The 532,293-nt window shown below is 49.2% G+C and overlaps 16 protein-coding genes and 2 long non-coding RNA genes across 41 annotated transcripts; 7 read left to right on the top strand and 11 right to left on the bottom strand.

The window, feature by feature from the left end:
* Positions 1–6,594: 6,594 nt before the first annotated feature.
* TMEM233 (transmembrane protein 233) lies at positions 6,595–25,037 on the bottom strand. The gene is made up of 3 exons (XM_075167298.1): positions 24,704–25,037; positions 16,449–16,583; positions 6,595–8,521 (listed from the first exon to the last, which is right to left on the bottom strand). Exons 1-3 carry the CDS (start codon positions 24,890–24,892, stop codon positions 8,510–8,512), a joined length of 336 nt encoding a protein of 111 aa, XP_075023399.1. The 5' UTR covers positions 24,893–25,037; the 3' UTR covers positions 6,595–8,509.
* A 14,206-nt stretch (positions 25,038–39,243) lies between these two features.
* On the bottom strand, positions 39,244–104,658 carry CCDC60 (coiled-coil domain containing 60). Its single transcript, XM_075167277.1, has 14 exons — positions 103,713–104,658; positions 78,205–78,288; positions 75,552–75,643; positions 61,050–61,229; positions 56,879–57,001; positions 55,818–55,922; positions 54,073–54,163; positions 51,471–51,699; positions 46,680–46,770; positions 45,965–46,063; positions 45,401–45,529; positions 43,935–44,066; positions 41,223–41,412; positions 39,244–39,767 (listed from the first exon to the last, which is right to left on the bottom strand). Exons 1-14 carry the CDS (start codon positions 104,160–104,162, stop codon positions 39,669–39,671), a joined length of 2,094 nt encoding a protein of 697 aa, XP_075023378.1. The 5' UTR covers positions 104,163–104,658; the 3' UTR covers positions 39,244–39,668.
* A 19,868-nt stretch (positions 104,659–124,526) lies between these two features.
* On the bottom strand, positions 124,527–128,660 carry HSPB8 (heat shock protein family B (small) member 8). Its single transcript, XM_075167296.1, has 3 exons — positions 127,727–128,660; positions 126,530–126,593; positions 124,527–125,292 (listed from the first exon to the last, which is right to left on the bottom strand). Exons 1-3 carry the CDS (start codon positions 128,103–128,105, stop codon positions 125,133–125,135), a joined length of 603 nt encoding a protein of 200 aa, XP_075023397.1. The 5' UTR covers positions 128,106–128,660; the 3' UTR covers positions 124,527–125,132.
* Positions 128,661–137,043: 8,383 nt separating this feature from the next.
* On the bottom strand, positions 137,044–181,694 carry SRRM4 (serine/arginine repetitive matrix 4). Its single transcript, XM_075167285.1, has 13 exons — positions 181,551–181,694; positions 160,563–160,706; positions 158,047–158,130; positions 157,635–157,706; positions 155,880–155,906; positions 155,114–155,164; positions 151,991–152,083; positions 150,842–151,004; positions 141,948–142,285; positions 140,102–140,323; positions 139,725–139,835; positions 137,918–138,064; positions 137,044–137,311 (listed from the first exon to the last, which is right to left on the bottom strand). Exons 1-13 carry the CDS (start codon positions 181,679–181,681, stop codon positions 137,044–137,046), a joined length of 1,851 nt encoding a protein of 616 aa, XP_075023386.1. The 5' UTR covers positions 181,682–181,694.
* A 19,749-nt stretch (positions 181,695–201,443) lies between these two features.
* On the bottom strand, positions 201,444–216,893 carry LOC142090049 (uncharacterized). The gene is made up of 3 exons (XR_012676392.1): positions 216,871–216,893; positions 216,048–216,258; positions 201,444–208,019 (listed from the first exon to the last, which is right to left on the bottom strand). It is a non-coding gene; the product is annotated as an uncharacterized LOC142090049 (long non-coding RNA).
* A 12,714-nt stretch (positions 216,894–229,607) lies between these two features.
* SUDS3 (SIN3A corepressor complex component SDS3) lies at positions 229,608–270,485 on the bottom strand. Of its 7 annotated transcripts, XR_012676390.1 has the most exons (16): positions 267,135–270,123; positions 265,217–265,286; positions 264,166–264,221; positions 263,700–263,771; positions 261,386–261,405; positions 260,655–260,811; positions 257,264–257,359; positions 255,244–255,305; positions 254,295–254,316; positions 253,450–253,555; positions 249,201–249,285; positions 245,698–245,798; positions 240,596–240,745; positions 234,583–234,837; positions 230,995–231,166; positions 229,608–229,754 (listed from the first exon to the last, which is right to left on the bottom strand). XR_012676390.1 is itself a non-coding variant. In XM_075167288.1 (13 exons), exons 2-13 carry the CDS (start codon positions 267,298–267,300, stop codon positions 245,700–245,702), a joined length of 1,011 nt encoding a protein of 336 aa, XP_075023389.1. In that variant the 5' UTR covers positions 267,301–269,932; positions 270,240–270,480; the 3' UTR covers positions 241,934–245,699. The 7 variants fall into 7 exon arrangements, 4 of the variants coding, with proteins under 4 accessions (XP_075023389.1, XP_075023388.1, XP_075023390.1 ...); XR_012676389.1 differs by lacking the exon at positions 240,596–240,745; XM_075167288.1 differs by lacking the exons at positions 229,608–229,754; positions 230,995–231,166; positions 234,583–234,837; positions 240,596–240,745 and adding an exon at positions 270,240–270,480 and having other exon boundaries at positions 241,934–245,798; positions 267,135–269,932.
* Positions 270,486–271,528: 1,043 nt separating this feature from the next.
* TAOK3 (TAO kinase 3) lies at positions 271,529–365,486 on the top strand. Of its 3 annotated transcripts, none has more exons than XM_075167262.1 (21): positions 271,529–271,695; positions 312,885–312,981; positions 314,230–314,440; positions 318,580–318,651; positions 319,680–319,781; positions 320,259–320,304; positions 321,230–321,326; positions 324,908–325,021; positions 326,100–326,191; positions 328,231–328,324; positions 329,751–329,832; positions 335,717–335,884; positions 338,783–338,989; positions 348,894–349,028; positions 357,149–357,385; positions 358,016–358,144; positions 359,107–359,310; positions 362,010–362,249; positions 363,210–363,422; positions 363,865–364,047; positions 364,206–365,486. In XM_075167262.1, exons 3-21 carry the CDS (start codon positions 314,321–314,323, stop codon positions 364,365–364,367), a joined length of 2,697 nt encoding a protein of 898 aa, XP_075023363.1. In that variant the 5' UTR covers positions 271,529–271,695; positions 312,885–312,981; positions 314,230–314,320; the 3' UTR covers positions 364,368–365,486. The 3 variants fall into 3 exon arrangements, with proteins under 3 accessions (XP_075023363.1, XP_075023364.1, XP_075023365.1); XM_075167263.1 differs by lacking the exon at positions 271,529–271,695 and adding an exon at positions 271,967–272,173; XM_075167264.1 differs by lacking the exons at positions 271,529–271,695; positions 312,885–312,981; positions 314,230–314,440; ... (2 more) ...; positions 320,259–320,304; positions 326,100–326,191.
* Positions 365,487–367,081: 1,595 nt separating this feature from the next.
* On the bottom strand, positions 367,082–371,218 carry PEBP1 (phosphatidylethanolamine binding protein 1). The gene is made up of 4 exons (XM_075167297.1): positions 369,688–371,218; positions 369,211–369,320; positions 368,499–368,599; positions 367,082–367,992 (listed from the first exon to the last, which is right to left on the bottom strand). The coding sequence occupies exons 1-4, from the start codon at positions 369,820–369,822 to the stop codon at positions 367,775–367,777; spliced, it is 564 nt and encodes a 187-aa protein (XP_075023398.1). The 5' UTR covers positions 369,823–371,218; the 3' UTR covers positions 367,082–367,774.
* On the top strand, positions 371,096–380,379 carry VSIG10 (V-set and immunoglobulin domain containing 10). Its single transcript, XM_075167286.1, is given in 8 exon segments — positions 371,096–371,360; positions 372,110–372,394; positions 376,050–376,331; positions 377,181–377,474; positions 378,016–378,126; positions 378,589–378,601; positions 379,481–379,641; positions 379,804–380,379. Coding segments are annotated over 8 exon segments (1,482 nt in total). The 3' UTR covers positions 379,875–380,379.
* Positions 380,380–381,402: 1,023 nt separating this feature from the next.
* CFAP73 (cilia and flagella associated protein 73) lies at positions 381,403–384,367 on the top strand. The gene is made up of 7 exons (XM_075167293.1): positions 381,403–381,549; positions 382,287–382,392; positions 382,578–382,682; positions 382,750–382,950; positions 383,069–383,290; positions 383,577–383,735; positions 383,838–384,367. Exons 1-7 carry the CDS (start codon positions 381,491–381,493, stop codon positions 383,982–383,984), a joined length of 999 nt encoding a protein of 332 aa, XP_075023394.1. The 5' UTR covers positions 381,403–381,490; the 3' UTR covers positions 383,985–384,367.
* A 74-nt stretch (positions 384,368–384,441) lies between these two features.
* DDX54 (DEAD-box helicase 54) lies at positions 384,442–390,603 on the bottom strand. The gene is made up of 20 exons (XM_075167276.1): positions 390,511–390,603; positions 389,939–390,068; positions 389,782–389,852; positions 389,514–389,699; positions 389,347–389,396; positions 389,186–389,227; positions 388,828–388,923; positions 388,546–388,667; positions 388,297–388,358; positions 388,011–388,142; positions 387,465–387,675; positions 386,863–386,997; positions 386,298–386,519; positions 386,135–386,208; positions 385,838–386,038; positions 385,537–385,682; positions 385,346–385,459; positions 385,167–385,271; positions 384,844–384,947; positions 384,442–384,750 (listed from the first exon to the last, which is right to left on the bottom strand). The coding sequence occupies exons 1-20, from the start codon at positions 390,550–390,552 to the stop codon at positions 384,527–384,529; spliced, it is 2,469 nt and encodes an 822-aa protein (XP_075023377.1). The 5' UTR covers positions 390,553–390,603; the 3' UTR covers positions 384,442–384,526.
* On the top strand, positions 390,551–392,967 carry RITA1 (RBPJ interacting and tubulin associated 1). Its single transcript, XM_075167294.1, is given in 4 exon segments — positions 390,551–390,643; positions 390,646–390,902; positions 391,163–392,036; positions 392,554–392,967. Coding segments are annotated over 3 exon segments (894 nt in total). The 3' UTR covers positions 391,707–392,036; positions 392,554–392,967.
* Positions 392,968–393,273: 306 nt separating this feature from the next.
* On the bottom strand, positions 393,274–398,027 carry LOC142090050 (uncharacterized). The gene is made up of 3 exons (XR_012676393.1): positions 397,798–398,027; positions 397,470–397,644; positions 393,274–394,498 (listed from the first exon to the last, which is right to left on the bottom strand). It is a non-coding gene; the product is annotated as an uncharacterized LOC142090050 (long non-coding RNA).
* A 122-nt stretch (positions 398,028–398,149) lies between these two features.
* TPCN1 (two pore segment channel 1) lies at positions 398,150–447,599 on the top strand. 10 transcript variants are annotated; one of them, XM_075167267.1, is made up of 30 exons: positions 413,206–413,416; positions 414,985–415,095; positions 415,697–415,761; positions 416,386–416,505; positions 419,838–419,962; positions 422,518–422,694; positions 424,061–424,174; positions 424,423–424,553; positions 425,138–425,226; positions 425,827–425,861; positions 426,479–426,537; positions 427,313–427,412; positions 428,431–428,547; positions 429,517–429,641; positions 430,899–430,947; positions 431,133–431,196; positions 432,240–432,284; positions 433,435–433,491; positions 433,581–433,634; positions 435,104–435,176; positions 435,406–435,513; positions 436,739–436,810; positions 437,658–437,747; positions 438,507–438,622; positions 439,321–439,367; positions 439,931–439,999; positions 440,438–440,522; positions 442,022–442,158; positions 443,473–443,553; positions 444,823–447,599. In XM_075167267.1, the coding sequence occupies exons 3-30, from the start codon at positions 415,701–415,703 to the stop codon at positions 444,943–444,945; spliced, it is 2,523 nt and encodes an 840-aa protein (XP_075023368.1). In that variant the 5' UTR covers positions 413,206–413,416; positions 414,985–415,095; positions 415,697–415,700; the 3' UTR covers positions 444,946–447,599. The 10 variants fall into 10 exon arrangements, with proteins under 10 accessions (XP_075023370.1, XP_075023369.1, XP_075023367.1 ...); XM_075167266.1 differs by lacking the exons at positions 413,206–413,416; positions 414,985–415,095 and adding an exon at positions 399,325–399,410; XM_075167265.1 differs by lacking the exon at positions 414,985–415,095.
* A 1,080-nt stretch (positions 447,600–448,679) lies between these two features.
* Positions 448,680–454,567, bottom strand: SLC8B1 (solute carrier family 8 member B1). 2 transcript variants are annotated; one of them, XM_075167279.1, is made up of 15 exons: positions 453,986–454,567; positions 453,350–453,502; positions 453,202–453,254; positions 453,052–453,109; positions 452,701–452,806; positions 452,425–452,592; positions 452,232–452,339; positions 452,090–452,146; positions 451,720–451,850; positions 451,366–451,507; positions 450,856–450,977; positions 450,515–450,668; positions 450,349–450,429; positions 449,737–449,801; positions 448,680–449,650 (listed from the first exon to the last, which is right to left on the bottom strand). In XM_075167279.1, the coding sequence occupies exons 1-15, from the start codon at positions 454,142–454,144 to the stop codon at positions 449,453–449,455; spliced, it is 1,755 nt and encodes a 584-aa protein (XP_075023380.1). In that variant the 5' UTR covers positions 454,145–454,567; the 3' UTR covers positions 448,680–449,452. The 2 variants fall into 2 exon arrangements, with proteins under 2 accessions (XP_075023380.1, XP_075023379.1); XM_075167278.1 differs by lacking the exons at positions 448,680–449,650; positions 449,737–449,801 and having other exon boundaries at positions 449,921–450,429.
* A 1,858-nt stretch (positions 454,568–456,425) lies between these two features.
* Positions 456,426–460,624, top strand: PLBD2 (phospholipase B domain containing 2). 5 transcript variants are annotated; one of them, XM_075167282.1, is made up of 12 exons: positions 456,426–456,630; positions 456,810–456,903; positions 457,008–457,166; positions 457,590–457,690; positions 458,116–458,330; positions 458,409–458,503; positions 458,605–458,732; positions 458,884–458,979; positions 459,298–459,369; positions 459,484–459,636; positions 459,785–459,947; positions 460,087–460,624. In XM_075167282.1, exons 1-12 carry the CDS (start codon positions 456,443–456,445, stop codon positions 460,252–460,254), a joined length of 1,632 nt encoding a protein of 543 aa, XP_075023383.1. In that variant the 5' UTR covers positions 456,426–456,442; the 3' UTR covers positions 460,255–460,624. The 5 variants fall into 5 exon arrangements, with proteins under 5 accessions (XP_075023383.1, XP_075023382.1, XP_075023385.1 ...); XM_075167281.1 differs by having other exon boundaries at positions 458,576–458,736; XM_075167284.1 differs by lacking the exon at positions 457,590–457,690 and having other exon boundaries at positions 458,116–458,298; positions 458,605–458,736.
* A 1,099-nt stretch (positions 460,625–461,723) lies between these two features.
* Positions 461,724–469,485, top strand: SDSL (serine dehydratase like). Of its 2 annotated transcripts, XM_075167259.1 has the most exons (8): positions 461,724–463,417; positions 463,706–463,892; positions 463,995–464,034; positions 464,140–464,279; positions 464,557–464,645; positions 464,752–464,979; positions 465,093–465,217; positions 465,363–465,652. In XM_075167259.1, exons 1-8 carry the CDS (start codon positions 462,801–462,803, stop codon positions 465,554–465,556), a joined length of 1,620 nt encoding a protein of 539 aa, XP_075023360.1. In that variant the 5' UTR covers positions 461,724–462,800; the 3' UTR covers positions 465,557–465,652. The 2 variants fall into 2 exon arrangements, with proteins under 2 accessions (XP_075023360.1, XP_075023359.1); XM_075167258.1 differs by having other exon boundaries at positions 463,193–463,417; positions 465,093–469,485.
* A 501-nt stretch (positions 469,486–469,986) lies between these two features.
* Positions 469,987–477,345, bottom strand: LHX5 (LIM homeobox 5). Its single transcript, XM_075167260.1, has 5 exons — positions 476,532–477,345; positions 474,689–474,912; positions 473,229–473,506; positions 471,684–471,849; positions 469,987–470,354 (listed from the first exon to the last, which is right to left on the bottom strand). Exons 1-5 carry the CDS (start codon positions 476,702–476,704, stop codon positions 469,987–469,989), a joined length of 1,209 nt encoding a protein of 402 aa, XP_075023361.1. The 5' UTR covers positions 476,705–477,345.
* Positions 477,346–532,293: the final 54,948 nt, after the last annotated feature.

Here is a 532,293-nt window from a genome sequence, read left to right as displayed (position 1 = left end):
CTGCAGGTTCCTGGGTCAGCAGTTCTCTTTACAAGGAAATCGTTTTCTTCTTAACCGATCCAAGCAACCTGCAGACAGACAGAAGGATTCCTACCAAATCAAAGTGTATCCTGATGGCATGCTCTTATGTTGTGGGAAGAATTCTGCCGGGATAAACAGATTCACCGTGCCTAACGGCAAGTGCGCGGCTGGCTGCTGCAGTATGTTTTGAGGAGCAGCTGCTCCTAGTTTGTCTTTCGTGGGTAGAATACCACAGGTATACCCTGCCAGAGGGGGTCTGAGGGGAATGTGTGTGGGCAGCTCTTCCCCAGGGCCTGCAGAACAGTTACCCTGCTATAAATGCGGCTGTTATTTTGATATTTCACACAGCTTAGCACTCCTGAATTCTTTGTCTCCAAACTCGATTTGTTTTGTTCTCCCCAGTTCTTTTTTGGCCAGCACCAAGGCACATGCCTTGTGTGTGCTGGTGGTGTCTGCGGAACTGTCTGCAGTGTAGGTTGGAGATGCATGCTACCATGTCTCGTCCATCACTTGCCCAGTAGGACCATTGTGATGATCTGCACGACAGCCAGTGAGCCTCGTTGCAAGCAACAGTACTTTCACTTTGGGGCCAATCCTCGCTTCTTTGCAATGGTTTTTGTTACTTGTAAGAACCACAGACAGGTAATGAACTGCAGGATAAGGACTGCTAATAGCTCATGAGGCTGTGGTAACTAGTCTATGGTAGGTCCAAGCATTATTCAATTTAAAGTTTTGGTATTAAAATGTGATGGTTCCTCCCTACACGGCGATGAACCATCCATCCATAGTTGCTACACGCCAAAGCCTTTGGGAGTTACTGGCCTGTTGTCAGGACAGAAGCAGTGGACACAGGCATCTCAACCTCTAGGTGCTCGGGCTTCACTGCTGCCTTCTCCTCCCTCTTTTCCCCGTGACTGCTTACCCTTCAACACCGATTCTCGTCTTCCCTCACTGTCAGTCGTGACAGGTGGGTGTAGCACAGTCCTAGAGCAATCAGCCTGTAGCTCTTTTTGTGAGGTGCCCGGTCCCCATGAATTATGAGGGCTGGATGACATTACACCATGAACAACAGGTCTTATGTGGGGCCTCACCACTGCTGCCCACTAAATCATCACCCCGCCTCCTCATGGGCACGTCTGTATGCGTGTTCCTCACGTGCACTGGAGTATTGTTTTCTCCCATCAGCTTGAGTGGGAGCCCAATTCCCTTACAGCTGTTAATGCAGGAGATGTGGGAAGCAAGAGATTAGCTGAAGACATGCCACAAGGGCCTGGCAGAGCTCATCCACCCACGGATTTCCTGGAACCCTGGAGTTTTGCTCCTCCCTTTAAAAGCACCCGTGACTTTTTGCCTCCTTCTGTGCTCTGCAACCTGAAGGGTATAAAAACTCCCCCTTCTCCACTGCATCCAGGACCAGCCTCCACATTCCAAAGTAAGACTACAAAATACCTTTTCCATTCCTGCCCCTTTACATACCTGTCTTAACCTTCTTTTTCTTACTGCCAGATAAGGATGTAACAGATGGGGACCTGGTTCACATTCTTCCATCAAGCCTTCCGTATGTGTCACAAATGAGGTTCCTGGTTAAACTTCCCTAGTGAGAATGTCAGAAGTGTCACTTGCCGTTGAAGTAATTTCAATAAAAACAACTCTCTCTAGTTTTCTAAACTGCCATCTCTCTCAGATGGGGGACACAGCAACAGGCCACTTAGGCTTAGCCCTCACTCAGCCCTCCTGACATTGGTACCAGAATAATTTGTTCCTTAGTTGTTTAGCTGTGTACATTGCCTTACAATTTTGGGGGATGCCCAAGAAGAGTGACTGTTAGCATTTTCACTGAGAAGGAGAGAAAGAATTAGATAAAAATCTCCTCTTGCCTCTGACACTAACTGCCCGCATGACCTTCAAGAAGACTCTTAATCACTTTTGCCTTTAGCTATTAGCTTTCCATCAGCCAAAGGAAGATGATGCTAGGTTGGGTGAATATTGCAAAACCTTTTAGTTAAATACAAATTCAGAACTGCAGATTATTTTGTTCTGGTGTATTCAAGACCCTGCTTGTGATCACTACCCACATTTCCATGAAACAAATACTCACCTTAAGTAAACATTAAATTTGGACATCACAAAAACAAATAGGAAAATTTGGTATTAGCAATCACACCAACAATGTGAATGCCCCAGGATTTATGGTTGTCTGCTCAGGAAAAAGAAGTGGCATCATGGAAATTGTATGGTGAATCACAACAACAGTTTGAATTGCAAATGGCAGGCTGGAGGGTAAAAGGATCAGGAGAAAATGTAACTGAATAATTTTGAGTAAGAAATTCCCTTGGGAAAAAAGCACAGTCCACTTTAGGACTGTCCACAACCCATAAAACAAGGTAAAAGTAATTGATTAAATGCTTTATCAGGTGTCATGACTGTGCTATATCACCTCATAAGGCAATGTGAGGTTTTAAAAGGAGATGCTTGTCAAACACCTGCAGGATATGAAGAGCCACATGGTATCTGTGTTATTTACCATGTCACTAGCCAGAAGCAAAGGTCAGCTCCCTTTTCCCTTACTCACATCTACCTTCTTTAATAAACATGAACTAGACCTGGCCTGACTATTAAAGCTCACACAGAGCTTCTTACTCAGAAATTAATTTTAAGGCATTGTGGTTCTTGGCTCGCAAGGTCATGAGACTCAGCAGACTTTGTCAAAGTTCTAAAAGTCATGACAGAGCACTTTTGGTGCTGTACATGCTGAGGGGTCAAGTGAAGTGACATCTTTACAACTGAGTCATTCTACCCCCCTTGGAGATATCACTTACCATGTGTCTTCATCAGCTGACTCATTTTTAAAGAAAATAAGGACCAAACAGGATAGATCTGAGGTCAGGAGAGACCTGTGTTAGGGGAATGTATGTCTTTGATTAAATGGGATGAAGAATAGCCTTACACAACTTTCAGGCACAAAAAGTCAAAGCTAAACCCTTGTGCTACCCCCAAGGAAGGGATGGCACTCACCAACCACTTGTGCTCTAGCCAGAATCTCATTTTCACTGTTTGGATTATCTCCTGGAGTTGGTTAAAATCAAAAGGCAATTAAGCCTCCATTGAACACCGGTTGAGATGTGTACACGAGGCTGCCATGGGTCACCATTACCACGCAGCCTGCTCTGGTGTGCATCCCTTAATTTCAGTAGAGCTTCCCCTTCTCTTACACCAGAGTATATGTTGAGAAAGAAATGCAGTGGTCTAAAGTCTCAGACTGTGCAGTTTGTGTCCTGATAAATCCATTGATATCTGGCAAAGTTCTTTTTCCTTGACATGATGCAAGCTTATTTAGCCAAAGAGAAGTCATTGCAAGCGAAGTGGAAGCTGACTCAGCCCTACAGCTAGATATGACAAAAACAGAAAAGCCATCCTCAGCCACTAGCTGGTAGATCAAATTCAGACATGCCATAAATCACATTAAGGACACATGAGCAAATGCTTCTCATAGCTTCTGTGCCGTGGAGAGTGAGTTAGGTGATAGCAGCAGCAGAACTTATCCTAGAGTTCAAGACAGGATAAATTTAACTGCAGAAACCTTCCAATTAAATTTCTTACTATAACCTTCCTTTCTACCTTGAGCTCCCAAGTTTGTTCCTCCATCTTTACATTGGCTGAGTGATCTGTTTCCAAATCCCCTCCTCCTTTTAGGTCACTTGTAAATTTAGCCCATTTTGCCAGGCTGCCAGGGAGTGATGCAGAGGAAGCTGGGCAGCCTCCTTAAAGGCTCACTCACATTTCCGGGACATACGCCTTTGCTGTGCATGCAGAACATGCTGTTGTGCTTGGGAAATGGAAAATTGTGAGTGCACATAACAATCACACATAGGCCATTGCATCCCTTCTCAACTCCTCTACTCCAACATAACACTGCACACCTTCAGAGACCTACTAATTAAAAATGAGGTTGGAGATGGGAGGATAGTAAGAGAAAACTAACATTCAAGTAGTGTTTCAGCCTGAAGGTACTGCCCGTGAAAGACTGAGGGCTCAGTCTCAGAAGAGCTGTGGATTAGGCAGCAGCCATGCAGACTACCCTGCACAGGCCTTCTGATGTCTCTGACTTTGCCTGGAGGTATCTCCTCCAAAGTCAGGGTAGATTCCCCATCTATTCAACTTCCTCTTAGTTTACCCCATTACCAGGAGTGAAGGTTTGGCGATATGGACTCTTCCATCCATGAAATAACACATTCTATAAAGGCTCCTGAACAGCTGCCAGGTAACCAGGATGTGTCTTACCAGCTTGGCCCCGAATCAATCCAGTGACTTTCTTTGTATTTAAATCTTACTTGCCCTGGGGAATCCAGTCCTTCAAATGCATCCTCTTGTGCATGTATGCACACACAATGCACACAAAGTAAAAACTAACTGGGAAGATGACCCAGTCTCTCCCCTACTGATGCAAATCAGTAACAAAATCCATCTTAAATAACTGGTTGACAAAGTTAGGGTCCAGGTAAGGAAATGAGCCCAGAGAGATGCTTGCACACTGTTCCAGCAGATGCATCTGGACTGATTCTGAGTGATGGACACTGTAGTAGCAATCAGATATAACCTATCTTTAGGCTGAGAGGCAGAATGCAGTTCACACTGTGAGCACATATTCAAAGATACAGCTACAAAAGCAACAGCTTCTGGAGCCTCGAGCCACACTGTTCATGGATTGTGGTTGCAACCACGTAAATTGAAGAGCCAGTGCTAATCTTCAAGTCACAAGCTGTAAACTCCTGGGTGTGCCTGCAGAGAGGCACCCTAAGAATTTAACTTCATATTGTCCCCTTGATTTTTTTTTGCTCTGCAATCTGATGAAACATACACTGCATGTTGTTTAAGCGTCTGGCTGACCCCCTTCATACGGTAGCAAAGAAACTCCTCTTATATTTAGAAGCCCTCTTCTAGGGTTACATATCAAGATACATGCACACTGCTGTTTTGCAGAATGCAGCTGCCCTGTAAGAAGCAAAAGATGCTAACATGATCCAGGAGCTGAGGTCAGCAATTTCACGTTTCCATCTGTCTCTGCCTGTAATACATGCAAGAAGGAAAAGAGAGCTGGACTTCAGGCATTAGTTGGTGCCTTCGGCATGCAGGAAGACTGCATCAAAAAATGGAAGCCTTGAGCAGCTTTGCGGAAGGAAGACTGTTCATCTGCCCAGGACACAGATGTTGAGTTGAAATACATTTTGCTGCTTTTCCCCCCATTTCATGCAATAACATCATTCAGAGCATACATATGATAGGTCTTCTTTTTTTCACCAAAAAATGATAGGTGCAATGCAGAATAATAATGGGCTAAATCCAAATCTAGATGCATGACGATGAAGAACTGGTAATTTCCAGAGACTGTCACAGATAATGAAATTTGTTTATATGCCCCTCAAAATATAAAGCAGGCACTAATTCCTCAGACAACTGCGTTCTCCCTTCCATACCCACTGCTGTAACCAGGGATCTTGCTGATTTAGGCAGTGAAACGTCATTTAGCTTCCCTATGTTTGATACCTCACTTTGTATGGGTCTGTCACACCTACACAGAATAATTTGGTTGTACAAGCACCATACTCATTTCCAGCACAAGCTGTATTTGACTGCATTTCTCAAACATAGCTGAAAATTTATGTAAACATAAATAAATGAAGAGAACTGATATCAGTACATTAGTACTGGTAAGCAAAAATAAGATTACCTATGACATAAAAGCACTAAAGGACTTCAGAGGAATTGCTGCATTTTCCCCTCTCTGTCACATTAAGTGGTTTAATATAAAGCCTTTATTTTTATACCAATCAATAGCACTATAAGGTAGCAACATTTATCTTCAGAAGCACTGAAGACACAATGGCTCAATTCTCAATTATATTAAGAGTGAGACTTCAAAGACATTTATAAGCATCAAGATGCAAGTTAGATTTCCAGTATGGTTTTCAAAAGCATCTGAACAAGTCAGGTGTCTAGCTCCTATTGATCTAAATCCTTGTTAAGCACTTTCAAAAAAATACTTCAAGTTGCCTATCCTTATCCTCTAGTGCCCAAATAACTTTGGAAATCTTTCTCCCCTCTCACACCACTAGCTGTGGTTTAGTTTACAGTACTGGAGTTTAATATTTTGCAGAAGGATTAAACTTTTTGTACACACATGGATTTAGTACACTGACGTAAAAAACTATTACTACAGCAATGCAATGGGGTTTACTTTGACGCCAGCAATTCAAGGTGGTGGAGATCTGACCTCTGTTACCTGCTGAGAGACCTCTTTTGATGACCTCATTTGAATACTTTCCTCTCATGGTAGGAAAGCTCCGAAGAGACCACCGAGAGACCATTTTGAAAAGGCTTCACGCTCTTTCTGGATGCTATTTTGAAAACGAAGCAAAGAGCCTACTTTGCTGATATTTTGAACATTAACTAATCTCTAGCAACTTCTGAATGTACTAGCTACAGCACAGACTTGGTTGTATAGTATCAAGTAGGCCAGAAATCCTGGTTTTGCTTTGATTCATTTTATTCTGAAACTGTCCAAGAGGTTAGAAAAAGGGATATTACTCTGTAAAATAGAAGAGGCAATAAAACTTAGGAAAGACACTTCCCACATACCAGAATGGACATGAATTAAAAGTAATTTTATTCCACTTCTCAATGACAGTTCTATCATATCTGATAATACGGCAAGCTACTAAAAGTCCCACAAGACATATCAGACCATTGAAATAGTATTAAAAAACCAAAGAGGAGTTCACAGAACAGCCAATTCTTGGGATCATCAAAATCAGTGGCAAAATTCCCATGTCGACAAATTCGATCAGTGTAAATGCTGAAGAAATCAACTGATTTCACCAGTGTTCGTGAAGTTTTATACTGGAGTAATTAAGGATAGATGATGCATCACTGACTTCAATGAAAAACAGAATTTGGCAGAAAGAAAAGCAAAAAAGCACATTAAAAGTATAATATCAAGGCACAGAAAATACATGCTACTTCCAGGCATATGCTTTAACAGGTAAAGGTTTCTGGGAGATTATTATTATTTTTAACAGGTAGTTGTACTCCTGCCAGGCATGATTTTTTTCTCACTTACACCTGCAAAACTCCCATGCATTTCTGGGTAGTCGGTCCAGATTTATGTTAGTGCAAGGAGAGTAAGTGTAAGTTGGCATAGCTTGCTTGAAGATGTATTAACAATTAAAGCAAATGGAGCAACAACCACTGAAGATGTAGCCATCTGTCTTAACGCTCACCAGAGTTTACTCCTTTTAACATGGAATATTTGAGCGACAAAACAAATATATTCTTTCAATGAGTGTTCAGCTAATAAAAAGCAGCTGTCTCATGCTAAGTTTTCATAAGGTATCAAGAAACCGCAGTAATTTAGAGGCCATCAATTATGTAATCTAAGGCTGTTCACCGAGTAACAGCCTTGGGATCGGCAAGAGTCTACGTACTGTCCGTAAGGGTACAAAAGTCTGTCCATCCCTAACTGCATTGATATATAGACTATTCATAGCAAGATGAGAGGATGAACTAAACAAAAAAAGACATGAACAAAGCAGAACACAATGAAACTATGTGACTTGCTAGAGGAACAATAACAAATGGATGAAGAAGAACATCTATTTAAAAAGATCATCTTTTGTCAGATAAAAAAACAGGAACTTTTTACATACGTGAAGTTTAAAGAGGAAAATATGATCAGTGCAACTTTAATGCAGGACTGGAGCTAAGTCAAGGGAGTTCAACAATGAAAGACAACAAAACAAAAAAAGAATCATTAAGAAAAATATGGATGCTATGGAAGAAGAGTGTCTCTTAATAATCAAGTGATTGAAATCGGTCCCAGGTGGTTAAAAATCCAAAGTAAAGACTAAAAGCTGAGGATGACAGAAGAAAGCAGCCGCTGAGTCAGAGTACGCCCACGGCATTATAAAATCACATAGCAGGATAAAATCATAAACCCACGGCTACGATTGTGTTGAGACTATTTTAAAGAAATAAAAAAAATCCTTAATGGCCTGATCCAAAACCCACTGAAGGCAACAGGAGTTCTTCTACTAGCTTCAGCAGGCTGTGCATCAAATCTTACACTGTGCACTATAAACAGTCTAGATATGTTGGCTTTGTCTGGCTAGGGTCAGCCAGGGAACATCATGGATCCGGCATACATTCCATGTAAATGAGAAAGAAAATGGAGTTGTTAGGGCAAGATCTCATTATACGTTAGGGTAAAAGAGAAAATGCTGCTTTATACTGAGATTCCTTATAAATAAATAATTTTGAAAACCTGGTGACGCCATGCCGATTAACTAACTGGACTATCAGTTCATCCACCAGCAACATGCCTCTGCAGACTTGTAGGGTGAAATCTAACAGTCTGGAATGAAGGGTTTTCTTCTCTTCTTTTTTCCCCTCCCGAGATTTACATGATGATATCCTCCAAGTGCAGTCCTGGTCTTCAGATAGCATGCTGCAAGGACACAGAAATATGTATTTTTAAAGGAGAAAAAGACAGAGTTTGCCTTGTGAGTTTGAATTATTAATTCTACAGATCTAATGGATACAGTATGCCACATTAGTGGCACTTGTTCTCTTAACAAACATCCCTCTAGATTAGTGGTTCAATACAGTTTTGAATCAAAGAGCTAAGTTTCTAATGGTCATCTGTCAATCTGAACTGAATTTTTAAACTGGGTTACCTGAATCAATGCAAGTTAGGATCTTTCATTGCCAGGAAATGGGCTCTTATTTGACAAAGTTTCACGAGGTCAACAGCATCTCTGCTTCCTTGAAGTGGTACATAAAACAGTCAGGCAAGAACAATACTTTCAGCAGTAGACAACTTGGTAAATCAGCAATACATTACAGAGGTTTTAAAAGGGCTGGGTAACTTCTCATGTGCATCTGTGTTAGGAGAGGAAAGATCTGAGAAATTCCCTCAAATTCTTGCATTGGGGGTAGGTCTCAGACATTACGCATGAATGTACCGATCTCACTGGCTTGTCCCTGGATGCTGGGCTCTCAGCTGCAGTCCTGAGACACCTTTTCTGTTAAGCAGCAACCTTTTAGCAGCTCCTTAAAGAAGGATCTAGGACATGAGGCACTAAACAGTAAACATATCCTGCAGACAGCATTAACTCCTTTGTTGATTGTGTCTTGGATGCTACTCAGGACTCCAACAGGCAGAATCTATTGTGGGGACATTTCCTCCATGCACAGATGAAACAACTGGACCAGAATTTTTAATGTGGTTTGCTACAGAAATTAGGCTGATGTAATCACATTGCCTCTGTGCATCTACACGTCTGCCCACTACTCAGCCTCTGAGCTGACTGAACACGTTCGATAGACAGGTAGAGGACTTTAAGTTCTTACAGTTTTACAAATCCAGTAAGAAGCAGCAGGGTATCAAGCAGATAATCAGTTTGTGCCTTTACTGATAGAAAAGCAGCAGTATGAGCTCATTGGCTAGGTGGACACCAAGAATTAATGTGGGTAAAGGACAATAGGAATGCCCTGACTTCAATCTTTGTGCTCTACCAGTTACTCGCAGGTCAATCCCTGCAGCAAAAAGCTTATGGGACTTTTTTTCTATGGTAAGGTACAGAGAACAGGATTGGCAATGTGAAGATTGGGAGGCTGGCTGTGTAATTCCTATCATCAGGCTGGCCCTCAGTTTATTCTGTCTCTGAAAGAGAGACAGTCACTCAGTGAAATGGCTGCAAAGGCTTTTAAGAGCCTCAGGAACGGGACAGCAGAGATATTAAAAATAATCTTGCATCTTTTCCCACTGAAAAATTACTTACAACTTAGTAAGAAAAACGTATGTATACATCTGTCCCTGGTACACAGTCTAAATGCTTACTCCTTTTCCTTCTACCAGTAATTGCCAATGTTGCATTACTGCATATATGCTTGATTTAAGACCCTACTGATCATGCAACCAATAAGCTGGTACTTTCTGCACAGGCTGGCTGTCTCTCTGTCTTCCTACAAAGCCACGCTGACAGGTGGTATTTCTGTGACTTCCTTGGGGTGAAGTTCTCGATCAAGTGAGATTAAAGAAGGGGTCAGAAGTTCAGACTCCTCTATGAAAGCATTAAAATATCGTAATGGTTTGGCACCACATTCCAAAGTCACCAAACACAACTACCCTTCTCACATAAGTTATTACCAGAAGATAATTCTACCCTGCCTGTGGCCCTGGGGTTCAAGATAAACAAAGACAATGAACTTCTGATGTGAATGAAAAAAGTCTTGGACACTGGTCCACTGGCAGGATTTTCTTGCATTCCTTTCCTTCAATACTTTGGCTACCCTTCCTCAGACCAAAACTGTCGCTATGTCAGTCAGAGCTCTACAAGAAAAGCTTGTGTCTTTACTTCACTCTAACACCTCTTACTAGTTCTCCACATTTCTACTTGACTCGCTCCTACTTGCCTAGACTGCAGAAAACCACTAGAGGTGCACAAAAGACATGGGCTTTATATGATATGCTTTGTGGCTCAATTGGGAAGCCAAACTCATGTAGCTCTAGTTCTGCCCTGAGCAGCATTGTCAAGTGTCACTCAGACACTAGAGGAGTCTAAAAGTATGTGCCGTAAGAAGCTGCATATTGTTTCAGACTACTAACAGGCTATGCAGCAAACCCAGCAATGGAATAAGAATGCATGATTCCCATGGCAGAATATGACACGTTAACCCAGTTAAGAACAGGGTTTGGGATACCCGGGATCTCCTTCACTTAACTAAGGAGGTTCCAGCCCAGGATTATGTTTCCCTGAATCTGCCAGTGGGACTCAAATGAAATCCAAAGACACCGAAGCATTTCATGTTATCAAAAAGCAAAACAAAACAGAATTTGGAATCTGCTCCAAAAATTTGGAGACTGCTCTGAAAACACAGATCATGAACTACTGGAGAACCCTCATTCACTGAAAAAATTATTAGCTTTTGCTGATCAAAATACTTAGCAAGAGACAGGAAGGCTGACTCCAAATCCATTCCGGTCAGTGGAAAGGCCACTAAAGGCTTCATGAAGGAGCATGAGAATAGTGGTACTGGGTCGGAGCAAACAGCCATCTTTGCAGCATCCCATCTCTGACAGTGACATGGTACAAATGCCTAAAGGGACTGTATAAGAAAAGGCTAAGTCCAGGGCAATAAAGGTATTTCTCCCTTTATTGCCTTCCAGCTCTAGCAATCTGCAGCTTAGAAACCTTCTGAGCCCGAGATTACATCTGCATCTTTGCATTTAAGGTTTTTTTTGTAACTTCACTTGTTGCTGTTTCAAATAATTTGTATTTTTTGTATCCACAGCAACCAGAAGGAGTAAGTCCCACAGCTGCATTGTATGTCACATGGAAAAGTACCTCCTTCTTGTTCAAAGCTGCTTTCCTCTGATGCCCCTTTACCTCATTCAGAAGAGACAACAAATGATCACTCTTTATTTCACTGCCTTTAACTACCAATTCTTAAGTCTTTCTCTCCCAAGCCAAAGAGATTGTGTCTATTTTGTCTTTCCACATATAAAGTTTTTTTCATACCTTGCCACCCTTCTCTTTGTTTTGTGTGTGTGTGTGTATACCACATCTTTCTTAAGACAAGGACATCAGAACTAGAAGCAGGATTCAAGATGTGGTTCACAGCTCAGTGTCGCCTGTCATTAGGTATCTTGCCATTTACTCTCTAACGAGGCATATTACAGCAGATTAAGGCCACACGCAGGCTATGGCACACAGCTCTCTGTTTCACTTTGTAGCGATGTCTCCTTATGGAAGACAAATATGTCCCTTTTTTCACTGCAATTCTTGATGGACAACATGTCTATGGGCGCATATGCAGGGCTAGACTCAGTGGTGACACACGTGAGTGTAATTCAGCATTCAGGACTGACAAGGTAGGAGCGCAGGAGAAACGGACAGGAGAGGGTCAAAGTTACAGAACAGAGTAAGAATAAATTTGGCCTAGTGTGGAATGTGGGACAGCCCTGATTCAGCACACGCTGCAGCTTAACACTCAGTGACTCCTCAGCATAACGAGGAACACACCAGTTTACGTTGATCAAGACAGACAAGTTTTATTGCTGGGCTGTTAACTCCAGTGATGCAAGTGACAGCTTCCCCTTGTCTACATTCAGGGTCACGACTGCAGAAGGTAGATGGTTCCCAAGTGTTGGGTGGGCCCTGTTCCAGGCTATATATATATATATGTATCACTATATATCTTAATGTATGTTTGCTAAAGATAACATGCCAGTGTTAAAGACAAATGAGGCTCTCCAAGGCAGCAGAAGCCCAGAGTTGGCTTAGCACCGAGTAAATCTTCAAAATGAAAAGTCAAGACTGTTTCTTCCATGCAGACGTAGGTGTCGCCTGCTGTAATTCCTGTGCTACCATTGCTCTGCCACTGAATAAACCAAAAAAGTCATGCAAGGAAGCTTGGGGATCAGAGGTAGGAATTTTCTGAAAAGTGAATGGGTCTTCCTCTTCCCGAGTCTACCACTATTATTGGGGGTATAATTGGGGGTATAATGTCACAGTTTGTGCAAAGCAGGAATTTCTTGCGCCTCCTCCCTCTGCAGTTTCTACGATTTCTACCCTGCACACCCCTGACTAGACGTTTTTCTCTGGGCTGAGGCATGTGGAGTACCTCCTCAGCTCTGCTTAAAGCACAGGACTTAACCCCTTTCCTAAGCAAGATAGAACACATAATAGGTTTGGGTACTGAAAAGCCAGAGGAGGAGATGTGGGAACAAATGGATAACTTTGGTTGGAATTTTTAATAGGGCGTGTGGGTTTTGATACTCAGAGGCTACTGAAATTCAGCAAGTTAGATACTGACATCATTGAACTGGTCTTCTAGAACAAGATAAAATTACTTTCTGGTGAATGCTGAAGGAATCTGGGTCCAGAGACGGAGGAGTATTTGCGTGTTCAATTCACAGTGGTTTCAATGAGAGATGCTCAAGAACGGCAAAGAAGGTTTTTAGCAATTAAGTTGTGAGTTTGCACAGGAGACCCAGAAACTCTGTTGAAGACAACAGGGGACTGCTTGGGACTGTGCAACAGTGGTAATGAGAAGCCACAGGGCACAGTCCCCAAAACTGGTGGAGCAACTGCCTGGCATATGGGATGCTTTAACCCAGATGGAGCTTCGGAAGGAGGATGTAGCTGTCCAGGTTGCAGCTGCAGGGAGTGCCTGCTGCCTGTCTTTGGGGCTGAGATGTTGGTGGCCTGTCTGGTGGGAGCTGTACTCTGACTGAAGCACTAAGTCTCCAGGGAAAAGGGCTTCAAGAGAGGTGAGCAAACTGCAGACCATCAGGGTGTACAAACAGGAGACCAACAGGATCTTCACAGAGACTTTGGGTAGGGGAGTGCCTGAGCTCCACAAAGCAAAGGGTGAACAACTAAAGACTACACTTGAAAAATAACTGAATGGAGACTTCCATGATGGGGAAGGTCTGAAGTTTGTGACTTCTGGCAGAAGAAGGAAGGTTCCTTCTTAGTCTGCAGATCATGCATAGCCAGCCCCCTGGGAGAAAGTGAGGAGTTGTTTTGAAGGAAACTTCAGAGCCAGATGAGCCTGAACCAAGTTTCTGTACCAAGAGGAAAAGTTGCGTAACAATTGATAGAGATTCCCTCCTGCCAACCTGACTTGGACATCTCAGGTTTGTTGCTTTCCAGAAGCACAGATCTGGGATGTTGTGGAAGAACTCCCGAGGCTCATTCAGCCCTCAAACTCATTACACCTTGCATCTTTGATACCATCAGCAGAACCATGGATAAATCAGAACGAGCTGGTTTTGAATTTGTCAAAGGGTAACACCCTTAGTAACTCAAGTAACACCCTCTGTGAGAAGCTCTAGCAATCATGGGAGAACAGATAAAGTACTAATACAGATTAGAAATGGGATGGTAGGATGGTAAACAAGAAGCTCTAGGGAGAGATACATAAGAATATGGAAGGAGAATACAAGGGGGTACTCCCAATGATAATTTGCAATAAGACTTGTTAACCTTTGAAGACCAAAAGAAGCCACAAGGAATGTCAGCAGGAGCAACTGGGTAATATGGTAGCTGATGAATTTCACGTGGATAAAACACACAGTAATGCATCCTGGAAGGGTCACGCTTTTCATATGTATTGCTGAAGTCTAAATTAACTTTCAGGAAAAATGCATGTGTGGGTCATGTAAACATCAAATCTGTACCTAATGGTCATTAAATAAATCAGTTACAGGGCTGACTGTCATAGTATTCTATTAAGGCTATTTTGTACTATCTTACTAATACTGAGCATATATATTAAAGTTAGCACAGAAGTAATTTACACTCGCTTCACAGTGGCAGAGTACAAAGTGGTTGTTAGTAAATAATCATGACCTAGGTACAAATGGATGTGAGAGAACTGCATGGAGCATGCAATGTCATCCACACCAGTGGCATGTCAACCTCAAAGACAATTTAGCATGAAATATAGATGTCCAAGAGTAAGGCAACAAAGGAGACTCAGGTATGCATGGAAGGTGGAAAGGCCAGTTGGGTGCTCCTGTTCACTCATTTTCACATCAGAAGAATAAGGATGATTGTTGCTTCCATCAAACAGTTTCTTAGAAGCAAGGGCTCTTTGGAGGGTGACAGGTGAGAAGGAGAAGGGGAGTAGTGAAGAGACTGGAAAGCCAGAGAGCAGGGTGAATCCAGTAAATCTTGAGTCCTCACAAAACTCAAGGTACCATTTGGCTAAGAGACCTTTATGGAAATTATTCACTGAGTACAGAAATTAATATCCCAGCAGTGTACTGAGGGTTCCTAGGCACCTGGGAATGCTTCCATCTAACAGAGATTTTTCTCTTAAAAAAACACCCAAACCAAAACCAATTTAAAAAATCCTTAAAAGACAAAACTTAAGAAAAAACCATAAAGTCATTTACTGCTGCTTACTTCCTTGAGGGTAGGGGAGAAAGAGGTGCTTACAAATAGCAGCTAGATGTAAAGTGCTAACTACCACTAATATCTGGCGGTGGGCACAAAGAAGAATTCACCCATTCACCACACAGGATCCTACTGTAGAAGTGAAATGTTGACTACGACTAAATGTAGGTAGTGTGCCCTGGTTAATGTGAATGCTTCAGGTCAGTGTTGTCTGCCACTCCTCACGCTGCCCCTTCTCTCCTCCTACTTAAAAAAAAATATTGAGCTGCTATCCTTGTCTGAGAAATGATGAGTGAGGTAGTAGAAGCGAACAGAGGAATTTACTGCTGCTGTCAATTACAAACTTGGCACAGCCAGCCTGAAGTGGCTTGGTTTTAAATCTGTGAGCGCTGAACAAACTGAACGCAAGATGAACCAAAGACAGATTCATGCTTGCAAAATACATGGGAAATTAATAAATATACAGTAAGCTTCTGACTCTGCGGCACCATCAAATAATATCCTACAGAAATGGACCCCATCTCCACTAACTTCCGTGCAGTTCAATATGGTGTACTTCAAGTTTTTTTCTGAAAATGTTGTACGTGTTTAACCAGCTACTCCATTCTACTCCCCAGAGATGTTTGCATTTCAGTGGTGGATGAGGTGATCTCTGTTTATAGTTTATAAGTTTGTACAGTGCACTGAAAGGCTCTCCAACCAAAACAGCCAATAATAAATTGATTTAAATTGGCTATTTTAATGGGAAGTGCACATTACTGTGGAGAAAAGAACATATTGTTGCGGAAACTTAAGAAAGGATATCAATACCCTAATTACTTCTGTCGTCTTTTCCAAATAAGCTTATAATCCACCTGGGTAACCACTGTGTACACAGAGATTCATTTGTGGAGCTTCTTCACTGTTGTTCCAGGTGTATGAAGGCAGGTCAGTTGCACAGCACTGAGAGTGAACGACCTTCTCCCACAGCAAGCCAAGTCAAAATTACATTTGTGGTCACCTTAATATCTAATATCAAACAGTAAAATAGTAATTGACTGTCGTCTTCTCCTTGCAAAGGTAAAAGATATATTGGACAGATTATGAGACTGAAAATTAGCACCTGGGGACTCTATTACCTGAAATCTAAGGATCTCTATGCACTTGGTCTTGCAGATGGTGAAACTGAGGGGCAGAAAAAGCAAAAAGCAACAGGCCTAAATTGGAAAAACCTTATGGGAGCTGCAAGAGTTTTCAGAAAATCCACTGCTGCTAAGACACAGTCTTTTGCATTTAACCACAGACAATAGGATTTTCTAAACTGCAAAGTAAGTAAAAATTGTTCTTTTGGAAAACGTGCATGCATCCCTAAATTTTAACATTAGTAGATAGTTCTGACAATCTTTAGTTTCTTCTTCTGAAGCCTGTACACAAAGAAGAACTTGGAAAGAAAGCTTGCATTGGAACTAGTAGCATTTTACTTACCGTTGTGAAATGAACTACGCAATAGATTCCAATGATGACAAGGCCAATGATAATTGATGCAACAGCAACCCAGAGCGCATTGCGACCCAGTCTTTTTGACCCTTCTATATCTCCTTGATTATAACTGTTTAAAGCCTGTAGAAGAGAAACAGAGAGTTTGTGACACTTTTTAAACAGAAATCTGTACACAAACCAGTGTGACTGCTTTGAACTAACATTAAGTTCTGTGCACGCTGGTACGATAAGAAAGGACTTCAGAAAATGGTGATTTGCTTTGTAAAAATAAACATCCACTGCCGCCAGTCCAAGGTAAGCAGGGAGTCCAGTTTTCCGTTCCACTTATTTTCAGTACATGTCATTGCAACTACAGTTCTTTTATTTTCAGTGGCGAGGCTATATTCATCTGATGAGTTTTCTTGTACACACCAGCATACGAGCTGTCAAATCAACTCTGCTCCACCCACTTGCATAAATCAGTGGCTTTTATTTTTGTAGTATATGTGAACTGTTAGTTGGCCACTTCACTAGCAGTGAAATATACTCTTGTGAGAGACTGAACTGTGGAACATTTGTCTCAAAGATTGCTTATCTAAGCAAAGTATCCTCTGAATACATGTGAGAGACTGAACTGTGGAACATTTGTCTCAAAGATTGCTCTGAATATGGTAAGAGCGGCTTGCAAGGCCACGGAGACCTCCGGTTTGCAGAGGCTGCGCTGTGTGCAAGACTCGGTTGAGCACAGGAATGTAGCAATGTGCCATTGCCATGGAAACTACAGCCCTTGAACAGGAATAAAAGGGACTGCCAAGACTAGCCCGGTGCGCGTCGCCCACCAGGGACCCTGCCGCGACGGCCTGCCGCCGAAACACTGAAAGACTTGGACCCCCGCAACGCCGCGGATCCATGGTGGTGCCTATTCTTGCAACTCTATCCCAAATGCTTGCTTGATTTCTATCTTTGTTCTGATCTATCCTATCGCTACTAATTTTTACTTTTGATAACAAAAAGTTGTTTAGGATATATGGCATTTGACCTCGTTTGTGTCTTAACCTCACTCTTGGGATCATATTGAAACCTCTCCCGACGTTGGATCGGGACAACTCTTACGCTTTATAGGACCATGAAAAGGAGCATAAATAGGCTGCATTTTTACAGAAAGCCTCAGGAAAACTTCTTAAAAGCAGCTTACTAATTTCCTATTTTTCCAATGTTTTACTTTTCACAACAAAGTTTGAAGAATTAATAGGTAGCTTGCTTGTGGTAGAAAAAATAACCAAAACAATGAAACAGACCATCTGAACAAAACATCTGAGTGCCATCTTCATGGGCTAGAAATTCTGTCCCTTTGTATTTTTGGAACACACTGATAATTATTATCATATACATCCTGAGGCATGCATCAGACACACGGATATTATCTCAACAGACTTGAGTTTATCTCTATCCACCCATGATTTAGCAGATGTTTTATATTCATTACATGCAGAGATTGCAAGGTGTGATAGAACCACTCTGATCTTCTAGTCTTTTGTGAGACAGACTGCAGAATTTTCTGAATTATTCTTTTAACCAGACCATATTTTTAAAATAAAAGATTCAGTGAAGGACACTGAAGTATTCTAGCACACGAGTCTAACACAGTTTGTAGTAACTTTTTCCCAAGAATAAGATGCTATCAAATAATTTTAAAAAGGAGTATTATTACTAAAAATTATTTTGCAAGATCAGGAGAGTTTGAGTTCATAAACCAGATTTCTTTATCAGATTGCACTATTGAACTATCTCAGCATACTTCCTCAGGGAATCAGGTTACTCATAACTTGTTCTTCAGTATCTCATAAGCATTCCAGGAAGTATCCCAGAAATGGGAGGTGCAGGGGGAGAAATATGGGGACCTGATCAAATGAACTGTTCTGTGGACTAAATAATTCAGGTAATCTTTAGAAAATGACTGCATGAGGTATCACCAAGTGCTATTACAAAAGTGCTTCAGTTATGAATCACTTTTTGTAGCAAAGACAGAACAACAGCTAATTCAACATAGTGAAGTTCATAGAAACATAGAATAGTTTGGGTTGGAAGGGTCCTTTAAAGGTCATCTAGTCCAACCCTCCTACCATGGGCAGGGGCACCTTCAACTACATCAGCCTGCTCAAAGCCCCGTCCAACCTGACCTTGAATGTGTGCAGGGATGGGGCATTTACCACCTCTCTGGGCAACCTGTGCCAGTGTTTCACTACCCTCATTGTAAAAAAGTTCTTCCTTATATCTAGTCTAAATCTCCCCTCTTTTAGTTTAAAACCATTACCCCTTGTCCTGTCACAACAGGCCCTGCTAAAAAGCTTGTTCCCATCTTTCTTGCCCCCTTTAAGCACTGAAAGGCCACAATAAGGTCTCCTCGGAGCCTTCTCTTCTCCAGGCTGAACAACCCCAACTCTCTCAGCCTGTCTTCACTGATACTTGTCAAAGTTCTGAGACTGCGGAGAGCAGGAAAGGAATGAACTTCAGCGGATACCAAGCATTGTTGTAGAGCCTTTTTTCCCCAAGCAGAAAAATAATTAGAGACATTATATGCATGTGTTCTGTCGATTAGTGAGCACACAGAAGTTAATGGGCTAGATGCATCCTTGGTCTTAGCTCTGCAGTAAGATCACTCGTGCCAAGACAGTCCCAAAGCAATGAAGCCTATATTCTTAGAATTGCATCTCAAGGATAAGTGCAGGTACTTATTCTCTGGTGTCTAAGAAAGGCTGAGCTGCTGATGCACTCTTGCCCTTAAAGAGAGCACTGATACTTTTTTTTCTCTTCCTGGAAGGCTACATGCCTAAACATTTCTCTATATTTTTTCCCTAAAGAATACCGCTAATACCGCTGCTCTGCTGTCAAATTTCATTGATGTTGGCTAGTGGCCTTAAAGGATATAGGAGGGAAAGAGGGAAGAGATGGAAACGAGAGACAGACACAAACACATAGTGAAATAGGATGATGTCACCTCTGATTCTTCACCGGTGTGGCCTCCTGTTAGAAAGGGTGGCTGGCACAGTTCCTCTCACCTAAGTTACTCCACTGTTTTCAGCTGTTTCTCCGCTGTCTACAGGAGAAAAGCTTTCTTAGGTTTTCTCAAAATACACTTGGGAAGGTCAATAAAAGGAGTATCAGAAGAAACACGGCTTGGCTTGGTGTTGAGCAGGCTGACTCCTCCTGCCTCTGTCAGCAACTATGACTGTGACTGTGTCTACAGGGAGAAACATGGAGAAGCATCACTGACACTCCAGCCCTGACTTTATTCTCCCCACCCATCAAAGGGCTCACTTTCCATGACATCTAGAGAGTGGTCCTGCAAACACTCTAAACTCAGTTGCCCATACACGTGGTCATCTCAAGACTAAGACAGAGTTGTAAGCAAGACATGGCAGCACCAGCTTGCAGTTCTGTGCAATTTTACTAATGTATTTAGGAAGTCTGGGGAATGTCCATGTGATTTCTGCAGATACCGCATAAATAATTCACCCTGTGCACTTTAATAAATTATGCCGTTTTAATAGAAATCCACGATGAAGAGGAGGAAAACAGCATTAACGACAAAGAGGAGGATTTGGGAGAGACAAGGAGACAACAGTTTCTTTATTAAGAGGTTTAAATTAAATAGCATAACTTAGCATTCAAGAAAAAAATAAGAGGTTTGGGGGAGTGGTTGGGGTCCGATGCAAAGCTCTTTGAAATTAATTTACTTCCATTTGCTTCAAAGGGCCCTTCGATCAAGCTTCCAGTTTTCAACATTAGACATAGACAACATTAGCTTAAACGTTACATCTGTTTATTTCCAAGGGCTACGCAATATATACAGAATACAGCACCTGCATGCAACATTTGGTCTGTCCAACTTTAAAAACAAATTTCAGCCATTTTCAACATAATACCATATGATTTCTCAGGTTTCTGGTATCTCGCTCACTATGAAGTCAGAAACTAAATTAAAGCCACAGTTCTGCAGCTGCTTATTTACTTGAGCAATCTCAGTGACTTCACCAGATTCACACACATCTATTTATAAAAGATATTCTCAGTTCAACAATGAAGCAACTTAACCTCAATATGAACAGAAATTTGCTGAATTAGCTACAAACTATTAATCCCTTTATAACGTGCGTTTTTTGTTCCACATTCCCAGAGCACCGTTTATAGCTAACGCAGAAAGAATACTGCATTACTTCAGAAATCCTCCTCTACGTGTCTTACAAATCTGGGCAGACCAGACTGAGGTTCTCTGATCAACATTTTCTATGCTTTCCATGAGCCAGGCTGTAACAAACCTTATATGGCTGTGCCTGGAAATGAGACACTCTCTCTAGTTCAGATCAAAGGAAGAATGAGACATGCTGGCTCAGTATGACTCCTCACCATGAGGACAACTTACAAGGAAGGACAAAAAAGAGGGGAGACTTGGGGAGCAATTCAGAACCAGGCTTGATCTCTGCTTTTTGGCAAATGGAACAGGCAGGTGATGAGCAGGACACAAACAAAGGGGAGTTTGCTCTGCAGGCTGTATAGCAGCATGCAGACAAATGCTGGACTTCTGTATCTCTGGGGACAGGCTGAAAGAGAAAAGCTTACCAGTTTGCAAAGATAAGGGCCATGCAAAATGCTTAAGAACAGCTGCCGAGCCTTGTTGTTTAATACTCCTGAAGTAGGTACAGGCTGTCCCATATGGTATTAGATGTTCAGGTACCTACAAGCTACTTAAAAAACAAGCTGTATAAATAATAAACTTTGCAAATAAATTTTCCAACTAAAGAGAAGTACAGTTGTACCAGAACACTGGTCACTATGCTAGTCACTGACCTGCCCAAAGCCAACACACTGTACATGGCTCGTTAGGATCCCAATTAGAAGAGGTGACCCCCTCAGAAAGCAAGTTCCATCCTTTGCTCTCCCATGACTTCTACCGCCCTCTTGCTCATTGTCTCTGCTTAGGGAAACTAATATACAGACAAGGCACCTGAATCCAAGGGTAACAAATGCAGACAAAGAACTTGTTACTATCAGAGGCAGATGAGCCAAGATTGTCACAGCTTGACCACGTATGTTGTTTGAAACATGCAAATGATTAAACAGAAATGTGTCAACATAAAGAGGGAGTTAGGAGCAAACAATCAGGGAGAAATAGCTTTTGAGAGACTGTTTTGAAATTGTTACAAATCTAAGGCCCTATGGAATCAGATGACTAGTCCGACATACAGATCTTTGAAATAAAGACAACTGAAGGTGCCGTACTGAGAAAGGCCAACAGTTTGTTCAACTATCAGACTTCAGTGCTGGTACTAGAGATATCTAACCGATTCATTTTTCAGAGTTGTCCCACAGCCTCCCTCTAGCTCTGATGCCATGAGTCAGATACAGCCAGTCCACCTGAGCCAGTTCTCAGATACAACTGCCAGTTCACTGCCAGCTAAGTGCTCTTTGGGTTCACAACAGGGGGAAAAGACACAACTGCAGATAACGAGCCAAAGAGCTCAGTGACACACTGCCTAGCCACAGCCTTGCATCAGAGAAGTCTCTTCTGTCACATGAGCCTCCTGACTTGGTACTGCACCCCACACTCCTGCCCCAATGCCTGTCATTTCACCTATGTGAGAAAGAATAAGGAAAATCTGAGTGAGGCACCTCTGGGGTTGAGTGAGCCAACTAATCATACAGCAACATGATATAGCTACTGGAAGCAACAGGAAGCAGGAGAACTGACGGCATCTGGCTGGAACTGCAGAAGAGTACTGAGGAGAACAGTAATCCTACAGCCAGGAGTTCTGGCCAGGACCCTGGGGAAAACACATCTCCATTTGCTGAAAGTGCCAAGCAACCCTCACACCTGCAAGTGACCAGCAACTAGTTTGAGGGGGCTGCGCCTGTAATACCAATATATGAACACACTGATGCCATTAAGCATTCGTTCTACTAGCCATCCCCTTACCTGTCATGAGAAACAGATTTCCTTCGCAAAGGAGGTAAGGAACAAGAAAAGATTATTATCACAATAGGGACAACTTGGGAGAGGTTGATTCTAAAAATATAATCAAGGAGGTAAGATCTGAAATGGTAAGGTTTGTGCCCCCAAAGGTGAGAAAGAAGTGAGGAAACCAGTGCTGGAGTTGTAAATGGGGCAGCAGAAGAGACAGAAGACAAATCTGTCATTTAATTCAGGGGTGTGTTAGAGCCCAGACTCTACTTTTAGAGTGAAAACATTGTCTGAATAGAGAACACTTAAGGAGGACATGACACAGGCAAACAGGGTGCTGAACCATGCCCCTCTAGAAGCCAACAGGACTTTTCCTTCCAGGCCCATTCTAGGAAGTGGAAATTTATAAAGAACTCCACTTTTATGGGTCTTTATCTCTTCTGACACAAGATATCAGGCAAGGTCTGCAGACTATGAAGGTATCTTCTGTAAGAAAAGAACCCACTCTTGTATCTTAGTGTTAACCCTTAGGAACTCTAGGAAACAAGCTGAGAAAGAGGGAGGACATAGATCCCAGCAGAAGTGGAAATAATACCAGCAGAGGTTAAAATGCAGAACCTGGAGTTGAGGTTAATAGAGCAGTTACAGGTTGCAGCTCTAAAAGGCAGGGGAATCGGCCTGTGGAAAAGAAGTTGGACATGTTATTTTCATGGAAAAGGAGAGGTTTTAGGTAAGAATGATGCTGAAACAGAAGGCATTCACATACAGTGGAGACGACTGGTTTGGTTTTTGTTTCCCCCCTTTAGGGAGTGGGCAGCTGAGACCTGCACAGACTGTTTAGCATTCAGGAAATGCTCTTCCCACCCTGGTTTCTACATATCCCCTGGTGACAGTTACTTAAGCCTGATTCCAAAAGCCTGCATGAACTTCAGCTAGGGCGTGGGTGAAGATTTCTCCATATGGGGTGCAAAAATCTTTAGAGGCCAAATTCTGTCCTTGACAGTTAACTTCGTGCAGCCCCAGTGCTTTGGTGAAAGCACTGTCACACTGAACAGATGCTCACAGCCCCAGATCATCAGCTCTCATTACTTTATATAGCACCCTAAGTGTCCACATACAGAAAGGATGCTGCGTACCAGCAGAACCAAATCTTCTCAAAGCAAGGAAAAGAGCATATTGTATAGTTAAGTGAACAACAAAGAAAATAAACACGTAGAAAAAAAAAATGACAGCTAATATTTATCTGGACAAAAAAGGTTGCGAAGATGGCTTTAGAATAGCTCCTTTAAGTAATTTCCAAGCTTAAGCATGTATCTCTGATCAATCTTACTAGTTTTAAAAGAGTGTGCTTTAGTATATTTTAGATATAGAGAGTTATACTTAATTGCAAAAAGAAACAACAATATTTTTACTTACCTTTTCAGCCTGGCTGTCAGAGAAAAGGATGAAAATACACAACATGTTTTAAACCCTTTTCAGCTCCTAAACAGAAATACATTGCAGTATTACTGATTACACTGATCATATATCCTATTAGAAAAGTCTGGATCTGACTCTGCAACTTCTAACTCAAAGAAGATTCTGTTCTAACAATCCCTTTGAAGTTAACGGGATTGCTAGATTGTTAAGGACTATGCCAATCAATTACAGCTTGTAGGACTAAGGCTGTTCTCTCGGTGTACTCGATACTCAATCTTATGAAGGTTTTTGCCAACAACCTACAATCATTATTGTTGTCTATATTATTCTAGCAAATAGTTGGTATCAGGCTAAAGAACCTGTTTACTGGAAAAAAGGCACTTCTATCGTATTTGATTAACTGAAGTAGAAACCACACCTGTTCCTTTGCAAATCTGATTTCTGCTCCCCAATTGCCACTTTCACACATAGATACTACATCCAATTCAGTGTACAAGTTAGTTGATGCAAAAATCCTATTAATTGGGTTAAACCTCCCTCCTTATATAGCCTAACATTGAAAACTTGATTTGAACTGCCTTTCACTCTACATTTTATATCTGCTGCTGGGATAGCTAAGTGGACACCCTGACCGAGCCGCTGATGCTCTCAGGCTCACTGCCTCATCTAACTTTGTCCACACGTGCCAGGGACAAGTGGTTAAAAAGGTGGCTGGATGCCCATTACCCTGACGGCTCCTCCAGCCTCGCTTTGCTCCTGCAGGTCCCGGGCAGGACCGGCCGGCAGCCCCGCGGCTGGGCCGGTGCGGAGAGCCAGAGGTTGCCCTGCCAAACACCCAGCCCCATGCCGAAGGTTGCCTGGGCACCCGGCGAGTGCTACTCACCATGACGGCGAAGACGAAGGCGACGATGTTGACGGGATAGGCGGGACAGAAGCAGGCGAGGATGCTGAGGAGCAGGTAGCTCTTGGGCCGCGGCTGCGGCGGCCCGTCGGGCAGCTCATGCTCGATGTTGGTCTCGGGGCTGTTCTCCAGAGCCCTCTTGATGTCGGCACCGGCGGGGAGCGCGGACATGGGGCTGCGGCGCGGCGGGCGGGCGGCTCGGAAAGCCCAGCGCCGCGCACCGGGCAGGCGTGACCCCGCCGCGGCGCCGAGCCAAGGGAGCCGCCCGGCGCGGCGCCTCCCCGGGACGGGCAGCCGGCAGCGCTGCGGGGCGGGGGAGCCCGCCGACAGCTCGGCTTACGCGAAATCCTTTAACCCCGGAGTACGTTCACGGGAGGAATCGGAAAAACAGAAAACCAGACAAAAGCCGTCGAGGGTTTCCAGCACCGCAACCCGGCTGCGGCTGGCCGGAGACGGGCGGGGGCTCCCTCGGCACCCCTGTCCTGCCCCCAGCAGCCCGCCCCGCCGCGGGCATAGTGCGGCCTTCGGCTCGTCCTGTCCGAAACTTTTTAACTGTTGGCAGTTAAGCGACTTTAACCTGGTTTGCGTCTCCCCTGGGGAGAACTGCGCGGTGGTCCTAGACTCCCATTTCTAGTGTCAGTGAGCTCCATCAGCAAGTGGTGTAAGTCTGCAAAGGCATTTCCTTTGATCTGGGCTGAATTTGTCATCTCCTAACCCCACCGACTTGCTAAACTTAGCAAAACCATGAAAGATTAGCAGAAAATAACCAACTTAAAGCATTTTGGTGGCCTATTTTTAGCAAGTGATTCAGTTCTTAGCAAACATAACATCTATAAGGTGAAATCCTCTTTGGGGATGCAGGAGGGGGAGCAAGGAAATGGATCTTTATTATTTCCAAAACCTACCGTATGGGGGGAAAAAACCCCAACCAAACCACAAAACAAGTAAATAAAGATCTGCTTCCAGCATAGTTTTGAAGTTGGTGAAAAGCATGGCTGTCCAACCCAGAAAGAAACAGGCCCTGAAAAAAGTACTTTTTACCTGCATGGAGTTTCAGCAAAATGGAGAGACTTCTAATCAAATGAAGGTTGGAGTTGAGATTTTGCTCTGTCTGGCTCCTCCTGAGAGCACTTCATTAAAGTTACAGAAAACAGTAAGATGTGTTTAGAGCTTTATGAATGAGCTACTTTTGTCACTGGGAGTTTTGCAATTGACTTGAAAGCCATGGTTTCCCGTTTCTGGATGTCATCCTACAAGATAAATGCAGTCAACACAGTAAAGACATAAGAAACATAGGTGCAGTATTTTTACTTTCATAGACACTAATCATTTTTCAGCTGCATGCGGAATATAACGTGGAATGAGAATCTGCTGATCTATCAAAATGTCAGAGTGTTCTATACCTTTAGGAAAGAGTAAGAAATAGCAAAGTTACATCTGCTTGCCAACGTACCCATTAGAGTTCAGGCACAAGCTCTTTGTAGCTGTAAAGTCTCTGATATGTTTTTTCTCAAGGGACTTTAAACACAGTCACCAGACAAGCTCAGAAAACACAGTTCACATCACACCACACAATTAGGTTTAGAATTGATTTCAGTAGGAATGGAGGCCATGGACTTACCCTCTGCAAGCGATCAGCATCTTCCAGGGCCGCTCAAGCCTTTAATCCATGAGAACACTTTCAGGGAAACACTGTAATGACTTAATGAGTTTGAGTTTGTCTGCTTGTAGTTGAAACACTCACAGGTAAATAAGAACCTATTATCAGGCATGTGAATGAGAACATCCAGCTCACATGGGGCAGTTTGAGCCATTAATGTTGAACAGAAACAAGCACAACAAAAACCTGCTGGCAAATCAACTCCATAGAGAAGGCAAAGTTGTGTGCAGAGATTTGCCAGGGAGATTTGAAACTGTGATATGAGGAAAGGATGTAGATTCTTACGTCAGACATTTAGTTTAAGCACCTTTATGGGGGACCTCCAAAAGGGCGATTCAGTGGAGTTACCAGTCATACCAGGCCAACAGCCTGTGCTAAATATTTCTCTGAGGACCATGAACTGTGGGAGGAATCTGGGCTCTATTGTTGGACCATGTGAATCCCTTCCCAGTTCTCTCAAAGGCACAGACCTAGTAGTAGAACCTAGGGTTGCTTGTGCATTTCTAGAAACAGTAAAGTTTAATTGTTCAAATGAGGCTAAGGGAGGCTAATAGATTGTAAAGAAAGCAGGAGACAGGAAGTGGCGAGATGTGTGGAGCGACAAAGATATTACAGATATTCAGGGGCAATTTGTGATAATGAGAGCTCATTAAGAGCTTGAGACAAAGATCCTGTCATGAGACAGTTATTGTAGCTGAATTTAGTGGTTTGTTTTATGTAGAAGATGGGTTAAAATCCAAGAAGTATATCCTGTTAGGACAAGATTGATTAAATTTTAAATGTCACTGACTTGCAGCCACTTACTGAGATAAAGAAAAAGAAGGAGGTATTCAGCCAATAGTTTGGTTTCACAGACTGCAGTATTGGAGGGTAGTTATATTCGCGAGAAACTGGGAAAGGTTCTTACCCCAGAGGGAAGAACCACTGTGCTGAGATGGCTCAGCAGAAAGCTGTGAAAATTATTTAAGAATATTAACTGAGAGTTTTAAGATGTAGTTCCACAGAGAACAATCATAAAAATAGCCCTCCAAGAGAATGAGTCAGAGTACCCAATATTCTTGCTTACAGCCTTGCACTTCAAGCTGAGTCTTGAAAAAGAAACTGATCACTCTGCACAGAGCAGAGATTTTCCCAGGGGTATGAGTAAGGCAAGATGCTGGATAAATTGCTTATCATGATGGGCAAAGCAGATGGGCTAGAGACGTGACGGTTTCAAGATTTTTTTTTTTTTAAAGGTCCTCCTCCCCTGATTTCAGAGGCTGCTATAGCTTGACAGCAGGATTTGTTGTAAGGCAGAATATGGTCTCTCCACCACACTTCGCTGTATTGCTGGGTGGTAGGACTCTCCTCAAAGGGGTGTTCATGGCTCACTAGTTCTGGAAAGAAGTTCAGTGTCTGCACACACAAGTCAAAGTCCACATAAAGATCAAAAAAGGTAGTTTAACCCTCAGAGGTTGTTTGGGACTAACACATATGTCCAGACAACATGATACAAGGAGCTTCCTCATTGGTTCTCCACAGCACTGAGAGAGCAGAATCTCTGCAAATCCTGAGCACTATGAACTCTTCTCAAGTGTAGAGTCATGCCAGAAGGAGCTGGTGGGACCTTGTACTGGCCTGAGAGACTGGTCAGATGGGCTAGACTTCCCTAGCTCGGTGTAAGGTGAGGGAGGTGTTCCCAGATCACAGTTCTTGCTGGAACAATGTGGCAATGTGTCACCAAACTGGCCTTACATGGGACTGTGTTCGATTAGCACAGTCAATCCCTATGCAGCAGAGCTGGATGTTCAACAAACCTAATTTCAGATCATGCTCTCTACTCTCCTATGGCAAAAATGACCACATTGCTCTTTCCCAACTACTCTCAGAAAAAAAGAGAGTAACTGAAAATTTTTAAGAGAGTGCAGTGTGCCCAACGGAGGAATAGTAACCTGACAGTAATGCAAACAGTGTTTTTCTAAAACAAACTATCTGTTATTTCTCAGTATGGTCACACAGCTGCCTATCATTGCCTCTGTTTCCAATCCTTCTGAGTTATTAAGCAAAAAAAAAGGACTATAGAAATAATAAAGGAGACCTGTGAGCAACACTTTTATACTTTTCCAAAGAACCGTTGTTCTCTGGCTAGATCATGGACTCATGCCTTTCCGAATACAGCCAAGATATTCGCAGGAATCTTTCTCCACCCAGACTTAAACATTACTTTCAGGGAAGGGGGTCACAGTAACAGTCAGTGGCCACGTAAGGCTCCAAGCAGAGTTCTACTTATCGGAAGAAAAAAAATCCTCCCCAAGCATTTTCCAACATTTAGCCATACTTATCCTTCCCCAGAGAACAGTAAACTTAGCTACTTTGTAATCCCAAGGGAAGAGAAAACTATAAACTGGAAATTAAGTAATTCAGTGTCTAAAATTCTCATACTGTATCCATTGCACAGTAATTTAAAATTCTTCATGTACTTCATCACAATATCTCATGATAGTGAAAACCATCCCTGTTTTACAAATGGAACAAGCTTACTTAAGCATGAAAAGAAATGAGAAGGGAGAGATTTGGGAGGCTGCTTTAGGCTGCTTACTGCTACCTATTACTTAGCGATTCAAAATGAATATTTGGATCAAACTCTTTGTCAACATTACGCAAAGGAAATTGTTGTAATAAGCTATCATAAGACAGTTGTTCCTAGCTCTGAAGTAAGTTTCTCTATTGACAGTATCACAGATGTTCATAAATTCCATTCAGGTGTTGCTGGATAATGACAAACTAAAACCCCTTTATCCAGGAGACAGAAACTAAGCTTACTTGGGGGCCCTTAAATTCCAGTTGATTCAGTGGGAGCCTACCAAAGGTATCATTAATTTATGACGTTGAATCAGAGAGGTAACAGTTTACTGGTTTCCATACATATTAAATACTCACATAGTTATATTTTTCCTAAGACAGGGAGCTGCTGTATTATTTAACTGAATATTGTAGTCAAGAAGTTACAAGAATAATTTTGATGGTGATTTCTCATGGAGGGCACAGTAGTGGGTGGACTTACAAAGACGAGACAACTTGTCTGAAAATTATTTCTTTTCCATGAGAAACAGATAGAGTCAACGTCTGTGCATGGCACAAACGTTGAATCGAGATCTACCTGCCCTTTAACTGTCTGCCGTAAATAAATGAGAACATTCAGGAATCGAAGGCTAAATTCCTGCTGGTTTTTTTTGGTGGTTGTTGGTTTTCTTTTTTTTGGCTGACTTGCATATATTTGCATTACATTGCACTTCAAGAATTAATTTAGACCTTTCCCTAAGTCTGTTCATATCACTGTCATTATTTCTTCTAGTATGTACCCAGTTAGGGCACAACAGGGGCATGTCTCATTTTTCCTGCTTTTGAAGTGGACAGGGTTTAATATGTGGCATATTAAATAGTAGAAAGTGTAATGGCTGGAAGGATCCATGTTTCCTTCCTTAAAAATGGTGGATCAGGACTCTTTTTGCTATTGTATTTCTGAGTCAGCGGTATCTGTGGGGCTGATGATTCTACCACTGGGATTAGTGTACACTGACGCTGTACTAAGTATTGTGAGAGAAATGCCTTTCTTAGTTTAAACATAAACTTTGCAGTTTTACCCTTGCAGCTGTAAACTCTTTTGTTTTTCATTGTGGACTATAACAGTGGGCTGTGGCTTTGCAAACATCAAAGATCCGTGATGAGCTGTTACTTTGATAAATTATTCATGGTAAATAAATATGTGAACAGGAAATCGTCCAGATAAAAATGAAAGTTTCCTTCACAGTCTGAGACTGTTTTTTCATTCACTGTTAAACTTATGAAGTACTATCATAATTTGAAGTTGACTGTGCAGTAAGTTGACTGTGCAAATCTGCTAGTGCTTAAACACATGTGAAGATGTCTTTATATGCTTTTCATGATCTGTCCTTTTCCATTCTATCTCCTGGCTTCTGACCTGTCTGGTTAAGTCACATATCAACATTAAAGGATCTGCTAAGCCAGCTCAGACAGCAATGGGCGTCTGCTGAATGCTGTGGGTGATCTGTGTTGTGCTGTGAGGAGCCCTTGTTTTATCTCACTATTCCATTTCCCTGCAAATGAGTTCATGTTCTTGGAAGTTTTTCTCCTTGTGACTGACAAGATAGTCTGTGGTAGCAATCCTTGTATGGCAGTGATACGGCAGGATTTACCTTACCTCACTTTAACCATCTGAAAATGGAGCATCAAAGCTCAGCTAAATCAGATTTCCTTTAGAATCCATGTGGAGAAGAACACACCCGAAGTGAGTTTGCATGCCTTAGGATTAAAAATTAGGGGAGATGAATCCTAGGCAGAAATTTTGCTTGTTAAGTCACTTCTAACACACATTTTGAGTCCCTTACCAACGCTAAGAAGCGTTCCTAGCAGCTGCCCTCTGTAGCATGCCTGAAAAGCTATAAAATTTAGGCTGTGCTGAACAGAAGCAGTGGCAGAGGCTAAGAGCCCTTGCAAAAAAAACCAACCATTCAAGCCTCTCCTCTAATGAAGGAGTCTAGCATACATGTCCTCACTGGTCACTATCTTTCTTCTTGGGCCAGGTGGCTATTCCTCAGGTAGGCGTGTCCCTGGTTACTATGGGCGCCTGCCTGGGATACAGGATGACTGGGTGCAGCCAGTACATTTGCGCGTTGGTTGACACCTGCTATTTGACAGCTAGGCAAAGACCAAAAAGTATCATTGTGCTGTTAAGTTTGACTGATTAGGGACTGGGACATGCTTTTTGACCAGAGACAGATAATATTCAGGGATGTACCCAGTGGTGCACGCTCTCTGCTGGCATTAACTTAATTGCTGATGTTGCCTTAATTGCTTTGACTCTGGCTCTCACACTGCCCTCTTCCCTACACATTGGCAATAGTGAGACTTTTTTCCTGAAAAAAATCCCACGGACCTTAGCATGTACTTATTGCCTGACTGAACTCACTTTTGGATTTGCTGCTCAAAGTTAGCAGTTATTAAAACACTTAGATATTCTTATGTACATTTGGTTGTGTCTCATGTTTTGCAAGGAACTGAAATATTAGCAGTTTAGTTGAATATATTTGGAATATATTAAAATAGACTGATTATGTTTTGAAACGTCTCTACAGCTGAGAAGTGTAGTGTTTTTCAAACTTAGACCTTCATCTGCTAAGAATGTTATCACACACTGAGATACCAGTGCTAGTTTCTGGTGGACAGTATCATTTATGTAATCTAATTAAAAACAATGTTGATATAGCATTTATTTAAAATACATCATAAAGAAAACCTATTTCTTTCTCTGTCACTGTGTGTGCACAGCCTGTACTACATTAATTTTACCTGCTTTCTTCTAGGAATAGTTACTACTAGGGGGTTTAATAGCAGGCACCTTCTCAATTATATCTTTCTTTTTTTAAACTTTCCAGATTTCCTGCTATTAATATTCATTTCAGACGTGGCTGTGCAATTCAGCCTTTTGGAAATATTCATGAACATTTATTTTCTAAAAATTCCTGAAAACATTTTTAACAGACCTGTTAGTTTAAGAATTTGAACAATTTTGCCAACTTGAGCGGTATTTGTATTATCAAAGAAATTGCAAAATAATTTGTACTAGCAAATAACTGAAAATTTCTGTTTTAAATAATTTTCATAAATTCAAATGTTTATGAAAGTGTTTCAGGATTATTTAATCTCATTCTGTTAATTAAGGCATTTGATGCAGATGATTAATTTAATTAGTTCTCACTCACCCCACAGTGAGTCTGGAATCTCTTCATAGACTTCTCTGGATCAGCTCCAGCTTCATACAATACAAACAAGAGCAAAACCCAGGCACGGCTATGTGTTCTATGGCTGGATTACAAGTACGGTAGGGCTCGAACCAGAAGGCTAAATGCACCCATCAGAGAAAGTTTGGATCTGGACTCAGATCTGAACTTGTGGGATAAGCTGAATACTAATTGTTTTATAAATAATTAATATACTTAGCACTTTTCCATTGTGTAGCACCCCATAGGAACCATCTCCCCTTCTCTCACACATATACACATGTACTCTTCTTTCATTAAGGGTTCCCAAATACAGTAATTAGAGCAGTCATCAAATTTGGATCTGACTGATCAACGCCAGTCCAGCTTTATTTCAATGTAATTCCAGTGGCCTAGAGCGCACTGGAGAACATGGCCCAGAACTCATTTCACTATTGCATCAGGAGATCATTTAATGGGAAAAAAGCAACTGAGACACTGTTTCTGGGATATGAAGCCCACCGGGAAATGACCTGGATGTAGACATAACAGGACATGATTCTTTTTCTTAGTTTATACATTATGTTTATCACAATTCCAAACCAACCTGTTCAAATGTATAAATGCAGTGTTCACTTTTGTCCTGTGATGTCAAGTCAAGTTGCAGTACAGATAAAGTTACTGATTGAGTAGACACCAGCACATCAGATTGATAAATATGTAAATACTCTATTTTGGGACAGTATTGCCATACTATGCTCCATGGCTGTCAAAAATCCAGCTACAATACTATCACAGAAAAAACGCTCCTTCAAGGGCTACTCAGAAAACTGAGCTTTAGCCATATACCTCTAGTCAGGTGATTTCTCTTAGCCCCCTCTATAGCTATCAGCGAGAGAACTGCCTCTCCAGAAATGACCAGAGCCCAGAGTACCTGCACTAACTTGTGTGGGTGTAGGTACTTCTGGATTTCTGTGTGGGTGAAGCGCTTCTCGTCCCCTTTAGCTACAGAGGGGGCTGTAACTGTAGAGGCAGACTAGCTAGCTAATGTTCCTTACCTATGACTGTAGAGTCTGATTGCCCATTGCTCATCCCCACACAGTTTCCATACTAAATAATTGTTTTGTTTAATAATTCCAGTATTTTCTTTTTACACTTCATGCATGAAAAAATCTGGTAATTCTCTTGTGGAATTTGGAGAGGGCTTTTAAAAAAGTTGAACAATATTCAGTGCTTGCTTATGTCCTGGATTCTTTTTACAAGGATGCAGCAGGATGAACTGCAAGCCTGCAGTAATCCAGCCTATCTTTTTTCACGACCAAAAGCTTGCTTTTTTGTCATTTTTATCTCAACCACTTAGATTATGTGGGTCACAGTTCTTCCTCTTTTCCTACAACAAACGGGAACAGTTGGACATTGTAATCTTCCCTCCACACTTTTTGTGCAAAGTTTTTGTTATAGACCATATGTATTTCCCTTAGTTGCAACCTGCCCTACTTTGTAAACATGGTTTGAAGAACCATTGGTAGGAAACAGCCTCTTAAAGGCAAGTATTTTTTAGAATATTCTGAGAAATGTTCTAATAAACTATCTGTGCAAGACAATGTTTTGATAACTGTTATAGTAATCTGCCACTAGAAATAAATTAGATGCCCCAGTTGTCAACCATGATGAGTTCTTTTAAAAATCCACTACAATTTATAGCACAATGATTAAATCCATCATGTATAGTTGGCTGTAATTTACAATGTAATGTACTAAAATATAGCCACCCTAATAAAAAGCTATATAAATCACATAGAAAACAAACAACTATTTGCCAGGAAAAAAAGGAAAGACATGTCAACAAAGAAAAAAGCCTTTCTTTTTTAGCCTTTCCCTCCTTTAGAGTCTAATCCTGCCCCTGTGAAGTGCACTGCAAAAGCCTAGTTCAACAATGGAAAATCAGAATCTTGAAAACTGACATTGTTAATCAGGAGTGACACCATTGAAAAGAATGTAATTGTGTGGGGCTGATGCAGTAATCAGTCTAAAGCCTGCAGGAGATTTGTGGAGCTATAGCATTCCAGCTCCTTTGGAAGGCGTATTCTGATGGAAGAGTTAACTTTGAGGTTGCTCTTCTTTGTGCAAGAGCCAAATTCTTTCCCTTCCAGTGGAATACGCCCTTTATTTCCCTTCTCGACTGCAGAATAATCTAGGATCTGCCTTTTATTCCTTGAGATCACACTTTAGTACGTAAATGGCCACCTACCGCAAAGAGGAAGAGAGTCACAGTCAGCTGTGGTGGCATCCTCAAGACATGGTACTCAGTGGCTGGTTCAATGGGATGAATGCTGCCGTTTCCCTGCCCTTCTGGCATAGCAGAAAAGAGCATTCCTCTCTTCTCACTGTTGAAAGGGATCCTGAATGAATATCCTTTCTGCTTCCTGTTACCTTGATGAATAGACAAATACAACTTCAAACATGCAACGGTGACACTGGTATGTCAGACTCTTACCCAACAGTCTCAACTTTTCCCTCCCTCTCCAATTTTGTCATAAAACACAAGCATCAGGTAGACCAAAATGCATCTACATCCCATCTTTGACATTGGTCAATGACAGATGATTAAGAAGAGTACAAGAAACAGGGCAATTTCAGGGTGTTTCAGACTCCGGTATGTCCTCCCAGCTTCTTGTGATCAGCTGTTATGATCTTTTCAGGAGGAGGTTACACATTGATTTCTTTCAGCCAGTAGTCAGTTAAATCAATGTCCCGATCCAACGTCGGGAGAGGTTTTGACATGATCCCACGAGCGAGGTTAAGACACAAACGAGGTCAAATGCCATATATCCTAAACAACTTTTTGTTATCAAAAGTAAAAATTAGTAGCAATAGGATAGATCAGAACAAAGATAGAAATCAAGCAAGCATTTGGGATAGAGTTGCAAGAATAGTCACCACTGCGGCGTCGCGGGGGTCCAAGTCTTTCGGTGTTTCGGCGGCGGGCCGTCGCGGCAGGGTCCCTGGTGGGCGACGCGCACCGGGCTAGTCTTGGCAGTCCCTTTTATTCCTGTTCAAGGGCTGTAGTTTCCATGGCAATGGCACATTGCTACATTCCTGTGCTCAACCGAGTCTTGCACACAGCGCAGCCTCTGCAAACCGGAGGTCTCCGTGGCCTTGCAAGCCGCTCTTACCATATTCAGAGCAATCTTTGAGACAAATGTTCCACAGTTCAGTCTCTCACAATCAAGGAAGCCAAGGTTTTGCTAAAGAAAATCAAACACCCAAATACAGGGCTGCAAATTTAAAAATAGGAGGAAATTGCATTTCCTACCCAGAACTGAGGTGTGGGATGGAACAAGCCATGCCAACCCTTGTGTGGGTTATAACAGAAATGGAGAGGGGAAGATGTCTGCTTCCAAAAACTGTTCTTCCAGCTTCTCTAGATGATGAGCCTGGTAGGCTGGCTAAGGTAATCTTCCCTGAGATAGAGCTTGCTATTACTTTCAAAGGTGTGATTCAGTTCCAGCCAAAGCGGGAAAGACTAAGCTTTACTTCTGCTTATTGCACTCCAGTGGATGAAGAACAGTCCTATCTACATACTTATTTGGTGTCGTTATTTCTACTCTGATGATTCAAAACAGCTCTCATATTATTTTCCATAAACCAGCCCTTAATAGTACTAAATCATTAAATCATTACTCAGACGTGCTTCCCAGCAAAATGCCTCTTGAAGGGGCCTCTGAACCCAGTTTCCCAGAAAGAGGAAATCAAGTCTTTGGAAGTCTGTAGATAGAGGAGTAGGATAGGGACTTCAGCAAGAAGAATGTGTCTGTACAGAAACCTCTCTGCCACTGAACAACTAAAGGATTTGTCCAGATCAATGACCTCATGCCCTTGGTACAAGTCCAGCACTCATCTTTCTTTGGAAGCTGCTTTTAGGCACATGAGAAGAAATCTCACCAGAGATAGGAAATTAAGGTTGGGGTATCCGAGAATCCTTCCCAGCTGCATTCCTTCTGTCACATCTTGTTTTCTCTTTGATCACTTTTTTTGGTGGTTGGTCAGCTTTCCTACTGGGAAGGATATTTTTATTTTGCTTTGTGTACGCTTGCTGCATAGCAAAAAGTATGGCTACAAACACTCAGTTAGTACCTTGAATAAAAGATTGAGCTGCTGGTTACAAAATCAGCCTTTGCACTTGTCATAACAACCTACTCTAATTTTACAATAATCAATACTCAACAGTGTCAGTAAGAACCTTTCCATTGACCTTAATAGGAGCTGGAGCTGGTCCCAAATATCCTGGGGTTTGTTAGCCTGAGCTTTTATCTTCTGCAATGCTACAACAGTGATATTTATTAAAACTTAGCAAAAAGAATCATTGTTATTAATGTGTGAGGCCAAACATAGTTGCATCTCTAACATGCTGGCATGGTGCCATTAATTTACAAGTTAGCAGAATAGAGTGGTGATACATAAAGATGAAATTCCAATTAGAAAGACATATCCTGGTTTCTGAATACCCCTACAATGATTGTGACATTTACAATAAAACAGCCTATCTCCAAGAAGGACAGAGATGTTTATTTTATAATCCCTGCTGCTTTTTATCTCCAATATAAAACACAGTGGGAATATTGTTGTTGATATAACAGGATGGTTGGCTTCTTTTCTACCATGATGAAATCTTTCCTATGAGAAGAGAGTAGAGATGACAATTTCAGAACCATTGTGAAGTGGAAGGGAAGGGTGAATGGTGAAAGAAGCATTACTTATTTTAATTGATGAGCTTTCCTGTAACACTTATCAGCCTAATGTCCAAGCAATTCTCATGCAACGATAACTTTCTGCCCTGCTACTCATGAGACCCAGGAAAATGTTCTTACTTCAGTTTCAGAGAGGTGTAATCTGAGGAGGGTTGGGTTTGGATGACACTGGGAACACATCAGGCAGCGGGACACAGGATCAAGATTCTCTGTCTGTGAGTTCAATGTCTGAATCCCCCAAACATCTTTCCAGTGCATGAAGTAAGTGACCAACCCAAGCTTGCAGTTGTTTTGGCTAATGGAATTTGTGAATGACTGGCCCATTAGCTGAAATTGTAAAGGACCAGAACAGAATGGGAGGAAGGATGAGCAGACAGAACACTAATCCAGCAGCTCTACCATACGCTCTGTTGACCTTTAGCAAATTGCTTAGACTCTTGGTGCATCCATCTCCAGTGTGTTAAAGGAGTTACTCTGAACCTACCTTGCAAGGGTCTACTGAAGCAGTGAGTTGAAGATTGTGAGATGTTCATGGAAGTATTTGGGAGAATCCAAGACATCTGCAGGAAAAAAAACCCAAAAGTTTAAAGAGCCCAAGTCTTTTTTTATCTGGGTATGGACTTCTAACCTCTTCGTACTGTTTCAGTCCTTTCTGTTGGCAGACAAATACTTGAGTAGGGTTGAGGATCTTGCCTGAGGAAACTGTAAGTTTGTCAGGAAGCAGGAAAAGGGAAGCTGCTAATTTGCTCCAGAGGAGCTCTTCTCCACCTCAGAGTAAAAGAAGCAGAAAATTTTTCATTAGGCTAGTACTGGAAGAGTAGAAAAGACAGTCTATTTTCTGTTTAGAGGAGTTGTCCCTTTTGTTACCTGGTGGCAATAGGAGAGAGCAGAGCCATTGTCAAATGAATACATACATAAGATATTTCATAATCCCACAAAAACATTAGAGACTCCTAACATTCACCATTGGCATCCTTCTTTGGGAGCTCAAAAAGCTGCTCAGACATTAGCTAATTACATTCGGCACAATCATCTCATCTTACATGTAGGCAGACACATTAGGTCACACGCTTGGCTGGTATAAAGTTTTGATTTTGGCAGCAAGGCTCATGTACTCCAGCTGAGGACAAGCCCCTTTGTTTCTATTTCTTATATGTAAGGAAAACTCACAACCTTGTATCTGCAGTTCCATATAGTGAGGAAGGACCAACATGAAGGTTTCAACCACAGTTCAACCAGGAGCTCCCAAGCTGCTAAATTAAGATTTGTTTTCGTTTGCATGTAATATCAGCTGTTACTACAGGGTAACACAAAGGCACTGACAATGAAACTTGACTCAGATCATGAGGAAATGATCCACAAGAACAGCAGAACTAGGGTTTCTCAAAACATATGGAGGGCTGCAAGAAAGTTTAAAAAAAAAAAGGAAGAATACAGTGAACAGTGGAGTTGAGGTCTCACAGGTCAGAATGAGACCTCATCCTGCTCATCCAGCAGAAGCACTGCCACCGATTTCACTGGGCACTAGATCAGTTCTACAAAGTTTTGGAGGAAAGTTTGCCACTGCATTTTGAGATGGAAAGAAAAGCATGGACAGGGGAAAATGTGGCTTCACTACCTGTACGAATGCTAGCTTATTACCACCACATATAGAATGAGAAAAGTGAGAGCACAACAGAACTTTAAGAGCTTACTTTTTTCTGATGGCTGTAAATCAAAGAAATCTGTGTTGCTGGCTCTTTTCCTTGAAAAACATTTATCTCTTGATAATGAGGAAAGGGACAAAATAAGGCCATTAATCAATAACATATTACACATCAGTGGTCACTGTACTCACCTGGACCCTAAGCTGGCATTGTTTCCCCTTATTGCAGCTGAAGGATCAACAGCATTTCTCCCCAGTGGGTCCTCTGGAAGCTTCGACAGGCAGGTAAGCAGCTCATTAAGATCATCAGATTAGAAGGTCACTGGGTCACTGATTCCATCACCCAGCAATTGTGACCCACCATGAAATACACAGTTAAGCCCAGACAGGTTCACAAAGGTCATGTATTTATCACTGTCTGTGAGTTCAGGGGTGTCACTCTACTGCCTTACCCAGCAGAGTAATGGCAAACATATGCTAAGGTCATTGGGGGAAAACATATCTTCAGGTGAAAACCTGGGAAATGCATCTAACGATGCTTGGGTTTTCAATACTGATTTTAATAAGGCTAGAATTAATCTATAATCACAGAATAACTACAGAATAAAATCAATGCAAAAATAAAACATCCGAATTACAAAAAAGGATTAATGCAAAAAAAGAATTGTCTTAAAGCTTACAACTGCCCCGTGCTTGGAATATTTTTTGTAAAGGAGAGCTAAAATGAAGAGCAAACAGAGACAATGCTATTTAGATACGGAAATCAGTATATCTGTAGTGAGTAAATGCTTGTTATACTGCAGGTATTGTTAGAGAAATGTCTCAAGAAGTCACCTGACCTGTGATTAGAAACTCAGTCTTCCTCCTACATGGTTAGATGAAATTGAAATTTGATGGCGAGTCCAAGACATCATACAGGAAGGAGCAACAGTATTTAGCTTTTATTTTCTATGCCCGCCTACAGCCAGCAAAGCACTGTAGAGGGACAAATTTCAGTTGCGCAAGAGTGGTCTGTGGGACTTCCTGAACTTAACTCCCCTTCCCCAGTCTTGCTTGAGGCAGATTTCAACAGGCAGTAGTTTTCTGCTTGAAGACAGTTGTAGCTGGAAAACCATCTCATCTGGCCATTTGATTAAAAGCTGGAGGACTGTGCACTGAGGGGGGCTACTCTTGTCTGAAACCACTCGCTGAAATCCTCTTCTGGCATCTGCACGATACTTTCACGTACAAACTGAAACAGAAAAGGGTTCTTTCCTGAGCTTTTGGTTTATGTGCAAGAGAGATAACGTGAGAAAATTTGACCTTGTGACAACAGAAATAATGTAATGGCTTCTGCAAAGTTAGTATAGTGCTTTATATCACCAAAACATTTTTAATGCAACTTTCAGAACAGCTGGATATGCTCTAAAATGAATTAAAAGGAAAACTCTACGGTCTTCATTGCAATTTATATCCCAAATCCTTCCAAGTCAAGTCTTTGTGTTTTAAACTTGCAGCTGTCTTCTACCTGCCGTTGCAGTACATGCGTTAAAGCAACCTGAAGTTAAATAAGAACTTCATCTGGAATATCTGTCAGTATCAGCCAGGTCGTATTCAGTGATGCTCTGCTTGCTCCTAAAATGCGACTGTTTCCTTTATCTATTCCAGTCAGAAGGAGCACCAAGGTCCTCCTTCCTCTGCGGCTATTTTTGAAAGATGTATAAATAACTAGATAAGAGATTCAGCCATGCTTACATGTTTTTCTCTATTACCATCGCACTAATATGAGGGATCAAAATGCAAAGGGAACAGAATGGAAACAGCAAAGAAGTAGATCTAAAACCAGCAAGCAACAGAGACTTATATATTGAACATTAAGGTAAGGCTGCCTCTCTGGTTAGTGACTATGCAAACTAGGGCACAAGACAAAATGGCTATTTTTATGAGACATCAAGAAAATACAGGTAGTCTGATCTTGACATGTTGGGTGCTAAACCATTGCCTTTGTAAGGCATGATAACACTCGATATATGTAAGATGCACAGTAACCTGCTGCCTCTCAGAGATTTCTGTTGGTCTTGTAGATTAGGGGAAATAACTGTGATGAGAACAAAAAACACAAGGTGGCATCATTGCCGTTTTTTGTAAGTTAGTTACCTGGTTAGACTACATAGCGGTATACATTCTAAATGTATTCTCTTCCCTTTCTTGTGTCCTTCCTCTTCTGCCAATTGCTTCTAGAACTACAAGAGTTGAGCCCAACTTAAGATCTTGAGAAGCAGATTTTTTTTTTTTTTTAATGTTGCTGAAGCAAAACAAATATATCTGCAGAGTTCCTGGATCAGTGACGTAATACATTACATGAATAGCTCATGGATGTAACTATGACAGGCCTTTTCAGGGCACAAGTTAATGTTTCTCTTCAAGCCTCAGAACAATTTGTGACAGATGTCACTTTCACTGTGGCGGTAAATAAATCAACAATGACATAATAATAAAATGATACTGATTAATAATCCAATGCTTGTCATTACGTCTTTCTTCTGAGGAGTTCAAAGTGTCTTGTAAAAGGTGAATAGTAGCATCTTCATTTAGTGAGATCCTAAATGATTTCATCTGGTAACTTTCCACTGCGTGAATTTCACCCATAGGTGCCTGCTCTCTCCACCCTCATCACACAGAGAATCAAGAACTGGACTCGTCTCACCTCCACAGCTGCAGCAACTTCTGGAGAACACAGCTCCCACATCTGTAGATCAGCCAGAGCCTTAAGAAAGGTGCCTGGATGAATTTTCAAGTCAGGAGTCTTCCCATATTTTTCCAGTTTCTTTAAGATTTTCTGTACATAATGGTCACTCTTCACAGACTCTGGGAGTCTGGCAAGCAATACAGGAAACCTTTAGCAGGAAGAAGAACAGCAATAAAAGAGAAGCCCTGGGAACAAATGCATATCTGATTAATAACTCTGGATTTGCCTGGCATTTCTGCCACTTCACCACCTCCATAGCTTCCACAGAAAAAAATGGCTTTTCGGGGAATGCAATACTCAGTGTAATTCCAAGTGAATAATGCGAAAGAGCTTTACTTTATTGGACTTGTGCACCAATTCCCTTTGCAGGTCATTGAAATAGATGCTTCTTCATTGTTCATTTAAATTTTGGATGACAAACTTGGGTATGAAAGCAAATAATAAAATCCTAACAAATGTTTCCATTTTACTACAGATTTGTCCTCTTCATCTTTTCTCTATTTATTTTGTTTAGCCTCCTCGGATTTTCCAGTGCAATCAGTGCCTGATCTGACACACTTTCTGCTTCTCTTTACTATCCCTTTTCCCTGTGCTATCATCATTCTCTTCTCTCTATGTGCTGACATAAATCTCACTGATGTAAGCGCACTGTAACACGTAGTCTTTACCATTTCACTCTGAATATAGAGATTCAGAAGGAGAATTACACATTACAATAAAAATAAAACTCTTGTGAAAAGACTGCCTTTTTTTTTTTTAATGTTCTGTGTAAATTCTGCAGTGCTGCTTTGACAGTCCTGGAGACTGATGTTCCAAACCTTTCTAGACTGCATGACTGGGGTGTGCTGTGGCTTTCATTGCAAAGGGCTGAGGATTTGACAACACATCAGCAGGAAGTGCTGCCTCTCTCCAGTTCAGGATACGTGTTTCTGGGACAGCAGGAGAGGGGTGAGGAATTTCCCCCTTGAACTAGAGAAAGAGGAAATATGTAGGTTCTCGTCTTCAGTGGGGCCAGTTCTACACTCAGTAGTATGCTGCTAGCATGGGTATGGCTGTATAGCCAACTCCTTATTATCACTAGCAAGATTACCCAGGTTACCGTAATCGTGTCACCGATCCATACATTAAGATATTTTATTTGAGAAAGGAAGCCACGTTCAGTGTACTCTTATATTGCACTGTTCATATTTTATATTATTTTTTGTTTTTTTTTCCTCACTTCATGAGAGAGGTGAGACAACTAGACTGACAGCATATACTAGTAAAGCGTTCCTACTGTGATTCAGCTTTCTTGGCAAGGCAGTGTTTGCAAGAGTATACGAAAAAACAGCCCTATTGTAAACAAAACAAGTGGTATGGTGAAAGCAATTTCTCTGTCATGACTTTGCGTCTCCACAAGGGGGTTGACCAGCCTTGTCAGAGATTTCACTCTTCATACCCCTCATGGATAGCACTTTGCAGAACAGGCCTGGTATAGAAAGCTCTGCTCGTCTAACTCTGCTGGCATAGTCAAAGCAAGACAGCCTCCTCACTATGGAAGCACGATTTTCATATGGAGGAACAGCAGACTTGTAGTACTGTTCTTGCATAGGGCAAAAAGTAAAAAGCCATATTGGTATAGTCTCCTTTATTCTCATGGAGCTTTGTCCAAATTAAGGCTTCTTCTACTGGAACTGTAAGTATAAAAGCAAAACCACATCCACTCCAGTTTCAAAGCTTATTTACATGCCAGATCTTAAATCTGGGGGACAGCTGGAGCATATATGTTTGACAATTAAAACCAGAGTTCTGCTAGATAGGCCAAGACCAGGTTTATTTATTAACGCATGGCTGATGTGTTCCTGGGCCACCTGCATTTTGAACCTGAGATTAGAAATGGACTTTTTGTTATCTCAAATTATGAAGGACATGTAATCCCATGTCCAACGAGTTCTCATGGACAGGGCAGTAGGGAACACACTGTGAGCTTGCTGAGGTATTCTGGTAGGCTATTTCTGGTGTGTATTTGGAAGCTGATCACTGGATACAGCTAATATCCTTTCAAACATAAAACACTAGTAATCTGCAGAATTGCTGTGCTGGGAAGCATTTAGGTGATTACTTGCCCTTGTAAGTGTTGCAGTATTATCCATGTGCAGTTCATAAACATTGGCAGGGAAATATTTTTCTTTTTAACATGGATGGACAGCTAGAGTCAAAGTCTCCTTTGCCATCCGTTTTAGTACTGTGAACATTCAGTTCAGTAAGAAGTTGTAAATCTAACCCATGTACATTCATACAATATGTCTTATCTTCAGGGTACAGCGTGTTTTACATACTTCCTGGTGGAAGAAGTCTCCTATAAAGCTGCATACTGGGGAGGGTGTGCGAATGCAAGGACTGAGTGCTTTTTGCCCAGTATCACTGGAAAGGAACTCTTACTTATCCGCTTTCTTACCGTTTCCAATTAACCTATTTGCTGAGCAGGCTGAGATCTGCTCCTAGAGATCATATCTGTATTTTTTTTTGCTACCAGTGTGAAAAGCCTGCGTTTCCAGCAACTGATTCAATGGTTTTTATTCGTACTTTGCTTTGGGGAGAAAAAAAGAAAAGAAAAGCTTTTTGTACTAGAGACAGAACTCTGGGACCCTGACCATCTCATTTGAACTGAGGGGTTTTGTGCCTCCTTACCAGTTTAGTCGATCTTCATCATGTTCTCTTTCAGCTCTCATGCCCAGCTGTCTTATTCTTTCCATGTCTCTTCTAAAATACTTCAATTGTTTCAAAGCCTGGTATTTTTGACAACATCGCTCTTCCTGCCTCCTACAAAAAAAACCCTTAAAAGTTAAAGCTGCGTTTTAAACATTACCATACTCCTGTATAGTTAACTGGGAAGATACTAAGGAAGGCAGAAAACAATGAATGTGAAGAACACATTTTATGTTCAGTCTGTGGACACTAATAACAATTCTGTATACATTCATATTTCTACAAACAAGAAGTGTTTACGTTTTATATCAACTCTGGGCTGTAGGTAAGAAACAAACTTCAGAATCAAAACACTTAAACTGAAATTCAACCTCCAACTTCTATCAAGTATCCACTGCTTAAAACCAAACAGAATACTGCATAGTGATTTAGGGTAAAATATTATTTAAAATACAACAAAGAGAGGTGGAATAGAGTGACCTGAGCCAGAAATTCGTCCCAGAGATTAGGCTCACGTAGGCACTCCTACAAAAAGTACTACTGTGTTATTATAAACACAAACACCTGCTTTTCTTTCCAATAAATTACTTATACTATATCCTGTCAAACTGAAGTTGCATTCTCCAAATGCTGATCAAACAGAATACGCTTGTGTGGCTGTATGGAGACTGGTAAAATAGCCGCAAGTAGTAAGTTTCCATCACACTTGTCCTTCCATACTGCAGGATGCTGGAATCATTAGTTCCTTATGCAGTCACAGCAGCTGCTCAGGGAAGAAAACAAGGACCCAGCTCCAGATAAGGAAAGCTCTGGGGACAAAAAAAAAATCTAAGTACAAAATGGAACAGAAGAATGGAAAGAAGGAAGTGAGAGGGCGGAAGAAAACTGTGCCTATAACACCCTTCAGAACAGCAATGTAGAGAAGGTCTGATGCTTACTGAGACAAAAGAATTTGCACAAACACCACAGATGAATGTTTCTGGGTGAAAGGAAAAGATGACAGGCTTTGGCTCGTCAACGAGGTAGAAATGTCACTGATCTGGGAAAAGGCCTTGAGAGAGGACATTGCAACTGTTACTATAAGAAGAGTCAAAGTAATGTTGAAGAACAATACAGTGATCTCTGAACTGAAAACACAAGGTTGTATGTGACTGAATTTATTGTTCTGTCTTTGGGTGAAAAGGACTACGATGTCCAAAGTAAATACATCCAATATTTTTAGCAAAACTATTTCCAGAAAAGTCATTCAGAAATATCCCAAAACAATGCTGTAAATATTTAACCTGTAACATATTTTTTGTACACAGTCATAAAACTTTCTATCATCATCCCTATATTCTTATTTTAATGTCAATCCATCTTTAAAAGGCCTGAAGACAAGTCCTAGATCTGGTCAGAAGCAAGGTGTGTAGTGTTTTAAGAGTATACAGAAAACAATCTCTTCTTACCTCTCAAGGTGCTCTAGAGTTTCACGTAAGCAACAAGCTGCTTCTTCACGTACTGCTGTGAACTTTCGTCTCATATCAGCACGCAAGTTAGATTTGCTTTTAATGAAAGAGCTGATATGGCAGCTGCAACTAAAACAACACACAAAACTCGAATTAGCATCTTGTGGTAACCATTTTGTGGTAAGCACCTGTGTTGCTCAGAACATACAGCGATGTGAGCCCACATAAATTTTGAGGTCTCCTTATTCTCAGTAAAAATCAAAATTTAATATAATTTACAGGTTTTTTTTAATTCATCAAATTTATTAAAGAATTTTATGAATAAAAAAATTGTAAGTGATATTAAATTTGGATTTGTACCATCTTTCATTCCAGTCACATCCTTCCAGGAAAGTGCCTTCGCATTGCATTGAAATGTACTAAGCGTGCTGCAAGGTTTCCCTGGCCTGCTCTGGTCTCATGTAATAAAATGCTCTCTGACATTTGCATGCCAAATGCTTTCCACACATAAAGCTGAGTTTATACAGAATATAATGTGCTTCAAAACCAGATTTGTACCCTTACCCCTGCCTTCTGGGCCTCTGCTTCCTTGATATTATACTCTCTTGGTCCTTAATGAATGGCATGTTTACTCTGTAATACTTCTGAGCCACTGGCAACAAACTGTAAGACACAGCAAGGTTTAAAATAGCATACACTATGCCTTCCCCAGAATGTGAAGAATCCTACAGGTGCTTATAAAACATTCTTAATATTACAGACTTGCTGGAGCTATCCAGGTACAAAATTTATTTCTCTTGATCTCAACTCAAGGGAGAAAATGCTTCAGCAAAGTCTAATTGTAAGAACGGTTTGTCATGTTGATCTTATAGCTGTGGAAACCACCACAGAACTGAGTAATGAGGGAACACATCTAATACAAGCTTAGCTGGAAGTGTTATAGAGAGACTACTGAAAATGCAATGGTAGAAACAGAAACAATTCTATAGGAATAAGATAGAACATTGCTTTTTCTACAAAGCTGCTGGAGCATAAGGTCTCCTCTGTTTCCAGAGGCAAGAATCATGCGGTATTTTCCAGAAAATACATACTGCTTGCACAGCAGTAAAATGGGCTATTCTGCCACCCATGCCAAAAAATGTAAATGTCACCTGAATTCACTGAATGCTGAATTCAGTTGTTTGGGGGGAAAAAAAGAAAGAAAGAAAAAAAAAAAGCATAAGCTCTGTCCTGATGAGATGCTTCTCCTAGTCATTCAGAAACCCATCAAGTAACATACCGCTGCAGACCAGTCGTCTTAACCATATCTTCTTGTTTATGGACATCTTTTGACACCTCTTCATGTGTAATCTGGATGACTTTCTGTAGGGCTGATAAAAAAATTCTGTAAAAACATGCCAAATCAACAGTGCATTCCTCTCTCCCTTGCAGAGAGGATGCCACATATGCTGGCCTGAATGAGACATCCTGAAGAAACCTGCTATTTAGTATTTCTAAAAATTAAAGTTTCTTCAAAAAAAGCAGCTTTTAAAAGAGGTTTCAAGTAGGTACCCAAATACGAATGCACCTAATTCATTAATCACTTTTGAAAACATAAGCTTTGTTCTTTCAGCTGTGAAAAAAACACCATTAAGTAGAAGATACTAAATATTTTTTACATTAGATGCTTATAAAAATAGCATATTAGAAAACCAGGTAGATTTGAACATAGATTTCTCTATGCAGAAAGTCTATTTTCGGTTCCTGTACTGTGCTGTTAGCATTCTACTGGCATAACTGTCAAGTCTTCTGAATTTCTAAGTCTACTGTATCACTTTGCCATTCTTCTTTTAAATATCATATGGAATTTAATACATTTAACATCAACAGGTATCTCTGTGATGCCTCTCTGTGTCTCCTTATCAGCATCTACTAAAACTTAAGACATGTCCTCAAGTAGTCCTTCATTGGCTATAGTTTCCATATTATCCACCTTTGAGCAGATCTCTCTCACTAATAACACTCTTTACTCTCTTTCTGCCTTCCACTGTAATGTGAATGCTTATATTCTCATCTCCCTTGAATACCTGGAAAGCCAATTTAACTCACCGTTTTCCTTCAAATTGACATCTTAGTTTTCCTTCCCACTGCTGTTTCATTCCTGCTTTGATGCCAAACCCCTGGAGAGACACTGAGACGGCCAACTTCTCTGTGTTCTTCCCTCCAATCACTCATGCAGTAAACCAACTGTCACACTTGTTATTAAAAATCCCAGTGCTAGCTGTCAAATTCTAAGTCATCCTCTGAGGTGCTCAATATGTCCTACATGGTAATAAGTGACATTTTACTGAGCACTCAACACCTTGAAATTGTAATCCCCAAATTCAAAAGGTTCTTTTCCTACATTTTTGTGAAGCACCACATATAGTATAATAGAAAGTGACTGCTGAATGTTGACTGTGTTAAATAGCAGCACGAACTATTTCTACTTGTTAGAGGTACAGAATATTACACTGTGAATTTATAAATATAAGACATGGATGGAACAAGTTGCTGGGCACCAGCTAATGGGCTAAAATTTTAAGAACCATGCTTATAACGAAGATCCTCTATTAGCTGTGGCCAGGTGAGTTTCAAGAGCGCCAAGGTCCCAGTCAGAAACTCCTAAGTTCTAGCACTGACTGGTTCTAATGATGGCTCCACCGTAACCCTTACTAGTCTCAAAGTGTAAGCCTGTAAGATGCTTGCTATGCCACTGAACCTTCTGGAGCTGAGGAGCACGTTGAATACAAAGGCTGACCCCCACAGGGTCTGGAACCTGACACCGATACAGGCAGGGAACCTCTGCTCAAACTGAGCTAAGGCTGCATACAAATCTCATCTGTTCTTGGCATGCAGTGTCAGAACTCTTCTTAGAAGAACCCAGTCCTTTCTATTTATGGTTACCATTTGGGCAGATTGAGTAGCTGGATATCTGAAACCCATCTACTCTGCAGATAATGTTGCTTTGGGGGAAGAGGGCTATACTAAGCAGTGGCTGCATTTGATGTTTTCTCCAAGATCAGTTGAGTTGTCTAAAGCCAGTCCTGAAAGCAGTCCTGTTGGCAGATTTTGGAGGGAGATGACAGGATGCAAACCAGGGCTAATACCAAAAAGATATATCTCCTCTTTTTGGCTGATCAACAGAAACAGAGGGCATGATACCTCTCTGCCCTCTGTTTTGTAGCATTAGAACCTGTTCCAATTCTCCATCTGGAGAAACTGGGAAAACAAATACTCAAGCTTGTCCATATTAATAATATTTTTGAAATATTAACCTCCATAGCTGTGAGCTAGTCAGACATTAATTAGAAGAGAAAAACAGCAAAGAAGAATGTAGCAATTTAACCTGACCTTGATTTCTATGCCTTAGTTAATCATCTGTGAAATGCGGTACTAGTATTTACCTGTTTTGCAGGGATCTAAAATTAATAAATCAATTGAAAAGACATTGATCAATCCCAAAGAAAAGCCCCAAATTCAGGTATAAGTTTTATAATGAAGATCCTTTGCACAAATACTTATACCTCCTCTTTTAAAAGCATATTTTTGACTGGGAATTCAAAGCTAAACTGCTGGTCGGAAAGCTTTGGGGATAAAATCCAGTTAGTGTTTAATCTCTCAGATACAGGTCTCACATTTTACTTCTCAGTGTGAAGAAAATGTATGTCATTTGAACTGATCTGCATACACACATTCTTCATTACACAGTAACCATAAAAAATTAGGCTTACATTTAGAACATATAGTCTCTGTCTGCACAAAAAGAGGTTTTTTAAAATGTGGTGAAGGAAGCAAGCTTAGAACACTAATCTGCTTCGTAAAACCTTTGACTGATTAAGTGGGGACTGAATGATAAATGAGACTACCTCAGCAGTGGTAGTTATATCACAGCTGCAAGGACCACAGTTTCCACATTTACCTTTGTCAACAATGTAAATGATGTAACATTTAAACTTTTGGACTAGTACAGGTCCTCACTCAGCCAACAGCACTGAAAAATCAAATTTGTATAAGCAGACATTCTACAGCAGCAGTCCCCAAACAACAGCATCTAAATTACAGTTGGACAAAAGGCTTTATATTGAGTTATGAATTCTTTCCTTAAAAGAAATCTTTCTGTAAGTCACACACAGCTGTATCTACTGATTAGCTGCCTACTACAGAATCTCTTTCCCACTTTTGAAATATATATATGGGTTAGGGTTGCGGGTGCTCTCAAAATTATGTCTGTATGAGTTACATGAAGGTTTGTGAATTTGGGGTATAAGGCTACAGGGCAGCTGTACTTGTAATCTTGTGATTTGTCCATGAAGCATCCTATAATCAGAATCCTAGATTAAACATGATTCTAGCAGCTTCAGAATTCATTACAGAATGGAACCTTTGCTACAGAGCTGCCCTGCAGAAACTAACTTCCCATATTTTTTAGAGCTAGGAACATAATCCTTGAGAGGACCAGACTGGTAACTCAGGCCAGCCCCCTGAAATCACAGGCAATCATGTGATAGATGTTGTTCCAAAGGGTACACTGAAGATCCTTCCCATACATTACACATACTGCAAGATATTTCTTTATGTCCCACAGCAAACGGAGGCTCCCAGCTGTTACAGCTCTCAAGATTATTTTCAAATCTCATCTCACACACAAACCAATTGTTCACCTACATTTGTAAACAAATTGCTTGAAATTACAGCTTTGAATTCACCACTGCTCTCATTCATGTCATAGATGCCCATTCCTCTGCGCTCAGTGCCATGGACAGCAGCAGCTGCCTAGGTAGTATATGATATTAGCACAAGCTTCCCGATATATCAACCCAGCTTCTGGCAGTCTGAACCTAAAGGTCTTTCAGACCCAGAGAACGCGTCCATTCCTTTACATTTAAGAGCGATTAATTGTTTTTTCTTCTATTAATTTAAATTGCTTTTGGACTTGAATATACTTCCAGCAGTATATTGTAGCAATGAATTCTTAAGTTTAATCATGCATTGCATGAAAACACTTCCCATTGCTTTAAATTTTCTGCCAGGTAATTTAATTTGATGAGCCATAAATTTGGTGTCAAGGGAACTTGTGAAAAACCACTCTAATCGCTTTTTTCCATGTGCTTCATGATGTTACGGAGATCTGTCACAACCTTGTATTCAGCCATTTCTTTTCTGCACTGAAGAGCCCTAATCTATTTCATTGGTTCTCATCTGGAAGCTATTCTGTATCTCTAGCTTACCTCACCACTTTTTTTCCATCAAACTTTACTACTTCTGATACCAGCCTGTCTGAATTGGAAGGACCAGAACTGAAGAAGCACATATAAAACATTTGTGTTTTTGCATAACGTGTTTTCTGCTTTGATTGCCACTTCATTCTTAGGGTTCTCCTTGCCTTTTTGATAGCTACTGAACATTCACAGAACTATCCCAAATGACTCCAAGAGCTCCTTCCTGAGTGGTAATTTAGAGTCTAGCAGAGCATGATGTCAGCCTAATAATGATAATATAAATATCAATTAAAAGGTAATTAGCAGTACTAATTGCTAACGTGCTTTTCTGGTCCAGCTTTACTTAGAAGGAAGGGAAAAGACTTTAGATTACCTAGCTTTGTACTGAAACACATTGCAGAGCTAACAGGTAAACTATTCTGTCAGGTCTATCAAGCGCAGGTAATCACTGATGGATGAGTAGGAGGAATAGAGAGTAAGAAACCCTTAAGTTAAACAGAACCCCCTAAGTTAGACAGACACATATGCAGTGGATCAGTTCGTTATGGCAGAGAACAGTTTCACTGTTGGACCTTATAGATGTGGATGACAGTCCGATTATACAACTGCTGTAACTGAATATTAATTAAAGCTATTGCTTAATATTCACATGGGATTATGTTGTCTTTAAACCAATTTGCTAACGGGGAGGGCACAGAGAGACTTGTAGAAGTTCCATATGTCTGAAGAGAAATACACTGGTACATCTAGCAGTGTCTTTGACGTAGGTTCTCCCTAGTAACACTGAAAGCAAATCCATTTGATATTGGCAGTCAAGAAAAGTAACTTACAAGGGAAGAGAGGTTGTTGTTCTTTAGTTTGTGCCGACTCACTCGTAACATCAGATGAAGCTACATTAATCTTGACATTGTCTTCAGAGCAAAGTACAGTGGAAGTTTCGCTGCCACGAGGGGTTTGACCATGGGGAGATGACTGTCTGCTAAGCTGAGAGATACCCGGAGTAGATGTCTTGTTTATCCTCCTGCTAAGTGGACTGTATTGTGCTTTCCAGGTGTGTTTCTGTACATAGAAGAAGAAGTGAAAGGAGGAGTTTTCTATAGCGATTTGACAACAATCAATCATGTTTCTGTAACTAATTCCAATATTAGACCCTTCTGGTCCTCCTGTATCCTCATAGATTTTTCTCCAGTGACTTCAAACAAGCTAGTGATTTCTTGGGTAGGACTTCCTTCATTTTGTTATCTTTCTTCAATACTTCTCTGCTATAGCATTAATGCCAACGGATTAAGCTAATTTGTAAGCGAGTAACACTGCAGCTGCACAGAGGGTTCGTAATAGAGCAACCTTCTCATGTACAGGGAAGAATAGCTCAAAGTGGTTTGATAAACATTCAGGTTTCCTCCCAACACCCAATAACCTGGCAAATGAATTTCCTGTGTCAGGAATGTAAAACTGAAGTCTGAAAGCAGACTGAATCCTGCAGGCTTGATAATCAGAACAATATGTATTATAAAGCAAGTGCCCTTGAAGAAACCCAGTATTTCCACTACAAGTTTCATATCAAATTTGAAAAGCTGTCTTCAAGTAATATTAGTGTGACAGAAAGGAAACTGTCATTAATTCAGGGAGGAAAAAAAAAGTCTCAGCAATGTAAATGCTAGAAGACACATCAAGACTGACACACACTTTGGTTTCTTCTGCTCATGTTCATTTAGACCTGACTTTAGAGAACTGGTAAGACTGTATGGAAAAATGTCCTGGTTTCAGCTGGGATAGAGATAATTTTCTTCCTAGTAGTTGGTACAGTGCTGTGTTTTGGATTTAGTATGAGAATAATGTTGATAACACACTGATGTTTTAGTTGTTGCTAAGTAATGTTTGCACTAGTCAAGGACTTTTCAGCTTCCCATGCTCTACCAGGGAGCACAAGAAGCTAGGAGGGAGCACAGCCAGGACAGCTGACCCAAGCTGGCCAACAGGGTATTCCATACCATATGACGTCATGCTAGCATATAAATAGGGGATGTGGTCCAGGAAGTAGCAATCGGTTTTTTTTTTTTTTTTGCACATCAGTTGTTGGGTGGTGAGCAATTGCATTGTGCATCACTCATTTTATATATTCTATCATTATTATTATTATTATTTTCCCTTCCTTTTCTGTTCTACTAAACTGCCTTTATCTCAATCCACAAATGTTTGTTTTCTTTTTTTCTGATTCTCTCCCCCATCCCACTGGGGGCAGGGGGGCAGCGAGCAAGTGGCTGTGTGGTGTTTGGCTGCCTGCCAGGTTAAACCACAACAAAAAATCAGAAAGCCTCATATTTAGAAACAACTCTTATTTGACTTGCTGACTTTCCCTCTCAGTTTGCTAACAGCAGGAAGAATATTTGCATAAAACCACAATCTTTGTCTTTTAAAAGTTTCACAACTTTTGCTGCTTATTCTCCAACAGAAATCATAATCTTCTGTTGAATCATTTTAGTTATTATGTCATGAGGGTACGAGCTGCAGGTATTGACAAATAACAAGAGCAAATACCCCGCATGTAACAACAGCTCGTATTTCTAAGAGTGCCTCACCTGGGGATCTAAAAGCACTTCACAAAACTTGTTTAATTTAGCCTTATAGGGGGCAAAGCAAGGAACTAAAAGCTTAAGCAAACTGCTGAAGATCAAAATGTAAGATGTGCTACAGAGTGAGAAACCCACTGGTTCTTTATTGAGTTCTCCTAATTATATTCCTAAGCATCACTCATTCCTGCTTCATTTTCCTCCAGTGACTTCAGCAGTTTCAAAAAGAAGTGTCTTTCTGTGGTTCCAGTTACCAAGTGTTACAGATAATTTTCTAGTGTTTCATCTCCTCTCAGGTATTAACTTTATTTTTCTTTTAAAAGGCTTTCATCTGAATTGCTTTTCTTCTTTCCTTGGCTTTGCTTTGAATGTGGCAAGTGAATCCTACTTTCTTTAAAGGCCTCAACATTTGGAATTTTTTTCTGAATTTAGCTTTAAATTCTGTGTAAAAAGGCAACCAAGCAAATCATGACTAGAATTTACTAGAATAAGGCCTCCAGGATACCAGTCTGAAATCCCCATTTGACTGAAAAAGACCTATTTGTGTGAACAAGTACTGCTACGTAACTCTGGGTCATAAAAAGGGGGCAAATGCAAACAAGAGGCTAGTTATGTTTTAGCTGAATATTGAATTCTTCCCACATCAGTACTTATCACTAAGACCAAGCCACAGTTTCAATCAGCCATATACTACTTTTCCTATTACCTAGTATCAAATTGTTGTTCTTCAAAACCTAGAGACAAGTGCTCTGCAGTCACAAGATCCAGAGCATAAAATGTGGTATCAGGGAGTTCAATTAAGCAACAGAACAAATGATTGAAAAGTTGTATTAGGTCCCAAGGAATGGGACAATGAAGTTACCTTTGTGTTTGTAATAAAGAGCTCCCACATGTATGTTGCTAAGTTTTCCTCTTCAATTTCTTTTACTGTTTTTTTGCAACCACCAGGGTCCCTAAGTGAAAACAAATTAATTAGTTTTCGATTTTGAGTATCTTGCTTTTATCATAAGTTCTTCTAAGACATAAATGGTGGCTGACCAATACTATGATGTATATCTTTGCTTCTAAGAAATGGAAAGACAATGCAAGATGTGTAAGCCATGAGTACATGACAGACACAAGTGAAGGAAAACCTAAAGAAAGCACAGTCATTCTACAAACTATCATGCATGTACTGGGCCAGATTATGCTCTCAACTTCCTCTGTGCAAGTACTGAAGAATTTTGTCCAGTATAGCAAGATTTAATGGATACAAATGACAGCAGGTTCATACAAGTCTGATTTTTCAGTGCTGTTGGCTGAGTGAGGACCTGTACTAGTCCAAAAGTTTAAATGTTACATCACGTTGACAAAGGTAAATGTGGAAGCTGCGGTCCTTGCAGCTGTGGTATAACTGAGGTAGTCTCATTTATCATTCAGTCCGCACCTAATCAGTCAAAGGTTTTACAAAGCAGATTAGTGTTCTAAGCTTGCTTCCTTCCACATTTTAAAAAATCTCTTTTTGTGCAGACAGAGACTGTATGATCTACATGTAAGCCTAGTTTTTCATGGTTACTGTGTAATGAAGAATGTGTATATGCAGATCAGTTCAAATGACACTGAGGGAGAGGAGTGGTGATTAGTGACAGCAGAGAGCAGAAGGAAGTATGCAATAAGACATTGCACCACTTCAGAACCTGGAAATTAATCCAGAGCCTTATGCGTTTATACTCTGCTGTCAGCCTGTATCTGTGAGACTCGCTGACAAACTGTTTCTTTTATCCCAGTCTATTGGTTGGTCCTCATATGTAAAGGGGTGAAAAACCCATCCACAATACATACTGAACTGAATCTCCCCTCCAATTTATCAGGCTAATTCTATAGAATGCTACTCTGCCACCTCTGTTATACATAGGCAGATTTTGTCTTGACAGAGAGAACAGGACAGCTTTGAAGAGCTCTGCCCTGCAAATCAGAGCATAAACTGTTCACTGTTTTACCAAACATTCATGAATAATTTAAATGCATGTTATGTCAACATGATTATATTGACTAAAAATGTTCGGAACTTAAATTAATATTTACTTTTAAGAGTATAAAAGTTCAGAAGCAATGCATCTTTTACAAGTACCCATCACTGTCATACATAATTGATAGAATAAAACCAGCTACTAAATATCACTTAATAGCCGGCTTTGTTCTGTAATTATAATGTATATAGAATTTCTGTTGAGTTCACTGGGATAACCCTCCAAGGGAAGGCTATGGGAATATACATATGGGAAAAATGTGTACATATTACTACATGTATTTAATTTGCATAATTATTAACCAAAAGAGAAAAATGAAGGAAAACACAACTAAATTTGGCTGCAATAGCTCAGTATTTTCTCCTAGTTCTGCAACTTGCAATAATGGAGGACCATGCTGTGCTACTGATTTGACTGTACAACTCCCTGCTGACTGCATGGGGGCAAAGTCGATGCAAAATTTGTTTATGTTGCATGGCACAGAATTAACACATTTCACTCAAATAGTTATTACTTGAAAGAAGAGAAACAACAACATATAAAGGACAAGAGATCCCAAACTCCTCATTCCATATACTATCATGCGTTGTGCACATACGTTGGATTCCAGCAGGTTAATATGGAACGCATCGAACTGTTGGATTCCAGAGTCAAAGCCTCCAAAAGCCAGTGTATGGCACACAGCTGTCGGAAAAAGTGTTCACTGCAAAGAAGAGAAACAAATGTGTTATACTATAGAATCAAGGAAACAGTCAAACTGGCATCGTGTTGGCTGAAATAGATAATGTCTAAGCATTTCTGCAGCAGATTTTTTTTTTTTCATTGTCCCAGTGGATTCTAGACACCTCTCAAGGTTTTTGTAGTGTTAATACATAATTCTGAATCCTGAAAGCATAGCTTTGGATGTGAAATTTTCAGTGGACTAATCTTGGTGATGTGCTCAGTGCTTTCATACCTATGAGGATTCCAGCATTTATCCCTTTATGGTATGGATTCTTATGGGGTTTGGATTCTACAGTAGCTTCTGAGTTTTGCATTTAACAAAAAGCAGTGTGGAGTTTAAAATGCTGGACCTATCTTTTTCTGAACTGAGATTATCTTTGGCATTTTAGCTTATTCCACATGCAAATGTAAATATATAAAGACACTTTTGGTGAGCAATTGAGTTAATGAACTTAGAACAGAACAGATAGTGTGTATTAGTGACTAATACAAAATATATAGAAGAGTACATGGTACAGGTACTGTCTTCTCCCTCTTTCTTTCGTAGGCCTACTTTTTTTTTAACTAGACAAATTAAAATTTTAATTTTGATAGCCTTTCCTTAAAATGAGCCTAATCTTGAAAGCTATACCACATAAGCAAATTTTATGCAACTGAGTCAGAATTTGCTGAGCCAAGATCAGCAAATGATGGTGTTTGTGTACATTCGCACCTACAGGGTTTTCAGTAACTCATTAGGATTCAATCATTTAAAGTTAGAATTTAACAGTTGCTATTAGTAAACACAGACTATTTCACCATAAACTCCTGAAATTCTCAGTATATGTGTTTACCAGAACAGCAGCCTTAAGTATATGTGTTATGGGTCTGTGTTGCTGTGAATTTTGCTTATATCCTACCAAGGAGGGCAGGATATAAGCCTGCCTCCAAATATACCTTTTTGCTCCAGCAGGGCTTGGAATCAAGACACTGGTATAAACAGGAGTGAAAGACCGTAAGGTCATCTTTTTTTTCTTCTTCCCTGTCTTCCTCAGGTGGTTGCCTTCTGTTGAAGAGCAACTGTGGGAAAGGACAAAGACTAAAGTTAAAAAAGGAGTATGTGAAATGAAGACATTGCCAATAAAATGCAATGTTTATTGTGTTCACATCACCACACTCATCTTCTCCTTACATTAAAAAAAAATACTTAGGTGTATTTCTAAATTGTTAATTACTGCATTTATTATCATTTATTAATATTACAAACCTGATATTTATGGTTTTTACCAGTATGGTAAAATTTATGGATATTTACCAGGATATATAATTATTATTTATTTCTAATGTGTTTATGGTACTTAATAATAAATATGGTATTGATTGTATTTACATATTTATACTACTAATTATTAGCAATTAAGCATTTATGTGGAATCAAATTTGGGGGCAGAAGAAAAAATGTGACTGATTTGTTTGAGAAAAGATGCTGAGATACTGCTTACATTCCATTACACTTGTTTTCTGTGGTATCATGCCCATGGCATCAGTGGGATTATATACACACGAGGCCAAAGTTTCAAGATGTGCCTGTACAATTCTGTTCATTTTTTTCTGGGTTAGCATATTGTGTGCACAGAAAACAATAAAGATTAAGTTGAAAAGGTTCACCCCAATGAAAGAGAGTCCTGAGCCCTGGCCAAACCAATGTAACAGAAAATAGCTCTTTATAAGCTGTGGACACTGTTTCTTCACTGCCACAAGCCTTTTTGGCCATTTACACCTTTGCAAAGTGTTCATAAAATGCTACCAAGCAAGAAAAGGAAGTGTTTACAGCTGTTTTTCCCAAATGTAAATAACTACCTGCACCTGGTGTTAGACAATGGAGATTCGAACTTAATAAGCACAGTGAGATACTGTAGCCTTCATATATTGACAGTATACAGAAGATAGGAGGTCCACACAGAAAATATAACATGAACTATTGTATACTGGCTCATAAATTCATATAAAACTGAAATGATACCGGCCATAAAAAAATAGCTGAGAGGTTAACTGAGATCTGAGTGGTGGGTGAGTCTTAAAGCTATATGCAGATTTCTTTAGCAGAGACTTCCTAGATGAATGAGTGAGTGATTCTGGATTAACATTTACTTTCTAGATCTGAAGCGTACTATTGCCTACTATAAACTAACAAATAGTTGGAACAAGGGTTGAGGAGTGTGTGCCTCAAGCATTCCATTGATACAAATTTTCTAAAGCAAACCAGCAACTGTGAATAGTACATACAACACTGGCATAGGCATCTCAGCACTATATTTAAATACAGATCAACATGTCTATTTATTAATTTCTTAATTAGTTGAAGAAAATTTTCAAATTGTTTTGTCTAACAAAGGAGATATCTAATAAAGATATAAGCTGGCAGGTGTTCCTGCTGTCCCAAAAGAAATTTCTTACACAAAACCTCAAGAAGTGGTTGTCTTCATTCAGATAATCTTGGATAAATTGTAACTGCAAATTTGTACTTATTAGAGATAATCGGGCACATGAATTCCACAGACTTTGTTGTTCAAAACAACATGTCTGTCTGGTGCTTCCTCAAATCACACTTCCAATTTTTCTCTTCTCTGTAGTCCTAATGAACAACCGAATGCCAGAATAGACAGTGGGACCATTGTATACACATTGAAATGTTTGACAGAGCCCATATTCCTATAATGAGGGATAACCAAACTTTACTTCTACTTTGTCTACTCTTACGATAAGAAGCTGTTACCAAGTTTAGAGTATTGATACATTTAAAATAGTTGATAACACAAGTAAATGCTACAACGTACGTAACAGCAGTAAAAAAGTCCCAGTAAAGGCTTAATATTTGCTGTTGTCTTACAGGGAAAAAGAGGAATGGGGGTGGGAAAGGCCTACATCCATCACTGAAATCTATGCATATAAAATCATGCCACAGTTTCAGCCGCTGTGAAAGACTGAAGCCAGACGTCATCTGTTAAAAAGACACTTTGTGCCCCAGCAGTTTAACACTGCTTCAGAGCTTTTCTTATTCCATGAAGTTCCTAATTTTTGAAGTCAGCACTGTGAAAGTAAGCCTCCACAATAGATAACGATCTGTATTTTGTATCTAGGCCTCCCCCTCCACACCTTTTAAACTGTTTACCACTGCAGACAAGCATACATATAACAGCACACAAGTGGAACTAACATGTGCTGGCAGGGTTCCTGCATGTGTGTAAATCACATGGAACAGTTTGAATGAGTAAAGGCATACCTGTCAAAGCCACGCATTTCTTGTTTCATATGTGTTTCATTCTGTACTCCCGTCCCACCCAACACATCCCGAAGTTGAGAAAATTCTCCATAAGACTCCCTAATTTTGACATGTGATCATAAGTCTAATGATTTCCCTCTTAGAAATGTTGGCAGATGTTAGAGGTCTTTCCTCGAAAAATGAAGTTAAAACTAGTATTAATTGAGAGTTTAAGCAAGACATTGAAAATATTAAAGGATATCAGGTTTATGCTAGGAACTTTTGCTAGTGTAGATTTTTAGGTTAGTTGTAAGATTTTTTTAATAAATTTTTTACAACTGGCAAAAATCCTGGTGCAGATGTAGGATTAAAGTGGCTTTGTCAGTATTCACCCACAAGCCTGATATACTCTGCACCAGTAAAAGCTTTTTTACTGCTACGAGAATCTGTACCTAAATGAAGATACTTTTGCCTATGCAGGTATACCTTCATAAAGGAAAGAGGAATGTTAAATCTTTTTAGGTTAGCCTTGCTGAAGAAAGAAGCCTTTCCTTACAGAAGAAAGTAAGTGACTTCAATAATCATAATGGTCACAATAATAAAGGCAATGGTATTTTTCATATGTGTAATAAATTATTTGTTTGCAATAAATGTGGATTAGCTGAGTTTTAGGTAGATAGAACAGTTACATATCAAAAAGAATAATAAAATGTTCATGTGGCCTTCATTAACCTAGCATCAAAGTGCTTCATAGTGCCATTTAAATAATCCAGCTGTAGGTGACTTAAGTAAGGAGAAAGTTTTAGATGATGCAGACATTAGAAGCTAAGATTCCAAAATACTTTGACTAATACCCTATATCTTTTCTCCTTCCATAACACTATCTCTCAGTAATACTCTATTCCTTTCCCACCTTTTCTAGCTATTCAGTTAGTGACTGTTTAGAATGCTGGATATTAAATGTTACTCTAGTAAATATGATACTTTTCTGTTCAGAATCTCTCAGCCTGACTGTGCTACTTGTTTGCGTTTTGGTCTGGGTTTCATACTAACAAGAAAGAGTTTCTTTCTTACTTTTTAATAGTGGTTATATATTGTTGTCCCACTTTATGACTAGGGTGCGATTGCATCTCAGATGACTCTGGAGACTGAGTTTTCCAAGTTGAGAGTCAGTTCACGGAAGAAAGGTGAATGAGAGGAAGTTGGTACCTGGGAGTGACAAAAGCCACAGCAAACTGATGAGAAAAGACTGTTAGAGATGGATGAGCTTTTGGTGCAATAAGGCTCCAAAGGTGTGTAACCTCTAGAAGAGCTACTCTGTCCTGCTGAGCAAGTATTTAATCATCTCATCACCTAGTGAGGGTTGACAAATGGAAGACAACTACAGCGTTACAACAGGCATTAAAGGTGCACTGAAAAGCCCAGCATGAGCCAAAGGATTGAAGACTATCTAATGATCAAATGGAGAGAAAACCTGAAGAAGGTAGTAAGTAATAGGTCTGAACTAGCGAAGAAACCCACTCTGCAAGCTAAGCCACTTATTCTGCTGAATACAATTCTTGTTTTTCTTAATGCTTGTCGTGGTTTAACCCCAGCCAGCAAAAATAAACTCCACACAGCCGCTCGATCACTCCCCCCGCTCCGGTGGGATGGGGGAGAGAATCGGGAAGGCACAAGTAGGAAAGCCCCCGGGTTGAGATAAAAACAGTTTAATAATTGAAATAAAACTAAGTAGAACAGTAATAATAACAATGGGAACAACAACAATAACAGAATACACAATACCAAGTAATGACAGAAATTGGAAATTGTTGCTTTTTAAAACCACTGCCCTCAGACCACCAAAAGCTCTCTGAGTTGACTTACATGTTTATTTCGTCCTCTGACTCCTCTGCATCAGACAAATATTTGGGTGGCTGGAACTCAGTTCTCCATCTCATGCCCTGAGCCTGCTGGGCTGCTTTCAGTGTGTTCTTCCTCTCCAGTGATGCTTGGTGAAGTATATGAAAGTATTCTCCACCTTGCTTCACAGAATTGATATGATGCCTGCCAAAAATCATCACAAGTTGGTCAGTGTACTAAAGACACACTATCAAATTGATTAATTTCTCTGTTGCCCATCAACTTAATTTTTAACAGAGATTTCACATTCTTCTATATTCAAGAGTTCAACATCAGTATTTCCTTCTGCAATATGATAACAAAGGACAACAATTCCCCAGTATGAACTGGGAGATCTTTCCCTTACCTGTTTCAGCACCACACAGGTTAACTATTGGATGTCTTGAACTCAGCATCACTTTGTCCACTACTTGACTTAAAAACTCCCTGCCTAATTCTAATTTATAGCAGCCAATTGACCACTGGGCCCCTCATTGTCTTAACTCAGTTGTCACAGCCTGACAGGCTCTGCCCTGAAGCTACCTGTTAGCTGCTAAATTCCACTTGCTGTCAGAAGAGTGCATTGTTAGTAACAGGGGAGGTGCCAGTGAAGCCTGTGAATGAGCTGAAGACAACGGGCAGGGTATTACTGCAAGAGAAGAAAATAAAGAAGAAACCATAATGCACTCCCTGTAGGATGACAACAGAGATGTATAAAAGGAAAAAAAAAAAAAAAAAAAAAAAGGGTGAGCTGGGGCAGTGAAAGGGATATGGCACACAATTACTCTACAGCCTTTGATTAAAATGTTAGCAAGAACATAGCAGCTGATCCAAGCCAGACGAGCATACCATCCAGGCATAGGACACATCCCTTTAAGTTAATGTGTTGCTGACTTTTGAATCAAGTGTCATCAGGTTGTATTGATTCTTTCAAACACAATCTAGGCTTGAAAGCTCATTTGTTTTACTGACAAGTAATAACTCCTTTTTCTTACCAGACATGAATTAAAGCACCTGAAGGTCATATAGGGTGCAAATTTCAGGCACCAAATTCACTGCTGCTCAAGGGGAGCAGTTTACTCCCTCCTTGCTTCCCTTGATGAAAAACCACTTGCACAATTTAATGGGTTTGGGATTGGGTTTTTGGTTTTGATGACATTATTTTTTAAGTTCAGCAACTATAAATACAAGCCTGAAAACATTTCCAGTTCAGGTAGATAACCTGTCTGCTAGATATTTCTATACTAACTTTGGAAAAAGAAAAAAAAAAGCTAAAGAAAGTAAGATGTCCCTAATAAGAAATGCTGCATGCTTTAGAAAAACATAAGGATTTCAGGGTCAGACCAGCTTAATGTTTTTCATAAGAACCTAGTATTTTGCATAACAGACTTCTCTTAGAATACTAGAAAACGTTTAAAGGCCTCGAATTCATGCTTTATGTCCTTTTCCAGTAGTTTTCTCTCTCTCCTTTCTGCCCACTATCAAGATATTTGTATGTAAAAATATTTTTTCCCCTTCGTAGTGCTTTTTCTACATTTCTGCACGCACTAGTGTAAGTATTCCTTCTAAAAGATCAAAGTCCCTGCTGTAGCTGTGTATTATAATGCCATAAATAGTGAACAATGAGGTTATTACATGAATCAGACAAGTGGTAGAGAAAGATAATTATAAACTAGAAAGTTCTTTTACACTAACAGTCACAACCAGTATTATTGGAGAAAGATGCAGAAATGGCAAGTAAAATCAGTACTTTTTTTTAAGGTTTATCTAATATTGAAGGCTTTAATGTGTGTATACCAAAATCAATGATCACTCTCATATACCCATAGGAATAGGAAACTTTACGCACACTTGTGAATGAACATTTTTAGTCTATGACTTCCTTGAAGTCCCAGGTATTACAAAAAGTAGCTCTACAGTCTCCAAGCATGGGGAAAAAAAAATAATTAACAGAAATGCAGCTGTAATAACTACCCGATTTAAACAAAAAAAATCCTCTCATCATAGAATTATTTCTGGGATATTTATGAATGACCCTAAAGGTTCACGGACTCTCGTCAGGAAAACAGTAAAATAAATCCAAACTTAAAATACAGAGATGACCAACGTACTTTTCTACACTGTAGATTTACAGTATATTGCTGGAATAGGACATCAAATATTTCTCCATTTAAATTCCAGCATCACAATACCCTGTTTATACAATATCTTAATAAATTTAGCTGGGCTGCCTATTTGACAAGTAGGTGAGAATTGCTCATTAAAATGCAAATGTAATCGAGATGAAATTTGGAATACATTTATTAAAGTAATTGAGCTTCAGTCAACTGTAGTCACAACACAGATTTTCAACCGCCGTTCAGACAAAAGGATTTATCTTATTTTTCTATCTTTATCAGCATGAAAATTAAGAGAGTTTCCTGAACAGTAATGATGTACCATGGAAAACTTCAAGTTTTCTCTACAGGAATATATTATTATAGATCAGGGTCATAGAATCATAGAATCATTAAGGTTGGAAAAGACCTCTAAGATCATCGAGTGCAACCGTCAACCCAACATACCATGCCCACTACACCATGTCCCTAAGCACCTCATCTACACGTCTTTTAAATACCCCCAGGGATGGTGACTCCACCACTTCCCTGGGCAGCCTGTTCCAAGGCCTGACCACTCTTTCAGTAAAGAAATTTCTCCTCATGTCCAGTCTAAACCTCCCCTGGCGCAACTTGAGGCCATTTCCTCTCGTCCTAATGACATGTGCAAAGGAGTAACCCAGTAGTGTACTACACATACAGAAGCAGGCGTATTTTTAGTGCTTGGTGTAACTATGTACTTATTAAATTACTCTTTAAATCCTAAATCAAGGTCATCAGTTAATTGTAATACAAGGCCATTAAAGTATTGGGGAATTGAACTTTTGCTGCTAAGATCCAAGATTCTTGGTGCCTTTCTTTGCATAAGAAATGACTCACATAAATAAAAGGAAATCATAAATTTGTCTTAATTATAATTTACATGCTAGAAAAACATTAAGAAGCTATAATAATAATGCCAGAAACCTTTGCATCAGGGTAAAGACAAGCTAGATATTTACCAGGTTTTTTTACCTTCTGTTTAAATATACCTTATTTAAGTACATTGGGTCATCTTCACTAAATTCAAAGGAGTCATACTAAGGATGTATTTGTCCCAGAAGATCAAATTTTACAGTTAACAACCTCACATCTACTGTGTACGCAAACAAATTCTGTGGGAGATGGTTTACTAAAGGAACGACACGCACTCCTGAACATGTGGTGCCAAATCCCTGCTCAGGTAAGCTGGTATAACTCCAGCCTGAATAGAATTGCTAGAAAGATGGGCAGAAGGCAGCGCACCCATGTGGCTGTCCCTCTACTAAGCAACTGTATTCAATGCAGTGGGTGGTGTTTCCGGGATGCTTCAGTCTCATTAACTCTTCCTGCTAATCTCCCTCTGTTGCAGTCTATTTATACCAGCTTGGTTCTCTGTCTCTCTAAGGCTGAACATTATAGTATGATCATGGTGGACAAAAATTGTGAGCTGTAAGTAAAATAACTATGTATCTATCAAACAATTTAACTACATACATATTTCTCTGATCATGGAAACTGTTAGCCACTGTTTCATAAAATGGCTTATTCAATTTTCTTATCTTAATGGATACAGCCTTCATATCAACAAAGCTAATGACAGAACATCTCCTGCTCCAGATGCTATACAGAAAGAATTTAGCCTTTTCCAGAGGCTTATAGCCAATTGTAAATATAAGTGAAACCAACGTGGCATTGCTCTGAAAGCCACTGAGAGCACAGGCTTTCTGAATGCCATTTCCTATATTTTCATAAAAGCATTTCAATCTGCATCTGCAACAACTCCCTGCTAGGCCAATAAAAGCTCCTCTTTGGGCACAGGGCCAGACCCTGCTGAGGATGTTGCAAGGTGAATATCATCTGGGCACTGCCTGACTTGTTGCACTAGTAAAAAACTATGGGGTAAGGCTTCCCAGGTGAAAAGCAAGTGCAATTTTATGCACACTGCCACTTAAAAGCATTGAGTAAATATTTTCTATAGCAGAAAAAGTAATACAAACAACAATCCATTTCTGTATAAAACAGAAAGCAAAGGAGGCAATAACTTTGAAACTCCAGTAAATACAGCTAAACTGTATTCTGAACATTACAGACTAAAATCATGGATTAAAATCCAGTATAATTCTTCTAAACGAACACTTAGCATTATTTGCAGCCATGCCATCATGAGCTGTGATCCCCTCACAAGTCTCAAATGAGTCTGATGAGTATTTGGATCCTGAAGAATTCAAAGAAATTCCACTGAAGGAAGCAGTGAAAGCAGCAAACTTGCTTCATTTGAATTAAAGTTGCAATCTATGCCCTTACCTAGTTTTAGGGGGCACTGTGGTACTGGAGGGTCTGTCTTTTTGAACATATAATAAAATGGAAGTTCTGACAACCTGAAGTTATTAAGGACCCTGTGGTAATCTCTGCAGGAGCACAACCGTTAACACCTGCATTCTCATCAGATGTTACTGTCCTCAATGCTGTTTCAGTTGGAATAGGACACTTTTTTTTTTTATCATTCCACTCCCCCAAAATACTATGTTGTGTATATGTGCTTTAACACACATCAGACTCCATTTGAGCTGTTGCAGCATTCTAATAGCTGCAGTAATTCTTCTATGTCCCTTAACTTTCTGACAAGGTGCTGTAACACCTAAATAGCTAATAATTGTAAAACAGCAGGAAATGCCAAGATAAAAGAAAATCTATATGCACACAGTGCTTTTCTTATTTACAAAGCACACACAGAACAACAGGAGAGCAAACTCTGCATTTCTTGTAAATTGTCAACAGTGATACTGATTTATACCAGTGGAGAACCTGTTCCGTTCTCTTATCCGTAAATACTGGAGCTGCTGACCATTTCACTCAGTTCTTTAGTGCCTTACATTCAGTGTTGTAATCTATGCCAGTATGTCCCAAATTTATTTACATTAAGACTGCTTCACACCTTTCCTGAGTGATGGAAGGCAGTCTCATTGTAAATGAGAATTAGTGCATTGTTCAATTGAAATACGCTCAGTGAGTTATTACAAGATGCATACACTACCCACCTTCTGGTATTACCAAAAGCCATGGAGTTAAGTTTACATGGTGATGAGCCTGAACTAGCAAGTCCTACTATTGAGCTCTGCATTTGGGTCATAACCTGAAAGCTTAGCATGTGGACAAGAAAAAGCAGAAAAAAAAATTGCAACTATTCACAATTAAGATGTAGATACTACTGTAAATTAATTACGAATTCTGGTTTGGTAGTGTTTACAGCCAAGTTAGAGATGCAAATGTATAGAGATGCCTCATGTTAGATGAGGCAATGGAGAATCGGGAACACACTGGTTGCTATTCCTATTTAATGGTTGAATAATTACACAGTAAGAACCAAATGGGTAAATATTCATACATCTAGTCATCTTAAATTCAGTGAAGACCAGGTGATAGTGACATTTAAAATCTGTTAAATGTAGTTACTAACCCATAGAAACTCAGACATATGTGATCATCTACCATACTGATGCATTAACCATTCTGGCAAGGAACTAAAGCAGTACCATATCAACATCTGTCTTGAGTAGTTGAAGACATACAGACAACCTGGAATATCCACATTATTTCAGATGTAGATTCCCATTTCATTCTGCTGCAGGTGAGTACAATATTCTGTACTCAAATGTCTCTGTTTAAAAAACAAAACCAGGATCTGCATAATGGGAAAGATGCATATTATAACATGAAAATCTGACCATGAAGTGAGTCAAGAAACAAGTAGAGTTAAAATAAGACATGAGTAAATTTGTGGTATGTTCACAGAAAGTTGTGCAGCAAGATATAAGGATCTTCAATAGTCAAAACAGCACCCCACACTATTACAAAAGGTGTCACCAGGTGAATGTATTAACGTATTACTGCATATTTAAAGATGTCTCAGAGTGGTTTTCAATTAACTACAAAGACATTAAAATATAGAAGATGCTGCTTCCATTGTGAAATTAGGCAGAACCTCTTCTTTAAAAATGAGAAGCACAAACACATTTGGTTACCTGGAGGTACAAAGAACAACATACCAAAAAACTGGCTTATTTTTAGTTGGAAATGTGTTCTTCTCAACCTAGAAAGAATGGAGGGCAGCAATTTCTCTTTTAAGAAGTCCCAGAACACAAGAACATGCACACACACCCACCCCTCCACTTGTGCCATGCTGTAACTCCCATTCCTGTTGATCTTCATATAAAAGTTTTCTTTGGGGTAGGCACATTTAGGTTTCCAGCTCTTGGTGTCTCTGAAGAAGTACATAAACAAAGGTGAGTGGGGGACGTACTTCCAGAGCAGCACAGAGAAGACAGCTTTGTACTGATAAAGGGCAAAAAAAAAACAATCTATGAGATTTCAAGGCTTTGCTTTAAATTCTTCTCCAAAAAGCTGTGGGGAAAGCATTACTAAAACTTCAAAAGAAAAAATAATCTGGAGATCTCTGGGCTTTCCATTTTCTTGCTGTAAGAATGTACAATAACAATTTTATGTTCATATTACTGATAAAAACTCACTGCTTGTTAAGTGGAACTTCACTGAGGTCCCTGATCCTCTACCAGGAAATACTCTTGGTTTAAGATTTTCATGTGAAAGTAGAAACCATTCTTCATGATCTAGTGTCTTGCCTTACCACAAGAAGGTATTTACAGACCAATGACATTTTACTACTAAATAATGGAAAACCCATTTTAAGTGTTAGCTTTGTTCAAACATTCAGTGAAAATGTGTCATTTTGTATCATAATATGTGGGATTAGACTGTTGTGTTTAGATAGATAGTAAAATCTAATAAGCAATGAACTATTTCCACTTATGAAATTTCAAACATAAACAAATATATTTTTGCACAAAAGGAAAGGAACTGAGACTCAAACAATCAGCCTGGAAAGGCAGAAATGTTGATGGGAATAGCAGTCTTTTCAGTGATTGATGATAATGATTCACACATCCATACACTTAAATGGTTGTCTTTGCCCATGACTGCTGTCTAATTAATGTGAGCCATCATTCACGTAAAAGAAAATTTTTGCTTCTGCAAAAAAAAAAAAAATGCTGCAAACTGCCAGCAGTGACAGTGCTAGAAACATGCCAATTAGAGTGATTTCTGCCAAGCAGCAAAAGGGCACAAAACACTGGTTTCCAAGCAACTGACATTATGAAGTATTAAATACATTGAAAACTAATATTGGCAGATAAACATTTCACCTTCTCAGTTAGTACTGCCTCAGTCTCTTCTTTGCTTCTTCACTCTATGTTGCTTCTCCTCCCTGCTTTTACAGACTCCACTGTATCTTCCAGTAAACCATATGCATTAAGGAATGCCAACTTATAATCTCTAAACACTAACATCTTTTTTGTCTGCATATATTAGAATAAGATTTGTATAGATTCACAGGTAAGGACAGACAAGGTCATGACCAAAACTCAAAAAATAACACATTTCTTGCCATTTAAAATCTTCCGGTAGTAGCTGCTATTTCAATCACAAAATTTAAACGGTTTTGTATTAAAGTCAGCTACACAGCTACTAGCAGGAAAAGAAGTAGGAGAAACTGCTCTTCGGGTCAGTCAGTCAGTCTAACTGTCGTTGCAGGCATAAAGAATGCATTAGTAGAGGCTGGGCTTTCTGCATGCAGAGTGTCTTTGAGAGATCTGCCTTCAGGAAACTTGAACCATTTTAAAGAGCTATCCAGTTTCTAATTTAAAACATAAAAAGCAGCCAGTTGAATACTGTTAAACTGCCAGCAGTTTGACATTTAATTTTCTTTAACTAGCACAGCACAGTGAAACAGATGCATGGAAGCCATTTTCTTCAAACTACGGGAAATGCAGTAACAGAGGTTTAGCATGCCCTTTTTTGCAAGTAAAGGCTTGACTGGCTCATGGAATGGCATGGACACTTCCCCTTTGAGCTTGCTGCTCAAAGCTATGGATTCCTAGACATCATCGGCTGAGGATGACCCCAACTTGTCATTTTTACATGGGCACCTATGCTTAGATGACTGTCACTGCAGAGTTTCCAGTTTCTATCACCTTTCTTACCTCCTTTTTACACAAAGAAAGTATTTTCAGCTAGTCTCATTTGAAGCAATATGCTTATTTTTACGGCACTATTTTTTGTGATGTTTAACAAGAAGAGTATTTCCAGTACACTTGCATGGTCTTGGTGGACTGAGTTAGCTACAGAAGTGATTTATGGCAACCTGCTTTTATTACGGATTAACAACTACAATGCTTTGGTAATCTCTTTTGCTGTGTAACTGTTCCTACATCTTTCTATAATTTATTAGTTATAAAGACTCCTATTTTCTTGGTTCTCATACAATACATCCTCATGCAAGTGTGGATTACTTAACATTATTTCTGGATCCCATTTACAGATGTGTCATTGGAACAAAGCAATAAGAAAAGATCTCCCTCAGAGCTGAAGGTAATTTCAAAGGGGCTGTGCTTCTTAAGTTTGCTTAGTTTTAGTAAGAATAGCAAAAGAAATGAAAACATAATTCTTAGCTCAAAGCTGAAGATATTTGAAAGCTCAAGGACAAAGGTGGTGTCTTTCCTGCCATACCGTATTCCACCCACTGAAGTACTTATTCAAGTAAGTCAGAGCTACTTTGTATCTACATGGGCACCGTCCACTGGAAGTAAGATGTATTGATCTACAAAGCAAGAGGAATGATCATTATCTACAGATTTCCCAAATGGTTTTTCATTTTATGCTGCACAAAGACAAGCAAATTCCTTCCTACATTTTAATACTGTGTATAGGTAAAATGGTATCTGAGAGCTGACAGCTGTCTCCCTAAAGTGGCTGGGTACAACTCATCAGTAGGGAAGAGCTGGTATGACTTTCTACTTGGGACTAATGACTGATAGTTTTGAAAGATGGGTAGTTTGAGCAACCTCTGCGTTATGTCATCATCCTCTTTTATATCATCATGAGGTCTCAAGAAAGTGTAAGAGAATATTACTGAGAGGAGGTATGAGGTCATAATTATAAGGTTTATCTTCAGTTTAATTATGCTTTTAATGTGTAAGGTAGGATGTTAAAGCTTTATGAATGCAGCTAAGTCTGTTCCGGTAATGAGTCTTCAAACATTTTTGAGATAATTTTAAAATTCATACTGCTGTGCTATGTCACTGTGATCATTAAAAAACTTCCTCACAGTTTGTTCCATTATACTCTTTCATACAAACAAGCTGCAAGATCACAGGCACTACTTCCTGTGAATACGTATCAATTAACGTCCAATTAAGACAACTGTTGGGTGTTCCTTTTCAATCAGGAAAAGGAAAAGCAGCAAAAACCAAATCCACAAAGGTCATTTGTATTCACTGACTCCCTGTAATATGTATTAGCAAGCTGCTCTGCTAGCCTGACTGCTTTAATTGAAATTAAAAGTTGCTGCCCTGGAGAAGAAAACAGTTTTCTTCTTTCTTTCTTGCATTTTCCACTCTGCTGCTTTTTTCTAAAATAGCTCCTTTTCTATAGTCTGAAATTGTTACAAAGGAGTATTGCTGACATGTCCTTTGGTCCAAAGCAGCAGTGGAGTCATTCTCACTTGAAATTATCTTTTCCTGCAACTTCATATCTCAATATTTGGTTAAAAAGTCTGTGGGTTTCTTTGCTCTTCTTATGTTATTTTTTTTACATGCAGATTTAGTCAAAGTAACATTGTGTAAACACTCAAGATGAATGGCTAGCACATTTTCATTGTTAAAAGGTCATACAACAATACTTGAAGAATTTCCAGGCTTACAAAATACAATAAAAATAAAAAAAAAAAACAACAAAACAAAAACCAACAGTTAATGTATACCTTTGATTTCCAGATATTAAGTCTGTTGGATATTTTTCTGCATACTGGGTCACTTGGCTACTGTACATTTGAGAAAGCATTAGAGAAAATGAGTTCATATTTAAAAGAAAAAAAAAAAATCTGTTTCCCTGACTTTTCTCAAGCAAATTTCTCTATGGCCATTATAGCTCATATCATACTTCACTTCCAAAATAATAATATAATATGTGGGATTCATGATTTAATTGCCACAGTAAATAGAATAAATTATAGCAGGTGTGTTACAGGATCACTACTGGGATTACAAAGTAAAGAATGTATGGTATTACACGATATGACAGGGAAACTTCATTTGAGTATTTATTCAGACAACAGCGCTTTCCAGAAACTAATATTAAAGTGACCACTGCCTACGCAAAAGCAAAAAGGCACATTTCTCCTGAGTGTACCAAGCTTTGAGTAGGCCCTGACCATGCTAAACTTCTGATCTTCAAAAAACAAATATGTGTAAAATATATCATTTACTGTGCAGTAAAAAGTAAATATACATTTATTTGTGCAGTAGCACAAGATTAAGTCTTCCCTTTCTTCATCTTCCATCTGTTTCAATTGTCCTGGAAAACTTGTGGTCAGGAATATTTCCACCCAGGCATTTGAAATCACATGAAGCTAGTTTTGAATGCCACTGTGAATTAAATTTATGGGATTAGAAGATGGGAGAGTTGGAGATGCTTTAAGAGGTAGGTATTTTCTTACTTATCAGCACTTCAAACTCTGCTTGGGATATTAAAGTGGAGTTGGGTTCTTTCCATCTTCCGCATCAGCATTAAAAAGGATTCTGCAAGCCAAATTAGATATTTAAGAACAATTGAACATCATCACTATCCTCTGTGGGTGTGGTGCAGGTACAACTGATCAGGTCATAACAGACAATTCTGTTGATAATGTACATAAAGGAATATAATCTTGTTTGTCCCCCTAGCTATATTGGCTTCTGGAGGTGAGAAGGAATGAAAGACTAAAGTCTGGGGTTTTAATCACTCAGAGAAAAGATATGACATCAAAACACATTAGGATCAAATCTATTCACATCATTAAAAATCTACGTTTAATGTAATTTTGCAGATTGCATTACCATTAAAAATTCAGTGGAAGGCAAATCTGCATTTATCATAATGCGGTGCAGGAAACAAATGTCTTTAGTTAAAAGTAGGCTAGACTAAACACTTCATCTGTTATAGGAAACAACTGCACTCACTCAGAGTAATGGGCTGGATCTCTTAAGAAGTCTTTCCCTGGAGCTTCTAATTTAGTAGGCCAATTTTGAAAATAAAAATAAAAATAAGAGAAACAGAGGCACCACTGAAGACTAGAAGAATAAGCAAGGCACTTACCTACCTGAGACACCCAAGTTCCAACTGTAGCTGTTCCAGTGATAACTAATCTTACATCCCCAATCTGACTTTCATAATTTACATATGAGAGTAATATTTATCCACCTCATGCCTAGCAGTGCTGCAGAGATGAATAAGACAATGCTTGCATGTACTTGAGTGCTAGGCATTGTAAGATTTATCAGACTAACATCCCTAAAAGCATAAGGTAATAAGATTAAAAATTTAAAAAAATAATTTAAATGAAAACGGTAAGAAAAAATATGCCCTTTATGTAAAAAAAAAATTTTGTTTTCACTAACAAAAGCAATCCTCATTCACACTCTGCCATCCATATCAATTTAAAAGCTATATGTTTATGCAGTGCGTTTAGTTCAGATACATTGCCTAGTTTCCAATCCCAATTTACACTTTACTTGACAGAGCTGCAGAGGGGTCAAGTGATTTGCACAAAGGTATGCAAAAAGTTAGCTGCTCAGCCAAGAGTCAGGATCAATATCTTGACCCCCCCACCACCATTTCTGACCTCCCCATATAGCACTCAACACAATGCTGTAATAGTCAGAAACAGGGAGCAGAAGAAACAGACCTTGTAGAGAGGCAATCTACTTTTCTCCCTTCTTCTGGCATGGACAAATCATGTCCAACTTCAGTTTGTACCACTGTTATCCTACATGGATCTTCTTTAGCACATGAAAAAGCTAACTTTAAAAAGCATGGCTTTTCATATGCCACTGAATCCTTCAGATTTAGTCCCTACATAAAGGGCCCAAAACACCACCTTATGCAAAAGCAGTGCTGTATCGTGTTACTCGCTATAATCTCGAAGACTATCTAGATTTTTATAAAATCAAATTTAATTTAATAGGTTTCTACAATTACAGGATTAGAAACTCAGTCTTAATCTACTGAATTGGAGAGAATTTCAAAGCTGTGGAAAAGCTCAGCTGATCCTAAACATCGCGAGGTTGGCCAAAGTACACAAAAATGCCATAGAGCTCCTAATGGCATTTCAAAAGTATGTTTCCCAACAAGTATCAAATCAAGACCCCCTCATGTTAACCCACTAACAAAATGACACTTCATTTGTTCAAATTGTAAATTGTAATGAAATGAGTGGTCCAGGTTGCTTCATCCAAATGTCTACAAATCAATTTGCTAAGATTTTAAAAATCATTGATTCATGGTAATTTTCATCCTACAGAACACTTGCAAGTATTTTTTATCCTACTCATTTGAAAATAAAGAATGTAAAGCAATCAAAAGCAAGCTCCAGGCACCTGCAACTCATATATCAAGAAGTAAACTGATCTTTGGCAGGTTATCATCAAAAGAACTTTAACTTGACCTCAAGGAGACAATCCCACTGAAATTTAGCAATAATAATGAACGCAGGCAGTCAAACATAACTAACAGTGCATTTATGGCAAAAACAAGTCATGCTTTACTAAAATGGCTTATCCAACCTCCAAAGTACACTGCATTTATTATTTTGTTTATGGTTTGTTACTATTTTTGGCCAAGTTGATCAAGTGAAAATTCACTAAAAAGAGCATTAACAAAGTGAATAATAAAAATAATTGGGGGCAGAGAAGGATAAAAGGGAAGAATGTGAAATTTAAAGTTATCATGAGTAATTAGTATAAAATTTAGAAATTGCTCTTATGGAAAAATTTGGCAATATTTAAAAACAATACATTATTGTGAAATGTAATGTTCTGATTCCTCTACAGTACTACATGTAAAGAAGCTACTTTTCTCTAACTTCCTTGAGTTTTATGCAGTTACAATGTCAGCCAGACAATGCAAGAGCCTAATTTATCTTCAATATATTATGCTAATACAATATCATGTGTTCTCTTGACTGCCATATTTGCTTAGATTTAACCTAATTATTAAGGTTTTATATAGACGTCTGTCTTATTGCTACTTGCTTTAATTCAATTATTTTTATCGAGTGAATGCTCTTCAAAGACTTAAAGTCTAGGAACCTTGTAAACACTTGTGTAATCTGTACCCTGCTGGGGCTGGCAGTGGTAATTTGTCAGTTTTACTTGCAGCAGGCTGTAACTAAACGTTGCCAGATGTAAATTATCTTTTTGTACTACTGCTTGCTGTTTCAGTTGCAAACGAATCTCATTTCTTAGTTTAACATTCACATCAAGAAAGCTAGAAGGTTCCAGGAAAACTTAGAAAACCCTAGAATCACCTACTGCAAGGCTTATTATGCAGTTTAGCAACTGTTTAAGCTAATACTGAGCAAATGGATGAATGGTCTGTAGGCAAGTTTGGAGTGCAATCAGAATGTGTGATTGCAACAGAAAAGCATATTGAAGCCTCAATCTCGTCAACTTAAGCACCACCTGCAGTGACAATGGTGAAACATGGGTGAAAACTCAGCCTAAATACATTTAATAAGAGTATGAGTGCCTAAATGGGAGAATACTCTGGTTTTGTGTGTTGTGGTTTTTTTTTTTTTTAAAAAAAAGACCATAAGAAATTACCTGCTGGGACACAAGTTTGTGTCTAGTGGTAATAGAAAATACTCTCTAGGAAAAGCATGCACACCCGGCTACTTTCTGTGGTCAGTCCCATAAAATAATGGTTGCTGTCCAAACTCAACTGGCTAAAAGGTATATAGGATCCCAAATCCACGTCCTATTATAACAGCTCGCTACCCATCAGATACGGGGCACAAAAATAAATTCCTTCCTTGTCAGCGTCTTCCTGAGACTCAAGTTGGTTTATTCCAAATGAGTCCATGCAGGTATTTCTATAATAGTGGTAGATATTTTCATTATGATTTTCCATCACATAGTAGGCATTATATGTCCTAACATTGCTCACTTTTGACTACTTTATTACCTGACCTTGGCACAGCACTGTGTCATGCAAAAGACTGCAAAGAAGTAACCACCACCTTTATAAAGAACACTAAAACAATACAGTATTGATATAGACAAGAGCTATCAAACAATCATTCTTCATACAGCACTGGCAACATTTTGAGTATACATAAAGCCTAGAAAGGAAGAATTGTAAACCATCTTTTCTAAGTTGTTAGTACAGTTGATTATTTTGCCTATAATCCAACTGCTGCCACTACAGCAGCAAAGATTCCTTTAGCCTTGACCTGCCCATTTCTGTGTGCTCTGGATTCCCTTACCTTGAACGAGCTAGAGCTTTACTAAGAGCCCTCAGCTTCTTTCCTGTTTCTCTAAATGGGGAGAGCCTCTTCACTGGTTCCGGTGGATCAGACTGAAAGTGATCAAATTGAAAATAAATATTACAGTATTAATTAAGAAGCGCTTAGCATAGAGAAGGTATGTGCAGTCTCAAGGTTCAGTTTTAATCACCAAATATTTTCTGAGATGGTCATCATCTGGGACAGCATTGTGTCATTTCACAAGCATGTAAACAAGTCTTACATACTGCTGTGCATGCCCGTGTATACATGTGTTCCAACACCTTTTAACTCATTAGCTGACTTCAAGTTTGACAGAGATCTTTACAGGCAGTTAAGCACCCACAAGCTTCATTAAACTATGAGACAGGAAGAAGAGATTTTTCAATGGCCTAGACTTAAGGAATGACTGCTGTGAGTGCTTATGCATTAACAAACTACAAAAAGCATGCATGGGAGAAAAATCTTTTAGAAGTCCCAACCCAGAAGAATTTTCAATCAGACTCAAAACAAGGAGATTGACATTTGTAAAAAACAAAACAATAAGAGAAGCTCCACAGACATAGCTGGTTTTAGAACACAAAACATTGTTCAAAATGCCTGCAACATTTTTTCTTCCGAGCAGCTATGGAACTGAAATACATGAGAGATGAAAGCTTATATTTGTTGTTGAAGTAGCCCTAGCTTAGAAGTACCCTTGGGGTTTCCAGAGGACAGCTGCATTGATTTCATAGAATTATGATTGCATGCTGTGCACATGCAGTGTTTTTGCATGTGTTAGGTAATAAAATATGTAGCTGAGGCAGTGCTCAATGCACAAAAAGTATATGGTTAAATTGCTATCCATTGGGAGGCATAGTGCTGGTGTGCAGAGACTGAGGTGCAGCCTAAAGTATTCCTTGAGGCAGTTCCTTGCATTTTGTAAGTATCCTAAAGTGTCCAGAAAAAATAAATTTCCGGTAAAGGAAATAAAGAAGATCCTTCATTATGCACCTGGGCAAGTATGCAATAGGATATTGCAGATCTCAGTTGGATCTGTAGAGAAAATGCTCGCCTACTCAAGAGGCTGCAACTCTTATTTCAAATCTTTAGGCACATCTGAGTGTATTGTTTTTGACCGCTGAAACAACCGATGCTCTGTATGGACAACAGCTTCTATGATAAGATTGAGCTGCATCCTTCCCCTTTCTTAGTATGTTTTTAACTTTAAAAGAACACTCTGGAAAGTGCAAACAAAAGAAAAGACTTCTTACTAATGATATGCATGGATAAAAATAACAACTGTAAATGAGAACTGAAAAAAGAAAAACGATAAATGAATGTGTTGGTGGAATGTTTCTGGTATTCAAGCCAGAGTGCTTCTGCTAGTAAAACAGCTGGCACAGCTGCACCTTTTAGCAGGACTTCCACAGCACATCTTACTTTTCAACTTTGTTAGCTTCCAAAAATCTGACTGATTTGAGTTAGATAAAAAGGAAATTAAATAGTGTTGTGATAGGTGAGCTATTACTGGATGCTGAAGTCAGGCTAACATCTGTGCTTTCTTCCTTAAAGAAAAACTTTAAAAAAAGGATTTAAAAAATCATTAGTGTTAGTTGTCAGTTTTCATACAATTGCAAATGTACCATCCTTTCTCTTTTGTTTACATTTTCTTCTTCTCTTTTATAGAAAAATTATGATCAAATCAGCTGCCTGGCATTCAGTTTTCTTCTAAAGAGAAAGGAGATGGATCAGATTTTAAATAAGCTAACAAAGACAACATATGATGAAAATTAAATCTTTTTGCTGAATTATCAGATAAAATTCACGCAAAATGTTAAATGCATACAGAGAAATTAAAAAGTGTTTTAATTCCAACATTTTATTTATATTTACAAGGCCTGAATTGCTTTGGGATAGATAGCCACAGACTACACTGTAACTCTGCACTGTTGTATGACAGGCCTAAGTACACATTAAATAGAACATACACTTGGGTGGTCTTGGATTAATGAGAACAGACTCACCACAGTAACTGTTCTGTGATGACCAAAAAGTGGCGTTTAACTAAGATTATCTCCAGGCCTTTCAATATTTAAAATTGTAGGTTAAAGTCATACCAGGCAAAGGCTGAAAAACAGGGTATAGGCTAGATCTTCAACAACTGGTAATTTGTGCAGCTCTGCGTAACACCCAAAGGAACAGCCCTTTCAGTTTCAGGTTTTGAGATCTAAGGATGTGCAATATTGACTTATGTACTTTAATAAAAATATGAACTTTTGAAATAAAAAGTCATTTTGAATGTATTAGTAATTTCTGTGCTAAACTGTAATATAGTTTAAAGGTCAGTCTTCTAGAATTGACACATGGAATAACTAACACAGCTAAACTGAATTTTCAGAACACTATTTTTGCCAAATTACAATAGAACCCTACATCTCACTCATCTGCGATTTTTTCTGATACTTTCAGGAGGAGTTTTACTAGACAAAACCTATGAAATGTTCATCAGTCAGAAAAAGGCTGGTTCCTTATGTACAGTAAGGCTTTAAACCTTGAATTCAGCAAAGTTATCTATATGAATAATTAAAACATTATGTTTGTCTATTGCTGCCTTTAACTCCATCTTGAATCAAAGCTTCACCAGTAGTCTCACCTCTGGATTGAGAGAGTACTCATTACTAGTAACCTCAGCCACTTCTTTGGGTGGTTTTTCCCGCACATCTTTTTTCACCGGTTCCTAAAAAATGAACAAAACCATGTAACCATATTTGAAATACTGCTAATTAGCCATACTGTAGCAGGTCATAATTTTCAAAATTAAGTGGTGCAAGTAAATTCTTCTAGAGATGCAAACTAAAGCAAAAGTAATGGCTAGTATAAAAATTTAAAATGTCACTAAGTAACTTTTGGCACACAAATAGATTCTTATATGAAGTACCTGCAGCCAAGCTATTGTGCGGAATGCATACATGCTTTCTAAACTACTATGCTTAAATACTTAGAAAATGTAACTTTTCTCTTGGAAGACAGTTATATAGAGTACTGTGTCTAACAAAAAGAAAATCCAATTTCCAAAACCAGGAATAGGAAATTACTTACCTGTAATTGCTCTTCCCTGAAGATATGCACTGTGATAGACCACTATTCCTGGGTCTGTGCTTTCACCCACAAGGAAGGCACAGACTCAAAAAAAGCCCTGAAGTCAAACACAAGCACACTTTTAGTCCTCCTTCAACCATCAATTTATTCAAGTGGAAGGAAGACATATTCCCTCCTATTAAAAAAAACTGTATAGGTAGATTAATAAAAGACTTTAGATCATTCAGCAGTGTATGGTGTTCAGGCTAAAAGGATAAGAAAACAGCAAATCCTTCCTGCACTGGTTTTAGATCAAATAGCTCCTTTATTGATTCCAAGCAAAGCAACGCTGGAGGCCCTAGCAAGTTGCATCCATATAGTCAGGGCAGAGCCAATGTACAAAAAAGGCTGAAGGACTGCACAGCAGGCTCAGAGCTGCGGATTAAATACCTGCTATGCTGTATAGCTTTTGCACCACAGAGCAAAACCTGGAAATATTGAAGTATTAAAAAAAAAAAATATTAAGAGCAGAGCATTTTGCTTATTGGAATCTTGACTTCAGAAGGCACAAAATTCTTTCCAAATCTATGTTCTTATGTAACATTCAGCAGAACAAAGGTTTAAAGTGTAAGGAACAGTATCTTCACTCACTGGAGAACTGCAAACACCAATGTTCTAATATAATGACTGAGGCAGCCCACAAACAAGTAGAAAACTGGGGGTGGGGAACAAACCCAAACCCAGAAATGGTACTAAGAGGAAAGTAGCTGGAATGAAGATTTTCTGCAGAGTATAAGGATGAACTAATGAAATGTCAAAGAGAAATCTGAAGGCTCCACTATTTCATGCATTTGGGGTGCACTTCACCAAGACTGGTCAGCAGCAGAGGCAGATGACACGTTGACATTGCTCAGGAGCACAAGTCTTACAGAGGGCTACCAATGCACCCGAGAACCCGCCTCAGTGATTGAGAAAACCACATTCACGCACTAAACGAGAGAGGAATCATTTTGCAGCCTGAGTGGGCATCCACACTTCACCTATAGGAAATGCGAATCAGAGGAGATTACCAGGGATGAGTATGCTTTCAGTATGGAGAGTCTGTTACACTGAACTTTAGGGAAAATAAAATGTAAGTATTTATCATTACATAAATTTAATGATCAATATTTAGTATATTTTTTCCAAAGATCAAAGTTATTTATTTTAACCATTTGTAGTCAGAAGCAGATTCTGAATACTAAATGTCTATCTGTGAAAACAGGCTTTCAAAAGTAGGCTGGATTTTAGAAATGAGTTGCCAAACAAAACCTTTTTTAAAAAAACCAGAAAATCATTTCCAGCATAAGAAGTCTGAAATATTCCTAACTACATGCCTGTATATTCATGAACACAAGTGATCTATCCAGAACATAAATAATGCTAAAAGACAAATAATTATTTATTTCTTCTGATTTACCCTTCTAAATTTCAGAGTACTCTTAGAGGTAGAACGGTGCCAGACGGACAGAACAGAAGACTCTGTAGGTGAAACACCTTCAGAGAAGCTGGTTCAGAAACAGTTTGGTTTTAAAATCGGAAAAGTTTTCATATTTTGGGCAATATTTTATTTATATCAGGGCACACATTTTTTTGAGAGTACAATGAAAAAATCCAAGAAATTCTAAGTATTTGGACATCCTTCAATCTTCTTTCTCCTCTTCTGTTACTATTTCCCTATGGCTATCTTCTCTGCAGTGCATGTCTATTTGTACTCTCTAATGCTAACCACCACAGCATCATCCCAAAAACCGTAGACTTGTGTCAGTTTTCTCATCTTCTCCACCAAGGGAGTATGCAGCAGACTGATGCTGGTGGGACTTTTTTTTTTTTAATTGCACACATTATCTGTATTTAAAGAGAAAGCTAGAAGAAATCCGATTTGGACTTTGGTAGAAACATCTTACAGTCCAGGAACAGCAGAATTTCCAGTCTGCTTTGCTCCTGGTGCTTTTTTTTTTTCCCCCAGAAGCAGCAAAATGTTGGTAATGGCCAGGTACCATTGCTTTTACAGCTGGCAATACCCTGAATGACATGATTAAAACCAGCTGAGAGTCTCTCAGAATAACTTACTACTCAAGGGAAGGAAGAGTGGTGGAATGTAGCCCTAAGGTTTCAATGGCTTGAAAGCACCAGTACACTGACCACTAGTATAGGGTCTGGAGCCATTTAGCTATATTCATTTCAAGTGTCTAATGCCACAGAGCACTGGAGACAAGTTTTCTGAGGTGCGACATTTCCCTGCATCCTACCTCTGGCCAGCCAGCTCTGGCAGTTCACGAGGAAAGGAAAAAGAGCTGTGAGCCTACCTAACCTCTGCATAGTTGCGCAGGGAGGGAGGTATCATGTACACCATCCCCGCCACTCAGGCACTGATAATGTGATTCAATCAGCCTTTATCACAGAAAACAGAAGGGAATAGCTTACTTTTCTACAACATTATCTTTCATTACAATGTCATGTATTGAAAAGGTGCAATGTGAGCTTAGAACTGTAACAGTACGTAATTATAGAACAGTAGAATTCTATCTTTTTAATTTGCAGTGCAGATATAAAAAACAGAAAACAATACTGGTATGTCTAATTTGTTAAACTCAACAGTATATTATCATGACAATCTGAACAATCTTTGGAGTTTGGATGTTGGGGTTTTTTTAGTGTTTCCAACTTATGAGGACTTTCATCATAGTTAATCTAATTTGCTTTTAAGCCATCAAAAGGCCTGTTTCAGTGATCATTTCCTGCTTTCATTATAGTGAAGTAAAAATCTCATACAACTCCATATGTAAGAAACAATAGTTTTAAAAAACAAACAAAAAAATCATAAAGTAATATATGAAGCGTCATCTTAAAGTGAGATTATATGAGGAAATGACCCAAAAGTTTTCCATGAAAGTGATTACAGTCATATTTCTTGAGATCACATCCAGCAGCTCTAGGTACAACGAACTACAGAAACACTGCAGTAGGTGGAGCTCGATGCCATCTGATTATCTATAGCTCGCTCCTGCGGAGCTGGAGGTGACCCCTTTCAGTGCTATCACAGGTGGCTGATGGCACAGGAAGCCCTGGCATTCCTGCTTACTGCCTTAGACAGCTCTTTGTGTGTCCTCCTCACCTTTAGAAAGAAAATTGAAGGCTCTTAAAGTATTTTTGGATGAACTAATGCTTTTGAATAGCTTGTTTCAATCGCAAACCACTGCCTGCAAACGCTCTAGATTTTATCCTAACAGTTCTCAAATACTTCCACTTTCTCTTCTAAATAATTCTGGAGATTAAAAATTGTTCAACTCTGACAAATCCTTCCTTTTATTAAACATTCTCTCCATTTCATACACCTGTCATCTTTGCAGATGTCATTCTGTAAGTTTTGGGAATTTCCAACTTTCTTCTCCAAATCTTATTGTGGAAATAGCCTGAGTTGGTGCCGTGTATGCCATTTACAGATGGAGAGTCAAGGTACAATAAACATGCTTTTAGGTTGTACATTTTCAAATTTTTTGTTTAAGCTGGTGAAAGAACCTGTTTCCTTGGCAATTCCTGAAGTTTTTTTATTCTGGGTAACTCATTAAGTTTAGATGTTATTGTCAAAAATAGCAGACTGACACACCTATTGCACTCTCCTTCCTTCCAATATATCACTTGAATAGGAGCATTGTGATTACATTTGCAAACTGTGAATGTGTTTTGATGAAAATAAATCAGCACAGCCTCATTATAAGCCAACATTTAGTCATCCAAACACAAGATCAACCTGGTGAAATATATTTTTTAATTTTACAAAAATGTTTAGAAAGCTTTTGTGAAGCACTATATATAGAGATGACTACTGCTGTTCTGCAGGTGAGACTCTGAATGTTGAATTTTACAAGCAGTATTCTGGCCAAGTACTCAGAATTTTTTTTTCCCTATTTCTTCTACTGCTGCTGCTCAATACTGACCCTTTCTGCCCTTTCACTAGATTGTGGGAACATGGAACAGACATCAGGACCAAAAGAGAATTTTCAATTAAACACAAGACTCCGAGGCAAAGGACTTCACTAAGAAATATTGTAGAAAATTAAGATTTCTTTAAGAGTAATGCTATTTTAGTGCTTCAGCTTAAAAAAAAATGCCACAACTAAATCTGCAGATATAAATACATATCAGTGTCAAAGACAAGATACCCGATTTGCTAAGGTTGTGCTGTACCATATCAATAATGCAAAGCACTTTACAGTTGAGAATCTCTGTTGCCAGGAGGAACACTTGATAAGAGCTATTGCAGCAGCCTCCATTCCTTGGTCTCTGGCAGAAATGGTCCTGATATCGACGGAAAGGGGCACTCATCCCACTGTTTTGCCATGGGTAGTTTTAATGAGTGAGGGAGTTCCAGCCCTGTTAGGTCTCCTTCTCCACACCAGTGAACACATTACTGTCAATACAGACATATCAGGAAAATGGAAGGAGGCAGCTGAAAAGTGAGAGAAAGGTTGTCTGCTAGTGAAGGCATGAGAATGAGATTTGGAATAAGTAGATTCAATTGCACCTCGGTCAGAAATTTCCTCTGACATCCTAAATAAAACATTTAACACCTTATCCCAGCCAGCAGAAGCCTTTTTTTTTTTTGACTACAATGAATTTTAGTACAAACTCCACAGCTCATTGTACCTCTACTCCCTGTGTCTGAAATGGGAAAAATAACACTTCTCTTTCTTAGCGTTTATGAAGTATTCAGATATTATAGTGATGGAAGGCATATGTACAGAAGGACTGTTTTCATGACAAAACCAGCTCGAATAGCTTGGTATTGTTTATTCCATTGATTTCCCTCTGTTTATCATATTCCTTGGGGAAATGCTTTTTTAAAAATTTTCTTGTCTCCAAAGAATAGTTACTTAATTCTGATAAGTTTTGTAAAATAATTGATCAAATTAATCTCAGTTGTAATACCATTGTTGTCAGTGCATTTACCCTACAGTTACTTTTAACCCCTTAAGCAACTACCTTATTTGAACTGCCATCTATCAGTCTCCATAAACTCTTTTCATTAAGATCATTTGGAAAATATGAGATTTGAAAATTTTGAAATGTGTCCTTGGATGTCAATGCAAACAAACAAACAAAAATTATCACTTCTGTATGACATCTCTCTTTATGCTGCTTATATTTCTGTCTTCTGTTTCTGTCATTTATATGGTCTCTGGGCAACATGCCAGTAATTTAGGTATATGCAGTACCCAAAGCCTTTTATTCACATTTTTGGTTGCATACTGGCAATGAAAATATCACTCAGCCTTTGCTAATGTTTTCTACATATGTTCCCCTACTGAAGTCAGAATTACAAACGTTCTCTCTAAATCTTTTTCCAGAAGACCAAATGTCCCAAAGGCATTTTGGATCGCCAAAAATCCATTCTACTAGAAAGGAATGTAATCTGTGTTAAACTGAAAAAAGAAAACCCTTTTGCACCACAATAGCGCTCACTTCCTTCTTGCATTTAGTAGAGTTTAAAATAGATTACAAAAGTGCTGAAAAGACCCTTTAGGCACAAAGGACACTCAGAAAGCAGAAACAGCTATAAACATCTCTAAAAAATTAGTTTCTTACTTCTGCTAGTCTAACACAGGTTTTCTTATTGGAATGCTATGCTAAAAACATGAAAGTTCATGAACCAAGGCAGAAGTACCTAATAAAATTATCAGATCGATATCTGCTACAGCACAGAGTCTCTATTCAATCCAAAAGCAACAAACAAAAGAACATGCTATTCTGTTTTATTTCATAGTGAGAACAAAGTTAATTTGAGAAGGAGTTGGGGGAAGACACAGCTGGAGAGCAGAGTTACCAGCCTCGGGAAATTCAAGGAAATGTAATTGAGAACAAATTATCTCTTTAATTACTTTTGACCAAATCAATAAAAACCATGGAGTAAGAAGCATGATGACTGCCACCTGGTAGAGGACAAAGAACACCAAAGTTGAAAATTACCACAAAACTAAACCACAGCCATGATAAGAACAATCAAAGCACTTCTCCCTTACAGAAGAAAAGAAAAAAGAAGGGTGAGCAATATTAGTTCAATAAACAAGCAGTGCATGCAGAAGTTAATGGTTGTTTTTGGCCACTGCTTACTGTTCTCAGCTGTGAAGATTGTTAACTCTTTACTGTGTTTGAATTTCAAATTGTCCTGTCATTACTCAGGGATCAAAAGAAAAAAAACACCCAAGACCTCCTGTCTCCTTCTGAACTTCCATAGTTTCTCCCATGCTGGCTTTTATTTACTAGACATCAGTGTAGAATTATTTACTATTTAAGTTTGTTAAGGTACAGCACTTACTCTTGTCAGTGTGTTAATAAAAAAGAGCAAAATCTTACCTCTCCTTTGGCTTCATTGCCAGATATGAGTAGTAATACTCTCACCTGGAAGTCACAAATGTGCAGATAAGCATGGCTGGCTCCGAGTGTGATGGATGGGACATAGTCTTCTGGCTAGGCAGAGATGGAGGGACTACAGGGGCTATAACGGCATCCAGTAGCAGTGAAGACTCCAAAGCCTACCTATCTATAATACTTACATGATCCCCATTACTGTAGTACTGTAGTAGTTGAGCAGTTTACCACCTTTAAGACATTAATTCTTACAACTTTCTTGTCAAGTAGGAGTGTGGTATTATCCTCTTTGTATATATGAAGAATGAAGGTAGAACAAGATAAGTGACTTGTCCCTGGTCACATACAATGTATACAGGAAGAGCTGGGTATTGAAAGCAGGTCTGTGAAGCCAAAAGCTTGCATCTTAGTCTGGAAGTCCCAGATCCCTTCCCACAGCCTGACTGAATCTTACAGCATTTCTCACTGTCACTGAAGAACATTAAAGGTGGCAAATTTCTAAACCTTCTCCTTTCTTCTCAACCATGTTTTAGTTTAACATTCCACAACTGTTCATGTGGATGTTGAGCACTGAAGTCAAAGTGGATTTCAGATGTGCTGTTGACACCTTGCCCTCTACCTCTTTTGGTCTTGTGATCACTTGCTTTATTCTGCTCCACAGCAGACCCAAGTTTAGCTTAGGATGAGATAAAATTCTATTGTCTAGTAGAAACTAAATTTCACAGCACCAAGGGAGTAGCATCAAGGTGGCCTGTAGCTAAGTACTAATTTTTCTAGTATGTTCTTCTGCTTCTTTCTCACAGGTCCTTATAGTCAGGAGTTACTTCAGCTGGCAATGGCAAAGGACTGCAAAATTATAAACTGGCTCAGGAGCCTGAGACAAAGTATACTACTGTGTAATAATCTTCACACTACCCTGTGTTGTCTGAACAGCTTAAATAAATGTTTCACAGAAGTACAATTAGAATTAGCAAAAATAGAGGCCTTAAAAACAAAGTCAAAAAAGGCAAAGAAATTAGGTAGTTTAGGAAGATGGCAATATCTCAATGATTTTTAAATAGTAAACTGTCTTTTTGAGATACACTCTTTCCCTAGCAGTAACTAATTCCTTCTTCCTCTTCTGCCCAGCTTGTACCTTAAATACTTGGATAGACGAAGTCCTTCACACACACAGGGGTAGTACTTCAACCCACCAACACCGGTTATGTGTAACCTCTACACAGCAGACACAAGACAGGATGGCGATGAAGGATCAAAACAGCAAATGAAGTGCCTTTGTTCTCCAAAACCACAGTCACATTAGGTAGAATTTCAGAATTATTGAAAATTCAATATTACAACACAATTTTTCCCCCAGGAATATATGTCTCAGTTTTTTAATAGGTTTGATTAAAGTGCAGACATGCCTAAAAAGTTATTTACTTTTTCAGTGGAACAGATCTGACTTCTTCTAAAAGTACCATCATTGGCCCAGGAAAAAAAAAAAAATCTCAGAAAGATGAGCTACTTCCTATTTCACTGTCAGACCTACAACAGAAAAAAAATTCCAGTGACAACATAGCACAGATGAAGTCTCAATGCAGTGAGATATGCTACATAGGCTAAAGCAAAAGAAACTGGCTTTGGAGTCTTTTTTCTTGTAATTTGCTGTAGCCCACTTAACAAATAAATGGATTTGGGGCCAAAACCATTATCATCACTGCATCCATTCCCACCGAAATGTATTCCCTGAAAGGTCCTAGGAGCAAACATGCACCCCTCCTACTGTTTTTGTCAATAAATAGAAAATCTTATTCTGCAAAAACTGTTAAGCGAGCATTTTTCATAAGATCTAAATTCATTTTAAACCCCAAAACAAAGAAAAACACATTAAAAAATACAATATGACAGGCTTCCTGGCACAATTTTCTCAAAAAACAGCTGGCCAAGTATGCTAGACTCACAAGAAAGAGCTGGCTGTGCTTTCTAAGGGACATTATTTCAAACAAACTAGATCTCAGAACTCAGAAAGAAAAGTTGTCTTAGTTGACATAGGGACAGGAAAACTATTGGTAGAAAGAACAACTAATTATGGTTAAATTCACCTCTGGAAGGAATTGGAGATGCATAAGCAAGCCCAGCTTTGCCTTTTAAACAGAACACACAGTGGATCAGCCCCAAGAACTTCTATCTCAAGCTCCGAGACAGTTACTTTCACAACTTCTTTTAGAAAACCTCTTTCATGCAAGAAATTTGAGTTCAGAATTATCAGTTTTATGTGGGTGATTGTTTTACTGATGTCTCAGAATACTTGATAGCTTACATTAGTAAGGTTTATCAGAATTCATTGTATCCACCTGTATTTGAGTTTAAAAAAAAAAAGAAAGAAGAAAGGGCTTAGAGAATTTTTCTGGTACTTAGAGTCAAATTATGGGATGTTAAGTTCCTATGTGAGCTAGCTTTGTGTCTACCTAGCACTTATTTCTAGAATGTCTCAACCTGATGAGTTATACTTATTTTTTCCCCACATAGACAAAGCCAGACAAAGTCTGAAAGCCTTCTGATGTGAACAATGATTTGTTAGAAGCCTCATAGTGGACCAAGATCTGATCTCTGGGCAGCCAGACCCAGAAGTGGTTCACGACCTGCATATAAGGACAAGGTGATTTTCAGAAACGGTTCTTAAAGGAGGATGGGCAGGAGCAATGGAGGCTGGGAACAGCAATGCCATGGAAAACCACATGTTTATTTGATTAAATGTCTTAGCTTCCAGAGCTGTATGACACTGGTTGCTCACAGACAGCATCTGCAAAACTTCAAAGTTTATATCAAAACAAATGTTTGTTTGACTGTAAAGTACTAAAGTGGTACAAAACATAGTCATAACTTCCATTATTAAAAACTGGTTATTCTCAGGTGACAGTAGAATAAGTTTAGGTGCTTGTGTGTGGGCAACTGAAGAGCTAGAACTGCGATAATCAGAAGTCTAAACCACTATAATTTATTGTTATTTCAGATTGCATGACCGTGTTTGCTTGCAAGGAGTATGCCGTAATGTGTTTTACCAAGATTTTTCTCTAGAGAAAAGCTGTGAATAACTGGAATAGCCACAGTGATTTTTGCTTGTATTTTCATACTTACAGGACACAAAAATAAGCCAATAATACTCATTTCTATCCTAGGCTTTACTTTGGCTTTGGCATAGTAAAAAGAATGGACATTACTGAACCATTTTCACAGTAAAACTTTAAAAGGTCTCTTAGTAATGAATGTTCTTCCTATGCTGGAGACTGAGGGTGTCCTATTCAGGATTGTGCAGAAAAGATCCACCTTGGACTTCTCCAATTATAGATCGTTTGATTTACTCAGAACTAAGCTAAGGAGCATTCAGTCACGTGAACGCACATACTTACCAAAGCCCTGTTGCAGTAGACAATTTATTTGGTCCAGATACCTAGTTTGATAAGAAGCTATAAAGTCTAGCGTAGTCTTAATCAGTGTGAAAGATTCTACTTACTTTATTTAAAGGTCTGAGAAGTCTTAGGGATATGTCAAGAATCTAATTTCTGGACAATCCATATGGATAGTCTACAATTAGCTGTGACACTATGACACATTCTAGTGAAATAGCAGTGTCTTAGTCTTAGGATAAATGCTTAAGCTAATGTGTTCTGTTTCATAGCTCTGTTTTTTGTTGAGTAATATCTAAACCTCACGTAACAGCAGCCTGAAAGTGTTGGAAAGGCTGGACAGCAATACTGTGGTTGGAGAAGAAAATGTCAAACATATAGGGAAAGATTAAGCCTGAGCTTGTTAGAGCAATTGTTTCACTTGTGTCTTCTCAGCTCACTAGTGGCACTCTAAATGTTGTTATTCTGGGATCACAGTGACTCATGTTTCTGTAGAAGATGATAATGGAAAGCCAACACTAACAGAAAGCTCAGCTGATTAAACATCACTTCCTCCCATCTATGGCTTTCCTAAGAAAACTTGTGTGGAGGAGAGCTGTGCTAACAGATTGCTTTCTAAGTAAGAAATCTAAGTGAGTTATTACTCAGGCCAAATAGTTATCAAAAGCAACCACTTTTTTTCCAAAGTGGTAGCTGATATCTGTAGATCTTGAGCTTTTGGCAAACGAACATTACATCCATTTCAGGGAGGGGGAAGGAAGTTTTTTTTCCAGAGACAGCTGAGACTCAGTGACTAGGAAAAACAAGATCCTGCAAAGAAATGTTAGAGAAGTTTAGTAACTGTAATTCTCTTCCATCATCACAGTATTTTAAAGCATTTTTAAAGGGATGCAGCTTTCTAGCCACATCAAGGAAGATAATATCCTAATGCACAAATTACTACTACAGATTCTCTCCTCTAGAATGCAGACAGATTAATCAGAATCTCTAAGCAGATTGGCAACAAACTTTTTGTTTGGTGTTACTCTGCATGTAGTGATATACCTAAGGTCAGAATGTAACCTTCCATATGGAGAAGCTAGACCATGAGAATAATATAGTAGGATCATTATGGCATTTATCTATCATTTCTTCAAATTTTGTTTTGGCTTTCAAAACTTAAACTTCTACATTTATCCTGCATAGTGTCTAATCTTTTGGATATTCTAAATCATATTTTAAGAATTCAGATGGTTGAGTTTGTATAATGAGAAATTTAATGACCTGTAAAATGAACAGAGTGCATCTGCCAGCCCCAAAAAAGTAACCTTTTCACCACATGCATGTCACAACATGGGACTGACAGTTCTATTGTTATTCTTCCAGGCAGCCACTCCTATTGCTTCCCTGAAACAAACATGCATTTTTGGATGCAAGTTGAAGACTAAGTTTATTAACATACTTAAATATTTCTTAAAATATTTTTCCAATAACACTTTAAATAGAATAAACAAAGAGTATACAATGGTTGCTATATAAATGCACATTCTCCCCAGGTAAACTAAAATGCACATTCTCCCCAGGTAAACTAAAAATACAAAGTTTACAAACAAAAAGATAACCAAATTCTGAACCACCATTTAATTTCACTTAAGCATATTTTTGCTAAAGGGTCAAATTCTCTGCTGCAATAAAGATCCTAACTGAATCCATGTTTTGACAGGGATGAATATGTTCCATACTGCAACAGCAGAATGAATGTGCATCCACAGACTGGCTGGCACCAACTTCATCCATGATGAACATGAGACAGATGAACATGTCCAGAAAAGGATCTTAGTGGCTGTGTTTTATGCAAGATTACAGAGTATCCTTTAATCTTGATACAAGTCCAAAACACCCTTTATATCTATACCAAGGTCCTAGCAAACAGCTCTGCGTGGGTTTTAGATATAACATACTGAACTAAAAATGCCCTTTTTTGTTATCTATTTGTAATTCTTACCAAAACTTAAGCATGCACGCACACATCCCCCTCATTTGTTCCTAGTGTAGGCTGGATCATCAGATTAAGTTAGCTAGCATTCCGGCATAGATTTGACTAGGTTATCTGCAAATAAAGCCCTATACCATTTTATCTGTGGCTTAAAAAAAGAAAGTATTGATATTTAGGAACTACTCTATACTTCTTGTAAAAGAAGTTCAGTCCAAACTGCTAACATCTGACACATAAATAAGGGAATAAGCCACAGCTAAACCATCAAAACTTGACTTTCCAAAGGACAGCTATTTTCAGAAGTATTTTGTGATAGCCATGCCAGCTGCACACACAGACTGCATTACATCTGTGGCCCATTCTCCTTAAGCATTGTCTTTGTTTTGATTTCCTATTTTGTATTCCATTAGTTTTAAGGCTGTATGTCATACTGCCATTAAATCACTGTTTTCAAGCAATAGCGTCTTCCAGCTGACCTCAGAGCAAAACAGCACAAAGACTTACATTCGTACCATTTGCTGTTACAACCAATAGGTGCTGGAAAGCCTTACTCCAAAGCCTCTATCTTACATAGCTAACTTGCTCTGACCTACCAGTTATTGTCATGCACCAATTCAGATCTCACATAGATAAAGCTAACATTAATTTAGGAAAACAGCTGAAAGTGAAATACCTGAATGGAAAAAAAATTACATACACAATATGTTACCGAAAGCAGCTTGCTTAAAAGGGAGGATTCAAACATTTCTGATGAGCTAATGGAAATGGCAAAGTGACTATTTGGAAAAGGTTGGGGTTTTTTTTGTTGGTTGGTTGGCTTTTTTGTTGAGTTTGGTTTTTTTTTTTTTTAAGAATCTGTTTTTATCTGCTTTCACTAAAAGATGAAGTGAGCTCACTTGTCAGCAAGAGTGATTTCTGGCTGTCAGACAGCAAAGTTGAATGGATTCCGTGCTGCTAAGCTTTTAGAAAAAGCCAGGAAAAAAAAAAAATAAAGCTTTCACTGATGAACCTAGATAGGGATCACTAGGATCCTGCCACAGTTTAATTTCTCATTTTTCATGGATTAACATCATTGTTTATAGTTCAGGCTGTTGCATAGTGACACAAGCTCTAAACAGGGTGACAAGAAACAAACCCAACCAAACAAAAAACAATTCCAAGACATAGCAATGCCTTTGATGGGATTTTAAAATGAGCTTATTTTACTGAAATCCACCTATGAGCTTCACCAACAATGGCAGCATTTGTCAAGGCAGAGCTTGCGGATGAAGTGCCTGAGAACCCTCCAGTGATGGTACATCTGTCTGCTCAGAGGATTCAGCTCCCTGAACTGTAATGAGCAATTTGTCTCACAGCTTTGATCCACTGTCAGTTTAGCTGACACTGACTCCAGGAATTAATTTCTAACATTTCAGGGTAACCTAATAAAAAAAAAATTGAAGCAGTGTGTGGTAGATATCTGTAGATAACCTATCACCTGCTGCAGGTGTTAACAGAAAAGTTAAATGTGTTTCTATTATAGTACAAAGGCTCTCAGTTTCTTGAATACATAAATACATAACCCTAAGACAAAGTATCAACAAGGTAAAGCAGCATAAAGGACAGAATGTTTTAACCATATGCTCTAAGCTAATACTGTGTTGGTCCTATGTATTTGAGAAGCTTCCTTAGAGAAAAGGCTTCCATTGTACAACTGAACAGATCCTTTATTTGAACAATCTGCTCACTTTGGAAAACAGGTTCAGAACTAGAGGGAGATCAGTTTCCAAGTTTTGAAAACCGTCACAATGGAATTAGACTAGAATATGTTTGTTTTGTAATTACACGACATTTGTTACAGATTTTCAATTATCTTATCAACGTAATAAATGCCATGTATAAAAGTCATAAATACTTCTAGCTCCGGCATAACTGATCAACACTAAGTAGAGCAGTAAATACCAGCTTTAGAAAACATTTAGGAAGGGAATATAAACTCTCTTTAAATTCAGTCCTACTGTTATGATGTCATTACACTGAAGATTGATTACAATCCATCTATTTCAGTCTGTTCTGGGCAAAAATCTTTGTCAGTAGCAAACTGCCACAATGTTGTGGCTTAAGGTTGTCATACTTGACCACTGTGAACCAATGGCAGTCACACCATTCTTCACCAGCCAGCCAACGAACCTGCCGATATCATTACACCTGCAAGAAAGTACTAGTCCTAAGAGTTACCAGTGACCAGAATTCCAGACCTTTACTATTTCCTATTCCCCTGTATTCAGGCATGTGTCTGGCAGTAGGTTACGTGCCAGGAGGGGAACATTGCTGCTGGGCTCTCACGTGTGACTTGTGGGGAATGTTTTGCATGTAGGCTCCACAAGATGATATTCACCACCTGCAGTACTGTGTCACAGCCTCTCTGACATATCCAACATGGCCAGTTGGCAGAGCACAGATCAAGATGACCAGGAGCACCTGGCAGCTGGGGTCAGACAGTACCACAAATACAGAAGGTATCAGTCTAGTCATGAGGGAATTGGAGGCATGAACCATATGTGTGAGTCTTATTCTCAAATTGTCAGACACAACAGGTTTGACTTTCTGCCTTTAACTCTCCAGTGGAAAAAAAGATAACATTTATCCTTTATTTTTAGGCTATAGTTACGAGATAACTTCGTTTGTTCTTAAAATAAATAGCTCCCCAAACAGCAGGGCAAACAATTAGCTATGAGGATCATTTGTTATCTAATAAAGCTGTAAGTCTTCCTCTGTCTGAACTGGGAGCTAACAGATTCAATGGGTACAGGCAGTTAAAGAATGACTTTGAGGGGAGAGGGAGGAATCAACGGAGACAGAGCAGAGTTCAATAACAGGGTTCCTGAAGCACTGAGAGGGAAACATTGACACATAGCGGGTGCTGCCTAGGAATCCTGGACAGATCAGGATCCTCAGTATGGAAGACAAATGAGGCTATCTGATCACCGAGAACCATTGGTTGCACCTGCAGGAGTGAAATGAAGCACTGAAGCCAAAACTGTTGAAGTAAATATATTTCAGACTGAAGTACTGCAGTCCAAGGACTGCTCTAACAGATGAGGAATGACATGATTTCACCCTCCCAGAAGTGCCACAGGCATTAGCTCAAGGCCAAAGACACAGTAGAGTGCACTCACAGCAACTAGGATTGGCCAGAGGCTTCCGTGGGCTCTGTAACCCATCTTTAATTTAATTAACTTTAATTGCAGCAGAGAAAATATTATAAATAACCAACAGCTTTGCCATCTCTATTTTAAACATATGGATTGTTATCTGGAGCCCTATGTAATACAGCTAGAATTTGCTTTTTATGAGTAAGGAAACTTACTAAAAAGTCACAGTCATTCTTAAAAAGGGAAGATTTGTAATGGATGCAGCGTATGAATGACCGATTACAAATTTAAATATGTCACAACAGCCTTATGAAGCATCTTTTGACCTTTAAATGAAATTGTGAAGGTGTGTATGAAGTTAAATGCTTACAGACCAAAATCTAGCACTGATTCACTGTGCCTTACTCCATGATTACTCCACTGAGGTTGATAGACAGGCATATGAAATATCTGAGGGTTCCACACCAATAAGGACTGTGGAATCTGTGTTTTGTACCCAGTAGATTAGCAGAGAGCACACAGAAACCTTTTAGCAGTAAGTCATTGAGGAATTAAGTTAAAACCTCCCTCTTAATACACCAGAAAAACACGTTCCAGGCTACAATACCACAAACAATGTCACAGCCTAGTTTTCACAAATAACACAAAGTAACCCCTTTTTCAAAATAAATAGAATCCAAAGTAACTTTATAACTACTACCTCCTTCCCCAAACCCTGCTTTTGAGCTCTTAATGTAAAGAGTGACAGTTATATAGCTGCCTAATTAACTTGACTATTGTCCCCTAAAAATACCCTCTATCTTAGCTCTCCTTCTGTTGCAAATAGCATAACATTAATTTAATGGAAAGGTCACATTATACTACAAGGAATGTGGTGACATTCCATTATGTCCTTCTCTCCCTGCTTACAGTCCTCCCCCCCATTGCTGTTGTGCATTCAACACTTTCTATAGGCATTTCATGAATAATGGGAAGCTACTCTAGCCATGGAAAGTGCTGCCTTCCACTGCTTGCAATTTAAGACACATCATTCTACAGTCTCAAGGAAAGTGAAACATCACCAATGTGATTTTACACAAATGGTTTTTCCTCTGCAAGCCAAACTCAAGCTTTAATTATTATGCTTTTTCCCCTCACTGCTGAATGTCTTCATTCATTTTGCCTGCACAGAGAAATATTCCAATTTAAAAACACATTTCAAAGTTCTTGCATTCAGATCAACTTACCCTGAAACTATTATTTTCTATATGAGAAGGATGATTCCTCCTCTGTCATGTAATGTTTGGGGGGAATTATCAAGGAATTGGCTAAACTTTAACTTGCTTGAACTGCTGTCTGCTCACTTAAGTTCACCTCTCGTTTTTCAACCGGATACATTATTCTTCATCACTTTCTATCCTGAACACTCAGGTTGTATTGCTCTGCTCTGTTGACCACAGTTAACCAGGGATGGCTGATATGACTTCTACATTCAGCCTGCAAAGTGCTTGTGGCATCATTTGGGCTAAAACTGATCTATAAATATATTCTCCATCCTAGAAACGAGCACAACCCAACCTATCTACAATTCTAGTCCTGCATTTCTATATCACTTACGATTTCCCCCTCGCCATGTGAATATAAAAATCTCCACGTTGTCCATGCTCCCTTACCCCTAATTAAATACCTACCACTTCCTACTACTGATCACATACACAGAGAGGTTTCCAAGTTCCATGTGCGCAAAAGAGCTTGGTTTTCCCACCTGAAACATCTTCTTACATTTCTGGTACACATACATTCATTCCTAACATAACTCACTGAACATTACATTAGAGAAATCCTTCAGTGTCTGGTAAGATCAGCATTAACATTCCTTTGTGCTATCAGAGTGACACAAAAGAGTAGGAACCAGAAACTCATCCATGAATTACAAAGAGTGTTAACCTTACTGTCCAATGCAAGTCCTAAACTGATCATATCCATAAACAGTAACAATCATTTATTTCTTACATAGCACTTCTAGTCAAATCTCAAAATGTTTTTTCCTATTCTCTCCCAAAAGTGACCATTTGACAAAGTATTACCAGTTAGCAAAAGTCATTTTTAACTGCCACACTGCAGCCAGGGGAGCACTAGGTTCTTAAATACAAGGAATAGTCTATTTCTTTCATTATGTAACCTACAGAGTATTTGTATGCACTATTTAAGAGAAGCAGACCTTAAACCTGTTAAAAATCTAATGTTTTGAATATTCACTGTAAAATGTAACCTTTGTAACACACTTCTCTCCTGCCCCAGGCATGATATTGCAGATCAATTCCCAAACCTAGGTGAGCAATGCAATTCGCTATAATGACAACTCAAGCTGTAATCACAGAAGTGTAATGCACCATGACTATACCAGCAGCCTGACATTTGGCAAGTTTACTAAAACCTTAATAACAATGCATTATTACATTTGATATGCTTCCCTTAATTCATTTCGGAAGCAGCCTTTAGGAACAGAAATTGAACTTTTGAAATTGATTAGACTGTTTTGAACTTAATAGCGTGAAGATTGTGTGGACCTTACCAGTTAGCTGCTGTTCCAGAGATATGCCAAACTAATTCAGTGATCATAAAGCCTTTATTTTTATAGACCATAACATTTTCACGTAGTTAGGCTCAGGTCAGGATTAGCACCTAACATTTAATATTCATGTTGGAAAGTATCACTCTTAACCAAATAAAAAAAGCCCGATCTGAAAAATATAGTTCCGTAAGCATATGCCCTATCTCTAGTCTCATTTATATCACCATTTTTGTTTCACACTCTAAAAGACAAAGCAAGAACACCTGCAGGAAAAACCAAGAGCTCAGGAACAGAAAGTTCTTCACCACAATACCAGGTTTACATTTTCCATATACAATTAGCTAAGTTAATTCACTTTTCTAAGTCACTTTCTCCAAAGGTACAAGAAAGGTAATGATTGTCAGTCTCACAAGGCCATGAAGAAAAACATTTCAACAAAACTCTCAGTACACAAGTGCTTACATGTTATGGTTAACAGTAATAAAACCAACTACTTCAGCACTGAAAGACTGCTGCTTTTCTCAAATAGCCAAGAATTTCTAACAGACACGTGACTACCGTGGCAGAGTAAGTCACAGATAAGAATAAAAAAATGAAATTCAGAAATTCTACATCAACAACAGCTTCACTATGCCTGCTAAATAATCTCAAATACTTGATTGGCAATGTTGTTATCCTCTTGTTAGAATTACTGCAATATGATGTAATATTTCCCTGTTTTGTCCATGGACATGTACAAATACGAATTTTAGTTCCTAAAAATGGTGACTGACATTTTTCAACTTTTAGTAAGGGCTCTTCAAAATTAAGCCCAAGTTAAAAGAAATATATTTATGGTTCAGGCTAACAAAGGGGAATGAGCTTAATTAATAAAACTGACAGTAGCCAGCATATGGTCTAACAGCCTAATCTGATGTAACATGTTGAAGAAGACAGAAAACTATCTGCTATTGCAATTCAAGCACATATCCAAATTTGATAAAATATGTCTAAAATTGAATTTTCCTTCTTATATCATTTGCTCTGTTCTGGTTCTATCTATGACAACATCATTATCTATCACCTCACTTCACAGCTTCTGTTTATCTTTCATTCCACTCCTCCTTTTAGTACCACTCTCACATAACCAAACTGCTCCAGACCACTAGTTCAGTCACCTAAAGCTCTACCCTCTTCTCTTAATCCATAGCCAAATTATCCACAGTCTGCTTATTAACCACTTTCTAATACACCCTCAAACCTTATGCATTCAGGGTTACTAACATTTAATAACGTGTACATAAAAGCAGCAATATAATGGTACATTATCTTTTCATTGCAAATGTCTGGTGGATCAATGCCTCCTTGGATGGGTGAAAAGAACGTCATATGAGAGAGAGACACGCCATTAGGCTGTTCATTTCCAAACATCCTCTGAGTTTGTCTTTTGCAACAAGAAACACATCTGTTACTATTTTTAAAAAGGAAAATTAGTGTAGCATTATGCTTGCTAACATAGTTCAAGGATACAGAAGACAGTTAAAAAAATACTTGAATAACTCATTCTATTTACTGGAAATCAACATTATCCATAAAACATGTACAACCAGAGTTTCACTTGCTTGTTGCTAGCAGTGACCCTGGTGAAAGCTGGAAGTGTACGTCAGCTTTCATCATGAGAAGTGACGCAAAGATGTCACCTCAGATGGATAACGTGCATGAATTCTGTTCTGCCTGATGATTACCGTGCTGAGAGCTTGCACACATAAGCTATCAATAGAGGTTATGGAGCCTGTAAGAAAAGTCATTGGTATAACACCCACAGTTAGTTCCCCCCATACACTGAGCGGAACAGCTACTTCCCTGTATGTTCACTCCAGAAAGAAGAAAAAAACCAAACACCTCAGCTTGTATCTGGTTAACAAAGAAAAAAAACAACACACAAACAAAAAACCCCACGACACTCTTACCTAACAAAAACAAGAAAAGGAAACTAGAGAAGGTTAGCCAAAGAAAAACTATCTGCAAAATCCACCTATGTTAATTAGGTACAAGAAATCTCCACGGAAACCTAAGTCCGGCATACCTGTATACCCATTGTATGGTAGGCTTTCAAATGGAAGCATCACACACTGCTAACAAAGTCCTTCAGACATTCCTTAATGTACATTCAGCCAGGTCTCTCAGAGGCAGAAAACGACGCACCCTGTCATTTCCATAACAAGCAGTAGAATCTTCCTTACAATTCTTACAATTTCTGACACTATGAACTCTGAAATTGTAATCACAGTGTCACTGTGCTTGCACCTGTTTTTTTTGTTTTACATGCTCTGTACTTAACATCACTAATACGTTTTGGCAATAGCAAAGTGATAAACCGTAGTCAATTGATAAAGGGCAGTTTTCCAACTACTGACTTTTCTTGCACAACCTATTTCTTTCTCTTCTGTCCTGGAGCATTTCTAGCATGTAGGCTTATGGCCAGCTGTAAACTGTTGTGACTTTAGAAAGCAAGAAAAAGCAAAAAAGAGAGGAATAATTTATTGAAAATTAGAAGTTTCCCATATTAACTGCGTTGCACTCAGGAAATCTATTTTGTTCATGATCTGCAACAGATAACCAAGATTATGCAAGCCATGACACAATCCATATAGCTATTGCAGTGGAAGGGTAAAGACAAACATGGTTTTGCAGATGCTTTTAGTTTTCACACTGATTTTCATAGGGGGGCATGCACTTCCATCATAGCTTCAAAAAACGAAAAAAGAACTTGGGCATAATTTTGTGTTTCTCATCTTCATTCCCAATTTTTCATCAGAAATGCACAAGGACAAACAAGATAAATTTGGATCACTGGAGAAGCTGAAAGCATGACTCTCACTGCTACAATCTCTTCTGTACCCTGGTTCTTGCTTGTTCCCTTTGTTCTGTCCAAAACACCAGCCCTTATAAACATTGTAATTCCTGAGCTGACAGACTGTCATGCAAGATGAGCCTGGCAAACCAGTACAAATAAGGGAAAAAAACCCCCACAACCTTAAATCAAATATGAATTAACCCCTGCAAATCAAGCACATCTCAAAATTCTCACCTTCATGCTGCCAATATGCATTTTTTAATTGATAAAGAGATACTCAAATGTTTACCAACAAAGACTTTGTTGGTAAAAGACTTTGAGACCACCTCTAGCAAGCAGTAGAAAGATGTGGAAGGGTCCAATTTCACCAGCCAACAATCTACCAAAATACCCCAAGAGATACTTGAATCTGAACATCACTATCAATGCTTTGGCACTTCTGAATAACAGCCTTATATTCTACCCGCTGCCTTATATTCTACCTCATACAGCTAATGCAGAAAAAAATACTCTAGAAAGCATTAGTATTTTGTAGCTTTTCACTTTCAAAGCCAGTTGAGTAGTTAACGGAAAGAAATATTGTGCTATCCTCTCTCTCACTAGCATTTTGTTGAAATTTCACATTCTTCAAATAGGAAGTTTCAAAGTATTTCTGAAGCTTCTTCTAAATCTATAATAAAGTTGTTTGTTTTTTTTTTTTTTTTTAAAAATGACTCAGGCATAGCACTTCTTAGATGCAGCTGTGAGACCGGGGTTGATCAATGACCATATATTTGTTACTCAATCTGGAAAGCATTAGGAGTGTCACTACACCCGTGTAGTCTGGCCTGACCAGTTTCTCCATTTTGGAGACACTAGGAAGACAACCCACCACTAACGTTTTCCTGCTCTTCCCAGAGCAGTAAGGAATTATGACTGACCTTGCATCAGAGACCTGGCAGGAAAAAGGTTCTTTGCATTATAAGTTCTGCCTTGAAATACATGTTTTTAGTTTTCTGGAAAGCAAGGTTTTAAATTGGAAACCCTGACAGATCTTTAACTGCAGCAATAACAAATAACATCAGTGTAATTTCTCTTGAAAGAAATTGCTCCGTTTTCTTCTCCAGTTTCCAGCTTAAAACCTTTCATTGCTGATGCTGTTGTCAATCTTATCTTGTGACCTATTTACCCAAAGCACAGAATTACAGAACAGAATTTTATGACAAGTACAGAGCAGGCTTTGACATTAATAATACTCAAGATTTTGTGGACTTGGATTGGTTTTAGGGCTTGGTCAGAAAGGCCACCTTTCTTTCATGTAAAAAGTCTACAAGCAAACTCAGAGGTTTTGCAAATGAATTTGTCATAGCAATTAAGGGAAAGAAGCTATATAAACATGATAAAAGGTGACTAACATCACCATGCACCGTTACATTAAGGAATAAGAAAGAGACCTTTAACACATTGCTCTGAACACTTACAAAAAAAATACTGTCTAGATAGCTACATTCTTTGACTTTCAATGAATCAGTACTGTCTGCAATGCGCACCCGACCTTTGAGAGAGAAGGGGGGAAAAAACTCAAGTAACTTCCAATTATTTGTAATGGAAGCTCAAAGGACTATCTCACTGTATGAGTATGGACTGATAGGAACGCAACGCAGAACCAGGCAGCCCCTCAGGGAGTCTCGTCCCCTGCCCCCCCAACAAGTTTTGAAAAGGCAAGAACCTGAAATCCATTGGGAAGATGCTTAGTGTAGCTGCTCTGGTTAAAATATATGGCCCATTCAACTTCTCAGGGTTCTTCTAGTAAAGATAGTGGCAGGGAGCAGATTACACATGTAGAAAGTCACCACATATAAAGCACATCTGAAAACACTGAGACACTATTGGGGATAAAAGTTGGGATAACTGGCAATTTAAAGCCATAAGGGTCACAAAATCCACATCATTGTGAAAGCTAGCCACTCAATTATGCTTGGATAATACAGGATGGGTAAAAGAAGCCTCCTTGTTGTGGGTTTTGGGGGTTTTTGGTGGGATTTTGTTGTTTGGTTGGTTTTTAAACAAAAATGCTACACTTCCTGAGCTTCCCCCATCCCTTACCGGTATCGCTTGTAGTTTAGGAAGGGATTTATTTTGTTCCAGTGGGTTGCAGTGGAATGCAATTGTTTGGCCCAGCTTTACTTAATGTTTTCACTGTAAGACAGATACCACATTCTCTGTGTGACTACAGAACAGCAGTTTCCAATGCAACAGCGAGAACAGTCAAATATCAGCTCTACGTTTTCAGATACCAAATTTACTTAACAAAGACACAAAAAGCATCCATGAACATACAGCTTTTCTGAAAACATTTGTTGCCATCAAGTATATACAAAAGCATCCTAAATGTGCAATTATTACATATAATATCCTATGCCCATATCATTTTGTATAACCATCCCAGCATACTTACTCAAATGTTTTTAGCTCTTAATAATCTATTTTTTAAAATAGTATCAGTTTAGAAAGTAGCATTTGCCAGCAGATATTAGCATACTCAAGTCCCATTGAATTCACAGAGCTTTTATCATCATCTTGTTGTTTACAAATTTTACTGTCATTCTTCATGGCAAATCATCAGCTGTACTTGTGGCTGACGAAAACGCTAACTCAGAAGGCAGAGATGAGTGCAAATGCATTAATCAGAGATCATGATTTTTACTGCCAGGAATGTTACCCTCTCAGACACTTATAATTAGACATATCCAGTATCTACAATCTTCTCAGTTATTCAAAATATTATAGGGACTGCTAGGTGTGGGTGGGAATGGGGTAAATAACCCATATCAACCAAAAATACAGGTAATACAAAGTATTTTTAGAATTAGGCTGTAGAAATACATTTCTGTTCTAGTATCTCTGAAAAACGCATAAATAGATTTCTGCAGAGCACACTGGCAGCTTAAATAGTGAGATTTGGTGTGTGAGCAGCATGAAATCCCTCCCCAGTCTGTGGGGATGGAGGGAAGCAGAGGACAGGTCAGATTCATTGCCAGGAAAATTTTTTTTTGTTTTTTTAGTTTTTTTAGTTTTTCAGCTTAGTAACCATTACCTTTTAGGAAAAGGAAAAAAAATCGTTAGTCTGAGATTTTCAAGACTATGTGGTGCTTTTAGCCATGCTCTCCACAAAAAGGAATGGCAAGCGTGACTACATCCCCTGTGATAGCTTCATGAATCTAAAGCATAAGCCACAATCACACGTTTAGTGACCTACATATAGTTTATTTTCTGTGTAAACTGTATACTTTTAATTTGGTCAAGTTAAGTAGCTGAGTTCCAACTGGGTTTCAGAGCATCCTTAAGGATCAAATCCTGACATCATTTTTCAATACCAAAACAACAACCACTGCCACAAACTAACCAACATTTTCAGGATTATCAGAATTTTAAATAGTATATCTGCAGCTGAAAAATCTTTAAAGCAACTTCTAATATTCAGAAGGAAAGATGTTTCAGAAGTTAAGGGTTAAAACAAGAACACTGGCAAAGCTTGCTGGGTGTTGACTAATTTACAGAAACATGCCTCTGAATGAAGACTGCCGGCAAGCTGCTGCTTTAGGTAGTATGTAAAAATGAAGTGAATGCCGCCCATTGTCTATTCAGAGCTTAAAACACTTGATGTAAAACTTTAAGCTCTGAATGCAACACACACAATCAGAGCAGAAAATTAAGTAGTGGGTGGACAGAATCTCTTCTGCCTACCCTGAATAACCACACTGCTTCTGCTGCAGCTGTCAGAGACTATCCCTTGGGCACTCCATTAGAAAGGACATAACAAAGCGTAGGCTCAAAGTCACAGAGACTGATGTTGCAGATAGGCTGGAGACTCTCCACTCTGTTTTCACAAGGAAAATTGCTCTCTGCACAAAACAGCACAGAAGCTCAGAGAGCTTCAGATCTCCTTGCATGAGCCAACAGCGTTGAGGAAAAGAAAACAAATGGCAGAACACTGCGAGCTCATCTCAAGCATCAGTGATGGAGTTCTTGTCCCTGTGGTTTAATGATTCAGGCTTGACTTAAAAGCAACTTGAGACAGTTCAAGACCCACGAAGTTAGTGGGCATGCAGGACTAAGGAGACCAGGAGATAACAACCACGCAAACAATCAAACTGTCACAGACACACCTGGGTAATCCCCTTACACCTTCCTGAAACCCAAATACAGATACAAAGTAAAATACAAAATAATTAATCCACTACCTCCAAAGCCATCCCTACTTATGTAAGTTTATCACGAACACTTTACTTTTTATACCGTTCTTATGCTCAACTTTTGACCTTTTTACCCACCCCTCAACTCCCACCATTTATCATTCCTGCTTTTCAACCCATCCTTTACCCTCATGCCCTCAATATGATTCCTCTCCTTCCATTTTCAAGACTTGTTACCTTTCCCTGACTATTTTCCCTTAAGTACATTCTCATGATCTCATGTTTTCCTTTTCATTCATTGGCCTGCTATTGTCTCTCCTCCATTTTAAGTGCTCTCATTAAGAACTTTAAAGACCAGTTTCAAAATCCAGTTCCCAAATCACAACATACACATCAAAGCAGTCCCGCTTTATTTACAAATGCTCTGTAGCATCATCAAAGATTATATCAGATTGTGATTATTCACAAGAAGGCATGGAATATTGTTTCAAACATTTCTTTAAAGAGAAATAATGATTCCCTTCCCTGGAAACAGGGGCTTGCAATTTACCAAGAAGAAAAGCCTCCCTGCTTTTCTATTTAAAGTGGAACCAGGGAAGTCAGGCCTACCTGTGCAAGCTGCCCCAAAGAGTAGAGGGTGAGTTTCTTCGGGTCTGTGTAGAGAAGCTCTCCAAGCTCCCGATAAGGCTTCCCAGCGGGGGTGAAGAGCCCCTGAGTGAATTGCTTTTGCCTCCTATGATAGTTTTCCCAGAACACTTGTTCTCTTGGAGGTTCACTGCTTCTGTAAATTGTTCTGCTTCTGGCCAAGACCTTTCCTTCCTTCTGAGCAAAGCCAGGCAAAGCCTGAATGCACACAAAATCTCGAGGATTCAATACTTTAGTGGCTGCCAGCACCTTGATTCTGCTGTTCTTAGGTGGATCTGGTACCACAGGTGCCTTGACTCTACTGCACTTCAGTGTATTTGGTACCACAGGTGCCTTAAGTCTGCTGCTCCCACCTGCATTTGCTACCACAGGTGCCTCAACTCTGTGGTTTTTAGATGCATCTGGTACTGGCATTGTTCCAGAATGGGAACGTTGGTGTTTTTACTCCCCAAGTTATTAAAAAATCTAGTTTCCCAGTCATGAAAACACTGCTGCCCAAACTCTGAAGCAAGTCTTTTTAATTTTCTAAAGGGTAGCCCAGCAGAAGAATCTGCTGCTAGCTAACATTACATAGGGTCTCATTCCCCTCAGCAGCCCCTCAAACCACAGAAATAAATCCTGAGGGGCCGGGACACCTAAAACCTAACCAGTCTCCTGGGGAACACCCAAAGCCAGAGCACCTCCCTCTGAAGGGTTTCGCTACAAATAAAACTTCCCTTATACCTATTTTTAACAACAGCACAACCTCCCCTCCCTGCCGTCCTCACGCCAAGGGCCTCCCACCTCCCAAACTCCGGGGACCAGCCTAACCCCCCCCCCCCCACCTCCTTCCTCAAGGCGCCGCGGGGGGCGAGGACAGGCCCCTCTCCTCAGCCGCCTCAGAGGACGACGCTCTCCCGCGCGGCGCCGCGCGACAGTTAACGGCCACCGGGCCGCGTCACTCGGTTGCCCGGGAAACGCCGCGCGGCGCCGCGCGCCTGCGCAGGGAGGCGGCGCAGGTGCACGGGGGCGCGTGCGCCGGCACCCGGGGCGGCGCGCGAGGCGAGGCCCGCGCAACCGGCGGCGCGCGCGGGGCCGCGCCCAGCCGGGGCGGGGTCTGCGCAGAGGGGACGGGCAGCGAGCCCTCGGGGTGGCGGAGGAGGAGGCCCCGCGGCGGGGGCCCCGCGCCCCACAGGGACGAGGCCGCGCGGGGTGGCCGTGCCGCGCCGGCGTTGCTTGCGCCCCGAGGGGCCGGCGGGGGAGAGCCCGCGCTGGGGGCCACCGGAGGCAGCCGCTAGGTTAGGGTTTCTCCAAGCGTGAGGTGGCCTGTGCAGGCGGATTTGTTCACCTTTCGTTCAGCTGAGGGACAAGCTACGGCGTCCCCTGAGCGCAGGGACACCAGAGCTTGCGGCCGAGGGAGGGCAGGGCAGTAAATGACGGGGTTTGCCTGTAGGTAAACAGAACTTTATCACTTCACAACATTGTTGGAAGGCTCAGTGCTTAAAGCGCTGGGGAGGCCTGAGTGTCGTTATAGCAGTAAAGGTACTATTCATCAGTATTTCAATTAATTAAATATAATCCTCGGCTTCTCTCCCGGGTGGCACCCGGGGCGCGTGGCAGAGCAACCCCGGCACCTGGGGGCCTCGAGCGGGCGCTGCTCAGCCCTTGAGAAAACCCACCAAACCTCACTCCTCCTACGACCTTTCCTTTTCAGTAAAAGCCTTTCAAACTCCATCAAACCTTGTCAAACTGGTGGCAAATGAGAACTCAAGATGAATTTAATACTGTATCTATTCAGCCCTAAAATACAGGGACGATCAGCAGCAATAGCATGTTATTTGAGGTATATGATTTCCAGCAGATTGGGTTTTTAGCCTGTCAAGATCACTCCGACCATTTGAATCCTGTGCGCTCTCTAAAGGGATGGGGTATCTGGAAACACCTCCTCCCTCCCTCTTCCCCGTCTTTCCTCTCAACCCTGAAAAAGAAGCACCCTTGCTATTATTTCCTTGCATTTTCATCCGTCCAACACTCCTTCCCTTTACAACTTTTGATTTAGAGTGATGTGACCAGACATGAGAGGGCAGAAGCGGTGAGCCACAGGCCGAGGAGCGGAGGGGCTACATGGCCCCGAGGCTGCAGGAGGACGTGGGGGACGTTTGCAGCTGGGAAGGTTCCCCCCACCTCATTTTCCTCCCCGGTTTTATATTTTCTGCAGGCTGAATTGTTCCCCAAAACCTGGTGTCTTGCGCTGCTTTGTTTTTCAGGAGAAACTTCCAAGCCACGCGGTGGTCCGAGCCAGAGGTGCTCACCCACTGATCTGCTAAATTGTGGAGCTGGAAATGCAATTTCTGCTACTTTTCTTACTGGCTGCAGCTTAATCATAGATGTTTCCAGCTGAAAAGAAGTATTCCAACACCCAGTGTTTGAGACAGCCACGACAAATACCACAATTTGGTAATGACGACCCTCTGAGCACCTGCTTTTGTTGTACCTGGGTGTACAAGTGTGTTTTCAAATAAAACATTTGAGAAAGAACTGGTTTCAATGACTTCCCTAATACAAATGGCGACATCTCATCTAGCACCGGGATTTCAGCTCCGGGGACTTAAGGGAAATATCTGCTAGACAATCACCACGTGAAAAATATAAAAGTGGCATTCTGAAGCAGCGTTCATGCCTAAAAATGTGCTTCTACGTCCATACAGTGATGCTTTCGCATCAGAAAATGGTGCTTGATTGGTTTTGCTGATTGATTTGCGTTTGAAGAAGCCTCAGCTCAACCTTCGGCTGCAGCGAGTTGAGACCTGCCAGGGCCTTCGGGTCCTAGAGCGGGAGGACCCCGGCTGAGACACGTCCCCCAGCACCCTCTGCTTATTTAACTTGAGGCAATCCAGATGCTGCCAGTGCTGCTGAGGACTGGGGTGGGCACGCGAGAGCCGTCCCGCACCCACACCCTGCAGGCTTTAATGCTGTAACGCTTTGGAGTTGTGCCCAAAACACACTCTGCTTCCCTGGCAGATCCATTTATTAATGGCCTTAAATTAAGCGAAGCGCCGTTTGGCTTCATTGGCATGCTCAGGGGCCAGTGGGGCCGGGAATGGCTCAGAGGGGACGTGCGCAGGGCAATGTCCTGCTGCTGTTGGAGACGTCCCACTGGCACCTGCACCCCACGGGCAGCGTGCAAGCGCGAGCCTTGGGGCGAGGCTCTTGCAGAGGTCGGCACGCCTTTCTCCAGGCTGTTTGCAATTCGTTTCCCCCGAAGTTTGTCAGTGGGAGCCCATCCTGCAAACTCCTTCCTGGCAAGAAGTTCCCTCCGGAGCCCCGAGCCCGGAGAGGAGCGAGCTGCCTGTGCCTGGCTCCTTAGTGCCATTTCCATATAAATAAGCTCCCTCCAAGACAGAGGAGGATGTATTATTCAGAAACAAACAAAAAAGATGGATCGATGGGTTTGTGTTTTTGGAGACACACAAAACCATTTTCCTCCCGCAGCCCACAGAGGCTCCCGGGTAAAGCTTTTGTGGTGACCAGCTCCTGTCGCCCGGCCGAGCCCTTTCCTTCCTCAGCTCCATTTCTCCTCCACCCTGTCCATCATCTAGTCCCATTTTCAAGAAATGCTCCGGAACGACAGGTATGCATTTGCTTCATTTTTCCTTCCGTGTCATTTCTCCATCCAGCTTACAATTTTTGGTGGCAATTTAACAGCTTTTACAAATGACACTCCTATCTTTTTCTCAGTTATTGTTAGAGAGGAGAAAGTCCTATTTTTCACTGCGATCCTTCAGGTTTCTGCTGTCACTGTATTTAAGACTTTTTTTTTTTTTGTCCTTAGCTTTTATTTTCTTATCCCTCAAGGGCAGCCTTGGAAATTCAAAGCTGTTGCCTGACTACCCGCGGATCTGGTATTCTCTCTTGGCGGTTCTGCAGCGACTGTCTCTCTCCCTTCCATCCTTCCACCTAAATGACACTCTTTTCTCAATAAATTACCCTTTGTCTTTCAAAGCGACGTTTCCATTTGTGACAGTTTGGATGTATAATAGTTGCATCCCAGCGGATACCTTCAGGAGAGTCAACTAACAGGCCAATACAAACTCACTGGTGCAGAAAATAGAGATTTACATATTTTGGGCTTGCTTTCCCCACCCAATAATTGGGCTGAATTTTCAACGTTTGAGTTTAAAGGTATGGTTTCTTGTCACCAAAAACACCTCTCCTGGAACAGAGGGATGGCTGAACTGATGGCAGGATTCCCTTTTTTCAACATAATATCCCTTGGGGTCCCTGGAAAATGCCCCAGGGCAGCCGAGCCCACCCAGCCATGCCCCTCGGCATAGGGCTTCATGTCCCCGGCGTGCCGACCACAATGTATAAAGCACCAAAAACTGCTGAAAGCATGAATCTGGCACTGCCGGCAGCGCACGCCCAATTCCTCTGCCCCATTTTGGGCATTTAGCAACGTTCACACGTTGCCAGCGGGGAGGCGAGCAGCACCCCGAGCGATAGGTGCAACGGAAGGCAAATGGAAATACCGCCTGCAGTGACGCCGGGGGCATCTTGCACAGTCCCTAACGACATGCAAATGGCCTGGGAAGGTTCCCCTCCGTACCGCAGCACACGCTGAAGCGTGCTGGGTTGCTTTGAGTGTTTGCAGAGCCTTGCACGGAGAGAAGGCGGCCGTGCCACCCGGAATGAGGCAATCTGTTGCATTGTACTTTGCAGATATCCAGCGTTTTCCACTCTTTATGGCAGAAACGTGCCTGAAAAACAGCCAACAAACAAAAGCCCTGGTTGCTTATGCTACAGAGGAAACATTGATTTTGCAAACATTTCCTAGCAATAACGACGGTGATTGATTATTGCTGCTGTTACTCATGATCTCGCTAATGGAGGGTAAAAGTGCAGCGTGGCTGGAGCAGGCTCAGCTGGAGCAGCAGCTCGTGGGGACCCCCCTGCCCATGGGAACACCCCCGCCAGTGCTGCTGGAGGGGGGGTGCAGCAGATAAAGCTCGAGAAGGTCGGATGCTCACACCCCGCTCCCATCGGACGCCGTGTGTGCGGGCACATCCCAGGGGATGAGGATGGAGACGTCCAAGCCCAGGGCTGGTGACAAGAGCATGCCCCCAGCTCCTGCAAGCTCCCCAAAAGCAACAGATTGGACATTTTTGTAGAAGTTGTCAAGATCCAGACCTTGCCTTCAGCAGCCTAGGACTTTCTTCTCGCAGCCCTGCACCTTCTGTCTCCTTTCCAAACACCAGACAAGCCAAACATTATTTTACAATCCCGGCATCTGGCACACAGCTCTGGGCAAGCCTCTCAGCCTGTCACTGGTGAGATAAATGAGCCCGTTTCAGTGGTCGACTTCATAAAAGTATATGAAAAGTAGTTAACAAAAGGGTATTTCACAAAGCTGGGAATGCAAATGCAACCTCCGAGATAACTAATTAACTGAAGCAGCCATAAAAAGGGGAAGCAGCTTCCCATCTGTGGAAATAGATGTCATTTTATAGAGGCTCTAATTAGTTATGCCCAGTCCTGCAGCCGTTCCATTGGCGGTGCACACAGGCGGCCTCCTGCTCTGCAGCTCCCGGGGCTTTTGAGGTAAAGAGGGGGAGAGCAAAGCTGGGGGAAAGAGACGCTTCGTCTTGCAAAAGTCCCCTGTGAGGGCCGTATTTTCAGCTGGTACAAGCAGCAAACAAAGCCAGGGTTGTTTTGCAGAGGTGGCCGGCGCGGCCATGCAGAGCCATCCGGCGCAGAGCGACGGCAAGGCTGCACGGCAAGGTCGGTCCCAGGAGCAGTCCCGTCCTGGCCCGGGGAGACCTGCGCTTACCCACCCCCTCCAGGCCCAGCGGGACGCACGGGGGAGGTTTGCTGGGGGCCGTGGTTCGGCAGTGGTGCTCCCGGGGGGTTCAGGTTCTCCCCAGCGTTGCTGCCGCATCCCGCGGGTTTTTTGCGTGGTTTGGGTGTACGGTATTCACGGCGCGCCTGGGGCTGTTCTTGGGGGGGCTAATTGTTCAGCAGAGCGCTGGGTTTGCCAGCTTTTATTTGGTGGGAGGCAGCATGTTTACAAATACAGATTTACGGTCGCCTTGTTTGAGTCCTCTGAGCTGCCACCTCCTTGATAGAGACTGTCCCGGCTGGGGCAGAAAAAATCCCCTCCCAGCTTTTCCATGGAGAGTGATTTCCCCCCTCCTCAAACCTTTCCAGCAACTTTCACGCAGAAGCTTTAGGTTTTGATACACCCCACGCTTTGGGCTGTATCCCTGCTTTGGACCGAGAGCACAGCTCACACCACGCGCTCCCCAGGGAACGCCGGCACCCGGGTGGAGCGCGCTGGGGTTTGTCCCCACCGTGCCACTGCTGCAGCTCGCGCCTGCCCCTTTCGAGCTCTTCTCGTGCAACCTTCAGCTTTTTCTTTGCTCCTCCACCTGCAACGATCCGTGCGAGCCCCCCCAGCACGCGGGGAGCTCAGCAGGATTAACGCTGGAGCGGGGCGTACCATGGGAATTAGTCACCGCCGGGACCTCAGTCAAGTGTTTTATTTAATGCCTTTTTTCAAAGACATTCGTACTTGAAAAAAATGAAGAATGACGAGCTCTCTGCTAACAGCGTGACTCAGAGGAGCTGTGGGCCCACACCGTTTAAGTGCGAAGTGCCTTCACGGCACTGATGCAGCGTGGGCGAGGAAGGAGAGGGGCTGCTGCCGCTCACCGAAACAGCCGAAGCCCACCTGCCAGCCCGCTTTCCTCCCCCCGCGGCAGGGCTTTGCCCCCTGCCATGCGAAAAGGTGCTGCAGAGAAAGTGGTTTTTGCAAAAAAAAAACCAAAACAAGTGACTTAAATTTGCGCTGCCAACAGCTTTGCTACAGAGGGAACGGCTCAGACCGCCGACGGGGAGAGTCCGCCACCGAAACTGTGCCCGGCTGCTCCGCCAAGGTCTGACGTGCCCTGGTAACAGCAACCCGAGCGACTCTGGCATTAAGTGCACCAAGCAAACCTGTGCCCAAATGCTCTGCTACCAAAGGCCACGCTGCCCCTCACCGTGCCGTCCCGCCTCTGTGGCTGCCAGGAACTTGCTCAGCAAGGAGTTCGTGGGACATTGCCAACCCGCCCGGAGCGGGCTTTGAAAACAGCCTGCCTTTGCCAGACGCCACCCGTGAACTGCCCGGCGCAGGCCCCTGCGCGGAGCACCGAAGGCACAAATATTTGCAGAAGCCGTTTGGGGCCCGAGTCTCCGTGCCAACCATGGCAGGTCGCAGCATGGGCGTCGCGGGAGCCGGCAAGGTTGCAGGAAAAAAATAACGATAATATATTTAGCTTTTCTCAGCGCAACATGTCCCGCCTGCATCCAGCATCGGCCTCGCTGGGAATTAGCAGATGGGGCATCGTCAGCAGCCGGGAGATGCTGTGCAGAGGGAGGGCGACCAGCGATGCAATTTATAGGCACACAAGCCTTCAACTTTCTGTGGATCGACTTCCAGCGCATTACCGGGATGGTGGGGATTAGCTGCCAAGCGGAGGCATTTGGAAATCCTCCCAGCCCTTTCCCAAAGCGGAGGAGGCGGCTTTGCCGGTGCCGAGCCCGGTTACTCCAACCCCCGTAGGGCCCCCGAGGGAGCGGCTGGGAGAGGGGACCTGCGTGCCCCGCGGGACCTGGCCTCCCGTGGCCAGGGCAGGGACGGTGACTTTGCACGACGCTGCGTCTCGGTGACTCGTGACGCCGCTCCGCCCCAGCCGGCCGCAGCAGCTGGCAGAGGCTCGCTGGGGAGCGGGCTGCAGCCCGGATATTATTAGACGTGATGGTTTTATTTCTGCTTCAGCCAAAGTTCAGCTGGTGCAGTTTGAGCTCCAACGCCACGATGGGTGCTGGATGCGTCCCGTCCTGCCAGAAACGCTCCGGCCGTTCGGAGCTGAGGGTCGGAGGGGCCCAGCCCGGACAAACGTCACCATGTCCCATGCACGCCACCATCCAGCCACGTGGCTTCCCACAGCAAAGTATTTCATAATCCTCTCTTTGTTATCATTAAAAAAAAAAAAAACGCAATGACAATAAATGATCCTAAGCCAGGACACGCAGGGCTCTGGGTTGTGTACCACCAGCTTTGGCAGATCACATAACCCTCCCCGTTTTGCATTCCCTAGGGAAATTTCCTCCCCCCTTTGCAGAGCTCGAGCTCTCAGAAATCTCTCCTTGCTGCTTTCCTACTTAGAGGGGGAGAAAGAAATGACATAAGAGCCTATGCAACATCTCTATCAAGCTGCAGCACGTTCCTCTTCTCCTCGGGTGCCACGCAGCGTCTCCCCCCGCGACTGGCCCAGCCCCGGCTTGCAGAGCAGGAGCAAGGAGAGGGCAAAGCGGGCGCTGCCGTCGGCCCGGAGGGGCGGGGGATCCCTCCATGCCACCCTGGCGCCTGCGGGGTGGGGGTCGTTTTCCCGAGCCCCCGAGCAGCAATTCCCGGCACGCGCGTAGCTGGCTCCTCGGAGCTTGTCAAAACTTCCTCAAGTGCAACACTGCGCTCCTGGCTGCGGCTTGTTAGAATGAATTGAAACGTAGAGGGAAAGTCATTAAGATCTCTTTCATTAACACCATTCCTCGCAGGCCTGGAGAAGCTGAGGTTTTGTCAGGTCACGTTATCACCACGGCTTTGCTGCTTCCCAACCCTAAGAGATTCTTCCAAAAAGCGCAACCGCCCCCTCGCCTGCTCCCCTTTCAATCTCCAGCTATTTTTATGTCACTCCTTGAGATAAAAGTATGTGTGTGGGGGAAGTATTTACACACACATAAGAAAATAGAGATGCACATAAAAATAACCTGATGATTTGAGAGAGACATTTCACTTCTGCAGAGCTTTCCGTGCCCCATTCCATTATAAAAAGGCAATGCTGAAGTTGGCGAGGCTTGGGGGGGTTGCCGTGGCTCTCGTTGCGGGTGCAGCGAGCATCCTCCGCCTGCAGCAGGCTCTGCTTATGCAGAGGGTCTGAAGCCCCCGGCAGCTGGGGGAAGCGCGCACTGTGTTAGTGCTGAAATGCCTCAAGAGAAAAAAAATATAGAGACTTTTGTGATCCTGGAAAGTTTATGGCTTGCTGCAGAGCAAATATATTGGAGATGAATTCCTACAGAAACCTCCTCATACCCTCATTACATTAATGACACGTTTCCAGACGCATAACTGCCTATCCTCACATTGCTTTTACATTTGAAATGTCTTTCTTGAAGGAAGAAGGGAGAAAGATGGGTGCCCGTACCACCGGCCGCAGGCCGGGGAGCTCGGCTGTGCCCGGACACCAGGGCGACGTCTGCCCGTCCCGCGGGGTGAACAGCCAAGGGGCTCCGACGCCCGCCGCTCCTCTGCACCCCGCACGCCCCACGGGACGGATTTAGCATCCACTGGCCCCCGCAGAAATTTGGGGTCCCTGGGGTGGGACTGGCCTCTAAGCTGCGCGTGGATTTGGGAGGGCGCTCAGGCAGCGAGGCAGGCGGGCGGCGGGGGCACGCTCAGCCCAGCTCAGGCGAGCATCTCTGCCAAAACCAAGGTAACTCACAAACACGAGACCCGGGGCAGCGCTATCGCTGTCCCTACAAGCCACAGCACGCCGGGACGTCGCCGCTGCCCTGCCGGTGAGCACGTCATGGGCTGCGCCAGCCAAGGCAGCATAGCTCAGCAGTACAGAATATCCTCGCTGGCTCCGGCGCGGGGGAAACACGATCGCGCTCGCAGAGCCCCGGCAGCGACCGCGATGCGCTCGGGCTGGCTGCTGCCAGCCTTGTTTTGACTTTCTTTTTAACAGGCTGCCACACACAGCATTCTTGGTGACAAGTGACAGCCTTGTTGCATTAACAGTGCTCCACCAAATGGTATTACTATTATTATCTGTTTTCGCGAGTATAATAGATAATATGACTACCCCCTCCAAAATAACCTGGCGTTTGAAGGAAAGATTCCGATTATTTGCTGAACATCTCAAGCTGCGATAACACGAGACAGCACTGTGTCGTACCAGAAAGCGTTGCTGTGTTTACACACACCGTACCTGCACGAAGCTTCTTGTGTTAAACCGCAGGATAGCTGTCACTGAATCATTCTGTAATTGCAGGAAGAGATAACAAGAAAAGGCAGTGCTCTGGCAAAGCCTGCCCAGCCAAGGTTGTTTAAAAATACCTAGCCCCAGCCCTCATGGCTTTCTGCAGCGCTGCTGGGTGTCGGAAAGCCCACGCTGCGGGCGAGCAGGTGCTCCCTGCGGCTCAGCCCATTGAAATAACTGCTGGGATCTCGCCCAGGATCTCTTCTCCCAAAACTCGAGCCAGATCCCAACCGGGAAGCGCTCTGCCACACTGGAACAAACACAGCACCATGCCCTGCCAGCGACCTCCATTTCGTGTTAAGCACGAAGACATCTCACCACCCATCGGGAGCGTCACCCTGCTGCTGGATCGGCCCATCTGCTGTAATGAATCTGGCAACACTGGAAATAATACTAAAAAAGTGTAGGTATAAAAGCTTGCCCAGGGGTGGGCTGAAAGGGCAGCTGCCACGCGCACCAGGCTTGGATGGGGCTCGAAGCAGCAGTTTCTGACCCAGCAGCGGGTCAGAGGACCCTGGGTGCAGAGCTCTGCCCGGGCACTGCGGCTGCTCGCCCCATCGGTGTTCGCCGGCACGAGCGGGGAGGGAGGTTCGGAGGGGGGAAAGGCTTCCTGGGAGCCCCGGGGCTGCTCTCCCGTCACCCCTGGCTCGCCTTCCCGAGAGGCAACGCAACCAAGGCTTGCATATTTGCTGCTATTGCTCACGGTCTCCCCTGAGCACCCCAGCCCACCCCGGGGAAGCAAGACCCGTCAGAGGAGACAAACCAGCCGGCACACGTTTCTTTTGCCATGACTAACAGCTTAAGTAAACGACTGGGTAAACATGCTAATTTTACTTTCAAAACAAAAACAAAAAGCAAAAAGCCGCAAAGCCCAGTTCTTCTTCCTTGAGTAAAGACGGGTGCGTAACTATTGGCATTTGTTCTCTCGGTGCCTTTGCACGTTGCCAGCGTTTTAAAACCTGGCAGCCACTACAAGATGAAGTGACACATTTAGCTCAGGAGCGACAATGCTCCTCACTTGTGAATGCCAAGGAGGGGGAAAAAGAAAAAAAACTGTGAGGGAAGTGCCTGCGGCTCCAAAGCATCGCCCCGAAGCCAGGGGGACGGAGCCTGTCCCTAAAGCAGCACAGCTCCAGGGATGGCTGGCGTTAGGGCGATTTGTAGCCAAATGCTCCATTCTTGCATTTGGGGGTCTATGGCAGGTGGCTTTCCAAGGAGAAATACAGCTCCAGCCATTGCATCTCGCTCACGCTGCAAACCCCAAGGCTGAGCCCTGACACCGGGGGTTTGCCTACAGCTCCTTCTCTTTGCTTAGACATGGGTTTGGGCAACGCCCCCAGAAGTCCCAGCCCTGAGAGCCACCTTCCCGGGGAGCGGGCCGGGAGGTTTGTTAGTGTGAAGATTGCCTGCATCAACCTGGGCCCTGATTTTATGGTGAGGCTTACTCCGGGGCTGGCTCCGGGGAGCAGCACCTCACCCACACCCCCAGAGCTGTCGCTCCGCTGGGTCCGACAGCCTCTGCCCATCGCTCCAGGCTCACGCCGTGGTCACGCAAAGGCCCCGAGGAACCCAAATCCTGCAACCCCTCCCGCTCCCCACGTGCATCCCAACCTCTGTGGAGGAGCGGGCGAGGAGCCCAGACCCTGCCAGGCTCGGGATCTCCGGGCATTCATTGCCATCAGATGCAGGATTGAGATGGGGCTGTTTCCAAAGTGGTGCACCGTAAGGATCGCACTTGGTCTGTTTGATGACTCCTCTTGTGTGGTTTCAGTAGCAGGTGGTGGAAGGGAAGGAAAACCTATAAAATGTTTAACATCCCTTTAGCTTCAATTTATCTGACGAGAATTCAAACAGCACAATTTCTCCCTGCCATCTGGGTGCCACTTTAAAAGACATTTTCTCATATCATTGCAATTTCAGAAAATCTTGTTGTATAGCTATGGAAATGCAAGATGCTTCCCCTAAATTGTACATCAGTGTGAAGCTTTTTCAACCTCAGCTGCAGCTTATAATATATTTTGACAGCTCACAGGCGGCTCCCGAGAGACTTTCCCAGTTCCAACACCACCCGTGCAGGTGAGCCCAGCTTCGGGTGCAGCAGTTCCACGAGGCAAAGCCCTCCGCTTGGTTTTGCCTTGTTTTACTTCAGTAATGGGAAGACGATTCCCTTGCAGAGCTTTGAACCTGCTTGCCTAAACACTTGAACCCACAGGCTATCGCGTATGGGTGCACACAGGTGCACGTGTCCATGACTTGTATTTCCCACTCGTGCGCCCCAAAATAGCTTAGAAACACATTGAGCTACTCCAAAACCTTAGAGAAATCTAAAAGGTCCCTATAAAGGTCCTGCAAGTAGGCAACCTGGAAGAGGAGAAGGGCTCTAGTGATGTCCCTGCTGCACTGAGCCCTTCTTAGACACCCCAAACCGCTGCTGGGAAAGCTGCTCCTTGCAGCCAGCCAACCCCAAAACACAGCTCCGTAGGAGAGGGACTTTGGTGCCAGCACGAGCCGTCTCCTTCAGCACCCCAGCCCAGGGGAGACTCCCAGCCCTCGGCCAAGAGGGACAGCCCAGACCCCAGCTCTGAGCCTCGGCTGTGCTGAGCTCCGGGCCGGAGCCTCGACCCCTGCACGAGCAGATCCCCTAATCACGGGGCAGACTCCTATGAGCAGGGACACACAGCTCAGCCGGTTTCTCCAGCCCTGTGAAAGCTGTTTGTCCCTGTCCCTCCCGGGCAGAGGCAGAGCCCCCCGTGCGTCCGCTGCTCCCCCGACCCGAGCTCAGACGTTGATTCACAGCCAGAGGAAGCGACTGAAGGATGAACCGGAGGGCTAGCGCGGGTCGGTGGGCGGTTAGTGTTAGTCGCCTTAAAGCTTAACGATCACATAAATGCAGCGGGAGTAACTCCGGAGCCGCCAGTCCATCAAGGGGACGGTCCCTGCCCAGTGAGAGATGGGACGCGCGGCGAGCGGCCGCTCCCGCCGGTGCGCGGGCAGGGTGTGCCAGCGGGCTGCGCACCCATCTCGCCTCCAAGGGGTGAAGCCACGGGGCACGGCGCCGGGTGAAAGCCGGGAGAGAGCTGTTCCTTCCCCTGGGGGTCCCAACGGCCCCCACCATGGAACCGGTACCGGCTACACGGCTCTGCTCGCCCCGACACGTCCCGGTTGCCGCCTGTGTTTCAGCACCCCCGGCCTTGGCCATGGGGTGCACAGTCACCATCATCGGCCGCGGTCGCTGCGGTGCCGGGGCAGCCGAGGGCAGGACCCCGCGACAGCGCCGGGCTGGGCACGGAGAGGAGTCGCTCCTTCCCAGGGGACACACTGGGAGGGGAAAGCAGGGCATTTGGGAACAGAAGAGATTTTGTTTTAAATCCAGCTTGGTTTTGAAGATATTGGTGATTTTCCCCAGGTGGCTCCTGCATGGCAGAGGAAGGGAGCTGCCCCGGCTCCACGGGCAAAGCCGGAGCCAGCACCGAGCCAAGCTCCCGGCACAGAAGGGCAAAGCTTTTGTCACCAAACACCCCCGGACTCCGGAGGGGTCTGGCAGCTCACCGAGGGCACGGGCCACACTGGGGTCCGGTAAGCCCAGGACTGGGTCCACACCTGGCAAGCCAGGTCTGGACAAGGCCAAACCACCACGTTACCGCCCTGTGGGATCTTAAAGCAAGAAGCCCAATCTTCAGAAATTCCTGCTGTGTGCCGTTCAGGGAAGTCAAGGACACTTCCAGTGGAAAAATGGATGTCCCCGAGGGACCAAAAAGCCATCTAAGGGCTGAGGATCAGTCTTGCTACCCCACGCACGTCGCTTCACGAGGGCCTCAGTTTCCCCAAGGTACAGAGCAGGACATTTTCAGTCCTTGAAATGCAGGATGCATCTTCCAGGTTCGCACTGATACCAGCCCGGGGAACTCGGGTGGGTGCCGGTTCCGTGGTGTTCTTCCCAAAGTTGGCTCCTGCCGGATGGAGCCTCTCGCAGCTCGCCGGGGAGGAGTTGAAATGCCAAGCACGCCTTCCCGGCGTTCGCCCTGATTTTCAGAAATTGCAGTAAATCAGCATCGCTGCAAATTGGCCTCTTTTTTTGGTTCTGGCTTGATGTAAAAAGGAAAACAAATGGAGTTTTAAAATGCAGCTAATCAAGGAGTTAAAGAGAGGTTAATCCTAATGGATTAATCAACTCGCAGGGGGACGGGAAGGAGGCGCGGACAGGGAGGAGCAGAGAAGCAGCCAAGCCTGGCTGCTCCTCCCAAGGGCAGCGGCAGGTTTCAGGGAGAGTTTGGAGACGGTGGCGATGCTCCTTCTTCCACCCGGCCGCATCCAGCGTGGGCCCCACACAGGTTTGATCTAGCAACAACAGGCGAGTCCTGGGAAAACACTGAATCCTCGACGCGTTCATTATCACCCCCTGGGAAAACAGTGAGCCGTGTTTGACCTCACCACCCTCACCTACTGCCCATCATCTCCTTCGGACACCAACAGGTGATAAGGCCCGGGACGTGGGGCAGCCCTGGCTGGTGCCAACCCCCCTGCAGAACTCGGGGGGTGACTGGAAAAGGGGTTTTGAACAGAGCGGAGCTGCCCCAAGGCTTTCCCACCTCCTGCAGAAAGCAGCACCCGCCGCGGCTGCCCTGACCACCCTGCGGGGTCCGGCCCATGGCTCCTGCGGCCAAATCCAAGCATCCTCCTGCCCAGTAACCCAAGACATCAGCATCTGCCTCCCGGCACGGCTGGGCAGTCTTCATGGGGTAAAGACTCTTTATAGCAGCTAATTGGGCTTAGGCATAAGAAGGGCTTGAGCATGATTAGTGACAGTGAAAGCAAGGAGGTTTAAGGAAGGTTATTAATGATATACACCACTGTATACAACAGCATAATCACCAAAAAAATATTAGCTCCATTAAGTGTCATTATCAAGGCCTGGAGCTAATCATTTAAGCTTAATGAAACTAATACATTTCCCCAGCACTGGCAGTAGTGCTCCTCCCTTGGAGGGAAGCGGCAGCCGGGAAGGCTCAAGCCACGATCTCTCAGCAGCATCGCCGCTGACCCTGGCCATGGCACCAGCGCCCGTGCTGGCTCTGGGCGCCGCGTTCCAAGAGCTGAGCCCACTTCCAGGTGCTTTCAGAAGCGATTCACTCATTTCAGCAGGAAACCTTTTGCTTTGGCAGCTCAAAGACCTTCTGGTCAAGGATGTCCCACATGGGTGTTTAACACATTGCAAAAGGTTTTCCCCAATGCCCCGCGGGCAGCGAGCCCTGTCCTCGGCGTGGGTCAGGCTGGTGCTGCTGGTCTTTGCTCCCTGGGGCCTTTGGCTCGAGCGTTAACATCATCGAGGAGGACAGCGAGATCTCCCAAACCTCCCTTAGCTGGTGCAGGAGCAGGGGTCCAAGGTGTCCCCGAGGTGTCCCCCTCCAGCACCCATCTCCGGTGTGCAGGCAGGGCACCCGTCCCGCTGCCTCCCCCCACACCTCCCTCCTCTCCCTTGTTTTGAGCAGCGCTTTGGAGACCGGAGGAGAAATGACTCTGAGCCAAGGCGGTCGCGATGATCTCACTGCTAATTATGCAGAGAAGTCATTTAGCTGTGGCTGCGCATGATGAAGTGATATGACAGAGAGGAACAAAACCCCACTTTGCACATCGCAAATTAAAGAGAAAAAACCTGAAGTGAGCAAACCCAAGCGCCTTGACCTGCGCCTGCCCCTCTGCGGATGCTATGCTACCCCCAAACCCGCTGCAATTAGGGACAGGCAGCTCAGATTGGGAAACAATTATAAATCCCATTAGCTCTGCTTTCCCCTCGCCTTTGTCTGGGTCTGTTTTCCACTCCTGTCCCAGCAGCGGGATCATCGCTGCAGCAGGACTCACCATCTCTTTAAAGAGGAGCCTGGGATTAGCACCGGCCTTATTAAAAACACTCATTCACACTTCATTTTACCTTCACGCTGGAGATGATTTAGCTTGATTTATTCTAATTAGTTGCAATTTATTGTTTTAATGAGCTCTTCTGCAGGCTTTTTGTGCTTCATAACCACCCTCCTCGGCTGCTATAATACGTTTCAAGGAGGTCTTTTAATAAGGAGAGGTTTCCAAGGCCGCCTCGGATAGGAAGCTTTTTGTTGCAATACGAAAGAAAATTAAGACGAAGTTTGCCTCTCCTCCAGGAGGGGTTTGCTCTGCAGCATCTGGCTGGGAGCAGGAGGTTGCACTTCAGCACGTCACCCAAATGGCAAGATGGCCCTTAATTACCAGCAGCATTTGCAACTGGGTTTGAAGACTGACAAAAGAAACAGGAGAAAACTCTCCTTCCCCCGCCCCGGCTACAGCTCATTATTCAAGGAATTTGTGGCTAGGAGATGTCGCAGTGCCCGGAGGCAGCTGCGGCTCCAGGAAGGGGTTAGTGATGGTTACCACCACAGTCACACACTGTCCACCCAGGAGGGTCCGTGCTGCGGGTGGGGGTCACCGGGCTCGAGCCTGAAAGCACACCCAGTCCCCTCCCGAGATGGGTACGGGCAGAAGCATCCAAAACACGATGCCGTAACGCCCCGCCGGCATCGCTTTAGCTGCGGAGGTCTCTCCTCCCCTTCTCTCTGCTGGGGTGGGCAAAGCTTCAGGAACCGGTTGGTCTGCTCCCAGGGGGGGCCGTGCCGGTTCATGGCCAGGAGCTCCTGCTGACCTTCCCAGCAGACAGAAAGGCTGTCTGCTCAGCCAGGGCGGGTTATTTCTATGACATTGGGTTCTTCTATTAGAGAAAAAGAAAGTTTTTGCTTCTCTGTCCCCACGGCCGTCATGTGGCAAAGTCTTCTCTTTGGAGACATCCAAAATAAAGCAGATGAGATTTGCTTTGCAAGTAGAGACCAAAACCGCAATAAAGCAAGATCTCCAACAGAAGAGAAAGTCCCAAAGAGAAACATGAAAAACTCCAGATGACCTCAATTTTAGCAGAGAAACACCTGGACAGTTACGGGATATTCCCTGGGGAAAAAGAGACTGGCTTGTACCGAAGGGGCCCAGCAGTTTCTGGGCGCCGGCTTACACCCCACCGGGGCCAGGCTGGGCGAGCGTGTGGCTCCTCGCAGGGCACCGGCTCCTGGCCCGTCCCAGAGGATTTGTTTTCCTAAAATGGAAGCAAAAGCTGAATTGATTTATTTTGTTTGGCAGCATGAGGAGCAGGGTAAATAATCCACAGGAAGCTCCAGAGCTGTCCCGATACACCAGGCATCTCCAGAGGCCCGGTTTCTTCTCCTAGAAAATAAGACCAAGCCAGTTCTTCTGACTCCCCGGCTCCCGCGGCAGGAGCCGGCTCGTGCCGGGCAGAGCCGTGGCCAAGGACCGGCACAGCAGCTCCCAAAGCTGCGTCCTCTGGGCAAACATGGCTCTTGCCGAGGGCCGGTGGTGCCCGCTGAGCCCCCGCGGCTTCCCCGGCAGCTCCGGGCAGAGGCAGGACACGGCCGAGAGGTTTATTCAGCCTCCTGCCGCGGAGCCGCCCGGCGAGCTCTCCCAGGGCTTGGGTGACCCTACCCCGATCTCTTCGCGTCCCTCGGCCCGCCTGCGGCGGCTGGCTCGGGCGGCGGGTCCCCCGCGGCCGGTTTCCGTGATGCAGCCCCCTTATCTCCTGGCGCTGCGTTCCCAGCCTGAGCCCTCCCCACCAGCGCGTCCCAGCTCGTGTCTGCAGCACCGGGAATCCCCCGCTTGCGCTGCGGGAGGGATCACCGCTGCAAAGAAGCTAGAAAAATCTTTCCCAAAACAAAAAGGCGCATGAACCACCCGCGTTTCCCTCCAGCTGCCCGGAAGAGCTTTGCCGGGGCTTAGAGCCGAGCTTGCCAGCTCATGGTCCTGAGACGCATCAAGAGCTGCTGGATTTCCAAGCTCAGCCCCGGCCCAGCATCTCCTCTGCCCGGGGCGGGCACACTCCTCACGCTCCTTGCTCCGGCTGCTGCCCGGCCCGCAGGGCGCCTGCTGGCACTGGTGGCCACAAAGAGCCTAATGCAAATTGCCCAGCATCCGACTGCTTAATTACACCAGCCCCTTTCAGATGTGATTGTGTATTTTACCAGAACTGACTTCTTAGAAAGAAATAAATAAAATCTTTCAAGCGTCTGCTCCTCTCCCCACCCCGGCCGGGGGCACAGCCCCGTGCCAGCGGCATCAGCATTGCTCCGAGAGCAGGATTTGAAAGGCCTGATTAGGATGGTCCTCCGCCTCCTTCAGCAGTGAAAAGCATTTGGCTTTGAACGATGGGGTAGGTCTAACGCCGCTCTAGACGGAGACACAAGGGAGCACGGCCGCCCGCAGTGACTCGGGCAGGGCCAGCAGAGAGGTGCCGCTGCGGCTGGGGCGCGCGGTGAGCTGCTGGTAAACACAGCCCTGCCCCTTCTGCCGCCTGAGAGGGGTCCCGAGGTGCGCAGCCCCGGGCCTCGCGCCCTCCCGACCCCCTCGGCCGGCCCCGGGGTCTGTCCCGCGGGAAGCCCGCTCCTCCCCGCCCGCGGCCACGTCCCGCACGGCGTCTCCCTGTCGGAGCCGACATTAAGCTCTCAACCGTGATGTGCTACGACACACGCGATGCAGCGCGGTGGCTATAAAGCCATGAAATGTAATTGGCGGAGTGGCCGTTATAGCGCTGTGTTACGGGTCTAATGGCTTCAGGCCGTTATCTCACGCAGGCTGAGGATGAGCAACAGCTCCCGCTCCCCGCCAGCCCCCGTCTGCAGCACCCTGGTACCCCAGAAACGCACCTTTCCCACCCCGTCCCCCTCAGACATGGGGAGATGCTGATGCAGAAATGCCCCAGTGTTTCCAAACTTATTTTTCCATTTGCAGAAACACCAGTAGGGATTACTCATTTTAAAACCTCCTTCACTTCAATAATCAGGTCACACTTAAAAAAACCAAACCAAACAAACAAAAAGCGCAGATCTCCACTTACAATTATTTCATATATCATAGTCCAGGCAATCCAACAGCTCGAGAAGCCACTGGCTGCACAGGCCCTAGCACGCTGCCTGTGCAAGAGGTCCGTGGTGCTAATTGCCCATGCCAACCCCAGCCATTAAGAGATAATTGCTAACGCATCTTACAACAGTCTTTCTAAGACATTGTTAAGGAGTTCATCAGAAAGCAGAACCAAATAAAACAGAAAGTGATTAAAGGAAAAAAGTCTTCCCCCAAACTGCAGGATCAGCAGGAGAGAAAGCTGGGAGCCATCCTCCGGCTGCGGCAGCCCTTACCTGCACACCAGCCCCAGCGCTGAGCCCGGGCTCCCCTGTCCCAGCACCAGTGCAGCTGCAGCCTGGGGCCCTCCCCATATACCCCGGGGTGGGAGAGGGGCTCAGCTGCGGCGAATTCCCCCCGCAGCCCCTGCAGAGCCGCAGCTGGTCCCTGCGCCTGCAGCCCTGCGTGGGCAGCCGTCGTCTGCCAGTCGTGGGCTGCTGTGGGGCCGCATCCAGCCGCTCGCTCCGGGGTGCTGGAGCCTGAGGGTCGCCCCAGGGACACCCGTCCTTCCCCCCGGGTCCTTCCCGTGAAAAGTGCATTGAAGGGATGGGGCGCTGGGGACAAAATTGGGGTTGGGCCTGGGGAGCCTGCGGGGCTGGGGATGTTTTTTCAAAAGACTGAAAAAAATAATGCTTTGAAGGGGTGAGGAAGAGGAGGGACGGTTTGTGCTGGAGAGGTGTCACCCACGGGGCACGACGGCTCCAAGTGGCAGGAGGACACAGGGCTGGAGCTGTGACTCATGACTTTTTGCTTTCCGTCCTGGCGTCGGTATTACATTTCGAGGATTGTATTTTATTCATAAAAATTGCTGTGCTCACAGCCGCGCCTGGCGGAGCTGTCGTGGCTGAGCCCGGGGTTGGCTCCTGCTGAGGGGCGTGGGGGGGTTGTGCTCGGCCTGGGGGTCCAGGCTCCGTCACAACTGTTGAAAATTAAATATAATATATAAAACCGGGGCGAGAGCCCCCAGGTTCCCCTCCGAGACCTGGAGTGCGGGTACCATCGTGGCCCCCGAGCGCTGCGGCCGGGGTTTACAGCACGTGATGGGCTGTTGTTGGTAACTGCAGCCCGAATGAGCCGGAGCGGAGCATGTGAGGTTGTATTTTTAACTCCGAGGTCCTGGTGACATGGAAAACCATGTGCCCGGTCCAGGTGCCGCACGGATCGATGGAAAAACTCCTGCCGCCCATCAGCACCTCTGCTTTGCCGACCCCGGGCATTGCAGCATATTAGCAAATCCTTACCCGGTGCTTCGCCCCCGGGAATGGTTTTAAGGCTGTGTCCAGAGCCCAGCAGAAACCATTTGCCGGTACCGCCACCAGGGAATTAGCTGGGAAGTGCTTCCCCGCGGAGCTGCCGGTGAGCTGGCAGGCTGAGATGGAAACGGGGATGGTGCAAACCCGACTTCCCCAGCTCAGAGCCTGATTTCGCATCCCCAAGCGGGAAAAACACTTGCAGCCCCTCAAGAGGGTAAGGAAAGGACGAGCCCATGGTCCTCGCCGGGCTCGGTGCCTCCCCGGCACGGTGTTAGCCGGGACTCGGCACTCGCAGGCTGCGGAAGGCTCGAGCGGATGCTTCAGCCGCCCATCAGTGCAGCCATCCCCACACATCCCTCTTCTCCTCCCCCCCTGGGGAGGACCCCCTCCCAGGCGAGGAGGTGGCACGCAGGCATCCCCCCTCCTCCCCGCCGCCCTCCCACAGCCCTGCGCCGGGCTCAGCCGAGACAAGCAGAGACTAAGAACATCGACTGGGTTTTATTCCTCAGGTCTGACAAGTAAAAGCACAAATTCTCTTTGGAAAAAAAGAAAAAAAACCCCAAAAACGAACGTTCAAAACACGCGGACGGTTTGTGTTTCTCAGGACGGAGGCCGTGCCGTCAAGCTCCGCCGTCAGACGCGCATCCTTTGCAGAGATGTAGTTTAAAAAAAAAAACAATCCACGGAGGAGGAGAAGACACAGGGCTACGGGATTCCACATCAATTTCAGAGAAAAAAGGGCCCTTTTTTGCTATTGTTATAAATATCCCATCCGAGCAACTCAGAGCAAAAAATAACCGTAACGAGGACATCTGTTCTGCTCGGCCCCATGGGCACAAAATCTCTACCGGCACCTCAGACCCCTACGAGCCCTCGGGGACGGTGGCCTGGCACCCGGCGCACGTGCCCCGGCTCTCAGCTGGTCCCCCTGCGGGGTGGCGGGTGCTGCCGTCCCTGCGAGCGGCACCCGTCACCCTTGCCGGAGGCTGTCCGGACGCCGCGCCGCAGGGGACCGGGGAGCGGGGGTCCGGGGGGAGAGGGGAGAGGGGAGGAGGGACGCCGGGGCGCGGGAGGGACGCGGTGGCCGGTCAGGCGCAGGTGGCCTCCTGGCTCTCGACGGGGATCTCGCTGCCGCAGCCGCCCTCGCCGTACTGCTGGTAGGGGGGGATCTGGGGCGCCTCGATGATCAGCAGCCCCTCCGGCGACAAGGAGGCGAAGACCGTGATGGGGTCCACCTCGTAGGGCAGCCTGCAGGAGGGAAGGAGAGGCGAGAGGGTTCAGAGCTGGGGGCCGGGGCGGCTGCCGGCTCGCAGGGTGCCGCATCCCTGGTGGGTGTTGACCCTTGGGGAGCCACGCAGGACCCCCAGCGCGCAGGGAACCACAGAGCCGAGCCGGCAGCCCCGGCGCGGGGCTCGGCAAAGCCTACGTTATTACTCTAGCGCCCGGGAATGTGCCGGGGATATTTAAAGCGGCCTCCTGGCCGGTCTGGCCCCTGTGGGCCCTCTGTTTAATCTCCCCGGCAGATGTGTTTGATGGGATGTCACCCGCCGCTTGTGCCGCCCGGGCTTCTGCAAAGCAGGAGTAAATCATCGCCGTGCCGCAGCCCGCGTCAGCCGCAAGCCTTGCCCGTAAAAGGAGCCGCCGCGGCTGCCGAGCGCCGAGCAGGAGGGAGCGCGGTGCTCGCCCCAGCTTTCCCGTGGGAGTTTGGGATGCACAGGGCTCCTTTGGGGTGGAAAAGCAAAGCTGAGCTGCTGCCAGCCGAGGAAACCCTTCCCATGCCCTGGGCTTTGCTGCTTCTCCCCGTTAACCCCGCGAGCCCTGCGGCCGGGGGTCTGCCCCCCGCACGGGCGAAGCGCCGCGGTCGGGGCTCGCCTGCCTCCGGACTCGCCTTTCCTCCCTGCCCTTTGCCGTTGCTGTTGCCAAAGTGAGCCGTCGCGGTGAGTCAACGCGATAGCAATCTGACTGACATCATTCAGATAGAGATAGATGCACGTTCACACTCAGGGGTGTATTTTGGGGCTGACGATGGTGTCAGCCCGTCGTGCCCTGCTGAACCCCGGGGGATGTGCTGGCACCGTGAGCGCGGCTCCTCGCACCCCTCCTGCTCCCTGTGCCCCGGCCGGCTCCAAACGCAGCCCCGGGCCTGGAGGAGGCTGACAGAGCACCCAGAAAAAGACCTCCTCCTCTTTTACCTCCCTCGGGAAATCACCGTGTGGCCCGAACCAGCCAGGCACGTGCTGCAAAAGGGCAGATTTTGGGGTGGAAACAGGCGCAGGAGTCCCTGCAGCGTGAGCCGGGGCCGGGGACTGGCAAAGCTCAGCCCTTCGCCGCCGGTGGCATCCCGCGCTCCTGCGACCTGCCCGCGCCGCAGGGACGGGGTCCACAGCAGGCTAGTGACACCTGGGCGCTGGTGGAGGGGACGGGGCAGCCCCCCGCGCCCCAGACGCTTCGGCGGGGGGACGCCCCAGGGCCGGCTGGTACCTACTGGATTTTCTTGGTGAAGTTCTTGGAGACGATCCCTCCTTCCACCTGCTGCTCCTCGTGTTTGCCTGCAGGGAAGGGCAACACCCCGCGTCACCACCTCACCGGGAGATTATTTTTTCCCCAACAAACAACAACAAAACCCAACAGGAAAGTTTTCAGAGTTGTTTCCCTCCCCCAGTGCAAACCCTTCCCTCCGGGGAGGGCTCCGGGAGCCTCTCCTGTGTGGGGAAGGAGATGCCGACGCAGCACACCCATATTTCCAGTGAGAGCCTGGGGTTCGCAGGCTGCCAGGAGCTGGGGCTTAAGGAAAAGCCCCCAGATGTAATAAAACCTTTGGAGGTGGCAGTGTCCCCCCTTGTCCCGCTCCCCAGGCTGGGCTCCGCTCCACCGCGCTCTCAGGTCCCTGTGCCTGGAGCATCTCTGAAGGTAAAACCACGCCGGCGGCTGCCCGGATCCCCCTGACCTGCGGTTTTCCCCCTGCGATGCTGTGAGCCCCACATAAACAGCCAGGGCCACGCTGCCTGGCAGCCCCCAGCCCCTCCCTGGGGACCCCAGCCCGGGGCAATGCGGGACGTCGGTGCCGGGCTGAAGGGATGCTCAGGGCTGGGTGCCGTGGGTGCCCCAGACGTGGTGCACCCCGCACCCACCATCCACAACATTAATTGAATTTTTAGGGACGTGCTTCTGGCCGGCTCTTCCCCAGGCTGGGGCTCTCGGGGCTGGGTTGGTGGGGGGGCCGCGAGGCGGCTGCCCCCGCTTCCCAGCACCGGAGCTGCCTCTGTCTCGGCCCCTTTAAAGGGAATCTCCCTCCGCGCCAGCCTCACCCCGGCTATAATTAACCCAGCCAAGCTGGGGCCCCTCTTGGCAGCCCGCTGCAGGGTGCCGCGGTGCCTCCCCGGCCGGCCAGGGCAGAAAGCGGGGAGATTTACCCCAAAGGAGGCTTGTCCTTTTCATTTTTGCAGCAAACCACCACGGCTTGTGAGCCAGGTCCCCCCGTGGCACCCCCACACTGCCCGCGGGGCTGTCCCAAAGCCCTGCCGCAGCCCTGGCCCTGCTCCCGAGCACGGGGCTGCTGCCGCTGGCTTAAAATAAAGGTGAGCTTTGCATTTTACGGCAATTTCTTGAGCCGGCATGGGCAGGGCAGGACCAGCTGCTTTTCATGCCCCATCCTCCTCCTCCCTGGTGCCTTTGCTCTCACCTGACACCTCGACGTAGCCATCCTTGGTTTTGACCGTCAGCTCCTCGGGTTTGAAGCTGTGCACGTTGACGCACACCTTCCAGGGCTCACGGGGAAAGGGCGCGGGGGTGCGGCTCTCGGGGTACCCCCCGAAGCGGGCGCCGTAGCCGGGGGCCATGGCGGAGGCGCGGGCCATGCCGGCGCGCAGGGGACCCGGCCAGGTGGTGGTGAGCCGGGGCCGAGCCCAGTCAGGCCAGTCCGCCGTCAGGTCCCCGGGGAAGGGCGACATGCCGAAATCATCGTCCAGCAGGCGCGAGGTCAAGCCGGGCTCCCGGAAAGGGTCGCGGACGCTGCGCCTGCCGGGGTAATGGCAGGAGAAGGGCATCTGGCTGTCGGCCATGGCTTCCTTCGGAGGGGTCCGAGCGTGTCCCCGGGGCTCTCCCGCAGAGCCTCAGCCTCTGTGCGGCAGCTCCTGGCTGCGAACTTCCCCGGGGAGCCCGTCCCGGAGGAGACGCATCCACCCCAGGCAGGACGCAGGCGTGCGGCTGCGGGTGGGTGCTGCGGGGACGGTCCCCTCCTTCCCCGGCACCAGGTGAAGGACGACGGAGAAAATCAATTCAGGGCTGAATCACCGGGAGCCGGAGGAGCGCAGGAAGGACGGAGGGAGCTCTCTGGCCGCGAGAAAACGCTTCCTGTCTGGCTGTGATCCCAGGGACTGGGGAGAGGAAAATAAAACTTCTCGGCGGGAGAGGGGAAAAAAAAATAATAAAACCGAATATCCCGAGATTAAAAAGCTTATCTCTCCCCTCTCGCTCCCCGGCACTTTATGTGTGACTTTCCCTGCCACTCCCGGGCTAGAGCTGCAAAAAATGCCTGAGCTCGGAGCCGAGAAACTTCTCTAACCTTCCAGCCGCCGGGCGAGCGCTATTTATATGGATTTGGGAGGGGGGGGGTGTGTTTTGCAATTCCTGCCCTGTCAGCCGAGTATTTTGGAGAGGATGAAACAGCCGTGGAGAATCTGGGCTGCGGCAGCTGACCTCTCCTGCCGGCCCGAGGATCCCGGCTGCCGCGGGGCCACGGTGCTTCGGCAGCTGCCCCGGCCCCCACTGCCCCCTCCCGCCGCCCTGCACCCAGCCCACCTGCCCAAAATAGCCCCCGAGCTCAGGGCCGGCTGCTTTCGCCCCAGTGTCACCCGTTAAAAATACCCCCTCGGTGGGGCTGGGCCAAGCCGCTCCCCACACTGTAAAGCCACGTGTCCCCGTGCCATCGAGCAGCCCACTGTACCGGGAAATGGGTCACTGGTGGCAGCCCTAGCGTGGTGCTGTGAGGGCGGTGGGACCCCACGGGTGGGTGTTTGGGGGATGCTGGGGCAGGGGACGGACCCCTTTTGTGGCCAGGAGCAGGCACCCTCTCGGCCGCCCGGGGCTGCCTGCAGAGCCGGGGTGTGAGCGGGACTGCGGGATGCAGGAGGAAAGCGTGCTCCAAGGGATGCCCCTCTCCGGCTCTGCTTCCTCGGCCGCCTTCACCGGTTGGGCCCGGAGAAATGTCCCCTAACCGCGGGAAGGAGAGGGACCCCGGGCAGCAGGCGGGCAGGGTCCTCGCGGCGCTGCTCAGCACCTGCCTCCTCTTCGCCCTCCTCCTCCTCGCCCCGCCGCATGCCCCGGCCCTGCCGCAATCGCCGTGCGCGGGCAGGGCGAGGCGGTAATCACAGCCGCGCGGCGGCGGGGCTAATTACAGGGCAGCGGCGGGGAGCGGGCAGCGCGCCGTGGGAAGAGGCGTGGCGGCAGTGGCGGGTGAGCTCCCGGCGAGCATCCACCCGGGCGACACGGTCCCGACCGTGCAAGCAGGGGGTACCTGGTGGCAACAAGGGGCTCCCCGTGAAGGTGGTCCAGGCACGGGTGGGCGATGGGATGCGCCGGCGGATGGGATGTCACCGATGAGGGTCATGTCGGATACGGGACCACTTCCTCATGCCGCATCCTCCCTCCAGGCTCTGCCTCACGCTCCTTCTCTCCAGCATCTGCAATTTTTCTAATAGACTTGATGGAGCTAATTACAGCAGGAAGACTTTAATGCAGCACAGGCCGCGCAGCAATTCAGCCGCTGGTCACTCCAACGGCATTAATCACGCTGCACCGACGCCGCATTGCTGGGGGAGGGAGCTGCCTTGGCGCGGGGCAGGGCTGCTCCCCCGTGCTCAGCTCCTTCACCCCCCCATGCTTGGGGGGACAACTGGGCATCGTGGGGGTCTCCCTGGGGATGGAGCGGATGCCTGGGGAGGTCCCCGGCGCTGGCTGAGCACCCCTGGGTGCAGGGAGGCAGCTGCCAGCGGAGGAGGAGAGCATCCCCCTCCATCCCCTTGTCCTGCCCGGCTGCCCCGGCACTCCTGCTGCCTGGGGGTGACGGTAGGGTGTCCTGGGGGACATCGCCACACACCTAGCCTGAGCTCAGCTGGGGACCTCTCACCTTGGATGGAGAGCAGGATCACCCCAGCACCCAGCTCTGCACCCACTCAGGCAAGCACTGGCCCATGGGGAGAGTGGGACGAGCCCTGATGAGGTTTCGGGCAGTCCCACGATCCTGCCGTCTTTCCAGGAGCCTCCCAACATCTCCAGTCCCTCGTTTCCCCACGTAGCTCCAGGCCGTCCTCCCTCCCCAGCCAGGAATCCTCCCTGTCGCCTTGTTTATCCCCATTAGTCACACGTCCTCTCCCGCCAGCTCTTGCCCTCTCCGGGCCATCCCAATTTAGCTCCTGTCGTCACTCCAAATCTCCCGGCTGCCTCCCACCGCCGAGCCAGCCCCACGACACCAGCTCCAGGGAGTGCGGCGCGGCCTCGCAGCCTCCCTTCTCCCTCCGAGTGACCTGGGGACGCTGCCCCATGTCCCCAGTGTCCATCCGTGCTGCCGCCAGACCCTTCCTGGGTGCCCATCTGAGCCCCCATCGGGAACAGCACGGGGACCCGGTCCGATGCTACCGCTCCCCCGTGGGGCTCCCAGCCAGTCCGGGGGAGCATCCCAGGACGAGGGGCATCACCTGGGGTGGTGAGGAGTCCCCGCTGCCCCATTGCTCACGGGGAGATGGCTGAGGAGGTGACCGCAGGGGGACCCTGCGGCGCGGGAGCACTGTGCAGGGCTTGGAGCAAGGGCTGTGCGGGCAGGGAAGGGCACGGCCCGGAGGAGAGCACCGGCGAGCCCAAACCGTGACCTCCATGGCTGCGTTTCTGGCTTGGGCTACCGGTGCCTGAATGGGGCAGGGGGAACCCAAAACCCCTGGCAAAGGGCAGCGAAAGCCTGACCCAGCAAGGAAGGAAGAGCTGCCAGAAATCATAGCCCGCAACTTTTTTTGCTTCAGCCAGTGCCCCGAGGAGCCGGTCCTCGGCAGCTGGGTGTGGAGGCACATGCCCTTCCCTGCGGAGCAGCTGAAACAACCCAAAATATCCCACCACGTGCAGTCAGATCCAAAAGGAACATGACAAACAGGGCTGCGATGAGAAGGAAATACTGTCCGAACCTTTATTGGAACCCTTTTTCTAACCAGGCTAACAACTCAAATACCCCAGGAAGACTAAAGAATACAGTATGCATTTCGATGGAGAGCAAAGGGACTTTTACAATGAAGTCAAATGAACAGATGCGCCGGTGTCATTTGGTAAGGAATCGACCAACAGGCGAGAAAACAGAGACACCGTTTTCTTCGCGGCTTTTCTCCCATCTTGGCTTTTGTTCCAGATCTTCTCATTCCCTGGATTTCGAAGGCGGAGAGCTGCCCCCAGGCCGGTGAGGTTCAGGGTGTTGTTCTCTAGGCAATAGCCCAAAAGTCGGGATGCTTGACTGTGAAGCTGTAGCTACAACAGCGGATGTACGGGTGCTGCGGAGACCCTCCCAGGCATGTGCAAACTTCCAGGTAGCAGCAAAAGTCATGAGAATTATTTATCCTCTGGTAAAGCGGTACTAAAACCCCACCGGGCGCTGAAGGGCAAAGTCTTCACTTAGGCACCTGAATCCATCCCTTTCTCAAACAAATATCACCACAGCCCCAAGGCTGAGCGCCCCATGGCTCCTGGCCAGCTCCATGGGAATAGCCCAGCGCTGGGCACTCGCCTGCCGACGCCAGAGCCACGTCCACCCTCCGCCAGCCCGGGCAGTGCTGCCCACGGAGCACAGACACCTCCCACGGGTGAAGAGGACAACGGCTGCGGTGTCGGTGGAGCGACACTGGGGCAGGTCGTGATTTTTAGCACATCCCACGCTTTTTTCAGAGCTAGCAGCAAGCTCAGGCTCATGTTGGAGACGACAGGAGAGACCTCCCCAGTCGTGCCCTGGCCGCCTTTCCCGAGCTCACATCTGGGCAAAGCTACTGGTTCTGGCACAAAGCTCGGGGAAGGGGGCAACGCAGGACATGGCACGAGGACGAGGGTCTCGGGACGAGGCAGGGTGGACATCCTTGCTTCCTGGTAGAGACCATGGCAAGTCACTTCAACCCCGTCCCCTTCCCCACATCAATGAAAGGGCGACAAGCCCGCCCTTCCCCCAACAACCACTGAGAGCCACGAGAGGTCAGTGGTGGGAGATCAGAGATCTCTGGGGATCTTTGGCAATCCAAGCAGCCCTACGCGGCACAGAGGACGAAGAGCGGGGCTGTTCCTCCGCCACCGCTGGCCTGTCGCCTCCGAACGCCCAGCACCTTTCCAAAGGGTTGTGATTTGTCGATAGAACCTGGCCCAAGAGGATGGAGGATTTTCCCCTGCCTTGCTCATCTCCATCTAAATGAGGTTTCTCCCTAAATCACTGGTGGTTGATCTCCCAATGAGCCTAATTTGTCTGCCAGATGCCTCCGTGCTGGCAGGTGACAGCCTCCGTAATTCACCCCGCTGATAACCTCTCTCCAATGTATACGGCAACACCCCGAAGGCTCCTATCTTCATGGACCCAATGGCAAGACCCAAATAGCTTTTTTAAAAGTAACACTCAATAAATAGAAGAAATAAATATTAAATAGAGGCTAAGTCCTCTCAGCCTGTTCAATATATGTACAATGCATAGCAAAGTAACAGTGATTGGCTGTTGCAGACGAGTTTGGTACAACTTAGTCCCCCGAAGCAACAAAAACATTGAGAAAAGTTGCGGTCAACATAAAGCAAAGCTCAGCCAAGTGCTGTAACCCGTGAGGAAAAGAAAGAACACAACAGTGCTTTGAAATATCCCTTATCTTTGCTTTCCAGCAAACCTGCAGAGATTGTGCTGGGTTTTCTGGAGCCTGGCCCAGCGCTGGTGGTGGGAGGGGTGGGACGAGCCTCGCTCGGCGCAACAAACCCGGAGCCAAGGCAGGTCCAGGGAGCGGGGAGAGCCCATGGCACGACTCCGGGGTCAGGGGGACATTTGGGAATGGGTGCTGCAACGTGCGCTCTGCCGGGGAAAGGCAACTGGGGTGCTTGCAGGATGGAAACAAAATTGTGGGTAAGAAAGAGCCTCTGTGTTTGAGGAAAGCAAAACCCTCTGAGATAGGGCCTCCAAAAAAATGGCCGAGATATTTTCCTGAAGCCTTGAGGCATCCCTCGTGCAGCCGACCGCAGGCGAGCAGCGATTCACCAACACCGAAATGACCGAGTTGCCTGTCCACCAGGTGAATGCTGCTCTTTGCAGAGAGTGCCAGCAGCAACCTGAGATGCCGGACGTGGAGCAAAAATCCATGAAAGCAATGAATGAGCAAAACAACATAAAAAAAAAAGGGCTGGCAAAAGGCACAGAGACAGAAAAGCTCACGGGCTTCTCGCAAACTGACGGAAAAGCCAGTTGTCCACTGACAGGGAAGGTGATGTTCCAGGTTGTACTAAAAATCTTAAATAAGTTAAAAAATAAATACCACCACTAAGGGATACTCATATGTATATGCACATATACACGCACATATACGTACACACACACACAGAGACTTGGTTAGGTCCTGTCACCAGAGGCTGGATTTTGCAAGCATCTTCAGCACGGATGACTCTCTCACGGTCTCATTTCCTTAGTTTTTCCATGGGTGGGTCATTGCGCAGCGATAAACACGGCAGGGGAGTCCTGGCGACGGCATCCTCCCAGGGAAACCAGCGGTGCCTCTGCAGAGCAGCTCGGTTTCGGGTTGTGTGCTGGCTGCAGAGCCAAGGGAAACAGCGGCGGCGGCCAGCTGGCAGCCGGCCGGCGCGAGCACGGAGCGGGGCGAGACTTCCCCTTGCAGCAAACACCCCGTCACGCGGCCGGCAGCGAGCAGACCCTTGCCGTCACCTCTGTGAGGTCCTAGACCCGTTTCTATGGTCACATCGGTTGTGTTCCTGCACAAATCTAATGAGAAACCCTAGATTTTAACATGAAAGCAGACAAACAGCTCTGCCCTGCATCCCTCTGTCTGTCACACGCTCTCTGCCCCGCTCTGGGGAGCACAGACAAAGGGACACGTTGGCAGCAGGAGTGACCGTCACTCCTCCAGCCACCTCAGCGCTGTAAACCTTTACACGAGAACAGCGGCACGGATACATTCAAACAAACAAACAGATCCAAAAATAACTTATTGTTAAAAAAAATAGAATAAATAAGTACTGGTAACAGTGACCACCTGCATCCATTCGACATACAATTAAAAATAGAATAACAACAATAAATAAATAAATAAATAAATAGATTTAAGAGGTTTACTCCAACACAAGTCTGCTCGGGAAACCCCAGGAGCGTTTAGCTGCCACGGCCTGTACAAGCGGAGGCAGTCCTTGAAGCGCAGATAGGCAGACAGGTACGAGAGCTGCCATCAGCCCTGCTCAACCCTCGGAGTCGTCTCCTGTCCCATGGTCAGCGGGTGCTGCTGGCCCTGATGCGGTGCTTCGATCATCCGTCCCCAGCCAGGAGGAGCTCAACTCAGTGTTGCGTTTGATATTTACACCAGTGGCACAAAGCCCCTCTTCTTTTCTTTCCTAGTTTTTGACCTCCCGGCTCACTGATTCCTACAAATGCACGTGTGCATTAGGGGGTGTTAAGGGGCATGAGGCTGCTCTTGAGACACTGGTAGATCTGGGGTTTCGGCTCCCACCACTGCCTTCGGTGGAGCAGAAGGACAGGGCGTTTCAGCGTCAAACTGGGAGAGACTATTTGGGGAAGAAGCGTGAGGTTTTCAGCCCTTTACGAGAAGGGAGTTCACTGCAGAAGGTGGCCAAGGGGCCGCTCTCAGGACCAGCGCAGGAGGGAAGGCAGTGGCACCCCACTGCAAGAACACCCTGTCTTTGATCCCTCAACCACAGCCCTAGAGCATTTGCTCAGCCCCACCAGGAATGCTTTTCTCTATGTCCTAGAAAGTGTCCTCCCAGGAGACGGACACACGTCCCCACCAAGCCACTGACCATACCAGTGCCCAGCGCTCTGCCTCAGCCACCCTCATCCTCTCATTACCTGCAGAGAGCAAGGCGGGGGATGACGGACTGGGAAAAGGGGGGGCTTTGGGGGTTGAAGGCACAGGGCAAGGGGGACCAGCAGTAGGAAGGATACTGAGAAGAAGGGACCCCTGGCATAAAACTTTCCCTCATACCACCCAGGTGGAAATACACCCCACGCTGCTGTACTTTCCAACAGAGAACAGGTTTACATGCTTGCTGAGGCCATCATCCAGCTCCACCAGAACACCACACGGCACTGGGCCTTCCCCCGCTTGCAGCTTTGCCCCTTTCGGGACTGGGGGGCTGCAGGTAACTCCTTAGCTGGGGGGGGTTGCATTTCTTTCTACCCCCTCTTTGCCTCCAGCAGATGCTGGCTCCACTTAGCCCTCTTCTGTGACACTTAAACGACACACCTCCTTGACTCATTAAGCCCAAACTCGTTAATAATCATGCAGGATGGAAGGGGAGGGGATGGAAAAAGGGAGGGAGGGAAGTCTTAAGCCCAAATTAGCGTCTCTAAGCACCCAGGTGTTGTAAGAGAAAAACTCCTCAGCACCAGCTCAGCCTGTGCTGGGAGAAGCCTTTGTTACCCTGCAAAACACAGTAATTGCGCAGGCAGCTGGGCTGGCAGGCCTGGCAGGGAGACAAGGCCCCCGGGCCCGGGCCGCCCAGGCAGGCAGGGCCCTCCTGCCGCTGCCTGCGGCTCCTTGGAAAAACAGGCAATTAGCGGGGGGCCCTTTCTGTCCCCCTGCACTGCTCCGTCCTCCCAGCGAGACACTGCGAGGGCATCCTGCTGCAGCTTGGCACGGGCCCTGCGACGGGGCTGCTGTGGCTGCTAATCCTGCCTCAGGGGAGGGTCTCAAGGAGAAATGATGTCCTGAAATCCTCCTGCTTGAAACTGCTGCCTGTTATGAGGAAGCGGAATTGGGGTCCCCTGGCTCATGCAATGCCCTTTTAACCCTGTGTGCTCTCACTACACCCCGCAGCAAGCCTATCTCCCTATCTCCCTACGGTCGCACCAGCACTGCGCTCCAAGGGCAAGGCTCCCTTTAGAAAAACCTAAACCCAAACTGCAAGAGGGTTCCCCCGAGGAGGGAGCCCCACGGCCGCTATCTCCCGAGGCCTGGCCCTCGGAGCACAGCGTGGCACCAGCGCCCCTCTCCCTTGTACCCCACCGGCCCCACGTCTGCTTCAGACCGCAGCAGTTTGTTTGCAAGCAAGCCACAGTGCTGGGGGGGATAAAACAAGCCTGCAAAAGATGATGCATACCTGGTAGCAAAGGGCAGGAGAAAGAGCGGGAATGGCCTTTTTTTTCCCCAGGAATTATGTCGGGAGGGATTTCTAGCCTTCTGTTTATAGCAGGGACTGGCTGACCAGCAATAAATAAACATTCTCTCATGGAAGAGACCTGCTGCAGAGTGGGCAGAAACTCTGGAGGAGAGACCCGAGGGACCTGATATTTGCCTTGGTGGGGACAGGTCACCCCCACGCGTCACCAAAACTTCCCACTAAATTCCTCCCTAACTGGGTCTCTCTCTCCAACAGAAATTAATTTGCTGGTTCCTGGTTTGGCAGAAGATCAAGGAGCTGAATTCTTTCCTTTGGACCAGCTGGTAGTGCTTTGGAGAGCGGCAGAGATGGGGAGACGGGGACTCCAGGGAGGATGGAGCAGGTCTGTCGTGACAGACCCTCTGTAAAGCACCGACCCTTCTTCCAGCCCTGGCCCGAGGAGCTGGGACGGATCCACCCACTCCGCGAGGTGGCGAAGGGGCTGCACCGGGCGCATGAGGGCTCTTACTCCGATCCGGGGAAGGGGGACCCGGCACTGCCACCACATCAGTATCGGGGATGATTGCTATCGATGGCCAGGTAGGTGGGAAGGAAGCGGAGAATGCCAGGAATTTGGAGGTGACGCCGGCACGTGAGCGGCACTCCCTAGCGACGCAGGCTGTCGGAGCTGCCTCCTGAGTCATAGCTCCTGCTCCTGCTGCGGCTGCTCCTGGGGCCCGAACTCCGGCTGCGGCTCCTGCCCTCAGCGCTGCTGCTGCTGCTCCAGCTTCGGCTCCGGCTGGTCCGGTAGCTGGAGTAGCTCCGGCTCCGGCTCGGGGAGCGGCTAAAGCTGCTGTACCAGGAGGAATAGCTGCTGGCGCTGCTGGAGGAGGAGGGACTGGGACGGTAGTAGGGGATGGGGCGTTTGCGGGCACTGTGGGGACAGAGAGACGTGTGTTACCAGCAACACAAGGTCAGATTTACTGCCAAAATCTCCAAAAAGCACCGTTTACTCTGCACAACACACCCCAAAAATGTGATTGTGTTTGTTTAAAAAGAAAAAAGGAAGAGATCAGGTAGCTGACAGGCCTTGGGATTCAAACCACCCACCCCCATGGCTCTAGGGAATGTCCCAAGCACCAAGTCTGATGTCCCAAAGAGCCCTCAGTGTGAAGGTTAGAGTCAATATTTGACTCTCTCTACAGTGTGGGACATCTACCACAAGAGAGGGGGAAACAAAAAGCCTGTGGGGGGAGATGCTCCGGCACCTGATGGGCGAGTCCCTGCTCTGACTTCATCTGCCTTTTTTCTTCAGCTGTTGTAAATGAGACCCCTCCATCCTCCCTCTGCCTCTAGCTGAAAATCCCCAAGCTCTAGGAGGGGTGGAAGGGCCTGCTGATCAGGCTCACGGAAACTGTTCTCCTCCTGGAGAAACCTCTGCGAGCAGGGTCTGGGACCGAAGGGCAGCCCACGTACCCCTGGGGAGTGCCAGCTGAGCCTGGGACTCACGTCTCCAAACGATGGGACCGCATCCCCTTACCTCGTGATGCGCCGAGCTTCGAGGTGGCTGGGAGAGTCTCTCCTGCGTTTCCTTAGGGGTGAATACGACCGCCGTCGCCGCTGCCGGTCACGCTCCCTGTGTGACTCCTTCTCACTGGAGCCGTACTTGTGTTCTCGCTCACGGTCTCTGGGGAAGGCACGGATTGGAAACTGTCACTGCTGGGTTTTTGTGGGGTGGGCTTTGGATGTGGAGGCAATGACCCACGAAGGCACAGATGAGCAGAGGACACTCAGCTCCAAAAGGGACCACCCTAAGCAAAGTGCTCTGGTGGCATCAGCCCTGCGCACACTCACTTAGCTGGACAAAGAGACACTCATCGGGCTGGACAGGCGGGCACCCACTAATTGTGCCTAGGGCTTTCAGCAGTGCCTCCTGCGCTGCCAAGCTAAGATGGCTTCCATGTACCTGTGTCTGTGGATGCACTCTGTATTTAGCTCTTCTAAAATTGCTCTTGCTGGCCATGCTGCAGAAGCAGGCGAGAACAACCCTGCCAGCAGGCCCCACGTGCGCAGAGGGCCCCCGGTATCCCTGCAGGGCTGTGCAGCTCTGCACGGCTCGCCAGAAGGAGTGCCGGTGTTGCTATGGTTTCCTCTTTTGTTAAATTCCCGTACACGTCAGCACAGGCCCTTTCGTGGAGTGTAGCTGACTTCATACACCCTGCTCAATGCCATCTGCCAAGTGACATGTTACAGGTCAAGGGCCTGATCCTTGCACACAGGAAATGTTCTCCTACACCAGTGCAAGGATTGTCACAGCCTGCAAGAATCAGACCCTGGGAATGTAACATTTTAAGGGCGCAAAATGTTCACAGCAGCAGAGATGTTACCAGAAAAACCTGCCCAAAGGCATCTCTAGGGCTGAGCTGCGAGATGTATGTTTTCTATGGGGTGTGGAGGGAGTAGAGTTGCCTGGACTGTGTTTCCTTCCGCAAGGCTGTGTGAGTGCCAGCACGAGGGTACCTGGCATCTGCCCACGCAGCAGGGGCACTTCCCAGGGCCTGACAACTCTTTGGCAGAGCTGCGACTCTGAAAAGCGGAGTGTCTTTTCCTCCTGCAATAAGATCCCTCTCTGACAAGGGCCGCAGCCCTGCTGCAGAGGCTGCTGGCTGGTGCCGGCTTCTCGGGTGATGGAGGCTGCGGGCAGACGCAGCTGGAGCCTAACGCTCTGCCCACGTTTACACCAGCGCGATAGAGAGGGGCACTCCCCGGGTTTTCCTATGAGGCATCTCCCACTTGCATGAGGCCCTGGCAAACACCACCGGGCAGCCATCTGTGCACTCTTGGCTGCATAGCTTGTCCCCTGCAAGGGCTCAGAGCGGAGGAACAGCCGCTTCACCTGCCGCACACTCTGAGTGTGAGCTACCATGATGCTTCAAAGCCAGGGATAAACACTGGCTCCTTCCCAGCAACCTACCCCCAAAAGTACTTCGTGTGAAATTCCCCTGAATCATTGCAGAGCAGTCCTTGGCGATAGGAAGTCCATTTTTCCCACAGAAAGTGAAAGGCTTATCTCTGGGCTCTTCCCTCTGCAAGCAGCACCAGTTCTGGGGCAATAAATGGTGAGAAATTTCCACGGGACTGAGGGCCAACATAACATACTGCCATATGCCTTACTCCGTGTCCCCCCTCGCCCTCTCACCCGGTGCTGAGGAGTAAAGCACCCAGTGAGGAAGCTGAGGGAGCAGTCTGGGGCTGGCAGGAGCCAGCAAGGTGGTGGAGTCCAAACAAGTGATGGAGGCAGTGGGAAAGCGTGAGGCAGCAGATATCACGTGAGGAGACAGCTGTACCTGCTAGGGCTGTAGCGGGAGTAACTGGGGCTCCGACGAGGCCTTGAACTCCTGCTGCCAGGACTTTTTTTGCAGGATTTGGGGGAATAGCTGGGGGAACGTGAAGACGACCTGGGGATAGGCAAGAACCATAAAAGAGTTAAAGATGCTGAAGGGTGAGGCTGTACCAGACTCCTCCAAATCTGGGCTCATGGTGGGGAAGAGATGCCCCATATTTCATGGTCTCAGCTCAGCTGTGCGTGGCCAGTTCACCCCAAGCCATGTGGATCCCTAGGCACCCCCCAAACTCTTACAGCTCCCCCTGCAAGGAGCCTGCCAGCCTCCAAGAGTTAGACATTGCCCAGGGTCACAGAGACAGCCATTTTAGCTGGCCTTACCTCTTTCCTGAAGAGCAGGACCTGCTTCGGGAGTACCTGGGAGAGGCCTTGTGGCGTGAGGAGCGGGAGCGGCTGGAGCGGCTGGAGCCGGGGGAGGATCTGCCTGTGCTGGTGTACGACTCGCTGCGGGAGCATGGCCTCAGCGGGGAGCTGTGGGTTGGGGACGGGAGGAAGTTTCGCTTCTTCTCCTCTGAACAGCTGAGACACAAGGACAGGCACCCTCTGTGAACATATATTTGGACAGTCATTGAAGCTGTGGCTGAACTGGGACTAGTCCCTGGCTGAGGGAAGCACCACACTCCAGCCAACAAGTATTCCCATCCTCCCATTCCCCATCTGGGGATAAAAAAAGACCTCCCGGCTCCCCAGGCTGCTGTTGCAGGAGACCCCATGTGTGCGGGTCAGAGCCCAAGAGCTCACCCTCCAGGCTGTGCCAGGGAAGGGCTGTGGAAGAGGTCTCAGGTGGCGTGAGGGGCAGCTCTTCTGCCCCATCCCAAACACCAGAGGTGTCTGGTTGGCAGAGCCTGGGTCGAGCCAGCGAGCAGAGCAGGTCCTGGGGAGGGAGCAAGGTGAGAAGTGCTGGAGCAAAGCAAAGCCAGAGCATGGCAGGGCAAGGGCCTGTGCTCCAGCCTGGCTGTGGAGCAGCATGAGCAGGCACCGAGCGGGCACGTCCTGTTGCCTGTGGACAGGGCGGCGTGAACTCCTCCGCTTCCAGGAGTGCCCTGGGTAGGAACTGGGGTTAGAGCCCAGCAGCGAGGCAGCCTCCCAACAGCCAGGGCCAGCTGCAATCCCAGCTCCACCCATGTGAAGGCAGAGTTATCCCACTGGAGTCACAATGTGAAAAGTATATACAGCCCTAAAATTTTACCCTCTGACTTTAAATCGAGGGCTTGTTCTTCCTAACACCGATTCCCCTGGCTCCCTCTCCTCCCTCATTCGGTGCTTCCACCCCCAGACCACATCCTGGCTCTAACTTTCAGCCTTTAAGACTCGAGGGCCTGAGCTGGAAGAGCTCCCTAAAACCACCGCCTGAGCTTAGCCTTGGGTACCAGCCACCGCGCTTCAGTGCCTTCATCCCCGACATCACCTGGCAAACCCCCAGGAATGGGAGGCGGTGATGGAGGCTGGCATCTACTCCCTCTCCTGATGATGACCTGTGGCACCGGATGGTGGTTTGACTCCTGCCCCTGGCCCTGATGCCCCGTGGCCCCAGCGCACAGAGTGTTAGCCCCAGCGCCGCTGTGTTAGCCTGCAGCCAGCAAGGTACTTGCCCCTCCCCATCTGCAGGAGATGCTATCTTGTCACCCAGGACCAGTCCTGAATGAGCTGGGAAGGGGCAGGCTGGATTTGGCTCTTTGGACAGGTGACAGAACAGCCCGTAATGGTTTTAGTGAAAATGAACCCCACTTCCCTTCCCCACAGTAAGCAGCGGGGGAGAATTAGCATGGCAACTGCCTGATGCACCTTTCAGATTTTGCCCAGAAGGGCCAGTGACTCTTTTCTTTGACATGGTCACGTCCAGCTGAGCAGGGATGTGTTCAGGACACAGCTCGACCCAGGGCCAAGCCCTGCATTTGCCACATTAATGCCAGAAGAGCAGGCACAGGCAATGCCCAGGGGCGTGATGGCTGGGTTTTCATCTTCCTCCTCAGGCTACTGTATCGGTCACTGCTGGGTTCTGGACTCCAGACTGGCAAGACCGTGGGTCTGATTTATATCTAACTGCCTCCAGACCACAAAAACCTCCCTGCCAGCTCACCACTGCAACTGGCGAGCGGGCAGGAGATACAGAGCAACAACGTACCAGGTATTTGGCTGCCAGCAGCAGCTACTGGTAAGCACTGACCTTCGCTCTTGTCCCTGGGCATCTGGAGACAGATTTTCCAAAGCTGTTCCCTTGGTCTGGGAAAAGCAACTGGTGAAGGAATTTCCTGAATCAGAGCTGTTATCGCTGTTGGCCAGTTTGGGCTTCCCGGACGAGAAGGCATGGCCAAAGCCATCATGGACTAGACTTCTTTTCTCCTGGCTGTCCTTTGACCTGGATGAGCTCGTTTGAGTGGAGGGAGGGGAGGAAGTATCGTTTCCTGAGTCATATTCATGATACTCTCCGTTCTGGCTGGCTAGGTTGCCAGGCGGGCTGTCTGTTTTGGTAAAGAGGTCAGCAGAAGACCCTGACTGAGAGATCTGAAAGCAAAAAAGCCATTTGGCATTGTTTGAACGGGTTTTGGGGGGGTTGTTTTTGGTTTTACTTTGCTTTTTTTTTTTTAAAATAAACCCAGAAATTTTACCATCATGATGCACTGAAACAAAAGGAAAGGAAAGAAACAAAGTAAGAAAGAAAGAAAGAAAGAAAGAAAGAAGAAGAAAGAGGAGAAGAAAACAAAAGCACATATCCCTGAAAGAAATCCACAGTAAGAAGAAACTTCTTTTCCCCCTGCTATGATAATGGGAAGATTTAGAGCTCATGCAAAGAGTATCAGCATGCGATTCATGTTAAACAAAAGTTCAACAAAGTAAACGGGCAACCAAAGAGTCAAAATAACTAACTAACTAAATAAAAAAGGTATAACAGAGGACAAAGCCCTTATTTAACCTTAAAGAGGGGGAAGAAAAAAAAACAGGTATATACATATAAAAAACCTACATAATCCTTGGAAAGAAAACAAAAATGAAACAAAATCTTAAATGAGTGAATGTTTTAAGCTTCCTTAATAAAGAGGCTGAATGAATGTCACTAAAATAAGCAAAGAAAAATCAAATCAAATTAAGGGCTTCTGTACAAAGTAAAAACTGGCAAATAAACAAGCTTACCACTTTGAAACTTAACAAAAAAAGGGAAAAAAGAAAAAAGGATGGGGGAGGGGAAAAAAAGAAAAATCCCTCTGGAAATAAAAGGTATACAGATACTTTTTTGTGTGCTTTTTTCCCCCTGAAGAAGATATAGCTAATGCGTTCGAGTGACCTCTAATAAATTCCCTGATGTCTTGCGGATAGCATCCACTTACCCATCAAGAACTCCTCCTTTAGTAGGTAAGGTGTAAGAAAAAAGGAAGAGCGGGCAACATAAGTCCATCATTAGAGTCTCAAATTACATGAAAAAAACATAAACCCTGTCTTCAATCCACACTGCCAACTATTCGCTCGCCTCCTCTATGCAAATGTCATGACTGCTTTTTGTCTGCTTGCTTGTCTCACTTATTATTCATTTTTGTTTCCTTCTGCTTTAAATGAGGCCGTCCAGCCCGTTCCTGGAGGCTGATCGCTTGTGCTGAAAAGTCGCAGCTCGCACTAAATCCCTTGGGTTTCATGGAAGTGACAAAGGGAACTGAAGTGAGGGAAGTAGTAAAAAAATATAGGGGAGGAAATATATCCCCCCCTGTGCTGCACTGGAGACCTATGGGGAAGGGGATGACAGCCCTGCTCCTGCCCGCCTCTGCGTGGGGGTTCACCCGTACCCTGGCTGGGGTTCGGTGGGTTGCTGAACCCAACGGGGTCAGCAAGGACCCCAAACCCACATAGGCTGCCCTGGGCAGGGCTGTTGTCCGGGACCCTGAGCACCACCAAGGGGATTTACATCATTTGAGTATTTTATAGCTCAGTTTTGACTCCACTGGCACTTGCCTGAGCCAGTCCAGGAATGTAACCGGCACTGGGAGCGAGGCTATGTTAGTGCCAACATCTGCCCTTGAAATGGGGTGAGAAATAGGGACAAACACGGACCCAGCACATCTTGCACTCTTGTGTGGCCTCCTGCTCTTTCACTCAGATGCCCTGCTCTCCTCATTCCCACCCATAGGTTTGGTCCAGGGTCCTTAGAGTGTGGACACATAGGTTTGGTTCCCCCGCTCGGGATAGTCCTCCAACATGTTGCCAGCAAGCCGTGCTCCCTCAAACACCCGCACACGTCCTCACGCTGCGCTCTGGGGCACGCAATGCCCTCCCTCTATGCCACACTCTCCGCACTGGGGACCTGGGCGATGCCCTCACAAACCTGGGGTATTCTGAGCAGAGAAAACCACATTGTGATCTTGGTAATATCTCAGGGAACAGAGGAGACCTGGATCAGTTGTCACACAGCAGGGACAGGGCCGGTCCCTTCAGAGAGCTTAGTCCTGGACCGGCTGGCATGGGGACAGGGCTCTTTCTCATCCACAGAGGGGCTACCGACCCAGCCTGTGCCACTTTTTACACGGAGCTCCTTCATCCCATCAGATGGTGCCTTCACATCCACCTTCCTGCCAGTGGCATCTGATCTGTGTCCCCGGGATGGGTGTTGCTCTCGACCTAGTTCAGGAGGCGCTGGCTGGGCCAGGGACAGCTGACTCAGACGCATGTGCCGAACCAGCAGCGACTGAAACCAGAGCGGAGCTGCCAACACACAGAGCAGCTCTCAGCACACAGTCTGCGGAGTGATGACTGCCCACAACATCCTCATGCTCTGAAAACACCCGGAGTTGGAGGATCTCCGAGTACTTCCTATGTTGCCAGAGAGAGGGGCATTACTGCTTCTGGGGGAAGGGACAGGAATTAGTTCATCCCAGCAAATCCATACTGGAGCTGGGGGCTCCCCATCCCCACCCCATACTAACTTCTAAGCCATGCTTAGTCCTAACTCAGAGGCATCAGGAGCCCCAACACCAGACATGGGAAATGAAGTGATCCTTCTTCTCTAGCCAACTTGCACCTTCAATGCAGAAGCCCTGGGCAAGCAGAAACATCTCCCAGATGTTCCCAACTAGGAACGTGAGGAAACAGACATCGCAAGTCCTCATTTCAGCATCTGGTACTGGTCCTTGCTACTTCTCAGCTCTAGTACTTCTCTACCAGTCCTCATCTACTCCAGTAGAAATTGGAATGTCAAAGGCGCATAAGAGAGCCACGTATCTGGCTCTGTTTTTCACCAATTCTTTCTGAAACCCTGATGCCACATCCAGAACCCCAAGAGAACTGACCTCCTTGCTATGAACCACTGTGCTCTCCCAAACCCCATCCCAGAAGATACAGGATTGCGCTTTCAAATATGGCACCAGATTTTTTTTTAAAAGATAGGTTATGGTTTGCATTAGATCTGAACCCTAACCAAGAGACAACCAGCTTTTGACCACCTTTCATTTACAGGCATAAAGCCACCACGTGAGGTACTCCCTGGCTACAGAGATAGGAAAGGCCTGGGGTGGGCATGGGGCTGCTCCGAGGGACACTGACCCCGGCATCACACACACAAACACCTTGCTTCTGTTCCCTCCCAGTCCAAATAAAACCAAAGGGCCTTTATTTCTGCCAAGAAATACAGCAGTTTCTTGGCATTTCTAAAACAGCTTTTAAGACTGCCGCTGGGACCTGGGATGCATGCTTTTGCTTTGCCTTCGCTGAAGTCTACCTTCAAAGTGGCAACTGTCGTCAGCCCATCACGAAATCTGTCAAATGACCGGGGGATCAACAAGCTCCTCTGTAGCTCATCTGTGGTAGCAGCACTCTGGGAAGAGGCAACATGTGGATGTCAGTGAAATATGGAGCCCACAGTCCTTGTGGGGGCTGGAGGGTCTGGCTGGGGCAAGGCAGGTGCCAGCGGGGACCCAGCAGCTTCCCAGCCCCACCACCTCGGGGCACCAGGCTGTAGCCAGTAGCTTCCTGCGAGCTCCGAGGGAGATTTCTGTCCTGCAGCAAGAGCCAGGACAAGTCTCAAGGTGCTCGACTTGCCTGTCTGCTTGGCCAAATTCCCCATCTGACAGCCTTGGCTTTGCTTCTGGTCCATTTTACTGCTTCTGAAAGGCATGCCAGGCACACGAGATGGAAACCAAGTGCCACATCCGAAAACACTGTGCACAGCTCAATTGAATTCTAATGGCTTTTTATTTTTCTAGGATGTCTTAAAAGAGTCTGCTCTTTCATGAATCTAATTTCCTCTATGTGAACGTTTGGATTTTTTTCCCCCTCTCTAATAAGTAATTAAATAATCTCAGTGAACTTTGCTTCCTCCAGCTTTCAGCAGGGGACCTACTGCTGCCCTCAAGGGAACCCAAGATATATATTTATTGGATTTTTTTTTGTTTCAAATCATTATTTAATCAAGATGAAGGGGGAGTAGAAACGAGGCCCTCACTCATATTCCAGACTGTAATTTTGAGCGCAATCCTAGACCAAAAGGCAGTGCCATCTAATAGGTTACAAAAATACAATCACTACTCGTCTTCCCATTAAACTGAACAAGTCCATTTACCGTGCTGCACAGCCCTGAGGCGAGAGATGACTATACATTTTCTCAGCCATAAGGGGACTGAGACCCATCAACGAGAATCGTGGCACAGCCTCACTTATAGTTGGAAGATTTCTTTCGTGGGTCTTTTTTCTCTTGTTTTGCAACTCACTTCAAAGTGGAGTTAATTTCTTTTTCAGAGGTGCATAATGTCTCCCCTTCTCTCTTTTTCTGTGCATTGTAATAATGAAAGGAATAAAAAACTGTGTCAATGACCCCAGCAAGCCTTGCTCTCGGCGAGGGCCCGGCAGACGTCTGCTGAGGAGCTGCCGGCGCGGGGAGCAGCACCTGCTGAGAGGGGCTGCTCGGGGGAACGAGGCTGCGTGCCTGGTCTGGGGTACCTCCACCTTCCAGAGCAGGGGGCTGGGGGGAGGCCCTCGCCTGGGGGAAGTGGGCTCACCTCTGCTGACCGTTCAGCAGTGGGTTCACCTCTGCTGAAAAGCCAACTCTTATTAAAGGAGTACAAAAAATAGCAGTGCTGTAGGAATACAATATAACCCCTTTTTGCACAATTATGAGCCCCTGACTCAAGGAATATTGAGTGGAAAATATCCTTTTTTTTGCTAGTCAGAGAGTTCAGGGTGAGGCTCTCTCTACCACAAGGGCTAAGCTAAGTCCGGGAGCATGGAGGCAATGACACAACTGTCCCTGCAAGGTCAGAGCTTGGGTTATTTGGGGCTGGACGGCAACACTGCTGAGCAGCCTGGCTCACAGATCCATTTCTGGTGGTAAATTCCTGAGAATACCAGGCAAAGGTTTGTTCCTTTGCAAAGATCTTCGCAGACTGCTCGGGTGCAGCCAGCGTCGCGTGACACTGTCCCCAGCTCGGTTCAGGCCAGGCTGGCACTGCTTTGGAGCAAGGGTTTGCCTTCCACCACCTCCTTTGGTACCTGGCGTACAGCACGGCCCTCCCATGGCTGCAGGCATCCCTCCTTCACCCCGGGCTGCTGGCCTTCCTGTGGTCCCGGTGCTGAGCTGTGAATTTATTGGACAGTAACCAGGGGTACCTCAGTCCCCTGGCTGCGAGGAGAGAAAAGGAAATGCAAAAAGAGAGCAACTTCCGTATTTATGGAAGGCTTTGCCTTTCCGCTCTTCAAGGGCCCTGTTCGTTGTCAGAAACATGCTGCCCAACAGTTAAAGGAATAGCTTTTCCCTGTGTAAACCAAACCCCGGGCTAGAAAACAGAGAGCAACAGCAAGCCAATAGACAGATCTGCTGCAAGGTTCCCTCCTGCAGACGCTGTCCCAGCCCCTGCACAGCATCTCCTCACTTCTACCTTTCTGCAGGCGCACGAGCACAAAGGCCATTTGTGCACGAGCACAACAGCACCATTTGGAACAACCGTACCCCACTGAGCCTCACTGAAAATCTGGCTCAAGCCTATGTTAATTTGTGACATTGTAAACGAGTTTCAGTGGAAGTAAAGGAGCTGGCAAGGGAAGTGTATGCAGCATGCAGTTATCTTCATCAGGTACAACAAAGGCAATTAGATTCATACCCTGCAGGTATTTATATTGCACTGCTCAACTGAAAGCACAGTGGCATGCAATACATCTGTATTGGTGTGGAATGAAGTGTCTGTAGCAGGTTAGAGGCATTCTGTTCAAAAATGGATGCTGCATTTTACCCACAGTTTCTCTGCATGCTGAGGCACAGACCCACAATCTGTTCTCAATGGGTGGCTATTGCAGCTGCATGGGATTAAAGAGAGAATGAGAGGGAGAAGCTTGGAAATTCACTGCCAAAAAGAAAAGTAGCAGGGAACTTTGGGGTATTTCTGCATGTGTGCATGCCTCTGTGTGTGTGTGTGCGTGCGCATTAACTTACGCATAAAGGCAAGAGGGAAAGAAGCAGCAAGGTAGATGCATGGGGAAGGCATTATTTTGAATGCTTTATCCCTCATAAATTCAATTTATCCCTACAGGTAGACCTAGCTAGAAATTGTGGCTATTCCAGTAGAAAGGAAGGAAAACAAACCGGGGGTGGGGTGGCAGAATTTACCATAAAATGCTTCAAATTTTCAGAAGAATATACAGAATAAAAGTTGGCTTAAAAAACAAAATCTTTGATTCGGAAGTGCTACAGCATTACCTCATGGGAGTTTGTGTATTGTCGCTCTGGGTCTCTTCTGGAGGTTGGGACCCTCCCTGGACAATCCCTTTCCTTTGGAGATATGACAATGCATCTCCCCAGGTAAGGATGGTTTGGCTTGGAAGCCCAGGCCAGAGGGAAGGGTAGGGAGTGTGACACACCAACCCCCATAGAAGACTGAAATATGGCATTTTTGAATCCCAGTTCTGGAATTTTCCCCAAAATCTTCTCTTTTCCAGTAGTTTTTGATATGTGATCAACATTTTCTGCAAGAGCACATTTTCATTTCATAACACATCCAGGCTGCTTTCAAAGTAGATTCTGACAGAACTAAGCTTATTTATAGAGCAACCATTTAACTCACAAAAAGGAGAGGCAAAGAGTTGTGTATAGTCATTAATAAATGAGACTAGAAGTCCCCATTCCATTTTTCCCTTGCCAATTTTGAGTACATGATATTTAATGACCTTATTCAGAAAAATTTCAGGAGCAGCACTTAACCAGGGGCTTCAATTTAAACAAGTGCTTAAATGTGCTCTTGAATGATGTCCCAAGAGAGCGTACTTCTTTTTGGGAACAAAAGGACACTAGTGAGTTGCATAGTAAAGGTACAGATGCCTTTTAGTCATTGAAGTATTTGCCTGTGTTGTTAACCCTTACTAGAAAGAATACAGCAGGGGCCTGATGGCTTTTACTTTGCATCTATCACTATAAAGCTCCGATTTTCCCTGCCCCGCAGCTTGTGTGCTCGTTTACCCCGAGTGAAGCAAGTGGGAAGGGGAGTGCAGCATGCTTGAGTTTAGCTCATTTTAAAGCTTTCAGAATTTTAAATGAGAGTTTACTCTTGCTCAGGGAACAGAACAGCTGGCAGTCGGCCTCACAGGACTCACTCAGGGAGCCTGGCTTCAGAGAGAGGAAACCTAGTATCAGTTGAAAACCAGGCTTAGACTTGAAAACATTTATGTAAAACATGTAGCTTGAACGAAAAACCCACCCTGGTGACATGATGCAGGCTTTGGCTGGTTGATTTTTGGGAGGAGCTCTTAACTCACTCCTACCTTCCCAAGTTGACAGAGGGCAACACCCCAGGCTCACGGCAATAAAAGCTTCATAGCTTGTTATTCTTTCTTTGATTGTGCGCACGCACATGCCTCTAAGCGTGGTGTGCAGGTTCTGCTATTCACGCTGTACCTTATATGGTCTTATAAGCAATGACTCACATGTGCACTACACAGTCAGGAGATGTATATAATAAGAGCAAATGTGCATATCTATAGTTCCGAGAGACAGCTTGTGCCTGTCTGTACCCACGTATAATCTCTGTGTATTTTGATCGGAACGCTGTCTGTGCGGGTGAGCAGATAAAGTCTCTCCTCTCGCTGGCACTATTTATCTCATATCTGATGTAGCTACTGCGTATGGCTGAGCTATTTCCAGTCGATGACTGGGCCTAAAGGAGAAAATCAGTTCCCCATTATGTACCACTTTGGGGCTCAGAGGACTCTGTACTCAAGACACCTCTAACTTTACACATCCACATGCGCGAGTACCAAATTCTGCACTACCTTGAGTCCTATGTAGCAATTTATCTCTCCAGAACGCCTATCAGATACTAACACCACGATCAAAGAGCATCACACCTCGGCTTTGCAGCTACTGGGAACAAAGGGGAAACGTGCCATGGGAAAAGGAAGACTTCATTTCAATCTGTATCTAATATTTCACTCCATCTCTTGCTCCCTCAATTCTAAGGCATGTATTATATCATCTCTTTCCATGTATATGGAAAAAACATGCCAAGGCACTGAGCCTGATTTTACCCTCAGCTGCACATGCAGTTCCCATTAACATCAATGAGAGTTGCTCATAAGTTCCGAATTTGGCCCCTGGGCTTGTCAGTCCAGAGGAACAGTGATCCCAGAAGGATCCTGATAGTCAGAAAACATCCTCTGCCAATAATCACCAACTCATTAAATGTAAATGTTTCTTTTATATATGTTTGATTCCCTTTCTTCCCCTGAAGGATTAAACTTTTGGACATGAAGACCAGTGAATTAAGTTCACATCCAGCTGAGCAAAGACTGCATAACAAACACTTCCGTGTGAAATATCATTGCTGGAGGCCACTTTTTTTGTTAAATGTCCTTAATTCATTATTCATAGGCTAGAGCCCTTGCAAATTTTTCCCCTCTCCAGCCCCACCCTTGGTGTGAAAGTGCTGAAGGAAGGAGTGACTTTAAATACATTGGAGAACAGCACCATTAATAAATAATACACTTTTAACCAACTTTGTCTAACATCGCTATAATTGAGTTATAAAAATTTCATATCAGATTTCTTGCCCAGATTCCTGTGGCTAGTTCAAGCAAAGCAGCGCAGTGTGTAATACTTACTACTTCCTTAGGAGACAGGAAGCTGTACAGCGGGAGGGTTTGGCTGGTTTTTTGGCTGGCCTGAACCTCTGCAGAGGAGCTTCTCTTTGCCGTGATCTTTGAATGGTGCCGGGAGCGTCTTCGCGGTGTTTTATGCCCTTCCTCCCGAGACCTGGCTCTGTGCCTCCAGAAGACATGAACAGCCAAACCGTTATTCCTCGGTATTGCAGCGGTGCCCATTACCAGCTCCGTACAAACCCTTGGCAGCTCTGTGCTAGGCCACTGCGTGTGGGAGGAGATCTTCCACATGACTGCTTTGTGAAGTCATGAGGGAGAGAAAAGACGTGTTTTGCTTTTCTATTTTTTAAAAAAAATATTTTGCATCCAGGCTTTGGACCTTAACCTCAAATTTCAGCTCCAATTCATGATTTCACCGTGGCTCAAGGCAAACCATAATTTCACAGCCTTGAATGTCCCCATGGTAATACACCTCCAAGAGAAGACATGCTCTGCTCTTGCATGAGCACCCCTCCAATTACTGATTGCATTCCTCCCCCCACTGATCATCAGCTTTTCATAAGAAAATTCCCAGTAGTTAGAAGTGAAGTGGGAGAGTGGAGGTGGTTTCTTCATAAAGTCAAGTGCTTTCAAGAAAACGTGAAACATGAACTCATGATGTGTATAAACTGTGTGACTTGCTATTGCAGTGATGCCGGGTCTAGCACCAGCATCCACTTAGCTGGCCCCAGGACGCATCTGTCATCCACAGGACTGAGATTTTAATCAGGTCAAAGACAGTGGCTATAGAATGCCATGGGCAAATACATTTCCATTGCTAAGACCAAGTTTAAGGTTTTCCTGGGACATCAGCAGTACAGGGCCCTTGGGCTGGGGAAGGGAGACTAGGCTGGAATCAGCTGTCATGGGCTGATCAGCCACGGGGATTAGAAGTGACTGCTGGACCAAAAAGCTGCAGCCACTGCTCCTTGAGCCACAACCCTATGGCCAAGACCACAAGAAGCTCAACCGCCGGTATGTGACATAGCTGCTACCAGAATGGGACGTGGCTCTGCAGAGAGTTTGTGGGTCACACACAGGCTATTGCGATCACGTCCTTAAGCCCACCGGGAAGTGTTGCAGGACACCCAGCTCAGGGAGCAGTGACGTTACCTGCTTCGGCAGCTCGGGGAGTGGGAGTCGGAGCTCTCTGAGCGAGAGTGGCGGTGGCGATGGTGATGAGATTTCCGGGTGCGCCCACGAGAGCTTTAAGAAGCAGAGAGGAAAACGACTGTTAGGCACTGTTAGCAGACTGAAGGGATGCAAGACCCAGCAGCTGGAGGCTGAAGTCAATAACATCCAAATCAGAAAGGAGATCTGCGTTTTAAACCAAAGAGATTGGTGTGTGAAACATTGTGCAGGACACCAAGGCATGAGAAATTCTCCATCCCTTCATAGCTACACCGACATTAAGGCAAGCCATCTTACCGAGATCTATGCTAGCATTTTAACTACAAGCTATTAGGCTGGCTCTGTAGCCTGCTGGGAAAGATCTATGGCCTAGCATGCAGGAGTGCAGCAGACAGCACCAATCTTTTCTGCTTTCAAGACTTTAAAGAACTATATGTTCTACTGCTCATCTGCTTGCCCTTCATCCTGCAGCCTACCCTAAGACAACCAGGGAACAGCCTGGGACCTTCCCATTGCTGGCCCTCATTGAGGGACCACCACCCCTGCAGGTAACCCATCGCAAAGCTCCAACCCTCCGTCTCTTGCTCTAACCCCCTCCATAGTGCAGGCTCCTTGTTGAAGAACAGATGCAGGACAGGCTCCAAATAATACAGTACACTCCAAATAATACAGTACACTCAGTAACAGCCAGCCTTCCCCACATTCCCTAGGTGGGAGGGTCTAGCCGGTCCTATGGGCAGCTCTTATGGTTGCTATATAAACATAAAGCACAGCTTCCCTAACTGCAGCCTGCGCTATCATGGTTCCTGCTTGAGGGGCAGGACCATTTTACCTGGCTTCTTAATAGGTGTCCAGTCACTGCTGCTCCCTTTTCTGACAGGGCCACAGGACAGTTACCAGCAAACGGTGTGCAGGGACCCAGCTTCAGCGCCCGCTGCGCTTCTCTTTGCTCCACTCAGGCTATTACTGATGGATTACCTGGCCCTATTACTGAACGGCCGTTGTTGCCTGCGCCAACAGCTGAAGTCCTGCACGCAGACAGCAGGGTGATGCGGGTGGCCGGCTACCTGTCACCTTCTGTGCCCACTCCCTCTCATCATTGCCCACCACAGCAGTTATTTTAGATCTGGTAGTGTGGCCATCTGCTCAGACTGGCATTGCTGTGCCAGCAGGCAAAGCTAACGATGGGTTAGCTGGTGGGAACAGTCGTGGCCACACTACACCAGTCGCTGACGGCACTAATACAACCTGCCTGGACAGCATTTAGCAGTCTGCCACTATAAAAAACTCAGCAAATCAATTGCTTGAGAACAACATCTCCTTTAAGACAAAAGGGGAACGTCCAGGGCAATTGCTTGAACTCCACCTGGCTGTTTTCTCTGATGCTTTTCACACCCCATGATTATATTTTTAAAAATGTCATATTTTGGGATCCTCCTTCCTTATTTTCATACAGCTGAAATCAGCAACACTGAAGATGGTGGATTTGTGTGAAAATTTTTGTTTACTCTTCATCCTCTGCATCAGTCCCTCCAGTTTAAGAGTTTTCCCTTTCTGCAGGAAGGTAACTGGTCCTGTGTGATTTAGATAACCAGTTGCTCGACACAAAGATAAGCCAAAGCAGTGTGATTATACAAAAATGCTCACCTGAGCTGGCTCATGGGATTTATCTGATCCACAGCCAAGAGCAAGGAGAACATTTGCAGAAACCAGGAGTGGCTCACCTCTGATTTGTGAGCTGAAAAATGAAGGCTAGAACACCCTGGCTGGTTTATCCCCAAAGAGCAATTGTAGCAGCTCTTGTTCCCCTAGGCCAGTACACTCCAGCAAGGCATCTGATCTTTGTTTTAACCACACTGTTAGGCTACCATGTACTGGCCAGTGCTACACTGGGTTTGGGAGGTGCCTGCTTTTACTGATAACGTAGGAAACCTCAGTTTTACCACTGAGATTTCTGGGTGCATAGCAGCCCAGTTTGAGAAAAAAATGTGGCTGTGCTACTGAACATGCAGAAATCCTAGAGAAAAGGAGATGGGCTTTCTGCACGCAATAGAGATGGCCTGTACAGGCAGTGCAACATGCTCTGCACCTTGTGGATTCTCAATCTGTTCAGTCCCAATGGCTACTGGGGTGACACTGGTGGTGTCGGGGGCTGTTGCCCCCTGTCACCTTTCTGCCTAAGAGCTAAAAGTTGTTTTGGGAAGAATTAAAGGGCAGGTCCTACTAATACCAAACAAACCAGCAGATTTCCATCTGCTAGCTCAGTTTCTGTCTCTAGCAGGGTATCCCGAGTCCCAGCAGAGCCAGCCAGGGGCTTGGTGCCCAACGTTCAGGCCCAGAACGGTTTCCTTGCTCTGAAAGCAGGTAAGAAGCTGCAAGTTGCAATTCCCAGGAGAAGACAGAGAAGGAAGTGAAAAACAGAGGAGGCTTACAGGCCTTCCTTCCAGCCCTGAGGAACCACATTTTATACCATAGCCCTTGATTGTCCACCCATAGGACAAGGATTGTGCTCTGCTAACACTCCAGGGCAGATGGGAACCTCAACCCCAGATTTTTACAACCTCCATCACCTCCAAACAATCCCTTCTCTTCCCTAGTCCCCATTGCCTTCTGCTCCCGTTTAGGTATTTAGTTGTATTGTATATTATGAGTAGCCCCTACTGTAACCTCAAGAGCAGCAAGCAAGGAGGAGCTAAAGCCCTTCTCAGTAAGTGTGCCAGCCTGCCCTTTGGGCAGTGGAGGCTGTGGGGCACCGCGCTCCGCAGATTTGAGCTCATCCTCTCATGCTGCCCTTATCAGAAGGGCTGGAGTCTCTGCTCAGGTCTGGATGAACAAGACTCTGTACATCCTTTGTATCTGACGAGATACAAAGAAAGTACTGAATGAGATGGCATAAAAGAGAGGGAGAGGAAAGATCTCCAGCCTCTACAAACCCTTCTCCATTCCAGCAAAACCAGAATTGCTGGTTTTAGCTGTGAAATAATCCTGAAAATTGCTTAGGGCTGTGCAGCCGGTGTTAGCTCCAGGGGACCCACCACATTAAGCACTTCCTAGCCCCACAGCTCTGCACAGGCAGGGCAGGGAACACCATGAATCACTACTTACTGTTTTTTGTGTTTTCTTTCTTCCTTTCTCTTACTTTTGGGGCTTGAAGAACTAAATAAGAAATGGCTAATTAATTCGGAGATTTCTGTTCTGATAAAAAGCCGCACAATCACATGTCAATGTTACAGCTAGATTGCCCAAGAGCGTGCAATAAAAATGAAAGGGATTAATGATTCTGCCACAGCACAGGGGGTCTGAGTGCCTGCTGACAAATCTGGCTTGTGGGCTTGGCCAAAAAGGATCCTCAAAGGGATCAGCCATCCTGGTGGCTTTGCATTTTCCCACAGAAAAGTTGAATACTTCTTGATACCGTACACACACATACTGGAATCAGGGGAGTTCTTCCAGTACACACCTGGAAAGCCATTGACTCTGAATGTTCAAAGATGGGCACTGCTGGGGGATGCCATACTGTTTGCAAATAAAACCGTAAGAGAAATGAAGACTCAAGATGCAGGATGGATGCAACATGGATGAGGTTGCTGGGGGCTAGGTTATTCCAAGAGGTCTTTTCCCGTTATGTGCTTGATTGCACAGGTTGGGCTGGAGACCTGATTCCCATGGGGTTTGAGGAATGTATAAAGCTGACTAGGGAGAGGGTAGCTCCAGACCCACAGGGAATGGGGGGAGCCAACGGGATTCCACAAGGAGACAGGGAAGAAAAATGTCTTCTGTCCCCACCCAGTGAACATCAACCTTGCGAGATCTTGAAAAGACCATTAAACTCATATTTCTAAGGGACCCCCCACAGTTGCTCAACTCTTACCTGTGTCTTCTCTTCTTTGAAGATAACCTGCAAGACACAAATATGTACATTGAATACAGGGTCTCACAAAATTGGAAATTTGAATCAGAGACAATGTGGTTAGGCCCAGTGTTAGACTGAAGACTGTGAGAAGACCTCATGTACCAGCTGGGCAGAATGGCCTTGGCTCTTCTTTAGCCAGCTGGCAAAGGGGTAGCTAAGAAATACTGGTGTGGTGGAAGTGACTATCACAGGCTGCAAATAATTGAGAATATGATCCTCAGGATAATAAGTCTATAGAGATCAGATACATCCCCTGTCCCTGGTGGGTCCCTTTTCTCTGCTACTGCCTCCACAGTTTTGCAGTGCACTTAGTTTGAGGGGGCAGAGGTGAGTCCAGTCCCTGGTTTTCTGTATGAAGGACCAAGTAGCAGTCAAAGGAAGAATTCTTTCTGTATAACTCCAGAGCAGCCTCACAGCCAAACCAGCATCATGCCTCTGTCTTGCCTCCTGGAGCATCCCTAGGATGACACAGGAGCCACCATGCTGGTGGTCCTTGTCGAAAACCCTGGGAGCATGGAGGACACTCTTCCTTGCAGCGAGGCCTGGCCCCAGCACATTGCACAGCCCGCTGTGTCCCATCTCAGCTTGGAGCACAACCTCCTGCAGAAGACATGGCCTGAAGTCCTGCCTAGAGGGGCCATGAGACTGCCTGTGGCAAGGTCAGTTGGGATCTGTAGTTGAAGTGGTACCAGGTGCCTGGAAACAGCCTCCATTGTCTCTAATGCCTAATGGTTTATCATGCTGCCTTTTGGGACCAGCCACAGCTTATCCTTGGCTTACCGGGGCAGGCATAAATGGGTACTAAAGGTTCAAAGCCAAGGAGCATCTGACCCAGGACTGCTGTCAGGAGGTGGCATTCATAAAAGAGCATAAGAATCCCTCCTTGGGAAGGAAGTGTTTTAAAAAGGTTTCTATATCCTTGTCTCTCCTCCTCCTCCCTCCCTCCCTCCCTCTTCTTTAAGATTCAAGCTAAACTTTTCACCCCATCATCCATTTTTGGTAGCTTTTCTCTTTGGTTCAATATATTATAAATACATGAACTTTCCAAGGGAGATAGCATCCACTGTTCTCTTCAAATATTGGTTTAACAGTTGAGAGAAACCAGTGAAATATTTGCAACTTTAAAATTTAATTGTGCTCTTTAAATTAAAGATGGGCTTCAGAAGGGGAACGTGGAGGCAGTTGCCCAGGGCTGGGAGGCAAGGCTGAGATGTGGATGCGGGGAGCTGGTCCGAGCCTTTTCCCGGTCCAAACGCTGAGGCCTTCTGAGGGCGAGGGGAGAAGGGAAAGGGACCGGCGCAAGCCCCGAGCGCCGATCCCGTTGGCGTCCCGGAGGATGGGAGCCATGTGAAATAGGACAGCAAGGACAGCAGGCGGAGTCTCTGCAGCCCTCGCGCTGATTTGGCTCGTCTGTCTCTTCCCCCACACCCCGACAGCTCAATTTATCTGTTTGCCCTGGGTGTGCACCCCATTTCGTGCCCTCCTGGCCCAGAGGGATGCCGGCTCTGCCCCCCTTGGCTGTCCGGCTTCCACCTCCCGGCGGGGCCCTGCCCTCTGGGCGGCCATTATTAAGAGCCAGGATTTTGATGCCCCTCTACCCTGCTGGCGCGGGGCTCGAGCAGCTGCCCGACGGCAGTAATGTCTTCCACCCCTTGCCCAAACCCCCACAACAGCCGCCGCCAGCGGGGAATTACACTTTCAAGGGCAAAATACCTGTTTCTTTTTCGCTTCTTGGAGCTTTTCTTCTTCTTCTTCTTCACAGGCGAGGGGCTGTAGGAGGGAGACCTGAGGAGGCAGAGGGGTGTTAGGGACCGCAGGGCTCCCCACAGCCCTCCCCGGCCACCCCAACCCTTACCCCGCCACCAGTGGCATCCCCCGGGGTGGAGAGGGTCTGGGGGCTCCCGGGGCCGCCAGGAACAGCCGCGGGGTGAGCCCCGGCCCGGCCTCTGCCACCCTGAGGGGAGGACGAGAAAATGGCGGCGCCCCCCGGGCCTGCGGAGACCCCCAGCCCCTCGCACCTCCCCGCAGGGTATCCAGCCTCCATTCTACACCGGCTTTTTCCCCCTCACACAGCCGAGGGCTGCCTGCCCCCTCCCGCCCCCCACACCACCACGGCCGCCCTCACCGCCTTCGCTTCTTGCGGCTGGATTTCTTCTTCTTCTTCTTCCCCCGGGCTGGCGGCGGTGCACGCTCCCCATCGCATGAGGGGCTGAGGAGAGGGGAAAGCAAATGAAAAGTAAAAATAATACAAATAAAAGCTGAATCAGCTCACATGGGACTGCTCTCTCCCATCCCCACCTCGGCGACGTCCGGGGCAGAGAGATCGGTTTTCACGGTGCGCCCGGGGCGTGGGCGAGTACCTAATTACCCTCTAATGAATAATTTGCTCACAGTTTAAATGAAGTGTCTCCTCCACGGGTCTAATGGAGATATAATGAGACAGCTACTGTACGCCACGGCGACACCGGCTGATTATTTAAAACGCGTTTGCTGAGGTTAACGACTCCGTAACAGATTTATAGGTTTTGTTGTTCTTTGTAAATATGCTTTAAATAATTAATTGGCATTTAATTTGCATACAATAATTATTGCAGCCAGATGCATCTAACTGTAATAAAAGACTTGACATGTTAAATAGCAATTGATTAGAAATATATATATTTATTGAGTTGCTACAGTAATTTAATGAGATATGCATCTCTTACACAGTTGTTAAACCCTGGAAAAAAACCTGTAAATTAATTTCTTTTTTAAACATACGACTCTAAATTGCGTTATGTTTCAATGAAAAGCAAATACCATGGTTAAATTAATTCAGAGCTCTGGGCTGAAAATATGACAGATACTCTGTGGCTACTCATTAACCAAAGCAAATGCTTGTAAAGACGGGGGCAGCTGGTGGCAGCCTGTGGATCCCCAGGTTGATCCCCAGATCTGTCTGCAGATCCCCAAATAGATCTGGGGGCGATGTTTGCGGGGGGCACAGCCAGCTCCCCAGGGCCTCTGCAAAATCGGGGACTGGTGACCCTAAGAAAGGGACCTCATTGTTGGAAATGAGGGTGCTGGGTTTGTGCCTCAGTTTCCCCGCTTCTCGCCCTGCTGGGGGAGGAGCCGCTAGCAGGGAACGTGCGAAGGCAGCCCCGTGTTTGGAAAATGCTGTGGGATCTTTGCTGCAGAAAGTGGCTGAAAATTGAGCAATTTCTGCAGAAAGAACAAATGTTATGAAGAGTCAACACAGAGCAAACGTCATGGCACATTGACCTGTGGGAGGCAGTGACAGAGGGACATGGCAGGGGCACTCAGGCTCCACTGCCCCCCAACACTTGCTCACCCAGGGCTGGAATTACTACCAAAATTACACTATCATAAAAATCCAATTGCTTAGTGCATTTAATACACTTATTTTTTAATTGCTCTGCAAAACGAAACTGTATGCTAATGCTTTGGTTGTGAACTGTGAGTAACTGCGTGCCGAGTGTTTCTGGTGCAGTAAATCTGAGGTGCAACCTCACCGCGGCCGGAGGAGCACCCAAATACTCCTTCCCACTCTTTCTCCTCCCAGGGATTTCACCGACTGACAGAAGCGCTTTAGGGGTATGGCACGCTTCAGGCTTGGTGTCTGCATTAAGGGAGAAGAAATGTGTTTTCCAAGATGGCTCATTGTGGCTAAGCTCAAACATCTGCCCAAAGCCACCCTAAGGGTCTGTCCCAGACCGGGGACCTGAACACCCACCTCAGCCCCGCAGTTATCAGGCTGCTCAACCCCAGCTCCCACGTGCTTTCCCTAGCACAGATTGGGGCTCCCCAGCAAACAGGTCTGGGTGCGTCTCAGCCCCCCCTCGCCCGGGGCCGCGGCCAGGCACTGCCACGGCCGAGGCAGAGCGGGGAGAAACCTCTGACTGTGCCGTGCGGCCGCAGGCGGTTTCTGTAGAGCCCTTCTCCCACTCCCCAGATAACAGCTTTTGTCTTTGATGTGGAAGCTTTCTCCCTGTGCTGATCCAACTTTAATTGTTTCTCCACGATTGTAATCAAAGTCTAATTTAAAATACGCTTTAGATTATTGTTCCGGTTAGCCTGAAATCTGAAGATATGAAATGTGCTTTCTTGCTGTTTCTTTCCAGCATCTTTAACCAAACGGAGAGGCTTTAATCCCAGAGACAGTTTAGCAGGCAGGGCTTAGAGACCCTGGCTGCTTCATTTACAACATTCAATTCATTTTTCCCCTCTCAAGTTGTCAGGGCCTAATGACGAACTGATAACGAAGCTTTGTCCTAATGAGGCCCGTGTTGCTGGTCTGATCTAGACGTGGGGAGAGGGGAATTGCTGAGGGTGATGCCCAGCCAGGGGGACCTGGCAGCACACAGGGATGCTGGCAGGTCGCCTGTCTTCCAGCCAGGGCTACCTGCAAGGAGGCTGTAAGAGCAAGGTGTGGAGTGGAAGCGAACGACAAGTTTGCAGGTTTCTCCCTGCAAACACCGGTGGGGGTTTCATACAATTGCATACGTATTTTGTACGCTCACACGGTCATTTAACCCATCCCCAGCTCTCACAGAGCCCTGGAGGGGCTGGGTAAACAGTCACAGACACCTCCTTTGCCACCCCCTGCTTCAGGGTGACCCTGCTCACAGCCCCGGCGCCTACCTGCGTGACCTGCGGTGAGCATAGTCTCGTCTCTCCTTCCTTTTTGCACAGCCGTTGGTGGTGGAGGCCTCCTTGACCGCACGGCCACTCAGCTTTTCAGGACGCCTGTCCTCCGCAGGGTACGGCAGGCAGCCGAGCGTCCCACTGCAGGAGCAAGAGAAGGGAAAGAGTGATAGAGAACGGTCCATTCAGCCGGGCTCGGTGGCTGAAGGTTTCCCATGTACTGGGGAATCCCCTTCCTTTCTGCAGGCAGAGCCTGTGCTGCTGTGAAGGAGAGCTGCAGGTTGCTCCTGGGCCTCCTGAGCCCGCAGCACTCAGCCCTACAGTGGGAAATGCTCCTGCAAGGCTCCAGAAAGCCCCCATTTCCAAGCCAAGCTGTGCCCTAGCATGGGCATGCTGTGCTCGGCTTCCAGGCAGAGGTGCCACAAGTATCATGTAGCCAAGGAGCAGCTGGACAGCCCCATACTGCAGGGACAGCATGGGGTTCAGATCCAACGCAACAGCAGGAGTCAACGGTAGCTAATCTGACCGGCACCCCTGGACATCTTCCTCTGCGTTGTGGGTTTTAGCTCACCAGCTCTGCAGAGACAGCACTGGTCTTGCACTCTGGTAGAAAAAAAATTTTTGCATTTCAAATGCCATTCCCCAAACCTTCTATTAGCATTGCCAATACCTCACCGTGCATCCTCATCCTATCCCCCTCACCAGCACTCAGGTGGAAGCAAAGCTTCGGCAGCCAGAGGACAGCCCTCCTCCCTGCTCCTACAAATAGGGTGCTGGGCCAGTAAATACACCTGATACTGATGAAAGCCCAAACTGGAGAACCTGGGACAGCCCAGCAGAGCTAAGGGGAACCACCTGGGCCAGGCAGGTGCCTGCAAGAGCCCTGGGAAGACCATGAGAGATGGCAAGGAGCAGAGCTAGGGACAGGAAAGCCTGGGGTGAGAGGTCCCCAAGAGACACCGGGGCTTGGGCAGGGCAAGCTCAAATGGAGAAAAGCAGCCAAATGGAGAAAACAAACCCAAATGAGCCTGAGCTCAGACATTTGGGAGGAAAGTAAATAGGTTTCCAGGCCCCACAGATGTTTATTTCAAATGGAAAACCATAAACCATACCCGGTGGGGGCACCAAGAACATTATGGTTTTTGTATCATCCAGAGTATTATTCGAATAAATAAAGCAAGCATCAGCATGTCCAAGCCTGACCTGGCTGTGGGGTGGCAGCCATGGTGGGCTAGGCTCAGCTGGCAGAGAGAGTGTCCCCATTTCTCCCGTTATCATTTTGAAGCCAATCTCAGGAACGGGCTGTGGGTGCTGCTTTGGGGTTTAGCCATCCCCAGGTCAGCTCTGCAAGATCCCACTGCTGTGTCTACCACCCGACCTACCTCCTCCCTTCTGAAAGCAGCACGCCGAAATCCCGAGCCATGGGGACCCCCACCCCGGAGCAGGGGGAGGCTGGGATGTCCCCCTGCCAGCCCCGCAGCCACAGTGGCTCAGGGATGCCAGGAGGGTCTGCAGAGAGCGTCACAGCCATCACACATGGGCTGTGGGCTCAGGAACAAGGGGCCAGGGCCAGGGGCGTGCTGCACGTCTGGAGGGTTAAACGGGGCCAAGAGGGTGGTTGAAGAGCAATGTGATGCTAAAACAGCATGTTAGCCCCGGTTAGGCACGGCCAGAGGCTTGCATGCCCCGGGGAACATCCTGCTGCCTGCCGCAGCCATGAGCAACACTTTTTGGGGCTGGAGTTGGCACAGGAGCCCCTGCAGAAGAAGGGCCACCCCTCTCTTTCCACCTGTGTTTTCTTTTTCAACAACCCCCCACTTTCTCTAATAGCTACTCTTGGAGCCCATTTTGTAATCCCTGAACATTTAAGCATGTGCATCAGCCAAATACAAGCGACAGGGGTCAATGGGGGGAAGCCGGGTGAAATATTTCCGGCCCAGGACACGCAGGAGGTGACACTGGCTGATCCGATGGTCCCTCTGGCTTTAAAAATCTATTACTCCTCTTGTAATAAATCCCCCAGCTTCCCAACATCTATGTTATTTTTAAACATCCAGGAAGCTACACGGTTAATTGCTTTCTTTGTGCAAACTAATTAGCTTGTGGTCTTTCCCGAACCCCTTTTAAGAACAGTCTTCTGAGGCTCAATCATTAGGATCCATTCAAAATGTCCCCAAATTAATGACCTGTGCGAAGTCTGGGCTGGATCAGCTCCAGCAGCAGCGGCGGGAGGGTTCCTCCCCAGGCTGGCAGCACGCTGGGGCACTGCTGCTTTGCGGGAGGGACCCAGGCACGGCGGGCGATGTCCCTCTCCCCCTGGCCCCCGCTCCCACTAATGAAATTTTCAGGTCCTGGGGTTAAAACATATTGGCCTTGAGGCAACCAAGGACTCCTGTCCTGCAACGCGCTAGGAACCATTTCTTCTGGGCTTGAAAGTAGTTATTGATGGAAATAATTATTCTCCAATCCCATCAAAGGCTGGCTTCAATTCAACCAAATGTTCTCCTCTGATGAATGCTGAGAGTCACTAACGCTCTAAACTGGCTGGTAATCCCCTTGCGTTAAGCTCCATAGACATTGATTGAATATATATGTAAAAACATATTTTTTTTTTGTCGTCTTTCGTGTCTTTTGTGTCTTTCATGACTGATATAAAAGTGCTTGCAGTTTGGTGTGAACGATTACTGTGTCCTCAAAGGAGAAGACTGTCACACCTTCCCTTGCCGGTCCCTTCCTGCAGCAGAAAGGAGAAGGTCTCTGGGGGTGCTTTGCTGGAGCCGGCCCCGGGAGGGCAGTGAGGACACTCGGGGCGATGCGGCTCAAGTACGGGGCTCGCTCAGCACAGGGGACGTTCTGCCCGCAGAGGCGTGTGCCGGAGCAGGCAGGAGGACGAGGAGGCAGGAAGGATGCCCGGGGCTTGTCTGGGCACCCAACACTACTCTGCCCTCGGAGTGAGGACCGCAGCCTCCTGCCAACGTACGGGTCGCATGTTTGTCCCTAGGGATGCACCCCTGGCCTTGGGCAGCCGGGCCATGACAAGGCAGCAGCCCACCCGTCCTGCCTGCTATCCAAGTTTCTCCATTTCCATTAGACAATTGCTTGCACTCTTTTTTTTTTTTCTTTCTTTCTCCCATGCAGAAATCCAGCCTATCCATCAGGCCTGCCCAAAAAGCAGCATCCCTGCTCCTGACGGGGAGACCCCACGCAGCAGGGCACCCGCCAGCCTGCCTGCCACCAGCTCAGCCCAAACCACACCCCGTGCCACCTCCCTCTGCAGGCGGCTCGCCTGGTCCCTGCCCTTTGCAGCAGTCTCCAGTCCAAGAGGGGTTTTTTGGGCTCATGGTGATTTTTGCCAGCTTTTCAGCGGCTGGGCTCTCGCCTCTCCCACCAGCCCAAGCCTTTCACCTCTTGTCACAACCCAGCCAGCCCACCTCGCATTTTGGTATTGGATTTAGGCTCTCCCGTGTTTTCCTTCCCTGACAGAATGTGTTGGCAGCAGAGGGAAATGATCTATTGCTACCCTAATAGAAATGATGCAGAAAAGATCACTGGTAGGAAAGAACCCAAGTCTTCCTGATTTGAAGGGGAGTGAGACCACCGTAAAACGCTGTGGCTGTTTGGAGAACGGGGCGGGTGACGGCAGCCCAGCTGCGAGGTGGGCAGTCCCTGTTTATTTCTACAAACTGACCGATACGCTTCCCACCAGCCTTTCCCAAAGGCACATCACATTTCTGAATCCCACTGGGCTCCCTGCTGCCGGAAGCATCCCACAGAGCCCTGTCACCCGATGCCATCCCATCCCGCCTCCCTTCCCGGGGGGCTGGCATGTCACCCCCATTTATGGGGACACTGCTGAGGCCAGTTAACCACGCTGTGGCCCCTACGCTCTGCACCAGCTCCCTTTGGGACTGGACATCACTGTTTGCTGGGGAAAGGTAGAAAGTCACCGATGGGCTCGGCAGGAGGCTTTCGCACCGGGTATCTTACAGGAGCCCGAGGTGGCCGTGCACAGAGGTGGCAGGATGAGGCCGCAGCTCTGCAGAGGCCGAGGAAAATGCAAGACCGGAGAGGTCCCGCAGGGCACTTGCAAGACCTAGGAGATGTGCTGGGCTCAGCAAAGACCCCTCACGGAGTTTGTGCAGGGAAGTTGTTAAAGACGTGCTGGGGCTCCAGAGCCATGGGTGAGCCCCGCGGGTGAGCCTTGGCCCCGGGGCAGGGCTGCAGCGTTGGGGCAACCTGGGGGCTTGAACCAGCCCAGCCATGGGGAAATATTGCCCCCCTCCGTTAGCTCCCATGGGATTGCGCCGCCTTTCCTGCCCGCCGGCAGATCCTGGCACCCTTCACAGAGGACGGGGCAAAGGCACAGGGTATTTGCTGCCTCGGGGAGCAGAGCTAACTCACAGCCCATCCGCGTTCCTCCATCCCGGGCCGCCGCGCTCAGTGCCATGGCCAAGTGCCATCTCATCAGGCCATGAAATGTGGCACTTGGTGACGCATGCTTCGCCGGGAGCTGAGCCCAGCGACACCCGTCTGCTCCAGCCCCGCAGTGACACGCAGTCGATGCGGGTTTGGTGTGCACTTGAAATCCCTGTGTGCTGGCATCTCAGCGCTGCTGGGGCTGGGCAGCTGCCCTCCCCTGCCTGCAGGCTCCCACGTCCCAGCCGAGCTCCTCTGCCCTGGCCCTGCAGCAGTCTCCTGCCACAAAGCTTTCATCAATCACCCTTTTCCCTTGCAGTAACTCAGCTCCTCATCTCAGGAGGAGAGAAAAGCAGGAAAATTGCCTTCCTAGTGACCTTTCAGCTGCTGGACCCTGCCACCGGGCTATCTCTCCAGCCTCAGCAGCACCTCCGCAGAATGGGCTCCAGCAGTCCCAGCCCTCCGTGGCCTGGCCACAGTTCCTCTGCCCTTCCCAGCTGCCTTGCAAGCAGCAGCGTAAGCACGCGGGGGCTGGATCATGCTAACCAAGCCTTTTATTTTTATCATTTGTTTTACTTTGCACACGCAGCTGGGTTGGGTGCTGGATGCACAGCGCGAGCGGGAGCGTGGTGCTGCAGGGCACCTGGCCGCACACATGAGCACGTTGGAGACCCCGAGCACTGACTGCTCTTGGCAGACCTGCACTGACAGCAGTTCCAAGCTCAGGACAGAGTATTTGGAAAGCCAGTATGGAAACTTTAGTACCTTGCCCTTTTCAGCCCTGGCTGCCTCCACGTTCCCATCATCTCTACAGCCCTGGTGAAAAGGTAGGAGCGGCTCCAGCCGACCGGAGCCCCCAAAATGAAAAAGGTTAAAGGATCTCTGATGAGCCTTTTAGTTGTGAATGTTTCACTGGCATTAAACCAATGATGGATGTCTCGCCTGGGGACTGGGAACATCAGCCTGTGAAAGGACACAGGCGTCCGCAGCAGGCACACCGCCCCGAGGGGAAGCGGGAGAAACTCCTGCGCCCACAGCCGCTCGCACCAGCTCTTGCTACTTCTCCTGAATAACATGCAAAAAGTGCATAGACACATGATTAATATCTCATCTTTCCTCTCCTTTCCTCACCTGGAGGTTTTGGCTGCGCAGGAGGGGGCAGGCGGCCGGCTGGGGTCCCCACTCTCCTGCACCCCTGTGGCTCTCTGCCACGGCCACCTCCGATGTGCCTCTGCCCTGGGCTCTTGGCCCTGACAAGGGTGGGCTGAGCTGCTTGCAGCATTTCTAAAATCCACCACTTTGGGCTGAGAAGCCTTTTAGCGCTAGCAAAATGACCCTTTTATTTTCTCCTTTACTGTCTGGCTTTGCTCATCTGATTGAAAAAGAAAATGGTCGAACCGTTCCTTTGTCCCAGGAGAGGGAGGGGGCAGAAAAGAAGGTTGTAAAGACATTTCCAAGCAAAAACTCCAGCAGATGTGTTTACGTAAAGCTTTTTGAAATATGCACTAAAAATACCTCTTCAAAATTAGGAGATGGGGAAAATTATAAGTGCTTCCCACAAACACACACACACAAACACCCCATGGCAGGTTCTTTCCCCAACTCATTCGAACCATTATTATTAGTGCAGCAGGAGCCCTGCAGTTTGTTATTGAAAATTATAATAGCAAATCACCGAGATATTTTCCCTGATTACACAGACTCCAAGCCAGTTCAATTTTAATCTTGTCCCTGCTATTTTTTCCGTGCATCAGCAGAGGCACCAGCTGCAGAAAAGCGCGTGGTTTTCTTGAGGCAGTTTAAACACAGAAGAGAAATATAATTCCATAATATACATTTTTCATCCAATTTTTGCCAGCCATGACTTGCCTCCCCCTCCTGCTCCTGGGAACCCTGCATCCTGCTGCAAGCCCGGATGCGGCAGCGGTTCCTTTTGCTTCTTGGACTCCAGAAAGGTCCAAGACTGCTCTTAGCACATCCCGGGCCAAAAAAGCAGCTTGGCTCTTTTATTTTCCAGCAGTTGATTTGCTATGCATGGTTGAATCAGAACAGAGGAGCTTCGCTGCTGGAGGAGGCCCCGGTAGCGGCGCAGGGTCAGTGCCAGATGCTTCGGGGGATACTGTGTGGTCGCAGCCCGCGGGGAGGGCTCCGTCCCGGGCACCAGCTGGCGGCGGCGGCTCCCGCTGCGCAGCACGGGATGGGCGGCCCTGGCGCAGCGTAAAACTCCACGGGGGAGAGCGATGCTCCCGTGGACTGTCTTAGGTAGGGTCAGGCACGAGGGCGAGCACAGCCTCTCCTGCTCCCCATGGCTGGGTCTCCTTCTCCCTAGGGACGCTTCCCATCCCTCTTCCCTCCCGAGCACCCGGCCGCCTTGCAGGGCTCGGCACCACCTTCCCCCGCTGCCAGCAATCCGGGATGGCTCTGCCGACCGCCTGCCAGCGACAGCAGAGATAAACCCGAGGAATATGGCACGCGGTCGTATCATTTCTAAAGGAAGCCTGGACCGCTGCCCCGTTTTGAGCGGTTTTTACAGCATCTTGTGCCTCCCACGCTGCCGGCTCAGAGGTCCCTGCGGTGCTTTGTGCCCGTCAGCACCTGCACGCTGCCGGGCCGGGCTTGCTCTTGAGGGGACAATCCTGTGCCTTTCCTATCCTCAAATCCTCCTCCTTAGACAAATACCCTGCAGGTTCCCATGCCTGTAAAGGAGCCAGTTTTCTCCTCAATCAGGGAACAGTAAAGGATTTTCAGCTTCTCCCTGGTGCCTGCCTCCAAACAGAGCCGAAAGTACTGACATTACCCCGAGCCACACCATGGCACAGCAATCCTGCACGCCCCAGACCCACGTTTTGGGGGACTACAGGCTCCTGAGTGAGCCTGGCGTGGCAGGGATGGTCTGAGGAGGGACTGGGGCTGAGAGCTTGTGCTAAACCCTGCCATAGCCCCACGGCCACCCTCCTCCCAGACGGCCACAAACTGCACTCCCAGACCCCATCCCTGCCATCATCCCCCAGGCAGCCCGGAGCAGCCATGGGGGCAAGCGGTGAAGGGGACAGAGCTGACGGCCAGGCACGGGGCGACCCTGAGCAGCCCTCGTAGAGCTTGCGATTAGGAAAAGCCTGGATCTGAGCTCAAATTTCTCATTTGCCCATGAGCAGCATAGGGCGAACCCTGAACCAGGGTGTGGGCAGCACAGGGCAGCCCAGTGGCTGTGATTGGGCTCTTCCCAACACAACACTGGGAGCTGGAAGCAAAAACAAACAGAAGGATGTCCCAGAAAAGAAGTGCTTTGCCACTATGTGCAATGTGGTCAGGCTGGAGAGCACCTTCACGCCCAACAGGCTGCACAGTGCCAACCCCCCCCAGGGAGCGTCCCCTGTGCCACCGCAGCACCCCGGGTTCAAGCCAAGCCCCCCGTGGCAGCGCCTTGCTTCGGTGCTGGCTGCCATGGATGGGGCCGTGCTTGCACACAAGATTCCAGTCCCTCGCACAGGTTAATCCAGGATCTTTGGAGATCCCTATCCTCCCGGTGGGCCTGGGTTCGCTCTTTAATGAGGAAGCCACCCCGTGTGCTGCCAAGCGATGGCAGGGCCGGGCCACTGGATGCCACATCCATGGTGCTCGGTCATTATGGGTGCTCTCTGCGATGCATCGATTCCCTCCTTTGTCCAAAAACCCATGCCGTTTGGCATGGCGAACAGCAGCGAAATAGTGTATTCGCCAATAACATAGCTCATTAAATTTTAATCAAATAGGGGATTGTAAGCACACAGTTACCAGGAGCTCCTGGGAGCGTTGAGAGATCACTTTAAAAATGAATTAGTAATAAGGCACATTGGAGGCAGCAAGGAGAAGACGGCTGGAGAAGATCCACTTGGAGCAGGAATGCTCCCTCTGCCGCTCACATAAAGCTTTTTCCTTCTCTCCCTTAATTTGCTTTTTTAGAATTGCCACTGGAAGAAGAGGGGAAAACACATTGGATGTCCCAACACTCAGATAACTCCAAAAAACCAACCAGTTCACGCAGCTGCCGCCTGCCCGCAGAGCCGCCCTGGGAACGACTCCGGTTGACAGGGAGAGCATGGAGAAGACGGCCGCCCCATCCATCCAGGCTGGGGACAGGGACACTCAGGTCACGGCACCCCGTTAATAAACTGCCCCCGAGCCACCCTGTGTGCCAGGACACAGGCAATCTGAAGGGCTCAGCTTGAAACAACTCCGACATTAAAAAATGCTCGACCCCCCCAGGACAGACCCACGGGTGCATCCGAAGGGGTGTCCCGGGGGCATCACCCGAGCAGGGCAGCGCCGGTGCCGCTCTGCCCCGTGGGGCTGCCAGAATTAGAGGAGCTGAGGACAACATTTTCTGCCGACCCCCCTGTGCACCCTGGGGCGGGGAGCCCCAGGCAGCAGCCAGCAGCCAGCAAAAATCAGTCTGCCATGCTTGGGGGGTCTGGTGAGGTGGGGGTCCCTGGGTATCCCCTCATTTGCGACTTGTCTCCCAAACACCCATCCCGCCGCGATGCCCAGGGCCACGCTGCCAGGGCCACGTGGGGCTGGGACAGCTCAGTGACACCGTGAGGAGCAGATGTCCCCGTGCGGGGACGTGTGGGCAGCAATTAGCTCCCACGGAAGGGAATTAAGCAACAGCTTTCTCCTGCCAGAGAGATGAGCCTACGACGTTCCCAGCCCAGGAAGGGAGGTGGCAAGTGGGCTTTAACTCCCCTGCTACACGCTGCCGTGGGCTTTTTATGGCCAGAAGAGCCCCTTTGCCTCCCTGTATCACGTCTCCTATGTCAGCTGAGCTGGGAAATTCCCAAATTGCAGCTTCATGGGTGGGAGGGTTTGGTTTGACTCCAATCCTCCTTCCCCGTAACACCCCCTCGTCCCGTGGGAAACACCTTGGTGGTTTTGCCAGCTGCCCAGGAAGGACTGGTGAGGGGGTTTTAAGTTAAGAAGAGTTCTGGGAGGGAAGACAGGTCCTTTCCTCCTCCCACTGCGCTCCGAGGAGGGAGAGGTTGGTATGGCCATGCCATCCCTGCCACACAGCGGGCACCAGGGTGCTCGGTGCTGCAGCACCCACGGCCGTTTGGGCGTCAGAGCCAGAAGGAAACCTCCCTCTCCACTCCCAGGTCTTGTCCCCAACCATCCACGCCACCCTGCGATTCTGAACATTGTTTTAAATCTTTCCCAAAAAGGAAGGGGAGGATATTTATTGGCTTGCTGCTTCCTACGGGGAGGTTTGGAGGAGGCAGGTGGGTCCCCGGGCTCCTGAGCCCTGTGGCAGACCCTGCCAGGAGGGGCTGGAGAGAATCATTTCACTTTTCGGCACATCCATCTTTAATTGGGTGTAATAATAATTTTACTGCTTGCTGGGAATTGTGAAGCTGAACGAATATTTGTAAAATGCTTTGCTATCCTCAGCTGAACGACAATCTAGAACGGCAAAGCCCCGGTGTTATTCACATTTGGCTAATCCAGAATTATTCATAAACAAAATCAAGATTATGCAAATATATTCATTAGTTCTCAGAATACCTCCAGGAAAATAGAGGAATTAGTCTTGTTAACAATTGTATATTATGTAAGTGTGTGTCTAAGCACGCACAGACCCGCGCGCTATCGGTGCTGGGGCGCGTTCACCTGGGACTTGTCCCAGGATCTCAGAGAGCTGGAGAACAAGGACTTAGCCTGTGCAAAGTGACCATCTCAATTTTTGGGTATCCCGATGCCCCACGGCAAGCGACAGCACCCGGCGCAGCCCCCTGCAGCCCCTGGGGTCCCATCGGCTGCTCTTCAGCTGAAAAATAGAGATATCCCCAGCATCCCCTCCGCACCCATCATGGACAGCCCATGCATGAAAATCATCATCTTATTCTAGCCAAAACAGCCTTTCCTACCCAAATGAAGATTTTTATGGTACACGCAGGGCCAGGAGGCTGCGGAGGTGGGATTTAGATGCAGCCCCCTTGCTCAGGATCTGCCCTTTTCACCCTGCGCGAGCCCTCACCCCGATGCGAGCCTGTGCCCAGCTTGGCTTTCCGCAGTGCAACGCCACCGTCTATTCGGGGTGTGCTGGGAAAGGGGAGATAAAGGTGCATTGAAAATACCGCATGGTTTAATTAATGCCACATGCCTTTCACTCTATAGGTTGTGTGGATTGTTAATTATTTTTATAAAGAAAATAATTAGTCCCAATCAAGGCAGAAGCTCTCCAGAATTACAGCTCATTAACTGCTCTCACATTTTTCTGTTCTATAAAAAGTCATGTGGTGCTGATGAAAATTATAGACCCTTGGAATCAGCATTAAATACAAATTCAGACAGTGTTACCATCCTATTACCATCAACCGCATCGACTTGGCTTCGGTAATTGCAGCTGGAGATGAAGTGCAGGGATTTCTGCTCCATACAATCTCTGAAAACAAGCACTCTGCCCATTAGTTTGCCGGAAACAATGTGACACCAAGCCCCGACTCGGCTCAGTACGTCCCTGAGGAGGCGACAGCCACCAAGGAGTACGGGGAGAGCAAGGCGGCTTTGCCAGGGATGGGAAGATGAGGGTTGCTCGGGTTCAGTTCGGCTCCGTTTGGCAGCGGGGCTGCTCCTGCCCAGAGCAGGGGGGACCATGCAGGTCTGGTGCTCATCTAAATTAGGAAGGTGAACCAGCTAACGATGCAGCAAATCTGTCCTATGGGCTGGGGTAGCAAGGCCACCAGTCCAAGTGAAAGAAAGAGCTAGGAAATGCAGAGGGGACAAGGAGCAGTCTTTAAGCAGTGGGATTATTCCCATAATATCCTGGGACGTGGGGAAAATAAGATGTGGAGGGATGCTGTTTTCGGGGATGCAGGAGCATCTCCAAGCACCTCCCTCTGGACCGTCCTGGTCCAGGCACCGTGCTGGGGCCGGCTCTATCAAATGCCACAGAGACCTCGCTTAAAGCCTAATTGAAAGAAATCACAGCACGTACAAGGGAGTTCAGGTCAAATCAATGCCGACGTGATGGGGAGGGCGAGCGGGGGAGCAGGGCAGTGACCATGTCCCAGCGCCGGCCCTGCAGGCAGGGCACAGGCTGCGGCCGTGGGCTTCGCTGCCTCCTTTTCTGCCGCGGAAATGCAAGGTGGGACCCGTCGTCCTCTGCTCCGTGCAGGACAAACCCAGCGGCAGAGCAGGGCGAGGGTTGGCAGCAGCAGCCCGCGGCGGGGAGGGGGCAGGGGAGCTGCGGGTCCTCAGGATCCTGCTTTTCAGTTTCCATTAATCAGGGACGAATGTGCCTTCGGTGGCATTCGCAGCCCAGCAGAGCCGGCAGCCAGCTCTTGGCCCACGAGCCTCCACCGCAAAATTAACCCACCCGTCCCCACGGTGGCAGCTCCCATGCTGAGCGCCTGCCCTTGAGCATCCGAGCCCCCTCGGAGGGATGAGGACGGGGAAATTGGGGCTGTGGATGGAAAAAACACTTCTGGGGAGCCCCCGAGGGCAATTGGGTAACAACTACTGCCACGAGGCAGCAAATAGCAGGAGCCAAACCTGCCACTGGCCCGTGCTGCGGTTGTGCCTTTGGCTCCGTCCCTGCAGGTGCTGAGAGGCTCCACGCCGATGGCGAGTGCAGGGTCGGGGGCCCGGGCCCCAGGCACAGCCACACAGCCCCAGCACACCCGAGGGCAGAGACGTGCCTGGAGCACGAAATGGCTGTCTGCCAGCCTGGACTCTCTAAAACACCCAGAAACCCCTCCAAAACATCCGAACGACGTCCTTCGCCTGCACTGGCTCCTGAACCACACGTGGGAAATGTTTGGGAGAGCACAAGGGCTGGTCCAAAACTGTGCCAAGGATTTCTCCAGCCATCGGACGGAAGAGGCACCTGAGCCCCTGTGCCCGGGAGGCCCCAGGCTCCGCGGGGAGACGTGGTCAACATGTCCCCTGTCCTGCAGAGCTCACCCCCTGCAGCAGCCAGGGGCTGGGGACACAGGGCCAGAGGAGGTCACCAGGAGATCACGTCCATCCTCGGTCAGGAGGCACGGGGCACTCCCGGGCCGACAGCCCGTGTGCTCCACCACTCCCCGGCGGGCTGGGCTGCAAAACGCCCCTATTTCAGTGCTTAACCAGCGGCTCCCTTTGTTCCTCCTCCGCCGGCAGTGCCCACCCCGGCCCCACGGCACCTCCCTCTCCCCGGCACGCGTTATCCGCCTGCCTCTCCGCTCCGGTGGCCCTGCGCCATCGTCCTTCATTAACTCGGCCAGCGCGTGGCTGATGGGCAGACAAAGGCAGGGACGGGGCGGGCGGCTGCGGCAGGCAGATAACCACGGAGCCCGTCCCACGCAGCAGGGAAGGGCAGGTGAAACGTGGGCACTGGGCTGCTTTGTTGCTTTGGGTTTGTTTTCCTATATGTCCCTGATCTTGGAGTTTTTTGGCGAATAAAAACCCCCATCTCTTGGAAGAAGCTGTGCTGAACCCACTTGTCTTGCTTCTCCCCATCGTAACAAACCTGGCCGTGCTCTGATCGAAGCAGGGGGGATTTGAAGAGGGCAAATGCTTTACAGACAATAGGTTCCCAGAGTTAAACCACCAGCCTCAACGGGAAATCAGCCCAAAGCCCTAATGCCTCCCGCACTCCGCATGCCATGGCCATGGCCATGCCCGCTCTGCCGGCTGCAGACGACGGAGCAGCGGAGAATAAGTTATGATATATTTACATGCTATTATACATTGGTGTTATATATGCACTGCTTCGGCGGGCGGTTGGTTATACAGCAGCTCCAGCTGACCCACAGATTAATTCAGCAGGTGGTCTTTAACTGTGAAATCCCTCCTAATGCAAAAATATTTCTCTTGCTGGGCAATAGCTAATTCTTCATCCTGACAGTAAGGTAGCTAAAATCACAGCCTCCTACCCTGCTCTCTTCCAGTCACACCCCAACACACGCGCTCCCAAGCACACGTGGGCACAGCGATAAATTCGATACAACCAGCCCGTTGCCAAAGTGCCAGTTCCATTGGGATGATGCGCTGCTGGAATTTGGTGTTAGTGGCAGAGAAAACCTGTTTTCTCATCATGGCCCGTGGGTCTCGGAGCATTTTCAGCCACCTGCACATGCACGTGAGGTGGGCATCTGACCCCCGCCCGGGATCCAGCAGCACGAAGGTCTTTGCGGCCCATACCAGCACCAGCACATCGCAGCCCCCCCTGCCCCCGGGGGGAAGCAGGAGCCAGGAGGAGAGACCAGAGCAACCCGGCAGGCAGCAGGACCCTGCCCGCGCTGCCCCCGACCCCTCTGCCTGCCCAGGCACCCGCTCGGGGGCCAAGGAGGAGATGGCCTCCCCGGTGCCCCCACTCCCACCTCTGCCCCTCGCGAAGCCCCCGGCCGGGGCTGGGCTGCAGCAACTGTTTCTTCTTTCATTAATGACAAGACATAAATTAAACATGAAGTGTTAAACGGGTCATCAGTGAAGCAGTTAGCTCCAACCTCCTGCCTTGGCCATGGGCTGGGACACCCGGCTCAGCCAGCCTGAAACACCAATAGAGTTTTTAATAAGAGTTTTTTTCCCCACTTTTTTTCTTTTTTTTGAGCCCTTCCTGCAGTCCCCGCTCCACTGGCAGGGAAAGTGCTCCCGCTGCGTGCAAAAAACCCTGCTATTTTTAAACTCCCGGTGTTTGTCAGCGCTTTCGGCTCAAGTGGCTGGTGGAGAAGCCAGTTTTGCAGCACCCGGCGTCCCACGGAGGGTTGTGTGGCCTTTGCCAGGCGGTGGTGGCACCAAGATGTGGGCACCGTGCCCGGCCATGCTGCTGGAGGTGGTGGTCCAGCCTGCACATCCCCCGGGATCCGCACCACGCCAAAGCCCTGTTGTGGATGCTGTGCTGCTGGGATCCACTGCTCCTGCCGGATTTCAGGCACTCATGACCTCTGTATGTTTGCACGCACCCATAAAAATCAGCGAGCGGGGCTGTGAAAGCAAATGGGCTCCCGAGGTTTGGTGTTTCTCTCTGCTTGCTGCTGGGAATGCCAAAGGGCTGCGATCCGGGCATCAAACCCAGCCCTGTTTTCCAGCTGGTGACACACAACCCTGCACTGCCGGGGATCGGGACCAGAGGAGGACCCAGCGGGGCTGGGAGCCGTGTGTGGGTCTCCGGTGGGTCACAGCAGACCCACGCTCTCCTAACAGCAAAGAGCCCCCGGGGCTTGAGCTGGACCAGGGATGTGGCAAAGCCCCGGTACCAACCACAGCCGAACCGCAAGTGGGCTTTGCCGGCCAGGGTCGGGCTTTGCAATGATGAAGTTTCAGTGGCCGTAGGGAGAAAAGGAGAAAAAAAAAAGAGAAAAGGAGAAAGAAAAAAGAGAAAAGCAAAGGGTAGTCATGCATGAAATGATTTCATTTCAGTGATGCAGAGTTTACATTTGATAAGTTCATCTTATAGAAAAATGTATATATAGAAAGGTCCAACGGCCAGACTCAGAGATGTGGGAACGGGATAGGGATGGGCGTATTGCTCCGCACTTCGATACCTCTATGAAACAGCCTCCCCCAAGTGCTGGGACGGTGCTGAGCCTGGCAGGGAGGGGACCCCCATGGCCAGCACAGCCCCCCGAGGTGCCGGACCCTGCCAGGGCTGCGGTCACAAACCCGGCATCCGCGGCCGAGCCCCTGCGGCATCTGCAGACACGGGGGCTCCCCAGCAGCCGGGGGAGCGTCTGCGGGCGGCTCTGTTCAAGGGTGAAATCAAATATTTCTACAAAATGATCCTCCGGCCAGCCAGAGGACTTCCCCCCCTTTTGCTTCCTTCCACATGATTTCATCCCTCATCTGAAGAGGAGGATGAGGAGAGAGGATCGGATACAGTGCTTCCCCGAGCGCAGCGTGGGCGCCGCGGGCTCCCTCCTCCCCGGAGATGGGGGCAGCAGCAAGCCCCAGGTTCGGGGAGAGCTGCACCCCACGTTTCCCCACGAGACGCTGTGAACCTTCACTCTGAAGGAGGGCCAGGTTGTGCCCATGTTCTTTGCTGGCGAGCATGGGAATTGGAGGCACGGGGCCAGATTTGGGCCCCGAGGAGAGCTCTTAAATGAACTTTTACTTTTACAAGGTCAGCAATTGCCCGTCCTCCAAACCACAGCGTTTCCCACTGCCCTTCTGGTTTCCAGTTCCTGCAGTGCTGGTCTGGGGACAATCCTCAGCCCCACGTCCACTTTTGGGATATTTTAGGTGAAGGTGACAAAACCCCACGTGAGTGCAGCAGGGGCACAGCGGGGAAAGATGGCACGTTTGGGCATACCCGAAGTCTCTAAGAAGGCCCCATCCATGGGCTTGGGACTCCTATGGGGGCTTCCAAAGGCCCCTTTCCCTAAATCCGTAGATGCTTGTACACCCTCCCATGCTGGAGGCACACACGCCTGGCTAAGGCACCCATGGGTGCTGAGCCCAGCTGTGCCGTCTGGCACTCGCTGCATCCCACCCAAGCCTGGCAAGAACCTCCCTCCCCATCTCCCCCTCCCGCTCTGGGGACAGAGGTGTCCCCCACCCCACCGGGGAGGCCAACAGGAACACGGTCCCCAGCACCAGTCCAGTGGAGAGGCAGACGGACGGGGTGGGGGCGAAGGAAGAGGAGGAGGATGAAGGCTCTGCGAGCAGCAGGGAGGGGTTCCCGCAGGCATCCCCCGCTCTGCCCCTCGTTCGCTTCGCCCTGGCTCCCCCCAGCCTCCGGCAGCTCCCGAGCTGCCTAATTAGCTCTCCCCGCTCCCGCCGCCGTCCAGCTGGAGCCGGAGGGCAGGGGCAGACAAAAGCCTCCCTATTGACAGCCCCTGCGAGGAAGGGGCTTTTCTTCTCCCCCTCTGCTTTTCTTTTCAAGCCCCTCTCCCCCCGCTTGGGCCGGGGCCACGGGCTCATTAGCGCTTGGGCTCGTTGGGAGCGGGAGGGAGCAGATGGCAGCCAGGCGGCTGGCGCAGCCGGCCCCGCCGCCGCCTCTCCCGCAGAGCAGATGCCCGACCAACAAGGGGGAGGATTAACGGGAGCGGGGGGCCGTCAGCACGGCAGGGCTGCCAGCCCTGACGCCGATGCCCGGGAGCTGCCAGCCCGCTGGGGACGAGCGGGGGTCGGGGCCACCGAAACGTGGCCAGGAAGCCAGAGGTTGGGATAGGAGAGAGCTGGTCCCCAGCCCATCAGGGACTCTCCGCTGGGCCAAAAGTCACGGGGGAATTGCAGCCGCCTTTGCCCTCACTGGGGGTACTCTGACCCCCCGGCACTGCAGTCCCACAGCTGCTCCCACCCGGTCCCAGCGCAGGGGGGGGGGACACGCTGCCACCTGTGTCCCAGCAGCTTTGCAGCAGCAGCGCCCAGCCCCGTCTCCGAGATCACCCACCATGGCAAACCAGGCAGTGAAACTGCGCTTAATCCCACTTCAGCAACACACCCCTCCCTCCCCCTGCACAGCGCATCCCGGGGGATTAAGGGTTAAAGCACAAATCCCCTGCACTGCCCTGATGTGACCCACTTAGACCATCTGGCAGGGAGGGATGCAGGACCCTTCTTTTCCCAGCACTGCTGGTGCTCACCCGGCTGCCCCAGGAGCTGATACTGGCACCCGCAGCCCCCAGCCTCAACAGTGCCCTTGCTTTTCATGTAGGAGTGGATTTCGGCTGAGTTTGGGGGTGCTGGGCCAGGGCAGCCTGTGCCACACTGCCGTGGCTGGCGGTGTGGGAGCGGGGAACCCAAACACCCCCAAAAGCATCCCGCAAGCCCCCAGACTGCCACCAGCTCTGGGTCCCAAGGGGACCCTGGAGCATCTCCTGACCTGGCCGTCCCCGGCACCTGCAGATGGGTGCATATGAAATACGCAGCCGCGCTGGGAGAAGTCGGGCCGTTGAGTGCGAAGGGGCTCCCAGCCACCGCACCGTGGCTGAGGTCATGGCCAGGGAAGAGAGGCAGGCAAAAGCCCTGCCAAGAGGGAGGAAACGGGGTCCCGGTCGCAGGGCCGGGGCTACGGCACAGCCGCGATACTCGTCCCCAAAGGTTGGGCTGAGACGGGTGGCACCTTTAGCATGGGAGGTTTAAAGAGATTTTCGGTTCACAAGAGGCGAAGCCCCTCGCAGCAGCCATCGGGTGGGGATCGCAACATCCTGATGGACCAGGGAGAGGGAGCGAGGGCACCCTGGCTCAGCGGAGGGGCTTGGGGCAGGGTGGGGGTCCCTGGCCCCGACCCCATCCCTCCTGGCACACAAGCCCCTCAAACCACCCCTGGATTTTGCATGTGCTGGAGCAACCACCCCAGCAAAGGCAAGCATGGGGCAGCCCCAGCCCTCACCCGCCTCCCCACACCGCCGGGTCCCTCACCCCCCGCCGCAAAGGCTCGGCCCCAGGCTGCACGGTGAAGCCCTGCTGGGCCCTACGTGAGGAAAGGTTAATTGGAAAAGCCCCTTTCCCCATTGCCTCGGTTTTTCCTTTCACGCTGCAAACTGGTCAATAATCCATTTACTTTGGCAGAGCCCTGCTCCGGGCGGAGAGATGCATCGGGGGCCAGAATGAGCGGCCCCCCAGCCCCGGCAGGACTGGGAGGGAAGGGATTAATGTATTCTTTTGTTCCGGGATGAACCATGGGTTTAGCAGAGCTTTAACCCTCCGAACCTCCCAGGGAATTTAGATGGAAGAGGCTTTAACTCTGGGACCAGCAGCAAGGCGGTGGGGAGGGATGGGGCACAGGGAAGAGCTGCCTGGAAGGGGGAAAAAAAATCACCTTCTGCCCCGGGAAGCCCACCGCTGCCCCACAAGGGTGCAGGATTGAGCCCCTAGCCGTGCCCAGGGCACCCTGCGGGGATGGATTTGGGCTATGCCCACTGTGGAGGCTCCCGGCAGGACGCCCGTGCCGCAGCTGAGCCCCTTGGCACCCCACGAGGGCACAGGCTCAGCCAGCAAAACTGATGGGAAGACGGGCAGAGCTGGCCTAGAAACCGCACCATCGCCTCCACCGCTGCGGGAAGCGCGGGGCTGCATCCAGGGCAGAGATCCGTGGCATTTGCAGAGGAGCAGCTGTCAAGTGTGGGAGAAAACAGAAATCCAGATGGTCATCTTAATTTTTTATTTGGCTAACTGGTCTCCCCATCTCCTCTCTGGTGCGCTCTGCTCTCTGGCACCGCAGTCATTTGCTCTTAAATTAGCCGGGAGCATCGTCAGGGAAGAGAGGCTGATCCAAGGAGCGGCGCAGCGAAACCTTCAGGAAAAACAAACCCAGAGCGGAGCCGGCTGCGAGAGGAGCTGCCGCCAGCCTTGGGGCCGTTCTGGCGGATGGGGAGCAGGAGCCCGGCTCTGGCTATTGCTGGGCTACGAACCTGGTGCTAGCTCGGGGTGTGGGGACATTGCTGTGTACCCCGGTGGGGACCCGCTGCAAGGCCCCTGGGGATGTGAGATCTGGCATCTCACAGGCACGATCCTGCCAAGAGAGCAGCCTGGGGCTCCCGGCAGAGCCCCGCATGCCGAGCCGGCAGCCCTGACGCAAGGAGCCGGGGACCGTGGTCTCTCTGCTCCCCCAGCCTTTGGCTTCGGCCCCCCCGGCAGCAAAGCCCCTCGGTGGCATGGGGGCAGGGGCGAGCGCAGCACGTGCCCCGCAGACCCCAGGGAGAGCCGCGCCAGGGCTGACCCCGCTCGACACCTGCAGCGCGGGCGGCGGCGCAGATGGCTGCACCGCGGGGAATATCCCGCGGCCCCGGCCGGTGGCACACGCTGCAAGGAGACAAAAGGAGGCGGGCTGCACCGACACGGGGACCCGGCAGCACCGCAGCCGGCTGCACAGAGCATGCCCCGGCTTGGGGACCCCGTTGCGCAGGATCTGCCGGTGCTGAGGTGCAAAACGTAGCAAAGCCGAGCTGGCGGGTCCATTTTGCCGTGTGCCGAGAGCTCCTGACCCCTGCACTGACAGTTTCCCTCCTGCCAGAGCTGGCGTGCCAGCGAAACGGAGAGGCGCGTGTGTTCATTAACTTTTTAACAGAGCCGCAAACGCTCCCAGCCACGGTCCTCAGCCCGACCGGGATGCCCATGGCAATCCAAATTGCCGTGTAGAGCCGTGCATCGTTCCTGGTACTTGGGCTTGCTGTATTTCCCCAATGTCCTAATTTGTTGCCGTATTACATCTCCGACTGCGAGATATTTAAGCAGCACGGCTCGCTCAGGCACATTCAGGCAGGAGAGAGCGTGTGTGTGTGAGCCAGCACCCAGCCCGCTGATGGCCCCTTTGGGTGCCAACCGTAGCCCGATGCAGCGGAGGAGAAAGGCACGGTGGTTCCTCTCCCCCACGAAGGCTGAAGCCCTGCAAACACGGCCCGTGGGAATGAGATTTGCCCTTCTCCTTTGGAAGCCTAAGCTGTGCCTTTCCCAGTTTCCTACCCTGATTAATGGCAAACGGAGAGAACAGAAAAATTCATGCTTGGGCAGCTGGGCCGTGGGGGCAGAAGTGACCCCCCATTGCACAAGCAGCGGGACCCCCGTCCCCCTCGCTGCTGCAGCTCACAGCCTCCACAGGCACAGGAGGCATCCGAAACGGCTCACTCCCCGCGAGCTCTCTGCTGTTTAGTACAGGCTGAGCCCCCGCCACCCAGCCCGCTGCAGACCGAGCCCTTCTCCTCTACCCACCCATCGCCTTCCTAAAACTTTGGGTTGTTCCCCACAGCGGGTGGGGAGCAGCCAGCAGCCGAGATACAAAACAAAGAGAGAGGAGAACCAACAAAAGCCTCCTTTCCTTACAAAAACAGTGCAAAGAGGATATTTTTAACCAATATTGAGACAGTCAAGAAAATAAAACCGGTCTAAATTAGAGTGCGCACTGTTGTGAGGAAGCCACACGGACCCTTGCCCATGCGATAGCCTGGCTGAGCGGCTCAGTGGGTATGAGCCGCCCCCTCGCCTCGTTTCACAGGTTTTGACCCTTTGCCTCTGGCAAACATGGGGGGCACTGGCCTCCCCGGGAGCAGGAGGGACAGGGCAGGCACCAGATGTGCAAAGCTGAGACCGCTCGGCTTTGGAACCTGGGGGACAGCAGACCTGCAGCTGCCCCAGTCCACAGCTGTGTGCAGGCACCGTGGGCAGCCAAAGCTGCGGGCTGCACCTCCCTGGGGTGCATCAGCCTCCCCCTGCGCCAGGGCACGGTCCAGCTGAGGGGGCTGTTCCCCTCCCTGCGCATCACCTTCCCAAGGGTCCTGATGGGGGAGCGATGCAGAGACAAGACAACCAGCAGGACACCCACCCCACGGGTCTGCAAGGCAGGGATGGAGGTGACCACACTTTCTGGCTGATGACCCCACCACTGCCCCCCCTCCATAGCCCAGCTGGAGCTTTCCAGACCCCCACCCTGCTCCCCTCGGGAGGCAGCCAGCTCCTGGGCTCCAAGCACCACCGAGCCGAAGCTTCCCGAGCCTGCTCCCCTCTGGAGCACAGCACCTACCCGGGGAGGGGGCCCGGCCAGCCAACATCGCCCCACCCCAGGCACGGGGGGACCCCCAGCTCCTCCAGCCCCCAACTGGGGGTGGGCGGAGGAGACACCCCAGACCCTCCTGATGGGGGGGGTCCCTGAGCCCCCCGTGCCCTGGCAGCCCTTACCTGGGCAGCGGCTTGCGGGCCGTGATGCTGGCCACGATGATGCTCTCGGGTCGCGGCGTGGCCACGGCTTTGAAGGTGCCTCGCCAGAACTTCTCGAAGAGCTGCTTCTCGCCCTGCTGCACGCTGGCCATGGCCGCCCCGGCCCCGCCGCTCTCCGCGGTGCTGAGCGCTACCTCCCCGCCCGGCCCCGGCCGCGGGAGCCCGGCGCGGCGCTGCCCCGGCTGGCGGGGAGGTGTGCGGCCCCCGCCGCCCCCGCCTCCCGTTTTGTGCCGGCGAGGCGGGGAGAGCGGCCGGGCCCGGCCCCCGTCCCCTCCCCGGCGCCGCCTCCCGCAGCCGCTGCGCCCGGAGCGGCGGGGAGCCCGGCCCGGCCCGGGGCTGCGAGCCGGCCCGGCTGGAGGAGGGCAGCTCCGGAGAGGACCGGCGGCTCTTGCCCCCGCGGGAAACCCCCTGCCTCCCTGGTCACCCTGGACCGGATGGCTCGGGGGGGCTCAGACGGCTCGGGGGGGCTCAGACATCTCCTGGGGGTCTCCCACCCGACAGGCAGGCTTTCTAGCCTCACTCACAGACCCACCGCCACCCCGGCCTCTTCGCGGTCCCCAGGACCCTCCTTGCTCCATCCCCATCTGCCCCAGCCGAGGAACCGCTTCCAGCTCGCTGCTGGATGGTGGGCACCCCCACGCCTTGCCCTCTGTGGGGCACAAACCCTCCAGGGCAGAGCATCAGCCTGGGCCCCTGCACGTCTCCATCCCCCAAGGTGGGCTACCGGTAGCCTTTGTGTTTGCCCACTCCCAACTGTTTACCAGACACGGGTGAAGAAAGAGGGAGAGCCCAGAGCCACCAGCTCAGATGGCCAAGGGAGAAAGCAGCAGGAGGCCATGGAGACCACGCTGTAACTGGTCCATACTGGGACCCGTATGGGGAGCAGATTTTGGAAGAAATCCCCTTTTTTCTCCCCCTCCCCATCCCTTCCCATTTAACAGGCGCTGATGGAGGGGCAGGGATGGGACATGCTGCTTCTTCGTCGCAGCAACAGGGTCCTAACCAGCTCAGAAAACAAGACAACGCCTTGCGGGGCAGGATTTGACCCACCGGGACTGGGCATGTGGAGAGGGGGAGGGGAGGCTGGGGCAGCACAAGTGCAGCGGTGCGATTTCCCTTAGCCTCTGCACCGAGTACAATAAAACTGTCTTCAGGAGAAAATGCTTCTTCTACCAGATGCTTTGAAGCGCAAGTAAAAGCCGGTGACCTTGGATGAATGAGACTCTCTCTATTGTGCCTTGGAAACCCGCACGATACATTTATGTAAGCGACGGGGGGATAATGGAGCCAGGAACAATAGGCGGTAGGAGCCGAGAAAGAACGAAAATCATGGAGAAACTTGATCGCTTTCTTGTGATAAATACAAATTAGCAGAAGGCTCATCCTGACAGCGTTGTCTATCAAACTCCTCCTTCCCTGCCCCTTTTTGCTTTCTGCAAAAGTAGGTTTTCGGAACCGGGGGACAGGCGGCCCCGAGCTGCATCCCCACACCGAGAGCCGCAACGCGAGCGCCTCGGTGGCACGCGCCGGCCGGCAGCGGCGGGCTTTGTGCTGCGAGGCCGTGAACGGCTGGAGACGGATGCTGGGGAAGTGGCGGCAGTGGGAGCGGGCACGGATCCAGCAGGGCTTTATAGAAACACTGTCAGCTCTGCTAGACATCGCCCGAAACGGCTGACAGGGAAGGACGACATTCGCGCAGGGCAGAGAGATGCTCCCTGGGAGGCTGCTCCCCCCGGGAAACCACCCGGAGGCGACGGGCACCGCACCGGGGCTGGGAAAGGCTGGCCGCGAGCCATGGCTCTGCTGTAGCCCAGGGCACATCGCACATGCCACGAGCAGGAGATGTCAGAGTGGGGACCCACGGCCAGCAGTGGCGGGGCAGAGCGGAAGGAGCGGGGGAGAGGGCTCGAGAGGTGGAGAGCAGCCATGCTGTGAAAGCTCGGCTGGGGGAGGGCGCGGACAGCATCCCCGGCCCCCGCAGACGCAGCAGGCACTCACCAGCCCCGGGACAGCCGCCCACCAGCAGGAGCGGGTGCCACCACCACCCCATCGCCCTTCTCCCACGGACGGGCTGGGACAGCACTCGCCACCAAGCAAATCCCAGCCTGGGTTTCCTCTGGCCCTTCCAGCCGTTCCCATAAGGCACAGCCTATTCGTTAGGAGCCCGTTCTCCTTTGGAGCACGTTAAACTCGTCAAAGAGAGCTCAGGTGTAAGTACGCACGGGCCCTGGTCTCGCTCTGCTTTGTTGGCGAATGACCCAAGGCGAGGTGGGGGTCAGCAGGAGCCCTGCCGGCACGGCCAGCCCCGCTGCCCTGCGGCTGCGCCCGCCCCAGCCCTCCGCTTGCGGCTCGTTAACCCCACACCTGCAAGGCATCGGCCCCCGCGGCCCCCCGGGCTTTGCAGGATGAGTCCAGCCCCCCCCGCTGCGGCCTGGGTCCTCGCTGCACCCCAGGGCATCTCACCCCCTTCCACCAGCGATCCTGGAATGGCTCTAAACGCCCCAAAATTAACTACCAAATAAAAGGAATAATAAATGTTTGCACTATTAAATTAACAGCACGGGTGGCGTGTGGGCAGGAGGAAGGCTGCGATCATTACAACAAGAACCCTCTCTCCTGGCATACCTTGTGGAGACATCAGTGAGCCAATTAAGCAATTGGCTCGGTTAACGGAGGCTCCTAGGAATAGACTTCCCTGCTATAGAATATCTGCGCTGGAATAAATTGCCTCATAAATAAACAGCCTGAAAAAGCATTACAAGATACCCAGAAAAAGCAGTATATCATAAGCAGAAACGATACCTTACATTTCCAGAGTATCTATTAGCCCACGGCTTTGCCAACGCCTCCCCGAAGCCGGGCCGGTGCCCTGGCGAGGAGCCACGGGGCCGGTGCCACGGGGCAGAGGCAGCCCCCGCTGCCCTCCCTGCCCCGAGCCCTCGGGGTGGTCACGGCCAGACTCTGGAAGCAGCACCCCAGAGCCCCCGCCGATACTGCTGCCCTGCGAGACCGCTGTCTGCCAGCAGCATCCAGCTGGCGGTTACTCACCCCGGGGGCATCGCAATAAATGCCACCCCGGGTTATTTACAGCCCCGGCGATAACACAGGGCTCTGCCAGGTTCAAATGTTTGCACCCGTTTGGGTGCAGTAAACTGTAGAGAGACAGTTGGTCTTGCGATGGGAACAGGGAACCAGGACTTGGAGGATAGCTGCGCAATTTCCTCCAAAGCAAATAAAATAAATAAAATAAAATAAAGTAAAATAAAATAAAGTAAAATAAAATAAATAATCTCTCCTCAGAGAGCTCTTCTTCCATGGTTTGGATTTTTATTTTAAATGACAAAGGGCTGAGCCTGGGTTTTCTCCACCTGGCATGGGGGGCTGCAAACAGGGCTCTCCCCGAGCTGCTGGGCCCCCAGCACCACTCGCTGCACCCGACCATGGAGCCCTACAAGCACCTGCAGCACACAAACACCCAGCCCCCCCTCGCCCCGCGAAGCCCCCCTCGGGCCCCAAACCCCTGGGAAACCCGAGAGGGACCTTCCAGGCTCAGGACCCCCGGTCCTGCCTTCTCCTGCTTTGTCCTCCCCCACATTTAAAGGGCCCAATCTCCCCGTCCCCTCCCGCCCCCGGGCTCCATTTTGGGGGTGATGGAGAAAAGAGAGCAGTCCTTGCTCTGGGCGAACACCCGCTGTGGGCGTTCAGCCGCTGTCAAGGAGGACGAGCTCCGGGGCTGAGGGAAGAAGGGATCGGCAGGGCGAAGCTGTGTGTGCACAGGAGGTACCCGAGGGGAGGGAAAGGAGGAAAGGTGTTTAACTAGGATTCAGTTTTAATCTGTTCCCCCTTCTAGGGGGAAGAAAGCTGGGTTTGTCCTGGAGCTGCACAAATATTTTTCTATAAATGTTGAATTTTAATTTTTTTTTCTTATTTGGCTTATGCCTGGCGGGAAGTGCCGGAGCCTGGTTTTGCCCAAACCGCCCCGTTCCCACCTCCACGCAGCGTTGGCGCAATGCTGCTCCACCCCTTCCCCAGCCAAACAGGTTTACTGCAAATGCAGAAAATCAATAATTATCTTTGGAAGTATTCATTATCACTCAAGAGTCAATAAACAAAGGCTACGAGTGCCCTCTGTTCATGGCACTTCAGAAGCACCTACCAATTATTCCCTTGACTAAGCCAGCCCTGCCTGGCAGGAGGGGGTTCTCCACCGCGCGCTGCAACGCTGCTGCCTGCTGCAACGTCTTCCTGCTTCGGCCGGGGATGAGGAGGAGGAGGAAGAAGAGGAGGAGGAGGAAGAAGAGGAGGAGGAGGAAGGGCTCCTTGCTTAAAATAACACTTGCAACTGAGACGTGAACCTGCAAGGCGATGCACAGCTCCGCTTCGGATGCCCTGGCAGATGCGGATGGATGCTGAGCGGGTGCAGCCACGGGGCTGCCTGGGCAAGGGGCTGGGAGATGCTCGGTGGGGCTGGATCGAGCTGGTTTTCCCAAGAAAGGCGGCGTGGAGCGGGCTGTGGGGTGGGGAGGCAGCAACGGCCGAGGGACAATGTGCAGCACGGCGTGCTGAGCTGGGGAAAGCCCCCGGAGCGTGGTGGGCGGCCGAGCAGCCCTGCACTGCCGCTGGTGCACCCTTAACTTGGTAACTGCGCTTTGCAGAGTCAATCAGTTGTGGGAGGATGTTCATCGTCTTTCTGGTGGGAAATATCTGTTTTATGGCTCTTTCCCCGCCATTGAAAGGCTCCCAGCCAGCCCTGCAGCCTGTGCAGCCCTGGGCAGAGCCCAGCAGCCGGTCCCCCCCTGCCCGTCCCCACGGCCGGGTACGTCCAAGGACGAGGCACTTGCCAAAGGTGTCATTTTTTGTCCTTCCTTTCTCTGCCCGTGGAAGAGACGTTTTCACCCATGGGAAACCCAGGAGCACCGGCTGCAAGGCTGTGCCGGCCCCTGGGGCGCAGGACGGTGGCAGCGGCCATCCTGTCCCTTCCCTCCGTCCCCCCGCCCCGTGTCTCACCGGGCGATAAATAAGGGAGAGGCTGGAAGCAGAGCTGCAGCCTTCCCCGAAGAGCACCGAGGCTGTGGGTGCCGGGGTGCATCCACCACCGGCAAGGGCCATCCATCAGCGCCCGGCTCGAAAGCTTCGGGATGCTGGACGTGATGCACCCCGGGATGGTGGGGGGCAGTGGGGAGGAGGAGGGAGGGGGCTGATACTGGCGGGATGCAGCTGCGCTCCTCTGGTTTGAGACGATGGAGGATGAGGGTGCCCACGTCCCCTCCATCAGCGCTGGCTCACCGCGCAGGGTGTCACCCCAGGACACAGGACACCCCCGGCCAGGCCCCGGCTGCCTTGCAGCAGTCCCAAGACGCCTCTCCATCGTCTCCAGACGGACACCGGGAACCTGCCGAGCCCCTGCGTCCCCCCCCAGGGCCACCCGTGGCGGCAGGACCAGGGGTCTCCCACCCCGGCTTTCTGCACCCGCCTCGGTGCAGGCAGCCGGCTTCTCCATCGGCAGGAGGGGGTTCCACAGCTCGCCCGCCCACGCACCCGCTCCAACAAAAGTGCTTTTTCCTCCCCGCTCACCTACCAACGCCGCCCGGCCCCGGTATTTAGGCAGCGCAAGATGAAAAGGCGCGGGGACAGATAAGTGCGCGTGTCCGCAAGCAAAGCCATTTGCAAAGAGGGGAACGAAAGGGCAGGAGCAGAGGGGAGGCAGGAAAGCCAGACCACGGCCTTTTCTTCCCTTTGGCTCTAAAAAAAGCTCCAGAGCTGGAAGGGGGATGGAGGGATGGAGATGAAAATATAATTTTTCCCCTCCAAGCTGCAGCGGCCGTGGCGGCGAGCCGGCCCCCGGGGACCATGCGGCAAAGCTGCGCAGCCGCCGCTGCTCTCCAAGCGCCACTGCCGAAAGGTCAAACACAGCTGGTGGAGGGGGACAGAGGGGGACGGAGGGGGACGGAGCCCTCAGCCGCACGTGTCTGGGCAGGAGAGGCAGGGCCCGGCTTGCCGGCCCGGGAGCAAATGGAGGGAAGGCCCTCGCTGGGCTGCGGCGGGCACGGGCGGCCCCGACCGCAGGCAGAGGGTCCCAGCGCCCCGGGGATGCACCCGAGAGATGGGGAGGGCAAAACACAGAGCTGCCCTCCTCTTCCTTGCCTTCCCCGGCTGGCAATTAACAGCCTCCCATCACAAAAATAGCACCGTTGCCTGTTGGGGTAATTACTAGCTAACGAAGCGGAGACAGCTCGGTTGGATCCCAGCCTCCAGGCCGGGGTCTGGCTGGGGGGGGCGGGATGCTCGACACGGGTTTGGCTGCAGAGCTGGAAGGCATCGGGCTTTTGCCTCCAGCTTGGGAAGGGTGGGACGGGTCAGGCCCGGGATGCACGTCCTCCTCCAAGCCGGCACCGGGATGTTCCCATTCCCGGGGTGCCAGCCCGGCGGGGCCAGCTCCTGCCCGCTCCTCCTCCAGCTCCTCCCCGTGCCTGGCTGCACCGCAGCCACTGAGCCCATGAGCAAACCGGGGGGGGAGGAGGGCTGGTTTCTCTAAACAGCTTGAGCTTTAAAAACCGGCTGGGCTCAGCACCCCTCACCTTTCCTTGGCCACCCCGGCTACAAGAGCCCACCTCCCCGGGGAGCTGAGATCCGGACGAGGTGGGAGAGGGAGAAGGTACAACCCCCCCTTTCACTTTGGGCTCAGACCTCAAAACTCATTTCACGCCATGAGCCCCCCACGCCAAGCCAGTGACGGGGAAGATGCTGCCCAAGAACCGCAGAGCTGGCCACAAACCCACAGCTGTTAACCAAACCTGCCTGGGGTGCGCTGATGGGACGAGCCGTTGGACTCCCTGCAACCACCTCTCGCCGAGTTTTTCCCTCTGGCCATTTTTCCCCTCTGGGTTATTGCGCTGGGGTAGCAGCAGCCGTGGGCAGAGGAGCCCTGCTCTGCCTCCTCGCCCCCGCCACGCAGGGCTGCCCGCGCCGCGGGGGGATGAAGCAAGAGGAGGCAAAGTGCCGCGTTCCGGCTTTTATAGACTATTACTTATAATGGACAGGAACAAAAATACTGTAAAATAAAGCACTTGAGGGCGTCAGCCTAAGCATTAAATAGGCTTCTGCTGAAAAGCTGCTTCGACTGAAAAAGCTTCCTGATTCAGATCAGAGGCATTACCCGGCTTGTGAGAGAGCCGGAGCTTTGATAAAGCCGGGGGGCCGGGCAGCACCATCCCGGGAAAGGGGCTCTCGTGCTCCCACCTGGGGCACGGGATGCTCCCACCTGGGGCACGGGATGCCCCTCCTGGGGCACGGGATGCTCCCACCTGGGGCATGGGATGCTCCTCCTGGGGCACGGGATGCTCCCACCTGGGGCACAGGATGCTCCCACCTGGGGCATGGGATGCTCCTCCTGGGGCACGGGATGCTCCTCCTGGGATGTGGGATGCTCCCACCTGGGGCACGGGATGCTCCTCCTGGGGCACGGGATGCTCCTCCTGGGATGTGGGATGCTCCCTCCTCAGCTCCCTCCCACCAGCCACTTACCAGTGCCTCAGGAGAGCACCCAGTCCCCTAAATTTCAGGCTTCCCATCCTGTCCCTGTGGAGCAGCGCTGCCCTGCAAGGCAAGCGGAGCATTTTGCAATGCTAATGGGCAGCACAACTGCTAACGTGTAAACTTTTACGGCTCCGGAGAACAAACAGAGAGTTTGGGGAGCAGACACTTCCCATTAAGACGCACTAATGAAATGTGAAAATGTTTTACTGTGCTGTAATTTTATATATTTTCGAACACAGCCACAGCTGCAGCACTGTTCCATTTGTGGCTAATTTAAGCGCCAATTAAACCGGGCCAATTTACAGCCCAGTACGCTGCGGGAACTGATGTGACAAGGGACGTGTCCAGGAGTCCCAAATCTCGCTGACCTTGCCGTCACCGTTCGAGCTGGTTTGCCAGCCGGATCAAGAGCCGCCGGCCTCTGGCGCTCACCGAAAGGTCACGGCAGCTCCCTGAGGACGGCGAGATCCGCCGGTCGGGGCTCTGCGAGGGCCCCGCGCCTCCCGCGGGCCCCAGAGCAGTGGGGGGCACCCGCAGGTGCCCGGCTCTCGGAGAGGTCCTCTTCCCTGTTGGCTGCGGTCGGGAGCTCGGTGAGGGCAGGGCTGTGGCAAACCCTTCCCGCTCGGCCAGGGATCCCCACTCCCCCTCGCAGGAGCCGTGAGGGGGCTTCTGGGGCAGCTCCTCAGACCCCGATTACCTGGCTAACGCTGGGGCTGCTGCTGCACGCTGCATCCCACACGTCGCCGAAGCTGCCGCTCGCCCCAGCTGCCTCCTGGGGAAGCTGATTCATCTCAGAAAAAAACCCTCATTTTTCTGGAGAATGGAGGAGCTGGTGGGCTTTTGTTCTTCCTTTTGGGTAAAGGAAGGAATAAACTACCTAAAGGCTGGGTCGTGCCACTGGCCTCACCTTTGCAGCACCCCGAGCGGGGCTGGTGGCCGCGCAGCTGGGTCCCGGCTCCCTTTAGCAGGGATGGAGTCCAAAGGCAGCGCGGGCGTCCCACAGCCTCGGGTCCCGCGTGGTTTGCCCGGTTTAGGGTGCAGAGCCTGTTCTCAGCACTTCGGGGTTCGGTTTTCAGCTGATGATGGCCTTAGGACTCGCTCCAGCGAGGATAGCTCAGAGGGCTTCCGAAGAGCTGCAGGCTGGTGGGTGGCACCAGGAGCCAGCTCAGCTGCTGCCGCAGCCCCGGCGCGGGGAGTTGCCCGCTTTCCTAAGGGCTTTTTTTTTTCAGTTGATTTAGGCAATTGCAATAAATCCCTGTGGCCCCTGGTTTCCAGCCGAGCCAGGTTAGACCCGATTCAGCTCAGGAAAAGCAGGGCTGGCACCCTCCCGCAGCCTGCGGGTATGCCCAGGGGCACCCCATCCCCGCAGACACCCCGCCTCTCCTCCAGCCAGACGGACAGCGGGCACAGAGTCCCCAGAAAGCTTTTTCTACCCACACACATACATATATACCTATATATATATACCTACACACATATATACATATTTTTAATGTGCGTTTCCCAGGGGCAGCCAGGGAACTGAGTCTACGGCGAGGCCCCCAGCTCCCAGGCAGCAGTGCAGGATCTGGCCCCAGAGCACAAACCCGGGGGTGGGCAGGCCCCTTCAGCTCGCCGGCTCCAGTGAGCTCTGGCGAGGACGTCTGGCTCTTTGTGCAGATGAGCCGCCGCGCTGGCACCCCCATGTTGGGGGAGCGGGGCTGAGCAGCCGCCCCGGGAAGCAGAAGCATGGGATTTGCCCTTCCTGACGCTTGGCAGAGGCTGCAGGAGCAGCGGGGCAGCGCGGGAGGGTCCGGTGCGGCCAGGCTTGTCCTGCTCAGCCCCCGCCGCAGGGCTCCCGGCCCCCTCCCCCACCCAGGACATGCACCCTCTCCCTGCTTCTCCCCAAAACCCGGGGCAGAGGCATCCGAGGGCTGGTGAACGTCATCTGCTGCCCGTCAAAACAGCCGAGGCTGACGGGGAGGGCGACCCCATTCCCCGCCTACCAAAACACCCACCCAGCTCCTCGCCTCCGAGTCCCCTCCGAGGCTCACTGCCCCACGCAAGACCCTGACCCCCCCAAGCCCCTCGGCTGGCGGCAGAGCCCACCCGCAGCCCCCTCTGCTCCCACTGCCTCTTACGAGCGCCCGCTAACCAGGCCATGCCTCATAAACTCCAATTAGCGGGCAGGTCATTTCCATCAGCCATCATCAAGCCCCAGTGCCCGCGGCCAGGCAAGCGATAGCCCCGGGGAAGCGGGGCTGGCCCCGGCATCTCCCGGTGATGCCGGTCCGGCGCCCAGCGGGCACAGATCCCACCGCTGGAGCAGGCTGCAGCCGGGGACAGACCTCCCCAGAGCGGCCGCGAGCTCCTCGCTAATTAATCCAATTACAATATCGCGTTGGCGGCGCAACTGGTGGGTTGCTGGCGATTTGCTCCAGGTAAATGGTGGGCGGAAGCGCTCCCGTGTTCCAGCGGGCTTGTTATTTGCTATTAACTATGAAAAGCCCGGCCTCAAACCTGGCCGGCGAGGAAGGCGGTCCTGCCACCAGCATCATCCTCGTTGGGAGAACGGAGAGCTCGCTCCTCCCCGGGCTCACTGAGCGCCTGCGGAGCCCTCACGTCGCTCCCGAAAGACGAATCCTCACCTAAGGCTGAAAAAACAAAGATTAGGGGGACAACGCTGGGAGCAGGAGTGCGGAGTGGAAGGCTGCTTGCTCTCAGATTTTTTTTTTAATAGAATAAAAAGGAGATTATTGGAAACAATTAATTGTTCGGACTGTCAAGAAGATGAAAGCGTGAGGAGTAAACAGATGCTGGTCACGATTCAGCGCTCATTAAGGCAGGAGAAGGATTCATTTCATATGCATGATTAACTCCTGGCCACTGATGATATACACAGCAGATGATCAAAAGAGAATTAATTATTCCACAAATCAGGCTGCTGCCAGCCTGGCCCCGGTCCCCGCCGGTGCTGCCGACAGCACGGCCCACGGCCCCCAAGAGCGGGGCTGTCGTGGCCGTCGCTGCCCCGCGGCCGTGCCCGGAGCCGGCTGTGCGCTGCCTGCCCCTGCGGGGGGGTGTTCGCCCCCGCAGCCCCCAGCCCACCCTCCCCACCATCGCCCGGCATCGCTGCCCGGCATCTCCTCGGCTGCACCCACCAGGCACCTCTGGCATCACCACGTTCAACATCGAAGGGGTTTCGTGCCGCCCAGCCCTGCCGGAGCAGCCGCCCGGGAGGTATCGGCTTTCTGACACCCGGCCCAATAATCTCCTCCTCCGTTAGCGGTAATTAACCCAGGGAAGGTTTCTCCCCACTTGACACCTTTTCTTTCCTTTGTGATTGATGGAGTCTCTTGCCGTTACAAATCCACGCCGTAATTAAAGGAAGGAACTCCACTCCCTCTACCTGATTTATTTTTTAATACAGTCCCCTTTTGATCTCGTCTCTCTCTTAATTAAATTACGAGCCGTGAATCACCACCCCGCCACTACAAAAGCTGTTCTGCCTCGCTCGCTCTCCTCACCGAGAGGGAAAGAGCATCTCCAAATCTTGGTGACGGGGAATCGCCGAGAGTTACATGAAACACCAGCTCTGCTCTTGCTTGGATTTTGTGAGGATCCTGCGGGCCGGTGGGCTCATGGAGAGCAAACACAAACCCCCCTTTAGGCCGGGGTGCGGAGCAGGGGGTGATGCTGCCGGGCGATTTCTCTGCAGCCGCCCCATGTCCCCGGCGGGTGCTGGGGCTGCTGGGGGACGTGGGGCAGCCGGGGGACCGTGGCCCCAGCCCCGTCCCAGGCATCGTTCTCCTACCTGCGCCCCGTCCCAAGGAGGGGAAACCCCTGCCAGAAAGAGCACCTGGGCTCCGCCGAGCTTCTCCACATTTGGGACCAAAGAATTGCTGACCCACAAAGCCCCCGCGGCGCCCGCCTGCTCCGGGGGCTCAGCCCATCCTCCAGCACCCCAGCACACACGGTGCCCATCCCCGCCAGGCCGGCAGCATCCCTCCTGCGCCGTCACACCCCCGGGCCCCCCGGGCTCCCCTGCGCCTCCCCTCCCTGCTCAGAGGCCCGAGGGAGGGTGGGATGGCAGGAGCCTCGCCGGGCAGAGCCCCCGGCCACGCACCGCCGGCCGACAGGCATCGCCGCGGCTGCTGGGGAAGCCATGTGTCACCGGGAGCGCAATGGTGTAATAACTCTTTCCTGTGCCGTCTGGGCGATGACCGAGCTTTTAATGAAGGATAATGGTGGTTTGCATTTAAATATACCGCACTGTTGACTCATGACTGCAGCAGCCCCGGGACAGGAGGAGTAAATCAGGGAGGGCTCCCGGCGCTGGGAGCCTCCTCCCGCTGGAGGCATCTCCTGCGGACACCCGGGGCCGAGGAGAGGGGAGGCAGGCAGGGACGGGCGCCCGCGCCCTCCGCCCCGTCCCCCCGCCGAGTGCAAATGAGCCTGATGCTAATTTAATGAACTTCTGATGACTATCGCCTTTATTTTTAAATCTGAATTCCTGCAGGAGTCACCTTCAGCAGAAAGGCAGCCCCTCCCCGAGGCGGCGGCGGGGGGATGAATTGATTGCCTGTATCTGATTAGCAATTACACTCGGCGCACTTCAGCGGTAAATACTGTCACCCTGGGCTGGGGACGAGGCGATGGCAGATTGCGGGGGTCCCTGGGGAGGGTGCTGGTGGGGCCGGGAGCCCGCAGGGACGGGAGCAGCACTTCGGGATCTGGATGGTGCTGACACCCACCCTGGGCGCGGTGCCCGCACAGCACGGAGCAGGAGGCCACAGGCACCTCCTGGCTGGAGGGGACAGTCCCTAAAATAACTTGCTTCCCAAAGATTTTCGAGGCTGCGGGTGGAAGCCACTGGGATGAGCTTGCCGCCTCTCCCTCCGCTGGGATAACCGTCTCCTGCTGCCGAAGCCGCCGGGCTGGTGCTTACGGACATTTATGAGTTGTGTCTTTAATACAGCGCTGGAATATTTGCCCTATAAATTCTTAAGACCAGATTTATAGATAAGCTATTACTGGCATTACAGACTATTAATAAGTCAGTTAAACTTACATAAAAAAATTGCATTCCCTGCCTTTACATTGGCATAAACACATAAGAAGGGACATGAAGCAGAGTGCTGCAGCTGGGGACAACAGTGCCCGGCCACCGCGGCAGCAGGGCCACGTGCTGTATCCCCTGGGCCACCTGCCCTGCTCCTGGAAGCCACCAGCCATCCTTCCCTGTGAGGACGTGGGACTTACATGGCCAAGTGAGCCACCGGTCAGCTCCCATGGCAAAGCTGGGGATCCTCTGATGCGGGACACGACCGCCTGGACACAGAGGACCCCGGCACATCCCCGTTTTCCCAGCCAGCAGAAGTGTCCCAGGGGAAGCGGAAGGTTTCTACACGCTGGAGCCAGCGCCGAGGTGCTCAGGAGCATGGAAGGGACATGGGGGACGATGCTCCGACGCCGTTTCAGGAGGCGAGCTATTTGCAGAGCCGGCTGCTCGGTGTACGCAAGCTATTTCTGGAAGAGCCTCAAGTGAGAAAAGCCATCTGGAGCAAGGTGGCAGCGGAGCCACGTCTCGGGAGCAGCTGGCCCTGCGCCAGGATCCGGTGGGGTCGAGGGCTCTGATGCGCAGGGAAAATGCGGAGTTCCCAGCCACGTCGACCGGCTGGACGTCAGGGAGTGCTTTGCCCCCCCTAATTCAGAGCCAATGAAGCCCGGTGGCGTTATCCCCACTCACGCCCTTGCCCACGGCTGTTTCCAGCCTGGGGAGATGCTCAGCTTCCCCACCACCGACTTAGGACCTGGAGATGCCGTAGGATCCTGGCACCATCGTGGGTGTAGGAAACCCGGGATGGAGGGCTTGAGCTCCTGGGATGGGGGTACCGAGGGAGACCCTCTTCCTGAAAAGAAAAGGGTTGAGGAGAGGGGTAGCAGGAGGACGGTCCCACCGCTGCCACCCGGACGCCTGGCCAAGGAGGGGGCTGGGAGCAGCTGGGCTGGCAGCGGTCCCACCACGATGGCCCCACGTACGGCGCGGTGCCGCGGTTAACAGCAGGGCAAAGCCCTCGCCCTCCCGTGCCGCTGAGCTCGAGGAGCCCCCGCGAGAACCGGGACGTCTCCAGGGGAGCGTAGGGGGAGAGAAACAAACAAAAATGCAATATTTTCCTCTGCCACCAAGATTTCATCAGTGCTGGCTGGCTGGGTTTGATTAAACCTCTCATTTATTACATTTGGGAAGAACATAATTTAGCTACCAGATTAAAAGCAAATAAGACCCACGTGAAAGGTCCCAGCGCATCTGCTTCCCCAGAGCCACACATGCCGTGGCAGGACGGGCCAGGGCGTGATGGTGGCACCTCGGGGTACCTGCAGCATCCCCGCCCAGGCGGTCCCCAGGCTGCCGGCCCCTCCACCAGCCTTCCTCCGGCTCGGGATGCGGCCTCGTGGCTCCCGCCCTGTGTGGGGGCTCCCCTGGGGATCGCAGGCACGGGGGACCCACGCGGCCAAGGAAGGACCACCACAGGGGTGCAGCGGGCAGGAGCGTTGAGGAACCTAGTCTCATTAAGACAGGTCGCCTGGTGAAAGGACACCCGTGGGCCACAGCCACCCAGCCCTGATCTGCCCGTGTCGGCGAGCCGGACCGTCCCCGGGGTGCACCGAGGCCCCAGGGCAGCAGAGCTCCAAGGGGGTGCAAGGGCGACGCGATCCCATCCCCGATCCGACCCAGGCAGCTGCTGGGGAAGAAGCCCTGCTCCCCAAAGCCATCTCCGCAGGGCCTCTTCAGAAGGCACACGCGGCTGCTGCTCTGGCGAGCTTTCAGCTCTTTGCCTTTGCTTTCAGAGGAGCTGGCTATTTAAACAGCACTTAAGCATTACAGCTGCTGGGCTGTAAAGTGTCTCCGTGACACGAGCCCCTGTTCCCAGGCACTTTAAAAACCTCTGTGTAAAAGAAATTAATAACAAAGTGAATTGTACTCGAATGCAGCTTCTGGAGAGATAAAGCGGTGGCGGGGGAGCGGCGGAGGGTGAGGCAGAGGAGTTTAACCTCCCCTCCCCTCCCTGCACCCCCAGGCAGTGATGGACGTCGCCGTTCTCAGGGCATCACAAAACCAGCTCAGATTTAGACCGAAATGGGCTGAGGTCCACCAGGCTTTCCGCTCGGGGTCATTACTGGCGATGATGGGCGTCTGAAGTCTAACGGCACAATGTCAAACGATTGCTTTCTAAGCAGGCTCTGGTTTTTCTTTCCAGGCTGGTTTTTCTTCCCAGCCCAACCTTCGGAAGCTGGAGGGATGGAGTTGCCTCCTGACACCAGTGGGGTTTTGGTCGGGTCTCGCCCAGCAGCCAGCGATCGATGCTCAACCCCTCTGCCAACCGTCTCCAGCTTCAAGCTGCTCCTGGCCGGTGGTGTTTGTTGACTTTGTGATGGACAGAATTTGGGAAAACTCAAGCCAAAAAACCTCTACAGTCTCAGCTGGAGGCCGCTTTCATCGCCAGCCTTTGCCAAATCAATGCAGCAGCAGACAAACCCACCAGCCCTCCACGGAGCCACTCTTGAGCCCGAAGAGCACGAAGAAGGAAAAAATGTATTTTAAAAAGATGCAGGTTCGCAAGGGTTAACCATAATCCACTGCGTGCCCTGCGGGCAGGAACAAGAAGCTGGCATGGAGAAAGAGCATCTTCCGTGGGCTTTGACCCCGAGGAGACGCAGTTTCTTCCCAGTTTTCGGCTGGACTTTTCGGGGACCAGCGCCACTCGTCTGCAAAATATCCCCGGCTGGGGAAGTGGCAGTGGTCGGGACCTTGGCGTCACAGCTCCGCCAGACGCCACACAACCGTCGTCAGCGGTGATTAATGAGACGTCTGAGCTGTCGCTCAGCGCTGTGCTGCGTCTGTAAGCAAACAAGATCTGTTAGGGGAGAACGCCCAGGGAAAACAGGGCCGGGCTGTTAACCCCAAACCTCGCAGACCCTGTGGGGAGCCCCCCGTTGGCGTCCAACTGTTCGGACAGGGAGCATCCAGTCCCCAGCCGGACGTCATCTCGGCCAGCATCCCTCCCAAGCACCACTTGCTTCCCGCTTCCGAGGGGATTTGTCTCGCAGGGGCCCACAGGCGCTGGCAGGAGAGGGAGGCAGGAGCCGGTCCCACCTGCCCGGGGAGAGCAACGTAATGTCATTCAGAGCTGGGATCTTACCCCCAAATCCCTCTTTCTTTGACAAGAGCAGAAATCATCCACTCAGTCTTCAAACAGCAGTTCAAAGCCTTTACATCACTCTCAAGATTAATTAGTAGCTAAATAATAATCCAGGATAAGTCTTACCAAGGCATAAGAACCGTGACATGGTCAGTCAGTGATGTGGGGGACCCAAGGCAGGAGAAAGCTTCATGTTCCCGGTTAAATCCAACACCTCCCAGAAAAATGCAGCCTCTTCCCATAACAAATAGCAGTGCCAGGAGTTAATCCTCACCAGAGGAACATTTCAGAGAAAACGCAGCTCGGGCAGAGGGTCTGTTTACGTGTGGTAACAGGGGTGTGCTCAGGCAGGGGAGCAGCAGAGCTCTGCTCGCCGTTGGCCAACCCAAGTGCCCACCAAGGCAACGTGTGGTTGGCCCCGTAGAGGACAGGTTATGGGGGGGACAAAGCTGGCGGTCAGGCAGGTCCTGGGGCAGGAGGCTCGGGAGTGAGGCACGTGTGTAGCCTGAGGATGGCCATTAAATATAGGGACACCACGTCAGAGCTGGGACATCCTCAAACGCGAAGTGGCAAGCAGAGAAGAGGCTCTGGAGGTCCCCTGCGATTCCCCTGTCCCGTTCTTACACGTCATGGCTGGGCACTGAGCCCTCGGACGTCCAGCACAGCCCAGAACGGCTGCCTTTCTTGCTCCGGACTCCCATCTGGCAATGCCGTCCCGCTCCAGCGGCCGTCGCTGCGGGGTGCAGGGTGCTCCCCAGGCCACGGGTGAAAGCCTCGCAGCCCCCCCTGCCCAGGGGTGCCGTTCCTTTACTTCAAACCCCGCTTTTCCCAGGCACCTCCAAACGAAAAATAAATAAATAAGCAGCCGCAGCAAGTCGGCTGCACCAGAACATTTATTTCATATAATGCATCATTTATTTTCAATTATCGTGGTGCTTCCCCCTCCCCCTTCCTCCCTCCTTCCCCGCGCACTTGGCAGATCGCTGGTGGAAAGTTTGCAGAGTTGCAGAAGAGCCGTGGCAGAGGCAGCGGCTCCGGCACGAGGGGAAGGGGCAGACGTGACGGGGACAGCGCTGGCACCCACAGCAGCATGGGGCTGGGAGGAGGATGGCAGCCCGCTGGGAGGGGGTAAGGACGGACACCGTGGGGGCTGCGGGTCAGACAAGGAGAGATGTCCCGGCTGTCAGCTCACCTCGGGACTGATGCGCTGAAGGAGGTGACAGCAGCGAAGCAGAGGCGGTGACGGGGACACTATAGGGGGGCACAGAGAGGGACGAGAGCAGCGCTGTGGGCATCTTCTCCCTCTAGACACAGTTTCACCCTCCCAGCCCCAGCCAAGCACCGGCCTTCTCTCCCTTTCCCCCTCCTCCGGAGACCAGAGCCAGGCTGCAGCCTGCTCTCAAAGCCTTGGCGAGCCGGAGCTTGGGGACGGAGCCAGGTCGACCCCCGGCTCGTGGGAGACGTCCAGACCCGACCTCTGGGGTGCAGATTGAGATGTGGTTTCTGTAGCCAGCAGCTGAAAACCCCAAGCCCACCCGGAGTCCCTCCCCTCTCCACGGCCAGGAGACCTCCAGCGGCTGGGGTGGCTCTGGGCAGGGCCGGAGCTGCTGTGGCCGGGGCGCCTGTGCAACACCCGCCACGTCCCGCAGCAGCCCCAGCCCACGGGGAGGCAGGCACGGAGGTGCGGCGCTCCCCGTCTTTGCCCCATACTTGCACCCCAAACAGCTTTTTTATTCCCAGGTCTATCTCAGTCAAAGCCATTTGAAGATCTCTGACATATCATGAAGGATTTTCTAATGGGGTTCAGCAGACTTGAAGATTTATATCAGAAAGCCCCAATTTATTGAATTAATGCTGCGGAGCAAAACCATGGCTGCTTAACAACTGGAGTATCAGTATTTTACAGCAACATAACTAATAAGGCCATTAATACAAACTGGGCTCACTCCTGACATTTATATCACTGTAAATCTCTCTCTCAGCACTGGAATTATTTATGCCATCCCAGGCACTCGAGAAGCGCTGTCGTCCTTTATCAGGCTGAAAGATTTAAGCCAAGAGACAACGAATATAAACGTAATAAAAAAAAAGGAGCTCGAGAATTGCTGGGACAGGCCCCCAGTGCAAACGTGGGGCTGCCCCTTGCTTTCCAGCAGGGATGGGACCAGGGGGACCTGCACCCCGGCCAGGTCCCTTGAGCCCGAACCCATCCGACGTACCTGGCTGCAGTTCCCCACGTGCACCAGGCTTGCCCTGAGCAAGGAAAACTTGGATGATTTTAAGCAGGGATCGCGGATGCAGCAAGAAAGGTCTAAAAAACCCCCCCAAAACCATGCCCAGCACTAACCAAGCACCCAGGAAACTGCAAATAGGAAGGAGATCAGGGCAGGAGGGTGGGAGGGGAGAGGAGCCTGACAGACCTCGCTGAGTACTAATTATTTCTGGCATTATCTGCAGAGACAGATAAGGTTTTCATTAACAAACTTGAAGAAGGTGGGGGGGACGGAGAGAGAAGCGGCAACAGCCGAGTGCCAGGCGAGAGCTGCGAATGAAGCACAACCCCCAGCGAAATGCAATCAGGCAGAGGGAGCAATTAGGGGCCCGGCTAGCAGCGGTGGCAGCGTGGGGGACATGGGGGACAGAAATCAGCTGCCAAGCCTGTCCCCACTCTGCTTTGTTTTGCAGGCTGCCTCATAATTCATGGCATGTTGGAAATGAAATCATTAGTAATCTTTCATAGGCAGGGCCTTATTAAACCCACTATCTGCACTTATTTAATTGGAAGGAGATAAACCCAGGCCAGCGCGGGAAGCAGGGCGAGGGGGATGCGCCACCTCCTTACAGCCCTGCTGCAAAGCAAAGGCAGGGGGTGCACGTGTGCGTGGGGCCGGGGGTGCAGGGGCTCTGCAGCCACCAGTTGCGATTTTTATCTACGTGAAGGAACCCCGAGAGCAGGAGGATGGGGAGAGCCCTTGGTTTGCAGGTGGTGTCACCCAGGGGATTATGCAGGAGCGGGGGCTGGCCAGCTTTGTGCTGGCTGGGCAGATGGGTGGGAGGTGCGGGATGGAGGGCCGGGGGGACCCAAGGACACTTAGCAGATGCAGAGGATCCCCGTGGCAACGGGGCGGGCCAGCCCTTTCCGCCCCGCACAGCCTCACCCAAAGGTCAGCGGCAGCACAGGGGCTGCTGCTGCCTGCGGCGGGAGGAGGGCAGTGGGCGACCCCGGGTCCCTCGCACGAGACATGGGGGCCCCGTGTCAGCTTCACCTGGTTCTGCTTCAGTTCAGGTTGGTTCAAACCAGAGATCATTTCTCCCCTGCCCCAAGAGAGGTGAAGAGGCTTGGTCCACCCAAAAGAGTATATTGTAGTAAATACTTAAAATCAGGATAAACCAAACCCCTTTCCCCAAAAGCTCAGCCTCTCTGAACGATGCAGCCACCCCGGACAGCCACCCCTGCGTGACTGGTGACCCCACACAGCACCCCCCAGCCCGCCCCCCCCCCATCTCTCCCCCTGCGCCTGCGGGTGCCTGGGGTGACCCCACACAGCACCCCCCAGCCCGCCCCCCCCCCCCATCTCTCCCCCTGCGCCTGCGGGTGCCTGGGGTGACCCCACACAGCAGCCCCCAGCCCGCCCCCCCCCATCTCTCCCCCTGCGCCTGCGGGTGCCTGGGGTGACCCCACACAGCAGCCCCCCAGCCCGGCCCCCCCCCTCCCCTCTCCATCTCTCCCCCCCGTGCCTGCGGGTGCCTGGGGTGACCCCACAAAGCAGCCCCCCAGCCTGCCCCCCCCCATCTCTCCCCCTGCGCCTGCGGGTGCCTGGGGTGACCCCACACAGCAGCCCCCCAGCCTGCCCCCCCCCCATCTCTCCCCCTGCGCCTGCGGGTGCCTGGGGTGACCCCACACAGCAGCCCCCCAGCCTGCCCCCCCCCCATCTCTCCCCCCGCGCCTGCGGGTGCCTGGGGTGACCCCACACAGCAGCCCCCCAGCCTGCCCCCCCCCCATCTCTCCCCCTGCGCCTGCGGGTGCCTGGGGTGACCCCACACAGCAGCCCCCCAGCCTGCCCCCCCTCCATCTCTCCCCCTGCGCCTGCGGGTGCCTGGGGTGACACTTCCATCAGCCGCTGCTCTCCCCTCCCGGGGTGGCTGTCCCCTTCGATTGCTGTTGACAGGAGATGGCATCCCACCTGGCGGGGAGGGTTCCAGCCCTCCTGCGAGAGCCCTTTGCCTTCCGAGAAGCCGGAGCTCCAGGGCCTCCAGAGCAAACTTTATTCACAGAGGGGGGAAATGGAGAGAGGGTGGAAAGGTGGAGAGAGAATTGCTTTTCCCCGTTTCATTGGAGCCGAGTCTTTAAACGGCTCTCCTTAAGCTGCGGCATTGCAAAAGAGGCGAGAGCCAGGCGGAGGCGAAAGGACGGTATTTCTTGAGGCAGCGCGAGGTGCCACCTTGGTAAATATTTAATTAGGAGTCAAACTGCTAGACCAAGGAGTTCTGCTTGCGGAGATTTATCGGACACAAACATCATCTGTCTGAAAAAGTAAGCAGCTCGTCAGGAAGTATTTCTTTCTGCTGGAGCCTGAATCCACGCCTAGCTACTTAAAGCCAGAGCAACCTGACGAATCTCTTTACGCCGCTCCAGCCCAGAGATGAGATGGGCTCAGGGGCGGTTTGGCCCCTCGCTCTGCCCCAGCCAGGGAAGGTGCCATTAAACCCTGTCCTTATAATGGGAAGCATTTCCTCTCCTCCTCGTCTTCCTCCCCTCCAAAATTGAGGGAATATTGATACAAACTACAAAAGCCCGGAGGACCCACCCGTGCCCCCTCCTGGGCATGGGGCGGGCGTCTGGGGCTTTGCTCTGGGTGCAGATTTCCTGCCTCCCCCTGCATCCCACCCTGCCGGACACGCGTGGCCGGGGGCACATGGGTGGGCACACCCTGCCAGGTAGCGTAGGACACGTACAAACCCCACGTCAGAAGGTAAAACTTGCACCCAAGCCTCCCCAAGCCAGGATCTGGTCGCAGCAATGGCGCTAGTGACGCGTGACCACAGGCCCTCTCCTGCCTAGCCAAGCTTGCAGGACTCTTCCAGACACCCATCGGCTCTGGAGAGCCCAAATGTGGGCGGCTGCGGCCACATCCATCTCCCATCCTGCTTGTAGGCACCACGGGATGGGAGATAAAATCTTAAATCCTAAATCTAGAATCCTCTCTGCTTCCTTCAATGCACTGGCCCCAAGATGGGGAGGTTCGGTTGGAGATCTCCCCGTGCTGGCATGGGGACAGCATCAGGTTTCGCAAGGGCACCAAGAACGGTCCCTCAATAGCTCGGGATCCCAGGAAACACAGCTCCAAGTCTTGTTAGGAGAGGGAGATGTTGGCTCTTTATACACCCACGGACATTAAGCTTGCAAGTCAAGCCTATATTTAAGACATCACTAACACTTAAGGAGCTGAAACCCCAGTGAACGACTGATGGAAAACTGAGAGCTGCTCTACATCAAGCTGAGTTTGAGCGTGTCCTCCAGTGCCCCCGACGCGTTTGCAGCGCAGCTCAACTCGTGTCCCAGATGGGAAGGACTGCAAGGATTTATCCCAAAGTCTGTTCCTCCCTCGTGCTGCCCGCGCTGGCACCAGTTAGAGCCACCGCTCCGATTCCCATTTAACATCGCAGGGAACTGCCAGCATCTCCTCTCTGTGCATCTTTTCCCCTCTCGGTCACTCAAGCAGAGGGAAGGTTTCATGATTTCCTTCAAGGTGATAAAGTGCTGCTTCTGCAGGGCTGCTTCTGCAGGGCTGCTTCTGCAGGGCTGCTTCTCCGGAGCAATTCACGTGCCACAGGCTCAGCCAGAGCTAACGAGAATGGCAGCAGCCAGAGCAGCTTTGCTCCCAGGTTTCCCCCTCCCTGTGTCGTGCCCCGAGGTCCCCCGTACAAGCCACACCATGTCCTTGGTGCTGTCCTAGCCCTCCGCCAGGTAAAGCTGGCCTTGAACCTAGCAGAGTTTGGCCCCAAGTTAAGACTAAAAAAGGAAAACCTCAAAATCACCTCATTGAGAGAAGGGTTGAAAGGCCAAGCTCTCACCGCTCCGGCTCCTTCGCCCTCAGCAGAAGAAGAGCAAACTCTGGGCTGCTCCACGAGGCGTTGCGGCGCTCAGTGGATGCAGCGGGCAGGGTGCCCTCATCTGCGGCTGCCGTTCAAGCTCATTAAGCACGGCATCGCTCCGCCAGCGCTGCCAGCCCACGTTCGCTTCCCCGCAGCCAGCGACACGCAGGGCACGGACGGGAGCTGCTGGGGGTCCGCACGGGATGCAGACCTGCTCCACTGCTGCCTCTGGGCCTATGCTACCCCATCGCTTTTCCTTCGCTGCGCAGAGCTCTCCACGGCCCTGACAGCGCAGGGGTGGCTCGCCGTCCAGCGCAGCCAGAGGCTCAAAGCTGCGGCAGCAAGCGAGAGGCCAGGATGAGACTCCCCGGGGAGGGGTCCAGCCCAGCCCCGGCACAGCAGTACGTGGGGTAAGTTCATGTGGCGTCATGCAAGACCGGAGAGGGGAAAACAAAATATCCCATTCCTACCCTTCTAGGATCTCCTTTCTCATACCTTACTGCCCAGCTTCTCCGTAAGCCAAATAGAACCTTTCTCCAGATCCTCCTGGTAACAGCGGTGACTTGCCCTGCTTGGCTGTAATTAGCTGCAAAACCACCACAGAAATTGCCCAGATGAAGAACATTTAAGGACCAAAAAAAATGGAACTGAGCTGCAAGAAAGCAAGCAAAATCCATCATGGCTAATTATTTGCTCTTAATTGTCAAAAAAAGACGGATTGATGAAAGGAGTTGGTAAGCAGGATGATAGCAGGAGTGTTCTCGAAGGCAAGCACTGTAGTAGGATCCACAAGCAAGACTTTTCATAATCCATGGACTGTTAATTATCTAAACACAGGTCCCTTAGAGCTGCCTGAGTGAAGATTAATTAGTTTTTGAAATAGTAGCTAGATTGATACTGGGAAGGAGTTTGGGTTCCAAAATAATGGCTGAAAATTAGCCAGCCCGTTTCTCCATTTCTCTTTGCTGCGTTCAGGAGGACATTTGTCTCTGTTGCTTTTTCAGAAAAGGGCCATTAATCAAATCAGCAGATGGTCCTTCCCAACCCCGTGATGTCGCAGAAAGACAAAAGGGAGGAGGAGGAGGAGGAAGCAATCACCCACAAGTCTTGGGGGAAAAAGTCCCCAAACCCAGTGGTTAGCAACTCCAGAGACCGTCCCCCCAGAGAGGGCCGGATCTGTTCCGCTGCAGTAACTCTCCTGGAGATGAGGAAGGTCTCCTCTGACAAGCAGGCACCGACAGGAAAGGGATTTGACTGTCTTTAAAACAAATTACCTACGCTAATCCCAAACACCGGGATTTATGTCTCCTGGTTCACCCAAGTTTGACGTCTAAGTTGTCACCGCCTGCCAAAGCTTTCACCCACGAGTGGGCCACACACGCCTAAGCCCTCGTTCCGGCATGTCCCGGGGGCGCGTGCATGCTGGCTTGTCCCTCCGCAGCGATGCTCACCGCCCCCCTCTCCCGCCCGGCCGCACGTTTCACAGGACGCGCAGGAACCCCTCCCTGCAGGAACATCTCCCGTCAGCACCGGTGACAGCTCTGCTGTCACCCACGGCTGGGACCATCCCAGGGGTTCGGGAGCTGTCAGATGCACACGCACGCACAGAGCACAATGGCACACGTCTTCTGCCCTGGGGAAGTCAGCCAGCGGGAGCCTCGGCTCCTCCGAGCACCCCCCAGCGCTCCCTCTCTCCCCAGGCATCCCACCCTGCCGCCGTGTGTCGGCCGTCGTCACACGCAGGCGAGCGAGCTGACGCAGCCCGCTGAGCCCAGAGCCCGCAAACCCCCTCACAGCGGGTACCCACGCAGGTGGGACCCCACCGCCGAGGGGGACCCTGCCTTCCCCCCGGTGACGGGGCGCTCTGGGGAAGCGGCTCCGCGTTACAGCCCAGGGAAGGCGCAGGCAGCTGAAGGCTGCCCTATCAATCACACCAGCCTCCGCTCGCGGAGCCCCTTGTCTTGAAAGAGCGCCTGCTCCATCACATACGCACGGCTGACACGCGTGAAACCCTTTGCGGCATTTATTGATGTACGTTACCTTGGATTTTATGGCACAATAAATAACGGGGGAGAGGCAGACACCCATGCCCTCTGTGCAGTCTGCACCACATCGCCCACCCTCTGTGGCTTCTCAGATGCTGCAGACAGCGTCTTCCCCGGGATGTCATTACTCAGACACCCGCCAGCGGCACGTGTCGGTGGGGCAGAAGGTCGTGCTCCCAGGCGGGGAGGCCAAGACCTTGTTCTCTTCCCTATTCAGCAGCCTTCAGTAAACAGGCATCACCAGCTACCAACAAAAGACGTCCTCCCAAGCTGCCCGTTATCTTCGGCACCAAGCAGCCACGGCCAAACGAGGGGCTCGCTGGCCCGGCGCAGGGTGGTTCTGCCCTGACGCCTGCCGGCGCCGCGGAGCGAGGCTCAGACCCTCCCCACGAAGGCGGCAGCCGTGCCCTTTGCCTCCTGCAGACCACTGCCCCGCTCCGACCTCAGAGCGGAGACCACCAACAGCCAGACCCGCCCTCGCTTTGCACCGCTCGTCGGCAGGACCAGAGCTCGGTGGTTGTTACGCTCCAGAGGAGGCTGACGCCGCGCGCGGAGGAGAGATCCCGTTAGATAAGAGGGAGCAGACGACAGGCCCGGGGCAGAGGGAAGCCGCTCCGTCTCCGGGAGGCTCGGTTTGTCAGCGCAGGTCTCAGCAGCACAGGGTACCTGCCGCCGCGTCAGCCAGCGAGCAGCAAACATCTCATTAGTTACGCGGGGCTCCCGCTGCTCCGCCGGCCTGGGTTGAACCGGCTCCCAATGGGGAACAATATTCCGCCCCCGGCAGCGGATCAAAGGCAAGGCAGGGGGAGGGAGGGGGAACACACCTTGCGGCTGCGGGGCCAGCATCATCCTCGGCTCCCGGAGTGCACGGGCTTCGGGCTGCCTAACCTTGTGGTCTCGCCCCGCTGCGATGCCTTACCTAGATTAATTGCTCCCGCCATGGGCAAGAGAAGTCAAGTGGATGCTGTCTCCTTGGCCATTACTCTGATTTTTTCATCCTTCGCTTACCGTGAATTAAAAAAAAAAGAAAAAGACAGTGAGGTTGGCAGCCCCCGAGCCCAGCACCCATCGTCACCGTGCAAACACCCGGAACAGGGCAGGGAGCACCCATCGCTCACTGTGCCCTTCGCTGTCCAACAAGGCACTGATTTACCTCCAGGGGCCGGGAAGAAGCGTGGCTCACCAGCAAGCCTTCAGCAAAGCTGAGGCACCTCTGCCTCGAGGGGGGGCAGGTCCTGTGCGGAGCCTGGCGGTGCTGCCTTCTCCTGCAGAGGCCAGCGCAGTTCCTGGCACCGCTCCCGACACAGGTTTGCTTGCGTTCATCTCGTTGAAGAGACTGCTGTTGCCAGGTTTTGGGGTGTCTCCACTAAAAACAGAAGTGAGGGGAGCAGCAGGGCCCCGAGGAAGAGCTGTGCTTCAGGAGCTGCAACAGAGGTGGCTGGCAGAGGCTTTGGAGGCGCAGCGCCCGCGCCCCCTCCTCCCTCCTTCAGCCAGGCATCGCGGCCCCTGGCAGGGCAAGCAGAGCCGGCGGGGGAGCAGCTCCAGCGCCGGGCAGATCGCTGGGGCTCAGCGCCACCCGACATCGCCAGGCCTGGTGCTTTCCGCATGGGCTTTTCGACCCTCTGAGCTCTCCTGTCCACCCCCTCGCTGTCTTAAGCGCAAACACCAGCTCGCCTGGGCTCTCCAGCCCCGCTAGCAGGCTGGGGAGAGCGGGTGGTCTCTTTTCTGGCTTCCCTCTGAGCTACTTCCCAGCCCCAGGGGTGGAGACAGTTTTTCATCCCCTTTACAAGGTGATTAAATGCTGCATTTGTAAAACATTTCATTCTGGGAAACAAATTATGTAAAACACACTCAGTGGGATCTAATACAAACTGATACCATCAGCTAGCAGCGGGGACTCCGCTCCCAGGATTTACTTTCCGGAGGCTGGGAGAAGCAGCCTGGACAGCCTGCCGGCCTGCTCCGTCCCGGGAGAGGGTCTCCGCCAGGCACAGCGCTGGGCGCTGGCCGATCCTGCTCCATCGCAGCCTCCCGGGGAGCTCGGAGCCTGCCCCTCCTCGGGAGGGGGCTGGATGTTGCACAGGGACAGGCCGGTCTGGAGGAGGCTTGGGCATCGCACAGAGCAGCTCTGGAGGTCCAGCAAATCTGGATCTGCTGACGTTGCTTATTTTAACACTCACGTGGGTTTTTCGGAGCTCTTCTGCTGCTACTAGCCGTGCTGCAGCACTCTCGTGCACCATGCTGGGAGAAGAGCATCTGGATGGACCTTCACTCATTGCCGTGTTTCCAAGCAGCTCTGGGGATGCTCTACCTGCCCGCAGCCCCGACCAGTGCTTACCCAGCAAGAGACAACGCTAACCAGACAGCTGTCCACGCCTCAGACCACTAACGGAGGCAAACGATGCTGCTTGCCTGCGGACAGGCCGCTCGCCATGGCAGGTGTCGGAGGAAGGAGCTCTTACCCCTTCTGGGCAGGCTCAGGGATGCTCCGGGGGAAAGCACTGCGGGCAGGTAACGTGCTGGGTTAGGAGGGAAACCAAGCCAACCCGGAGCCTGCCTTGGCTGCGTGGCTGTTGAGAAAAAGGAAGAAAAGAGAAATCAAGATTTCCTGCCCCCGATTTGCTGACTCAGTAATGACTCAAGGGGCTAAATTTAGCTGTCGAAGTGCTCAGCAGCGGGGTGAGCGGCTGTTGGCCTCTCCTTAACCTTCTTATCAGGCCTTTTAAGTAAACCCTTCACCAGCTCAGGAGAGATTCTGCTCACGCTGCAAGGGGATTATAAACCTCCTTTGAACGCTGGACTAAAGCAGATGTACGTACAGAGGTACACACGCAGCTTTCTGGCGGCGATGCAAGACCCGGGAGTGGAGAGACAGCACTCGAGTGCATCACGCTTGGTGAGTCGTCATAGCAACAGGGAATTTTAAAAGCAATTAGCTGTGGGTTCATCTGCATGCACCGAGGGTGCTGCAGGCAGCCTGCCGGGGCCGCGGTGGACGAGGGGCTCCTCCGGTTCAGAGAGACGTGGTGGCACTGCCCGAACACCAGCGGCAGACCCAAAACGGCTTTGCGAGCCAGACAGGTGCCGGTACAACAGCTCAGCCTAGGGCGAGGAGCTGCCCTGTGGGGGCACAGAGCTGCGACCCAGGCCTGTTTCTGTACCAGGGTGCAAGGAGGCAGTCGAAGACTTTCCGACCAAAGAAAAGTACACATTTCTAAACAGCAGCGATGTCATCTGCAATACAGCTTGACCGGGCTGCAAGCTAAGCTGGCTCCGTGCTTTAACAAGACCCATTCCTGTAAGGTCAATCATTGTGTAACCTCCCACAAAACCTTCATCGACCGTTTCCCAGAAAAGCCCAGCCTGGAGAGCCGCTCGCCTCCTCGCCTCTCAGGGCTCCCGCCGAAGCAGCGAGCTGCTCCTCGCTCCTCTCAGCCCCAGGGCAGGAGCCGGGGGAACCCGCCTGCCCGAGCCGCCCGCGCGCTGCTGACGGGACCCTCCGCCACGGCAGGAACGGAGACAGATCCGCACACGTTCACCATCACGTGGGTGACATCCCTTCTCCACAGATAACACCACCACACGCGCTGCTTCCAGTAGCATTGCTAAGAGCTTTTTTTCTTTTCCCCTTTTTTCTTTCATATGCTAAAAATCAGTTCCTCCTCCTCACTGCTAGAAATTCCTCTGAAGTTTCTCATCGCACCTTTTCGCTTCCCTTCACAATTTCTACATTTTCCAAGCTCCGTACTGGATGAAGCGCTGTTGATTCCCAGCTTCCCCTTCCACTTTCCACTTATTTTTCCACATTCTCTGCTGGCAGTGGCCTCTCTAGCCAGGACACACGCTCTGGCACTCGCTTCTCCGGCTGGGGACGTTCCCCTTTGCCTCAGACAGCTTCCAGGAGGCCCCGAGCGCTGCAGAAGCGTGGGCGATGCTGTGTTCACGCCTTGCTTTAGCATCCAACCTCCCCTTTTATTTATGGGCTAGAGAAGGGGCTGTAGCATTTACTAGAGGCTGGGCTGGGTAGCAGCGTTTCGGCTGCTTGCTCCCAGTCTGGCAAGAGAGGGGGGTAACGTACATCTGCAGAGGGGAGATAAGGCAATCGGGCACCGCGAACGCCGGGGATCTTATTAAAGGAGAGCGGCTGTCGAGATCCTGTCGCTGCACAGAAGTATCTGCGACTTCATCCCCGACTGTAACACGAACCAAACCAAATCGAACGAGCAGGGCGGTCAGGTTGGGCTCTCCCGCAAGGCAGGACGGGCAGGGAGCGAGGGGCGGCGGACGGCTGGGAGGACGCGCAGCCGCGGCGGCCCGGCACGGGGCGGAGAGGGAGCTCCCGGTGCGCGGCGAGGTGGGGCCGGTGCACCCAGGGGGCAGGGCGCTGCTGCGGGCTGCGGAGGCAGGGACTCGAGCGGCCTCGCGAAGGGCAGGGGACAGGATTCAGCCTCCCGTGCCGAAGGGTGCGCAGCCCAAGGGAGCTCCTGAGAAAGCCGACGCCTGGCAGCCGGCTTTAACCTGGCTCGCAGAGGGCCTCTCTCCGAGGACCCTGGGGACCCGAGCCACACTGTCCCCCGGGGCTGCCAGCGTTACTGCCGGTGGATAACGCTGCGGCAGCCGGAGCCGATCCGGCTGCTGATGCAGGCGGCAGAGCCCGTCCCTGCTGCCCGCGGTCCTGGGAGCGCACGGGGAGCCCGAGCCGGGTTTTAAACCCGCTGGTCCCACATTCCTTCAGGGACACGGGGGACAGGGACAGCTCTTGGACAGCCAGCATCTCCCCTGCCACGGTGCCACCTCCAGCCCTCCAGCCCGGCTCAGTCAGCCCCACCTCCTCGGGAAGGGCTGTCAGCCCAGCGGGCACAGCTGGAGAATCGTGCCCAAGCGTTTCCCCACCCCACGCTGTTCCCCAGGACAGCACGGTGGGTTTGCCAAGGTTTGCTCCCACCTCCCTGCTCCAGCTCCAGCCGCGGCGGAGGGAAGCGGGCACCACAGGCAGCTGCGTGGAGCCAGGTCTTGCCCCGGCAAAGCCCGCACAACTTGCACGCAGGTGAAGCTCAGACTTCCAGCTCTTTTGCTTCTGCCCAGGAAGCGTGTCCTGACACCTGGGAGACGGATTTATCTCAGAAGCCATCACGTGCGGCTCGTTCCTCTTGGGAACAAGCCGGAGGCAGGCAGCACGCAGGGAGGGATACCTGCCAACAAACACCATTCGTGCCAGCCACGGCCGAGAGGAGCCAAGGGGAGAGGACCCCGTGCCACGGGCTCCTTTCTGCCAGGGCAAAGCTTGCTCTGACCCCGCAGCGATTTGGCGAAGGGGTTTCGGAGGGCAGTTAGAGCCTCACCAGGGCTCGTGGGGCAGGGAGAGGTGCAAACAACATCCCAAGCAGTTATAGCACTCTTCTTGTCAGGTTAAACTTCACAGAAGCCACACGAATGATAGCAATAAATTCTCCCCACCCTTCAAAAGGGAGGGCAGCTGTGCAGGAGCCTGCGCCGAGCCCTCCTGGGAAGCAAAAGAGGACGCAGCCTCCAGGTCCCCTCCAAAAAGCCTGGGGACAGCCTGCCAGCTCACGGCACGGAGCAGCCCTCGCCTGAGCCACAGGGGAGCAGGGGCCTCCGTGCCACCTCCCGCCCGGCCACGGGAGCAGAAGGAGCCTCCTCATCCTCCCTTGCACGGCCGTGCGGGCAGGGGGAAGGAGGTGCCTCTGCCTGCCAGCAGCGAGCTCTGCCCTCGTGGGGAGCGGAGCAAACAAATCAAGCCCCCGCAGCCGGGCGCGTGGGCAGAGCCTGACAGCACCTCACCCATGGGTGGCTCTGCTCCCAAAGGGGAGCTTTCCAGCAGCATTTGGGAACCAGGCTGTGCAGGCTAAGAGAGCACGGGGAGAGGAGCGCTGAGCTTGTAGCACCAGAGATGGGAGAACAGGCCAGGCACCGCAGCAGGGAGCCAGCATGAACATCGGCAGAGGGACCATCGCATCCCTGCAGGGGAGCTCGGAGCTGCACGTGGCTTCAGGAAGAGGGGGACGGACACAGCTGCTCGGAGTTAACCGAGATTGGGGAAAATGAGTAGGCACGGGGAGGCAGGCCCAGATACACCAAAGCGACAGATGCGAAAACGCTTCTGTCAGCTCCTCTCGCCCTCTGTGAACACCACCCCGGGAGCACCGTGCTCCCCTGCACACCATGCTGGGCATCACAGCCCGCCCAGCCCAGCCCCTGCGCCCGCGGGGCGGAAAGCATCCAACACGGGGGGCAAACGCTGCTCTGGGAAAGTATAATGCATCACACAGCCAGCGAAGTGTGCTATGGGCTGGTGTCTCTGTGTTCCCCCACGGGGGCTGAGAGCCCATACGCTGCCAGGACAACTCCTGGAGAGCAAGGCCAATGTTGACCAACCTACACTGAGAAGAAGCCCTGCAGCTTGAGATAATGTCTTGCGCTTCTCAAGATGGGATGATTACAGAGGACAAGAGCCTCATTTAAAGCAGCCCTGCTGCTTCTGGACTCCACAATTCCTCACTCAGAGTTAGCTCAGGCATCTCTGCATCGCAGCGTGGGGGAGGTAAGGAAGCCCCTTTGGGTGAAACAGAGACCTGGAAACCTTCAGATGACGCGGAAGCCTATTACCTGCAACTGAAGATATGCTACCTGATCTATCCAGGGCAAATAACGCTTGTCAAGAGCAACGTACTCATTGAACTGCTGTCTCGGTCAGTCTGCATCGACAGAGGTAATCAAAGTGCTGCTGCAGAAGTAACGTGTACCCAAGCTCTCAGATGCTGATGGGAAAAGGAAGGAGGCGAAAGTGCTGACAAGCCAGCCTCATCTATAGTAAGCAAGAACAAGAGCTGACATATAGCTTAAACAACGTATTAACTAACATAATGAAGGAATGAAAAAAGCTCAGAGGATTAAGGAAGAAATCTGTTTCCCTTATAGTTTATAAACATCCAAACCATGATGCTCTTGGACTTAATATCACCAGATACGTGACAAGGTTCTGACAATGAAAGGTAGCAGAATTTAGATGAAATCATGGAAAGAGGCATACCAAAGGGCCGGGGCTACTCCGTGGGCTGGGTCTGGCTGTCACCACAGCAGTTGAGTAGACCATCGAGCTGCAGGTACCTCTCAGCCCCCAGCAGGTCTGGGATTCCCCAGACGGGTCCCAGGGTAAGCGCCAGCAACCCAGCTAATTGTTTGTATGGGGTTGCTCTGCAAATGCTGGCTCGTAATTACTGACCGTACTCTGTAAAAGTGTTCTAGAACCAGCTGTGTCATGCAAATGTCCTCAGGAGTCAAGGTGCTTAGCCAGATCAGCATGAACCTGGTGCTAGAGGCTCCTCCTGAAGGCCAGACCCCATCTGGCAACACTGACCTGAGGAGGAGGAGGAGGAGACATCCAGGCAGGACCACCACCCCAGCTTGAGCCTCTTTCAGCAGCTGCAAGAAGGGCACGTCAGGAGATTTGGTATCACATGAAGAGCCGTGGGTCTGGTCTCATGGTCAAGAGGAAAGCAACATATGGAAGATCCGTATTTCAGTGAATTCAGAGGACGAGGTGGTATCTCCCATCGCACGTCCCTCTGCCTGCCTTCCCATAGCAGCGATTTCTCTTCCCGGGACAGCAAATATCACCGACCGCGGAATTCAACCTCTGCAGGCAGATGGCTTTTTGCCTTCACAGCAGCACGCTACTAGGGAAGTGGTGGGGACAGATGCTCCTGCCTTCCCATGTTCAGCGAGAGCTTCGGCTCCAGGATAGCAGCATCAGCAGCGCTCGCTCGCGTTGGTGCTGGAAGCCACTGAAGGCAGCAGGAGGCAACAGTGGAGGCAACCTTGCCAGTAGGTGCTGGGAAATGAGCTCCACGTTCATTCCCACGCAGCCACAGCCGACGGCTGCCGTCAGCCGCGGCTTACTGAAATCAGTTCCCCTCCGCGGGTCCACAGCTGCCCTGATGCCCCAGCCCGTGCCGTGAGAGGGGACCAGGGACGCCCAGGCATCTAGGGATGCAGCAGGCGCAGGGCGGCGGGACAACACGGTTCCGGCTTGGTAATGAGTTTTGCATTGTGCTGCATTAACCCAGACTAAATTATCTTTTACGCTGCTATGCTCCGGCTAATAGAATAAATAATATAACCGGCAAGCAGCAGATAACTTCCTTCTTTTGATAGCTGTCAAGGGAAAACAGACCCTTTTATTTCAGCCCCTCTGCTACTAACGTGAGGACAGGTTTCCAGATACCGCAGGAGCCCCTGGAAGGAAGCTCAGCTGCGTCGGCGGGTGTCACGAGCACAGGACAGCCGTCCTGGCTGGTGGAAAGAACAGCCTGCGCTCCTAATGGAGCTCCTAGCTGGTTAAGGAAAGAGAAGTCTATTTAAAGGAGTCGCAGCCTTTTTAACCTACCTTCCTTTGAGAGGAAAAAAGCCCACCTAAATATATCTTACCAGAATTAGAGCTTTTAACCTGTTTGCCTCCTGCAGCCCATTGTCCGGCACACCATGAGCTGTTTCTCTGGAAATGGCAACGTCAGTAATTGCTGTTTGAAGCCTTTCCTCCCCCGGAGCAGAGCAGCAGCCCCGGAACGCCCGCTCCCCCCCCTGACAGCTCTCCGCAGAACAGGCTTGCCAAGCCATCAGCAGGCGGGGGCCGGATCCTGCTCTCCGGAGCAAACCACACATGGATCCCGAGGCAGAGGGGGGGCAGCGGGCCTTTCCCCATCGCTCCCTGCTCACTCGCCCTCCCAAACACCATGGGCACAATCTGGAGACGGCCGCACCAGCCCTGCCTACGGGGCCAGGGTCGTGCCAGCACCCCCCCAGCACAGCCCCGGTGCGGCAGCGGGGGTGCCCGGGGCCGCGCATCTCGGGGACTGCTTTTGCTGTGGTGAAGGGCCCGTTCCCCTGCCCGGAGGGATCCGCAGGGGAAGGCACTGCGGGCAGCCCGCAAAGCCCCGCTCTCCCAGCGCAGAAGGGCCGGCACGCTGCGTTAACACACAGCTCCCAGCACCCTGGGACGCCTACGCGACCCTCCCAAAGGGGGACAGGGTCTGGCCCCCCTTCTCACAGCAGCGCGCAGACCCATAAATAGCTATTTCTCCCCAGTTTTCTCCCCAGACAAGCAAGATTTAAACCAGAAGCATTTCCCTGCAGAAAGCACCTAGGGTGGGTGCAAAGGGGAAACTGGGGGCACACGCGGGGGCCAGCGCAGCTCCGGCGCAGCTCAGGGACCCGCCGGCAGCGGGACGAGCCTGCAGCCTTCGTTGCAGATGAGGAGTCAAGGCAGCAAGGAGAGAAAGAAACGTAAACAGGAGGAAAAGCACATCTGATTCAGCGCTGGCAGATGTGTGCCTTTGCCGAGGCTAGTGAGAAGCGCAGGTTGTCAGAAGGCAGAACAGGCATTTCAGTGACAGCTATCGGTGAGGGTTTCTTTTTTAAAATAATTGCTACAACTCAGGAAAAAAAAAAGCCTTATCATGAGCCAGGATGATTTTCCTTCAAGAAATCCTTGAGGTTTGGTGCTTCCATCCAGCTCTGCAGGAGAGAGCCAGGGCTGGGGAAGCCACTTTCTGCAAAGCTGGGGAGGACCGTGGCACGGCACTGCCCTCTTTGGGTGCATCCACCCGCTGAGCCAGGCTCACCGCTGGGCTTGGTTCAGCCGTGGAGGACAACTAGATCTTTTCTTCGTGTGCTGGTAAACACAAGGGACTTTGTTCCCCACCGCAGCACGAGCGAGGTCGGAGATGCACACGCACAGCCGGTATTTGCTCCAGCAGCCTCACCCCTACTAACGGACGGCCGAGAGATCCTATCCTCCCCCACGACTCACCCAAACCCCACTGCCATCCAAGCTGCTGCCATGCCGAGCTTCGCCACCACTGCTCCGGGGATGCGCTCCCGCTGGGAGAGTGCCCAGAGCAGAGCCAGGCTCCCTACCTGCATCCCCTGGCCCTGCTGGGAAACGAGACCCCAGCACAGCATCGGGTAAGAGCACGCACCCTTTTTGCTGACCCTGTGCACAAGAAGAAGCTGGGGCTCTGCTGGAATGGCTGCTGAGGCTTGGGGTGACCGTACAGGAGCTGCAAAGGACCGCTCAGACGGACAAAAGGCTGCCAAGATCAGAAAATCCCAGCACTGCAGAGGGGCAGCAAACGGAGTTTCTTGGTATCGCAAGAACCGGGGAAAGCTTTAGGTCCTCTTCCATCTCGTTCAAACTGTGGCCACGCTCCAGCTTTGAGAACACCAAGAAGATGGAGCAGCACAAGGTGCATCTACACCAGCAGTATCGGGGCTCCCCTCCAGCCCAACTCCTCAAGCCCAGCCAGGAGAGGATTTCACGCCAGCAAAGGGCCACCCCGCAGGAGAGGCAGAACTGAGGATCAGTGTGCATCCTTCACCTCTTCCCTCTTTCCCACAGGACTATGGCACATGCTTTGGGCTTCTTGTGAAACACGAGGAAGCATCATTAGGAGAATAAGATAAGGACGTTAAAAAAACCCCAGCCAACCAAAGAAATCACAGCTGAAAGCCCTGACCGGCAGGCACGTGCCCTGACTGCTGGGGAGGACCTGCCAGAGCTGGGCTACAACATCCATCACCTGCAAGAGGAGCCATCCAGACCTCCCCGCTTCGTCCTGCCATGAGCTCCTTGCACAAACCCCATGGAGGGCAGAGACCAGGTGTCCGGAGAAGCTGGGGTGTTTGGATCCATCGGAGAAGCCGTGGGCGCAGGAAGGGACCTTTTGAGGAGGCTTTGCCAACGTGGGACGGGTACCTGGAGCCAGCAGACTGGTCACTGATCCACCTCCTCTGTAGGTAATGGTTAATAAAGAACTTGGTTCATTTAATAGTCCCAAGGGACCCTGGGCTAGGATCTACCCCAGGGTACAAGAAGTGTAACACTTCAAGCTAGCGAAGCCCACAGCGAGGAAGGGGTAATTAACTGGAGAGTACAGCGGCAGCAGGAGCAAGACGCTGGCTGCTCCCACAGCAGCTGGAACGACAGCAGAGCCCAGCCTCGGAGCCCAGCACGGAAGGGAAAGGCAAGGCGCTGTAGGCTTGTTCACTATTCCCAGGAGGGAGAGAGAGCAGGGAAGGAGGGACTGTGCCCAGGAACAGCGTCGGAAATACTGCTGAGAGGGAGCAGGAGTGTTAGACACATATGCCTCCACAAACCAACCTAAACGCAAGCACAGTAAGAGTACTGAACAGCTCACTGCAGAGCTACAAACACTGCAGCTATTTTTAGTTACATAAAAGACCCCAAATTATAGGCAGGATTGCTGTGGGACTTTGGGAGGGAAACGGATCCAACACCAGCACATTTCCCTCGAGGCCAAGGGAAAGCTCAGTGCCTTAGAAAAAAAATGAGGGAGAAAATATTCAATTTACGCAATTTAAGTGGAAAGCAACTCTCCATACCTCAAATTCACCCCATGGGACTCTTCACAGCTCCCCTGAGAAGCCGTCCTGTTCTCCCAGAGACGGACACGGGGAGGACGGGCGTCTGCCTCGCTCTGCCAGGGTATTCGCTCACGGGGCCACGGAGCCGAAGGCTTGAGTTCTGCTGCCAGTTGCTTGTATCCGTAGTAAACGGCAGAGCTGCTTTCTTTTTTCCGCCTCTATATGAAAAGGACTTGGCAAACTGATTGCAAAAAATACAGGGTAGAAAGAACATCCTGGGGCACGGTGGAGACAAGAGTGGAGGATGGAGGAGCGACCAGCGGGTTGCTTGGTCGCTGCAGATCTCGCGTGGCCTCAAGGAAGGGGATGCGTTACAGTGGTGGGCACCAGTAATACTGACACGTCCTTTATCTGGGAGAACAGGGCTTCTCCAGTTACCTGTGAAGAAGCAAGCAAAGGCTTTCACTGAAAGAATCCCTTAGGACTGGAAGGAAAAGCCCAGGGAGGAAGAGTTCCACGCACAAGCGTACACCACCCCGCGGGGCGGCAGACGAGGCAGGCCCGCCGCCATGGCACTGCCCTTCGCAGACCAACCCCTTCGGTCTGCTCCAGGGCTCGGGTCCCGCTGGGAGAAAACATATGCATCCACATGCAACACCGTCCCCGCAATTTGAGTCAAACTCCTGGACGCGTAACGCCGCTTCAGCCTTGCTCTGCTCCAGCCCTTCTCAGCTGCAGGTCTGGTCAGGCTTTCCGAGGGGGAAAGCCGCCTGCCTCCGAGCTGCATTTGGATGGAGACTATTTTTGGGCCCTTCGCTGGCACACAGCACCGCTGTAAGCGATCACCTCCGAGGTTAATTAGATGAGATTCTTTGGCGAGGTCTCTCTGGAGGAGCAGGATTTCCTTTTCTCTGCATTAAGCCCTTTTATTAACACTCCGATAAATCTCGACATCGCGGTGCCCTGCGATGCTACCCATCGTACCGCTGGCAATAACGGCGGGTCTATTGCTGGAGATTAGGGGTGAGCCACAGAGAATTGCAAACAGCAGAGAAAGCAATAAGAGCAGAACAAGTTTAGAAATTGTCAGCTATAGCGGCAAGCCCAGAAGTCACAACGGTGCTCGTGCCCACAGCAATCAGCCCAGCACTACAAGAACATCACACGGTATTAGAGCCACTGCTGCTCGCAGCAATCTCTCTGGCTCGTACCCCTACAAATTTCACAGGGACTAGAGATGTCTCGGAGCTCTGAGAGGCACCGCAAGAGAAAAAAAAAGGCCAGTGTTCTCAGTTTAACGCAACATGACTATTTGCTTGCAAAAATGACTTGGCTTCTCTGTCCCTGAACCTTGCAGGTGTTTGTTTAACAGCCTGCATAAATTGAGGCTAATCACAGCTCCGCCAGCTGCCGAGGAGTCCGACAGCCAGGAGGACACGGCCTCGCTTATCTCGAGTGCAAGACGAGCGAGCTGCTCCTGAGGGCGAGCGCTAATCTATTCAGCCCGAAACGAAGCAGCCGGTCTCTCACGCCTGCAGCCTCGCCGGGGAGAAGCAGAGGAGAGGGTCTGAATGGGATTAGTGCGGAGGAGAGAGGGGATATTCGGGGCCGTGCCTTGGCTGCTGCCAGGGGTGTGCCTGGGGAAGGGGCTGCCTTGGCCGTCCCCGCGATGCCGAGGGCTGGGCTGGAGGCCAGGGACGTCTCCTGGGTCTGGCGGGGGAGCGAACACGTTTCCAGCCTCGCGTCCCTTCTGATCTCCCAGCGCAATGCGGAGGGAGACGGGCACCAGACAGCAAAGCTACCGTGCACCCCCCACCTCGCTTCCATCTTGCTGCGGGGACGTGCCACGAGCAGGGCACGGCACGAGGGGACTGAGCGCCACTGGTGAATAAACCGTTCAGATCTGGTTTTACGCACCCCCAACGGGCATGAGGACACGAATCATATATCTAACAAGCCAACAAAAGCAATTTACCTAAAGCACGCTTCTGTCGCCAGCCCAGGCTTCTCCAGCGCGCGAGGCAGTTTCCAGACAGCGCCATTCCCTAAAAGCACGGCGGGTTTCCCGGCCTTGCAACACCCTCGCCGGCTTCCGTCATCCGCGGCTCTTTGTGACGGGGGACAAGGCGAAGGCAGGGGCGCGGCAGCAGCGGGTACGCTGGGCACGCGCGCCGTGTCCCACCTCGGGGCGCTGGCAGGACGGGACAGGACGGAGCAGCGACCCCGAGGCAGCCCGGATCCCAGCCAGGCCGCCCGCAGCCCAACCAGAGCCCGCGCGGCGGGGAGCGGAGCCACCCGCGTCCTGCCTTGACGGAGCACGCAGCTTGCGCCCTTCCGGCAGGCAGGGAGGAGGTGGTCACCCCCGTTTCCCTCCATGTTGAACAAGGGGCAGGAGTCGCTGGCACCCTCCTTCCAGCCGGCTGTCGGTCAGGACGCAGCGCCGCGCTCGCGGGCAGAGGTGCAGCTCCAGCGCTCGCGGCCTCTGCACCCCCGTGCCCGAGGCCAGCCAGGGTGCGGGGGGACCCGCCGCTCCCGAAACCCCCTCCAGGTTCCCACCACGGGCTGAGGCGGGCTAGCAGCCGCAGCAGCGGTTGTTCTCTCCTTCCCCTGCCAGCCAGGACCCGTGACACCTCCCAGCTCCGCTGCCCCAACCCGGCATCCCTCGCCTCTCCGGCTTCCCAGCACCCGCGCACCAGCCACTCCGCTCGTGTCCTCGCGATGGAGCGGGGCCCTCAGCCAGCGCAGTACGGGCTCGGGCGTAAAACCCGGGCCCGCGCACCTCGGCGAGCTCCACGGGGATCGTCCCTGTACACGCGATCTGCCTCCCCAAGCAGCCGCGCGCCCAACAGCAGGCCAGCAGGAGCCATGGGCTTGTCCTCGCGGCACGGCAAGCGCTAATGATTTCTGGGCAGTCGCAATCATTTCCGATCAGACCGATGCTCACAACGACTAACCCTCTAATAAGGCCATGGGGAGGTGGCTGTAAAACACTAATTGCAGGGCCAGCCCTCACTCATTAGCTAAGCCCAGACCTCCCGCCGGCCCGGTTCCCCCGGGCAGGAGTCCCACCAAGGCGGGGGGAACGGCTCAGCACCGCTGGGAACCAGCCCCCTTGCTCCTCCCATTTCAGTTTATTCCAACCTCGCGCTTTCTTGTTATCCTAAGAGCCTGACTCCATTTCAGGGGTTTATTATGCTCGTAGCTTAAGCTGCTGAAGAACACAGCGGTTAGAGGTTTTAAAAGCAACCCTACCAGCGCAGGCTCTTGTTCCTGCAAAGTAGAAAGGTCTTGGGAGGAGCTTTCTCATTAGCTACCCATGCTCACAGCTGGGCTCCCTACCCCTGCGTTAAGAAGCAGCAGAACCGTGGTCTGTGATCAGCCCTTTGCCACCAAACGTCCCCTCGCTTGAGCAGGCAGCACCCGGCCAGGAAACCAAGTCCTGACTGAGGCTACCTGCGCTGGGTGATTTCAGAGGATCCTCCAGCCCAAAAGCAGCTCTCGGGCTGGGGAGACAGGGCAGGGACCGCGGTCAGGACGTAACTGGGCTGAGGGCTGTGGGATCGGGTGAGGCTGGGACCGTGCAGCCCTGCGGAACGGGGACGGTGGAGAGGCGAGGGTGGGGAGGGAGGGCTGGGTAGGTCCCTACCCGAGAAACGATAAAGACCTTATCCAGCCATCTCCAAGGCTCTCTGCAAACAACCTGGGAGGTTGGGAGCACAGACACTTCCCCCGTCACCCCTTGGCGACAGAACCAGCCACCTTCACCACCACCATTTCACAGGAGAGCACGCTCCGCGTTGCTTGTGCGCACAGATAACAACCCAAACCAGGGAGAAGAGGGAGAAAGAGGCAAACACCCTGCCCTCCACCCACCTGCTAGACCCTGACATCCAACCTGATCTCCCCGCCAACTCATCTCCATCCGCAGCCCTTGCTCTTCTACCATCTTCAGGAGGTGGTAGAGAGCCAGCACCCTGGCTCCGAGTCGTTCACCCTCTTCCTAGGGGCTGGGTAACCCTTCCTCAGCCCACCCGCCTGCTTCCCCGAGGCTTGCAGGGTTATCGTGCTGTCCGGCTCTGCAGCACCTCGGCTCTGGAAGGCTTGGGCTGCTCCCTCCCTCCGTTTCGCTTCATGGAAATGCATAATAAGATCTTGGCGCGAGCCGAGGAAATTGCCTGCCTTTATCTTGCCAGCGCATTGCCCAGGCTAGCCAGGAAGAACACAAGCAACAGCCAGAATACAATTCTCCCCCAGACAGCAGAGTTCAGCAGTGAAGTTGTCTGCAGCCCCTTTGCCCCTTGGCTTCCCATTTCATTTGCGTTTCATTTTCTGGAGCTGCCCAGCTCAACCTCTGAACACAAGCCCTGCAAAGGCCAGGCGATGCTCCAGGGCCAGATTCCTGCTCCGCAGGTCAGCTGTGGAGTGAGAAGGCACATTCCCTGCAGCCCCTGCTCACCGCATCACGAGGCGTCACCAAATGCATGAGGAAGAGATCAGGCTTAAGAAACAAAACCAGAAGCCCCTCCAGCAGCATCCTGGCACGCTCAGCCCAGGCAGAAGCAGGTCAAGCTTCTTCACGGATACCTGGACCAAGACGTTCAAAAGGAACATCACAGCAGGTGGGCAGTGGTCCAAACTCACTGGTTTTAGGCACTTATGAAGCCAGGACTCCCCCCCAAGAGCTCCCAGAAATTATCCTGACTCTCCCTACAGCACGGAGTTCACTGCAGCATCAGAGGCGCTTCCTGCAAGATCCTCGGTGACAAATGGCCCGGCAGCATGCCAGATGGCTAATAAATCCAGACTTCACACACCACCCGCTCCCGGGAGCGCTGAACACCTCCCCTGCCTACAAACAGGCATTATAGATCAAGCTCAACTAGAGATGATGGCTGATGGCTAAATCCATTGTGTAGAACAATTGTTTCATTAGCAGGCTGAGCTGGGTACGCGGTCAGGGAGACGGGGCCTGCCAGAAGATAAGAGAAGGCTATTTTGCAATAATTTGTCTCAGTCTGCATGAAACGTCAGGGTTTCAGCAGTGCCTCTGGAACTGAACCAAGACAAGGACCTCGTCACAGTCCTACACAAACTCACGCAACCCCAGCAGACCCCCAGCCCTGTGCAAGAGGAAGGGGGGCAGCTCAATTTTGCCCTTTCCAAATGGTCCTTGGGAAGCATAACAAGGTGAAGCCAGTGGTTAGGTACATTGATCAATCTCCAACTTCTTTCCCCAAAGAGCCATCTGAGAGACTCTCCTAAAGATGCTGCCGGTCTAGACGGCAAGATGCAGTCCACTGGTTCATGGACAGGAGAGGGAGAGCTTCTCCATCCCCACCACACAGGAGGCTGCTCCCCTCCCTTGCCCCAAGCCAGCCCCAGCAGCCACAGGTTCTCAGAAATGGCGAAGAAGCAGGATGGGGGATTGCAGCTGCGGGAGTCTCCCCTGTCCCTGCCGGGACACTCCGAGCACAGGGCTGGAGGGCAGCTCTGCCCCGCAGCCCACCTCGTCCTGGAGGAGCTGGTCTCTCGCAGGTAAACGGCTTCAGAGGAGTTAGTCACAGGGCTTCGCATGTCAGCAAAGCTTCAGCTCTGAGCACGTCTGCAGCTCTGAGCGACAGCCTATGCCAGAGAGAGAAGGAAAAAAAAACCAGCCTTGAGCCATCACGCTGCAAAGATGCCATCCCCGGCGCTGGCAGCTTGAAGGACAAGCACGCAGTACCTCATTTTCTCTCGGCCCCATTGATTTTCTGCAGCTCTGCCTCCAGATCTACAGAAGGCAGCTTGCTCAGCCTTGCAGCAACACTGGGGCAGGATGAGGACACCCATATCGCGCTGGGGACAAACGAACCAAGCCGAAGAGCAGAGACAGCAAAAGGCACCGCAGGATGGTTGGGTTAACAGAGCCATGAAGAGAGGACGGGCGTTCCTGCTCCTTGGCCTGTCCCCCTGCCCTAGGACAGGGACTGCCCTGAGCAAAAGCTGGGGTGCCTGGGGCAGAGTCAGCTCCTGGATGAGCTCCTCGTACCCCCGGCTGGCAGGATCCCCCCGGAGCCAGCCCTGCCTGCCTGGCAGCCACGTCACGGGCTCGTCAAGTCTCTCAAATCCTAGGCTGGAAAGCAAACTCCAGCAATTAACAGCACTTGCTGCTGTGAATGGGAACACTGTAAATAAATTACATCTCAGAAGTTAATAAGTGTTGACTGATTGAGGTTTAGCATCTTAAATTCCTAAAAATTCTTACAAGTCAACAGAAGAGGAGGGAGGAAAGGCGTTTTCTTGGCTGGAGAGCCCTGATCCAGACCTAGCAGTAGGCAGGACACCCGAGGAGACTCACCCCTGCAGGTTGCCCTGCTCCAGCACCACGAGCTGTACATGCCGGGGTCAGACTAATTTCTCCTGCCAGCAGAGCACCAGTATTGCAAATGGCACTTAAATACCAAGCTAGCACTCGAGTGCTTCTAAGGCAATGCACAACGTGCATGAGGGATGAAAAAAAATCAAATCAGGTAGCATTAGTCAAGCCCGGGCCTTAGCAGACGAGGCAGAGAAAACGCTGGCATTCAGCACTTGCAGTGGATGAAGCTCAGTGTTCCTCTCCTCCTCCTCCTGATGGCTGCCAGCTCTTCGGCGAGCCCCACCACTGGTGAGAAGCAGGTATGGACGTGCTCTGGTCACCCGGGAGCTCTGGCAGCCTCTGGTGTGCTGGGCGGGGAAGTCACTTTGCAGCCAAACTCCCCTGGCGTCACAGATCCCCGGCAGACGACGCCCCTGCCACCGCGCCAGCAGCTTCCTCCGGGCTGCAGGCGCTCTCATGCCAAGCCTGTGCTCCATCCAGCCTCCGAACAATCTGTCCCCATGGAGGGAGCTGTCCAGATCTTTTCCTTGCCTGGAGCAAGCATGGACTCGTGCCCGATGAGAAGCAAGCCTGAATGCATACTTCTGTGTGATACTGGTATTTTGATCTCCTTCAGATTATTCCCATCCGCCTCCCAGACACCCAGGCTTCCCAGGGGACTCCACCTCCCAGCCTGTTAACGGGAGATCAGTTCCCTGGGAGAAGAGTGTTTCCCACACCTCCAGCTCGCTGGGGCTTTTGTCCCCAGTCCTCACCCGGCATCCCTCGGCGCAGGCTGAGGGACGCATCCCGGCTTGCTGCCAGGGCCACGCGGCACTAGCATCGCTGTGGAGCCAGCGTCCCCCTCCCCGCTCCACACACAGGATCCTGACGGCTAACGCAATAATCCCCTCTTCCTCCACCCCCATCCTTAGCACAGCCAGGTGAGCGGGCAAACACAGCCCCCCGATGCAGAGCACTGGTTTTTCCCTCCGCGGACTCCCGGGGGGCTGGTGTGCAGAAACCTGTAATGAATTTGACATATCTCCTAGCGCAGAGCAGCTCTACTATTTGATGCAAAGTTTAATTTGATTTCTCACTTGAATAGCTGAGACATCCTTGATACGCTTCCTTCAGCTCCTTCCAATAAATCTGCTGCGTACAATTAGCGCCGGGGGTCACCTGCACTTCACCAGCCCCCCCTTCGCTCCACTCTGACCTCCACCTGCACCTCCCAGGGCGGCAAAGCAACCCCGGCTCCCGTCTTCAGAAAGGGCTTTCCATGTCATCCGCCTCCTTTAGCCAGGGGAAAGCCGAGGTTAAGCGGCGGCAGCGATCGACCCAAGATGATGAAGCAGGCAGAGGCCAAGGCAGGAGCCGCAGGCAAGCCCCCCAGCTCAGGCCACCAACAGCAGGCTCTGCAGGAGAGCAATCACGGGCAGCAGCAATCCCTTCTACCTCGAGCTGTTGTGTTCCTCCACAGAAGCAGCTGCATTTCAGCTACAAGGCTTGCACCAGCTGCACAGCACTTGAAGAACAGCAGCGTACAATGCCTTGAAAACTGGGAGCAAACATTGCGATTCCTACAAAAATATGGGAAGCACAGAGGGGAACGTGGTGTTGCTTTTTTAAAAAAAAAAAAAAAAACTTCAGGTTTTTCTGGCATCCTTTGACAGGACATACTACAATCCGCAGACCTGCTGAACCAGGCTCACTGTCAGGACGGGAGGAAGACCCACAGCTTCCCAAAGCCTGGTAGACCAGGGTTGTCCTATACCATGGCCAGACACAGGGAAAGGTCTCGCCTGAGACTTGAGAGCCCCCGTGGGCTCGGTCTGGTTTCTGTCTGGTTCAAAACCCACCGGTGAGCCAGCAGAAGCAATGTTGGCTTGACTGAATCCGCTCCCTTCCCAAAGCTCTGAAGCACAACAGTTAATTTAAAAATCTTAAAGCAAACCATTGGGGAGTGAAAGATGGATTTGCAGGCATTAAAGCCCCAGACCAAGGAGCAAACGGACACTTTTGGTCGGGAAATCAATGCTTGGGTTTTACAGCATTTCACACTAAGCAGCAGCAGAGAAGAGCCCCGCGTGCACCTCGTCCCTCCAGGGCGGGGAAGGAGAAACCAGCAAAAAGCAGAGAAGCGAGGCGCTCGGATGCTTCCCATAGCCTTACCAAAGCCAGAACGGGCTTTGGGGACCTTGAGTCCATAGGGCATGACATCGGAGGGGGCTGCGGGGGGAGCGTCTCTTCTCCCCAGTCGCAGTGAGGGTGGTAACCCGCTGGCTCTCGGACACGCGGGGGCCAGCCAGAGCAGGGCTGGGTATTTGGAGGCTTGTTCCCAGCACGCAGCTTGCTGCCGTTGCTCGAGGCTGAGGGCTGGTCTCTCCTCGCCCCCTGCTAGCTGAGACCCTCAGGGCGCTCGGCCATCTCTCCCAGCCCACCTCACAAGGTGACCCCCACCCAGTGCAGCACACAGGAGCTGCTGCTGCGCTGCCAAGCAGCCCTGGGTGCAAAAAGGTTGGCCTAGAAAGGAAAAAAAGGGGAAAAAAAAAAAAATCCAGAGACTGGGATTGTTGATGCCAGAGGGAAGGAGCAAGTCACCAAGGGAAGAGGAGGCACAAGGCCTGCAGCCGACAGGGGTGTTACGAGAGACATGCTGGCAAATTAAAAGAGACCGCAAGAACCCCTGACATTTTTTAAAGCCCTTTCTTTGTCTCAGCTTTCTTCTTCTCCTTTGTATGTTAAAAATTCATCTTCAAAAGTAATCACAATACCCCCAGAGGGAAAAATACCCCGGCACAAGGCAGACTTCCTCTAGGCAATGTGAATCTGTATTACCCGAGTAAAAAGGCTTTCATCTCAAAATTACGCGTTTCCAGAGCACTTGACCCAAAAGGAAGTCTCCTTTATTTCTATAAAAGTCACTTTCTCCACCAAAGTCCGTGGCCTCAGAAGGGAGCTGTTAGGCAGCTTTTGCATTCACCGTTGCCTGCTCAGAGCCCTTCTCCTGCCTGCGCTCGTGCTCCTCCGCAGCCCCGGGGCGAGCACAGGGCACTGGTGGGGCAGGGACCAGCCCTGCTCCCGCGGCCCCAGGGTGGCAGCCGGGAGCTCAGGGACCCCCTGCTCCCCAGAGGACTCCTGCCAGGCTCCACAAGCCCCTTCTGCCTGGAGATGGTGCCAAAGGGGGACCTTTCTCCAACCGTTTCTGTCTTTCAGCAAGAGCCAACACAGCAGTTGCCGTCGGTGGTATCGGACTTGCTTCTCGTCAGATGCTGCAAGCCAAAAGCCAGCTCCCTTCCCCAGAAGGAAGCCACAGACAAGGCTCTATCTGCAGTGCCCGGGTGGCTTTGGACAGGGCGGCGGTGCCACCAGACATGCCAGATAGAAACGGTGGAGCCGGGGCTTGGGGAGCGGCTCCACGAGAAGCCAGCTGTGATCCGCACCTCCAGGAGCTCACAGCGCGCAGGGGCGTCCCCTCGGGGCACTCACGCCTGAAACGGAGGGGAAAAGTGGCACCAGCAACTCAGCAGGAGGAAGGAGAAAGGCTGTTTGTCAGAGCCAGCACGCAGCTGGCCTGGGCGAGACGAGCGCTCCTGGCTCCCTCGGCCACCTGAGCCCCGGGGAAGATGCTACCACTGACAAGGATCTCCGAACCAAAGCTCCCAGCCCAGCTTAGTCCTGCTCAGATGCCACAGGCCACTGCCCCGCGGGCGGCACCGCGTGCTGGAGACGTGCACCCCCGCTCTGTCCTAAAAGGCTCCGAACACCAGACGATCTCGCTCACGCGGGACACAGCTCAGTAACGCAACCTTGCGCTCAGTAAAGTTGTAGTCCGTCAAAAGTCACTGTTTCAATGCTGAGTTTTGCAATACTTGATGGGCAACTTAATGGCCCAGCCTCGGGTCAGGGAAAGGACAACAGGGCCCTTGGCTCACAAAATTATTGCAAGTTTCTACCCCTCCAAGCTGGGGAGAAGGACTTGAACCCCAGTCCCCAAAGTGCTGAAAAAGCCCAGGGACTCCCAAGGCAGGTTGCATGAGAGCTCTCTTAATTCCACGGTTTTTAAGCAGCCCTTGGGTTTGTTTCGAGGGCCTGTTGTCGAGAGCCCTGCAAGCAGCTCCTGAGCATAAGCTCTGCTCTCTCCTACAGCAGCACGCCCCGCGTACACGTGTAGCAGGCTCTGGCTTACTCGCTGGGCTCGGCCATCCCGGAGGGAGCAGATTATCGGGCAGGACCGGCAATAAAGATAACGGCATCGGTGATGATTCCTTACGCTGAATTGCTCACCGTGCACTGGGAGGTGACATCCAGTGCAAGATACCTACAAAGCTTTATAGGCTAAATACAACCTGCTTCAAATTATACAAACCACCTCTGCAGAAACATTAAAAACTAACAGTACGGCACTAACAGGGAGGAAACAGGAGGAGCCAGGATATCCGAATTGCCTTTCCAGTCTGCGGGAGGCACCGTACATAGAGCAGGCGAAGGCAGCACAGACACCCTGGCACATCGGTGGCACATCACCCGGAGGAGGCAGCGGCGTTAGCATGACAAGGCGGTACCGCTGCCTGCGTGGGCTCAGCATCCCGCTGACACAGCCCGGCAGCATCCCCGAGCGGGTTCAGAGCGAGTCGTTGACTCCAGCCCACTTCACCCGGGAGGACACTGCACGGCCACAGCTCGCGACGCTGCACGGAGCAAACCGAATGCAGCTCTTTTTGCTGGCACGGCCACGCAGAAGCGCAGCTCCCACCTCCCTTCCTTCTGGGAAGCCGCACCAAGCAGGCAGCTCCGCACCAGGCCATCAGGAACAGATTCCCACTGCATGTGAATTAGCAGCACGTACAAAGGAGCCTGCTCCCTTCCAGGCAGGAGCAGAGACCCCGCGCAGGATGAGGGAGTCACACCAGCCTCACCCTCTTCTGAAACGCAGGCACAACTGTTCAAGGCGGCCACCCCCAATCCTTCGGCAGCAGCACTAAGCAAGATGCTCGGAGGCAGAGGCGATTTCTAAATCTGCTTGGGTGGCTGCTAGCTATTTCAAGTTGGGCTGATTTCGGCATGCCTTTGGCAGCATTTTCGGGGTGGCTTTTTTGTGGTTTGAAGCTCTCCATTTCCTTCAGCTGACAGTCCGACCAGCCCCCCTTTTCTGTACACCCCAAGGAAAAGGCAATAAAAATCTTTAAGGAAAATAACTTCCAAAGCTCTCAGAGATTAAAAGGTCCTATTAGACTAATTTTTAGGAGAGCAAAGGATGCAGGGAGAAGAAAGCTTAAGCTAGACAAACTATAGTGGAAAAATTGATCTATTAAAGCAGTGGATGCTATCAGGGAAGCGAGCAATTTCCTGCAAGCCAGCATAGCCAGATGCATTTCTGCTAAAGCAGATCTGTCTTGACTTCTCCGCAGCTTTCCCCTCTACCTGCCTGGCTCCCGGCAGCCCAGCTCGACAGCTCTAATGGGGCAATTCACTTTATTGACCTATTAGCTGCCACCTGCTCGGGACGCAGCCACGGCAGATTTGCCATTGTGTAAGCAGCAGCAGCAGCAAACATAAAACCCTAAATAAATTTTCGGAGGCCACGGAGCAGTATAATTAATCACAGGGTCTTTCTGGAGGCAGCAGCAGCAGCAGCGGGGAGGCAGGCAGGGGAACGCAGAAGGCAAGGCTGCGGGGGGGACATCAGGGCCCCCTTCTGCCGCCTGCCCCCCGTCCTGCCAGAGACGACGCAGGAGCCAAGGGTGAAGAGGCAAGGCAGCGGCAGCTGGAGTCGAGGTCAAACTCCGTTTCGCTGCTCACCCGTTTCGTGAGCCCGAGCAAGTGGCGGTCCCCCCAGCGTGCTTCCCTCGTGTACGCCCTTGATCAGCAAATAAGTGGCACTCGCTGCCAGTGTTTGCAGAGGTGGAAAGTTAAGACCGCTCCAAGCCCGCTCCCTGCCATGCTGAACTTGCACCTTCCCTTTCCCGCATTACCTCTGCATCTGGCCCAGACCCGCTAACACAGAGCGAGAGCAGAAAAGAGATGTCAAAGAAGAAAGGGAAGGAAAAGCTTTAAACGCACCCAAACGCACAGACCTCAGCTCTCCCTCCCCGCTGTATCCCACAGCCGTCTCTTCTCTTGCGCTCCCCGCGAGTGCACCCGTTTGGGGCGCTGGTTCCTGCTGCCCACCCAACGGCTGAACTGCTGCGTGAAGGACACCAAGTCTGGGGGCTGCTTGGGGAAAAAATAGGAGGCCCCAGGTTCTACTGGGTTTGGGACAGAGCACATCTCTGCATCAGCACGCCTCGTGGCCCGACAGCCTGCCCCCAGGTTCGTCACCAGAAGCAAATGGAACAGCTTGGCCCTGGGAGAAGCCTCACACCATCAGCACTTCAGAAAGTCACCGGGGACTCTGGGGGACACTGGGACTCACCAGGATGCCAGAAACGGCAAGTTGGGAGCCAGCAGGACTTCTCCGGGTGCCTTGGCTGAGCCCTCTGCTCCTGCTCTCTTGCACCCTCCCTCACCCAGGGACAGCGGTCGGCACGAAGCCTCCTGCCTCAGAGGGCACTGCCCTCTCCTGTAGGGACAGAGACGGGAGAAGAGGTTTTATCTCCTGCCATTGAACAGGAGCCAAACGAGACTAAAGCACAAGTCCTAAAGGCTGCGGTGGAGTTGACGTGTCCGCCTTCACCCTGAGCCCCGAGGTCAGCACCCGAGACGTGCCTCTTCTTCCTCCTTTACTTCAGCCCCGCTCCCTGCTCTCTCTGGGTCCCTCCTGCTCTGACCGGCTGCAGCTCTGAGCAACGCTGAAGCACTGCTGAGCAGAGGCCCTCCTCGGAAAGGGGAAAAAAAAACCAACATATTCCAGCCTTTGAGCCATGCTTTTAGTATTTCATCTTTCTTTTTCCACCAGAGGAAAGTAAATTCCTTACGCCAGCTGGGCTGCAAACTCACCACCACATCTCTCCGCCTCAGACAGCCCGGCTGCCAGCCCCTGCAGGCAGATGGCGAATGCAGGGCTCATATCCCCTCCGCACACCCCCCCCTGCATCCCCCAGCGGCAGGCAGGCGGCGGGGTGGCCACAGCGTCGGCAGCACAGCGGGCACAAGGCACCGAGGGGCGGGGGAGGCTGGGCAGGCTGCCTGGGAGCAGCAGAATTCAAGACAGGTCCGAGATACTGCAGAGGAGCCCCACACCGAGCTCCACGGGGCCACCTGGACGCTTCGGTGGACCCACTCTGGTGGAAGAACTTGTTTGGGAAAGGTCAGCAGTCACCAGGTCACCCTGAGTGACATCTGTCAACCACTGTCACCAAGCTCTGTCTCAAAGCCAGCCGCCATCCCACCCACACACAAACTATCCATCAAGCATCACCTGTGTCAAGCCAGTTTTTATTTTTAAATTTAATGTCTGTGAAGTATTTTGGCTTTAAATTATTCTGCAGACTGACTCAGTTCAGCAGTGCTTCCCCGTCTAGACAGAACAACCTTGTTGTCAGTGAAACAGATTCGCCCTGACATCCCCGTGGCGCGCGGTGATGCGGTTGCTGTTTTGGAGAAGGGAAGAGAGCTAAAAAGCTCTTTCTCCTACAGTTTTGAAACGCGATTCCTGTCCATTCAACTTCAAACAAACACCTCCATAAATAATCCTGCCGTGTTTGATTTGATCTCTCTCTCCCTGCTAGGAAGCGGCACGGATGGAGAAAGGGAGAACGGCTCCACGTCTGCGGGGTCTGGCAGCCCCGAGCACTGCTGCGGCTGCCTGCCCTCCGGGCGGGAGGGATTCCCTCCTCCCCTGCCGTGGCTTTTACACCCGCCTGCTTTGGCTCTCTCCTCCAGGCTGCAGGCGAGGACTGGAGTTTGGAGGTCTCGCGGTACCCCTCCACGACACCGAGGTCCCTGCTCCCAAACGCAGACCTGCTGATCCCCCGCGGCCGCGGGACGAGCCTCGGGTGAGCGGCAGGAGGATGCAGGAGAGGCACCAGCAACCTGAAAGAGATATTAAACCAGGGCAAAACACGTTTTGCATATCAGCTTTGCCCCCAGGTCTCCACCAGTGCGTGAGAGACTACAGAAGCTTCCTTTATCATTAAACAAGCACTTCTCCTTGTGAAAAACCTGCACAAAGGCGAAGGTACATCAGAGCGAGCGTTTGGCAGCACTCCGTGTCTCGTCAGCCCCGCTGCAGCCTGCGGTACTCGGAGAGGGAAAACAGCCTGATCAAACCACAAGTAGGATTTTTCCCCCTTTGCTCTGCCACTGACAGATCCTTGATGTCCGCAGTCAGAAGTGACAGATACCAGTTGGGGATCTTTTCATCTCCCCTTCTGATAGCACAGCCACCTGCCCGTCCGACCCGCGGCACGGCAGTGGGGAGGGGATCTCCACCTGCTGCGAGGCATCCCCCCCAAAACGGAGCCCCCGAGAAGCTGGGCACACACACCATCACACAGGATCAGCGGGGTCCCCCGTCACAGCAAGTTGAAGGTCAAGAGCTCAGCCCCGAGGATGCCTCGAGGTGCCTGTGGCAAGGCGGGGACAGAGAAGAGTGAGTGCACCAACAGGCACATCCTCGGGGTAGCAGAGGGCCATATTGCACGGCCGATTTTATTCCCCAAACGCCTCCAGACCTCCAGGAGCTGCCCAGGTCGAAGCAGACCGCATCAGCACACCTGCATTAACATTTAATCCCAGTGCTAGAGCATCACGCAATAAATCAGCTGAAAATGTTCTACACAGAGAAAGAGACACTTGCCTCTAAATATTCAAGCAGGAAAATGCCTCTATATATTCGAATAGGGAAAATGAAATTGGGAAGCAAGAAGGACTTGCTTTTTGCACAGGCACTGCCATCCAGCAGCGCAATGGGAAGAGCTACACAAGAGCGAGCTGCCTCAGGCCACCTCCGCGCGCTGATTTCCCACCCTTCCACATGATTTATAACCCCGTGGATTCATCCCTGTTCGGACCTCCACAGAGACGTTAACCCATGCACGGGAGCGATCAGAAACCTACCCACCCCGGGGGCAAGCCGGCTCTGCCCTTTAGGAAAACCCTGCCTGCGTGCCCGCTTCTGCTGGCGCGAGCCTGGGTGTGCGAGAGCCAGCCACGCTGCCCCGCTGGAGCGGCCGCCAGCACGCCCACCGCCAGGAACGGCGTGCGGCAGATGGCCCGGGGGTCCAGAGGGGCAAAGCAAAGCGGTGGAGGATTTCACCGTCCAAGAGACTGGCCGTGCAGAATCCGACCGAAGGACTGGCTGTACCGAGGAAAATAGCACCAGGAAAGCGTAGGAAATCACGTATGGACAGCGGCCCTTCCCCAGGTGCATCGAAACCATCTTATACAAGACTCTCCACAAACACATCACCTGATGCCCATAGCTGGCTGGAGGGCACCCCGCAGCAGCAAGTTCCACCTTGTGCCTCCTCCTTTATCCAGCAGTGTTATTTTGCCAGCTCGTTAATTCAGTGAGAAGGTTTTGCCCCAGGTCCGGGGGACCAGCAGTTGCTCCTTTGATCAAACCTGGATCTTGAGCATCAGCTCTTCGTTGCCGGAGAACTGAGCCAGCTTGCTGGGAAGGCACCGTTGCTCCTCGCCCCCTCCACCTGCGCACGCACCAGCCCTGCTGATGCCCAGCTGCACAATAAATGGAGTTACGGCACCAGCAGAGTTTACTGTCCTCCTGGGATGGAGAGTGTTAATGCATGGGCTGCACCGGGGGCGGGGGAGTGAAGGGCTGAAAAATGATGCACACAACGCCTCATTATCACATCCTTAATAGCCCTGAAATTGCTGTGAGGGCCTCTGTCACTCCTCCTCCCCCTGGGTGGCAAGGAGCCATTCCCGTCTGTTCAGCAGCAGGGCCTGGGTTCCTCACCAGAGCTGCTGGCCATCCAAGCAGACAGCGCACCTCAAGCGTCTCCACGCCGGCCGTCCCTAAGAGGAACCACAGAGGAGCGGCCGCGCTGGCTCGCTCAGCACGTCTGCTCTAAATCAGCTGACTCCAGGAGGGCCACTGGTGTCAGGCGTCCAAATTTTACTCCTACACCCTGCTACGGCCCTCCACGATGAGAGACAGACCGTGCCTGTATAAAAAAAAGAGTTGTAACATCTCCCACCCACCTCGATAAAGATCTTCTGCTTTTAAATTTTTGTTGTGCACCCACAGAGCTTTACGTCTTTGGGGAATTTGCAGCCAGTTCAGAGGTGCCGACGGCACTTCCAAGATCACCCAACACCTGGGCTACAGCTCGGCTCAGGCGTATTTTCAAGCACAAGTCAACGCACGATCCGGGATGTCCCTATGCTCTCTCCGGTGGGAGAGTGAACACCGACCACCTAGCTCTGGCCAGGTCTCCTCCAACACACACCGAACAGCTCAGCTCTCCGTCAAGCAAGAGCAGATGCTCTAGATCCAGGTTTGATCAAAGGAGCAATTGCTGGTTCCCCAGACCTGGGGCAAAACCCTCTCACTGAATTAATAAGCTGGCAAAATCCTACTACTGGGTAACGGAGGAGGCACAAGGCATTAGCGAGTCCCACGTCAGCACGGAGGCATTCGGCTACCACGGAGCTGGTGGTTGCACCTTTAAGCATTGCATCTCGGTTCCACTTTTCATGACACCTGCACTGAAAGGACTTGATGACTCCCAAGAAATACCAAGCCAAGAAGCTTTTAAGAGCTACTGAACTGCCTTTTTAAGAGGCAGGGGACATACGCACCTAATCCAGTCTTAAAACTAATGATTTAATTTACCTTAGGAGAAGCAAGACAGCATAAATTAATATCTCCCAGTCGTACAACATAAGCATGTTTTATCTGGAGATTATGTTGATTAAATCATCAAGTGCCATAATCTTCCGTTCCTACCTCAATAAGACGGGGAAAGAAAAAACCCTAAAAATATAGATATAGCCTTGTAAGGCACAGGAGGGAACTGCACATCCATCTCCAAGCACTCTCCTCGCTCAGTAAAGCATGCACACAAGACTCCCCACCCTGGAAGAAGCTGCTCCAGCTGGTGTGGTACGAAGAGGTAAAATGTTCAGAATTGAAGAGATGCCAGGAGATGGAGGCTGGAGGAGCTCAGAGGCAGTATAGGAGTTACACTTATGGGGTTTCACTCTGCAAACCTAACTGAAGAAATCAGATCTGACTTCTCAAGGCTATATATCTGCTTTTAGGATATAAGACCAAGGCCATTAGTCAGGCAAGCTGGAAATTCAAGTGGCTCAGATCCACCGTGCAGGGAGACCGTGCCTTAGCAGAGGGGGAAAGCACAGCAGCCCATTTAAAACGTCTTCCTCCCACCTCCCTAATCACATTTCTGCATGTTCCTACCTCTTTCCCTCTACACTGAGACAAAGGACTAAACCACCCACCGTGATGAATCAGCAAGACCTACCTTGACTTTTTCCAACAGTTGTCACCTGCCGAGGGTGGTTTTTCAGACAAAGCCTACTCCTGCGGCGCTCCGCTGCACTCTCCTGCAGCTTTCTGCCAGGTAATCATGCGTGGGCTCTTCACCCGCAATGGCTTTGTCTGCTGCGGTGTGGATGGCGTGGGGAGTCCTCCAGAGCCCTTGGGCAGGGCACTTCAGAAGCACAACACCTTTTATTTAAAGCCAATTCAAAACCACGCGGTGAGTTTGAAAGCTTCCCTGGAGAATGACAAAGGATCTTGTTAAGCTTGTGGCAGAAGGGAAGGGGTCCAAGGCCAAAAAAAAAAATCCCTACAACAACAGAAAGCTCCCTCTGGAAAAGCAAACTCTAACCGCCGTTCTTACTGACCCAACACCAACACCAGGTCTCCAGCAAGCAATCTGTATTTACAAGGCCAAACCTCAACATGAGCAACACCAACTCGCCCTCCTAGCCTGTTGTTACACACACTTATTTCATAAACACTAACGCCAAGGATTTTGTGATTAACAGATGTAATTTTATTTGCTTATTGGAAAGTTGGGGCAAGCAGCAAGCTTCTGCCAGCCGTGCTGAGCATGGGCTGCAGCGACCACAGTCCTCTGCCTCAATTTCCTCATAAATGGAACAGTTACTGCACTCTTGTACAAGTTTGGAAGCCTTCACAAGAGAAACAGCATTATCTGGAAAATTATTTTAATACCAAAATGAAATTATCAAGAGGAACTCCATGCCCAGTGGCTCATGCAGAAAACATATCTCCATTCAAATACCCTGTCCCTGCAAGGAAAAAAGAGATATGCACGGTATAAGGGAACCACAGTTTCGGGTTCTGCAAGGAGGCATTTTCCCAGCAAGGGTTTTTCTCAGAGAGGAGAGACAGTGTGCTGACTCGCAGCCCTACAGATCTGGAAGCTGCAAGAACTCTCCTGACATTTTTTTTTTTAAAGTTATTAATTTCTGTGGTCCTGTAAACCTGCACGATGATTCACAAAGCAGAGGACGGTTGTGTTTCTTTCTTTGAACACCTTTCAAATTAAAACTCAGACCCAAGCCCCTTTCTCACCTAGAAGCAAACCACTTAGTCTTACCATATAAAACCGACTTCCCTAGAATGATTCAGGTGGAGGAATGTAATTTTGGAACAATTCTTCACATCCTTCTGATGTCATTTTACAGCAGAAATAACCTGTTCTGACCCTCTCCCTCTGCAAGTGTCTCTGCCTTCCCAGCTGCGAACAGCATCTCCCTTCTGGGCTTTGTACCTCTTCAGTTCAATTAACAGGGCCCCCAAAAGGCTGAGGACTTCATTACTTCTAAATGAAACATCCTCAAACACACTAATGCCACTTGTCTTCTGCAGGACCTTCGTTCCAGACAAGCCTGACATTTTGACAGCACCTTCACGTTCATTTTCCCCAAGCAAATGCACCATTACACAAAGTTTAATTTTTAGGATGGCTAGAAAATCTCTCCCTCTAAGTAAACATTAGACAAACATCTATACGCTGCATGGAATTGCACGTCAAGCCACTCGATAAAACCAACTTATCTGCCGGGAACAAGCCTGTCAAATCCTTGGTACAGACGCCTTTTCTGCCCCCACTTTAAATGGTACACGGAGTCCTCAACGTCCAGCGGGAGGGAGGGCTTCCACTCAGCTGCCACAGCAGCTCTACTGGGAGACAGCTGCTTTGGGAAGGGGGATTTTGAGCAGGGAGAGAGAGAAAGGCATCCAAAAAAGACACAGGGGCTGCTTTACTTCTACCCTCACCCAGGGCTTGAGGCGCGCTGGGAGAGCGGGTGCTGCCTGCAAACACCCCTCTGCCGCGTCCCCTTCTCTCAAAGCAGCAGACAGCCCCGCGGGCAGCGCAGACCCGGAGAGGGTGCTCGGCTCCTCGGTGACACCGGCCGTCGGAGTCACGTCATTCTGCTGCTGCTCACTCACAGCAGCTCGTTCTTTCCTAAGGAGAAAATTCGGTTGAGGGACTTGCTCCTTACTTCAACGCTCCCGACAGACCAGACCTACAAATGCTTGCTTTTTCTTTTTGTTTTCCTTTGAATACATTCCCCCCTCCCCAAGCTGGGGCAGAAAGCCTTCACAGCAGATCAAAGCCCACAGACGTCAGCCAGCTTTTCTTCCTTCCTTTTGCAAGCCTTTAGCTCCCTGATACCCTGGAAAGCCAGAGGTGGTAGGCAGAAAGCCTGTGGTCCTCAGCAAGGACGACTTCATTGTATTTAGCGGGCGAGTTCCACCTTCGAGGGAGAGCCCTCCTTTCCAGGGGGCTCGGGTCCTCTCTGAGCTGCCTCACACAAAATCCCCCTGCTAGCATCTTACAGACGCTGTCGTTCCATACTCAACATCCCGCACAAGCAAATGATTAATTATCCCCAGTGAGTTGCCATCTGTCAGCTGATCACCGACAGATCTGATTAACAGACCATCCCCACGTTCTCCACCTCCTGCTAGGGAAAACATGCTCTCTTCCAATGGTTTATGCTAACGCATTTTTACTCCGGATTTGCAACCAGCTTCTCACAGTCAAGTACCAAATGTAGCTGATTAGCGCTAACTCATTATCCAGAAATCATCTGGTCACCTGCTCTGGACTGACCCTCAGCCTGTCCAGCTGGACGGAGAAGAGACAAGAGGGTAGCACTGAAGAAGAGATTATGTGCTGGGAGGTGTAGATGAAGTTCTGACGGTTTCTAGCTGAAACCCTAGAGCAAAACCTTAAGGAAGATTAAGTTGCCCTGAAGTCCAGAGTATAAGCTAAGGTAAGGAAGGAGAAGGGCATTTCTGGCTGAGTAACGGCGACGGCTCTCCGTCTATGGCAGATCATTGCACTCCTACGCCTCAGCCTTCCCAACTGAGTAATCAAGTATGCTCTCATTTACTCCTCTCTGTAGAAGCTTCGAGATTTGCATATCAAAACCACTATAGGGGTAAAATCACTGCCCAGAGAGGCAGCAGCAGGCACTGGATGCCCTTCACAGCACTGACCATGCGGGAAAGCAGGATGCTCTTGCACCGGCACTGGCTTCTCCCAGCCGTTCTGCTCAGCAGCAGCCAAGATTGCCACAGCAACAGGAGACAGAGCAGAAAAATATTTCTCTGGAACGTATTTGGTTGCTTTTTAGTGGGTTGACATAAGAGAGTTTGTTTATAAATACGTCAAGAGCATGTCGGTGTGAAATTGGAAATCGGAGTGGATGGCAGCACAGTGAGCAAAGTACCTGGGGCGAGGAGATTAAACATGCAGGTTCACCTGAGCAAGGTGCAGAGCGAGAGACCTGGGGGGAATGCAGGATCTCGGCACTCATCAGCTCCATCGACTGAGAATGGAAACCCTTTTCACTAATGCAAACAGCTTCCTGGTTACTCGCCTCCACGCTGTCACGGGGCCCCAGGAGCCTCTGCCTCCCAAACGCCCACTGTCGTGTGCAGGCACCACGCGGCCGAGCCGCAGCCTCCCGCGCTCCGCTTGGGAAGGGAAAGCCCACGGTGCTCACAGCGGGCTGCTCCGCTTCCAGCACCACCACCGCTCCGTCAGCCGGGCCACGTAATGAGACAGTAAACAGCGACAATAAGGTCACGCGGGAGACTGAGGTCTTCCCCAAAACAATTTAAGAGGCTCATTAAACCAGTTAATAGCGCAGGAGCAGCACGGACACCATGCCACGGCGTTTCCAGTTTCCTTTGTAACAACGTCCCAAAAGACTCGAGCATTTAGCTCGAGCGCGGAGCGGGGTCGAGTGAGCTGCGTCAGGAGCTGGAGGGCAACTCGTCCTGGAAAAACACAGGAGGCGACAACCCCGTCCTCGGAAGAGCAGCGAGGCTTTCCCCGTGCTCCGATGACGATGGCTGGGTTGAGCCCCCGGCGCGCAGGCAGCACAACTCGCCCTCACAGCACCACGACAGCAGATGCGTCCATCGCATGGGAGAGAGAAACCTGCTCACTACGGAACTCGGGGAAGTGGGGCGAGAGCTAAACAAGCACTTTCAGATAAACCATAACCGCTTTTCTGCGATTCGGTCGGTAGCCCCTCAGAGGCACACTCAGCCCCCTGGAGTGAACGCTGCAGCAAGCACTAGCGACAGACGGGGCCGCAGGACCAGGGGACCCCTGGGTCAGAGCATCGCGTCCTGCCATGCCCTGGGATAAACCAGGGACACGGCACCTGCCTGGCCGCACATTCCTCTCCATCTGAGACGCCGCACTGATTCAGCAAGGTATTTGGCAATAAAAGGATCCAGAAGCAGTGAAAATGCTTACTATAATAAATAAATTAAAAAAAAAAGTAGTAATGCCTCAGAATTTAAGTAAATGTACAATAACAGCGTTGAAATAGGGTGTTGTAACAAGGCACAGTCGGCTGGCTGAAAGAGCGAGAAGACGATGCCTCTTCTGGGCTTGTGCCTCTGCTCAGCGGACTGGCTGTACCCGTTAATTAGATCCCCGTTACACAGGTAGGAAACGCGCCCACCGGCAGCACCTCACTGCTCTGTCATTCAGCCCAGGAATATGACAGATATGACAAAGAGCTGAGGCATAATCGAGACGGAGTATCTGTCAGGCGCTCTGATGGAAAGGGAAAAACCCCGCTGCTCACAGGCTTTGCAGATTAATACCTTTAGTTACATCAAATGGTAAACAGGAACTGGCGTGTCTTGTGAAGGGTACAGCCGGTATTTAAGGTTGTTCACATCCATTACAAGGCAAGTCTATTGATGTTCCTCAAGGTCTTCAGCACTCGGGTAACAGAGGGTAGCCGCGTGCAGAAGACACTGCACCAAGCCAGTCCAGAACACGTGCTGCTGCATCCTTCATGCTCCCTATGGATTTCAAAGTACTGCAGAGGCAAATTAAGGCTTCTTTGAGAAAGTCAGCCTCAGAACAGAGGTGCCAAACCTTGCTAAATGCTCCAGAAACTCCTCGCTACACTAATCTCAGCCATTCCAAGAACAGTTCAGCAGTCAGTCTTCCCACAAGCCGCACCTCCCTTGCCCAGACACGCCGCAGCAGCGGTCCAGGGAGGAGAGCACCAACACTGCAGCTCTGCATCCCAGAATATCTGCTAAATACTCATCTGCAAGTGCCTGGAAAGGACAAGCAAGCACCCGTATCTCCTCAGACAGATGAAATCCTCAGTAGGCAAAGCCCTGTTGTGGCAGAGCCGCTCACTGGATTGCCAGCCGAAAGTCCCACTTGCCTTCCTTGGGACAATGTTTTTCCACCTTCAGGCAGAGACTGGGGACAGACACTTTATTTCTCTATTTCACCCAGACTTTCAATGCTCTCCTCAAAACAGTCATTTTAATGAAAGAGGAAACAAATCAATTATTTTGAATTCTCTTAGGGGAGAATAAGACCAATAGCCTGAGCCGGGTTTGGTAACTATCCTGCCAGCTTTGCCACCTTATTTCCCTTTCTTGAACTGCAAGGCTTCATACTTGGTACAAAATGAGACCTAATCAATACTCCGGTGCTGAAATACTATTACAGAGCACGCATCCCTGGGTCCCAAGTTACATGTGAAACTCTTCTGCCATGTCTTACGGTCTTCAGGACAGTCTTAAACCAAGGGGTTTAGTAATTCCCAATTTCAATGGATGAGATTTTTACTACCACAGAAATCCTTTTCATCAGAATATTTGCTTCCTGTGCTTATACTCATTTTGTGCAACTGTATTACACGATTTAGTATCATTAGTATTTAGTCTTCCCCGTTACCCGATGCCTCATGATGTACGAGGTTTGGAACACCTTCTCTAATGTCATCAGGAAGCAAATATTCACGTGACTGTTACGCACTGTTGCTAAAGTTTAGTTCACGGGCAAAAGGATATTTCTTCCCCGTAATGAATAATTCTTCAGTATTAACAGGAACTTGACATGATCAGCAGCTACCTTCAACTATTTATTTCAACAGAAATCAATTAATTGTTTATCAGACATCCATTACTTCCCTGAAAGAACAAAGAACTCCACCTACCTTTTCCTTTAATGACGCAAGCAGACACGGAGCTACATCCACGCGTCCCGAGCCACTCTCCAAACCCATGTTAGTCAGTGCAATCAGTCTGTCCACTTTGACACCTTTCAGTCACGATTCCAAACAGGATTTAAACCATCAAGCAGAAACCTTGATTTAAGACATTGATTTTAACCTTGATTTGCATTTTTATTTATTTTCATTGAAGATCATTAGCTTTCATTAATTGGGATAGCCATTAAAATAGCAGAGATCTGCAGGCAATCACCACTATCAAAAGACTCCTAACTTAATAAAAATAAGGAACATTAATAAAGTTAAATGAAAAATGTATGTTTCATCACTATTCTGATTTTTTTTCCTCTCAAGATTTGCGGCAGAACGTGTAGATGCAAATTAGAATTAAATGAAAAATGACAAAGCTATCTTAGGCATACGGGACAACTGACAGGTTTCAAATTTAAGATTGATTAAATTATCAGCAGATGTTTCCAGTGGGTTAGATCTCTTGGTTCCAAAGCCCTGAAAATGACTGGCTTTGCTCAAAGCATTGCTATTTTAGAACCAAAGGCTTCAGTAACTCTTCCTGTGTTGCTCTTCAGCGTCTCATTTATACGAAGGGGGTTTAGACACCCATCCTGCTTATATATACACACCACTGAAAGTATTTTGCATTTATGTCTTTTGCCACCTAAATGTTACTTAAATTTTGGTCCCAGGGTACAAGGTTTCTCAGAGCCACTCTCCCCTCCACCGATTTCTTAATGTCTCATCAGAGGGAAAAAAACCCCAAATCTTTTGTGGGTTATTTTGGTTCTCAGTGAAGTAATATAAACCCAAACAGTTCTTTACACATATTTATTAATTAGACTGAAATCAATATTTTACTGAAAAGCATTCTTGCATAAAAAGGAGGAATCTAAATACCAGCATTCACTCAATTGTAAAGAGACAGGTACTTAAGTATTACAAGATATTTTGGCATCCCAAAAGTTTGAACTGATATTAAATATTAAAGGTGTTTCCCAAATTCAGCAAAACATTAAAATAGTGGAATTCTTTAACTGGGTGAAACGTTTCAGTGAGAACAGGTTTTCAATAAATTATAGAAAAATGGTTCGTTCTTTTGTTTTCTAAATACTTCAAAATATATTAAATTTTTAGTTTTAGAATTGGACAACCTAAAACTGATAACAGCAAACCTCAGACACTCATTTAGATTTTCCTAATCATTTAGTGTTTGCTATTTGCTTCTGTGGAACAAGAACCCAAAAGGTGATTTAATTTTTCTTTTCCTGAAGGAGGAAGAACCTCAGTTATTCACAAGGGTCACAGCAATTTCTTGCTCTTTTAGGCTTTATTTTCACAAGTTCCCTAGAAATGTACAAAAAATTGCAAACAATCAAGACTTCTGTCGTTAAATCACTTTGCCTCTTTACAAAATTCCAGACAAAGCACATGCGCTAAAAATGACAATTTCTTTTATTAGCATTCATCCTAGGAAAAAGCCTCTTTTGAAACTTTTCAGTGAGTATGACATCAAAAAGCCACTGGAAGTTGGTTCACCGATCTGGCTTCCCGTCCACCTGAACATCTAATGGCGGGGGGGAGGGGGAACCTTTTCTATTTTGCACTTGATCAACATCACAGTCCGTTTCTCAGGGCAATGAAAAAAAAATGCTTAATACGAGTCACCAGCCAACTACAAGCCTATTTTCGGCAGAGGGTTCACCTTTCTTTAAAATTACTATAAGCAGGAGTTACAACCAATTTACTTTAAATACTGTCCGTAATGAGGATTAAATCTTTTCATAACTGTAGCAAAGCCATTTCTGCTCACTGAGGGTGTGAATTCTTCAAAAGACTGATGTTAGACAGGCAAATAGCAGACAGAAAAGCCAATTTTCTCTTAGAATTTAAGCAAGACCTTGTCCATCTCCTTGAGTAACTTGTCTCTATTTTTCCAACCGGTGGCAGGAAAACTCCATTTCTACAGCTGATGTCTATACTCTTGATCTCCACATGCCTCATCCTCGCCACAACACATTTGGAGCATCCTTCTAGGATTAAAAAATGTACTGCTTCCCTGAGTGCACAATAAGGCACTGCATTTTTATCATTTCCAGCGTTGTAAATGGCACAGGCCATTACAGAACAGCCTGCTTGAAAAAACAGGATACAATATTCATGTACTTTGTTAGAGGAGACAGATCTACTTTTTGTGGTGATCAACTAAGGCAAGAAAGACTTTCATTTCATTAAAATAAGGAACTAAGGATGAAGCAGCCTTAGAACAAAATACCTTCAGTGTAGCAGCTACATCTGAGCAAAGAGGGCTACAAGCCCACACTCAGGTCTGTCAAAAGCAGAAATTATAGTTAAAAGGTTGATCCAGGGGTACTGGGGAAACTGGCAATGGGCAAGGAACTCTGACAGAAAGGAGTTGCGCAAACCTCATGCATCCTTCCTGGAGACCCAACATCGGCGTGAGAGAGCAGTGTCAGAGTCTGAGATCAAGTTTCGACAACGTCCGTGCTGAAGCACTGCCCTCAGTCAGGATCAATGTAGGTAACTGTCTCCCCAGTCAATACAACAGTGCACTTAAATTTCTTCCTTCCCACCCTGACTGCTCACTGTCCTCATTCTTTCTTAGCTGTTTCCTCCCACTACAACTTCCAGTCCAAGGCTACGCTCCTTGATTATCTGCAACAACACAAGATGACTCCTTATGACAACAGTAACTTTCCCAGCACAGTTGAGCGCCCGCAGCGGGGGTTACCCAAGAGGGAGATGGTGCAACAGTCCCCCAGGTATCTGCTTCCAGGAGACTATCCAAATTCTGATTAGGGTGTGAACTAGAAGTGTGTGTCCCATCCCATCACACCCCCCTCGCCCCCCTGCAATAAAAGGCCACAGCTGACAGAAAGACAGGCTTTTGGCTGCGAGAGCAGCTGTTCTTTCCCCACTTCTGCCAAGGAATAGGGATGGTGAGCAGATGTTGATTCAGATTAAGATGTCGTGTCGAAGCTATATAATTAAGCTTACACAATGGGCACCTACACCATGCCCAGCTCTAAGAGACCTGCTACACTTCCACACTTCTACCAATACCTTTAAGGTTACCCCAAGACAGATAACATCACAGCAGCAGAGAGATCAACTGCTGTTAGCAGGTTGGCAAGATATCTCCCTAAAATTGAACCAAAGTTCCCAGCTTTTTCCACAAACATATACATTGATAAAATGATATAGGTAAGAAATAAATCCTGCTATTTACTCAGCACTTTTTAATATAAGAACTACGATGTTCGTTTTAAGGCTCAGTGACAAATCCCGTTTCGTACATCATCACCTTATTAAAACCTGTCACACGTGCAGGGACTGCTAAGTTATGTTAAGTATGCTGTCAGCTTGACAAAATACAGCCTGCTGCTTTCCACCCGACTAACGCTGCAGCAAAGATGGCACATTTCGAAGGGGTGGGAAACAGACACCCTCTCCTTTCCTCGCCAAGGCTCCAGATCCCGTTGGAACTCTGAGCACAGTAAACATAGGCAAGGCGTCTCAGCCACAAGGGCAACGCACCAGAAACTCAGCCATAACACCCCACTCCAGATCCACGTACATACATCAGTCGTTGGGACGTGACTGCCACCCAACTGCGGTAAGTAAAAGGAATGGAAACAGCCACTTAAAATACTCCATTTATCCAGATATGAAAGAAAGGCTAGACTGACGCTGAACAAGAAGGCAGTTCAAAAGCAAAACCAAAAGATGCCTCAAAGTGATAAGATATTAATAAAGGCAAAAATTACAGCTTTTTGTCCGGTAGTCAAAAGGAGCACAAAGTTCTTTTGCACAGAAGGCAAAGATCTGACAGCATTGCCAGTGCACGGCGTAGTTCATGCCAATGCAGTCACACATGGTATTGGTGGTTTCGGCCATCGGCAAAAGACTGGGAGTAACAAAGGAATGCCAGAGTCAGATCCTTAAACATCTTGAAAGGGGGTATATTAATATCACCACTTGAGCATCTTCACTTGTGCTATTGGAGGGAAAGCGTAGACACCCAGTGTTATCTCCAGTAATTAAAATACCCTTCAAAGGGAAACATTTGCATGACATTTTAGGGAATGAAGGTTTCAGCTATACACTAAAAGCATGTCAATGCCACTTTGCACTCTGTACCAGGCTTCTTTGGAAGATACAACAGATCCAGTATCGTCTGTCAGCAGGATTCCAGCATGACCTGTTACTCTAAGCATCAGTGACAAAAGTGAAATTTATCTTTTGTCTCTCTACATGTATGAGTAGTTATACTCATACATATAGTTCATGCAGTCTCGCTATCTGCACAGTCCAGTTAATTAAACCTTTGGTTTATACTCATCCACCTATTTCAGGAAACGACTTCAGCAAACAGATATACTCTTTGCTTGTTCATTGAAGAGTTTTTTAATGTGAAGAGAAACGGAAGCTTCTGATTAACCACATGTGACTGTTTAACTACATAAAAATCAACTGGATTTTCAGCAGTTTCTAAGCTGTTCACACTCTCCTAAAAAAAGCCTCAGTGCTCAAGTCTTTAAACAGTTCATCCAATAAAGCTGATGTCATATACCAGGTATTACAGATGCATCTCAGCTGAAAGCTGGCAAGATTAATCTCCTTTTGCCCAACATCCCGAGCCTTGCAGGAAAACAAAACCAAAAAGAACGAATAACCTCAGGTCTTGACAAGCAAAGCTTCTTCCATTGGTCTGATTCAAAACATAAATGTTACGTTGTTTTCAACATACGAGTCCCATCTATGCACCATAAACAACGATGAAAAAAAGTATGATGCAAAGTCTTCTTAAATAGTCACCCAAAACATAAAGAAAGCATACAGAAGCTTGATGCAAAATCCAGAAATAGTCCAGGGCAGTGCTTGGGTATCACTAAAGATTTAAGGACTACTGGGGATTATGTGGCCAGCCACAAACTGTCTCGTAAGAGGTCATGACAGCATTCTCTGCTGCTAAGATGAGTGAACAGACTGCCATTCCCCATTAGAGGTTTGTCTATCTGTTAAAAAAAAAAAAAGACCAAGGAAGAGCATACAGTCACGCAGCTGATCGTCGACGAATCACAAAAACACCTCGCTGCAGCTGTCCCAGATAGATTCTCATCTTTGTGCTGTCACTGGTTTTCCTCACCCAGATCTGAATGAAAGAAAAAAAGAAAGGGGCAGGGAGATATATTGGGGAGAAAAAGGGAAAACCCACAGTAAGCAATACACAGACAAATAAGTCCAGGTATTCTTATTGCCAGATCTGAACATCTCTGTTACTCAGGGTGCACAGATGATTTAGCTTAAGCCCTTCTCCCTCCCCATATTAGGCATTTGCAACCTGAGTAGAAAATGAAATAAGGTTTCAACTTTACCACCCCAACCTACTGCTCAAAACAGTCATCAAGAAAAATTACTCTTTCCAAGCATCATCAGGAAAGCAAGTTTCCTTCTGCTACAGTTCGCAACAGAACTCTGGCATTAAGCTTTACCCTATCAAGAATAAGTCTCTCTAGATCCACAGATCATAAAATTATCTATCCTGGGATTTGCCCAGACAAGTAGCTATTAGTCAAATGAAAAGCTTATTCTGAGTTTGTTCAGTGAAGCATTTCTCACAATGTATTAAATAAATTGTATCTGAAGATAAAAGGGCCTCTTTTTTAAACACTTGAATGGAAGAATTCACATAACTTGTTGATATACAGTATGTTTCAAAGGACAAATTGCTTCCATGGAGGCAGCCACTCAGAATTTTTAAAAAATAAAAATCACTTTCAAGAAGTTTAGATCCAAATACCTGTACTTTAAAAATCAAATCTGAGCAAAACTCCTCTGCATTTTATCATTCTAATGCATTTAAACACATTTAAGTAAATGCATGGAAAATAAGACTTATCCAGCTCTTAGTGCTGCAGTATTTTAGGACACAATATTGCCTAATGCAAAGGACTATAAAGTTAGTGCTGACATGCGATTTATCCAAAAACTTTTTTTTTTTAGATACCATATTAGCTACAGGCCTAGCACAGTAAATTGATTTAACTCTATTATTTTAATTATAAATTGACTTTACTAGCAGAAGCCCTCAATATAAAATAAGTATAATATTTGCCTGCATTTGTACTTCAGTCATTTCTCTAGAGAAATTAGAATCCACCTTCATTGATAATCATCTCTCCACTGCAACATTTCCAAGAATTTGGTATATTTTACTAACCAAAAGGATTCTTAAATCTACAAATTCTGAGCAACTATACAGAACAACAAACATGTACAGTTTTACATTCCATCCCAATATGATGGAATGGTACATTTGTTTTGCTAGAGTTAACCGCTTTATTAAGTTCCATTTGGAGGAAAATTAAAATTCAGTTTTAAGTGACCACAACAGTGAAATTACCTATTAACACTAAAATGGGCCACGCAGCTCAGAAAAATAAAGGCATCAAGACATATTCTGAACTTAAAACTGATGTTTTAGACATACAATGTATTTCGCAATCAGAAGATAACATCTATTAATTCTAAAGAACTGAAGGAGATGGTGAATAGAAACAACTAAATCCATCTTTGAATTTCTTTTATTCCTAGACTGTAAAAGAAAAATAAGCTTCCTCCATTTTTCAACTTCCAACAAGCCAAGATTGCTGAATAAACTCATGGGAATAAAAACCTTCCTGCATGTACTGAAGAGTTTATTGTTGTCAAAAGGCAAATGATTGAATTGGTTCCATGCACTTGGCCAATGATTTCCACCAACGCAGTATTTGATTCACAGTTTCCAAGGAAATCACCCTGGAAGTAATACAAATATATTCTGTTTAGGTCCAAACACATCACCAAGTTTTAAAGAATTTGGGCCTGGGAAGATATTTTTGGTTTGTTTTTTTAAGGGGGATGATCATAGCTCAGACTCTGTGTTGGAGAGGCCCGTAGCCAATTACAAAATTCAAATCCAGTTTAAGAAAACTGATTTAGACCTTCATATGAACAAAGACGCCTCTGATCCACTGTTAATTACTTCCTTTCCCCGGCCACAAGGCGGCAACTGTATGCCATGATCTCTCTGATGTTTCTTAGTTAAGTCTTTTCACTTTGAGCATTAATGGAAATGCTGGTGGGGAGACACTCTACAAATATTTTTGGTAAAGTTCCTTTGAATAACTTAACTCCCTTTAGAAATGCTATCAACTTTTGACTCCAGTCTACAATTAGGGACCTCAAATCTCGGTCTGCCTTCTAGCTTTTAAATTCAAGCAGGACCCAACAAGATCATAGTTTGGCAACCATGCTTTTGAATGTGTGATGAAATCCGAGATGTGCACATTGTACTCCTAAGAGAACACCTTCTCATTTCAGTGTTCTGTTAAGTATTTATCTCCCCTGGCTTTATATTGTTGCAAGGAAGCATCACAGGGCAAACAACTGCCATGCCTCCTCCCCAGCCTCTCTCAAAAAGCCTCCACAAAACTAAACCAAAACCTATTGTCTCACTTTAAAGTGGTATTCATGCAATTATAATTAATGGATTGCATTTCCTTCAGGTTTCGGGTAAGATGCTCCCCAAAAGATTGAGTTTTAATGTTTTAAGTTAACAGTAATAACTTTAATCAAATTAGCAGTACTATATTTTTAACGCATCTGTTAGCACACTATTACTACTTTATCTAAATAACCAACCATTGAGAGTAACAACTGTTATTGCAATGAGAACAGTTGTGATACAAAGCATATCCCATATGCAACTCATTTTGTTGGAAATAAAATATTTTCCCTTAGCTGCCAAAACAAATTAAAGTTACTTTATTGGCTGGTGAAGAGAATTGCGTTCAAGTCTATCATTTCTTTCCCTGAAGTGTCTGGAATCGGCAAGTGAAGAATAAACTGCTCCCTTTGCCCAACTGATGCACTGCTCAAGCACTAAGCTTCTTTTGCAGCAAGATTCACGTCAATCTTGGGCACGCACCCCTCTTCACCTGCTTCTCTAAGCCTTAATCATTAGCCTCAGACAAATGACTCACCTGCCCTATCTCCCAAGTAGGTGATGAATGCTGCCAGCTTACTTCACAACACACGTACTCAGGTTAGCAGGAAGAATTTTCTCCCCTTATAACAGATAAATTTGGTGACAAAAATTTTTCCTCATCCTCTTCTGGATTCCCATAGGGATATTTTTTTTTTTTTTAAATTTTGCATTAATAATAACTGTATGTATGTTCTTGAAATAATGGAAATGGAACTTATGTATTTAGTGCTAATGAGATGCAACATGTCAGTTCTCCCCATTTTTCCTGCCTGCCAAACCACTACTTGCAAAATGTAGGATCATTCTTTAGAAACACAGCAAGTCTCTTCCCATCTCAGATCTATCTCAAGAAGAGATCTCTCAACTCAGTTTTATCTTGGATTCAGCTTCTTTAAACACCAGACAACCACATCTTTTCTGATAGTAATATTGATTTTCTCTTAGTCCTTACTAGACAGCTATCTACCTGCCTACAGTGACCCACAGCTTTCCCCACTCCCATGAAAAACAAAAGCAGCCCGCTACCTCGTTGGCACCCACAGAACTGATCACACAGCTGATCTTAGTGTTCTCTTTAGACTCCAGGTAAATGGCCTGGCTCTTGTGGTACCTGCAAAAATAATAAAAAAAAAACACAACAAAAAAACCACACATGAAACCATTAGCTGTCCAAAGACTGAGAAAAGAAACAGTAGTAAGATTGATAAAGCTAGGATTCTACAAGCATTTGGATAGAGTAAACGTGAAGTCTGTCTTTCTTTTCACACCACTTTGCCCATCTTCACCAACATAGCGCGTGGTCTGATTCTACACACACACACTTCGCATTTAAATGATGCTTCAGAATGCATGAAACTCTCAATTCACATTCAATTCTGCACACAGATTACCGAAAACAGATTTCACATCTGAAAGAGGGAGGGGCACAGCACCAAGCCACAAGATAGGAGAACACTGATTGACAATAAGCCCATCTTTCATGAGTTAATCAAACTAGCCTTTCACATTTCAGACACAGGATAGATTTTAGAAGGCAAATATTATGCCTGATAACATGTGACAGAGCAAATCACAGATACTAAAAAGTTACTCACATTCCCCAATACAAAATTACTAGTGCAACAACAACGAAGTGAATTGTACTCAATCAGTGCAGTCTATGTATTGTTTAAACAAAGACCTCAAATTTCTAATACTGTCTTATTTTGTGAAAATACCCAAACTGGTAAGTGATGGGTAACTGACTCTTAAGAAGCTGTATATACCTGCCATAAGGAGGCCGTGTCTAAGCATATCCATTTTTTTCACCCTTTTAGATCATATTTTAGTCATGCTATATATTTTCCTTAGTGCATTTTGTATAAAACAAAGTAAAAACGTCGAAATTCATAACTCTGAATTGCTTGATTTCATGGTCTTGCCTTCTTCGCAGACCATGTTTCTGGTAAGTGCTGCAAAAACAATGTGCTAGACAAAACTCCCCAGTTTCTGTTTATTCTGCCTGGGAGAGTTCCGTAGGCAGAACTAATTATACTGAAACAGATTATTTGTAAGTAAATAATCTTAATCAAGAGAGCACCAAAATGCTTTATACTTATAAAAGCATAACTATATTTCCACCTTTACCCTAATCATGACGTGCTTCATATTTAACTGGGCAATCCAAGTTGCAGAATCACTGCACAGAGATTCCCTCAGCAACTACTCAATATGCAACTCCCTGCAGTCTGATTGGCTGACAGCCATTTGTCAAAATGCATGGATTTACATAATCTTTACAGCTATTTCTACAATAATCATACTGTAAATATGGAAGTCTTCCAATAGTTTATTCCGTAATCTTTTCCTACTGGCTCATTACTCAGAATTTTCACACTGCTTGCCAGTACAAGAATGATAGCGTCAGCTTTCAGCCTTCCAAACATATTCATTACCAATGGGCTGGGCGAGGTAATAAAAAAACCCACCTCAAATTCTGCAACCTTTAGACACTTGTGCGTTACCATTATTCTTTCTCCCTCGTTTTAACAGAAAGGATGTCAGTGGGTTCCAGGGCACTGTAATAGCAGCAATGATCTGAGCCCAAAAACTCAGTTTACTGAGTTATAATGGATATAAAGGAACAGTATAAGCTACTACAAACCAGACCTAAGATAAGACATAAAAATCTCAGTCCAGCAGTGTCCTACCATGCCATGCTGTCAGTGCTTAAACAAGGAGAATTGATGATCTTGATAGAAACAGTACACAAGCTTCCGAGTGCAGAAGAGACCACTGCAAATGACAGCTCTCAAGTGATATCTGTGCCTGTACAGATAATGAAATAATTTTCCACTCAAAGCTGCTGCTTCCAGTTTTTGATTGTAAGTGAATTCCAAAGCTAATGACACACATGAAGCTGGCTTCAGCCCCTGGATTTCACATCACAAGTTACCGTCCACCAGTAAATCTGTTAACTGTGCACAGAAAAGGCGAGGTAACAGGTTAGTTCAGCACTTCTTCGTTAAAGAGTTGTCTCAACTCTCTCATGCTTCATGCACGCAGAGAGACAGGTCAGCTGAAGGCACAACAGCCTGGTACATCTCAGTTACATGTTCATGTCTCAGCCTTTTGCCGAGTTTATATACCCACAGGGGAACTGAGGGGTAGAACTAAGGAAAATACTTCAGATGAAAAATGCAATGGAATTTAAGTTGGCTTTCAAGAGAAGGAACGTGCCAAACAACTCTTGCTTTTGCAGTAGATAAAATACACCACAATACTGACAAGTGAGGCAAGCAGAAATAATTCCACTTTCTGCTACAAAATATTTTGCTGAAAGGTCAAGATTTTCAACTGCATCTCCATCAGAAGATTGAAAGAAATCACTCTGCATTATTGTATGCAGACAAAGCTAAAAGCAAAAAGATGGTTATTTTACAGTGAACTGTATTTTAGGATCTGAAGGGGGGGCATGGAGCAAATTGACTAAGGATAAAAAACTGAAGTCTAATTCCACATCCCTCTGAAACTCCCTATACGAAGTCTCCACTTTGGAGATATGTTTGTGAGATGTCTCTGCAAGACCTTAGGGAGTCCATTACTAGCCTTAAACATTCACTACATTGAGATAATGGTCCTTCATGGCTGCTGTCAGGAAACAAAGAAAGAAGTCACTCCTGAGCTGTCACTTTTATTATTTCTGGTGCATGCCAGCAGCTACAGCCTTAATACATCTTGGAAAAAATTAGCCGCCCACTATCAAGAGTTATTTCATTATTTTAAAATACCAGCTACTTTGCACAAGTACTATTACTATCAATCAAAAAATGTAAGCAGGATTATTACAGCCAAAAAATGTAAAATACTTATCTTAAAACAGCCTAAGAACAAGGAAGACAGGAAAGGCAACAGCTGGAATTTCTGACAGTGAGACCCCCATGACAACTGAATTCAGCAAGATGAAAATATCTGTTAGTATTTTATGTCCCAACTAGATACCTTTCAGAGAGAGCTGGTGCTTTTGAGAGATTCATCTGGGCTCACTGAAGCTCTCCCAGGTTTAAATTTGGTGGGAGATTGAGAGCTTTACTGACAGATTATTCCAGATTCCATCTTTCCGTTTTTTTTTTTTTTTCCCCTTTACTTATGCAACACTTTACAGTACTCCACATGCTTAAAAATTTTGAAGAACAGGTTATTCATCCAAATATATCCTAGAGGATAGTCACTTTACACAAAAAAAATTATGAAAGCAAAAAAAAGAACATAATGAATTTGTGAAGTGACAAGTAGCCTGTTCAGTTCGTGTCTGCTTTACGTTTCACGGAAGTTTAAGCTCCAGGCAGCAGCTTTTATCAGAGTTGTATACATTGAACCCTCGATGAAACTTCATTGTCAGAAGACTAGCAGAAGGAAAAACTGACCAACTGTGCAAGATGGCTGTTGTGTAGAAAACAAGCTTCACACCTATCATTTCCCGTGATAAAATTACAACCTTGTCACTTGTTATTTTGAGCCACCAGAACACCAAAGTAGGCTACAAATAACGATACGACTTGCAAATTGCTTTCTGCTCAAGGAGTACTAGATTGCCCCCTTGATTATTCGGTTTTGCATGTCTCATGGATTAAGCTTAAGACCTATTAAGATTTCTCTGCAAAATTTAATATTTTCCTTGCGTTTTGTGAGGCTTGCACAGCTACATGCCCGTAAAACTTAACAGAGCTAAATCCAATCAGCAATTCTGAAGTTGCTTCTCCCATGTGGGTTTGGTCTTTAAAGGTTATTTGGATTTATTAGAAACATTTTTCACTCTGCTCATCTGGTGCACAGCATTTCTTCCACCACCTTGTGGAACGAAGGGCTAGTGTTCTACAGAACTGAACACCAGGACTGTGAATACTGCCGACACCACTGTTCCTGCAATCACAGAGTATCTCTATCCTAGCTGACCGGCTCCACAGCTACATCACACCGCGTCTGCTGGTGGCTCTCTTACTTAATATTAGGTTTGACAGAAATGTTTCCCAAGTGTCAGCGCTACTGACTCCGTGGAAAAGATTTAAGTCTCCTTTTATTCAAGCCAGTAGTTACTCCTGAAAGTCTATGTGGTCTAAACACTCCATTATCACTTCTGATTTTCCAAAGTCGCAATGATTAGTCATTGGAGGAAGCGCTAACCTCTGCCCCAAAACATTTTGTCCTCAAATTCTTTTATGAAAGCCATTTCTCTCTTTGTCTCCTCACTACACAAGGCTCAGACTGATTAGAACAGAAATTTACCAGGACTTACCATCTCTTATCATAGTAGAGTTTTCCATCTTCTATCCGGGCTTCAAACCGCTGTGCTGGAGACTCTGCTGGTGTAGCTGGGAGGTGTTCGGGAGAGGAGGGAGACGCTGAGAACAGGAGAGAGACTGTGTTTAAGACCAGCGTGTGTCCACCACACCGTAGCACATCTAACTGCAGAATTGCAATTAATAAGGTCATATTAAGCAGAAATAACAAGCACAGAAAGCTACAAACTCAAGTTTCCATCAGAAAAATGTTCTCTATGGGGACGAATAATTCAACCTCTGCCTTGAGTATATAAATTGTAGTATTCACTGAAATATAACATTTATCTGAAAAAATGTTGATAGGTAGGTGATAGACAATATGTCTTTGATTTTCTCTTAATTCTAGTCTATAATAGTTAAATAAGGTCAGAATTACTTAGGCAAGTTAGTACCACTCCGTCCTGAAATAAAGTGTACAGACACATCTAGAGAGCTGAGGGCATAAAGCCGTAAGTTCTCAATCCCTCCATCTACCTGACAAGCAGACAAGCTGCCAGATGCATGTGAATATAATAGTAAAACCTCTTTACACAGTTAGATTGTCCCGTGCCCAAATGTTTCAGTCACCAAAGATGCACACGCCTCCCTTCCCATCCCTGACAAACTTCAGAACAGACAAAGAGACTCCACACAGCACCCATTCGCCACAGCAGCTACACAAAAACCAGCAATTACACAGTCAAAACAATTACACAGTCAAATTACACAGTCAGCAATTGTACAGTCAAAAAGTCTACAATATAATTCTCTGTTCAAAACAAAAAAAACTGAACAAGTTCCAATGCAACTGTTAACTCACCTGGTCTCTTGGGTGATTTAAGCTATACAGAAAGAAAGGAAAGAAGCATTAGAGATCTGACATGAGCCATAGAAGTCTGCAGCAGTAATTTCAGACAGTCTTACTTTCCATATTCTAAATGGTTCTTTTTCCAAATGTACTGTTAAGTGGCATAACATATAACCAGAACAGCATGCTATAAACAGCCAAAGGTGTAGATAATCAGTACCATGATACAAAAGGTCTACAAACTGAACTTCAGAGCATTCAGATAATCCACTAAAACAAGTCAAAACCAAACCCATCTAACACACTGTATTTTTGAACATGATCCAACATTTCTCAGGGTACATGAAATACAGGAGATAAATCATTAGAGACACCTCAACAGCTGGCACAAAAAACATGCTCCGCTACCATCCTCAAAAGCCTTAATAAGCAGCCTCTATGGTAAGAAATTACATAAACCTTAAGGGTGTTTAGCATGAAAGCAATAGATTAACCAAATCTAGAAAAACTATAAAGATACACACTGCACCCTATCCAGCTTGCTGAAGTATCACAACAGTAGGGAGATAAAAAATAAAAACAAAAAAACCCCCCTAAAAACCACCACCCCACACTAAGGCCTAAAACAGAGGCAGCCTGTGATCTCGCAGGAAGACGTGTTAACATCTGTTCAGCCGTGCGGAGGAAGAAACTCCTTAAGATAGCTCATCACTTCGTTCAGACAAAAAGTAACATTTTTAGATGACAGTCATTTTAATTAGGTTAATTAAACGTATTAAAATAAAAGAGAGGAGATACCATCTTGCTAAATCTTTTATTGTGTTACTCCAGAAAGCCTACTGGGATGAAATAGTCCCACATCTCAAAAAGGAACATAAAACAGAGAGCTCTGTTCTCTTCAGGGGAAAGCATTAGCTTTCTCTTTAAAAGAAAGAAATACAAATCAAGCAATAATCCCTACCTTATTGAGTGTTCTCAGGTCCTCCATTATTTGCTCATCAGTCAACAAATAATTTAGCTGAGGTATCCAGAATTAAGGTTTCCATAAGCTCTTGACAATCAAGACTAAAAATTAAAGGTCAAAGACATTTCACTTGACTAAATGTAAGCCAAAAGGTTTCTGTAAAGTTGCGCAAGATTTTAATAAATGTCATACTTGAGCTTTTTTTGTCATATGAATTAAAACAAGTCCATCTCCACAGAGCCTCGTATTTAGCAGCAAATAGAGTGCAAAATCATTTTAACTTATTCAGACATAACCATCAATGAAAAACCTTTAGTGCATTGACATTTACTTCACAGGGGCATCAAGCACTAGCATTTTCAGTGTTTTTCATCTTGCATTTTTGTAGAGAACAATCTGGGAGCTGAAACACAACAGACTCACTTCAGATTTTGTACGATGAAGCCAAATCCCACCCAAACCCAGGAAAAGAAACTCATTATTTTGCAACTCAGTAAGAAGGAATAGAAAGATAGGGAGAAAAGGGGAAAGCCCCACAAAAACCAACTCAAAAAAACCCCAGAAAATAAAGCCAGAGGCACAAAACACATCCTTGTGTGGATGAAGATAAATAAGAGCCTACCATTCACCTGAAAACAAAACCAATAACTTCTGTATTCTGAGATTGTGTATTTTAGCCTTATTAGAGCTCTGCTGTCATTTTGTGTAGTTTCACAATTGCATCTTCCTTTTCTATTGCTCCTCTGTCATTTCCACACAAGAAAACCCTATGTACACAGCAAGAAAACAATATCCAAAGCAGTGGACCCTCTCTCCAGCTTTAATCGACCCTGTTTCTTCAAAACAGCTGTTAAGTCAAAAGTTTCCAAAGTATTAAACTAAAGTTAACAATTGCTAGGCTGCATTTTAAGGATTTTGGTTCTGAAGGACTTTAATCCTCTCCCCAGTGAGGAAAGGTAGACAGAGTTTCATACTGTGGCTGCTGTATCATGCTCAATTAGTAGGTCATGTTCACTATGAAACTCATTTATTTTGGATGAGATAGGGGCACTAATAAATAGATTTTTTTTCCGCGAAAGAGTGAACAGAATCTCCAACCAGAAGAGGTTAATTAAAACTGGAGATGCTTGTGATCATCCCGCATGAACTCTAGAAGTTCAAGGTTTGATACTGCCTTCAGAAAATGTGAGTCACTCAGAAGTCGTAAGATAAGGTTTTTTAATCTGATTTAAGCCATACAAGTTTGGAATCTAATAATAAGCCTCTGCAAAGCAAATACCATTGCCTTCCTTTCCAGGTGAATTTAATATACAAATAGAAAAAGTGCCTATCATCACAGAGGAGCTAAAAACATATTTCCAGAAGCCAAGGAACATTTTAATTATAATAAACATGCAACAAGGCAGAAAAGAAGGATTACATATACATGTTTTTCTCTCTCGTGATATATAAAAACAAGGCAGATTTTAATCTCTTTTTTTTTTATTCAAAGAACAAATCTAGCACTCCTTGCTTTTGCTATGCATCTCTGTGGATTAGAGATCTGAAGCCTTTATTGGAAATGGAAAAACTAGTTTGATATGACACATATGATCTTTCTGGCAAATGTTTTGTCACATCTTGAAATGAGAAAAGCTTTGGCTCATGTAAAAAGCCATTTACTATCTATGGAATCAATTACCTCAGCATTTATATGTAATGTTCTTTTAAAGTTTTTCCTTTGTGAAAAAAATTGCCTGAAGAATTCAAACTATTCTCACTGACCAAAAAAAAAAAATCAAATAAGTTATCTCACAACACTGTGAAGTTAAGTTAGGATACCAAGGGATCTCCAAAGACTGGTTGTGTTACATTAGATTATCACACATTATACATGACAAATTATACTCCAGTATTTCCTAGATTAAAATCTGATCCTAGCACCTCATTTCATTTTCCTTCCTGCACAAAACAACAGATGCAGGTAGCATGCTGGCCTCAAATACAATAGCCCTCCAATTACTCTGCAAAAGGATATCAGGGGCAGGTTTCCTCCTCTTGTCTGGGATAGGAACTGGATCATTTGGCCGTCGCCTCAGTTTCCTTGTCATAATAGGCTTCACTTCCATTGAATCTGTAAAGTAATGAAGATAGAGAGCTGATAAGACCAGAGGGAAATGAGTAAGAAGCAGCAGCTTTCTACACAGGGCACAAGGAAAATAATCTTTCCTCTTTCATACAGAAAATTGGATTTTTTTTGTGATAGCTTCCCGCATCCAAGCTGGAACTGCTGACAGTGAATACAAGTTCTCTTTCATACCAGGTCACTGTTCAGTAACAGCGTTGCGATGCCATGGTTACAGCTTTCGTTGGTTGGAAGTGGCACAGTTGGTTTGGGGGCATTTTACAGCTCCTTCAGGCATCGATAACAGGAGCAATGACGCTACAAGGATTCAGAGCAAATTTCTTTAATGCTAAAGCTATCTGCTTTTGAACTGATCATTTAAAAGGGAAAGTTCACAGAGTTCTTCGCTAACAAAACTTGGATAGTTAATAGCATGTAAAACATCAGCTACAAATCAATTGCTTTCTTTTTCTTCAAGCTGGAAAAATAGCTTTGTCAAAGGAATACAGATAATTACTGCATGCAAGACTGATACAAGTCTGCTGGAGTAATTTTAAACACAAATAGTATTTAAATTCAGATTATCTAAAAATGTTTCAAATTATCATTAATGAAATGAACCTAATTAAGAACATGCAGAGCAGCAGTTGACAGGAAATAAATTGTAGTATAGACACTGGGGAAAAAGAAAAAAATCTGTTTAAAATTGAAATACAAGCCTCATCACCAAGTAATTACCTGAAATTACAGTTTGTCCAAATGTCTACAGATAGTCTTAACTGAACTACTCAAACTGTCACAAGTCATTCCTTAATTTATGAAGGTATCTTGAATTGGCAGCCAAGAGACCACACCTTAAATGCTAAACACATCATCTCACCGCCCTTTCTATGTGCTGAGAATTATTCGCTCGTCTTTAAGTACACCTGAATCACATCCTAGGTAGCACTTAAGTCTATAAAGCCTCTTTGGCTCCCTCTAGACGCTCAAACCTCGAGCAGCTATGCATATTCAAAATACACCAAATTACTTCTCTCCTTATCTCAAGGGTGAACAAGGATGACCATGCTGCACATCAAGGGAACAAATATTATGATAAAAGCTTAAAAAAAAAAATAATGAAGTGCCACCCACTGAGTGTATGCCAAAGGAAACCTTATCTCTAGAATTCAAAGCTGAATTTGAAAAAACACTGAACATTAATAGCCCTGCAGACACTAAAACCGTAACTTACTGTGTTGAATGTAAGCCATTCTTCTCATTTGTTAAGACTGATTTACAAGAGCCTCAGAAGAGGGGTTTGAAGCACTTACTCAAGGCGATATGCAGCCAAGTCGGGAAGGCTTTTTCTCCTTTTTAAAAATTAAGTTTCAAATGAGTTGTCACACAGTTATCTGTATTGCTTAAGATGTGAATAAGGCAGAGAGATCAATTTTCTTCTCTCTTTATCTTAGCATCCTGTATCTTAAAACTGTGACAAGTCAGCTGAAAGTCAGCACCAAAATATTTTCCAGAAAAAAACCCAGAGTTTAAGAGTCTTACATTTACTGTTAAACATTTGAAGAACTTTAAGATTCTCGAGAGATTCCTGAAAACTTTATAAAGGAAGCTGAAGAGCTGCTAAAGCACCAACAGATTCAACCTGAAACAGTCTTGCATGAAGTTTTATAGTTAAGAACCACACTATGCAATGCTCCAGAACAGGAGGCAACTATTGCAACTAATGAAACTGCAACACTCACAAGACGAGCCTATGCATCAGGTTGCTAACTTGCATCCTTGTATACACTGAACTTCCATATGTTTTAAAAACCATCAAGTCCACATCAGTTCCAGTATTCTTATTTCTTAGCCTCCAGCGCATGTTCTCCACAAAATCTAAAGAAATCACATTGCATTTCTGCTAGTCTGGAAGGAAGGAGATAAGGGAGGGCTAACACACACAGAATGGATCTCTTCTCCACAGTTACTTACATGCCTTTTCCTAGAGTTATATTTGATGGAACAGCTCATCTCTTCAGGACACACAACAATGGGGGGACACATTTCCCTGAGGGGATTAATCTGGTCCCCAAATCAGACTAAATACTTCTTTTTACCCCTCCTCACTCTCCTTTAACTCGGCAAATCCAAATCCTGATGTTAACAGCTGTCCCACTGATAGAGAAATTGAATTCCTTCAGACTCCTAGAACATTGGTATGCAGATTTCCAAAGGTAAGATCTAGTTGGATCCTGACCCACTAATGAAAATCTGCTTACAAGTATCCCAACTTAGTAGTGAACAGATACAGGCAAAGGATAACAACAGGAAAGTTAAGGCTATGGCACAGTTTGTAAGATCAGACTAGACTCCATAATTTAAAAAAAAAAAAAAAAAAAAAAAAAGAGATCAGGAAAACAGCATAGCTCAAGCTGTTTTCCAGACCAAATTAGCCCTAACAGTTTGTACAAAGCCAAGAGCACTCTTGAATATGTCCAAACAGGTTTTAATTCTTGCTTCTGAAAACTAACTAAATTATTAGCTTATATAACTTCTGTAGATACCATGCAAGAAAGATATAAAAGGTCTAACTCATGGACAGGCCTCAGCAACACAACCAAGATTATCTGTCCATTAAGTGAGGACAGATAAGCGAGTGCTCTTAAAAAGAGAATCAAATCAGACTTTTGGTTCAGTATCACAGCAACACAATTTGAGGAGGAGGCTAATTACCCCTTTACTTAGCTCTACTCTGTCAATTACTGCAAAGAGCATTACCAAGGCACCAAGGGTACCAACTGGTCTCATGAAAGAAATTGTCCATTTAATGTCCGTTTTCCAAAGTCTGGACACAAATGTAGCTCACAAATCTATTTTTCTGGCTTTATTAGCATATTTCAATCGTTATTGTTTGCCTTTCTTCAACTTCTTGACCACCTATTACTGGAGAAAAGAAGGACACAGTTTACAACCTGGCACCGCCGATTAGGTCAATATTGTGGCATATCTCCATAGTTTTATTGCCAGATCACAGGAACTAAAGAAGCCCCTTTCCCTGCATTTAAGAAAGCCTATCCACTCCGCTGCTTCACTGGCACTATTTTGATTCACCTGTTAGTAATTCAGGTCACTGAATTTTATTATGAACTGCTTTCTCCTTTAAAAGGCCACCAATTTGTGTTCTATATCTGTTGGCATTTGGAAAGCTTTAAAGCCTTCACGCTAGTTGTCTGTATAAACCAGCACTGCTACCTTTATATCTTTTTTTCTAAGCAGTAGCGGACTGGATAAGAGAAATGACAGATGCCTATCTTGTTTTTACCTCCTGTTAATTCCATGGTTAGCTTTTCATTCTCAATCATCTTCTTTTTCTCTTCCAACTCTGCAATCAAATTTTCCTTAAGCTCAATTTTCTTATCTTCAAACTCCTTCGCTGCTGCCTTCTTTTCCTTGACGTAGTTTTTTTCCACCTGATCTGTCTAATGCAAACCAAAAGAACAAAAAGGTTAACTAAGGAACCAGTGACTCAAGTTAATGATATCACAATAGCTTCTTTCAACTGCTGTATTGATTAGCTTTTCAGTTCAAAACTGTAGCCAGTTCTAAAGATTATCAATATTCATAATCAACAGAAAACCATCTAAAAATGACTATGTAAGCAGTACTATATTGGCAAAAGAATTCATTATTTTTAAAAAACATTTTAATGTTGCATACCATATCAAGTCTCTAGCATAAAGCTCTTCAGATTTATAAACAGCACTACCATTTAATACCTTAAACAAGTTTTTAAACAAGCCAAATGTACAGCCAGCATACAGCAGCCCAAGAGCAAATATTTCTTTTAATTCTATTTTGATGACAAAGTCCAGAAGTTACTTGAAGTAATACCAACAGTAGGCTGTACTACATCAAGTGTAATAATGCTAGCTAGAGGAAGATAATTTCTTTAAGCCTTCTGGGAAAACAAGCACAAGTACTAGTTGATGAAACAGGAGGTTTAAATCTCTTCCATCTAGTTAATATATATTTTGATAAATTAAGAGTACTTACTTCCAGCTGGAGGAACAGTTCTGAAAGAGAAGACGGACTTAATTTATTATCTTCAAAGATGCACAAAATGACTTCCCTAACATTTTAAGTCATTGAATATCGCAGCCAAGAGGGGCAGTGAACTAAATAATGTATGTACTCATCCAAACTCTACTCTCACATTGCAGTTTTATGCTGAAAATATAGTAACTAGGAAAAAATTCCACAAAAATATATTGTTAATTGACGTTTTCTACAGATTGTCAAGCAGATTTGCAAAGCTTACACAGCAGTATTCCATACTATTCAGTTCAGCTACTATTCCCAGCAGCACTAAGCATAGAGTCCGTCTTTCTTCCAGTTTAGTTACAATCAATTAATACCAGATACAAACTTCCCAGATAGAAGCTTAAAATATGTATCTGAATGTATGGCTGGCAAAAATTCACAGTTTAAGCCATCTTCATGAATTTCAGCAATGACTGGTTCAGAAATAATTCTGCATGTGTTAGAAGATTCATCTACTCAACTCACACATGTCTCACTTCAGGCTGTTTATGCCTAGGAAAACAAGCAAGGAAATTGTTATGTATCACTGAAGGTTAAGTTCTAACACATGGCAATGATCAGTTCAAGTCAGACCTATGGATGAAGAGAATGGACTTCTGGGTGTGAAATAGTCCTACTACTGACGTTTGTGCAATTCCTAACAACTTGAAATTAAGCAGGATGGGACCCTTCTTGTGTTTCCTGGAGGACATAATGCCCAAAACAAAGTTTTTACTCAAGGTAGTGGCAAGAAAAGCCAACTAAGGCACCTGATCAGTCCTCAAGTCACCAGATGTCACCAGCATATTAAGCTTTGGCAATACTTGAAATAGCAAAAACTTCTGTAAAGATCACAGGCTTCAAATATGTTTCAGAGAAGACTGTAGTAGCAACACTGTACTACTGTGCCTTTTTTTTAAAAAATAATTTTAAAAAACAACAAAATAGAAACCAAAGATTATAACAGCCCAAATTGTTTTGTTTGCAAAAGGCTCTAGCAATTGAGTATGGAAGCAGTATTGTGGAGTTAATCAAATACAGGTCAATCTAAACTGTGAATTCTCAAACCCCAAAACCTCAACATGGGAAGGATAAACATAAAAGACCATTCCTCCTGTAGTACTAGGCAGTTGGATTTTTTTTATTATAAAATTGAAAGTTATCACCATCTGCCCTCCTGTGGAAGAAATATGTTGCTGCAGCACTAGTCTTTGCCAGCCAGAAATACAAGCATGCCATTAGTCTTATTTTATCAAAACAACCCAATATTACTAGAATGCAGCTCTAGTGTTCACGAAATTCATCTCAGAAGACAGATTCCTGCTAACTAGAAGCAGTTCAATTCACTTACATTCCTCAAGCAAATCCTTCACCATCCCAAGCACTTTATGAAAGATACACTTTATACTACTCAAAGGTTGGAGTTAGTCATCATACAACTGGCACTGCCTGTCATATTTCCCAGAGTAACGGCCCAGGCGTTACAGGATTCATCCAACTTTTCTAAAGGAAGAACAGCTACATTTCCTATTTCCACGTAATACCTTCTGTAAAAGGCCCTGCTTCAGTATCCAAGATAAGAACCTACTGGAAAGAGAACAAACAAGAAAGAGGGAGGGCAGGCAAACAGATCTGATTTCCAAGCCATTTCTCCGCAGTAACACAATAAAGGCTACCCAGAAGGGCTGAGAGCTAAGCACTTTAAAAATTAACTTGGGCCTTCGCTCCTGAAACAGAGCGCCAGAACACAAAGTACGGGCAGCCCATTCAGTGTCACAGCTATACAGAATAACAGTTTCAGCAGCAAACCCTCTGTATTAATTGTTCCAGGGCACAAAACAGATCTTTGGGAAAGCATGTAGTCCTAACTTTCCATTCCTGCAAACCAAAAGAAAAAACAGCGCGCCTGAAGGTTTCAGGTAAGTTGTGCAAAAGAACAAGCCGAAGTGGGAGACTGTAGGTTAGGCACGGTGCCAGATAAAAATGAAACAATTTTTTTACTTGCGCTTTTGCACACAAATTAAGACTAAAATTGTTTATTGGTTGCTTAGTAAACAGTCAGCAAACAATGCTGATGATGGAAAAAAAAATTTAAAAATCAAGATAGATCCCATCGTGCTTCATGCACTCTCAAAAAAACCTATGCTATACCCTCGGAAGCAGAAGAACCCTTTGCTCCAGCAAGTTCCTTTTCTTTAAAGGACAGAATTACCATTTTTTTTTCAGATGTTATAAAAAAACGTTAATTTAAGTTGTATGCAGCATCTTAGAAAGAAATTCAGCTTACCTGCATTTCGTATCCTTTCTTTGTACTGTTGGTCCAATTTTTTCATTCTTTTCTGATATTCCTGAAGAGTACCTAGTTGAAATAAATTGTGGATTCCCACTGGAACTTTATTTTTTCCAAGAATTAAATTTTCTCAAGGAGCCATACATCACTTGAAACACAAATACTAGTATCTGAAATCAAAAAACTACAGTTCTAGCTTCCTTATTTTGATAAGCACGTTCCCCGTTTTTTCAGAAAGCCGACTACTCCTTTTAAGAAATGCTTTAGGACACAGAGGTTTAACTACAAGTGTTTAGAGGGAAAAAGGATGGGAAGTAGCTGACATTTTTCACTAAGCAGCATGACTGAGAGCCACATTCAGTGAAGGACGCTGCTTACATCTTCCAAAACCCTCATCCTCCTATGACCTTTGAAAAGTGCTGAAAATTGTTTAGGAAGAAAAGCTATCCCCTTCAAAGCTTACCTTCCTGCAATTGTTGTAATTGCCTCTTCAGAGATGCCAGTTTGTCCTGATACATCCTGCAAAGATAGAGAGCATGCAACTTTACTTCGAAAAAAAAACATACATCATTTATTTCACCATCTGTTTAGGTAGGTTACAATGTACTTACATGGAGTTAAAAGCTTTTCAGAAGAACTTCAGGAAACAAACAAACAACAACTACAAGAATTTCATTATTCAAATGAAAGGTTATCATTCCATCTAAAAACCCTGCCATGTCATTGGTTTTACAATGCACCCAAACCCATTGTTTTGGGAACAGTTCAGGGTAAAATAGGGTGGTGGTTTTTTTTTTTTTAAAATGTCGGAATCTAAAATGACATTTAGATCTACAGACACCAGAAACTTTACAGTAGAATCATTCTGCCACTTTGTCAAGTCTTAATATTTGTGTATTAGTTCCCTACTTATAAAACAGAAGGCTTTTCCTCACGTAGATCTTGACATTATAAAAAACCCCAGAGTCTATTCCTGGTGCTGTTGCAAACTTGCGTTTCCTTTCTGACATATCTGTGGTTTAACAAGTGTTCCCGACCTGTATAAAACCATGTCTCTGTCAGTAAGCAAGAACACAAAATTCTGCAAATACACCTAAACATCAAGGGAAACTATTTCAATCTCCACAAAGCCCGTCTTCTTGGACAGGACTAGTATTCTATTGTTCAAGGGGTTTTAACAGGCATCTTGCTTTTTGCTTGGCTTATATAGAGTAGATGCTTTATTTTATTTGAAGGATCTGTCTGCAGCGGGCGTCATTTGCAGCAAAACCCAGCTGCTCCCAGAAACTCCTCGTACCTATTTCTTTGTTCAAAGCAATAGCAGTGCTTAGTTTCTTGAATACATATAGAACACAGAAAGTAACTGAGGAGAGAAGAAATACAAGTATATGGACTCATTAGCTATTGCATCGGGCTAGGCACTTAAAAACCCCAATCTTGGCCCAAAACATTGCAAAGTTTTATGCAAAAAAAACCCCAAATGAACAGAATTTTGATTAGAATGGGTTACTTACTGTTCTTTCATTTCTACAAAGTCCTCTTCCTCGTGTTTTGCCAGATCAGTTTCACTGGCATCCTCAGTGTCTAAATGAGGTAAAGAATGACTTGTTAAAACTAAAGTAGTATTAACAAAAACACAAAGTAGTAAATTATTTAAAAACAAAGAAATAAACAAACAAAAAATCCCCAAACCTTAGGCAATTTAACCTCAAATACACAACCCAATAGGCCTCTGGAGAGATCAATTCAGAAGTGAAATGAACAGTCTCATCTCTTTCCTGCAATTGCAAGTTAACCTGTATAAATCCTCTGGTAGTTTTGCCATGAAGTTTACATCAAGTCTAAACAACTTCAACTTCAGCTGCTCTGGTAAATTCTTCCCAATTTAAGACAACAGGTTGTATATTAATGCTCACATATACAAAGGTGAGAGAGAAACAGTCTAAAGACTCTGAAAAACGTTTCACAGACTTCTTCCTATAGTTTCACCCATGACATAATATACTGTATAGAACACAATGACTACAACAGCTGTAACTGATCCTGCATCTTGACCTGAAACACTCCAAAATGAAAATACCATGACTAGATGCTGTTAGGGTTGACCATAAAGGTCTCACTAAAGATAATGACGTTACTTGCCGTGATCTGAGCTTGACTTCTCAGCTATACGTTGCACAGAAGTACTTCAACACTTATACATAACAAAAACCAGCACTACCATAAAGATAGTCCCAGTTTTATGAATAGATAATATAAACCACAAACAAATTAAACCAGTATGGGACTGCTAGTTTTCTGCTATGCCTTTTCAGGCTTCTGTTCATAAGACATGGGTAGCCAAGAATTAATTACCTTTCCTCCCCAAGGAGAGGTCAGTGCCTCCAGGCAGGAGTTGTGGTAGGCAGGGTACGACTGTAAAGCTACATTCCCTATGTATGGACAGGGGCACCAGTCCCTTAAATCAAACCTTTCTCAGATTTTTCTTAAACTATGAACAAACACTTTAAGCTTACAGGTATTACGATAAAATTCAACACACCAAAAATAAAAAAAAAAAACTTTTAACTGAAGGAAAAATACTTAGATGTCTAGGTCACCATAAAGGACTTCCATACTCGGTTTACTTGTGTGCAGCCATGGAGAGCCCCATACTGACCAGTACGCTGCCAGCCTCTGCAAGGATCTACAGGTTTGGCTCTGGCACCTCATTCACGAACGTACCAGATGTGATGGAGGACTCTGGCTGACAGAGCAACCGGCACTATCAAAAGGTCATTCTTCACCTCCCTCGTATGCTATTTTATGGATCCTACACTCCAGAATATTCTGGGGTTTACTTCCATTTTTTCTTCTCCACTGCTTTCCTGGTCCTTCTGCAAAACCCCTCTTTCCTCTAAATCCTCCTGCACCCCCTTACTTCTGTCCACGCTTTCTTCTACCTTAGCTGCCTCCTTCCCCCTCGCCCCTTCACACCACGGAAACAGAACCAAGTTCCACACACCAGGTTTCTCCACTGCTTTTACCCTGTTGTCCCATACACTCAGTCCCACCTCCTCAGTGCTCTCCCCTTCTCTCACCGCCTCTTCTTCACCTGGGAAACCACTTCAGTTCTACCTCTCCATGGCTTCGCTTTTCTGCTCTTCCACAGGGAACCCCAGCAATCTAACAGGCCCTTGTTTCCTTCACGTCTTCTTGCTGCTCCAGACCACTTCTCCACCAAACCCGACCCAAGCCCTTCTTCCCCAAACACTCTCCTCCACCTCCCCAGCCCCCTGTCCGGAGCAGTCCCCTTCTTCGTCCCCCCATCCCGGTGAGACCCCTCCCCGCCGTGAGCCCCAGGCTTTCCCCCCGCCCCGCGCTCTCCCAGGGTACCACAGCCCCCCCAGCTCCTCGCCACCCCGCTCCGGCCCAGCCCGCCACGCTACCAACCCTCATCCGAGTCGCGGGCCCGAGCGCTCCGCTCGCCGTCCTCCTCCTCGGCGCTCTCCAGCTCCTCCTCCTCGTAGTACTCGGGGCCGGGGGGCATGGCACTGGCGGGCGCCCCAGGCGGCGCGGGGGCCGGCGGCGTGGCAGACACCAGCCCGGCCGCGCTCATAGCGACGGGACGCAGCCGCCGCCGCGGGCCCGCGCCTCCGTCCGGCGCTCGGCAACGGCGCCAGGACCCGCGCCGCCACTTCCGCTTCCGGGCGGCTGCCCCACGCCGGAGCGCCGCGCCGGCGAACGCGGCGGGCGCCTAAAGGGGGGCCTTGGGGGCGGAGACTCGCGGAGGGCCGCGGGTTCGAGTCCCGGCCCCGCCGGCAAGGCTTAAACCGCGCCTTGGGCTGCGGGCTTTCCCTGCCAGGCTTTACTCCTCCAGCGGACACAAGAGCTTTGCCTGGACCTCCAGAGACCCCTAGTCTCGCTCTTTGCCACCAGGATGACCCCATCTGCCACAAGACGCCTGCATGGCAGGGACAGCCACGCAGCACAGGAGCAGGACCTCGCGGTGGTGGGAACGGGCTTGTAACGCTGGTGCTACTCTTTCCAATTTTTTTTTTTTAATACAGAAATTACTTCCTCTGAGCTCTCAACAAAGCACCACCATGGCACTGCGATCTCGCATTCACCCAGGTGGAGCAGTTGCTCCGTGCCTGTAAATGGCAGCTGTCACAGAACAGGCGCCCACAGCCACCACGAATGTCTCGCATCTGCCGGGTGCAGGTTATCCTCCCGGCTAGACACTGCCGCAAAACTAACCACCAAGATCCAGATCCCGCAGTGAGATTCACATGCAGGAACCATTAAATACAGGATCCCACTCCATATGAAAATGCCTGCCATTGGTATTTCAGGATAAGCATCTCATTTAGCCCTTTTCTGCAATTATACGTCACCTGGGAAGAACTAATTAGTCTCATTGCCTCCAGCAGAGCCATACTAAACGCTTACCTTAACAGTTGTGAGGTGCATTCCTCAAATGCACAACTTATTGACTCACTGAGATACCATAAACACCTCACTAAGAGAAAGGAAACAGAGTAGGTTTTATCTGAAGGAGGACTGAACTCAGAAACACCACGGCGCTTTTTCAAACTCGCTGAACCGGGCGCTCAGCAGCCGAGAGGAGCACCAGGTCACACTCTTTATTCCGAAAAGAATTGTAATAACGTAGCGTATGCACTTCGCTTTCCTGTAGCTCACCCCAAAGATCTGTTTGCCCTGACTGACAATTTTTAACTCGGAACACCCGTGCAAAGTATGCAAACACCTTTTTACATAAGTAAATATTATCTTTTACAGGAGATGAGGCTGAGACACAGCTAAGAGCACTACAGAGAGCAGTTCCCAGAGCTCAGTGTCCCATTTGAGGGCATTTGGCTTGGCACATGGGAGACATAACGCCAGAGCTGCTCGCCACCTCTCTGTTGCCAAATAATGCCGGGTGCCAGGGGTTATCAGCGCCTCGGAAAGCAATCCTTTACCCCTCTCCTCACCCAGGGCAGCGGTAGCTGGCAGGGCTGCCTGCGGCCACAGGGCGAACAGGAAAGGGTGCGGTGGCGGCGGTGGCTGCCGCCACATGGCACAAGCTGACTGGGTGCCCACGCTGCGCCCAGCGCCCATGGGTTTGTCCTCTCCCCGCAGACTTGCACCTGGCTTGAATCGTTCAAGTAACTTTCCCAAAGTCATACAGTCGCAGAGTTAGAAATAGAGATGGGGCTGGCTAAAGCCCTTTCTCAGAACTAACTAGAGCCCCCCTAAAGCTTTATAAACGCTATTTTCCCCCTTTCTTCCCCATTTCCTGCCTGCGTTTCTTCCACCTGTCCACGTGTTTAGCCCACCAGCTCCCCCGCAAGCCTGGTTCGTACTGCTGGGGATAGCACACTAGTTGCAAGTGTGTCTGAGCCAAGGCTGCCCTTCCACAGTTAATTTACCCTGCGTTTCGCTGCCTCAGTGCTCTTTGTCTGAAGCCGATTTATTCCGGAGCAGCCCGTCCCTCACACATGACACAAAGGGCAGGTGCCTTTACTAACATGAGGGCACACAAGAACCTTTGAACAGAAGGAGCTGTGTGCAGCCAATGAGTAACAAACTGCATACAGCTGCTGATGCAAAATTTTTTAGCTCATTCTGTGGTCAAAACTGGAATCTCACTTACTGCTGCTCCCTCCGTACTAATTCCTCATGTTTAATATTAGCCTTCTGGAGACACCCTCTACTGTCATCTCTCAGGCATTCAGTGGGAACCCAAGGGAGGAGGTTCAGCTTTAAGGAATGCCATTTTTCCCTTACAAACGCAGAAACTTAACTGTCTACGCCCCAAAGAGCTATCAGGGAAAGTTTAAACTTCTCTGTCGAGCTATTGTTCTTGGCTCATGTTTTCATCAAAGCTGTTTTTCTCATCACAACTCATTTATTGTTTTATAAACATTCACTCAGTTTGAAGAAAGATTTCTGCCTCCTGCTTTGTCAGCATCAGCTATTCAGAGAGTAGCTGACGCAGAAGTCACGCTCACTATGTTTTTCTTTCCATTTGTAAGAAACAGAGAAAAAAATGTTACGAAGCTCAGCTTATAAACAGAGATCATGGCAACTTATTTATTGTATGAATTAGATGACTGCTATGAGAAAACCTATAATATAGTACCTTGGCCTTTGAAGAACAGAATGCATACCAACACCCTTAGCCTGGAACACATGGCTTTCAAGTTTCTGTACCTTTAGTTTCAAAGAGCTGTATGATGACGGCCCTAGAAGAAAGGCCAGGAGGAGAATAGCTGTCAGAAACAAGTTAGTAGAATGAGGTTGCATGAGGTACTGGTGGAAGATAAAGCTCTGGTCCTTCAATTTTGTTTAGCAAAAAAGTAATTAAAAAAAAATAATCAAAGAATAAGCCACTGTGAGCCTCTACAGCGACAAAGGAGAGTGTTTGCGTGTAGATTCAGAGGCTGTAGGGAACCGTGAGCCTCTACAGCGACAAAGGAGAGTGTTTGCGTGTAGATTCAGAGGCTGTAGGGAACCATAAAGTGTGGCAGAACGAGCATTAAATCACCTTACCCTGTCCCTGTTCTGAGCGCTTCCTAATCCAGACCTCTTAACCACTGCTAAAGCTCCTTCTTCTCCTTTGAGGCCTTTCCTCCTTAAGTCACACCACTGTTAAGCCAGAGCTTCTCTTTTTTTGGGTTACTAGGAACCTCTTCCTGCTGTCACCTGCCACAGGACACACAGTCGTTGTCAAGACTCCCCCAACCCTGACAGCAGGTACTTAAAGACTCAGAGCTGTCTTTTTACTGGGCCCCAACACCCCACACAGACCCCTGAGCCCGCTATGAACCCCGACACCCCCCCACACACCCTTGAGCCCGCTATGGGCCCCGACACCCCCCCACACACCCCTGAGCCCGCTATGGGCCCCGACACCCCCCACATCCCTGAGCCTGCTATGGACCCCGACACCCCCCCACACACCCCTGAGCCCGCTATGGGCCCCGACACCCCCCCACACACCCCTGAGCCCGCTATGGGCCCCGACACCCCCCCACACCCCTGAGCACGCTATGGGCCCCGACACCCCCCACATCCCTGAGCCCGCTATGGACCCCGACACCCCCCCACACCCCTGAGCACGCTATGGACCCCGACACCCCCCCACACCCCTGAGCACGCTATGGGCCCCGACACCCCCCACATCCCTGAGCCCGCTATGGACCCCGACACCCCCCCACACCCCTGAGCCCGCTATGGACCCCGACACCCCCCCACACCCCTGAGCACGCTATGGGCCCCGACACCCCCCACATCCCTGAGCCCGCTATGGACCCCGACACCCCCCCACACCCCTGAGCACGCTATGGACCCCGACACCCCCACACACCCCTGAGCACGCTATGGACCCCGACACCCCCACACACCCCTGAGCACGCTATGGGCCCCGACACCCCTCCGCACACCCCTGAGCCTGCTGTGGGTCCCGACACCCCCACACACCCCTGAGCACGCTATGGGCCCCGACACCCCCACACACCCCTGAGCACGCTATGGGCCCCGACACCGCCCACCCCAGGCCCTGAGGAGCCCCCCGCCCCGGTTCTAGGCGCGGCCCCGCCCCAGCCGTTAACGGCGGCCGCCGGCCCAGGACGCCCCGGAGCCTCCGCTCCCGGCGGGACCGCGCAGGCGGCTGAATCGAGCGCCGACGCGGCAGGGGGTGCGATCGATGAGGCGGCGCCGCTCCGCTGCCTGGCCTGAGCCGCCGGCCTGGGTAGCCGAGCGCCGATGCCTACACCCTTCCTCCCTCCCTCCCACCCTCCCGCCCGCGGCGGGCAGGCCGTAGAGCCGATCGCCGAGCGGCCGCGCGATTGGCCGCGCCTGGCAGGGGGAGCCGCACCTCGGGCGGCGGCGGGGCCGTGGCAGGAAGCGGCGGGGACGGGGACGGGCCGGCGGACACCCTCCTTCCCTCCTCCCGCCTCCCTCCCGGGCGCCGCGGACGTGGCCCGCTGCCGCCGGCCGGCACCAGGTGAGGTGCGGGGGTGGGAGCCGCGGCCGTGAGGCGAGGCGGCCGCGGGCACCGGCTGAGGGGGCGCGCGCGGCGGCTTCGCCTCTGACAGTCGGGTCCCGCCGGGGCGGGGAGCGGGGGGGCCGGTGGCGTTGGCAGCGGTTTTGGGGCTAAAAAAAGCACTTTCTCGCTGCCCCGGCTGCGCGGGGCGCTCGCTGCCGGGCCGGGGAGTGCGCGGTGTCCCGGGGACGCCTCACGGCGAAGCTCCTCAGGGGCGCGCCCGCGGCGGGGCCCGCCCGCTCAGCCGGAGCTGCTGGGGGGCCGGGGTAGCTGCCTCCGGGCTTCGAGTGAGGGGGTCTTGAGGGGTGTGCGAGCCCCCCGGCCAGCTGCGCTCTTCCTGCGGCGGCTGCGGTGCGGGGAGTGCCCCGGGGCGGGGGGGCAGCTTCCCAGCAGCTCGTACTGGTTTTTGTGGGACTCCTGACGTGCCGCTCCTTGCGTGGTGAGCTGTCCTGAGTGTGCCTGCCGTGGTCGAGGAGCTCTGCGGGAAGTTAGAGTTACAGGGCAGCAGCTGCGGCGCATGACAGTGATCGGTGCGGGGGGGGAAGCCTCGGAGGGAGAGCGGACCTGAGGAGAGGAGGGAAAGCGACTGCGTTTCCTTCACCTGCAAGCTAGGGACACTGTCACAGCCCGGATGAATGGCGTTTGTCCATTAAGATTACCCCTCAGCTCTCTTTGTGAGCAAGTGATTTGAACGGCATTAGTATTGGCCAAGTGAAAAGGGAAGCTTGGTTACTGTCAGCTTGCTTTAAACTGGGTTGGAAGTAATTACGTAGGTCTGGTCTTAGCAGATGTATCTGTCCTTTTAATGACATCAAGAATTGATTTAATGTAGGTGCTGAATGTCACCTAGCAGTACTCATATTTCGGGGGAAGGAGAAAGAAGGAGGACACTAGGCAAGTACTAAGCCCTTAGAATTTTGTTTTACATATATCTCCTCGTGTCTTTCCCCCCTCCCCCCCCAGGAACATAAGCGGAATTAATTCCCTAATCCTATAACTGTGATACTTCTAAAACTTAGCAGCCGCTGAGTAGCCCTGGTAGCATCCAGGTTTTCCCTGGTCACTTACTCAGCCTGGGCAGAACTGAGCAGCTCGGTGCCGGATTTGCTGTCCGCAGCCAGGGTGTTCTCCTCAGGGTTGTGCTCCAGCGGTTGAACGCTGATCCCGTGGGTGTGTGGGGCGCTCGGGCTCAGCACACAGTCTAGTGGCAGCTGCCATGTTTGTTTAAAAACAGCAGAACAGGTGGTGCTGGTATGGCCTCCCTGCTGCGCAGGGGCCTCGCAGGAGGAGTTACCCAGGCTGCGGGAGAGCTGCGCTCCGTTCCACTCTCTGTCCAAGAGGATTTCAAATTGCATTGCCCACCTTACAGGATAGTGATATAAGTAAGAGGATGAAAGCGGTTCAGGGTTATGGATCGATGGGGGACGCTCCTGACCTCTCCAGTGGAAGCTGTTCCGCAGTGCACGATGAGATTAGAAGTTAACTGGGTAAGAGCGCAGCAGGGGTATGACACTGTTGACTGCAGTTTATGGTGCTCATGTTTGGGTGAGGATAAGTGGGCTCCAATCTGTTCTCCAAGGTCTGCTTACATATTTTCAACAAATGTTTAGAATGCTACAATGGTTAGAGCGATGTAGCTTATTTTACTAGTGTCATTAGTTTAATGTATCTTGTACTGGATTTGTTAGAGTACACGTGTTGGTATTTCTACATTGATAATGGATTGTTGGTGGAGATACACCACCAAATAATACACCATGCTTGCTCCTCTCTGTCTATGTCTTTAAAACTGTCTTACTTCTGGTAGCTAGCTAATTCTGAGTTCTCGACGAGTAACGTAACAATATAGGGAGTATTTTAAATGTAAATACCTGTTCACAAACTCTCTTCCAACATTGGAATGAACACAAGTATCTGACAACTTAATTCTTTTATGCACTCACAGGGAGGCTGCAAACTGTTCATATCTGCATTGTTTTTTAGGTTTTGTCAAATCAAGATTTCTTATTTACCCAATAACTCATCATATAACTTCCTCTAGCATCTGAGTTGAGGAAAACTTGAGCTAGGTTGTTTCCATCTTCCCTTCCCAATATGAGGGTTTTCAGATTGCAGACTAATTCTTCTGTTTATTTACTACTTTCAGTGATTCTCTGTATATACTTCCCTTTCACTTTACCTTCATTAATTATCATTTAAAAAGCATCCTTGCAGGTCAGAACTTTTAAAGATGAGATATTTCTACTTGTGTGCACTCTAAATATGGATCTTGTATCAACTGGCTTTTGCTGCTAAATTTATTGTTCATAAAGTCTTGCGGGATGGGGTGGTCGTCTAACAGAGCTGGGCTCTGTCCCTGCTAACCGATCAGCTGTCTGGCCTGTAAGAGAGAACGCGGTTTGTGTGTAGCTGGCCTGGGGTTCGCCGGGCTGGCAGGGCTGTTTGGGAAGCCCTGTGGTGGAGGAGCAGAGGGGTAGCACTGTCAGGAAAGTTGGCTGCACAAAGGGTGGGCTCAGCGAGTTCGGACCAGGAACACGACTAGTTGTTTTCTCTGTTTACAGGTTTTTGTTCCAGGTTGTTCTGCAGCCTCGTGAAATGCAGCAACATTCGGGTTATGGGAAATGGCAGGGGAGGAGATGTTCATGAAACCCTTTCAATTTTATTTATTTGTTGATTTTACAGGAAAAAACCCTTAGTGTCCAAGGTTAATGTTTTTAAATAGAAAACAGACATTTTGTTTTAAGACAGAGTTCAGATTCTTTTAACAGAACTTTTCTATGGTTCACTGCTATGTTCACAGCATTTACAGCAAACTGAGTTTGAATAAAAGTGCAATTTTGGTATCAAAGATATTAAAGAAGTAGATTTTTATAGAATTATATTTTGTCACATGCTCAGCTTTTTTAATAGATGTGCTTTTACACAACAGGAAAAAAAAGTAGTAAACCCAAAAGAGTGTTTTATTTTATGCTTATTATTTTCAAACTACTTCCTTATTTGAAGGCCATTGATTAAACCAAAATGATTTGATTGCCTTTGGCTTAGTGCTGTGTAATGAACATTATGCAATTGCACTGCGCCTGCTTGTTCATTAGTTCTTTCAAGGGTAAGCGAGTTTTCCTGACACTGTCTTGTTATTGCTCTCTGAAATCACTGTGGTAGGTTGCTTTTAGTTTATTGATTGAAACATATTTTAGAAAGTATTGAACTGATAAATCTAGAGTTCCTTAGATATTTTGGGTAAAAAGAAGGAAATCTCTCTTCCTGTCTTCACATAGGTAGCACACGTTCTGATTTTTCATTTTGATCTGCTGGCTGTATTACAGCACATGAAGCGCGATCGTATAGTGTACACCACTTAAAATCATCATTGCTATTGCATGCCAGGAACTGTAATCTATGTGAACCTCAGTTCCTAATTAATGAGGAGGAAAGTTATAATAGAAATTAAAGTACATTAATTGGGTGTGGTCATCCATCTCCTGAGCTACTGAAGGATGTTGGAAATCTGAGTGCCCTCCTAGTTATTTATGGCACTGTGGCAGCTTCTGTTCAATCTTTATAAAGTCCCACTTCATAGCATTACAGAGCAATGCTTCTAACGTGACATGTTGTCCTTATTCTGTTGAACTATATCAAGCGTATTTAATTTATACTTCCTGTTGAAAATATGAAAATATATATTTGTAAAGATCAGTAGGTTTTGCTCTCAGATTGAAGAAACCTGGACTACTGCTAGTATTTTATTTTTTGAAAGAAGTTGTTGAAGTGAATTCAAAGATATTTTTGAAATTAAGTTGTTTAGGTGGCTTGGGTAAGCCTTTTCTTATTGAGGATGGCAAAGAATGCATTTGATTTGAGCAGTTTGGAAGTTTTCTTGTTTATATACTCATCCTTGTGTTTGTGTCGTCTTACTGGACTTTCCCTTTGTGTAAGAAATTGTTAGCTTAATTTGTAAGGGCAGGGAAATTTCAAATTTAATATAGGCAGCTTACAAAACAAGTTTGTCTGAGTTGTTAATGAAGTAAGCACTTATGGCCTTGAACAGGTAATAGCTTGATGTTGATGTAATTACTGTTTTTTCCCCACCCTGAATATTAAGTCAAAATGGACTCTGGTTTATTTCGAATTTAATGAAACCAATCGTTATGTGGGAACGCGCAGTTGCATGCTTTGCTACTTAGCTACAGAAGACTTTCAAATAAGGACATTCTCACAGTTTGTTTGGCGTATTAATTTCAGTCTGTCCTTCTGAATAGTAGTATAATTAGGCATAGTTGGATCATAGGGGTTAATTGGGCAAAGCTAGAGAATATAGCTCATTCAGATAAACTAATCTTCATCAGGTTGCCTTTAAAGTTTTGGGCTAGTGAATTCCCCCCATTTGCACCCCTTTTTGCTGTCACTCTGTTAATTATGTTACTGGGTTACCTGAGAGACCAAGTAATTCCTCAAAAGAAGGGCAAATGGTGACCTCGGTGTGCCATGTTTTCAGGCCTTCATGCCTTTGCTTTGGTACAAGCCGCTTTTACGCTGCAGATTGTACTGTCTTTGGGAAGAGGGAAAGCTGTTTGTACTTAATCTAAGAAATTGTCACTTTAAGAGTGGAGATGTTAACCCCGAAGTCCTGGATAAACTCCCATCTGGGAAACTATACACTGCCTACTGAATTTCCCTGTAGCCTAAAATGCATACATGGGTTTGTTTTGGTTTTGTTTTGGTTTTTTTACTTTTCTCACAAACTAGTCTTCAGAATTGCTCTGATGCAGAACGTGGCAGATCCCACGTTCCAGAGTAACTGCTTTTCAGCACTGAGAGGAATGAATCTTGTATGTAGTGTACGTATTTTCACATACGTTAAGCAGTTTAGGATGAAAGGTGTTATGACTACCAATACTATCATCATTTTATGAGCAGGATGTCTTTATTAGGTTGGAATTGATGAATGTGTGCCAAATTTTGTGCGTAGTGAGTCTGCTTCTGGAGAGATGCAAATAGTGTGCTCACTTCCTACATTAAAACTCTTCTTTTCCTTAATTTTAAATAAGTCATCTGCGATTCTGTTGCACAGAATCTGGCATAAAATTGAGCAGATTTATTTAGGGTTGCCCTTGAACGTTGTGAGTGTTTAAGCCAGATTTGCAAGAATATAGTCACTGATGATTCATGTTGAGATGATGTTTTTCTTCCTTGTAATGGAACATATGGGAGTACCTAGCATATGGTACCACTGAAAATTGTTAAACGCAGAGCTCTGATTTATTACACAGCAAAAAGAGTTTGGATTTTTAGCCTAACACTGAACAGAAAGCTTTGTAAACAGCTCTGGCTGCTGGTTCGCATTGGATGCACTACTGTGCTGTAGTGGTAAATTTTCAAAGAATTCCTTTAAATGAAAACAGCATTCTTCCAAAAGTTGTGTATGTGCCCGTTGCACGGGAGTGAATATATGAACTCACTGCATGTTTCGTTAAAGGAGATGGGATTGTTGGTTTTTTTTTTAAAGACTGAAACAGCTTTGAATGTATTGCCTCAGCAACTCTGCATTTTAGCCATCCAGAAGGATGTTTATTTTCTTATGGTTCAGTCTCTTTCTGTGGGATGACAACTTAAAAACTGAAATCCTGTCTGTCTTATATGGGAAGTAGAGGTATTAAGAATGTGTAAATATATAGTTTTCTTCCAATCTTACTAGCCAAAACATTTTCCTTCTGTGTTTTGGGTTTTTTTTTGTCTTTACATGACTTCTGGAGGGTTTTTTTGGTGAGGCTTCCTCTTTTTTTTGAGGAAGAAAATGTACACCTTGATCCTTCCAGTGCACAAGGGAAGTGTACTAAAATGCAGTTACAGAGAACATAAATTCCAGCCGTGTGTTTTCTTGTACTCTCCTGTGTTTCTTAACTCTTCATCTTTTAGATGATTATAATCTCTTCAGAGCAGGCATCACTTCTACTGTGGCTTTGTAGGTCTTACTACAGCGTAACTGAAGCTCACAGGTGCTATACTAATGTAGATAATAAATAGTTGCTCATAGGAGTACATTGATTAAGCTTTTTCAAAAATGATTTAACCAATAAGCAGGAACCTTCATTTAAACCTTAGAATGGTGTTTGTCTTTTTCTTCTAATGAAAAACTTGACTGTAATTTATTTGTAAACATTAAAGTACTGGTTAAAACAGACTTTATGCCAGATTTGGTACTGCTTTTGTTAGGCCAAAGATACATAATATCTGTAAGAAAGAATATATATGCTCTCTCAAATTTGTCAATTTTTTGCATAAAAATCAGATGAGTCTTATTTGCTTCTTAGTTGGTCTATGACAATCTGCCTTTCAGTTCAGGGTTTCTTGTGTGTTTCCTTCTGCTTATTTTGACTGGTTCAGATAAAGTTTAAGTATGCTGTATCCTTAAGGAAAAAAAAAAGATTTGACATCATTAAAAACTGATGTTATTTAATAAAAGGAAGTAGTGTCTATCGTTGAGGGAATTAACTAATGACCTCTTGTTGCCATCGCCTTCAGGATCTTAGATCCTCCCTTCGCTTGCCTCATTCTTAGTCATAGATTGGAAAAGGAAAACAGGCTTTTTCCCCCCCTCCCATCTCTTAAGCAGTTTCTCAACTTCAGATGAACTGATCGTTGACCTAAACCATGTGAATAAACTGAAGTCAAGCAAATAACTCCCTTTCCACTTGCAGAACGTACTGCTGTTAGTAAAACTTACATAGCTTGTCAATTAACTCTAGTTCCCAGTTTTTAACCTGTACGTAGAATATTTTTTAAAAAGTATTAGCCTGAAATGAATTTTAATTTATAACATTTTTAATCTTAACATTGGTTGTCGTTTCAGTTTTAACTCTAAGCTTCTTTCAAAAGAGGGGAAAAACATTTCTTATCTGTAAAGTATGCGAGTGGCAGAGCAGATAAGATAATTGAGACCTAAATGAGCTGGGATGGAAACAGTCTCTCTTAAGAGTCAGGTCTCATCCGCTTTGCCACAGTCAGGCGGTGCTTTAATGCATACTAATGCAATGAGTTTTGTCATTCTGTGGAGAATGCAGTGAATTTTGACTCTGCTGCTGCTCTTGCATTAAGAGACGTGAGCCTTTAGCTGAAGTGTTAGAGGCTCATGTTTTCATAGTCAGGAGTCTTACGTTCGGTTGGGAAGCAGACAGCCAAAAATAGGAGGGTTTTATGGCTCTCCTGCCTGTAACCACATTTTGCTCCTAAAGTGAGGAATAGAAATAAAAAACGTTCCAACTTGTTGTTCCACTCAGGCAGTTGTTTCTCAAAATTGTTTGTGTACGTTTCTGCGTGGTGTCTTTTCTCTGTGGAGGATCCCCACTAGAAGATAACAAGCTTTCCATTTTCAGTTCTTCCCATAAGGAAAAGCTCCTGTTGTGGTTGTAAAGGTTGTGTTCAGCACTTGATGGCCCAGGTGGGCAGGAGGTAGTAACGCAGGTATCTAAAACCAGAATAAATGAGTAATTACTGGAATTACTTTTTTGCTACACAAAGTTTTATTTTTATTTTGTTTACTTTAACTCTGCTTTTGCAATTTTCAACTTTGTGTTTTAGGGTTGCTTTACCAGAAAGTACGTAGTTTCAAATGAAGTTATACTCTTACAGAAGCAGACATTAGAGGATTTTTGGTACAAAATCAGTATTGGGCTTAGTATTTTGCTGCAGGAAATGTAGTCACCATATGAATATGACATATATCAAACTATACCTAACTTATGCATTTGAGAGCTGCAGAAATTGCAAGCAAATGTGTGATATACAATAGGAGCAGTTCAAATTCTAAAGGCTGACTGAATATTCACAAGTGCTCCAAATTTCAGGTGTGTTGGGGACCTTTCCTACATTTCAGGTTTCCAGCTGTATGTTATAGTAAGCTTTCTGCCAATCTGACAATGATAGTTTAGTGCCTTAGAATAAAGCAGTAGAAAGTTGCTGACTAAAGGCTTGTTGTTTATTTTCTTGTTCCTGGCCACCTGAGTGTTTTAGAAGAACATTGTCTATATTTTTGAGCAGTCTTACTGTTTCTTGATATGCTGAGCCCAAACCAGCCAGAAGTGGTCAAATGAGACTCTGGTCTGATCTGTAACACAGTTTGTATTGGATCCAGGCTCTGGAGACAGCCAGTGCAGCAGAGCGACAAGAACCCGGGTCCACTGACATGCAAGCGGGTGACTGGAGCCCCAGGCTATCAGTGCATCTCTGCTGATGTTTAAGGTCAACTGCTTGCAAATATTTTAGGAAGGCTTATATTCAAATGCTATTTATAAGACCAGACTGATTTCTTTCTTCATAATGATGGCCTTTTGGCTGATGACAGGGCTGGAATCTGGAAGATCTGGATTCTGTATGCCACTAGTCAGCTGTGTATCCACAGGGAAGTCGTTTGCTAGCTTTATGCCTCAGTTTTTTATCTGTATTTAAATGAAAAAAAAAAAAAGGCTGACTAATACCTGCCTCACAAGGCTATGAGAGCACAGTTAGTAGCCTCGTGCTGTGAGATCTTTGGAAAACACTATAGGAATGTTCAGGGGGCTTATTATGGTTAAGGCCCTCGCATTGAGGGAACTGGTTAAGCCTCGGTTATTGTTAGACCATTCATTAAGGAGTCTTAATGGCTGAAGCTATGACAGTAGCTGTTCCTGGCTTCACCTTCAATTACCCTGGGTAGATACAGACTGCTGCAATACTGGAGTGCTGCAGTGGTCTGGAGTAGAACTAAAGCATATGCATTAATGTTTGAGTCCGCCTTGAGTGCTTCATTTCTATTTCACAGCTGGTTTTGCATGCAGGTCATGCTGTAGCCTAAGTGGGTTTTGGCAGTTTAACATTGTGATGATTACTTATTCTGCCACTAGTGAGCCCTTAGCACCTTCTTGCCAAAAGAAATACTATATATTCAGCTGAATTTTTCCTGTGTATCTGCCTACCTCTTTTAGTCTGCCATGTTTTCACTTTGTAAATTAAACAAAACATTAACAAAATTATTAGGCAACAGAAATCTTAGTACTTGGTATTAAAAGGTGTAAATCAAATACTAAAAACCTCTTAAGATATGGCGATGGTCAAGCTCAGGTTGTTTTTTGACAATCTGTGAAACTTTTGCGTGAATGCTCATGTTGTAGTTTTTAAAAACTCATTTGATAGTATGTTTATAAAATATCTGTCAAAATTTTATCCCTTCTGGCCAGCATTATAATAAGCAACTATGCAAGAAAAGGAGAAAACCCATTTTAGGAAAGACTAGATATTAAGTTTTTTTCCAAAACTAAATAATCTCGTCAGTCATTAGCAATTACTGACTTATTAAACTTCAATAATTTTCTTAAAATTCAGCAGTGCCCCACTCATGTACTTGAAAGTCAAGATACAGCCTTGGCATCTGAGCTCTAAACCTAGACATTTTTATTTGCCTTTGGAGTTTCATCTCTTCATGATTATATATGTAAGCTGTTTTCTGTGCCTTGACAGGTTTGAAATGTATTGACTGAAAGAAAAATACAAACTTAAATTCCTATTGAAACACAGGGCTTGAGGAAGTAGGGATCAGGGGTTTGGGAGCATGGAATTGATTGATTGTGGATTTTAAATCATAAGTCTGTAAACTAACATGAATTTTAAGCTGATGTTACTGCTGAATTAAAATCAGCTCTTACTGTAGCCTCTCCTTTCTCCCACTGAGTTGTGTTGGCACAAACCTTTGGGCTACCAGAGTGTGATACAGATGAGGAAACTGATCCAGCTGCAAAATAACCATGAGTAGCAAAGCCAGTGGTGTGGGGGTAGGAATGGGCAGATGGGGAATGAGGATGGGGCTGGAAGGTAGAAACTTCCCCCTAGGGAAGTAGGGGCAGTACTGCTAAATTATACTGTGAGTTATCTTTCTTTAAAAAAAAAAAAAAATACACCAAACAAAAAAACCCCATACCACTGTTGAGTTTACGATAATGAGTAAATTAGCGAGTTTCACTTTCCATTCCTTGTGCATTAGCTGGGTCTAGCAGCATTTGTGTTGTCTTGGGCTGCAAACTGCAGGGGAAGACTTGAATCAGAATTAACACGCCCTCCTTTCACTGCATTTTACCTTGTTTTCTGAAGCGCTTTTTTAGGAAACCCAAGTTCTGTGCTTTATATTACTCGCACCTGCTTTTTTTTTAAAAATGGTTTTGTGTTCGGATATGTAATATAAACAAGAAAAGACTTTTTGAAAGGCTGACATATTTTGCTGCGTGTTAGTTGTTCAGTGTTTTATAGCCTACATAGAAAAATACCCCTGCCTTAAGAAGCGGGGGGAAGACCCCAAGCAGAATGCTCATCTCATAGGCACTGAGAATATTGACTAGAAGATGATGACACATAAGCAAACAGGTATTGCCAAACACAAAGTTTTATTTCATACTTCAGGTATACAATGGCTTTTTAAAACATCAGGTCATGGCACCATATGACCGGAATCATGTGGAGGTGAAAAGTTATTGCTTAATATTAAGTCCTATTTGTTCTTCAAGTGTGAGAATTACTTGCAGTATATAACCAAGAACCTAAAATTAGAAAAGGAAGCACCAATGCATACTAATTTTCTTCAAATAGACTGTTTGCTTCATTAATACAAATGAGGATGGTTCTGTTTGTTTGCTTTTTTTATTTAGGAAGATCTTTAGTTTAGGTAAGCAATACAGCACAACAGAACAGAAATCTTTCCGAGCATTGCTAAGTCCACCTGGTTTCCAAAGTCATCCAGAGAATGTGGAAAGAATAAAACATCCCAGTTAAAGAACATTTGGCTTCTGGTGGCAGGGCCTCCCCATCCAAAGAGCGTTTGCAGATGTTGTCAGTGAAGTTGTGGGTAAGTCTCAAGGGTGTATAGAGAGGAAGTCAAAGAACTTTCGTATTTATGATCTCTGTCTTCCCAGTGGCCTTAAACAAAAAGGACAGCTTAATTTGTGTCATCATTCATAAATTAAGAACTCTTGCGAAGTTCAGCTGAACGCTGAGTATCTGGATGAAACTCCCTCTGTATCCTGTGCTTTTGTATTCCTGCAGCTGGAACGCTGTGTGGGAGATGGTAAGATTGTGTACGTGAAGAGTTATCGCTCTTATCTTGGGTGCCTGGCAGAAGGAACTTCCTACTGCTGACTGCTAATGTCGCAGAACCACAAGTGTTTGCTACTACTATTAGTAGAAGGGGGATGTAGGGTGGAATCTGCCTCCCCCCAGCTGAGGATTGATTTAAGAAAACCGTTGCAAAGCTCAGGCTGACTTCATGAAACGGATGGCTGCCCTTCCAGTCACCAGGGGTCTCATCCTGGTTGGGGCAAGCAACTAGGAGGAGTTGTGGTGGTTGGTTTGTTTTGGTTTTTTTTTAAAAAACAGGGTATCTTAAAACCAGGCTTTTGCACTTTGGTGGTTAACTTGTGGCCAGGGAGCTGCATTTCTCTGCAATAGGGAAGACTTTGGTCACTGTTTGGGTATGTGGCACACCCTGCCCAGGCTGCTGTGCCCAACAGGTTGTGTTCCCTCTGGAGGTGGGTTAATATGAGCTATATCCTGGAGCCATCTCCTGGTCTAAGTGGGTTTTTAATTGCTCTTTTTACTGTCAGGGTACCAGTAGAGCACAAAACTTTTTTGAATAACTGTCATGAGATTTATTCTTTCTTCTCAGGGGAAAAAACGTATGCCATGTAGAGGAGTTTTTCTGTTCATGAATTTGTGTGTGCTGCCCCTTTGTTAGAGAGGGCAGGTCAGGAGAACACATTGCCTTTTTACTGGAAGCTTGCAAAGATTTTGGAGGGTTTTTGCTGCTTTTGTGTATTACTCTGATGTCTAGGACCACCTTTTGAGTGGGACATCTGCACAGTGGAGTTTTACTTTTACATTATCCTAGGTTTCCTTTTTTCTCCCTCACCCACTATCGCTATCCTCCCTTCTTATGTTTTATGTACAAAAAATGAAGATCAAATACACTTAAAATGTTATGTTGCACGTTCGGGGGGTTGATCCCTGTAATGGCATAGCAGCAAGATAAATGAACATGCTGATGTTCTACAGTGAGATTTAAAAAAAAAAATTAATGAGACATCTGGGTGGAGGGAGCAAACCTCAGAAATGAAAATTGCTTTTCCGTTTTATGACCAGTCAAAATATTTTGGAATTAAAGGAAAATTGAAGTTGAGTAAATTGATTTTTTTGAGCCACTTGTACTAAGAGCTTATTTTATGTAATTACTGGGGCGTGACTTTAAATTCTGGGCAGGACTTTGTGGCTTGTTAACATCAAGTTCAGCTTCTGATGTTGCAATGAAGAAGGAAGTGAATGTGTGTGTGCTTGGGGAGGGGGAGAACAAAGCACTTCTGCGTAGCCACATAAGGTGGGAATTGCAGCTGGCCGGTTATTTTTAGTTCCTAACTATCTTGTTGTGAATGTGACACTTTTTTTTTTTTTCTTTCTTCTTTTTAATCAGAATGTTTGGTAAATGAAGCTGTCAGTTATTGTTTTGAAGAATTTCTTTCATATCAAAATGCACTAAATATAGATGACTTCTTCACACCAATTTTATTCATTAAACCTTTAAGTCTTTTTAAATCTCCAAGGCTGGAGGACCGGATGTGATGCATTTTGCAAGTATCTCTATCTGCTGTTGATTTTTGCAATTGTGCATCCATAGCTAAGAATATAAGCATAGTAGGGATTGCAAGGAAGGGTGAGACCTTATAGATCAGCCTCTGTAGCTGGAGAAACACAGAAGCTTCATTAAAGGAAAAAAGTAAAAGTAAAGGATTTGATTTTGCTCCCTCCATGTAAAAACATGCAACAGTGTGGTCATAAGGACTTTTTCACAGGTAGGAGGGAGAGGCAAAAGATACCATCAGTTTCCATCAGTGTGTTTTCCAGTCACTTGCTGTAGCAGTGATTCATTTTTGTTTGGTTGTTCATCCTGACCTGAAAAGAGACATATAGAATGTTTCCATTTTAAGCTCTTCAGCATAATGGATGAATAAACTTACCCTTCCTGTGTTGATTTTTGCCACAGAGGGTGAGCTTTCCTTCCTGGGATCAGGCTGTTTTGCTGCACTGGCCTAAAATATCCACCCTCTGAAAGCTCTTGGTGTGCTATCAGAACACTGATAGAAGAAAATGTTCTAACCATTTTGCTTCAGGGTTGCTGGTCTTAAAATGCACTGTTAAAAATAAGAAGTTTTCTAAATGCATACAGCAATGTTTTCCTGGCTCCCTGCTTCTCCCTCCCACCTCCCCTCTCCCCATATTAGATGCCATTAAAGGATACCAAAATTCAGCAATCCCCAAGCCGAGTGCATAGCCATGTGCATTTGCTGCAGCATTAGTAGTGTTTATTCCAGGCTTTCTTAAGGAAAATTAAGAAAGTCTCTTGTAGATGGAAGCTCTCTGCCTGCCACAGTAAGTACCACGCAAGCAGCAGCAGCACATGCATGCTTTTTCTGCACCAGGTAGTATCCTTCAACCTCTGGTAAGAAGAGAGAGCCTGGGGATCCCGAGTTGTCTCCTGGTCTTTGCTTAGACTGCCAGCTGCGCAAATGGTTGCTGCCCTTTGTCAGGAATAGCTGTGAAACCATGAGCTCATTTCAGAAAGGCTAGTAAACAGCCTTTGGAGTTCAAGTACTGTCTGTATCTGCTGACCTGTCACAACAGCTCTTAAAACCAGCGATGATCAGAAGAGATTAAAAGCTCTCTGTGTGCAGGGGAAGGTACCCTGCTATAATTTTGGGAGTGAAAGAGCAGAGGTAGATATCACTCGTGGTAACCTTTAATAAACATTGTGGTGCTGACATGACAGTGAAATGCTGCCATATTGGGGTACCAGGGCATATAGTTTCTGTCCTCATTTACTCTTAAACAATGTGTTTTGAAATTATTTTTATACTGCTTTAAACTGTTTCATGCTGACTCAGTTTAGCCACAAAAATCTAAAGACTTCTAATCTGGAGCAAGGTTTCCTTTGTCAACAGAACAGGTGTATCCTAGATATCAGTTTTTCCTCTATTACCAAAACCTCTATTACCTCTTTTCGTGTTGGTCTTGCAGGATCTGCTGCTCTTGCTGTCTTTTTCTTTCCCCAAAGACCAGCTCATTCACTGAGCTCACATTAGGCTCTGTCTACCTTTGCAAATATGTTTGCGGTGGCTCTTTCACATTTTCTGCTTAAGGAGCTGCATTGAAATCTACAGTGTCTGATATTAAATAAGAAAAACCTGATGGTGAATGCTTTCAATCACTGGTTGCATAAACCAACTCTGGAAGGAAGTATAGGGCTAAGAGGCATTTCCAGCCCAATAGAGGCAGAAGTATATATGTAACAGTAGCTAAATTCCTTGTAGCTTTTCCAGAATCTTTATATAGAAATCTGGGCATATTCCACTGTTTTCAGAAGCAGCTTTAGAATTTTATCCTCCCTCCTAAATTACATGCCAAATGATGCATTTACTGAATTGAATCAAGAAACTTTTGGTAGTTCAAATGGAAATCTTGAACCCATATGTAAGGCTGCCAAATTTATCTGCTGAAGGGTGTAACTTAGAGCAGATAGTTAAGAAGCTCTGCTGTCTGGGTTCAGACTGACTTAAACCGAGATCCCAAACCCGCAAAACTTCCAAGGACAAATGCATACCAGAAAACAAGCAAAAATTTGCTGTGGAATATGTTTGAATAGCTTCTGAGCATTAGAACATTTGCTGGCCTGTAATTAATTTTAATTATGATCTATTTTGATTGGCTGTCCAAAATGTGCTTCAGATGAATTTGATGCACTTCTCTTTTTGTGCTGGTCGTCTTGTTCCTCGTCCTTAAAGTGCTTGTGCTCTGCCTGTCCCTGTTTTGGAAGATAGTACGGCCTTTTGAAGGACACTTTGGTTTCTGTGTAGCCTTTAAAATCTACCAGGTTTGTTTAGCATTTGTCTTGGGTTACCCTTTGAGATTTACAGGGCATTTTGTGTTTGTTTTGACTGTTAATTTATCTTACTTTCTCAGTAAGTCCAGTCTCTTCTGGCAGTGGGTGGTAGGATGGGAGGATTCAGATGCGCTTGGAGCCTGTGTTTGGAGTGCTGCACTTCAGGGTGCACACGTGGATTCTTTTTCCCTTAGTCTTTGTGTTGAATGTATGATTGAAAAGGCTGCAAAATTAACGTGATGATAGAAATGAAATAAATCATTCAGATGTGAAACGGCCTTGCGGCTTGTACTTCCCTTAGTGCTTCTAGGGTATTGGCCCATCTTTGGTGACAAAATACTCTTAATAGTTTTGCTCTTGCATAGTGGTGGGGCTTCCTCCGCTCAGCTCATGTATTAATTTTTAAGCCTGATACTGACATTTCAGTTACAGGTTTGGAAACTATTTTACATTCTGCAGGTGTAAATGTCACTGGTCATATTTACAGTATAGTGGTTGGTTAATAAATACACACATGGCAAGCTGTGGGATGATTGCCTGCTATGTTATTCTTAACATGCCCTGGAAATGGTTCTGTGTTCCTGAGTAACACTCATATAGCAATAATGTACATGAAATGTTTTTTAAAACACTACTTTGAAATGCCAATGCTTATATTCAGCTGTTGACCAGAGTTATGAATGATGCAATGCTGAGCGTTGGTGGTCTTTAAATTCAAGAATTTATGCAGGTGTACTTCAGGGTTTTTTCTAAGAAGCATTTTGAAGCTGTACATGTTCTGCATGTGTATAGTAGGGCAGCTGAATCATACCTTGTGGAAAAGGCCAGTTTAAATCTACTTATTGATCCAATACCAGCACAGCACAAAATCTTTGGATCCTCCCTTCATCCAGACTAGGTGAATGTAGACCTGCAATATAAGATTCCTAATGCCTGTTGGTGTAATTTAGCCTAGACTTATGGGTGTGCAATGCGTATTGAAAACAGTGTAATGCTGAGCTCTTTCTGCATCCTGTAAGGGCACCTCAGGGATGCTGTGCTTTGCGAACACTGTCAGCTGAAAATTAAACTGGGGCAACCAGGTCACTGCACGAATCCTGCAGACGTTCTCCAGGTGGAACTTCTGGTGATGACTGACATCACGTGCCCAGCAGTCCTTACTGTTTGGAGATACTGCCGAATCTTAAGCCTCCTCGGTTCTGGAAAATCAGTACCCGTAGTTCTTGTGAATGAGGGGAGCAGTGGTGGTGTACTTTCTCCATCAAACAGTTAAGGTACTTAGAAGCCACAGTTTTATTCTTTGTAGAGAGGGAAATAAGGCAGAGTGTTGCGAGCACACTTTATATAATATGCATAATTGTGCTTACATTATACTCACTTCTTGTACTGATACAAACTCTTATGCATAAAGGTGACACTTTACTGGAATGGTGAAACACAGCAGATGTGTGATGGCCATTTTGCTGAGCAGGTTTCCTGGAACAGCTACCTGTGAGCTTTTCTTCAGACTCCCAGAGATCAGTTCGACAAATATTTTTTTTTTCTTTTCTTTTGTTTGTTTGTTTTTCAATAGTGCTTCCTGTAGCATAACTTAAAATCCGTTAGGGCAGATCTTTGCCACTGTATACATAGGCCTCCCTGTCTAATGCATTTTCCTGTTGCTTCAGGGGAATTTGGATTTGCGTTTTTTGGAAAGCAGGAAGGACCTGGGATTTGAATGGATTTACATATGTAGAAGTTTTGGTTATAATAATCAGATTTTATATCTTCATCTCATCTATGTAGCACTGATTGCAGCTAGATATTGGATGTATTAATATGATTGTGTTGACATCTTTTGATTCTGCTTTGGGATTGAATGAATGCTGCTTTGCAGTTAAAGGCCACATGACATCTGAAAAGAGAAGAAATGCTGATAAAATTGATATTCTCCTTTGGAACTAAAACCAGCTATAGATTGCCGCAGTGCAGGTCTGTGCTTAGTTTGTTACTAGCAACTGTAGTGATCTGGTACTTTGGCACAAATCCTTAATTTGTTGTAAATATTTGCAAAGAATTCCAGCTACTTTACGTCAGGTGATATCTGAAAATCCCCTGATCAGAGATCTTTTAAAGAAAATTCAATGGCTGGGGAAAAAAAAAAATCATCTTCGGCTACATCTGATGCTGGCGAGGGGGGTCTATGAGTGCTAGGGAAAACTGTGTGTTATAGTCGGCTTTGTCACCTGATACAGAAGACTTGCTTATACCACTGATTTCAGAATAAGCAACTTCTATAATGGAGTGAAAGTTTCCAGTTGCTGCTTTGAACTTGCTCTTACACTTTTCGTTACAATGCTGCTGTGGTAATTAAGCACTTGTCAACAGCCAGGTACTAAGTACCAGTACTTATCTTTGTCCTTTTTGACATACTACTGCTAATTTATTACAATAACATTAAAGAGTATGCAAATGTAGTGCCACATTTAGCTGAGCTATGTAGAAATACATTTTTAAGTTCATGCTCAGAGAAATTCATATTCAGTACACATATTGCAGATAATTGCAGGGGGAGTTCCCATTTTACAGAAAGTGTACTGTTTTAAAAGAGAGCTAATGACTGGTGTGTGGTTGTACAGGGAGCCTGTATGAATCTGGGAATTAATTCTCACTAAGAACTCCCTCTTATGGACTGTTATTGGGATAGCAAATAGGTTTTTATATAAAAATACTACGGCTTGTACCTCTTTTTGCAGTCACTTCCATGGTGAAAAATAGCGAATCTTATTCTGTGTCAGTGGTCTTCTGTAAGCAACTGTCCTTCCAAGTAGTTCAACCTAATGGGATAGGGAGTTGCTTGTTTGTGGTGGATTTGTTTCAAGTTCACTCCATTGATAGGTGAGGATGTAACTTTCAGGTATTCCAAGGTGAGGTGGAATTTCTCTTTTGTCCTACTGGATTTTTATCAAGAGTCCTGGTAATTCAAGAAGGCCATCTTGTACTCTCTGAAGGAGAGACTACTACTATTCAGTAATTCTAGGAGCCTGAGGGCTTATCTGGGGGTGTTACTAGTTTGCTACTTGCACACAAATGTTTGAGTTCTCGTTATCAGATCCGAAGTCAAAACCAAAAATGTATCATAGCTTGAGGTACACAACCAATGCTCCAAGACCGTATGAATCTTTATAGAAATCCTGTATCCTCCCAGTTTCCTTGCAGCTGTATTGACCATGGAGTAAAAATGTTGAAATTGGTCAAAACAATATAAAATAACTTTATGAAAGTTTGGCTTGGATCTTGAATTTGTGCCTACCAAAAGACTCAGCTCCTCAGTACCTACTAAAGTAAAAACTAATTCTACATTGTTAGTGAAGTTGCATTCGTTCATTAGAAGGTCATCTGGTAATTTGACCTGACTTTTAAATCCGTATTGTTCCGACTGACCAACCTCAAACCTAGAACTCCGGTAAATTTAGATTTTGCACATTGCAATCCCTCTCTTACAGAAGGTAGTGGCAGACTGTTTGGAAAGTAAGAGAGGCAAACATAATCGGGATGCTTTTAAGATCAGGACAGATCAGGGTTTACTCCTGAGGCCAATCTAGAGGCTGCTGCTGCTGTAGATACATCCTCTGAGAGGTTTTCGTGGGACTGTCGAGCATCTGAGGGGAGGAACAGAATGAACCAGCTCTGCAGTGTGAAGGATCTAGCTGTCAGCAGAGTAAATGCGAAGCATCTGCGTGACAGGGGACATCTGGGGAGGGGGGGAAGGAGTATGCCTGTTGAAAATGAGGCATTTCTAGTGTAGTATTTTGGAGTGGAGAGAAACTGGAAGGTGAGAGGGAGTTTGATCCTTTGTAGTTTTAGATAAGACAGAAGCTAGGGGCGGGGAGCTGAGATTATTTAAAGTTTGGGGAGGGACAGATGTGGTAAGAGATTATACAGTTAATGATACAGCACTTGAAAATGCAGGTAAGTGCTATGGGGTGTTGAAGTTCTGTTGTGTATTTACTTTCCTTCTTCAAAATGTCCTCAAATTCATTCAATTTATTTAAATTAGTTTCTCTTTCTTCCAGTCTCTTCTGTCCTGTAATTTATCTTGACAAAATTCATGTTGCAAAATTAAACTGGGGAATGTTTTCCCAAAATAATTTTTCTAATTGTAATCTCTTATTTGAAATCTGCAGTCAGTATGTTAAATATAATGTACATTTATTGATAGAAGTTATTTCTTCTCATTTGTGTGGGTGCATACATAGTCAGATCACTGCTTCGGTCATTGGCTGCCTAACTGGTTCCTAGAAAATATAGGGGAATTTCCTATCGTGACTCATCTTAGAAGTAGCAGATGCTACATGCTCTCAAACTGTTCATGGTAGTTTCTGGAGTCTCAATAAATGTAATTGAGTGTTGGGGACTCAAAAATATATTGGGTGACCTTAATGATTACACACTGCTGCTGTTTCTCCCTTTTTAATGAGAACACTTAAGTGAAGTCTTTATAAAGGGTGCTTCCTTCCAGTTCTGTTCTTTAGCACTACTGTGAAAATGTGTTTCCACTTTGAAATTTCATTTTCATCCTGCTGTCACCAGGGAATGGCTCTAGTTTTAGTACTTAATAGATCTGAGAGATCTTCCCCATCTTTTTTCTTTTTTTCTTTTTTTTTTTTAACACTCTCTGACCCCCAGGGGTTAAAGTGACTGTTGAGCCATAAGCCACTCACAAGCAATTCAAGCACAAGTCCCTTATCAGAAGTAGATCATGTCACCGGCAATGGGTTTGGGCTGCTGTGGAGTTTCTGGGTAGCTGCAAATCTCAGATACAGGAGAAGTGAGTCTGCAAGTGCTGCGCAATTGCCAGCAGACTCACACCGTAAGTGCCTCTGAAGGGCTGAAGGGTATGTTATGGTGTAGCTTCACGTGCAGTGTGGTCATATTAGGGTGTGCAGCAGCACAAGGAGGATGGGGTTAAAGATGGGGAACGGTGCCCAGCTGGGATGTCCACCTGTAACTGGCATTTCTCTGCAAACTGGGAATTGAAGAGACAAAGAGATGGTGGGGATGCCTGCCCTGGAACACAGCTCCCCCTGTTCTGCCACCTGAAGAGGCAGAATGAGAGAGGAGGGTGGAGGAGGAGAGGACAGAGACGGTTTGAAAGGATATCCAAGGGAGCGGCTCTCCTGCAAGCTGAGCGTGCAAGATACAGAGCTCTGGCTTGCAGAGTCTAAGAATCAGTTCTTGTTCCAGCATTGTCCAAATAAAACCAACCTACTGCTTCAGAAGCTGACGTGCCTGTTTCTTCCAGTGTAGAGGTCTGGACTCCCATGCAGGGAGAGATCTTGCCTGGAGGCACACAAGGTGCTCCAGAGAAGCCCCCGAGTGTCAGTGGGGTGCTGTCATGTCCAGACCCACTTTCAAATCCAAGAGAGCCGTAAGGCTTGCCCTGTTCTGTGGTTAAGTGAGGGTTGACTTGCTGAGGGTAAAATATAAAGCTTTGGGAAGCAGCTGAATGGCAGGCAGCTGGGCTGTTAGGGTGCAGGGCTCTGGTGATGCCCTTACCCATCTCCTTTGTGTAGCAGAAGCTGTGGTCATCTCATGCTTGCAGAATATTCCCTGGATTTGCTCCCTTGGTTGTCCAGGACGTGTGGTATTTGTCTTCCTGCTGTGTCATATGAATACATTTTAATGTGGGGCCTGTCAGGTTAGGAAGGTTGCCCATCCTTGTGTTGGTAGTTAATATGGAACAGAAGAATACTGGCTGGGCTTTCGCAGTCATTGATATTAGGTGCACTCGTGTTAGGAGGGCAGCTCTTTTATTTAAAAACACTAAATGAGCAGTGTGTACCTTATCTTCCCGGGTACACAGTGAAATATCTAAGGAAGGATATTTCCAACAATCCAACAATGGAATTACATTGTTACTTGAGGTTTTCATGGGAAAAGGGCAAGTCCTTTAAGTGCTTTTCCTGCTACTCATCATGCTGACTGGTGCCTCCTCTAGATTGCAGAAATGGGCTTTTCCTGTAGTTACGGTAGAATGAGCAAGCAACAGTTCTCAGTGGAAAACTGCAATGTTGCATTTGTAACAAGCAGCCAGTTTTGCAAAGCTAGACACAATCAGCAGTTCCTGGCCCATTATTGCTGTGGTAAGTGGAGCAGGGAGGGGTGCTTCGTCCCTGCTGTGCCGTGGAAAAGGGGAAGCCTGGAGCTGAACCTCGCTGCTGCATTGCACTTCCTTAGCAGAGCAAGATGAGGAAAAGGCAGTTCCTCTGTTCGGCTTCATGTATGTTTAATGGAGAGTTTAAGCACAGTATAGGTTTGCTCTGTAAGCTCTTCGTACTCTCTCATATTCGTACTCTCTCATATTCTCTGCAAAAGTTTCTTTCTGACCAAGGAAAGATGTAGTTGTGTTTTTTCAACAGTGTCTGCATGCAGCATAATTTCAAATGGTTTGAAGCTTCTGTGTTCAAGTTTGCAAGATAACTTCTGTGGTTATTTATTTCAGTGGGATTTTTTTTTTTTTTCCCCAAGTCACAGGATACTGAAATTTGGCTACGTTAGAAATGTTCAGCTCTGATGTATGTTGTTTGTATACAAATATTTGGTGATTTTCTCCTGTAGTTACACTTCTGAAAGTGTTGATTTTTTCAGTATTATGAAGAGAAAATCACAAAACTATGTGGTGGTTTGATACAAAAGGCTGATGAGAAGAGTTCAGTGCAGCTTCTCCTGAAGGGTTTCTCTCTTTGGAGGCAACTGCCTTAAAATTGTAAGATATATGTGTAAAATTCGTGGTAGCTCTGGTAATCCTTATAATGCCTTTGTTCTTGTCATATTAGATTTAGTTATACATTTGTACTATATATAGATTAGTTAGGAAGAATCGGAAAGGAGTTTTTCCCCAGTCTTCCTGCCTAGAATATTCCCTTCTAATGGGAGGAGTGACTAGATGCTCCTGTGCAGTTGTGACCCTGGTACAGCTGACTCTCTGAAGTCCCTTGAGCTCCTCTAGGAGTTTGGGTTGACGTGACCATACAGTAAAATATTGAACTACCATGAATTTGTCAGTTAATGCTAGAATTTTTCATTCTTTTAATTAGTGGTAGTATGCCCCAGTCTGCAGGAAAACTTACTTCATTCGTAGCGTCTCAGAAAGCTTAATATTATGGGTCTATAGTGGGTCTTCCAAACTAACCTGCAATTAAGAAGCTGTCCTCGATTGAAAATATTAATCACTTAGACACTGTAGCGTATGGGAAGATACAGAATTATCTTTTAGTCTTTCAGTCAGCTTCCAGTTTCTTGCTAAATACATAAATTAAAAAAAAATTAAGTATAATCCTCTGGCTAAGGTACAGGGTTGGATTCTTTAGTCTTTAGTTTTGCTACCAGTATCCCCTTAGGTTCATGATGCCTTAGATGCTGAATGCATAAAATAGGGCTGCTAATATGTACATGAGGCACCAAGAGTTAAAATAGTGCTGAAGACTTTCAAAACCTGATAATTCCTTGATTTATTCATAAAGCAGGGAGCATAACTCCTGAAAATTTGATCAGGTGCCAGTTCCTTCAGTAGCCACTCGATTCAGAAACCTTTTTATAGCTGTGCTAACATCTCTGAAGACTGTTAGGCTTAATTAATGTTTAAGACTCTTGAACAGAACATGTCATGAAAAGGGAAGCTTTTCTAAGGGAGCGTAGGAAGGCAGGCAGGAGTTTTGCTTCAGGGAGTGGGAAGGCAAAGGACATATCAGCGTTTGAGTTGAGTAAGTTTGTGTCTATTCTCTCACTTAAAAACATCCTGTTTGTGTTTTTTAGAGAATTACTGTTATTTGGTGTGTTGAATTGACAGACGCGTGTGTAGAATCCTTCACGCGGACTTGCTTTTAAATATCTAAAGGCAATTCTAGTATAGAAAGTGTTAAAAGTATGTACCCCTCACAAAAAAGAAGTTCCTTTTCTGTGGTGTGAGTATGGCTAAGCCTGATTAAATGGTCATGAAAATGTTTACAGTCAGGCAAAACATTTAAATTTCTCCCACCCGCAAAACAAAATCATATTTATATTCTCTCAAGGGTCAAGTGCGGGGACTCTTTCTCTGGGAAACTGAGCATCTTTTTCTTGCACATAAACCTGTTATGGATCCTAAAGTGAGTATTTTCTCATGAACACTGACATTTTCCTGCACAAATGCCTTCAATGCAGCACAGAACATTATCAAGCAGCAGAAAACCTTTATCCTGTGTTCAGTGCTGCTGCTGCTGCTGCAGTAAGGTTATGTGATATTCTTTATCAGTAGAAGATTGTTTTCATGTTGAAAACTTGCTTAACAAATGTATCAAAAAAGCCTCAGACTCGTTTCCCTGCTCTTCCTTCTCAACACATTCTTCCCCAAAGTCTAAATTATTAATGGTAAAATATTAAGTGGAAAAGAAACTAATCACAAGATAGGAATGGTTGCATAGATGTTTGTATAAATTTACCTGGGCAAAAAAGATTGGATTATTTCTGAAGAATTTGCCTTAATATTGTGAAGGGTGTGTTTCTGTGGTTGTCTTAGATCCCTGTATCTCACATAGATACATTTCTTAGAGGAAGTTAAACTGAGTATCCATACCCAAACAGGCGAAGGTCTGGCATCGTGAACAGGGAGGAGAATGAAATGTGGGAAAACGGGCGTTTTACCCAGCACTCACGATGGGAAAAGGACTTCTGTCTTAATAGAAAGCAGAACTGGAATAGACGGACATAAATGACTGACTTTTTCTGATTTAAGTCCAACAACATTGCCTGCAGGGGAAAATACTCTTGGCAAAGACACTACTAGTGATGAAAGCTTTACTGTAGCAGTTAAGCTTAGTTGTCTTTAGATAAAAACCTCATGTATTATTTAATCTCCATTCAGGCTTTTTTTTTCGCCTGGTTAAAAAGGTAGCAAGTAGGGCATCAAGATCATATCAGTGAATGAACTTTAGATGTTTTATTCAGCAAAAAGACCATTTTGGTTTCTGTTAGAAAAGTTTAATGGCTTAATTGCATGAGACTTAAGATTATTTTATGATACTGAAATTCTACTAGTTTTCAAAGACTGCTTTGTTTACTGTTGCTGCCAAGGCAAGGTTTGCAGAAAAATGTAGTGGAGGGTTTTTTAATAGAAAATAGGGAGTTTCTGTCAAAAATCAAGCTCTGTAGTGTAGACTCAAAACTAAGGAAGCCCGGCCAAATCTGGTGGTCTTGATCTCTCTCTTTTTCTACCCCCACTCCCCCCCTGCAAAGACAGTCTTGCTACAGCAGAGGACGTAAGTAAGTGATTGTATAACTAAGGCCTTGCTCACACAGCAATGTTAACTTGTAGCTATTTCATCTCAACATCTGTCCAAATAAACAAAGCTTTAAGTGGTCAAGTGATGCCTAAACGTCTGTCTTGAAATCACTAGGCCTTAGCTACTCAAGCTGCTGTGTTTTAATCGAGAAGAAGGATAGAGCTAGATCTGTTTGGTTTGTATATGCAGGGAACCTTGCAGCCTGTCTGCTCTTAGTCGAGCAAGGCTAGTGCTGGAGTGGAGAAGCAGGGTGTGCAGCATGGACCCGTCCCTGCGGGTGCAGCAGCTCCAGCACGCCGCTGCCGTCAGCTGCAGCTCCTCTCTGCCCTGCTCCAAGCCGAGCATCAGCTGCGAGAAAGTTGTTTAGATCAAATCAGGAAATCGTGGAGCACTGGGATGCTAAATGGCAATATGTCTATTGTTTTAGCTTTGGCGATGGCCAAATGTAACTGTTTGCCAGTGGGGACCAGTCAATAAGGACCAGTACTGAGCTGCAGCCTTGTAGGTGACGGGATCCGTGGAATTCTGGCTTGTGTGTTACGCTTTTGCTCGATATTTTGATTAGTGTATTATCCATAGTAACCAACTTCAAATAATAACTCTTATTCCCAGAACATCCTTGGAATAAGTTTGACAGCTCCAAGGAGCTTTAGAAAGTGTAACTGGAATTTGTCTGTTAGATAACAACAAATCGACAGAAGGAAAAAGTGACTTTTCCTTTCCTTGCTTATGTAAAAGCTGTTGCCCCAGGAATTTGCCACAGAAATAATGAATAAAAAGACTCTTGATGTATTTCCTATCTTCAGCTATTACTCACTCTCAACATTGTTGGAATACACTGAAGTAACACATCAAATAGAACTATAATATTTGGCAAGGATAATTTCTTATCAGGAACAATAAATGTGGCTTGAAACAGTTTTCATTACTAGTCAGGTTAACAACAGATCATCTGACATCTGGAGTCAGATGGTATGAGCAGGTGTATTTTTTCAAGGAAAGAAAAGAATGAGCTGAGAAGATGATATAAGGAGTAAATGAGCTGGATTGCAGTGGGAGTCTGACAGGGATTTATTGTCAAACTCTGGATCAAGAAAAGAGAACTCCTGAAGTAAATCTGTAGGGAAACGGTTACAGCGTGCAGGAGCTAGGAGCAGGGGTACCGGGGGTGTGCGTGATGAACTTGTATCTTATTGTGAAGGATGCTGAACTTGATCTTCTCAGAGATGGGAACAAAAGCCCATTGAGTGAGCAAAAGTAACCTACCTACAGAGGAGGTGCTTCTGGGTTTTTTCTTTGACACTGGTCTCGGGCAGTCCCCGCTTGTTTTCTGAGGGAGGTGGAAGTGTCCTCTGTTTTCCTTTGCAATTATCTGAGCCTTGTATTCAGTATTACAAATCAGTGAATTCATTAATTGAGAAGGTTTTGTTTCTATATTCAGTATAGAAAGACATAATAATTTTATGTCCATCTATCTGAATTAGCTGTTGTATTTTTAAGCTGAAACTTGATACTTTTGGCAAAATTCCTTGCTCTACCTCTTCTCAGAGGAGAGAAGAAAGGACAGCCTCGTTGTGTGCACTTTTTCCCATTTTGTTTAATGCATCATTACCCCTTCTATTTATCCCTTGTGTAAGCTCAGTTTACCTTTATTTTGACGTCTTCCCCTACATTTAATGCTTTTATTTCTTTTTCTGCTTTATTTCTGCTGCCTTTTTCATGTAGCTGATATGGGATTTTGTATTTGGGTAATACGGTATCTTTGATCCTTAATTTCTGTTGTGACATTAGTACTTTTGGCATGGCTTTCTGTCATTGTATTTATGCATCCCAGCACTCCATTTGCCTTTTTGACTGCCTCTGCACACTGAGCAGATGTTTTTAGAAAGCTGTCTACAGCAACCCCCAGGTCTTTTTCCTGTGTGGTTACAATTAATTTAAAATTCAGCAGTGTGTGCAAGTAGCTGAAAATATTACTACTGCTGTATGCTACCCTACTTTTGTAACAAATGCATTTCATCAGCCAGTGTTCTGCTTCTGACTTCTCTCAGGTCTGAGCCACTCAAGGTGGACCTGGCTGTGTGTGTTTTTAACATAATGATTTTGTCACCTCTGCTATGAATGAATGTTATATGATAAATGACTGAAACCTATTTGGTATTGTTAAATTTAATATATATAAATCTGTGTCATTACTTTAGATGCCTTCTCAAAAATAGCGAACAACTAAATGGCTGGCTTGGTGATGATTCAAAATAGTAAATTATCATTAGAGCAAAAATAAAACTCAATCATATCTTACAGCGGTCTCTTAAGAGTCTCTTCTTGCTATGCAGTATTTCCCAATAAGCTTGGATTTTGTTGCTTCTTAGCTATTGAAGACACACATTCCAACATCAGCTGCCAGTTCCTTGGCTGCTGCTGATACAGAAATACAGATATTTCTAAATTATTCTTTAGGGTATGGTCTTCTTTCATTTTCTTTGATATACTTTTTGTTATATTTTCTTGTTTTAGTGATGTCTCTGATCTGAATTTCTCTTGTGTGTTCCCTCCTGCCCTCAAATGCCAGTGTAGATGTCTGCCACTGCCACCCACAGAAGACACCTTTATCGAGCGCTGCTTTGTCCCTGCAGCCACCCTCCCAAATTCTGTCACCTTTTATTTTTGTGCAGATATGCAGTAATCTGGTGTGATTTAGGTTCTTTGCATAGAAGCTGGACCAGCAGTTAATAAGTTTGACCCTCCCCTCATAATAGCTTTCTTTCATTGACTGTGCAAGTCTTTAGATGTTTTCATCAGGTAGCCCAGAGACCAGAGAATTTAATTTAAGCTTTGATAGTAATTTCTATTACCAATATCCGTGGTGTCTTTTGTGACATCAGTTTTTCATTATTGGGAATGACAGCAAACACAAATGCACTCCATGTTTTTGCTAAAAGCTTTTCTATTTGATTGGAAGAGGACTGCTTCTTGCCTTATCTATTATGTTCATAGCACAGCATATTGCACTACTAAAGTAGCTCATAAAATACTCTGTTGCCATGGTAATCTACCTTCCCCTTTTCCTAAAAGGACCAATTAGGTCCTGGGAGACCGAGTCTACTTTCTTTGCCTGTGAGAAGATCAGTCCCATCCCTTATCTTACCCTTATTTCTATCTTGTTTTCTTGAGGATACCAAGTGGGTTTTGTTTACTGATAATTTTTTCTCTCTGGGTTTAACATTCTGAAATATTAAATCTCAGTACTTTAAAACTCATCTGAGGATATGCCTGTACATAAAGATGCAGTACTGAAACTTGCATTTTGAAATTCAAGTGGAAAAATGAAATTTAAGCATAGATTATTTAAAATGAGAATTAATGTTAGTTAAAACTGTTTATTGATTCTTCGTGACTGCAATGGTAAAAAAAAAAAAAGAGAGTATGCTGAGGGGACAGGTACTTGCCAGTGTGCATATCCTAACCCAGTGGCTATTTCTCTTCTCCGCTGCCTGCCTCTGCTGATCTCCCTTCGGTTGGAACCAGAACTATATTCGTCTGAAGAAGGCTCCGAGCTGACCTGCCGAGTGCTGGCTGTTCACGAGCTGAGTTAATCTTAAACATCTGATTCCAGTGCCCCATGAAGCAGACTTTTTTTTGCCTCCAGTTCTAATTTAAAACTGTTTTTTAGTTAAAGCTGCTAAAAATCTGCATTAAAGCAACATTAAGGGCCTGTCCTGACCTGGTAAATCCCAAGAAAATAAGACTTAAGTCTGAGATCACAGACCTGGACCTCTCCATTATCCAGTTATTGAAAGAGTCTTTGAGTGCTGCATATTCTTATGTAATGGGAATGATGGCATGGTATGGTGAGATGTAATTTCAGTCTTAACTCAGAATTTTTTGTCTGGAAAAGCAAAATAGTTGTTTCAGTTCAGCAGTCGTCTTTTTGTTTTTTTTTCCCCTTTTCAGTTTTACTCTGGAACTTATAGTTGATATGCTTGACAACATATTGAGGTTTTTCTTCATTTTTCTTTTTCCTTCCCCCTCGCCCCCACTGTGTGTGATCACCATTATGCTCTCCTGCCTGGTAAGGAGCCATTGGTCATTCCCGATTATACCCCTGGCTGAAAACTGCTGCCGTTCACTGTGGGTTTTCTTTCTGTCTCAACAGCCTGCTCTGCGAGTTGGAGAGTCCAGGATTTCTGACTTCAGTGTTGTCTTTGAGACAAGTACTGTATCCTCATGTCTTATACACTAGTATATTAGCAACACAATTATTTTCTTAGCTTACTTGTCAAGTACAATGAATTACAAAATGTGGTAACAGTATATTGATTGTAGGAACATATAGTTGTCTCCTGAAGGGGTGACTGCAGCACTCCCCTGGTGAGCTGCCAGGGTCTGCAATAACCACCCAGGAACCTCCTCGTGGAGAGAAAGTAAGTGTGTGTAGGCTTCAGGATGAGGTATTAAATTCATTATATATTGATAAAAGGGTGGCCCAAAATTACCACTTTTCTTGAAAGTCTTAGTGACTGAAACTCCAATGGAGATGTTCCCGTAGCCTCGTTTGAGGGTTTTGGCAGCGCAAGCATAAGCAGTTCCTGCCCCTGGCTGTTTATTCCTGTTTGCATGGATAGGTGTGGAGTGAGGCTGGGGAGCAAATCTGGTCAGAAAATGAACCATTTCTGCTGGGTTGTTAGTTGTGTGGGTCAGCCTCTTGATCAAGTGAGTGTGGGGTTGTACAAGTGGCTGTGCTAGCACGCTGGAGAGGGAGGCTGCTGCCGAAAGCAATTTGTGAAATGCGGATAGAAATGGTCTCTCTTGAAGTCATAGATGGTTTTCGTGCCTTGCTAAACTAAGATGGGGTTATCTAAAGCAGCATAGACAAGGATGGATGTGTAACGCAGTTGGATTACAAGTTAAGTTTTATCTGAATTAGTCAAAACTACTTAAGCTGCTGCAGAGCTGTACTCTAGAATCCCAAACTTGAGTTTGGGGATGTGAATACAGGAAAGCTCCTGGGGCTGTACCAAAATCTTACTGCAAAACACTGGAGTAATCCGATGCAGTGATGCTTGCTGGGCTTTGCAGGAGGTCTGAAGCAGTTTCAGGAAAGGGCGGGTGTCAGAAACATTCATTAGTGATGCAAGATGCCTCGGATCTGGATTAATGTACATGTTAGCACACTCATTGCATAATGAAATGGCAGTGAAAACAGCTTCTATAGTGTCTTAAAGTCCTGAAAAAGAGTTGAAGGAAATAAGGACAACCTCCTGCATCTATGACAGTGTCTGTGTTCTTTTGCCATTCATCCAGTCAGTATAACATTTTGTTCCTGCCCCTTTTTGAAATAATCTGTGTACAATGCTTGATTTTGAAGGTGTAGCAAGATACTCTAGCTGAATCATGCTGTGTGTAGTGATTTTTTTTTTTACAAGTATATTTGCGCATGGGTGTTTTTAAAATGGAACACATTTTTTCCTGTATTAAACTACATTCAGAAAAGAGCTGGTGGAGGTGCCAGGAGAGATGCAAATATGAATTTGTGACCCTAATAATATAAATGTTCCTCAAGCATATTAGTAGTTTTTGTGGACCAGCTCTCTATAAAACATAATTGCCGAAACCAAGCTGTGAGATAATGGCAGTATTTGTCCTTTTCCTTAAGTGAACTTGTGAGAAGATGGAGGAAACTTGTGTCTGTATATTTGTTCCTAAAATAGGAAAAGCTATGAAAAAATCCCTGGAGATCTGGAACAGTCACGGAACAAATTTACCAAAGAAAAAAAGGACCAGCAGCAACAAAGAGAGATACCCAGCGGTTTTTGCTGGTAGTGCCGTGGTTCAGGTCCTGTGCCCACCGGTACAGCAGGAGGACGCAGGCACGGGACAGGAAGCAGTGTAAATGCCTGTTAAAATAGTTTTACTTTTTAGTTTGTATGACCGAGCATTATTACTTATGTCGCTTAGTGATTAGCTTGTAACCCTGTGAGATAGGAGAGGACTTCGGCAAGCCGCGAGGCTTTTTCTTGCATGCGCTGACCTTTCCCTAGAGCTTAGTGCGGCGCTGGTCTGTGTGAACCCTATTGGAGAGCGGCTGAGAGAGTGCTTGCGGGGTGGAGGAGTTACTTCAGCAGCATTTGTCTGAGCGGGAGGGTACTCAGTGATGAGGAAATCACTCCTGCTTGTAGTGTTGAGGTACTGCAGAAATGAATACCTTGGAAAGGTTGCATAAATTTATAAATTTCGTACGCTTATTTGCTTTTATTCAGATCTTTAAGAGATCTTGAGTGATTTATTTTATGAATGTTCAGTCGGCCAGAAAAACCAGCTTCCTATGTCAATGTGTGTGATAGGTAAATCAGGGAAAAAAAAAAAAATGCAGCAGATGATTATTCAGTGAGATTGCAGCCCCAGCTCTTTCTAATCTGGAAACCTTGGGTTTGTTTGTAGTTGCTATATTCCTTGTGTGACCTTGAACAGGTTTTGTTTCTCATTTTATCAGCTTTTATGTTTCATAAAGTGTGGACAGTACTGGCCTCAAAACCAACGAGGGACAAAGTACACGGACATCCTTAGAGGGTTGCAGGTAACAACGAGAAACCCCCTTGCTGTGTGCTCCTCCCTGTGTCCGCCTGTCCTGCAGAGCTTTCTCCCTGCCTTACGCACAAGTAAGGGCGGGCTTCACGGAGGCTGCCTGGGAAATGAAATGCCTGCAGTTGTAAAACAGACTGTTGGACCATTTTATTAGTGTATTGTGTAAAGCTGGATGCTCTCACAGTGCGTGGTGGTGTTTATGGATGGTTTACTGTATTATGGCAGATAAAAATATATTTGGTACTTTCATGATTCTGTGATAGCTGCTGCATGTAAATAATTGCTCTAATTGTCATAGGATGTTAAAGTGATTCTGAAGAAGAGGTATCCACAAGAGGGCCAGCTCATAAGCACATACGATGGCGGATATGGCAAACTTTCAGTTCTTTCTGGGACAAAAGCAGTACACTATCTTTTTTTCCTTGCAGATTTTCAGCCATCCAGTGTTCTTTTCATAGAGGATAAACACTCTCTTCTTGTACCGAATTATTAGATAATAATGACGTTTTGGACATTAGACATCCATATTTCACTTCTGTGTGTATCTTTTATTACTAGCCATAAAAAATGCATGTGCTAGAAAAGAATAAACTTAGAAAGCCAGTGGGTAAGTCATGTAATATTAATGACTGATTCTGTTTTGGCTGGTATGTGCTAGATTAAGTTTGTCTTCTTTTAATAATAGTATTCCCACATGAAATTGAATTTTTGTGGATTTTTCAAAATAAGCTTTCTCATGTTTAATTTGACTCCTGAAGCAGACTTTGAACACCTGAACGAAACAGATGTAGCCATTTTTAATGATACAAGTGTGAAAAAAATTCCTGTTATATATGTTAATGGTTGCAGTCGTGCCTGTAAACAGGTCAGGAAGAGAGCTGGATGTGTTGGAGTCGGAGTCACTGGGGGCAGACCGAGCTAAAATGATAAACTGAAGTAGTCAAAAAGGCTATTTCCTAAAGTGTTATCTCTGGCTGGCACGGAGGGAGGCAGGAAGGAAGGAGATCTATAAAAGGAGAAGTGTGTGGTAGGGAGAGATTCATGGGGCAGAGAAAGGGTGTGTGTGTAAGGGGAAGTGTAACGCAGAGAAGACTACATGTCTTGGGGGAAATATATTGGAGTGCTGTGGCTTTGCTGCTGCTTAAACTAGCAGCAGTACGAGGTTAGGGTTCAGAAGCCTTTCTCTCTAAACCTTATCACTGGAGAGGACAAGCAACATATGCTGCACTGTGCAACTCTCCTTAGAAATTAAGGGGTTTGGGTTTTTTATTAATAGTAAGCTCATAGTGAAGATCCATGGATTTTCTTAGAATCATGAAGAACATACTTGACAGTTACCTTCCCCTGTCCCTTCAAACAGAAGGAAAGGAAAAAAAAATTAGAATTTTGTTTGTTGCGAGAGGTATTCTGACCCTCCATGACCAGAGAATGTCTTTTTGTTTTTTTTTTTCCCCGCTCCATGAGTGCAGTCTGCATCTGTTTTCTTACTTTTTGTTAAGGACCTACTACATGACTCTCTTTCTGGCCAGTTTTCCTGTGGTATAGCTTCCAGATAATCAGTATCTGAGTTACATTTTCTTGCAAAAGGAGAATAAACATTTTTTAAAATAGAAACCTACTTTTTCAAAGTCAGCTAGTGTTATGACAAAAGCTACATAGCTACGCTAGCACACTGTTATGTTAAAGGATCTTATTCATTGTCTTGCACTTAGATAATGAAATCACTTTTTGCCCCCAATGGTATCACAGGCTTTTCATATGTAAATATATACATGTCCCTCCACTAAAAGACACCTTTTCCTTGGGTAGCACAAAGTAACTGTTCAGTAGCATAATTATATGTTAACCTCAGTTAAATCTAACTGTTCTCTGCAGTTTCTGACTTACTCTAAAGGCAAATCAAAGTCATGCCATCTAAGCTAACGATATGAAAACTAATTTTGAAACTCGTAGAATTTTTTAGTGTTCAGAGTTATTGTAAAAGTCATTTCCTACATTTCTGAAAAACTGAGCTTGAAATGCAGATGGAGATATGCTTGCAGCCTCATTATGCGTTTAGTGTTTAAATGATCTGGTGGCATGCAGATCTGGTGGCCACTGTGATTGCTTCAGTAGTGTTGATCCTGCAGTTTTGAATTGTAATGCAGGTGAGTTGGAGTAGGGCAGCTCTCACTACAGCATCATCCTGGACACTCTGGGGAGCTGTGGGAATAGATTTATCCAGCTGCTGTCTTTTTTTCTTTGATTATGTGATGGTCAAAATATAAACTCTTTAAAAATATCTAAAAATAGCCTTAACCACAAAATGGATACAGCTCTTTGGAAGCCATTACATTAATAGGTAGGAAACTCTGAGTGTGCTGGTGTCTCTTCAGACTTTCATAACAAATTCGATGACTTATTTTTGCCTCTGAAGAGCACACGGCATAATACTCATGAATTTATAATTGTCTAGGGTTCATTGTCTTTTAAGCAACATGATGAAGAGCCTGATAAAAATGCTACAGAAAAAATCTGATTAAAATAGGGAGGCAATTTCCTCAATTTCACGACCCATATGTGGTGTTTTAGAGATGTTTTGATGAGAAGATCTGATGAAATTTGTATTTCTCTGTGATGTTATTTGGGCTTATGTACATTAGGATTTAAGATGATTCATGTATCTTTCCTCCCTTCCAGATGTGCTCCTGAATTATTTCAAGGGTGCCATGATGAAATGCTATGAAATGATGTTGTTCAGAGCAAGAAGCCTTTTTCTTTCCTTTTATTAACTACACAAAGCTTATTTCATTACTCAAAGTTTTTAAACTTGTAAAATAAACCTGCAAAACCCTAATAATGCAGTCTAGATTTTATGATAAAATACACGTTCTGGTCAAAGAAATGTAATAGTGTGAATTACCCTTTAACAAAATAAGGGCATACATATTTTCATTAAATTGTTTTAAGTTTAACTGGAAAATTATTGGGAAGCATCACCCAGTGTCTCTTGCTGTGAAGTTTTGCTTTTTCATTACATACCTATTGTGAAGAACGATGCTGTTTGATTTTTTTTAAATAAAGCCCACACTTTTCATTTGGTTTTGGAGGATTTTTTATTTATTTATTTATGTAGTATCATAGATTTTAAAGTTTTTTTCAAATATTCTACCCATGATCTTGGGTAACTACAATTATACATATTTGGCAAAGCAGAGAGAAGGTAAAGGGCTTGCCTCTTGCCTGTAAGAGACAAGTGCCCAGGTACTAAGAAATGCTATGATACCTTTTATTTCAGTTCATTCTTAAAATACCACTTGCAGACAAGACAAGAGGTACCAGCTCTTGTTTGCTACTTTTGATGACTCTCCCAATTGGGCTAATCACCTGAGTTTAACTCATTCATAGTTTCCTCACAATTTTGTTATTAAAACATCATGTGACTTTTTTTTTTTTTGACAGCTGCAAAATTTTCAGAACACTAGAACATTTGCGGCAGGATAGTCAAAAGCATGTGTCTTTTACAGTCATTTGCTGAATTTTGAGCTGTGTGGGTATTAAGGAAAGGCTGTGTGATATTAACTGTTCCAGTTCCTTGAAGAGAAAAACAAACAAACAAACAAAACCCTCAGCTTTTGCTTTATGGACAATAGCAAAGCAGGGCTGTTCCTGGCAGCAGTGTTGAGGCTCTGTTGGGGAACCTGTCTGAAAAGCGGCACCTGAATTTTGAGCTGGAGTGCTGTCTGACACCACATTTCCTTCTGTTTGTGCTGTTGCCATACTGTGAACGTAGCAGATAATGTTGTAAATATTTCTGCTTCATAGGTAATGAAAATACTAGAGTTGTATAAAGTCCTTGGTAAATAAGTGGTTTTCTCTGTTATGCATCCGGGGGGAAAAAGGCTCCATTGTCACAAAGTGGTCTATAGGAATATGTTACTGGGAAAGACCACCTCGGTCGTCAGATTTCTTTACCTGCTTTCATAGAAGTTTTTGGGTATGAAGGGGTGGTTACTATAGAGAAAAATTACAGATACCCTTCTTAAACTGGATTTATTACTTCCGAAGGGCTACACAGTGCTCAAAACTAGGTGTGAGATTAAGGACTGTGTATTGACCTAAATTAGTGTATTGGAAGTATGTTAGATGTATGCCTATTTCAGCCATTGGATGAAAATGTAAAAAGCAAAAACTACAACTAAGCATATTATTTCACAGATTTTAAAATTCCACGTAGAGAGTTTCATGAAGCAAATTGCAGTAGGACCAATAGTGCTGGTCTTTAGGGAACTGTTCATTAAGTCATGAGCTGTGGGTCAGGTGCAGAGAGAAGGTGGCATGTTAGAAGAGGGTGTTGCCTTCAGAATAACTGTTGCCTCTGGTTTCTGCTAACCTGTGATACTGCTTATGTCCAGCAAGGATGGCTAAACTTGCTGGAGCATTAACATGGTGTCAGAATTTGGGGGAACAATGGCTGCAACTGTTTACGGTGCACGCTGCTGCATGCATTTGTCCTGTGATCACTGGATTCCTGTGTGTTGTGTTTAGCTCCCAGGGTGTCTCCACAGCACAACTCTGAGTAATGTTACTTTTAGGAAAATTAGAGGATTAGTGTAATTTTTACTTTGTATATCACGCTTTTCCATAGTATGTTCATATACAAGAACACAAATGAAAATTTTTTTTTTTTTTTTTGAGGATTATAGTTACTGTCTGGCTGCAGGTCAAGATAGATCAGTGTCATAGATGCCACTAGTTCCTCACTTCAGTGCCTAATCATCATTCTGCAATTACTGAAACTTCATACATCAGCTGTAAGGTCTTTTCGGAGAGCAAGGAGAAAGAAAATCTATAGAACTGGTTTGATGCATTTGTATTCTGCCATGTCTTATATCCCTAAACTTCCTGCAGTACCTGGTGTGTCTTTGCCAGGAGGATTTCCACTGAACGTGACTGGTACTGTTTCCTTTGGAAGGCTGGCATGTTCCTTGACTTCATACTTGTTGAAATGTTCCCTGTGACTAAAACCAATAGTTTGTTTCTTGACTTCAAGCCCACTGGTTTTGTGTTTTTATTTTTTTTAATAAGTTCATTGTCTTATTCTTGATACATAAATACTAGCTATAGAGGAGTTGCAAATGGAACAATGTTTCCTTTGAAACTATCGCTCCTAATCAGGAAAAAAAGTTGCTTCCATGAAGCAATAAGATCTGCAAGTTATTAGTTTTATTTCATATCCCAGGGGCACTGTGCACAGTGATCACCTTAGTCACTAAAGTTCTGATTCAGGGGTTTTTAGTAGCATGAGTAATCTTGTTAACTCTAAATGACCCAATGCACCTGTGAGCGCTGGAGAATACTGAATCAAAGTATGTATGTGTCAGGATGATATTCGAAGTGGATTGCTGAGCTAAATACTTCGCAAAGAAAAATTCTTGAGTTCTTTTTAGAAGTTGTAAGTAGTGAAGAGCTGTGATTGCATCCAAATATTATGCAAATGTTAATAAAAATGGTGTTTGTAATTGACTTGAATGTTCTGGGAAGTTATTTATTTGAAAAGCAGAGCAAAAAAGGTGGTGTGTGAGGAACTCACCTATGAGTCTCAGCTGCTAACTATACGACTAGGAACCTTTTGTGCTTATGTTCTGGTTACATTTTCCAGCTTTCCTAGCAGACTGTGTCCTGATTCCTGAACCAGGCCCCCCTGCTATGCACCCTCAGGGAGCACTATCCTGATATCTGCAGAGCATTTTCAAAGGCTCAGAAATATTTTTCTTTGCTACTGAAGGTCACTGGATACCTTCCATTTCTGTTACGTACCAATTGGATCATTTGGCTGCTTAGAAATTTCTAGAAAGGATGTGAGAGGACTTGCTGCTTGTAGACCAAAGTGAAATCTTTTCTGAGTATCTTGGAATTGGTGATTAATTTAAGCAAACAAAGGCTGTAGTACAGTTGCTTTTTGTATACACTGTCAGCAAACTTGTAAGTAGCTTGAATTTATATACCAGATATGTGTATCTGACTGTTTTAAGCATTAAAATAAACTAAGTGCTAATATACTAGGAAAAAACACATGTGTTGCTTTCAGTTACATAATGTTAGCTGGAAAAGCAATTCTTAACAATCATAGAAATGGCACTGAAAAGCTTAAAATATGGAGGTTTAAGAGTCTCTCTCAAAAAGCCAAAGTACCTGCTTCTGCACAGTAATGGACTGTTCATCCTAGGTTGTGGTCTGCACGTGAAGGAATTAGCTGCCAAAGCACTGGATGAAGTGTTTGTGTATGGCCTTGCTGACTAGCCATATATAGCAATAAAAGGGAAGGAAAAAAGCTCCTACTTCTTAAAAACAAAACAAAACAGAAAAACCAAAATCAAACAAAGAGAACAATATAAGTTCATGTGTGAGGACTGCTGTGGAACTTGAGCATGTGCCTACTTTGAGCTCAAAAGGTTTCTTATTCGGGACAATTTTTATTGGCTGAATTTATCTGAGAATTTCCTTCTTAATGTTGTCTTCCTGAGTTTTGGAGATTTTGTAGAGACTGAAATGAAGAAAGGGGACTCTGTGTGTTTGTCAATTTTAGAAATAGAATTATGGTGTGAAATTATTCCCCCAAAAATACTCATCTAAAAATGAATGCGTGAGCCATGTCACGTTGCTCCTTCTATGAGTGGAATCTGCTGCTGTTCCACCCCGTTTCCTGTAGTTTGTTTTTCTGCTTGAAGTGGAAAACTTTGTCCTTGTTTTGGGAAGTACCGTGGTATAGTTAGGAACCAAAATTAATTTTATGTGTTTCTGTGCACATTTGAAAGGGGCCTATAGTATTGTGAGACGCAATTCAAACTCTGTTCTACAAGCCACACGCTGGCACTTTCTTGGAGTGTTGAAATTGAGATGCTTTTGTAGGGTGTGGAAACCGTGCTGCATGTATTGAATGTGCTGTGAGCTAAGGATGCTGGGCAGTTGCCGGTTGTTTAGTGAACTTGACAAAGAAAGAAGTAAATATCTTAACTTCTGATACCATACTCTGTGAAGATACCTCGTTAGCACTTAGAGTTTGAGTGCATGAGTATAACTATCTTCTTTACATGGATGTAGTTTTAGATCCATGGAACATTTGGAAATGTGGGTGGTTTAGCTCTTCTTAAAGGCACTCCCAGTTATGTTTTATTGCTGCATTTATATTCAGGTTAAGGACTTTTCCGTTGTTATTAATATAGCACCTGAAGGTCATAATTGGTAGCAATGGAATTTTTGTGCAAACATATGTAGCAAAAGCAGTAATGTATGCTTTTTAAATGCGAGGGTTGCTTATGATTGAGGAGATGTTGCTTTTCTTTAAACTGTTGGAAAAAAAACTTGTTTGCTATAGTAGTGAGACTTGTTACAGCACTAGCCAGTGTCCAGGCTATGAGTAGTCTCAGGACGCGCCACTAGTTTATCATTCCTTGTTAATAGACAGTAGCATGCTGCTATTTGCTTCCTGGCCTGACTGTTCCCATGCTCTCTACCATCATTTTCTGGTGGAACTCCCTGATGAAACCTGCTGTCATCTTGCCCTAGCCACTAAAAGCACCAGGCTATTGTGCCATTTAGCGTAAGTGAGGAGTAGAGAATCCTTGAAACACTATGATAAGATGGCAATGGGCCAGAATTACAGCAATAACTACCCACTCCATCCAGAGGGGTTCACTTTGGCGGGATTTCATTCCTGAGTTTCTGTGTTTGAAGGGTGGGAGAGGAGGGGAGTAGTACAGCAAACTGCTCTAAGCAGAATTGCTTCATTGGTTGAGGAGCATAATCGTCTTACACTTGCACTTCAATGCAGTTCTTTGGCACTTCACTCTCGCTTTGGGCACTTCTGTGCTGGGCAGACCACAGATCGTCTGGCGCATTTCCCATACGGAACGGAATTCTAACGTAGCTAGTGATTTTCCTTTCCTCTGCCTGTGACATTACTGGGAAACAGCGACATTGCCATATAGACGTGTCCAGCGTAACACTGGTTTCCCAATTGTAGCTGGAATAGTCGTAGGCCTCTAAAAAACAATTTCTTTCTGGTTTTTATAATGTGTTCTGTAATTTTCATGAGAGAATTTTTTCTTAGAGAATCTTTCTAATATTTTTCTTAGTATTATTTCTGATGCTGAATTTACTCTCAGGAATTCACCCTATGTTTCTAGCACCTTACAGAATTTCAGAAATGGGGCACAAGCAGTTTGTCCTCCAAGGCAGGGATTTCACTAGTAACTGTTGATTGAGAGTTTTAATTTCTAGGTAGACAGTTTGAAGCATCTCCAAATGGCCTTACCTGAACAAAATGCTGATCTCACAAACTCTGAAAATCTTGAGTCACTTGTCATTTCCGTAAGTCACCGCCAGTATGATTAATGCTGTTTTCACTTGAGGTCTGCAGAACTTGCAGAATCTCAAATGCTGCTTTAGGTGTGCGTTTTGAAGGATGAAGAGTAGAAATCGGGCTTCTAGTAGAAATTGTTCCTTGGTGTGTTAATGAAATAGTTTGGTAACTGAAACAACTTGCTTATATTGACCATACTGTGAACTTGAGTTTTTTCTACTTTTTCTACTTTTTTCTACTATTTGACTCCCATAATGCTCTGCCATTGTTTAAACCATCTTTATTTCAGTCTTCATGTATCTAGAAGAGAGTTGTAATATTAAGAATTTGTGACCTTGCCAGCTTACCTCAAAGTGGTGTGTTTTGGATCTTTTCTGTCTTGTGCCGTCCCGTGCCTGAATCGCATATCTAGCGGTGTAAAGTGGTCACGCAAAGGATTCTCCATGTTTGCACCAAGAAGCACTGCAGGCACTATGGGATCGTATGGACCTGTTGGTGATCGCATTCAAATCAACAGGACTCAAGTTACTCTTGATACACTTTCCATCCTAAGTTTTTCTGATGATCATTACTGGAAAATAATAGTCCTGCTGAAAAGATTTGCTTATTCTACAGCCTCACTGTGTAGGTCTGTCCCAATGGGAGAACGGCATCATTACTTAGGGCTTACCTTTAAGTATTGACATTTAGTTTCCTGTTTTAAATACTAGTTTATCCTTGAATATTAGAGCTGCACAGATTTTGTTTATGGCAGAGAAGTCCATTTGACTAGAGATGGATAAATTGTTTTCTTCCTCAGTTTGTTTTTATTGTTCTAAAGCCAAAAGGATTTTTCACTTGGCTGAAGAATGCCAGACCTGAAATACTGCATTCTTTGCCCCTGTCTGCAGGCATGTAGTAAATATAGCACCTTTGGGTGAGGCCAATCAGCTGAGAATGAATAATCATTTCATTCATCTGGCTTTTGTCATTAGTTTGTTCTTGGGATTTTTTAATTTTTTTTTTTTAAACTAAACATTGCAGATCCTTTTTCTGGAGCTCTTCAAATAGTTTTTGACAGCTCGATAGTATTGCCCTGTGTTGAGAACAGTATACAAAAATATCATTTTTTAGTAATGTTAGCTACTAGCAGGAAGACTTCTGCTTGTGTATTTTTTCCTAATAAATAAGAAGATGAGTTAGCTTGTTTGTCATTAATTCAGGTGCATATTAATTCAGATTTTGGCAATATAACTACTGCAGTATGCTTTACTTGTGATGCATTTTTCCTGTGGATGTAGTTACACGATAACCCTTTCTATGAGGGCAAGGTCATTTCATGCTCTCGGTGTGTTTGGCTCCACTGAGAGGATGGCGGTGGCTGTTTGGGGGTGTTGCTGCACGGGTAGGAATGGGTGACTGCAGGCAGTTGCATCCCTAACTGTCAGCAATCTAGACCCGATTTCAGCTGATGGGTCTAACTGATTGCCCTCCTTTTTCATCTTTTCTTTGTTCATTCTCTCCCCAGTGGAATCCAACAATGTTTGAGTTACTAATGCCTAGGTCTTTCTTTGAAGTGTTGTATGTCATCAGGTACAACATCCTGAGCTAAACAATAGACTCAGCTTTGTGAGCTTTGTCTTTTTTATAGACAATCTACAAAGTGTAGTCTGAGAGCAAACTTCCATGCTCCTCCTATGCCCCAGCAAGCTTACAGGTCTTTATAAAGTCAAAGAACTTGGCATTTAACCTCTTTTCCTGGTTGCCTGTCTTATAATGATATATAGCAAGCCCAAGGGCCATAGAACACAGAAGTGCGTATCTTCACCTAAAGAGACACCATTAGCATTTACAGCCAGTACTCCTTTTAACTGCGCTTTCAAATGATGCCTTGATAGTCGGTGGTCTTTTCTAGGTGTAGTATTTTTGTGTGTTAGAATAAGGTATAAAACTTAAAATACTTTTTCTAAATACTGATATTTGTTTTTCTTTGCAGAATAAGAGACTGCATAGTCTGGGGGGACGAGAGCACAGGACGATGCTGCTGAAAGGAATGTGAGCCGCAGAGCATGCTTTGTGCCACAGTTACCCAGGTACGCTCCAGCAGAGTACTTTGTGCACCTCTAATGAACCACAGTTTGTTGTGCTTGTTGCTCCATTACTTATCGTCCTGAGCCAAGGAGACTGTCTCAGCCCCAGACCAAAATTATGCTCTGCTTTCATCATTACATCTGGATGGCACTTGCAGTCTGAAACCTTCTAAAGCCTTTTATGTGTGTGTTAGTTTTAATTTTATCCAATTGCTAAATTTCAGCTGATCTCTCTTTAAATGTTTCACTGGTTTATATCACAAGGTAGGCTGAACATTGTAGTGTATGTTTTCAGAAGTCTTTTTCTTTCATGCACAGAGAAGATGTGGTCTCAATAAATGAGATGCTGAACTACATATCTGGAAGTAGTTTTGAGACTTGCTCCAGACTGTTGTTAGAAACTACTCCAGTTGACTCACCTGCAGATAATCTGCTGGGTTTCAGAAGTCAAAAGCAGTCGGGAAGAGGCATTCCTCATTGCTTTGCACACCAGTGTCTAATGAACCAATGCAGATTTTTCAGGATGTGTTGATAGGAAATGTGAAACTTCTTGATGTTTCTTTTTTTTTTCCCCCTAAATAAAAATTTTGGGATGAATATTTAAAATCTTGATTTCAGTGCAGCTCAGTTCTGTGCTGTTCAATTATATGCTTATTCTAAAAAAAGATGTTAAGCAGGTAAAGATTTGCCTTACATGATGGAGTCTAGGATTTTTCAAAAGCAATTCCGTGACCTGGGGGCCATCACAATCCAGTAGGACTAGCTGTCTTATAGCACTGAATAAATAAGTAAATAAAAATCATATGATTGTGAGGGTTTCTGTGGAATAGAAGCTAACTTTTCTACTAGCACCAGCTGGCAAGTGGGAGTAGAGAAACAAAGCAAACAAACAGCAGAGAAGAGTAGGAGGAACAATGGTGATAGTCTTAAAAACTGACACATTAGGAAACCAGCATGAAGAATAACAAAGTCGTATCACGGGATGTTTTGCATAGCAACAGGACTCTTGTCTTCAAGTGGACTTTAGTGTGACTGCAGCACTTGCTTCCTGTATGAGATAAAGTGCTATTGTACTCTGAATGCATTTTAATCTCTATATCTATATTGGACTAACAATTAAAAAGAATTAGCTGAAGGAAACGATAGTGAAGTCTATTGCTCCTGAAAGTGTTTCCTCTTATTTTGCTGTCAGAGAAGTGAGAACAGAAACACGTGTAAAGGAAACAGATTAAAGACGAACTTTTTCACCAGGTGCTGAATGCTGTCTACAAACTACTTTGTCGATGAAGGAAGAAGTTGATTGGGAATTGAAAGCGCGAACTAGTTCATAATACTGGTCAACATGCGCAAAGGGGTGCCAAAGGACCCAGAAATAGCTGACCTGTTCTACAAAGATGATCCTGAAGAAATATTTGTGGGTTTACATGAAATTGGACACGGAAGCTTTGGAGCAGTTTACTTTGTAAGTATAGTTCTTTACCTCCTTTTTGGAAAACGGAACCATTTTAAGTGACACTTTAGAGATTTTCAGCATTTGTAAAAGTGAGTGTTCTTTGAGCCCTTAGTGCTTTGTGTGTATTATAACACATCTCAAAAATAAGTGTCTCCAGAGCGCTCCTGAGCTCTTTACTGTTACAACTGTATTTACAGTAGCAGTTGACTATAGTCTTAATAGTGCACCCAACCATTCGGGTTAAGTATATGGTAGCTTGTGCTGTCTGATGCTGAAAGTTGAATTTGAACAGTTGGAAATTAATTTGCCAAACTGGAATTTCAAGATACTCTATCTGGTGATCATATGCTTGTAAATCATTGCAAATTTAATAGATCGAGTGAATTAATGATTCAAAATGCATTTGGAGTTAGAAGCTACTTTGTTAATGAATTGGTATTGTGGCTGCTTGGGTAAAGATACCGTCGAAGTCACATCAAATTGCATTCAGACTTCTGAATTATTTCTCTGCTGCTCTGATAATTTAGGAGTTAAAGATATCTTTGAAATATCATTTTGTTTTGCCACCCTCCTTGTCCCCATGTTCATCTCATAACATACTGTCTTCAATAGCAAATGCTTACATGGCAAAAGCAAAGAGAAAGTCTTAAGAGGAATGGGAATTCAAGCGGGAAGGATGTATTGCATTAATTGATAGTCAAGAGAATTTAATCTGGAAAGTGAGAAGAATAGTGCTTTTACAATTAGTATCAAATAAAGCCAGATCCAAAATACTGGATTTGGAAATAATTATAATCCAGTTGCTATCAGTGAAACTGAAATAGAATTCACTACGAAAAAGTCAGTCAAAGACGAATTAAAGCTGCTTGGTAGCATGGCCTGCCACTCCAGCAGATCAAGTTCACTAGAATTGAGATTTCTGAATATCAGGCATTAAAGTATTTAGATAAGTACCCTTACACCTGTAACTCAAGAACCTGGCAGTAGTTAGCATGAACGATTTGCAAGCACTCCAACTCACTGTTTATAGTTGTGTGCAGCGATGGAGGTGTTGGTGGAACTGTTGTTAGAACGGGAGAGGAGCCTGGTATTTTGGGTCAGATAAGCAATGCATGTATGTTTTGAGGGATAACAATGTAATTCCTCAATGTATAATATGGTAGTAATGATACAGGGGAGTTTCTGCCATGGGGGTTGTCAACAGTGGGAAAGGCACTTTTAGATGTTGGGGTAAGTGACAGGTCAGTGAAAGTATAATGTTAAATGTACTACATGTGTAAGAGGATGAGGCTGTAAAACTCACAATACATGTTGGTCCACTCCATAAGAAGAGCAAGCATTGTTGTAGATGGGAGTAGGGAGGTCCTACCCAGTGTGTTTCAAAACCAAAGGGAAAGGATGCATGGTATGCTTTAGGGCAGAGATGAAGTAGTGAAGGTGTCATCATTCAGCTCTGGTGTTCAGAAGTTCCTCATACTTCCAGGGAAAGAGGATGAGAAGTGTTCAAGATCTAATCTGCCAAGCAGGCTTACAACTGAGATGTCGCTATGGTTAGGTAAAAGACTTGCGATTCCCTGATGCTTCTCTTCCTCCTTTCCCTGGATGCTTTATTTAACTGGTCTGCACTTCACATTGGAGAGTTTAGCCAGACTGCAGCTTCCTGCAATATCCTAGCAGCAGCTACATCCTCCAAGCTTGATGGTGATTGCAGTTGCGCCTGTAGTAATATCACTGTAGTAACATAGTACCTAGATGCATCACCACTTTTCTGTGATACATCGCACCTCTTTGCCACTGTTTGAAACTTAAGCTTTCCTTCCTGTTGCATGAAGCACTTGGCACCCAGTACATTGTTCTTCGGAGTCTTTGCCTTGTCCTGCTTGTACATAAGTCACAAGCAGGAACTCACCTGTTTGCAGTTTTCGTGCACAATAGCCTGGGATCCATCCTTTTGCCTGAGGAAGGCCTCTAGCTCTACCCTGCTTTGTATGGGTCTTGCTAGAGCTTTTCCCTACCACGCAGGGGATGCTGTGCATCTTTGTTTTGTTTTTCCTCCTTTTTAAAAGCTTTTGTAGCCTGTCTTACATCTTGATTCTTATGCATCTTGGAGTAAGGTAGGGGCCAAGAATAAGATCTTGGATCATCATGGCAAGATTCCAGGGATCCTGACACGCTTGGTATCAAAAAGAATAGGTAAAAAAACCTTTGAAGGACAGGGCTTTCTAAATATTCCAAAAGAATGGGGAGGAGACTTCAGATATGTAAAAAGAGGCAGGGCGTGGATTGTTATGCTGTTGCCACATCTCTTTGACTTTTATTTAAATTGGTACTGACCCTACTGCAAACAGAAAATACATCGATCTGCATCTTGTTGCTGTTATAATTTAATTACTATGATTAATATGATTATTCTTTTAATAATTTATGATTACAAACTTCAATTTAAGCCAAATTTTTGCAAGCTGTTTTGTTTTCCAGTATATTATTGCCAAGGTTTGGCAAGATAATTTGAAATTTCTTTTCTTGTTTGAAAGAAATGCTGCTTCGTATACCACAAGGCTAAGAAAAAATATGTCACTTCTCACAAGGTTTTAAAGTTGATGCTAACTTGACTTGAAATCAATTAAGTTGATATCACACTTAACTTCAGAAGAATAGTTTTCATCAAAAACAACCTACTTATATCCACGTTAGAAATCTGGAAAAGTGATAAAGCAGATGAAGGCAGTGTAAAGGAGGTTTTGCAAGCAAAATGTGCTTGTTTTCTGCCAAGCTTTTCACTAAAGATCTACAAGTATGGCCAAAACCACTTCAGCAAGTGGATATTTAAGTGTGCTTGTACAGGCCTTTAAGTTATTTCAGCCAGGAGGATCCCAAGCGCTTGGTACAGCAAGAACTTCACCCACAACTGTGAGAACATGGCAGTGGGCCCTTTGGCAAAAAATTACAACTGAAATGAGAGATACCATGTTCATGGGAAGATACTTGGAATTAAAGTAACAGACAGAAATACTTGGAAATTTGTTTAGAACACCAGTGTTAACTCATTTATTTGAGTAAAATACTCTTGATCTTTTATGTGCTGAATCAGAATGATGAGTGGTTACGAAGGGTTTTGCCTTGTCCCAGAGTTATTTGTTTTCAGCTTTCTCTAACTCATTGGAGGAGGAGTGTGTGCTGTGAAGAGTCTAGGTGTGTCAACTCCCTTTAGTAATTCCTGTGCTCTAGTGGTTCACCCGACACCTTTTTTCTTTGGAATTGCTGTATGCATCATGAAATGTCTTTCATGAATACGTTACTTGAAAGTATAGCATTCATCCTCTCAAGCAGTTGAAAGAAGGATTTACCACATTTAGTTTCTATTGTATTCCAAGCTTTTAACTGTCATTAATTTTTTTGGCCCCAAAATGGTAAATGGTTGGAGGTACTCGGATTTCAACAACTCTCTTAAGACGAAAACCTTCCAGTTTTCTGTCCTTAACATGCAGAAATGAGGGCAGTGCCAACCGAGGCAAGTAGAGCTCTTTCTAAAACTGAGTTTTCAGCCTCTGGTCACCATCCCTGTGTCATACAGGCTGCAGAAAAGTAGGATTTTGCTGAGTAATATTCATTGTACAACTGAGATCTGGTGCAGTGAAAGGAAGGTTGCTTTTTTTAATTGAGAGAAATTCCAGAATGAAGCATCTTCTTGAAACTGGAAATTGAAATAGCTGTTTGAGAATATCAATATTGTATGGGGTTTTTGGATGAAATTGTAGACATTTTGATACACCTCTTTCTTTGTTTGGAAAACATTTTTCCAAAGGTTTATCAAAAACTATTTTTACTGCAATTCCAATAAAACTGTATTTTGCATGTTCTAAGTAGGTGCAATATTGGGCCCTGGTTTGTGTATCAATAGAGAGGTAGCAAGTGCAGTAAGGGCCAAGGGAGGAACAGTGGATATGGACAGATAGACAAAGTCAGGAAAAAGTGTCATAGTAGTTGTCTGGTAAATCTTATTGCAAGGAAGATGTCTCTGAAGTGTAGGAGCTTGCCACGATGCGATAGAGGAGAAAAAAGCCTACATTTGCCAAAGGCATAGCTCGCTCCATGGGGAGGAAAAAAAATCAAACTGTTTTCAATCATTTTCCTTCTCCCTACTCCAGGCTACAAATTCCCACACTAATGAGGTGGTGGCAGTCAAGAAAATGTCCTATAGTGGAAAGCAAACGAATGAGGTAAGATGAATAAAGCCAATTCTGCATGCAGAAGCTGTTGCAACCGTAATGTAAATCTGAACAGTGAAATTAGCTGCGTATTTCATTTGACACTAGCAGACCAGCTTTTTAATGCTGTAGTTGTTGCTCACTTCCATAGGAAGCATGGAGGTTTGTGGAGGGAAAATGAGTTTATGCAAATTTTGACAAACTGTTCAGTTAAGGAAGTGAATGGGAATTCAGAATGCTTGTAGGGTGGTTATTCCAGTAGTAAGTGCATTAAGAGCACACCGGCTACTGGTTCCATAACCACAACTCTTTGAGGTGTCAGCTGAAACGTATAGCTGACTGGAAGCACTTTTCAGGATCTATAATCTAAAATTACATAGACCACCTATTCAGAATATCAGTCTCACTTCAACAGCTGCTTGTTAGTTGCTTCTCTTATTTCTTTGTGTTGCGATGCTTTGTACTTGGATTGACTCTGTTCCTTTGGATTGGTGGGTTGATACGCAGTAAAGAATGTGTGTGTGAGGAGCAAACAGGGATGTTTTAAACTCATTTTTCCTTGCTTACGTGTTGGTCTCCTACATGTGCTGAGGTCTTCCAAATGTCAGTTGCCGTGTGCTGCGTTACAGAAGGAAGCGAACAGCTAGCTGCTACCATCTGTAGCACATGCTGTAGGCGGTGGTATCTGTTTGGGCCGGGTGGGTTTGTTACTAAGTTTGAGACCACTGGACAGTTCAATAAGCAAAACGGTAGCAATGCTTTAAGTAAAATATATTGCAGATAAAATGAGGAAAAAAAAAATACTGCAATTCTTAAGCTATTTAAATATGCAATATGACAATATTGCATTGTCTTAATGCAAGAGAGCTCCAGACCAGTTGTGTGTAGTTGTGCTTTTGCAACTATGATTCTTACCGTCTTCACATTGTAAAATAATTCTATGGTTGCTTTTCAGACTGTACTACAGTGTGTGGTGTATGAGAGTATGCAGGGGATTAAGCAGAGAAATGCATTTATACCTTTTTGCCTTTTTTAATTAGAAATGGCAGGATATCATCAAAGAAGTCAAGTTTCTACAACAGCTGAAGCACCCCAACACCATAGAGTATAAGGGCTGTTACCTGAAAGAGCATACGGCATGGGTGAGTGAGCGATGTGGCATTTAGAAGTCTTCACGAGCAGAAAATGTATGGTACAGCAATCAAATATTCAGTACACACAGTGTCTTTACATGCAGCAGCATTCATCCCATGCTGCCTGTAGTCCCTTTCATCTGAAGAAGCTTCCAGGTAATTTAAAGAGAATAGATATTTAGGACATTGGAACAAATTCCTGCTTCTCTGAGGCAGGCCTGTGTTCATGCAGATTAAACAATTATTATGGGACATCCTCTACAATATCTCCCCACAAACTCCTCAGTGCCTAAACCGTCTTTACAACAATGAAAGATGTCTTGACATTGCTGGAATGTTCGGAGCATTTTATTTTGTTCATTGCTTATTGCATTTCTTGCAACTTTAAGATTTTATTTGCTTCTTACTGCTTTTTAGCCGTTCAAGTAGTAACTGTTTGTGGGGAGTGTCTACCCTATTATTTAAAAGCATGCTTTTTTCTTGCAGTTGGTTATGGAGTATTGTTTAGGATCAGCTTCTGATTTGCTAGAGGGTAAGTTTTATATAGTCTTTGATTTTCTTTTTGCTAGTGCCCCTTCTGAGTATAGTGGGAGGCTGTTTTCTCACAGACTGGTATTTTGCAGGTGGTAGAGGCGGTCTGTCTATACTACTTCATTCTGTAGCTAGAATACCTATATTTGTGATACCGAGCGTAAGCTGAGACTTTCCCAGGAGGCCAGTGCTACGTATAGTTGGCATGCACATTTATATGTTGTCAAAGGTATAAATGTATATAGCTATGTTCCTGTAATTTGCGCCTTCTTGATGACTGAAGCAGACTGCCTGTTTTCTGAATATCCATAACAAAAACCTGCAGAGATCACCTTTGTTCTTGCCTTGCAGTTTGTAGGAATAATTACAGATGGTTTTATAGAACGAGAGACTGATATGACCTCAAAACTAGAACAACAGCACCTGCAGAGGAATAGGGAATCTAAGCCGAAGTTTGCAAAAACTAGTACTCTTTGTGGACCATATCTTTTGTACTTAAGATGCAGTCAGCCAAAGGGATATATGGAAGGTGCTTTGGGGCATCTCTTTGTAGCTGGTATTCCTCATTTTCCTGTTCTTTTTGTCTATTGGAGGAAAAAAAGTGGCAAGTTTTCCTTGCTAAGGACTAAATGAGTATTTCAAATACATTTGGCAAGCTGCACTCAGACATATCTCCTGGTGTTAACAGTAACTGTTGGCCCTAGAAGGAATGTGAAGAAAAATGTGGTTTCCTATGATGTGAAATACATGCACAGGCTGTGCATAGACTCAGCTGCTAATGGCCATCAGGCCATAGGAAACTAGTACGATGAAGATGATGTTCACCTCATAGCCGGCAAAATTGGTGGGGTTCCTTCTCTTTAAAAACACTTTCCCAGGAAAAGATCACTTACCTTCTTATGGTTTTTCTTGAATTTTTTCCGTAGTTCACAAGAAGCCACTTCAGGAAGTGGAGATTGCTGCCATCACCCACGGTGCCTTGCAGGGGCTGGCCTACCTGCACTCTCACTGTAGGATTCATAGGTAAGGCTGGAGCTCGGTGCTGCTTAGATGTCCTTCCATCTTCTACTCTCTGGAGTCTGAAAATTGCTTTGCTGTGTTTAAGCAACTTCGGTAAAGGTTATTCTACCAAAATTTGCTCTAATGGACTTGTCAGTACTCCTAATGCCAGGGTAGATGTATAAATAAAAGCTGTTGGCTGTTAAGGAGTTCTGTTTTTTTTTTTTTTTAAATAATTTAATGTGGCTATATTCAGTGCTGACTTCTCTTCCATGTTAGCAATTTTTCTCTGCGGACATTGGTAACAAAAAATACACCTGAATGTTGGCTGACTGACAGGAAAATATTGTCCTAAATTTGCCAAATAAAGTGGAGTGATAGAGCTAGACTATTTTTAAGACTAGACATTGTGAGAATTTTTTATATATGAGTAAGTAAAACTTTATGCTTTCAGAAATCAGCTGATGAAAGCGTAAGTCAAGGGTAAAACTACCTTAGGAGAAATCAGAGCACACAGGCAGAGGAAGATTTTATAACAGGCTGCTCGTGGATGCCACCTCCTAGATCTGCCTTTCACAATGTGGTATTTTTCAGGAGTTGGGATTTTTTTGACTCATTTGTCAAAAATTTTGCATGTTCTCATGGGTTTTTTTTGTCTAATTTTGGGTACTACTGATATGTGAGGGACTTGTGAAATGGGTGAGAACTAGATTAGTGTAATGTGAGTGGGGAGTCATCAGAATGAGGCAACTTGAGACTAATTTATGGGGCTAAGAGCCTCTTTGTCGTCTATTGGCAAGCTTGAGACAGAAAATTGGTATATCTGAGGCTGAGAGAGTGAAGGATTTTACAAAGACAGCAATTATTTGTCACTTGTTAGAATTTAGGGTGTATCTACACATGGTTATTAAATCAGATTTAAGTGAAATATTAATTTAAACATGAATGCCAATTTATGAAATTAAAATAAAGTGATTTTTGATCAGCCTTTTGCATATATGCCCTTATTTTAGCATAAAAACACCTGTTTTGAAATATTTTGCATGCTTTCAAAGTGCATTGAATTCTTATTTATAGTAAATGACTCCCTGCATGGACACTATTGAGAATTAGTTTTTCTTGATACTCATTAGGACTTTCTAAGATGGTGCAATTGATGTGTTGTAAATTCAGCAATTTCACATACTGAATACTAGCTGCTCTGTGTGAACTTTCCGTTACTGTGCTTATTGCATATCAAGAACAAAGCTTGTTATTTCTCTTTCAAACTGGAAAAAGTTACTTTGCTGTTGCAGTGTGCTGAGAGAGGCCGTAAGGAAAGTTACTGCTAGAACCACCACGCAGGTCTTTCCTATCTAGCTGGTTTTCTTCCGAGGGGTATTCTGCCTTTTAACTTCTGAGATGGGCAGGCAAGTCTTCTCTCCCAGAAAAGAGGACCAACAAGAGATTTCTAGTTTTCTGATAGATGTTGTATCTTAAAAAGGAGTGGCGAAAGAGTGCCATCTCCTAGCTTTGCTGTTCAGCAATGAGGAGCGCTGTGCTGATGTGCACAGCTCCAGGGGAACTGCGCACCTGGAGGAAAACGCCGTGCTCGCCTCTGCTGCGGCAAGTCCCAGTAGCGCTGAGAAAAGTAAAGCAAGCGCTGAATGAGAAGGGACCAAAGCTGGCAGCTGGGACAGCTGTGGTTTCCCTGCCCCGCAGCAGGGAAGGCAGAACGAGCGTGACCGAGAACGGAGGGACACCTTGTGGGGATGCAGGAACAAAGCAAGTCTCTAACCTCGCCTCCTGAGCTCCCTGAGCATCTCTGCTACCAGTTCGTTCTAACGTCACGCTATGGGATGGCAAAGGATGAGGTTATTTCCTCTTTAATTGCAGGTACAAGGCAAACCTAAGTTAGCAGATATGTTTACTGATACCTAACATGGCCACTGAGTTCATTGTTGATTGTTGTACAGTGAAGGTAGCAGTGGAGATGACAGCAAAGACGACACCCTGTGCTGTCTCTTTGGTACTTTTGAGGTGTTCATTCTTGCACATACAAGACATGTTTAGCGCTCGTCCTCCAACAGAAGTGACGAATGCATAGACCCAGAACATGAAGACGTGTCACGATGTATTTGAGTAGCATATGTATGCAAAAATTCCATAGTATTTTGAAGCAGTACTGTCCTGGGAACGGGGGAATAGAGGTTCTTACTCTGGCTCTGCTGCTGAAGTACTGTAAGTAAATTTCTATCTCTGTGGCTCTCTTTATCCCAGCTTGGCCTGTCCTGTGTGATGCCCTTTGGAGACAAAGGCATCTCCCCAGTGTTTGTATCACGCTAAATTTAAAGGGTCTCTCAGCTTGCCTGTACTCTGGGTCTACAGTGATACTGAATTTGTATTTGATGCACAAATCATTCAACTGTTGTATGATAATTCAGAGTATGCTCTTCCTCTGCAGCAAATACAAGATAGCTTTGTTTCCCTTCCCATTTATCCAATTAACTCGGTTTTCACAGGGTCTGAGTTGAGTGTGTTTGGCAATATACAGTAACTTGTGTTGGAGGTCTACTACTACTGATAAGTGGCTTTGGTGTTTAAGGACTTAGAGTTGAACATCAAATAAGAAAAGCTGATATTTTTCTTGATGCATTTTTTTTCTGTAAAGATGTATGACGTTTTTTGAAAAGATGGCAAAGAGACATTCCAGACTGTGTGGTGTATACAGCCTGGCTGACAGGGCTCCCTTCCATGTATTCCTTTTATGTTGAGGGTCTGCTTTTGCAAAAGCCAATAGCTTTGCCCCCATGTGAAGGCATCTGTGGCATACCTAGTGTGTAATTTTCCCTTTGTTATTGAAGTGCTGTATCAGGGTTTTAAGGAACTTTCACTATATTGTGATTTTCAGCTAGCAATGTGTAAGTAGACCTGAATTTCTTAAAGCAATCCTCCTCCTTTTATGTCAGATGGGTGGAAGAAAAAAGTATTTCAGATATAACTGACAAGTCTGTCTCAAACTTTGAATAAGGTCATTGCAAAGTATCTTGGAAGGTATGCAAATTGAGTTAACCTTTTTCAGCATTTCATGGGCAGTTAATTTGAAATTATCTCACTTACTGCTGGAATTTAGAAACTTATGATGCCAAAGGTGTTGAATATATCTTGTGCATTTTGTATTGTCATTATTGTTAATATGTAGTGTCATTATTGTTAATCTCTTAAATGTATGAATTATCTTGAGAGTTGTAGGAAAGATCAGATAAAGGAACCTAGGGCATCTGAAAGATGAAAATAACATGTCTAGTATCGTTTAAGGTGTCACAGCAGGGTATTAGGGTACATCTCTCCTGGATCTCAGTTTGGGGTCTCAACCTTGCAACCATGGCTCATCTCTTATTCTCTTTCCTCACCCCCTGCCCTTTTTGGGTACAGCCAGGTTTCCATTCCCAAAAAACCCCGTGTATCTGATTCCTCGAGCTTTCTGTAATACTAGACCTCTAAATATTCTCAGGTTTTTATGAATGTTTAATTGAGAAAAAGTTAGTGGACTTCTGTGTGTTTTTAAGTTTTTGAAAGTTATTCTACTGTAACCAGAACTATACTTTTCTTTTTTACTTTTAAAGGGATATTAAAGCTGGAAATATTCTTCTAACAGAGCCAGGTCAAGTGAAACTAGCTGATTTTGGGTCTGCATCTATAGTCTCCCCTGCCAATTCTTTTGTGGGAACGCCTTACTGGTGAGTAAAGCCTGCAATACTTCAGTCCTTTATAAGACTGCTCTCTTCCGTTTCTAGCGTTTCACAGTCTGAAAATAATATCTGTCATAAAAACTTTATTAACCAAGCAGTTTTCTTAAAATCTCTGTGTCCAGCTCTTCAGGAAATGTGTTCTTTCTCAGTGCCCATGAGTAGAGGTAGGCTGTGCAGCACTTTGAAATGGCACCAGTTAATGTTTCGACTGTTGTAATGCCATTGGCTTAAAAATTATTAACACTTGCCATAGGTAATGGATCTAAGACAACCACATGGAAAAAGGGAATTCTGTTAATCTGGCTGTGCAGACTGGAAGTCACACAGCTGCTTAATTCTGTTTTGAAGAAACTTGCTCTAAGGGTCACTTGAGTTGCTTGGCATTCCTAACATAGTGGACCAGCATAGCTTTATGCTCCACTTATTTTGTGGCAGACGCCCCAGGCATTGATGGGAGGTCACCTATCGCCCAACCTCTGAACAAGTCCATTTGGCAGGAAGCCTGCTTCATCTTTGAAGAACAAAAGTTAAGAGGCTGAATTTTTGCAGGCTGGGCCCGCTGCTTCTTTTTCGCCCCCACTCGTCCCTTTATCCTGGACCACCGTATTTCCCCACTGTTCCAGATTTCCCTGTTCCTTTCATAGCTACACTCACAGGCTGCATATATCTGCTGGAAAATTCTCCTGGTGTGCCAGTGGAAAACCCACCATCTCTGGTGAGAGTGAAAGTGATGCCTTTAGGACTCTCCTAGCCCTTGCTGTCTGCCTGCAGGTACAATGCCTTTGAGATTGGTGTGGGTCTCCCATGTGCCAGCATGTTGCGCTAACAGCAAGATGATCAGGTTGGCCTCTTATTTACTTTCCTTTCTTAAACTGCCTCTTGGAAGAGTTGCTAGTGCAGGCAAGCATTGTTTCATTTCGGCATGGCTTTACTCAGCTCCATACTGGCTCTTTAAGTTCTGGTCTGCTGCGCTGCTGAAGATAATGAAGCCATCCCATTTCAAGCTCTGTGCTGGGAGTCACAATTTGTATCCCCTAACCTGCATATTTTGCACTGTGGTTGGTAGGATGGCACCAGAGGTGATCCTTGCTATGGACGAGGGACAGTATGATGGAAAGGTGGATGTCTGGTCTCTTGGGATCACGTGTATTGAGTTAGGTGAGTAAATACTTGGCAGCTGAGATGAATAATGAACTGTCTGCAATATTTATTAGGAAGTCCTGAAAAAATGGAAGATTCTTATTCCACAAAAGTGGGTTTTTTTGTGTTTGGTTTTTTTTTTTCTTTAAAAAGCCTGACTTGGAAAGCACTGACAGTTGAGTTAAATCTTTTACTCACTGGCAAATCAAGAGCAAGCCACTAATGCTGCTGTGCTTTAATGTTAATCTGGTGTGCTCAGTTACTCCCTTAATAACTAGAGGATTCTAGTCTTGTACAAGAAGAAACTATGGTTTGTAGTCTGTATTTTTCAGACTGGGTTTTGAGAAAATGGTTCCAGCTATTATGTCAGGGGGACTGGTGTCCTAAGAATTGTGTCAGAAGGGACCTACGTTTAATTTTCAATTCTTCTTACTTCCCCACTCTGAAACAAAATAATCTTCAATCTCTGCTGAAAGTTTGTGACATGAATCAACGTGGACAGGTTCTTTACATGAGAAGAAAAGGGTTTGCACTGCAAAGGGCAAATGATATGCATCCACACGACCTGAAGCAGATGTAGATGTGATAGCAGGTATACAGAACAGATGTGTGCACTTTAAGTTTGAATATTGACATTGCATGTGCTGAGTAAACTATTTTCAAAGATACTCCTGATGTAGATTATACTTACCTTAACAGCAGTGCATCAAGAACTTCTTGTGAGGGCAAGTTCACTGAAAATGTTATTTATGAATGTTTAATCAGCAGAAATACATATGAGATAACAAAGAGGGGGGCATACAGAATGGGAAGAAAAGTTGACCCCAATATGAAGATGGTAATGGTGTAAATGACTAGTAACTTCCAGTGTTGTATTTCATATGCCAGCGCCAATGCCTTGCTGACACAGTCTGTATTTTGATATAAATAATGCAAAAATCAGAAGTTCTAGACTTCTGTTCTTCTGCATGGCCACTGATTTTTTTCATGTGGAGTTTAGACTAGTCACGGCCTCTCAAGGTGTAAATCACAGTGGTAGAATAGATACTATGCTACCCTACATAGGCACTGAGTCTTGATACTAGAATTTCTGTGGAGCTTTTCAGTCAAGAACCTCAAAGTAGTGGATGGGTTTGCTTCTTTTAATATTATCCTTTTGAGAAGTATTAAACTTTTTTTTAAACTTAGAGCTTTGCCTTTGTGTGATTCCATATCTGAACATGGGGTCAGGTAGCAGTGGGAGGAAATCTCTTGTTGAGCACCCCTTGGCTTTCTTTGAATGCTGATGTCTTAATTTCTTGTGTAGCCGAAAGTAAGTAGTGTTTAAAGAAAAGAAAATGTGGTGGTTTGCATGCATGCTGCATGTCAAGAACAAGTGATTGCTCTGACCTGACATGAACTTAAAAATCCTGGCATCATGGGCTGATTGGCATGACTGACCTTAGGTGGTGGTGAAAACCACTAATTTCTGTGTGAGATCTGCTGCACTCCTGAAAGGTCCAGGGCTGGTAGGTAGGTGTCCTCTCAGTGCAAGGACTAGGAAAAATTTTAGTTAGGAGGAGTTAACGACACATCTGGAAAGTGAATTTGGGAAACTGTCCCACTTGCAGGTGACTGCCAATGACAAACGAAACAGGCAGCCTTTCTTTCCCTTAATACAGATGCTCCAGCAGTGCATCAAAGATCTGTAGAGATTGATACATGAATTTCCTAGCCCTGACATGCTGTATGTCTAAGCTCTGTTTTAGTCAGCTTCTGCTGACTTTACCATAGCGGGTCAGGTGTAAAATGTTGCAATTAAGGTAAAACTTACTGGAAACTTTTCCCTGTAATTTGCATCCTGCTCTCTTTGGATTTCGTCATTCTGTCTTCAAGTGAATAACAGCTTTCCTTGAGTGGTTGTCCTGGTCTAACCTAGAATACTAAAATAATTGGCTTAAATGTGATGATGACAGTAATGAGCTATTGATTTAGCAGTGATATCCTTGCTCATACTTCCATATCTTTCTCCTTTTCTTTCCAGACTGCCTTATCACACATTTCTCTTCTCTTTCTAGCTGAAAGGAAGCCTCCACTTTTCAACATGAATGCAATGAGTGCCTTATATCACATAGCCCAGAATGATTCCCCTACGTTACAGTCAAATGAATGGTAAGAGAGCTATTACCAGGTTTTTTTTTGTTTGTTGCCCTGAAAATGCTCTGCGACGCTCTCTGCATGGTTACAGTCTGACAAGAAAAGTGTTTGTTGCAGTGTAGTGATTTGACTGCATTCTCAAATAATGCTCCTGTGTAGGCAGGCTCAATTTTGACCTTCTGTCAGTTTGGCTGCAGTCTAAATGTGTGGAGGTGTTAATTATGGGACTATAGATGCTGTAGGAATTAAAATATTCTTGGATGCATTAAGCCAGCCGTAGCTCAGTAAAGTTTCCAGCTGCAAAAGATCCCTGACAGAAGAATTGTTAGCAGCTGAACTGTGGAGAAAGGGAGGGGAGAGGTACACAGAATATAGAGGTAATTAGAATTTTTTCGATGCGTGACTTCAAAAGTCATCAGAGCTCTGTGGCCACTAAATACTCCCCATGCTACAGGCTTGTTCCAGAATCTGAACTTTGGTACAAGAATGCTTTGTTATTCTGTGGGAGCAAAGGGGTTACCCCATTTTCTGTTCTCTGTACCCAAGAGTGGAATGTAGCTATCGAGTGATGCTTGGCAGAGTCCGCAGACGGCTTGAAACAACAGCTCCTGGAGAGGTGTGAAGTTCCCCTAGTTACACTGCTAGGCGTTGAAGTAGCATAATTGCTTCATTGCTGACCATTTTATCAAAAACACTCCAGTTTCCTTATTTCATTGTCTGTCTTGTCCATTTTTCAAGATTCAAAGAACTTGGTCTTATTTCTGCACACTGATATCCATGTTCTTCTGTGCAGAATTTGCAATGCAGAGTAGAGACAACTCGTGAATACAGTATAAGAATCAGTATTCTTGATTGCAAGCAGCGTGTTTATAGTCACTTGTTTGCTCTCTGTAGCTTTGAGAACACAGGGAGTAAGCAAGGTGCCTTTTATGCTGCTTTTGAGTTCAATGGCACCTAGAAGATCAGTTTTCTTCTTTCCAGTCGTGATACAAGCCTAAAGTTTTGTTGAACTAAGCATTGTATCAAGGCGCTTTACCAAGTCAGTGTTACAAATGGTGGGAAGCTTCTAGAGAGTAGAGAGCCATTTCATCAGCTAACTTAACGAGTGCATTTCTGGAGTTACCAGTAATTTCGTTGTCATCTATTTTTAAGTAGTTGAAGTAAAATTGAAAATCGTGACGGCTACGCATAGTTCTTGCTTGGTTTTCAGCCTGTGGTTGGGGGATAATTGTGTGTCCATGTTTATTTCAACAGTCTTTAACTGTTGAAAGAACTGGTGGGATCAACTTACTCAGGATTTGGAAAAGTCCAGTTAATTTCTCTGCCCTAGAACTTAAGAACAAATTAGTCAAGGTTTTTCTTTTGCTTTGCACTAATAAGTTTGCATATACTCCAGATGCGAAGCTTCTCTTTCATTTAGAACTTTTTTTTTTATTTACAGGTCAGATTCCTTTAGGGGATTTGTTGATTACTGCTTACAGAAAATACCTCAGGAAAGGCCATCATCAACAGATCTGTTACGGGTAATTTTTCAAATCTTTTCGAGAAGTTTGGGAAAAATCTGTTTGTCTACCAAAATAATTCTAAAGATGGTGAACAAATATTTGCCCTTTCAAAAAAAAATTGTTGGTTTTGCTTTCATCTGAATCAATAGAATTTTGGGGTCTTCTGAAGAGTATTTTAGGCTGCAGTATTTTAGACTGTTTAACTTTGTTTCCTGACTTTGCCTCTCTTTAAACATGATGCTCAAAAGTCGAACTACTGGAGAAAAGTAGAAATAGGCTGTGTAGTAAAACAGTTATACTGTTGAGTGAGGAGTTATTTGGGGGAGCAGCCCAGCACCCTGCTCCTCTTACACCCCATAGCTCTGCAGAGGTTACATTTGTGTTAGAGAACTTGCGAGCCTCATGGGATAGTAGTGCGAGTAACGAGTTTTTTAGCTGAAGGAAGGACCTGTCAGCAGGAGGGGGATAGAAGGATTTAATATTGATTTTTATTTTCTTATTAATTTTTTTTCCAGGACAATGCTGTACATACTTTAACTGAAAGTATTATCAAGGACAAACAGGTCTAGAGCTAGGTTAGCTAAATCTGTGCTGCAGAAGTGCATTCCAACCAATAGTTTTCTGTGTAGGTAGGACTTAGGAGCGTGTTTCCCACTGCTTTGATGAAGAAGGAATTTTCACCAGCCTCTCTGCTATACTGTGCTGTCAGTAGGATGCCCTGAATTGTGACCGTGCTGCACTATGTGGTCAGAGCAGACAGTAATGAGGGAGGAAACTGGAGGCAACCCTGTTTTCCCTCTAAATGGGGGCAGAGAGAGTGGAGAAACTATAACTTGGTGCAGCTTGTGTGAGAGTGAAGACCTTTTTGGAGCAGTTACGCACTTTTGTGTAAAGTAATGTAACTTGTTAACTTGCTGATGCTCCTTTTTTTTTTCTTCTGCTTACCCTCCCCAGTAAGGAAAAATGTTATTTTTCTGTTGTGTAACAGGCAATACTTGCTACTAAGCTGATACGCAATTTCAGTAAGGTTTAAGGCTTGTAATTTGCTACAGGCTTTCTCTGTGGAAGTGATAGAAAAATCTAAAAAGTCATTTTAATTGCTACTCAAAATCTAGACTTAATCAGTCTTCATAAGATGCATAGTCAATAGCAAATCTTTTGCAGATCTGGTAGTACTTTGAGAATTATACTCCACATGATCAGAGGATTGAGCTCTTAATAAAGACTTACAGATAGTGGCTGATTATTTAAAGCAACATGGGTATTAGAGATGGAATGAGACTGGGTGACCTATGTATATCTTCTGGCCAGAGCAGGGTTGTTCTGTGTGGGGTGCTCTGACCTGTCCTGTCTTGTCTTTTTTTGACAGACACAGATGAATTTCAGGAAGGTTATCTTGACTTTTTTTCTCTAGTGATGCTAATGTGAGCATGATTAATTCTTCATCTGTTCATACCTTTTGAATATGTATCTTTTCATGATCTTTCTGCCTGATCCCAGTTCAGGTCTTGGTTTTGCTCTATTCTTGTAAATCATTCATTTGGGCCTTTCTGATCCACTTTTTGGTTTGGTTTTTTTTTTGTTTAAAGTTCCTCTGGCTGGACGGGCATTTCTGGCACTAATACGCGTATCACGAAACGTTACTCCAGGTGTGGTTACACGGGAGCTGGTAAAGGCTGGCTCGGCTCGGCTCTGTGGTGTTACAATAGGAGGTTTTGATGCTGTGTTCTTTTGACTGCTGTGTGGTGCAGAAGTCCTAATGAATTTATTGATTAGTGCCAACTGTAGATCCCTCTTCGTATTATTACTTACCAAACATACTGTGCATCTATTTTTTTTTGTTGTGTATTTCCAGACATCATATTTTTTTCAACTTCTTTCTCTAGTCATGCAGTGTTGTATTTCTATCTTTGTTTCCGATCTCCATTTTCCAGTCATTTCTTTGTCCTAGATGGATTTTGAGCAATTCCTCTTGATTCATTAACATCTTGTAATGTGTTTGCTTCTTTATTCATGCATCATACTTAGCTGTTAAAAGTAGCACTAAAGGATAGGCCTAGGTTAACTTCTTCCCCTAATCGAACCACCAAAATCAAAAGTTGTTTCTATTCCTTTTAATAGTTTCTATACTGAACCCAATTAATTAGAACTTGTTTTGGAAATAACTGTATCATTTTTGAAAGTGCCTTGTACAGGTTCATAATTGCCAAGAGCATGTAGGAGGGGGACCTGTGCTGGGAGTGATGTGTCCAGAGTTTGCCAAAGTTCTGTCACGGAATTGTAACTCAGTTCCAGTTTAAGTCATTGGGTTTCAATTTACCCGAGAAGTATAGGAACTGCTTGTAACTCCAATGGCTTTGTGTTTGGGAAATTCAGGAGCAGCCTTCCATTAGAAGGTAGGGATGTGTGAAATCCTGTCCAGCCCCTTTTCCATCAGGCTTTTTTTTTTTTTCCCCTTTAAGTATTTCCTTTCTTTAAAATTGATTAGTGGCCCTGCTATTCCTCTGGTTGCCGTACATAGCTGCTAGTGAGAATTGCATGGCATGCTGCTGTTCCACACCAGGTAAACAGGACTCAGTTTTTCCTTAAATATTTGAGCAGAGGAATTGCCAGCTCCATTGAGTGTTTTGCTTAATTTCCACAGTAGGTTAGATTGCAGCTCTGTGTCTACCTGACAGCCTTTTCATGCTGATTTTTGTTCTAAGGCTACCATTCAGCCTTTGTTTTATGGCTTCTCTTGTTGCTCTTTCAGCTCAGTAAAATGCATTATCATGGATGTTTCTGAGCCCTTGGTTCTTGAGGAGAGAAATCGAAACCCTGCACTCTTTACTGAACAGCTAGCTTTGCGCTTGCTTCTGTCCTTGCTTTAAGCCTGGACCATATAGAATATTTATGCCTTATGCCTTCACTCTCCAGGTAGAGGCTGATGAACGAGCTTGTTTGTACTCTCTCTTCGGCGCCTGGTATATTTTTTTTCCTGTGATACATTTGTGCTGTGGCACATAACCAGCGTTTTGTTCTCTGGTTCTGCTTGCAGCAGAACTGCCTGACAGGCCTTTGACCAGCTAATAGGTTTATGTTGTGGGTTTCAGAGTGATTCATTCATGTGGATTGGCAGCCTTTCTGCTCTCTAGGAATGGTGTAAGTTCATTGACGGATATGATTTCTGAGTACCTTAGGTTGGAGTCTGTGCAAACAATTGGAGCTGAGATCCTATTCTTAAATCGTGTATATTCAGTCTTTTATTTGGTTTTAGACTTTCAGAACAGTACCCTAGGTGTTGCCTCCTGCAGTAGCTCTCCCTAAAGCTTGTTAGATTGTAAGATTGAAGATCTTTTTGTCTTTTGAGGATTTTTCACTTGTGTACAGTAAACACGGATAGGGCAAATTTTTGTGGCCACATTTTCTTAAAGGGAACTGAATTTTAAATGAGATGTTTGAGAATTATTTCAGTTTCAATTCACTATCCCAGATGAAAATAGTCAAATTACTGTAGTGATATTAAAATGCAGTTGAAATCTAAAAAAAAGAAACAAAACAACAACCAAAACTTACTAATATTTTTCACTTTTAAAATTAAGAGCAATTATAAAATTTGTTTTAAAACTTTTCCCCTGTTTTTCTCAGCTTGCATGACATTCCCAGGAGACTTGAGTTCTGTTAGTCGCTCTTCCAGCCAACTGGCTACCTGCCTTTAGACTAATCTCTTCCTCCCTTTGAGTCGGTTTGGTTTTTTTCTTGCAGTTTGGAGAAAGTGTACAAATTAACTCCTTTCAGCCATCGTTTCTTAATGTTGCACAGTACCTCGCAGAGGGGTGCATACATCTTTTATATGTAATTTATACAATTAGATAATGCAAGTAAGCAGTCAGAATTGTATTCACATTATGCAAGAGCCTTTTGGTTTGATTTTCACTTTTGTGCATCTGCCCTGCAGCTTCCATGTGGTCTCATTCTAATATTTGAGTCGTGATTGAATATGAGGCCTGTAGTCTTTCCAGTGAAATTAGTATTTGCACTGTTAAAGAATATGCATAAACAAGTAGACACTGGACATATAGGATGGATTTAAGTTCAGGATCATTGATCCAAATACATTACTGCTTTCTAAAAATCATCTACAATGAGATAAAAACGGTTACTCTTTTTCTAATTGTAGATAAGCTGCAGGTTGTTACTGTTTACAGAGAAATAAATGGTGGTTATCTGTGTTGAGGAGCAGAAATTATTCATTTTGCTTTTGTGTTAAATGATGTTTGGTACTTTTAGCTATAATTCAAAAATAAACATCATCACTACTAGCAAAAAATTGATACTGAAATGACTAGCTGTCCTCATTAGCAAAACTCAAATGTACAACAGTTTGAATTCAATTAAAAACAAGAAATAAGCCTGTGGCATGATACTTTGTTTATTTACAAATCATTAAAAGAAGATCAGCTCATCCTTTCAACTTTTTTATACGCAAGACTCCTGTTTTAAGGAGGACTGGCTTTCATGCATGGGTTACTGCAGTTACAGTTGGATGTATTAGCTCTTGAACTTGAAGGATGGCATCACATCTAAGGTAGAGATGCTGTTCCCTGTCCTATGGGACCCTGAGTTCACCAGGTATGGAAAGAGCTGGGAGGCCAAGCGGGCAGACCTGACCCTCCTGAGAATTTCTTTGCAGGTAGGGCCCAGCGGTGGAGGCTCTCTAACAAAAGACCATTGTGGCATTTGCATTGCAGGGTAGAGAACACTTTCTTCCCATTCCTCTCTTTCATTGTTCATGTTTCTAGAAATGTGCAGGTGATGATGTTTGTGCCTTCAGGCCATCTCCTGTGATACATATTAAGCAACATACCCAACTGCAGTGATGCCAGAATTTTGGCAAGCGTATACTCAGACTGTCTACTTTAGTCAAAGGTTAAACAGGAAAGCTGCAAGGCTTTCATACTTTACTGCCAGTTGTACAGTTCAGGAGAACGTATCTGATAAATCAGAGAAGAGTCTTTAATCATGTACTTAAATTCCATTGAAGAATTTAGTGTTAAATCTGCTTTAAAACCGGTGCTTCTAGTATATCCTTAGCAGGACTTAGTAAAAAACTGACTTTACTTTAACTCTGGCTACAAATGCTCTAAGTACAAACAAACCTTGCGGTCTTCTTACTGGTTTTATGTATGAATCAGAATAGACAGATGCAGCATAAACCTTTGCATGTAGCTTAAGCAGGTAGTCTTGCATAATCAGGATTGATTCTTCTTTGTTCTTTATGCGTTTTGTTCATTTTAAAGTCCTGTGCCTTGTAAAGTTTGAAGTGGCACTGTCTTGTACCTTGTACACCTCAAGTGAATGAGCTCAGGAAGGGACGAATTAGCTGTTGCCTAGAGAGCTCAGAAAACCTGACCTGGTCCAGACTGTTTTACTCCAGCCAGAAAAGTGAATCGGGGAGTTAGGGCTAAAGAGAGCTTGTGAAGGGTCAGCCGGCGCTCACACCTCTCCTTCCACTACCCATTTTCTCTCACTACTGATGTGCCTGTGTGCATGTGTACACGAGTTTTAAGTAGTGAAGTGATTTTTTGCCTCACTTCTCTGTATGCTACATTTAATTGAGTTCTGTGCTTACGCAGATCTTCTGACTTTTGCACAAAACATTTTGCAGTCTACGCTTCAAAACTCAGTGCATAGCATGATCAGTTTGGTTATTTGACGTAGTGATGAGTACGGTCAGTGTAATCAGTGCTGAGTGTGTTTGGAGTCTTTCATAGTGGGTATTACTAATTATTGAATATGAACAGACCGATTACTGAATACAAACTGTCATTTCAGGTGTCTCTTAAAAAAAGTCATTGTGTCCCTGTTTTTACATCAAACATACTAGTGTCTGAAACCATGTGTTTTATTTCCTTTAATTTAGCATGATTTTGTTCGCCGAGACCGACCACCAAGGGTACTAATAGACCTCATACAAAGGACAAAAGATGCAGTACGTGAACTGGATAACCTTCAGTACCGGAAAATGAAGAAAATCCTTTTCCAAGAGACACGGAATGGCCCACTGACAGAGTCTCAAGAAGAAGAGGAGGTACTTTTATTTTGTTACCTCATTTGCACTGTTACAAATAATTTTAGGGCAAGTGAGATGTTCCTGTCCTTAAGGGGGCAGAACAAGCACAGCCTAGGTGAGGATGCAATCCATGTTGTTGGAATATTGTCTCGATCAGCAGAGATATAGGGTAGGATACTGAGTGACAGTAGCCTTTACTCGGTGTTAGATGTGCATTTATTGGCAACTTTGAAACTTTGGGTTTTTTCAAATGGTGGCCTTTCTTCTGAAAGCTTTAGGGAAGAAACTCTTTGGAGGGAGATTCTCTGTGAGAAGAAAGTGGCTCACAGCCTGTGTGAAGGAGGGTCTGTTGACAGTCCAAGCTTTTCAGTCTCAGAAGCACAGTCAAGACCACTTCATTAGTGTTAATATTTTTTCAATTATCATAACTTTATTGTTAAGTAATTGGCCTATCATGAGCTGAAAAACAAATCACCAAATTGGTAAGATTTTTTTTTTTTTTAAATTCCTAAAGAAAAAAGATTGAAGACATAAAATTCAGCTTCAGTTTAAATCTTACAATAAACAACCCACTTAATCAGTGTATGATAATTGACACTAACTGTGGCTTAGAGAAGGAAACCAGTCATTTTTCAACTGATGAGATGAGATGGAAATTAATGTCATTTGGTGCAGGCACATTGGATAAATAAATCCGTGGCTGGTTCTCAACAAAAAAAATAGGCAAGGTGATGTTTATACTCCTTTTTGCGGTGGTATAGCAAGGTAATACGCAGTGAGATGCCCAAGTTCAGCATATATTCGAGGACTCGGTTTTGAGGTTTGCGTATGTCAAATGTTCCTTTAAGGCTAAACTAGAGCTCCGGTTTAAGAAATGGGCGAGCCTGGGCGTCAGGTAGGAGAGCATACAGGAGGAGGGGATGGGCACTTAGCACTGTCCTTCATGTTGAAGGAGATGCACAGGAGCACGAACAGCAACCACTGTGATTAAAGCTACAAAGTGCTTCTGTTCTAACCCTCCAGCTAGCCAACTTCTAAACCTGGAGCTTAGTTGTTGGGGAGGGAGAGGGGGGGGTTATCAAATTTTTGCACTGAAACCTTCAAGCTTTGTCCACCTATGTGTGAAAAGCTGTTAGGAGAGGGACAGGGTAGGAAAGCACAAGGGAATGTGTTTCCCACTGGTCTGTTCAGCAGATCCAAGCTCAATAGCTAAGTGGGATACATGTGGTAGTAGTTGACTCCAAGGTGTATCTTCTGTTTCTCCTGTCCCCATCTCTCAAAAAAGGGGGAAGAAAAGGGATTGTATCTCTAGGAATTAACACTCTCATAAAGCTCACACTCTGCATGTGCACAGCATGCTCTGCACTGCATTTTACCACTGAGCTTTTGTACCACAAAGTAAGGTTGTATGCTCGTGTGTATCACTAACTTGGCAGTGAAAGGAAAACATAGCACTTGCTTCAGTTACAACTTAACTGGTTAAAGAAGCTGCTCAACTGTAAATGCCAAAAGGTTCCTTTTTCTACCTTAGAAAGTCTAAGGTGGAAAAGGAGCATTACAAATCTTTAACACTCAAAATACTACTAATGCTTTCCTCAGAGCTCTTGCAAGAAAGTTAAGGTCATTTGAAAAGTATTCAAGTCAGGAAGTCAATGTTAAGGTTGCATATGCAATGTCATCTCTGTCCTTCATTAATTACATAGCCATATCCTCATCTCAGATGCTTCATTATGTTATTTCTTCTGCAACTTTATATAAGCATTCTGGAAATATTTTCCTGTACATATGTTCTCTGTAAAATAGTATTATTTTGGATTTTAAGTGCTGTTACACAGGCTCTGAATGATCTGCTGATTGCTTAAAAAATAATCATACAATCAAATACAAATCTGTCAAGTCTGTCAATTTTATCTTTCTGTTGGTTTCCAACAAAATGAGTACCCTGTTAATTGATTTGTAATGTAATTCTCCCCAAGCTCACTTTGGAGGCCAGGACAAACTGGGTGCAGTAGCAAGCCATTCATTTTGGTGAGTCAAGGCTGTTTCAGACCAGGAGCTGAAGGATGTTTGGAGTTCTCAGTCCTCACTATGAACTCCTTGCAAGTCTCTTCAGTGCCACTAATTAATTATAAAGGACTCCATAAATTCTCTCAGTCAGTCCAGACTAAGCACATATTCTGGGATTACTGAGCTGGTATAAGTATGCAACAAGAAAAAAGGATGCTAACTTCTGATATTTGTCTGTAGAATCAAAAATATGTCCTATACGAGGAACATTTATTTACATATTTCTAAGTAGATCACAACAGTTTTAATCATTGTAATAATGTAGGCTTTTCTGAGTCAGCTGCTTAAAGGTGAATGAAGAATTTACCTTGGCTGAAAACACAAGGTCAGAGGGATTTTTAGCTTAACAAAATGTAATTGCTGACTGCTTGGGACATGGAGGTTAAAACCTCTACACCTGTTAAGCACCATGTGATAGTTATCAAGTCATAAACAAATGGGTTCATTATCTTACACCTTTTCTGATTCACAAAATGCATTGTAGCATACCCTTACTTGGAACATTGTTTTAATACAAACTTAGATTGCTCCTTTTAGTTACGAGACTCCTTCCACCAGCCATCCATTATTCCTGGATGTCTCCTATTCAAGCCCAGACTTAACTGATAGGTGGAAAAAAATGGCTTGATGCCTGATATAGTAAGATTGCAGGGGGAAAGGCAAAAGCTAACTGCCCTATATGGAGTATTTCATAACCCAAGCAGCCTTGAGAAACCTAGTTGCCAAAATAATGAGCAAAGAACCTTTAACTCTGCAGAGTGGCCTTTAAAACAAACTTTGGGCACTGCAGGCACGTGCTGGGCAGGTGATCTCATGCAGTATTTGTAACTGATGCCCCTTGTTTTATAGGACAGTGAGCATGGATCAAACCTGAGTAGGAAGATGGACAGTCTGGGCAGCAACCATTCCATCCCAAGTATGTCTGTGAGCACAGGCAGTCAGAGCAGCAGTGTGAGCAGCATGCAGGAGGTCCTGGATGAGAGCAGCCCTGAACTGGTCATGATGCATAGTGACGAGAGCACAATTAATTCCACTTCCTCCGTTGTTCATAAGAAGGTATGTTCTCTGGTGCTCTCCATAGCTTCCTGCCGTCCCTGCTATTGCTCACGTTGGCTCACCCGCGTGGGGCCCAACGATCAGTGTGCTGTGGTCTTGTGCTGAGCCATCTGCTGAGAGCAGGAGCTGGTGCCGGGCTTGCCAGAATCAAGTTCTGTGGTTTTTTTCTTTAAAAGCTAAACCGCATTTAAATAACCTCTGAAAATTAAAAAGAGGCCGCTGATGAAAGGTAGCACTGTCAGTGTCTAGGCAGGGTTCACGCAGACTTACTGCATGCCTCCTTACCCAGCCCCGCATGTGCACTTCTTCATCTCTGCTTCTAACATCAGTCCTTGTTTCCTTGTGAATGATTGTACTGTGTTACGTAGTATGGTGACAAGTGGTCGTAGCAGCTAAGCTAACCATTTACCAGTCACAATGTATGATTAAAATCTGCTTGCACTTGGATTTCCCTCATGAGAAGTGGAAGTGTGCAGAACTTTGGACCCTTCCCACGAGGTACGTTTTGAGTCAAGTTCCACTGAATGCTTTTCTGCTCTTTTGCTGCATGTTGTGATCTGTTGTTGCCTCTTGTTTTCTTAGCTAGATATCCAGCTAAAGTTGTCTAGCTGTAACTTAGCATATAATCTAAGATTGTTTGACTAAAATAGTTTTGGCTTGGCCTTAGCAGTGTCATTTGCTAGTGGGCAGTAAAATATAGGTTGTTTGTGTGATTGCGTTTGCAAAGAGCTTCAAAGTGTATGTATGCTTTTTGCCAGAGGAGCTAAAACATTACAGCAGCATGAAAAGTATGAATATCTCATTTGTAGGGTTACAGCAAAGCCTGGTTCTAAATAACTAAATATTTGTAAGCCATTTTCCCCATTTTTGTGTAATTGAATATTGAAGCGCTTATAAAAGGGAGCTCTCAGGAAATTTTGTTTTCAACAGAAGATTGCCTTGCATATTTAAAGATGCTGGCAGATAAGTTGCATAAGTTTCAGGGGTTTGCATCTTTCTCAAATACATTTGTGGTAGCACCTTTTGAGAGAGACCCTTCTCAAAAAACAGTGGTAGGTACAAAATGCCAGCCTGAGGAACCATCTTAAATGAGGAGCAGCACAACTGATTGTATGTTCTGCGTGGTTATAGTTGGAGCTTTTTCTCATTTTGTGTAGGCTTCAGAAATGTGTATTAATTTTGATTTTACGTTGTTAAGGAGTCATATTTACGTATGCATTAAAATAGAAGTTTGAGGAATTGATTTACACAATAGTCATACATTATAATATTACTGACTGATCAGTGTCATTACAGTTGATGAAAACAAAATGTGAGCCACTCCCATCAGACATAAATTGCATTTGTGAAAGAAGTAAAGTTCCTGCTTGTTTTAAGAATAATATTTCATTTTGTAGGGATTGTATGACACTTCTAAAGTACAAATACGTGAAGATTTCTGAGGCTGTGAATTCAGTCCTCTTAAACTTCTGCGTAGCTGTTGTTTTCTTGAGATGAAGACGTTCTGTTGAGTAGAATGCATAAACACAGAAGTTTTTGTTATCTGGATTGGAAAAACAGGGTCTCATGTACACTTGTAACTGAAGTATTGTAAAAGAAATCACCTGTAGATCACTTAACACAGGTGTTTTAGGGTAATTTTGGAAGCAAAAAACCCAGACCTGCACTGATGGTCTTTACAAAATAGTTAAAAATTGGGTGTGATTACTGATTCTTGCAGTGGAGTAGATACCTTCTCAATTGGCAAATGTTACCTTCCGCTGTATGTACACATAAGGTAACTTCAGACTATGTGTAGCAGGACATATTCCAGTGTGCAAATATATTGTTTTAATTTAGTACATGATTTTTTATTCTCTGTTACTTTGGAGAATGCAGTTTTAAATGGAAAACTGCTTCGTGTATATTCTGTATATATTAATACATGTGAAAAGACTACAATTGGAACAGGACATTTCAGGGGGGTTATATACACATACATCCCACTGTATTTTCAAGGTTAAGTTCCTTATTCTGAAAATACTTCAATTTGTCTTTGTGCTTGCTTTAACTATCTTTCGGTAAACTGTGATGAAGTTGATCCACACAACTTGATTTTGTTCTAGCAGGTGAGAAGTAGGGAGTGCTGAGTTTGGTAGCACTCTGGAGCCTAATCACAAACAAAATGGAAAGAACCTGGGGTTCAAGTTTAAATTAAGCTTTTGTTTTGCATTTAATCAGCCTTTAAAGGCTAAAAAGAAAATACTGATGAACATAATTAGCCAGCTGTCTCCATTATGTGGGCATAGGGTCACATACGAGATTGTTTTGATATGGGTCAAATCGAAGTGTTGTGTAAAATTATGGTATTCCACAAATGTGTTAATTAACAACCTCCGGATGTACCAGACTCTGTAAAGTGACCAGGATGGCAAAATTGCCTAGACTGTTGATGTTTTCTAAGGCTCAATGCTCTCAGTGTCAGAAGCCTTTTGATTTCTTTGGACTACAGCCCCAGAATGTCATGTGCAATTGTAAAATGTAGGATGAAAAAGCCTGTGTCATGTGTGAAATATAGTTTCCAGCCTTCAGTGCTTCAGACCGCTGCCTGGTGCGAAGAGCCAGTCTGGAGTGGCGTTTACTTGGTGTAATTCAGGAGCAGACCTCAGGCTCTCGCAGCATCACCTGTGTAGTGCTAGGCTGGGAGAAGCTTCGAGCATCCCCATCTCCTAGCATCTATGCTGTGATCAACTACTCTGAGACAGAGGGAAAGCGTAAGAAACTCATGCAGCGTAAGGCTGATGTAGTAAAAGCATTTGTAAATGCTTTTTTTATTTTTTTAACAGCTGCTAGCTGGCTGTAACTTCCAAAAAATGTTTTGTGGTCACAGAGTAAGTGAAATGACCTGCTTCTGATCTCGTTAACTTTCACTGGCTATACGAGTTAATGATAGCCAAGATGCTTGGGTTTTGCCTGACAGAGAATAGTATTCATAATAAATCCTCCATGAAAAGCAGGCACAGCCTCACTCCTTCCACAAAACAAAAGCTTTGGGGCAGCAGTACAGCTTCAGCTTTCTAAACTTGTGCTTAGAACAAAGGTGACTGCCACCTGTCAGCAGAGTAAGACTAGTAGAATGGAAGAAAAATCCTTGGACGGGAAGAAGATAATAGTAATAAAAAGCCCTAGCTGAATGTGTAGCTTTTAATATAACTTAGTTTATAGTTGTGTCCTAAACTCCTGGGAGGAAAAAAATTGCAAAAATGTCTGCTACTCAGGCAAGAAGCCTACATCCTCCTTTCCTGGGATCGCAGTCCATCCTTAGGATCAAAGACTGCTTCCTCAGGAGGATGCCTTAATTGCCAGCAAATTCTTTACAGGAAATTCAGATGTCCAGCTTGGATGAGCTGTCCTGCTAGGAACTTTTCCTTGCCCTTTGCAGGTTTCAGATTGGTGACATCCCCCAGGTAAGTCTCAATATGATCAGTGTAAGAGTTTGATTTTCTAATGTCTCTTTTGAAGACAGTTAACATAACTGTGCTTCTCCATCCAAGGATCATCTTACCTACACACACGCATTCTCATGTCCATCTCCTGTTGGGAGCTAATTCAGTTGTTCAGCTGCACAGGTTGAGAACTGAAGAGTAAATGAGAGCTCTAGTGCAAACCCAATTGTATCTGAGAGCGCAAAAAAACAAGACAAAATGGGGCAAGGAGTTAAACTCCAAATACACTGTGCTTCAAAGACACATAACCCAGATTTTAAAAGCAGATAGGTATCAGTTAATTCATCTTAAAATGAGGATGAAGATTTTGGCTCCCTAAGAATATAGGCATCAGCTGATGTATCGTAGGTAGTCTGTCATCTGCTGTGTTCAACTGCTGGTATATGTCAGTGTGTGTACAGGTGGCTTCCCAGAAATATTATTTTGTTGTCCTAAATGAATATGCCAAGTGGTAGGATTTAGAATGCTCCCACATGGTATTATTTCATTTCCAAACTTTATAATAGTAAAAAAGGTTGTTCTCTTTTAATCTAATAAACAAAAAGCCAGTACGGTATTGTTTTGTTCAACTGCAGTACAGAGTTGTTGCTGTTACTTACTTCAACCTTAAAATCATCAGTACTTATGAAGATGAAACTTGGGCAATAAAAATGTCAGGGAAATCTTCTGATTAAAATCTAGTTTAATAAAAGGTTGAAAAGGGGATGTTCATAGTTGATCATCACAAATTCTTGCCCAATAACTGTAATAAAAACATACTTCTGTAATAACTGTCGCAACTTGAGTGACTTTCCAAATCCATTAAATAAACCTGCCGTGTCGCCTACCACTGCCATGATTAATATGCAGCATTCATGCTGATTCTGTGGATGGAGAGTGCTCTGGCATGGCGTTTCTACATGAGTTACAGCTGAGCCAAAGCTGAGGGTGTTTTCCTACATATCAAGATTTATGATTCATACTTGGAAAAGATGTTGTTTTTATGAGATGTAAAGGATATTTAGGTAATGACTTACTGAGTTTTGGCTTGCATGTGCTGGCAGTGATGACCCCTCACGTACCTTCTGGAATCATGTCAGGCAGGTTGGTGACATGAAGTCTTTGCTTGAAAGACCCTTGGTACTCTGTAGATTATCAAGGCATTTAGTGCAATGTATTAAAATGAACGATGGCACACTGTTGTTTTCCTTGCTCTTCAAATTCTTAGAAGGAAGGGATTTGCTGCATTTCCATTAAAGTCCTTACTTATGGCTCAGAAATTGCCTTTCCTATTTGTCTAGGAGACTGGCAGTCCTTTCCAGTTAGTGAATCCTCTTGTGTAAACAGTGTTTGTGAAGGTTTTTATTTGGTGTGCGTAACAAAAAATGCAGTGTGAAGGTGAATGTTCCTTTTGAGGTGAAAGTTTGGATGTTTCAGCTTTAGGCTAGTCCAATGTGATCCGAGTTTGCAGTATGTTAGTTTCTAAATCAGCTGCTGAAGACGATGGGACTCCTTTCTCTGTATTTTGTTAATTCTTGTGTTTGATGCTTTGTCAGTGCAAGGGTTGCTTCAGCCACATGACAATATAATATACTGAAAAAATGTAAATATCAAATGCAATTTATAGGTCTGTCTGCCCGGTTTTGCTGTGATTAAAATCAGAAGCAAAATTCTCATTCACTTTTTTTCTTAGGAAATTATTTTTTTTTCTGTAGGAAAAAAATCAACTCCTGTCTACCTACTGAGTTGTCTTCTGGTTGCTTCTATAGCTTGCTTGTTCCAATTGTCTTCTGAGCAGGTATTTTATTCACCTAGGCAGTTCTGTTGCAGCAATGTGTTTGTGTGGGGTTTTTTTTCCCTTTGTTCCCAAAACAAAAAATTGTCTGATCAGTGTAATTATTAAGTGTTATCCAGAAGGAGTCTAGTCAGAGTATCTTGAACGTAAAATGGAGTTACTGTTAGCAACATGCTGTTAGTGTTGCTCTTAAATGCATGGCAACAGTGTTGAGCAGATATTCCTGAAATGTTGCGCTGGTGTTGGGGGCAGGGGATGGTAAAGCCCTTTTTTCAGTGAGGAGGATGAAAAGACTGTGTGGTACAACTGGCATGGGACTCTAGAGAGCAAAATTCAGGTTCTTACCCTGTCGGGTGACCTTGGGCAAGACTCATTGGTTTGAGCAGAAACCCACGAGCATTGTAAGATGTTCAGACGGTACCACTGGTAGCCATTTAGATATCCAGCTGGAAACCACTTGAATCAATTTGTGTCTGAGCAAATGTTCTCACTGCTTCTCTGTATTTCTATTTAACCAGAGATTAGCTTCCACAAGAACAATTTTTTTTTTTTTTTTTTAGGTTGCCTATTAATCCATAATATATATAGGAGTCCTGCTTTTTGGCTTTTTCATTGTTTTTGAGAGACTTATTCTTTAGCATGTCTTAAGTAACAGGAAGCTCCACCAGCTGTCTGATCAGATAATGCTGTAGAAATGTTTGAGAGTTTTTGTCCTGGCAAATATGAACAGCAATTTCAAAGCCAACACGCAGCCAAATACCCCCATTTGTTGTGATCAACCTGAAAACTGTTTATGTAGCAGATAATACAGTCAGAAGAACAAGTGATTTCTTTAGTAGGAAGCTGAAGACTCTAGATTGTTGACCCTAATCAGAAGGATTTTAATGGTTTAATGTGAGTTGTGATCTGAGCATGCCTGAAATTATATTCATAAGGTAAATATTGCAATAAACACAGAAAACAGATGGAAAGTGAAATATGCATGGAAGCTATGTTACTTTAAAAACAAACCAATGTTTGAACTGCAGATCTAGGGCTGACCCAAACTTGATGAGTTTTTGGGGTGCTTTCGATCACATTTTACTTACTGAGTAACTTGAGCTGAGGTGACAGTTTTGCATCTCTGTTTCCCACAAATCTGGAGCTAAAAGTTTGAAACAAAATTTCCTGATTTGTGCCAACATCTGAAAGGAGATATGATTGCAGTGGGAGAAGAAAATAAAATAAAAAGAGCAGAAATCTATTTTCTGGGTTTGTAGGTAGATGTCTGTTGTAGTAGCCATCAGTCATATTGAGGAAGGTTGGTGCAGATATGGCTACTCTTAGGTTTATTTATCTTACATGTCTCTATTTACTAGCAGTCTCTGAGGTAGTGTAACTTGCTAGATTTGGTAACTCTTCACATCAAGTGATTTTATTTCTGGTAGCATGACAGCTTTTCTGAAAAATGTTTTGCCTATTAAGGTTGCATGGGCTTATTTGAGAGTTAATAGTTGTTGCCTGCCTGATGCAGAAGCCTCAGATCCCAGATTAAGGGGTGCCAAGGACAACCACTGAATGTTTTGTCCGCTTGAAATTGGTCCTTTTGCTTGCTCAGTTGCAAAGGAATTTTCCCATTCCTTGCCTAGCTCAACTTGAAATGGAGAATGCAGTTAATTCACATTCCTGAAGGGCAATTAGATTCTGCTGTGAGCTTCTTATATGCACTGGAGTAACTAGAAGTCCCATAAAACAAGACCAGGATGACATTCTGCCCTCTAAGAATCCACCTCTTCAGTGACAAAAAGTAACCCTCAGATTAATTTTCCTATATAAGAAGTAATTACAATTTCAACTTGCCATTTTAGGTGGTGTTTTGGAGAAATCTAAATGCCCATTTTAAAAGTCTTCTCCCCTCCCTCCGCCCCCAGTGATTTGCTGCTTCTCTGGTTTTAATATTTGACATTCACTCTGGCATATTAATGTGATGGAGAGAGGGAAGATGTCCAGGGATTGGGGTATTGCTAGCAGACCTTAGGAATCTTTACATTCACATGTGCTGCTGCAGGCTTTGTGTATGAGCATGGGTAATATTTGTCCTGTTTCCACCTTAATTTCATACCTACAGTAGAGAAGTAGTAGCTCTTGTGTACTATCATTTCTCTTCAGTCCTCCATGGTTCAGATGGGTAAGTCTTGTATGGATCTTGACCACAGGACTTTTTTATTGAGCTTTATTTTGTATATGAAGTGCTCCAGTTTCAACCTGTAACAAAGGAGTTCCCTTTTGCAGTTGCTGACTCCCTTCCCCTTGCTCCAGCTTACTTCGTACCAGTGCATTCACATGAGCCTGTGTTTGCACAAGCCCCAAACAGCCAGGTTTTTCTCTGCAGAGCTGCTTGTTGGAGAGCGAGAGGCCAAGTTCAGCGTTGCTTCTAGCACTGCCCCTTGCCTGGCTAGGGGGCTGTTGTGCCAGAAGGCTCCAAAACACATCAGCAGAAATACCAAACTAAAAGGTGGTGTTAGTAGCCAGCCCGTCCGCTTTGGGTTATCTGGGGTATCCCTGATTGTACTTCACAGATGCCTTCTTACACCTCCTTGATAGGCAAGTGCTGCAAAGCTGTAGAAAACTTGGGATTGATATTCTTCCAGTGAAGCCATGAGTCCAATTAAACTGAGTGATACTGTTAAACTTTAAACGTTTAATCAATATTTTTTTGGTATGACTATTCTAGAGCCTAAGACATACGTTTCTCAGGAAAGTGTGCAAGTCCGAGAGCCTTGCCTGTCATATGAACATGTACAAGTTGAAAATCTAAGATCAGCCCGATTGCCAGTAATTGCCCTTCTGTAACACTGCCTTCCCCCATTAACACAGTGCAACAAAAAGTCTAGTATAAGGATGACCAGTATAAAATGAAACTGCAACTTATTATGTTCTGTGGTCCTACTACTTCTGTGGAGGACTGTCGTTTTTAACTGGTTTAGCTTGTTCTGTCTCCCTCGGGTGGGTACAGAGGAGAGCCAGTGCAGGCTTGGTTCTGTGATGATCTTGGCCGTTGTGCTCTCCCTGTGTAAAGGCAAGCGAAAGGCAAGCATGGAGCAGAAATGCTCAAAATGAAGGATATGAGAAAAGGCATTGGGTTTAAAGCACTTTAAATTAACGTGTCATTCAGCAATTTTATATCAGCATTTCTGTACCTGTTTGGCTTTTGCTTGAAATCATTTACAGAATCATATTGAAAGCGGCTGAATGTGCGTGGGTCCAGACTAGAAGCAGCTAGAAATTGAGGACAGCAGAGAGGGAAACAAGTGTCTGCCAAGTGGGAAAGGAGCGTCAGTACGACAGCAGTGTCATGGAGGAGATGCTGCTCCGTATCGGCTGGTTTCTCACCGTAGGGCTTTCTGACCTTACTAGTGTCTGCTCTGGCATGGCAGGGAGGCAAAGCTGCCTCTGCTCGCCTACAAACGCCCGGTGCACGGAGGCAGCTGCTCCCTGAAAGGGTTGGCGTCTTTTATTTGCCTTTTGGCATAGGCGCTTGTAGCCTTTATTTTGCATCGCTGACAGCTGGAAACTTTGATTTAATTCACAAAGAATCTCAGTTTTCCTTCGAGTTTTCTAGGAGGTGGAACTTGAGGATGGGAGTCACGAAACTGCGGTAGATGGCAGCGTGGCAGACGTGCCAACGCCGGCTACCATCGCTGCTGCGCTGCGGGGCCCGCGCTGCTGGGCAGGCTGCGGTGGTGTCCGACGGCTGCTCCGTCCTGAAGGCGTAGCCTGCGGGTGCGCTGACTTTTGGCAGTCACCATTTCAATTAGCAAGATTGTGGTGGCGTTTTTCGCCAGCCTTTCTGGTTAGGGTCTCTCCTCTATACGCTTGACAAGAGCTCAGTTCCGTTGCAAAATTCGCACGCGCCGTTTCGCAGATGCACAGCCGCTCCTCGCAAAGCCTTGCCAGCGAGCAAGAGGGAGGTTGCACCAGGAACCATTTGTGCTAAAACCTGTGAGCTGTTGCTTTAAAAGGGGGGAAAAAAAAAAAATCCTTTGTGGGCTGTGGAGAGAAAGTGCTAGAACTGTGCAGGATCATGACTGGAAAGCAGGATCCCTGAGTGGTCACGGAGGCTTCCCTGGTCCTCTCCAGCCTGCCACGGTTTTAGCCAGGATGCTCGTCCTCCGCAGCAGATAGCAAACAGGAGACAAAGAAACCCTACTGAGGACGAACCACTCAGCAAAGGGAATGAGGCAAAATGTTGCTCTTGTGTTAAAAGGGAACAGCATCTTCTTTGCTAGACATGGAAATCACGTTTTTAATGGGATTGCTCAGTTGCAGTGCTTGAACCCGACCTTTCTGAGGAGTCCGATTGCTCTGCATCGCTTTATGCTTTTGAGTCTTTTTTTTGCACATATGTAAAACTGGAGGTTTAAAAAAAAAAAAAACCCAGCCAGGGATTCAGAAGGCATCCCGCTAGCGATCAGCTGACGCGCCGAACCCAAGCCTGCAATGTGTTGCTTATTCATTTTGTACCGTGGGAGCTGCCGGGGCTAGCAGAGAGCTGAACTATGCCTCTCAAACAGCGGCGCTTGTGCAGACAGAGGGGTGAGAGAGAGGCAGCCGCCGCAGGAAGAGCACAGCCGGACTTTCTCCTTGTTTTTATCCATTTCTGCAGGATCATGTATTTATAAGGGATGAGGTGGGCCACAGGGATCACAGGCCTGAGGTGCGGCCTACCCAGTCAGTGCAGAATCAGGCCCTCCACTACCGGAACCGAGAGCGCTTTGCCACAATCAAATCAGCATCTTTGGTAAGCAGCCACCCCACCCCACCCCACCCCACCCCCTCTCGCCCCCTCTCCCTCTGCAAAGGGGTCAGGAATTTTTTTTCCCTCCTAATTTTTTTTTTGTTGGCATAGCAACTGGATATTGCACTGAAAGATATTTTAGCTCTGTGTGTGTGAGATGTAAAATGTAGAATGTATTTAATTTCTGTGTATATTTCCAGTATATGCGAAATAAGCCACTTTCCTGGATGAAGTTAATATAATCTCAGATTTCCTCCCCCCCCCCCTCCACCTATCTATTTTGTTAATATGTTTATTTGCATGTGCATAAAGTGTGTATATGTGCTCGTGTGCAATATGCTTAAATGCTGTGGAGATGCAGATGCAGATGGGTTTTGAAACAATAAGATTGCTGCTTCCCAGCTGAGCTGCTGGCTGTTTTTTCATTCATTCATTTATTTCAAGCAACTGTACCGTGACTGCATTTTTCAGCTTGATCCCTAGGAAGGATTGCTGGGTTGCGATAACAGAGAGGGCTTACAGCAGGCTGTGGGCTTACAAAGAGGAGGGGGATGGGATGAATCCATCAAGATTTGTACTATTGCAAATGTGATTGCTGTGGATGCCTTTGTAGTAGGGAAAGGGGTGTGTGCTGGAAGAGTTAGTTGTCGTGCCGCCTCCCCCACCCTGCATCTGCACGGGCTGCAGTCGGTAGCAACCTTTTTGAGGGAAAGGAGTGAAAAATGGCCTTTTAAAGCTAAAATAAATGTAATCTTAAATATTTCAGCCTGATGGTATTAGTGTTCGGATGGACGGGGAGCGTTAGGAAGTACCCACTGTTTGGCCATGGCACTTGCTCAGTGCTATGACATCATCCTAGACCAACCCCGAAATTACACCAGCGAGCCCTCCCCTTCTTGTTTTACCCTGCCTGAACGGTGGTTTTTTTCCTTTGATACCACCATTTCCCGATCCCCTGAATCGCTTTGGATTTCTGCATGCACAAGACGGACAGTGTGTGTGACCACAGCTAAAGGTTGCGAGTGGAGGGAAAAAGCAGCAGCAGTGCCAGTAGCCAAAATTTTTCTGTGTGGTGGTTGCTGCTGCTAAAATCTAAAACGATGCTGTGGCATACAGACTTCTGGGCAGACACTCCATGGGCTGAGATTTGTGGGGAGCATCCGAGTTCCATCTTTTGCAGGTGTACTTCTGAGTAGCCGTAGCCCGAGTGCTTCCCAGGCTGGTGTCCCCTGCTCCCCCTTCCTTCATTCCTCCCCCCCAATTTGAAGAGTGACCTAGAAATGTGTGCATTAGAGGACTTCATGCAGCACACCTGACACAGGCAGGATCTCTGGTCTCCTGGAGACCCTCTGCCTTGTGAATTTTTCTCTTTTGTATGTGCATGTGTGTGTGCATGCACCCACTACAGTGCCAACACTGTTGCCTGCGCTGAGCAAATAAAAGTAGCATCCAGTTAGGTTGGCTGGAGAGAAGAAATGATGAATGACTTAAGTATCATACTCCAAAAATATATACAGTTTGATTGAGAAATAGATATGTGTGTTGAATATATTCATATTCTCTTACTCCCTGTGGAAAGCTGCTGCACCTTCTGTCCTGCCTTCAGCAGCAGAGTCCATAACTCCTGTCTTCCTCGAATATGTCATCCCTGGGCTACTTGGGTGGCTTGAAGCTATTGCATGGCAAGGCCCCCTTGGGAGCTGATGAAAGATGTTGGTATGCAGGTGTGGACTGTGAGGTCTTCCCAGCCCTCTAAGCTCTGGGGAAGACAGCTGATGTCCCAAGGTCACTCCTGAATCCCGTGGCAGCTTCCTGTGGGGCTGGGGCTGTGTCTACCTTAATTCCTTGGTCACGTGGATTTGCTAAATCTCTCTGCTTCGGTGACCAAATGATGATAAAGATAAAATTAATACTGGGTGGGGAAGGGGGTAGGCTTTTTGGAGGACTTTTCTTTTTTTGGTTTTCTGTGGGACGTGCTCTGATATGGAGTGTGTCTGGGCTCATGCTGGGAGGGCTTAGGGTGCACGCTTAGGTGAGCTGTACGCGCACAGCACAGTATCTTTTGGGGGGGAGGGAAGTCCCACCCGTTAGCTCGCTATGTTAGCCAGCAGGCCTTTGGAAAAGCACATGGTAGTATGTGTCATGCAAAAGCTTTGTTGTCCCCATCATATGCACACATATCCCCTTCCCAGTACAGAGGGGAGTTCCCAAAGCACCACCTTGGTACTACAGGAGGTGTTACTGTGTCCTTAGGCTCTGAGGTTATGTGGGGGGGAGAAGTTTCCCTGTTTACAACAGAAATATTTTATTTTATTTCATTTCAGTTAATCTTGTGATGGGCTTTCCCTTTAATAATCTTTCATTTCCACCTCTTCATGTTCCAAAATGGAAATCTAGAAGAAAAAATGCTAAGTTGAAACCTATTGCACAGAACATGAAGAACGCCAGCGTACGTGCTTGGGTTTGAAGTGCCGGCGTGGCTGTCGGCACACTTTTTAATCGCTGTGCGTTCGATCACCGGGGCTGGATGATGTCAGTGGGTAGTGGTGCTGAGTGCTGCTGCTCTTCTGGCCAAGGGAAAACTTCTCTCCTGCCTGCCCCCTTGTTTCCTGCTTAAATATCTGTGGGGAGGGCAAGGTCAGCCATGTAACTGATGTGGGGAGAATGACCTAAACATGTCTGAAATTTATAGTGTGAAACCAGAAATTCAGACTTTATTCATCTCTCTGTGTTAATTTACTCTTTCAATGGCATCTTGAAAAAATTAATCCTACATGAATGGGTGCTCAAGATCCCACAGTTAAAAACTAAGCAAACCAACCTGCTTTGATGATTCCCTGCATCGCTGCTACTGACCATCAGTTGGTTTCTCAGCAGCTGGGTACCGCTTCCTGGGCACAGAAGGGTTATGCAGTTGAGAGCATCAGGTGGCCTGTATTGCCGAGAATCGGAGAAAGGGAGTTCTGACCCCAAATTCAATATAGGATGATATTTGGGTGTAAAAACTTCTGCTTGTGGGATTTGCTGAACACCATCCCCCAACATGAGAGGAGGACAGCATTATAGAGGAAAAGCACCGAGTCTGGGGGCTGGGGGCTCTTCATGTGGCTTCACAGCTTTCTGCTGGTGGAGTCCGGGGTCTTGGGCCCTCAAGTCCTTGTTATTCACCTTTGGATCAGGATATTGCAGATGGAGGAAAGACTGGCATTTCTAAAAGGGTGTTCTCGACTTGGAAGTTGGATCTCTGTAAAAACAAGCTCAAGTGGTTTCAGCGAGCGTAGGGGTTACAGCCAGGAGAACTACATTAGACTGCAGATGTCCCAGTGATTTTAAGTGTGATTCCCGTGCCCTGTTGCTCTGTAAAAGCATCACATGAATAAGAAGAAAACTGGACAGACTGCCAGATAAAATAATGAAACGGGCTATCCACAAAGAAACAGATCGTGAATATAACTTTCTAGTCTTTCAGCGATGCTTTGATATTACTCAGGTTAAAAAAAAAAAAAAGAAAAAATGAGCAAATGTGGTTAAGAAAGCTGAAAAAGCTTACCTTTGGTCATAATTCAAGCAACAACTGAAATAGTCCCTCTTTCCGGGACAGCCTTTCTCTTTGGTCATCGTGTAGACCAACCTCCCACACACACTTTTTTTTTTTTTTTTTGCATTACACTCTTGTGGCAACAGTTACCGTCACTCACTTGGAACAGTGGTGGAAAATGTGCTGCATATTTCTGCTGTTGCAGTGAAAGTTAGTACCTGAAATGGAGATCAGGTACCTACTACATCTCCATATTATTTTGCAGACTATCAGTGATCCATATATTAAAAGTTACAACTAGAAATCTAAGCCTTGCAGCTCAGAAAGCTGTGTTTAAAAAGAAAGGTAGAGGTTCTGCATGTTGATAAGACTACACCTATCAACATTTTCAAGTGAAAGGTGTTTTTTAAATACGTGTAGAGATGTATCGATCTGCATTTCTGGATGTCTTTCATGCTTGACCCCTTAACTCCCCCCCACCTCATGCATTTCCTCAATAGCTGCTTTTACAGTTTTCAAATGAAATGATCTAATATTTAAAACTTCCTGGAAAGATCAGGTAGTGTGGACTCTGTCGAAGGCCTTGGCATTCTCTTTGAAATCCAAATGCCAGCAAAAGAATTACATGATCTCATCCTGGGTCTGCAGAGGCAAATGTCTAGGTACGTGTGAGCAGGCTTCTCCGGATGTGGCCATTAAAATGACACCAGGGGAGCCTGACTCCAGAACCAGGTACGTTTACGTGAGGGCTGTTCTCCTGCACCCTCTTCTGCTGAGGCAATGCCATTTTACGCCAGATGGTTGAGTTTCTCCTAATGGACTCATCTGGCTGCTGCCTTTATAGATCTTTGCTCTAAAAATACTGCACTTGTTCTTTCTCATCTCAAAGTTGTTCTCTTGCTGCGGGAGGCTGCTGGCAGTATCTTGCTTAATACTCTGCCTTGTCCAGCAAAGAGGAGCTCAGTATTTCATTTGGTTATCGAGAGATGAGAATAATTGTCCTTTAGGGGAGTGTTCGGTATCTTCGTTAAACAATGTAGAAAAAGGAACTCTGAAGAGCTGCTGGTTTGGAGGAGAAGCTGTGAGCCCAACTTCCTTACGTAAAGCAAAAATCTTGGAGGGGTGAAAGAGAGAAAGTTTGGATTTTATGGCAAGTGAACTGCCTGTGGGAGTAGGTTGGAAAAGGCAGCTCTTCTTAATTCTGTGTGTGCCGAAGATACAGAGATAAGAAACTGCGAAAATGTCATACCTTAATAAAAGCTGTTCTGTTTTATACAGGTTTTTTGGTTCTGCTGATGACCTGATTGATTATTACATGCTTCAAATAGAGCTTTAGGAAACTGCAGTTTTCTGCTTTAAAGCATCCTGACATTTTCTGATTATGCGGAGAACAAATTTTGCAATGAGCAATTCAGTTGTCATCTTTTTTCCCGTCATAATCCATGGGATTCTGTTTGTGAAATACTTTGTAAAGTTCCAAGTGCCTTTGTCTAAGAACACCAGAAAGGTGATTACTGGAACCTTCCCCAAATTTTCTTTTTAAAACGGTCGCTCAAGCTGTTCTTTCATTACGGGCTTCATCTTTAAAACCATCACCCTTCATTCATTCATGTGTTGACATGCTTAGTCCGAAGTACTTCTCTGGTTCTGAACTGGTCATATTCAGTCAGTAATGTTCATTTCTTCCAATTTCATCCATGCTCTGAGATCACCATTTGGAGACCTTGTCTTCGAAGCCGGAGTTCTGAAGAGTGTTGGTCTCGATTAGGGACTGTGGTGATAAATTAGGTCTTTAGCAAAGAGCATGCAGACATTAACTCTGCAAAATGTCCACCAGGTCTACCATTCTCCTTCTCTCTTGTCTTCAGGAATGAAATGCTTCTACTGTTTTCCTCTGACTTTTTAATGTCTCATCTTCTACTGTGACTGGAAGGCTTTATCAGCCAGTGTTATAATTAGTAATTGCATGCAATTGTTGGGGATAAATATCCCAGACCTAATGTGAAATCTTTCGAAGATGGAATTCTTGTCCTGAGAGACAAGCCTGAGCAAAACTGAAAATGGGGTGCACAGGAGCAGCAAAAAAAAAAATTAGGATAAAATTTTAATGATTTTTGCTGTAAATAAAACAAGTGCACATTCTAAATCTCATTAGAGATTAGACCAAAGGGGAGACTGGCAAAGTTGCTAGTGAATTCTTAGATCCATTTTTTTCTTAGGCTCTTGCTGTTTGCTTTGTTCCGCCAACTTCTTGGAACGGAGTGTGCCGTGCAGAACGTCCTACTGTTCACAAAAAGGCCGGGCCTTAAAAATAGCACTTCCAGGAAGATGTTGTACTGCTGCGTGGTAGTTACCGTATCTCCGTGCCTCTGCAAGTCCCTGACCAAGTCTGTTCTCTGCAAGTCGTGTGTCATTTAGTGTAGCAAATGGCATATGTGAAATGCTGGGGTTTTGCATGTCTTACCTGACATGTCTCTTACAATTAACTTGGACGACTTCTCAGAGAAACTTTCATTACCTGGAAGTTCTGTCAGAGATCTTATTCTTGCTGAACTTGACTGAAATGTGCGAGTTCCTACAAATGCTTACCAACTTCTGCAAAGTATAGCTGTCATTGTTACACTTAAAAAAAAAACAAAAAAAAAAAACAAACAAAAAAAAAAACCAAACAGGAGCTTTTTGGACTACAGCAATATGTAGTCATTTCCACAATCTCCTGGTATCTGGCTTGGGTCTGTTTCATTACCTACTCTCAAGCATTTGAAAACTGCTATGTTACATCAGTTGCTGAGGTGTAAGTATATATTTAATCTAGTCAACTTCAAAATAACATCCCAAAATTCCTTGTACAAGGAGGATGTGATTTATGCATCATCACTTACCTCGTAGTTGACGTTTGACTTCACTAATGTGGTGAACCCCTATCATCACTTCCTGGTAATGGAGCCTGACACAGCACCATAGTCAGACTAGTTCTTTGTTTCCTTAGCAATTATATTCCGTTTTCTCTCTGGGGTTGTCTTTGGAAGGGCTGGGGGGAAAACAAAGGCTGTCCACTTCAGTAGCTTCATCCTTTCATGTCTTGTTTCTATTCTGGAACTCTGGCTATAATTTTCTTGGTTGGTAACTATTTACTGTAAATTGTGGTTAATCTATTTCCAGGTGAAGGCTGTGCAAAGCTCTTCCTAACCTCCTCTTCACACCCCTCCCAAGTGTTGGTGGTCATTTGAGCTGAGACAGGTGGCAGCATGCTGCCTGCCTTGGGTGACCCGTCAGCTGTTTGTTAAACTTGCTTGTTGATTTTGGAGCTCTTACTTGATCACTGCTTCCTATCAGCTGCTAGTCCTGAAGCACGGGGCTGCTGGCAAGTGGGCTTGGTTTGCTGCTTGGTAAAGCAGCTGCCCTTCTGCTGTTGAACTTGAGCCTTCTCAGATCTGTAGGGGCATCCCATCCTATGTCTGAACTCTGAAGATCTCTGAAAGTGACAGCAGTACGTAGTAGGTGCCAATTCTTTCTCTTGACTGCTATGGAGAAATTCATCAGGAAGGCTGGGCTCTAGCAGGCTGCAGGAGGGACTGTTGGTTCATAAAGCTTCAATGATCACCTTCAAAGGGTTGAGCTCTTTGCATCATACTTGTTAAGTGTGAAAGGGAGCGGTCGCCTTGTGCAGAATTAGGGACTGCAGCTCTACACATGTACTAAGGGCCCCAGCTTTTGGCTCCCAGGTCTATCATAAAATATCAGCAGATCTTTATATGTGACGTTCCTGGGACTGTATAAAAAATAAAAATATCAGTCTTGGACACTTTCTTCTTTTGAAATGGAAGCATTACCATTTGCATTTTCTTCTGAAAATTTTTGGCACACCTTACTGGATTTTTTTCCTCCTTTCACATGGATGCACTTAAGCATGGAAATGAATGTGGAACTTGTGAGTTTGCTTCAGCTGAGCAGGGTTTAAAATCTGCTTAGACCATCTGATCAATCTTGTTAAGAGCGCACAGTTCCAGAACAGTGTTCCCTTGTTAGAAAACTTTCCGTTCCAGTAGGGAATGAGCTCAGTCTGCCATCCTTTTGAATTTTAAGAAGAAATTTTGAAGGAGGCTACTCATTGCAGAAGATGGGTATTGAGGGCCAGAATTGGAACCGTGGTGACTTGGGGCAGAGGGAAAGGATGGGTAGGTTGGGGGGTTTCCTAAAATGGATGCCATCTTGTAAGTCCATATCACTCTCACGATTTGAGTCCTGTCTCTGAAGAAGGTTGTCCAGCAACCGCCTTTGTTTCCAGAAGTAACCTGCTGTTTCCTTTATTCATAACATGACATTTTTCTGCTGTGTTACTGAAAACACACATAAAATTCCATTAAAGATGGCGGGGGAGTGGAAATCAAGAGAGAGAAACCTTATGGCCTGGTTTGTGATATTAAACAATAGCGTCCTCTGAAACCTGGAATAGGTTTCCCTGAAAGTTGATTTCTAGGAGTACAGCGAAGCAGGGTCTGGTTTACAGGTAAGCAGCTAATACGGAGACAGCCTGTCTGTGAAGAAGGCCATATAGCACTTCTTCCCCTTTTCCTGACATCAGGTTACAAGACAGATCCATGAGCATGAGCAGGAGAACGAGTTGCGGGAACAGATGTCAGGATATAAGCGGATGCGGCGCCAGCACCAGAAGCAGCTGATCGCCCTGGAAAACAAGTTGAAGGCCGAGATGGACGAGCACCGCCTCAAGCTGCAGAAGGAGGTGGAGACGCATGCCAACAACTCGTCCATTGAGCTGGAGAAGCTGGCCAAGAAGCAAGTGGCTGTGATGGAGAAAGAGGTGAGTAGAGTTACAGGCTGCCGAGCTGTACAAGAAGATTGGAGGGAGAGGCACCAGATCTCTAGGAGAAGGCTGTGGAAGTACTGCTTAAACCCCAGGTTCTTAAGTGCACTGTATGGTTACTGTCTGGAGCTGCCCTGGCCAGTTTTGTGAAATAGCTTCACAGCTAAGTCAACCTTCTGGATGATGGGCACTCCACTGGCATCGACCAATACTGTGGCTACGGACAGCAGGCGACAAGAGACGGACAAACTCTGAGGAGACCTTGGAGGGGGCTTCTGCCTCATGGCTGAGGCAGTGACAAAGCTTGCTGCTGTTACTCAGTCTGTTTAAAAATCAACATGTTAATCCATATGGTAAACTAGTGGAGTTTTACCCTCTGGGGTGGTTTTGGTGGAGAGGTAAGAAGCATGAAGAAGCTCTTAAATGTATGTGGGCATTATGGGGTTTTGTGCAAGCAGCTCTCATGTGGCTGAATACTCATGGCTTTGTCTAGCACAGTGATGGGAGAATGACAGACCAAAAAACGCACAACAGAAGACTGATTTGTGCTGGATTCAGTACCTGCGCCTTCACCCTTTGGGGTTTTTTCTTTTTTTTTTTTTTTTTTTCTCTCTCTGTGCCTTGCAGGCAAAGGCAGCTGCAGCAGATGAAAAGAAATTCCAGCAACAGATTTCGGCTCAGCAAAAGAAAGACCTGGCGACCTTTTTAGAAAGTCAGAAGAAACAATACAAGCTTTGCAAGGAAAAGATTAAAGAGGCAAGAAACCGTCATTTTCAGGGCTAAAGGGGTGTGGAAAGAACATGAACTAGACTTTCATTTTGATAAACCTGGGCCAGCCTAGGGGTTTAAGGGATACTGTCATGCTTGGAAGCAAATTTAGATTCTCAGCAAGTAAACTTTCAGGAACTGGGAGCATCTGGCAGCATTTCTAGAATAATCTCTAAGGGTGCTAGAGGTGCCTTCACAATTTGCTGTAGAGCAGAATCTTTGAAACCAAAGGTGATGAGGGAAAATGGGACTTCATAGAGAATTCTTCTTCCCCTTTTTCCTCATCTGTTTTTTTGCTAAAGCCATAAGTAATCAGAGCACCCGTTTAGACGTCACTTGACTGAAAGTCCTATGATCGCTTATATGAGTTAGAAAAAGAAGTAACTTAGTATGTAGCTTATCTATCCTAAATTGCACTGCTGAAGTACAGCGTCCCCACCACATCGCAAAATCATTTGCTGTTAAGAATGTGGAGGTGAGAAGATGAATAGCAAGGAGCCCTGTTAGGTATCTGATTTGATAGAGAATCGAGCATGAGTCCTGTTGAAATAAAACTTAAGCCCAAGCCGCACTCCTTTGTAAAACAGGTGCAGAGCTGGGGTCAAACCCCTCGGCTCCCTCCATTCTCTCTCCTGGACAGCCAGAGCCTCCCCTGCAGTGCTGTGTTACTGTCTTTTCATTGCTGCACTGCTTAGCCCCCGAGATGTTTGTGCTTAATGGCCACTTTGTCCTCCTCCTCTTGGTGGGTCATAGTACAACTCTAGAGGCAGGAGGGCTGGGCATGGCCAGGTGACGACTCTGGTTCTGCTGGTACCTGGTGGTGTAGTCAGGATTTTGGTGTCTTTTTGTGAACTGAATGGCAGAGGAGTAGCCAGTGACAGAAGGTCCTCCAAGTCCTGTGTCACTGTGATCCTGAGGGAAGTCTTGTTTTTGACCCTGTACGCCTGCAGGAAATGAATGAGGACCACAGCACGCCGAAGAAAGAGAAGCAAGAAAGAATATCCAAACATAAAGAGAACCTGCAGCACACACAGGCTGAAGAGGAGGCCCATCTTCTCAGCCAGCAGAGACTCTACTATGACAAAAACTGCCGTTTCTTCAAGAGAAAAACAATGATCAAGCGGCACGAGATGGAGCAGCAGAACATTCGAGAAGTATGGCACTCTTCACTTCCTTTCCCAAGCATTTCTTTAATTGTTTTAGCTTCAAACAGTTTGCTGTTTTACAGACGTTAGATCTTTGTGTTTCCAGTTGCTAAACAGAACTGAGAAAAATGTAGGAAACGTGTTTTGGGAAATAGTTTTCCAGACAGATGTGGCTGCTTTTATTAACTGAGGAGGGGCGGCATAATTGACTTGCAGACAGAAACATTGTGTGGGCCACCCGCTCTGGGTCAGATGCTTCATCTGAGCTCCTGGGCATTAGATTTTGGGGATCCCGTTGGGCTTCTTTCACAGCAGAGGGCAGTTTGTGCCATGTTGAGTGCCAGGGCCACCTGTGGGAGAGCTGTGGGATGGCTGAAAGCATTACGTGAGGAGTTCTACTCATTGGCTAAAGAAAACTCTCACAGTTGAAATATGTGTAATAAACCAGTAATAACCTTAGAAGAATTATATTAAGATGCAGAATGAAATGCTACAAATGTAAGAAATACCAAAAATACAGTCCTCTCATGTGTCTGCATTCTGGTTTTCTTCAAATAATCAGATGTTGCTTTTCTGTTGGGGTCTGCTCAAATTAGTGCACAGAATGGGCGATAGTTTGTTAATGAGAAGCTATTCAACATCTTGCTTTTCCTCATTAGTTATTAACCCTTGCCTTACAGGCTGCCTGTAGCCAAATACCACTTTGGAGAAAGAATTACTACTTGTAAATTTTTTCTGTGGTCATCACTATAGTATCTGAATTCTTCAGTAATGTTATTTTTGGATAAAGACTATCAGATGAGAAGGTATTTTAGTAAAGGCTGAGAGTGAGTGAGTGGTCACAAATTTCTAATAATCGTGTACTTAGTCTGCTACCATTAAATTTTCCAACATACTAACCTGTTTGGAGCTCTGCTGCCCTTGACTTCAGATGCACCTGCTCAGCTGCTTTGCAAATCGCACCCAGACATCTCAACTTGGACACCCTAAAAATGAATGACTCTGAAAAATCAGATTTGGGCTCCCTTATCGCAGCATATAAGCTCTCTGCCAGGGATGAGAACAGAATTCAGTTACCTAGCATGGTATTTTAACCAGGAAACACTCCTCTGAGCTCCTGCATTTAAGCTCTTAAAAGAGAACTGGTTTTTCAGAAGGATCTAAGTGTTTATTTCCTGAAAATAACATCCCTACTAACTAGCTCAAATTCACTGGATTGGACACCTGAAGTGAATAACACTTTCAAAATGTTTTTTTTTCTTGATATTTTAAGTAACCACAGAGGTTCTTTTTGTGCAAGTGGGAAAGTGTTTGAGAGAAGTGGAGAGTGCCTCTGTTCACGCTGTGAGAACTGAAATCAGGTGTGGAACGGGCACGAGAGAGGCTGGCTGTCCTGTCCTAAGATGAAGGCACAAGTGCCGCAGCTCACTGCGCGGGCCGGCGTACTGCCTGTGCGGTGTGCTGCCTGCCTTTGCACACGTGGGAAATTATTTCAGCACACCAGTAGATCCAATTTTTGATCTTGGCTGTCAAGGTGCAAGTTTTAAATGTAAACATGTGCAACATCCTTATGGCTAAGAATGCAGAGACGAGACCTGGCCCTGTTTCCTCCTCCATCCTCCTAGCTTAAACCTGTCACAGCTGTAACAGCCAGAGGGGCTGAAGTGCCTGTTTGCAGGTGCTGGTGTTGAGAATTACAACAGGATTACAACATGCAAGCAGCAACTCCGAATCATTAGACTAAGCCAACCCTGAGCCCTCCCCGTGCTGGGCACTGTGCGTGTGCGTAGTGCGAGGCAGCCCCCGCTGCGCCTGTCTTAGTCTGGCATGACGCACAGTGAAGAGTTTGTAAACCTGAGAGCTGAAACTGAGACGTAGCAGCAAACCATCTGTGAAGGTCACCAGATATCAGCAAGGGGTACAGCTGTAATCACTGCTTGACTGAGCTGGATCCAGCTCCATGATCCACCCGTTGCTGATACCTTGAGACAGAAATATTAGCAGTTATCAGGGAGAGAATCTGGTATCTTCCTCCTCCTTGGCTTGTAACTCAGTGAAGGTTTTCCTCGACTGCAGGGCACCATGTGCAGGAACTCGTATGTGCACATTGCAGAATCGCGTGAGGCTTGGGCTGTATCCTCGTTTTAAAAAACTGCTGCGCCAGGGGCCAAAAACCACCTGTACACAGTGGTAGATTAAATTCTCTTTCTTACCTGATGCGGTGTGTTGGAGCTGTTCACCTCTGCTTTGGCCATTCTCGTATAAGTGATATGAGAGAAGCCTCATCTCCCAGGGCCTGGCAGGGGCAGGGTAATTTAAAACAGATAAACAAGACCCCCCGATTCTGTCAGTCACCCCAGCCCAGACCCCCCCAGCTCTGAGCACCCCAGGGTGTATTTATTACAAACTTCTGTGATTCTCAGCAGTCACAGAGGGCTTGTGTGTGGTCCCAGTGCCACCTGCTGGAGACTCCCTGGGTGAGCTGCCAGGAGCAGGTTACAGGGGGATGGATGGATGGATGGGTGCTAGGTGGCCGCTTTATTCCCATCGTGCTGCTGGGTTTGTGTTTCCCTCTGGCACATGGAAATCCTTGATGTCGTCTAGAGAGTGACCAGGACACCCGGCCTCGCAAACTCGACTACTGCATCTCAGGGCAGAGAGAATCACTCCTCAGCTTTTGTCTTGTGCTCTGCTGTCCTCTTGTGCAGGAGTTAAACAAGAAGCGGACCCAGAAGGAAATGGAGCATGCCATGCTGATCCGGCACGACGAGTCGACGCGTGAGCTGGAGTACAGGCAGCTGCACACGCTGCAGAAGCTGCGAATGGACCTGATCCGACTGCAGCACCAGACTGAGCTCGAGAACCAGCTGGAATACAACAAGCGGCGAGAGCGGGAGCTGCACAGGAAGCATTTCATGGAGCTCCGGCAGCAACCAAAGAACCTGAAGGTGCTGGAAGCTTTCCTTCCTCCTCTTCCAACCTCTGTCCTGCCGGGCAGGCTGGTCTGTGTGCTTGCTGCCTCCTCCGTGCAGCATCCATGCTGCGGAACCACCGTTCTCCACCAGCACTAAGTGCTCTCCCTTGCATCCCTTTCCTTTGTGCAGGGCTGCTCTGGTAGAAGAAAGTTGCGGGCTACTATAGCAAAGAGCTCACTGAGGATTTTTTAAGTGCCGTGCTAATTGAGGCTGCTGGGTGAAAATAGGCTAGTCCTTAGCAAAGTATTACAGAATTTGCTTCTGATGAGCTGTGCGTTCTTCAGGCCCGTGCTGATGTCAGCCTATAAACCTTGATGGGGAAAGGGGTTGGGTGATGCTTCCTCGCTTTCAAGGTCAACAAAAGAGAGAACACGGGTGTGCTGAGCACTGTGCTCAGTCCCACTTTGGCTGCAGGTTGATTAGAAACCTCTGAGCTGCTTGCTGTGGGAGGTTTCTGTTCCTTCTCTGAACGTCCAAAAAGGCACGTTGCTTGTATTCACTTTGCCACACCCTCGCTAGTTCTCAGATCTGCAGTCGCTGTGTAGCACATGGTCTACACGTGGTGGGGGAGGCAGCTTGCGGAGGCCTTCAAAAAGCAAACACTTTTGGGGAGGCAGGCGGCAGGGTGATGGGCTGGGCGACCTGCAGGAACCAGGGGTAGAAGATGGAAGCGCCCTGGGCTGAGGAGGGCTTAGTGGATCCCGTTCCTGGCTCAGGCCCGTGGTCAGTGCGGAAGCAGGGCCTGAGCTGATGCTGCTCGTTAGATCGCTCTGTGTGTGGAGCACATCCTGCTCACCTGGGTACAGGGGCAGGAGGCAGCGCAGAGCACAGGGGAACTGTGGTGGTCTCTCACCAACCTGCCCATTTGGATGTACTATAACCTCTCCATTCCCAAAGCTCTTTGTGCTCTTCACGTCGTTCCTTCCTTGGCAGGCTATGGAAATGCAGATCAAAAAGCAGTTCCAGGACACATGCAAAGTGCAAACTAAGCAGTACAAAGCACTGAAGAATCACCAGCTGGAAGTAACTCCAAAGAGTGAGCACAAGACAATTTTGAAGAGTCTGAAGGACGAGCAGACGAGGAAGCTCGCCATCCTGGCAGAGCAGTATGAGCAGAGCATCAACGAGATGATGGCCTCACAAGCGGTAGGTGCGGCGTCCGGCACCCCCTGTCCCTGGGCACGGGGTCCCTGACCGAGGTGCGTGGAGTGGGGTACAGTCGAGCCGTCAGTCCTTCCTGTCCTAGCCGCTGGATGGTGAGCGATGCGGTTGTGTTTATAACAACTGTTTTAAATAATGCATCAGGCGGCATTGTGATGAGCATCCTCTTGTGATAAGCATCCCATGGGACACGTGTCCTTTCCCTGCTGCCCCTCGTGTGCTGGGGTTTTAGAATTGGATCTTTTCTGAAGCTCCTGCCTCCGTGTGAGCGTGGAAGCAGCTGTTTATGAAGCCCTTCCTGCTTTCTCGTTCTGCCACCCGCACCCGAGGCTCCCCGGCTTTGAGCAGGAAAGCGGTGTGTCGCTAGCGTCGGAGCAGAGGAGTTGCTGGTGGAGGTTTGAATGTTGTTTTCCCAATGATCTTACAGCTACGGCTGGATGAGGCCCAAGAAGCAGAATGCCAAGCCCTGAGACTGCAACTCCAGCAGGAGATGGAGCTGCTCAACGCGTACCAGAGCAAAATTAAGATGCAGACAGAAGCACAGCACGAAAGAGAACTCCAGAAGCTGGAGCAACGGGTGTCACTGCGCAGGGCACACCTTGAACAAAAGGTACGTTTTGGGTGGGCTGCCAGCAGGTACCCGGTTCACGTGTCGATCTCGCCTCGGACGCGGGGTCGGCACGGCGCAGCCGCTGCCACCCGACCGGGAGCTGCCGTACCCCGGGCGGTCGTGCTCTGCTAAGGGGCTGCTGACTGTGCTTCTTTCAGATCGAAGAGGAGCTAGCCGCCCTCCAGAAGGAACGCAGCGAGAGGATAAAGTTTCTGTTGGAAAGGCAGGAGCGAGAGATTGAAACGTTTGACATGGAGAGCTTGCGAATGGGCTTTGGGAATTTGGTCACATTAGAATATCCCAAGGAGGACTATAGATGAGATTAAATTTCTTTGCCATTTAAAAACAAAAAGCAAACAAAATAACGATAAAACTTGCAAAACCAACATTCCCCATGTTAACGGGCGTGCTCTCTCTCTTTCTGTCTCTCTTACTGACATCGTGTCGGACTAGTGCCTGTATATTCTTACTCCATCAGGGGCCCCCTTTCCCCCTGTGTCAAGTCCCGGTGCAGGACAGCTCCTGGCGGTCTTTTCCATAGTATGTCACAGTATCGATGTCTCTGTGCAATGATTAAAAATGTTTCAGTGAAAACTTTGGAGACAATTTTAATGGAAAAAAAAAAAGTGGATGTATGTTGCTTTTGAGCAATCACTCATTTTACCACCAATCAATGAAAGTACAAGCAAAAAAAATAATAATCAAATGATCTCTACAAGCCCAGGGGGAGAGAGACTAAATCCGCAGCCTTACCTTAACTAGCTGCTGCATAATTTTATTTTGTTTTTATTTTTTTGGTATTTATTCATCAGGAATAATTAAATAATAAAAAATTTTATTAAAGATTGAAAAATTTGATACATTTTACAGAAAAAAACTTAATCGTGATGTACATATCAGTGGTGACATATTATTACTTTTTTGGGGGTGGGGAGGGGCGGGGCGAAGATCTGGTGATTTTTAGAAGAACCATGCCAGGCGAGGCGGGGTGAGACCTCGCTCCTCGGCATATTCTTGATTGTATCATAATCATTTTCTGCTGTCGCAGAGAATGTGAATACACTTAAATGAGCCCACAGGATCCCAGTAGCACAAATTGGGCTTTGTCAAATCGTGTATTTTGTGTATAGAAGGAATTTAAGGAGAGCTTTTACTTATTTTCATATTGTATTTTAACTGTTTCTCTGATCAAAAATTTTTTTACTTCTTTCCCCCTTCCCTCCTGCTCCCCGCCACCCCGCCCACTCTCCGGTTCAGTACTTGGAGTTCAGCACTGTCTGTCAGATCATCCCCAGCCCTTTATTTCTTCTTTTTTTTTTTCTTTTGTTCCTCCCCCAAGTCCACCCCCAACCCCATGATCTTGGTCATAAATACTGCATTATTCACACTTTCAAACTGTGTATTTTCTTACAATAAAAAGATAAAAAAAAAAGGCTTTACTTCTTTTGCATGCACTTTAAAAAAAAAAAAAAAAAACAACAAAACAACAAAAACATTTTTCAGGTTCCAAGGAAGAGCATGAATAACTGTCAGAGCTTTTAATTATATTTGTAAATAAAAGTGTTCATCACAACGCCTCGCTGTCTCATTGTGGGAAGAGCGGCTGGTGGCCCATCCCCAGCACAGTCCAGCGGTGGGAAGCGGGGCGGTGACCCATCCCACCTCCCCCACACGCCTCGTGGGGGCGCGAAGGGCCACGACGTCCCCCTGCTCCGGCCCCGGGCTGTGCTGGCCGGGCTGGAGGGACCTCTGGGGCTTTGTTACAAACCCGGTTTTCTGGACTGCGGAGGTTTTTGGGCTAATGGGTTGTGGCTTATTTTTTATGTCCTGCTTCCAGGCTGAGAAGGCCCGAGATGGACCAGCCCTTGCTGTTCAAGTCTAGCCTTGTGGATCTTGGCCTTGAGTAGTTGGGGATGTTTTCTGGAAAAACCATCAATCCTGTTTTAATGTTTTAGTGGCTGGGTTGAAAAACTACCTTGAGGCAGAAACCAAGCACTTCCTTAGTTACAGAGTCACTCGGATTTTTATAGGGCCTTGCTGCAGCACCTCGAGGTTTTGATACTGTTTCTCAGACCACTTGGGTGCAGACCTTTGAGAAAGGAAGCTGTTTAAAAAAGGGGGAATGCTTCTAGTTCCATGAAGTAGAATGACATTGGCTTCGTCTTTTTTAACCTTTTAAAGATGTCCGACTGGACCAAAGGTTCGTTTTCTGCTTTAAGCGCTTAGGAGACACCACCAAGCCTCACTGCAAGTGTTGGAGGACCAGGAAAACAACTGGGACCCTGCAGCTTGGCTGGGAAGTGGCTTCAGGTCAGTAAAGCTGGTGGTGCTTCTCCAGGGAGCCAACACCTGCAGTCGGGGTTCGGCTGCAGTGCCGTGGGCACCGGCAGAGCAGCACCTGCTGGGTGGAGGGACAGAGGCCTCCAGGGAGCACCACGCCTGAGCCCTGGGGCATGGGCAGATCCCACGGGACAGGCAGCTGCCAAGCGTGGGCTAAGGGCTCTGGGTTCTCTCAGCCACTGGGAGGCTGTCAGAGGGGTGGAAGGGCTCGTTAACAGCTGGTGCTGCTGCCCCGCAGCTAGCCAAGGCACAGGCCAGACCTGTGAGCACAGGCTGCCCCATCAGCTGCAAGGAATGTCAAGGTCAGTGACAGGAGGTTTCCAGGGGATAAATTACCCTGATGATGATCAGTGAGTGGCTTCAGAAACACCCTGGGAAAGTAAATGTCCCCTCTGAATTTCTAAAGCCAGCCTGCCACCACTCCCTTTGCCATGAGCCTTTACCGTGACAGCAAGCTGCACCCTGAAGCAAGTAGATTAGAATTTGTTCAGGGTAGGTCATGCATAGGAAGACACGACCGCTCCGAGCTGCGTTCCTCCAGCATCAGCACTCGCCTTGGGCAGCGCTGCCAGGAGGGGGGAGCTCCTGTCAGAGGGTCCAGCCTCTTTACACCAGGAGGAGGAAAGGAACCCAACACCACCAAGCTGCTCCTGTAAGTACTCCCCTCATCCCCCAAGAAGACAACCGCACCATCCACCTTGGTAAGTTTTTAATTGCACTGTGAGCAAACAGCACATTAACATCAGGTCACAAGAAGACTTGAACAAAATGAAGTGGTTTCTCAGCTTTGAGTGGCAACAGAGAAGAGAAGGTAGTGCTATAGACCAGCTTCCCTGCCTCCTCCTACCAGCTATCCCTTCAGTGGTTCTTGACAGTGAAGCGGAGGCACTGGCCAAATACTTGAGGGTAAAAATAAAAAAAAAAGGGGAGTTTCCCTTAGCCTGCCATCTCCTTTCCTGGGAAGGGGAGACCGCGCAGCCAGCACCAACGCAGAAGTGGTTCTGTACCCACACCGCTGCCACATAATACCATTTCAGTACAGCAGAAACACTGTGAAGTGACGCTAATTCACAAAGACTTTGGTCTCCCTTAAGCAGGTCAGTCTGGAGGGGGTGGCCCTTACAGGGACGCCTTGTCAGAAGCTTGTCTAGCTAGCAATCGCCTGTACCTACGGGATGAACAGTTGCAGCACAGCGCACGCCTGGACCACACCAACACGGAGCAGGGTCAGGCCAGGGACAGCGACAGGGTTACAGGTGCAGTGGTCAGTGCGGGAGCAGTTGGGTTCAACTCACTAATCAAACAAAACTACAGCGACATGCTCTGACCAGCCTGGTCTCCAGGGGCGCAGGGGGTGCTGCACAGTGCTGCTTCAGGTCCCCTCGCCCTACTTCCCCGACAGCTGCTCGTAGAGCTTCGGCACATAGTCATCCCACTCCGCCTGGTAGCAAGTGCCAGCCACCGGCACCCCCAGCTCATACTTGCTGCGGAAAGAAGCCACCTTGAACTTCCCTCGTTTGTCACCAGAGCGATTAGAGAGGACGGGCTCATTGCAGGACAGCTGCTTCGGCTGCTCATACACCAGCCACACGTAGCGGTGCAGCCCTGCGGGGAGGAGACAGCGTTACAAGTGCCAGTCACCTGCGGTTCCCGGGTTTAAGGTTTGTTCTGAAGTGAGCCCAGGAGCGCAGGGAAACAGAAGCCTGTGCTCACCTGGGACACGCTGGTGCTTCCCACCATCGTTCTCCAGGATAAGAAGACTAAGCATGATGGAGCTAAAGGAGCTTAGAGAAGATGCACTAGATATGCTCGAATGGCTCGTGTCCTGCCTAGGCTTGTGCTCTCCCCACCAGGCCACGCTGCCTACCAGCTGCAGGCAGAACAGCACCAGCCCACCACAGGACAGCATGGGGACAGCGGTGACATGTGCTCGTGCTGGCCATGGCTACGTGCAGCCGCAAGCAGTCCTGCGTGGGTCATTTCCACAGTGCAGCACACGCCAAGCATACAGACAGTTTTCTGCAGCCCCCCGCCCTCCCCTGCGCACCGCATGTGATCCACACGGCACCGCTGTGCTCAGAGCACGGGAACTGCTGCAGCCGGGTACCGACCTGTTCCTTTGGGAGGTCCAGAGCCGACATAATCCGACAGCACGGTCCCGCTCCCCACATTGTTGCCTTTCATGTTGGTCACCAGGAAGTGATGCCATTCCCTGAAAGGAGAAGGCAAAAAACAATCAGACTGCATCACAGCCCCAGCTAAGACCCTTCATTATTCCAAGCTGCTGCTTTTCCGTAGGCTGTCAGTGTAGGGTAACTGCAGCTAACAGCTGCCACCCCTGGTTTGCCAAACCCAAAGAGCAGCAGTCCTAGAGCAGGTACTGCCTCCTTCAGGGTGCAGAGCCTGTCAAAACCAGCTCTGTCATCCTGCCTTGTGGCTCTGGGAAGCCCAGAGCCTGACCCCCAAGAGTGGGTATTCCACACGCTTCTGAGCCCAATCTGAGACAGGTGAGCTGGTCCCAGGTGTAAGACTCCACTGCTAGCACAGACAGACCTAATTCCAACTCACACATGTGCCAAATTAGAGCAAGCAGCAGATGCTGTGCTTCTCCAATCTGCAACAGACCTCCAAACACCCCTGGCAAAAGCAGCTGCTGTCCCTGTCTCAAGGAGAGATCCAAGGGCACTGTTTCTATCCCAAGCCACAGACTCACTGCTACACCTTAGGCGGAGCACGCTCCCGATCCCCTTCTAAGCCTCTGCTCAGACCAAGAGGGATGCTCCATTTTCTCAGGCAAGATAGGGAGATGCCCACCCCCATTACCTGAACTTTGGGTCCTTCCTACTGGGCGCATCTGGGTCTGTGAGAACCAGGGTGTAAAGCTTCTGGGGATCACAGCCATCCCACTCAATGCTGGTGGGGCGATGCTGGACCTGGAGGGATGACAGCGTTAGCACGAGCAGCCAGGCTGCTGCCTGCACCACGCAGCCTGCGCCAGCCAGCTGCATTGCACACGGAGGCCACGTGTGACCAGCGCGGGCAGCAACACCCAAGCAGTTCAAGGCCATTCGTGCCAGCTCGCACCCAGCCTGTGAGAGCCGCCGGGATTTCTCCTGCAGCACAGAGCCAGACCTGACCGCGCCGCCCCCGTACAAGAGTCGACAGCAAAGCAGGGCACCTCCCTCTTCCCCCCGCAGCCGCTGAGGCTCCGATGGGGGCTGCCAGAAGGAAAACGCAAGAGACCCGTCCGCCTCCCGCCATTTTGCCACACCCCCGAGCGCGGGGCCGGGCCCTGCTCACCTGAGTGGGTGTGAGCACCTTGCCCAGCTCGTCTATCTCCACGGAGCCATACTTGACCCGCAGCGGGTGCGCCGGCTTCTGCTCCACCTCGGTGAGGCTCAGCGGCCCGCTCCACAGACCCAGGTCCACCGGCATGGCTGCTGCTGCGCTCCGCTCCGCGACTGCGCCGCCCAGTCACCGCCCCGCTCGGCCCGCCCCCCGCTCCCATTGGCAGAGGCGCCGCCACGCTCCGCTCCCATTGGCGGCAGCGCGCCGCTAGCCTTTCCCCCGCTCCAGCTGTTGGGGCGCCCCCCACCGGGCGGCCGCGGCACCGGTGCTGGGTCGGGCTTCCCCGGGCGGCTGTGCGGCGCCGGTCTTCGCCCAGGGCGGGAGAGGCCGAGCGCTGGCAGAGCGATTACTTCAAGCAGCACTGCTGCCCTTGCTTAACGGCCTTGGCCCTGCCGTTAATTAGGTTATGATTTATGTGCTAGGGCACAGTGGGGGCAGCCCCATGGGTCCAGCGTGCTGTCTCAGTACTCTGCTCCATGCACGCCTCAGCCCAGTCCAGTGTGTGATAGCTGCTGGAAAGCTGGCCATGTTGTGCCTTCCCCAAGTGGTAAGATGTCCTGGAGGAACCTGAGGATACCTACATGCTTTACAGCCCTTGTTGCAGGATTATGCAGGGAAGCAATCTACGTATTACTACATATAACAAAAGAGCTTGGAAGTTGCTGTCTGCAATGGTAGACAATGCAGGGCCATCGGGTCACTTGACATCAGTCAGCAGAAAAACCTGTCATTGGGACAATTTCTTCTAACACATCCACTGCTGAAATCCAACAGCATGCTGGCTGTGCTTTGTTACACTTACCCATGGGAATCTGAGGGACAGCTTTAAAGAAACTGAAAACATTCGTACCTTTCCCTTTCCTTGTTGCCGGTTTCCTTGGGGCCCCTCCAGCTGTGGGGAAGCTCATCCTTTACCCTTTTCACCTGCTGCCTCCTCCCAGTCCCTCTTTGGTCTGTGCTCTGCTTCTTTCCTCTCCAGCTTTGGTTTAAGATGCTGCCTGCTTTTTTTTTTTTTCCCCCCATACCCAAGAATCATATAGCTTGTGGCACGCTTCATAGCCTTTTATCACTCTTCTTCCCACTCCCGCTGCTTTTGGGGTGTCTCTAAGGGGTTGAATTATGGAAGATCCTCTAGGCGGAGGGTTTCGCTTACTACCTTCGCTTAGTTTTGCCCTCAGGAAACGCCATCTTCCTTGCATTAAACGTTCCCGATCCTTGGACTGCACCCGAGGTCAGCACCTGCCTCCCCGGGCAGGGAAACGGGCTTCGGGCCGCTCTGAGGGGGCTGCCCAAGATGGCGGGCGGGACCCGGGGATGGGGGGCGCCCCCAAGATGGCGGGCGGGGTGGGGGGCGCCCAAGATGGCGGGCAGCGAAGATGGCGGGGCTCAGGCGGCGGGGGCTGATACACGACTCCTTCACGGGCCCCGGCGAGCGGGCGGACCCGCAGGGGCTCGCCCGCCCTCCCTGCCCGCTCGGCGGGGCGGAGGCCAGGCAGCGCCGCCTCCCCGAGGCGGGAGGCTCTAGCGGCGGCACACGGCGATGCAGCTCCCCGGCGGGACCCCGCCAGCCCGGTTCTTCCTCGCCCTTTGCGTCTGGAGGCTGGTGCCGCGCCGGGACGCCGCAGGTAGCGGGGGCTGAGGGGAGGGGAGCAGTGAGCGTTGGTGGGTGACCATTAGAGCCCTGCCGCCGTTACCTCAGCCTGCTGCGCTCCTGAGGGGAGCTCCCCAGCCGGCCCTAATGCTGATTTCTTTTTTAAAAAAGTAATTTTTTTTGTGCTGAAAGTAACAAGATTCCCCTTTGAAAACAAGCCGGGCAGACGCTGAGGGGGCTGGTAGAAGGGGGGACTGTGCAGACCCTCGAGTTGGCTGCGGGGTCCAGGTGCCATTTGGCAGGGGAAGGGAGAGTAGGAAAAGCGAAAGGGGGATATCGACGGTTGTGTTGTCTTCCTCAATGGCTGCCTGTATTGGGGTGGGGTTTGTCTCCTTTTTCGGTACCATGCGCTCCCCCCGAGCGGTGCAGGGATGAGGCTACTTGGGCAAGTGGTCCAGCAAAATGTTGGGTGAGCATGGACATTGCTGTGACCCAGCATCATTAGTGCTCTAACACTGACCTTTCTCTGGTCACTTGTTTGTGGCCCTCCTCTCTCGGGCGGGAATAGCTTTCCTGTGGAGCCTTTTAAGCTGTGTCCCTCTTCCTAATCGTGCGTCTGCGCTAAGCATCGTTAGCTGCCAAATGCATCTCGGAGATCCTTTGACAAGAGCCCCCTACAAGCACCCCAGAAGGCTGATATATATCAGATGTCCAGGTCTTTGCTGGCGGAAGGGGACTTTGCCGGTTCCCTAGGTCGCTAACGCTGTCCCTTCTGTTTTGCAGGAACAGAGGAAGTGGTCTTTGGGAAGGTTGGAGGAAGCATCCTCCTTTTATGCCGAAATGTCTCCAAAGAAGCAACCGAGGTGGTCTGGTTTCAAGGGGATCCGCACTCTTTCCCCCCACTCTTCTCCTCAAGGGTCGCCTTCCCGCCGGACGTCCGTTTCTCCCTGGTTGACAACAGCTCTCTGCGCATCACAGAGCTGCGTGTGCAGGACGAAGGCAACTACACTTGCAAGGAAGTGCTGAACAAGACGGACCATGAGCACAGGGTCCAGCTCCTGGTAGCCAGTAAGTCTGTCCTGCATCTATGAATTTCCTCCCCTGAGTCTCACAGGTACTCATCTGGCACTCATGGAAAAATAATGTAAAAAAAGGCAAGGTGGCCTTACTGTGCAAAATCTGTGAGCAGGCTGATACTACTCGATTACACATTCGCTCACAAGCAGAGCGATGTCTGTCCAAATGGTCTGGCAAGGATCAGTTGTGTGTGATGCAGAGGATGGGATGCCAGCTGTTAAGTCCTCACTATGTCACTTCCTTCTTCATTGGTGATGATAAACCAGTTTTTGAACAGGTCTTTCATATCCTGTAGCTGTTCCAGAGTGGCCCTTTGCCTCAGAATCCGGCTGACTTGAGCCTTTCTAAATCTTCAGGTGTGGGTTGCTGCTCCCTGTCTTTTTTCCCTTGGTTGAAATACGTGTTTGAAATAGATGTGCTGTGCCATTCCTTGTTACCATCCTTTTGCTGTGAGGATGGAGGGTCCTCAGCTGATGAGTTGTCTGTGCTGAGTCTTAGAGTGCAGCCTTCCAATTTTGATAGAAGCTCAAATAGTTCCTCAAATTTACTGCTGGGAGCACTGTCCTGGGAGCGTGCCTGTTGTACCAGCACAGGCCATTCTTTCAGCCTTTTTTTCCTGTTGTGTCTTCTGGTGTTTACTCCCATTTCCATCCCTATTTTATTCATTCATTCTCTTAGAGATCTTCGCAGCACAGGTGGAAGATTAGGCTGGAGAGCGTTCAAGTCGATGACTTTGCACACTGCTGGTGCAGGTCCTTCCTGCTTCTGCCGGGAATCGTTATCTTGCCCAGGTGTCCCATCTCTTCTGTGGGAACAGCCCCCTCCAGATGAGCAGGGAGCGCAGGTCCTGTGGCTGGTACCGCTCTTGGCCCCTTCGCCACGTCTAATCAGATGTGACACAGGCTCTGGCCCCTCAGACCTGGGCACTGACCTGCTGTCCTTTATGCCAAGCCCATATTATAGGGTTAAGAAGAAGGAAAGACTGCTGCCAGTTTGCCTTTTTAGGTGGCAGTCTGTGCTCTATTGGCCCCTTCCTTTCTTGCTGGTCTTTCCGTCAACACCTGCTGTGCTTGAGACCTTTTCTGTTTGCATTCAGGGTGTTCCTTCCTTCTCGGTGTTTGGTGAAGGGTACGTGTTGTAAAAGCTGTACCTGTTTTGTACAGATTAAATCTCTGTAAGTTCACACAAGTAAAAATTCCCTTCCTGGGGCAAGGAACCTGTAGATGGCATTTGGAGGGTCACGGAGGGCTGGAGCGAAGGAATTGAACCCCAGGCTGCTTCAGAGAATATATACGTAGGTGTGGGGCTTAGGAGGGGGGAGCCCTAAATCCGGACCATTGGCGCAAAACACTCATGAGCAAAAGATATCTATGGCATGCCAAGAGTTGGTACTGCACTCTGAACTTCATTTATTAGCGTGGAATTAATGTGTCAATTAACTTCCAAAGGTTACAAAGGTGATATGGGACAGTGGTGTGCTCTTAAATAGGCGAGAGCAGCATCAGCAGAAGCCAGAAGTTGCAGCTTCTCAACCTCAGGCTGGAAGCATGGGCTCTGATTTTTCAGTCGCTGTTACTGGAGCAACTTAGCCTGGCTGGAGTGAACCCCTCAGACACAGAGTTGGCACCGCTGTAAAAGAGCCACCCAGGATCTGTGGGCTTCATGTGGGAGATGCCAGTTGACAGTCTTCAACCCATCTCGTGGGTTGTACCAAAAAGTTCTCTTTTTGCTTAAAACTCCATTTAAAAAACCACAAGCGGTAGAGGAAACATTCTAGCAACACGACACAGGTGCAGCCCTGCCTCGAGCTGCTGTTCTGTGTTTGTTTTGGATAGGAAGCACATGGTGTGAAGGAAACGTGTGATTGCATTCCTTGGGATTCCTTGGTACGTTTGTGTGCAATTTGATATAAGCCGCTGTTGGCTCTGCTGTAGGCATGAGGTCCTTTTTGCTGGTGTTTTGTGAGGTTTTTTTGGTTGCAGAGGGTGGGAGGTTTTTAGGTTTTGGGGTTTTTAACATTTTGGGAACAGATCTCCCATTAGCATTTTGACGGAAGAGCAGAGTTGTACTGGGAGAGCCTGGGAGTTCAGGATGTAAAGCTGATGGCTTCAGGAGACAGGTTCCTGGAACCAGCACAAAAAGCACAGCTCTCTGGCTGCACGTCTGGAAAGGCTGTGTCCGCCTCTCGACGCAGGGCAGTTTCTGGTGATTCAACCACAGCCAGGATTCGGGATCAGTTACGAGGCCTCCCCAGAGCTGGGACAGAGGACGTGTTGTAGAGAACTTTCTTGCCAGAGCCAGGTCATTTCAAAGATCATACGAGATGCGTGCATATAGTTCCTGGAAAGTCAAGCCCCAAGAAAGTATGTTCTTGTAGCTCACATGGGGTTCTGCCATGATGTTTTTTCTTTTTTACCTCATGTCATTTGAAAGTCACTTGAATAAATGCTCTGCAAAATAAACATCAGGCATCCCTCTGACACCTCTTGTGTGGGGCTTGCTTTGGCAGCGTCTGATCTCTCGGTGGGGTCTTGTTCAGCATTGGATTAGGCAAGCCAGCCACAGGGGCACAGTGTGTTAATTCTGCCTGGATCAGAGTCCGGAATCCCTATGGCTGTTAAACGAACACGTGTGTGTATCTGTGCATGGGGGGGTGTGAAACCAGCTGATGGGAGAGAGGCAGGAACTCATACTGCATGAAACGCGAGCCCTGCTCTGCCGAAGGGATTGCTCTTGGGTGTCTGTTGGCTTCTCACCCGCTCCTGCCATCATGCAGTTGTTTCTGTATTTAAATAACAAACACAGTCGTGGTGGTTACAAAGCGGCCCTGGCATGGGGCCAGTGGTGACTTACCCTACCTCTGTTCTTTGCTGGAGTTTGTCCCCACGGCTGCCGTGTGGTGTGGACACAGAGTGTGGTGCGTGGCTGAGTAATACTGTCGGGCCCCACATGGCAGTGACAGCGGTGCCGGGAAGCAGCGGAGCACTCCTGGTTTGGATTCAGTGGCATGTGTCCGTGGCCCTGACCCGGCGAGCTGGAGTCACCAGGACTCCCTGTGGGCAGAGCATCCTGTACGCTAGGAACAGCCGCCCCCTTCAACAGCGTGCTGGGCTTGCTGGGCAAGTGCTCCAGCTTTGAGCTGGCGGCTCTGAGAAGCTGGTTACTTGTCATCAGAGCCCTGATGCTTTCCACATTCCCTTGGGAAATCCAAGCGCTTGTATCAGTGACAGGGAGAGGCAGAGCCTTGTTCTCAAGTAGTGTGAATCGGTGTCACCCCCTTATAGCTGTGGCTTGAGGTCCAAGGGCAGTGTGGAGATTTTGTTCTCCTGCTGCATTTTTAGATGCTTATCTCGTCTCCATTGGATAAAGCTGTGGCAATAATTTTTTTCCTCCCTGTGCGTTAGTCCCTCAAGGCTTGGCTGTGGTGGCTGTGACAGCCGCCTGCTTCGTCCCTGTTGGCTGTCATTCAGAGTTGTGCTCCCCTGGGGCTGTGGGACGCAGGTCAGGGAGCAAGATAGGCAGGGAAACCAGGAAGATTTTCAAGGGGAATGATGGCAAACATGAGCACTTGCAGGGGTTCCAGCCCTGAGATGCCGAGAGCTGTGACCTGGAAGTGTTTCTGACCACGTACTGTTCTTGCTGATAGATCCACCACATTCAACCCCAAAGTGCTGGGCTGAGACCTCCTCGTCAGGGCTGATGCTGCAGCTGTTTTGCAGCTGGCCTGGGGGGTATCCCCACCCCACCCTGCACTGGAGAGAAGAGGGACGCGATCTGGAGAACTCAAGCTGGGTCATCAGCTCCACGAGCTCCTCGGACACCCACGTGGAAACGCTGAACAGCTCCCACCTCTCCCACCGCAAAGTGTTCAAGTGTGTTGGGAGCCATGTCGTCAAGCAGGAGGAGCCTGCGTGCACTGTGGAGATAAGTGAGTTGACTTGCCTATCTTATTAACTATTAATGAGCCTGCTAATGGTGGGGCAGACAGGAACCCCGGTTATTCTCTAGACCGGGCACTAAGGCAGTGGTCAGGCAAGCCAGGCTTGCGGGCGCTTGCCGCAGGGGGAGATGCTAACGAGGCCGCGTGGCAGGGCTTGGCTTGCGCAGAGGTGACTGCACAAGGCACAGAAGTCCTGCAGCTGAGATCCATCATGGCGTAGTTGCAGGTGAGTTGTGTTTTAGGTACATCTTCAGGGGCTGACAAATCTCCCTGCACCAAGCTTTTCACCTATGCAAGCACTCGTGCCTGTGTGAAAGTGAGAGGTGCTTTTAGTGCCTTGCTCATCTTGAGATCAAGTTTGGCAGGTCTGGGTTTAGGGCAGAAGGGTCGTGCGTGCCCCCAGGTCCCCTTCAAGCATCTAAGGGGTCTGACTGAAGTGGCTTTTGAAAACCTGAGCTGTATTTATCCTCCAAGGGTTGTGAGGGCTACAAAAGAACTCTGCTGATCCCAAGGGAAATTCCTGGGTTGCCTTTCTCCTCTCTGCCATCTTCCTGCTGGCTACCCTCTGACCATTCTTCCCTGGGGATATAAAGACACGTGTTAAAAAAAGGACTGAGCAACATGAAAGTTGCTCAGATCGCTCCTTGGAAGGCTGCTGAAGTCTTGTGAGTGAGCTGAATGCCAAACCCACAGTGCCCAAGTCCCAGACTCCTGTCTGACTTCCTTCTGTTCATGATTATTAATCAGTCAGATGGCTGATTGCTTGTTATGTTAAACTCCTCCATTCCCTCCTTGACTCTCTTCTTTTTCTTTTTTTTAACTCCTTGGGCTGTTCAGAAATCCCTTCACTGGAACCAGAGCCCCCGAAGACCTGCTTTGTGGGTGACAACGTCACGTTGACGTGCCGTGTGACAGAGAGCACCCCGGCAGCGAGGCTCAGCTGGCTGCGGGGCATCGCCCAGCCAGAGGTGGAGATCCAACCTGGAGGGAGGTACCTCATCGCCCAGGAGGGCAACGTGTCCCGGCTCACCATCCGGAACTGCTCCCAGGGCACCGACGGGGGCTGTTACGTCTGCAAGGCACAGAACCCCGTGGGGCTGAGGGAGTTGTTCGTCTGCCTGACAGTGAAGCGTGAGTGCAGCTGCCTGGGGTTGCTGCGGCGGGGAGTGAGGAGGAGTCAGGGACCCAGTTCGTGGGAGCCACTGGCGAGCCCCCAAGGGGCTCCATTTGCCATTAAGAGCCCTCTTTGCCTGTTGACGCTTTCCATACTCTTGCAGCAAGTGTAGATGGAGGACTGGCTCCTTCATCCCAGGGTAAAAAGGCCTGATTCCCTCGCCTCAGCATGGGCCTGCGAGAGGAGCATCCTTGGTCCCTGCTGAGGTTGTGGGCACAGAGGGGTGCCTCCAAGGCTCAAGCTGCTCAAGGTGCAACGGGCAGGGGTTGATTTGCTTTCACTAAATGAATGTGGGCACAAAAATGGCCTTGCTGTGGTGTTTTCCATATCAATGAAGCACGAGTGCCTGAAACTCTCACCCCTTGTGCTGGTGGGACTGTTGCAGTGATGGGAAACGGGAGCTGAGATGGCACTGCTGTATTGCTTGCACTGAGATTTCCTCATCCATCCATGTCCCAGTGACAAACTGGCCTCCTGTGTCTCCTCTTCTCTCCACAGAGCCGGTGAACATTGTTGGGGTCGTGGGTGCAGTGGTGGTGCTGTCCCTGCTGGCTGTTCTCACCGTCACCGGGGTTGTCTTGTACTACAGTCCCCTCCTGTGCCTGAGAGGTAGGAGCTCTCCTCTGCACAAGCCAGGGAGGGGGTTACTCCTTCCTGGGGTGGCCTGGTTTTATCCCTGACCTGCTTGTCCCTTCCGATGTGCTGTGGCGGTCACCCCAGCCCTTGGGCCTCATCCTGCTCCTGGTCAAAACTCTGTCAGCCCTGGAGGCAGATGGGTTGGAAGCACAAGGCCCTTCCCCAGCTGAGTGCTTCAGGCACCCTCCCCTTGCCTTCTCCAGGGAGCTGTACTGTGGTGGGCCTTCTCCCCTTTCCTTGTGACCTTTCTGGTGCTCTCGTCGCATACGTGGACAGGTCACCTTCACGTCCGTGCCCCTGCATGTGGCTGCCAGGGACCATCCTGCTGCAGCCAGAACTGGCAGGGTCGTACAGTCAAACCAGCAGCGCTGCCCAAGGCCTGCTCTGGGGACTGTTTCTAACACTGTCTTTCCCCTTCCCTTCTCTCCCATTCAGGTGCTGCATTCAGGTGAGTGTTGATTTTCCTCAGCCCGGTCCTGTGTGCCCTCCTGGCAGAGGCGATCTCCCCGTAGGGTAGGGAATCCACCTCGGGGGCAGGAGCTGTCCCCAGAGCAAAGCTGTTCTTAGGTGGGAGCTGTGCCTCCCGCGGGAAGGGGGCGGGGGGGATGGGTGAGGGAGCCGGAGGGTGGGGAGAGAGGGGAGCCCTTGGCATCAGAGCAGGAGTGGCATCGCTTTGGGGTGCGCAGGGACGGTGCTGGCGAGGCACCCGTTAGTGCGGGAGGAGGCTGTGCAGGAGAGCTGCCCATCGGCGCAGGTGAGCCCGAGGACCTGGAGAGTAAATAGAAACGGCGATCTTGTGCCGCTCCGTGCGGTGTGTGCCCATGTCCTTCCCCCCTCAGGAAGCCTGGCTGATAGCTGTGCACGAACAGGTGCCTTCCTGGGGTTCAGGTGCACCAGAATTCTTCTCCGCTTCCTGCTCGCACCCCTCCAGGCCCTGCTCCCTTCCCTTGCCCCTGGTGGTTCTGTTCCCACAGCTGCGGTGCTGTGGCATGGGCAGTTCCCCTCCAGTTCCCCATCTATACGGGAGGGGAGAATAACTCCACTGGGGGGGGCTCGTGCAGTTTAGTACATGAGTATTTGTGAAATGGTTGGAGGACTTTGGAAGACGAATGGGAAGCAGTGCAGGATGCCGTTGGTGTTGCTGCCAGCAGGGTCTGAAACCAGCTGTTTTTCAAACATGATTAACACAGGATTGGGAGAGTCCATCAAAACTGGTCGTTTTGGTGTAGAGGTTGTCACAGGCAGGGGAGGCACAGGCTGGGAGGAGCAGTCAGGACAGGCTGTCCTCAGCCTTTCCGCCTACTTCTGCTCGCTCTGCTGTTCACAGGAATCAGGACTCAGGTGATGTCTTAGTGCTGGTGGACTCAGAAGATGACGATGAGGGGAAGGGGGAAGAGGAGTCCATGAACAGCTCCACCAAGCACGAGGCGATGGCGCTGGTCAATGGGAACAGCGTCCAGGCTGCTTACCTCAACTGCCTTACGGAAGGTGAGCCCCGGTGCCTGCCTGCTGGCCGAGTTTTGGGGCAGGAGCCGCCTGCTCTCCAGCAAAGCTGTGGGTCTCCCAGCAGCAGCTGCTGGGGAGGGAGGAATTCCTGTTGTCTGGCTTGTTGGCTCTTGCTGAGATGCTGCTGCTCTGTGCCCTGCGTAGGTGACGATGGCGAGCAGCACAGCGGGGTCTCTCCGCAGGAAACGAGGGATGAAGAGGCACGAGGCACATAGTTTCCACCCCTTCTTGCAGAAGCACGCAGAGCTCCGCCTGGACACCCGGCGTCAAGCACGTCCTTGCTGCCGTGTGGCTGAGCGCAGGCCACGCGGGCTGGTTTGGTCAGAGCACCCCCACTTCCTTCTCCACTCGCCCCTTCCCCAGCTTTCACTCCGTCCTTCCCCAGCCATGTTTTTCCGTTTCTTCTCTCCTCTTTTCACCTTGCTCTTTGTCTCAGGTGTCCTTTTTAACAAGGTGGCACCCAGCGCAGGCAGAGCTCGGGAAGTGGGTCCCAGTAGCCCGCTCATCTTGATGCCTGTGAGGGACTCGAATACCAGTACGGGATCCAGGCCTAGTCACCGTGAGCGGTGCTGGCGTTGCGGGAAGCGTGGTGGAGAAAGTCGCTGCGGGGCCGCAGTAGTGCCAGGATGACGGAAGAAACTGGTGCACGGGCAGGACGTGGGTGATGCTGAGTCTAGGGAGGCTTAATTGGTTTTTTTGTTATAAATATTTTTTCCCCAAGTCCATCTGAAATGTTGCTCCGTATCTAAGTCGGGAGTTAATCTGTACCTTGCGGTGTGGTTTTGAGGGGGATGCCTGGCCGTGATGGAAAGCGCGGAGGGAGCTTGTACGGGGGGGGGACGAGGGGAGCAGGATCCGCACGCGAGGATCAGGGCAGGCGTGGAGGGGAGCTGTAGGGTGGGTGTCAGAAGGGCCAGAGCGTGCAGGAAGGGATGGAGGGACAGATCAAGTCTGAGCACCCTGCAGGGGTAAGTGGGGAGATTGAAAAGGCACAGCATGGGCAAGGGGGAGGAGGAGGAGAGCAGGGAGGGATCTGCGCTTGCATGGAGGGGGAGGGAGGGGATCGACACGCACGCATGGGAATGGCCAAACAGAGCAGGATGGGGCGGAAGGGAGGTTGGAGGGGGGCGGAGGGCTCTGCAGGAGGGCAACAGAGGAACAAACTGCGTAAAGTGGGGAGTGGTATGAGAGAGTGCGTCGAGGGTGATGGAGAAGTGAGTGCACACGGGATCTGCATGTGTCTGGAGAGTAATGGGGGGACGTGAGCACACGCGCAGGGGGAACGAAGGGGACCTGACGGCACGTGGAGCGGAAGGGAGGCACTCCTGGGGCACACAGGAGCAGCGTATGCACCGGGGGTGAATCGGCGGGGTCTGAGCCGTCCCTGGGATGAGGGTTAGAACAATGTGAGGTGGAGGAGAGCTGAGGGGGTAGGGGTGGGGGGGACCTGAGCGCTTGGCGGGGCAGTGCTGGGGTCCGGTTGTGCGCGGTGGTCTCTGAAGGGGTATGGAGCCTGAACGGAGGTTTCTGAGGGGCTGGAGCCGGGTCCGAGGGCTGGGGGGGACTGGAGTGCAGGTGGGAGGCCGTAGAGCCCCAGGGGACCGACCTGGAAGCTGTCCCCGAGGAGCCTCTGCTTGGGCCCCGGGGGAGCGGGGCAGTCCCCAGCACCCCGCCCTCGCGGGCGATGCTCAGAGCCATGCCGGGAAAATCCCAGGAGCTGCGGGAGCCTCCGGCTGCCCCTGGCAACGGTGTTGTGCTGCCGCCATTTCGGCTGCCCCGCGTCCCAGCTCCTCTATGCCGGCCCCTCGGCGAGGAGGAGGCACCGGGTGAGATGGCCTTCGACCTGGAGGAGCATTTGCGCACGGCTTTCCGGGACGAGCTGCGGCTGCAGTGAGTGAGATCCCCCCATGCCCCCCGCGGGACGGGCAGCTGCCCACCCGGCTCCCACACAGATGCTGCTGGCTGGAGGCGAGCAGGGCTCGGCAACGGGGCCAGCGCATCCCGCATCCCCGGTGGTCTGTCAGTTTATGTTCCCATCGCTGGGTCCCCAGGGTGCCACTGCCAGGGTGGGTGTCGCTGGGTGGGTGCTGGGTCCCCAGGCAGGGGGCTGTGGTGTGTCCCAGCTGGGGCACCCAGGAAGGAAAGGGCACCCTGGTAAGTGTCAGGGCTCCATCTCCGCCTGCACCCCATCCAGAGGTGCCAGGTCACCGGCGTGCCCACGTGCTGCCCGACACACTCCTGGGTGGCTTTCACAGGGGTCCCCCCGGGAGCAGAGCTCCTGCTGCCACCCTCGGAAACGGGGAGCTGCAGACACCTCTGCCCTGCTGTGGCCTGCGGGGAGGCAGCGGATTCCCTGGGGTCTAACCAGAAAGCTGAGGTTGTGCCATGACTCGTCCTTTCCTTGGGACACTGCGGTGGTGCTGGGGGTCTCCGAGGGGGAGGAGGCTGAAGCGGGAGGGATGGGCAGGGGTGAGGGTGGGTGACAGGAGAGCAGGCCAAGCTCCCCGCGCTGAGCCCTGGCAGGCAGTGGTGGTCCCTGGGGGGCTCCTGGTCGTGCCACAGTGGTGGGTGACCCTGCCTGGGCTCTCCCCACCCGGCCACCATGAGCTCCACGCGACCCGCGGCAGGACGGTGCCGGCGTGGGATGCTGCCGCGCTGCTGCCCTCCACACGCTTGCTGCAGAAGAGGCGGGAGGTGGTGGAGGTGGAACGGGCGCTGCAGAGCCAGCGGGAGGTAAGGGCGGCCCCCAGCCCCTCCATGTGCCCTGGGGGCTGCAGCCCCCAGGCTGTGGCATGCCACGGGATACAAGCAGCCGGCGGGCACATCCCCAGCCAGGCACAATTCATGGGCTGGTGCCCGTCCCCCCCGCCCGGCACTCTGGCATGGGGCGATGCTCTCAGCACCCGGTGGTCCCTCAGGAGTTTCGGCAGAGGATGGAGTGCCTGGAGCAGCGCCGGCAGCAGCTGGGCCAGCGGAAAGACCAGCTCCGGGACGTTGTCCTCAAATTCCATGCCTTCCTTAAGGTGCCAGGGCGGGGGCCGGGGCTGGGCTGGCCGTCGGGGCCTCACTGACCCCATCCCCACACCGCAGGCTTCGACGGCGAGGCAGGAGCGGGCACTGCGGCGGGCAGACAAGGAGCGGGCGCGGGCGGCAGAGCAGGGTGCTGAGGCTGCCCGCCTGCGCCAGGAGCTCGCAGAGCTGCTACACCACAGGGAGCGCCTGGCCCGGCGCCTGCGGAGCCTCCGCAGCTTTGGCGACTATCTGCGGGGCGTGCTGGCCAGGACGGGCCAGGTGAGTGCGGGTCCCCATCCTGCGGTGTCACCCTGCACGTCCGCAAGCCCCTTGCGGGGGCCCAACCACATCCAGGGCAGCAGCCCCTGCAGCCTCTCAGCCCCCTCCCGCTGCCCAGTTCCAGGACGTCCCGGCAACGCTGGCCCATTTCGGGGCGCTGGCGGGGGTCCACGCAGCCCTGGCGCAACAGGCAGAAGCCGGGCAGGAGCGGCTGGCCCGGGGCTGGGCACGGCTCCGGCAGTACCAGCAGGAGGCCAGCAGCGAGCTCCTGCGCACCAACGATGAGCTGACCCAGCTCCGTGCACACCTGGAGGCCGCCCGCCATGATGTGCTCCAGAGGGTAAGGGGGGACACAGAATGCCCAAGGACCCCCCCGGGGAGAGGGGCAGCAGCATGGACCCCAAGCATGCTGCAGAGGGGAGATGCCCAATGTGGTGGTGCTGGGAAGCCGGGCAGCACCCCCTGGGCTGAGCTGGGGGTCCCCACGTGCCCAGAAAGCATCATCAAGAACTGTGCATGGTGGGGTACACAGCCAGGGCTCCCGGGTCCCCCTGTCCCAGCCGGGGGGTGCAGGGGACACGCGGCTGGGGGGAGAGCCTAGGGCTGTCTGTCGCTCTGTCCCTCAGGAGTCCTGCTGGGCCCACGTCCAGAGCACGGCCGCCCAGAAGACCCTGCTGCTGGGGCAGATCAAGCTGGCAGTGCTGAACCTCTTCCAGCTCGCCACTGCACGGCTCAAGGTCGCCACGGATGTGGCCCTGGAGGACACCGAGGCCCAGCTGGACATGGTCAGCGCAGCCCTCTCCCCTGGGCAGCGGAGCTGGGGGGGGGAACAACACAGGGACATCCATGTCCCCGGCCGGCTGTGGCATCAGGTCCCATCTCTGCAGGTGCTGCTCTGCATGCAGGACCTGGCTGCCATCGGTGCTGAGCTGCGCCCCAGGCAGCCGGGGCTGCGTGCCCCACGCTTGCCTGCAGCCACCAGCACGCACCCACTGCGCCACGGGGCTGCCAGGGTGCCTCCGAGCTGGGAATAGCCCCTGGGGACAACCACTCGCTCCCGGGGCTGGGGAGAGGCTGCCACGGCCAGCATGGAGCCACAGGACCCCCCGCATCCCCCGGGGATGGAGGTCGCTCCCTGACAAGCCTGGGAACCCCCACAACAAAAGGCAACACGGATGGCAGCGGCACAGGCACACTGGGATGACACCGCATCAGGGCAGGGGCCAGGGCACCCCAGGGCAGAGCCCGACCTCCCGGGGGACCCTCCTGCAAGGGGCACCCTGGGCAGCGGGACCCGGCTGCCATGGAGGAAGGGGGAGCTGCTGCTCGTGTTCAGGCTGTTGGTATCTCCGAAGGCGTCTCCTGTCAAAATATAACCCAGCTGTGCACCCGCAGCACCCGGCTGTTTCAGGACTGCGCGTGGGGGTGGCCCAAGGGGGGAGGAATTATCCCAGGCACGATGCCCATGGCAAGGACAAAGAGGAGTCAGGATGCAAAACCAGCCAAGTATTTAATGTCTCCTTCCCCGCCCCCAGCCTGGGCATGGGGCGAAGCTGCTGGGGCACGGCCCCCTCCCCTACATCTTCTTCCGCAGCTTGCCCTTCTTGGCGGCCCCCACCCGGCGCCCGAAGGCCATCTGCCGCAGCTCCTGCACCCGCTGCCGGTTCCTGGCCTTCAGGCGCTTCAGCCCCCCGCTCTGCAGGAAGCGCTGCTTGGCCGCCTTCTTGCGCTGCTTCAGAATCTGCTGCTTGTTCTTCAGCTCTGAGCGCACCCTGCCCTGGGCGGGGGGCTGCCCGGGTCCTGCGGGGGGGACACAGCCAAGCTCAGCTCGGAGGCCAAAGCCAGGTGGCGGGGACGCGATGCGGGGCTCCATCGCTTGCTCCAGGTACTCACCGTGCCCGCGCCTGTGCTTCCCTCTGAATTGCTCCCTGCCTCGTTCACCTTCCTCATCCTCGTCGCGCTCATCAACCTTGTATTTCTGCTTCCACTTTTCATAGCTGGGCCGGGGTGGGTTAAGGGAACGTGCGGTGACTCCCCAGCGCCCGACTCCCCATCGCTCGACCCACCACAGCGTTGACCAGCCTCCCTCCCCAGGCCACTGCCCTGGCGCAGGATCGCTCCCCGGGAGCAGGGCACGATGCCGTGCGGCTGCCGGCGGGTCCAGCCCCGCTCCCCCTCATCCCCAGCCCTCGCCTTGGCACAGGCAGGCAGGATACAGGTTGTTCTTGTAGGAGCTGCTGATGTAGCGCCCGCTCTCCGTCCGCACCTTCTTCTTGTCCTGCTGGCCCGTCTGCCCCACGAACCGCTTCTTCTTGCGGTCCCTGTGAGAGAGGGGAGGGCAGTGGGACCCCAGCCCTGATCTCCCCGCCCCACCCCATGGGCAGACCCCACTCACCACTTCAGCAGCTGCTTGCTCTTGTTGAGGTTGTGGTTTTCGTCACCCATGAGATCCAGGACGGCTCCGGCCGCCTGCTGCTCGAAGGGGCTGCCCTCGCCGCCCACGCTCAGCCTGCAAAGGGCAGGTGATGAGAGCAGCCCCCGGGGCAGGACGGGGCAGGACGGCAGCGGGAGCCCTCTCGGACTCACCCCCTCTCGCTCTCAAAGTCCTTGGGCCGGTACGGGACGTAGAAGTCCTCGTCCCGCTGCGCTGGCTGCTGCAGCTTTTTCCTGGCACCATCTTCTCCCCTTCGGCCCCGTTTTCGCTTTTGGCCCACCACGGTGGAGAACACGTCCTGGGAGGGGATGGTGGATGGGATGGAGAAGCCGTGTCCCCCCCACCAGTCACTGCACCAGCCCCCGAGCCCTGGCACAGCCCGGGGGCCCCAGCCGAGGCTGCCTTGCAGCAGCTCCCACATCCACGGCAAACCCCCCATCCCTGCCCTGTTACCTGGAGGTCTTCCTCCTCTCCTTCTTCTCCCTCCTCGGGCCCGGGGGGAGCCGGGCACAGCCCCTGCCCTTTGAGAGCCGCTGCCCGCTTCTCCTGCTGCCCGCGCTGGTACTTCTCGATGAGGGCATGGTCGTGGCGCCGCTTCGACCGCATCACGGTGCTGGCCAGCGTCCGGGACGTGGCGTTGATCTCGAAGATGGTCTGCTCCCGGGCGGAGCGCGAGCCCCGGTGAGCTGCACGGCCGGCCGCACGGACCTGCCCCCCACCCCACCCCGGCGAGGATGGGTCTCAACTCACCGCCTTGGACTTGTAGGTTTTGATGCTGTCCACGAACTTCAGCCTCTCCAGCTCGGTGTCTTCGAAGCGAGCGCCTGGGGAATGTGGGCACGGAGCGGGGCACAGATTAGCTCCCTGGCAAGAGGAACGGGGTCCCCCCCCTCGGCGTCCCCGAGGCACTCACTGAAGAGCGGGTGGATGCCCAGCTGGGACACGTCCAGGTCCTTCGCCCTCTTGATGGACTCGGGCGAGGGGCCGGGCCGGGACCGCAGGTATTGCTTGTGGGCGTTGTCGGCGACGCGGCGCAGGCTCCGCAGCTCCAGCGAGCCCTCGTGGTCTGTCAGCAGCAGGCACTCCTCGTCGTCCACCAAGCTCTGGGGGACACGGCCCAGGACCCCGCTGGCATCTGCGGCCCGCGGGACACTGTGTCACCTCGCTGGCACCCACCCTGGGATTGCTGCAGCGGGCACGGCAGCAATCCAGGATTTAACAGAGCAGAGCTAACAGCCACGAGGAGCTCGGTGGTGTTAAATCAGCATCCCTGACACACGGGGTGTGTCAGAGCCCCCAGCACCCCATCTTCCCCAGCTGCACCCCAGTAATGAGAGCATACTGCCCTTCTGCACGAAAGCCAACCACAAGATCACCACCTCCAGCACGGGCCAAGGATAAAACCACAGCGGCCACGTGGCCAGCGTCCCAGCTTGGACATACGGCCACCCCGATGCCTGCACCCAGGTCTGCCTTACCAGCGGGCATCTCCTGGGCACCGGCGAGGAGGAGCGGGCGCCCCAGGAAGAGGTGGAGGTCAAAGACGTAGGGCATCTCATCAGGAGCCACCAGCGAGTAGGCAGTGCCGCTCCGGCCAGCTCGGGCCACGCGGCCTGGCAAGGGGAGGAGGAGAGTGGGAAACCAGACCTGGTGCCAGCCCAGCCTGCCCCCACCCGGGCAGGGACCCACTGGTGCCCCGGGAGCCCACGCACGTGACATTTACCAGGCGGGCATGGCTGGCAAGGGGCTGTGGGTCGCTGGGGAAGGGGGCAAAGGGGAGCCCACCGTGGTGCCATCCTAAACGGAAGGCATCAGCCCTACCCCCAAGAGCCCCTGCAGTCCAGCTGGGAAATCAGGGATATTCCTGCCCCTGCTTTGTCCCCAGCCTGTCTCCTGATGTCACAACACGGCGACCTCCTGCCCCAAAGATATCCCCACCAAGTCAGGGACATCACTGCCAGCCCAGCAGGGCACAGGGATGGGAAAAACAGGGGACAAGGGACAGCCCACTCGCACCCTCCCTGTCACCCTGAGGGACCCCCAGGTTGCAAGGACCCCTGCGCGGGGCACCGGCACCCACCGACACGGTGCAGGAACAGCTTGGCCTTGGCGGGGAAGCTGTAGTTGATGACGTTGTCCAGCATGGGGATGTCGAGCCCGCGGGCGGCCACGTCGGTGACCAGCAGCACCGGGCACTTGCCCTGGGCGAACTTGGCGATGTTGATCTTGCGGGCGGTCTGGTCCAGCGAGCTGTAGATGTGTGTGCAGCGGATGCCCTGCGCCGCCAGCAGCTGGGGAGGGGGGAAGAGAGATCAGACCCCACCCGGGCATGCACCCTCAGCCAAGGGACAGGGCCCCCCAGCTCCCAGGGCCCTGAGATCCCAGGGTGCCCACCCGGACCCCCAAATCCCACTGCGCTCCCCCCTCTCTCCGATGAGCAGGTGGATGCAGCACCTCCACGATCACATATGCTGGGATTTCTCCTTCAAACCAGCGAAACAGAGGCTTCAGCAGGGATGTGCCCGTAGATGCAGACCCCACGTGGGTCCGGAAAGGGGTCCTAGGCGCCCCCGGCAGCCTGCCCTTTGACAGGGGTATATGCTGGGCACCCCCAAATGCCACTTGCCTCCTTGAGATACTCCGTGTGGTGCTTGGTGGCCACAAAGACAACCGTCTGGTCCTGGGGCTTCACCACGCTCCGGAGCAGGTGGAGCAGCACAGCCGGTTTGTCGTCCCCGCGCACGTGGAAGAAAGCCAGCTGCAAAGGGAGGGCAGAGCTCAGCCCTCTGCGGCCCCACACCAGACATCGCCACCCCTCCTGTCCCCTCCTGGAGAGCCTGGAGCCACCGCGGGGTGACTTGCGGGGAGTGGGGGGCACAAAGCCCATCTCGAGCCCCCCCGGCCCCTCTCACCTTGAGCTGCTCGCTGAGTTTGGACTCCACATCCAGACGGATCAGCATCGGCTCGGTGAGGCCTGTGGGATGTGGTGACACGCAGGACGTGGGTCGCACGGGGGAGGCTACTGGGACCAGCCCCTGGGGACACCCAGCTCAGTGTCGCCAGCCCTGGGCCCAGCCCAGCTGTGGGACCGTGCCGTGCCCCCATCCCCCGGCTCCCCCCAGGCCCAGCCCCCCTGCTGCCGTCTGCCCCGCGCCCCTCACCGGCCCGAGCAAACTCGACGAGCAGCTTGGGCAGCGTGGCGGAGAAGAGGACGGTCTGGTGGCAGTCCGGGAGCCGGGCGATGATCTCCTGGAGCTGCTCGGCGAAGCCCATCTCGAAGAGCCTGCCGGGGAGGGGACACGGGACATGGCAGCGCCTCTTCGGTCCCTCCGTGCCCAGCCCTGCCACCCCCCAGGGCACCTCACTCCCGCCGTCGCTCAGCCCACAGGCGGGGACACTGCCAGCCCTGGGGACCCCTGGGGACCCCCCTGCACCCCGCTGACCTGTCAGCCTCGTCGAACACCACGTACTCCACGGTGTGCAGCTTCAGTTTCATCTCCACCACCACGTGCACCAGGCGCCCGGGGGTGGCGATGATTCTGCGGGGACAGAGCTGGTGACAGGACCAGGTGTGGGGGGACGGCGTCCCCACACTATCCTGGGTGCAGCTCCCAAATCCGACCCAAGGAAGACCCAGTAGAGACCCCCTTGACCCCATGGGGAGCACGGGAAGGTGCTCCAGGGGAACACCGGGACACGTCCGTAAGACACACTGGCTGTAAACACCAGCGCTGTCCCCAGACGGCGGGTAGCTCTTGGGGGCCATTTCCGCACCAGGTCCCCTCCCCGCACCCCACTCACATGTCGGGGTTCTCGTGCAGGGCGGCGAACTGGTCCTCCATCCTGCGAGAGCGGGGAGAGGCTGGGGCGGCACCAGGCAGCACAGGGCAGCTCAGCCCCTCACCAGGTTTTGGGGAGGCTTTAGGGAAGCGGGGACCGGTGGGGACACGGGGACAGCTTACTTGTCTCCTCCCAGGATCAGGGCTGTCTTCAAGCCTGTGAACTTGCCCAGCTGTGGGGTGAGAAAGAAACACGTCAGGGGGGCGTTGAACCAAACCCCTTGCCCCCGTTGTCCCCACTCGCCCCCGTTGTCCCCACTCGTCCCTGTCGTCCCCGTTGTCCCCCGTACCTCCTTGGTGAACTTCAGGGTCTGCAGGGCCAGCTCACGGGTGGGCGAGAGGACGAGGGCGCGTGCCCCGGCCTGGCTGGGCGCCTTCAGCCGCTCGAACATGGGGATGAGGAAGCAGGCCGTCTTCCCGCTGCCCGTCCGCGCCATCGCCACCACGTCCCGGCCGCGCAGGATGGCGGGGATGGTCTGCGAGACACCGCCCCGCCGTCACTGTCACTGTCCCACCGCCACCAGCCCAGGGCAGGGGTCCCGCCGCCCCCGCGCTCACCTTCCTCTGGATGGGGGTGGGCACCTTGTAGCCCTTCTTCATGATGCCCTTGAAGACGGGGTAGCTGAGGCCTGCGGGGACGGGGACAGGTGAGGGGGCGCGGGCAGGAGGGGAGGGTCCCCATCCTGGGGACGGCTGCCCCCCGCCCCGCACGCACCCATGGACTGGAAGCCCCCGGATTTCTTCTTCTGGTTCCGGGCCCGCACCATGGCCCGCGTGTCCGGCTCGGCGTCGGCACCGTCGTCCTCCTCGGCGGCGGGGAAGGCGGGCAGCGGGGGCGCGGGGACCTGGGGACAGCGGGGACACGGCTGCGGCGATGGGTGACCCGGCAGTGCCAGGGCACTGCAGCTCTGCACTGCCGGCCTGGCGGGCAGGGACACCGGTACTGGCACCTGGCACTGGGGACACTGGTACTGGGGACACTGGTTCCAGTGACACCGGTACTGGGGACAGCAGCACACGGGGACTGGGGATACCGGTACCGGGGACATGGGCACTGGGGACACTGGTACCAAGGACGCCAGCACCGGGCAGAGGGGACGCCGGCACACGGGGACCAGGCACACCGGCACATAGGGACCGGGCACACCGGTACCGGGCACAGGGGACACCGGCACGTGGGGACCGGGCACACCGGGACCGGGCACACCGGCACAGGGGACACCGGCACAGGGGACACCGGCACCGCCGCCCTCGAGACCCTCCCCGGTCCCGCCCCCCCGCCCCTACCGGCGCTCCCGGGAGCTGGCGGCGGGCCCGCGGCGGCGCCATGTCGCTAGCGGCGGCGGCGGAAGCACGTGTGGTGGGCGGGCCCGGAAGGGGCGGGCCCGGAAGGGGCGGGGCCGGTCCCATCCCCGCCCCGGGCGGCGCGCGGCCATGCGTGCGGCGGGGCCGGTCGCGGGAGGCGGCTCCGCTGCCGCTGCCGCGCTGCCGCGGGGGGGCCGGGCCCGGGGCCGGGGCCGGGGCCGGGGCCTCCGCCGGGCGCGGGCGTCCTTCGTGGACGAGTCGCTCTTCGGCAGCCCCGCGGGGGCCCGCCCGGCGCCGCCCGGCTTCGCGCCTCCCTGGGCAGCGGCGGCGGCTCCTCCCGGTGGCGGCGGCCCCCGGCCGAGCAGTAAGTGCAGGTGAGCGGCGGCACGGGGCGCTCCCGCCAGCCCGGCGCGCAGCCCCGGGTTTTCGGGGCTCACTAAGTGTCGGTGGCCCCGGGGCGGGGGCTGGGCTGGCCCCGGGGGGTCCTCGGGAGGGTCTGGGGCGAAGCTCAGCCTCCCTCCACGGACCCGCGAGGGTTTGTCCCCCGTGAGCGCCCCCGCGCAGCGGCCGGGTCTCCGTGCTGTCGTTGCCCGCCTTAACAAACACGGCTCTGTCTCCTTGCTGCCCCGTGAAGGTTGAGAAGTCACACTCCGTCCTACTGCGACGAGTCCCTCTTTGGTGCCAAGCCCGAGGGTCCGGCCTGGGCAGCGCCTCGGATGAGGAAGGAAGACGTAGCCAAGCTCCACCCGCTGCTCTGGAGCCCTCCGCCCGCCCCCCGAAACCAGCCCGGCCTTTCCCCCCGCTCCAGGGAGACCCCCCTGAGAGCCGTCCACCCGCGAGCCCCTGCGTCTCCGGCAACAGCAGGCTTTGAGGCGGGCCGTAAGGACAAGTCCTGCGTCTGGAAGCGTCCCGAGAGCGATTTGGGCTCCGAAGGCCGGGGTGCTCCCTGCAGAGGACGTTCCCAGTCTCTCAGCCGGCTGCACACCTCCTCAGATGGGCTCCGCCTGGCTTCGGACAACCCCAAGACTGAAAGGTGTAAAAACCAGAGCCCTCTGACAGCCCCTGCGACCCCCCGAGGCCCTCTGATGAGGGGTCGATCAAAAAGCATGTCCGGACCTTCTTCGGCCATGAACTCCAAGGCAGTGGGTGGTTGCAAACCCAGGCCTCCCTGGAAGTGAAGCCAAACATCCCTCTGGACGTAAATACGGCCTTAACCTACCCGAGGTGGGGCCTGACCTCGTGAGCGAGTCTGCGAGGACCCTGGGGCCTCTCGTGGCTGCGAATGAAGGATGGGGCCGCTCCGCGTGGGAGGATGAGCCAGGAGCTGAGGGTGACCGCAGCACCGGAGCGGGACAGCCTTGGTGGTAACAGCAGCTTCCGTTGACTGTCCAGTGGTCATCAGATGAGGAATGGTAAGGAGTCAGGTTCCTTCTGTCCAGGAAGTCCAGCCGGGAAGTCAGAACAGCAGGAGACGGGACTGCCTGCAGCAGGAGAAGGGCCAGGCACAGGTACACCTGCAGCGAAGCTCGGGGGGGGACAGGCAGGGCCTGAGCTCAGGTGGAGCTCCCAGACCGGGGAGCAGAGGGTGCCACTGGGGTGGAGGTCCCAGGCGAGGCTGGCTAGGGCAGTTAAAGTCCGAGGGCCCTGACGGGGACCCCCGCCGACCAGTCCTGGGGACAGAGGAGTCCTGCTTCGTCCTGCCTGTCGTGTACAATCGCAGGATCGCTTGGGCTTGACGGGCCTGCGGGAGGTCTGTAGCCCAACCTCCTGCTCAGGCAGGTGAGCTATGGGCTCAAGCAAGGCTGCTCAGGGCTTTATCCAGCCGGGTGGTGGAAACCCTCAAGGACAGAGGCTGCTCAACCGCTCTGGCACCCCCTCCCGCTGCTTGACTGTCCTTGGGGTGGAGAGTTTCCCTTTATATGCAGTCAGAGCCTTGCTTGTTCTGGTTTGTGCCTGTTCTCTCATTCTGCTGTGCGTCTGAGCACAGCGCTTGGCTCAGACCTCACAGTCGCCTCCTCTTCACAGGTACTGGGAGGCTGCTCTGAGTCCTCCTGAAACCTTCCCTTCTCCAGGCTGAACGAGCCCCGTTCCCTCAGCCTCTGCGCATGGGACATGTGCTCCAGCCCTGACCGTCCTGGTGGCTCTCTGCTGGCCTTGCTCCATTTCATCAGTGCTTTAATGGTCTCCTTTTGGCAAGGAAGGAGAAGGGAGGACGAGCAGAGAGGTGAGGAATGGCATCACCCTGCGTCCTGCTGGCAGTGGGATGCCCCGAGCTGGATGGGGTTTTGTGACAGAGAAGGATCTGCCAGAGGGATTTCAGCAGCTTCTGGTGATGAGGACATGCCGAGTGGACACACAATGCTGTGGTTTGTACTGAGGGTTGTGAGGTGCGCTCACAGCAACGCCGTGCTCGTCACCAAATAAACGATCCAAGGCAAATCTGCTGGGGCCTTGTGTTTGCTCTGCAGGATGCTGCTGTGCGATCTGGGCACAGCTAGCGTCTCCAAAGACTGTCTGAGCAAAGCAGCTCCTCCTCGATTTCCATTCCCGAGGTGGGAAAGAGCAACTCGGTCTTTAGGAATACAAGTAGGGAGGCAGACAAAGGACGCAAGCCGGGTGACTCGGGGTTTGCAGGCAGTGTCACTGCTGCCCTGGGAAGGGAGGCTGCAGTGACGAGCTGCTGAGGTCAGGGAACGCAGGGAGTCTGGTAACTGCCCCCCACGCAAAGGGAAATGTTCTCTCAAATTCACCCAAGGACAAACCGAGCCAGGTTAAGGGCATCATTCTGCCCCCAGAAATTATTTTATTGCCACATTGAGCAGCAGCTGGATTGGGCCTTGACCCACTCCAGCGCATGAAGGGCACTGAAGCTAGGAAAGCCAGCCAGGAGGGACACTCCTGGTCCAGTCCTGTTGGCAAGAAAGGTTATTCTTGCTTTTAAAAGGCAACAGAGCTCAACCTAAAATAGTGAGACATGTCGTCGTGCCACTGCTCTGATGTCTTCTGTCTGTGACAGCCAGCCCTGGCAGGCTCAGGCCTTAGTGCAAGTGCTATCTCAGTTAGTGCTTGTAATCTGGGAGAGCTGAGCCCCAGGGGAGCGAGCAGCCATGCTGGGAGGAAAGAATGGAAGACAGAGGATGGATTTTGTGCTTAGTTCTTGGCCTTCTTGCCTCTCCCTTTTTCTTCGTCTTCGACGTGAGGAGTGTCTGGAACAAGCAGCTTTTCTGGAAGCGGGTGGCAGCACAGGTCATGGCCGTCTCCCTCACGTCCCGCTCATTCTTCTCCTGCGCACTCAGCGCTCCTCCTCAGTCAGGAACAGTAGGTAAGCACAGTGTGTTTCTCCGTCGGGGCCAAGCCTTTTCCTCGGTGCAGACAGCATGAAGTGCCTCTTGCTCAGCCTGGCAAGACAGCAGACGCCAGTTACTGCAGGCTTGAGGACCTTCAGCAGGTTTTCCCTGCACATCCCTATGGAGGGATCCTTTTACTCATCCCAGATCCGGGTAGAATTGCCCCCGGCTGCTGAACTGAGCCTTCCCAAAGAGACCAAAAAAGGAAATGTGCCTGAATGGGGCTTTTCAAGAGGTGCCAGGTCCAAATACCTTCGGGCTCCTTTGAACCTGCCCTCCAGCTTGCCTACATTGCAGACAGCCTCTGTCCTTTGGTGGGGACTCTGGCCGAGTAAGGCACGGGCAGGTCAGGGCCACCGCTCTTAGGAAAAGGCCACAACTCTGTGGTTTGGACGGGGCTGAGCCTGAGCCGAGAGCTTTGCTGAGAAGCAGGTTATATCAGTGGTGCGGTAACCCAGCTAATACGCTGTGAGCCAGGCCGTGTCCGCCTGCAGAAGGCCAGGGACAGGTAGTTTTGGTGGCACTCAGCAGAGGTTTATTCCTTGCGCAGCGCACTAGTGAGCCACGCAGAGGAGGAGGGTGAGGGGGAGCCAGCAGTTCTGGGGCTCGGTGCTCCAGCCACCCTGGCAGAGAGGAAGCAAGAATAACTGACGTTATTAAACACCTGAGAAGGTGGGGATCCTTATGATTAGCATCGAGTGTTCTGGCCCCTTTCTATGCTTTGCGTTGCGGCAATCCAGCAGCTTTTCTCCACCTCGGTAAAAACTGTAGGGACGTGAAAACAATTAGGGCCTTCTCTGCATGCAACGCTACAGGCTTGGGGAAGAGCGGCTGGAAAGCTGCGTGGTAGAAAAGGACCTGGGGGTGCTGCTTGACAACCGGCTGAACATGAGCCGACAGTGTGCCCAGGTGGCCAAGAAGGCCAATGGCATCCTGGCCTGTATCAGAACTGGTGTGGCCAGCAGGAGCAGGGAGGTGATCGTGCCCCTGTACTGGGCACTGGTGAGGCCGCACCTCGAATCCTGTGTTCAGTTTTGGGCCCCTCACTACAAGAAGGACATGGAGGTGCTGGAGCGTGTCCAGAGGAGGGCAACGAAGCTGGTGAAGGGCCTGGAGCACAAGTCTGATGAGGAGCGGCTGAGGGAACTGGGGGTGTTCAGCCTGGAGGAGGCTGAGGGGAGACCTCTACAACTACCTGAAGGAGGTTGTAGCGAGGTGGGGGTCGGTCTTTTCTCCCAAGTAACCAGTGATAGGACGAGAGGAAATGGCCTCAAGTTGCGCTCAAGTTGTTTAGATTGGATATTAGGAAAAATTTCTTTACTGAAAGAGTGGTCAGGCCTTGGAACAGGCTGCCCAGGGAAGTGGTCGAGCCACCATCCCTGGAAGTATTTAAAAGACGTGTAGATGAGGTGCTTAGGGACATGGTGTAGAGGGCATGGTGTGTTGGGTTGACGGTTGGACTCGATGATCTTAGAGGTCTTTTCCAACCTCAATGGTTCTGTGATTCTATGATTCTCAGAGGGGGCGTTGGGGGTGCTGACGTGAATCTGAGCCTGTTCAGCTTAATTTGCACGTCGGCACAGTGACATGCAAGCTGTTAAGCCTGCAGGTCTCTCAAGTGGGCTGGGCGAGAAACCGAAGTGTGATTTGGACACTAGATGGAGACAAGAGGGTTAAGGATTGACACAAAAGCGAGAGCCCTGTTCCCTAGCAGCAGGTGGATGAGTCAGATCCAGTGAGGTGAGTCGTCAGCAAACTGGGGTAACTGCCCCAAAATCTAAGCAGCAGAGAACCGCTGAACCCGTAAGCAGGACACAAAGTGCAATATTGGAGTGCTGGAGTACTCCAGAAGATGAAGCTTCTTAAAATGAAGAGAGATTTTATCTGAAAAACAAGTTGACAGTGGCTTGTATGGTCAGGGGTGGCCAGTTTACCCCCACTGCTGTGTTCAGGCTCCAACGAATCAGTGGGGTAAGCTGGAGCCCATCGCATCAGCCACACGCTTTCCTGTCCCACACTGGCCCAGGTTGTCACTGAGGGCTTCCAGGCCATCAGGAGGTCAGAACTGGCACTTCCTCGCTATTTACACCACAAGGACAATGTTGGTTAAAATGTAAATGGGTTGCTTGGATTTTGTACTGCGGTTCTCACTTGCATTTGACGCTTTACTACTGCCCAGTCCTTTTGTTCCACCAAAGCTGTGCAGTCCAGCACGGGAGCAAAAGATGCTCTGTTACTGCTGTGGGCTGCCCTGCCTGTAGGAGGCTGGTGCTTGTGTGGAGCAAACACCAAGTCTGAATAAAATGAGATGGGGGAAACGTTCAGTTGTTTCCTAGCTCCAGATTCACCCTGTCCAGTGTCACCGATGCTCAGCTCAGGCAAGAGTTGTTGATACAGAGGCCTGAATCACAGCTGGGACTCCTGCCTGCCGCTGCTTTATATCTTGGTTTTCTATCTGCTCAGCATTGTGATAAATCATAGTCTCCACCTCTGACTCAACCCTGACTCCTTGTCTTGTGTCTCTCAGCAAAGCACCAGACAATCTGGGAACTGCTTAGCTTCCAAAGTCAGCTGTGCCCAGCCCTCGGTGCTACAAACAACTATAAAAGACGATTTTATGTGCAGGCAGTATTACGTTTGCTCTGCTTAGCCCATACCAGCTCACTTGTTTTTCAGCACATGCCTTGCTCAGTCTGCGGTAGCCTCGCTGCTCTGCATTCTGGCTAGCATGCAGCCTCTCCAGACCGGCACAGCACTTTGCAGAGGTGGTTTCAGAGCTGAGTCAGTGGGGAGAGGGAGAAAAGGCGGTCCTGTGAGTAAGCTCCTTGCTTGGTGGTTGCAATTGTGTTGCTACAGGGCTGCTTCCCACTGAAATCAGCAGAGCACTGGGATGGAGCAGGTACGCTCTGAAAAACGTCATATGCGTCCTGCCAGGTAATGACCAGGCAGCAGCCTGACCTGACGGCACTACGACAGGTTTAGTCTCCTCCTGCACTACCTTTCTGAGCACCAGCGCTGATTCTCAGTGCTCTAATACGAGTGTATTGAGTTGTGCCCTTAGGTGCCAAGTGTCCTGCTGTAGCTCAGCACGCTTATTCAGGGAAGCCTGCAGCTCCTGTTTCTGCTGTTTCACTGCTTCCCGCTTGGTCTGCGGGATGCAGGTCTTGTAAGTCTTTTAGCCAGCTCTTGAAAGCTATTTTTGAGATCTCTCATCACATTGTTCTCCTTGTAAACCCAGCCTTGGAGGATCACACAAAGAAAGAAATACCTTTGAGAAGGGGAGGACACGGTGAGGCATCAGGTGGGCAGAAGAAAGGCTCGTTTGCAAAGATGTTGGTAATTTGAGACTGGACACCCCTGCTCTGGTAGCAAGGGGGATGCTCCAGCGGGACAGAGGCCTTATCTACCCATTTGTAATGCTGACGGGAGCCTGCTGGTGCAAAATCAAATTTATCAGGCTGGATTAGGCTCAGAGGGACTGTCCTGGGGAGCTGGCTCAGTGGGTTCCTGCGAGAGAAATGCTCAGCCTGGGCCAATGGAACACGTTTATGCATTACGCACCGGGCTGCTCGCTTCCGGCTTGAGAATCCTCACCTCATCAGGAACGGAGGTAATCCTGGGGTCTTGGGAGCGTCGTGTTTCACCGACGGGGCCCTTGGCCCTTCACGGCAGCTGCGGCACCCGCTGCCTCGTGGGCTGCGCTGGGCTGGGCTGCCCTTCCTCAGGGCCCATCTCTTCCCTGCAGCCACCGACTCCCCCGGACCGGGGCCTGGAAACAGAAACATCTCCTTGAGGCGAGGCCGGGGGCAGCGGCCCGGCACGGGGCCGTGGGGGTCCCGGGCCGGGGGCTCCCCTCGGGGAGGGCCTCGGCGCTCCCGCGCTCCGCCTGCGTCCGCCGTTGCTAGGTGACCGCTCCGCTCACCTCTGACCCCAAGGGCGGGGCCTCAGCACAGCCAATGGCAGCCCGCACTCCGCTCCCCGAGAGCCCGCCCCTTCCTTCCCGTGGCTGAGGCGTGATGTTTTTATCCCACCGCCACCTCGGGCCAATCAGCATCTCCGTCTGGCCGGAGAGGCAGCGCCGCTACCCAATGACGAGACCAAGTGCGGGCGGGAGGAGGAGGAGAGGCGGGAATAATCCGGATCCTCTCGCAGGGGCCGAGGGCCGGCGGGGGGCGGGGCGGAGCCAGCACGGAGCGTGGATTGGCGGGAGGGAGGGAGGCTCGGCCTCTCCGGGAGAGACCCGCGCCGCCGCGGCCAATGAGAGGCGGCGGGGCGGGGCCGTGCGCGCCGGGCGCTGAGGAGCGGTGTCGCAGCGGCCGCGGACGCCGGTTCGGCGGGGCCGGGCCGTGTCCGGGTGCCGGCGGCGGGGGGTCCCCGGGGGCCGCAGGCATGAGGGGCTGGCGGGGGGCAGGCGCACCTGCGGGCTGCCCGAGGGCTCGCCAGAAGCCGGGCGGGGAGGGCGGCGGGGCCGGTTTGCGCGGGCTGGGGGCGGCGGGGCCAGGGGGGGGCCGGGCCGGGGCCTCCACAGCGCGGTGACAGCCCCGTTTCGGTGTCCCTCTCTCCTAGGCCGCGGGAGGAGCCCGGTCCGGGCCGCTCTGCCTGAGTGTCCGCCGCGAAGGCTCACGTCCCGGCCCTCGGTGCACCCCTGCGGGCGCGGGGCAGCTCGGCGCGGGGCCCGCGCTCAGCAGCGGCGCGGTCGGCCTGTTGCTGCGGGAGATGCGGCCTCCGCCGTGACTTCTTCCTGCCCTCGCCACGGCCTGCAAGGAAGGAGACGGGGAGAGTCACCGCTGCGTGGCGGCACCGGTCGCGGAGCGTCCCTGTAACGCTGTCCAGGGCCTGCGTGATTCTTCTTTCCCTCCACCTTTTAAGGAAATCCGTGACTTTGTGACAGTGACATCAAAAAGCCTACAGGAACTTGATGTGTGCAGACCCAAACTGGCCTCTTTTTCTCCCTCTTTGCCCTCCCCACCTGAAATCGAGGCATTTTGGCATGGCAGGGGAAAGAGCCATGTGTGACGGTGACACTTAGCATCATGCTGGCTCCAGATGCGTCACGCCTGCCTGCTTCTTGTGCTGAGCGGTCAGGAGTTTGTCAAGAAGCACCTTCTTTTGCTTCCGTGCCGTACTGCGAGCCGTGCACTGACTGAAATAGGCAGCCCAGACTTGACTTTTTGAATTTAGCTTTTGCATAAATACTGCCATTGAGTCTAGCATCCTGCGCTGCTTTTCAAAAGCAAATAACTAGATCCTTTTTTGAACTGTGGTCTCCAGAGATGGGTACACATACCTTTATATTCTTATGTCTAGAAGACGCCCCTGATGGAAGACTTTCTGGGGAGAGTTTTTGATATAAGCGTTTTACAACTGTAACTGAAAAAGGCGTTATTTAAAGTTCTTGGAGTAGGAGCCTCTGAAGGGACAGGATGGCTGTGAGCATGGATGATGACGTTCCCCTCATCCTCACCCTGGACGACAGTGGAAGCAGTGCCTCAGCCCCTCTTGATGACCTGGATCGGGAGGAGCTGCCTAACGAAAGTAAGATTGCTTTGTCGTTGTTTCCTGCCCGCTGCAATGGCCTCGCTTGTTTTTCGCTCTGTGGTGGCTGCTCTTCCGTGCGCTTGCCAGGACCTGAAACTCTCAGAGATGTCATTCAGCGTCCCGGCGGCTGCCTGAGAAAATCAGATCAGGAAGTTGCTTATTGTGTTGCTTGTTTACCCACAGCACCCACCCGAGGGGGTGGAGGACGCTGGGTGGACGGGTCCTACCAATGCCACTTCTAACACACATTTTTTTGTGGTTTCCGTGTAATAACCTGTGACCTCACTGTCCTTAAGCTCAACTCTCCTTTCCTCCACATTGGCCCAGAGCGTCTCCTTTCCTTGGCACTGACCCGCCGTGCCCTGCCACCGGCCCGAGCTGTCAGGTGCAGCAGCTGCAATGACATCATGTCGTATTTTCCTAGCGCCATAAAGCATCTGTCCTTTGCAACTGTTGTTTTGCCTATTTCTAGTTTACATTCTGATTTTTGCAATAAGTGATGCGTGTTGATAAATCCCTTTAACATCTTTAGCGTATTGTTGTCAAAGAACCTGGAGTACTTGTAGACAATATATTCATACTCCTGTTAGCCCCAGGTGTTTAGTGAGACAGAGCCAGCCTATGAGCGTTGGGAGGGGGGGAAACAAAAGCCACCATCTCTTAGAAGCATTGCTTTCTCCTCTGTATATCTTTGTTAAAGCCATCGCCCCACGCTAGGTGAGATGGGAACAGCAGATGTGTTTGAGCGTGTTCAGTGAGTTTCTGTTTTATGTTACAGCTCACTGAATGTATTCGAGCAGTTTTGTCCAACACATCCCTTGACTTCCAATTGACATTGCAGGTGTATGCACAGGTCTTGCGATCCTCTTCAAGCCCTTGCTGCCACAAGCTTAGCATTTGTAACAAATCGTTTCCTGGCCTGGCATCCCTTTTTTCTACATTATACCTCTATTCCTACTGCCTCTGTGACTCTGTGATTTGATTTCTGTCTTGCAATCATAGGGGTTCCCTTAATTTTCTCCTTCTGTGACTTCCTGAGCCAGTAGCTAGTTTCTGACAATCAATATTCCTCCTCCCTCCTCCTCTCCCACCCCTGCCATACACATCCCTGGCTAAATTGCCCAGTTGACTTTCTTTTAAGCGCTGCTGCATCGTTGCTCCGTTGCATCTGCTCTCTTGCATCTGTTTGTCTTTTAAAATGTAGCTCTCTCTTTTTAAGTTACATAGAGGAGAGAATGCTTCCTCTGTCCACTAGTGTATTTATAGGCATTCTTGTGACTCATTTTAATCACTCTTCTCTCATCTTTTTCTTCCATCTGCCTCCCATCCCTTTAAAGAAGTAGTTATGTGAGGTTTATCATTTGGTTAAAACCAACATGACTGTGTTAAAGCACAAGCATGAGAATGACCATATTAATAAATAAAAATATTCCACAATCTGCTTCTGTTGAAATACAGGGAAATTGTTTAGGGACCAATTTTGTGCTTCTTAAAAAATCACTGTGTGGTTTTTGAGAATTCATTTCCTGGAATTCTTCAAATTGAGTGTCTCTTGGTATAGAAGAACCGTTATTTTGCTATATGTTTTAATCACTGTTAAAGTTGAATTTGCTGAAAAAATATAAAGCTTATTCTATGCAAGTGATACTGAATGATACGGAGCCTTCTGAAGTCAGTGGGTACTGCAGGAGTGGGATGAAAGATTAGAGCGGAAGTCTGGCATAAACAACTTGAAAGGCACGTTTATCTCTGAGAAGTGGGAAGCTTAAATTAGTGAGTGAGCAGACTAACGCCATTACTTGCAAAAGTAAGGTTGTTTAAAAAACAGAACATGTAGTCCAACTTTCCTCTTCGCCTGCGAAGAAAATCTACTGTGAAATGCAACAAAGTTGTGTCTCACGGAGTCTGTGAGGAATTCAAATGTTTCCCCTCTGCTCTGCCTCCACTTCTCTGCTGAGGACTGAAATGACATTAACAGCACTGTGTAACTTCATGTTTTTATTCAGAGGCTTGTCTTTTTCAGGGAAAAAGAGTATGTGAGAAGTACTTCTCAGGAGAGGGAGAGCCTGCTGGGATGATGATGAGGGCATGGGGACAGGGAAAGTCAAGAGGCTGTTTCCTTCTGATTTTGTCTTCTTTATGCCTAAAATCTCGTATAATAGAATATTCAGCCAGAATTTGGAGGAGTAGCTCACTTGTTACTGTGCCTGACCATCGACTCTGAGGGATTTGGCGGCAGGTTAAATGCAAAGCTTTTATTTAAGTCTGTCCCCAGATACCAGCTGGGAGTGTTTGCAGTGAAGGACCCATCATCCTCTTCCCAGGTGACATCAAGGGAAAGACAAAGTGGGTGTAACCGCCCTTGTGTTAAATCATGCATCCGAGGTTGATAGTAATTAAGTTGCACTCTTGTTTTGTGTTGCTATGTCAGTGAACCTCTCTAAATTTTAATCCATATTCCAGCCTGTCACAACCGTCTCGCTAAGTGCTGTGTATGTGTGATTTCTGTATATCAACTCTCATGTTTTTTAAGGAGCTTCTTGTGCTTTTTTTAAAAAAAAACTTGATCCCTGATATAGCTTTGTTACAATCAGGTTCTTGGATAAATGAATTTGTAGTTTTGGACTCTTGGTGTTTGTCTGGAAATGCAGACAAGTTACTGGGTTGAAATAAGTAGTATTAGGGTTTTCTGAAAGCAAGCCTGTTGCAGGTGTAAAAAGAAAGGACTAAAGTGCAAGAGTGTATTCCTTTCCGAACGCTGCAGAAGAGTCCTCTTCTGGGTAAGTGAATGTCTTGGGGTTAGAATAACAGACAGGTAAATGAGAAAACTGTGCGGAAAATTACATTCTTAAAGAAAACGTCCAGCTGCAAAAATTAATCTCCCTACTCATACAGCTCTTAAGCACTTAATGGGAGAAAATACTTGCATGGGGAGGAATATTAAAACTCTGCCTTCCTTGGCTTGTGCTGGGATACACGTCTTCCAGGGAGCTCCCGTTTACAGCCACAGCGAGAGGTCAGAGTCCTGCAAAGTTGACGGGAATTCAGACCACATTCAGAAAAACGTGGTCCCTGTGGTGCCGATGGTTTTCTGACTACAACGTGTAGGACTGTAGTGCTGGGTAATTTTTCAAGCTCCAACAGCTGAAAGAGGGAGAGAGAAGCACTTTTGTCACTTGAATCCACGCTAATTAATATGATGCTGCCCTTCCCTAGTACATCTTATCTGAGAATCTCTGAGTGCTGTACACACTCTAATTAAGCTTCTCAGCACCTATCCGAGGTGAATGACTAATATTAACTGAATTTCTGTAGAAGGCGAAAATGGGGATGCAATCCTTGCATGACCTTTCCCAAAATCGCATACTGAAAACAGTGAGAATCAGCAGGGGTTTGGTGATTTCCAGTCCCTCACCCGAACTCCTGGGAAGTGTTCGAATGGGGTTCTCAAAATATCTCAAAGTGCGAGGTATGTTTTCTATATACAAAGGCAGCATGGATAGCCTTGAAACTCTAGGACAGTGTCTCTCCTTGAGCTGATGGGAACTATAAGCCATAAATGAGTGCACATTGATTTATCCTGTATTAGATCAGATACAAGATTCTCCTTTGCCTCCTGCATGGAAATTGCTGTAGCCTCAAGTGGAGTTTCAGTGTATTCAGAGCAGAAAGTACAGCTCAAAGTGTCGTACAGGGAACAATATGATATTGTATGTCTGTTTCTCCCACACAATGGATTATGGCAAGTGGAAGAAGTCATCTTTAAACTCTGGGTTTTTACAAGAAAGCAACTGCATCTGCTATTGAGGTAAAAATGAATTATTGTGTATGTGTGGGGAGGTGGGGGGAGCAACTGCAACAGCGAAGTGCGATGTTTTCTAGAAGGATTGTTGGAAGATGGGAAGTTATAACTTTGAATGTTGAGGTTTCAGCTGAGTCTTTGCAATCTGGGTTTCTGCTGCCTGAAGAGTAAATTATCAGGAAAACTAGAGCTAGCCTGACCTTTTGGGTAGAAAGAGAATTGTTGACGAATGTGCCCGCGTGCCTGTGCACTGCTGTGAAGGAGAAGGTGGCCCAAAGTCTGTAAAGAAAATGACATTTCACTGTTGGTGAAGTTGGAGGGGCTGCCCAAGGTGTGCTTGGTGAGGAAGTGACTTTGGCCAAGGAAAGCAGTGGCTGCCTCCGAGACAGTTGGTTGTGCCTCTAAAACGGAGCGAGGTGTGTGCTGTGCTTCCCGGAGCTGCTGGAAGGAGGGCCTCCTCCCTTGCCTTGCTTCTGCACGTCAGCCCGGTTCCTTGATGAAATGCATAAAGAGGCTTTCAGCAAAGCTGGTCTTTTTGTAATTGGCCGATAGAAACTCATGTGATGTTTCTGGACACAGAAATTACGGTATTAATGGATGTTGTATACAACAAAACTAATCCACAGGTAGACACATGCTTTTGGGGGTGGCCCAGGATTGGGAGCAGTTAACGTTGTTCGTTTGAGACACATGAGCTGCCTGCATTTTGATGTGTTCCGTAATCAATGCAACCTGAAGTGATATAACTCTCTTCTGTGTTGGACCTGGTTCCAGAACACGTTTATATCAGCAGTGAGAGAAAGTAAGTCTGTCCACGTAGTCCACAGCTTCAGCTCATCTGGTCAGTGAGTCCCTGCTCTTCAAACATCTCTGTGGCCTTCCTCCTGCTGCCGCTTCCTTTAGTGCCGTCCGTGGATGAAAGAGATTTGCAGGTATAAAACAAGCGTACGTTTTCTGATGGGCTGAGGGAACGAACAAAGAATAAATACCTGGCCTTTGGGGAAATGCTGTGACCACATAGTCTCTTAGTAGCTGTGCTTCTTGAGGAACCACTTTAATTGCTGTGAAAACATTCTGGCTTTGCTACTTTGAAGGAAAATAGGCGTTTGAAATGTCAGCCATCTAGTAGATTTAATAAATCCTTCAGGATCTGTAGTTTTGATCCTTGTGTGAAAGTAAGGATTTCCAAGATGGTTATTTCAACTTGGGTACTAGTTATGAAATGCTGTAGCTAATTGGCGTGAAGAAATAGGGGACGAGGGAACAAGCAAACGCTTGCAATGGACCTGGCAGATCCCGAGATCTCTGACAGCCAGGCTCTTAAACAGCCTTTTGGATTATCTGGTGGCTTTCTTGGATGCTACGCAGGATATTTTGTCGCGTCGTGGCTCCTAGTTCTACCGATTTGCCTTTAATTAGTTCCAGTAGCAGTGCTTCCGCTGCCGCATTTAGAGGTGAAGCATGGCCAGAGCACAGGACTGGGATCTCATTTTTGGAAGCAATCTAGTTCTGCTGTTGATGCTGCTCCTCCTTGTACCTAGGGTAAGTCAGTTAACGTCACTGTGGTTAACACATCTCATCTGTAAAGTGCAGATTACACCTTTCGTGGAAATGGACAGGTAGGCTTCATTACTTTGTTATGAAGAGGTGCTGTTTTGCATTGCTGCGCATGATTTGTTTTTCTTAGTATGTACCTGCTTAAAATTTATATAGAGAGGGATTTTTTCTGAAGCACAAGTGGTAGTTCGTTGCTGGATTGTTGTTTATGCCTCTGAAAGTCTCATTTCTCCGACCTAATAGCCTTGCATTTTGCAACTTCTGCCAGTGCTTCTCTAATCCTTTCCTGGCCTAGATGACTTATAATGAATGTTTTAAGCAAGCAAAGCGAAACAAAACTGCCTCCGAGATGAGTGAGGGGTGAAAATCCTGGAAAGGGAAATGAACACCCAAAACATAAGGAGATTATTGTTTTCTCCCTCAGTACAATTCGTTTCCCTGGGTGATGAGCTCTGTAAACTCAGAGGAAGGAGGTAAATGCTGCTTTTTAGGAGATGTTGGGTATCTTTTGATACGATGTTAGAAATAGTGGAAAATGTGTTTCGGTTCTTAAGTTCCAAATGCATCATCCCCTGGAATCTCATTTATCCTGAGAATTCAGGTTGTAAGGCAGGACTGACCGCCTTGGCTGTGCTTAAATACTTGCCGTAATGAGAGGGTAGAGCTGGTACCTTTGATTCAAGAGAAACAGCACCGTGTTCTCCAGAACTCACAAAAGCATTTGTGTCGAGACATTCTCAACGTGACTTTGTAAATGTACCTATAGAAGAAAAACCATGAGCAGAGTAAAGTACCAGGAGGTATTGCGGGCTGCAGTTATCTTGTGTATTTTTTTCCGAGCCTGTCTTGTTTTCTTAGCCCTGCAGGAGATCAGTTTGCACAATGCACACATTGTGTGTTTCACAGTAGGATGCTTTGTCAAACAGAATCTCTGCACTGTTGACTCTTTCGCGCAGTAAAAAAAAAATCCTAGTGATTTTGTCTTGAATGCCCCATGCTGTTCAAATCTGAGCTAGTAAAAGCGTATACAAGGTAAAGAAGACTTGGGTTAGTGTTCCATTATCCTGGAGTCAAATGGTTCTTTCTCCTTTGTCATCTCCCGGAGCACTAGCGATGGATATCATCTTTCATGCATGCTCACTGTAAATTAGGGAAGATGCTGCAGAGGGGGTTGAGGAGTCTGGAAGCTTCTTCTCACTCCTTTCGTGAAGACGGGAGTAATGACCTTGATGCTTTGAGGGAGGCAGCCCGTTCCCTTCATGTGTTTCTCCTTTAGTACACAGCTGGCATCTTTTTGGTGTGAGAGCAGCGTATCGGGCTAGGCTAGTGTTTTCTCCCCATGCTGATGGCTGTAGTTGGAAGATGTGGGGGTAAGGGCACGTGCTATGGCATCAGAGGGCTCTGCTTTTCGAACAGGTGGTCCTGGAACTATAAAAGATGTTAAGGACTTTGAAAGTGTTCAAGCTGCAATTTTAAATCGACAACTTTCCAGCTCTAACCGGTCACTCCTCAGCCACCACAGCTGACTTGGGAACATTTGGCTCAGGAAGCGGAACAACAGTTGGAAACAAATAGCGATTAGTTTTTCATGGCTTCCCAGGGAATGCATCAGTTTGTTCGTTTTTCCCCTCATTTTTGTGATTCCTGTGGATTTTTAAGGCACTGTAGATGCAGGATGTTCAGTTTAGCCAAGCTTGCTTACTGGCAGATTAAAATGAGCAAAGGCTGAGCACGCTGAGTTCACTCATCATAACCAATATGATGCTTCTCAGAACTTCCTTTGCCCTTGGTATCTTCACCGAGGAATCCTGCCTGCTGCCGTCAGCCCCCCTGCGTTGAAATCCCATTTTACCCATTTGAATGCTGTAAGAAGTGCTGTATAAACTAAACAGGAGCATCTGTGAAGTGGTTAGAGTTGTTGTTGATTGCCTTTTCCTTATTGCCTTCAGGGGATTTAAGCTTGAATTTGCTGGAAGTAGAATTTATGAGCCAGAACGCTCCATTTCTGATCCTTAAGCTGGGAAAAGTACGGTGAATTTCATAGGCCTTTCTCTTGCCTCCAATGTCTCTGGCTTTTGATCTGGACCTTGCAGGGCTCTCCCCTGTCTTCAGCATAATTGCTTTTTGCATGTTGAGAAGATGCCTGATTTTTACATGACTGCTGCCTTTATGGAGAGCTGTAGGAGCAGCTTTAGGATTTCATCCATCTGCTGCTAGTGAGCAGTTCAGCAGGAAGCTCGTGCACCTGTACTGCTGGTCTTTTCATCTGGGAGGGAGGGAGGCAGAAAGGTGTTTGTGTTGATCCACCGCAGCACAGTATCGTTGATGAAAGATCCCGGGGATGACAAGAGGAGGCTGCTGTGATTTGAATCATAGCGTGGGGGTTTGAAGCTTGTATCCAGTGCTGCTTTTATAATCATGATCTGGCAGTGTCTGTTTGGAACAAAAGGCTTTTCTTTTCCTGCTTACAGGGGGGAATAAAATTTAGGATGTATCTCTGCACCGCCGTCTTAAACCTGATTCTATGGGGCTGGACACCTTAGCTACTCTCTTGTGTTTTCTATATGACTGCCTAGCGCATGCATGTGTGTATATATTGTCATCTGGGAATGTCTGATCACCTGTATTTTATTCCAACTATAACTGTTTTTCTGAGAACACTTTCACTATCCTCAATGGATTTGGGAAAGTTTATTGTGCAAAAGTAACATAGCCTGGTAAAGGATTTCACTAGAATGCACAAATATGTTCCTGCCCTTTGTTAACTGAATGAAGAAATGCCTGTAGAATTAAGACTAAGTGATCAATCCTGCAAGTGGGAGCACTAAAAACTCCCCAGGGTCAAATTGTACTGGTGAGTCGGCGATGTCATTTACAGTATAATCAGACGTGGGAGGAGGAAGGAAGGGATGCCATCCTCTACCTGGGCCAAGCCTCTGCCTTGGGCTTTTGTGGCCGCTGGCTGTAGGCGTGGGGCTCCGAAGGAAGAGCGTAAGGGCAGAAGTTTGGACTAGTACTGTCCTCTTTTTCCTGTGGCACTGTCACCCCGGCTGGAGGGGATCCGTGCCTGATGAGAGGCACGAGAGCTGTGGTGTAATCCATCTTGCAAACGCAGTGTTCCTGCAACACAAAACAGCGATGTCCAGCTGGTTATTTAGTTAGCTTGGTAGTGGTGAGTCACTGCAGAAATAGGAAAATGCTGCTGCTTGTTGCGCAGTTGCTTGTTTTTCATGGTGCAGAGGGGAACATTGTTTCTCCAGGGTGCTGAGCAGACCAGAAGTACTGGAAATGTGATTGAAGAGAGGAATGCTTGCTGAGACTGGTTTGCTCTGTGGCTCTGCCTTGCTACCTGCAAGTAGTATTAAATGTTCTGCTTTTTCTGAAGTGCTGGCAAGTGCAAGCAAGCGACCGCTTTGGTCCTGCCTGTATTAAGTAAATGCTCACAAGCAACTTACTAAGGAGAATTTTGGCATTGGGGTGGGGGGGAAGTGACCAAGGCAAAGCCCCTTCCTTTCAAATACGAGGCTGGTGGCAGGACCTTATCTCTGGTGGTTGCAAAGGGAAAGAACTCAAAACGTTGAAAACTTCATATACTTTGAGAGAGCACAAATGCATACAAAACGAGAATGTTAATGGCAGCTTTAAAGCTGTTGGAGAGGCAGCAAAAAGTCACAGTACAGACATGCCTGTGCTGGCTAATGTGAAAGCAGCTGCACCGCTATATAGCAAACAAAGAAATAGAAACTGGGAGCGGAGGAAAATCACAAAGAGAAATGTGGTCAGCAGAGTTAATGGTACTCTAAAGGACTTGAGAAATAAAAAGACATGTTAAGTGATACCGGCCTGTTAGGAATTCAAGGTTGGACACTGGTCAGTAACGCTACGGGGAAGCTCAAGAAATACTGTATGTATTCTGTATTTGTTGAAAAGCCAGATGACATGGTCATCGTATGATCTATTCTTCCATTCCCACAGTAAATAAAGTAGAGATTAAACAGGTGATTCTAAAGGTAGGCATTTAAAAATCAGCAGATGACTTTTTATTCTTCCTTAAGGCTGCAGCAGAGGCAGTCTGAATAGTGACTTTCTTCCAGCCCCAAAAGTTATTTTGCACCAGGCGGGAGATTGCAGGCCAGCCAGCCAAACAAGGTTTCCAGGCAAAATAATGGGAAACCAGCAATAGCTCTTCTGAACTCTGGATTTAAAGGACAGTTTTTCATGTCAAGCAGTGTGGGCTTATGAAAAAGTGAGTGTCATTTGAACCTGAAGTCATGCATTGACTTATTTTGTGAGGTTACAAGATAGACTGACAGAGTTTTGAGAAGATATTTGTTTTGGCACCTGTGCGGCATTTTGATTGAGGAAGTGAATAGTACGAATCAACACTGTGTAGCTAATGGCTCTGCAAACTGGCTGATGGACGGGTCTCAAAATCCAACTGGTTATTGGGACTGGTTAGTGAATAGGTACGTTATTAGCAGAGACTGTCACAGGGGTTAGGTTTTGTCCCTGTGCCAACTGCAACGTTTCTTCCTGATCTGGAAGGAAGAAAAAAAAAAAGAAGCAATTTCTGATCAAGTTAGGAGATGCCGTGGGTTGCGGGCATAGTAAGAGTGAGGAGTGGAGCTTCGTGGTTAGAACTGCTTAGTAAGGTGGATGCAGGCAAGCCGCGGGCGTATCGCTGTGACCAGCTGTAGGGTCGTGCATCTGCAGGGGCGGAGGGGGCTGCCGTGGCGAGCGGAGAGGCTGAGCTGAGTCTGATCTCTTGAGCAACTGAGCTGAAAGTGAGCGTGTGGGACACTTGTCCAGTGGGACGGTGAGGGTATCCCTTGGTCCTTCCGACAAGAATCATGATTAGGGTAGGTAGGTAGGTGATGTTGCCATCCGTGCTCGCTCTAGCGTAGTCAATCTGTTCATGCTTGGCGTGTTTCTAGTGCCCTTGCTCCAGCTCATCCAAGATCCAAGAGGCTTGAAGGTAGCTTCAGTAACTGGGTAACAGTGGAATTGCGTCTGTTGGTTGAAGCTGGGGAAATTCAGACGAGGAATAAGGCACGTATTTGACAGCGTGGTTATTGTTTGGAACCACTTTGTAAGAGTTGGAGAGGATTCTGCAGGGCTGGAAGACTTTTGAAGTCAAAATTGTCCATTTCCTGAAGGTACGGTTCTGTATGAGGACTGTAGGACTTGAAGTAAGGACCAGTTGAGGGAAAGCCCTCTGGCAGCTGGTTTGCAGATGTCACACTAATGGTTTAACTCCTTCCTTCCTCTCCAGCCGTTACATGTAACCTCTTCAGTTCCTGCCAGCAGCGGTTTCTACCAAATGTGCAGAAGTCTTTTTTTTCTTAATGGAGAGCGGTTACGCGGCACTAGAGGGTGGGGTTTTCCCCATTCCTTTACATGCGTCTTCCGCTGAAGTTGGCAGCTGCTCTTTCATGGCTGAGACACAATGACGAGGCAGAGGACATGTGGCAGTGTAGTATTTCAAAAGAACCGGTGCGGTGGAGCCTTGTTCTGACACCACAAAACGCAATTACCTACTTCTTACTACTGTACTACAATAAATAACTTTCATTGGTCTCAGTCTGTCGTGGTAAGACATAAGAGTTTTGCCATGATATTGTTATTTAACTTAATTTATCTCATTTTGCTATCCCTCTCTCTTTAGGGCAGAAAGGTCAGTATGGCACATACCTTATTACTGTCTACTGCGTTCCAGTCCTGCGCCAGCACTGGGTGGCCATGCGGGAGGGTCATTGCCCAAACTAATACTGGTTTCTCACATAAGGGAAGCGCTTCCTCTCTGCTTCCCACCGCTAACTTTGCGACTTCCTTGGAGAGCTGCTGGTGGCTGGAACTGGCAGTCAGACCTGGCAGCACACTGCTCTCTTTAAAAAGGCCAGATTGCAACTTAATCAAACATCTTTCCAAACTGCATCAGGAAAATCCAAAGGCTCTGCTTTGGAGAATTGAAATGAGGAACGTGCTCTTAAAATGCTGACATCGTGTTGTTACTGACGCTAAAGCAGATCTTTAACATGTTAAAACCATGAGGCATTGGTTTCCCTTTTTGGAACAAAAAGAGGAAATTCCTTCGTGTAACAGGATGTGTTAAAGAAATGCTATATCTGAGGGATTCTGATAATTGTCTTTTCCCCTTTCTGTTACTTCCTCAAAAATTATGAATTATAAATGTGTATGTGTGTGTATTTCATGTCTGGCCTCTCTCATGAGCCATACCCTTAGGCAGAGCTTGTCTTCTTTTTGTTGTTTTTGGGTTCAGCAAAAACTTTATTATTTCCAATTGTTTTTTCCATTCAAAATTAGTTGTTTCATAGAGCCCCTCAATGGCTTGGGTATTTAATTCCAGTTACAGAATAATTTTATCTCTGTGTCTGTAAAGCCTTTGTTGCTGTGATATGATTAGACTGACAAGATTATAGAGCATATTAATTGCTAAAAGGATGAGTAATGTGAGGTTGTAGATGATCCTTCTGTTGTGGCTTTGACTTCTCCTTTTTGTGGTATGGAGGTTCATTTGTTAAGATCAGAAATGAAGGATATGAAACCGTCAGCAACTTGGCTTAACACACAAGCGAGATTCTTAATTCTATTTTCCTAGCACAACCTTTCCTTTTGTATGAGTTTTACTGATTAAAAATGCTTTGGTTTTGACTTTGTAGCTATGTTAAGAAGCAGGTCCTCCTGTGTTACATGGTCTCAGATTGTGCGAGTGCCTGGTTCCGGCTCTCCTTACAGTATTTCATGGACTTTCTCATGCAGGAGGATTTAGTCACCTATCTGTCAGAAAGCAGCTTTGTGGAAGAGGGCTTAGGCATGTGGTGGTTTGCATGAGCTGCTGGAAGGCAATGCAGCTGAGGAGCAAGACTAGTGGGGTAGGTAACATTATTCTAAGGATGCAGCTCTATATATCAAGGAGTGATCCTCCTCTGTTTCACCGTTGACTGCTGCAGCGGCTTTTGAGCTGTGTGGTCTGGCGTACTAGTGAGCTATGGGAGGCTTTTAGGGGTCAGGGTGAAGTGGCCTCTCTGCGGGTGACAAAGCATCCATCAGTCTGTCTTCAGCCGCTGAAGCCTCTCGCTAACCTAAGTGTGGATCCCAAACATCCCGAAGGGGAGGGATCTGTCCCTCTGCCTTTTGCTGTTACAGATTCAGGAGTGAAAATTGTCCAGCGATCAAGTATTTTCTGGTCAGAACTTTCCACATAACATTGCAAGAGACAAAAATCAAGTCCCAGAGTAACTCAGGGTTGAGACCAAAGGAGAGCAGGTGCCCTGAAGAGACGAGGCAGTAAACTGCACAGGCAGGGATCTCCAACCAACCCATCTTGGCTGGTGTAGATAGGTAAAATTATTCTCATCCTTATTTTCTGAGAAGCCTTTTACTTTTTTTTTCCTTTTTCCTTACATCTGTCTCTCTTTGTCCCCAGCAGTGTGGTGCAGGAAGGAAATGTCCGAGTGAATCGTAATAGCTCATCCCCTGTTTCCAATGGTTAGCGAGCCGCAGAGCAAACGGTTAACTAAATACTGCCTCTGACCCACTCAGAGGAAGAGCTAGCTGGAGGCACGGCTTCTGCTGAGACAAAACAATTTCCTACCATGCTTCAGCTCTTCTGTCGTTGTGTTTAGCTTGTGCATCAGGGTTTTTACATGTGTGCCATGCAGATGTTAGCAAGAATACAGTGGTCCTCTAATTAAACAATGCAGGGCTTAAGTTGTCTTCAATGTAAGAAGATAGGCAGCACAATTGATAAGAGGCAATAATATATAAAAAGTGGCTTACCATGCTGAGGGACATCTGCTCATACTTCATGTGGATTCAGCTCCCTGTAGTGTGGTGGATGATAGCATGAAGTGAGCTCGTGTTGATGCCGTAGGAACTCACTGGATTCTCGAATAGAGGCGAGGACAGTAGACTTCAGTCGCCTCGTACCACTAACAGGAAGTGGCAACATCCATATTTTTTAAAAAACATTTCTGTGTTAAATAGGAAGCTGAAGTGACTTTATTTGTTGAGCTTCACAGCAAGCGAGTGCTGTGAGAATATAGTAAGACAAAGAGCCCTGAGGCCTTTGCATATGTTTCTGCTGCGCTGTCGTCTCTAAGGGAGAGCATGACTCAGTTACGCTGACTTGAAATATTCAGAAGTATATTATTTCTCTTGCAACAGAAGGGCTTGGCATTGCACTCCGTTGGAGATGCCCTGTTTTTCCTACTGATAGTAGCAACAAACTGATAGTAAATTGTTCAGACTTCCTCACGGCTGTTAAATTCCTTCCCATAACACCCCCTGAAAACAGGACGGGTGCTAGGATATTTTGGGCTGCAAAGATCAGTCCTGCGACGCTGCTGTTGGCACAGCACTGAACTGGCAGTCAGGCACTAAAGGCAGTGATTTCACTCTCTTGTCTCTCTCACCTCTGAGATGTGCGGCCAAGTGCCAAACCAGCTGTGCTTTCCAGGCAGCTTCCAGCTTTTTTTCTCCCGGGTAGGTGAGTCTGGCCTTGAAGAGACAAATGCACGCATGTTCATGCCTCAGCGCTTGGAAGGAAAAGGAGCAGTTTCTTATCAACCACATTGGAGCAGGGAGAGAAGATAAATCCTCTGGAGGTGAAGCTACATGGCATGTAAGCACTTGGAAGGGAAAACACCATCGTTGGTGCTGGTACAACTCCAACATACTTGACACTTCAGGATCCTGCTGTTTCCTGGCCAGAGCTGCTTCTGGGCTTTGCCTGGACTGTGTTGTAGTACTGCTAAAATCTTGGCTTTGGGACTGAAGGTGCCTGTACAGCTTGTGTTGGAGAAGGGTAGCTGCCTGCTTCGTTTCCTTTTTTTTTTTCCCATGGAGTTGCATCTTCCATAGTGGGCACTCCATGCAGTTCAGCTGATTAGGGCTTTCCAGGAGAGAGAAGTGTTTCTGGTGGTTTTTGAAAAGCAAATGCTATCCTCCTTTTGCAGCCTTGTTCATCCTCACTGCAGCCTCAGGGAGCAGAGTCACTGAGGGAGCCGGCAGCTTTAGCCAGCACGGGGATCCTGCACTGGGACGGGTCTTGTATGTGAGGTCAGGAGGTCCAGGAACCCCATGGGCAGCTCTGGTGCTCCTGGGATCTGCCGTCTTCCATGGGCACATGTTGTTCAGTATTGCTGGGTGCCTGGTTACGTTTCTTCTAAACTGAAAGCATGAGGTCTGACTAGCTGAGTTGGGGTAATTAGACATGAATACAGTCAAGATGGATAAGAAACGGAGGTGGTGTGGCAGTAAAGAATGCAGCAAAGCCTGAAAAGAAATGGCTCCAGTTAAATGGTGCAGCAGTCATTGCGATAAGGGACTGCAACTGAGTGAATCACAGACTGCCTCGTGCCCTTTTCCCTGCTTGCGAAGGGATTGGAGCCTGCCAGGAGACCCTCGTGCATGTGGCATGTCTGTGTGGACTCCTGCAGCAAACTTGTAAAGTCTTTGCTCAACTCCAGGAAGTCACATTTGCCTTGGACGGCCCGCACTCCTGGAAGCGTGTCCAGCTCCAATAGAAAAAGACACTGCTCCCGTGAAAAAACATAGCTGGCAAGTGTGTTCCCTAACAGGGTTCGCACCTCTTTCCAAAGAAGACATAGTGACTATAAGGGTAGGGGTAAATGCAAGACAGCAGTTCTTACAAACAAGGTTGCAAGAAGGAAAGAAAGGACAAAGTTGGTACCAGATTAATTTTAATTAAGACGGAATCTGATGGTTAACGGACAATTTGGCCTTCTCTTTCCCTGTCCTCCTCCTCTGTGGGCCGGTGGCTGGTGCACTGTGGAGTGTTTTATCAGCTGGCACATCTCCGGCTGTCTGAGGCGGTTGCTGGAGCTGCCCGGAGCACGTGCCCTGGACAGCCTGGCCTTTCCTGACTGCGGGAGGTAGCGCCTTGCTTACTTTTCTCTCTTGCTGCTCTATTTGGTGCATCCACTTGCAGGAACCTTGTAAGGCAATGTGAATGAAGATGTGTCCTGTCTCCAAAGGCATGTGTCCTTGGCATTTCTTTTTTCGCCTGTCAAGAGAAATATTACTTGCACATGCAACTCATTAGACGAGTAACTTACATATTGCTGTCTTACATTGACTACACACATGATACGTAAGCAGTATGAACGACAGATTTAACTGTAAGAATATTTTTGCTGAATTATGTCACTTGCCCTGCCTTCCACACAGTTTGCAGAGTTCTGTCATCACAGACATACTTACTAAAATAGCATTATCTGGACAGGATGGCAACTAGCAGCTCCATCAAGACCTTCCTCAACCTTTTAGGAGAAAGCCCTGGTAAGTCCAGTGAAGGCACATGGCTTTGGAGTCAGTTGAGGAGCTAATTAGAGGCATCTCAGTGTAATGCCATAAAAAGTGTGTGCTATCTAGAAAGCAGAACATCTGGCAAACAGGCTAATGAGAGCCAGACTGGGGGAGCTCTGAGGCAAATGTAAGAGCTACCCTGTAGAGTTTGCTTATAACTCTTTGTAGGAGGTTACTAGTTTGTTGGATTTTTTAAATTATTATTATTTATTGAAACAAATGCAGACACCAAAGATCAAACAATGAAAGTCCAAATTTACTTCAGTTTGACATAAAATAGCCTGGCTGGGAAGGGTGATTTCTCCCTGGTTCCTGTGAATGTTTTATGTCCCTTATTCCCCTCTCAGCCCTGCCCTCGAGATCCCCCGTGGCCGCGTGAGCTCCTCCGAATGAGAGGAGTTTGTTTGCTCTCTCAGCCAATGGACAGTTTTTCCCTTCCCCGAAGTAGGGAATTTGTTTTGCAAAGGGAGAGGTTTGGGCTCAGGAAAGTTTATTCTCCTTCTCTTTCTTTCTTTTTTGTTTTTTTTTTTTTGTTTTTTATTGTAATGATGACATATGGAAACTATTTACACAGGAGCATGCTCTGCTGCACTGAATGGAAATGTTGGAGTCCCGGCAGTATCGTTCCGGATGCCTTGTGTAAGCAGCCAGCTGGTTTTGCTTTTTCTTTTTTTCTCTTTTCTTTTTTTCCCCTCCCTCTCTCCCTTTTCAGGGAACGTCTGGAATAAGTTACACAAGTGTGGAAGGAAGCTTTGCCATCTGTGAACAGCTCAGTTCGTTTACTTTGTCGTGACCCTTGTACCATGAACTTCACAAATATCTATTTTCTTTTTTTGCTGGGGGGGGGAAGACTCCTTGCTGTGACTAGTCAGCACTTTGACTCCTTTCCCTTTAGTTGTTCGTGTTCACTGGTGAGCAAATTCTGCTATGTGCCAAAATAAGAGAGCATGGCACATGAAGCCTTGCTTTACCACCGTGCTCATGCTTAAAAGCTCTTTGTCCCGCAGCTAAGCCTCCCAACAACTTGCACTTAGAAACATCCTGCCGCTAAGACAGCGATAGGGAAGCAATTTAACTGAAGTCTGAGCCACCTTCCTCAGAGGGGAGGGGAGAAAATGTTTAGTTCTGCAGAGAGCAGAGGAAAATCTTTTGTGCGTAGCTTTCCCTTGAGGAAGCTGCGAAATTGAGGATCGGCTTTCGGAGGGGAGGGAGGGAGGAACTTCAGATCTGACTTGTCTCCCTCTCCCCAACTCTGAACACAAGCGTGCCCGCTTCCCGACGCGGCGGCTGCCATGCGGTGGAGAGAGCCGCCTGCCATCTACTTCGAGGATTACGGGAGTCCTGTGGAGACATCCTCCTATCTCATTGAGCTCGATACTAATGGTAAATGCCGTCGGGGATGTTCTGCAGCACGAGCTGAGCGGAGCGGAGGTTGCATTAGTCTGTGTCATTGTTATCTTGGGAGCAGCTGAGGAAATTAGCTAGCTGGAGGGCTGCCAAACAAACAGTCAGAGGGTTGCTTTTCAAATTTATTATTATTTTTATTATTATTTATTACCCAGATGATGCTGTTGCCTCAGGGATGCTAGATCAACCTTCTGGTACCTGCTGGGGAAGGAGCTGATCCACAAAATGCAGTTCCCCACCGGAACCCTTCACCAGTACATTTTCTGTTGTCTGTGCCTGGAAAGATGATGTCTGGTTTAGACAGGAGGAAAACATCTTGGTTTCTAGGGTTGATTTTTGTTTCTGATTTGCATCTTTGAGTGCTGTTTTGTATTCAGAACCTTGATCTCACTGGGACATCTCTTCTGTTTCAGCTGCGAGTCCTCTGTGTGAAATGCAGAGAGGGGTCCTGGGTTTTTACTGTGGTGTATCTTTTCCTAGTGTTGATCCTTTTCAAAGAGAGGTTGGTCTTTGTGAAAGAACAACTTCAGGGTTAAAGGTAGTTTTGGCATCTTTTGGTAGGGTACAGTGTTTTGGTGTTTTGTTTATTGCTATAAGCCTTTGCTGATTTGACCACAGTATGTTTTGATGTTCTTAAATTTTGTGTATACTGTAATGCTTCAATAACATGGCAATATTGTAAGCAAACTGCTTAAGTCCCTCTTCCCCAAAAGAGCTAGTGTAGCCCAGGTGTTGATTCTGTGCTTTTTCGATATCCCCTGAACTGTGTGAGATGAATCACACTCAGATTTTCTCTGAACACTTGCTGTGTTTTGAAGGTGAGTTAAGGAAAGGCCTGAAACTCCGGCTCCCGTTAGTGCCTTCACAGTTGTTGCTGGTTTGAGCAAGGCATCCTGCAGCCTCGCCCCAGCCAGATAATGAAGGAGCTGTGGCAACGTGCTGCAGAGCTGTCCAGGTGACGTCGTGGATGGCACATATGGCTCTGAGTGTCCTTGGACAGCAGGTTATGTGGAAGAGGTGGCACTCTCTGCTCCGATATACCAGTCGCTTGTGCACCTCAGCAAAGTTTGGGGGTGTTTGACAGCTCTGCGCCTGTCTATGGTAACACTTGAGGTCTTTGAGGCTGGGGGCTGGAGGCCACTTCGTGCTCTCCGCTACTCTGACCCAGCTTAGTGCCCCACGGAGGGGAAGGCAGGCAGGACGGGGCTGCAAACGATCTGTTAGGATGGGAATGAGGATTGGAGAATACCTGTCTTCTGGGCAGTAAAGATCTTCAGTGGTGAGTCCAGGTCTGATGAAGAAGTGCCCCTTCTGCAATTCTGTTAAGCATTGAATTGCTCTCAGGCTGCAGTCTGTGCGAGTCTGTCTCTTTGAAACACATATACAGTAAAAGCTTCATAAATAATAACATTTAAGAACTTTTTAGAGCTCGCAATGTAAAGCTTCTGATTTTTGCATATTGCTGTCATCTTTTAGTTAAAAGACAAGCAAACCCACAAGACTGCCATTCCAGTTCTGTGGATAAATAAAATCCCTATAATTCAGTTTTTTCAAGAACTGTGCTCATTCAAGGTGTAAAAGGGGTGTGGGGGAGGAATCAGCCTCATTTGAACATCCGTCCAGATTTTGAGTGGTATTTTAAGGGTATGGGGGAAGCAAGGAAGAGAAATAGGCTTAAATGCTGCAGGATTCTCAGCAATCTGAGTACACAATCTGGAAAATCTTCACAAATCCCAGATAAATGTTATCTTAATTTGATTTGAGAGTGGAAAAGGCAGCTGTGGCTCTGCATTGGTGAAGGGGTTTCTGCCTCTGTCGACAGCATGCAGTGCCGTTTCTCTCGATGGGTGCAGTTTTTGGCATGGGCTCTCCCCCCCACTCCTGAGGGTGTTCTAGAAAGACTGAAGCAGTAATTCAATGAGAATTATTTTGTCATAGCAAAGAGATGCAGCAAATCTTCTGCATGCTATCGTGAGAGAGGAAAAGAACCTCATTGTAATTTTTTCCCACTCTCAAATAACTTCTTGTAAGCCAGAAGGAACAAGCTACCGCATCACAGCTTCTGTGCTCATAACAAGGGGGAAATCATCACTTTTGCACTGGCAAGATCAATTTTACATGTACCCTCTTTGGGAACATGAGGGACTGGAGGAGGAAGTCTCTACTGAGAGCAAGAAGAACCATGCGGTTTGGGTAATGATTGAAGCTCTGAGTGCATGGACAGCTCCACCACAGGTTTCATGCATGGCCCTAAGCAGGTCTCGCTTCCGTGGGGTCTCTGCTCAGTATTCTTTGTCAAAGGTGCAAAATAAAAATCCCAGTCCCAGAAGAAGCAGCCAAGTGACAGTCCCTTTTTGAACAATAATTGTCTTCATGCATGTTTTTCATGTGTTTTGTTACTACTGAAGCTGTAGAATGCAAAAAATGGCAAGTATTCTGGAGTTTATATACATGCCCTGCGTAACTCTCCCATGGGAAGGGCACTGTGTATGTGTAGCTGTGCTTGGGAGTTGCTTTTGGCAATAGAATTGTATTTTTTTAATGAAATTTTTAGTTATGAAATCTGGTGCAAATGTTCATTGTTTTATAGTGCTTTCCTGATGAGACAGACATGCTTTTAGAAGTTTCAAAATTAATCTATGGGATATGAACAGAAAATTAATCTTGCTGTTTGTTTTCATCAGAGGAGTATTGGTACTTACCTGCACCAAAAAGAGTGTTGCAAAGATACATTGTTTAATGACTCCGTAGAGTTATGAAAAATGAGGCTTTCTACTAAAAATACTGACTACTGCTGTTAGTGTACTATACAGCTTCTATACTGAGACTGGTTTCCATTGCCTGTGGTAGTCCTGTACTCCATTCTTCCGCGGTCTCTCCTACCATTAAATGCGAAAAGGCAGTGTTCCTTTAGCAAGCCTGTTTTTATTTTGTGGGTTGGATATCCTCAGAGACTTGTAGCTGTTAGCTGCCTGTTTATAGTTTATGACTGCTGGTAGTATGCTACAGACATGACAGCACAGATCTCCTGAGCCAGGAGACCTGCTTATTATATTAAATAGGATGCTGTCTTTTTTGATGATCTTCTGGGAGCATTCCCATGTTGAAGTGCTGAGTTTGAGTGTGTCTCTTAAAAGCTCCTACATGGGAAGAGTCAATTTGTCTGTGTACAAGCTGCCAGTTTCCTGGGTACTCTGCCACCTCTTGATGCTGGTCTCGGTCCCAGTGCCTGGCTTTTTTGCATGCCTCCTGATCAATCCCAGCTTGCTTAATTGTAAATCAATTTTTCTCTTATTGTACTGATGCAGATGGAGGTAGCTATGACGTTATTAACGATGCATCCAGCCCTGCTGCGGGGGACTGCTGTGCACAGCAAAGCTCTGCCCGACACAACTGGGAAATGAACTACCAAGAGGCAGCAATCTACCTCCAGGTGAGCCCTGCTGTTTGGTGTATTGCGTGAGAAATGGACTTCTGAAACTATGGTAGTTCTCAATTATAAGAAACAAAGAGCTTCAATTTTGAGGTTAAAAAATTGGAGCCTTGCAAAGGAATCCGCTCACAGAGTGGGGAGATGCTAGAAGTGCCTCCAGATGGGCTCTAGCAAGTCATTTGGGAGCAACTGAACAAGCTACCCATCCTCTCCCATCTCTCCCAGTGCCAAGGACGGGAGTAGTTGAGGGATTCAGCACATGTTCAGTTCTGCCACCTTAGCAGGGACATTTCTGTAACTTGTCATAGATCGTCATTTTATCTCTTCAGTCGTTCTGGGGTGAATAGTCAGTGCTCTCCTGGAGACATCTCATGTTCCGGAGCTGCAGGTCCTAATCCTGCCTTGGCCACAGATTTGGTGGGATGTTCAGCATCAGTCAAGCCCTGCAGGTCACTTAAGACACAAGAGAAGATAGAGGTCTTGGTTTCTACAGGAAGAAAGCATGCTGAGGTTAGGATCAGCCCAGGAATGAAATTTATCCTATTTAAAAAGAAAAAACAAACAAACAAACAAACCCACCCATGCTCCAGTTACAGGAAACACCATTATTACTTCAACAGAGGTATAATATTTTTAAGATTGCTGTACAGTCTGTTGTGATGAATTAGGTACCAAAACTGAGCTTCTCGCAGAGCTGGCCATTCTGAAATTGTTGCTGGCTCCCTTACTGTCCTTCCATCCTCCTTCTCTTTGTTCCCTTTCAAAGGCTCTGCATTGCAGCTTGAGATGCTTTGGACCTAGGTAGGCTTTTTGCTTAAGTCACTGCAAGGTGATTGAAACGATTTGTTCCTCCCTGCTCCTACCCCACAGGACTGAAAAGTATTGCTTCTCTGACGTTTTAAAACCGGGTAGGCTTGGATCTTGGTAATACTTCAGCTTCGTCGTATGCTAGAGCAGCACTGACAATATAATGGTAGCTCCAGCCCCTCCCGGGCTTTTGTTTAAACTCATGATTATTGGAGATGCTCTGCAAAGGGTCATTGAGTTGCTGCAGTGTCTGATGGTAATGTACACAGCAGGCTTGGCCCTTCAGATGCAGATTATTCTTGCTGCTGCCTTGACCAATGGTCATAATGACAATGTCCTTGAAATGAACTAGACATAACTTAAAGAGCATGCAGATTGTTTATTTGAATGAGTAGCTGCAGGCAAGAGTGTCTTATCTGAATAAGAGGGCTTTGCTGTCCAGCAACGTTTTGAATTGCTTGGCTACCAAGAGGCAGAATTTAGACTATTTTTCATTCTGCAAGTGTGTTTTGTCAGGCGTGAATAAGAATGCCCTGCTGATCTAAGCTAGCGCTCTCTTTGAGTGGGGGGGCTTCTGTTTTATGGAGCTGGCTGCTGGGTTTTGCTCACAATCTGGCTCGCTGACCCGGCAGTGTGTGTGTGTTTGTTCTTAAACAGAAAGTGAGCTTGCCTGTGAGATGAGTAAATAAGAAACATTTGAAACCCTCTTCTGAATTAGTCTTGAGAATGCTTCACTTCCTAAAGGAGATCCTGTTTCCTGACCTTGTTATCCATTTGCAATCACAGTTATTCTGCTTCAATAGTAATAGCTTACTGTCCTTACAGTAATTGCTTACCTGGAAAGACGTTAATTTAAAAAAACCCACACCAACAAACATCTTCTCGTGTATCTGAGTGTCCCAGCTAGGGAAAAATGATCTCTTATGACAGTTTCCAAGAGGCAGCAAATTTCCTGTGAGTGACTAAAGCTCCTTTGCTTAAACCATTGACTCAAGAAAGAGAAGTTGTTGTTGGATGGTTCTGCATGAAAAACCTCTAAATTTTCCCCAAACTAAGTTTTGTCCTAGAGGTAAAAATAGTAATGATGTAGCTGTTTAAAAACCAGTTGTAGGCAAACTGTTAAGATGGAGTATCTGACCTTTTAATGTTAATTAAGCTTTCTAGTTAAGAGGGAATGACAAATCAGCATAGAGACATGTTAATTTTTTATGGAGTCTGTCTTCTCACGTTCCTGAAGCAGAAAACACGGCGTAGTGTTTTCTCCCAGACATTTTGCAAGGCCAAGATAAGGAGGAGCAACTGTCAGCCAGGTGCCCTGGAGCTTATCTGTGTGTTTTCGTGTTCTGTCCCGCAGAAATTTAATCAAAGTAGTCTGTAAACGTGTGGAAGTGGTTGCAAATAAATGAAGTTCTCTGTGTGTGTTGGGATGTTGACTAAAGTTTCTTTGCCTACCTTTATAAACTCTTTCAGTACTCTTCCTCATTTTAAAAGGCTCAAGGGTTTCTGAAGCAGGAGTTTGTGGATATTTGGAGTTTCGTTTCTGAAATATGCTTATGAACAGAAGGGGATGTCCCATGTGTGTAGAGTTCATTCCTCAATAACCAGATCCTTGTCAGGCTGTAAAGTGGGAATAGTCTGTTGGGAATTGTAGCTAATCCTTATAAAAGTCTGTGTTCTTCATGTGGAAAGCTCTATTATAGTACCGAGAGTCACTAATGCTGTTCTCTTCTTTATTCCTGCTGCCTTAGGAAGGAGAAAATAATGACAAATTCTTCACTCACCCCAAAAATGCCAAAGCACTTGCTGCCTACCTCTTTGCACACAATCACCTTTTCTACCTAATGGAGCTGAGCACAGCACTGCTTCTCCTGTTGCTATCTCTCTGCGAGGCACCAGCTGTTCCTATGCTCCGTCTTGGCATCTTTGTAAGTACTTTGGGGCAAAATGAAGAAGTCTGCCTGTTTTGCATGGGTGGGTAAGAGGAAAAAGAAGGCTAAATGTAGAGGAAGAAGGTAGCAATAGGAAGAAAAAAACACCTGGCTTGTTCTGTAAATTGGTTGACAGCAGATATGTCAACCAGCAAAACATCCTTTTTTCATTTGATTTGCATAGACCACGATGAAAGTGACACTTATTTCATATTGACACTTTCTGCAGTTCTTAAATTTTGTAACTGTTAGAGAAGTGTGTGGTTTTTGCTTTTTCTTGAGGTAACTCAAGAGTCTGTGTGCTGATGGGGTGGTTTTAAAGTCATTGTCAGGGTTGGTGCCATTACCCCAGCACCACCGCTGGTTCCTAGAACACAAAACAGATCTCAGCCTGGGGCAGGTTGCTAAACCTTCACCTGTCCTCTCCTCCCAGTGTTGTGAGGATTCTTTTTAATGTGTGTATGTGTTTGAGGGACTTAAGTTTTATGTCTAACCTTCACAAAATGCAGGTTGAGAGAAGGGGCACACAAACTGGTGTGTACTGTTGTCAGTCCTCAACCGCTCCATGAGGTACCACTGTCAGGCGCAGTGCTAGGAGCTGCTGTTGCTGGTGGGAGACTCTACATCTGCTTTTGGAGCTGTTAATGGAACCCTAGGACCATGCCAGGGGTGTAGGAGAGTCCTGGCAACCTTGGGGTTAAAGTGTTCCTCAAAATGAGTCACGACTGCGTAACTCAGTTTGGGTTTTGAGCTATGACTAAAGCTGAGGTTGTAAGAAAATGCTGTCATCATCTTTGTAGTGCATTTTGCATCTTCCAACGGAGAAGGGGTCCATCAGCACTGCCAAAAGCTGCGTTCTGTTCCAGAACTTGATCAGGACCCTGTCTGTGGTTGTCCAGAACATCTATTGCAAGAGAAAACCCTTCTCTATGTAAATTCTCTCTACCCAGCAGCTTTTCTTCCTGCATTTCACTAAAAAAATTGCAGTCTCAAATTTTTTTAGAAGGTTTTTGCTCAAGCTGCTGGTGTCTTGCCCTTTTGTTTCAAATGTATCAATACATTTTTTGGATATGTTATTCAAGTCCAAAAGGGATGTGGATTTCCAGGAAATTCTGGGCTGATACTGAACAGAGGAAAATTCTATGGGTGTTAATAAAAGCACAGAGCAATAAATACAGAAACTTTGAAAAACAGAGTGCTGTGCTAGCTTTAAGAGTGGACCTGGGGTTTCCTGCATGTCACAGAGCTGTGCTCAGACTGTTGTCAAACCCACGTGCTTCTTGAAAAAGGAAGAAATGTGGCCTCTGATGTGCTGCTGTTTGTAATCAGAAGCATTGGTTTAAGCTTTGCTGTATTGTAACAGGTCCATGCAACCCTGGAGCTGTTTGCGTTAATTGTGGTAGTCTTTGAACTCTCGATGAAGATGAGGTGGCTGGGCTTCCAAACTTTTATCAGGCACAAAAGGACTATGGTGAAGGTAAGTTGTCTGTCCGATTGTCAGTGTTTCTCCTTCAGCATCTTCGGGAACCAAAGAACTGGATTAAATATTGGCCTGTTCTGTAGCAGGGATGACTTAGCCATGTGTCCCAGCTGCCGAATGATTCGTGTGAGATCTCTAAGCTCTCGGAGACACCTCCCATCCTTAAAGTGTCCAAATAAATGGGTCGGTGAGAGCTTTGCCTTTCCCAAAAGGAGACTGCCTCTCATTAAACTCCTTTTTTGCAGACTTGCGTGCTGTTTGTACAGTTCATAGAGGCCATCGTGGTGTTGGTGCGGCAAACCTCGCACGTCCGGATAACAAGAGCTCTGCGCTGTATCTTCTTGGTGGACTGCCGTTACTGTGGTGGCGTCAGGAGGTGAGTGGTCAGCTGGCTGGGTTTTCTGCTGTCATGCCTGGGGCTGGGGTGGAGGAAAAGCACTCTGATCCTGTAGGCATCTCAGGAAAATAAATGTCTTTCATGAGCATTTCAGATCTCAGAGATCTTTTGTAATTGCAACTGAAGTGTACCTAGTGTCTTGCCTATGTAGGGAAATTTCATAGGTAGTAGCTTTGGCTGTGCTCACGGTACACAGTGCTTATGTGTACTGTCCTCAGCTGTATAAACTACCTCAGAGAGCACAACACGCGAACGTGGCTGTGTTGTTTCTGGCTCCTAGATTTGCCTGTAAACTGCACAACGAATCACAGAGCTGGTCTTTAATCTGGAGAAGGAAAGTTGACAGGGTGACATTATTGTTTGCAATACCTGAGAGCTGACTGCAAAGGACAGATAGGTAGCCTGGAAACGATCTTAATTTACCTAGCTTTCTACTTTTAATCCCTGGAGGGAGTGGGAAGAAAGTCCTCAAGTATGGTGTGTTGTTGTTTTTTTTTTTTCCCTGCCAACCCGGAGGAGAAAACACACAAGTTTTAGTTTATTAATGTTTTCTTATTTTTCAGAAATCTGCGACAGATTTTCCAGTCTCTCCCACCATTTATTGACATTCTTCTCCTCCTGCTTTTCTTCATGGTGATTTTTGCCATCCTGGGTGAGTTGTATTTATGGAAGGTGAAGTGATGCTCTTCACCGGTTATTGTCCAAAAGCAACACAAACAGCCCAGATGAATATAAAGCTGATCAGATTTAGAGTCCTGCCAGGATCTTCCATTTATCCCATTTCATGCGCAGTCATCAGCAAGGCAGAATTAAAGATCCAAAAAATCTAGAAGCTGGGTATTTGATTTTGAGACAAAGGTCCTTTTGACCTCTTCCAGAGGGTAGTCTGTGGTGTGTGTGTTTGTGGTTTCCAAGTTCTGTTTCCATCAACTGTTCCTCAATCTTGTAAGTTTAGTCTACATTCCCATGAATGCATGTACCTGCTACAGTCCTATACTCAAACTATCCCCAGAAAGTTTGTTTTCCGAAAGGATCAGTGAAATGCCAATGACATGTATTGGCAAATCTGTATGGAGAAGGCCTTCCAGATACTCTCCTCTTCATGGTGTCAGAGAGGGCTTACTCTTAGTGTCACCTTCTCTTTGGGAACAGAGACTCACCACTCTGCTGCCTGACATTAAACAGACTTTATTTTTGTTTGTTCTTTCCCCCTTTCTTCCCTCCTCCGTTACCTTCTCTGCTGCTTCTCTAGGTTTTTACTTGTTTTCTCCTAACCACTCAGATCCGGTGAGTATCACTGATTCTTTCAACTGAAGCTTGAGTCCCATTTTGACATGCTTAAGAATCAAACATTACTGTGTAGACGTAGCTTATTCCTGTGCGGTGGCCTGGGAGGCCAGATGCTAGCTGGTCAGAGGCTGCTGGTTTACCCCTTAAGGGCTGGGAAGGAAGACGGTGCAGAGAACTTCCTCAGAGACAGGATGTCCCAAAGGGAACGTTCACAGAGTTGTTCCTTGTTCTTGGTGTCTTAATGCAGTCAAACGAGCCACCTGCCGCTGTCCCCAGGGGAGGAAGGTATCTGGGTGAAAGCGCGGCCGCCTCAGACCGTGCCTGTCAGAGTCCAGCAGCCACTAGATCCTGCTGCTGCCCAGCCTGTAGCTTGGTGGGAGTAACTCCTACAAAAATGTGCAGATGAGCTTTTAATTATTTTAACTCTTCACATGCCACCTCTCAGGGACCTTTGAAAAGGACCAATGCTGAAGTACACTTTCCTTAGGGGAGGCATCAGAGAATTGTAGAAGTACCTGTATTCAAGTGGGTGGGTGGATTGGTTGTTTGTTTTTTGAATTAAATGTCACTATGAAATTCTGCTTGCGTTTTGTCATGGGAGTTTCTTCTTTCAGTACTTCAATACTTTAGAGAACAGCCTCGTGAATCTCTTCGTGCTTTTGACCACTTCAAAGTAAGTTCATGCTTTCTAGCTCAGTCTTTCCCTTTGTCCCCAAAGAAGTACAGCAGAGCCAAGAGTTTATTTGCAGAAATGCTCTGTCTCCAAATGTGACCCCTTTCCTCTGCATGAGAGAGAGATTTCCTGGGTCAGCCTGCATGGGAAGAACTAGTATTTAATTTTGTTTTAGGACACTGTGACCTCAGATGCAGAGTTATCTCTAAGCGACTCAGGCCACTTCATCACTGTGAGGGCAATAAGGGGGGAAACAGCTTTATTAAGTCTTGGTCCAAGAAAGGAAAGTTTCCATTTGTGCTCCTTTGTCAGCCGACAGTTTGCTCTGCTATTCCTCTGCTTCAGTTCACCTATCTGCTAGGAAAGGGGGATAACAACAGTGGGTAAATATTGATCTGCTGTCAGGGAGAGCTCTGAGGATTAGGAAATTAGCAAAGGATGGAATAAATCTTAGGTTGTATCACTCTTACACCAAGACTGTATTGCTGTTGTTGCCAAGTATCAAAGCACAACCCTTAGCCATGTTACAAATCCCCTTTGCCCATTTGGTTTTCGGGATGTGCAAGGAATGTGCTTTTCATATTTATTTTTTTCATCATGCCTCCATGTTCTTGCTGCTCATTGCTAGGCACAAACCTCTGTGTCATGAGCAACCAAAATGCAGATCTTTTGATGTGAGTTTACACACACACCTTGTCCTGTGCCTCTTGCTTTTGTAGTGGGAAGTGTAGCGTGAGCTATTTGGTGGTTAAACTTGTGTCTTTTTCGGATGCAGTTTCCCTGATGTGATGATGCCATCTTATGCCCGGAACCCCTGGTCCTGTGTCTTCTTCATAGTGTATCTCTCCATTGAGCTGTACTTCATCATGAACTTGGTGAGTCTCTTGTTGAAGCACTTGACTTCTCTCTGCCTGACTTTGGAACTCATTCCCCAGCAGAATCTTCCCCATTCCCAAGAGTGCTCTGTAGTAATCTGAGACCCTTTGGCAGGATTCTTCTAGAAATGGCAGCTTTGCTACACGTAGGAATCTTTTAATGTTTAACCACAAGGAGTTGAACTAAATCACAGAAAACAGAATGATACAAGTATCTTTTAACTTCTCTCACATTAATATCATGCTTGGAGTGACATACTCAGTTGCATGAAATTTATTGTCCTTTTCTGTCTTAATTATTTATCATAAAATGGCATTTTATTATCTGGGCTTGCCTGAAATACTTTGTAAATCAGTTTGAAGGGGATGAAATTACTAAGTATGGCAGGACTTGAAGAGTGCTGATAACTGCAGTGTGAGAGCATGGCTGCTGTGCTGGCTCTGCTTCTTGCAGCATCTAGGGCAGGGCCAAGACCAGCTCAAGTGAGGAGTGAGCAGTGGAAAAGGGGTTGTCAAAGGAGTTAAGGAATTCTGCAGCCCAAGGTGAGTGATTTGATGCTTGTAGTGGGCGTGGATTTCGCTGCTGCTGTCCTAGATGGAGGGTTAGCTTTCACATGTGTTTGCCAAAGCCCCCTGGAAGGGTGAGTCCAGAAAGCAGCCCTCAAACCCCACTTTCCAGGAAGAGATCAGGGCATTTTAACAAACCTGTTTTCTGTTGGCATGTGTGGGGTTTAGCCTTAGCTCTTAAAACCACTGGCAAGTGTTAGGAGGCCAAAAACATCTGGACCTTTTCCAAAAAGTGGATCAGTGTGTGTGCAGTGTGCTTGGTGATCCTTTCGTGGATCCCTTATGGCCAACGGGCCTTCGCTGACTCCATTCTGCCTCAGTCAGCGTAGCGCTTAGTAAATTCCACCTGCAGGCAGTGCCTCTCCTTGCCTCTGGATGTTCCTGCCTGTTTGAGAAGCACTGGCTCAGGTAGCCCCAGAATATAAGGATCTCTCCTGTCTTCTCTCTGCAGCTTCTCGCTGTTGTGTTCGACACTTTCAATGACATCGAGAAGAGGAAGTTTAAGTCCTTGCTGCTGCACAAGCGCACGGCCATACAACATGCCTACCGCTTGCTGATCACCAAACAGGTACCTGCAGGGAGGCTGAGAACAGCCTGGGGTGCGGCAGGAGGGGAGGTCAGCAATGTTTTAAGAACACCAGTGGTCTGGAGTATTTAAAGAGTATGTTCCAGAAAAGATGATTTTTGTCTGCTGACTGTAATCATACTCACCAAGGGCTACTGTTTTTTCATTTGTGTAACTTGTTTATATCTCTTTCTGGAGAAAAAACAAAGTAGTCTGAGTTTCAGCCCCATGTGAGGTTATGGAAGTGTCTTGATAAAATGAGTGAGGTTTGCTCTGAAGAGCATGCAATCATTGATTTCTCTCTGATTCAGTGTGGGTCACTTGAGGACTTGCCTCTCAAGCGCCAGTACGTAGGGGAGGGGTGGTTATACATGTGAAGGTACAGTACAATTGCTAGATACTGCATGGGTAAATGGTGCAGAAACAGAAGTAGTTCACCTACAAACAACTCTTTACGCGGACAGAGCACTGGGGGAGAGGGTTGATTTCTTGCTTAACTTGTGGAGCAGGAAGAGAAATAAGGCCCCAAAATAACTAACCAGTTCTAGTAGATTAGTTCGTGTTTAGGGCACATTCATTATATGAACAGTTCCTGAGGAATAGCTGATAGTCTTAAAAAAGTGCCAGTAATGGGATCTGTTAGGCTGTCTACTAATTTCCCAAGAAGAGTGGTTGAACTCTGTCGCTTGGGGTGTCTGGTTGGACAATTTTCACACGATAGGGCAACGGGGAACAGCTCTGCATTTGCTGGAGGGACCGACTGCCAGGAGAGCTTTCTGATCGCTGTGCTCTGGGATAAGCTCAGAACGTTAAAGTAATAGCTTAGGGTACTTCTGGGGCTTAGTTATAATGGCATCTTACGATAATGTAGAAATCCTGCTTAAAACAAATCCAGAGTGAGAATTAAATACGCTAGCCTCTATGTGCTTCTGCCTGATGTCGCTGCTTATGACAACATTCCCTTGTTTCTAGAGGCCGTCTGGAATTTCCTTCAAGCACTTTGAAGGGCTGTTGCGGTTTTACAAGCCTCGGATGTGTGCCAGAGAGCGATATCTCACTTTCAAAGCACTGAATCAAAGCAATACTCCTTTAGTCAGGTAGGATGGTCTTACTGCTGCACCCAGAGCAAGGAAGTTGCTTCACTCTCTGAAGCTAGGCTGTACTTCAGAGAGGATGGCTGGGTTTATGGAAGGAAACTTGTCTGGGATGTGGGAACAGAGTTATGTGATTGAGAGGATTTGCCTGGGAAGCAGGGAGCCTGGAGGGGTGGGTACCCTGAGAGTTGAGGTTTTTCTACGGAGGTGATGGAGTTCCTGCGTGCCCTCTTGTGGATACAGCGCTCTGCTGGCAGTCACCAGGCAGCCTCTGTTTCCCACCTCCCCTGCCAGAACAGAGGAGCGAGAAATTGAGGAACAGCATTAGAGCCTGCAAGGAGCATTTCTTCACACAGTGCAGCCTCGCAGCTTAACAAGTTTTTGTTTTTTTCCAGCAGCTGGCTGTGTCCCCCAGGGTTTTGTTAATTAAAATCGGGTTCTGCTGGTGCTTTCAGGACTGTCATCCTCTCTGTTATGAGGCTGAGAATTACCATTCTGGTGGGTGGGTGCAGCTAACTCCAGCCAGCATGGAAGTAGAGGGAATTAGAGCAGGAGACCTTCTCTTCCTTTTCCTTTGTTCTGGCCACAGACAGGCTTGGAGTGAGTCTCCCATGAAACTGGTGCCGATGGTTCTCCTTAAAGTCAAGTGCCACAGAGAAGTGTTGAAAATGGCATAGGGAGAAAGGCTGAGTTCTTAAATTTAGGCACCTAATGACGCCAGGAAGAGTCTGAGAAGTTCAGCATCCTCACTTTCAGACACCTAAAAGCTGTTATAGGCCTGACCCTGAGCACCTAGACAGACACTCATGTTTTATGAGTTTCTTTGCTTTCATGTCCTTTTTCAAATTTCATTGTTACCTTGAAAAGAAAATGTGCAAAGACAATAGAAAAGGACTGTACGAGTAATTAAGACAGTCCAAGACTTCGTAGTACAATCTCTATCCCTTGGAGTTTGCTATCTAAGCCTCAGGTCTTTCCTCTCAGTGGTAAAATTCTGGAGTTCAGTAGACTCGGGGTTTCCTCTAAGGGCTGTAGCATTACAGAAAGAAGGTAGGCTTTGCACCCTGTTCTGGCTCTTGTCAGCCAGTAACCTTTGGCCAGATGGGGAGGAGGTCAGTGCTGAGTTATATCAGCTGTGGTTGCAGTTCTAATAAGGAGTTAATAACTTCCAGGGACTCTCTACTGTTGATGCCTGTCAGGGACAATTAAGGATATAATCAAATCCAAGGCTCTGATCGGATGCTTCTTTCTGTTTTGCAGTCTAAAGGATTTTTACAATTTCTATGAAGTTGTTGGCTTAAAATGGAAGGTAAGTATTTATTGGGTGGAGAAGAGGGGAAGTGCGTGGGGGAGGGAGAGCAAAGGAGGCCAGTGATTAAAGAGAAGGTGGGTGAGACATAAAGGCAATCTAAAAGAAGCAGATGATAAGGTGGGTCTCCATCACTGCACATTTTTTGTAGCATTGACTTCTGATCATGGCTGTTCCGCTTCCAGGCAAAACGAAATCGCGAGCACTGGTTTGATGACCTTCCACGGACAGCATTCCTTATTTTTAAAGGTAACAGGCTGTGTTTTCATGACAGCAGTGTTCAACTAACAGGAAAAGCATTTCTTTACAAAGACCTCTGAAGGGACCTTCTCTTATGTCCCTGGTAAACAGCTGAGGGAAGACCTAGTAACCAATGCTCTGCGTATTCAGAGCCTCCAAGGCCAGAGCCTTGTATTCAGAGTCTCCAAGGAAGATTTCTGTCATGTAAATATTCCCTGTGTTCTGACCCAAATCTCAACTTCCTTAAAATAAGACACGTCCTGGCAGAAGCTCTGTAGTGAACCAGACCCTGAGGTCACGGAGAGCTGTATTCCTTTTTCAGCCCAGAAGTTAGGTGGGGGTTTATGATTGCTGAATCTAGTAGAGTTTATAGAGTTTGTCCATATCCTAGGCAGCAACTCACAGCAGTGACTGTGGAGTGGGATTTGTGTTTTCACAAAAGCTGCTAGGCTTCCTAGTCCCAAGATGTGGTTGCAGTGCTCGTAGAGGTCAAGTGCAGCTGCTCGGGAAGGGGAAAGAGGTCTGAAATAACCATCAGTGTAATCTGTCTTGCAAATGTAATTTATCTCCCATGTCCCAAGTTTCCTGACTGAATGTAGCCATTCAGAAATAAGAACTTAGCTGCAATTTTTTTTCAGTGTTGTATGCTAGTGGGAAACAGTTAACACCATCTTGATCCAAACACACAGCTGCCATAGGAGTCCTACATATCTCTGCTGATGCACTCAACCCTCCTTGACAGTGTATGTGTTGTTCCAAACACGGGCAGTGCTTCAGCAGCTGCATTTACCTCTGTCCACACCACAGAACTAGTGCACAGAGGAAAAAAAAGGCATCTTGGGGGTTAAGGATTGAGAGTTCATGGCTGCTAAAATTCTAGAGGAAATTTGAACTTGGTCCCAAGAAGTAAAAGTTAATAATCTGCTAATCTCCTTAGTTTCTGTGCTGAGGATTGGTATGAAAAATGTCTCTAAGGAGAAGATAGAGGAAGCTGCATGTGAGGTATGGAGGATCGCATAAACATTTGTTTTGTCATACTTTCCTTCACGCAGGCATCAACATCCTTGTGAAGTCCCGTGTGTTCCAATACACCATGTGTAAGTAGAAGTAACAAGCTGTCTCTCTGCTAGGCTCCCTTCATCGTGTGGATCTGGGATGCTCTGCCTCTGCCAGCCCCTCCAAGGACTCAGCGTGGTGGGGCCTGGTCTTTGGTTTGAGCCATGGCTTGTGTGCAAATTCTGGAGTTTTGATGGAGAGGGAGGGAGCTGCATGCTCGTACTGACCGCTGCTGCAGCCTGGAATCTCAGCTCTCGCTGTGTTGAGTCCTCTGGAGAGGCTCGTTGGTTCACTGCTTTGTAACGCGCTTGTGCGTCTGATTCTGTAGGAGTCAGCTTGTTGCATTTGGGTAGGTTGGTGGTTAGCTTTCACAAGCCTTGAGGTTTTTATCTTGCAGTTGAAGGATGCTGGGTAAGGAACTGCCTTGCCAGTCAATCGCCTTTTTCTGTTTGCACTTGAGAAGGTGCAAGCATCCTTGTTGCTGGAGGGATTGCGTGGTAACTGTACTGCCTGCAAGAACGATTCTGTGCTCCTGTTCTTTAGAGGAGAAAGAGTGCTTACTTGTGTGCTACTCGCTATGTTCTAAACGATCTGTTCCTACCCGGTAATTTGGGGTTTTTTTGAATGTTGGAGGAGATGTTTTTTGTAAATTGGGATGCTAAACTAAAGAGAGTGGGGTGGGGTGAGGAGACCTGAGTGAAAAGGAGAAGTCCTGCACCTTCAGTTCTCAGGATTTGAATGTTGGGGAGCAGCAACAGATCCAAGCTGACAGGGCTTTGTCCTGCACTGTTGGGGACTCTTCCTTTGTCTTGCACTGCTGGGGACCTAGTGGTTCTCAAGATCTCATTCCAGAACTAGGAGGAAGCTGAAATAAGCAGGTATTAACATGGCAGAATGTGAGATCATTATGAGTAAAAATGATTGAGCATGATTCAGACCATTGTTTTGGTTTAGTGTTTTGTTTTAGTTTTGTTTTCTTCTGCAGATAAAGGTACTGCATCTGTTAAAAGCCTGGGAAAAGTCAGGGTAGAAGTTTTGCAACTCTCCCAAGTTATGAGTTCAATTTGTTAGTTGAATTGGAAACACTGACCCTGCCGCTTGTCCTATATTGTACTCTTTTTGTTAGCCTACAAAATGGATGTCCGCTGGTCCAGGAGTGTTTTTGCTATGGGTTTTTACTTTGTTTTCCAGATACGGTGGTGGCTGTGAATGGAATTTGGATTCTTGTTGAAACCTTTATGCTGCAAGGTAGGAAACAACACAGCTTGTTTCTTGACTATGATGCTGGGGGATTGAATAAAGGGAAGGCTAGAAAAAGTTCTTCTTGTGTCTTGCAGGAGGGAACTTCTTCTCCAGAAACGTCCCATGGAGCTACATAGTCTTCCTCACAAGTAAGCTGATGCCTCCAAACAGAGCTGTGTCATTTCACAAGGTGGGGAATAGACAGCTCTGTTCCCAGAAGATTATTCAGTTTTAACTTAGCCACAGGTGTACAGACTCCATCTAGAACAATGCTGTGCCTGGCAGGGATCGTCAGCATCCACACAGACCCACGTGGACACTGCTGCACTGTTACGCAGCTCCCTGCGCCACTGCAGTCTGGGGAGCCTCGTACTTCTGGTGCAACTCCCTGCAAAAGCTGCTGTAGTACTCTTAAAGCTTGCTTCAGCCCTGACAGCAGAATAGCCTTGTTTTGTAGGCACAGCGTGCAAAGTGATAAGCTCCTCCAGACTTGTGATGGCTCTGTGTGGAGTTGCTCACGCTGCTCTGTGCTGCACTGACTGTTTCAGCAGGCATTACCAGCTCTGATCTGATTTTAGCTGTGAGCTGGCTCTCTGCCACGCAGAGCAAGGCAGTCCTGTTGGAGTACGGAGTGCAGGGGCACGCTGAGGAGAAGTCTGAAAGGACTAGATGAACTGGTTGACAAGCTGAGTTTTCTAATTGAACATCATCCCCTCCGTAAATGTGTACCTTAGCCTTCCTTTTCAGCCCAAGTATAAGCAATTGCAACTTCATGTGCTGGTTCATTGCACTGCCATGGAACTCTTCAGGGGTGTGAATTCACTTCCCTTCTCCTGCCAGTGTCTCTTGCTCAAGCGGAGAAGAAAAGTATAGCTCCGATGAATCAAAATAGTGTGTAAAACTGCAGCAGAAGGTTCTCTGGAGAATCTAGGAGAGGTTGTTAACTTCTTATTTAACTGCTGGGTAGCTCTAGTGCTTCCCTGGCCATTAGTCTTCCAAACACTTGTTATGAAAGTTTGAAGGCAGAGGCACTTTGCAACACTCCTTTTCACAAGGATGTTGTGATCCAGCTCTTCACTTCTCTCCCACCTTGGAACCTGGAAAGAAAGACTTTGGGATGACTGAAACAGGGCATCATCATGTGATTGTGGCATTCTTTAACCTACAGGCTCACAAGGTGCTGCCAGGACAGGGGGTGAAGTATTCAGATGGCTCCTCTTTGAAAGGATCTCTCCCTGCAGGTCAAGGCTAGGCTATGGGATGTGGATGCGTTCCACTGAGATAGAAGGAAATAAACAGGCAGGACTGAATTCCCTACACCACTTTCTGCCCTTTGCTACAGGAGCTTGTGCCTCAACATTTATAGCGTGTTAGCCAACTAACTGCGTTGTAGACTGCTCGAGAGAAATAACCATGAATACAGGAATATGTGTTGATTTGGAGGAAAAATGTCTCTTTGGCATCTCACCAAGAGTAAGGAGGATGGGTGGGAGTCTGTTAAACCTATGTTCAGCCGTCCTGTACTTAAAGCACCACACATCTTTGAAGGCAAGCCTTTGCATGAGCCCTCCATGTGATGCTGCTTATTTCTGTCCATGGCTGTTGTCTTGTTTTACAGTCTATGGCGTGGAGCTGCTCCTGAAGACCACCGGACTGGGGCCTGTCGAGTACCTGTCCTCGGGTTGGAATCTGTAAGTGCACACAGACGTTTTGAGGGAGAGATGGCAAAAATTGTTGGGTTAGAAAGATTGATTTCTGAGATGAGTTTTTAAGTCTGTAGACCTAATCAGCAGGCTATTATAATCCTTCTGCCCTTGGCCTTGTGCATCTTGTTAGGCTGGAGCAGCACTAAGTACCTCCTCTCTGCTGAAATATTACTGATAAATCATTGCTCTTATTTTATATTTTTTTTCTTTCTAGCTTTGACTTCTCAGTCACGCTGTTTGCATTTTTGGGGCTCATGGCACTGGCATTTAACATGGAGCCGTTTTACTTCATTGTGGTCTTGCGACCCCTTCAGCTGCTGAGGTGAGACGGGAAGGCTGGGTGAGGGGCACAGAGAGCAGGTGGGGAAGAAAACAGCCAGGCTGGTTTTCCATCAGTCCGGTTGGGGACCGAGCTCCTTACCGGGAGAGGGCAAGGATTGCTCTGTGGGTGCGTGACCATGGCAAACAGGAATCGCGTGGGGTAATGAGATTAGCCAGAGGTATCAAAATGAACGATAACAAAAACTTGGGATGGGATATGAAACCCCGTGCTTTGGAGCTTAAGCTGATCTCTAATAGAGATCAAGGGATTTACCGGGGGCAGATTATCCTGTGTCTGACTTCGTGGGGTTCTTACACCTCCTCTAAATTGTCTGATGCTGTTCAGAGAAAAGCTCTTCTGTCAGGGTGAGACAGTTTGAGCCAGTTTAATAATTTCCATTGAATTACCAGAAATTACAGTTTTCAAAGGATGCTGCTTTCTAGGGCAAGTACAACCCTGCTCTAACTGCGTCTCACACTTTAAGCGGCCTGTAGCCTCTCTGCAGCTCAGTAAGATGGGTCTGATTAACCCTCTCATTTCGAGGCTGTTACGGAGGTACATTCACCTTTGCAGAACACTTTGAGAGCCATAGGTGGAAGGCATTTGAGAGGCAAAATGTTGTTTCATTAAAAACAAACTAATGTAATTTAGCTCTTCAGTGAGGATTTAAAGAACACTTTATGACACTCAGGGGGGGGAAAAAATAATGTTTTCTCTGTTGCTCCCCTGCCAAAGCCTGTGTTTGGCAGCTGTGTTTCTCTGTAAAGGCTGATGGAGTTGCCAAATCTTAAATTAGCAGGCACAATGTAGTTTTCTTTCATCAATTTTTATTTGGTCATGAGGGAAACACAGAAAAGCTTGTGTCTGAGGAAAGGAGTAATGAATCCTGACCCTGTACATAGGACTAGTTTAAGTTCTTATGATTTTTGTTTTTTTTAAAAATAGCTATTTATGCATCATGCTGTGTAAAAAGATGTAGACTTTTCCTTGAGATTCCTCAATCCTGTAAACACCTAGTTGAATGTGTCATAAACATTGAGATGGGACAACGGGACATTGTTAGGTGAGTGGAGACCACTTGAGCAAGAGCTTGTGAGTTTGGTGTCAGGAAACCTTACTGTTCATTGACCTGGGAGGTACAGAGAACTGTGATACTCTCTTTACATATTCCCAACAACACCAGGAAAGGTGCTGTGCATGGGTAACTACTGGCTTCTCCTTTCAGGCTATTTAAATTGAAGAAACGCTACAGAAATGTCCTGGACACTATGTTTGAGTTGTTCCCCCGGATGGCCAGGTACTAACTTCTTCCCTTTGGGTGATGGCGGGGAGAGGGGAGTAAAGGTTTAGTGTCTAGGACTGGGGTCAGGACAGGGACCTGTCAAATCTGCTAACCGTGTTTATGCTCTGATCTGTCAATTGATTGTTACTGATTCTTCAGTGTGCTGCAGTGGAGTGTTAATCTTCCAACTTCTCGGAGCAGTATGCGATAAGCAACACTCTAGCACCCTAGGCCTCCTCCTGCTTTTGTGTTAGGAGGATAACTAAGAGTCGATGCTTTTTTAATTTTTCTCCCCATCCCAGCTTTTGGTGAGAGTGGAGGCCCATTTGGGAGGAGCATTGGCGTGAATATGCTCAGCCTCAGATGCTTCCCTGTCCTTAGTACAGCCATTCGAGAGCGTTACTGGGAAACGGTGGGTCAGAAGGAGCTTGGGTTTTGAGTGGGGCATTCTCAGACCTTATTCCCTTGAAGGAGGTCTGAAGAGAGCGTGTTAGCTAGAGAACCCTGTTCTTGGCATAGTCCCTGCTCCAAGGATGTGGAGGGGGCAGAACCAGTGTGTGGTGTTCTTTATTAAAGAAACTGGCGAGATGTTTGTTTACCAGAAAAAGACAGACTGGGAGGGAATCCAGGCTGCTCTTTAGTTTCTCTCTTCAGCAAGTGGCAAGCTCCTTGTCCAAGGACTTCTTGAATGACGGCAGGCAAAGAACTGCAGAGCCACAGTGGCAGGGAGGGTGGTCTGGGGTTTTCAGTGCTGCTTCCCATCAGTTAGAAATTCCTTCCAGAGAAACCAGCCTGTGACTTTGTGTTTCCCTGCCTTAGCAACTCTTGAGTAGCACAGTACTCCTTCTGTTTTTGCTTCCAGCCTGGGTTTAACCCTGCTGATCTTCTACTACTGCTTTGCCATTGTTGGCATGGAGTTCTTTGCTGGCGTGGTCTACCCGAACTGCTGCAAGTGAGTACTGCGAATCCATCCCCCCCTGCAGTGGGTTTGGTGCACAGCCAGGAGCAGAGCCTCTGGCAGCTCTGTCTCCCTGTGGAGAAGGGGCCAGAGGATGGGTCTAAATGGGGTTTTGCAGCTAAGGCAACATGCTGGGAAAAGCTAGGGGAGACACTCCACTTCTCTAGGTAAGATTGGATGAAATGGCTTTTGCATTGCATTTGGAAAGGGAGAGGCTTCTGTGGCGGGGTTGGCTGGTTTTAATAAGCTCTGTAACTCGCCTCAGGTAGCTGCACTGGGAGGACTGACTCATAGTGTGGCTGGAAACTCTTGTAACAGCTACTCTAGAGCAAAGTTGAGATTTTTACCTTGGTGACACCAGAGTTGCTCTGCTAGACTGTTACATATTTAGGCCTCACTTTGTACGAGATAAATTCACCTGGTCTTGGACGCTAAGCAGTCCTGTGCCCTTTTTATCTTAAATGATGGCAGGCCACTTGGAAATGCCAAGCTTTAAGGGTGTGAGCCAAGGAATCTAACTCAAACACTCAGTTTCTGTGGTATAATATTTGCTGAATGATTAGAAAGACTCCATGTAGTCCCTGGGCTTGTGCTGAGCTGTGAAGAACAGAGGCTTTCTTTTAGAGAAAAAGCAAGAAGTAGAAACTACCACCCTGCTCACCACCTTCTAAGTGTTTTGGTATTTATAACCCTTGAGATTTTTCTTGCTTTTCCACTTCTCTTCTTGTTCTTTGACCTGGTTTCCCCAATCAGCACAAGCACAGTCGCAGATTCCTACCGCTGGGTGAATCATACAGTTGGCAACAAGACAGTTGTGGAAGAAGGTTATTACTATCTCAACAACTTTGACAACATTTTGAACAGCTTTGGTAAGGGCAGTTTTGTCTGTAGCAAATTCCTTAGTGCATCTGTGTTCCTGCAGAGCTGGGTGGCAGGACTGTAATGCTCATGTAAGCCTGGGACTCTCCCAGAAAGTCCTACTAATGCACCTCAAACACTCAGCATCCTGCTCTTTCTGTCTGGAGGACTCCAGCTGACTAATTGTGCCTGTTTTGCAAGGTAAGCAGACATCTCTTAGAAGCCAGCGTGAAGCCAGCAGATCTGTTCTAACTGGTGATCAGACCAGACTTACAGAGATGTTTAAGTCACTACCCTTCTGAAGAATCAATAGTGATGCTAGTACATTTCTTTAAATGCACTGATGAAGAATAATTTGAATGTGTTGATTACTCTCCATGATTTTTCTTAATGTGTGAGCAGAGATGCTTATCTCCTGGAGATTTCAGAGGTCTCCATGCTCTCTGGTGGAAAGAGTTAGGTCTGTTTCTGATTTTTTTTAAGAAATATAGATTAAGCCCGGCTCCTCGTTCTGTGGGTCTAACCCCCTTTTGTCTGAAGTAATTGCAGTGATGAGGGTCTGCATTCTGTCTCCGGATTTGCTGGCTGTATTGAAACTTTGGTGTCTTGCGTCAGTCTCCCCTGTCAAATACTTTGTCTAAGAATCACTGTAAAGTAGGTCAGCATGGATAAAGCAATTGTCTGTATTTTTTCTCCCACTTGTATACAGTCACGCTGTTTGAGCTGACAGTCGTCAATGACTGGTACATCATCATGGTACGTAAACCTCAGCTACCTTGTGTGTATAGACAGCACAGACTCTTTGCCAGTTGAGCTAGATCTTCCACGCCACCACTGCTTTCTTCCCCTGGTGATGGGAGATGGGCCCAACATTGTCACTTCTTGTTGCCAGACAGCTTTTGCTCCAGATCGTTGGGTGACATTTGACCTCTGGCATGCTGCTGGGCATGTTTTCTTGTGAATCTTGACCAGCCTTCGGGCCAGGTTTTGCAACCTGGACAAATAAAGTCACTCTGTATTCCAGCTTGTCACCCTGCTGTCCAAGCTGTGTTCTCATAGCAGCAATGGTTCATACAGCCACGGGCTTTACATGTTCTGTATGCTTGCATATAGGAACCTCTCTTTTTAGCTTGAGAGGCAGATTAGCTGCAAGGACCAGTTGGGGCATTGAGCATTGCCCAGGCAGTCCCTGGGGCTAACTGTGGAGCCATGAATGAGAGACAGATAGTGTTGATGCTGCTTTATGTCTGTTGGCAAGCAGTTAACAGCAGACTCTCCCTTCTTTTGTGCACTACTGACTTCTTCCCTCTCTTCTTTAGGAAGGGGTGACATCCCAAACCACTCACTGGAGCCGTCTTTACTTCATGATCTTCTACATTGTGACTATGGTAGGTTTCTGGACATGCTTCATGCATCAAATAGTGGGGATGAAGAGGGGAGACAGCTTTTACTGTGTTCCAGAGGGCGCTTCCATCTCTAAATGAGGACAACTTTGCTCTTCTATATAAACACCTTCCAGAAAGAGGTGTGAGTCCACATCACTTGCAGAAAGTTGAATTTAAGGGCGTTGACAAAGCTGATGCTGCACAAATCTGGGCCTGGGGTAAGGACTAGGGCAGCACGGAGTTTTGTTCTGTCCCCATTGTGGTTGACTGTTAGCAGTTTACTCACAGGTAGATGTGTGACACGTGCATCTCCTCTGTCAGGGAGAAGCTGGGGAGCGTGGAGTTGAACCACAGACCAAATGCTCAGCTTCATGTTGAATTGGGCTGGAAGAATCTCCCAGCAGCAGCCTCCTGATCTCTTCTCTTCATGTCCTCTCCCAGGTGGTGATGACAATCATTGTGGCTTTTATTCTGGATGCTTTCGTCTTCCGCATGAACTACACTCGGAAGAACCAAGATTCAGAAGGTCAGAACTGAGGACTGGCTGACCTAAAACATTGTGTCCTCTCTCCCTGGTGTCTTATGTCTGTAGGAGAGAATGGGATTGGCCAGCAAAGACCAGATTTTTGTTTTAGCCTGACTTCCTAAGCTCATTCTTACACTTTTGTGTGATATTTCTATCCAGCCTTCCTGCTCTGCGCCTCATCTCTCCCCCACCACTCCCCCTAAAGTGTGTGTGTATGTGTGTGTTTATCTGTGTGTGTATGTCTGTGTGTGCACGCACATGTAAACTTCAACTTCTTGAGCCATTTCAACCAAATTATTTAAAGATAGGAAGTCTGCACGCATTTCATGAAAGAAATCTAGGGAACATTACAGCAATGAGGTAGCAAAATTCAACAAGAGACCTTACAGGAAGGGAAGGTGATCTTTCTTTTAAAACCAATTTCCCTCCCTCACTAATACACTCACCGGCACCAGAACATGTCTCCAAGCGGCTTGTCCAGCATTCAGGCACCAAGACGCTGGATCCAAGTGGTTTGCCAGCACTCTGCGCCATGACATGGAGGACAAGGGACCCTGCCCATCCAGTTCTTCCTACATCTCCGAGTTGTACTTAGACTGGTGACCACGTGCTGGTTTTGGACATACCTTTCTGTACCCTTTAGGAACTGACAGTGGCTTGTCTCTCCATCCCCTCACCCCTGTGAGTCATCAGTTTTGCTCACTGTCCTTTGTCTCCTGAGCTGGGCATCTGAAACTGCCTGTAACTTCATGACCTGCTAATTTAGGTGCCATAAACACATTAATCTCTTGTAGCCCTTCTCCTGCTATTCCTTCAGGTGATCTACACCCAGACTTTTCTATTCATTCTCTGAGCAGACTAATCTTAATAATTCTTTACACTTTTCTGCAGGAAGGAGATACAGTCACTGCAAGTATACATTTAATGCCAGTCTTCCCCGCAGAAACATGGTGAAGGCCCCAGCCAGGGGAGTAGCTTTGATCAGCCCCTCATCTTTCTTAGGTGCCAGAAGATCCAAATGTGTGGTGCAGGCTCACAGGAGCCAGGCGTTGTTAGTTACAGAAACACTTTTCATCGTGATCCTTCCTGCACCCAGTTTGAACGGTGCAGTGGAAGACGTTTGTTAGCACTTAACTCCCAAGCTGTGTTAGCCAGTTGAAGGTCAAAAGGCAGCAATTCCTGTGTGATTAGTTGCTTTGCTTGTTAATTTACAGGCAAGCAAAAAGCTACAAGATTTTTTTTTAAGATACTGAGGAGTCTGGTATTTTAAAAAGCTGAGATGCTTGGTGGCCCTACACACTAGTTAACTTCTTCCTGCCTTGCTGGGCGACAAGGAATTACACGTTCTAGTCACAAAAGCAGGTACAGAGTGTGCCTGACATCTGGCTTGGTCCGGTGTGCTGTTAAGCTTTGCCTTCCAGGATTATCGTAGCGGCTGATGAAAGCAATGTCCATCTCAGTGACTTTTTTTTCCCTCTTTCTTTTTCTTGCCTCTCCAGAAGACAACGGCATTGTGCTGGAGAAGGAGATCTCCAAGGAGGAAGTGGTTGGCATAATCGAGCTGTACAAGCGGACTTCAGCTGCCAGTGAAACCGCTCAGCTGCAGAAGATCGTTTTGCAGATGGACAAATACGGGGTAAGAGGAAGTGCTTACTGCAAATTCCCGGCTTCAGGGGAGGGAGGCGTGCCAGGGCCACAAATGTCTTTTTGCTGTCTTCTAGAGAAAAGCTGCATGTGTCTTTGTAGTGTTGAGAGCCGAGCTACTGGAGGAGCTCTGCAGCACTGGCACAAAGTTTTGCTGCTCTAGAAAAGTAGCAGCTGAATTTCCCCTGCACTCTGAATAGCCTTGACAAAGGCTCGTTGCTATTGCTTACCTCTAACTTCACTTAGAGCTGTCCTGGCCCGGTACCGTCTGGAAAAAAGTATATTTATTTTCCTCTAAGGAAGCCACTGTCTTGTACTTCTCCTGCCTCTCAATCTGTGCCATCGTACACTTAGGCCCGGACAGTCCTGAAACATTATGCAGCAATATGATGGTATCGATTCCAAACACCAGGCTTCCTTTCTCCACGGCACTGCTTACATTTTCATTCCAAAACAGGATGGACAATTGGAAAAATGAGCTGACCTGGGTAACTGCTCTTGTCTCAGAACTGTTGTCTCATGCATCTGGGAAGAGCTTAAGTGGTTGTTCTAATAATAGCCATTATATTCTTGTATCACCACTACAAAGTGCAGGTGCTACAGTCTCTTAGGTGACCCTTATTTGCTTTGGTTGGCTTGGTAGTAAAGGCTGAGCTCTTGTTCACACAGACAGAATTTGGAATAGCGATGATGATTCTGATCAGAAGCAGTTTTCAAGACAATAAACCAAAGGAGGATGCTGTCCTCAGCCTTGCAATGGAGTCCAGAATGATGATGCCAGACCTGAGGCTTCTTTTGTTTGTCAATCCTGTTCGTATAACTCATGTGGTCAGAGAGTAATTCAGACATCAGCTCTCTGCTTACATGATTTAAGAAGTCCAGGCCCATGGAGTAAATGGTGTGGTCTAGACAAGTGGGACCTGCAATTGTTCTTAAACGAGATCTTATTTGGAAGCTTGGGCTTGAGCCTTGTTCCCGGCACTGATGTTATGTTCATCTGACTAAATTAAGCACCCCTGACAGACGCATCCATCCGAACTACAGCTCCCTTTGTAGTCTTTGGGGATCTGCTCAGTGTGACTCATCTCAGCCTGCAGTAGATGCCTGCATTTGTTCAGGTGATGTGCACCCTAAAATGCCTTTTTCCTGTGGCGATAGAAGGAGCCCAGGATAGCCCGAGCTCATCAGTGGATGACGGGTGTCTGCAGGAAGGATGCCTGAAGTGCCGGGGGCTGATCCTGTGACCTGCTCAGTGACCAATTAATGTCGTCTTTGTTTTTTCTTCCTGCTTCCCCCAACTCTTTAGCAAATGTCAACACTGTTTCTGGGACGCAGATCAAGGACCAAGAGTGATTTGAGTATGAAGATGTATGAGGAAGAGATACAGGTATGTGGGCCTGAGTTGGAAATATCAGCCAGTCTCTGTGGTGAGCAGAACATTGCCTAGAATAACAAACCATCCTTGTAGACACTGGAGGCCTTCCTCCTCCGAGACGCAGGCAGCCATGTGCTGTGTGAGAAGGGCGGGCAGTGGATGAAGTGTACTTTAGAGTGATCCGTTCTTGCGCTCAGGGACGTCCTTAAGCCACAGAGCGCGTCAGAGCCTCCTCGGGGGCCCGGCTGCGCAGGTGTGCCTCCGCCGAGCCACAGAAACCGAGCCGAGGCGCCCGGCTTGGCTGAGCTTACCCAGACTCACGAGGTGGACGCGTTTGCTGGGGCTACGAGCGCATGCGAGTGCGTTCTGGGGCTTGGCTGCCGAACGCTAATTTGTTAAGCCACTGGAATGTGATTGTGCTTGAGCTTGGGCGTGTCTGTCTGACGCAGAAAGCGAGTGTTCTCCCAGGCAGAGTGCTGCGTGGTGCGAGCAGCGCTTGCCTGGTTTTCCTTCAGAATAGCCGGCTAACTAAGATGGGAAACACTTAAATCAACCGATTTTCTGGATTGTTTAGGACATTTCTGCTAGTGCCCTTCGTGGTCGGGAGCTTTATGCCATGGATTTGGTCACTGTAGTGCCTGCCAGACATTCACCTCCAGGTTGAAGGTCATGGGCTAATGTAATGATTAGTACTGAAAGAATTAATCTCGTAACCATCTGAATCTGTCCTTTGTCCCTTGGGCAGCCAGCTTGGGGATGAGTCTTCAGTCCCCCTAACAAAAATAAACATGTTATTTGCCATGGAGCTGCGTGGAAATCTGCAGAGAAGCTCCCGGCCTGTCCTGCTTGGTCTCTGATTCAGGGATGTAACATTTTCTAACACCCTGGGCGCTGCCTGGGATTGGGAGCACCTTTGCGTATCCCAAAATCATGGGGATAGCAATACTAAAGTCCTAGACGTTCAGAGGGACCCCCTGAGAGAGGGATGTTTCCTTGCCCCGGTGTCAGCTCAGCTGGCTGTAGCTGAGCCGTGGCTGGTACTTGCTTGGACTGTGGATGGCAAGGTCTCGGTGTCCGTCACAGCCATGCTGCAGTTAACCAGGTTGTTCCAGGAGGTTAGGCCATACCCAGGGCTTTGGGAAGAGCCCCTCTGTGCCGGAGCAAATGCGCCTTCACATGGCAGAGCAGCCGAAGGCTCTGCCCGTTGGGGTCCTGCTGGGGGGCTGCGAGGCCAGTGTGGGGCAAGAGCCTGATCTCGGTGTGTTTGATTTCCTGTTGCAGGAATGGTATGAGGAGCATTCCAGAAAAGAGGAATCTCCGACACCGTTGCAAGAGCCTGCATCTGCTTCCAACAGCTCTCTGAAGCCCCTGAGCCGCCGACAACGCTCCCAGACTGTCATTTAGGCCTAGCTAACGCAAGCCGCCTTCTATGCAATAACCTAGAGTATTACTTCACAGCGTATATATTGGGATGATGTATATAGATCTGTTCAGTGTACTGTTCGGCTTTAGGGTTTAAGTCTCTTCCCCTAGGCAGTGAATTGCTGAAAAAGCAGAGGCCCAGGGGACTCTGTGTGAGGCTGCTACACACAGATTGAGCGTGATGCCCGTGCTCAGCACAGAGTGAACACCTCGGACAGAACAGAGACCTTCTCCCTCGAGCCGCTTCCCAGGCTCAAGCCTGCTGTTTGTCTTAGCACTAACGGACCTTGGGGAAAGGGATGTGTAATCCATTAACAGCAGGAAATGCGCTGAAGCCACCTGCTTAATAGTAAAACTTTTGCCCTTTTGCTTAAAGGGTACCATTAATCTAGGAATAAAAGATCAGGGAGTGAGTTTTTGTTTCTTCTCCCCCTTCCTTATGCAAAGAAAAGGGAGGTGATGTGAAATTTCAGCACTTTTGGAAGAGCAGTCTGCCTTTCCCCTTCTTTTTGGCACACCTAGATGCACTCCCCGTAGTAAATCCAGCTCTGATCACTGCATTTAGCTGTCCCTGAGCAGTTCTGTGGCAGCTGGAGACAGAACTGAGGGCCAGCACCTCATCGTGTTAGGGCTGTAGGTGGGACAGGAGTCTGGGGAGGCGAACTGTGTCTCTGCTGTAGCTATCCAGCATCGCTGCTGGTCAGTGCTGCCCGTGGCACTGCCCGGGAGTGGGATCACCTCTGTGAACCCCAAAGCTCCTGTCTCTGTTCAGTGAGAGGGGGGATTCGCAGGGTGACGGTGGCTGTTGGCCCCTGTCACTTGGCCACCTGCTCTGTAAAGGGCAAATCTCTGGCTGGTCCTTACTCAGACAGATGACTCGGAGGAAGAAACGGGAGGTTTTGCAGCTCCAAGTCTGACTGATTTCTGCCTGGCTCTGGGTTAAGGAGAGCTTATGGGCATCAGACGGTACTGCTGGTTAGTCCTCAGCCAGGTCATCGCTTTGTTTATACAGGTGAGTGAGTCCCAGCGCAGCAGCACGGCTCCTCCCTTGCTCTCACCCTTGCAGAAATGTTCCTTAGGCTGGCAAATGCTGACTGAGTCGTATCTTAGGAAGATCCACTGAAGAGCTTTACCGTTCCCCTGAATTTTGGATGCAGGAGGAACGTGGAAGACGATGATTCTTCTCACCCATCTGCTTTTCTGCAGTTGGCAAGGAGGCTGCGAGACCTGGTAGATGAGGGATGGGAGGGGAGGGGGGGAAAGGGATCCCTTCCCAGCTCTGCCACGTTTATTCTGTGATCATGGCAGGTTACGTCATCGCTCGTGTTTCATTGCCCGCAACATGATGAGAACCTGTCTCTCTAAGTCCCTTTTTTTTCCCTGTCAGCACAGAAAGTGCTGAGGGCTAGAAGTATCTGTCAGCTGGGAGGCTCCCCTCGCCTCTTGCTGTTTGATCTTCCCTCAGGTTCAGACTAACAGCAGAGCTTGCTGGGGAGGCTTTCTCCTTCCTCCAGATAGATCAGGCAGCGGGAGATCTGTGTGCCCGTTCCCTTTGTCCCACATACCTGTTTTTTCCTTGGTAGCCTCACCACGTGGCACAAGGACAGCGGGAGAAGACTGATCCTACCCGGGCAGCTCAGCAGCGTTTCCTGGGTGGATGAGACTCTCAAAAGTAGGCAAGACAGAGCTGCTTCTGAAAATCTCTCCCTGCACACAGCATGGTGGGAGCATTTGGGCTATGGGATGGAAAGAGCGGGTGAGCTGCTTTCCGGGCAGCACGCACACCAGCGTCTGCTCTCAACCCTTGCCAAATTCCCTGGGTGCCTCAGGGCAACTCTTTGTTTCCTTTCTGGGTACTGCAGGTATGAAACTACTTCTGAGCTGAACCGTGAAGGACCTTAAAGGACTGTTTTCCAAACCATAAATTCGACCACAAATTAATGAGCAGTGCAGTTGTTGCTCTTGCAGTTGCTCTGCATGGAGTCGCAGCCTGGGAGATTTATCCAGATTAGTCCTGGGGCTGCAGGAGACGTTGTTTATTCTGTTTTAAGTTGTGGGCAGGATGAATGAGCATTGTGAAGGTTAGGGGGAAAAAAAATGTGGCTGTGTTTAGACTCTGCATTCCCCTGCAGCCTATTTCTCCCTGCAGGGCTGTCAGGGACTTTTTTTTGGGTGTTTTCTGGGTGTGAAAGGCAGTGCAGCTTTAAGCTATAGTGAGGGGGGCACTAACCTGCTTAACACGCAGTAATGGGGCTCTTGTGTCACAGAGCGGGAATGCTTGGACTGGGGTTTGGGGCTCAGGTGCTGCTTCCGTGGTTTCGTGCTGAGGTGTTGATCTGCCCCCGTGGACACACTCTATTAATTATTTTTGCAAACCAGGGAGGGTTGCAGAAGTTTACTTCTTCCATACGACTTTGGAAGGAAACAATTCCCTTCTATTTATCCTCCTCTCCCCCACCTGACACACAGACTAACGACAGAGACAATCATTTTGTAGGGAGCAAGGGAGGAAGCACTGTGGGATTTTGTATGCTGGCGTTTTGTTTATAAAATGATTTTATGGACACGTCTGTAAAATGTTCTCTAGATTTTTTTCAAGCACACTAATAAAAAGCATCCTCGGCTTTGTAAAGGCAGTGGCTTTCTCTCCTCCTTCCCGTGTTATTCCAGCAGCAGGGCTTGGCCGCAGCTGAAGCATTTCCACAGTGTTTGAAGAGGAGCGGTGCCCGCCTCCCTCTCCGGTGGCAACTGCTTGCGTGGGCATATTTTGCATGCATGCCAGGCCGAGCTGCTCTGCATCCTGGGTCCTGGACATTGCAAAGCCCAGCTTCCCTTCTGCCCTCCCCTCTGCCAGTTTTTTTCCTAAACGTCAAAATAATGCTTTCAAATGTATGCTTTTTAAAGCTACCCCAATGCAATGTTTAAGGTTAGAAGGGGTTTTTTGACCCTGAACCTCTGTATTGGTACATTAGCTGCGGTTTCGATTGCTTTAGCCCTGCTGCGCCTAAGGAAGTGGGGCTTGTCTCCCCGGATAATTCTGGCAGCTGCTGGTAAGTTGTGAGCACGTTCAGGGCAGAGCCAATAGCTGCAGGCACAGGGAGCATTATTTTTTGTGCAAGCCCGTATCTGGTTAGAAAAAGGAGAAATTATCCAGGCCCAGGAGGCTGCTGGCACCCCTAGAAGGGAGCAGGAACCCGGTCCGGCGGTTGTGCTTCTTGCAAAACAGCCCCTCTCTCCCCGCGGAGCAGAAATGTGGTTGTGCGTCCGTAACGGCAGTTTGCTTTCCAGCCTGCGGCCCCTCGGAGAGGGAGCAGAAGCACCAGCCCACCCGCGCTGCTCCCCTGGGACCGTGGGCTGCCCGGCCGGTGTCCCCATCGCCGGGGAGCGCAGTAATGCCCCTCGCAGCCCGTGCTGGCCCGGGCCCGCACCGCCGTGACGCTGCAGTTCCCAGCCTGCAACTAAACGGCCGAGTCAGCCGCATGTGACTGCTGTTGGGAAATCAACTGCTGGGGAACCACTTCCCCGAGCCGCTGGGGAAAACCGCCCTGTGCGGCCGGGGGCATCACCCCGGCCCCTCTGCTGCTGCTGGCTCAGCTCCGGCGGAGCTGCAGGCGTCCCGCCCCCCTCCAAAGGCGCCGTGCTGGGTCAGGGTTGCGTACGCTAGCGCAGAGCAGGAGAAAACGCCCTCACGACAAACAACACAAGTCAAGGGTGGCTTCGTGGTTGGGTTTTTTTATTGCAACTTTTTTTACAGTGCCTAAACCTAGTCTTGCCAGAGGCTAACACTGTGTGTGGAAACCTCCAAGTCCTTTCCTACAGCTCTGTCCACTCTAGGAGGAGGAGAAAAGTAGGATCTGAAACTCAGGTTGAAAAACACAGCTTAAAAAAGCAGGGGAAACCAGCCTCCCTTGATTTGTGTTTGGTTTTTTTTCCCCCTCCAGCTTTGCTTGCATAAAAACCAAGCACTGCCCTGGAGCTTTGTCGCACCTTAACCCCATCTCGCTTTGCCTCGGCTGCTATTTCAAAGCCGCAGCAGGGACACGTCATGTCCTTTGCAACAACGAACTTGTGCTCAGACCTTCACAGAGTTACGCCGTGTAGCACGGCTGCCCCAGCCCTGTCCCAGAGCAGCCGGGGTGGAGACGGGGAGGGGAAAGTAAAGTGGCTGCAGAGGTAAAACCTCTCCTGTTGTGGCCCTGGGCCGGAGCTGCCCTCTCCTCTGCCCCTGCCAGGGTCTCAACCTCCCTCCAGCTCAGAGCCGCCTTGAGTTAAACAAGATTAAACAAAGCGGGGAGAGGACGTAGCTAATGACTAACAGCTCCTTTTCCTTTCCCAAAGCACAACCCACCACCCCCTCCCCGAAAGCGAAGACCAAGGGCTGGGCTAGCACGTGATGTCCCCTGGCAGGGACAGGGAGAGGGGACAGCGAGGCCCCGATGCGGCGGGGAGGCAGGGACGGACGTGCATCTCCTGCCGGCGGCGGGGCCGGTCAGATGGCGGGGAGACGGATCACCCTGAACTCGGTCAGCAGGGCCACGCAGAGGAAGGCCAGGTAGTAGAGGATGAGGCAGACGCCATACGCCTTGCCCAGCTGGAAGCACTGCGCTGGCACCGACACGAAGGAGAAGACCAAGCTCAGCCCCAGGGCCCCGGCGAGGATCCAGACCAGGAGGCTGTCGGGCTCCAGCTGCCGGAGAGATGGGGAGCGATGTGGGGTGACACCGGGGTCCTGCTGCCAGCCTGACCCGTGCCACCATGTCGCTGCAGCCTTACCTTCACCACCAGCTGGCTGCTGGTCATCTGCAGCAGGCAGCCGAGTCCCACGCCGACGAGGATGTCTGGGGCACGTTCAGGATGGAGACGCAGCGCAGGGGACCTCGGGGGAGCAACGGAGCTGGCCGCGTCCCTCCCGCCCCGGGGAGGGGGACAGCACCGGCCCTCCTCCTCCCTGCCTGCGCCCCGTGGCTGTTGCCTAGCCCACAGCGTTGCCCGGAGCCTGGAGCACTCGAGGAGGAGAGGCTTCCCCAGAAAGCCTCCCGGAGGGTGGCACAGCCTCTTCCCCTCCTTCCCTGAGGCAGATTCCAAATCTGCCAGATTCCAGCCCAAACCCCTGCCCCGCTGGGGCTGGGACAACAGGGGGGGCGGGGGGATGCTGCTGGCTCCATCCCTGCAGCTCCTGATGTTCACAAATACCACGCCAGTCCCCCCGCACTGTGTGGGCACCGGGGAGGCTGCCCGCATCCCAGGGACTCTGGGATGGATCCTGCCCCACTCCTTCCCGGGGGTCCCTCAGGAGCAGGGGCTCTCCCTGGGCTGCAGGCGGGGAAACTGAGGCAGCCCCTGCCCCAAGTACCACCACCACCTCCCCCGGCACCCAAAGGATACTGAAGATGATGCCCCCGAAGCAGGCGGAGAAGGCCATGCGGGGATAGCCCTGCCGTGCCATGGTGAGGTCAGAGAAGGTGTCTGCAGAGGGAGAAGGGGAGACCTTGGGGGGTGCCAGGAGGAGGGGTGCACCTGGGCTGGCACTGGGGCGCAGCAGAGCCCTTACCGCCGACGCTGTTGCCCCAGGCCAGCAGCGTCAAGCCCAGCACGGTGTTGCTCAGCTGGAAGATGATGCCCAGCGTCTGCAGAACGTTCACCAGCTCCGTGGCCGCGGCGTTGATCCACATGGCACTAGCCAAAAACCCGAGGAAGGCAAATACCTGCGGGGCAGAGGGGTAAGCTGGTCCCTGGGTGCGTCCCGCAGGGCCCTGCACACCTCCAGCCAGCCGTGTCCCTCCTGGGGACACTGGGGAGCGGGGAGCAGGTCCTGGCTCCTGCTCTGCCCCCAGGACCCTCAGTGGGCTGGGCTGGTCCCCGGCGGGCGTTCAGGGCTGGGGGGCACCTTACCCAGTGGTACTTGGGCGGCTCCTCGTTGCTTGTGGTGATGAAGGTGATGATGGCCAGGACAGAGCCAACCAGTGTGACCAGTCCCCAGACTGGGAAGATGCCCTGGATCTGGTACAGCCCATCTGCACGTGGTGGAGAGAGGGGGCATCAGAGCGGCCCCGCAGACACCACATGGGCTGGGGCAGGATCCGACCAGGCTCTGGTATGAGGTAAAGCCTTGTCCCCTAAAGCCACCTCTACCCTAAGCCCTCTGTGCCTCAGTTTCCCCAGGCAGGCCAGGTCTGCCCCTTTTCCCCCAGGACCTCGATGCTGGGAGGCCCAAACCCCCACCCCTGGGGGGAGGACGAACCATCCAGCTGCAAACCAGGCCCCCCAGCTTGGCTCTCTGCTGGCCCGTCCTCCCCTCCCCAGATGGGGTGCCAGCTCCAAAGGGCTCCTGCGGTCCCCAGGGCTTTGGTGGCCACCTCGGTCCTGTCCCCTCTGGCTGTCCAGGGCTGCCAGGGCTCTTACAGGCGCCCGACTTCAGGGTGAGGACGCAGAGCAGGGGGCTGGTGAGGACGTGCAGGCAGTTGAGGGGTCTCTTCCAGTTCAGGTCATCCTTGTCGGGGTCCACGACGGGAACAGTGAGCAGCAGCACCAGCTCCACGGGCACCTGAGAGGAGCGGCCGTGGGCAGGGAGGGGGGACCCCCAAGACAGGACACCCCAGGAGGTGCCCCATGACCTGTCCCCCACCTGCCTGCCCTCGTCCCACCGTTCCCACCGTCCCCATTGCAAAGCCCGGGGGTGACGCAGCCCCAGGGGCCACCAGGGAGAGGGACGCCCCGTGCGGGGGCTCCTCCCGGCTCGCGTCCCCCCCTACTCACCTTGAAGACCTTGAAGAGCCGCCAGTACCAGGGCTTCCTCCTCCACTTGTGGTGGTCCCAGGGGCTGAGGGCAGTGGTGAGGATGCGCAGGGAGGTCTCCTGGGAGGGGAGCAGGGGCCGGTACTCCTCGCCTGAGAGGGGCCGCAGTGGCTGAGCGGGGCGGGGGGCTCCCGGCCCCCCCCAGGCCTTCCAGCGTGGGGCTGCGGTTGCCTGCGCGCCCCCAGGGAGATCCCCCTGCCCCAGGGTAGCACCCGGCCACGGCCACCCCGTGGGCTCAGTCACGCATGCAGCAGCCCGGGGGTCCCTGGGACCCCCGACCACCCCCGAGGACAGAGCGGAGCCGGCCCCGAGCCCACCGGGAACGACGTACTGTAGTCCCCGCTGTTTGTGCCCGAGGACTCCTGCTCTTCAGCATCCGTCGGCATCTCTGGGGGGAAGAGGAGAGGAGGGGGGAGGTGAAGGGAGACCCCAGCACGCCGGGGGTCCCATCGGCACAGCCGGGCAGCCCTTACCTGGCTCCCAGGGTCCGGGGGGGGCCAGCCCTTCCTCCCGCTGCCGCCGGTGAATGCAGGTGCAGAGCACCACGGTGAAGACATAGAAGACGTACAGCCCCAGGTAACCTGGGACGGGGGGAGCGATGGGGGGTTACAGCACCCCCGGGCTGCTCCCGCCACCTCCCCAGCCCCAGCCCCCCATGGCGCTCACCCAGAGCCTCTCCCAGCGTGATCCTGCCGAAGTAGAGGACCATGAAGGTGAGGAAGACGGCGACCATGTAGAAGATGACATCCCTGAGGAAGGGCCTGGAGGCGGCTGTGAAGGGCTTGACCAGGGCGATGCCCCCGGCCACCACCGTGGTCACGAACACGCCGGCGCCTGCCGACGCAACGGGTCCTTCTCAGGGAGGAACATCCCATGGCCCCGCAATGTCCCCCCCACCCACCACCCCCCTGAGCCCGCAGCCCCCAGTGGGGGTCTCCTTACCGAAGACGGCCCCGATGGCCAGCCCCGCCGTCCGTGGGTCAGAGAAGGCCACCACGGCGCTGAAGACATCTGGTGCCCCATTGCCAAAGGCCAGGAAGGTGACACCATGGAGAGGGGACGTCAAGGAAAAGACCTGGTGGCCTCCTCCCCGCAGGGACACAGGACACCTGCCCACTCCGGCCACCGCAGGACTCCCTCCGGTGCTGGCACACCGCCACTCACCCCACCACCGTCTCCGGCTCACGCTCCAAAGCGGTTTCCCCTGGCACGGCGCCGAGGGCTTGCAGAAGTGCCCCCATCACGCCACCTCCCCCTGTCCCGTCCCTGCATCCCCCCTCCCCGCAAGGATACTGCCACGTTGTGAGACAGCTTCAGGTTGGTGGAGATGGCCGATAAGTTGGGGCAGAAGCTGGAAGGGCAGAGGAGGTGGAGAGGGGTGACGGGGCTGCTCCAGCTCCCACTCACCCCGGGGACCGTCCCCTCCTCCACGGGGCTACTCACAACTTCTCCGCCGTCACGCCGAGGATGATGAACAGGTACAGGAGCCAGAGAGCCTGCGGGGTCAGGGATGGCAGAGAGAGGGGTCGGTGGGGTCCCCACCCCGCGCCCCCAAATCCGAGCATTCCCCAGCAGCAGCATCCGTCCTTACGTAGAGGGTGACGGCCAGGGGGAGCAGGCGGGGGGGGAAGACGCAGAAGACCCCCTCGAGGTAGTCGAGGAAGCCGCCCTCCAGCCGGCAGTCGGGGTTGCTCCGGACGAAGCGGCACCACTCGGAGCTGTTGTGTTTCCGCACTTCCCAGCACTGCGGGGCAGAGCGTGGGGTGCTCAGCCGGGCACCCCAAGTCCCATCCCCCCTGAGCGCCCACCGCCCTCCAGCGAGGGCTGCCATCGGGCACCCTGCGGGCGACGCTGCCCCTCTGCTGGGCTGCTTTCGGTAGGTCACTGTCATCCCTGCCTCAGTTTCCCCATCTGTGCTATGCGTGCATGGGTCAAGGGCTGTGCCAGGGCCAGCGGGGGTGCAAGCCCTTGTCCCCGTCCCCGTCCCTGCCCCCAGCAGCACAGGACCCCACGTCACCCCCCACCCAACCCAGGCCGTGGGAAGGTGCCGGCCTGGCAAGCGGTGAGGTTTTTGAAGGAGAAAACCAGCAGCGGAGGAAATCCTGGTGAGATCCCAGCTGCGATGGCGGGGACAGGGGACGCCGGGACGGGACGGGACCCCACCACGCCAGCAGCACCCACATCCCTCCCGCTGCCCCCCAAACCCCACCACAGTCCCCGCACTCACGTCCAGGCCCCGGCCGTGGCTCAGGGCATCCCCCCCGGGAGGGACCGTGCGCCCCAGGTCCAGCGGCAGCGGGGTCCCGGCCGGCTGCGCCCCGCTGTCCCCCGCCAGCACCCCGGCCAGGCTGAGCGCCCCGGCCGGCCCCACGGCACCCGGCCCCATGGCGGGGGGCAGCCCCGGGGGGCACCTACGGCTGGCAGCGGCCCCCGGGGAGGGGGAGCGGGGGCAGCTCCCGGGCCCCCATCCCGCAGCTCCCCGGGCAGGGCGGGGGAATTAAAAAGAAAGGATTAAAAATAACAATAATAACAGAGAGAACGACGGAGGCGCAGCAGCCCGCAGCGCCGGGGCTCAGCCGGCGGAGCAAAGTGGGGGGGAGCGGGGCCGGCACCCCACGCAGGACCAGGGGACTCGCGGGGCACCCCCAAGCCAGGGAGGGGAGGGGGAGACCCCGATGCGGGTGGGGACCCCGGGAGGGCGTGGGGGGTCCCGGGTCGGGGGATGCTCGGGGGATGCTGGGGGTACCCGGGGGACCCCACCCGCCGCGCGAACCCACCGTGGCGGCGCGGCCCCGCTGTTGTGCGCGGGCAGCTGATCCCCCCCGCCCCCCCGCCTCTTAAAGGAGCCGCCACCCTCCGCTCTTAAAGGGACAGCGCCACTTTTTTACACGTGGCTGGCAGAGGGTTTGCCGCGGGCGGGGGGGAGTCCCTGCCCCGTCCCCCCGCACCATCCCCGCTCTCTGCCCCGAACCTCCGCATCCCGGTCCCGCGGACTGCAGGAGGGCACAGGCTGGACACCAACCCTGGGTGCTGCGCCCACCTAGCCCCTGTTTGGGGTCACCCTCTGAGACCGGGCAAGCTCATCACAGGCACGGCCGAGGACATTGTCCCGGAGGGAGCAGCACGCTGTGCCCCGTGCCAGGGCAGCTACGCCAGCATCGAGCACCTGGGCCGCGGTGCACGGAGCTGCACAAACCCCCGTGCCGGTGGCCCTGCGACCCCACAGAGGGGCCTTTGCTACTGCCGCCGTCCCTCTCCGCACCGAGCTATTGCATGGCCCACGTACCCTGCTCCAGTAGACCCTGCTGCCCCCAGCCCCGGCCGTGCCCCTGCCCCATGCAAGCCCCTGTGCCGGGTTTTTAGGGAAGACGAGGTGAGGGTCAGCGCGGCTCTAAGAGCCTCACGGGATTAAAGGGTCCGTTTCCCACCCTGGCCGGTTTCTCACCAAAGTCACATGCTGCACGTCCCGCGGGACGGCCAGGGAGAGGGGAAAGGAAGAAAAATAAAGACCCACAGGCAAGGCCCGGCTCGGAGGGTCTCTAACAGGAGCCCGAGTCCAGCCTGGCACCCAAAGGCCAGCAGCACCCACTGAGTGCAAGCCCTGGCCCTGCCGAGCGCTGCCAGGAGCTGGCCCGGTGCGTGGGGCAGAGCCCCGCTTTGCCCTGGGCATTGCCCCCAGCCCCTGCGGGCCAGCGCTGCTTTCTGCTCAACTGGTTTTCCTGGTTTTAGGCCAAATTTTGGTGCTTGCCGCATGGCTTGGGTCCCTGCTCATGCAGGCGGTGGGTGCGCTGTGCTCCCACCTTGGTTTCTGCACCCACCGGTTCAGCGTGGGCTCCGGAGCCTTGGGGTAAAGCTCCGTCCCTCCGCAGCGCTGCCTGGCACCCTGCCGGGGCATGGCACGAGTGCGCCAGGCCTCAGGCAGGCGGCTGCGGTGGTGCTTGGGGTAACACCAACCGGGGGGTGATACAGGGCCGGGCCATGGGGGCTTTATGCACCCCACCGTGATCTTGCCACCGCGGGCAGGGGGCTCCGAGCCCCCTGCCCCCATCCCGCTGGGACACCCCGCGCCTCAGGGGGACTTTGCCCGCCCGGGGAGCGGGGAAGGCAGTAAACAGGCGCCGGCCGGGATTGCACAAGGCCGGGGCCGCGGCAGCGCCGGGACCGTGGGCCAGGCACCCACACCTCGCGTGTCACCCCCGGCCCGAAACCCCCGTGGGGCCCAGCCCCCCCACGCTGTCAGGCTTTCACTGAGCCGCTCCCCACGGGCTGCACCGGCTGGGGTTGGACCCCACGGGGGACACGCCGGGGGCCGGGTTCCCCACGGCGAGGGGCCCCACGTGTGCTCCCCAATGGTGGGGCACGGCTGGGGGGGGGGGGCATGAACCTGCGCACATCTCCCGTGGGCGTGGGGCTGGGGGCTGGGTGTGCGGGGAGGGTATGGGGGGGAGATGGGGGCGTGGGGGGGGGGCATGAATATGTGCGTGGGGGGTTGGAATAGGTGGGCGGGAGGGGGGCTGCGGCCCCCCCCCCCCGCCGCGCAGGCGGGCGCTGCCGGGGGCGTGGCCGTCTCCCCGCTCCGCCCCTAGCTCCGCCCCCGCCCATCGCCGGCCCCGCCCTGGCCCCGCCCCGCCCCGCCGCCGGCCCCGCCCCGGCCCCGCCCCGCCCCGCCGCCGCCGTCCCCGCCATGGCGGCGCTGCGGGCGCTGCTGGGGGCCGCGCTGGCCGCAGCCCTGGCCGGGGCTGCCCCCGCCCCGCCGCCCCGCAACGTCTCCGTGCTGCTGGAGCCCGGCTCGGGGCGGCTCCGCGTCCTGCCCGGGCGCCGCTCCGCCGCCGTCGCCTGGGCCAGCCTTGACGATCGCATCCCCGCCGTCGGGTAGGGCCGGGCTGCCCCGGGCGGGGGACGGGACGGGACGGGACGGGGCGGGACGGGACGGGACGGGGGCTCGCATGGAGCCGAGCGGGGATGGGGCGCCAGGGCCGGCCTCGGGGGAGCCGTCGCGGGTGGGGCGTCCCGCCCGTGTCCGCGTCCCACCCGTGTCCGTGTCCCCCCAGCTGGGCCTTCCTGGAGGTGGCCACCAACGCCTCGTACAGCGACAGCCTGCAGGCCTACGCCGCCGGGCTGGCCGAGGCCGCCGTCTCCGAGCAGGTAAAGGGGTGACCCCTCCGAAATCGGGGTGCCGGGGGGCGCGACGCGGTCCCTCCCCTCTCCCCCGGCTGACCCCGCCGGCGACGCCACCGCCGTGTCCCCAGCTGATGTACATGCACTGGATGAACACCGTGGTGGGCTACTGCGGCCCCTTCAAGTACGAGAGCGAGTACTGCGAGAAGCTGCGGAGCTACCTGGAGGCCAACCTGGGCTGGATGGAGGAGCAGATGGGGAAGGGGGAGGACCCCGAGTATTGGCACCAGGTGAGGACGGGGTACCCCCACCCAGGGTGAGCCCCCCTGGGCTAACTGGGGCTCTAATCAAGAGGAGGGGACGGGGTGGCGAGGGCTGCCCGGGGTCCTGGCCGGGCTCCAGGCGGGATGACGGGGATCTGGCCGCCGTGGATCCTCTTCCCCTGGGCGAGCAGGGGTGACTCGTGACCTTGTCCCTGCCAGAGCCTCACGTGCCGCCGTTGGGGTGCACAGGGGGTGGCTCAGCCCGCCCCGGCCACCGGTGCTGAGTCACGGCCCTGCTGACGGCACCGCTTCCCCCCACGCCTCCTCCTGCCTCTGCGGCACCCACCGGCCCTGCTGCGTCCCCCGGGGAAAGGGGGGAGCCCATCCCCCGAAATCCCTTGCGCCTCTTCCCTGCGGGAGCGAGTGCCAGCTCTGTCCCCGTCCCCGCAGGTGCGCCTGGCCCTGCTGCAGCTGAAGGGGCTGGAGGACAGCTACAGCGGGCGCCTGGACTTCCCCCGGGGCAGGTTCACCCTGGCGCCCTTCGGCTTCCTGTAAGCGCCTTCTCGGAGGTGATGGAGGGTGGGGAGTGGTTGCCCCAGGGGTTGGGGTGCTGCTGGGGGGGGTTCGTGGGGACGATTCCTGGATGTCCAGGGACACCCAGTTCTGCTCCCGGTCCCCCTCACCCACCTTCTCTGGGCGTTTGTCCTCTGCTGCTGGGGCGGGATGGAGCCAAGGCAGGTTCTCCTCCTCCCCGGCAGCATGAGCTGGGTGGTGGGTGCCCCCCCAGGCCCGCTGCAGCCCACTGCTGTGCTCACCCTTCCCTCCCTGCTCAGGCTGCTGGGGTGCTTGCGTCTGCGCCAGGATGGGATGGAGAAACACCCTCCAGCCCAGGCAGACGGATAGAGAGCTCTGAGCCAGCTCGGCTCCTGGGCCGGGCTATGCCCCTCCTGATACCCCGTGTCTCGCTTGCCCCCAGCCTGCTGCAGTTGGGGGGCGACCTGGAGGACCTGGAATCTGCCCTGAACCGCTCCTCCCCACGGCGCGTCCTGGGCTCGGGCTCCTGCTCTGCCCTCCTCAAGCTGTTGCCGGGCCGTCAGGATCTCCTGGTCGCCCACGACACCTGGACCTCCTACCAGTCCATGCTGCGCATCATCAAGAAGTACACGCTGCCCTTCCGCACCTCGGCCGGCGGTGCGTGGGCTGGGCTGGGGGGGCTGCATCTGACACCCCCCTTCTGATTCTCCCCTGCTTTTGCATCCCCCCCTCCAGGCAATTCTCAGATCCCTGGGAGCATCCAGGTGTTTTCCTCCTACCCCGGCACCATCTTCTCCGGGGATGACTTCTACATCCTCAGCAGCGGGTTGGTGAGTGGGGGTCTGGTCCTGGGGGACCCCTCCCCGGCCCCGCTGCCCTCCCCATCGCTCCCCTCCCCACAGGTAGCGCTGGAAACCACCATCGGGAACAGCAACCCGGCGCGGTGGAAGTACCTGGACCCACGGGGCAGCGTCCTGGAGTGGCTGAGGAACATCGTGGCCAACCGCCTGGCCCGCAGCGGTCCCGAGTGGGCCGCCGTCTTCCGACGGTTCAACAGCGGCACGTGAGCGGGGCAGGATGGGGTGTGGGAATCCCCCCGGCTGTCGTGGGAAGGGGGGATCGGATGGAGGGATGCTCCCCCCGGGCAGCGGGGATGTCCCCGGGGCGAGGCCGGCGGCCGGAGGGATGCTTTCCCCCTTCTCCGTGCCAGGTACAACAACCAGTGGATGGTGGTGGACTATAACGCCTTCACGCCGGGGAGAGCGAGCCCGCCGCAGGGCGTGCTGACCGTGCTGGAGCAGATCCCGTGAGTGCCCCCGTTCCTCCCCGAGCGCCCGCTCCTGCGCTGAGCCGTGGTGGAAGCGTTTCTTCCTGGAGCCCCATCCCCACAGATTTGGGAAAGCCCTAAGGGTCCCAACGGGTGGGTGTTGGGTGATGGGGATGCAAACGCAGGCAGCAGCTAAAGACTCTCCGGGGGTGCTTGTATGCAGGTGGTGGGCGCCCAGCACCCCTGGCTGGGGTGGGAACCCAGCGGCGGGGACCCCCAGCACCTTCCCAGCACGTCCCCCCCCATCCCTGCGGGATCTCACCATCCGCTCTGACGGATGCTCTTCCCCCAGCGCAGGGGCCTGGTGGTGGTGGCCGATCAGACGGAGCTGCTGTACCAGCAGGGCTACTGGGCCAGCTACAACCTGCCGTGAGCTCCCTCCAGCCTGATCCCACCCACTGATGCCCCATAAAGGGGGGCAGCCAACGCTGGCCTTGCCCCCCACCATTGGGTGCTGACTCACTGGGTTCCCCCTCACCCCAGGTACTTTGAGGAGATCTTCAACGCCAGCGGGATCCCGGAGCTGGTGAAGAAATACGGCGACTGGTTCACCTACGACAAGAACCCGCGCGCCCAGATCTTCCGCCGGAACCAGACACTGGTCCGCGACCTGGACTCCATGGTCCGCCTGATGAGGTGGGTGCTGGGGACACCCCAAACCTGGGTGAACCCCACACGCCCCGCAGGGATTTGCAGCCCTTGGGGGTGATTTTTTCATCATTATAAATGTATATACATTTTTTTCCCCCACCTTCACCACGACTCTCCCTTGGCCGCTTCGCAGGTCCAACAACTACCTGCGGGACCCGCTGTCGCGGTGCAGGGGCTGCGACCCCCCCCAGAACGCGGAGAACGCCATCTCCGCCCGCTCCGACCTCAACCCCGCCAACGGCACCTACCCCTTCCCCGCCCTGCGCCAGCGCTGCCACGGCGGCACCGACATGAAGGTGGGGGAGGCGGGGAAGCCCCGGGGGGGAGCTGGAGGTCCCCTCTTTGGGGGTGCACCCCCCTCCGACAGCTCCCCCCGGGCTGCGTTGCCCCTTCCCCGTGTTGACTTGCACCCCTGTTTTTTCTCCCCCCCCCCAGGTCACCTCCTCGGGCATGGCCCCCACCTTCGGGCTGGTGGCCGCCAGCGGTCCCGCCTGGGACGACGTGCCCCCCTTCCGCTGGAGCGCGTCCCCCTGCAGCACCCTGCTGCACATGGGCCACCCCGACCTCTGGACCTTCCCCCCCATCAAGGTCCGCTGGGACTGAGCGGGCGCCGCCGGGCTGAACCCCTCCGTCTGTCCGTCCGCGGGCGTCTGTCCTGCCTGGGGACCCCTTTGGGGGGCAGCGCTGCTGGCTCTCCCCTCTTCCCAGGGGACTGGCTTTGGGTGCACGGGGGGTCCCCTGCCCCCCTGCCTCTTTCTGCTTCTGCCTCTCGCTGCCGCGTCCCCGCGGTGCCGGCTGTGCTGCGCAGGGGCCCTGCCCCTCCCCGCCGAGGGCTCCGGCCCCGGGTCTGAGCCTGGGTTGGGGGGGCTCTTCCCAGAAAAGGGGGGGTCCTGGGAGGCTGGGGCTCGCCCGCGGGGCAGGGAGGAGGGGAGAGAGCTGGTCTGGCTGTGACAAATAAAGCGGTCTGCGTGCAGCGGCGGCGGCGGTGCGCTTTGCGCTCTGCCGAGATTCTCTGGTGTCTTGTGTAAGGGTTGGGCTCACGCAGCAGTCTTCTCCCCTCAAATTAACGGGGTGCTCCCTGCCCCTCCGCTGCCTCCCGGCCCCTGGGAGGGTGTGCAGCCAGCCAGGCCAGGCTTTTTTGGGGTGCAGGCTGCTAAGGTTTCTTCGCTGCTGCATCAGGCTGGGTGCCCGGTGTGGGGCAGAGCTGCTGCAATGGGGGAGCCCGGGGTGTGGGCTGGAGGGGGGAGGTCCCACCGCTCGCCCCCCAGGATGGGGTGGGCATCCTCATCCCTTTTGTCTTCCCCTCCTCTGCCACCTGTGTCCCCCCAGCCCCGAAACCCCCGTTGCAAAATCCTCTTACTGCAGCTCCCTTGATCCGCTCCACCTCGTTAGGAATAACGAGGTCATTACTGGGGGATTAATGAGCTGGTCTCGGCAGCGCTTTGAAGGCGCCAGGTTCCCACCAGGGCTGGGGGCCAGTGGGGCCCCTGCAGCTCCCCAGGGGCTGCACGGGGCTGCATTGCAGCAGGTCTGGGCTGTTGGGGTGCTGGCACCCCAAAAGCTGGGATGGGTGCCCTGGACAAGGTGGGGTGTCCAAAACTGGCTGTAGTGGGTGCTGGGGGGATGAGGGGGTTGCAGGTGAGGTGGGCAGGTGGCACAGCCTGTGCCCATGTCCCCTGGTGTCCCCATGGTGTGGGGGCTCCTGGGGCAGGGGGATCCCGTGCCTCAGTTTCCCTGGTTAGGAAGAGGTCACCGCCACCGAGCGATGGGGCAGTGAGGAGGGACAGGCACATCGATGCCAAGGATGGGGCATGCTGGAAATGCAGCGGCAGCTGCGTTGCTGCTTCCCTTCCTTTTTTTATTTTCTTAAAAGCAGAAAAACAAATGGAAGTGGTGCAGTGGCCAGTGGCTGAGGCCCGGTCGCCCAGGGACCCTGGCCAGGGGACGTGACTGGGTGACAGCCTGGTATCGCTTTCCCCGGGGTGGGGATGGAGCCAAAGGGGAAGGGGGGGTGGGGGGGAAAGGACCCCGGAGCACCCCAGGGCTTGCCAAGGGGGTCCCCGGCCTCTTCCCTGTGGGTGGGGGGGGCCTCCTCGCACCCTGTCCCCAGGGCCCATCCCTGTCCCATCCCCAGGGAAGCACTTGCAGCCCCCCTGCCCACTGCGGGATGGGGGTCGCTCCATGGGCCCCCAGGGGAGCTGGAGCTTGTGTGCCTCCCCCCTTGGTGCCCCTGTTCAAGAAATCCTCATCATCCCCCACATTTCCAGTCCCCAATGTCCCAAAAGCAGCGTGGCTCAGTGCAGAGGCACCCGCTCTCTGCAGGCAGCACTGAGCCTCTGTGCTGACCCCGCCCGTGCTGTGTGCTGTTCACTCTGAAGCCTAATGATGGTGTGAGCATGAGGGGGTCAGTTAATTCATTGCCACCAAAATCCAGCTCCATCAGGGACAGGGCTGTCCTGGAGCTCGTGCCCTGCTTGGTGCCTGTCACCAGTGGTGCTCTCAGGGGGGCTTTGCAGCACCGTTTGGGTCGGGGGACTGAAATCTGGTATTCCGGGACCTGGTCCACTTCGTCCGGCAGTGGGGCAGAGCCGGGGGGGGCGGGGGGGTTCCCAGCGCACCCCTTTTGGTGGTGTTGCAGCTGTGTCTTGTGTCTGCGCCAGCTCGTGTGCAGCGGCCCCCCCTCGGGACCCCCACGGAGCCACCACGCACAGGACTAACCTTGTGCCAAAGCACCTCCGCCTTCAGACACTGCCAGGGAGAAATCCTCTGCGGCTGCGGGGCAAGGAGCCAGGGACAGACCTTCCTCCAGATCCCACCCTCCTCCTCCTCGCCTGTGCAGAGGTAGGGACCCTTACCCTGGGAGGTGTCACCAGGGCTGGGTACAAGAAGGAGCCCCGGGGTGTCCTGGAGGAAAGCGGGGGCTCTGCCTGCTTTGCCTGAGGGCCTCTGGGTGCTGCTGGACCTCGGGGCTCGGCCGGGCTCTGGCTGGGTCCCCGCGCCTCCATGGGGCACCTGCGCAAGCTGTGTGGGGACCGTCCCCCCCCCCGGCCCCTCCTGCCTGCGGGGTGCCTGGCTTGCCCAGCTGGGGCTTGGGGGGGGCTTATCCCGGGGGGCTCACTCAGCTGGCAGGGCTGAGCCCCCCTGGGGACATGCGGCTCAGAGCGGGGCCTGGGTGGGGTTGGCAAGGCGGGCATAGGGGGGTGATGGCTCATTTGGAGGCGATGGGGGGTGTCTCGGGTGCTCGCCAGGGATTTGGGGTGCGCAGGCTGCCCTCGCTGCACCAGGGGTCCGGGTCAAACAGGCGAAGTCCTCAAATGTTTCTGGCTGGACCCGAGAAGAGCCGGTGCTTGTGCCCAGCTGGCGGGGGCAAACCCTTGGGGACCCCCAAAGTCATTTGGGAGCTGCCTCTCCTTTTCCCCCGTCTCCTGGGCACCCACATCCCGGCTCCTGGGCATGCGAAGGCCACTGGGATTTGGCTGCCGGGACCGCACATGGCTGTCCCGCTGGCGCGCCCGGCACCGCGCTGGGCGCTTTCGGCACAGATCCAGCCCCGCGCTTGGAAAAACTCGCCTGGCGCTGAGCAAACGGCCGGGACCAGGGCAATGTTTAACTCCTGCCCCTCGTCCCGCTGCGCCACTGGACACGGGGACCTGGGGACACTGGCACGGCCCCTCCGACGTCACCTCTTCCTCCTCCATCCCCCAAACTCTGCTGCGTCTGCGGGCGAGGAGCTGGGGACACGCAGCGAGGCCCCACGGGACACCAGGTAATCCCCGTGGGGTGGCCCTGGCTGTTAGGGGACAGGGCGTGCGGGGGGAACTTGGGGACACCGGAGGCTTGGGGACCAGAGGATGGAGGAGGGGGTGGCCCAGCTTGTCCTGGGGTTCTGGCAGGGAGGTGCTGCTGCATCCCGGAGCTGGGAGGGGACACTGGGGACAGCCTTGTCCCTCCCGAGGGGCTCCTGTGCCCTGTACCGAGCCCGGGGTGGGCAGTGGGGCTGCAGGGGGGTCCCTGCGGGGAGCAGCCGGAGCCTTCCCCCACCTCTCCCTGGCAGAGCACCCATCGCCGGGGCCATGGCAGCGCAGCCCAGCGGGGGCGAGAAGCCCTTCCACATCGTCTCCCCCGTCCTGGAGAGCCTGTCCCTGTCCCAGGCGGCGGGCACCAAGGTCTACATGAAGCTGGAAAACGTCCAGCCCACGGGCTCCTTCAAGATCCGGGGCATCGGCCACCTCTGCCAGGAGGTGAGCGTGGGCACGGCGCGGGCAGGGCGCTGCCCCTGCCCTCGCGGGGGCACGGCGGGGGGACACAGCCGTCCCCTTCCCTCCTTCCCTCCTGCCTTTCAGGCTGCCAAGAAGGGCTGCCGCCGCTTCGTTTGCTCCTCAGGTAATTGGGCCCCGAGCTGAGGCGGGGGGAGCTCTGGGGGATGCTCCTGAGTAATATTGGGGGTGCGGGGGGGGCCGAGCCCTGCCTGAGCCCCACTTTCCGCAGGAGGGAACGCGGGTCTGGCGGCGGCGTACGCAGCCAAGAAGCTGGGGTTGCCGGTCACCGTCGTGGTCCCCAGCAGCACCGGCCCCGCCACCGTGCGCAAGCTGGAGGAGCTGGGGGCGGAGGTGGAGGTCTCCGGCCAGGTACCCCTGCAGCAGCCCCGAAAACTGGGGTCTGGGGGGGACCAGAGGGGGCTGAGCCTGACCTCAGCCTGCTCCGCGATGGTGGGATGTGCATGGCAACCCCCACCCCGAAATGTCCCCGTCCTGCATCACCTGCACCCAGCACTGCGGCAGGGTCACCCCGGGGACCCCCACCTCCACCCAGTGCCCCGCGTGGGTTTCTGGTGTCCCCCGGCCCGTGGTGACAAGGGACCGCTGGCTGGATGTGGCCCCGCTGAGCCCCCATTGCCCCCCCCAGGTGTGGGATGAAGCCAACAGGAGAGCCCTGGAGCTGGCACAGACCGAGGGCTGGGTCAGCGTCCACCCCTTCGACCACCCCTCGGTGTGGTGAGTGCTGCCAGGGCTCAGCTCCTGCCCTGGTCCCCACCCCCGGGGTCCGGGCTGGCTCGGGGTGCCCCCGGGCTGCATCCTCCCACCGCCCCTCGCCCTGCAGGCAGGGTCACGCCAGCCTGGTCCGGGAGCTGAAGGACTCGCTGGAGACCAAACCGGACGCCATCCTGCTGGCAGTGGGCGGCGGGGGGCTGCTGGCGGATGTCGTGGCCGGCCTGCACCAAGTGGGCTGGCAGGATGTCCCCATCGTCGCCGCCGAGACCCGGGGGGCTCACAGCTTCCACGCGGCGCTGGCGGCCGGCCGGCTCGTCTCCCTGCCCGACATCACCAGGTGAGCCGGGCTTTGCGGGAGCGGCCATGTGTGCAACGAGTTGGTGGGTCTCAGCCCAGCTCACCGAAGGGTCCCAGGACCACCCTGACCGCCTTCCCCCACTCCTGTCCCAGCGTGGCCAAGTGCCTGGGAGCCAAGATGGTGGCGGCGCGGGCGCTGGAGTGCGCCCAGGAGTGCCAGGTCATCTCCCAGGTGGTGGAGGACACGGAGGCTGTGCGAGCCGTGGAGCAATTCCTGGGTGAGCAGGGTCCAGCGGGGCATGGCAGGGGTGACAGGGACAGCGCCGGGTCTTGGGGCTGGCCTGGGACGCGCCGGAGTCAGGGGGCTGATGGGGACGGGGTGGGTGGGCAGCTCAGCGTGTCCCCCCGCTCTCGTCCCCGCAGACGACGAGAGGATGCTGGTGCAGCCGGGGTGCGGGGCCGCCCTGGCCCTGCTCTACACGGGGCGGCTGCAGCGGCTGCAGCGCGAGGGGCGGCTGCGGACCCCGCTGGCCTCCGTGGTGGTGGTGGTGTGCGGGGGCAGCAGCATCCAGGCGGCCCAGCTGCGGGCCCTGAAGAGCCAGCTGGGGCTGGAGTGACACCCACCCCGAGGAGGGGGACGCGACGGAGCTCTGCCGGCACCCTCTGCTTGCTTTCCTTCCAAATAACCGAAATAAAGCCTGCTGCCTGGCGGACACGGGGCCGGACTCCTCTCACAGCCTCTGCCCCAGCACACGGCATCCATGTAGGGATGGGGAAACTGAGGCACACAGGGCGGACGAGACCGGGGCTCACGCTGCAGGCAGGGATGGAGCCGGGGCCCTGCCTGCGCCTCCCCTGCCTGTCCGATGGCAGGGCTGGGGGACACACATCCCGCTCTGCCCCGTGGACGTGCCGGGCATCCTCCTCCGCGTCCCCCCGCCCTCGGTCCCCCCTCCCCTGCTCCTCTCCAGGCTGTTTGGACTGCAGCTCCCCACCTCAATTAGCAAGCTCTCCCTCTCTGACTAATTACTTTGCTACTGTCTTTATGCATTATTATTCTAATGATTATTAATTATTACAATCTTCTCCCATTCCTGCCGCGCTGTCTGCGGTCAGAAAAGAACAACACACACGGACCCGCTTGTTACGGTGATTTATTGGCGGAGCTCCCCGGCCGTGTTTAACACCCGCGGGCTCCGAGGTGCACCGACACATGTGTGTGTGTGTGTGCCCCATCCCAGAGCTCCCGAGATCCCCCTTTTTCCCTCATCCCATTCTTTTCCCCATTCCCCCCTTTCCTCCAGGCTTTCCTGCTCACCCCCGTTCCCACTCTCTAGGGCTGCATTTGCTTTTAGCCCTTTGCTGTTGCACCTCCCATGTCCCCCCATGACACTTCTCCCCCCTCCTTCCTCCCATCCCCGGGCAATGTGGGGTCTCGCTCCCGCTGGGGCTCCCCAGCCCCGACTGCTCCCCAGTCCCCAGCTGAGCCCATGCCCCCAGCGTCACCTGGGATGGTGGGCTGGGAGACAAGCCCCTTCCTGCCCCAAAACCCTTCTCAGCCTCCTCCTCCTCCCACTGGGAGCAGAGGGGCCTCTCCCCAGGAGCAGCTCAGCCCCCCGGATCACAGGCAGCCCCCACGGAGCCCTTTCCCCCGGCCAGGCGCCTGCCCCGGGACCCGGCTGCCAACCCCGCAAACGCCCTCCCTGCCTTTGGCCCTTTTCCCCGCTCCCCCAGTACGTCCCACCGGCCAGGCCAGCCCCCCCAGATGCTTCTTGGAGGCCAAAACCCCATAAATCAAAACTCTGCCGCTCCGTCGTGGGCAATATCTTATGTAAAAAGGTGTTTCCAGGGAGCACCGAAGGCTGGAGAATCCTATTACGAGGCACACTATTAATTATAAGGAGTCAGCCCAACCTACTCCAGCAATTTTTTATCCCAGGTCCAAAACCTGATTACTTTCCACCTTCTGCAGACCTTCCCCTTCTGAAAAAAAAAGGGAAAAAGGTCAGAAAAAAAAATAGCACTGAGGTTTGCCCAACAGCTTTTGAAAAGAAGTTTATTCCCAGACTGATGCTGCTCTGCCGGGGCTCGGGGGAGCCGGGAGCCCGCGGTGGTGTTTCCTGGCACGGTCCCACGGGGGTTATTGCTGGTGGTGACACGGGCACGACCGTGGGGCTTGAGGTGACTCCCCGAGCACCCCAACAGGGAGCTTTGCCCCCTCCTTGCCTTGACAAGGGAGCACTCGGGCTTTGGGTGCCAGGTGAGGGGCATTGGGCTTTGGATGTCCCCGGCAGGGACACGGGGGTGCAGGGGGACACCCCGCCGGGGCTGGGCGTGGCCCCAGCTGGTGGGGGGGCACCCGTGGCCACCCTGCAGTTGGAGGCAGGCGTGAACCCCGGGTGCTGGTGCCTTCTTGGGACTTCTGGGGTGATGGGGACCGGGAACCTCGACCTTGGCTGCGATGGGGACCCCAATCTCAGTTGTGATGCTGTACCCCCACCCTGGTTGCAATGGGGACCCCAAACCTGGCTGTGGTTAAGGGTGGCTGCTCCCGCCGAGCCCCGTCCTCTGCACAGAGCCCCCGGGCCCCGCGCGGGAGGCGGCAGCTTGGAGCACGCCAGCACCATCCCAGATCCCTCCTGCAGCCTCTCCCACCCTGGGACAGGCTGCCCCAGCAGCCTGCAAACAGCCCTCAGGTGGGTGCCTTGGGTTCACTTTATTAATGATAACAACAACAACAACAACAACAACAATAATAATAATAATAATAGCAGCCAGTGTTCACCCAGTAAACGACCTTGTGCTCCATTTTATAACGCTCAAAATGATGCTGGGAGGGAGTTATTTAACAACATGTTGCCCTGTCCTTATAAGAAGCACCCGTTACAGCCTGGAAGGGTGGAGCAGAAGGCAGCAGCCGGCTGCACTCCTGCCTCAGTTTCCCCACCTGTTAAAAGGGGAGAAGGTGCTTTGCTTTGTGGGTGGTGAGAGCCCAGTGTCTTTGTGATGGCTCTAGCTCCTGGCTGAGGGATCCCTTGGGACTCGGCCTGGCTCGTTTGCCACCCCGTTATTAATGCCGGTAATGGTATAGGAAGGATAAATTCCACCACTTGGCTGAACAGAGAAAATATGCAGAGAAGTGGCTGGCTTTTCATAAATCATCAGTGCTCCGTGCTACAACCGAGCCAGGACTTAAAATTCAGGTCAGGAGAGAGGGACTCGTAAGGCAGCGAGGGAAGGTAATTTATTCTGTTTATATCTTTTTACTGCAAGACAAGGGGGGGGAAAACTCTGCCATGATTTTGCATTTTAAATATTAGTTCAGAGCTGCAGCCCGCCTTGGATTTTGTTTATTTTTGTGTCTTAGAAAACAAGAGAGGGAAAGAAGGGGGGGGGCAGACTTGGGGTGCTGGGGGAGGACACCCCCCTCCTGCCTGCCCTCAGTGCTGCTGATGGACCCCCGCCTTGGTGTCCCCCCCTGGCAGCCCTGCTGACCCCCCGGCGCTCCCATGGCTCCCCCTCAGGGGTGCTCTGCCAGCAGGGCTGCGGGTGCCCCAGGGGGTCTTGGGGGGTACACACAATACCTCCCCCCCAGGAAGGAATGATGCACCGGCCTGTCTGCTGCGGGGGAAGGTGCTGAGCCGGGTAATGTGCCCCCCCAGTGCTGGGAGCTGGGGTGATGGGTGTCGGGGGGGCCTGGGGTACCGGCTGGGTGATGCAGCCCCAGATGCAGCAGCATCACCTGGTGCAGGGGCCGTGGCACCCGTCCCACCCAGGGGACCGACGGGGACTGGTCCCCCAGACCCCGTGCAGGGTGGAGGGCAGGGGGGGAGCAGGGCAGCCCTGCCAGCAACTCTCATGGTCTTGTCTTAAAAAAAAAATAAAAAACAAATAAAATGAAAGGGACCAGGTGACCGAACAGTAGGTAACTAAAAGGTTTTTTATTCACATTGAACAACAAGAGCCATTCACACTAACAGCCTCCGCAAGAGGCAGCGGGGACAGGAAACCCACAACGCTTTCAGAAAACAACTTTTTTTCTTTCCTTTTCCATTCTCCTTCCTTCCCTCCCCCCCCCCATCCTCTCGCCCCCCTTCCCAGCGCCACCCCCTCCCCGCCTTCAAAATAGAAAAATTCGGAGCCTCCGATGACTAAAGTACAATAAATAATCAGTAAACACAAAAACATACTTTATTTGTTTCTCCTTTATACAAAATAAAGAAACTAGAAGCAAAAACTATAATACATCCTTAAATTGGTGGAGCCTCCGGGAAACGTTGGGGTGGGACTCGGCGTCGAGGCTCGGCTTTAATTTCTGCTGTTGTGGCGGTTGGGTTGGTTTTGTCCTGGGTTTTTTTCTTTGTTTATTGGGTTGTGGTTTGGTTTTTTTTGTTGTATTTTTCCTGTTTCTGCCTCTTTCTGGTGTCTTTTCCGCTGCGTGGGAGCCCAATCTCAGCCAGTCAGTGGGGCAGCCCTGGGCCCGCCCCCCCACCCCCCCACTACCCATCACCAAAACCAGGGTCCAAACCCACCTTCTCCTTGGGGATAAAATGGGAACAACAGAAACAAGGGCAGGGGAGGGGCTGGGGGGGTTATTCCTGCTATTCCCCATTCCCCCCCCCACCCCAATGTGGCAAGGGATAATTAAAAAGGATGCTAATTAGCAGGGGGAAACCCTGTCCCAGCCCCCCTCCCCAGCGGGACCTGTGTCCAGGCGAGTTCAGCTTTGGTCCGAGAGGCGGTGGTCCCGACGCCGGCGGGGGGGGTCTTGGGGGCTGGGCACCATTCATTGCCCCCCCCAAGTGTTGGGGGGAAGGTGCCGGGAGGGGGAGGTAGCGGGGTGGCCCCAAGGTCCCGGCGGGGTTCTGCAGTGATGGGAGGGGGGGGGGGGGGGGATGCGGGGATGCGTTTTGGCATCGGAGGGGAGTCTTTATCCGGCGATGGTGACGTGATGCGCCCTGGTCCGGGGCGGGGGGGGACACGCGTGGGCTGGGGGAACGCGGGGGTGTTTTCCCCCTCCACACGCGCACGCGTGCCCGCGCCAGGCCTACCACACCGCCGCCTCGCTGAGCTCCGGGTTGGGGTGCGAGAGAGCCCCGCTGTAGCCGCTATTGCTGGACATGGAGAAGGGCGGGCTGGGCCCCCCGCTGAAGACCTCCCCCGGGATGGGGTGCAGCGAACCGGTCATCCCCGGCTCGGGGCTGGGGGTGTCGGGATGCGAGATCATATCCGTGTACCTTTGGTTTTCTGAGGAGTGGTGTCCGCTTAGGGGGGGCTCCAAGGGTCCCAGGGGCGTGGAGCCGGGTCCTGAGTTCTGAAGGTAGCTGGAGTCGGCCGGGGACTGGGCTTGGGAGGGCGGCCCATGGGGGAAAAAGTCATAGTTGCCTCCCGGTCCATAGTAGTCACCTTGGTAATCTGCGGGAGCGGGGAGAGAAGGATGGAGCTGGTCTCCCGGGGCCGAAAACCTTCCAAAATCCCACCGCTCCCCATACCCAGCCCTATCTTCCTCCCTGGGCACAAGCGTGACCCGGACCAGTGTGGCTGTCCCCTCCGAAACGCTCTGCTGGCTCCTGGGGTGCGGGGCCCAAAGAGCCGGCTGCAAATTTGAGCCCAACCCGAGAGAGAAATAAGCCCGTCCTAAGGGCTGCAGCGCTGACCTGGAGGGAGGGGAGGGATACAAGAGGGCACGGAGCCTGGGGCGGGGGCAGCTGGGGTGGGGCGGATGGGCTCAGTTTTATTCTTAGTTAATGGGGGAAAAAAAAATATATATAAAGGGAATGGGGAAAAAGTATATGTATAAAGGGAATGGGGAAAAGTGTATACATATATAAAATGGGGAAAATATATATAATGGGGGGAAAATATATAATGGGGGAAAAAATATATAATGGGGGAAAAAATATATAATGGGGGAAAAAATATATATAATATGGGGGAAAAATATATATATGTAAAATGGGGAAGTTATATACGTGTTTAGTAGCCTGGAAGGGATCTAGAGACTAAGGGCAGGGCAGCAAGGGGTGCCTGGGAAGCCCCTCGTCAGCGGGGGGGCTTTGCACGGAGCGGGGGAGAGGGGCGGCGGCGGGGCCGCCCCGCTGCGCCCATCCCGGCCCGTCGGGGCGGCGAGGGGCCGGCCCCGCGGCAGTGACCCTCCATATGCTGCGGGCCCGGGAGGTAATTGGAACAAATGCGGCCTGAAAGGGGCACAAAAGCCCCGCAGCTGGGGCTTTGTTCGCGGGAGAGGGGCCGCCGCCGCCCCGCCACCGCCGCCACAATGCCCGGCCCGGGGCGGGGGGGGGGGCGTGGGTGTGAGCCTGCGTGTGCGTGGACGTGTATGCACACGGTGGTGTGCGTGTGCGCGGATGTGAGCACGAGTGTGTGCATGGGGATATGCATCCGTGCGCTGGTGCGTGCATCGCACAGCCGTGGGCGTGCACGCGGCTGTCTCTGCGTGGGTGTGCACACGCGTGGGTGCGCACAGTCGGAGGTGTGCGTGCACAGACGCCTTGGCGTGCGTGGGGCGGGCCGGGATGCTGCGGCGGCCGCGGGCACGGCCCCTCACCGTCCCCTCGGGGCCCCGGGCGGCTCCGCGCCCCGCGGAGGGGGGAAAGGCGGAGAGGAGCGGGGGGGCGGCGGGGGAAGGCAAAACCCGGGGAGAAGCGGGAGGAACAAAGGGAAAGGGGAAGAGGGAGGGAAGGAGCGGGGGCGGACGGGGCCGGGCCCCCGCGGACGGTGCCTCACCTCCGTAGTACGTGTAGGGCGTCGAGCCGAGCATCTCGGACTCGTCGAGGCGGCCGCCGAGGGGCCGCATCCTGCGCGGGCTGCGGAAGAAGGCGTGCCGGCGGGCGCCCAGCGCGCTCAGCTGCTTCATCCGCCGCTCCTTGGACCGGCGGTTCTGGAACCAGACCTGCGGCCGGGCCGCCGTCAGCGCCCACCGGGGATGCGGGTACCGGGGAACCCCCTCCCACCCCCCCAAACTTGGCCGGGGGCGGCTGGGGAAAGGGATGGAAATCTTGCGCCCGCCTGGGAGGGGTGGGTTTTCCCCCTTCTGGGTGGTTTTTAATGACACCCCCTCCTCCTGCTGCCAATAGCCCCAAAAGGTGCACGGCGGGGGGACACGCACGTGGAATAACAAGGTTTATCAAACTTCTGGCCCCCTGTGCCTATCCGTCCCTACGAGGGAGAGGGCAGCCAGATGGTATGGGAAGAAGAATTTTCCCTTGTAGGGGGGGAAAGAAGGGAGGAAAAGAGGGAAGGAAAAGGGGGGAGGAACTCCAGATCATGGCAGAAGTAGGTGGAAAGTGGGGAGCAAGGGAGATGGGCACCTGCGGTGGGCAGGGAGTCAGAAGAAAAACCGGCCGGTGAGGATGGAGATAAAAAGGAAGGGGAAGATGCTATGGGGCATCGCCTCGTCCGAACCGCACAGCCTCAGCCCACGCACACCTTTCCCCCGGCCTGGTGGGGTGTCTGGATTATTGCCCCACTGCCCCCCATGTCCCCCAGGGACGGAGCACCTCACACTCCTCCGGGGACTTCTCCTGCTCCCCTCTGCTGGGAGCCGGGACGCTCGCAGCTCCGCTATCGGCAAAGCCGGCGAGCCCTCCCCTATTAATGCCTCTATTGAAGCCCATTAATCCCTATATTTCCGCAGGGATTTTCTTCATGGGGGCAGTGCAGTAAGAAAGTGCCAGGCTGCCTGCAGAGCGCAATGGCTTCTCCTTGCTTTCACAGGGCCGGAACATCCACCTCCGGGGCACGCCAGGGGATCTTGCTCGGCCCCGGGGGAAGCCAAGCCAGTGAGGCAGCGGAGGAGCCCGGGTGGCTCACATTTTGGGGCTGGTTTTCATCTCTTCCCATGGGGCTGGTGCATTAAAGCACAGGGTGGGGGATCCCCGCTAACCCACGGGAGCATGGGGTGGGTGCAGGGCTGGGCCTGGGGTGATGCTGGCAGGGGACGGATGGGGTGTGCCTGTCCTCAGTTCCCCAGCTTGTCCCAAAGCCTCTCCGGCACGTGGGGGAGGCCGTCATGGCCTTGAACTATCGGGGCTCCTACCAACACCCCTTCTCCTTCCCTCCCCAGGGGGGTCCTTTCCCTGTCCCTGCTCCGAAGAGGGGAGGAAACCCCTTCCAGAGAGAAAATCGCCCCTTGAAGCTCTAATGTCACAGGATCCTCAGTCTGCGGCGGGCAAGATGTCGCTGGCCAGCTCCATGACATCACGCTGCCGGGCAGGGAGGGCTGCGGCGGGGCAGGGGGGCGAGCCGGGGCGGTGGGCTGGGGTGCCCTACCTGGATGACTCTCATGTTGAGGCCGGTCTCCTGGGCCAGCTGCTCTCGGATGTGGCGGGTGGGTTTGGGGGTGGCAGCGAAGGCAGCTTTGAGGGTCTCCAGCTGCTTGGCTTTAATGGTGGTGCGGGGTCCCCTCCGCTTGGTGCCCGAGTTCTGCTCCTCGTTCTCGTTGTTGGTGGTCTCCTTGTCCGAGGAGGTCGAGTTGTCCGTCTCCTTGGTGTCGTCCTGCATGGGGTCCTGGAGATCCGGGGACAAACTCCTGTCTGTACATGAGGACACTGTAAAGGAGACCCAGAGAGGAAAGGGGGGGGCAGGTGACTTAGGGGAGAGATCAACCCCCCTCTCCTCTGCCCTCCCCGGCCCACCCGGCCCAGCTGCTTTCCAGGAGAGGGGTTGGGGGGTGCTGGAGAGCGGCAAGGGGTGCAGATTGCCTCTGCCTCCCCGGTACCCCTAAAACATCGTCCCCCCAACATCACGCAGAGTTCCAGGCAAGCACCGCCTGAGCCGGCCCCGTGCACCGTGTCGTGCCGGCCGGGGGGAGCTGGGGAGGGGGCGATCCCCCAGGCCCACCGCAGCCCCCAGCGCTCCCCCTCTCCCCCCTGCGCCTTTCACACCGGGAAGCAGGATGCGCCGCTGGGAAAAACACAACCGGTCCCTGTCAGGGTTTGGGGGGTGTCCAGTCACTGCCTTGAGCCTGGCTCGCCCCCGCCCCAGCCACCCCCCCCTCGGGACCCTGATGCCAGCACCCTCCCCAAGGCCAAGCTCTACTCGCCTCGCTCACAGCAGCGGCCCCACTGACTGGCGTGGCAGGATCCGGCCCCGGGTGCTGGACGGAGAGAGAGCCCACGGAAGGGGGTGAGCACAGGCGCCTGGCATGGCTGGGACAGCAGGAGTGGGCCTGATCCTGCTGTCCTGACGCAGAGACAGCTTCCAAGGAAGTCAAATGGGAGCTTTGCCTCTGGGTGAAAGGAGGCGAAGGATCAGGCCCGCGGCGCGGGGGGACCGGGCAGACTCGCAGGGGGGGCTCCGGGGCGTGGGGGGCTCCGGGGCCAGGCCCGGGGGGGGGTCCCGGCTCCCCACCACCCTGCATCCCCGCTGCCGTAGGGGCCGTGCGCGGGGCAGGAGCCGTGGGGAGGAGGCAGGGAGCGATGCTGCGGGGCTGCACCTCGGCCACCGCTCGTCCCACGCGTGTCCGTGTCCCGCGTGGACGGGGGGGTGTCACAGAGGCTTCCGCCCGGTTCGAAGGCTTTCACCCCAAATGCCTCCCTCCCCCCGCGGGTTAACGGGGAGCCGAGCTGGCCGCGGGGTGCAGCCCCTCACCCCGTAAAGCGAAACCTCCTTCCCGGCGGGTCCCAGCAGCAGCGCGGCGGCTGCCCGCAGCGTCGGGCGCTGCCTGTCCCTGCCTATACCAGCGGCAGGGATGCGTCCCCGGGCGGTGCGGCGGGCTGAGCCGCTCGTACCTGAGTTGAGGCTGCCTTCCTTCAAACTGGGAGAGTTCAAATAATCCTCTTTGCAAACAAATTTGTTTTCGTCTATGATATAGAGTTCCTCGCCCGTGGAGAGCTGCTTGTTGCAGACCATGCAGGTGAAACAGTTCAGGTGAAAGACTTTGTTCCGGGCTTTCCGGACGAGGTCGCTGGGGGAGATGCCTTGGGAGCAGCCGGCGCATTTGGTACCAAACCTCCTGGAGAGGGGGAGAGAGGCGAGAGCTGGGAGCCCCGGCGGCGGCGGGCTGCGGGGCGGCCCTTATACCGATCCCCCCTTCCCAAAATCCCACCGCGGGAGCTCGATCCTCCAGCATCTCTCGCCGGGAGATTCGGGGGAGCAGGCGATTCGCACCTCCTGCCCCTTTGGGGCGAGGGGGAGGAGAGCCTTCATCCCCGCGCAGCCCCGCTCGCAGGCGCAGGATGGGCTGCGGACGGAGCTCGGGTTTGGGGTGTCCCCCCCCTGGGGACACACACACACGAGCATCCTCGACCGGATTTGGCCCCAGAAGGGCCGGAGCGGAGGGGAGGGCGGCGGGGGTTCCCCTCCGCGCTCCGCGGGAGGGGGATTTCGTTTCAGCCGGAGCCTCCCGGGCGGGGAGCGGGGGGCTCGTCTCCGCCCGGCGCCGGCCTGAAAATCCTGGGGAGAAAACGGGGCTAATTACGGCCAGAGCGACGGAAAAAGGGAGCGGCGGGTGCGGGGGAGAACGGCAGGGGCGGCGGAGCAGGGAGCTCCGCTCCCCGGAGCATCCCGGGATCCCCAGCCCGGCGCCGGCACTGTCCCGCGCTCCCGGGGGGATTTTTCCTGGTCGGGAACGGCGCTTTGGAAATCTCCGATTTTCCTTTCCTTCGCTGGAGGCAGAGCGGTTTTTTTTTTTCTCCCCAGGAGATGCGCTTTTTTAAAAAAAAAAAAAATTCCAGGGAATCCGAATCGGCTGGAAACGATCTCCCCAAGGAAAAAAACCAAAAAACAAAACAAAAAGCCCACCAAAAGCCCCCAAAACCCAACCAAACAAAAACCCCCAAACCCCCTGAAACCCCAAAACAAACAAAAAAACGCCCACACACAAAAAAAAATGCCCCCAAAACCCGGGAGCGGGGGCTGCCACTGCCGGGTCCCCGGGGGCTGCCAGGCCCCGGCGTGCCCATGCAGGGTCCCCCCTTTTTCCCCTACGGTCGCGGCACAACTTCTGCCTCCCTCGCTGCTCCCCGTGACGTTGATGTAGTGCGAGCATTAGGAGTCATAAGTCATCGCCCCCCCTTCCCGTCCCGGCCCCTAATTTCCTCATCGGCACCTTATCGCGGTCATTAGGGGCGTTTAAGGAGCGGGGCCCCGCCGGGGGCGGGGGGCGAGGTTTTGGCTACCGTCTTCACCGGGGCCTGCGGTCCCGGGAGGGGGGCGAGGACCGCCAGGCCGGGCCGGGGGAGGGAGGGACACGGCTGCCGCCGCGATGCCCACCCGGGCCTGCCGCGACGGGGCGGGCGGCGGCACCGGCGGAGCGGGGCCCGGTGGAGGCAAGGTCACGGGGAGACCCGGGGGAGCACAGCCTCGCCGCCCCCACCTCGGGCTGCAGCCGCGGCTGTAGCGCAGCCGCCGGCCCCCCCCCGGGGCTCCCCCGGCCCGGGGGGCTGCTTCCCCGCCGGAGCGGTGGGCAGGCTCGGTGCGGATCCCCGGCAGAGAGGGATGGGCGGGGAAGCGGGGAGTCCTCCAGGCTCCCCCCAAAGCTCCGGGGGAGACCCCAGGGAGGCAGCGGGGGCCGGGCGCGGTGTGAGCCTCCGCACCCTCTCGTCGCCGTTGGCGGGGTGGGGGGGAACTCACCTGAAAAAGTCATTTTTGCAGTAGAGTTTGCCTTCCCTGGAGAAGCATTTCTCGGTCAGGTTGCACTTGCACTCGCAGCACTGGACGCATTTGATGTGCCAAGCCCTGTCCAAGACGTTCAGCAGGAACCGGTCCAAAATCGGCCTCTCGCAGCCCGCACAATGCACCATCATAACCTCCGCCGGGCGATGGAGACGCGCAGACGAGAAGTCAGCCCCGCGCCGGCACACGGCGGCGGCTCAAAAATGCAGGGGGAAGAAAAATAATAATAATAAAATTAAATTAAAAATTAAAAAAAAAAAAACAAGAGGGAATAACGAAAAAATCAGGGGAGGGGAGCGGAGCGGCTGTCAAGTTCTTCCCCCTCTTCTCTCCGGAGCCTCGGCGGCGGGAGGGAAAAAACGATGCCCAAAAAAAGCAAAAAAAAAAATATCCAAACCACCCCCGAGAAATAATAATAATAATAAAAAAAAACCCCAGATCCCCCGCCGGTCCCTCCGGAGCGCCCCGGGAGCCGGCGGAGCGGCGGCCGCGCTGCTGGCGGGCTCTGCGGCAGCGGGCGCGGCGGGAGGGGTGCATGAACCCCCCCCTGCAGCCGGCAGCCCCGGTGCCTCGCTGTGCTCCGCCGCCGCGCCGCCACTCTCATGCTGTCCCCATCGCCAGCTTTGTCCCCCGCCTTAGTAATTCGCGCATCCTTATTCAGATTTAGTGACGTAGAGGCCCGCGTCGCCCCGGCTGCCACCAATGGGAGGGCGGTAACCATGGCAACCTCTTAATTTATAGCATATCTAAATTGGCTCCAGCCTTGTGCTTGGCACAGAGGGAAAAAAACAACGCGCCTCTATTGTTGAGGGTGGCTTGTACCTGTGCCGCCGAGTGAGTACGGGCACCTGGCTGGGCCGGGGGGGCACGCCGCCAAGACCCCGCCGCCCCGCCGGGTCGGCGTTTGCTTTTACCGCTTTCTCTTCCAGGGGTGTCGGAGGGGCCTGGGGGGTCCCGGCGTGGGCCGGGGGGGAGCATCACCCGCTTTTGGGGTTGTTCTATTTGTTTTGCACGAGGGGGAGAGATGCTTTTGTCTGGAAGAGCAACAAGCGGGAGAAGAGGGGGTGGATTTGGGGGGGGGGGGCGGGGAGGGGGAGGGGGCGCGGGGAGGGCCGGCTCCTCTGCGCAGCGTGGCGGGATGAAAAGTTCCCCCGGCAGCGCGCTGCGCGGAGGCATGCGGCCCCCCCGGCCCCCCGCCACCCCCGGCCTTTGTCCCGCGGGCCTGCCCCTGACCCGCTCCGCGCCCCGCGTAACTCACTGGCAGCCCCCCGGGGGAAGGGGGCGGGGGGCTGGGCGCTGCCCCCTCGGACACTGGTTTTTCTCTTTAATTCCAGGTGCGGCGGAGCTGGACATCGCCGGCCGTGCGGGAGGGACGGGCTGCGGGACTGGACCCGGCGCTCGGGGGAGTGGGGGGGGTTCTGTCTGGGGCCGGGGGCCGCTGCCCCAGCTCGAGCGGCGGGGTCGGTGTGTCGGGCCTCTCCCTCCGTTTCCTCGGGATTTGGGGAGGGGACGTGGCGGCCCTGGGGTCCGGCCGCGCGGGGAGGAGGAGGAAGGCAGCAGGGCAGGTGAAGGCCTGCCCTCCCCTCCCCTCCCCTTCCCCTGCTGTTTCTCCAGCCAAAATCTCTAAATTTATAATTATTTCTATTTTTTCTCCGGGAAAGCAGGGGTCGGCCAAAGCCCGCTCCGGCCCGGAAGCTGCGGAGCATCCCGCCGCCGCGGAGCATCCCGCTGCCGGCTCCGCACCGGGGCGCGGAAACGCTCCCGGTAGGGGCAAAAAAAACCCCAAACCGCCGCGGCACAAGGACATCGGCGGGGAAGTGGAGGTGGTTTTGTGCGTGCCCTTGGGCGGGGGTGTTTGTGGAGAGAGCGAGTATCGAAATAAGAAAATACAGAGAGAAGAGAGTAGGGAAAAGGAGAGAGAAAGAAAAGAGAAAGAAAGAGAGAAAAAACACAGAAAGAAAGAGAGAAAAAACACAGAAGGAAAGAGAGAAAACGTGTCCGGAAAAAAGAGACCGAGAAGGAGAAAGGAAAAGAGAAAGAGAGAAAGAGTGAAGAAAAATAAATTAACGAAATCGAAAAAAAGAAAGGAAAGAAGGAGAGACAGAGGAAAAACGAAAGAAAAACGAAGAAAAAAATAAGAGAAGAAAAAGAAGGAAAGAAAGAAGGAGTAAATGAAGGACAGAAAAAATAAATATAAATAAAGAAGGCAAGGAAGAAGACGGAAAAAAAATTAAGGAAAAAAGAAGGGAAGAGGAAAAACGAACGGAGAAAAGAAATAAAAAGGAAGAAATAACGGCGAGGATGGAAAAGAAAGGAAACGAAAAGGAAAGCGTGAAAGACAAGCGCCAGAGCGAGCTGGCAAGAAAGCGGAGGGAAAAGAAAGAAAACAAAGAGAGAAGGAAAAAAGAAAGGGAAGAGAGAAGGAAAGCAATAAAAGAGGCAGTCGGTTAAAAAGGGAGGAAGCGGGGAAGGAAGGCGCAGGCGAGGGAAGAGCGAGGACGAGGGCCCGGCCCCGGCCGCGCTCACGCCGCGGCTCTGTCCGAGTTGGCCGGGGGCTCCGTGAGCTTTGCTGGGGGATTTTGGAGCCGCGGAGCGGTGCGGGGCAGCGGTGCTCGGGGAAGGGGGGAAATTTCCGGGAAGGGTCCGGGGGAGGCTGGATGCCGGGGCCGTGGGCCCGGTTCGGGAGCGGCGGGGCTGGCCGGGCTCCCGGCCCCGCTGCCGCGGCCGCGGATCTCCCACGGCCCCGCACTGCGGAGGAAACCGCCGCGGCGTAAACGCACACCCAACGATATATTTAGGGAGCTCCGTGTGTGTACATCCACGGCTGTACGCGTGTGTGTAGGTAGAAATACGTACGCACACGCCTATACGAGTCCATCTATGCACGCACACGCGTGTCCGTGTGCCCCGCGGCGCTGCCCGCCCGGCCCGGCCGTGGAGCCCCGCTTGCAGACACGGCAGGCTTTTCATTCCCGCAGAGAAACGCGGGAGCGGGTGGCAGTTCGGGCAGCCCCGCTGCGCCCCAACGGCGGGGCCCGGCCCGGCGGGGCAGGGAGCGGCGTGGGGCTGCGTGGGGGGACGCGGCGAGCCTGGGCGCGTGCCAGCGCCCGTCCCACGCCGTAACGGGCTCATATGGATAATTATATGGATAATCTGCTTCGTACGGATAATCCGTAACGCGCCGGCAAAGGGTGTTCGAGCGGCACTCACGCGTTTGCTTGTGCCCACGCACAGCCCGGTCCCACGGCCTTGCACACGCCCGTGCCCCCCGCCGCCGGCCGGCCGGTGCTTCCCCAGCCTGCCGGGCCGGTCCCCCGCCGCCATGCCGCTCTGCAGCCGGGACCGGCAGCCGGGACCCCCCGCTGTCTCCGGCGGGCCCGGCCGCGGCGGCGCAGGGGCGGGCAGGCGGTGCCGGGGGGTCCCGCTCCCCGCCGCCGGACTCGGCTCCCTTTTTCGTTTGAAAGTAAAGGAATAAATAAAGGCAAGGGAAGGGGAAAAACCCAATCCCCAAGCAAACACCCCCCCAGCCCACCCCATCAGCCGCGTTCCCCTGTGGTAATTCAGGCGCCGTAATACCCGCCTGTATGTAACTAATAAACCTATTGTGTTTTAACAGCGTAATGCACGGAGAAGCAGCGTCGCTTATACGAGATGTTGATGGAATTTACTATATATATATATATATATAAAAATCCCCTTTCAAGAATAAAGTGTATCAACTTACACACAACAGACGGCAGAGGGATAAGTGAAACAGACAAAAGACAAACAAGATAATAATCTGTTTCCAATCAGTTAAGCCCTGTAGAATTTGTAATACGCGGTTTGCATATTCCCCCTGTGTTTTGTAATTAATTATCTATCTGTTAGGATGCTCCGCCGACGACTTTGTTGGTATTTCCAACTATTTTTAGTTGTAGGCGGCGGTCACGCCGGGAAGCGCGGAGGAGCGCGGAAGAGCGCGGAGCGGGGCCGGGCTCCGCGGCTCTGCCCGGCCCGCGGAAGCCGAGCCCGGGCGCGGTGGGAGGCGGCGGTTCCGCGCCGCTCCGCGCTCCTCCGCGGGGCTGCTGCCGGCGGGAGCGCGTTTGGGGCGGGGGAGGCTTCTCCTCCCTGCGTTCCCCTCCTTCCCCCTGATAAGAGGGGGACGGTGCAGGTTTTAACATTAAACAAACCCAGCAAGCATCTCCTCGCCGGGCCATAGGCGTTTCTGAGTGACTGCGTTACAAATTGTAAATTTAAATAGCTCACAGGATTCATTACCTCCCGCGTCTGATTTCACCCAGCCGTGAAAAATTGTCCTGGTGTACCACTGAGAAAGGGTTTGCTGCAAAGAGCCACAGTCTAATCACCAGCTTTCTCTCTCCAACAAAAGTGTAATTATTTTGTTTTGGGTGTAAATATAACCCACGATACAAAAAAAAAAAAAAAAAAGAAAAAAAAAAAGATAAACCTCCAGCAGCGCCCGAATGCATTGCAGGGCCGTTTGAAAAGATCCGTCCTAAATTAATACCAAGGTTAAAAGGGGAAGGCAGCTGGGACATGGAAATTTCCGTATTATGGGGGGGGTGCGAGGTGCGTGTTCACACCGCCGGCAGACAATGCGGCACCCCCACCCCCGCAGCCCCACGCAGCCGCCACGGTGCCACCCGGCCCCCCCCGAAACACCGCTCCTTCTCTGGCTCCCCCCCGCAAAGGGGGTCCGAGGAAGGGCCGGGGTCCCGGTCCCGCCCGGCGCTGGGGAGAGAGGATACCCCGGTCCGGGGTGGCTCTTCGCTCCCCACGGGTGTTTCTGTAAACGGGGGGCGTTGAAAAAAACAAACAAAAAAACCAAACAAAAACCCCCAACCCCACCGCGGCCCAAACGCAAACGAAGAACCGGGGGATTTTTATTTTTGTTTATCCCCCTTTTCTGATTTTTAACGAATTTATTGTTTCCTTCCCTCCGAGCTCCAGCCCGGGGTTTCGGAGGAAGAAACGGCACAAAACGAAAGGCGATGCCGCGGCAGGATGAGGCCCGGGAGAAGAGGAACGGCTGCGGGATCGGGCTCGGTGGAGGCGGTTTAAAGGAAAAAAACAAAACAAAACCACCAAAAAAAAAAAAGGGGGGGGGAATGCCAAATCAAAATGAAAACACAAAAAAAATCAGGCGAGGGGCAGCGGGGCCGGTGCGGAGAGTGGCCCCGCGGAGCGCCCCGAGTCCCCGCGGGACCGCGGCGGAGCGGGGGGGGGGGGCCGGGCTGGGGCTGCGGGGGGCTGGAGCTCGCCGCTCCTGGATTTGGGGGCAGCCGGCGCCGACCGAGGTGCCGCTTCTCCCGCCGCCCCGCTCCCCTCGCCCTTTCCCGGCCGTGATCTCCCGGCACTTCCCCGGCCGCCCCCCCGCCCTCCCCACAGCCGTTTTAATCAGGTTTTTTTGTTGTTGTTCCGTGGTAATTGGCGAAGCTTTAATTGCCCCCCCCCAGCCCCTCCTAGCTCCAGCACGGTCCCGCGGCCCCGTTCCCATCGCCCCGACGGTTCCCTGGCGCTAATCCGCCCCCGGCTCTTCCTCCCCGGGCTGGGGGCCCCGCTCTGCGCCGAGCCGGCCCGGAGCCCCGTGGCTGCCGAATCGCGGGTGGGCAAAGCCTGGCTGTGAGCAGCGTGTGCTGCAATAAACGAACTGCAGCCAGCCGAACCCGGAGCTTCGGGAACTTATTGACTTGAGGGGGATGCGGCGAAGAACTCGCTCCAAATTTCCCCGGGTGATCCCCGGCCCGCTACAACCTCCCGTCGATGCCACCGCCCCCCCGGAGGGGCTGCTCGAGCCGTTCCCACCCGCTCCCCCCGCCGCCTGCCCGCTAATGAGCGTGTGTGTTGACACGGCGAGGCGATGCCCCCGTTTGCCTTTGTTTGGGAGGTGTGAAAGAGGGAATCTGCATGAGAAAAGCCGGCGGCAACCGCGGAGCTCCGCGTGGCAGCGGCGGGACGGAGCGAGCCGGTGCGTGGGGAGTCCGCCCTGGCGGGGCAGAAGCCCCCGGAGCGGGGGAGCGGGGGGAACACGCGGGGGGGCAGGGCTGAAGCTGGGGGTCGTGGTGCTTTTTGCAAGCCGGAGAGGGGAAGGGAGCTCGCCCCGGTGCTCCCGTCGGGGGTCGGGGCTGAGCCGGGCGCTGGCAGGGGTTTTACCCCTCTCACTCCCCGAACACGGGAGCCCCAAAGCTGGCGGGTCCCCGCCGGTCTGTGCCCCTCGGCTCCTTCTCCCTCCCTTGGGTTTTCTTGGGAAATAGGGAGCGGGGAGCACGCGGCCCGCGCCTGCGGGCGGGAGGAGGGGGCCGGGTCACAGCGCTCCCCCCCTTCCTGCTAATGGGCACCGTGGGGCGACCCGGGTGGGGGCCCCGCAGGGGTGGGCTGAGAGCCCCCCAAAGCCACGCGTGCCCCGGAGCCAAGGGACAAGTAAGGGCGGCGGGGGCAGCTCCGGCGGGGAGGGCGGTTGGCCGGGGCTGGTAGCGGCGGAAAGCGGAGCAGGGCCGCCGCTCTCTCCCTCCCACGTCCCGCGTGGGCGCGGAGTCCCGCTCCGGGACGGGTCCGACACTGATGCCTTCGGCAGGGCTGAGCCCCGGGGTGGAGGAGCCCTGCCGGGATCCCAGCCCCCAGCCGGGTCCCGCCGGGCCCCCCGAGCCTGCCTGGCCCTGGTACCGCGGTGTCCCCCTCCGTGTCCCCCTCGTGTTCCCCGGTCCCCCGTGTCGCGCCAGCCGGCGGCGCGGAGCTCTCCAGGGTGCTGAACGGCGCGGCCCCGGCCGCCCCCGGCCCCGTCCCGCCGCCCCCGCCTCGCCCTGCGGGCACCGGGGCACCGGGCACGGCAGCCCCCCTCCGCCCTTCCCCGCCTGCTTTATTTCGTTCGTTCTCTCTCGCTCGCTCTTCCCCGCTCTGTTTTTTTCCTTTTTTTTTCCCCCCACCGTTTTTCTCATTTTCTTTTTTTTTTTTCCTCCTTTTCTTCCCCCCCCCCCCCCCGTTTTTCTCCTTTTTTTTTCCTTGTGGTTTTCTCCCCTTTTTTTCCTTTTTCTTTTTCTTTTTTTCTGTTTTTTTTTTCTGTTTTTCTCTTTTTCTTTTTTTCTGTTTTTCTCTTTTTCTTTTTTTCTGTTTTTCTCTTTTTCTTTTTTTCTGTTTTTCTCTTTTTCTTTTTTTCTGTTTTTCTCTTTTTCTTTTTTTCTGTTTTTTCTCTTTTTCTTTTTTTCTGTTTTTCTCCTTTTCTTTTTTTCCTGTTTTCCTTTTTTGTCTCGAGATTCTTTCTTTCTCCCTCTCTCTCTCCCTCTTTCTCTCTGCCCCCCTCTCCCCCCCTTGCTGCTCTGTTTCTCGTTTTCCCCTCTCATTTCACACACATTCAATACCGATCTCTCTGTCTCTCTCTCTTTTTCTCTCCTTTCCTGTTTCTCTCCCTCCTCCCAGAGAAAGCTGCGTTTGCCAGAAAGACTGGAAATTTTACAAACACAACGATATAATTAGCAGACACTCACCGGAGCCCCCCCGCCCCCAGCGCTGTGCAAACATTAACTGCTTAATTCCGAGGGGAGCCGACACCGGCCCTGCCGCGGGGGTAGGGACCGGCGGGATCTCAGCGCCGTGTTTTTTACTCTTACAGCGGCTGCGATTAAAACCGAGCCCCCGAGTGCCGGTGCGGGCCCGCCCCGGAGGAGGCAGCACGGGGGGAAGCCCCTGGGTCGGCCCCATGCCCGCAGGGGGACCCAGGCGGCCGAGAAAAAGAAGTGGCGAGCCCCGAGGGTTCCACCTCTCCTCTTGCACAACCGCTCCTGCCCCTACAGGCACACGCACCCACCCCGCATCCCCCCCCCGGGACAGCGAACCGGCCGGCCACCGGCTCCTCCCCGGGACCACCTGCGTGGAGTCCCGGACAGGGGCTTGCCTGGCTTCCCCCAGCCCCAACACCCCGGTGAGGGGCCCGGGGTCTGTCCCTGCATGGCTCTTTGTCTGCCTCGTCCTCTCCTGCACACACGCGCGCACCCTTTCCCTGTGTACACCCTCCAACCTGCCCGTTCCCTCCCGTTCCTTCACGCGTGTCCACGTATGTGCACGTACCCTACTCACACGCACGCGCACTTCCCTGCACACACCCAAGCCCTCTTCCCCTACACATCCACGGCTCAGAAACACACCCCTCCGACACGTTACATGCACACACCAGCCAACCTTAACACGTTCACAAGCGCGCACACAAAACCAGGAGCACATTCCCCCTGCAACACCCATCTCGGTGGCCCTGCCTTCTCTGACGTGCCCAGGCTCTGTGGGAGCTGACACTACCCCTCAGCCCCATCTTTTTATACCAGGAGATGAGGTTTTTCTTTCTGTGGAGGCCAGAGGAGAGAGCCCTTCCTGGGGTTGCCTTGGGGCCAGGAGTGGGGCTGAGTGCTTGGCCTAGAGCGCTCCAACGCCCGTTTCACAACCTGGGTGAGAAGCCGGGGCAGAAGCACCTTACGCTGGGCAGGGATCTGAAAACACCTCCATCGCCTCAGGGAAGGGGGAGACTGCACGTGGGACCTCTCCAACCTCATCAGCTGCCTAACAGGCAGTTCTGGTGAGTGTGCTGGGACTGTCACTGTCACCTGGGCACATGGCCATGTTGCTTGCTTTCTTCTGCCTTCCCCTCTCCTCCGCCCCTACTAGAAATACACAACCTGCCTCTCTTAACCATGATCAGGACCACAAAAGCAGCCCCCCTGCTCTGGTCAAGGGGTGTCCCATTGGTACCTGGGTATCTTGGGCTTCCCAAGGTGCCCAAGAGCCAGGAGAGAAGATCTGGCGGTAGGAGCCATGTGGGGCCGTGAAGTGGGGTGGAGGATTGAAAGGGGAGAGGAGTCCCTGCGGGCTTGGGAAGCTGTTGGTTTCTTTCTATTTTCCTTTAAATGCTTCTGATCCTTTTTTTTTTTTTTTTTGGAGCAGGGCAAAAGCCAGCGTGGGGGAACACAGGTTTAGCATGTCCATTGGAAGCGACTTCTCGCAGCTGGAGGTGGGGATGGACAAGGGCCAGCCTCGGAAGGGCTCCTCACCTCAGCCAGCGTGTGGGCTCGAGCCCTGAAAGGCACAGCGGGGCAGAGGCGCTCCCAAGGAGACCTCCATCCACCCAGGCCTTGCTGCAGGTGAGTCCCGAAGCGGGGGCAGGCACCCTGTGGGCAGGGACGGCCTTAACCCTTGCAGCACCTGGGTGGTGACAAAGTCCCCTGTCCCCAGCACTGGGGCTGACTCGTCAGGTTAGCTAGGGCAATAATGAGCATTCAGACAAGTGAGGACTTGCTGGGCGGTGTGCTGCTTTATTGTGTTACTGTAAGCAAATGACATCTGGGGCATCTTCCCATGCGGGCTCTTGTAGCTTGACAAGTGAATTTGGGCAGGGAACATAGATGAGGCTGATGCAGGCTTGCTTATTGTGAAAAGACGAGGTATCTGCATGTGTAGATATAAATACGAAGGTATTGCACATGTATGCACACATATCCCCTCCCTCACAAACTATACAGGTCAAGCCTGCGGTGCAAACCTTCCCCTGGCACCCCACGCCCTGCTCACGCAGCCCAGGGTGCTTCGGTCCGCATGCACACCCACACACACTCACACGCGTGGCTCGGGGGTGCAGAGGGAGTGGGGCTGGGGTGTGAGCGTGTTCCTCCTGTGCCCCTGCAATCCCAACCCAAGGCAGCAATTCAAGAGGTCATTTTCTCTTTGCAGAATCTGAACCCGATTCTGCACTTGAAAGGCAGGGGGGATTAAACCGGCAGAGGCAGGCTCAGGTCTTTGGCTTGCCAACGCTTTGTGCAACTTCTCTGGACTTCAGCAGGGACAGCATGTACAGAGCTGAGAGCAGCCCCTGGCCCCAGCTCTTAATTTCTTTGCACTGGTGCATGAGAGGAGATTAGCGGAGAGAGCAGAAGGCTGCACCTCTGAACTCTTTGGTCACTCCTCATACAGCACCTTTCTTTGTTTTCACTCGCATCCACATCTCTAACCCTGTGGAAACCAGGCTCTGGCTGGCTGCAAACTGCGGACACCAGTCCTGCGGTGGGCCTGGTACAATTTCGGTATTTTTTTTCCCCTCCAGAAACATAAGGGATAAACACAATAGTTTCAAAGAACCGCAAGCTTCCCGCTGGAGAAGCCAACAGGGACCTGCCGCGAAGTCCTGGTACGGTGTGTCACTGACACTGATTCAATCTGACACCTGGGTGTCTCCAAAGCCATCACATTGTGTGCTGCAAATGTATATTAACATTAGTATGCATTGGCACAATATGGATCCATTATTCCAAATGCTTATGAGAACTAGGTGCTGCATAGGAGCAGCTGCTGCTTTTTAAGCCTCAGAGCATCAATAGATTCATAGATTTTAGGGCCAGAAGGGACCCCGACGATCATGTAGTCTGACCTCCCACGGAGCACGAGCCGCAGAGACTCGCCCGGTAATTTCTGCATCCTGCCCCGCAACTCGTGGTTCAGCAGCAGCCTCCCCTGAGGAAGCAGCCAGCTCAGGGATCGCTAGTGATGGAGGAGCTGATGTCTCCTCCGTAAACGTCTTCCCTCGTTTTATCACTCTCCTCGTTAATCATAAAAGGGCAATTTTTAATTTCAAGGCTCAGCTTGTGTAGATCCAGCTTCCCACCACTTGGTCCTCTTGGGTTCCCTCTTCTCCCACTTCTCCTGTACCAGAAAAATGCTTTCCCCTTTTTGTGGATGTAGTAGCTATGTAGGAGAAAAGAAAAATTTCAGTGTCCTGGAATGTCATCTGAAAAAGGATTGGTACCTCTTATGGGTGGAAACGGTATGTTCAAATTTTGGGTGATTCCCTGACTGTAAGCATTTAGTCTTTAATCTTTGTTTAAAAAAAATAAAAATCTGTATAAATGCATTTTGCAGCAAAGGGGTAATGCTGCAGGAGGGCTTTGTTTGATATTACTTCTCTTGCTCCCAGAAAATGAAGAAAAAAAGAGAATGAAAATCCACTAAATCAATGAAATAAAAAGAGCTGAAAGTCCTATATTATGGTCACAAAAATTCTTCAAATAAACACCTCCTGGGTGACAGCTGAAGGTGGGTAATTATCATTCAAACCACCTCTGATCCCCAAATCACTGACAAAACTCTCTGACAAATGACGGGATCAAATGCAGAGGGTTTGTCCCTTCAGTCCCCGCCTTTTCCCCTTCATTTTGGGGACAGCAGCTCCGTCCCCCGTTGCCTTCCCGTCCTGACGCCGTCAGATTAGTGGCTGCAAGCGCGGTGCCAGGCTGTCCGCATCAACTCCCCCTGAAACACGTCAGCTCCCCAGCCTTTCTGGAAATTATCTGATGTGAGCATGCGTCCAACCTCAGACTCAACTTTTAAAGCAGAAACTAGTTGAAAGGAGCTGTTTTCCAGCAACGTCACCCCGCGTTTGCTGCTGAGCATGTGGGAGAGGAAGGATAGGCAAATGGGATGGTTTGCAAGGCATTAACCAACAGGAAAAAGGCACAATTTGATGATCTTCAGTTTGTCCCTCATAAGCAGTCTTAGTTGATGCAACACTAGGAGCCGAAGTCACCCGATAGCCATGGGAGAAGAGACAGCCTCACCGCTGAGGTTTTAGGGATGCAGTGGCGGACACAGAGCCTGCAGGGATGGGGCGACTTTCATGTGGTTGTACGGGACGGGGGGGTGGCTCGGGGGCTGGGGTGGGGAGCAGGGGTGGGGAACTGAGCACTGGACTGGTGGCTACAAGCCAAGGGACCTCGCCTGTGGCCTCGTTGGGGTAACTCCCAGTCCCTCCCCATGCAGGGCTGCTTCAAGACGGAAAGATGCACTTCTGCATTCCCAGGGGAACGACTTGGCTGAGCCCAGGAGTTTTTTGTCTCCTTTCTGAAATTATGTGATGCCTTTGATAGCATTTCCTACATGAAACAGCTAGTAGGAGACTAAAAGCCCTTTCATATCCTCAGGTGAAGGTGGTAGAAGCAAAATTAAGATAAATTACTTCTTGCAATGAGTTATCTGTGGAACTCCTTGCTGCAGGAGCTTAATGGATTAAGAGGAAGCTGGACAAGCTCATAGGAGAGAAATTCCTTGAAGGATGTTAAGAACATTGAACCCACAGCTGGCTCTGGCGATCCCAAGAGCATCCCAGGGAACTGTTACATATGCTTGCCCTGCTCTGCTGCTCTTCCCCAGATGATGGCTCCTTGTCCCTCCTGGGGACAGCAGTCTGAGAGAGGTCCTTTCCTTGGTCAGGATGTGGCCACTCCTCTGTTCTTATAAGATGTTTCTTTTCCTCCAGCTCGGTATTTTCTCAAGATCTGAGAAAGCAAGGAACAATTGTGTTCCTGAAAGGATGTCTCCAGCATGATGACTCCTATCCCACCTTGCATGAATAGCTTCTTTCTTGGCTGAATCCTGGTTTGCCTTTCCTGTTCCATTGCTCGGCTAATGTCACAGCAGACATATCCCTCACCTCTCATAATCTCTGACAATGACGAGAGGAAATGAAAACAGATTATTTAGTATCATTTTTTTTCCCTTCTACTAGACCTTTCATGTAGGAAACACTTCCAAAGAAGAGGGATGAATCACACAACCACAGAAATTAGAGATGGAAAAGACCTTTTAGGTCAGCCAGTCCATTTCCCCGTGAATGCAGAAAAGCTTCCCCGTACAGTTAGATTTTTCAAGGACTTTGTCCAGTCTAAACCAACTTTAGCAAGAAAGCTTCAACTTAAGTCCATTCCAAGATGGCTGTAGCTGGAAGAGGGGTGGTTTTCAGCTGAGTGTGATCTGAATGCTCCTAAACTTTCTTCCAAGGGAGGTGTGGACCTCTGCTGAGGTTTCCTGAGGAGATGTTGCAGAGCTGAGCGCATGGAGCAGCCAGGTGGTCTTTGCCAGCTCAGCTGGCTGGGGAGCTGGCCCCTTCCCCACCCCAACAGCAAAGCCACGGGTGATTGCATGGCGCAGATCCCAGGGGTGTGGGAGCATGGGGCTGTGGTAGTGTTGCTGTGGGGTCATGGACAGCAGATCTGCTGGGGTTTGCATGGGTTGGAAGCCAAGGGCCCAAGCTGAATGGCCATGGGGCCACCTTGGGCGCTTCTCAGCAGCTCTGTTCCTCAGTTTCCCTTTGCCTTTTTGGCTGGCCGGGCTCTCAGCTCCTTGGGGTTCTGGTCGTCGGGCCGGCACAATTCATGCTATGAATGCCAAATAAACCATTCCCACCCTAGGTTCTGAATTCAGTATCCTAGGCCACCGTCCCAGCCATGGAAAACCTTCCTGGAGGTGAAGCTACAGTTAACTAACAATACACTGGAAGAAAAAAAGAAAAAAGAAACAGATATGCTCAGACATTTCATCTCCAAGTGGAGTCACTTCACACGCAGCCTCGGGGCTGAGGCGCTCTCAGCCCAGCTCCGTGTGCTTCCAACCCCGCACCGATGTGTGAGCAATGGGGGGGACATCGGTACCCAAATACAGCAAAGAGCTCTCCAGGTCCTACAGAAAACTGCTTCCCTCTTCCCAGGGAAGGAAGGAACAGAAAAAGTAGGGAAGGGAAAGAGAGATAAACTCATAACGATGTGAATGTTCAAAGAAAGCTCTGTGTGATTTGCTGTTGAATACAGACTTTTAGCTGTGTGAACTTTCCCCCAGTGGCTCTGCAAATCCTTATATTTACTTTTTGGGGGGTCATTTTCAAAAGACATGATGTGTCCGAGCATGGGATGCAGGCGAGAAGGGCTTTTCTAATTAACCCTGGAGAGAGAGCATCCCTCTTGCCTGCTCTGACCCTGTGCCGTTAGGGATGGAGCAGGATTGCCGGAGCTCACCTAGGAACGGTGCCTTAATCCCCCTCCCCAAAACCCCCGACCCCTGATCCGCACAGAGACAACCATTTTAAAGAGGCAGTGTCACCATGTGCCACCTCCTTCTCATAAGTGGTCACCTGCCAGCTTCAACCGGAGGCGTAATTACCATCCTTGAGGCCTGATCCATCTTATTCCCCTTGAAGTCGATGAGGAAACCTCCCAGACTCTGCTGGAAGCAGTATTAAGGTCCCCCCCATCTCTTTTCCCAGGATTTATCTCCTTGCGAGGATGTAGGATCCACCCAGCGCCGAGGCTGGCCTGGCCGGGGATGGAAGGGTCTGGAGGGAGGCATTGCCTTGGGGAGCGGTGAGAGGGAGAGAGAGAGAAGAGCAAACACAGGTCCATTAATCCGCAGTTAGTCTGCCTTTTTTGTTAGGAAGATGAACTTGATGAGTTAATTAAGCCACAGCCTGTAAAACCAGTTTATTTGCATAGCAAACTCCTGGGCCAGTGTGCTGTGAGCGGGCATAGACGTGCAGACAATTCCGGGGAAATTACAGCCTCATTAATATGCTAATCTGGTTGCAGGCCTGGAACGAGTTTTGGGTTTGCGGTGCTTGGGGGGGGGTCGGGGGGGGCGTTGCTTAGCAACCCTTTCCTCCAGGTAACCCTTCTCTTGCTTGCCCTTGATATCCCCCAAGGATTGCCAGGGAAGGAGGGGGGCTCTGCTGTCACGCAAGAGTGAGCAAAGTGAAAGGCAAACACGGGGGGCTGGAGCGCAGGGGTGCCTCGTTCCCCTTGCACCGCATCCAGGCACGCACCCCCAGAGAGCGGCGGGCAGCTCCCCCCCCTCCCCAAATCAGGGTACGGAGGCAATCGTTGCAGATGCGCAGTTGTCAGCAAATGCGCTGCGTGCAACATGCGTGCGTGCAACATGCGTGCGTGCACATAGGTGGGCACGGTCGCCGGGTGAGGCGCGCTCGCAGCCCCTGGGCACCCAATCTCCTGGCCACCAGTGCTCCCCAGCCGTGCGTTGGCACGGGCTGCTCCCTGCTGAGGGTCCCAGAGACCCACGGCGGTTGCCCCTCGGCCCCTCATACCCAGCCCTGGGCTCGCAGCGCCCTGCTGAGCACCCCTCTCCACCAACTGGTGCCCCTCCCGTGTCCCCTGGCAGGCCCACTGTTGCCCCGTCTCCTTGACTGTCCTCCTGGAGTGGCAGAAGCCCAGTGCTCCTTGTCTATCCTAGCTTCCTGCAGCACTGGTCAGGATGGGAGCATCAGGCATCTGCAGGGGGAATGCAGCATCTCTGCCCCCACCAGCCCCTGCAGCTCCTGGACCACCCCGTCGGGGCAGGAAGGGGACTGTGTCTCTGCCCCAGGTTGGTTGCACAGTCAAGACCTTCCTCCTGCACCTTAACCTCCAGTGACACATCACGAGAGCAGAGCATGCCTCCTTCACCCATCCCATCACCGCCTACCAGGGGAAGGGCCATGCCCTGGGTGTCCCAGTGTCCCACAGTGCTGGTGTCCACCAGCCTTGGACCACAGAGAAAAGCAGCAGTACAGCTTCTGCCGCAATACCGGGGCTTTCCCAGCAAGAGGTCTTGCTTGTCAGAAGCAGCAGTCGCAGGGGGGCATCTGTACCATGCGGGTCAAGAAGACAAAGTGCCCACTGTGAAGCCGTAGCAGCAGATCAAACCTGGGCAAGCCCTACACCCTCCATCCCAGGGGGCTGTACTCGTGTGTTCCCTGAGCCCTTTGCTCCCAGCCAGCGCTCCCGCCGGCCAGCTCTCCGTGATAGGCGAGCAATGGGAATTCACGTGCTGCGGTCCCTGCTCTCCCAGCACAGGGTTCAAACTCTGGGGGTGTATGCTCAGCTCCCTTGCTCCACCACCGAGCTTCTCAGTCCAGATGAATCTAGACCTAGTTGCAGTAGGAATCAGCTGCCTGAACAGCCTTGAGGCTGGGGGCCCTTTGCTGAGCAAACCTGGCTCTTGTTCAACGGAGACTGAGAGCTCGTGCTGGGATGGAGGAGGCTCTCCTCTCTCCACAGCTTTGCCCTGTGATGCTTGGAAACTCCTACCTCTACTCATTCACCAGCCCAAATGCTCTTATTCGAACAAATGTGAACAAGTATGCCAGGCGACAAGTTTTTGTGTCAGACGTTTCCCTGCCAAGAAGCACCTCTGGCTTCTCTGGAGGAGGCCAATTCCCTGGATCACTGCTGGAGACACCGATATGCGGAAGGGAGCTGCTGCCTTCCTACCCGGGGAGTGCCAGTCTCCAGGGCTATCCATCCGTTAACCTTCATGAGCTCAAATATTTATTATTCATATTACCCTGAAATGTGCTAAAAAGAAGAAAAAAGGAATTAATGTGCCAGATCTTGCATCCACCTTTTAGCTTATTACAGTGCTAAAGCAGTATTAACATTTACAGTATATGAGCTCTGCTTTGCTGGTGCCTGAGGCCAGGGGGTTTAAGCCAGTGCCGAAGTTAATAGCAAGCGCTGGTTAGAAAAAGCCCATTATGTCATAAAGTTGGAATTTCACTTGGGCAGTGGCCACTGGCTCTTTCCAATCGGGATGCAATGCCATCCTCTCAAGCCGTTTCTGCTCCCTCACCTGCTCCAGCTCGCTCTCCCTCTCACATTCAAACAAAAACAGAATGGGGGAAAATTGTGTTTTTCTTCTCAGTGCTGGTGAATCAAAGAGCATCACGTTTGCCAGAAGATAATTGGTTCAGGCTCTGGCCAAGAAGCCTCGTCCCCTCCCGGAGCGATGCTAGGAGGTGCTGTGCGGTCGGAGGTGTTCCTGGGCCCCGTTCCATCTGTTGTGCTGGAGATGCTGGGCTCCTGGATGTCTCCTCCTTTACAGCTTGAACATATTGATTCATCCAACATACACGTGTTCTGCTTAAGGTTGACTTTATGAGCCTCTTCTGTCTCCCACCAGGAAGGTTCTGCCTGTAAAAGTGTGTGCGGAGTCCTGCGGTGCGGCGGCTGCGGCGTGCTGCCATGCCAGCCTCCGCTCCGGGGGTGCCAGAAGGAAACTCTGCAAGCCACGTACACGCCCGTGGCTGCTCCTCACAGCTCTGCTTCGAGGAGGCACTGTGCTCTCCTTGAAACCTGACAGCCCCATCGCTAGGCAGGGGCTGTTGGGGTACCTGTTGGGGAGCATTGTGTAACGCGGTGGTGGTGACTGGGCAGATGTGTCCCTATCCGATGGATACCCCTCTACCCTCTCCCCGCACACCTTGTAACCCTGCAGAGCCCTGGGTCTTGCAACCGGTTCACGCCCTCCACAGAGAGAGGTACCTTGGCTGGTCCTCTGGCTACTGAAACTCACTTGGCTCTGCCACCGCCAGGAGCGGCCACGGACAAATTGTCCGGGCTTCAATCCAACCAAAAGGGTCAAAGCCCACCTGAGACCCACTATCTTTATTCACACCAAATAACACCTCTTAATTTCACCAGGATGCTGGGCAAACGCCCAGCCCAAGGAGTAAGGAAGTTTCTGTTTTGGTGCACCCATACCATTGAGACAAGACGCTCAGCCCTGAAGGCAATGGGTGTCAGGGCTCTGTGGGCCTTAATGGCCCTGACCAGCCTCACCTGGGGCCTCCACCCACACCCTCTGCCCACGGGTGGGAGGTCTATTTAAGATCAGGCCTGGGTCTTTGATCTCTTCTTGAGCTTTGCTGTAGGTGTGCCTACTCCAGCCTTGTTCATGCCTGGCTATGGACCCTCTTGATGTGGACCCCATCCCATGAGATGACTTTCCAGCTTGGACCTGTCTTGTCACCACAGTCCTGTCTGGTGGTCACTAGCCTGTGCCACTGGACCTGACCCTACTTGTGTTTCCAGCCTGACACCAAACCTGCCTCGTTACCATAGACTTGCTGCTGACACGGACTCACGGCTGACCCCAGCTGCCATCCCCGGGCTCACCTTGCTTGGAGAGGATGGGATGGGGCTTGCTGTGCCCTGCTAATGGGACATCCTCAGCTCAGACACCAGGGAGAGTGCTCCACGGGCCTTTGTCAGGAAGACCCCTTTGCTGACGTGAATGTGAGTTTAGCACAATTGACTTTATCTTTGCTGTATTTGAGGCTCAGCTGATTTTCTTCTAAGCACAAAGATTATTAAGGTTATTGCTGCTTTTACAATTCAACGCTTCCCTTATGTTCCCATGCACGGGGTAGCTGTTTAAGTGATCCCATTGAGGAAGAGTTTGTATAGAGGAGAGGGTTTCACCCTTTAGGAAATCAAATATTACTTCTAGCTCCTCATCCTCGGTGCGTGCGACTCAGCAGTCACAAGCTGGGAGTACTGAGTATCCAGCAGGATGAGTGACAAATTCACAGCATTAAGTACTGAAGAATTAGTTTTCTGGAGGGTTTGCTATCAGCTTTTTTTTTCGCAGACATCTGGTTTTGAACACAAGCAGGTGTGGAGATGTGGGAAGACAGTGGGGTGGTGCTTGGAGAGCCTGGGCGAGCGAGCCATGTCAGCGCAGCGGGGCTCACACTAACCGGAGCATCCCCTACGTCTCCTCCTGGCCTGATGCCTGTGTGTCTTCCGCAGTTCCACCTCCGGTGATGCCAAGTCCTTTGGAGCAGTCCCTAGTGCTGGTATTTAGCAGAGGACCTTGGTGACCGCTGGAGACCTGAGGTACATTGCTTAAGCCCCTCTGCAAGGTGTCAGCACCACGCTGAGCCCTCTCAGTGGGGGCCAGAAATTGCACAGAGCCCTTGGATCTGGGGAGCAATGTTCCCTTTCCAAATGAAGAAATCGGGTCTCAGCTTTTTGAGCTCTTTCCTCTCTGTCTGTTTGCTAGCAGAGCCACTCAGACTATCAAAATAGAGCCGAGTCCTATTTGAAATTCAGAGGGCACCATCAGCCCAAGTCATTGGCAGGGAATAAATAAATACCTCCTTTGAACGAGTCAGGAGTGATGTGTTGCTGGGCTCATTCAAGGTCACACCCGTAAACCTGTGATGGAGGCAGGAAGCAAGTCCAAACTGGATCCAATCTCAGCCCTTGCTTTCCTGCAGGACAAAAATTGCCCCCTGCTGCAGGAGTACCCGGCAAACATGGGCCAGAGCCCGGGGGGACGGCGGTGCTGGGTGTCTCTGCTCATGTCCTCGATGGCTGGCTGAATGGGACTGTCTGGGGGTGTGCAGAAAGGGCCACCGTGTCACTGGGCAGAGAGGATGGGTTTCTGGGTGGTCTGATGTTGTAGCATGTTGTGTGGCAGCCCGCACGGGAGAATTTTCTAGTGCTGGATCCTGGTCCGGAGGCTGCCTCAGCACCCTTGGTACCCAGCGGGCTTCAACGCGACCGGAGGATTTCTGAGTGTCTGCATCTGGGGCAAAACTTCCCTGGGGAAGGAGCTCCGTTTCTGGCACGGCAGGTAAAACCAGGCAGTTCTGGGGACGTGTCCACCTGCCTGGCCGCACACAGCTCACCCCTTCGAGGCTCTTTGCAGACCTCCTTATGCACTGTTCCTCCCAGGGCAGTCCCCTCACCCTCCTGGGTATAAAGCTATTCCAGGGCTGTGCTAGTCCATCCCTTTCTCCATCCCCTGTGCTTAACCTATGGGAGAAGCAACCAAAGAGGGAGAATCCAACGAAAAACCCACCCTCGCTCGGGCAAGAGCCCTTTCCGCCCATGCTGAGGCTCAGACCCCAAGTCCAAGGCTGCTCGGCTCTGTGTCCCAGCGGCACTCCTCACCCTTTGACGAATCCTGGCATTTGCAAAGTTATTATACCTCATTATGAATTGGATTTTAATCTACTGTAAATAGTCCTACCATTATAGTGTCATAAGAAGCAATTAGCCCCCCTGCTTGCTTCTATGCATGAGGGGAAAGCTTTAATATCACGGAACTGTGAGGGCTTGATGGGGCTTCAGCCTACATACATACATGCAGGCAGAGGCTTCGCTCTCGTGCATTAACCTGTTCGGTGCGTGCCGAAGATGTCCCCTCTCTGTCCTTAGGAGGGCTCCAAAGTGAACATCTCCTGGGCTCCTGGTTTGATTTCAGCCTGGGATCTGCCTCTCGTTGGGTGTGCTCCGCGGCACAGCTGGAAATCTCCTTCCAGAGGATGGATATGGTTCAAGCAGATGATAAATCGTGGTTTCCTCACCTTGCCCTTAACCCAGTCACAAAGGGGATTATCGTCCGCAGGGGTGAGAGGTGTCCGGAGTCCGGTGCCTGCCTTGCCTCGGGGTGATTATTTCCAATCTCGGCAATGCTTTCCTCCTTTGCCTTGTGGAGGAAATTCATTATCTGGAGCTGGCGCGCTTGCACGGTTATAAGCGGATCCTACCTTCTCCACGCCTGTGTCACCTGGAGCTGGGCCGGGGGAGCTGGCGGGAGCCCGGGCACTCAGACGTCAGGGCTGTCCCCACTGGGTAATGTTGCATGATTAATAACAACCCCAGGTTAATGGGGTTTTAATGTTCCTCCAGCAGCGGGGAGAGGGGGTGTTATCCTCAGCTCTGAGTGGCGTGGTGCAGAGCAGAGGCTTTGATCTTTGTTTTGGGGAGGAATCGAGGTGTCTTTGTGCTTGGTGCTGTACGTGTGTCTGTGGACAACCACGGCGTGTGTGCGTTGACCGGCAGAGAGCCAGATGGGCTCTGGGCTTGGGAATCATGCTCGAGTGATCATAGCATGGTGCATGGTGGACACAAGCATTAAATACTGTCCCCAGTGATATTATGGGGATCCTCAGCACATGGTGGGGGATTACGCAGAGCAGGGGGTACGAGCATGGCACAGGTCCTCATCAGGCTGCTCAGCCCAAGGAGCAGCAAGATCCCCCCTTCTGCCATTTCCAGCAAAGAGGGGCTCCCTGCACCGTGGGTTTAGCAGGGAAAAGGCTTTCTTTCCTCTCCCCAAGGATGGGAAGGGTCCCAGACTGCACATGGAGGAGCAGCAGGGCTGGGCAAAGGGGTCAGTGGTCCATCCCTCCTTGCCCCTGGGGTCCTGTTCACAGACTGCGTTGTGGTCCCCACTCCTGTGAGCAGTCCTGCAGAAATCTGCTCGCAGGGGACGGGCCCAGGAAAATCCTCCCCCCACTCCCCATCCTTTCTTTGCCACATGAAAGAAAAGCCGTCTGCCTGTTAATTACATGAACCTTCTCATGGGCAATTGAGCTGGCCGTGTGTGTGCGTATTCATGCTGTCTGCAAGTTCTTGTCTGATTCATGCTCACAGGTGACTGAAATGAAGCCAAATTTTGCAACAAAGCAGGGCGCTGCTGGCTGTGTCCAGCTGCATCCAGGCCCTGTCCACGCAGCGAGGCAGCATCTCTTTCTCCCAGGGCAAAAACAGTGGCCACCCCCATCCCAAACTCAGTTTTTGAGTCCTGTGATGACTTGTCCCCATTGCTAAGGTGTTACAGAGCCCCAGAGGGGTGGGCATCCCTCTGCCTGTTACCTCCCCTCCCTCCGCTTTCCCAGGAAAGGTCCTTCAGGCTGAGCTTGGGCAGAGCCACGTGCTCCTTCCCTGGTGCGTGGGCCAGGTGAGGATGTGGCCCCTTCCCCTTGCTGGAGGTGGAGGACACCGGTGTTTTGTGGAGAGGAGATGGGTTATAATGTCAAGGCGGTCTGGAGAAGAGCGTGTGCTGCTCCACGTGTCCTGGGTCTGCAAGTGGAGCCCAGCAGTGAGCCACCGTGCTGGCTGGGGACTGTCCTCCGGCTGCCATGCCAGCCTGGGACCCGAGTCCCCGTCACTGTCTCTGCCCTGTGTGCACAGAGGAGGTGCTGGTAGCCCAGGGAGGTGCTGGTCCCTGGCTCTGCGTGGTGTGCATCTGAGGTGCTCCCCCAGGACCCTTCCCTTCCACTGGAGTTTGCTGGGGGTGTTGGCCAACAGGGCTCACAAAGCCCTCCGGTACGCTTCCATAGGTACAGGTAGGAGTGCTGGCCACCTCTGTGCATGTATCCTGGCACAGTTTTGGCTTATGCCAACCGGTACCCTCCCAGTCAGTGCCTGGGAACAAATGAGGGTCTGGGCACAGGACACGTGAGGGGACGTGCCATAGACCTCCACGGCTCTACTGCTCCTCTCCTTCCTGCCAGACTGACTCCAACCTCTCCAACAGTGGGTTTCTAGGTCTTAATTTCCAGTGCTCGTTGCTATTCATCAGTGCATCTGAATATTTTAATCCTTGGGGAGGGGCAGCTGGAGAACGGCATGCCCCCGCTTTCCTGGCCACCTTTCCTTGCTTATCTGCTGAAACCAGGGTCAAACCGTTCCCGGCCTCAGTGGGTGAGACAAATTATAGAAGAAGCTTAAAGCAAGACCAGCATCTCCCACCTTGTGCTTGGAGGGGGCTGGGGAAGAAGAGGAGGAGGAGGGGGTGAGGGAAGCAGCTTGTAATTACAGAGTAAGAGGCAGTGATAAAATGATAATGGAAGAGTTCTGACCCGGCCGAGCCAGTTCTGCAAAGCTGTGAAATAAATTTAGCAAAAGAGCGAGGGCACGGGGGCTCCCAGGCTGGGTTACAGCTGAAATGCTGGTTTCACAAACAAGACATAAATTGGATTGCAAACATCTAATTAACCTCTTCGCTTATTTTTTGTTGGGAAAGGTGACAGATTCTAGCCAAAGCCAGCACCGTGACTTGGGCTCCCCTTGCAGGAGAGGATCTGGAGGAGAGGGGAGGAAAGTGATTCGGTGCTTTCACCTGCCGGCTCCCTCCTTGCTGTCCAGACATCAGGGAGAGGAGAATTTCAAGCTCTTCTGGCCCCTTCTTGTTGTGGAAGCTGTGCGTGATGTCCGTGATGGCCTCGCTGTGGGAGGAGAAGGTGCTGGTGGGGCTTCTCCCCATGTTTCTTTGTTCTTCGCCTCACTCAGGGAGTTCCCTGCTTCCAGAGGGACGGGGATGGGGATCTCCTGTGGCCTCCCCAGCCAGGCTGGCTCTGCTGGGCTGCTGCATTGCCCCGTGCCAGGGCTACTGACCCTTCTGGATTTGACCCAACCTCTTTGGAGAGCAGAGTAAGAGCAGGAAAACGACCCTCTGCTCCCTTCCCCGGGCTCCAAGGGTTGCTGTTTATCTTGCTGGAGGGTAACCGTTCCACATGGATTTCAGAAGCTGCGTAGCTCTGTGACCCCCCTCCCTCCCCATCCCCTCACTGCCTCCTGCCTCCCCCTCACCCCAACCTCTTCTCTTTTTCACCCCACCTTCCCCCAGGGGCATCCAGCCAGTGCAAATGGTCCCTTGGCAGCAATGATGAAGATGGATGTCTGATTGATTCTCTCTCCTCTGTGCAACCCCCTCTCCAGCCCCCCCTTTCCCTCTCCCCCCCTTTCCATGCCCTTCTGGCAGAAAATTAAAAGGCTATTTGTTAAAGGGTGAAAGCCCTCAGGTGCAGCCCCCGGCTGGACAATTTGTCTCCATGAAAAGGATGCTATTATGAGAGCGGCTGGATCCAGGAGGAGGGGGAGAATTTGCCAGGAAGAGAAGGGAGAGGTGGGGAGGGGGAAGGAGGCATCTCCCGGGGACAATGAGGTTGGGCTGGGGGGGACGGGAGATTGTCGGGGCTTGCCGGCTGGGCTGCCGTTCAACGGGGAGCGCGGAGGGGAGGGAGAGCCATGTGCTGGAGGGAGGGAAGCCAATCCTCTTGTTATGAGGCCTGCCGCAGAGCAGAAGTGCCGTCCTGCCAAATCCTCTCCGGTGGCAGCAGCAGCTCCGCAAGTCTCCCGCTTCAAAGGGAACAGACGCTCGGGCCGGCCGGGCGTCCCGCTGCGCGGCGGTGCCCCGACAGCCCGCCTGTCCTCGGGCAGAGCCCTGCCGCTGCCTGATGCCCCTGGTTGCTGCTGGGCTGCGCTCGGGCAGCGCTGCGTGTCCCCAGGGCTGGCCATCCTCTCCTCTGCTCCGGGGAGGAGTAAGTAATGTACTGATGCACCTCTTCTTGGCTATTGAATCCACCAGCCAAGTGTCCGCCTGCACAGCCATCCCATGGTACCCTTCCCTGCCTGCCACCCCTCCATCCAGCCCTCCCTGTCTATATCCGTTTGCCTTTCCCCCCCCACCTCTTCATCCTTCTATTTATCTTCTCTCTGTCATCTAACAGCCATTTGTCCATCCACTCATCCATTTGTCTCTCTGATTCTAAGGTTTAATACGAACACCCAGTTGTGTGGTCCCTGAGGATCTGCAGTACTGAACTGGAGGAAGGTCCCCAAAGGAGCTGGTGGAGCCTCCAGCCCTTTCCCTCCCTGAAATATGTGAAAACTCTTCAAGAATTAGGCTCGGTCAATAAAAAGCCACTGCTGGGAGGAAACTACTGCAGGAGTGAGACCTCCTTATCCAAGTTTGAGGTTGGCTCTGAGCTGGAAGAGGCTGAACATCACTGAGCTCCCCTGGGAGGGACCAGGGCAGGGGACTTTGCTCACCGCTGATCCCTCGCACAGTTAACACAGTTAACAGCTCCTCGAGGCGATGGCACTGGAAATGTCTGGGCAGAGGGTCCTGCAGAACCTGGGGAGATGTGTTGGTTGTGCTGCTGTGCGCAGCAGGATCTGGCCACCCCAAGGGTGAGGCTGATTGCACAGGCTTTGTGTTCAGGGAGGTTCTCTACTCTGCTCTTCTACTCTGCTGCCCGCAAGGAAGAGGAAAAATGAGGGAAGCAAATGGTCACTTCACTTGGGAGCAAGCAGAAAAGCATTCATGAAGGGCAAGAAACAGGCCGGTCTGGGATAAAAGTGGCTCTGCTGGAGCAGCATTTCCGTGTGGGATGCTGCTTTCCAACGGCTGGATGGGGAGTTGACGTTGCAGCTGGTGAGATGATGACCCTCCACCACATGGTGAGGTTGGTCTGGAAACAAGCAGCAGGTTTTGGTGGGTTTAGCCTCCCTGCACACGAGGTGGCAGCCTGAAGGGAAAATCTGGGGAGGGCGAGTGGGTGGGAGAGGTCAGAGCCCTGAGATGAGCCGGTCAGCTCTACGCTGGGCAGTTTGCTCTGGGGAGAAGGCAACTCTGAGGGACTCTTCCTGAAGGTCGGTCTATGGGACAAGAGCCTCTGGCCGTGGCCATGTGGCAGGACAGAGCTCTGAGTGTTCAGGTGCTGAGAGCATCTTCATCTTGCAGATCTCTACGGGTTGCCTCCACTTTTGTCTCACCCTATCCCTAAGCTGCCTGCTTGCAGGGGCACAGACGTGCTTGTGGAGGCCGTGCTGGGCAGAAGGTCTTGGCAAATGCTAAAAGAAGAGCGCAAACAGCTGACAGTGACGCCTGGACCCAGCAGCTTCCCTGGGCTATGATCGCTCTGGCAAGGCTCTGGCATCTTTTGCCCGGCATCTTTTAGAACCTCATTTCTCCCTTCATCTAGTAAGGAGGGAGAAAAAAGGCAGCCTGTGACTTGTGAAAGAGCAGATGCTGTGTCCCAGTGCTGAGCTTTCCCTCTCACTCCCCCCCACCCCAAATAAAGGGATTTATGGGACATGAGGTGGGGAGAGGGGTGGGATGGGGAGGACTTGTAGGAAGTCACTGTGCCCAGTCCAGACATCCCAGCTGCACCTCCCTGCGTTGGCAAAGTAGGATTACACTAAGTGGTGGCTCATGCTCAGACCTGCTTGACCCTAAGATGTAGCCAGGGCTCAGAAAGCAGCTCTGCATTATTTGCATTATTCCCATCCGAGCTGGCCCTTGACTTAGAAATCCCCATTTTTAAAAAAGTGAGAATTCCTTTTTTTAGTCTTAACTTAGGACCAAGTCAAAATACACAGTTCTTCACAGGGGAAAGGATTTTTCCCTTCAGACAGGGACTGAAATGGGCTGGAGCCACCTTGGCCACAACGAGGAAAATCAGGGATTGCTCTGCTTTAGATTGGGTGTTTTATTTTGGTTTTGTCTCTAAAGCCCATTGACTGCATCCATGATCCTGGACATACGTGGATGGACATGCAAAGGTACGTGCGCTCCCGTGGGACACGCCAGCCTTGCAAGGCTAGGAGCTGGTTTTACCTCTTTACAAGCAGCAGGGGCTTGGGTGGGCAGAGCCACCCCGGCCAGCCTGAGCTCCAGCTGCTGGGGAGATGATTTGGAGGCGTTTTTCTGTCTTGGGCAGGCGGGGAAGGAATAAGGCAGCGGTGCAGCAGAGCTGATGAAGGGCGGGCAGCCCTCTCACTGCTCCAGAGTCTCAGACCGCCTCTCTGACTCGGGCAGTCCTGGAGCACGAGCACAAATACCTCCCCGAAACGAGACCCAAGCCCCAAACCCAGACGTGGGGTCAGGCAGGGAGCTGCTCCGAGGGGTACAGCCCCGTAGCACTACCAATTCTGTTTAGTTTGAAAGTGAATCTAGCCAAAGCCTGCAAAACTGGGTGGAGGGAGGAGAGAAAAGGGTGTTCAGGCTCTCCAGGCAGAGATGCTGCCTTCCTCCTGTGGGCATTCCTGTTTCAATACCAAAGGCAGTGTGTGTGTACGTGTGCTCTCCCAGCAACTCCCTCCTAAACCCAGCTAAAACAGATTACAGCATAAGATTTAATGATTCAGCACTTCTGTTGCCACTGATTTACTGACTAATGCTCAACTTTTTTATCAGCTGAAGAACTGCTTGGCCATCAGGAGCTGCAGGCAGCTGCAAAGGGAATTAAATAATAATATCTTTTGGAGGTAAAAATGGATGGATCAAGTGCAGCAGCACCAGCATCCAGACAGCGAAGGAAAGGTCAGGATAGGAGCTCAGATATGAAGGAGGATTCTCCGTGTGCTTCTGTCACCTGACAACACTAACACAGACTTAACCCACATAAATGCCAAGGTCTGTTGTGCATTTATTTTATATTTCTCTCTTTGCCAGAATCACCGATTATTTGATTTGGGGATACAAAGTGATGCTTTGATTCTGTGTGAGGTTTGTGTGATGGGTAACCAAATCCCTGCCTGGTACCCGAGAGCCCCAGCGGCAGTGAACCGAGGAGGGCAGAGCCCCCAGGTGAGTTTCCTGAGCCCCAGCCCTGCCCCAGGGTGCCCCACTCCAGTTTTGCTGGCTGGGGCTGTGTGGGAGACCCCCACGTTTTGTCCCTGAGCCCACCCAGGGGCAGTTCCCAGCACAGGCTGCCTGGGAGAAGGGGGTCCCTGGCACCCCACACCCTTGGGTGGGATGGAGGGGTCCCAGCCATGCACCCAAAGTCCCACCAGCACCGACATCAGCATCTGTTTTTTCCCCATTTCGCTACAGGTTTTTGCCCCCTAAACTCAGACAGGGTTGCCCAGGACACGAAAGCCAGACCTCTAATCCAGCCCCAAACCCACACCACCTGCACTATCCAGTTAGGTATGGGTTTTTTGCTGAAAGTCAAAGAAACAGCCACCTCTCTGAGCCCAGAGGCAAAGGTTTTTCCCCTCAAGCTCACGATGCTGAAGCAGTGTTAGAAATAGCTGGACTTTATCCCTTCTCCTTACCACGAACCCTCTAACCTCGCTTGGCTCTGGGTCTCTTCTCCTGTCTCATTCCTGCCAGCGTTGCCCTGCAGCCCTGCTGCCCTGGCTTCAAAGAGAGGTGTTTGCATAGCCCAGACCATCAAGTTTCTTCTGGCCAAAAGGACTTCAGCGAGTTGGAGCTGGGAGGGGACCCCAGGGCAGCCCAACCACCCTGATGGTCCATGCGGCCGTGCCACCAGCCCTGTGCGCGGGCAAGGAGGAGGCCAGGACCAGCTCCACGTGCTCTTCAATGAAAATCCCTGTCCACAGGTGATAGGATTGACGGAGATAAGCAGGCCAAGTGAGAAACGATTCGGATCAGGAGGAAATATTGCTGGGGACATGTGGCTTTGCCAGCTGGGGGGATGCAGATGCCGGGGAGAGCCGCTGCTCTGGCGAGACGGCAGGCAGGGGAAGTTCTGCAGGGAGGTTTTGAGCCGTCTGAGAACACACCAGCAGATGAAAGGATGGGTGGGTGCTGGTGGCCATCCTGGGCATCCTGCAGCACCCGGCATGTGCCCCGGCGTGGCTGACAAGCATCTACTCTTTGAGCTGGCCCAGGGGAGTGCTGTTTAAACAAGCCTGGGGGAAAAAAAATGGGGAAAAAAAAGAAAAGGGGAAAAAAAAAATGGCCTGAGTCCAAAGGCAAGAGCTCTCCGGAGACGGTGCAGAGCTGTTCTGCGATGGTGTCTGGAAACCACGAGGAACGTGAAGCGGAAACCAATGAACCACAGTGAGCACGCTGGAAATGAGGCCTAATTGATGGACAAAAACAGGAGCAGATGGGCAACCCTGCCCACCACCCCTTTCCAGGGGTCTAATTTGCCACCGAAGCCAGGAGAACGACCATCCCTGAATAACCGAGCATCGCTGCTGCGGACGGGGGGTTGCCTTGTCCTGGCATGCTGCTGCAGGAGACCCCGGGGGTGTCCGTGTGGAGGGGGACCCGCCTGCATCCCACATCCACTGCTCCTGTGGGGTGGTCAGGTATGTCCCCCTTCCCTCCGCCTGGCACAGCCATCCCCTGGATGCAGCTGGGACACCCACACACAGCAAAGGCCCTTGGGGTGGGGGTGCTCTAGAGCTTTATTCTCGGGGCCAAATTCAGCGACTCGACTCTGGGACAGGCAGGTGGGGCGTTACAGGGCTCAGCAAGTTACCGCATCTCCGTAAGTGAGACTCGTCCTCTGCTGAGAGCTCTGAGACTTGGACTTCTTGTTCTCTGCCACAAAAGACATGAGTCAGGAAGGTTGTTTAAACCTTGCTTAACAGTCAGAGCTGGCTAAGACCCTGTGTGTTATACTATGAGAGCCTATGTATTACATTAGGACAGGTGGCACGCAGGTAAAACACAGCAGTCCCACCCCAAGGACCAGCGATGCAGCCCTAGCACCTCCTCGCAGATGCTGGGAGTCTGTGCGAAGTGCTTTTGCTTTCATCCCTGAAAGATGGTGCAGGTCCACCTACCAGGAAAACCTTATGTCCGTCCAGTTCAGCCTTGCTCTGCGGAGGAAAAGCAGCGAGTTCCCTATGGCAACGCTTGCGGAGCCGGGGACCAAGCGACGCTCGTGGCTCTGACCCCAGCTGCAGCCCCAACCGCCCCTGTGCACGGGACCGCTCTCGAAGCCGGCACCGACCCCTGCCTCCCCCCGCTGTGGCCATGGGGAAGCTTAATGAGTTAATGCTGATTAAGTGCTTTCAGATAATCAGATAAAGGTGTCATAAAAGTGCTTTACAGTGATGATGATGTGCTTTATGGTGAGGAGAAACTGATGATCCCAAATAAAAATCCAAATTAAACCAGGGGGGAAGTACAAAGGTGTCTTCAGATCTGGGGTGAACTTCACATTAAGGGCAAAAAACCATTCAAGCATTTGCAAAGTTCCCATCTCTCCTCAAACAGTGCCTCGTTTTGACCTCCCCCCCTCCTCTCCAAGAGCCTTTCTGCTGGAGACCAAGATTAATTACCTCCCTCGCAGTCCTTTGGGCTTCCCCCATCTGATAACGTGTGAATAAGGCTGACAGGACCTGCTAAGGGTCTCACAGCTTTCTCTGCTCCCTGTCTTGCCTCTTGGAGCAACCGAGCTCCAGCAGCACGTCCGCAGGGTCATCGCATCCCTGCACCTCCTCGCTGGTCCCCAGCCTCCTGCCTTGGTCAACACTTGACTTGTCACTCAACTTTCGGCATCCATGGAGGGGGAGACCATAGGGATGGTGCTCCTGCCTGCTCTCTCTGCTGGGGTAAGAGAGAAATCAGCCCCAAAGTCTGAATCTGCTCCTATCAACTGCACCAGGTCCGGAGCACGCCACCCTAAATAAACCAGGTGACAGCATTTTCCCCACTTCGAAAGCTGGCTTTGGCCAGGCTGTCGGAGACACCGAAGTTGAGGGACGCATGTCAAGATCTACAGCAATTAAAAGGGGCACCAGCCTTACTGTGCTCAGCTGAAAGCCCAGGTCCCCAGGTTGTATGCTGGAAATTGGCTGGTAATTTAGCGGCTGGTGCCAACTGGCTGCATCTGTCCAGCCTTGCGATAGCCTTTTCTTTCTTGCTCTTTTCCAACCGCTTCTCTTGGCAAGCGTACAGCGGGGAGGAGGCAGAGACACCTCGGACAACCTGCTCTCTCGACACGCTGGCGCGGGTTTATGGCCATGGCTGGGCAGTCCCTCCCCGGGGTGGCACAGCCGGGGCTGTGCTCCCATACCGCTCCCTGCGCTCCTTTGGGAGCAACGGGACCTTCCCGGCTGATCCTTCTTGCCAAAATTATAAACAAAGTCAGCGGGATTTTGGTGAAGTAAAGCGAGTTCTGCGGTGGTGATCCTGCTGAGGGTCCAGTCCAGCTCCTGGGGTCACTTTGAGCCCCATCTGTGAGATACCTAGCACAAGGGATTCCCGGATCCTGGCTCATTTTGGGCGGCTCATTGGGGAGATGATTTTCATTTCTTTTTTACTCAAGCAACTAAACCGATTTTCTCCTCACACCAACAAGGGTTTTTTCTTTTTCTCTTGAGCCAACTGAAATGTTTGGTTAAAAATGAAATACCTCATACTATTTTTTTAACATATTTTTTCCTCCTTTATCAAAGCAAATGAAAGATCCAAATTTGTTTCACTTCAGTTAATCAAGATTAAATGATCCAACTTTTCCAGTGTGATATCTCTGTTAGAAACACATTTATTTAGGCAAGCTGGTTTGCCAAATTTGACAGGAATTTGTAGCTTTGAGCTGAATTTCCCAGTCACTCTGAGACAGCATTTTGAAGAATGATGGATTTGTCTAAAATTTTTTCCAGTCTGGAGTCCACTGGATCTTCAACGGAAGGGATGGGACAATGTCCCAGGGGTATTGGCTTTCATCCTGCAAACACAGTGCTACGGAGTAAGCCAAAGGAGCTGAAGACTTCAGTCAGGTTTGCCTTGGAGAAGGTGAAAGTAAGTGATCCATAGAGGTCTCTCAAAGCTCACCTCTCTGTGAGCTGATAAAATAATTTCCCCATGAGATCAGTTGACTCCACGTGGCCAAGCCCAGCACGGTCCTCTGTGAGACTCTAGCATGTCCAGGTTCCCAGCCGGGTAGGGGTCAGCAAACTTGCTCCAACCTGGGGGTTTACCAGCTCTGGTAGGGCTTGCTCTGCTGCCAAGCTGTGCCTGGGACACCTCAGCTTGGTGGAGGTCGCAGAGGGGGACTTCAGGCCCGCGATGGGGAGAAGGGATGCAGATGATGGAAGAGCTCTTCACCACTGTCAGCCCTGGGTTTTGTCTGGCGCTTGCAAAGCTCTGCTGCGTAAGTCCTATCTCTGCTTCAGCGCTAATGCAAATCCACCTGGAACGAGGCATGAACGCTAGCAGCGCCATCACGTCTCCAGAGCTCCCTCGGGAACGTCAACGCGGGAGGCAGGAGATTTGGGCTGACTCTTTGTTGCTCCCGTTGGCAGAAAGCGAGAAACTTAGCATGGAGAAACACCGCTGGGAAGTCACCTGCTTTAAAACGCCGTTGAGGTGCTCCAGTCTGCCGGCAGGAGCATGGACAAAAGAGAAGAGACTATTTTCCTCCCTGCCCCCCCCCCCGGCTCTAGCCACTATGCCCTTCAAAAGTCCTTGACCCCTTGGCAGAGGAGGTCAGTCCCTCATCTGTACCGCTCACGACGAGCACCAAGTGACGGCTCCCCATGCATCACCCCAGCAGTCACGCTGGAGCTTGCGTGTCATTTCAATTCGTCTTTCTCCGAGCGCTCCCTGTCACCGGCAGCGCTGCGGGAGACGCGGGGGGAGAAGGGGAGGCAGAGTCAGACGGAGCCAGGGAGAGGCAGGCAGAGAAAGAGAGACTGCTGAAGGGAAGGGGGAGAGAGACAGGGTGAGGGAGGTAGAGCCGTCCAGGCTCTATTTATCGAGGGTTTCTTCTTCCTTTCCTGGGAAGTCCCACCAGCCACATCCCAGTGGCAGCTGCTGGCCAGGGAGGGATGGAGGTGCCCATCCCTCCTCCCAAAGCGGGAAGCAGCAGGGTGGCAAACAGGCAGAGCATCTCAGGAATGTGTTTTGAGGTCCCTCCAAAAAGCTCAGGATTTCTTTTACTTTGAGGCAGTGGCACAGGAAGAGTCATGGCTCCCTGAGGAGTGCAGCCCACCAGCATCGGGTCTGCTCGGTAGGTCGGGGAGCTGCAGCACAGAGCAGAAACCCAACTTTGCACCTTTTTATGTTGATTTGAATCGAGAGTCATGGCTTGATTTCTGTCTCCTGGCATCCAACCACAGCAAATGGGGTGACGGTGGGGCAGACCCTGGTGAACCCATGGTGGCATCAGACCTGCCATGATCTCTGGGCTGCCCGTTTGACACCTGGGGAGGAACAGCCATCTCCTGCTTCTCCGCTGCTCTTCGGGGACAGGCGGGACGGGAGGACACGGGGCTGAGCTGCGAGATTCCTATCCCTTGGAAAGGGACCACTTCTGCAACAAATAGGCTCACTCAGCGCCAGCTTTGGTCTTCTCCAAGGGAACTTGGCCGGTCTGCCGCTGGGGCCGGGCTGCCTTTGTGCCGCGCTGAGCACGGCGTTTCATCTCCCACCCGGCTGGGCTGCCTATGTGGGCTGGGGGAGCGCTCCTCGGGGTCATGTTTGTTATGTTTCCAGGAAGCCCCTCCAGAAAAACATCCTTGAAACACAGAGGTTTCCCTTCTGCCGGCATACAAATGAACCCCAAACAGAGCCCACTTCAAAGCGTCCAGCTAATGAGCCGGTCTCTCCCCCCGCCCCGGTTCCAGGAGGGCCCTAACGATGCTGCGGTATTACAAAGGCGCCAGCTTTGCTTTTTGAGCCTGCTCAGCGGAAAAAAATAGAAGGAGAGGGGGCAGGGAGCAGCGGGAAGCAGGCACGCACATGCCAGCACAGGCAGACACGGGATGCTCCCCAGCACCCAGATACCCCAGTACCGACGCTGGGCAGTGGGGCAGCATGGCACGGAGGGGCTGAGCACGAAACAGGGCTGACACTGCCCTTTGGTCACAGCTTCCGTGGTGCAGATCCCACCCCTGCACAGGGACCAAGGTGGTGGTGGGGTGTGCAGGGCTGGGGGTCTTGATATTTTTGTTTTTTCCCGGGACAAGGCGGGGTGATGGGGGTAGGGAAGCAGATTAGATGGAGGGACTGCTTGGACCGTCCTCTTGCATTGCAGCGGGCTTTTGTTCTCCTGAGCCAGGCTTTTCAACTTTGCTTGGAGCTGCTGGTGCTGGCTGTGGGGGAGTCAGGGCTTTGGCACTAACCCTGCACCGTTATCCCCCCCAGGGAGGGACCTCCCATCCCTCCTGTTCCTCCTCTCTTCCCCTGGGCTTCAATTCTCAGTTCCACCTAAACCCCCCTAGAGTCCCCGGTGGGCTTGGCTGTGCTGGGACCAGCATTGCTCCCCTCCCGGCAGCGCTCGGCCCTTGCGGTGGGTGCCCCGGGGGGCTCGGGGGGCTCGGGAAGCTCGTGCACCCCCAGGAGCTGGGGCTGCAAACGCCGCCCTGAACCCCCAGCGCGAATCATCCAGTGAAAGCCGGTAGCAGCTGTGGGGATCAGCTAAGAGAAAACAAGAACTGCAGCGACCGTTAGCTGCGAAGCCAAAATGAAGCGCTGAGTCGGGAAACGGGGCTTGCAATTTTTCATCCCAAGGTATTTTGAGGAGGAAACAAACCCAGAAATTTTCTTTGGTTTTGTTCAAAAGTTTTCTTCTGTTTCTGACTAGTGAAAAGTAGCATTTTTCTGATTTCGCTTACAAAAAAAAAAGATGTTTTCCTACTTTAATTTTATCCACAATATTATTTTTGCCTGGCTGAGAATGCATTTTCTGCCACAGAAATGTAAAACAAAACTAAAAATAACTTCTTCCTGCTCATGAGCCATAAATATTCACTGTGCTCTGCAGTTCCCTGTTTCAGGTGGAGGTTCTTCCCATCCATCAAACAGAGAGGACATTTTCCTCAGGACCAGCTTCCCGTGTGCATGCAGGATTGCCACCGCTACTGGAGAAAGGTTTTTGGTTCAATCCCTTGACCTCAGAGGATTCCTACATCCAAGTTAATTCATCTTTCAGGCGAGCACCCAGCTCCCTGGTGCAGAGCTGACCTGTTATTTTAGGGCTGTCCTGCCCCTAGCAACTCCTATTAGCCAGAGGAAAAAAAAAATCCTATTTACGAGAACCTTCATGGTTTCACATCCTCCACACTGGAGCCTTTCAGATGCTTCCATAAGAGAGAATTGCATGGCTAATTTTGGATCAAGAGGACCAAGGTTTCTCTGGACCCTCTCTCCAAGAGCCTTGCATCTCAAGAGCCTTCCTTGCAAACCTGCTCGTGCATACAGCTGCACTCGGGCAACACAAACAGTGGCATGAACTGATGATGTTGAGAGCTTCACTTCCAAATTCTCCAGTAGATCTCAATGTTTCCTTCTGCTCTTTACCCAAAGGATGCTCCGAAACCCAGGGCCTCGATTTGCTGTAAATCAGTGCGTGGTGCTCAGCCTCAGGCAGCCCCAGAGCCCTCGGCCGGGTCAGTGTCGAGCAGCAGCGCATGCAGAGAGGAGGAAACTCCTTCCTCCGCGCCGCCAGCATCCCCCAGCTCCCCAATATAAATAAATAATCTGAAATCTCAACATATTTCCACCCCCGAGGGCCGGAGCGGTGATGAATATGCCCAGCCAGGCTATTGTTCCACCGCTGGATAATAACAAATCTTCGATTTCTGGCTGGCCGCTAATGCCTTCGCTGATGCTCGGCTGTGTTTAGCCGGGCGGCGGGCGTCCCTCCGGCAGCCCCCCGCAGCGGGGTCGGCCCCTGCGGGCACGGGGGCGATGGATGGGAGCCGTCAGCCCCTTAGCGAAGTTGTCAATACCGCTGATCAGCTCTGGCATTGATTTCCACCCCTTCCCTCCTTCTCCCTGCCCTCCCACCCGCTGCCGCTCGCTCCCCTCTGTATTTTTCTCTCTTGATCAGGGAATAAATAAATAGGAGCAGCCGGCTCTACATGCCCAGAGGTGCCTGGGCTTCTGCTGTGCATCGGCTCGGGTGATTGCTGTGGCTCTCACAGTGTGCCATCAGCTCTAACGCTGGCCAGAGCTCGGCCAAAACCATCACATCTCCTACCGACCATGCCGAGAGCCCAGCATCGCCCAGCCCCACACCCCGCATCTCCCCCAGGCAGGCGCCACGATGCGAGGAAGGGTCCTGGCATGGGACCAGCGGCGCTGGGCTGGACCAGGCTTTCCTCTGGCTGATGCATCCCAGGGCTCAGCCTCTGGTCCCTGGGATGGGGCTTAACTTGAAGCGGAGCCCCACAGCATGTCCAGGCTTGGAGGGCTGCTGGAAATCCAGTTTGGTGGTCCTGTAGCCGCTGCCTGCATCAGGCACCAGAAAATGAGGATCCGGTGTTGGAGACAAGCCCGTGTCCCCCGTTGCACCCCATTGCTGGGAGGAAAGCAGAGGGAAGGGGGGAGCCATCCCCCCTCGCCCGCACCGGCTCCGGGATGGATATTTAGCAGCCACGAAGAGGAAAAAACAAACAAACACCCAGACCCCCCTCCTCGTCCCCGACTGCCGATGGAGGAACAAAACCCTGCAGCAAAGGGCCCTCAAGTGAGTAATCTCTCCTTCATATGTGTCCCAGCATCCCTCCGCCATGCGCCGTCCTGGTAGCCACCACTTGAATTAGCACCAAAGGATTATGGGAGCCAGAGTCATTAATCTAGGTGACAAACAGGACTCTGAAGGAATATTTGCACCCCGAAATTGAAAAGATTAGGCCATATTTGTCAAGGATTGGTAGGCTTTATCGCCTCCAGAGCAGATGCTGTTAAATATTCATGAGCTGCATAAGTGGGAGAAGACCTCGCTAGGCCTGATGACTTTCAGAGAGAGGAGGGAAGGGGGGGGACGAGGGCGGGGGGGACACGGTGGCATCGACACGCGACGGTGGCGCGGGTGGGGAAGGGGGACGTGGGGCTGCTCTGCGGAGCAGGGACGTGGCTGGCACCCGGGGGGAGGTGGCCAGGAAGGGGCGAGGGGTGGTGGGACCCTGTCCGTCCCTCTGGACATGGGGCATTGGGTGCAGCTCATCCACGCCAGGAGCCCCCGGCCCCTGCGCAGGCAGGTTTTGCCTTTCCTGCTCTGCAAGGGGGAGCGGAGCCGGGCAGGTGGATTAAAGGCAGCTGCAAGCTTGGGGGTGTCACTCTTGTCCCCCCAGCCAGCCCTGCCACCAGCCCGGAGGTGGGCAACAAAGGGTCTCCCAAAGGACCAGGCTATGAAGTGAGCTGGGCTTGGTGTTGCAGGATTTGTGGGCCAGCAGGCTGGGACACTGGATGTCCCCATACACGTCCTCCAAGACAGAAACAGGCTGTGAGGTGGAGATAGAGAGATGTACAGAGGGTGGGGAGGAAGGACTTCAACAGCAGTGGGAAGATGGAGAGGTGGGGAGAGGAACTGGATGGGGAATCAGGTGGAAGCACGGGGAGGGGGTAGAGGAAAGCATCCTGGGGAAGTGAAACATGAGAAAAAGCAAGATGATGAAGAGAAGATGGAGGGATGGTCAGACCAAGACAAAAAATGAAGAAGAAGAAGGAGGAAAGAGGAAAAAAAAGTAGAATAAGTAGAAAAAGTGTGCGTAGACATGGTCTTCTCCTTCACCTCCTAATCCTTAATTTCCCTGAAGTTCAAAAATGACCTTCCCGAGAGCTGGTGACTCCTGTTGCAGACCCCAGACTGGCTTACCCCCACGGGGCTCGGAGGGCTGGGGTCGGCAGACGTCCCGCTGGAAGGACCTCGGCTGCAGAGCAGGTCAGAGGTTCCCACAACACATCCCTGAGCTCCGGCTCGCTGGGATCAAACCCTCCCACGTTAGCTGGAGTTTTCCAAAATGCAAAATAACCTCCTGGGAAAAAAGTGTGGATTTTCAGGCTTTCCTGAAAAGGCTGGAGGCACGGGAGCTGCCCTCCGGGTCTTTCCCCCCGGCTTTTGGCAAGGAGGTGGGCAGGAACACCAGCCACACGGGAGGGCTGGGGGCTGAGATCTCCCCGGCCTCCCCAAGTTTCTCTCTGTATCTTTCACGCACACATGGTTGGGCTGGATCCAATTTGAACCAAAACTCCAAATCTCCCCAAAACAGGGAGAGTTTCAGCAAACCAGAAAGCTTGATTTTCAGCCAGCTGTTTCCCCTCGTGTCAGTCAACTGATAAAGGGAAAAGCCAGGGCTGGCGCTAGGAAAAGCAGCGAGTAAGCTGCAAAACCAGCAGAAAAAGACTCCATTGCCAGGCTGGTGGGATGACAGACACTTAATTTAGTGCAGTCCAGGGATTTTTTTTAATGTTAGTGGAAAATCCTGATTCATCAAAAGCCCGATTCTTTGAAGGAACAGGTCAGTCCCACCAATGTCTCTGCTCAATTTAAAGAAAACCTAAACCTATAAAAGTGAATCAGATGAAATTTTGTACCCGTCCTGTTCTGAAAGGGAAAATTGTGTGCTGATGGGTGACCATGGATTTAAATTGCTTGCTGCTCAGGAGGTGATGGGTACACCCATGGATTGGGTGCAGCCGAACCCCCCTGCACATAGGTGCTGAGCACCCACCCCACCCCCTTTGCTGCCCAAAGCACCATTGCCCAGGATGCTGAGAACAGGCAGGGAAAAAAAATGAGAGCGCTTGAAGACGCTGCACAATCCGCTCCCCCAAATCCTCGTTTCCATCTCAACCTTCAAGAGATCTCCGTCAAGTTCTGGCTTCAGTCTCTGAGCGGGAGCCGGCTGCCCGGCTCTCCTCCCTCCTGCTCTTCCCCGCGCTCCCCAGGCCCCCGCCAGCCTTCGCACAATTTAATGTCTTACAGCTCTGTCCCTATTTGACAAACAGGTGATTTTGCTAATGAGGAATAAATGAGATTCACAGGATGAGAGAAAGGGAACAGCAGCTGTCGTGAGCGCAGGATGTGCTGGCTTTATTAAAATAATATATGGCCACATGCTTAGTATTAGGACTCGCAGTTTGAGAACTCCCATCTCATCCCTCCCGGCTCCCCCCCGCCTTGGCTCCCCCCTCCTGCCTCTCGGTCCTCAGCCCCTTCCCTGGAACGTTTTCCAATCAGCGAATTACTGGCTGGAGAGCCCAGACCATCCCAGGCCATGCATATGAAATGCATCGTCCCGCACAGCAGCCCTGCTGCGCTGGGGCTGGGCTGGAAGGGCGGGGGGGGTGTGCACACGTGTGGGTGTGCAGGTGTGTGCACGTGTGTGCATGTGTGGGTGTGCATGTGTGTGCATGTGTGGGTGTGCATGTGTGTGCATGTGTGGGTGTGCATGTATATGCGTGTCCATGTGTATAGGGAAGGGAGGGGAAGGGAAGGGAGGGGAAGGGAAGGGAAGGGAGGGGAAGGGAAGGGAAGGGAAGGGAAGGGAAGGGGAAGGGGAAGGGGAAAGGGAAGGGGAAGGGGAAGGGGAAGGGGAAGGGGAAGGGGAAGGGGAAGGGGAAGCGAAAGAGAAGGGGAAGGGGAAGGGAAAGGGGAGAGGAAGGGGAAGGGGAGAGGAAGGGGAAGGGAAGGGAAGGGAAGGGGAAGGGAAGAGGAAGGGAAAGGTAAGGATTCTGGTGCTCCGAAGGGGACTGTGTTGAATGCCGGCAGCTACTCCTGGAAAAGCGGGTGGTGCACAGACCGTGACGGGCAGAAGGTCTAAAGGCTTGAGGTGTGGGGATGTGGCTGGTGGCCCCATCCGGGAGCGAGGTGGGCACATGGCTGGACGATGGCTCTGGAAGGAGGTGGAGACCTGTTGGACAGGAGGGAGATGCTCTGGGCTAACTCTAGCATAGGGCACGGGGCAGGACTGCGGCGTTCCCGGGGTGGGTGACCCTGGGCAGTGCAGGATCAGCCGCGTGTCGCGGAACGGCAAGTGGGACAGTCAGTGGGTTGGGTTATTTCGGAGGAAAGCTGCAAGGGGGGATTAGATTAATGCAAAGATAAAGCAAGCGGCAATCCCTAGAAAGGGAGGAGGAGTGGGAGGGAGATTAAAGGAGGAAAATAATCAAAATAAATGGAGGGTGAAGGCAAAGAAACCTCGCAGCAAGACAGGAAAAGCAGGAGAGATGGAGGGAGGGAGGAAGGTAGAGGAGAGGGATGGGGAGAGGGGTTCGTGAGCGCTGGGCAGGGGGGGACAGTGGGACATGGAGCCCACTGCCCTCTTGCATTACCTCCTAGTAGCAGGTTTATGACAGCCCAGAAGTTCCCCCAAACGTGGCAGAGTAGATATTATTTTTTGCAGGTTTTTCATGGCTGGGGTTGGGTTAATGTCTCTTCATCTAAACTTTTAACGGCTGGGTAGAAGGTGCTTCCTCGAGTAAGCAGGAATACCTGGGCACTTTTAGCTAGAAACCAAAATGTGGTCTACGGGAGACACTGCTGCTGCTGGAGTATCAGGGAAAGCTACAGTTTTAAAACGGTATTTTTATGCTCCCAGAAGGCCAAGAAAAAGATCAGAGACCAGGCAAAAAACCCGACCGGGCAAAAAATCCTACAATCCACCCCCTCTGTATTTTTAAGTGGTTAAAATGAAAACAGAAACCTTTTTTTTTTGAAAAGAATGGTTTTACAATTGTTCATTAAAAAAACAGTTCCTTTCAATGATTCCCCCACTTCTTGGGCAATATTTCAAGGGGATGTGTACGCTCTGTCCACGATTTTTATCTGTGCAGTTGGTTCTCATCCCCCAAAGGAAAGCAGCTCGCTTCAGCCCTGGGGAGCCCTCCTGGGGTCAGTCGGTCTGAGCCCTGGCTCTCATTTAATTGGTGCCCGAGCGTTTGCCCAGCACGGAGGGGTTTAGCGCACACTTCTCTACTGCTGCAGCATTCCAGCCCGGAGAAATCCTCCCTTCCCTCCGGGGCAGGCGAGCAGGGACACGTCTCAGGAGCAGAGGGGTTCGGTGAGGAGGAGAGGAGGAAAGAGGAGAAAAGGAAGTGGGTGATTGTATTTAGTTTTACAAATGTGATGATCTGCCGAGGATCTACAACCCAGAGGATTTTTGTCCTCTAAACCTCCAGCTGACCTTTTTTTCCAGGCTTGAGCCAGAAAGCCAAGGGATCGCTCTGGCAAGATCTCCTCTGCCAGCAAAGCTCAGAGCTGTGCACTCCTCTGCCCCAAACAGCCCATCTCCCCTCCCAGCTCATTGCCCACCCATCTGCTCTGCACACGCGGGGACGCGTTCCTCTGTCTGCCCCAGAAGTCCATCCCTCGAGTTACTGAAAACCGGTGGCAGCAGGAGCAGACTCAGGACAAGCGTGGGTGTAGTGTGCACACATGGGCACCCCGTGGGCACTGCTGCCAGCTTGCTGGAAGCTCCAGCAGCATCCCCCAGCAGCCCCTCACATCAGTGTCTGGACCATGAACCCTCCTCTACCACGACAGGCACCGAACCCCAGATCTGGACACGCTTCCCAGCAGCTCTTCCCCATCCCCAGCCCTAACGAAGCACAGAGCCCAGCCGGGTTTCAGGGGCTCGGGCAGATACGCACCCCCTTGCCTGTTTGCTCAGGTGCCCTCCTGCCCCTGCCTGCCCGCGCGGCAGCGGCCCGGGTACGGGCAGGCAGCAGGCAGGGAGCACCGGCACCGAGTAAACAAGTGCTCAGTGAATAATTTACTCAGAGTGACAGAAGAATTGCCATTTAACAGTTTGCTGGGCAGATATTATTTGACCATTTCTAGAGCTGCTTGAAGAGTACAAACATAACCTCCCTATACATCGGGAGTAATTCATTTGACAGAAGCAGGCTGCAACTCATCAGATAAATTAATGGCAGGGGATAATGCCGCCCCGAGTAGGGGTGTCACAGCAGTCACCAAACCCCTCTTGCCACGGAGGCACAGGTCTACGCTTTGGTCCTTGCTATCCCGCTTGGCCCAGATGGCCATGGGGCGTCCAGAAGGGTCTGGGTGGGACGGTGGCCGCATCGCTGCCTTGGCAGCCCAATTATTCAGAGGGGAGCTGGGCCCCATCTCTCCAGGTCTGCTGGTAATCCCCGTGTCCCCAGGTCTCTGGAGGATTAAGCTCCCATATGAATGCTTCTGGGACCCCAGGGAATGAGAGGAAGCATCTCAGCTTCTGCATGGGGGGACACAGGGGGTGGAGGGGGGGACGGGCTCCAGCTGGGAGGTGGGAAGCATTCCCCTCCCCACGGCTCAGGTTTTGGAACAAAAAGCCGGAGTTACATGAAGAGCATCCCCTGCTGAGGCCCTGGGGCTGGCGCTCCTGCCTCTATTGAGGCAGGCTCTGGCATGCATGGCTCCAGGTGTTCCCACAGCGGAGCCAAATCCTCTCCCCTGCATCCTCGCCCGGGGCACCTGAAGCTCAGAAACGTACGGTGTGGAGGAGACCAGGGAGGGGAATCGCCCGCTCCCGCATGCCGGGCTGCTCTGGCGCAGTCCCCGCTAGGTTTGGTGCTGTGCATAGTTTTCAAGAGAAGGAGCCAAGGGCTCTGGGATGCAAAGTGCTGCTCGGGACAAGCCGGGTGTGTGCAGTTCCTGGGGGGCTGCCCACTCTCTCCCCTTCAATGCCCTGGGCCCTGCTCGAGAGATAGCATATCTGCTTGGAAAGCCCAAACCTGCTGGTTTCACCCCGCTCCCCCAGAGCAAGGACACCGAATCCGGCAGCATGTCATCCCAAGCAGGACTGCTGGCAGGGGAAGGGGAGCACCAAGGGGGTCCTTGGCACAAATCCGCGCTCTCTCACTCATCCAGGTTGGACAAGGTGTATGGTGGGGCATGGGGGATGCTCAGCCTCATCCCACCACTGCCCCAGCTGCTGCGTGACATGGGAGTCCTGGGGCTGAGCACCCCTAAGGGGGGGCTGGGCAGCCTTGGTGTCCAGCCGTTGTGGTGGCAGTGGGGGTCAAGCAGCAAATCTCTGCAGTTTATCTGCTCTCCTTGGCCCAGGCCATCCCACGGCACAGCTGTGCTCTCCAGCTGGGACCATGAGTTGCCCCTCCCTTGGGGCTGGCTGTGGTAAGGGCTGTGGGCTGAAGCCACTGAGAAGTTCTGCTTTTGACCAGTCTGCGCCCCAGTTTCCCCAGGGGTTTCCCAGTGCCATGCTACTTCTTGGTTAACTGCGGTGTGCATCCCAGCTGCTGTCCTTGGCTAAACAGAGAATGGGGAATGATTCAAAGACCCAGAAGAAACTACTCCCTCTCCTGTGGAGATCAAGTCAAAACTGTCAGGTACCATATAATCAATTAATTACAGAAAACAGAACAATAATTGTAAGGGGAATTTTTTAAAGCTAACTTTTTTTTATTTTAAAAATCAGAACTTGAGGAAACTTGGTGGCAGTGGCTAAAAGTTTAAACTCTTGTGGAAGTGAAATTAAAAGCAAGCCTTGCTTTCAATCAACAGCACCGGAGGGGTCACCGCACCTCTCCCTGCCGGCTCTGCGCAGACCCCGCTTCATTCCATTACCATTCCGCTGAGCGATTAAACGTAGTATTATCTTATTTATTTTGGCTTGCCTCCTTGCCAGTCCCCTGCTGTAAATTAAATGATTGCTGAGTTAGATTAGCAGAAAGCATATGTGGAAATTACCTTTTAATTTCTTAATTACATTGCACTCACCTGCAGCTCAACCTGCCAGTGTAAGGAAAGTGCGAAGTTAATTTCCATTGATATATTATCTGCATTCTTATAAATTAGGATCCTATTAAAGAGGAAGCGTATCAAGAATTCATTGTTCCTAATCAGACTGCGGGACGTGGACGGGATCTGCTTTCAGGCTTCAGAGATGTCTTACAGAAGCTGGGCTGGTTGCAGGTCTGTGGGAAATGAATGCCTAAACCTGGGCTGCCCCAAGAGACGTCACCACAGCGGGAGAGAGCTTTTCTCCATTTTGTAATGTCAGCAAGGATGCCGGGATAAGAGCCCAAAGCCCAATACTTTCTCAACCCCAGCTTGTTGTTCTTAGGGATGTTTTAGCAACAAGCTCTCATCAAGTTGCTTTAGTCACAGGACTTTGGTCAAGGCTAGAAAAGGCTCTGGGGTGCTTAGGTGGCACCTTCCAAACCCTGTAGCAAATGAATCGGAAATTCTGAGTTGTCCCAACATTTCCCTTCCTACCAGGCTTCTTATCAAGGCAAGAATGAAGAAGCCTAAACCTGACCTTTCAAAATGACATCCAAGTCTCTTGGTCCCTCGCACCAACCAAGGAAGCTCAGAAGCACCAACAAGTCCCGGTAGTGCCCAGGCACGCAGGGAGCACCCGGCCGTGGGAGCGTGCTGCAAGGTGTCAAGGGTAGAGCTAGCCAGGCTCTTCAAGGCGTGCCTCACCTTTATGCACGCATCATCGGGGTCAGCCTGTACCGATCCCGAGGAGCTCTGAGTCGCTTTTTGGCGATCCGTGGTTCTGCTTTCTGGTTCCTGACACAACAGACTGGCTTCGTTCTCTCTTCTGGAGACTTGATTTCTTTCTTCTTTAGTCACGTTCCGTACTCTGTAATGTTTTTCATATTCCCTGTATCGAGGAAGGGGAGACAGCAAGCTGATTTCCTGTGATAAACCCATTCCTACTGTGAAATAGCTTGGTAAGGGGACCTGTTCGTACGCTGCTTGTGGGAAGGCAGATGTTGAAACTGCTTTGGGTTGGCTTTGTGTCCCAACCTACGCAAAGCCAGGGTGGCAGAGAGACCTGGCAAGGTAACTGAGCCAGTTGACAGATTTCAACCTGCTGCTGGAGGATAACATGGCAAATCCCACCGTTTTATTTACAAGATAAGTTCCTCTGAAAAGGATCAAATGCAGGAGCAAACTGAGCAATTCATCCAAAGGAATGATTGCTGGGGTCAATCCTTTTATTTCATCTTTATCTTATGTTACAAGTGGAGTTATTCTGGGATCTGTCCCGAGACCTCTCCTGTTTCATATGTTCACCCTGTGCAATATGTGACCTGGAGGATGAGGTGGGATGCTCCTCATCAAGTTGCTGGGTGACAGCAAACTGTGAGGTTCATCCTGCTGTAGGGCAGGGCAGCCCTTCAGGGGGATCTGGGATGCCTAGAGAAACGGGCTGGCAGGAAACATGTGGAATTTAACAAGGACAAATGCAAAACCCTGCCCCTGCGATGGACTAAGATGTTGATAAATAAAAAAGTGAAAGAAAGATGTAGATAAATAGGCATGAGTTCAGCAGAGAAATGCCAAGATGTTCAGGGGGCTGGGGGGAGGACAGGCTGAGGAAACTTGGGGTGTTCAGGCTCTTTGCTGAGGTGCATGGCAGGAGAGGAGGTGGGCATAAACTGAAGCAGGAGAGGATCTGAATGGATATAAGGAAATAAAATTCACTGTGAGAATAAACGAGCAGTGCAACAGGGGCCAAAGGAGATCATGGGATCCCTATCCCTGCAGGTTCAAGAACTGGATGGTCAAATCCCTGAAAAACCCAGTCTGAACTCAGTGCTGGGCTTGCTTTGAGCAGGAGGTTGGATTAGAGATCTCCTGATGTCCTGTCCCACCTGAAACATCCTACGATTTCGTGTTGTTGCTGTGCTGCAAGGGGCTGAAATTGCCTCTTGTGCTCTGCCCAGCATGTCAAACACAGACTCAACGCTTCTCAGAATGTGACTGAATATGAACAGATTTCAGAGCACAGTTCCTGTATTTCTGCTTTAAACCCTGCCAACCACACCTGAAAATCATCAGGAGGTGGCACAGTTCAGTTGCAAAACCAATAAACTTACTTCAGATCTAAAATGTCCAGTAAAAGCCAAAGCTAGGACAGAAGATGCCTGATTTTTTTTTCTCTGCCCAGTGCCTTACTTCACCTGACCATACTGCATTCGTTTAAAACGCCTCATTCCCCACCCAGAGGTCACATCACCTATTAATCATGGTAAAGAGCCCCTCAATTATCTGAAACCACGATTACCCCAACCCATTCCATGTCCCCCGTGACATTTGGATAACTGAGGTTGTTCTGTATTATTATTATTTTTCAATTGTGGTAATTATTGTACATTAAACCATTAGCATTCATTACTCCTACAGTGTGTAATTAGAACAATGGTGGATGGATTGCTACCGACTCTAATGAAGTTTTTATAATTGTAATTTATGGTCGTCAAATTACCTTTCTTAAAAATGAAGCCTAATATTAGCCTCTTAAGTTATGGGGAGGGGGTGGTAATTACTTCTAATTGATGGTTCTTGTTTGCTCTCCGCACAGAGCAACGCCGAGCCAGCCCCGCTCCGGGTCCCCACCTAACCCGGGGCGGGAGAAGCCCCCTTGCAAAGCAACCCTTCCTCGCCCCCTTTCCGATGGCAGCGACCCGGGCCCAGCAGGGCGAGGGAACGCGGCAGGCTGCCTGCCTGGGCTGCTCCGGCGCGGCTAGGGGAGGAGGCGGCGGAGGGTCAGGCCGGTGGCCCGCGGGCCAGCGGGCAGGAGGGCGGGCAGCTGCCCGCGGGGCTTCGGGAGGGCGCTGCGGGCGCTGGCCGTGGTGCTGAACGCCCCCCGCGCCCCCCGCGCCCCCCGCGCCCCCCGCCGAGAAGCCTGAGGCTGAGGGTGGGCGTCGAAGGGCGGTTCGACCGGTGAGCTTAGCCTGCCGCTCCGGCTGAAGGGGAGGGGGGTAATCCTGCCCTTTAATTATTATTTTTGTTGTGGTTATGAGTTAAAAATAAGCGGTGCCTTCGCTTCCCAGCGGGGATCTGAGTTTTGCTTTAATTGCCTCTGTTTGAATCAATTTAGGCTCAATTATGCTCCTTCTTAGGTGTAATTGAGATGTTTGTGCCTATCTGTCCGAGGGAGACGCAATCATCCCCCGAAGCGCTGCAGAACAGAGAGGCAGAGGGCGGCCACTTGATCACCTTCCTAAGGTGAGCTCCGGAGGAGGTTCCCTCGGCCAGCCCCTTTCCCCCTGCCCGGGGCACACCAGGGCTAATCCTGAGCAGCGAGACCCCTAGGCAAGTTAGGAAGCTACAGGTGTTGGCACCTTTTTGGATGACAAAGCTCTGCAATTGGGTCGTGCTAACCTGCCCTGAGATGTGCCAGGCCCTGGAGAAGACCGATAGAAGAGCCCTCACCACCAGAAGGCTGGAAACTTGAAGCTCCATCCCATACAAACACTATCAGGGATTCGTTTTTAAGCAGGTGATTATGGACAATGCTTCCCATATGGATGGGATGGGCAATGATGTCAAACCTCCAAGCTGGAACACCCATCTCCCATCAGGATGTCCTCAAGGTGTAGGTACAGGTCTCCTGCTCGGCTGCAGTAGGAAAGTTTTCTTCTAACACATGAGGAACAGGTGAATTTTCACTGCTTGAGAAAACGCCAGAGACAGTTTTAAGATGATTTTTTTCTTAGAACTAGCAAGAGAAGAAAAAAAGAGAGTTGGGTTTTTTTGGGGTGGTGGTGGTGGTGTTTACTTGGGTTGGGTTTTGGTTTTGGGGTTTTTTTGCCTGCAAGGGGACATTTCACTGTCATTTTCCTGCATTGCTGGGACCTAAGATCAGGCTCATGAAAAAGCAAAAAGCTGATTCTGAGACCTCTGCTTCGGTTACTTGGATCCATGGTCACGATCAGAGAATTGGTCAACGGACGGATTTTTCAGAGGTTTAAAAAAATAAATTAAAGCATTTCTCAATTTTTGACTGACCACCAGGAGGTTCACATTTTCTCCCTTGAATGTAGCACAAACCCAACACTTACATCTTGGTCTTTTAACAACGCACTAGCTGTTTCTCACCCCCAGCCCTAGCAAAAATGGAAAAATATGGAGTGGAGGAGGATTGCTGAAAAATGTCACTGGTGAGTACTGGTTCTTTTGTAAAGGATGGTTGAGGCTTTTCTAACAACCCTATTTTCCACGTAAAAAAAAAAAAGCTTACAAGCTTATGGAGAAGTTTTAAAACTGAGGACTATATTTGCAGGTCTCAGTGTGTAATTCTTGGCTATGAAACACCACAAGTGCCTTCCTCGTCCAGAGAAGAGTGCTGGTGGTGGGAGGTTGAGCTGGCCTTTCCCTCCTGCCTCCCGCAAGAATCGTTCTCCCGTCATCCAGTTCTGAAGTACATGAAGAAGCAGAGAGGACTGATTAACCTCCCATGAGCAGCAGCACTGAGAAGAGTCCAAACACTCAGGTTTCCTTAGGCTGCAAGCCTAAGGACCATTGGACCATCAGCTCCGCACGATGCCCAACGTAGGGTGGGCCTGGGTCTATCTGGGGTCTCCACCACATCACCCCCAGACACCTCTTGCAACATCTTTGTAGCATCATGCTGCTGCTGCCCTCTGGCTTCAGCGGGCATGTGCTACTGGGCCACCAGCAATTAGGACTACCTGCTCCAGGTCTGCACTTGGCCAGAATTTCATAGAATCACAGAATGGTTTGGGTTGGAAGGCACCTCTAAAGGTCATCTAGTCCAACCCCCCTGCAGTGAGCAGGGACATCTTCAACTAGATCAGGTTGCTCAGAGCCCCGTCCAACCTGACCTTGCATGAGTCCAGGGATGGAGCATCTGCCACCTCTCTGGGCAACCTGTGCCAGTGTTTCACTACCCTCATTGTAAAAAATTTCTTCCTTATATCTAGTCTGAATCTACCCTCTTTTGGGTTAAAACCATTCCCCCTCGTCCTGTCGCTACAGGCCTTCCATATAAGGAAGATGTCCCCATCCCTCTTATAAGTCCCCTTTAAGTATTGAAAGGCTGCAATAAGTTCTCCTCGGAGCCTTCTCTTCTCCAGGCTGAACCCCAACTCTCTCAGCCCGTCCTCATAGGAGAGGTGTTCCATCCCTCTCATCGCTTTTGTGGCCTCCTCTGGACCCCTCCAACAGGTCCAGCTCTTATTCCTTACGGGGGGTGGTGGCCCCGATTCATACCAGCAGCAGCCACCAAGGTCTCCTCACCATGCTGGCTGAAGAGCCTTCCTTGCCACCTTAAGCTGGTTGGCCTGAAATAATCCAAGCTGGCTGTCCGCGGAGCACCCACCCCATCCCCGCCCCAGGGCATGGCCGAAAGCCCCCCTCCCCGCGCCGCCCAAGCCCTGCACAAAGGCTGTTGCCTTTGAGCTGCTGGCACAGGCCTGGGCGCAGCACTGATTAGATCGCTGTCACCAGGGAACAGGAAGGTTAATTGCCATTCTCTTTGTGTGCCGCTCGGAGAGGAGACCAATTTCAGCTCAGTAGCAACAAAGTGTTGCCTGCTTGCTCTGGATGGGGGCAGGGGGAAAGCAAACCAAAGGGGAAGGCAGGAGGGAGGGGAGCGGGGGGGCTGGACAAGGATTGTGCATGGACTTTGAGCATAGCTGTGTCTTGTCTGGTCTAGCAAAAGAGAAGTGCTTAACAAGTATTAAGAGACACAAATAATTCTCCTTTTCTCCTCTCGCCCATTCTTTTCTCTCTTTCTCTTTGCTTGTAAATCCTGCTTATCGCATCTGAATAGCAGAATGGTTTCACACCGGACCTTTAATCTGGCCCAGAGCAGCCCCCAGAGGGGCAAAGTGGCTGAGGATTACCTTTTATTTTATTTGATTTTTTTTTAGCTTTCTTCCACTCCTCCCCTCCCTCGTGTTTTTTTTTTTCCCCCCCTTGCTCTGCATTTGTTCTTGGAAGGAGTGAGGAGCAAAGGCTTAAGGGGGGGAAGGGGAAAAAAGAAGTGTGTAGGGGGTGTTACAAACTTAAGGGGATCTGGATCTATTCAGAGCGACTTGTCCATAGCCTTGCTGCTTTTGTTCGCCTGCCATTCTTTAGCTGATTTCTTCACTCCAGTAAAAGCGCTTTAATTCCCTTGTAGATACCGAGAATCCCTCCTTCTCCTGCTCTCCCCTCCTTCTCCTCCTCCAGCCCCACGCACCCTCTTTCACTTTCTCAGACGCTTTATCCAGTGTCCTCCTAACCACCAACAAAGCCCAGAAACCGTCAAGTTTTCTTTCAGAAGGATGAAAGCGAGAGGAGCAGGAGGAGCCAGCGGAGATGGGGAGCAGCGTGTGTGCGCACACAGGTGCCTCTCTACGTGTGTCGCACCTGCCCCGCGCTGGAGGGTTTTTCGGCTCTCCCTGACTTTTCTGATGTGGGTTCTGATCCCAGGAAGCTTTATTCATGGTCTATTCAGCTCCAGGTGTAAGACATATGGCAAAGCCCTTCAGGAGAGAAGGGCTGAGGAGTCAGCCAGCGTTGGGGGATGCAGAAGGATCTCACACCCATGCCCTGGCCGAGGGCTGCCGGAGCTGGTGCTAGCAAGTGTCACCAGGGACAAGCCAGGAGGTCGGTATGGGCTGGAGACCCCACCACAGACCCGGGGTGGGTGTAGCTGGACCGGTAGAAAGGTCAGCAGAGCAGCATCCCCACCAGCTGCTGGACACTGGGGGAGAGGTTAGTCTTCTCCCACATTTAGCAAGAAGAGATTTGCCCACGGGGGAATGTCTCAGAGCACCAGGCTCGGCATCACCCTCTGCAGACACTCAGGGGAGGTGCTGACAGCTTGGTGGTGGGAATACCTGCCTGTGCTCTCAGTCGCCGACTCTCTGGGATAAAAGTAGCTCCTTTGCCCATGATTTTGACTCTGAAGCTCAGGCAGCTGTTCAGCTGCATGGCCTTGTGCAGGACCACGGGATGCTCAGCTCCAAACGACGATGCTAATGCCAGGACAGTCTCTCTCACTGATTTCAGGAAGGAATACGTCATGACTGAACATCCAGAATTTCCAAAAGCAGTGGGGATTTTGGAGGCTGCCCTTGTTCTTGCCAAAGGTTCAACCACGGGGAATCAAGAACAACAAACAGATTGAATCTGCTGGTGTTCAGTGGTTCGCTCCATAGGCATGAAATGAGTTTATCCATGTGAAGTCTTTGGGTGTGATCTCCAAGAACTCACAACTGATTGAGGTAACTGGTTATCAGCCCTCATTAACTGATAAGAGAAGTTGCCATGCTGAGCTCTCCACAGAAAGAACAATCTCCCACCCTGGCCAAGGCAAGCTGGCGTACAGCTCTGGGAAGGGTTTGTGGATGCTCCTGCTGCCAGCTGTAGTCCAGGCCCAGCTGGCACTCGTGAAGATAGGAAGCCCAGCAAAGGGGAAGGGATTGGCACTGTCCACCAGTGGGGTGAGTTGCCACCTCTCTCACCATGGGGAGAAAGAGGTTCTGCACTGGTTTCCAGGGACAGTGAATATATGGCACGTGCAACCCACCGCCAAGCTCCCAGTTGGTTTCTCTCTGAGTTGTACTTGCGTCTGATGAAAACCAACATTGTAAACTGGCACTAGATCTGCAAACAGCAAGCCAGTCATCGGGAAAAACATTTGGACAAACCTGGTGTTTGTGAAGCAGTTCTCTGAGCTCCAGCACAGCCTGTGCTGGGATGTCCCTATTCACCTTTTAGTCACTGCTCCCTGCTTCCAGCTCTGCCTGGGGAGCTGGAACCGCGTGATGGAGCCAACATACGGCATCGTAGAATCATAGAATCATAGAATCATTAAGGTTGGAAAAGACCTCTAAGATCATCGAGTCCAACCGTCAACCCAACACACCATGCCCACTACACCATGTCCCTAAGCGCCTCATCTACACGTCTTTTAAATACCCCCAGGGATGGTGACTCCACCACTTCCCTGGGCAGCCTGCTCCAAGGCCTGACCACTCTTTCAGTAAAGAAATTTTTCCTAATATCCAATCTAAACCTCCCCTGGCGCAACTTGAGGCCATTTCCTCTCGTCCTATCGCTAGTTACTTGGGAGAAGAGACCAACACCCACCTCGCTACAACCTCCCTTCAGGTAGTTGTAGAGCACGATGAGGTCTCCCCTCAGCCTCAGAAAAGCCTGGAGAAGGCACAGGGAGAGGAAGAACAGCAGACTGACCTGTAAAGATGTTAGATAGGCTACCACAACGTGTCTGTCCTGCCCTAGTCCTGGAGGTTATTACTCCGGTAGCAGAAAGGGAGATGTGCCTTCATGCCGATTGCGAACTGCAGCTGACGAAGCGCAGGGAGATATTTCCCAGTGCTGGTTCTGCTGCAGAAGGTGGTAAATTCCTTCCTCTCCTCCTGTCCCACCTTTTGACTTCAGTGTAAATCAGAGCCTTGGTCTTGCCTGTAATGCTAAATACATTGCACTGAATCAAAGCCATCTTCATGGTGAGAAGATCCTCTGTGCTGTTTTAGCTCTTACCACCATCACGGTATTTTGAGCTAAACAGACTGCACCTAGCAAGTGTGTGAGCTGAAAGCACACGTGCCTGTTGTCACCTCAGCTGAAGAGCCAGTAGCTCCTCAGACTGGAGAGATGAGCGCCGAAAGGAGTCAGGTCATTTCAGCTAATTAGCCCAGCTAGTAAACTCAAATTTCTGTGAGACCCAGGAGCCTGCATAAATAGACCTGGAAGAGATCACCACAGTCTGTGAGGTTGGGATCCTCTTCACCTCTTCCTCTGGTGTTATCCACACAAGAGACCAGAGGCATCTGCAGAACGTGAGTTCCCCATGTTCATCTCACCATGGGCTACAAAACACTCATTAAACTCCATCTGCAAACCAACACCTCTGCATTCAGAGACCAAAACCCTTAAATGTGGTGCTGCACTACAAGAAAAGAGCAGGGGATGAGGCCATGTACCTAAAATTAGAGTATGTCATGGGGGGTCACATCTTTATTGCGGTTGATACCTGATGGAAAAAACCTAAAGCCAGCTCAAGGGGAGGGAATGGGGATGCAGAGATGAGCCTTGTCAGAGCCCTGAGGGCACTCATTGCCCTTGATTGCCCTTAATTGCCTTGACCAGCCTTCCCTGAGGCCCCACCCACCTCTGCCCATGGCCCAGGAGCTCTATTTAAGGGCGGCCCTGTGCCTTTGCCCCCTCTCCAGGCTATGTTGTAGGTGTGCCTGTCTTTGCTCTGCCTCCTGGATGGACCTCGGACCTACACTGTAAGTAGCTGGTCTCCTGCCCCTGACCAGGCCCCCTGGCTTGACCCTGGGTTCATCTCCTTGTCTTGTCTGGGGCTGTGGTAGGATGGTGTTACGAGCACCCTGCACGGGGTCACCCTCGGCTCCCCTTTGCCGCTCCCTGACGAGCCTCTTGCCCTGCCACGAGCAGTGATGGGATGCAGGGAAGGTTTCCCCTTCCCCGCACACTTTTTGTCTGCTCAGCCCGAGTATGGGTGGCTGTTATTGATGGGACAGTCAGGGCATTGCTGGCCCTGCTGGTTTTTGGTGGGAGAGCCCAGGCGTGTTTTCCAAGTCTTCCTGGAGCTGGAAGGTTTGGTGTGCCTGGGCACGTTCTTCTTTGCAGAGTAAATTATGGGATCAGGACCTGCTTTTACAAGAGGGTTTGTTCCCACGTTGGCCAGGATTAACTCCCCCCTTCCCCTCCCAAGCAGTGGGGAACAGGAGAAGCTGCGGTATTTCCTGCAATGACTAATTAGATCCAGCTCCTAACAACAACATGCACCAGAGAAAAGCAAGGCATTAGCCAGGACAAGGTAATGAGACTGTTCCCCTCCCCAACAATTTCTCCCACTAATCCCAGACAAAGCTCCCAATGCTGGACCAAGCTGCCAGGCGGTGTAAATCAGCACTGCTCCACCTCCTTCAGTGAAGCTTTGCTGATTTACAGCAGCTGAAGATTTCTCACCCCCAATAACTTACATCTTGAGAAAGAACTGATTTTGTGCATGTTCATTTCTAATCCTTCCCCGCTTGGGTGCCATGGTGGATACCAGGGCATGGCTCTTGCTTGGAGGCACGTTAAAGCTGCCACCACCACCACCATGAAAGGCAGTGCCACTGCTGACAGAGGTAGGCGTGAAGGGTGTTGCTGCTTTTACAGATGGCTGGATTCCTCCTGCAGCCACTCTGGTGGCATTGCATTAAGCCGCAGGCCAAGCGCACAAGCAGTTTAATAATGAATGACGCAGGCGTTGCCAGCGATGAGTAATTCACGCAGCAGTGTATGTAGCACAGCTGCTGTGTAAGCACTTGGCCTTCAAAGGGTGAATGAACATTAAGATTGTTCCATAAAAGCCAGTCCAGCGGTTGCAGGGGGGGATGTTTTATGAATGGAGGTGGCAACCTGAACCTAGCATTTTTGCGGCAGTTGGCCAGTAGTGGAAGATGATTTGCAGTACGGTTCACTGAGGTGTTGGCCAAAGGCTGGAGCAGATGGGAGTGAGGGGGGGAGGCCTGAGGAATATGGGAGGAGGTTTAGGAACATCCAGGAGCAGAGGGACATAGAGCATCAACAGGTAAGTAGGAAGAATTTCAGAGTGGGAAGACAGTCCAGTTTTTCAGCCAGAGTTTCCAGAGGAGATGTATCTGGACTTGCTTAGAAGTTGGAAAGGGATGGGTGCCACAGCTCCCATCTTCTCTCCTCTCCTTTGAGCCAAAACCATGAGATGTCACAGGTAGCAGGTCAAATGGCTGGCAGAGGTGTGCTGCAGGTCACCCTGGAGCACCCAGTGCTGCTGCTCACAGACCACCAGGGTGTAGGTTCCATGCACATAAGCAACGAGAGGGTGACTGCCAAACAGGGATGGTCAAAGATCATACTCGGTGTGCAGGCGCTCAAGACCAGACGAAATGATGGACATCTCGAGAGAAAGTGGTTTAGCAGCTCCCTAGAAGTTGAATGCTGATCAACCCTTGGCCAACAGGTGAAATCCAACCTGCTGGATTGTCCTCTCTGGTGCCTTCACCTCTTCCTCCAGAGCCTTGCAGCTCCACCCTTTGCCTGTCCCAGTGACAGGGAGATTACATTTGTCTCATCTAACTGGACATGCACCCAGCACAACAGGGGACCTGAGACTTCAGCCTTGGCACGGATGCTTCCAGCCAAGGGACAAGGGCTGCGTGTTCTAGCGTGTCCCCACAGCGTCTCCAGAACAGGCTTGGTAACTTCTTCCAGATCAATTCCCCGCCCTGGGCTTGCAGCCAGGAGAGGGGTTTGAGAGCAACTTCGGGACCCCAAGAGTCGAGGCCAAAAAAACCCCTATCTTGACTTGCCAGAAGCAATCCTGCTCTGCAGCAGCTGAGCCCCAAGCCTTTAAGAGTACAAGCTTTTCTGTCGTGATACCTACGTCCCTGCAGCGTGTCTTGTGTTTTGCAATGCCCTCAGTACCTTCAGAGTGCAGCCCTTGTTTGAGGTGGAAAATACAGCCCAAAGAAGTAATGCTGAGCAGGAGTGTACGTTTTACACGAAATCCACTCCTCCCCACAAGCCACCACTACCCTCTTGGCTGCTCTGCAGCAGGCACGTTGGTGAAAGAAAATGCTTCTCCCACGTTGCCTCCCTCCCATGGGACTTTCACCCCTCCTCCTCTTGGGATGCATCACCCAGCTTCTTTGGAGCGCAAGCTGGGGAAGGCGCAGGAAGGAACAGGGGAGGCAGAGGAGGAGCTGGAGATGTTTGCTAGCAAATAAAGGGCCGTGTGCTTAAACACTCTTCCTCTGCCTATCCCCACCCGGCAGCGTTTGCTCAGCAAACACTGCTAATTCACCAGCTTTCCAACGTTTGATTCAGTCTGCAAAAGCAAACCTCGTATCCCATGTCCCCAGTGGCCTCCTCTCCCCCCTCCTTCCCCCCAAGATGTGCTGCTCAGCACCAGCCCCCTGCTCTTCCCCACATCGCCTGCTCTTCCCTCCCACCCCCTCGATCTGGGAGCTGGTTAAAACCAGGCTGAGGTGCACGTGGTGGGCAGGTGATGCAGCAGCCTCCTGTGCTGCCAAGCTCTCCAGCTGTGCTGCCAGCCCTCCTAAACATGTGGGAAAACACAAGCTGGGACAGTGTTTTCCTGGGATGCCACCCATGCCCAGACACCAGGCTCAAGCCAGCCGATAAGGGGTGGGCACAACCCTCGGGCTTCATGCAGGTCTGGTTGTGAGAAGGGTCATGAGCCGGGTTACGTGGAGGTGGAAGAGGGAAAGCTGGTGTGGGACAGAGGCAGTGGTGGTTGTTTCTCCCTTTGGAGAAAGGCAAAAGGTTTGGCAGAGGGGCGGGGGAATTGCAGCCCTGATTGCACAAGGGGGTCAGCACCTCTTTTGCTTTTGGCTGGTTATTTGTAACCAGTACCTCTCCTAAGGACAGGGTTAGACCCTGCGTCTGCTCTGGCCACAGCAGTGGGAAACAGTTTTCTTACTTGACTTGAAGGTGCCCAGTAAAGGAGTTGCTGGTTTAAGTTATCAAACTAGCAGACACAAGAAAACAACCTGAAACCACCATGTTCACCCAGGAGCTGCCTTATATAGGAGAGTCATCAGCTACTGTGGTATAGTATGGTATGGAGATACTACAGTATGGTTGTGGCGAGATCAATACATCTAACAGGGAAGATTCAGATGCCAAAATGCTTCACCAACTGCAAAATGTTGAGTCTGAGTGAGAGTATAACATTCTTTTCATTTTGGGATAGCAGTGAGAATATTCTGCTGAAACTGTCATTCACTTCTGCTGGTGGCTTGGCCAGGAGTTTGGAAAGACTTCCCTTTTGTTTTATCCGTCGTGCTGACCAGAGCACCGTGGTAAGGAGATATGGGGACTGCCTGGCTCCAGGAGTGCTTGGGCAAGGGGCTTGAAGAGCCATGGTGGTCTTGCCAGAGAGCTCACACCCAGGTGCTGTGTCTTTACTGTGTTTCTCCTGATCACACTTGAAGCCAGTGTTGTAAAACAGCGCACAGAGTTTTCCTTCTCCTGCTCAGCCTCTGATCTAACTTAGTAAGGGAAACACTGATTCGGAGCCGGGACCAAACCCAGGGGAAGCTTGGTTGCTTGGTTTGGGTTTGCTTTGCATCGGGGCTTTTGTCGTAGCTGTTAGGAGAGCTGCAGTTCTTGGCCACGCACTGCTGGCCTTCGTGCTGGCAGGACCTGATGGTCCATCAGCCACGCTTGAGCCGCAAGCACGCGGGTGCTAAAGGCTGCAGCAGGTCCCTGCTGCACTCCTGGAAAAGGAGACTGGCTCGCGAAAGCAATCCTCTCCGCCCGCCTATCTGCATGGGAAGCATCCCCTGTCACTTAAAACCAGCCCCGGAGCTC

This window comes from Calonectris borealis, chromosome 18, assembly GCF_964195595.1.
Source record: "Calonectris borealis chromosome 18, bCalBor7.hap1.2, whole genome shotgun sequence".
NCBI lineage: Eukaryota > Metazoa > Chordata > Aves > Procellariiformes > Procellariidae > Calonectris > Calonectris borealis.
Note: the sequence above shows the minus strand (reverse complement) of the source record. Positions and strands in the feature narration are given on the sequence as shown.

Excerpts from the sequence above, each read along its gene's own strand:
- TMEM233 (XM_075167298.1), bottom strand. The coding sequence starts at position 24,892 with ATGTCCGCGCTCCCCGCCGGTGCCGACATCAAGAGGGCTCTGGAGAAC. Across the intron at positions 16,584-24,703 it reads CCTTCGTCTTCGCCGTCATG|GCTTTAAACAGTTATAATCA; the intron begins GTGAGTAGCACT and ends TCTCTTCTACAG.
- CCDC60 (XM_075167277.1), bottom strand. The coding sequence starts at position 104,162 with ATGCCAGTACCAGATGCATCTAAAAACCACAGAGTTGAGGCACCTGTG. Across the intron at positions 61,230-75,551 it reads AAAGCTCTAGCTCGTTCAAG|GCATCATATCAATTCTGTGA; the intron begins GTAAGGGAATCC and ends GATTTTTGGCAG. Across the intron at positions 46,064-46,679 it reads AAGACGACTGGTCTGCAGCG|TTTGTTGCCAGTGGCTCAGA; the intron begins GTATGTTACTTG and ends TGTGTCTTACAG.
- HSPB8 (XM_075167296.1), bottom strand. The coding sequence starts at position 128,105 with ATGGCCGACAGCCAGATGCCCTTCTCCTGCCATTACCCCGGCAGGCGC. Across the intron at positions 126,594-127,726 it reads TGGCTACGTCGAGGTGTCAG|GCAAACACGAGGAGCAGCAG; the intron begins GTGAGAGCAAAG and ends CCTTCCCTGCAG. Across the intron at positions 125,293-126,529 it reads AACTTCACCAAGAAAATCCA|GCTGCCCTACGAGGTGGACC; the intron begins GTAGGTACCAGC and ends TCCCTCCTGCAG.
- SRRM4 (XM_075167285.1), bottom strand. The coding sequence starts at position 181,681 with ATGGCCAGCGTGCAGCAGGGCGAGAAGCAGCTCTTCGAGAAGTTCTGG. Across the intron at positions 155,907-157,634 it reads AAGAAGCGAAAAAGAAACAG|GTTATCTTCAAAGAAGAGAA; the intron begins GTATTTTGCCCT and ends TGTGTCTTGCAG. Across the intron at positions 140,324-141,947 it reads GCCCAGGGACAAGAGCGAAG|AGGGTGCCTGTCCTTGTGTC; the intron begins GTCAGTGCTTAC and ends ATATGTTCACAG.
- SUDS3 (XM_075167288.1), bottom strand. The coding sequence starts at position 267,300 with ATGAGCGCGGCCGGGCTGGTGTCTGCCACGCCGCCGGCCCCCGCGCCG. Across the intron at positions 257,360-260,654 it reads AACCATGGAATTAACAGGAG|ATTCAATGGAAGTGAAGCCT; the intron begins GTAAAAACAAGA and ends ATTACTTTACAG. Across the intron at positions 245,799-249,200 it reads GTTCTGTGGGTGCCAACGAG|ATCTGGGTGAGGAAAACCAG; the intron begins GTAGCGGGCTGC and ends TCTTTCATTCAG.
- TAOK3 (XM_075167262.1), top strand. The coding sequence starts at position 314,321 with ATGCGCAAAGGGGTGCCAAAGGACCCAGAAATAGCTGACCTGTTCTAC. Across the intron at positions 338,990-348,893 it reads CCTCCGTTGTTCATAAGAAG|GATCATGTATTTATAAGGGA; the intron begins GTATGTTCTCTG and ends CCATTTCTGCAG. Across the intron at positions 364,048-364,205 it reads GGGCACACCTTGAACAAAAG|ATCGAAGAGGAGCTAGCCGC; the intron begins GTACGTTTTGGG and ends TGCTTCTTTCAG.
- PEBP1 (XM_075167297.1), bottom strand. The coding sequence starts at position 369,822 with ATGCCGGTGGACCTGGGTCTGTGGAGCGGGCCGCTGAGCCTCACCGAG. Across the intron at positions 369,321-369,687 it reads AGGTGCTCACACCCACTCAG|GTCCAGCATCGCCCCACCAG; the intron begins GTGAGCAGGGCC and ends TCATCCCTCCAG. Across the intron at positions 367,993-368,498 it reads TGGACCTCCCAAAGGAACAG|GGCTGCACCGCTACGTGTGG; the intron begins GTCGGTACCCGG and ends TCCTCCCCGCAG.
- CFAP73 (XM_075167293.1), top strand. The coding sequence starts at position 381,491 with ATGGCCTTCGACCTGGAGGAGCATTTGCGCACGGCTTTCCGGGACGAG. Across the intron at positions 382,683-382,749 it reads AATTCCATGCCTTCCTTAAG|GCTTCGACGGCGAGGCAGGA; the intron begins GTGCCAGGGCGG and ends CCCACACCGCAG. Across the intron at positions 383,291-383,576 it reads GCCATGATGTGCTCCAGAGG|GAGTCCTGCTGGGCCCACGT; the intron begins GTAAGGGGGGAC and ends TCTGTCCCTCAG.
- DDX54 (XM_075167276.1), bottom strand. The coding sequence starts at position 390,552 with ATGGCGCCGCCGCGGGCCCGCCGCCAGCTCCCGGGAGCGCCG. Across the intron at positions 386,520-386,862 it reads TGCCCAGGAGATGCCCGCTG|ATGCCAGCGGGGTCCTGGGC; the intron begins GTAAGGCAGACC and ends CGCGGGCCGCAG. Across the intron at positions 384,948-385,166 it reads AGCTCCTACAAGAACAACCT|CTATGAAAAGTGGAAGCAGA; the intron begins GTATCCTGCCTG and ends ACCCCGGCCCAG.
- TPCN1 (XM_075167265.1), top strand. Across the intron at positions 425,227-425,826 it reads GGTGATTTTTGCCATCCTGG|GTTTTTACTTGTTTTCTCCT; the intron begins GTGAGTTGTATT and ends CTGCTTCTCTAG. Across the intron at positions 435,177-435,405 it reads CTGTCCTCGGGTTGGAATCT|CTTTGACTTCTCAGTCACGC; the intron begins GTAAGTGCACAC and ends TTTTCTTTCTAG.
- SLC8B1 (XM_075167278.1), bottom strand. The coding sequence starts at position 454,144 with ATGGGGCCGGGTGCCGTGGGGCCGGCCGGGGCGCTCAGCCTGGCCGGG. Across the intron at positions 452,340-452,424 it reads CACGCTGGGAGAGGCTCTGG|GTTACCTGGGGCTGTACGTC; the intron begins GTGAGCGCCATG and ends CCCCCGTCCCAG. Across the intron at positions 451,508-451,719 it reads GGCTCTTCAAGGTCTTCAAG|GTGCCCGTGGAGCTGGTGCT; the intron begins GTGAGTAGGGGG and ends CGCTCCTCTCAG.
- PLBD2 (XM_075167280.1), top strand. The coding sequence starts at position 456,443 with ATGGCGGCGCTGCGGGCGCTGCTGGGGGCCGCGCTGGCCGCAGCCCTG. Across the intron at positions 458,737-458,883 it reads CGACGGTTCAACAGCGGCAC|GTACAACAACCAGTGGATGG; the intron begins GTGAGCGGGGCA and ends TCTCCGTGCCAG. Across the intron at positions 459,370-459,483 it reads TGGGCCAGCTACAACCTGCC|GTACTTTGAGGAGATCTTCA; the intron begins GTGAGCTCCCTC and ends CCCTCACCCCAG.
- SDSL (XM_075167258.1), top strand. The coding sequence starts at position 463,254 with ATGTTTAACTCCTGCCCCTCGTCCCGCTGCGCCACTGGACACGGGGAC. Across the intron at positions 463,893-463,994 it reads TCGGCCACCTCTGCCAGGAG|GCTGCCAAGAAGGGCTGCCG; the intron begins GTGAGCGTGGGC and ends CCTGCCTTTCAG. Across the intron at positions 464,035-464,139 it reads CCGCTTCGTTTGCTCCTCAG|GAGGGAACGCGGGTCTGGCG; the intron begins GTAATTGGGCCC and ends CACTTTCCGCAG.
- LHX5 (XM_075167260.1), bottom strand. The coding sequence starts at position 476,704 with ATGATGGTGCATTGTGCGGGCTGCGAGAGGCCGATTTTGGACCGGTTC. Across the intron at positions 473,507-474,688 it reads GGAAGGCAGCCTCAACTCAG|TGTCCTCATGTACAGACAGG; the intron begins GTACGAGCGGCT and ends TCTCCTTTACAG. Across the intron at positions 470,355-471,683 it reads GCCCTACACGTACTACGGAG|ATTACCAAGGTGACTACTAT; the intron begins GTGAGGCACCGT and ends CCGCTCCCGCAG.